Raw genomic sequence first — 519,845 nt, forward strand, 5'->3', positions numbered from 1 at the left:
GGGATTACAGGTGCCTGCCACCACACCCGGCTAATTTTTGTATTTTTAGTAGAGAGGGGGTTTCACCAGGTTTGTCAGGCTGGTCTCGAACTCCTGACCTCAGGTGATCTGCCCACCTCAGCCTCCCAAAGTGCTGGGATTACAGGTGTGAGCCACCGCACCCAGCCTGTATTGAATACAATTTTCTTAACATTATATAACTTCTAGGTTTTTAGATTGTTGGGTTCACTTTGCTTTCATAAAAGCATTTAAAGAAATTTTCAATTTGTTGCTCGCTGTAAGAAGATACTCTTATATTTTCTGTTACTATGTTTTTATTCATAAGAACATACGCTAAAAATTCGCAAAACAATAGGTGGGGGGCCACAAGAGGAAGGCTGGACAGATTATCTGGTAAAAGTAGCAGCCAAAAATTATTTAGCACTTGGAGTATGCCAGTACTGAGCTAAATCCTTAACATTCATTATTTCACTTGATTCTCACAACCACCTCATGAAGTAGATTCTATTAAATTACCAATATGGAAATACCAATGAGGAAAGGTCACATCCTTAGAAGTGTCAAACTTCTAAGTTTGACAGAAGTTATATCAGTCCATAACTTCTGTCATCTGATGTCTGGACAGACATCAGTCCATGTTACGTATACCTTAATATATGAAAGAAAGACCAACACCATCCATCAAGTTGACATGTGTATTTATTGCACAAATATCCCCTAGAACTGGGAGGTTATTATAATACAAGTGTACATTTGAGAAATGTATACAGAACAAGAAACAGCTATGTACATATCCAACATCTAAGTAACTTAGAAAAAGCAGAACAATCTCATAAGACATCTACCAGAAGTAGGCATTATGTAAAATCTGTTTTTTTAAGTGATCATCCCCAGAGTATGCCAATTGGAACAAAACAAAATCTGTACTAGTATGTTTTTATTGCACTTAACATTTTCAAACTCAAAATTAAGACATATTAATAAAAGCCAGAAATATTTAAAATCAAACCAATTAGTTTATATACAAGAAAAAATTAGTTTTAATTCTATAATGTAAAAGATCCCTTTTTTATTTCCTGTTTCAATAAACAGGTTTTTTTTGATATGTAACAACTGTCTGTACCATAACTTGTAAAAATTATTTAGAACAAGCCAAAACTCTTTTCACATTCATCATAATGACCACACTTTAAAGTAGCAGCAGCTCATTCCTTGGGCTTTGCGTAAGGAAAGAATGACTATGGTGAAGGTAATAGAAATTATAGAAGGATTAGGAATTACAAAACTCAGGAATGGGAAGCAGTGGGGAGGAACAAAACAGTAACTCAGGAATCCTATAAGGATTAATGATTCTTTAAGAAACTATAGGTCATTTCCTTCCCAGCAAAGCTTAGCTTTAGGAACAACAATAGCATGAGCCACCCACTTATTGAGGACTAGAATTTCTAAACGGTAATTAAACATTTTAAATAAAGAACAGTTTGATGGTTAAGGAGACACCCAGACATTATCCAAGTGCTATACAGAGCTACAATAAAAAAAAAAAAAAGTACAAGGCTGGGCACAGTGGCTCACGCCTGTAATCCCAGTACTTTGGGAGGTCGAGGCAGGTGGATCACTTGAGTTCAGGAGTTCAAGACCAGCCTGACCAACACATGGTGAAATCTCATCTCTACTAAAAATAAAAAATTAGCTGGGTGTGGTGGCGCACACTTGTAATCCCAGCTACTTGGGGGCTGAGGCAGGAGAATCACTTGAACTGGGAGGCGGAGGTTGCAGTGAGCTGAGATCGCACCATTGCACTCCAGCCTGGGTAACAAGAGTGAAACTCCGTCAAAAAAAAAAAAAAAAAAAAAAAGGTACAATGGCCCGCAAATGTATGAACTTTTTAATATTCTGAATTCTGCCAAAAAGATTGACTCATAGAATTCCAAAATCAGACAACTGGATAATTTTGTTAATGCACAGAATAAGAAAATTAAGCCAAAGAAAATATATCCACAAACACTCCTTGGCAGCAAGTCATCCATGGGAGACTCAGGTAATAACTGGGACTAGGTAAAAGGTCATGGGCCAAACAGATTGCAGACACACCAATTTCAGGTTTACATTCCATTAAAACAACAATTTTTTCTTTGTCTAGTTGGAAGTCTCTTGAATACATACACAGCAAGGCAAAATGTGACCCAATGCTGTAAATTCAAGGTCAAAGACAACTTTCCATTAACTATTGAAAATTTAAACAGCAAGAATGGATGTGTTATATAGTAAATATATTTAATAACTGAATAAACAAGTGGTTTTCTTTTTTTAATCAATGATGAAATTATGATGAAAATAGTCAATGAAAGCAGAAACCAACTTTACTACTAGCATTAAAAGTCTCTTAGACCAGATAAGCAAAGAATAAACTATAATGTAGTACTCAAGTAAACTGAGGTAGTAGAAAGTATTGAAAACTTTATCCACCCACCTTTCTATTTACATTACTTACAAGAGTTTGGTTCCATATTAGCCTTTCTTACAAGCAACACTCTATAGTATGTACAAAGGCAACAATTGAGAAGTGAAAATCTTTGAAAAAAATACACTTTTGGAAGGGAGGGACTCTTAGAAAAAAAGAGAATAATTTTAAGAGTTATGAATAGTGTAAATTGAGGATTATTAAGCAGTGAAACAAATATTCAGCTCCTATGGGTTCATGAGGGTTGATACCAAAAGCAAGGGCCTTGGCTACCTGAGCACTTTTAAAGAATATAGTATTGTTTTTGCCGATGCTTTGGTGCAATTTTTAATCCTAATTTTCATTTATGTTAAATTAGTGAATATGTAAATATTAATATTTATAAGAACAGTTCATACTTATAAACAAATGGTATAAAGTAGTATTCTCATTTTGGGAATCTCAGCCTTAAAAAAAAGGTTGGCTTTACTTATATTTTAGAGTGTGTGAAACAGAAAAATCACCAATAAGTAATATTTCAGCATTATAGACAATACTAGTTGAAAATATATATATTTTTAAAGGCATGTTTACCAGTCTTGTATTTCTATTTCTGCTTTTTAAAAAAAAATAGGTACATATGTACACTTGGGTGGATAACATAACACATTTACACTCATTATTCTGAGTTTCTTATAATTAACAGGCTGTTTAAAATACTTACTTTGAGAAATAACCAGACATTAGCTGTTTTGAATTGCAAAACTAACAAATAATCAAGGTTTTATAGATCTCTGTACCTTAGAAATTAAAAATTAAAAACTAATGAATAACTATTTCTGAGCCATTAAATCATGAGACACTGTTGCTATTTATGAGCTGTGACAACACTGCAGTGATCACATGAAACTCTTGATAATATTCATTTTGTAGAAATTTCTACCGTACACTTTGGCTTTTTCAAATGCTTCAAAATTATTGTTGCTTTAATTTCATTTGTTTAAAAATCTACCACCACCCAAAAGTCCAGTCAAAAAGAAAAAGCCATCTGACATACACAGAATATACAATGCTATGCAGAATACCCTGGTGACTGACTCATTCAGATGGAAGTCTAAAAGGGAAAAAGAATCTCCATAAATGCATGTTGTGTCTGCTTCCTTGGTTTCTACCTATTTTCCCACCAATTTCTAACAATTTTTAGGTATATTAAAGGAGTATTTGTGCAACATATGGAGAGTGAGTGCTTGCTACAGCAGCCAGAAGTGGAAGATCACTGGATTCAATCCTGAAATAAAGGGGAAAAAAATGTCAGTTTTGATTTTCTGTACTGAGGACATGAACTCTACAGGCAATGACCACCAACTGTAAGGTCACTATACCTCAACGGTTAAGGAGCTAGGCCACTCTGGCCGAAAGGAAAAATTCTCAGTAAATAAAACACAGAACTACAGATACGAGTAACAACATCATAAACGTAGAAAAGTGTCTCAATGACATGCTGATGGAACATGAACTGGGGCATGGCACAATGACTAACAACTGCAATCTAGTGTAATAATAGCTGGGTGAGGTGACTCGTGCCTGTAATCCCAACACTTTGGGAGGCCTAGTTGGGAGGATCGCTTAAGCCCAGGAGTTGAAGACCAACCTAAGCAAGATAATGAGACCCTGTCTCCACAAAAAAATTTTAAAAACTAGCTGGGCATGGTGGTGTGTGCCCGTGGTACCAGCTACTCTGGAAGCTGAGGCAGAAAGATCTCTTGAGCCTGGGAGGTTGAGGCTGAAGTCAGCTATGTACCAACAGCAGGGCAACAGAGCAAGACCCTGTCTCAAAAAAAAAAAAAAACAAAGAATAATAATGTGTACCCAGATTGTTTTGGATTCAAATGTTTCTATAATAAGATGTATTGGAAGTAATGGGAGCTACTTCAAAATACATCCTACCACAAATTTATAGGAAAAGAAAAATGGCCAACCAACATAGAAAATATTAATCAGACTCCCTCATGGTTAGAGAAATGTGAATAAAATCAGATACCATTTTTTAGATAGTAGCCTAGCAAAGATCAAATCTGGTAATAGCCAGTACTGAGAAGAGTGCCTCTTACTGTTTGTGGGAATTCATTTTGAAACTTTCTGGAGAGTATTCAGTATAATCTGTCAAACTATCTATCAATACAGGCCCTTTAACCAAAAATTCTATTTCAAGGAATTTATCCTACAAATGTCAGAGACTTATATTCAGTCTGGCACTGGTTTATAGTAGCAAAAAACTAAAAATAATCTAAATTCCAACATATAAGGGAATGCTAGACAGCCATTAGGAAGAATGAGATTATTCTGTGCTTATATGAACATTCAAGATATAGTAAAAGGCAAGTTGTACAAGGACACAAGAGTATAACTCAACTTAGATTTTTAAATAATATTCATTTAAAAATTCTACAAAACAATCTGTTAACAGTGTTTGAGTAGGGGTTGGAAGTTGGGGGAAGAAGACAATGACTTACTTTTCATTGTATGCCAAAATGCACTGTGAATTTTGGTTACATTTATGTTACTTTTTAAAACTTGTCTTAAATATTTTTACATAAAGGCATTAAACACACAGCTCACTCCCCAGAAAAACAAGGTTATATCCTGTTACTGATTTTCCAAATACTGGAGAACAATTCTCTCTGTATAACTCAAGTCAAAATCATCAAGTCTGGACCAACAGTGTGGTACTACAGAATATAAATAGGGTCTAAAGTAAAAAAGATATAGAGTCATTCAAATCCCTAATTAGTCCTACCAGTGTGTGACATCTGGCATGTTAACTTCAGAATCATCTGTTTCCAACCTGGATAACACTGCCTACACACTGCAGGATGATAGTAAGAATGAAGAAATAACACTAGTAAAAAATTTTCATGTGGTTTGACATACAGTAGGTTCTCAGTGATATTGGTTTCTTTTCCCATCATAAAAGCCAAATTAGATAAAAGTTCTAGCTTGTTTTGCTTTCTTTAATGGCATTTCAAGAAATAATTCATATGAACCCACCTAAAGTGGCCAGAGAACACAAGAAAAGTGACCACAGAACATAATGAAATAGGGCTATATTATGCCCCCCCTACCAACTTCCCATTCCTCCTTCAGTAAGCATTTTTGATAACTGTTTTCTGCCAGAGAATAATGCAGAGTAGACAGATATAATATATAGTTAATGGGGGGGAAGGAGTAATATATGGATAACGTATTACCATCTACAGACTTCTGTTACCTCAACCAGCTCATGTGGAAGGCAGGGCAGATACTTGGAATAATGAGTTTGCAACATATTTAATAAATGAGTATGTACTTATGTTTCTGAGACAAAAATTCAGATTTTAATTCACTGTGATTATATTCTCAACCTACTGTATGTAATGGCACAAGGGATAATGCCTTTCAGATTAGTGGATGACAGGGAACCTGCTATTACATGGTACAGGGCAACCTAAATGATAACAGCCTCCAGCTTCTAATAGGAGAAGACACGTAAAAGGAAAAAGGGCAATTCTGAGGAAAATTCCTTGCCTGATGACAGGGCAATGAAAGCAAAGCCAAAAAAGAAACCATTAACATACCCCAGAACCACTCCCAGCTCCTTGACATGAACACGCATCTGCCCCCTCAGGTATTCAGACAGCATTTTACTTTTGAAGTATAGCTCCTGCAACCGGTCTTCAAGATGCATTACACACTGCAGTTAGGGAGGAACCAAGAACCAGGTCAGAAAACAGTTTGCAACTCTCAGTCATGGCAAACTCCAAAACATAATGTTTTTGACAATTCTGTTTGTTTATTTCAATATGAACTAAAATTTGGAGCACATTTTTAAAGTATGTAGTTTTAGCTAAAAAGAGAAGTGAAACTTTTTCTGGCTCATATCAAAGATTAGCTTCTACAGCGTCTTTTTTTTTTTTTAACTGTGCAAAAATACACATACAATTTGCCCTTTTAACCATTTTTTGTTTGTTTTTTGTTTTTGAGATGGAGTCTTGCTCTGTTAACCAGGCTGGAGTGCAAAGCGCGACCACAGCTCACTGCAACTTCCGCCTCCCGGGTTCAAGCAATTCTCCTGCCTCAGTCTCCTGAGTAGCTGGGACTACAGCCATGCGCACCACACCCGGCTAATTTCTTTTCTATTTTTAATAGAGATGGAGTTTCACCACGTTGGCCAGGCTGGTCTCAAACTCCTGACCTCAGGTGATCCACCCACCTCAGCCTCCAAAGTTCTGGGATTACAAGTGTGAGCCACCATGTCCAGCCCTTTTTAACCATTTTTAAATATACTTCAGTGGCACTAAGTACATTCAGAATGTTGTGCAACCGTCACTACTATCCATTTCCAAAACTTTTTTCACTATGTTTTTATTTCAAATTTGATAAATATAAAATTTTTATAAATTAATACTTTTCAAATGTATTTACATAGGAAAGGATGTATTCTCCTGTGGAGAATAAAAAACAGTTTGCAAAAGTTCACAAAGAATGCTATGTGGTTCCCCAATTTCTAAGCTGAAAGACTGAAAATTAAAACACATCTGGGCATGGTGGCTCATACTTGTAATCGCAACATTCTGGGAGGTGGAGGCAGGAGGATCATCTGAGGCCAGGAGTTCGAGATCAGCCTGGGCAACACAGTGAGACTCTGTCTCTACAAAAATTAAAAAAAAAAAAAAAAAAAAAGAATTAGCCGAGCATGGTGGCACGTGCCTGTAGTCTTAGCTACTTGAGCCCAGGGGTTTTGAGGGTGCATTGAGCCATGATTACTACTGCAATTCAGCCTGGGTGACAAAAGTTACAAAAAAAAAAAAACCTGAAACACATACATTTTGTTTAATGTCAATTAACTTGCTCAATTTACTAAAATAGGTGATTTATCATGTGAATTGATGCTAAACATGTTTGAGGAAAAAACAGAAGTTTCAGGTGCTAAACATTAAATTCATACAGAGTGTTCCTTTCCAATGAAAATCAGTTATTAAAAGCTCCTAATAAAAATCTACTTTATTATTGTAAAACACAACCAAATGGTTGTGGTTTTATAGTGTATGTTTTTTCACAATGCTTTAGGCTGATAATGCCATAAGAAAATTTTAACTGCAGAATATATGTAGATATAAAATATGTAATATAATTTACTATATTGACCACTTTACAGTATATAATTATATAGTCCTAAGAGCATTCGATGTTGTGCAACCATCACCACCATCCATTTCCAGAACATTTTATCATCTCAAAAACTCTGTGCTCATCATCTCAAACAAAAACTCTGTACTCATTAAACAATAACTCCTTATTCTCTTCTTACCCGCAGCCCCTGGTAACCACTATTTTAGATTCAGTCTCTATGAATCTGCCTATTTGTGGTACCTCATATAAGTGGAATCATACAATATTTGTCCTTTTGTGTCTAGTTTATTTCACTTAGCATAATGCTTATGAGGTTCATCCATGTTGTAGCATGTATTAGAATTTCAGTCCTTTTCATGGCTGAATAAATATTGCATTGTATATATTATACCACATTTTGTTTATCCATTCATTTGCTGATGGATGCTTGGGTTATTTCTAACGTTTGGCGATTGAGAATAATGTTTCTATGAACAAGAGTATATACTGCCTGAATCCCTGCTTTTAATTGTTTTGAGTATAAACGCAGAAGTGGAATTAATAGATCATATGGTAATATACAATGTTAAACTTTTTGAGGAACAGCCAAACTTTTCCACGGCTCCAGCACCATTTTACATTACCATCAACAATGCATGAGGGTTCCAAGGTCACCACATCTTGGTCAATACTTACTATTTTTTGTGGATTCTTTTTATCATAGTCATCCTTACAGGTATTGAATGGCAGCTCACTGTGGTTTTATTAGCATTTCCCTAATGACTAATGATGTTGAGCATATTTTCATGTGCTTATTGGCCATTTGTATATTTTCTTTGGCAAAACGTCTATTCAAGTCCTTTGCCATTTTTTAATTCAATTATTTTTTTCCTGTTGAGTTGTAGGAGTTATTTATATATTCTGAGTATCAATCCCTTTTGAGATATATGATTTGCAAATATTTTCTATTTTATAGGTTGTCTTTTCACTCTGTTGATAGCTAATAAACAAAAGTTTTTAATTTGATGAAATCCAATTTATCTATTTTTTTACTTTTGTTACCTATGCTTTTGGTTTCAAATTCAAGAAGTCACTGTCATATCCAATGTCACAAAGATTATCCCCTAGGTTTTCTTGTAAGTTTTATAGTTTTAGCTCTTAAATCTTTGATCCATTTGGAGTTCATTTCTGTACGTGGCATAATTCTTTTGTATGTGGCTATCCAGTTTTCCCAGCATCTTTTGTTGAAAAGACTCCTTTCCCTGTTGAATGGTCTTGGCACTTTTGTTGAAAATCAACTAAACTTATATGTGAGGGTTAACTTTTAGGATCTCCATTCTATTCCATTGGTCTATATACCTGTCCTTATGCCAGTAGCACAATGTTTTGATTACTGTAGCTTTGTAATAAGTTTTGAAATCAAGAAATGTGAAATCTACCAACACTGTTGTTTTTCAAGATTGTTTTATCTCTTTGGGGTCTCTTGAGATTCTTAATGTATTTTAAGATGGGTTTTTCTATTTCTGCAAAAAATATCAATTGGATTTTGATAGGGATTACATTCAATCTGTAGATAACTTTGAGTAGTAATGATATCCTAATAATATTAAGTCTTTCAATCCATGAGCATGGGAAGTGCTTTCATTTATATATGTCCTTAATTTCTATCAATAATGTTTTATACCTTATAGTGTACAAGGGAGTCTTTTGTCTCCCTAAATTTGTTCCTAAGTAATTTATTCTTTTTGGTGCTATTGTAAGTGGAATTGTTTTCTTAATTTTCTTTTCAGAGTGTTCATTGTTCGAATAAGTATATAGAAATGCAACTTATTTTTATGGGTTTTGTATTATGCAAATCTGCTTAATTTGCTTATTAGCTCTACCAGTTTTCTGTGGGATCTTTATGTTTTCTATGTACGAGAAGATCATGTCATCTGCAAACAGAGATAATTTTATTTCCTCTTTTCCAATCTTGAAGTCTTTTGTATTTTTCTTGCCTGATTGCTCTGGCTAAAACTCTCAGTAGCATGTTGAACAGAAGTAGGGAAAGTGGGTCTTATTGTCTTTTTCCTAATCTTAGAGAAATACTTTCAGTCTTCCACCACTTAGTGTGATGTTGGCTATGGGTTTGTCATAGATATCCTTTATCATCTTGAACTACAGAGCTTTTTAACTATGGTATGTTATAGTTCTCCTAATAAGTGAAAGAAAGAACCTTGAAAGTTGGAAATGGGATCTTTAGAAAGAGGTTACCAGTATTATAAAGAGATCAATAAAAGTCCTGACATGACAATGAGGATCCAGAATGTACTGGCATTCTACACAAAGCTGGGAGATGTTGCATGACTATACTACACATGATCAAAAATTCTGGCTGCTGAAATCAGAACATACAGACATGTACACAACCCCTTCTGTCTTAGCTTGGGCTGCCATAACAAAGTATCATAGACTGGATGGATTAAAAAAAAAAAACAGATATATAGCTGGGAATGGTGGCTCATGCCTGTAATCTCAGCACTTTGGGAGGCTGGGGCAGGAGGAACACTTGAGCCCAGAAGTCTGAGACCAGTCTGGGCAATGGGGCAAAATGCCATCTCTACTAAAAAAATACAAAATATTAGTCAGGTGTGGTAGCACGTGCCTGTAGTTCCTCCTACTCAGCAGGCTAAGGCAGGAGGATCACCTGAGCCCAAGAAGTTGAGGCTGCAGTGAGCCAAGACTGCACCACTGTGCTCCAACCCAGGTGATGGGATTAAGACACTGTCTCAAACAAACAAAAAACCCCAGATATTTATTTTCTCACAGTTCTGGAAGCTACAAATCCAAGACCAAGGTGCAAGCATGGTTGGGTTCTGGTAAGGGCTCTCTTCCTGCTGGCAGACAGCTGTTTTCTCACTGTGTCCTCACATGGTGGAGACAGAACAATCTTTCTCTTCCTCATCTTCTTAGGCCACTAATACCATCAGAGCACCCCACCCTCAAGATCTAATCTTACCTTAGATACCTCCCAAAGATCCTATCTCCAAATACTGTCACACTGGGAATTAGGGCTTCAATATATGAGTTCGGGTAATGACACAAACATTCAGTCCCTAACAGCTTTTTTTCAGAAAAAACAATGATGAAAGCTTTAAGCAGTGCTTAAAGTAATGCAAGCAGTGTTACACATACTTACAAAATTTGGAGACAAGTTATGCTTATAAAGCTGAAGTGTGGAATGAAGCAGATTGGAAACAAGACTGGAAACCAATACTTCCTTTCCCAATTTATTATCTGTCACTCGTCTCTGGCTACTGGCCACTTGAACAGTCCATTTATCCATGTCAGCTATAATACAGACAGCTTCTGCTATTGGTTCATCCAAAACTGGATGCTGGAAATAAAAGAATAATTCATCTTATGTTTAGCAAATGAAGTTTCCAAAGATAATGGTAATTCAGCAATGAAGGTTTACTAAACAAAAACAGAAAAAAAAATTAAACTTCAATATTTCAATATCTCCTTGACCAAGAAGAATAATTAACTCATTAACAAATACCCTGAGACATATTATAGATATCATCGTAGATTGAGACTTTGTATTCATTACAAGGACTTTGTATTATTTAGTCCAGAACTTAACTTTCAACAGTCTTTTGATCATTCATTAATTTGACAAATGTATTAAGTGTCTACTATGTGCCAGGCAATTGAAAGAAAATGTTTTTTTACCCTGAAAGAGACAAACATTTTATTTTATTTTATTTTCAGACAGAGTCTTGCTCTGTAGCCAGGCTGGAGTGCAGTGGTGCAATCTCAGCTCACTGCAACCTCCGCCTCCCAGGTTCAAGCCATTCCCCTGCCTCAGCCTCCCAAGTAGCTGGGACTACAGGCACACGCCACCACGCCTGACTAATTTTTTGTATTTTAGTAGAGATGGGGTTTCACCATGGTCTCGATCTCCTAACCTTGTGATCCACCCACCTCGGCCTCCCAAAGTTTTGGGATTACAGGCGTGAGACACTGCACCTGGCCTGAGACAAACATTTTAAAAACAGAACAGGACAGGACAGGACAGATGACATGGTTCACATCTATATAATCCCAGCACACTGGGAGGCTGAGGTGGGAGGACTGCTTAAGGCCAGGAGCTTGAGACTAGCCTGAGCAACATAGCCAGACCTCGTCTCTACAAAAAAATCTAAAAAATCAGCCAGGAATGGTGGCATGCACCTGTGATCCCAGCTACTTAGGAGGCTGAGGTGGGATGATTGCTTGAACCCAAGAATTCAAGATTGCAGTGATCTAAAACTGTGCCACAGCCCTCCAGTGTGGGTCAAAGAGTAAGACCCTGTCTTAAAAAAAACACAAACAACAACAACAACAAAGAAACAAGACTTATTCACACAAATAAGTCAATGGTAAGATTCTGTGCTAACTATCCCAATATGTCAGGCATTAATATCCCTCAGCACCAGAGAAGGTATTCCTTGATGTCATGAAGTGCTTTGCTGCCTACATGAATTAGATTTTTCTGTTTGACTAAGACATCTGTCCAGAGTATGAATACAGCAGTTAAAAATGGGACACATCAAAATATACTAACAGGGTTCTCCAAGACACATTGTTAAGTGAAAAAAAAAAAATTCAGGCTGGGCGTGGTAGTTCACGCCTATAATGCAGGCACTTTGGGAGGCCAAGGTGGACCGATCACCTAAGGTCAGGAGTTTGAGACCAACCTGGCCAATATGGTGAAACCCCAACTCTACTAAAAATACAAAAAATTAGCCGGGCATGGTGGCAGATGCCTGTAATCCCAGCTACTTGGGAGGCTGAGGCAGGAGAATGGCTTGAACCCGGGAGGCAGAGGTTGCAGTGAGCTGAGATCGTGCCATTGCACTCTAGCCTGGGCAACAAGAGCGAAATTCCGTCTCAAAAAAAAAAAAAGTCACTATACATACAGTTATGTTTCTAAAAATTCAGATCTACATCTAAATGAAAGTGTATAGAAAAAAGAAAGAAAATACTCAAATCAAGTATGAAGTATTGAAGATCTCTGTGAAGCAAGAACGTTAAGAGTATGAAGGACTTCTACTTTTTACTCTGTATATCTTTATACTGTTTGAACTTTTAAATTTTTATTTATTTTTTTCAGACAGTCTCACTCTGTCACCAGCCTAGGCTGGAGTACAGTGGCGTGATCTCAGCTCACTGCAACCTCCACCTCCCGGGTTCAAGTGATTCTCCTGCCTCAGCCTCCTGCGTAGCTGGGATTACAGGTGTGTGCCACCACGCCCGGCTAATTTTTGTACTTTTAGTAGAGACAGGGTTTCACCATGTAGGTCAGGCTGGTCTCGAACTCCTGACCTCGCAATCCACCTACCTTGGCCTCCCAAAGTGCTGGGATTACAGGCGTGAGCCACTGCACCCAGCCCTTATTGTTTGAATTTTTATCACAAGCATTTACTTTCATTGTTAAAAATGTTAAGACAGTGAAAAATAATATTTTGACTCATATATACATAGTCATGAAAGAGCCACAAGGCATATGGCTATGTCCTTACCTTCCCCCGGTTTACAAACAAAGACCAAAAATGACAATTAAGTACAGAGCATGTCTGCCAGAAACAGATAGTGACCCTACCTTTAATATTTTTCTGTATTTGGAAAGGTAAGGATTTTTTTTTACTACTGGCCAAATGGAATAGCAGCAACAAGACTGAGATTAAAACTATAATATGAAATACTGAGACCAATGGCTTTTCCTCTCTAACTTTTAATGTTACTACAATTAGGATAAGGTACCACAATAAGGACAAAAGTTTACTCCTGGATAAGCCCAGGTTTGGCATCCTCAAATGATATTCCTTTGCCTAGTTAATGAACAACTACTCTGAATAAAGCTCTTTCCTGGAAACTAAAGAAACAAAGACAACAGAACTCATAGACTTGTGAGGGAGATCAAAATAAATACATCTAGCTTTAAAAAAAATGTGTTACTGATGAAGCAGAAACCAAGTGCTGGGAAGTAGAGGAGGGCAATCGTGGGATCTGTGTGATAGGGAGTTTCGCAGTGAAAGGGACATAGGACTATGACATTGAAGTGTATAGATAGGACTACTGGTGAAAAAAATGGGAGAAGAACATGGATAATTCGGTAAGAGTAAGAATCAGAAATAGAAGTAGATGCAAATGGCTACATTTGTGAGAAATGATATTGAGAAATAAGAAGAGAATGGCAAAGGAAAAGTCCAAAAATATACCTTGGGAAGATTTTCCATGGAGCCCCAAATTTATATTTGTTTTTTATAAAACAGTATTCAAATATTTATTCATCTCTTGCCAGGGATAAATCACTTTGTTATTCATCACTTAATTATGGAAATATAATTTTGGCAAAGATATATACATCTGTGATATTGTGAAATATATTCAGCTGACCAACAACATGGGTTTGAACTACAGGTCCACTTAGATGCCAATTTTTTCCAATATAATATATGGGTAAAGTTTTTGGAAATTTGCAACAATTTGAAAAACTTAGACAAAACCGTGTAGCCTAGAAATACGGAAAATAAGAAAAGTTAGGCATGTCATGAATACATAAAATATATGTGGATGCATGCCACAGTAGTGTGCATTTGTAATCCCAGCTACTGGGGAGGCAGAGGCGAGAGGATCAATTGAGCCCAGTAGTTCGAGAGACTAACCTGAGCAACATAGTAAGACCCATCTCAAAACAAACAAACAAACAAAAAAATGTAGGTAGTATATTTTATCATTTACTACTATAAAATACAAATCTACTATAAGAAGTTAAAATTTATAAAAACTTACACACTTACAAGGCATACAAGGTGACATTCACAGCCCAGAGAAATGTTAACAAATGTATAGTATTAAATCATAACTGCATAAAACTAGCTGTAGTACCTACTGCACTACTATAATAGTTTTGTAGCTACTTCCTGTTGCTATTGCCCAGAGCTCAAGTGTTGCAAGTATGTACTTCAAACACCCTGCCAACTTAATCATCTCTGCAGGAGCAGTTCCGCTCTCCAATAAACAGCATATCTCAGTTAAAAACTAATCTCTTTTCGAGGCCATCCTGGCTAACACAGTGAAACCTCGTCTCTACTAAAAATACAAAAAAAAAAAAAAAATTAGTTAGGCATGGTGGCAGGCGCCTGCAATCCCAGCTACTCCAGAGGCTGACGCAGGAGAATGGCGTGAACCCGGGAGGTGGAGCTTGCAGTGAACCAAGATTGCGTCACTGCACTCCAGCCTGGGTGACAGAGCAAGACTCCATCTCAAAAAACAACAAAACAAAACAAAACAAAAAAAAAACTAATCTCTTTTGGGAGGCTAAGGCAGGAGGATCCCTTAAGCCCAGGTGTTTGAGGCTGCAGTGAGCTATGACTGCACCATTGCACTCCAGTCTGGGTGACAGAGTAAGACTCTGTCTCTAATAAAACAAAAAGCCAAAAAGATAACAAAACTGGTGTTTAAAGGTTCTCATGTATTTTCCATCATGGTTAGTGTGATACAGCAAACCCTGAATAACATCATGGGATCCACATGGAGTACCACTAGTGATGCTGGAAATGCTCTCAAGAAAAGTAGAGAGAAGTTAAGATATTACAAGAAAAACTTGAATGGCTTGATATGGACCATAGATTAAGTAGCTGTGGTTACCCATCATTTCAAGATCAATGAATCCACCATGAGGACAGTTGTAAAATAAGAAAAGGAAATTTGTGAAGCTGTCATTGCAGCAATGCCACTAGGTGTGAAAACCAGGTACTTTTGCAGAATACCTTTTAAATCTCATAATGAAAATGCAGCTCTTATGTGGGTACAGGGTTGCTGTAAGAAAGCTCTAACTAAAGACTCTAATATTATTTTTTAGATGAAGTCATTATATGACAACTTAAAGCAAAAGGAGGGTAAAGGATCTAAAGCTGGAGAATTTAACGCTAGGAAAGTATGGTTTGATAATTTTAGAAAGAGTTTTAGCTTAAAAAATATCAAGATAACAGCTTTTGCTGACCAAGAGGCAATACACAAGTTCTTGGACACCATCAAGAAAATCATAGAGGACAAAAGGTATCTGCCTGAACAGGTTTTTATTGCTGATGAAAGAATCCTATTATGGAAAAAGATGCCACAAAGTACATTTATTAGTAAGGAACAGGAGCAAGCACCGAGATTTAAGGCAGGAAGGGATAAGCTAACTCCACTGTTTTGTGTAAATGCAGTCATGATTAAGATCAGAACTACCCTTATATAAAGAGCTGCTAACCTCTGGACCTTGAAGGAAAAAAGATAAACACCAGCCCTGCTAGTCTTCTGATAGTAGAACAAGAAAGCCTGAAAAACAAAAACTCTTTTTCTGGATTGAATCCACCCATGCCTTTTTTTTTTTTTTTTTTTTTTTTGAGACAGAGTCTCGCTGGGTTGCCCAGACAGCTCACTGCAACCTCCAACTCCCAGGTTCGAGTGCTTCTCCTGACTCAGACTCTCAAGTAGCTGGGACTACAGGCACCTGCCACCATGCCTGGCTCATTTGTGTATTTTTAGTAGAGACGGGTTTTCACTATGTTGGCCAGGCTGGTCTCGAACTCCTGACCTCATGATCCACACACCTCAGCCTCCTAAGGTGCTGGGATTACAGGCGTGAGCCACCACGCCTGGCCCCACCCATGCTTTATTTCTAAAATCAAGAAGTACCTTGCCAGTAAGTGACTGCCTTTTAAAGTTCTTATGTTGGACAATGCCCCTGGCCACCCAGAACCCTATGAGTTTAACACTGCAAGTGTTGAAGTAGTCTAATTGCCCCTAAACACATCTCTAACTCAGCCTCTAGATCAGGGTGCCATAAGGACCATTAAACACAATATTCTATAAAAATGATTGTCAGTGCTATGGAAAAGAACCCCAGTGGAGAGAATATCATGACAGTCCGAAGAATCACGCCATAGAAGATGCCATTGCTGTTACAGAAAAAGCCATGAAAGCCATCAAGCCTGAAACAATAACTTCCAGCTGGAGAAAACTGTGTCCAGATGTTGCACACAGAACTTAACAACAGAGCCCATCAAGGAAATGATGAAAGAGCTTGAAAATAAGGCAAAAAAAAAAAAAAAAAAAAAACGGTGGGTGAAGGCTTTCAAGATACGGATCTTGCAACTTTGGGAGGCCGAGGCAGGCGGATCACAAGGTCAGGAGATTGAGACCATCGTGGCTAACATGGTGAAACCCTGTCTCTACTAAAAATACAAAAAAATTAGCCGGGTGTGGCAGTGTGTGCCTGTAGTCCCAGCTGCTGGGGAGGCTGAGGCAGGCGAATGGCATGAACCTGGGAGGCGGAGCCTGCAGTGAGCCAAGATCACGCCACTGCACTCCAGCCTGGGCAACAGAGCAAGACTCCATCTCAAAAAAAAAAAAAAAAAAAGATATGGATCTTGCAGAAATTCAAGAGCTAACAGACACCATACCAGAGGAATGAACAAAAGACAACTCGATAGAGACGAGTGCTTCCAAACTAGTGCCAGACAATGAGGAACAAGACGTAGAAGCAGCAAGGCCAAAAAACAAATTGACGTTAGACAATCTAGCAGAAGGGTTCATATTATTCAAGACTGATTTTTATTTCTTTTACCACATGGGCCCTTCTATGATACTGAAACCGCCTTTGCAAAAGTTATATTAGTGAGAACATTATAACAGTGAACTAAGCTAACCCAAAACCCATTTTGGCCTTTCCCTTAATTATTCCTGGGGTATGGGGCCAAGCTAACTTCGGAAGACATTTAGGCTACAGCTTTTTGTTTTTTTTTAAGGTGTGCAATTTTATTCAACTGGTCTCAAGTCAGTGTACAGGTAAGCCCTGGCTGCCTCTACCCACTCCAAGGGTGACCAAAAGCCTTCATACATCTCAAGTTGGGGGACAAAAGGGGGGCCACAAAGGCTGATCATTCAAAGTAAAACAAAATAAAAAAGTATTAAGGTGAAGATTAAAAAATTTTGCATTATATAATTTACATGAAAGCAATGCTATCACCTTCCCTGTGTGGACTTGGGAGAGGACTGGGCCATTCTCCTTAGAGAGAAATGGGGTGGCTTTCAGGGGGGCAAGGGACTTCCTGTAGCAATGCATTTCACGATATTTGGAATGACTATTAGAAAAAAGAACAATGTACAATCAAAGTCCTCGGCCACATTGCAGAACTTTGGGGGATGCTTGCTCCAGCTGACTGCTGTCACCTTCACTGTCCCAGTTTTTAAATCCTGGGTCTAGCCAAAAAAAAAAAAAAAAAAAAAAAAAAAAATCACCACCAAAAACAAAAAAACAAATAAAGCCATGCTAATCTCATCTTGTTTTCTGCACAAGTTAGGTTTTGTCAAGAAAGGGTGAAACGCGACTAAGTAACAGTCCGCCTAGAAGCATTTGCGATGGACGATGGAGAGGCCAGACTCATCATACTCCTGGCTTGCTGACCCACATCTGCTGGAAGGTGGACAGCAAGGCCAGGATGGAGCTGCCCATCCACACCAGAGTGACGATCTTCTGCACCCTGTTCGCAATGCCAGGGTACATGTTGTTGCCGCCAAACAACACTGTGTTGGTGTACAGGTCTTTGCGGATGTCCATGTCACATTTCATGATGGAGTTGAAGGTAGTTTTGTGGATGTCACAGGATTCCATGCTCAGGAAGGAAGGCTGGAAGAGCGCCTCAGGGCAGCAGGATAGCTCATTGCCAATGGTGATGACCTGGCCATCGGACAGCTCATAGCTCTTCTCCAGGGAGGAGCTGGAGGCCGCTGTGGCCATCTCCTGCTCAAAGTCCAGGGTGACATAGTATAGCTTCTCCTTGATGTCACACACGATTTCCCGCTCGGCCATGGTGGTAAAGCTGTAGCTGTGCTCGGTGAGGATCTTCATGAGGTAGTTAGTAAGGTCCCGGCCAGCCACGTCCAGACACAGGATGGCACGGGGGAGGGCGTAACCCTCGTAGATGGGCACTGTGTGGGTGACTCCATCGCTGGAGTCCATCACAATGCCAGTGGTACAGCCATAGGTGTACAGGGACAACATGGCCTGGATGGCCATATACACGGCTGGGGTGTTGAAGGTCTCAAACATGATCTGAGTCATCTTCTTGTGGTTGGCCTTGGATTCAGGGGGACCTCAGTCAGCAGCATACGGTGCTCCTTGGGAGCCACATGCAGCTCATTGTAGAAGGTGTGGTGCCAGATCTTCTCCATGTCATCCCAGTTGGTGATGATGCCATGCTCCATGGGGTACTTCAGGGTCATGATACCTCTCTTGCTCTGGGCCTTGTTGCTCACATAGAAGTCCTTCCGACCCATGCCCATCATCACACCCTGGTGCCTCGGGTGCCCCATTATGGAGGGGAAGACGGCCCGGGGGCATCGTTGCCCGTGAAGCAGACCTTCCACATGCCAGAGCCATTGTCGACGACAAGCACAGCAATATCATTATCCATGGTGAACTGGTGGCAGGTGTGGATGGGCGGCAGAGTGGTGAGGGTGAGGCTCTGTGCTTGCAGGGTGGACACAGTCTTGGTGGTCCAGGCTACAGTTTAAATGATAATAGGCCTTGCCCAAAACTCAACTGCTTTTGTAAAGCTAAAAGGAAGCCATCAGGCTGAAAGTAGGAGAGGAGTTTGAGTTCTGCTAAGGCACAGACATTATTCTGGAGATTATAAGAAATGAAACTTTCCCAACTGCAAATAACACCACTATTGTGCACTGGCATTTTGAGATATCTTTCCAGGTTTTTTGCATGTCTGACACCCTTGGCTCCACCTGGACTGACAACCCACTCCTGTAGCCCCATCCAGAAGCGATTTGGCCCCAGTAGGATAGCTTCAACCCCCTATGATGTTATTTCTGCCCCAACAAATCAGCCGTAAGCACCTGTTACCTGGCCACCGCACCCCTTTCCCCAAACTGCCTTTTAAAAATCCCTAACCTACAAGCTTTGAAGGAGATGATTTGAGTATGAACTCCATCTCCCATGTGGGGTGGCTGGCCTTGTGTCTATTGAACTTTTTCTCTACTACAATACCATAGTCTTTATGCAGTGGGCAGGAAGAACCCCTGGGCAGTTACAAATTTGGGGGCTCATCTGGGATCACCCTTGTGGCTACCTGCCCACGGTGTGGTAGTCCCCCACCGGCAATAGATCCAGAGGCCAGCCCAAGTGGCTGCGTAGTTCTCTTGGACTGGGGGCTGACGCTGGCACTATCTCTACCAGCAACACACTGCTGACCCATGGTGCATGGATTCAATTGCAGTAGAGAAATTGTTCCTGTAAAGACATCTCTAAACTGGTCTGGTGGGTATTCTAGGTGGTGCCAATGCCTCCTTCCTTCTCCTGACTGGTTTGGCTTCTTAAGGGATCTAAGTTTGGCCCCTTTGGCGGTTTCAATTGGCTCTCCCTAATCAGTAGGAAGAGTCTTGGTTGGGGAGACTTCTCCTCAATCAGGAAGATTTCAGGGAGGTTTCTCAGAGAATAGAAGCATACTCTTAGAATTCTTGCTCAGGGATCTTGCTTTGGGAGACCTTCTGTCCGTCTTGTCTTTGTTTTGTGTGTGTGTGTGTGTGTGTGTGTGTGTGTGTTTGTACATCTAGAGGGGATCTCTAAAGGAATTGGTGATGGAAGTCCAGCAGACCTAACTCGGAGAACCTTATTTGGTCACATTTGCTGAGCAGTAAAGGAAGTTCAACAGGTTTGACCTGGGGTGACTGTCTGCTCTTCATGTTGTCCAGACATCACCCAGTGAATTCCCAGTCAGAGGTCATCCCTCCCTACCTTGAGGGGATCAAAGATGACAGGGGCACACTAGAAAAAGATTGAGCCTTGATAAGTCAGTATTAGGTGCTGAGCAAAGTGACTAGTGTCTGTTTTGTTATGTGTGCTTCACCAAGCTGAGATAAAGAATGTTAATTTGATGGTCTCTCGCCCCTCTCCCTCGCTCCCCCACACAGCCTATTGGGTGACATCTTACAAAGTTGAGAGGTTTTTGCCTATGGTTCAATGAAACACACAAAAGTAATTTTCCTTTGTGACTATGGTGCGGTGAGCAACATCGCCAGGGCAGCTGAGGGAAAGGGAAATCAGAAACCTGCCGTGCCAACAAAAGGTAAGAATTTCTTACCAGTGAGGCTTCTGGCCTCTCTCTCTCTGTGCAAATTAGATAAGTGAATGGTAAAAATCACTGTTTATTAATAAGAAAAAGGATCTGTGAGAGGCTAATCTGAGGCTGTAGTGATTCTGGTGTACTTTTCGATGGGTCAGTTATAAACTTTGCTGTGGGTCCCTGAAACAAAAACTAAATGAGGCTTCCCTCTAATCTTGTTTTACATCCTTGAGAGCATGACTTTGTGACCATGTGGGGATACTCTCTCTTGGTCTCCACCATCCAGAGAACAGGAATTTTCAAGTTCATGTCAGGCACCCAATCCGAAAGGGCTGGGAGTCTGAGATGAGTCAGCACATTCTTCATCCCAAATGTGTCAAGCCCTTGGGTGAGTTTTGTCTGAAAAGGTCCCATCTCTATAGGGCATTTGTCATCTTTTGCTATCTTAAGCCCATTTCTGAGAGTGAATTCTTGGGGATCATGGAGATGCCTCTTCTACCCTAGATACCTTTTGCTTCTAATGTAAAAAGAAAGGAAAAAAAAAACTGGAAAATTATCATCTAAACTTTAATAGGCTTCTTAGATTGTGTCACTATTGGAACTGACTACCTCATTGAAAGAAAAAGGTTAAATTAAAAGAAAGATGCATAATAATGACATGGTTAGTCTTAGAAAATTCTCTTGAGCAGTTGAAGTCCTTTGCAAGCTTGAAAATGCTCTAGACTCCTTCTGGGAAAGACAACAGCAGTCACCTTGTACTGTAGGTCAGTTGCAAAGGCTTTGCCCTCCCACAGTGGTGGGTGGCTTGGGTTCAATTCCAGGCTTTGGGAGCAAGTCCTTTTTGGTTTAATACTTGTGGAACTTTTGCCATTTATTGATTCTTTTCCCTTCCATGCACAGCTTCTCATTTCTTATCTTGAATTTTCTTTTCTCTGAACTACCTTTGGAGATATTCTAGATTTTTTTTTTTTTTTTTTTTTTTTGAGATGGTGTCTCACTCTGTCACCCAGGCTGGAGTACAGTGGCACGATCTTGGCTCACCACAACCTTGGCTTCCCAGGTTCAAGCGGTTCTCCTGCCTCAGCCTCCTGAGTAGCTGGGATTACAGGCATGCGCCATTGTGCCTGATGGCTACTTTTTATATTTTTAGTGGAGACGGGGTTTTGCCATGTTGGTAAGGCTGGTCTTGAACTCCTGACCTCAGGTGATCCACCTGCCTCGGCCTCCCAAAGTGCTGGGATTACAGGTGTGAGCCACCGCGGCTGGCCTGGGGATATTCTAGATCTTATAAATCATTTACCATCTCTTTGGAGACACCTCCTACATCCCTGTTTAAGTCATCCCCTTAGTTAAGGCTTATTGATTTCACATAGAAGGTTACCTCTAGTAAAAGGATTCAGAAGTCAGAGTTTGTCCTCACTGAAATCTGGTAATAAAAGATTTTAAAAGAATTTTTCTCTTGAGAGCTCCACAGTTAGAAATCGACTTAATTAAATAGCTGATATTTGGGCTATATATACAGATATTGTTTGAAAGCTCCAGCCTTCCCTTCAAAAGCTTCTCAGTCAATGGAATTTTTTCTTGATTCTCTGTTTCTGTGTATTTATATGTGTCATGTGTGTGATGTTTATATATACAGCTCCAATTAATTGGCTTAAAGAAAAATAAGCGCTTGAATCAAACATTGTCAGAAAAATGGAAACTTTAATCCCTGTAGGTCTCATGACTCTAATAATCTTTTTGTAAATAAAAAAGAAGATTATTGGTAAAGTAAAATGAAAATGTCTTCAAAGTTTATATATTTAGTCTAAATTTGGCAGGTCAAACACTGTTTGCTGGATGCTTTAAGGTGATAAACTGCTTCTGTGACTTTTACTAATTGTTTGTCTGTTCTACAGCCAATAGATTCTAGGTAAGGCCTGGAGACATATGGAGTTAGGCAGGTCCCCTGGCTAGGCTGGGAAAAGTCATGGGTTCTGCAATATTATACATGGTTAAAATTGCTTGTTTACTAGGTTTCTCACCAAAAATAAAATTTGCTAAAAGTTAACAGTGCAGCATGCACTTGAGACTACTGGAAAAACAGTTTTATATACAAGGTGTAGAAGGAAAAAAGAATGTGGTTTTGATGGGAGGCTATAAGAAGGCATGGGAATATGGTTTTTGTTAAAGGGAATGAAATTTTGTCTAGCTCAGAGGGTTTTAACAATTGTCTTAACCTAAAAGAGTAATGGGACAAAACTGAAGGTTTAAGCAAGGTGTAGAGGGTTTGTGAAGGGTTGATCTCATAAAGGAAGTTCTGTAGGTATAAGCAAGTTTGCTAAGATTTGAAGGGGATTATTTAATTTTTCTGTATGTTGAACACTGAAATAAGAGCACACTAATGCAGGGCCAAAATCTGGGCTCACATGTCTGAATAACATGGTTTTCTTAGTGAATTGATCTACTGCTTAACAGAAAATTATAAAAGATTAAAAAAGGTTTATTAAAATTTTACCTTATGGTTAAACTAAGATTGAATCAGTTTGTTTATAAGGTTTTATTAAGAATTGGGTTTAATGTTACTAATACACTAATGCAAAGGTGAAACTTGGCTTTCTCTTTAGAACAAGATTTTTGGGAGGCCGAGGTGGGAGGATCACTTGAGGCTCCAGAGTTCGAGACCAGCCTGGATAATACAGCGAGACCCCATCTTCACAAAAAATAAACACATTAGCCAGGCATGCTGGCATGTGCCTACAGTCCCAGCTACTGGGCAAGCTGAGATGGGAGATTGCTTGAGCCCAGGAGTTCAAGGCTCCAGTAAGCCATGTTCGTGCCACTGCACTCTAACCTGGATGACAGAGCAAGACCCTGTCTCAAAAAAAAAAAAAAAAAAAAAGAGCAATAGGAGAATGGTGAGAAACATAAACTATGACAAAACCATGCAATAATCCATATACATTAAAAATAATGTTTACACACTATGTTAGTATGGGGAAATATTCTTACATTAACTATTATGTAACAAAAGCAGAATTTAAAACAGATAATATAAAATCATAAAGAGTATAAAAATATGGGTATATATAAATACATATACATGCATATATTTTATATATAAGGACTCAGCTATATAAAAATATATACTTATATATAAAAAGATATGCTTGTGTATATCTGTGTATTTATATATAAAATGATATGCTTGTGTATTTATCTGTGTAAATATTGTGTATTTACACAGATATACACAAGCATATCATTTTATATATAAGGCTTCAGACATATATATGATATATAAATACACATACATACAGAATAATAATCATAACAAGAAGATGCAAAGCACAGTGTGACTAATATCACCACACAGTGTAAGTCTGGTAAACAAACATCAGTATTACTTTCATTATAGCCAAAGAAACTGAGGCTTTCCTAGAGTAAGTATTCTGTCTTATGATATACCGGCAATAAGTGGCCAATTCTGGGTTTTATGAGAAGCCACAATGCTGCCTAATGCCTGGAGGAAGTTTCTGTATAAGAATAGCTGATGGTAGAGTTAGGAAAATTTGTGTTTGGCTTTCTTCACATTTCAACATTTTGTATAATAAATATATATTAAGAAAAATGCTACTTTATTAAAAATCAGGGAGAAAAAGAAAAGACACTCTCCTCTTATAATTCAGAAGACTGTATTTTTTTAAAGTATCACTTCCATTATTTATATATTAAAAGGTTCCTACATGTTTTTCCATGTAGTCACATAAAAAAATTTCATGTTAAATATGATAAACTTTAAGTATGCAAGGATTAAAAAATATATATATATATAGATAGGTTTTTTTTTTTTTTTGAGATGGAGTCTCACTGTCACCTGGCCTGGAGTGCAATGGTGAAATCTCAGCTCACAGCAACCTCTGCCTCCCAGGTTCAAGCGATTGTCCTGCCTCAGCCTCCCGAGTAGCTGGGATTACAGATGCCCACCACCACACCCAGCTAATTTTTTGTATTTTTAGCAGAGACGGGGTTTCACTATGTTGGCCAGACTGGTCTCGAACTCTTGACCTCATGATCTGCCCACCTTGGCCTCCCAAAGTGCTGGGATTACAGGCGTGAGCCACAGCGCTTGGCCTAAAATAATACTTTTTTTTTTTTTTTTTTTTGAGACGGAGTCTCGCTCTGTCGCCCAGGCTGGAGTGCAGTGGCGTGATCTCACCTCACTGCAAGCTCCGCCTCCTGGGTTCAGGCCATTCTCCTGCCTCAGCCTCCGTAGTAGCTCCACCACCATGCCTGGCTAAATTTTTGTATTTTTAGCAGAGATGAGGTTTCACTGTGTTAGCCAGGATGGTCTTGATTTCCTGACCTCATGATCTGCCTACCTCGGCCTCCCAAAGTGCTGAGATTACAGCTGTGAGCCACCGTGCCTGGCCAAATAATTTTTTTAGAAATCCTATACATGCTTTGGAAAAATGATTGATAACAAAGTTCAACAACTTGTCAGTGCTGAGATTGAAGGTATTTTATTTTTCTTTTTGTCAAATTTTTCTATAATAGTGCTTTGATAGTATACTTACATGACTAAATGAAAATATGAGAAGGAAAGACTAGAAACCCAATTACTAAAACAGAGGGGGAAAGACAAATAGCTCCTTCCTTTTTACCATAGTGGAAGGAATCCAAGAGCAACAGACCTGGGACCACTAATATAAAAGTCTTATAACTTTGTAATGGTGATTTTGCTATTTGTATTACTCTTTGTTCATCAGTTTTAGTAACAGTATGGCATAGCAGCTTAAGAACAGGCAGTTAAGAACTGAATTCTAGTTTTGCCATTCCCCATCTATGTAACTTAAAAACTTCTCTGAGCCATATCTGAAACACAAAGATAACAATAATAAGTACCTCAAAGGATTATTATAAGATTAAGTGAAATAGTACACTTAAGTGCCTGGGACACAGTAAGGCAACAATAAAAACTAAATACTATTATTATTATTCATCCTATAATAGCAGGAAGAAACCCTTAAAATCAAAATGTTGTCTTTATCTTCAGCAGGAGACAGCAATGTTTTCCAACGCCAGGCTTTCACAGAGAAAGTCACAAGATACTGTGTTTGGCGATGGGTACAGATGAAAGAAGAAAAGAGACTAAGCAACTAGGATCAGACATAAAGAAAGATAAGAATGCATTAGAAGACACAGAGTGCATTAGAAGAACTCATATACAATTCCTTAACCAAGTAATTCAACAAATAATAGGCACTTCATCAGGTATTGGGAGGGAAGCATTGAAAAAACTAGAAACGGTTCCTTTACCCTGAAGGGCATCCATACCACCAACTAATAAAAAATCTGTCCTTTGAAGCAATAATACATTCAAGTATCTTCCTCAGGCACTACTTTTGTTATGTTTTATACTACATTTATTCATACACTTGGCCTTATTTTCTCTGTTGCTAAGTTAAAAACTTGAAGTCAGAAACTTTTTCTTTTTCATACATATATCCCTTGGAGTACTGGCACTATATTCAGAACACAGTAGGTCAATAAATATTTATTTGATTGGTATTCAAAAGCTGGGCAAACTAGCCTTTAAATATGAAGATCACAAGTTCTGATAAGTTTTTCTCACAAATTGTTTTTATCTATATTTGCCATAATTTCTCTACTATACAATAAAACACCAAACTTTACAACTTAGGTAACTTTCTACAGACACAGAAGGTTTAAACCTTATTGGCTAACAATTGACTGTTGCTCACTAAGCCACATTTTCTCATCCATAATTTCCCACTTGGCTTTCTTCACTTCTGTTTTTTTGTTTGTTTGTTTGTTTGTTTGTTTGTTTTGAAATGGTTGTCTTGCTCTGTTGCCCAGGCTGGAGTGCAGTGGCGTGATCTCGGCTCACTGCAACCTCTACCTCCTGGATTCAAGTGATTCTCCTGCCTCAGCCTCCCAAGCAGCTGGGATTACAGGCACATGCCACCACACCCAGCTAATCTTTGTATTTTTGTAGAGGCAGGGTTTCACCATGTTGGCCAGGGTGGTCACAAACTACTGACCTCAAGTAATCCACCCACCTCGGCCTCCCAAAGTGCTGGGATTATAGGCGTGAGCCACCATTCCGGGCCTCTCTATTTCTTTATTAACTTTTTAAATTGAGAGGTGGCCAGATTTTGTTATTAAAGCAAAGTATTAAAGTGATATGTACAATTGAAGGGAGAAATAGAAAATTCAACCAAACAATAGCTGAAGACTTCAATACTTCATTCTCAATAATTGATGGCAGAAACAAACTGAAAATCAGCACGGACATAAAAGACTTAATTAAGACTATTATCTAAAGGTTATCTAACTTGACCTGATAGCTATAGAACATTTCAACAAAAGCAGAATATATATTCTTTTCAAGTGCCATAAAACAGTCTCAATAAATTTACAAGAGGTGAACAAAGTAGGTTCTCCAACCATAATGGAATTAAATTAGAAACCAACAGCAAAACAACTTTTGAGAATTCCATAAATATTTGTAAATTAAACAGCATACTTCTAAATAACTCATAAGTCAAAGAAATTACAAGCAAAATGTAAAAACATTTTGAAATGAATGAAACTGAAAATACAACAGATCGAAATTTGTCAGATTTGGCCAGGTGCGGTGGCTCACGCCTATAATCCCAGCACTTTGGGAGGCTGAGGTGGGTGGATCACCTGAGGTCGGAGTTCCAGACCAACCTGGCCAACATGGTGAAACCTCATCTCTACTAAAAATACAAAAATTAGGCAGGTGTGGTGGTGGGCACCTGTAATCCCAGCTACTCCAGAGGCTGAGGCAAGAGAATCACTTGAACCTGGGAGGCAGAAGTTACTGTAAGCTGAGATGGCACCACTGTACTCCAGCCTGGGTAACAGAGCTAGACTCTGTCTCAAGAAAAATGAAATAAAATAAAATAAGAACAAACAGGAAATATTTTAGGTTTGGGGGCTGAAAAGTCTCTGTCTCAATAACTCAACTCTGCTGTTAGGCATGAACATAGCCAGAAGCATATAAATGAATGACTGTGGTTGTGTTCTAATAAAACTTCATCTATAAAAAGCAGGACAATTTGGCCCACTGTCCATAGCTTGCTAATCCTTGATGTATATGGGCAAAAAATATATACAATTTAAGTGAAACCACGAATGAACTTCTCTTTGGAGAAGCCCTCACCATTTGAAAAACAAACAAACAAAAACACACATTACAAAATTCAGGAACAAAAGAGGGGACATCACTAGCAACCTTATAAAAACTAAAAGGATTGTAAGTGTATAATATAAACAACTTGATTCTAGTAAATTAGGCCACTTAAATGCAACTAATAAATTCCTAAAAGACAAAAATTACCAAAATGGACTCAGAAACAAATAGAAAATCTAAATGTATAAAAGGTGAAGAAATTAAATTAGCAATTTAAAATATTCTTATTCTTAAAAGCCTGGATGCAGATGGTTTCACTAGTGAGTTCTACCAAACGTTTAGAGAAAAAAAGTAGTACTAATCTTCTGGAAACTCTTCCAGAAAATAGAGGATGTGCCAATATTATCCTGATATCAGAGCTAGACAAAGACATCACAAGAAAACTAAAAAGCAATATTTCTCATGAATATAGACTCCAATGTCCATAATAAAATATTGGTAAATCAAATCCAGCAACACATAAAAAAAATTATATACCATGACAGAGTGGGAATTGCTTCCTAGGAATACAATGGTTGGTTTAACATCTAAAAATTAATTAATGAAATCCATGACATTAATAGTTTAAAGATGAAAAATGACACGACAATACAATCTCAATAGACATTGAGAAAAAGCATATGACAAAATCCCACACTCATTCATGATTAAGGGATGGACAAAAAAAACCAAACCGTCTCAAAACTAGGAATAAAAGAGAACTGCCTGTCTCTAAAAGAAGTATTCGGTTAAACAAAATAAAAATAAAAAGGGAACTTCTTCCATCTAATAAAGGGCATCACAAAAACCTTACAACTAACAACATACTTAATCATGAAAGATGCAATGTCTTTCCCCTAAGATCAGGAATAAGGCAACGATGTCCATGGTCACCACTTCCATGCAACATTGTATTGAAAATTCTAGCCAGTACAATGAGTCAAAAAAAAAAAAAAAAGTTGGGGGCAGCGGGGACAAAAGGCATCCAGATTGTTAAGAAAGATTTAAAACTATCTGTTCACTGATAACATGAGCCTGTGTGTAGAAAACCTTAGGGAACCTATACAGAAAAATGAATAGACTAATAAGAGTTTCAGAAAGACCAAAGGATATAAGATCAATACACAAAAGCCAACCCCACTTCTATATGTAAGCAATGAGTAATCTGAAAAGGAAATTAAGAAAATAATTCCATTCAAACTTAAGCACTTGCAAATTTTTGATACTATAAATAACCTAGTTGATGGACATCCATGAATACATAAAGTACTTTCTGTATTTCAGATATCCATGTGGATAGATTTCTGGAACTTTATTTGCTTTCACAGTGACAGATACAAAGATACGGGCACTGAATATAAAATGATGGATTCAGAGAACAATGATTGTGTTGTAAAAAGTATGACCAAAAATATAAGGCAATTTTGGGTTCTGCTGCTTAACAGAGTTTCTTCTAAATAAACTCAAAAACAGTGAAGGTCACTCACCTGCACAGCATGAGATAAATCTGACATCAGACACTGACGGAACCTCTCATCACTCCCAATTCCTTGAAGAACAAAGTCAGGCACATAAGATGAGCAGTAGCCACCCAGCAAGGACCTCCCGAAGTTGGCAATGTTGGGCTGAACAGCACTCACTTCGATTAACTTTGACCTGGAAGAAAAATGCCCCCAAAAGACATTTATTTAGTAATAAATATATTTAACCAGTAAAAAAAAAAAAAAGTGAATTCTACTTGTCCATATTTTACACTAGTCTGTATTAAAATCAAGTGTAAAATCATCCTTATATAATGGTAACAATCGTAAAAATTAAGAGTAAAATGGTAATAATAGTAAAATCAAGAGTAAAATCATCGTTATTTAAAAACTGGCTCAAGTGCTCTATCAGAAAATAAAATACTCCTTCTTATTCAGAGAAGAAGGTCTGATGAGCAACTGAGTAATGAAGTGAGGATCAATCTTTCCTAAGAGACTTTAAGAGAATTGTACCTTGTGTTTGTAGCACATTCTTAATACAATCAGATTATGAAAACAATCATCTAAAACAAAACAATTAAATGCCTCACAAGTCCAAAGCTAGGTATGTAATGTTTCTCAAGCATGAATATTCTCCTTGCATACTTGACCCAAAGTATACATTCTCTGTTTTCCTCTTAGTCTTGGCCAAATCTATTTCTAACAGCTATTCTAACATCTCAGGGATTAGTGCTCCCTAACTGCCAGGCTCAGCATATGTCCTTTGGGGGGCATAAGTCACTCCTAAATGGCTTGAAACCTTCTAAGCAGTAAGAAATCTTATACTTATCAACCAGATCCTTTAACTTTTATTTGAGGTCTTCATAAAACCTTTCCAGGGTGTTTCTGGAGCTTAGCCTTTACTCCTTCTTATGAGTTAAGAGAATATGAAAACAAGAGAGCTATCCAGAACAATGATCTCTTTTATACTAACCTTCAGAGAACAGCTAAAAAAGAGAATGGTACATATTTATATAGGGCCCATTATAGGTGAAAACTTCCTACTTACCCAGGAAAAGGTATCTCATCCTCTTCTGCCCAATCTTCTTGCTCTCCTCCATAATAACTGCTAACTTGTCTAGTCATATCATGACCTGTATCTTCACTTTCACTATCCCCAAGGGCACTGTCTGAACTTTCATTTCTTGGAATGTCCCATTCAGTTCCTACAGCAATTTTTTTATCTGAACTCTCTTTATCCCCATGGGGGACAAGAATGGAGAGTGTATCTCTTTGGTCCTGCTGAGGAAAGCAGGTTTTACATGAATCTTGGGGAACTGTTTCTATACATTTACAAAATTCATTGTTCTGCTTGTTATTTTTTGTACACAATATTTTTGAAAACTCTAACATACAGCAATGGTCTTTACTATCTGTACTTGTTTTAAATGGAACATCATCAATAGTCCTGGTTTCGATTGAATCATCATTAAAATATTCGTCGAATAAGCTCATGCTTTCTGGGTCTGAATGATTCCAACAGGGAAGTTCACAGGGCTCTTCAGAAACCATGTTCTGTGTATCAGACTCTCCAGATTGGTCCTTGGTTGTTTGTTTAGTTTCTTGATGCTGATCAATAGCCCCTCTTTCTTCCTTCAATGGTTTGGTGTGATGTCTGGTAATCTGATCCACCACTGCCTGACTTCGAAGCTCAGTATCTGAATCAGGTGACATAGAATCCCCAATCAGGAAAGTAACCTTTGTCTGGGCAGCCTCACAAGAAAATGAAGCAGGCACAATCTTATCTGGAGGTTTTTTTTCCACAACCATTCCTGTGGATCTCATTGCTTTGCCTGTGTGACTGTCTGAATCCAGCAACTTCTCACTCTGCCATGTTTCCTCTGTTGACTCTAAGCCTGACTCTGACAATGCACATTTGTCTACTGGAACAGATCCTGTGCAAACAACTGTCTCTAACTTGGCGTCAAAGCAAGTTCTTAATTTATCTCTGTACTGTTTAACATCAACAGCATTTTCTTCTTGGCAGTCAGAAGGAGAAATCATCTGGCACTCATCTGAAATTCCTAGCAGCTCCTTAGAGCTGTTTTGAATATCTTCTCTCTCTTGTTGTGAAATGTTCTCTACATTTTGCCCAAGGAGTGGATGACTGCAATATTTACAGTTACAATTGGGAGTTCTAATTTCTTCTGACTCTTTAAAGAGCAAACTGCTTTTGTTTCTATGCATTGTGACAAGGACATACTCTGATTCTTCTATTTCACCTTTCTCTAAAGTGGTAGTAATTACTGTGCCTGGCATAACGATGGCTTCATCTTCTCCATTTTCTAAAAGATGCGTTTCTTGAAGTTCAGAGCATCTTATAAAATAAGTAAGAAAATAAAGTAGCCTCTGGACCATGTCTTGTCGTTTGCCAACTACCACAGTCCTTGCTAACCGTACGGGAGAGCCAATAGCGCCATACAAGTCTCCTGTAATGGAAAAAATCAGTTATTGGACATGTCCTTTACTGACACAGCTAAGTAAGCTATTTTTAATGATCAGAAACCTACTTCTTTTACTGTATGAGTAATAGTTTAGGTTTTACTCGTTTTTTTGTTTTTTTTTTTTTTGAGACAGGGTCTCACACTGTAATCCTGGCTGGAGTGCAGTGGTACAATCATGGTTCACTGCAGCCTCAGCCTCCTAGGCTCAGGTGATCCTGCTACCTCAGCCTCCTGAGTAGCTGGGACTATAAGCGCGTGCCACCATGCCTGGCTAATTTTTTGTATTTTTTTTTTTTTGTAGAGACAGAGTTTTGCCATGTTTCCTAGGGTGGTCTTGAGCTCCTGGGCTCAAGCAATCCACTGGCCCTGGCCTCCCAAAGTGCTGGGATTACAGGCGTGAGCCACCATGCCTGGCCTCACTCTTAGTTCTTTAACAGATGAGTGACTATTCAAGGGAGGAAGATGAGATGAATAATCTTAACCAGAGAGAAAGGTGAATTTAAGGGTTTTCTGGTTTCCTCTTTAAACAAATGCTATGGTTCAGAAACCTCAAGCAAAGAGTCAGTTCTGAAACTCACATATCCCAAGAATATTCTCTAACCCAGGCTCCATGCAGAGCATTTTTACCTTGTTAGAGAAGTACTGCCTGAAGTACTATGTACACAAGGATTCTGTAGCTGTGTCCAATCAAGAAAAGACAAAGCACAATATCCACTGGCTTGCAAGGAGAGGAAAGGAGTAGTGGTAAAATGGAGCAAAGCTATAGTCGTCACACCACACACTTAACCATTCCTGATTTAAATCATATCTCTGGGGCCGGGCACAGTGGCTCACGCTTGTAATTCCAGCACTCTGAGAGGCCGAGATGGGTGGATCACTTGAGACCAGGAGTTCAAGACCAGCCTGGCCAAGATGGTAAAACCCTGTACCTACTAAAAATACAAAAACTAGCCAGGTGGTGTCGTGGGCACCTGTAGTCCCAGCTACTTGGGAGGCTGAGGCTGGAGAATTACTTGAACCCAGGAGGCAGAGGGTGCACTGAGCCGAGATGACACCACTGCACTCCAGCCTGGGCAACAAGAGCAAGACTCCGTCTCAAAAAAATAAAAATAATAAAAAATAAAAAGAAATAAAATAAAAAAGTAAGTCATATCTCTGAACTTTAACTGTTGTTCCTCTAGCCAGCACCCCACCCCACCAGCTCCCATGTTTGTAAAAGCCTATTTTCCCCTTCCATTCCCTAGAGGGTTGGGTACTCAGGATAGGCCAGAAAGGGCAGGAAGAGAGAGACTCATCCTTACTAAAAGGAAAAGAAAGGGCAACAAGTTCAGCCATGCAGTTCATTTTCACTTTTGAATCCATTCTAAACATGACTAGCCATTATGTTAAAAGCAGGGGAGGTGAGGGGGGCAGGACTAGAAATTAGCATTTCTATATTTATGCTATACTTCAAATTAAACCAGTAATTTCAGTGCCAAAACTATGGAGAATAGGGCTGGGCATGGTGGCTTACACATGTAATCCCAGCATTTGGGGAGGTGGAAGCAGGCTGATCACTTGAGCCCAGGAGTTCAAGACCAGCCTGGGCAACATGGCGAAACCCTTGTCTCTACAAAAAAATACAGAAAATTAGCTGGGCATGGTGGCGCGCACCTGTAATCCCAGCTACCTGAGAGGCTGAGGCGGAAGAATCACCTGAGCCCAGGAAGTTGAGGCTGCAGTGAGCTGTGATCGCACCACCACACTCCAGCCTGTGCAATAGCGTGAGACCCTGTCTCAAGAAAGAAAGAAAAAAAAAGGAGAATACAAAGCCATTAATTTCAACTTAATTCAATTTTTGAAGTTGTCAGTATACACATTTAAAATCCTCTATTTTTACTTTACAAAGCCCTCACACTTTTTAAAGGAACAAATATAAATAGGTCTCAAATAAATATAAGCTATAGATACTATTATGATAAATTTTCTCTTCTGGCTAACACACTGGCTCAAATATCACCATGCCACTGTTCTAAACTACTCCCATAATTCCCACAAATTACCAAGTAAGTTGAAATTGCTTTGGCATGGCAAGTGAGTCTTTCATGATTCCCACTTTACTTTTCCAGCTTTATTTTCTTATACTTATCCTCCTTCTTGGCAGTCAGAAGAAGAAATCATCCTTATTCGCACAAAGCCCCAGTTAAACTGGACCACTGAATATGCTCTGCACTTTTAACACCTAGACTCTTTACTCATGTGATGTCCTGTCCCTTTCCTCAATATCTCTGCCAGTCCATAGCTTCCCACCTAAGCATCCTCACTTGGACAAAAGTAGGCTCCCCTGTTGAACTCTCACTAAACTTTTCATTTCTCTTATAGTTCCTCCTTGAATTATCATTGTTGTCTGCATATATATTACCTACAGTCTTAGACTGTCGACTTCTTGAGGGCAATTTCCAAATCATTCATCTTTACAGCCTCTGTGCTTTTTAAACAGAGCCTAGACAGTCAACAAATGATTGTAGAATTAAAAAAGGATTTAAATGTCCCAATTTAAAAAATACTACTAATAATTTGATTTTAAAAAGGTCCATGCAATGGAATACTACTCAGCATTAAAAAGGAATGAACCATTAATACATACAAAATAGGTGAATCTGAATTATATTGAATGAATGAGATCAAAGAAAGTATATACTGCATGATTCCATTCATATAAAACTCTAGAAAATGCAAGTAATCTACCATGACAGAAAGTAGGCCAGTGGCTGCCTAGGGATGGTGGAAGAGGAACAGAGAAGTTGGGGAGAAGGAGATGGGGAGGAGGAGGAGGAGGAAGAGATTACAAAAAGGCATAAGGAAACTTTTGTAAGTGATGCAATATGATTACCATTTTGATTGTGGTGATGGTTTCAGAGGCATATATGCGAAACTTATCAAATTGCTTTATTTTTTTGAGACAGATTCTCGCTCTGTCACCCAGGCTACGGTGCAGTGGCATGATCTCGGCTCATTGCAACCTCTGCCTCCAGGTTCAAGGGATTCTCCTGCCTCAGCCTCCTAAGTGGCTGGGATTATAGGCGCCTGCCACCACGCCCAGCTAATTTTTTTTTTTTTTGAGACAGAGTCTTGCACTGTTGCCCAGGATGGAGTGCAGTGGCATGATCTCGGCTCACTGCAAGCTCCGCCTCCTGGGTTCACACCATTCTCCTGCCTCAGCCTCTTGAGTAGCTGGCGCCCACCACCACGCCCAGCTAATTTTTTGTACTTCTAGTAGAGATGCGATTTCACCGTGTTAAGCCAGGATGGTCTCGATCTCCTGCCCTCATGATCCGCCTGCCTCGGCCTCCCAAAGTGCTGAGATTACAGGCGTGAGCCACTGCACCCAGCCATTGTTTTGTATTTTCAGTAGAGGCAGGGTTTCACCATGTTGGCCAGGCTGGTTTCGAACTCCTGACCTCAAGTAATCCACCCACCTCAGCCTCCCAAAGTGCCAGGATTACAGGCATGAGCCACTGCACCTAGCCCAAACTGTGTACTTTAAATATGTGTTGGGCCAGGTGTGGTGGCTCATGCTTGTAATCCCAGCACCTTGGGAGGCCAAGATGAGCAGATCGCTTGAGTCTGGGAGTTTGAGACCAGCCTGGGGGAACATGGCAAAACCCCATCTCTACAATAAATACAAAAACTAGCCTGGTGTGGTGTTACGCGCCTGTAGTCCCAGCTACTTGGGTGACTAAGGTAGGGAGATCATTTGATCCCAGGGAAATTGGAGCTGCAGTGAGCCATGATCGTGCCACTGCACTTCAGCCTGGGCAAAAGAGTGAGACTTCATTAAAAAAATGCATTTACTGTATGTCAATTATAACTCAATAAAATGGAAGGGAATGGGGGAGGGAACAAGGGAGAAAGCCAGTAGGGATGGAGGTTGGTTATATGAATTGATATATGTCATATGACATATTGCCATATGACAATCCACCTGGCAAGCTCAATCACAGAGCAACCTAAGGAAAGTTACTACCCAGTCACCAAAATGTTCTCATCTTACTCTTCCCCCATCATCTAAAAGCAACAGAGTAGGAGCAGAGGTAATTAGCAGCTACGTTTACGAGACACAGTCTCAACCATTTTACATGTATTATCTCTTTTAATTTTTACAACTTTTAAAGTATGTATCATCTACTATTATTCCTACTTTATGAATAAGGAAACTGTGATTCAAATGTGGTGTGCCTGACTCCACAGCCTGTGTCTTTAGCACCCTGGTACAATCCCTCCCTATTGTCTATGAACTTATCAACCATCTACTCTCCCCTCTGTTCCCCGACTTGTTTAGTGGTGCTTAACACTGAGGGAAACATTTTCCAAAATGACTCAGCAAGTGAACAAAAGTGGATCAACAGAAACCTCAGTGAATTGCTTCACTCCTAACCAGATTGATTTTAGGTATCACCGGTGACTGTTGATTTATTCTTTCTTGCAAAGTACCTAACACAAAGTACAAAATCATAAAACATCCTGAAGATCTGAAGTTACTAGTAAACGAGCTATCAGCCTGCTCCTCTTGCTCTACCTGCAGTTCTTCATCTATAAGGAATGATTTCAGGTCTAAGACGAGGATAAGACAAATTGGCAGACATGAAAGGACAAGCAAAGCAGAGATGCTTTAGAATGCAGGAGGTAAAAGCATTTTATTTATTTTTGGTTTTGCTATAAAATAATTACAGATAGCTACAAAAAAGTCTAATACATAGTGTAACAGTTGTCAGATTACATACCCAGTTGTGCCCAAAGTGGGTTATATGGATGAGTCTTTGCCAACATGTCCACACTCTGAGAGGAATGCTTTTCTAAAAATATTTTTATAGGTGGTTGTCCATTTGGCATGACTGTTGGAACCCAGGCAAGATGATTGGTCAGAACTGCAGTAATGAGAGCTGGCAAGAATCTGAAAACAAAATACATCTGATCAGATTCCAATCAGTCTTCATGAAACCTTAGGTAAAATGTAGTGAAAAAGTAAGCAAGGGGAGTATATATGTTCATGTGGCCAAATGGCACCAAAAAAAGGAGAAGAGAGAGGAAAGGATGAGTATATAACACCAAGATTAAAATGAAAGTTAATAGTTTCTGGTTGAGGAGGAGTTAAAAACTACTTGAAATAAAGATAACACATTCATAAGAGCTATTGCAGATCGTAAGTACAAAACAGAAATGCCATTTTACTTCAAAAATTATGGATTATTTTCAGTGTTTAATCACACAATTAATTACTGAATCAACCAGCAGGTCCTTACATTTCCAAATTACTGAATGGGAAAACGAGGCAAAGTATTAAGCAAACTCTGTCTATCATCAAAGAGAATAAAAACAACTGAATTATTCATCTGGATTCCAAAGACTTGAATAGTTAAAATAATACAATACGATAAAACATCACATTGAAAATGCATCATTAGAATCCTACCATTTCCTTATATGTTTTTTTTGTTTGTTTGTTTGAGACGGAGTCTTGCTTTGTCACCCAGGCTACAGTGCAGTGGCGCAATCTCCACTTACTGCAAGCTGTGCCTCCTGGATTCACGCCATTCTCCCGTCTCAGCCTCCCAAGTAGCTGGGACTACAGGCACCCGCCACCATGCCCGGCTAATTTTGTTTTTGTATTTTTAGTAGAGACAGGGTTTCACCGTGTTAGCCAGGATGTCTCGATCTCCTGACCTCGTGATCCACCCACCTCAGCCTCCCAAAGTGCTGGGGTTACAGGTATGAGCCATCACGCCTGGCCATCCTTAAATGTTTTCTACCTCTTTTCTATGAAATAAAACTATAAATGGATACAACTCACAAAAAAATGGGCAGCCTCAGATAATTCTACAATATGTCAGGAATTTTAATTACATAATTACAGACATTTTCACTGCTTTTCATTCATAAGGTTCTGTAATACTCTTCCATACCCTATCATTTAATTATTTTTTAGAATTCTGATTATTAATTTTGATTAATAATATAAAATAATTCCAAAGATAATGGATGATTCTTCCACATCTGTAATTGAGTTTGATTACAATCTAGATATCTAGTTATAATAAATAAATTCATACTGATTTTTGGAAGCATTTTCCATTAGAAAGGTGAACTCCTTCATGAAACGATAGCAAAGGTGGTTCTTTTCTGGAGTCCCCGACATCATTGTAAGCCAGACAGGTTCTCCAATTCGTGGCATCGTGTAAAGATTACAAATTGTTGTTCTAAAAAGAGGAAGACACATTATGAAATGTATAGTTCCAAGAGTTACATACTCTTAAAATAATTTTAAGTTTATATTGCCAGCTTGGTCCTTACATCTAGATTATTAAAGCTTTTGAGGAAAGACAATGGACCAAGTCCTTCTTTCCTTGTCAACAACACAGTACCATGGGAAATGTTCTCAAAATATGTTGGTTCTGGTGTTGGCTCTCCCCACCAGTGACTGTGTGCCCTAGAGTAAATTATTTCCCTACTTTAAGCATTTGTTTCCCATACCTGTAAAATGAAAGGATACGATGATAATTTCTAAAGCCCATTCCAGCTCCACATTTCTACGGGGTATGCTGTACTTAAATATACCGCAAATAATCAACTACATGTACAAAAAGAAAATATTCTAAATGAGGTAACAGCTTATCCATCTACCCACTCAAAACAACAGTTTATCTGCATCATTTTGTTGCCTATGCTAAGACTCTAGTAACATTCTTAAGGACAGCGAGAACAGTATACATACATGCTACATTTTATGACTCTCTCAACCTTCTACAGTGTTTCCTTGAATCAACACAAAAAAAGATTATCACACAATTAGCACAGTGCTTTCTTAGCTGTCTCTTGGACTAATTTAGACAATAGCTAGTCCTGTGACTTGTACTTTCTCCTGAAGGCTTCAAAGCATACTTTCAAGATGTTAATTATTTTCTTTTTACATCATTATCTATTTAACAAAGCCCTATACATTTACTAGACTAAGCAACTCCTGCAAAAGCCTGAGGCTTAAGAAACTAGTCAATCCTGGAGAACTACAGAATGGTGTCCTACTTTCTACTTTTTAAAACAATGCTGTCTAGTAGAACCTGGCAATGATGGAAACCTGCACTGTCTGAAATGGTAGCCACTAGCTGTATGTGGTTACTGAACACATGACATGTGACCAGTATGACTAAGGAAGGGAATTTATCTTAATTAAGTTAAATAGCCACATGTGGCTGACGGCTGAGATTTTATTGTGCAATACTGCTCTAGAAAGTTCTCTGAGATTTCCATAAATTCTAATACCAACCTCAGTATCACTGTCTGGTAACACCTAGGAGCCAAAAAAGAGAAGAATTATCTTGCCTCTACAAATTTTGTTGAATTTGAAACAATATAAACATGATGTATTACAATGGATAGAAACAATAAGAACAGGTCACTTTAATGAGCTCTCTGTAGAACATATAATCATTGCTAAGAATTTTAAAATAAACAAAAAGTTATTTTATAGAGCAAATATGACTAGAATACAAACTAGGCATATATGAAAATGTTTGTTTTTAAAGCTTATTACAGGTGTCCAGATACGATGGAAAATTGAAGACAAATGTTTATCCTCTCTTCAGTTTCTGAGGCCCCAAATGAACACCACCTAAAGATTTGAAAACAGATAAACTAGTGCAACAAATAGAATTAGAGAAGAACCAGCTGGGTGTGGTGGCTCACACCTGTAATCCCAGCTCTTTGGGAGACTGGGGCAGGAGGACTGCTTAAGCCCAGAGTTCAAAACCAGCCTGGGGAACACAGTGAGACCCTGTCTCTATTATTTAAAAAATAAATTACTTAATTTTAAAAAAATTGCCAAGGAACTATTACTGAAAATTAAAATTAGAGATTTCATGAAATTCTGGAATACAAACATATGGTGGAATTGTGATTGAAGTAGCAGAGTAGAGAAAGTTATAAGGTCATAGTATCACAGAGGGAGACATGGACAAAGGAGAGCTAATTTGCCCCACTAAAGCAAGATGAGGCTCAAGACTCACAAATTTTTGGGAAAGTCATGACAGGAGTTACGATACAGTACTGAAAATTGGGAGACTAATTCAAAGTCCATAAATGGTTGGCAGCTCCCTACCTCCTCTCCACTTCCCCAGAAAATGACTACAGATAGGAGAGAGCAGATATAGCAGTTGAATGGCCCCGAGGAATGACCTTTTCCAAACTCTTCCTGGCATTTGTATCTTTCAGAGTATATAATCAGATATAGAGTATATCTTGTAGTGTTAAATCTTCATGGGATTGTGGGGGGCGGTGGTATTGAAGGAGCAGAGATTAGGGGAAAAATATCTAAATATGCTTCTTCAGGTAATGATAATAAAAAAAGGTTGAAAAACACTGCCCTGAAGTGAAGGTCTCCAGTCAAAAGCCTGATTATGCACAGAATTCCTAACCTACAGTTTGTTACCTCATTCTCAACTACAGAGCGCAACCAAAAACACTGATATTTAGAGAAAGCCTCCAAGCAGAGAAAAAGACAAGAACAGAAACACACACATACTCACCCATATAAAATGACTCCAGAGGAAAACAGAAATAATGCAAACAATGGAAGAAAACTTTTAAACAAAACTCTAATGTACATTAAAATTAAAGAGTATGGTAGAGAATCTAATTTTCAAAGAAAAGGATTATCCAAAAATAAGAAAGCATCAAAGATTTGCTGAAATGAAAAAAGCATAGAAGGGATAGAAAAACAAAACATTCACAAAAAGAGAAGGAAAATATGAAAAAAAAGGAACACAGAACAATCCAGGAGTGCCAATTTCTAAAAAAAAAAAAAAAACGGATTCCAGAGAGAAAACAGAATAAATTGTAAAAGAAAGCAGAAAAATTACCAGAGCCGAAGAACATGATGGTGCTATAACAATACTGAGACCATAAAGGACCAAGAAACAGGTATAAACCCATATATCATGGCAGAAAATAAATATGATCTAAAACTGATAAATGAGGAAATAGCAACATTTCGTATACTTTTTAATAATATGGAAGTAAATAACAAGAAATAATAGTTAAAAAGAGAATGTGTCTGGGAAGAATGGGGTGAGTAGGATAGGATTCATTTATTTTTAATTATTGGACCTTTCAGAAATTTTTGTTTCTTAATCATGTGCATATACTTTTTGATTAAAAGAAACAATGTATAAATAAATAAATAAATATGCTGATCATTTAAGACTTTTTCATGAGTTTCTTCAGCATATTACCGTCTACTATAAGTCCATGTGTCATTGCACAGAGCCAGATCACAAACACTGGTATTAGTGGTCCAATGAGAGCCTTTGCTTTAGTATTTTAGTATTATATTTGTTTAAAAGTATTATATATGCTATGGCCTCAGAGTGTTATCAAGTATAAAGAAGGCAAAGAAATTAATTACGCAACAGTGCTTCTCACTATATACAACTCTATGTTGTTGTCATTAACAATCTAGAAGTAATGGCCAGGTGCGGTGGCTCACATCTATAATCCCAGCACTTTGGGAGGTCTAGGTGGGCGGATCACCTGAGGTTGAGAGTTCAAGACCAGCCTGGCCAACATGGCAAAATCCCGTCTACTAAAAATACAAAAATTAGCTGGGTGTGGTGGTGAGTGCCTGTAATTCCAGCTACTTGGGAGGCTGAGGCACAAGAATCACTTGAACCTGGGAGGCAGAGGTCACAGTGAGCTGAGATTGCACCACTTCATTTCAGCCTGGGCGGTAGAGCAAGACTCCGTCTCAAAAAAAAAAAAATCTAGAAGTAATGGTTTATTCTAGAAATCATTTCTTTCTTCTCCACTAATAATTGTGCCCTATCATTCAATGGTAAGAAAAGCAAATACTTTCAGTAATCTGTCCCCTTATTTTTCCCAGTCTGTCCCCTTATTTTTCCCAGTGCCCGGACAATGAAAGACTCTTTTGGTTGGGAGGAAACTGTAGGCATGATTTAGTTTTCTTTGATATGCCTAGGGTCTATATAAAAATCTAAAGACTTCGTCTTTGTTAGGCAGCAATGTTAACTAAACATGCTTCCTGCTTCTCTAGCTTTCATGGTTTCTGTACACATGTAAATAATTTCCTTCCTCTTCTCAACTGCCCAAAATTTACTAATCACTTGATCTCAAATAATCATTTAAAGATTATGTCATTGTTAATTTTAAATAATCCCTTAATTTAAGAAGTACATTTATCTCTTGGTGTCTTCAGGGGATTGGTTCCAGAATTCCCATGGTTACCAAAATCTGTGGATGCTCAAATCCCTTATGAAATGGCATACTATTTGCATGTAACCCATGCACATCCTCCTGTATACTTAAAACCACCTCACTTTGGGAGGCCGAGGCAGGCAGATCACGAGGTCAGGAGATTGAGACCATCCTGGCTAACACGGAGAAACCCTGTCGCTACTAAAAATACAAAAAAAAAAATTAGCCAGGCGTGGTGGTGGGCACCTGTAGTCCCAGCTACTCGGAAGGCTGAGGCAGGAGAATGGTGTGAACCCGGGAGGCAGAGCTTGCAGTGAGCCGAAACTGCGCCACTGCACTCCAGCCTGGGTGACAGAGCAAGACTCCGTCTCAAAAAAAAAAAAAAAAAAAACCATCTCTAGAGTACTTATAATACCAAATGCAGTGTAAATACTATGTTAATAATTGTTATACCGCATTGGTTTTTTAATGTGTATTTTTTTAATTGCAGTTAATTTTTATTGGTTTTTCTTTTTCAAATATTTTGATCCGAGGTTGGCTGATTTGCAGATGTGGAACCCACAGATATAAAGGTCTGACTGCAGAGTCTATTCTCATTATTTGAGGTAGTTATTTTCTATAAAGCCCACTCAAGCACTGAATTAGCAACACTGAACCACTGCCCCTAAGGAAAATAAACAGGTTCCTATGAGCCTCTGGTCACATTTTCATCAAACCCTCAATACATAACCTTGATGTGCCTCTCTGTTTAAGGATATCTTATTTGATGCTGTTGATTCATTAATATTAAACTCATGGCTGACAGCACCATAAATAATGTCTGAAGGAAGCTTATCTAACACATGTATTTTTTCTGTAAGGTACATCACAATCTTCTTACACTGAATATTAGACAGCATTTCAGCACTACATTTGGAAGCCATTTTTAACAGCAAAGTCACTAACAAAAAGCAGAAAAATGCAAAAAAATTGGCACTAAATAAATGTCAAAAAAGTATATTTGTTAACAGTATGAGAATTAAAACAAGAAGGCAAAGCATTAGACCTTGCTTGATCTAAACTAGGAACATATGCGTCAGGCAACTCACATTTTTCATTGCTTTGCACATGTAAACAAATTACTGCAAAAGCACTGCAATTATATTTTGGGGTTACAAATAAATGTTAGCAAGTGGGTGAATTCTAAAATACAAAATCCACAAATGGTGAATATCAATTGTATATGTGAAAGTACTTATATAGGTAGACCTCCTATTGAAAATTATAAAATATTATAAGAATATTTAATATCCCTTTCATATTTGCACAGCAACTGAAGCAAAATAATCAAACAATACAAATGGAAAGGCACATAATAGTGACATATACTTTTACAGATTTTATAACTCGCATGCTGTAAATTCCAGGCAATCTTGAAATTCTAAGTCTAGGCCATTTGTACTATATAATACCACAGCAATTGACTCACAAGTATTTAATTAAAATTTTGAAAAATAAAAAAGTCTTTTAAAATCTAAAAGCAAGATCAGTATCCTGTTTGGAGGGAGTCTTATGACAATATTTACTGTTCTGGTGACTTCAGCTGGATCTATAATGACAGTGTTTCCTCAGAGCCCAAGCAGAAACTTTTGGCCTTTGCCACAAAGCTTGTGACTGCAGAAAAGAATTTGTCAATCCAATAGTATAATTAACTGCAAGTTCAAGGGCAAAGATTCACTGCCTTATACTAATGCAATATGTGATACTCAGAAAGAATCCTGAAGGATTCTTTCAAGCAAATAAGCAAAAAGAACTATTGAAAACATATAATGTACCCACAAAATTTTAAATGTCTTGATTTCAATAAATAAAATAAAATGTCTGGATTTCGATAAAACGTATTAATAATAATTCTGGTGTAAACAAAGTAAACTAAAACAACTTAAACCAGACAAGGCACGGTGGCTCATGCCTGTAATCCCAGTACTGTGGGTGGTTGAGGCAAGAGGATCCCTTGAGGACAAGAGTTCAAGATTAGCCTGGACAACATAGTAACCCCATTATACAACATATTTAAAAAATATTTAAAAATATCAAGGTTCCAGTGAGCTATCCTCTGCCACTGCACTCCTGCCTAGGAGTGTTTTGAAACCCTCTCTCAAAAACAAAAACAATTTAAACCACAAAAAATAAAAAATTACAAATGAAACATCTGATTATTCATTGCACATTTCTTTTATATTACTGGCATAATATCTACTTCAGGGGAAGCAAAACCCTTAAGAATCTTTTTTTTTTTTTTTTTTGAGATGGAGTCTTGCTCTGTTGCCCAGGCTGGAGTGTAGTGGCACAATCTCAGCTCACTGCAACCTCCGCCTCCGAGGCTCCCTGGTTCAAGCAATTCTCCTGCCTCAGGCTCCTCAGTAGCTGGGGCTACAGGCAGCCGCCACTATCCAGCTAATTTTTGTATTTTTAGTAGAGACGGGTTTCACCATGCTGGCCAAGATGATCTCAAACTCCTGACCTCAGATGTTCCACCCTCCTCAGCCTATCAAAGTGCTGGGATTACAGGCGTGAGCCACTGCACCTCGCTCCTTAAGAATCTTTGAGTAAGCTTTCAAGCAATCCTGCCTCACTCCAGTTAAAAAAAAAAAATTCCAACTGTAGATTAAATTTAGACAAATACAAGGCTATAACTTTTCATAGTTCTCAAATACTACTTATATTCATAAGAGGCCTATTTTATAGGTAGAGAAACCACTCTAGTTGTGTGTATGTGTGTGTTTGAATTGTGGTTAAGTTCAATCTTTCAGCTATGTAAAGAGCACAGGCACTGGTGGCACATGCACTGGGCTACAAGGGAATGTATACAGAGTAAAGCTGTCATAAACCATTAGGGATAATAAATAACCAATTTTACCCAATTGATAGTATTTTAGCTTATCAGGATATTAGGTTCAAAATGTCCTGATTTCAATAAAACACACAGACACCTTCGTTTGCATATATAATCACTCTGAAGAATCAGAAATTGCTCTTTATTTCAATACAAAACTGCTCTCAAATGCTGACTCTGACATCCCTGCTAAGAGTTGAACAGTAATTGTGTAAGACAAGGCTTATAGTTCCATTATAGTAGTGCAGAAGAAAGACACAATTTGGTAATTTTTCTCCTTGAAAAGAGTTTTGTCCTTTTTTTAAAGAGATGTGGTCTCACTTTGTCACCCAGGCTGAAGTGCAGTGGCACAATCATAACTCACTGCAACCTTGACTACCTAGGCTCAACCAATCCTGCCAAGCTTCAGCCTCCTAAGTAGCTGGGACTACAGGTGCACGCCACTTGAGCCTGGCTACTTCGAAAATTTTTACTTTAGAGATGAGGTCTTTTATTGATTTTAAATTTTGTGGGTACACTGTAAGTGTAATATAAATTATGGGGTACAATGTGTAATAATCATATCAGGATAAATGGGGTATCCACCATCTTAAGAATATATCCTTTGTTACCAACAATCCAATCATACTCTTTCAGTTACTTTAAAATGTACAACTAAATTATTATTGACTATAGTCACCCTGTTGTGCTATCAACAGACACAGGGTCTTGCTTTTTTTGCCCAGGCTGGTCTCAAAACTCTAAGCAATCCTCTCACCGTGGCCTCCCAAAGTGCTGCGATTACAGGCATGCGCCACCAAGCTTGGCCCCTGAATAAAGTTTAAGCTAGTTATTACCAAAAGAGTTTGTGAAATGTAGATGCTAGCCCCATACCTACTAAACAAACTCTAAGAGTTTGGGAAACAGTTTTCATTATACTTCTCTAGTGACAGCAGTATCTGAATGGTTTTTTTTTCCTTTCTCAAAAAAAAAAAAAAAGCATAGGTTTATGATGTAATTTAAATTCCAAAGAAAAGTCTAGATCAATTTAGGTTGTGGTTTGTTTGGCTTTTTTTTTTTTTTCCTTTGAGACAGGGTCTTGCTCTGTCATGCAAGCTAGAGTGCAATGGCACAATCTCGGCTCACTGTAACCTCTGAATCCCAGGTTCAACTGATCCTCCTGCCTCAGCCTCCCCAGTAGCTAGGATTACAGGCATGCACCACCAATCCTGGCTAATTTTTGTATTGTTTGTAGAGACAGAGTTTCACCATGTTGCCCAGGCTGGTCTTGAACTCCTGGACTCAAATGATCCACCTACCTTGGCCTCACAAAGTGCTGGGATTACAGGCATGAGCTACTATACCTGGCCCAATTTCAGTTTTTAACTCAACAAAGTTTTAAATCTTACTTCAGTTCAATGTATTCTTACATTAAAATATTGATTTAAAAATATGTGAACTTCCAATTTCAGCTTTGACCTGCAAAGAGCTTGGAAGTCATTATTCTTGTTCTCAGAACAAGGGAAAAACTGAAGGAACTGAAAAATCAATGACTTTTCTTAGTTACATCACCAAACTGCGGACAGAGGGAAAACCATCACTCTGAAAACTGAAAAAATGGGTAAATACAGAGAATGACAACTGAGATCAAGTTACCTGAAGCAGAAGCCTTTGGAGCCAATAACCAGCAGGAACACTTAAATAGTAATTGACTAACTGCTGAAGAATGAGTGTGAATTCCTCTCAGTGACAAAAACTCCTAGGGACCTAGTCTTAGGGAGACCTCCCCACTTTCATGGGATACTACCATATTTTCATGGTGAAAATCAGAGAAACATCTGGCTATGGTTCGGACAGAGGTAGTGACAAAGTAACAGTTTTGAAATATTCCTAGAACATTCTCCAAAACAAAGGTCTGCCCTCCAAATAAAACTATTTTACCAGAGCCTTATCTGACTTGAGAGAGAAGCAGCCTTCCTCGCTGGCCTCTGGAAAGAAAAATAGGTGGCAGGGAGAGGGGATGGCTAAGAAATACTTCCAAAGGTCACATCCCAGAAATTCAGACTAAAAAAAAAAAATCAGATTTAATTTTAAGATTACAGAACATTTCCCCTTCCTCTCTCCAACACCTTACTTCCATATCAACATAGCTCCAGTGTAACAAATGCAGATTACAACTAAAAGAGCTGCAGGACACAGAATCTATTCAAAGAAGTAGTTCTTGGGGAAAACCAAAGAAAGAGGAGTTTAAAATAAAAAAAAAAAAAAGGAAACTATGGGAAAGTGAGGCTTCTGGCACCTACAACTAACATTACAGCAAACATTAAACACATCTAAGGCTCCTAGCTAGGTTAATATAAAACTTCATACTAAAATCTTATTAAACTCAGTTCCTATATCCTAATACATCATATATAGCTATCAATGAAAAATTAGAAAGCAACAAAAACTAGTCTGAACAAAGAAAGCATCAGAATCAAACTCAAATTTGGCAAAGATTTTAGAATTATCAGAATGGGAATTGAAAATTATGATAAATATGTTTATTTTATATAATATATATGATTATTGTTGCTCTGATGTTTAAAATAGACAACATGCAAGACCAAATAATGCAACAGCGAGATGGAAAGTCATTTAAAAAATCAAAAGGAAATGCTAGCAATTAAAAAAAAAAAAAAAAGGAGCAGGAATGAAGAATGCTTTTGATGGGCACATCAGCAGACTGGACATGACCAAGGAAAGAATCAATGAACTTGAAGGTATGTCAATAAAAATTCCGAAACTGAAAAGCCAAGAGAATAAAGGATAAAAAATAATATCCAGGAGCTGTGGTACAATTACAAAAGTATACATGTAATAAATACAAAATGGAGAAGTAAAATATATGAATAATAGCTTCGAATTAAAAAAAAATTAGTAACAGACAACAAACCATAGACGCAGGAGGCTCACAGAACACCAAGCAGGATAAATACCAACAAATCTACTCCTATATATATCATACTGAAACTGCAGAAAACCAAAGACAAAATCTTAATGGAAGTAAGAAGGACAAAAACAACCTTACCTATAGAAGAGTAAGAACTGCATTAGAGTTCTTGTTAGAAACTATGCAAAAAAAAAAAGAGACTGGAGAAAAATGGTTAAAACATTGAAAGAAAAACAATAACCTAGAATTCTGTATCCAGCAAAATAATTCAAAAGGAAAAGAGAAAGACTTCCTCAGACCAAAACTGACAGATTTGATGGCAGAAAAAAATGACATTTAATATATGTTGAAAGATATTTTTCAGAGAAAACAGGTTAGAAATGCAAATCTACATAAAAAGAGTATCCAAAAAGTAATAAATGTAAAATAAAGTCTTTCATTTTCCTTATTCTAAATTGACCTAATAGAAAAATAATTGTTTAGGGTAATAAAAATGACAATATATTGAATGATCATAGCTAATGGAAAATTAAATTGAATGACAGCAATGTTATAAGGGATGTGATGTGAGGGAGAAATTGGAATATTTTGTTATGAAGTATGTGCACTCCCTGTGAAGCAGTACATGGTTATTTGAAAGTTGTAAATGTGTATTGCCAACTATAGGACAAACACTAAAAAGTGAAGTTTTTAAGAAATATAAATGACATGCTAAAAGAGGAGAGAAAAATGGAAGCGTTTAACTGCTTAAAACCAGAGAAGACATAAAAAGAGGAGGATAAAAACATAAAGTGAAATAAATAGAAAACTATTACAAATATGATAGATATTAATCCAACTATATCAATTATCACTTCAAATGTGAGTGGTCTTAATACACCAGTTAAAAGGCAGAGAACCAACTTTATGTTGTCTACAAGAAACCCATTTTAAATATAAAGTCAGAGATAGATTAAAAGTTAAGGTATAGAAGCCGGGTGCAGTGGCTCACGCCTGTAATCCTAGCACTTTGGGAGGCCGAGGAGGGTGGATCGCGAGGTCAGGAGATCGAGGCCATCCTGGCTAACACGGTGAAACCCCATCTCTACTAAAAATACAAAAAAAAATTAGCCGGGCATGGTGGCGGGTGCCTGGAGTCCCAGCTACTCAGGAGGCTGAGGCAGGAGAATGGTGTGAACCCGGGAGGCGGAGCTTGCAGTGAGCCAAGATCACGCCACTGCACTCCAGCCTGGGTGACAGAGCAATACTCCATCTCAAAAATAAAATAAAATAAAATAAGATAAAATAAAATAAAAGTTAAGGTATAGAAAAAGATATACTACATTAACACTAACCAAAAGAAAGCTGGAATAACCGATAAGGTTAGGCTTTGTGTCCCTACCCAAATCTCATCTTGAATTGTAAGCCCATAATCCCCATAATCCCCACATGTCAAGGGATCAAGACCATGTGGAGGTATTTGAATCACGGAGGCGGTTTCCCCCATGCTGTTCTTGTGATAGTGACTGAGTTCTCATCAGATCTGATGGTTTTATAAGGAGCTCTTCTTTCCCCTTCGCTCGGCACTTTTCCTTCCTGCTGCCTTGTGAAGAAGGTGCCTTGCTTCCTCTTCACACTCCGCCATAATTACGAGTTTCCTGAGGCCTCCACAGCCATGCTGAACTGTGAATCAATTAAACCTCTTCCCATTATAAATTACCCAGTCTTGGGCAGTTCTTTATAGCAGTACGAAAATGGACTAATAGCCGTGTTAACTTCAGACAAAGCAGAGGTCAGAACAGTGAAAATTATCAGAGATAAAGAGGGGCACTTCATAATGATAAGGAGCTAATTTTCCAAGAAGACATAATTATCCTTAATGAATTTGCAGTTAACAAAAAAGCATCAAAGTATGTGAGGCAAAAACAGAGCTGCAAGAAGAAATAAATCCACTATTTTCCTTAGAAACTTCAACACTCCTCTATCAGTAAATGACGTATCCATCAGGCGGAAAATTAGTAAGGATATAATAGAGCTGAACAGTACCATCAGTCAACTGAATCTAATTAACATTTATACAATACCTCATCCAAAAACAGGAGAATACACAATCTTCCCATGCTGACAGGGAACATTTGCCAAAATGGACCACATTCTAGGCCATAAGACACACCTTAGCAAATTTAAAATAATACAAATCATACAATGTATGTTCTCAAATCACAAACTAGAAATCAGTAAGAAAAAGATAACTGGAAAATCCCCAAATACTTGGAGATTGAAAACATGCATCTAAATAACACATAGGTCAAAGAAGACATCTTGAAAGAAATTTTAAAATATTTTGAACTAAATGTGAATTCAACTTATCAATACTTGTGAATGCAGCAAAAGGAGTGCTTAAAGGGAAATTAATAGTATTGAATACATATATTAGAAAAGAAGATCTAAAATCAACGATCTAAGCTTTAATCTTAGGAAACTAGACAAACAGCAACATAAAACTAAAGCATTCAAGAGATAAGGAATAGTAAAATCTAGAGCAGAAATTATTGTAATTGAACAGAAAATAGAGAATATCAACAAAACCAAACGCTGGTTCTCTGAAAAGATCAGTAAAATTGTTAAGCCTTTATCAGGAAACCAAGAAAAACACAAAAAGACACAAATTATAAATAACAGAAACAAAAGAGGGGTATCACTATAGATACTATGAACGTTAAAAGGATAATTAAGGAATTATATGAACAAGTCTATGCCCACAAATTTAGATGAAATGCATCAATTTTTTGAAAAACACACACTGCCAAAACTCACATAAGGAGAAATAGATTAACTTGAATAGCCTATGTCTACTTAAAAAATTGAATCAATAATTATCTACTCCTGGCAAACAAAGAATAAAGGGGAACTACCTCAACTTGAAAGAATATCTACAAGAAACCTACAGCTAACATCATACTTATGGTGAGAGACTGGATGTTTTTTTTCCTATGACTGGGAGCAAGGTCAAGATGTGTCCTCTCACAACTCTCATTCAATATCATACTGGAAGTTATAGCTAGGGCTGTAAGAAAGACACAAAGATACAAAAAAGAGGGAAGGAAGGAAAGAAGGAAGACAGAAAAAGTATACATGTGGAAAGGAAATAAAACAGTCTTTATTTGTGGAAGACGATTTTCTATATAAAAAGTTTCAAAGAATCAATCGAAAGAAAAAAACAACTGTTGGAACTAATAAATGATTATAATGAGGTTGCAGAATACAATGTAAATATACAAAAGTCAACTGCTTTCCTACAGACCAGCAATGAACAACTGAAATGTAAAATTAAAAACAATACCATTTACATTAGGTTCCCTCCCCCTGACCCCCCCAAAAAACATGTATAAATCTGAGAAAATATACACAGGGTCTATATGAGGAAAAGTATAAAATTCTGTTGAAAGGAATCAAAGATGATCTAAATAAATGGGAATAGTTTCCATGGTAATGAATAGGAAGACTCTATTGTTAAAACGTCAATTCTTCCCAAGTTGATCCATAGATTCAACACAATCCCAATGAGAATCTCAGCAAGTTATTTTGTGGACATCTACAAACTGATGTTAAAGTTTATATAGAAACAAAAAAGACCCAGAATAATCAACACAATACTTAAGAATAAAAACAAAGTTGGAGGACTGATACTACTGAACTTCAAGATTTACTATAAAGATATAGTAATTAAGATAGCATGGGGATTGGGAGATAAGGGAGATGTTGGTCAAAGGACACAAAATTTGGCATGAGGGCTCATGCATGTAATCCCAGTACTCTGGGAGGCCAAGGTGGGCAGATCGCTTGAGGCCAGGAGTTTGAGACCAGCCTGGCCAACATGACAAAACCCTGCCTCTACTAAAAATACAAAAATTAGCCAAGTGTGGAGGCACACACCTGTAGTCCCAGCAACTTGGGAAGATGGGGCATGAGAATCACTTGAACCCAGGAGGTGGAAGTTGTAGTGAACCAAAATCGCACCACTGCACTCCAGCCTGGAGGACAGAGTGAGACTGTCTAAAAAAAAAATAAATTTAAAAAAAAAAATTTCAGGGCTCCAGAGAGCTATTACACATCATGGCAACTACAGTTAATAATAATATTATATACTGGAATATTGCTAAGAGTAGATTTTAAGTCTTTTAATGACAAAAAATGATAATTACGTGAGGTAATAGATATGTTAAATAGCTTGATTTAGCCATTCCACATGTGTACACATATCAAAACATCATTTTATACACTATAAAGATACACAATTTTTACCTGTCAACTAAAAAAAAAAAAAGCATGGTAATAGCTAAATATATACATATATATATATATATATACACATATATATATATACATATATATATATATATATATATATATATAGTTACAGAGATCAACAGAACAGAACAGAATAGAACAGAACAGGGAGCCCCCAAACAGATTCACACAACTAGAGTATAAACTGATCTTTGACAACGGAGCAAAGGTAATTCAATTGAGAAAAGAAAGTATTTTCAGCAAATGGTGCTGCAACGACTGGACATCCACATGTAAAAGCATGAATCTAGACAAAGACCTTACAGTTTTCATAAAATTAATTCATAATGGATCATAGTCATAAGCATAAAATGCAAAACTATAAAGCAGACAGAAAATTACACTGGAGATAATCTAAATGACCTTTGGTTAGGTGATGAGTTTTTAGATACAGCACCAAATACTATACAGGAAAGAAAAATTGTTAAGTTGGACTGCATTAAAATTAAAAACTCTGCTCTGTGAAAGACACTATTATAAGAAGAAGCCACAAACTGTAAGAAGTATTTTTTTTAAATCTGACAAAGAACTGGTATCCAAAACAAAACAAAACAACAACAACAAAAACCGTCAAAACTCAACAATAAGAAAAAAAAGCCAACTTAAAAAGGACAAAAAACCCAAACAGACACTTCACCGAAAAAGATACACAGATGGCAAATAAGCATTTGAAAAAATGCTCAACATATGTCATTGGGGAACTTCAAATTAAAACAATAATGATACATCACTACCTGCCTCTTAGAATGGCTAAAATTGACAAACTGACCATATCAAATGCTGACAAGGATGTAGAGCAATAGGAACTCTCACTAATTGCTGGTGGGAATGCAAAATGGTACAGTCATTTTGGATGACAGTTTGATCATTTCTTACAAAGCTAAACATAGTTTTTCCATAATATCCAGCAATCATGCTCCTATGTATTTTTCCAACTGAGTTGAAAACATGTCCACATAAAACCCCAAACATGAATATTTATGGCAGTATTATTTATAATCACCAAAAACTACAAGCAAGATATCTTTCGATAGGTGAATGAAAATGAATAAACAAACTGTGTTACATCTATATAATGGAATATTACTCGATGATGAAAAGAAATGAGCTATTAGGTAAAAACAACAGCAACACCACCACCACCACCAAGGAAGAATCTTACGAAAGACTGGCTAAGTGAAAGAAGCCAGTCTGAAAAGTCCACATAGCATATGATTTCAAGCATACAACATTCTGGAATTGATAAAAATATAGAGAAAGTAAAGAGGTAAAGAGATCAGTGGTTGCCAGCAGTTAGTGGGTAGGGATAAACAGGTAAAGCACAGGGGATTTTTAGGGCGGTGAAATTATTCTATATGATACTATAATGGTGTGTATATGACATCATACATTTAATAAAAACCATATAACTATACAACAGAGTGAACTTTAATGTAAATTTTGGTCTTTGGTTAGTAATAATGTATTAACATTAGTTCATTAGTTTTAACAAATATATCATACTAATGCAATACATTAATAACTGACGCCAGGTGTGGTGGCTCACACCTGTAATCCCAGCACTTTGGGAGGCCAAGGCACACAGATCACTTGAGACCAGGAGTTTGACACCAGTCTGGCCAACATAGTGAAACCTCATCTCTATTTAAAATATAAAAATTGGCTGGGTGTAGTAGTGCACGCCTGTAAACCCAGCTATTCAGGAGGCTGAGGCACATAATCACTTGAACCCTGGGAGGCAGAGGCTGCAGTGAGTTGAGATCGTGCTACTGCACTCCAGCCTGGGCCACAGAGTGAGACACTGTCTCAAATAAATAAATAAATAAATAAATAAATAAATAAATAAATAAATAAATAAAGCATTAACTGGGAAAACTGTAGGTTGGGGAAGAGGGCTATATGAAAAAACTGCTATTTGCTCAATTTTTCTGTAAATCTGAAACTGTTCAAATTAAGTCTCTTCATTGTGTGTGTGGGCACGTGCGTGCATAAACTCATGCATCAAACTGGAAAAATAAAGCTATATACAGCTATTTATACTCTTAACTGATAATACAGAGTGGCCAAGAAATAGACAATATAAGAGATAGGCATGTCTTAGAATTTACCATTTAGTTATTGTTTCGTTTTGCTGTCCCCCACTCCCACTCTCAATATTCCAGAAGAAAAGAAAGAAGGGATAGTCATTATTCAGCCTGTGCAGGTCTAGCTCTTCAGACACAAACATGGATAGTATCAGAAGATGCACGAAAATCAGACTGCACTACAAATTAAAAAAGAATAAGGTCTAGATTAATGGCTATAAATCACCAACTCCTAAAACCGAAGTATAAACTAATAATCTTCCGAGGCCTGGCAGGAATAAAATTATACAATATATGGGTTAATACAACTGACTGAGAGAGATACAGCCTATGCCAAACTAAAGAAAGCTTGCCTGGCCTACAGGCCTAAAGGTTCAAATGTTTATTAAAAAAACACAGTAGTCACATAAAATGTCTGCTGGCTGGCTGGAATTCCATCACCTACAATTTACCTGCTTTCAAAAACTGTGTTCAACATTGAGAAAACAGAAAACCACTTATCTTGAGCTTAATATGGGCTTCTTTTTCCTTAACTGTAGAACACTTACTGAAATATCAAATCAATGGTTAGGATATGTATCCTAGGCAGGCCTAAACCATTAACACTTGGTTTAAGCAACTTTGTATAATTTACCTCCTAAATCATAAAGAAGATACCTAAACATTTATATTAAAACAATACAACTCAAAGAAATTGTCATCTCAAGCAAATAATCCTGATGTTAAAATTATTTCCATCTTACATTCATAAAATCATCAAATTTTGTGTTTTCACAGAACTTCTAGAAACATACAAACAGGGCTATATAAATTGAGAAGTTATGAAGCCAAAGTAGACTGTACATCAGGAAGCTCATAAAAGTTGCTCTAAATTCCCTCTGCAAATGTATTTGATTTCTCCTACACTTCATCTATAAAAAACATGCATATAATGCTTTTATTTAATCATGAATGGCACCCAAAATGTGATAATCTCAACCTTTATGGTTTAAGTATGAAGAAATGAAATTATGAATAACTTTGCATATAATTCAGATATAAAGAGTGAAGATGCCAGTAAACTAAAAAAAACCCACACTGATTACCGTATCACTAGAGTTTCAGTGTCCCAAAATGAAAAAGCTTTAGAGATTGATTTCAAAACAATGTAAATATGCTTAACACTACTGAACTGTACACCTAAAAAATGATTTATAAAGCTAAATCTAACGTTATAGATATTTTTACAATAAAAATATTAAATTAAAATTATTTGTTAGCATGCTCCATATAATAAATGCCTAAAATTAATGTTAAAATAAAATTAATATATGGCAGAAATATCATCTCAAATACAGTTTTTGCCTGTACAAATTATTTCTAATACCAAAAAATAATATAAGGTGAAATTAAATTCTCTCTGTTTTTCTCTACATTTCCCCTAACCACTGAGTGTACTGTACAGAACAGTAAGATATATTTAACTAGCTTTTCATATCTTTTATCCTAAACATTATGATGCATAAACCAAATGAATGAGTAGACATTATTCTCTTTCTCAATAATTGAGTCAAGTAAATGATTATTATACAATAGTCATAAACTTCTTCAATTTAAATCTACCACTCTTTAGCTCAGTTTTAAAAATGTTTTATATATTTTAAAAGTTTTAAAATTTTATATATATGTATGGCATGCCTACAATTTCATCATAGCAATCCTGCAGTTACACAAACTAAAACAGCCTTTCACTCCAAGATGTGATGGCCCATTTAAACAAACAACAATCTAGAAGATCCCTGCCCCAGTAAGAGACCACACAGTTGTCAATAAAAAAAATGTAGTTTTTCTAAAAGTAAGGTACATAGACTACTGGTAATAATAAAATTTACACAGTGGTACGTAGTGTACACAATGTGGTATACAAATACACATTTATTATTATTTTTGTGACGGGGTCTCACTATGTTGCCCAGGCTAGTCTCGAACTCCTGAGCTCAAGCAATCTAACCACCTTGGCCTCCCAAAGTACTGGGATTACAGGCACATGCCAACACGCCTGGCCCAGATACATATTTTTAATTTTAGTTACTATAAATTTATTTTTATAGCTAGTTTTATTATGGTAAAGCATATTGTTTCCCTATCTAGGGTAATGAAGTTTCATGTTGAAATAGATTTATTTAGGTATAAAAGATGGTCAAATTTAAAGAGAAACACTAAATTTAAAAAGTATACATGATATATAAATTTGGCAAAATTGTTAAGATATGATGTAAGTGACTTAAGTTGGGGAAGCACTGCTGTAGGTTATGTTTACCATAGGCCAGGCTCAGTGGCTCATGCCTGTAATCCCAGCACTTTGGGAGGCCAAGGTGGGCGGATCATTTGAGGTCAGGAGTTTGAGAACAGCCTGGCCAACATGGTGAAACCCCGTCTCTACTAAAAATAAAAAAAAAATTAGCCAAGCATGGTGGCACGCGTCTGTAATCCCAGCTACTGAGGAGGCTGAGGCAGGAGAATTGCTTGAACCCAGGAGGCAGAGGTTGCAGTGAGGCAAGATCACGCCACTGCACTCCAGCCTGGGTGACAGAGCAAGACTCCACCTCAAAAAAAAAAAAAAAAAAAAAGAAAGAAAAAGAAAAGAAAAGAATGGTGCCACTAATGTCAGGCATTCTGCTAAGTACCTTACACACACAATTTCATTTGATCCTTATAACAATCTATTAGATTATTACTAAATTGAATTTACCTATTTTATACTAGAAAACTAGGGGTCAAAAACGCTAATGCACTTGCCCAAGATCACCAGAGGTAGTAAATGACAGAGCCAGGGTTAAAATCCACGTCTGTCTGACAGATTCTAGAGTCTTAGTTTTCACTCCCTATGCTATTCTATCTCTCTAGTCTAAAGGAGGAAAGATTGAGAAAATGAAGTAGACCTAAACCGAACCTCTTGTCGAGGGAGACATATCAGTCACTTAGTATACTAATTCCCAACATAACATCATTTGTAGTATGTATGTCACATAGTTAGAAGACAGCTACAGCAGTTGTTGGGGCTTCAGGTACAAGCTTTGTTGAGCCAGAAAACCCTAGCGGAAGGACTATTCACTGTGCCATATCTAGAGGAAGGATCAAGCAACAAAGCCATTTAGAATATCAAGTGCATGTTCCTTATATCCATATATCCTTGTATCTCATGTATTCAAGAATATCTGATTACTACCACTGGTTAAATAACACTTAACAGTCCCTACATCTAGGATCCCAAGAGAGAACAAAGCATACTTTTGCTAGAACAAGGGTCTTTCCTGGTCATATTTGCTTGTCAAATGGCCCAATACTGAAAAACATACCACTGATGGCTCTCAATGTGCTTGATTCTCAAGCACATTTGAGATGTAATAACATAGGAGCCAATGGTCTACTGAATTACACCATCATATGACTATAGGACAAAGAAATCAAATTTTATTAGAACAAGTTAAAGAAAAAATGAATCTTCCTGTGTACACTATGAATTACTGCATTATGGAAAGCTGGGCAATATGTACCTGAATTCATTTAGGGCATCAACTATTCGATTATATGCCAAACTTCTCTGACTGGCATCAGCTGATCTCCGGCTCATTTTCATAGCCTTGAAAACAATCATTGAGATAGTTAATTCTTATGTTAATCATGAGCAAAACATGGAAAAAAGTCTTTTTTAGACAGAGTCACATATTTACACAACGCTCTATCAAAATTCTTATCGAGAAAGAAATAAAGAAAGTAAATGCATTTATTGTGGCTTTTTCTTCTACACATTTGGTAATTAATGAATGGTTGAACAAAGTTCAAAATTTTTGACTGTTTTCAATCTCTTATTTTTAAAACTGCAGACTGTCAACACATAAAAAAACTGATGTTGACAGTTTCTGGGTTACAAAAAACTTATTTTTCCCAAACAGAACAAGACATAATGATAACTCAGTAACAACAACTCATGGTTTTATGCTTATATTTCACAGATAACACTTCTGTTAACTCCTTTTTTTTTTTTTTTTTGACAAGAGTCTCACTCTGTCACCTAGGCTGGAGTGCAATGGCGCGATCTCGGCTCACTGCAACCTCTGCCACCCGGGTTCAAGCGATTTTCCTGCCTCAGTCTCCCGAGTAGCTGGGATTACAGGTGCCTGCCACCACGCCTGGCTAATTTTTATATTTTTAGTAGAGATGGGGTTTCACCATGTTGGCCAGGCTAGCCTTGAACTCCTGACCTCGTGATCCACCCACCTCAGCCTCCCAAAGTGCTGGGGTTATAGGCATGAGCCACTGCCCCCAGCCCTGTTAACTCTTTTTTAAAAATTTGCCCAGCCTGGCCAACATGGCAAAATCCTGTCTATACTAAAAACATGAAAATTAGCCAGGTGTGTTGACACACGCCTGTAATCCCAGCTATGAAAGAGGCTGAGGCATGAGAATCGCTTGAACCCAGAAGTCTGAAGTTGCAGTGAGCTGAGATCATGCCACTGCTGCACTCCAGCCTGGGTGATGGAGTAAGACTGTTTCAAAAAAAAAAAAAAAAAAAAAGGGAATATAAAGATTCTACAATAAGATAGCTAAAGGTGTTAGTAATATTTGCTTTTTTTTTTTTTTAAGACAGAGTCCTGCTCTGTTGCCAGCTGGAGTGCAGTGGCACAATCTTGGCTCACTGCAACCTCTGCCTCCCAGGTTCAAGCGATTCTCCTGCCTCAGCCTCCCGAGTAGCTGGGACTACAGGCACACACCACCATGCCCCGCTAATTTTTGTATTTTTAGTAGAGATGGGGTTTCACCATGTTGACCAAGATGGTCTCGATCTCTTGACCTTGTGATCCGCCTGCCTCGGCCTCCCAAAATGCTGGGGTTATAGGCATGAGCCACCATGCCTGGCCAATATTTGCTTTCTTAAAATATATTTAGCCAAGGTTAAAAAGCCTTAATCTAGGTAGGCAAAAAGGGGATCAGGATTAGGATATGGAGGTCAAAAAGAACTTTAATCTTTAACACTTTTTCAAAGAGAATTGAATTCTGTATTCTTTATATAATTACAAAGTGATTAAATATTGTTTAAAAAAATAATTAAGATGTCAGCCTACTTTAGGCCAGAAATCATGTTCCTGTACACCCAAAAGCTTCAGAGGGTGAAAGTGAAACACGCTTTATGTTTTTTCAAACTGTTAAGAGACTGGCAATTTATAAAGAAGTGAATATTATTTTGCTAGAATTTGGTAGTGTTCTTCCTTAATCTTATCAGCAATGCTATTTTTAAATTAAATCACAAATCTCAAAAGATAGAAGACTTCAAAATAATTGCCAAGGTGTTCAGAAACAAAATCCATAGCTTTTATTTAAAAAAAAAAATAGTCTGAAAACTGGCCCTAGAAGATAACTTCTTTGGATGGTACAATATTCACTATTATATTCTATTCTTAATAATATTCTATCATTAAGTAACTACTATAGAACTTTAAAAATTAAGTCCCATTCACTTATGTAAAAGCATTCATTTAATTTCATCTTTCAGCTTTAATAAAAAATGCGATACTACAATTGAACAAATATCCAAACAACTATAAGCATTAACAATGTACATTTTAGGTCGGGGTCCCCAGCCTCTGGGCCGTGGACCAGTACCCGTCAGTGGCCTGTCAGGAATTGGGTCGAGCAAGCAAGTGAGCGAGCATTACTGCCTGAGCGCTACCTCCTGTCACATCAGTGGCAGCATTAGATTCTCATAGGAGCGCATACCCTATTGTGAACCGTGCATGCAAGGGATCTACGTTGCACACTCTTATGAGAATCTAATGCCTCTGAAACCATGGCAACTCCCCACCTCCCCAGCCCCATCCGTGAAAAAATTATCTTCTACAAAGGGTCCCTGGTTGCCAAAAAGGCTGGGGACTGCTGCTTTAGGTTACAGAATTATCAAAGCGTTAAAACATGAAAACACTTGAAAAGTAATCTTTAATGAGTTCTATAATGCCTATTTCAAGTTTTATACAAAGTTTGAAATACTTCTCCAAATAACTAAAAATGTCAGTTCACCCACAACTTATTACTGTGTGTGATGACTTTGGCTAGACTACAAAATGTGAGTGCAGCCAATTGAAGAAATGTAATCAGTGTCTAACTTAAGAAAAGGTAAATGAAAATGGCCTTTACTCATTTGTTCAATAAAAATGTATTGCTAATGAACTATTTATTTTTTGACATACTCAATATGAATAACTAACATCTATGTCTTCTCTAAAGGCAGATCATCCTTAGTCACTAATGAGTTATTGAGATACATCCTTTCCTTTCTAAACCATTCTAACGGGTCTACCCACCTCTCGTCTCTTACTCCAGTCTCTTCAAAACGCACTACCAAGTGCTCGTTTCAGCAGCCATATACAAAACACACTGCCAAGTTAATCTCCCCAAAGTACAACTTGCAAACAGCCTTAAAGACAAAGTCAGAACTCCCTGGCAAGCACGCTACATTTTTTGTCATCAGGTACTCATTAACTTCGCCAGTTGTACCTCTCACTATTCCTCTTTGTATCCTTTCCCTTCCACAGACTGTTGCAAAAAACTCTGGTGACAGCCACTGATTTTATCAGCTCAACTTCTGGGAATCTCCTCTAAAAAATAATCTGGAAAATTCGCCAAGATGTTAACGATAGGGTAGCAACAATTGTGCAAAAGTAGAAATGGCCTAACAGGGAAACTGTTACTTAAATTGAGGAGACCTACTAAAATATATGTAAGAACCATTTACAATAACTTGAGAAATGTGTATGTGACAATGATGTTTTTTATTTTACTATTTGAGATAGGGACTCACTCTGTTGCTACAGTGCAGAGGCACAATCACAACTCACTACAGCCTCGACCTTCTGAGCTCAAGCACCCCTCCCACCTCGGCCTCCCTAGTAGCTGAGACTACTAGTGTGCTCCCCCATGCCTGGCTAATTTTTAAATTTTTTTTTGTAGAGACCGGGTCTTGCCATGTTGCTCAATCTGAGTTTTTTTAAATGGGCATATAATTTGAAAAATGTAGACACAGCACAATCCCTACCAAGTAAAAGCACAATATGCATAAAAAAGGCCTAAATAAGATTTTTCAGCAATGAGTTACTGTGTTCCCTTTGGGTGGCAAGAATGTCGATTTTCTTGCTATTCTGCTATATCCAATTTTCAGAGCTTTATGTTCCAAAACATCCCATACATCCTTCAAAATGCAGTCCAAATGAAACTTCTTCCCAATAGGAAGTCATTTCACTTTCCCCCAAATTTCTAAAAAACCTTTGTCCTTCCTTTTTAGCTTAGATTCTAATATTTCACAATTTACTATACATATTTGTATCGTATATACTATCTCAGTAGCAACTGACAAAAGTGATCACTCCTTCCTTGAAATACTTTCTGTACTTGGCTTTCCCCAAAAGAATACACTCTTGTTTTTTCTCCTAATTGAATAGCCAATCCTTTTCCTTCGCCTCTGCTGGTTCCTTCTCATCTCGTCAAACTCTTAATGTTAAAATGCACCACAACTCAGGCTTACCATTGCCTGTCCTCTCTTGCCAATCTCCATCAGTTTCATGGCTTTAAATACCATCTATACACTGATGACTTCTCTGGTAAACTCCAGACTCATAAAAACACAAGGATGTCCATATGCAAATATAAAATACCCATCTTCCTTTATCAAATCTGTTTCGCTTGCAGTCTTTCTCACTTCAATGCTGGCAACTTCATCCTTTTAACTGCTTGGCTAAAAAAATCTTAGAGTCAACCTTAATGATTAGTCTACCAGCTAATCAAACTGGCTGTTTTCAAAATATATCTAGAATCCAACTCTTTCTTACCAATTCAATCACTAAAGTGGTTTGCGTATTCATCATCTGGATTACTGTAACAGTATGCTAATTGGTCTCACAACATCTACTTTTGCTCCTAGAAATCTATTATCCACCAGCAGTAAGAGTGATCCTCATAAATAATGTCCTTCTTCCTCCACTGAAAACCCTCCAATGGTTTCCCATCTTTCATACTTTTGTAAGAATAAATGCTAATGTTCTTACAATGGTATCTTATAAGGTCCTACATGATCTAGTCTCACTTCAACCTAGGCACCTTGGCCTCGTAATGCTGCTTAAGTATCAGGCTTACTCCTGCAATAAGGCCTTTGCCCCTGCCTGGAATATCTCGTTCCAGATGGTTGTAGCTCACCTGCTCCGTATTTCTGGACCACATTCACATGTCCTTTAATAAGGGGCATTCCTGACTAGCCTATAAAAATTAGTAATCCTTCCTTGCAGGATCCCTTATATACCGTTCTCCGTTTTATTTTTCTTCACAGGACTTATTACATACATCTATATTCATATGTTTATTTGTCCCATGAGGTCAGAAGTGTTGCTTTTATCACTTCTCTTTAGTTGGTAGAACGGTGTCTACCACATTTTAGTCCCTCAAATATTTATTTACAGAACAAATGGATGAATGATCTTATATCTTTTACTAGACAGTAAGCACCTTAAAAAGGGTTCAATCTATTTGCATCCACCAGAGCACTTTATAGGACACATGCACAACGTCTGTTAATTTTTCTGCCAAATTAATAAATATAATGCTTAATTGGGAGAATAAGATTTTAAAAGGAAAATACATAAATAAATAACTATGCTTACCTGTTCTATTGCACTCTTTAATTTGTTCATGTGGCTTTCAAAGAGAGGAAAATGTGAAAAAAAGAATTCATTAAATTTGTTATTTTCATCTTCATCTTTGGACAATGAAAAGATTACCCCAATTGCAATCTTCTTTTTCCGCACAATTCCTGGGTTAGGGCCACAGCTTTCATCTGAGAGATTAAAGCTTTCTTCTATAGACCTTAAAAATAAATGATTTTTTATTAATTTACAAAAGTAAAAATAAATTCACAATTTAATCTTCTTGCTAATTAAATGTAGGTAAGCTAAGTCTTTTGCTGTTTTATCAAACAAACCTATAATTTCATACCAATTGTATATCTCTTTAAGAAATCTACTGGCTATTCTTTCAGGTTCATGTTCTTGTAAGAAATTTTACTACAGAGTCAGATTGGGAACATTTTTTTGTCCAATTAGAAGTAACTAAAGAAGTAGATAATCCCAATTCATAATCAACCAAAAAGTGGCTAAATTTTAAGATTTATAGATGAGTCTGGTACAATCTTTTCCCTGTTCTAGGCCCTTCTGGTGTCTGTTTTTGATTTCAGGAGTAAAGTCAAAGATGAAGGAATAAAGGAAATAAAAAAGAGGAGAAAACAAGAACTTTTAGTATCTACAGTTGTACTTAATGTAGATTAAAAACTAATCTTTCAAGAATGAATTACCTTGCCAAAATAAAAACATGAAAAACTGAAATATCAAAACATGTAGTATATAAATCAAAGACCTAAACATAAAACTCTTAGAAGAAAACAAAGGGTAAAGGCATCATGCATCATGACACTGATTTGGCAATGGTTTCTTGGATATAACACAAAAGGCACAGTCAACAAAGGAAAAAAAAATAAACTGGACTACATACAAATTTAACCTTTTGTGCATCAAAGGACACTATCAATGGAGTAAAAAGGCATCCCACAGAATGTAAAAAAAATTTACAAATCATATATCTGATAAGGGATCAATATCTAAAATATATACAGAATTTCCAGACATCACCAACAAAGCAAAAAAATGCAGTTATAATATGGGCAAAGGACTTAAATAGACATTTCTCCAAAAAAGATATACAAATAGCCAATAAGCACAAGAAAAGATGATCAAGTCAGATGTGGTGCCTCATGCCTGTAATCCTAGCACTTTGGGAGGCTGAGGCAAGTGGATCACTCGAGCCCAGAAGTTCTACTAACCTGGGCAACATGGCGAAACCCCATCTCTAAAAAAAAAGAAAAAAAAAAAATTAGCCAGGTGTGGTGGCAAGCCTGTAGTTCCAGTTATTTGAGAGGCTGAGGTGGAAGGATCACCTGAGCCCAGGGAGGTTGAGGCTGCAGTGAGCCGGGATTATGCCACTGCACTCCAGCCTGGGCGACTCAAAAGGGAAAGAAAAGAAAAGAATAGAAAAGATGTTCAACTTCACTAATTATTAGATAAATGCAAATAAAATCCACAATGAGGAACCACTTCAGACTCATTAAGATGGCTATTATCAAAAAAACAGAAAATAAGTGCTGGTGAAGATATGGAGAAATTGGAACCATTGTGCATTGCTGGTGGGAATGTAAAATGGTACAGTAACCATGGAAAACAGTGTGCAGCGTGACAGTTCCTCACAAATTTAAAAACAAAATTACCATATGATCCAGCAATTCCACTTCTGGATATATAACCAAAAGTATTGAAAATGGGGACTCGAACAGATACTTGCACACTCATGTTCAGAGCGGCATTATTCACAATAGTTAAGAAGTGGAAGCAACCCAAGTGTCCATCAATAGACAAATGGATAAACAAAATGTGGTATGTATATACAACGGAATGTTATTCAGTCATAAAAAGGAATGAATTTCTGACACATGCTACAACATCGATAAACCTTGAAAACATTATGCTAAATGAAATAAGGCAGACACAAAAGGACAAGCAGTGTATGATTTCATTCATACAAGGTATGAATGAAAATTCATAAAGACAGAAAATAGAATGGTGGTTACAAGAGGAAGAAAAGGGAGAAATGAGGAATTACGTTGAATGGATACAGAGTTTCAGCTGGGAAGAGGAAAAAGTTCTGGAGTTGGATGGTGATGATGGTTGCACAACAATATGAAGGTATTTAAACAAATGTCACTGAACTGTACACCTAAAAATGGTTAAAATTGTAACTTGTTATGTATAACTTACCACAATTTTAAAAATGTAGTAAATTTTAAAAGTTTTCAGTTTCAAACTTAAAATACACAGAATACAAGTCCAGGTTCTAAAAAACCCATATAAAATTGTGTTTAAGGAACTACTCAATCTTGTTCTGTGTTTAAAGTTCCAACTTACCATCTAGGAAATACCCCATTTTCCAAACTTGTTGTTTGGCTGCGTCGCCAACGTCGCTGGTAGCTGCTGGCACAACTTCGGGTAAGTGAGGAGTTTGGGGAAGGAAATGGAGTGATCAGCAAGCTGCTGAGAGATGCTGTTAAGTCAGAAGAACAACAAGTATAAGTCAATAATGACTAAGCATAATGACAAATTTCTTTTTAACAAAATTACAAATAGGTTAAGTTAAACTTTATTTTGCTTCATGAGCCTCAAAAATGTTCATTAAAAGAACACATCCTTCTTGTAGCAAGGTCTCAGAGGAGAAAAATCATATATTAACAATGTATCAGCAAAAAACTCTGAGACAATCCCCTTTTGGCATTCCCCTCTAGGGACTCCAGAAGAAAATTATACTTTGCAACAAGGCATTATCCCTTTGGCCACTGGATTGACTGTCCCCTAACTCAGTTGAATCCTTTTAGTTCTTAAATTAAAGGAAATCTGATGCTATTCAAACTTAATGCAGCAGCTGGATTTTAAGAACAAGCTATTGAAAATAAGTGTCTGAATGGCATTTAAAGAGGTCATTTACAAGTATTCATGGATCACATGTGCACATGTAGTCAAACCTACCACTTTTAATTAAGAATCATGACTATACCTACTAAGCTCCAAAAAAAGAATGCTCCCTGGAGCATCTAAGGTGACAAACACATTCCAGCAGACTCCACTCTTTCACGGCTGCAATCCCCTGATCTTGGGGATGGATTATTCCCTTCCCGAAACACTTCTGTGAAATCTGTAAGATATGTTTATTGCTTGAGGTGTTAAGAGCTACAACTGCTGATTTTTCATTAGGCTAGGAGATTTTCATCAGGCTTTTCCCCACTGGATTTAGAGAGGATAACACTTGCCATTAAGGGCTTGCTTTTGTTTGGCAATATTCCAGACTTCTATCTTTCATGATCATAAGCACATACTGAAAATGTATATTCAAAACAGGGAACCATTATCATCACTATTAAAAAGGTACAGGCCAGATGATAAATTATTTTGGACACCAGCACTAAAAACTGAGACACTTTCATTATGAAGATCTATTCATTTGAATTCTGACAAATTCAATGATAGAGGATAAAGCTGTATGTGCCATGCAAACATGTAGACCATCAATGAACTCATTCTAAATTACTTTAGAATGCAGATTCTAAATGCAGACCACATTTTATCAATTAGTATTATAAACTCTTGTAGTCCAAGATTGGGTATGTACAACTAAATCTGGGTATGACTTCAGTGAAAAATAAAATGCTGTCCTAAGTTTGGAAAAAATACATTTCACTGCATTCTAATATTAAAAATAACCCTATTAGAAAAAAAAGAAAACACACATTAACTTAAATGGCATATATGAATCCAATAACTTGAAGCAGCCTAACAGATCAGTCTAGCCAGATGCTTCAACTTACAAAGAATGTAAGTATAAATAAATTATACTTAAATCTTAAATAAAATAATGAGAATTAAATTCCTGCCAGGGAAGACTAAATATCTAGATTACATCGAAGCAAAGTTTATTAAAAGAAATAAACTCTAGATTCTTTAAAACAAAAATAAGAAACTCAATTAGAAAAGAAAGATGAGATTACTTGAAAAACACAAGCTACTCTTATTAGAGTAGTGGTCGGCAACCCTAGCTATCCATTAGAATCAAGTGTTAGGTTTTGCATTTTGTTTTGTTTCACAAATACAGATGCCTAGAGATACCTTCTCTAGGTTACACGAGAGTCTTTGAAAGTAGAGTTCAGGCACTTGAATTTTTTATAAAACTTCTCTTTGTTATTCTAATACATACCTAGGGATTGCAATATACAGCAAGTTTAGATTTTTCATTTATACTCAAAACTGAATTACAAAACAATTTCGATAGCAGAGCCATATAATGTAACAACACATGCTATCACACTGAATTAAGTTTCTCATATCTAACAGTAATTCAAGCCTAAAATTACTCCTCCTTTTACTTATGCTGCTCTCTGGGCCCCAACAAACACTTTTCCTTTTAGCTAAAATGCTTTTCTGAGCTTTTGCCTGGATAACTGCTATTTATTTCTCAAAATACAACTCAATCATCATCCTTCTGTAAAGCATTGTTGGCATCCCTGCCCCTTGCCCAGGCTAAGTGTGGTGCTCTTTCGCTGAAGCTTTTTGCGCAGGCCTATCACTAAATGCATCACACAATGACCTATGACAGATGATTTTCCTAATTTTTCTCCCAGTAGACTCCATACATCTGTGTTCCGTAAGGGCAGACTCTGGGCTTTAATTTTTTTAATGTCCACCATGTTTCAATAAATGTTTGCTAGACCTACAAATTTTGGACAGGTCCATATTTGGAAAAAAAAAAAAAGTATAACATTGATTCAAAATGCCTATGCTTTTCTGGGCAAGAGACAATATGACAATTTAAACTTTAGTTAGCAGCAAGCAAATATAAGCAAACGTGTTTTTTTTTTACTACAGTTTCTAAGCAGTTTTTCTGACCAATGCTTTTCTTCTTATATTCACTAAGCTTCAACCAGTGTACTTTACTCTGGCTTTACTTCATCCTGGCTTTATCCTACTTAGCACACTTAAAAGTAAACATGAAAAATATTAAATTTATAAGACTTTGCTCTGGTCTTTTCACAGTTCTCTTGTAAGGCTAATATCAATATGAACAAATTTGATAATAAAGGGAGGGATAAAAAAGAAAATCAATGCCAACAGTAATCTCATAAAAAACTGAATACAAGAACGTGACATTACCAGACCGTGCTATGCCACTGTCTCTGTCCTCATTGAGCTCTCTTCCAGGCATGTCCATTGGGTTGCTGTGAACTATAAATAAAGATGAAACTGTCAGTTATAAAATATATTGCTATTCAGGTGGATGAACAGCTCCTTTTAAATAGCAAACGAAATCATGCTCATCTCATTGCATTCCCTTATTTTTTTCAATAGCATGGCACCAACCCAACACCAAGAGCTATTACTCAGTTGAACAAGCTTTGAGAGCTCTGTGAAGATTTGATACACAGTATAAGAATCTAAAACATAATATCTAAAGAAGCAAGGAGTGACTAAAAGTCATATTTTGGAAGCATATTCAGTGACATATTTATAATATACTATTAAATGAAAAAAAGCAAGCTACTGAACAGTATGAGTGCTTGCTGGGACCAAGTGGTGGGTATATCATAGTTCACTGTACTGTTTCTGCCTATAACAATGTATGTTTCAAAATTCTCTATAATAAATTGAGATATTTATTTGAATAGTATGATCCCCATTTTCTTTAAAAAACAAAAAAGCAGGTATTTCTGGCTGATAAAATGGCTAATATATATTTTTGCCTTTTAAAAGTGTTTTCCAAGTTTTCTACAAATATATATTTTTTATATCTAATATTTACAGGGAAAGAAAATATTAATCAAAACAAGAAGGGCTAAATTGATACCAATCTGAGAACAATGAAGAGTAAATGTGTTCACATTCCAGTAATTTCCACTAAAAGGTTACAATGTTAGGTAATCCGCTAAAATGTGTGAAAACAAGGAATATGATTAGAATCCTGGATATATACACATGAACATACTCTACAATCATCAACTTGATTATGTAAGCAAATATAGTCATATATGCCTTTTACAGAGCATTATAGTAGTGCTTGTTCATCTAAATCTTAGCTCCAAGAAAAACTGCTCTTATGGAATAGTGTAGATCAGAAATTTTACAATAATAACAAGATAGGATAATTTTCTGCAATTGGTGAACTATGGTACAAAAGCTACTCAGCCATGGAAACAAGACAGTGTCACATTAAAAATTCCAAGTGGTATCATAAGAAATAAAGTTCATATTAAGTTTTGGTTTCAGATTCTGAAGTTAAAATCATTATGCCACAAGAGAAATGACAAACTGAAATTTCATAAAAATGTCAATTCTACTGATAATCCGGTGTCTGGAAACTTTAAGAACATGTTCAGTAGAAAAGGAATTAAGTTTTTATACTTCCTAATGCAATGTTTTCTTAACCACAACCTCACCAACTGCATTCATCTACTCTCTTGTTTCCACAGCTTAACTACAGATTCTAGCCGTTGGGGCACACCAACTAGTCTACCCACACAGCACATCGCAAACCTGCAAAGAAAGAGGCGCTCCTGATCAGGCGGAGCGGACCCTGCTCAGAGAATGCCCGCCTGGGGCTGCAGAACTGTGAAAGACCTACATGGCAAAAACGTAAAATACACATGAAAGAGGACTGTTAGAGAAGCCACAATGCGTCAGGGAAAAAAGGTGAGCTAAGGCAGCACAAGAGCAGACCAACAAATATGGATGGAAACTTTTAAACTAAATAAGAATTCAAGCTGTCTTTCCCATTTTTGAAACAGGATGGTGTTTCTTTAGCCATGATTTATATGAAACAACAACTTCATGTATTTTTACTAATAAATCTATATGTAATAAAAACAAGCTTCTGCTATATAAAGTAAAAATTATTTTAAATGTTCAATCCTTTCTAATGTAAAGCAGTATTTTTAAAGATTTGAAAAAGTACGATAATGTTATCTATCTAATCTGATATTTGCCAAATAAATTCATTTTTTTAAAGTTGTTTGAAGATTATAGTATGTGCCTACAACTGCAGCGAGGAGAAAACCACCTAAGCACTTGGCACACAGCATACAACAGGGTGCAAAACCAGAAGAGATCTTACTGACAAATTAAAAATTGGTTTTTCTAACCCAGTTGTAAGTTACAAAGTAATGGAAGAAACCAAGGTTACTAAACCAGGAGTCAGCCACTGTGGAAGGAGGAACACAAATGAAGCTCATCAGGGACCAGACTCCCAGCTGTTCAAGAGAAGTGGCTGCCACATGCTTCATCAAGAAAAGGTAACTGCAGTCTGAAGACCCAAGAAGGACATTATAGCCTGAAAGCAAGCAGCTGGGTTACCTGTTAGTTATGCTTCATGAAAATAGTCTAAATAGCCATGAAGGACATTTAACTAGGATGGAATACGGGGCTTTCTGTTTTAAAAAGTGACAATTGCATGTTTCTTCTTTCCTTTTTTGAAACAGAGTTTTGCTCTGTCATGTAGGCTGGAATGCAATGGCATAATCATAGCTCACTGCAAGCTCGAACTCCTGAGCTCCAGTGATCTTCCCTCCTCAACCCTCCCCATGAGCCAGGACTACAGGTGCATGCCACCAGGCCCAGCTAATTTTGAGAACTTTTTAGTAGAGACAAAGTCTTGATACATTGCCAAGTTGATCTCAAATTCCTGGGGTCAAGTGATCCTCCTGCTTTGGCCTCCTAAAGTGTTGAAATTACAGGCATGAGCCACTGTATCCAGCCAACTGTAGTTTTCAAATTGCTAACAGATATTATTTTTCTGTAGCAAGAACTTCTATAATTACAGCACATGTACAGCAATCCTTCCATGTCTCAATGGTCAGCTTTTTAATTCGTCCTAGCTTTCTTTCCCTCGTTACTTTAAAAATTATCTACTTCTTCAAACTCCTTCCCTACCTCTTCTTCTCAGCATAAAACTTTTGTTTCCTAGAGTATGCACATGCATATATGCACATACACACAGTAGAATTAACCAGATTGGAACCCTTTTTTTTCCTATCACCCTGCTTCAAAACTTACTCTCTCATCCATCCTTGCCTCCTTCCTGCCTAAGCTGTCATGTTATTCAAGCCTTACAATGTGCTAGTGACTTATTAAAAAATCCTAAGTTCCTTCCTCCCTTCCAAAGTTAACTCTAAGTCAGCTAGGACCCCAATCCCCCATTCTTCTTCAAAAACCTCCTTCTATCAATTACTACTTCTAGTCTTTAATTTCATGCTCCTTATAACTTCCTTATTCTGTCAACACTTAAACACAATCAATTCTCTTCTACCACCCTCCATATATCTAATCCTACAGCAGTTCAGCAGTTCTCAAAATGTCATCCAAGGACCCGTTGGGTCCCCGAGACTTTCAGGGGGTCTGCGAAGTCCTCCATTTTCCAACTACATATCTGTGTGAGACAGGATTTTCTTGATACACTTCAACGAAAATATCACAAAAGACTGAATACAGACGCAGATATGAGAATTTAGCTGTATCCTCATCCACAAATTAAGGAGATTTGTAAAAATATAAAACAATGCCACTCTTCTTACTAATTTTTTGGAGGCCTGTAATAACATGAAAGGGGGTATTAGTGTAATTTTTCAAGGATTTACTAAATATTCTTCAATTTTTTGGTTGTAATTTCTAATAAAGTATTTATCAGTAGTTGTAATCCACATAAACAAAAGTTCTCTGCAGTCCTCAATAATTTCTAAGTGTGTAAAGGGTTCCTAAAACCAAAAAGTTTGAGAACGACTGCTTGCATCTTGGACAAAAGTCCAAACCCTGAGTCGTCCCATTCTGATGTCTATTCTCCCCACTGAAACTGCTCATCTAGGCCACCAAAAGCCTTCCTGTTGCTTAATTTAGTCCATATTATTTTATATTACCTTATAGCAGTAATTGATGCTGATTATATTACACTGTAAACTTTTTTCCCATGTAACACACTCTCTGTATTTTTCCCCCTCAGTCTTAGTCTGTGTGCCTCTCTTCTCCTACCCCTTTTTTTTTTGAGACGGAGTCTCGCTCAGGCTGGAGTGCAGTGGCACGATCTTGGCTCACTGCAAGCTCCGCCTCCCGGGTTCACGCTATTCTCCTGCCTCAGCCTGTAGCTGGGACTACAGGCGCCCGCCACCACGCCCGGCTAATTTTCTTTTGTGTTTTACAAAAGAATGGGGTTTCACCATGTTAGCCAGGATGGTGTCAATCTCCCGGCCTCGTGATCTGCCCGCCTTGGCCTCCCAAAGTGCTGGGATTACAGGCGTGAGCCACCGCGCCCGGCCTCGTACCCCTTCTTAAAGCCAGCATTCCCCAGGGTTCCATCTTCAACAATCTTTCCTTCTCATTCTTTACATTTCCTAGGTCATCCTCCATTCCCGTGCTTTCAATTATAATTTATGTCCTGATGATTCTCAAATCCACAGAAGATACAACTAACTGGTCAACTTCTATTATTTTTAAATTATTAAACACTCATCCATTTTTATGTTAAAGAGAATACCCTACAATATACCTATCTAACTAGCTAACAACAATGGATTTCTTCACTTGGATATTCCAGTACTTCCAACTGAACATGCCTAAACCTAAAATCATCAATTCTGATTTCTTCTATTTCCCTTAGTGAATAGCACCAATATACATGCAATTAAACAGCCAGCAAAGTGCCAAACTTGATTCTTCCTTTTGCCTCACCTCTTCTATTTAATTAGCTAATCTGGTCCACTCTATGTCCCTTAGCGAATTTCTCAACAACTATCCCCACTGACACTAATTTACTGTAGGTAACATTATCTGTCATTTGGAGTAACATGATCAGCCTTCTAATATGGGCCTTTTCTCAATCCCACTTATCTGAATCCATTCCTACTGCAGTTAGAATATTCTTCTACAGATACAAATGTAATCTGTGTTGCTATATTCCAAAAATTCCTCTGTGGTGACCTCGAGAATATATGTCAAAGATCTCCAACTATAAAGAGTATGTTGATTAAGAACACCTGCTGAAATCTATTGCCACATTTGTGCAAGGACACATAGCTGATAGGCTGCTCCCAGCCAATGGCTGAACACAGTAGGTATACAAAGGCAGGCCCATTTTGGGGAGACATGGGACACTTCTGACAACCAACTTTGACTCAAATACTTCCCAGGGCCTTGCTAACCCTCCCTTGAACTGTATAGCGGGCTGAGACACTTCCAGTCAACATTCTACCCCTCTCTCCTTCATTCATGGTCAGACTTACATCACAATTCGATGGGTCTCTCAGCCTTTCCCAGCATTTTCCTCATTTTCCTTTACATAGTCATTTCCCCTAATACAATTGTTGCATGTTTAATCCTGTCTTTGGCAAACCGTTAAAAAAAACAGGTAAAGGACCCGAACCAACACACCTGCACTGGTGCCCAACTACACTACACCAAGCATTAACTCTAAATTCCTCAGTGTGGCCTACAGTGTGTTTTGTGATCTAGCTTTTGCTCCATTCTTTCTTTTTCATTAACTTTACCCCTACTCTGTGCTCCACACATACTGATTTATTCACATTCTTTCCATACTCTATGATCTCTTACCCCTAGGTCTGTGTACGTACCACTGCTTCTTCATAGAACATTTCTTCCCCTAACCATCTGACTAATCCTTCAAGCTTAAGCCTCATGTCCTCAAGGAAGCCTTCATTGACTCTCCAGGACTGAATTGAGTGCTTCTCCTTATTTTAATCACACACTGCTTTTAACTCTAAGAATTTACTATAGTATACTGTAATTGTTGTATTACTTTTCTGACTTCCACTCACTATAAATCCATTGAGGCAGGAACTGTGTCTGGTTCACCACTGCATCTTCAGGGCCAAGCAGAGTGCTTGGTATATTACAGGTGCTCACCACATACTTATTGATTGATTGACTGATTGATTGGAAATTGAAAGAAAATAAGAAATGGTAGACACACACACAAAAAATCCTTGATTCACAATTAAAAGAGTGCAAGTAAATGTTGCTCATTATTTAAAGTCAGTAGTATGTAAAATGGATTTTCTACTCTATATTAAAAGTGAAGACAAGTATATCTAACCTCTATAGTATAATTTACCTTTATAAGTAATAATGGATTTGTGTTGTTAAAATGAATTCCTTTTGGCTGGGGCACGGTGGCTCACACCTGTAATCCCAGGACCTTGGGAGGCTGAGGTGGGTGGATCACCTGCGGTCAGGAGTTCGAGAACAGCCTGGCCAACACATCAAAACCCTGTCTCTATTAAAAATACAAAAATCAGCCGGGTGTGATGGCGCGTGCCTGCAGTCCCAGCTACTTGGAAGGGTGAGGCAGGAGGATCGCTTGAACCCGGGAGGCAGAGGTTGCAGTGAGCTAAGATCACGCCACTGCACTCCAGCCTGGGTGACAGAGTGAGATTCCATATCAAAAAACAAAAACAAACAAAAAAAACCCATAATTACTTTCAACTTTCAACAAGCCCCTTGAGCTTTGAAAAGTATCAAATTATAAAGAAAAGAGATTTCGTTATTTCTTTGTCACATTTTTCCTTTATTAAAATCAATGAAGTAATCAAACGAGTTAAGAAAATGCAGAACTTCTATTTTTCTATAACACACACACATTATAAAGTATATGCCTAACACTATGACTAGCCCACAGTAATAGGTGTTTTATAAGTGATTGCTCATTTGAATAAACACAAATTATAAAAAATAAATAATAGGATGTCATACAGTTCAAGTTGGAAGAAAAAACTTTTCTACTAATATATAACAAATATTTATTAAAATTAATTATAAATAAAAGTTCTTACTAAACAGAAAATGGAAGAAATATTAATACTATTCTAATTGCTATCCCATTCCCTTGGCTACTACATAGCTTTTTATGCACCAGAAGTATCGCAATACAGCAGCAGTTCAGTTGAGCTGTCTAGAAAAAATGACCAGAAATTTTAGAAAGTCTGTCACTTTAAAATGTGGTACTTAAATAACAACAATCAGCTAACCAAAGTACTAAATAAATTGTTATTCTAATAAATCTTTTAAGAAACATCAAATTTGAACATCTGCTCATCTGAGTTACAGGTCACAAAAACAAGCATCATTTTAAAATAACTTTTATGGTTATGGAAGACAGAAGGAAGAAGGTGTAATAGTCTTCCTCAGCTGAAATAGCCAAAAGAACTACTAAGGGCTTTTCTTATCACTGACACCTTTCAAAGATGCATCAAATTTAACAACGAAAAACAATGAAGACAAATTAGATATATCTACAGCAGTACTCTTTATCAGATACAAAATAAATATTGTGTTCAAATATATGAAAAATATGTTTTCCAAATAAATGTTATACATACTGGCAATTTAAATGCCTCTTCCACTTACAGTATTTGAAATTCTTTGTTATCATGACAGATCTGCATTATTAAGGAATAACTTCAAAAAACACTTGTTACCCTGCTAGTATTTTTTAAACTTATAAAATCAAAGGAACCATTTACCTATATTTCCAAGCAGTCCATTAATAACTGTGTTATTATCAGCCTTTAATGTATTGTTGTCCTGATTGATGAATTCAAGACTATCTTGTAGCCTATGGAGGGTGAGAAGAAAATTAATTCCAAATTCATTTTATGGTTTAAGGACAATTCTTTGTACATCCTGATGAAATTTTAAGTGCAAAAACAGTTTCTTCCTATTAGCATTACAAATTAACTAACATAATCATTTAAATCAGAGGTTGGTAAACTATAGCCTGGAGTGCCAGATCTAGTCTGCTGCCTCTTTTTGTAAATAAAGTTTTATTGGAACACAGCCATGCCCATTCATTTATATACTGTGTATGAATGCTTTGATGCTGCAACAGCAGAGCTGAGAAACTACAACCCATTGTCTGGCTCACAAAGCCAAAAAAATATATATATATTTTTTTTTATTATTATATTTTAAGTTTTAGGGTACATGTGCACAATGTGCAGGTTTGTTACATATGTATACATGTCCCATGTTGGTGTGCTGCACCCATTAACTTGTCATTTACATTAGGTATATCTCCTAATGCTATCCCTCCCCCCTCACCCCACCCCACGACAGGCCCCAGTGTGTGATGTCCCCCTTCCTGTGTCCATGTGTTCTCATTGTTCAACTCCCATCTATGAGTGAGAACATGTGGTGTTTGGTTTTTTGTCCTTGTGATAGTTTGCTGAGAATGACGGTTTCCAGCTTCATCCATGTCCCTACAAAGGACATGAACTCATCCTTTTTTATGGCTGCATAGTAGTCCATGGTGTATATGCGCCACATTTTCTTAATCCAGTCTATCACTGTTGGACATTTGGGTTGGTTCCAAGTCTTTGCGCCAAAAAATATTTACTATCTGGATCTTTAAAGTAGAAGTTGCTGAACCTGATTTAGATTACAAACAAGGTTTCCCCTCATATTTTAGACCTAAAAATATTTTCTAATTATCTGTTAGGGAGAGGTGGAAGCTAGGAGGAAGAAGAGGAGAATAAATCATTAGGCAAATATCCAAAAACTATCTTTACTGTAATATATTACAAATAACCTATATCACTTCTTTTAGTGTCTCTTTCAGGATAAGAAAAATAAAAGTACTTTATGCTTTTAGTGCAAAATATCCTTTCTAGAGATTTTAGGAATTATCAGAACTTAGAAAAGGTGAAAAAACTCTGGTGATTATGGCTAACATCAGTGATTCCAACATGGAATCTTTAATTTCTACTTTAGTAGATCTCTAATTTCTACTTTTAAAAATCAGTATTTTTGGCTTCAATATTTTTTAAGGCATCCATAATATTTTAAAGGATACCCCCCATGGCCGGGCATGGTGGCTCATGCCTGTAATCCCAGCACTTTGGGAGGCCGAGGCAGGCAGATCACTTGAGGTCAGGAGTTTGACACCAGCCTGGCCAACATAGTGAAACCCTGTCTCTACTAAAAATACAAAAAAAAAAAAAAGTCAGCCGGGCGTGGTGGCCTGCGCCTGTAGTCCCACCTACTCTGGAGGCTGAGTCAGGAGAATCGCTTGAACCCAGGACAGAGGTTGCAGTGAGCTGAGATCACGCCACTGCACTCCACCGTGGTGACACAGTGAGGCTCCATCTCGAAAAAAAAAAAAAAAGACTACCTCCCACTTTCCTTCCAAAGAGTTACAGGTATTAGAAACTTAGCTAATAAAACTCTTCCAAACAGGTCTTTTTAAGGCATTAACAATTAATGGGGGCTCTACAGAATTTCTGTAGTCTGGAGTAGCTTCCTTGCTGCCTTTGACCTTGGGTTACCCCCAGGGGCTCTGACTAGCCAATGAGTCTTGCTCTGATATGGCACCTGCAAAATCTCTCTCTGGGGTCTTCCACTGCCTAACTTTAGCCCCAGTAATTTACTAGGTTCTGGCACATGGCCCATGATCCTGACACCAGGCCTGCCTTTGTTTCAGCTTCACTATTCTAATCTTTGCATTAATAGCTTGTAATACCCTGGTGGCTATCATTATATAGTGTATATGTGCAATATCAGTATGGCTGACCTAGGTCAGTCCTGTCTTTAGGGTTAATTTCGTAGGGGATCTGAAAATTGAAGAGCACCAACCCTACAGATTGTGGTAACTCAGGTAACTCAGCGTGGTACCGCAAAACTGAAAAATCAGCATGTTGCCCTAAGACGGAAATCCATTCAACATTCTACTTCCAGATACTGCTTCTAGCAATTCACAGAAACAGAAACCACATCTCATGTTTCTCAACTAAACTCAATTAAGAGTGAAATCTGGCTTCCATGAACTTTTAAACTTAAGGAAAGACAGAAAATCTGAACTTGTGCTGCAGTCCTAAAAGCAGTTGGTTAGTTTTCATACTTTGCACATCTAAAGTGATACATTTCCCCCTGTATCCATAAGCACTTACGTATTGAGACTCCCACAAATACTGCTGCCAGTCCGAGCAGTAAACACTTTGCTGAGCATGAGCTGTGGAGGGGAACTATGAAGAAAAAGAGAAAGAGAGAGACCAAAACTAAAATATAATGACCTTTTGGATTTATTATAAATAAAAATGTGTAAGTCACAGAGGTTTCACAGCATAGCTGCAAGAGCCATGAAGTAGCATTAAAACCATAGAACATGTTAAATGGAGTATGACAAGCTCAATCTGAGTGAAGATCATATAAAATTCTCTCTAAAAAAACGAAAATATCTAAAAATGGGACTCGTTAAAAAAAAATCAGAAAACCTCTCACCGAATCTGATGAATTTTTAAGGTGGATCCTTTGTAGCTCATTGCTACTGAGCCAAACATCATCTCTCCAAGCATATTGGCATCAGAAGAGCACCGAGAACCCTAAACAATAACCACATATTAACAAACTGTGTTAATTAAAAGCTTATGACTATTTCATATGTTGATTTTTATTAAAAATTCTTGATATAGTTATTCTACATTAAGAGTTGTACTTCTACACTGTATACGCTGTTCTGCAACTCGATTTTCTTCCTTTTAAAATGTTTTCTTGATGTAACCATGTTGTTACACATAAATTTGACTAATTCCTTTTAAGAGCTGTACAATATTTTATTGTATGAAAATACTACAGTTTGTCAGACCAGTTCCCTTTACTCACGGGCATTTAAGTCACTTCCAGATTTTTGCTATTACCAATAATGCAAAAGCAGGCATTCTTAACCACATCTTATGCATATGCAATGTTTCTCCAGGATAGATAATAAGTGAAATTCAAAGAATATGCAGAATAATTTTTACTACTCCTGTTGTATATAAGAAGCATCCATAAATGGGGCAATTTATATCTATTTTGTATTTCTGTAAAGACATATCTGTGATCTACAGTTTCAATACTATGCCTATGAAAATCCTAATGGCATTTTTTACAAAAACAGAAAAACATATTAAAATTCACATGAAACCACAGAAGACCACAACCTTCTTCTTCAAGAAGCAGCAGCCAAATCAACCTTGAAAAAGAACAAAGCTGGTGGGCATTACACTTCCTGATTTCAAATTATACTACAAAGCTACAGTAGTGAAAACAGTAAGGTACTGACATTAAGACAGACATATAGACCAATGGAACAGAACAAACAGCCCAGAAATAAACCTACATGTATACAGTCAACTTATCTTCAAGAAGGGTGCTAAGAATACACAATGGGGACAGGATAGTCTCCTTAACAAATGCTTCTTGGAAAACTGGATATCCACATGCGAAAGAATAAAACTGGTGTCCTATATCATGCACAAAAATCAACTGAATATAGATTAAAGGCTTACATGTATGACCTGAAACTGTAAAACTCCCAGAAGAAAACAGGAGAAAAGCTTGATGACATTGGTCTTAGCAATAATTTCACAGATATGACACCCAAAGCACAGGTAACAACAGCAAAAACAGACAAGTGGGACTACATCAAACTAAAATGTTTCTGCACAGCAAAGAAAATAATCAAGAGGGCAAAAAGATAAAATATGGAATGGGAAAAGATAAAATATGGAATGGGAAAAAATACTTGCAAACCATGTATCTGATAAGGGATTTGGCTTCAAAATGTACCAGAAACCCCTACAACTCTATAGTAAAAACTAATAACGCAATTAAGGTCTTGAATAAACATTTCTCCAAAGAATTCATACAAATGACCAACTGATACAGGAGAAACGCTCAACATTTCTAATCAGAGAAATGTAAATCAAAACCACAAAACCTGTCAGGTTGGCTATAATCAAAAAAGCAAAGACAACAAGTGGTGAGGATGTGGGAAAACTGGAGCCCTTGCACATTGTTGTAGGAATGCAAAATGGTATTGTACTTATGGAAAACAACATGGCAAGTCCTCCAAAAATTAAAAATAGAACTACCATGTGATCTGGCAATTCCACTTCTGGGCATTTTTCCAAAATAATTAAAATCAGGATCTCAAAGAGATGTTAGCACTCCTATATTCATTACAGCACTATTCACAATAGCCAAGATGTGAAAATAACCCTAAATGTCCACTGACAGATGCATGGATAAATGAAATATAATAAATACATAGAATGAAACACTATTCAGTTTTCAAAAAGAAGAAAATTCTGCAACACGCAACACGGATGAATCTTAAGGACGTTAGGCTAAATGAAATAAGCCAGTCACAAAGAGATAAATACTGCATGATAAGATAAATACTCCACTTATATGAGGTATTTAAAATAGCCAAATTTACAGAATCAAAGAGTAGAATGGTAGTTACCAGGGGCTGGGGTGAGGGGGAAATGGGGAGTTACTAATCAATGGCATTAAATTTCAGTCAAGCAATTTGAATAAGCTCTAGAAATCTATAGTGTAACACTGTACATGTAGAAAACAATTCATTGTACACTTAAAAATTTAAGAGGGTAGATCTCATGTTCTTCCCACAATTTTTTTTTTAAAGACTTCCTTGAGGCTAGCGCGGTGGATCACGCTTGTAATACCAGCATTTTGGGAGGCTTAGGCGAGAGGATCACAAGGTCAGGAGTTCAAGACCAGCCTGGCCAACATGGTGAAACCCCATCTCTGCTAAAAATACAAAAAATTAGCTGGGCATGGTGGTGCATGCCTGTAATCCCAGCTACGCGGGAGGCTGAGGCAGGAGAATCGCTTGAGCCCAGGAGGCAGAGGTTGTAGTGAGTGGAGATCACGCCATTGCACTCCAGCCTGGGCGACAGAGCAAGACTTCCTTGAAACATTATAATGTCTTGTTTCCAAAGAACCTCCTGATTAAAAAGTTATTCTCTTTCATTATTCTTTGTCTTCACAGGAGTCAGACAATAGTTAAAGATTGAGCTTATCCATTTGGTTACTATTTAGATATCATGGCAAATATCACTTTTTACCTACCAAGTATCTATTCTCTAATTCTTCCTCATTTTTTGAAGTCCAGTTTGTTTTAGGGCAGTAATGTGCACAAATGAAAAAAATTTCATTTCACAGCCTCACTTGAAGATAGGAGATTTAGAATAATTTTTATACTTAAAAGATCAGTGTTATGGTTGAAGTAGCAATTTTCAGAACTATTCATTTACATGCATTTGACACAGGCCTGGTCAGTAAGATGTAAATGGAAGTCACTACAGATGGAGATGTCATATTATAACAACAATGCAACAAGTACACACTAACTCTAAGTAGAAAGATAAGGGAACCATGGTCTCTGAGGGTATCTGGAAGCCCAGTATCATACCTAGATAGTACACTTTTAGGGTTATCATGTATGTCAGCAACGCAACCCCTAATTTGTTTAAGCCACTGTTTAGAGAGTGTCCCAATACCATTCTTAACTGATGCAATTATATAAAATCAAAAAATAAATGGTTTCTAAAATATTTAGGAAAATTCTAATAACCATAAAGTGAAGAGAATCCCCATTTTACAACTGGAGACCAGGATATACAGCTGCACACTGTTTTTCGTTTTATCATGTGACTCTTTTACTCCTTTATCTCTTTACTACCTATCTTAAATTGTCCTATTATTAGGGTTAAGATAATCCACGTTTAAATATTTGTACTTTTCTTTAAAAAGACACCTTCAAGTAGCAACACATTTTTTAATACATGGCTATTTTTATATCAGTTTCACATTTTTTTGAGATGAAGTCTTGCTCTTGTCGCCCAGGCTGGAGTGCAATGGCACAATCTCGGCTCACTGCAACCTCCGCCTCCTGGGTTCAAGCAATTCTCCTGCCTCAGCATCCCGAGTAGCTGGCAATACAGGTGCGTACCACCATACCCAGCTAATTTTTGTATTTTTAGTAGAGACAGGGATTCACCATTTTGGCCAGGATGATAACAATCTCTTGACCTCGTGATCCACCTACCTTGGCCTCCCAAAGTGCTGGGATTACAGGTGTGAGCCAACTCGCCCAGCCCACAAAGTTAATTTTTAAGAAAAAAGTCATTTCTGTCATACCTAGGTTACTAATATACAAAGCAACTAATTTATTCTTGAGATTTGGTTAAGATCAAATTTTTATTTTAAGACATAGAGGCTTGGGTACTGAGAACAACATTTCAGAAAAGGAGCAGAAAATTTTTTTAATGATAAAATAGCTATTTAAAAAATCAATGCCAGTATTACTTGGCAACCTAAATTACTTCTGGCTAATGATAGACATGGCAGCCTTCCCTTATAAGCTCATTTTTACCATAATGTGTCTAACTCCATTGTTATTTTGACTGAATTTCTTATTTCTTGTATTAAGCAAGCTATACAAATTTAAATACCAAGGCATTTATTTATAGATTTTACTATTATACAAATAAAATAATCCCCAGAAAGCAAAATACAGTAAAAATATTAATAAATTGCTATGTGAATTTTATGACACCATATAGTTTACTACTAAGGTTCTCTTTGTCTGTTCTAACATATACTAAATAGTTACCATGAATGTGACTGGCAAGGTATGTATTTTAATGTGACATAATCTACAATGAAGCTTATAATTAAAAGGATGCTATTATCATTATTGTCTATTTTAAAATGCCTTATTTAAAAGGTCTATTCTAAGTACTCATTCCTGGAAGCTAATAATCTGTTAAACCCTGTGTAACTCAAAGACAATGTTCCACTTACCTGAAATTATATACATTTAAAAAAAATTATTATTATGCTTTTTAGTTCTGGGATACATGTGCAGAATGTGCAGGCTTGTTACATAGGTATAAAAGTGCCATGGTGGTTTGCTGCATCCATCAACCTGTCATCTACATTAGGTATTTTTCCTAATGCTATCCCTCCCCCTAGCCCCCCACCCCCCAATAGGTCCTGGTGTGTGATGTTTCCCTCCCTGTGACCATGTGTTTTCACTGTACAACTCCCACTTATGAGTGAGAACATGCAGTGCTGGTTTTCTGTTCTTGTGTTATTTTGCTGAGAATGATGGTTTCCAGCTTCATCCATGTCCCTGCAAAGGACACGAACTCATCCTTTTTTATGGCTGCACAGTATTCCATAGTGTATATGTGCCACATTTTCTTTATCCAGTCTATCATTGATGGACATTTGGGTTGGTTCCAAGTCTTTGCTATTGTGAATAGTGCTGCAATAAACATATGTATCCATGTGTCTTTATACTAGAATGATTTATAATCCTTTGGGTACATACCCAGTAATGGGATTGCTGGGTCAACTGGTATTTCTGGATCTAGATCCTGGAGGAATTGGCACACTGTCTTCCATAATGGTTGAACTAATTTACACTCCCACCAACAGTGTAAAAGTGTTCCTATTTCTCCACATCCTATCCAGCATCTTTTGTTTCCTGACTTTTTAATGACTGCCATTCTAACTGGCTTGAGATGCTTATCTCATCATGGTTTTGATTTGCATTTCTCTGGTGACCAGTGATAAAGAGCTTTTTTTTCATGTTTGTTGGCCGTGTAAATGTCTTCTTTTGAGAAGTGTCTGTTTGTATCCTTCACCTACTTTTTGATGGGGTTGTTTGTTTCTTGTAAATTTGTTTAGTTCCTTATAGATTCTGGATATTAGCCCTTTGTCAGATGGGCTAATTGCAAAAGTTTTCTCCCATTCTGCAGGTTGCCTGTTGACTCTGATGATAGTTTCTTTTGCTGTGCAGAAGCTCTTTAATTAGATCCCATTTGTCAATTTTGGCTTTTGTTGCCATTGCTTTTGCTGTTTTAGTCATAAAGTCTTTGCCTATGCCTATGTCCTGAATGGTATTGCATAGGTTTTCTTCTAGGGTTTTTATGGTTTTAGGTCTTACGTTTAAGTCTTTAATCCATCTTGAATTGATTTTTGTATAAGGTGTAAGGAAGGAATCCAGTTTCAGTTTTCTGCATATGGCTAGCCAGTTTTCCCAACATCATTTATTAAATAGGGAATCCTTTCCCCATTGCTTGTTTTTGTCAGGTTTGTCAAAGATCAGATGGTTGTTGATGTGTGGCATTATTTCTGAGGCCTCTGTTCTGTTCCACTGGTCTATGTATCTGTTTTGGTACCAGTACCATGCTGTTTTGCTTACTGTAGCCTTGTGGTATAGTTTGAAGTCAGGTAGCGTGATGCCTCCAGCTTTGTTCTTTTGGCTTAGGATTTTCTTGGCTATACAGGCTCTTTTTTGGTTCCATATGAAATTTAAAGTAGTTTTTTCTAATTCTGTGAAGAAAATCAATGGTAGATTGATGGGGATAGCATTGAATCTATAAATTACTATAGGCATGATAGCCATTTTCACGATACTGATTCTTCCTATCCATAAGCATGAAATGTTCTTCCATTTGTTTGTATCCTCTCTTTTTCCTTGAGCAGTGGTTTGTAGTTCTCCTTGAAGAGGTCCTTCACATACCTTGTAAGTTGGATTCCTAGGTACTTTATTTTCTTTGTAGCAATTGTGAATGGGAGTTCACTCACGATTTGGCTGTTTGTCTATTACTGGTGTATAGGAATGCTTGTGATTTTTGCACATTGATTTTGTATCTTGAGACTTTGCTGAAGTTGCTTAACAGCTTTAGGAGATTTTGGCCTGAGACAATGGGGTTTTCTAAATATACAATCATGTCATCTGCAAACAGCAACAATTTGACTTCCTCTCTTCCTATTTGAATACCCTTTATTTATTTCTCTTGCCTGATTGCCCTGGCCAGAACTTCCAATACTATGTTGAATAGGAGTGGTGAGAGAGGATATCCTTATCTTGTGCTGGTTTTCAAAGGGAATGCTTCCAGCGTTTGCCCATTCGGGATGATACTGGCTATGGGTTTGTCATAAATAGCTCTTATTATTTTGAGATATATTCCATCAATACCTAGTTTATTGAGAGTTTTTAGCATGATAGGGTGTTGAATTTTATCGAAGACCTTTTCTGCATCTGAGATAATCATGTGATTTTTGTCATTGGTTCTGTTCATGTGATGGATTACATTTATTGATTTGCATATGTTGAACCAGCCTTGCATCCCAGGGACAAAGGCGACTTGATCGTGGTGGATAGGCTTTTTGGTGTGCTGCTGGATTCAGTTTGCCAGTATTTTATTGAGGATTTTCCCATTGATGTTCATCAGGGATACTGGCCTGAAATTTTCTTTTTTTGTTGTGTCTCTGCTAGGTTTTGGTATCAGGATGATGTTGGCCTCATAAAATGAGTTAGGGAGGATTTCCTTTTTTTCTATTGATTGGAATAGTTTCAGAAGGAATGGCACCAGCTCCTCGTTGTACCTCTGGTAGAATTTGGCTGTGAATCAGTCTGGTCCTGGACTTTTTTTTGGTTGGCAGGCCATTAATTACTGCCTCAATTTCAGAACTTGCTATTGGTCTATTTAGGGATTTGACTTCTTCCTGGTTTAGTCTTGGGATGGTGTATGTGTCCAGGAATTTATCCATTTCTTCTAGATTTTCTAGTTTATTTGTGTACAAACTATGATAGTAGTTTGTATTTCTGTGGGATCAACACGTTTCTTATTGTGTTTATTTGATTCTTTTCTCTTTTCTTCTTCATTAATCTGGCTAGTGGTCTATTTTGTTAATCTTTTCAAAAAACCAGCTCCTGGATTCATTGATTTTTTGAAGGGTTTTTTGTGTCTCTATCTCCTTCAGTTCTGCTCTCATCTTAGTTACTTCTTGTCTTCTGCTAGCTTTTGAATTTGTTTGCTTTTGCTTCTCTGGTTCTTTTAATTATGATGTTAGGGTGTCAATTTTAGATCTTTCCCACTTTCTCCTGTGGGCATTTAGTGCTATAAATTTCCCTCTAAACACTGCTTTAGCTGTGTCTCAGAGATTCTGGTATGGTGTGTCTTTGTTCAAACTTATTTATTTCTGCCTTCAGTTTGTTATTTACCCAGTAGTCATTCCGGAGCAGGTTGTTCAGTTTCTAAGTAGTTGTGTAGTTTGAGTGAGTTTCTTAATCCTGAATTCTAATTTGATTGCACTTTGGTCTGAGAGACTGTTTGTTATGATTTCCATTCTTTTGCATTTGCTGAGGAGTGTTTTACTTCCAATTATGTGGTCAATTTTAGAATAAGTGTGATGTGTTGCTGAGAAGAATGTATATTCTGTTTATTTGGGGTGGAGAGTTCTGCAGATGTCTATTAGGTCTGCTTGGTCCAGAGCTGAGTTCAAGTCCTGAACATCCTTGTTAATTTTCTGTCTCGTTGATCAGTCTAATATTGACAGTGGGGTGTTAAAGTCTCCCACTATTATTGTGTGGGAGTCTCAGTTTCTTTGTAGGTCTTTAAGAACTTGCTTTATGAATCTGGGTGCTCTTGTACTGGGTGCATATATACTTACAATAGTTAGCTCTTCTTGTTACACTGATCCCTATTGTTGCATTGATTCCTTTACCATTATGTAATGCCCTTCTTTGTCTTTTTGTTTTTCTTTAATATCTTTGCTGGTTTAAAGTCTGTTTTATCAAAGACTAGGATTGCTACCCCTGCTTTTTTTTGCTTTCCATTTGCTTGGTAAATATTCCTCTATCCTTTTATTTTGAGCCTATGTGTATCTTTGCAGATGAGATGGGTCTCCTGAATACAGCACACTCATGGGTCTTGACTCGTTATCCAATTTGCCAGTCTGTGTCTCTTAACAGGGGCATTTAGCCCATTTATATTTAAGGTTAATATTGTTATGTGTGGATTTGATCCTGTCATTATGATGCTAGCTGGTTATTTTGCCTGTTTGTTCATGCTGTTTCTTCTTAGTGTCAACAGTGTTTACAATTTCATATGTTTTTGCAGTGGCTGTTACCGTTTTCCCTTGCCATATTTAGTGCTTCCTTCAGGAGCTCTTGTAAGGCAAGCCTGATGGTGACAAAGTCTCTCAGCATTTGCTTCTCTGGAAAGGATTTCATTTCTCCTTCGCTTATGAAGCTTAGTTTGGCTGGATATGAAATTCTGAGTTGAAAATTCTTTTCTTTAAGAACGTTGAATATTGGTCCCCCACTCTCTTCTGGCTTTAGAGTTTCTGCAGAGAGATCCACTGTTAGTCTGATGGACTTTCCTTTGTGTATAACCCAATGTTTCTCTCCGGCTGCCCTTAACATTTTTTCCTTCATTTCAACCTTGGTGAATCTGACGATTATGTGTCTTGGGGTTGCTCTTCTCGAGCAGTATCTTTGTTGTGTTCTCTGTATTTCCTGAATTTTAATGTTAGCCTGTCTTGCTATGTTGGGAAAGTTCTCGTGGATAATATCCTTAAGAGTGTTTTCCAACTTGGTTCCATTCTCCCTGTCACTTTTAGGTACACCAATCAAACACAGGTTTGGTATTTTCACATAGTCCCATATTTCTTGGAGGCTTTGTTTCTTCCTTTTCATTCTTTTTTCTCTAATTCTGTCTTCATGCTTTATGTCATTAAGTTGATCTTCAATCTCTGATATCCTTTCTTCCGCTTGATTGATTCAGCTATTGATGGCTTGCGTATGCTTCATGAAGTTCTCGTACTGTGTTTTTCAGCTCCATCAGGTCATTCATGTTCTTCTCTAAACTGTTTATTCCAGTTAGCAATTCATCTAACCTTTTTTCCAGGTTCTTAGCTTCCTTGCATTGGGTTAGAACATGCTCCTTTAGCTCACAGGAGTTTATTACCTTTATTATCTTCTGAAGCCTACTTCTGTCAACTTGTCAAACTCATCCTCCATCCAGTTTTGTTCCCTTGCTGGCAAGGTGTTGTGATCCTTTGGAGGAGGAGAGGCATTCTGGTGTTTGGAATTTTCAGCCTTTTATGCTCGTTTTTCCTCACTTCGTGTATTTATCTATCTTTGGTCTTTGATGCTGGTGACCTTTGGATGGGGTTTTCATGTGGATGTCCTTTTTGTTGATGTTGATGCTATTCCTTTCTGTTTGTTAGTTTTCCTTCTACCAGTCAGGCCCCTCCGCTGCAGGTCTGCTGGTGTTTGCTGGTGGTCCACTCCAGTCCCTGTTTGCCTGGGTATCACCACTGGAGGCTGCAGAACAGCAAAGATTCCTGTCTGTCCCTTCCTCTGGAAGCTTCATTCCAGAGGAGCCCCTGCCAGATGCCAGCCGGAGCTCTCCTGTATGTGATGTCTGTTGACCACCGCTGGGAGGTATCTCCCAGTGAGGAGTCATAGGGGTCAGGGACCCACTTGAGGAGGTAGTCTGTCCCTTACCAGAGCTTGAAAGCTGTGCTGAGAGATCCACTGTTCTCTTCAGAGTCAAAAGGCAGGAACATTTAAGTCTGCTGAGGCTGTGCCAACAGCCACCCCTTCCTCCAGGTGCTCTGTCCCAGGGAGATGGGAGTTTTATCTATAAGCCCCTGACTGGGGCTGCTGCCTTTCTTTCAGAGATGCCCTGCCCAGAGAGGAGGAATCTAGAGAGACAGTCTGGCTACAGTGGCTTAGCTGAGCTGCAGTGAGCTCCGCCCAGTTCTAACTTCCCAGCAGCTTTGTTTACACTCAGTTGGAAATGCAGAAATCACCCGCCTTCTGCGCTGATCTCACTGGGAGCTACAGACCGAAGCTGTTCCTATTTGGCCATCTTGCCAGCCACCCTATATACATATTTTTTTTGAGACAAGGTCTCACTCTGTCACCCAGGGTGGGTTGCTATGGCATGATCATAACTCACCACATCCTAGAACTTCTGGGCTCAAGCAATCCTCCCACCTCAGCCTCCTGAGTAGCTGGGACTACAGGCTCACACCACCACACACAGCTAATTTTTTTTTTCTTTTTTTGAGACAGAGGTTCGCTCTTGTTACCCAGGCTGTAGTGCAATGGCGCAATCTTGGGTCACCACAACATCCGCCTCCCAGGTTCAAGCAATTCTCCTGCCCCAGCCTCCTGAGTAGCTGGGATTACAGGCATGTGCCACCATGCCTAATTTTACATTTTTAGTAGAGATAGGGTTTCTCCATGTTGGTCAGGCTGGTCTCGAACTCCTGACCTCAGGTGATCCGCCCACCTCAGCCTCCCAAAATGCTGGGATTACAGGCATGAGCCACCATGCCCGGCCCACATGGCTAATTTTTTAAAAATCACAAAACTTTCAAAGTTGTGCAAAATGGTGTAAGTCATGATGGTGTTGTATAGCACAGGACTATTATGGATTTGTTAAGGTATCATGCCTAAAGGGGAGATGGAATAGAAGAAGGCAGGGGGAACTGTGCAGTAAATCCAAGTGGAGTTTAGTAATTTCAGACTCTTTTCACATAGCTTGTCCCATTGATTAGGTATAAAGATCAATTTCCATCAAAACACAATCATCTCATTACCAGTAATTAAAAAGTCAAGATTCTATTTTGATACTGAGTAAATATAAAATACTTGTGATTAATGCAAACTTGGATGACACAGATAAATTTACATCAGATGACACTTGCTAAGCATGAGACCAAATACTGATCTTATATAAAATGTAATACATTTAGAGAGAAGTTCCTATGTATTATACTTACTAATACGTTTAATTCCATATTTTACAAGAAGTCACATTACTTTTGAGAAATAAAACTGTGTATTATGTATACTTCCAATCATACTTTAATTTCATACAACTGAAACTGTATTAGTATATTTATCTTCATTTTTCAATAATAAAAAAGTATGTAAAATAAGAAATTATTCTGATAACCCAATAAATCTGAATTGGGAAATATAAGGAGAAAATACTCATGCAATCTATGCCTATAGCTTTCTACTTCTCCTATTCTAAGATTTATCAAAGTTCATAAACATAATTGTTTATCTGTCTCTCCAGCTTCAATGCAAGCTCTAGGAAGATAAGGACTAATTGCTATTATATCTCCACAGTCCACTGGATGATGTTCAAAACTAATTATAAATGAATGAATAAATAAATGACATCAATGATCTTACCTGGTACTTAAGACACTGGTCTTTTATATCAGAAGATGAAGTCACAGAACTATCTAAAGAGGAAGAACTGTCTCCTCCAGGTTTCAGTTGGCAGCATTTCCCAAAGACTTTAACTTGAGCATCACTGCCGAGTTTCTGAAATAACAGATATTTCCACTCATGTTTTAACAGATTTTTAACCATATACAAATTTCATCAAAGTATAAAAACCTTTGGAAAAACCAAGAATGAAATAACTCAAAATACAACATTAATATGGCTATTGGCATTTTGCTGTATTTTCTCCAGTACTATTTTCTATTCTTTGTCTCATAACTATAATAAAATTTGTGGGGTTTGTATTTCTGGCCAACATTATTATATCCTGAGAATTTTCTAGATTACCACGGCCTATACGATGTTCATTAATACCGATGTAATAATATATTGCAGTAGTTTTCAAATTATTTGGTCTCAAAACCCCTTTATGGGCAGGGCTTGGTGGCTCATACCTGTAATTCCAGCACTTTGGGAAGCTGAGGAGGTGGATCACTTGACACCAGGAGTTCAAGACCAGCCCGACCAACAGGGAGAAACCCTGTCTCTACTAAAAAGACAAAAATTAGCTGGGCATGGTGGCACATGCCTGTAATCCCAGCTTCTTGGGAGGATGAGGCACAAGAATCTTTTGAACCTGGGAAGTGAGCTGAGACTGCACCACTGCACTCCAGCCTGGGTGACAGAGTGAGACTCTGTTTCAAAAAAAAAAACAAAAAAAAACCCAAACAAACAAAACAACCCTTAATGTTCTTACAAGTTATCGAGGATCCCAAGAGTCTTTTGTGTACATGGGTTATATTTATCAATATTTTCCCATATTAGAAATCAAAACTGAGACCATGTAAAAAATACTTATTCATTCATTTAAATACAACAATAAACCCAAGTTAATGTAAGTAACACTGTTATAAAAAATAACCTATTTTTCTGGGGAGAAATGCAGGGATGAAAGGAGAAATGCAAATGAGACTTTCAGATTTAACTATACATATGTTTATTCTTTCGAAATGAGAATATACTAATGTAATAAATAAAATTTTAATGAGAGAATGAACTTAGGACCAGATGGTTGTGCAGTCTAGTGTAGAAGAAAAATGTATTTCTTTTTAATTCCTCTTTCTCTTTTTCCTCCCCAACAGCTTCTCTACATCTTTCACTGCTCACAACTACCAAAGTTACAATCCACCAACATCTGTGATATTCCTAAAAGTATTCCAGTGCTTTATCACAGTTACCAGTATGTCCATTCTTTCATTTAACAAACCTCAGGTAGGTTTTTAGAACAAATAATCTGACTAAAGTCACATTTACTGAAGACTGAATGTTTTCTAGTTACCAACATCACCAAAGGCATTGTTAAAAATTACATGTACTAGTCTCCAGTTATCTCTAACCAAAAATTTAAAGTAAAAAGAATAAAAGCTTTAGAACTAGATATGAGTTCAACATGAGGTCCTTGCCCATGCCTATGTCCTGAATGGTATTGCCTAGGTTTTCTTCTAGGGTTTTTATGGTTTTAGGTCTAACATTTAAGTCTTTAATCCATCTTGAATTAATTTTTGTATAAGGTGTAAGGAAGGGATCCAGTTTCAGCTTTCTACATATGGCTAGCCAGTTTTCCCAGCACCATTTGTTAAACAGGGAATCCTTTCCCCATTGCTTGTTTTTGTCAGGTTTGTCAAAGATCAGATAGTTGTTGATGTGTGGTATTATTTCTGAGGGCTCTTTACTGTTCCATTGGTCTGTATCTCTGTTTGGTACCAGCACCATGCTGTTTTGGTTACTGTAGCCTTATAGTATAGTTTGAAGTCAGGTAGCATGATGCCTCCAGCTTTGTTCTTTTGGCTTAGGATTGACTTGGCAATGTGGGCTCTTTTTTGGTTCCATATGAACTTGAAAGTAGTTTTTTCCAATTCTGTGAAGAAAGTCATTGATAGCTTGATGGGGATGGCACTGAATCTATAAATTACCTTGGGCAGTATGGCTATTTTCACGATATTGATTCTTTCTATCCATGAGCATGGAATGTTCTTCCATTTGTTTGTGTCCTCTTTTATTTCGTTGAGCAGTGGTTTGTAGTTCTCCTTGAAGAGGTCCTTCACATCCCTTGTAAGTTGGATTCCTAGGTATTTTATTCTCTTTGAAGCAATTGTGAATGGGAGTTCACTCATGATTTGGCTCTCTGTTTGTCTGTTATTGGTGTATAAGAATGCTTGTGATTTTTGCACATTGATTTTGTATCCTGAGACTTTGCTGAAGTTCCTTATCAGCTTAAGGAGATTTTGGGCTGAGACGAGGGGTGTTCTAGATACACAATCATGTCATCTGCAAACAGGGACAATTTAACTTCCTCTTTTCCTAAATGAATACCCTTTATTTCTTTCTCCTGCCTGATTGCCCTGGCCACAACTTCCAACACTATGTTGAATAGGAGTGGTGAGAGAGGGCATCCTTGTTTTGTGCCAGTTTTCAAAGGGAATGCTTCCAGTTTTTGTCCATTCAGTATGATTTTGGCTGTGGGTCTGTCATATATAGCTCTTATTATTTTGAGATATGTCCCATCGATACCTAATTTATTGAGAGTTTTTAGCATGAAGGGCTGTTGAATTTTGTCAAAGGCCTTTTCTGCATCTATTGAGATAATCACGTGGTTTTTGTCTTTGGTTCTGTTTATATGCTGGATTACATTTATTGATTTGCGTATGTTAAACCAGCCTTGCATCCCAGGGATGAAGCCCACTTGATCATGGTGGATAAGCTTTTTGATGTGCTGCTGGATTTGGTTTGCCAGTATTTTATTGAGGATTTCTGCATCAATATTCATCAGGGATATTGGTCTACAATTCTCTTTTTTTGTTGTGTCTCTGCCAGGCTTTGGTATCAGGATGATGCTGGCCTCATAAAATGAGTTAGGGAGGATTCCCTCTTTTTCTATTGATTGGAATAGTTTCAGAAGGAATGGTACCAGCTCCTCCTTCTACCTCTGGTAGAATTCGGCTGTGAATCTGTCTGGTCCTGGACTTTTTTTGATTGGTAAGCTATTAATTATTACCTCAATTTCAGAGCCTGTTACTGGTCTATTCAGAGACTCAACTTCTTCCTGGTTTAGTCTTGGGAGGATGTATGTGTTGAGGAATTTATCCATTTCTTCTAGATTTTCTAGTTTATTTGCGTAGAGGTGTTTATAGTATGCTCTGATGGTAGTTTGTATTTCTGCGGGATCGGTGGTGATATCCCCTTTATCATTTTTTATTGCGTCTATTTGATTCTTCTCTCTTTTCTTATTAGTCGTGCTAGCGGTTTATCAATTTTGTTGATCTTTTCAAAAAACCAGCTCCTGGATTCATGGATTTTTTGAAGGGTTTTTTGTGTCTCTATCTCCTTCAGTTCTGCTCTGATCTTAGTTATTTCTTGCCTTCTGCTAGCTTTTTCAATTTGTTTGCTCTTGCTTCTCTAGTTCTTTTAATCATGTCTACATCACCAAAAGCAATGGCAACAAAAGCCAAAATTGACAAATGGGATCTAATTAAACTAAAGAGATTTGGCACAGCAAAAGAAACTACCATCAGAGTGAACAGGCAACCTACAGAATGGGAGAAAATTTTTGCAACCTACTCATCTGACAAAGGGCTAATATCCAGAATCTACAAAGAACTCAAACAAATTTACAAGAAAAAAAACAAACAACCCCATCAAAAAGTAGGCGAAGGATATGAACAGACACCTCTCAAAAGAAGACATTTATGCAGCCAACAGACACATGAAAAAATGCTCATCATCACTGGCCATCAGAGAGATGCAAATCAAAACCACAATGAGATATCTCACACCAGTTAGAATGGCGATCATTAAAAAGTCAGGAAACAACAAGGGCTGGAGAGGATGTGGAGAAATAGGAATGCTTTTACACTGTTGGTGGGACTGTAAACTAGTTCAACCATTGTGGAAGACAGTGTGGCGATTTCTCAGGGATCTACAACTAGAAATACCATTTGACCTAGCAATCCCATTACTGGGTATATACCCAAAGGAATATAAATCATGCTGCTATAAAGACACATGCACACGTATGTTTATTGCAGCACTACTCACAATAGCAAAGACTTGGAACCAACCCAAATGTCCAACAATGATAGACTGGATTAAGAAAATGTGGCACATATACACCATGGAATACTATGCAGCCATAAAAAAGGATGAGTTCATGTCCTTTGTAGGGACACGGATGAAGCTGGAAACCATCATTCTCAGCAAACTATCGCAAGGACAAAAAACCAAACACTGCATGTTCTCACTCATAGGTAGGAATTGAACAATGAGAACACTTGGACACACGAAGGGGAACATCACACACCAGGGCCTGCTGTGGGGTCGGGGGAGCGGGGAGGAACAGCATTAGGAGATATACCTCATGTAAATGACGAGTTAATGGGTGCAGCACACCAACATGGGACATGTATAGATATGTAACAAACCTGCACATTGTGCACATGTACCCTAGAACTTAAAGTATTTTATATATATACACACATACGTATATATGTATATATACGTATAAAATATGTATATATACGTATATACATATATACGTATTTATATACATGTATATACATATACACATATTTATATATGTATACATATACACGTATTTATATATGTATACATATACACATATTTATATATGTATACGTATATACGTATATATGCACATATATATGTATATATACGTATAAAATATGTATATTAGAAGAACTAGATGTGAGTTCAAAACCTGTATCCTTGAGCAAGTTAACTGACCTCTCTAAACCTTAATTTGTTATTTGTTTAAGGGGAAGAAAAACCCTACCTAACAACACTTAAGGGAATGTGTGTGTGTGTGTGTGTGTGTATTTTATATACACACATGTATAATACATATTATATATAATAGTTATAATATCCTAGCTATCTCCACAGAGCTGGGACTACAGGCGTATGCCACCACATCCAGCTAATTTTACTTTTTGTAGAGATGAGGTCTCATTATGTTGCCTAGGCTGGTGTCAAACTCCTGGGCTAAAGTAATCCTCCCACCTTGGCCTCCCAAAGTAATCCCTGGCTGGGATTACAGGTGTGAGCCACTGCATTCAACCTCGTTATAATTGTTATTAGAAAACAGTTAACATGAGGGGCTAACATAATTGAAGTCAGGCACTTCACTAGGTATTTCCATGTATGTTTCAACTCTTGATAAAAATACGGGTATTTTTACTATTGGCATCCTTCGCCACATCTTAATAACCTTATTACTTATTGATCACCAACAAAATGCCAGGCCTTAATGTACATTTTCTCTAATACTAAGCATGGTAGGTATTATCGATGCTATTTTACAGATGAGAAACGTGAAGCTCAAACAGGTTAAATAACTTCACCAAGGTTACAAGAGCTAGTAAATCTGTTATCTACTTATAGACAAAACCCAGTTGGCTTGACTTATCCACTATCACGAACCACCATTTCATCAGTCAACAAAAGTATTTAAGTACTACGCGTTCTAAGCCAGAGGGTGGCTGCAGACCAGTACCAGTCCATGGCCTGTTAGGAACCAGGCCACATGGCAAGAGGTGAGCAGTGGGCAAGTGAGCATTACCGCCTGCACTCCACCTCCTGTCACATCAGCCTCAGCATTAGATCCTCATAGGAGTTCGAATCCTATTGTGAACTGTGCATGGGAGAGATCTATCTCTAAAGAGATACAACAAATAAATGCAATGCAAGATTCTCAACTGGATCCTTTTGTTCTGTAGGATGTTATTTTGACAACTTGCCAAGTTTTAATGGGATCTGAGGATTATTTGGCTATAATATATCAATGATTTCCTGAATTTTTGCTGTATTGTGGTTACGTAGAAGAATGTTCATATTTTTAGGAAATACACATTGACGTATTCAAAGCTGATGGGATATCAAGTAGGCAGTTTACTCTTATTCGGTTCAGAAAAGCAAAAGTTCTTTGTATTGAACTTGCAACTTATTTGTGATTGTTTCAAAAAGTTAATAAAAATTATAACCTAGTTATAGAAAGCCAGTTGTATTTTTCAGTAATATTTATAACTTTTTTTGCATAATTCGAAGGTATTTGTTTTTGTGGGCTAGACATAAAGTACAGCATCACTTCTCTGAGATAACAAAGTAAAATAATAAGAAATTGAACCCTTTTTCCTACAATTCCTGCTTATAGAAGTCCTGTGCTTACATGAGGGATTGTTGTTGACTGCACCTTGTCCCCTCATTACAGGACCATCTGCCACTGTAGTTGCTGCTGTTTGCTTTCAGAAAAGTCACGACTTCAAGATGGGAGGGAGTAGAGAAACAACAGCTGAGGAGCTGATGGGAGAATAGTATGTGTGTGTATGTGCATCCTTTTGTACACACTTTTAGGTGTGTTTTTATGCTTTAGTCCTGGAACTGAAGTATGTCCCTTTTCTTCCTCTAGCAAACTTTTGTTTCAGAGATTGGACATACAGGGTTACCTCAGCCTGGAATGTCTTTCCAGCTCTCTCAAGTGCTTCCTCTTTCACCTTAACTCTTAACGCATTTTTCCCCCATAGTCTAAGCTTAAAATATCACTTTCTTGATCTCCCTAGACTAAATGAAGTCCTTTCATGGCAATTCACTTAAACATTGTCATCCTTTAACCTCTTTATCTATAAATCGGAATAATAATGGTAGTACTCTTCTGTTTTACATATATTTACTCTTTACATGTAAAGATAGTAAGTGCTAACGTGAGTTAGCTGCTGCTATCATTATTACTTTTATTAGACATACTTGGAATACACATTTCATTACACATATTTGTGTAATTATCTGTTAACTGTCTCTTTCTCCTGTTAGATTCTTAGTTCCATGAGGAAAAGGACTATGTCTTCTTTTATTCACCTGTATTCCCTAGTGCTTAACAGCGGTTGCCAACCTTTTTGGCACCAGGCACCAGTTTCGTGCAAGACAATTTTTCTGCAGACTGGGGCAGGGTAGTGGGGATATGGTTTCAGGATGAAACTGTTCCACCTCAGATCAGCAGACATTAGTTTTTGTCATTAGAAAAGGAAAGACCTGAAATCTCAGTATAGGTTTTTTTGCTTTTCTTTTTTTTAAGAGTTGAGTTCTCACCATATTGCCCAGGCTGGCCTCAAATTCCTGAGCTCAAGCAATCCTCTCACCTCACCATGCCCAGCTTCAGTATAGTTTTGATTTTCATTTTCTTAATTATGGATAAGGGAGAGGATCTTATAAACGTATGATTTTATTAAACGTGTCATATCAATTTGTATATCAACGCTCAGCTCTTGTCCTTCACTCAATTATCTACTGAGTGGTTCTTGATTTCTAGGAACTCTTTATATTAACACTTGGCATTTTAAATTGTCAAAGTGTTTTCTCAGGTTGCCATCTGTCTTTTAACTTTCCTTATGGTGTTGTTTTCTGTTTTATCATGCAAGTTGAAAAAAAATTGGCTGTCAAATTTGTCAATCTTTTACTTTATGGCTTCTGAATTTTAACTCATAGCTAGAAATATCTTTGCTTGAGACAGAGTCTCACTCTGTTGCCCAGGCTGGAGTGCAGTGGCATGACTGCAATCTTGGCTCACTGTAGCCACCGCCTCCTGGGATCAAGCAATTCTCGTGTCTCAGCCTCCCTAGTAGATGAAACTACAGGCACGTGCCACCACACCCGGCTAATTTTTGTACTTTTTTTTTTAGTAGAGACGGGGTTTCACCACGTTGGCCAGGCTGGTCTTGAACTCCCGACCTCATGTGATCCACCCTCCTCAGCCTTTCAGCCTCCCAAAGTGTGGGATTACAGGCATGAGCCACTGCATCCGGCCTTTTTTTTTTTTTTGGCCAGCGGGGAGAGGGTCTTGCTTTGTCACTTAGGGTAGAGTGCAGTGGCGTGATCCTGGCTCATTGCAACCTCCACTTCCTGGGCTCAAGTGATTCTTCTGCCTCAGTCTCCCAGTAGCTGGGACTACAGACACTCAGCACCACACCCAGCTAATTTTTATGTTTTCTGTAGAGACGGGGTCTTCCTATGTTGGCCAGACTGGTCTCAAACACCTGGCCTCAAGTAATTCACCCATGTTGACCTCCCAAAGTGCTGGGTTTACAGGCGTGAGCCACTGCACCCAGCCTAGAGATACCTTTTCCACTCCACAGATATATAGGAACTCCCTCATTTTTTCTTTTGTAATGTTATAGTTTTATATTTTTATATTTAAATGTTTGATATACTTGGTTTCATCCTGATGTACACTGTAAGATATGAATCCAAATTAAGGCTGGGCACAGTGACTCATGCTTGAGCCCAAGAGTTTGAGACCAGCCTGGATAAAACAGTAAGACGCCATCTTTAAAATAATAATAATAGTAAGTAGTAACAGTATGAGTCTAAATTAATCTTTCTTCCACATGGCTAATTGTCTCAACACCATTTAAGATGATGCCTTAATCATATACCAAAATTCCTGAACGTATTTGGATGTATTTCTGATCCTCTATTTTGTTCCATTAGTCTATTGCCTATTTATGTGTCAATAACACACTGTTTGGCCAGGCGTGGTGGCTCACGCCCGTAATCCCAGCACTTTGGGAGGCCGAGGTGGGTGGATCACGAGGTCAGGAGATGGAGAACACCCTGGCTAACACAGTGAAACCCTGTCTCTACTAAAAATACAAAACGTTAGCCGGGCGTGGTGGCCGGTGCCTGTAGTCCCAGCTACTCGGGAGGCTGAGGCAGGAGAATGGCGTGAACCCAGGAGGCGGAGCTTGTAGTGAGCTGAGATTGCGCCGCTGCTCTCCAGCCTGGGTGACAGAGTGAGACTCCAGCTCAAAAAAAAAAAAAAAAAAAAAAAAACACTGTTTTAGATACTGAGACTGTGCAGTATATTTTCAAATGTGATAGGACTGGCTCATCCTCACTGCCCTTCTTTTTCAGTTTTCCAACCAATCATTGCTAATTTTTTTCCATTTGAACTTTAGAATCCACTATTTAGTTCCAGACACTACCCCCACCCCAAACACACAAAAATAAGGATAACATTGTTTCTGTGATAGCATTATTTTACAAAGCACTTTGGACAACTTTATAACATTGACTACTGCCATGGAATATGTTTAGCCTTTCCATTTGTTAAGGTACGTTTTTACGTCCCTTAAGAAGACTTTTAAAGTTCTAAACTTACAGATTTTGTTAAGTGTATGCATAGGCAACTTTGTCATTTTAATTTCTATTTTAAATGAATGTCTCACTTTTATGTGTTCAAACTGGAAGCTATTTGCATATATTGAGCTTACTGATTTCTGTATATTAACCTAAATCCAATTATCTAACCAAATCCTATGTGCAAATGTGATATCATAAATAAGACTCAACTATTCAATTAGCACTGTACGATGCTTCGGAGTGTTTCTCATGTCTTAAAATCTGTAATCATCTTTCCAAAGTTATGTGAATTTACTGATGTACAACTTTATCCTTGTTTAGAATCAGTGAAAGCTGATACATGTGAATGGTCATATAACTTAACTGGGAACTCATGAAATAGCATTGCACTGTTGTTGACATAAAAACAATGTCTAGGATAAGGATAATAGTGTGATAAAATCAGAATGGATCCATTTGGCTATGTTAGTGTTCATATCGAAACCATATCTCAATATATTTTTCTACCACGGGAAGGTTCTTCTGTCAGAGATGTTGAACCAGAGCAACTCCATCTTGAATAGGGGCTGGGTAAAATAAGGCTCAGACCGACTGGGCTGCATTCCCAGATGGTTAAAGCATTCTAAGTCACAGGAGGAGATAGGAGGTTGGCACAAGACATAAGTCATAAAAACCTTGATGATGAAAAAGCCTGCAGTAAAGAAGCTGGCTAAAATGCACCAAAACCAAGATGGCGACAAGAGTGACCTCTGGTCATCCTCACTACTACACTCCCACCAGCTCCATGACAGTTTACAAATGCCACTGGCAACATCAGTAAATTACAGTATATGGTGTAAAAAATGGGAGGCATGAATAATCCACCCCTTGTTTAGCATACAATCAAGAAATAACCATAAAAACCCACAATCAGCAGGCCTCGGGGCTGGTCTGCCTATGGAGTTGCCATTCTTTATTCCTTTACTTTCTTAATAAACTTGCTTTCACTTTACGGATTTGCCCTGAATTCTTTCTTGCTCAAGATCCAAGAACCCTCTCTTGGGGTCTGGATCCAGACCCCTTTCCGGTAACACTTCTTTAAGATCACTACACATATTCACTTTAATTGGGTTTTATAATTCAACAGTCATTTTTCATAAAATATATAACAGATCTGAAAAAATGAGTTCTGAGGAAGCTATACACTGATTAACAATTTTATTTCAACTTACATAAGACACTATTTGAGCATGCAAAGTACTTTGGTTTCTGAAGCATAATCAAAGCATTTATGTAGTTCACTTTGTATAGAATTTAAAATGTAATAAAATACATAGCTTCCTAATTTTCTCCCAAAACCCATTAAATATACTCTACATACACAATGTTTGCTTTGCATGGAAATACAAAAATGATCTGCTTATATTAATAAACTGCTGTTATATTCTTCATTGACAATTCTTTGGTTCAACCAAACGCAGAAATGGATCAATATTCCACTGTGAAATATTGCCTTCTCTCACACTCCAGATAAAAGGTACTCAAAGTGAATTATGATCATCTATAATCTTTACAAGGAAAACTGCCATGTGTCTTACACATTTAAAAGGACTCCAGTAAGTATTTTTACAATGACTATTTTTTAACGCTGAAATAGCTTCACAGTAAACAATCAATAGGATTTTGATTTAATTAAATACACTCAAACATATTGAGTGAGCCCAAATATTACTATCTTCTACTCCTACTTGGCAATTTTCAAATGATATTTTTCAAAAATTCAGATTCAGGCTGATAACAAACTGTCCCAAGTAGCCTGAAGAGGGAGGACTGCGTGATCCCAGGAATTCAAGTCCAGCCTGGGCAACATAGCAGGACAGATGGACGCTGCTTCCAAATGAGAAAATGTTTTAATTTCTTTTTTGATAAAGCGAACAGAGTAAAACAATTTTGCAAGGCTCACATTCTAAAGCTTGACTTTCTGTTTATAACTCATGGCGACATTATGTTCTAATTTTTTTAAAAAGAATGTTTTCAATAAAAGTTTTGGTAAATAGGCCAGGCAAAGTGGCTCCCGCTGGTAATCCCAGCACTTTATGAGGCCAAAGCAGGCGGTTCGCTTGAGCCCAGAAGTTCGAGACCAGTCTGGCCAACAAGGCGAAACCCCATTTCTACTAAAAATGTAAAAATTACCCAGGTGTGGTGGTGCACACCTGTAATCCCAGCTACTCGCAAGGCTGAGGCACGAGAACTGCTTGAGCCTGGAGGCAGAGGTTTCAGTGAGCTGAGATTGTGCCACTGCACTCCAGCCTGGGCGAGAGAGCGAGACCCTGTCTCAAGAAAACAAACAGACAACAAAAAACCCTGTCTCAAAAAAGAAAAGGCTTTGGTATATTAAATGGTCAAAATAATATTTATAGTCCTTATTCTCTCTTGTAAATTGTTTTAAACTAAGAAAAGTGTTTTAAAACTAAGAAAGAAGAACATGAGAAGTTACTTCAACATTTACCACAGCAAAATAGAATATTGTACAAATACAGCAAAGCTGAATAATTTACTTTCATACAGCAAACTGCTAATGCTTAAACATAATGTCTTTATTATGTATGAACCCAAATTATAATGTAGAAAGTTTAAAAAAATTTACAGCACAATGTCCTTCTTTCCATATATAGAACCCAGGACAAACAATGAGTATTTCAATATGTACAGTAGTGTTCAAAAGGAAGACATAAAATCTTCAGGAGAGTATTTACAGGATTTTGAAAATAAACTTCCTAACAGTAATTACAATCGATCAAAATGTGTCCTGAGTACTTACCACATGTAAGGCAATGTGCAGTGTAGGAAATAAAGGTGAGTAACAGGACAATTTTTTACTTTAAGGTTTTTTTCCCAGTCTAGTAACAAATACACATACGAATACAGCTATGATATAGAAGGCTATGAATATGAGTAAAGAATTATGAGAATTCTGATGGAGGAGAAAATAAATCTACCTAGAGAAAATCAGAAAGGATTCATAAAGTTGTGATAAACTCTGAAGGAGGATAAATTTTCAATTAAGGGAGATAGTATATAGGATAAAGGCATAATAAAATAAATGAGACTGGAAGTAGTCAACAATGTTTGATTTCTAGACACTGATGAGTTTCTAGAAAAGTTTTATAATAAAAAGAAGAGTAGGTTTATAGGCAAATTTCAGAAAGTTGAGTAATAACTGGATAGTTTGAGAAGAGAGTCAATGTATTACTACTGAGACACCGAGAGACAGAGAAGACCAAGGAGAGACCAACAGAGAGACTGAGAAGAGACACTCTAGAGAGCCTGAGTGATAGAGAGACAAAGGGAAAATGAGAGACACCAACAGACACCAAGAAAGATGACTGAGAGGGACGAAGAGGCCAGGGATGGGAAAAGACAGAGAAGGACACTGCTATGGACTGAATGTGTGTCTCTCCTCAAAATTTATATGTCGTCCTAACCCACCATGCGATATTAGGAGGTGGGGACTTTAGGAGGTGATTAGGTCATAAGAACGAAGTCCTCATGAATGGGGTTGGTGTCCTTATAAAAAGGACTTGAAGAGTTCTCTTGCCTTCTTTCCACCATGTAAAGGGTAGAGTGAGAAGTCAGCAGTCTGCAACCCAGAAGACAGCCCTCACAAAAAACTCAAATATGCTGGGAGAAACCAAAGTTTCTTGTTTAAGGCACCCAGTCTACAGTATTTTGTTATAGTAGCCTGAACTAGACAAACACAAACCTGAAGGAAAAAGTAAAGAAAAATTATTTTAGCAGCTTTGTGAATGTTTCCAAGCAAAGAGAAAAGCTGAGAGGGATGAAGGAATACATCGCAGGAGAGAAATTAATGAGACTAATGAAGCATCGTCCCAGAAAAGGTATGCAGGGAGAGTTCAAAAAACAGCATGAGTGGATTCTTACAGGGCTGTTTAACATAAAAGAGAAAAGCTGAACAAACACAAAATGAACAGCATTAATCAAAATTAAGAGTAAGGGAGAGGCATATGTTGAAATTCAATAGGATACTATCAAATACAAAAAAAAAAACTTCAATAAATGTTTGCTGAAAAAGTAATAAAAAATAATCGAGATAATTAAAAAAAAATCAGCCTCAGCCAAGTTCTGCTGAGCTGTTGTCAGCAGTCTAAATACAAAGAAGTCATGCTTATCACATTTGTTAAGTTAGCCTTGGATTTCAACTGTCTGCTTGACTGTCTCCAATTCTATGACTCCTAAGCATCAAACCACTCCTCAGCTATTCAAATCAAAATGTTAGATTCACCAAACATTTCCTTCTCCCTCAGCCCCAATATCCAGTCATTTCCTTCTCCCTCAGCCCCAATTATCCAGTTTGATAATACTGGAATTATCAAAATGTTCAACATTAAAAGTCAACCAAATCAATAATGATGCTCACCGATACTGATATGTCCTCATTTCTTCTCTTAACACTGGAGTCAAACAAAACATTTCTCCCTCGTCTTTCACAGTCTTGATATACAATCAGTCGAATCTGGCTTGGATCAAACTCTGGTAAAGGCCAACTTGAAAGAAAAGTAAGGAAAAGTAAAGATCCATTAGAGTTACATTAATAAATATTCCATATACATTATTAGAAATAAATCTATATAATAAAGCCCAAAATTATCTTATTGTTAAATAATATATATATCTTTATATTAAATATCACCAGTTCATGGCTGAAAACTTTAAAGTAAAAATAAAGGCAAAACAAAATTATCTTTATTTAAAAATAATACTGGTAACTATCAGTATATATAAAATATAGTTATCTCGTGATTTTTGAAAGCATTAACTTAATAAATATACATAAGTATATTTAACATAATGAAAATATGTACTGATTTCATGTCATGGACCAAGATGACATAATAAGGTTAACCCATATTTTTAAGTAGTTTTGTTACTATTTCTCCAATATGGAAATGTGAAAAATGAAATGGTTTTCAGTTTAAATAATAGCAAAGGACTTACAAGACAAAAAACAAGCCAAAAAAAAAAAAGTGGAGAGCAATCAAGTATAGTGAAAATTCTCATATGCTGCTGGTATGAATACAAACTGGCACAACTCCTGGGTGTGGTGGCTCACACCTGTAATCCCAGGACTTTGGGAGTTCAAGGTAGGAGGATCACTTGAGCCCAGGAGTTCAAGACCAGCCTGGACAACATAGTGAGACCCTGTCTCTACAAAAAGTTAACAAAATTCGCCAGGCATGGCAGCACACATCTGTAGTCCTAGCTACTTAAGAGGCTGCAGTGGGAGGATCGCTTGAGCCTGGAAGGTCGGGGCTATAGCAAGCTGTGATCATGCCACTGTACTCCACCCTGGGTGACAGAATGAGACCCTGTCTCAAAAAATAAAAATAAAAAATAAATAAATTGGCACAATCTCTTTAGAACACAGTTTTTTAAAAATTTATATATAAATTTAGTATGTGTATATATATGTGTGTGTATACATACACACACACATACACTAAAACAAATCCCAGTAAAAATGAAGTTGATCCCAGCAATTCCACTTCGGAAAAATTTATCACAATGAATGAATTTCAGCTATAGGCAAAAATGGACAGACCACAAGCAAAAGAAGTCAGACAATGACTCACACACACACAGATAGCTACTGTATTTTTCCACTTATATAGAGGTTAAAAACGTGCAACGTTTGTCTAGGGGTTCATACTTAGTTTTTAAACTATAAAGAAAACAATGTAAGTAATGACCTCCAGAGTTTGGAGAGTAATTTTCTAGGAGTAAGGTGGAGGGAAAAGTGTAACCAGAAAAGGGACGTAACAGGTGAACTGGCGCAATGACTATGTTCTCTGTTTTGACCAGATAGTGCTGACATGGATCTTTACTTTACAGTATGTATTTAAACAGTACATCACATTTGTTTTATGTACTTTTACATATCCATTACATTCCACAATTTAAAAGATTAATGGGGTGGGTGAGGCAGAGAAGAAGGGAAAGAGAAAACAAACCAAATGACAAATATCTGGTAAACTGAACACAATACAAATGACAGGACAGCTGCTAAGAAATGGGAGAACAGACATGCCAGGAGCTGTTTCTCATTAGTTACAACAGGCTATTTATTTTTTATAATTTCAACTTTTAAATTCAGGGGGTACATGTGGTGCAAGTTACATGCATATATCTCATGATGCTGAGGTTTAGGGTACAACTGATGCTGTCACCCAGAGAGAGAGCATACAACCCAACTATTAAGTTTTTCAACTCTTGCCCCTCTCCCTCCTGCCTTGCTCTACTAGTCCTCAGTGTCTATTGTTGCCATCCTTATGTCCATGAGTATCCAATGTTTAGCTCCCACTTATAACTGAGAACATGCGGTATCTGATTTTCTGTTCCTGCATTAATTCACTCAGGATAACGGCCTCCAGCTGCCTTCGTGTTGCTGCAAAGGACTGGATTTCATTCTTTTTTATGGCTGAGTAGTATTCCATAGTACATACATACCACATTTTCTTTATCCAATCCACCACTGATGGGACCCTCCCTAGGTTGATTCCATGTCTTTGCTATTGTGAACAATGCTGCAATGAACATACAAGTGCATGTGTCTTTTTGGTAGCTTTGTTTTCTTTTGGATATATACTCAGTAATGTGATCGCTGAGTCAAATGGTAGCTCTCTTTCAAAGTTCTCTGACAAATCTTCAAACTGCTTTCCACAGTGGCTAAACTACTTTACATTCCCATCAATGGTGTGTAAGTATTCCCTTTTCTCCACAGCCTCACCTGCATCTGTTATTTTTTGACTTTTTAATAATAGCCAATCTGATTGATGTGAGATGGTATCTCATTGTAGTTTTGATTTGTCTTTCTCTGATGACTAGTGATGATGAGCATTTTTTCATGTTTGTTGGCTGGTTGGATGTCTTCTTTTGAGAACTGTCTGTTCATATATTTTGCCCACTGTTTATTGGGGTTGTTTTTTGCTTGTTAAATTGTTTAAATTCCTTATAGATTCTGTATATTAGACTTTTGTCAAATGTACAGTTTGTGAATATTTTCTGCCATTATGTGGGTTGTCCACCAGGCACAATTCTTCACTTCCTTAAGAGAGCCTTAACCCTAACTCTGTCAACGTATGTGAAACTATGTGTAACCGGCAACATAAAACATCTTCATCCCAAATTCTTGACAGAAAATATAATTTTGGTTTTCTTCTGTCTAATCTTTAGTAAATGTCTGTGTGCTAGTAAATGATAAAGACCTACCTAGACATCCAGGCTAAACCAGAGACTCCTCCTTAAACCACAATGACTTGCATCACACTGAACTGTTTCTACTAAATTGTGCTTTCATACCATGCAAAGGAAACTGTAAAGGAACAGACCGACAAAGGATGAAAATAGGGAAAGGGGTCTCACGGAAACCAGTGAAAAAGAACATTTTAGAAAAGAAAAAGAACTACCACGGGAGTCACTAAAAAGTATCCACTAGAGAAGCAAAAGTCATTGGTGACCATAGCAAGGACAGTTCTAAGGAATAAAGAGTACAGAGGTCAGATTCTAGGGGACTGAAGAGTGAATAGGAGCAGAGAAAACAGACAACTGGTAAGAAAAAAAGAGAAAGAAAATGAAACCTCAAGTAGAGTGAGAGTGACAGATATTCTGCTATTTAAAAAATGACACATCTGAACATGTTTACATATATGCTGATGACAGAATCTGAGGTGGAGGAGAAATACAAGGCCTCTGAGGAAGTAGAGAACAGGATATAGAGCACAAGTGAAAGCATTAGCTCAAAGAAAATAACTCTCACACTAGGATGGAAAGAAAGGAGATAAAGATGTACATGGGTGCAGAAAGATTTGTAGATATGAAGGTAAGGTGCGGAGGGAATCCATATCTAAGAGATCCATTTTCTTTGTCAAGCAGGTGAAGGCAAGTAAGGGAAAGGTGGTAAGATGTGGGGATAGTAGAGAGTAAAAAAGAGAATAGCAGTTGTTGGGAAATAAAATAGTCATACACCATATAACGTTTTGGTCAACAACAAACTGTATATATGATGGTGGTCTCATAAGATTATAATGCAGTTCAAAAACTCCTATTGCCTAGTAACACTGTAGCTGTCATCACATGGTAGCACAAAGTATTACGCACATGTCTGTGGTGATGCTCATGTAAACAAACCTACTGCACTGTCAGTCATATGAAGGTATTACGGATACAATTATGTAAAATACGCAATACTTGATAATAAAAGACTATGTTGGCCGGGTGCAGTGGCTCACACCTGTAATCCCAGCACTTTGGGAGGCTGAGGTGGGCAGATCACAAGGTCAGGAGATTGAGACCATCCTGACTAACATGGTGAAACCCTGTCTCTACTAAAAGTACAAAACAAAAATTAGCCAGGCGTGGTGGCATGCACCTGTAGTCCCAGCTACTCAGGAGGCTGAGGCAGGAGAATCTCTTGAACCCAGGAAGCAGAGGTTGCAGTGAGCCAAGATTGCGCCACTGCACTCCAGCCTGGGCGACAGAGTGAGACTCTGTCTCAAAAAAAAAAAAGAAAAAAAAAAAAAAAGACTATGTTACTGGTTTATGAATTTACTATACTTTTATCATTATTTTAAAGTGTACCCCTACTTATAAAAAAATTAACTGTAAAACAGCCTTAAGCAGATCCTTCAGGAGGTATTCCAGAAAAAGGCATTATTAGCATAAGAGATGACAGTTCCATGTGTGTTATTACTCCTAAAGACCTTACAGTGGGACAAGATGTGGAGATGGAAGATAGTGGTACTGATAATCCTGACTCTATGTAGGCCTACGTTAATGGTGTGTTTGTGTCTCAGTTTTTAACAAAAAGGTTAAAAAAATTTAACTGAAAAAAGCTTAGAATAAGCACATAAAGAAAGAAAATATGTTTGTACAGCTGTACAATGTTTGTGTCCTAAACAAAGTGTTACTACACAACAGTTCAAAAGATTTTAAAATTAAAAAGTTAATAAGGAAAAAACTTACAATAAGCTAAGGTTAATTTTATTATTGAAGAAAAACATTTTTAATAAATTTAATGTAGCCTAAGTATACAGTGCTTATTTATAAAACCTACAGTAGTGTACAACACTGTCCTAGGTTTTCACAGTCACTGACTACTCACTCACTGACTCACCCAGTAACTTCCAGTCTCGCAAAATCCATTCACAGTAAGTGAATGGATCGCCCTATATAAGTGTACCACTTTTTATCTTTTTTTTTTTTTTTTTTGAGATGCAGTCTCAGTCTATCGTCCAGGCTGAAGTGCAGTGGTGCGATTTTGGCTCACTGCAACCTCCGCTTCCGGGTTCAAGTGATTCTCCTGCCTCAGCCTCCCCAGTTGCTGGGTTTACAGGCGTGTGCCATCATGCCTGGCTAATTTTTATATTTTTAGTAGACATGTGGTTCCACCATGTTGGCCAGGTTTGTCTCAAACTCCTGACCTCAGGTGATCCGCCTGCCTCGGCCTCCCAAAGTGCTGGGATTACAGGTGTGAGCCACTGTGCCCGGCCTACTTTTTATCTTTTATACCATATTTTTGCTGTACCTTTTCTATGTTTGGATATGTTTAGATACACAAATACTTACCATTGTGTTACAACTCCCTACAGTGTTCAGCACAGCAATACGCTGTACAGGTTTGTACCCCAAGAGCAATAGGCTATTATCATACAGCCTAGGTGTGTAGTAGACTATACCATCTAGTGTGTGTAAGTACACTGTGTGATGTTTGCATAACAACAAAATTGCCTAACAATGCATTCCTCAGAACAGAGCCCCATCATTCACTGGTGCATGAGTGTATGTTGAATAGAAAACATAAGATTTCCAGGCAATGCTGTACATCTACATAACGTTGAAGACTATGAACTAGGACGATGTACTGGCTGCAAACTACAGTTAGGTGATTTTCTCCAGTAGGACCTCATGTGCTTGAATTTGGATCAGACTGTGCCAAGGTAAGGGTTTTGATAGGTATACGGAACAAAAGAAAAGGAAGGCTATGGAAATGGAGTATAAGACTGACAAGAATACAGCTGAATTGATCTAAGCTAGTTAGGGAACGTAGTGATGGGACAACAATAACAAAAGAAAATGGAGGCAGTACGGTCAAAGTGCTGAAAAAACGCAAAGAAGGAGAGTGGGAGGCAGAGAGGACAAGGAATAGGAGGCTATAATCACAGGGCAGGATCCTAGAGTTTAAGATATTAGAGGTAGAATAGCTCATTTAATCATTAAATACAGATATGTACCTACTATGTGCCAAGCAGTGGTTAGGGCAAGATAAAAAAGAACCTCTCTGGAAGAAAGATACAACAGTAGCTAAGCAAAGAAATAAATTAACTTGATAACTTCAGGTAAGTCAATAGACTATGATAGAAGGTGGTAGTGAGAGAATGGTTTGGGTTGAGGGGAGGTATATTCTTCCCTTCTTTCTTTTTTTTTTTTTTTAGACAGAGTCTCTCTCTGTCTCTCAGGCTGGGGTGCAGTAGCATGATCTCGGCTCACTGCAACTTCTGCCTCCTGAGCTTGAGAGACTCTTGTGCCCCAGCCTCCCAATTAGCTGAGATTACAGGTATGTGCCACCACGCCCAGCTAGTTTTTGTACTTTTAGTAGAAATAGGGTTTTGCCATGTTGGCCAGGCTGGTCTCAAACTCCTGGCCTCAAGTAATCTGCTGGGATTACAGGTAGCACGAGCTACCACACCTGGCCAATACATTCATTTTTTAAAAGGTGCCTAATATGGACAAAATTTTCTGGAGAAAATGAAAAGTTGGGCTTCACTGGATATGTGGTCTTCTAACAGACCTTATATAAGCAGTGATGCCATTTCATTTAGCCAAACTCCTTTGGTCTCCCAGACACCCAAAGAATAAAATCCAAGTTCCTTTGCTTAGATGTAAAGCTCTTCATGGGCTGGCCCAGATCTGCCTTTCCAGACTCTTTTCATGTTACCCATAATTATCATACTGAGCTTCTCAAAGGTGCCAAGATATATCAATTCCATGCCTTTGTACAAGCCATGTCTTCTACCTGAAATATTCTCACTCTCCTGGCAAACTCTTATTTATTCTTAAAGATCTAGCTCCAAATGTCACCTACTCTAAAAAGTTCTTATTCATTCCTCCAAGCAGAGTTAGCTACTGAGTTTTGGGATTACACTTTACCTTAGATTATAAATCTAATAGTATCTTCATCAGATTGTCTTGTAATTTATCTGTTCACATGCCTGTTTCTTCCACTAGAAAAAAAAAGCTCCCTGAGGGAAGATCTTATTCATCTTTGAATCCCCAGTCCCAAGCTTGGTAAATGAGTAAAACTACATATCCCTAAGTAAATGTAATATCATAGGCACTAAATATTTCAGGAGTGAATGGATTCCACAATCTGAAAAAAAAAAAAAGAAGAAGAAAAAACAAATGTGCTTTCTTTAAAAAGTTAAAAGGCATGTCCATGAACTCATGAATAAACAAAATGTGGTATGTCAATACAATGGAGTATTTGGCCATAAAAAGAATGCATACTACATGGGTGAACCTTGAAAACATTAGGTTAAGGAAAAAAAGCCAAACACAAAAAGGCTACGTATGATGATTCCATTTACATGACTTGTCCAGAATAGGCAAATCCATAATGACTGCAATGTGTACGAGGTTTCTTTCTGGGGAGATGAAATGTTCTGGAATTAGACAGTGGTGATGGTCACCAAAAAACTTTGTAAATATACCACAAACAAAAACAGCAACAACCAAACCAACCTAAAACACTGAATCACGCACTTTAGAAGAGTAGATTTTATGGAATGTGAAGTATATCTCAGCAATAATAAAAAAGGCTTTATTACCAAACTTATTTGTGAGTTTGTATTCTTTTTTTTTGGAGACAAGAGTTTCGCTCTGTTGCACAGGCTGGAGTGCAGTGGCGCGATCTTGGCTCACTGCAAGCTCCGCCTCTCCGGTTCGCGCCATTCTCCTGCCTCAGCCTCCCGAGTAGCTGGGACTACAGGTGCCAGCCACCACGTCCGGCTAATTTTTTGTATTTTTAGTAGAGACAGGGTTTCACCTTGTTAGCCAGGATGGTCTTCATCTCCTGACCTCATGATCTGCCTGCCTCGGCCTCCCAAAGTGCTGGGATTACAGGTGTGAGCCACCGCGCCCAGCCATGAATTTGTATTCTTTGTTAATTTAAAATAGGACTTTATGAAAAAGGTAAAATTATAAAGCTTCTATAAAGAAACACAGGTGATTATGCCACCTTAGGTTAGGCAAAGAGTTCTTAAACAAGATACAAAAATTACTATGCATAAAATAAAAAATTGGTAAGTTGGACTTTATAAAAATTTTAAACCTGAACATCTAAAAAAAAAAAAAAAGACCAGTCCAGAGATTGGAAGACAATATTTGCAATGCACATATCTGATAAAAACTTATAAACAGCCAAAACAACCCCCACAAAGCAGTAAGCAATAAACAATCCAATTTTAAAAGGGTACAGGTACAACTTGGGCATTTCACAAAAGGAGATATATGAATGGATAATCAGTATGTGGAAATGATAATTAACAGTGTTAATCATCAGAGAAATGCAAATTAAAACATGGCCACGGCCGGGCGCGGTGGCTCACGCCTGTAATCCCAGCACTTTGGGAGGCCAAGGCAGGTGGGTCACCTGAGGTCAAGAGTTCAAGACCAGTCTGACCTACATGGGAGAAATCCCAACTCTACTAAAAAAAAATATAAAATTAGCCAGGTGTGGTGGTGCATGCCTGTAATCCCAGCTACTTGGGAGGCTGAGGCAGGAGAATTGCTTGAACTCGGGAGGTGGAGGTTGCAGTGAGCCACGATTGCATCACTGCACTCCAGCCTGGGCAACAAGAGTGAAACATCGTTTCAAAACAAAACAAAAACATACAAACAAACAAAAAAAATGGCCACAAGCATTAAAATGGCTAAAACTGACACGACTAATAACACCAGTGGTTGGTAATAATATGAAGCCCTTGGAACTCCCATACATTGTTAGTAGGAGTGTAAAAGTGTACAACCATTTTTGGAATATTGCTTGACAGCTATGATTCAGCAATTCCTCTCACAGGAAATTTATCCAATAAAAATGAAAATAAATGTTCACAAATACTCTCACAGAAATGTTCACTGCAGTTTTATTTAAACCCAAATGCCACAGAGAATGGATAAACAAACTACGATATATTCCTACATTGAAATACTACTCAGAAATACCAAGGAATGAATTACTGATCCCACGGTAACAAAGATGAACTCAAAAAATACTGTTGCATGAAAGAATCCAGACACAATGGGGCACCTACTGATAATTCTATTTATGTGTAGAAGAGGTAAAACTAATGGACAATGATAGAAATCAAAGCAGTGATCAGGGATAGGGAGTGAGGGAAATGGAGGAGAAATGTATACTAAGGAACTTTCCAGAGTGATCAAAATGTCCTTTATCTTTATTGCCATTGTGGTTAAGTAGATGCATATATTTTTCAAAATAAATTATACATTTTATTATATGCAAATTATAGCTCAATTTTTAAAAGAGAAAGACTACTAAAAAAAGTAATACTATATTCATCAAGTTACATTACATTATGGACATCTCATTAAAACAGATTTTTTTTTTTTTTTGAGACAGAGTCTCGCTCTGTCACCAGGCTGGAGTGCGGTAGCACAATCTCAGCTCACTGAAACCTCCACCTCCCGGGTTCAAGCAATTCTCCTGCCTCAGCCTCCTGAGTAGCTGGGACTACAGGCACATGCCACCATGTCCAACTAATTTTTGTATTTTTAGTAGACACAGGGTTTCACCATGTTGGCCAGGATGTTCTTGATCTCTTGACCTCGTGATGTGCCTGCCTTGGTCTCCCAAAGTGGTGGGATTACAGGCATGAGCCACCATGTCCGGCCTAAAACAGACATATTAAACATTTACCACACTCACAGCATAATGCCAGGTACTGGGAATATTTCTCTGTCACATTCTTTATGTATTCATTCACTGACTTAAAAGCGTTCATTCAGCATGAAAAGAAAAAGATAGCCATACCATGAAATGCTCAGTCTAACAGAAAAGACAGACAAATGATTTTATCAACGTGATACATGCTATGACTGAGGCAAACTTACAATCTAGATAAGAGGTGTGCATAAGCAGGTCAGGTAAGAGTTTACTGAAGAAAAATCATAAACGACATACAATAAATAATAAATAACCTGCCCAAAATAACACAGCTAGCTAGTAAATGTGTCAAAGCTGGGTTTAGATTCCAGGCAGTCTTTCAGTCCATTATCTAAATCATTGTGTATGGCCTTGGCCTATTGAGTAGGAAGTGATACTTCAAGTTTCAGCTTCAAGTGATGGGCAGGGGAGAAGGGCATTCTCTTCTCTGGAAGAAGAAAACAGCATCTGCTGTAATTCTTAGTGACCCTAGCTCAGAAGTGTGCAATGAAGCAACAGGCACAGCTATGAAGGCAGGCTGGAGCATCAGATCAACAGACATAACCAGTTCAACACACACATACAGACTTCTTCATCCAGGCAATGAGTAAACAAAGGTTTTAAACAATAGCTGACAAGATCACTTGTGCATTTTAGAAAATCAGAAACTTGAAGAACTGACAAGATAGAGAGAAGCCTGGAGAAAAGAATGTTATATACCCTGAACTAAGGAATAGCACTGAAAATAGAAAGGGATAGAGCTAGATCTTATTTAGAAGGCAGAGATAGGACCTGAAGACTATATGGGGAATAAAGGATGAGAATGGCTGACTCTCAGCTTTCAGATTTCATGAAAGGAGATACCATTAACCAAGATAAAGAATATCTCAGGAGGGGGAGTAAGTTTGGGATAAGGGTGTTGCCAGATTGAGTTCAAGGGGGCTGCGAGACAGCTGAAGAAAAGATGTGCAACCGATTGATGAAAAATGGTCTGGTGGCCGGGCACAGTGGCTCACGCCTGTAATCCCAGCACTTTGGGAGGCCAAGGTGGGTGGATCTCCTGAGATGAGGAGTTTGAGATCAGCCTGGCCAACATGGCAAAACCCCATCTCTACTAAAAATACAAAAATTAGCCGGGCATGATGGTGGGCGCCTGTAATTCTGGCTGCTTGGGAGGCTGGGACAGGAGAACCACTTGAACCTGGGAGGCAGAGGTCACAGTGAGCCAAGATCACGCCACTGCACTCCAGACCAGGTGACAGAGCAAGACTCAATCTTAAAAAAAAAAAAAACGAAGAAGAAGAAAAAGAAAAAGAAAAATGGTCTGAGGAGAATGGCTGGGAACAGAGTTCCAGACACAGGAGTTACTGACACACAATTGGTAGTGAAATCTTCAGGCAGAACATATTAATTGAAAATAGAAAAGAATGTGAAGAACTAATAAACTAGAATTTTAGGATACATCAATATTTTAAGAACAGAGAGAAGAAAAGCAGAGAAGCCAGGGAAGATCAGTAAAGACAGACTACTAGAGAGGAAAAGAAAACTCATGGTAAAGCACTGTTACAAAAGTTAAGGAAGATGGGCCAGGCACGGTGGCTCATGTCTGTAATCCCAGCACTTTGGGAGGCCGAGGCTGGTGGATCACCTGAGGTCAGGAGTTCGAGACCACCCTGGCCAACATAGTGAACCCTCGTCTCTACTAAAAATATAAAAATTAGTTGGGCATAGTGGCACATGTCTGTAGTCCTAGCTACTTGGGAGGCTGAAGAAGGAGAATCGCTTGAACCTGGGAGGCAAAGGTTGCAGTGAGCCGAGATTGAGATTGTACCACTGTATTCCAGCCTGGGCGACAGAGAGACTGTGTCAAAAAAAAAAAAAGGTTAATGAAGATGAAAAGAAAGGAATCACGCACAATGCAAATGTTGCAGAAAGACCAAAATTTATGAAGAGTAAAAGTGTTCATGGAATTTAGCAATTTGGTGTCTTTGGTACTCTTGCTGGAACAGTTTCAGTGGAGGCAGTGGGGAAGGAATAACCATATAGCAATTGATTGAAGAGAAAGAGCTGAGAAAGACAGTATATAATATTCCATGTAAAAAAGGAACAGTGAGGAATAGTGTGACCATATAACCAACCATCTAAACTGAAGTTTTAAAACTAAAAAGGGATCCTAAACAGACAGAAATAAACTGAAATTATCTTGAATCACCAAGATGCATGGTCACTCAGGTAGAAGAAGTGAGGCTACAAGAGCCCTTTTTTTAAAAAAAGGAAAAACGTGTATGTGTATGAAATACACAGGTGTATAATATAAAGGAAAAAAGGCATCTATTTCCTTTCTAATATTTCCAAGTTGAGGGGAAGGAATCAGAAAAAGAATTTAAAGGTAATCAGAGAGAATTTTTGGATTAAGATCACAGAGAAGTTAAGACACAGTATCCCGGGCAAGGGTGCCCCTAATGAACAGCAGAATACACTTAATGAGGTAGGGAAAATGACCCACAGGTGAAAATTACTGCAGGTAAGTATGCAAGCTGGAGAGATGAAATCGAGCATTTATAGCTGATCATTCATGTTTTATAAAAAGCAGCGGTCAAGCATATTTACAAGCATATGTGAGGTGGGTGGCTTGAATTGGAGTACAGGATTTGAGATATAAAAGTCCAGCATAATCATCAAAGAAAATGGGGAAAGGAGCTAGCCCAAGAAAAGCAAAAGGACTATCAAACCATATTTGGGGGCCCAGCTGAGTGGAAAGCCTTAAATCTGTGATAGGACTAATTTTCTGTACTACCACAGAAGATTCCAGGTGTGAAAGGGCCAAAAGTAGGCAATGGATTAAACAGTAGATTTTCTGAGCAGCCACAATGAAAAGGAGCAAGGCTGTTAAGAGTGACAGTGAGAAAGAAAAGTCAGGACTGACTAGCTGAGGAAATGTGGCCAGAATGGAGCTGATAGGAGAAAAGGAAGTATAAAACAAACACATATAGTGGTCTCAACGAAGTTAAAGCACAAGTCTGAATAAGGATATGAGAGATCAAAGGATATGAAGTTGTGGTCAGAATGGGAAGATCTCAGAAAGAGAGGAGAGTCAGTTAGCTAACAAGGCTCAAGGTACAGCCAAGAAGAACACATAAAGGTAGAGAATAAGAGAAGGAACTGGAAGGCCAAAATGTTAGATGTATGGGCTGCTTAAGATGACTGCACAAAGTGATCTGGAAAGAAGGACTATCAGCCAAGTGTCAGAGTTCTTGATGAACAGTGGGCAACCATCTGGTACATGTCAGCCATGGATGCCAATAACAAAATAGAGGAAAGTGTGGTACAATATCATAGGCCTCATAAAGAACAGGTTTTCATGAGAGGACAAGAATAGTTTCCAGGCAATAGTGACAGGGCCAAGTTACTAGGCCCAAAGTTGGGTAGTGTGTGGCAAAATAAACATTCCCTACTGGAAGGGCAAAAGGAAGAATTACGGCCTCTGAAGGCCAAAAAAAAAAAAAAAGGTGGACAAATTGGGAAGAAAGTGGGGACACAAGGAAGGAGTTCTAAATGATGCAAAGAAAAGGCAGCATAGGCATTATTAGACGGGGGAGGGAAGGATGGAGTAAAACATGAAAGCTCACTTCATAGAGGGGCTTATATTTTGGGTCATATCTGAATAAGATAGGAATGTCTAAAGCAGAGATGAAAATAACATAGCTTTATGTTTAAACACAAATCTTGGTGAAGCTGTTTTGGTCTAGATCAGACATCCCTAGAGTCATAAACAAAAAATGAAAACAAAATGCTGGTCAAAATTATCTGGGAAGACATGTGTACTTCTGCAGAGTATGTCCCTGAAATGGTGAAGTGTTACTAATAAAGTTCTGATTCCCTTTACCTTATAATAGAAAGAAGTTGTGACATGGAAATCTATAGACACATGAAATTAACGAAATAAACTTATTACCTAAAAGTTGCCTGACAAATTAATTGCTTAGAATATGATATTAAACAACAAACAATCACAACAGAGTGGCTCTTTTAATAGGCAAATAAGTTTAAATGGTAATAGTCATTCTAAATTTATTCATTTCATCAAATGAAAGAAGTGAAGGAGAAGCAAAACTGACCTACCTAAAGTTGCTGTTCTGGATACAGCTGGCTGGTGCCTCTTCTTTTCACCTGTAGCCCTACTCTGTCTTCACTGGTATTTGCTTATGCTCAGTACTCAAGTGTTTAGAATGATCTCTCATTTTACCAGAACCTAAGTCTTCTGATACTGCCTTCCACTTCATCATGTTCCTTCTTTTTTATCAAAATTTAACTGAAGACAAATGTAAGCCAAATCACTAACAGTGTTAAGTATACCACCACCATTCACACAAATTTATATGCTACAGAAAAACTTTTCTTAGTAATTACTATTAAGCAATTGTATTTAGCATATTTAAACGTTGGTAAGAAAACTATTCAGTGATGAACCACAAGCTATTTTAAGACTTTACCCAGATGTTATTTATAGTGTGTCAGCTTATCTGCTCTGCATGTTTTTTTATCTGACACCTTCAAAGAATGCTAATAGAAAATAAACATGCTGGAATAGACACTTTCCTTTACACACTGACGCTGCACCTCAGAAGACCATGTGAACTCCTGTAACACACATTACTGACAACTAAAATAGGACTAAGCCATGCATTCTCAATGCGGGCAAGATCACTTCCAAGAGGGCAAACTGGTTCTTGGTGGGGAGGGGAAGAGAAAAATACTTAGATATTAAGTGGGATGTAGCCCTCAAAAGGGCCACAGTACATAGGCAAATACACAGCATATCTGTGGTGTTAAAATTTCATGGAGGGGGAATGGTGCTTAACAAAAAAGGGTGTTAATCCCTATTAAATAAAAGGTGCTGGGATAACTGGCTAGCCTTATCTGGATCCTTACTTTTTAACCGTATAAAAAAATTAACTCAAGATGGAGTAAAGATTTAAATGTAAGATCTCAAACTTTAAAAATCCTAGAAGAAAACCTAGAAAATACCCTTCTCGACATTGGCCTTGGCAAAGAATTTTTGGCTAAGTCCTGAAAAGCAACTGCAACAAAAACAAAAATTGACAAGTGGGACCTAATTAAACTAAACAGCTTCTGCACAGCAAAGGAAATTATAAACAGAGAAAACAGACAACCAACAGAATGGGAGAACATATTCACAAACTGTGCATCTGACAAAGGTCTAATATCCAGAATCTGTAAGAAACTTACACAAATCTACAAGCAAAAAACAACCCCATTAAAAAAATGGCCAAAGACATGCACTGACACTTCTCAAAAGATGACATCCAAGCAGCCAACAAACATGAAAAAATGCTCATCATCACTAATCATCAGATAGAGACAAATCAAAACCACAATGAGATACCATCTCACACCAATCAGGCTGGCTTTTATTAAAAAGTCAAAAAACAACAGATGCTGGTGAGGCCGTGGAGAAAAAGGAACACTTATACATTGTTAGTGGGAAGGTAGTTTAGCCACTGTGGAAAGCAGTTTGGAGATTTCTCAAAGAATTTAAAACAGCTACCATTTGATCCAGCAATTCATTACTGGGTATATATCCAAAGGAAAATAAATTGTTGTACAAAAGGATACATGTATTCATATGTTCATCACCATACTATTTATGATAACAAAGACATGGAATAAACCTAGGGGCCCATCAATGGTGGACTGAATAAAGAAAATGTGGTACAGATACACCATGGAGTAATATGCAGCCATAAAAAAGAATGAAATCATGTCCTTTGCAGCAACATGGAGGCGGCTGGAAGCCATAATCCTAAGTGAATTAACACAGCAACAGAAAACCAAATACCACATGTTTTCATTTATAAGTGGGAGCTAAACATTGAGCATACACTGACATAAACATGGGAAAAATAGACACTGTGGACTACTAGAGGGAAGAGGGAAAAAGCATGGGTGGAAAACTACCTATTGAGTACTATGCTCACTACCTGGGTGATGGAATCCATACCCCAGACCTAAGCATCATATAATATGCCCATGTAACAAACCTACATATGTACACCCTGTATCTAAAATAAAAGTTGAAATTAAAAAAAAAGAAATCAGGGTGTTAATTTTTAAAAAGGCTCCTTGGGGGAATATAAGTGAAAAAAAAGTATTGAGAAATACTGGGCTAAACACTAGTTTGTATCTCAATACATTAAAAATTGTCACCTATAAGGAAAATACCGAAATAATTCACTTGTGTTTCTAAGTGATCAACTCTTTTCCTTATCAATCATTTTAAAATTGAATTTCATGAACCTGTAAATAAATACCAGTTAATCTCTTCTCTTTCTCTACCCTTATTTCCATTTGACCATCCATATATTTTCACCTCTAGTTAGCATCAGAGGGTCTTACTATAGAGTATACTTATCAAACATGAAGATTTTTTTAGTTCATGAATTGGGTAATTATCTGTACAGTGCCTATTATGTGTCTTGAACTATGTTAGTTGTTCTTTCCTGAGCCTTATCCATCATTGTTATTTCTCACTGAAAACACGGAAGGTGATACAGATCATTCTGAGAAACCATTAACATCCTATGCTCCTACATGGAATAGAAAAAGAGGAGCCAAGTTTCAAAAGCTATGCATGTAGAATTAGGGATTCACCACCACCACCAAGCAGTGAAAAACATTCTGAGTTTGATGACAGGAGGGAAAGAGGGAAGAAGGGAAGGAGGGAAGGAAGGAAAGAGGGAGGGAGGGAGGGAGGGAAGGAGGGAGGGAGAGAAGTATGCTAAATTACGCGGCAAGAGCCAAGCCAAAAACATTCCCAATACAGCAACATGCCAATAACTGGCCACCATCAGAAACCAAAAGCACCACAGCCAATTGAAGAAATATTTTCTGAACATTGGTAAAGTTTTCTGAGTTTTTAAAAACCTCTGAATAGATTTTACTTTAAAGAAATCTGCTAACTGACCAACTTTTAAATATGTCTTCTGACAGCAAAGTATATGGTCATATAATGCTCTATTACTTTACACAACATTTAATTTTTTGGTCCTACAAAGAAATAGCATTCATCATTCCCTCTGTAAAACATACTGACCAGGAAGTCCTAGCTGGAGCAATTCAACAGGAGAAAGAAAAAGAGGGCATACAAATTGGAAAGGAAGAAGTCAAATTAAGCTTGTCTGCAGAGACATCATCTTACGTTTGGAAAAACCTAAAGACTCTATGAAAAAACTATCAGAACTGGTAAATTCAGTACAGTTGCAGGATAAAAAGTCAACATACAAAAATCAGTAGCATTTCTATATGCCACCAGTGACCAATCTGAAAAAAGGTTTTTTAAAGTAATCCCAATTACAGTAACTACAAATAAAACATCTAGGAACTTCACCAAAGAAGTGAAAGGTCTCTACAATAAAAATTATGAAACAGTGATGAAAGAAATTAATGAGGACATTAAAAAATGGAAACATACTCCATGTTCACAGATTGGAAGAATCAATATTGTTAAAATGTCCACACTACCCAAAGTAATCTGCAGATTCAATGCAATCCCTTTCAAAATACCAATGACATTCTTGACAGGAATAGAAAAAAAAAAATCCTTAAATTCATACGGAACCACAAAAGATCCAGAATAGCCAAAGCTAACCTAAGCAAAAAGAACACAACTAGAGGAATCACATTACCTGACTTTAAATTATACTACAGTGCTATAGTAACCAAATCAGCATGATACTGGTATAAAAACAAACACACAGACCAATGGAAGAGAATACAGAACCCAGAAACAAATCCTACAGTGAATTCATTTTCCAACAAAGCTGCCAAGAACATACATTTGAGAAAGGACAGTCTCTTAATATAAGGCCCTGAGAAAATTGGATATCCATATGCAGAAGAATAAAACCAGACCCCTATCTCTCACCATACACGAAAATTAAATCAAAATGGATTAAAGACTTAAATCTAGGACCTCAAACTATGAAACTGCTAAAAGAAAACATTGGGAGAACTCTCCAGGATATTGAACTAGGCAAAGATATTCTGAGAAACACAGGTAATTAAAGTGAAAACAGACAAATGGAATCACAACAAGTTATAAAAAGTTTCTGCACAGTAAGGGAAACAATCAACAAAGTGAAGAGACAACCCATAGAATGGGAGAAAATATTTGCAAACCACCCATCTGATGAGGGATTAACAACCAGAATGTATAAGGAGCTCGAACAACTATATAGGAAAAAAATCAAATAATCCAATTAAACATAGGCAAAAGACCTGAATAGACATTTCTCAAAAGAAGACATACAGATGGCAAACAGGTATATGAAAAGGTGCTCAATACCACTGATCATCAGAGAAACGCAAATCAAAACTACCATGCAATATCATCTCACCCCAGTTAAAATGGCTTTTATCCAAAATACAAGCAATAATAAATGCTGGTGAGGATGTAGAGAAAAGGCAACCATCATATAGTGTTGGTAGGAATGTTAGTATGACCACTACGGAGAACAGTTTGGAGGTTCCTCAAAAAAACTAAAAACAGAATTACTGTATGATACAGCAATCCCACTGCTAAGCATATACCCAAAAGAAAGGAAATCAGTGGGAACCAACCTAAACGTCCATCAACAGATGGATAAAGAAAATGTGGTACTTATACACAATGGAGTATTATTCAGTCATAAAAAAGAATGATATCCTGTCATTTGCAACAACATGGAGGTCATTATGGTGAAATAAGCCAGGCACAGAAAGACAAACTTTCCATCTTCTCACTTAATTGTGGGAGCTAAAAATTAAAACAACTGAACTAGTGGAGATAGAGTAGAATGATGGTTACCACAGGCTGAGAAGGGTAGTGGCAGGGGGAGTGAGGATGGTTAATGGGCACCAAAATATAGTTCAGTAGAATTAATAAGATCTAGTGTTTGATAGCACAACAGGGTGACTACAGTCAACAAGAATTTATTGTACATTTTAAAATAACTAAAAGTATAATTGGATTGTATGTAACACAAAGGGTAAATGCTTGAGGAGATAGATACCCCATTTACCTTGATGTGATTATTACACACTGTATGCCTGTATTAAAATATCTCACATACTTTGCAAATGCAAATACACACACACACACACACACACACACACACACACACACGACTACAATGGCCAGCAAAAGATTGGCAAATGAATGCATATTATTGGTCCCTTCTCACATTGCTGTTAAAGGAATACCTGAGACTGTGTAATTAAAGAAAAGAGTTTTAAATGCCTTACAGTTCTGTAGGCTGTACAGGAAGCATGATACTGGCATCTGCTCAGCTTCTGGGGAAGCCTCAGGAAAACTTATATTTGTGGAGAAAGGCGAAGAAGGAGGCACCTCATGGCGGGAATAGGAGGAAGAAAGAAATGGGGGAGGTGCTACACAGTTTTAGGTCTCATGAGAACTCCACCCCCATGATCTAATCACCTCCCACCAAGCCCTACCTCCAACACTGAGGATTACAATTCAACATGAGATTTGGGCAGGGACACAGACCCAAACCATATCAATATTTACATGTTTTAAGCTAAAAACAAAATGTTACAATATATAATTTTTAAATTCCTCACTTCAGTTGACTTTTCCATTAATATGCAAGCCTCAATTGAAACAACTGCGAGCATATGGTCCTGTTATCAGTAATTCCTAACCATTTCTAGTAAGATACCTTTTGATATAGTTTGGATCTGTGTCCCTGCCAAAATCTCATGTTGAAAGTAATCTCCAGTATTGGAGATGGAGCCTGGAGGGAGGTGACTGGATGATGGGGATGAGTTTCTCATGAATGGTTTAGCACCATCCCTTTGATGCTGTCCTTGCGTGAGAGAGCTCTCTTGAGATCTGGTTGTTTAAAAGCGTGTGGTACGCCCCCTTGCCTTTTTTTTGCTCCTGCTCTAGCCATGTGAAGTGCCTGCTCCTCATTCATCTTCTGCCATGACTGCAAGTTTCCTGAGGCCTCTCCACAAGCCAAGCAGATGCCAGCATTATGCTTCTTGCACAGCCTACAGAACCATGAGCCAATTAAACCTCTTTTCTTTATAAATCATCAAATCTCAGGTATTTCTTTATAGCAATACAAGAATGGCCTAAAACACCTTTTTTTTTTTTTTTTTTGAGACAGGGTCCCACTTTGTCACCCAGGCTGGAGTACAGTGACATGTTCATGGCTCACTGCAACCTCGACCTCCTGGGCTCAAGTGACTCTCACCTCAGCCTCCCAGTAGATGGGACCACAGGTGTCCACCACCACACCTGGCTAATTTTTGTTTCTTTAGTACAGATGAGGTTTCGCCATGTTGCCCAGGCTCATCTCAAACTCATGGGCTCAAACAGTCTGTCCATCTCAGCCTCCCAAAGAGCTGGATTAGGGGTGTCAGGCCTCCATACCTGGTCATACCTATTTAATGTTTTTTAAAAATTAAGTACACAGTAACTAACAAAATACGACTGAAAGATACTATGAATTTAGTATAGCACTACTGAAAAGAACATCTATACGCATTTGAGAACCAGAACTACACATGCATCAATTATTTACTGTTTATAGATAGTACTCAATATTTTTGTAGAATCGAGGACTAGATACAATAACTCCTCACTCAGATATCAAAATTTTGCCATTTTCAGGCATGAAAATGGCTGTTATACTGCTCTATGACACTATACTTGGTGAAATTAAAACTTCCTTAAAGGTAAGTAGAAGCATGCTTTCTTTAAGATGCATCATACGGCTGGGTGTGGTGGCTCACACCTGTAATTCCAGCAATTTGGGAGGTTGAGACAGGAGGACTGCTTAAGGCCAGGAGTTCAAGACCAGCCTGGGCAACATAGTGAGCCCCTGCCTCTACAAAAAATGAAAAATTAGCCAAGTATGCTGGTGCACGCCTGTAGTCCCAGCTACTTGGGAGGCTGAGGTAAGATGATCACTTGAGCCCAGGAGGTCCAGATTGCAGTGAGCTGTGACAATGTTACTGCACTCCAGCCTGGATGACAGAGGGAGACCTTGTCTGCGGGGGAAAAAAAAAAGCATCATGAAAACTTTTCTTTCAGTTAATGGAAGTGTTTGAGGGAGAAACACCTTTCTAAGACATGTTTCCTTTTCTATTGATTCATATTACATGGGTTTATAGATTCAGCTATAAAAGGCAAATGTAAGCATGCTTTCTTTCAGATGCATCATAAACTGTTTTCTTTCAGTGAATGTAAGTGTTTGATGGAAAATCACCTCTTTAGGCAAACCCTGAGGATATGTTAGAACATGTTTCTTTCTCCATTAGTACCTACTAGGATGAGTTGAGAAATCCAGCAATAAAAGGCAAATGTAAGCATGCTTTCCTTAAAAAGAAATCAAAACTATTTTAATTCACATTTTAAAGAATATTAAACCCTTTTAATCTGCGTGTAAATATCCTTTCTTCTATTCTGATGTCTTCACTTTAAGTATCTGATATTGGCTTCTGTTCCAATGGTTTATCTTTACAGTACATAACTCTAAAGCACATAACAGGTGATACTTTCTTCACCTTTTCTTTTTCCTCTGTATTTCAGCAGAATTTCATCCTTGACCTTCATGACACTTACTAAATACCCCACTTATCAACTCTACTTTTTATTAACAGCCCTATAAAACCTAATTTTGTCACATAAATTTTCATTTCTGTGCAATCTTTATGTTCTCCATCTCCCTTTTCATTGTAATCTTACATCTTCTTTGCCAAGTATCTTCTTCTCATGCTCTGCTGTTTCAGAAAACATTCTTTCTTGCATACTATTGAGGATGCCAAATTATCTGATTACAAATTTTGATTCCAACTAGTAAATTTCAGAAACCTAATCTTTTTCTAAGTCTGCAGATTAATATTCCCTTTCCTCTATTCTATAGTGTTACTGCTTTTTCTTTTTTTTTTTTCTTTTGAGACACGGTCTCACTCTGTCACTCAGGCTGGAATAGTGTAACCTTGAACTCCTGGGCACAAGTGATCCTTCTGCCTCAGCCTCCAAGTAGTGAGGACTACAGAAAGGGTCTTGCTATGTGGCCCAGGCTGGTCTCAAACTCCTGGTCTCAATCAATCCTCCTGCCTTGGCTTCCCAAAGTGCTGAGATTACAGGCATCAGCCACTGCAGCTGGCCTGTAGTTTTTAAAGCCCTGCCCCTACTTATCTTTAACAAGCAGAGACTTCTCCAATCCAAATGTTTAAATTTCCCCGGTCCCAATCTACAATTCAGTTGAATGCTGGTTAAATCTCCTTCTAAGTTATTTAGCCAGGAAGCAGTCAAGCCCAAATGTCATAGTCTAGAAGGTTTCTGTACTGGTCAGGGTTCTCTAGAGAGGTGGAAACAACAGAATATATATACAGATATATGAGAGGGGATTTATTAGGAAAATTGGCTCATGAGATTACAGAGGCTGAGAAGTCCCATGACAGGCCATCTGCAAGGTGGAGACCCGAGATGCAAGCAGCATGGCTCAGTCCAAATCCAAATACCTCAGAACCAAGGAAACCAATGGTGTAATTCTCAGTCTGAGGCCAAAGGCCTAAGAACCTGGTGAGCCACTGGTATAGGTCTTTGAGTTCAAAGGCCAGACAGCCTGGAGTTCTAATGTCCAAAGGCAGGACAATGTTCCAGCTCCAGAAGAAAGACAGAGGAAATCCCATTTCCTCTGCCTTTTTTTTGTTCTGTCTAGGCCCCCAGCCAACTGGATGGTGCCTATCTATGTTGAGGGCTGATCTGCACTCCGTCCACAGACTCCCACACCAAATCTCCTCGGGAAACACTCTTCACAGACACACTCAGAAACAATGCTCTTCCAATTTCCAGGTATTCCATAATCCAGTCAGGCTGAGACCTAACATTAACCACTACGGCTTATATCACTGCAACTCTACTGCACTCCACTTGAAAGTATCTCCTACTATCAGGCTTAAAAGAAATTTTCTTGGCCAGGCGTGGTGGCTCACGCCTGTAATCCCAGCACTTTGGGAGGCCGAGGTGGGCAGATCACGAGGTCAAGAGATCAAGACCATCCTGGCCAACATGGTGAAACCCTGTCTCTACTAAAAATACAAAAATTAGCTGGGCATGGTGTGCACCTGTAGTCCCAGCTACTCGGGAGGCTGAGGCGGGAGAATCGCTTGAACCTGGGAGGCGGAGGCTGCAGTAAGCCAAGATTGCACCACTGCACTCTAGCCTGGTGACAGAGTGAGATTCTGTCTCAAAAAAAAAAAAAAAAAAAAAAAAAAAAAGAAAAGAAATGTTCTTAAGCAGGTAGGACCATCAGTGACAAGACATCATTTTGTACCAGTTTCTATATAATTCAATTTGATCTTGTAAGCTGTGGAAATTCCTTCCAGATTGACAACTGGTTAATCACAAATTAACCTAAATACCATAGGAAGAAGCTGTAAGAGATAATGAATGTAATAAAACTTCAACCACTTTGCTAAACAAGTGAGTAAATGCCTATTTCAAGGAGTACCATTTTAATGCTGGAAGCCTGTATATATAGTAATCATTTTTCTATCTAAGGAATTATAATTCTCTAATCTGACAGGAAAATAATTCCATGACTGATTTGCTAATCTCAGTTCCAAAGACTTTAGTTATCAATTTAGGACTTATTTGTATCACAAAATCTTGATTAATATTTATATAGGCTGTTTATATCCAATTATTTTTCTCTAACTACATCTTAATATACTAAATGTTGTAAGAACACTAATCTTTAGACTTATTTTGTCACAATAAATTCAACTATACTCAGGGTATTAATGTAATTCTAGTGACTGTAATTTACATTTCAATGACAGGGATAGTCAGCTGCTTGGCCATAGTATTACTATCATCATTTAATCAAATTAGATGTGAAAAAAATACCATAACAAAAATATAAACTATTACCAGCATTAAAGTTCCAAAATTCATTTATATTTATTGTACAATTTAACATGCATAAAATTATATGCACAAAAAATTCATTAACATGAATTCTTGGTAAAAATGGCACATTGGCAAATAGTAGATTTCTACACCATAAGAGCTATCATGTATCATAATATGCTATCATATTTACTTAGTATTTTTCAGCAATACGTATACCTAATTGAAATGTACCTGGCCTATGTGGTTTAACTTTCTGACATTAACTCTATATACCTGTGAACTTAAAAACTACAGCAAAACACTGGAAGAATGTTAAATGAGCTAAAACAATAGAGACCCAGTATCCAAGTTGTTTAACTGGGTCATACACAGTTTTTTTTTTTTTTTAAAAAGGGGGGAACTTGTATAATGTGACTTATTTAAAATAAAAAAACAGGCCAGCATGGTGGCTCATGCCTGTAATCCCAGCACTTTGGGAGGCTGATGCGGTTGGACCACCTGAGGTCAGGAGTTCAAGACCAGCCTGGCCACCATGGTGAAGCCCCATCTCTACTACAGATACAAAAATTAGCCAGGGGTAATGTAATCCCAGCTACTCGGGAGCCTGAGGCAGGAGAATTGCTTGAACCCGGGAGGCTGAGGTTGCAGTGAGCCAAAATTGTGCCACTGCACTCCAGCGTGGGCGAGAGAGCAAGACTTCGTCTCAAAAACTAATAATAAAATAAAATAAAATAAAAACAATGTACCTAAATTAGTATAAGGCCATTACTAATTCAAATTATTTAACTCAAATGACTAAGTGGGGACACACATTTAAGGTGTTCACAAAGCATCAAAAATAATTCTAAATAAATTCAGGTCCATGTCAGTAAAATTAGAGAATACCGTTAACTATAAAAATAACTGGATTATGATCAATACACTAATACAATGTCAAGCTTTTAATTTACATTTTACTTATAAATATATATATGGGATACAAACAGAAAAGCACACTGCTTTCCAAAAATCTGCAGTGAAGGTTCCCATGTAAACATACCAAGAAAGAAGAGCAACAAATGGCAGAAAGAGAATCATAAAATAAACATAAACCAAGGACTAACATACTGTACAGTATTTATGAATTACATATTTTAAAACAATAATTAATACTTGCTTAAAACATTTTCAAGAAGTCATTCTAATAATTAAGGTTATTATCATAATTTAACTTTCAATAAAATAAGTATCTAAAATCTTGGCATTTAAAATTTTCAGATATTTTAAAGCAAATATATCACCAAATTAATAACTAGATTTGGATTATTTTGATGTTAACACACTTGAATATCACATTAAGTTAAGCTCTACATTAGTGGCATCCTATTTCTCTTAAGCAGTTCCACTTTTCAAAATCCCTAAAAACTCCAGTCATGCACAACTGTCAACCCAGGTTAATAACAGCAATGAACCATATTTATCTGAAACCACAAGACTGTCAGATGACATACCAAGAAGTCTGAATTTAACTCAAATAAAAGGCTCTCCATGCTGCAATGCAAAAAGGCTTAATCCCAGCAATGGAACCATGAGGGACCGGGAGCCTTTAAGAAATCTGTTGCCCATGACAAAATCTGTTTTTGCAAAAGGCTCCATCTATCCAGTCCTACCATTTCACAAGTAACATCCTGCTTTTTTGTTTCACTGAAGAGTCTGGGATTTTTACAGAAGCAATTACGACTGCTTTTCAATTCCTTTATCTCTTCTACTATAAGTACATGACTACGAGAAAATCAATCTAAGTATTCTGTTCAACTAAGTGCTGTCCTGGCAGCTAGTGCAGACCAGAAATGCCAATGTATGTATTTTTTAAGGATGCTTTAACTAAACAAGGTCTGGTCCAGAGTAAGAGTGCTCAGGCAACCAATGGCTTAGAACCCAGGTCTTCAACAATCCGTATCTATAACAAATTGAGGTTCATGCAGTAAACAAGAAAACACAATAGTTCCTTTCTCAACTTCTGTATGTCCCAACTCTGCTATTTCAGACAAGTCCACATACACATTCCTGGAAGCCATAGCAAGCTTGTATTCTACCCAGCTGACAAGCAAGTTGAAAAGCAGGCCCTAATGATCACAGGGCCCAGACTGGTCAGTATGTAAACTGGCTCACTAATCTGAACTCTTGTGTTGAGTTCAAGTAGACAAGTCTAGCAGAAAATACTGCCTTTTAATTTATAAACCTCAATAAGACTACCATATTGTAATACATTAAGTAGCTGGTTCATGAAATAGAGACATTTTAGAATGCTTTACAAGCACTGTCTTTCAGTGGGTTTGTATTTTAATATGTATCAGCATGTTCTTTTAGAAAAACCAAGGGGTGCATCTGTGTATGTATCCCGATAGGACTAATTCACTAACAGAAATGCGTTAATACAATGGGCTATTAATCTATAAGGTAACAGACAATATGCTGAAACCAAGAATCATTCCTCACACCCAACATGCCAAAAACAGAAGAATGGGCTCTGAATCAGCCAAACTTAGATTTAAATTCCAACTGTGCCACATACTGATTCTCTGTGATTGTAGAGAAGTGCCTTAACTTCTCTAGTCCTCAATTACTTGTCTATAAAGTAAGACTACCTCTAAGATTGGTATAGGGATAATGTTTCTCTCTTCAACCCTTAGAATGTGCATCACACACATCAAGATCTCCAAAGTGATTATCACGTGAAGAAAAGCAAAATTCAAAACTGTATGTATACCATCAGTGTAGAGGCAAACAAACATATCAGTTTGTTTGTATGTGCACCAAACATTTTCAGGAAAGATGAATTAGAAACAATACAAAGATATAAATTCTTTTTTTTATTATTATACTTTAAGTTTTAGGGTACATGTGCACATTGTGCAGGTTAGTTACATACGTATACATGTGCCATGCTAGTGCGCTGCACCCACTAACTCGTCATCTAGCATTAGGTATATCTCCCAACGCTATCCCTCCCCACTCCCCACAACAGTCCCCAGAGTGTGATGTTCCCCTTCCTGTGACAAAGACATAAATTCTAACTAGTAAACTCAGAATTAACTATTAAAAGATGTAACCCCAAGGAAAAGAAAATTGGAGAAAGGGAAACATCTATGCTTTCTACATTATGATTGTCTGTACCTCTAGTCTGATACTAAAACTTCACATTCATTTCAAGAAGCACTTCTTTGAATCCCCAGGATTGTATATCCTTTCCTCCAAGGAATACAAAATAGCTTAATAACCATCATACTCTTAAGGCAGAACATGATTTGTTTTTCCACTGAAGGGTTTCAGGATAGGAAAGAACTGGCCAGAGAAAAGCTTGATGCCCACTAGCTTGAAAACCAGCAAAGTGCCACAAAACTAAGAAACAATGGATGAAAAAGGAACATGTTCCAAAACAGGAAAACCAGTATTTGAATTAATTAGAAGTTTACTTCTCTAAAGTCAACCTACTAAGTCTACTCATCCAGACACTCAGATCAAAAATCTGTAAGTCCTCTCAATTCACTTATAACAGCACCCAATCATACTAGTTCTCCTTTTACCTTAAAGAAAAAAGCGTTCCTCTCCCTCTCCACGTCTACAGAGTTGATCCATCCCTTCTAGTCTCCTGTTAAATCTTCCCTATTCCTTATACCTCTGATTTGTTTCTTTCACCTATTTATCTTTAAAAAGTTTTACGTTACTGTCACATTTACCTTCCCTTCTAAACCAAACATGAAAAACAGTCCTAAGCACAGCCTCTTATGTTCCATTCCACCTACGCACATTTGACACTATGACCTCCTTGCACTCTACTCCCTAGTACCATTATCTCATACCATGAGACGGGAGTCCAAGAAATTACCATTTCCTGGCTATCCTTCTGAATTCAGATATATTAGGGTTTGTAGCCCAGGTAGGTGTGTTTCTTAAAACCTTCACACATACAAAGGAATACTACTTTGCAACAAAAATACACTACTGATACATGGAGGAATAACATGCATAGAGGAATGTCAAAGGCATTTATACTAAGTGAAAGAACCTGATACAAAAGGCTACACAATGTATGATATCATTTATAAGACATTCTGGAAAAGGCCAAACTGTAGGGATAAAAATCACATCAGTTCTTGCCAGGGGCTCGATGTGGGGGAGAAGAGAATCACTAAAAGGTACAGGGAACTTTCTGGGGTAATATTCTATATCTCAACTGTAGTGTTGGTTATATGACTATACATTGTCAGACTCATCAAACTGCAAACCTAAAAAAGAATAAATTTTACTGCATGTAAACTGTATCTGAATAAAACAAATTCAAACCAAAAAAAAAAAAAAAAATTACTGTAATGATCTAAAAGTGATTGATCTAAAGGGTAAAATTTCAAAATCTCTCACCCCAATTGCCTACTAAGAAAACTGTTACCTGAATCTCAGCCTACCTCAAACTTACTAAGTACAACTAAATTTCTCTATCTTCTCCACCATGCCTACTCTTCCCTCCTGCATTCCTTACCTTAATAGCTCTATGTTTTGGCACTACCATGGCCCATGCACCAGTCTCCCAATTGGGTAGATTGAGGCCACAACTTCTTCTCCTTCACATCCCATATTCAGTCAAGCATAGAATCCTCTTCTCCCAGATATGGATCGCTGTTTCCCATCTCTCTGCTACCATCATGACCCTGCCCTCTCTAACCTGTAATAACTGCAACAGTGCTTCACTGGCCTCTGCTTCTAATTTCTTCCCACTCTGTCCCATTTTTCTGTCATGACATCAACTGAGATAACTTCCTAAAACACAAAGCTGATTGTACCATATCATTGTAAGTTACCAGTTGCCTAGTATACACAAAACTCTCCTTATAATCTGAGCCCCAGCATTATCTCAACCTCTCATCTCTTGCCATTCCCTTAAATGTGTATCTTGACTCTCAATAATCATCAAACCTGTCATACCCTTCCTGATGCTATTCCTATGAGCATGCCTCAATTCTGAGTACCTCTTCCTTACTTCATCCAACCTGAAAATTCCAATGTATACTAAATTTAGAATACAGCTCAATGCTACCTCTTCTAACAGAAGTAATCTCCCATATATACCCCCAAATTATTTATCTAGCTCTATTAATAACTAACTGTTTAATGTTTACTGGACACTGTGAGATTATAAAAATGTAAAGATAAATGAGACAAAACCCCTGCTCAGGTTTCAATTATTATATAACTACCCACTGAAGTGTCAGTCTCACAGCCTAAACTAAAGCTCCTAGATCAGGGATTCTTAACATGCAATCTGCTGACCCACACAGATCTGTGGTTTGGTGTGCCTGTCAACTTGGATGGGGAATGAATTGTAGTTAGAGATTTCCACCAATCTCTAACTACCATTTAGCGTTTCCTTCTATTAAAATGCAGGCAACAAACTTCAGAGGTATAAGGTTCCTATAACTTTGATCACCAATAGGAATCATAGATAGTTTCATCATTGTACAGCTGATGTAGATACCTAGAAAAATGTGTTTATGCACATCATTATTCAAAATTACAATACTTATTAGATCCACTGCTAGGTCTTGTTATTTCATGAGTTAATAATATAGTATGTGCTACTATATTAGAAATTTAATATTCTGACAACTATCTCAACATAAGTTTACTTTATAATCCTCTATGAATTTCATTTTAAGTGTTTCTAAACATTTTTATAAGAAGAGGTTTGTGTATAGGTTTTACCAGGTTGCTAGAGGGGTATGTGGCAGGAAAAATGATTAAGAATCATTAGTCATTCTTAATCTCATTCTCTACAGGATCTCATTCTTCTATGAAGGCCCAGTACAGTGGCTGGCATTAAAAAGAGGGAGCAGGGGGAGGATGTGCCCAACATGTGCTTACCAAACAAATGAAACAATTATGTTTGAAGTCAATTGTTTAATTCCTTTGCATTTTGAGACAGAGTCTCATTCTGTTAACAAGCTGGAGTGCAGTGACGTGATCATAGCTCACAGCAACTTTGAACTCCTGGGCTCAAGTGATTCTCCGGCCTTAGCCTCTGAAGTAGCTGGGACTACATATGAGTGCCACCATGTCCAACTAATTGTTTTATATTTTGTAGAGACAAAGTTCTCACTTTGTTGCCTAGGCTGGTCTTGAACTCTTGGCCTCAATCCATCCTCCCATCTTGGCCTCCCAAATTGCTAAGATTACATGCATGAGCCACTGCGTCTGGCCTCCTTTGCATTTTTAAAACAAAGCCAAAATAGTCTTTATTTTCCAAATAGTGTAAAGGCAGTATATCCGATATAACATCTTATGTTACCTCTAAAAAAGTAACACTGAACAAGTCTTAGATTTTTAAGAGCTCTTTCAGATCAACTTTTGAAAGTCACACACCTATCTTTCATTTCACACCCTCCCATACGTTCTGTAAGATTTTGAAAAATTCATTCACAAAGGTTCTCTGTTATTATAAAAGAGTAATCAGGCTAACTAATAAAGGTAACCTCTAGTTAAAATGAAGTCATCCCAATGTTTGGTCTCCATGTTCAAGGAGGAAAGCAAGGTTAGACAGCTGCTGAAGACCAATAAAAGAATAAACACACAACTAAAATTATCCACTAGTATGATTTTTAAATACTTGCAAATTCTGAGAGCACCAGAATATTTAGTATATATCTGAAATATTTTAACAAACACAGTCATGGAATTTGAAATTTCTCCCAACAGAAGCTCTTTTCTTGAGAGGAAGGAGTCTGCAAAGCTTCTAAAGTCAGACATATGATACCCATAAATGTTTCCTCATGCTCTCTAACTGCTATGGTATCTTCTATTAATTTATAACTTATTAGTAATGTTACAAAGCTTTTACAAATATTATCTAAACAAATCAGTACATTTAGGTGTGCTACATATTGCTTCGGTATTAAGGTATATAAAAATGGATTTGATCCAAGCAAGTTGCCAGTTTCTCCGAAGTTGCTAGTTTCACGGAAGCATATGCAAAAATACTTATGATCAAAGAAGGATTCTAATGCATAAACTACAGTGGAACATTACTGTTTGTTTAGTATCTAGTTTCCAGTTCCAAACTTCTATAAATAAGATATGAGACAGCAAACAAACCTACGTAATACCAACTGGTACTAGAAGACAACAGAGCTTTTTTTGCCCCCTGGCAAACAGTTATTTATTGTGTATGCTATGTTTTCAGAAAGTTGAATAATCTTTCCTCTGAGCTTTTTAAATTAACATGTAAACATTTATCAGTATATATTTACTGAAAAAAAGTAAAATCCCAAAGCATCTTTTATACACAAGTGTAACAGTAAGGATAATAAAACAGTTCATTTAAAAATAAAATATGTATCATCTAATAATTCCATATTGAATTTATCAATATAAATATAAATATATATATACATATTATATATACTTTTTTTTTTTTTTTTTGAGAAGGAGTTTCGCTCTTTCGTCCAGGCTGGAGTGAAGTGGCGCACTCTCGGCTCAATGCAACCTCTGCCCCCCGGGTTCAAGCAATTCTCCTGCTTCAGCCTCCTGAGTACCTTGGATTGTAGGCGTCCGCCACCACGTCCGGCTAATTTTTGTATTTTTAGTAGAGACGGGGTTTCACCATGTTAGCCAGGCTGGTCTCAAACTCCTCACCTCAGGTGATCCGCCCGCCTCAGCCTCCCAAAGTGCTGGGATTAGAGGCAGGAGCCACCTTGCCCAGCCCTGTAGAGTTGTTTTGAGGATTAAATGAATTAATATATCTAAAGTCCTTAAAATTCTGCCTGACACATAAGCTACAAATAAATATTTTGCTATAAGTTACTTTCTCTTACCTTTTAAATCTGTGTTTATAGATATGCCACATTTTTAATCTACTATAGCACTTCACACATTCCTTCTGGTACTTAAATGACTTCAGCACAATGCAAAATAATGTATGCTATGTTCATATCTTAACTCATGTATTAGGCTGTGAGTTCCTTGGCAGCATCTTTGTATCCAGAAAGTTTGACAAAATGCTTTTAAAATGGTAAATTTGTAGAACTGCACTGCTTACTGCAACCATAGCAAAACTGACGTCACTGGTGTACTTCTGCATATTTTATATGGTAAGGTGTAGTTTTATCTATATCTTCTACATCCACAATTACATTGGGGTTAAACATATAATTCTGACACATGTGCAATGTGTATTACACAACATATTTAGGAATGCAATGTGTGTAACTTTGGAACTGTCATATAACATACATTCCAAACACAGAAATGCTGAAGAGAAACTATCAGCTAAAGTATTCAGCATCTGTCCACCGAAAGACATATATAAAAATATTCATAGCAGCACTATTCTTAATAGTCAAAAATTGGAAATAACCCTTTGACTGAAAAACAATACTCCATCAATAGACTGGGTAAATTGTATCTTCACATAACAAAATACTAAACAGCAGCAACTGCTACATGTGGCAATATGAATAAATCTGAAATACCTTGAAAACAAGCCAAACACAGTAGTGTGTGATTACAATATGATTCCACTGGGCTTGCTTCCACATCACATATACTAAAATTGGAACATAATTCCATTTACACAGAGTTAAACAGACAAAACTAATTTATACTGTTAGAAGTGAGGATAGTGGTTACCCCAGGCAAAGATGAGGGAGAGTAACTAGAAAGGCAAATGAAGTAGGTTCCAGGACACTGGTAACGGTTTGCTTGTGCATCTGGGTGCTTATTATATATTATATAAAGTGTGTTCACTTTCAGAAACTGTACTGAGGTGTATGTTTACGATCCGTACACTTTTCTGAATACATGTTATACTTCAATAAATTGTACTTTAGGCTGGGTGCATGGCTCATGTCTATAATCCCAGCACTCTGGGAGGATGAGGTGGGAGGATCGCTTGAGCTGAGGAGTTCAAGACCAGTCGAAGCAACATAGCGAGACTCTGTATCTACTAAAAAAATTGTCTAAGATATATTAGCAGGGCACGGTGGTGCACTATTATTATTCTGAAGCTACTATACATATATATATATATGTTATAAAATAAACTATAGTAAGACTGTTAGAAAACAGAATTTTCAACATAAAAGAAATATTTTAAAAATTAAAACAAAATTTAATTTGAATTGGAACTTTCAGTTAACTTTTTTTTTTGAACAAGAGAAATTTTGTATCTCTGTTTTGTACTCTGAAAACACCTAGAAATAATGATGACCAGTGACAATGAAGATCTCTAGAATACAGTGTGATACTAAATGCTGTTCCTACCAAAAGGAACTGGAATCGCTGGGAAAAATGGTCCTGTCGTAAAAACATGCTTGGAATAACACACGGTGCCCGAAAAAAACTACTAAGGTAATGTGAGAAGAAAATAGGTGCCCATCTAAAAGGGTCCCAACCAGCCAAAGATGATTCACAAAAACATATCATGACTGCAACAGACTGAATCAAATACTAAAAAAACAAAAGGAAATATCAACCAAAAAAAGTTCACTGGTCACCTTTGAAAGCTGCTAGAACACTGAATCATTATTTTGAAAACTGGTAAATAAAACATATATACTATCTTTACTGAAAAAACTTATTTCAGAAGAAATGCAAACTATCAAATCATTATTTTGCAACCACTAATGATATCATATTGTGGTTCTCAAAGTGTGGTCCCTACACTAACAACATTAGCACTAATTAAAAACTTGTTAGAAATACAAATTCCTGGGGGTGGGGTCCAACATTCTAAGTTTTTGCTAGTCCTCCAGGTGATTCTGATGAATGCTAAAGTTTGAGCATCACTGAAATAATAATTACTGTAATCATCACCAATGGATGCTAAAACCATGAGGTGAATGGTTGATAGGCAACCCTATAATGGCAGGATCAGGTTGACACCCCATAAACCTACTGATCCATCTTAGCACCACTAGAAATGTGACAACCTGAGGTTCTGTGCTTTCTGGTACTTTCTGTTTTTTTGGCTCACGCTTGTAATCCCAACACTTTGGGGGGCCCAGGCTGCAGGACTGCTTGAGCCTGGGAGTTCAAGATTAGCCTGGGCAACAAAGCAAGACCCCCCTCTCAAAAACAAAAACAAAAAAAACAACATACCACCACCTATGACATTGTCTTGGGAAACAAACAAACAAAACCTGACTCTGAATCTAATCAAGCCTCTAGATCTAACTCTCAATTTAAAGAAAGTAATGTAGACAGAGGAACAAGGTAAAGTATACTGTGAGGAAGAAAGAAGACATTTATGCAGCCAAAAAACACATGAAAAAATGCTCATCATCACTGGCCATCAGAGAAAGGCAAATCAAAACCACTATGAGATATCATCTCACACCAGTTAGAATGGCGATCATTAAAAAGTCAGGAAACAACAGGTGCTGGAGAGGATGTGGAGAAATAGGAACACTTTTACACTGTTGGTGGGACTGTAAACTAGTTCAACCATTGTGGAAGTCAGTGTGGCGATTCCTCAGGGATCTAGAACTAGAAATACCATTTGACCCAGCCATCCCATTACTGGGTATATACCCAAATGACTATAAATCATGCTGCTATAAAGACACATGCACACGTATGTTTATTGCGGCATTATTCACAATAGCAAAGACTTGGAACCAACCCAAATGTCCAACAATGATAGACTGGATTAAGAAAATGTGGCACATATACACCATGGAATACTATGCAGCCATAAAAAAGGATGAGTTCATGTCGTTTGTAGGGACATGGATGAAATTGGAAACCATCATTCTCAGTAAACTATCGCAAGAACAAAAAACCAAACACCGCATATTCTCACTCATAGGTGGGAATTGAACAATGAGATCACATGGACACAGGAAGGGGAATATCACACTCTGGGGACTGTGGTGGGGAGGGGGGAGGGGGGAGGGATAGCATTGGGAGATATACCTAATGCTAGATGACGAGTTAGTGGGTGCAGCGCACCAGCATGGCACATGTATACATATGTAACTAACCTGCACAATGTGCACATGTACCCTAAAACTTAAAGTATAATTAAAAAAAAAAAAAAAGAAAAAGAAATCAGACCCAAATCCAAAATATGGAACATTCTATAGACAAATAAGTATGTGAACTCTGGGATCCTATTTCAAACATCCAACTCTAAAAAGTCATTTCTGAGACAATCAAGGAAAACTGAACATGGACTGAGTATTAAATATCAAAGAATCACTGCTCATTTTTAGATCTATTAGTAATTGTTTCAAGATTCATATTCAAGGATGTATACATGAAATGATAAGATGTGGCCGGGCATGGTGGCTTACGCCTGTAATCCCAGCACTTTGGGAGACCAAGGTGGGTGGATCACAAGGTCAGGAGATCGAGACCATCCTGGCCAACATGGTGAAACCCCACTTCTAGTTAAAAAAAAAAAAAATACAAAAATTAGCCAGGCATGGCGGCGTGCGCCTGTAGTCCCAGCTACTCAGGAGGCTGAGGCAGGAGAATCGCTTGAACCTGGGAGGCAGAGCTTGCAGTGAGCCGATATCGCACCACTGCACTCCAGCCTGGGCAACAGAGTGAGATTCTGTTTCAAAAAAAAAAAAAAAAGAAAAGAAAAAGAAATGATAGGATGTCTACAATTTGTTTTAAAATACAGTACCAACCAAAAAAAAACAGTAATAGTATTAATATTTAAAATAAGGTGGGGGAAAAATGAAACAAAAAACCAGAAATGTTGATAAATGTGAAATCTGGGTAATGGCAGATGTTAGAGCATGCTCTTTACATTTTTGTTAGAAATTTTTTTTAATAAAAAGCTTTAGGGATGGGTGCAGGGCTCATGTCTATAATCCCAGTACTTTGGGAGGCCAAGGTGAGTGGATCCCTTGAGCCCAGCAGTTTTGAGACCAGCCTGGGCAACATGGTGAAACCCTGTCTCTAGCAAAAAAATAATAATAATAATAATAAAAGCTTTAAAATTTTTCAGGAAATCCATGTAAGCAAGGGACACTGACACATTCAAAGCCCACTAAAATGACAGTAAATGAAATATATGTATGTATCTTTAAGACAAAGAGAATATGACAGGAAAATATCAAATGTAGAGACTTCAATAAATATTTGAAAGATGAAAACTAGCAAATCTAGCAAATGAATTTTCAAAAACACAAGTAACTACATCCTAAATGTCTACATATGGGAGTGTCAATGAGCAACCACAGGATTCATCTCAGAACCCAGAGAAGCAAAGTCCCTGGAAGCATAAAGTACCTTCAAGAATGGAGGAAAAAGGCACAGAACAGAAGTCTATGTAGGCATCTTATTTTATTGAACTCCGCTTTATTGCACTTTGCAGATACCACTTTTTTTATTTTTATTTTATTTTTATTTTTATTTTTTTTACAAATTGAAGGTTTTTGGCAACTCTGTGTTGGTTCCATTTTCCAACAGAACATGCCACTTTTTGTCTCTGTGTCACATTTTGGTAATTCTAAAAATATTTCAAACTTTTTCATTATTATTTGACCTATTATGGTGATCTGTGATCAGTGATCTTTGATGTTACTATTGTAATTGTTTTGGGGGCACCAGGAACTGTGCCCATATAAGACAGCAAACTTAATTGGTAAGTGTTGTGTGTGTTCTGACTGCTCCATCAACCATTCCTCATCTCTCCCCCTTTCCTGGAGCCTCCCTATTCCCTGAGACATACCATATGGAAATTAGGCCAATTAATAACCCCACAATGGCCTCTAAGTGTTCCAGTGAAAGAAAGAGTTGCACATCTCTCACTGTAAATCAAAAGCTAGAAATGATCAAGCGTAGTGAGGAAGGCTGAGACAGGCCAAAAGACAGGCCTCTTGCACCAGTTAGCCATGTTGTGAATGCAAAGGAAAATTTCTTAGAGGAAATCAGAAGTGCTACCCCAGTGAATAAAAAAATGGTAAGAAAGTGAAACAGCCTTATTGCTGATAGGGACAAAATATGAATGGTCTGGATGGAAGATCAAACCAGTCACAATAGTCCCTTAAGCCAAAGCCTAATCCAGGGCAAGGCCCTAACTCTCTCAACTCTATGAAGTCTGAGAGAGGTGAGAAGTTTGAAAGTAGTATAGGTTAGTTCATGAGGTTTAAGGAAAGAAGCCATCTCCATTAACATAAAATTACAAGGTAAAAAGGCAAATTACCCAGAAGATCTAGCGAAGATAACTGATGACACTGGCTACACTAAATAACAGATTATCAGTGTAGACAAAACAGCCTATTTATTATCAGAAGAAGATGCCATCTAGGACTTCCATAGCCAGACAGGAGAAATCAATGCCTGGCTTCCAAGCTTTAAAGGACAGGCTGACTCTCCTGTTAGGGGCTAATGCAGCTAGTGACTTTAAGTTGAAGCCAAAGCTCATTTGCCATTCCGAAAATCCTACAGCCCTTAAGAATGATGCTAAATTTACTTTGCCTATTCTCTATAGATGAACAACAAAGTCTGGATGACAGCACATCTGCTGACAGCATGGTTTAACTGAGTATTTTAAGCCCACTGTTGAGACCTACCGCTCAGAAAAAAACATTCCTTTCAAAATATTACTACTCATTAACAATGCATCTTGTCACCAAAGAGCTCCAATGGTGATGTACAAGGAGATTAATGTTATCATGCCTGCTAACACAACATCCATTCTGCAGCCTACGGATCAAGGAGTAATTCTGACTTTCAAGTCTTACTAATTAAGAAATACATTTTAGGAAAAAGAAAAAAAAAAGAAATACATTTTAGGGCCAGGTGTGGTGGCTCATGACTGTAAATCCCAACACTTTGGAAGGCCAAGGTGGGAAGACTGCTTGAGGCCAGGAGTTCAAGCCCAGCCTCCACAACATAGCAAGACCTTATGTAAAACCAAAAAAATTAGCCAGGCATCGTGGCAAACACCTATAGCACTAGACACTTGGAAAGCTGAGGTGGGAGGATCACTTAAGCCCAGGAGTTCAAGGCTGCAATAAGCTAGGATCACACCACTGCATTCCAGCCTAGGCGACATGGAGACTCTGTCTCTTAAAAAAAGAAAAATAAAAAGAAGGAAAAGAAATACATTCTGTAAGGCTATAGCTGCCATAAATAAGTGATTCTTCTGATAAATCTGGGAAAATAAAATTGAAAACCTTCTGGAGGCCAGGCACTGTGGCTCACACCTGTAATCCCAGCACCTTGGGAGGCTGAGACGGGGGGATCTCTTGAGCCCAGGAGTTCGAGACCAACCTTGGCAACGCAGTGAAACCTCGACTCTACCAAAAAACAAAAAAACAAAAACCAAACACGCACAAAAATTGGCCGGGTGTGGCAGTACCTGTAGTCTCAGCTACTCAGGAGGCTGACGTGGGAGGCTTGAGCCCGCGAGGCAGAGGTTACAGTGAGCCAAGATTACGCCACTGCACTTCAACTTGAACAACAGGGCTAGACTCTGTCTCAATGAAGAAATAAAAAAGAAAGAAAAAGAGAAAGGAAGGAAGGGAGGGAGGGAGGGAGGCAAAGAGGGAGGGAAAGAAAGCCTTATGGAAAGGATTCATCATTCCAGAATATCCATGATTCATGGGAAGAGGTGAAAATACCAATATTAACAGGAGTTTGGAAGAAGCTGAAGTCAACCATTATGAATAACTTTGAGGGGTTCAACACTTCAATGAAGGAAGTAACTGTAGATGTGGTGGAAATAGCAAGAGAATTAGAATTAGAAGTGGAGGCTAGGCCAGGCGTGGTGGTTTCACCATGTTGGCCAGGCTAGTCTCAAACCCCTGACCTCAAGTGATCCGTCCGCCTCGGCCTCCCGACGTGCTGGGATTACAGGCGTGAGCCACCGCGCCTGGTCCGTTTCTTAAGTATTTCTAGATTAAAGTTAGGTACACATTGTTTTTTAAGACATAATGCTACTACACACTTAACAGACTACAGCGTAGTGTAAATGTAACTTTTATATGCACTAGGAAACCAAAAAATTTGTGTAGCTTACTTTTTGGCAATATTTACTGGCCTAGAATTGAACATGCAATATCACCTGTGTATGCTTATATACTATGAAGTTCCCTTTCCTAACCCCATCCTTTACACAGAACAGGTGTATTCTCTTCAGAAACTGTCAAAGAAATACCAGACTCATGGTCATTAGGACTTCAGAGAAAGAGGTTGAAAAACAGATCTGAAAAAAGAGAATTATGAAAAGGAATAAGAATGAGCTCTTGGAAACTAAAAACATGATAACTGACATAAAAATAGACACTTCACCCCCCAAAAAATGAAATCTCCTAGAAGTAGAATAGAAAACTAAGTCAGAAATTAGGAGAGGAAAAAACAAAACAGACCAAAAAAAAAAAACAAGAAATTTGAAAGATCAATACGGGAGACTGTCCCTGGAGGATCTAAAGTTCTAAAAAGAAGTGATGCAATCTAAGAAATCATGTAAGAAAATTCCTTAGAACTAAAATGTCTCCAGATTAAAAGCCCCATCAAATATCAGCAAATGAATTAAAAAACAAAAATAAACAAAATCATGAGGTACATCACTGAAATTTCAGAATGAAGGTAAAGAGAAAAATCAAGAAAACCCCCAAAAAGCTTCTTGGGGGTCAGTTATGGCTTTTGACTTCTCAGCTGCAATACTGGAAGCTCAAGACAATAGGGCAATGCCTTCAAATTACTGACTTAAAATGAATCTCAATCTAGAATTGTGTACTTAGCAGACTGCCAACCAAGCATAAAGATAGAACAAAGACATTTTCAGACTTGCAGTCTCAAAAATTTATCTCCCACCCTTTCATTCTCAGGAAACTCCTGGATAGATATGGTCCACTGAAACACAGGAATAATCCAAAGAGGAAGAAGCCATGGAAGCCAGTCAATGGGTAATCTGCCCCCAACAAAAAAAAAAAAAGAAGGAAAAACAAAAGGGCAAAGTAATTCCCAAGACAAGACAAAGGAAGCCTCCTGACAACACTAGGGAGCATACCTACAGGGCCAGCAGTCCAGACTGGAGCCAGAGAGGGCTGGAAGGTTCCAAAAAAGGACATATCCAGGAGGAAACAATATGAACTGATCAATTATCTGTCAGATAATTGACTAAGAGATAAATTGCTTTTAGAGGTTTTATGGAGCCGTTGAAGGATATAGAAATACTAATGATTTCAAAGAAAACGAAACACAAAAATTCAGCAATTACCTTCAAAAGGAAAGAAAACATAAAATACACTTAGCTCATCAGTGAACAGACATTTACGATACAACAATATAGTTAATTTTGATCATTCAACCAAAAATTCTAATATTGAAAGAATGAAGGAGAAGGGTATGTATGTGTGTGTGTGTTAAAGACCTAAATCTTTAATTATCAGGAAATAATAAATAAATCAATAATAAACAGTATATTTAATTTGTTTGAAACTATAAAAGAAGGCTGGATGTAGTGGCTCACACCTGTAATTTCAGCACTTTGGGAGGCCAAAATGGGAGGACTGTTTGAGCCCAGGAGTTCGAGACCAGCCTGGGCAACAAAGTAAGACCCCCCCATCTCTACAAAAAATAAAAATTAGCTGGGCATGGTAGCTCTTGCCTGTGGTCTCAGCTACTTGGGAGGCTGGGGTGGGAAGATCACTTGAGCCCAGATGATCGAGGCTGCACTGAGCCATGACCACGCCACTGCACTCCAGCCTGGGCGACAGAGTGAGACTGTCTCTCAAAAAAATAATAATAAAAACAAAAATATTAAAGTAAATATTCAAAAAAAAAAACAGCAAAAGTAATTGAAAAAGCAGTTTGCCTCTAAGATCAGGACTGGGTTTGAGGCACGGTGGGACAGGGAACTACTATCATAAGTAAATTTCTTATAACTATATATATATCATATATATATGATATATATGACTATATATATGATATATATGACATATATATGATATATATGACTATATATATCATATATATGATATATATGACATATATATATGATATATATGACTATATATATATCATATATATGATATATATGACTATATATATAGTCATATATATGATATATATGACTATATATATATCATATATATGATATATATGACTATATATATATCATAACGCTATTGGGCAGGGCAAAATTCAACACATAATATTTTGAGTCAGATTTTAACAAGTAGGCCGGGCACAGTGGCTCACGCCTGTAATCCCAGCACTCTGGGAGGTTGAGGCAGGTGGACTGCTTGAGGTCAGGAGTTCAAGACCAGCCTGCCCAACATGGTGAAACCCCGCCGCTACTAAAAATACAAAAATTGGCCGGGCGTGATGGCAGGCGCCTGTAATCCCAGCTACTCAGGAGGCTGAGGCAGGAGAATCACTTGAACCCGGGAGGCGGAGGTTGCAGTGAGCCAAGATTGCATCACTGCACTCCAGCTTGGGCAACAGAGACTCCGTCTCAAAAAAAAAACAAAAAACAAAAAAATTAACAAGTAACGAGCTTCACCACTTAGCCAGTCAGGAGTTCCATGATTGGAACTGATCGTGTCACAGACGGTACATTAACATGGGGCTTTACTATGTAATCTTTAAAAAATGTTCAGGCATTTCGTTAAAAAAAATTTAAAATATTAGCCGGGTGCAGTGGTATACACTTGTAGTCTCAGCTACTTGGGAGGCTGAAGCAGGAAGATAGCTTGAGCCCAGGAGTTTAAGCCCAGCCTGGGCAGCAAAGTGAGACCTTGTTTCTTTGAAAATATTTATTTTTTAATATTTAAATTATTCACAAATAATGTCTATTTTTTACAAATGTGCAGTTTGTGTTTTATATTCTAAAGTAACTAGAAATTAATCAAAATACATACAAAATCCTTATTTATGGGAGTCATAACCGATTCCAAAACTTATTCTGGAAACTTATTCTGGAAAATGAGGCCACCCTTGCAATGTTTAAAAAAATCAAAATAAATAAAATTTTCCTTTAAATTGATAAACAATGATGTCAAAGAAAAATCTGCTTAAATTGCTCATTGAATGAATAACTTTAGGCAAGCAACACAAAACAGAAGCATCTTTGTTAAATGAATTAGAACTTTTTCAGTTCAGTGACTATTTTTATTCATTTGTTCATTCATCAAATATTTATTGAATGCCTTCTTTGAGCTGGATACCAGAAGTACAGCACTAAGTTAGACAAAGGCTGTGCCCTTATAGAACTTACAATCTAGTGAAGTATTAATATAGATATATAAAAATGCAATTAAAACACAAGCAAGTATCTGCCACAATGAAGAAATACAGGAAAAACATGGGTTCTATTGGAGCTGTAAAATACGTCACATCCAAAGTATTCCAAGCAGTTTGCAAACACATGAAACAGATTATTCTCAAGAAACATCAAATGGTCCTAATTAGAGGCTACCACTAGAGGACAAACTAAAATGAAGGCTGGAAAAGAGAAATTGGGGGATTAGAGTGCTATAGTTTGAATGTGTCCCCGAAGTTCACATGTCAGAGACTGAATCCTCAATGCAACAATTTTGAGAGGTGAGACTATTAAGAGGTGATTAGGTTATGAGGGCTCTGCCCTCATGAATGAATTAAGGTCATTATCTCGAGAGTGGGTTTGTTATAAAAGTGAGTTCAGCACCCCCTTGCTCTCACCCGCATTTTCTCTTGCCCACGTGATGCCTTTTTCCACGGGATCACCAGCTGCCAGCACCATGCTCTCAGACTTTTTAGCCTCCAGAACTATGAGCCTTATAAATTTCTTTTCTTTATACATTACTCAGTCTCTGGTATTCTGTTATAACAGCACATACTGAACTAAAGCAGGGGATGTGGGAAGAAATTCTAACATCTGAGTACCTACTATGCCATTTAATCCTCAAAACAACTATCAGAAGGTAGGTATAATAAATACTGGGACTATCTCTTCAGTATCTACTTCCCCCTCTTCAGCCAGCATTTTGTGGGAGACTGACCTCACTACTAGCTCCAGATGTACTACCACAATCAGAGCAACTCCATTCCCCTTGCCACAGTAACCAAAATAGGTAGTCTATGCCTAAGCCAATCAGGTCATGATGACCATGAATAAGTTCAAGGGTGATATAAACAGCACCGAGTTTAGGACTTTTGCTGAAAATCTTGGAGTACAGAGTCTTGTCTCCTAGGCAGAGTGGTATGAGATAACAGATCAAGAGGCACTGCTTCTAGCATTACCTAATGACAAAAGAGAATGAAGCCTGAGGACTCAGCAATTAAGTGTGAGAACTCGAGTTTGAAAACCAAGTGGTCTGATTTCAGAATTAAGAGATGCAAGCATACACACAGACACCCCGCAGTACTGGGGCATGGATCTGAACTCATCAAGTCCATCACACCAGCTACAACTTGATAAAAGGCTGATAAGCCAAACTGAGGACTTTGAACTTGGTTAAGAACAAAGGCTCTAGAACTTAAACATCTAAGTTCAAATCTTAATTTCATCACTTAATAGCCACGTGACATGGGGTAAGATACTTAATTTCTCTGTGCCTGTTTCCTCATCAATGAAACAGGGATAATCAGACCTCTTTATAAAGCTATTGTGAGAATTAAATGAGTTAATAGGTGTAAAGCACATAAAACAGTGTGCAGCACAGATCAATCCTCATTGCTTAATGAGGAGTCAAGACTTCTGAGTGTTTTGATTAGAATTATGATCTAGGAAAATCAATTTAGAAGAACAGTGTGGGGCCAGGTGCAGCAGCTCACACCTGTAATCCCAACACTTTGAGAGGCCAACGTGGGACCACTGCTCGAAGTGAAGTTTGAGGCTGCAGTGAGCTAGGATTGCGCCACTGAACTCCAACTCAAGCCTGGGTGACACAGTGAGACCCTGTCTTCCTGCTGAAAAAAGTAGTAGTATGGTGTGGAGGGGAACACAGAACACACAAGAAGTGGGAAAGTAATGGAAAAGTTTCAAGAAAGGCATCAACGGTTTGTATAAGGTGATGACAGTGGAAAATGAAAAAGAACTGAAGCTACTAAGAATCTGAATCAACAGGACTTAACAAATGAGCAAATATGGCAATCAAAGACTAGGAGGAATAAACAATGATCTCTGATTTTCAACTTGGTAGACTAAGAGAATGGTGGTCCCAGAAACAGAAACAAAATCAAGAGAGAGTAGATTAGGACTCCTTTAAAATGAAAGAGGTTATCTTATGTTTTACATGGGAAGTTATTTTAAGCAAGTTTAAAATCAATAGGATTTAAGATAATTATTATATTAGTAAGAAGTGAGATCCAAGGCCAGGTGCAGTAGCTCACGCCTGTAATCCCAGCACTGTGGGAGGCCAAGAAGGGCAGATCACCTGAGGTCAGGCGTTTGAGATCAGCCTGGCCAACATGGTGAAACTCCCATCTCTACTAAAAATACAAAAATTAAAATAAATAAATAAACACAAATACAAAAATTTTTGGGCGTGGTGGCACGTGCCTGTAATCCCAGCTACTCGGGAGGCTGAGGCATAAGAATTGCTTGAACCCGGGAGGCAGAGGTTGCAGTGAGCCGGGATTGTGCCACTGCACTCCAGCCTAGGTGACAGACTCTGTCTCAAAAAAAAAAAAAAAAAAAAAAGAAGTGATATCCAAGTTTCATAAACTACACTTTAAAGCTGTATTTTTCTCTTTTTTTCAATAAACCCAGTGTAAAAAACAAATCTAATTCCACTACTTAGGGATGAAAAAGCAGATAAAATTAACAACCAAAATTATAATATTTGCACTTCTTACTGTGAAATTAAACTACCATATGATCCAGCAATCTGTCTACTGAATATATATCCAAAAGAAAGAAAATTAGTATGTCAAAGAAATATCTGCACACTCATATTTACGGCAACAGTATTTACACTAGCCAAGATATGCAATCAACCTAAGTGTCCATCAACAGATGAATGGATAAAGAAAATGTCGTATATATACACAATGGAATATTATTCAGCCATTAAAAAGAATGAAATTCTATTATCTGCGGCAATATGGATGAGCCTGGAGGACATGATGCTAAGTGAAATTAGGCACAGAAAGACAAATACCACATGTCCTCACTCACATTTAGAAACTAAAAAAGTTGATCTCATAGAAGTAGAGTAGAATAGTGGTTACAAGAGGCTGGGACGTGTATAATCCAATCAATTAAAAATACATATATTTAAAATAAATTAAGTAAAATAAAAATTCTTGTGGGTATGACAAATTTTTAAAAATCCCATTTAAAAAACAAAACTTCTGAAACATGATTCTTATAATTGTTGGTAATATTATGAAGCTAGCTTTTAAGAACTTCAGAAGCTCAAAATGTGACATAAAATCAGAACACTGCAAGTGAAAAAATAACTCGGCACTACAGAATATTTATCCTATAGAAATAATAGAAAGTTAAGTAGTGGGGCCATTTCCTCACATTTACTCCACATCTATCTCACTTTTCCCCCCAAACATTTATCCTCCCTACCAAAAAACCATCAAGGTCACCAATTTCCTCCATCTTGACTAATATAATGGACACTTTTCTGTTTCTCATTTCACGAGACCTGTCAGCAACCAGTATACAAACAATTTATCACTCACTCTATCATTTTTTAAACACTTTCTTTTCTTGGCTTCCCTAACACCACACATCCCTGGCTTTTCCCTATCTATCTTCTTGGTATATCTTCCTCTCTCAGATCTGTGTATTTTAACACATCCTCAGGGCGAAGCCCTCCGTCCTTTCCACTTCTCTATCTACACCCTTTTCCTAGATGATCTCTTCCATTCTGTAGTTTTAATACTAACCATACACACAAACTCATATCTGCAATCCCAATCTCTACTGTGAACTCCAGACTGACTTTATTAAACTGTCATCTCTACGTGGGCATCTCAATGGCAATTAAAACCAGACCAAATATCCAAAACAGAACTTTTGACCCTCTCCCTCTGCCCTTAAAATTGTTATTTCATTTATTCATTCTACAAATATTTCCTCAGCATATGCTCAGGCACTGTGCTGTCCACTGGCACAACAATGTGAACTTGGGGGAGACAAATTATAATAAATTATTAAAAGAGCTATAATGGATATAAAGTGTGTGTTCTGACAGAAAATGGGGAGAAGGTGGCTATTTTTGATAGCGTGTTTAAGATCAGCCTCTATACTGGCCTGGGCAACGTGGCGAAACCCCGTGTCTACAAAAAATAAAAAATTAGCCAGCCATGATGGCCCACACCTTGCAGTCCCAGCTATTCGGGAGGCTGAGGTGGGGAGATGGCTTAAGCCCAGGAGGCGGAGGTTGCAGTGACCCAAGATCGCACCACCGCTCTCCCGCCTGGGCGATAGAGCAAGAACCTGTCTCAAAAAAAAAAAAAAAAAAAAAAAAGGCACCTACTTAGTTGCTCCAGCCAAAAACCTAGGCATCTATTCCCCATACACAACCCCTTACGTGAATTTACAGAGTTCTGACTATAAAATAAATCTTGATGCTTAACACTGAAGAAAAGGCTCAAGTAAGCAAAGAAGAGAGACGTGGACAATGACAACTATGACAGATGTCACAGAAGGACATGCAATAAGCTATGAAACAAAGTTACAGTCAGACCTACTCTAGTCTGGAAGAAATCAGAAAAGGCTTCCTGGAGGAAGTAGTAATTAGAATAAGCCCAGATGATCACTACAAAAAGCCAAACAAAAAGGTATAAGGGACTATATCAAGAACAGGGAGCAGTACAGCTTGGCACATCCCAGAATCTAAAATAAATCAAAGGTGATAAACTCTTAGAAGGAGGAGTGTAGATTAAGACATAGGCCAGAAGAAAGCAAGAAGTTATCAAAGATTAATGAGGTCATGTCAAAAAGAAACAGAAGTCAACCTAAAAAGGCTTCCATTGGCCAAATATGAGACAATTTGACAGGAGTGGATTAAAACACACTAAAATCCAATAGCTCATGATAATCTTTTAAGATGATAATTAAAACAAAAAACCTGCAGTGAACAGCTCATTACCAATTACTTTGGAAAATGACAAAGGGAAATCACCTTTTATGCTCCCTTTTCTGTAGCAAGGAGTAACCAAATAGTTGATAAAAGTTATTCCAGCAAATAAATGCATAAAAAATTAGAGAATCAGGATATCACCATTTTGCAAACTCTAACAAAATAATGAATTCAGGCAATGATCAACAAAGAATGCTAAAATCATTAGTTAAAGGGCAAATTATGTAATAGAAGAATAAGGCTGATACCACCTGAAATCACTACAAGTGGGGCAACCAGGTAGGTAACTTTGATGAATAGGAAGTACACAACATCTACAAAATAATTTTATTGAAAAAAAGGGAATGTAAATATGATAAAATATCTAAATCGAACTTCAAGTTTTCAGGAAAGACAAGAAACAGAGAAATAGGTTATAGCAAACTTACAGCAAACCTGAGCATCAGAATTGCCTGGAGGGGCTTTTTAAACCACATATTGCTGGGAAACCATAAGACTGGAAAAGCCAAACACAGAATGTGGGGAATTTCACATTTAAGTGGGGGAGGGCTGTTATAGAATAAAATTTACTTAAGCTGCCTAACTGCAAATGCAATATACAGACTCTTAAGACTGATTCAAACAAAACTACCATAAAAAGACATATTGAGATGACACCAAATTGGAATATGGACTAAGAATGGCTTTTATTAAGGAATTTCTGTTAATTCTATTAACAATAATACTATAGTGGCTTTTTTAAAAAATGTCATTATGGAAAGAAAAAAAAAAAGTCAAGGCTAGCAAATTAGCAAAAGCCATACTATGTAGAATGGGCAAAAGCCATCCTTTAATGAGTCTGGGCCCAAACTAAGTGGTTTTTACACAAAACTGATATAACAGTAACAACTACTTCTGGTTCCTGAAAGCCATGTGCTAAGCACCACATTAAGTTCTTTACATGACTTATCTCTGAATCCTTAAAATAAACCTGTTATGAAGATATTAAATTCTATACATCATTTTGTCTCATTTTGTCTGCTGTTCATGATGATAACTGGCACTTTTTTTTTTTTTTTTTGAGACGGAGTTTCACTCTTGTTGCCCAGGGTGGAGTGCAATGGCGCGATCTCAGCTCACTGCAACCTCCGCCTCCCGGGTTCAAGCGATTCTCCTGCCTCAGCCTCCTGAGTAGCTGGGATTACAGGCGCCCGCCACCACACCCAGCTGATTCTTGCATTTTTAGTAGAGATGGGGTTTCACCACATTGGCCAGGCTGGTCTGGAACTCCTGACCTCAGGTGATCCACCTGCCTCGGCCTCCCAAAGTGCTGGGATTACAGGCATGAGCCACCGTGCCCAGCCACAATTGGCACTTTTTAAAAAGTGACATATTGAGGGTAGTTTGGAAAAAGGCAAGAGTGATCACAGAAAGACCAGTTAAAAGGCTGAGTACCTTAAGAATCCCTGATATAAAGAATCAGAATAAATGTTCATATATTTGGGATACAGGATGAGCATCTCTAGTCCAAAATTTTTTTGATCACTGACAAGACGCCACAGTGGAAAACTTCACATCTGACTTCATGTGAGGAGTCAAAATGCAGTCGACACTTTGTGCACAAAATCATTAAAAAGTACTGTATAAATTATGTGCTATTATGTGTACAAGGTATGTATGAAATAAAAATGAATTTTATGTTTAGACTTAGGTCCCACCTCTGAAAAAACACATTATGCATATGCAAGTATTCAAAAATCCAAAAAATTCCACAATCCAAAACACTTCTAGAACCAGGCATTTCAGGTAAAGGATACTCAACCTGTATAACAAAAATCCAGACATTATTTAACAAAACATTAATTATGCCCTACAAACATTTCACTTCAAAACAACCTTCTTTGCCAAATTAGTTTTCAGGAATTTTATTTAAAACAATCTTTTTTTTTGAGACAGGATTTCACTCTGTTGCCCAGGCTAGACTAGTGCAGTGGCGCAATCATGGCTCATCACTGCAGCCTTAACCTCCCAGGCTAAGCAACCTCCCACCTCAGCATCCTGAGTAGCTAGGACTACAGGTGCATGCTGCCACACATGGCTAATTTTTTATATTTTTTGTAGAGACAGGGGTTTTGCCATGTTGCCCTGGCTGGTCTTGAACTCCTGGGCTCAAGCACTCCTCCCGCCATGGGCCTCCCAAAGTGCTGGGATTACAAGTATAAGCCACCAAACCCAGCCCAAAATAATCACTTTTATATGTACTATAGTTATTGGGCTTATACTTTTTACTTCCACTGGAAGAAAATGGAGAGAACATAAAGCAATATTTTCTACTAGAAACAGCCTTTTCTCCCAAATTCTTGAAATGGAGAAAACAAATTACTGTCTCAATTCTATAAATGACTGAAAAAATACACTCCCCATAATATTTTTCAAACTCATCTCCAGCTCAAGAATCTTAGATAAGCACATAGAAATCGATATGGTAAGAGACCTTAGAGTGAAGACAAGGGAAGGGGGTATTTCCTGGCCATCTCTTCCAATGGGGTAACCATAAAAGACAATACAGAAAGGTTCCTAAAGCTTCTTTATCGGAAGTCTCTCCTATTCTAAAGTCCTGCTGTGGCTTACAATTACTGAGCTTTGTATATTGGTTACTCTAGGAACTGCCTCTTAGGGACTGAGCTACAGTTAGTTGCCAATGGCTAACTACACCCAAGCCTGATTTAACAATTTAGGCTGACTAGAACAAAACAAAACACCCAAAAAAGGATTCCAGCAATGAAAGCATGGTATACTAGAATGAAAACAAAATGTTAGTCTACTCAAAAACCTGGGTTATATAAAAAGATGCTGAATATGATCTTCGGGAAATGCAAATTAAAACCACAAGATACCACTAGAATGGCTATAATCAAAAGAATAAAAAAACGATTAAGACAGTAAATTTTGGCCAGGCATGGTGGCTCATGCCTGTAATTACAGCACTTTGGGAGGCCAAGGTGGGAGGATACTTAGGAGCCTACTCAGGAGGCTGAGGTGAGAGGATTACTAGAGCCCAGGAGGTCAAGGCTGCAATGAGCCTTGATTGTATCATGGCACTCTAGCCTGAGCAACAAGTGAGACTCCATCTAAAAAAAAAAAAAAAAAAAAAAAAAGTAAATTTCATATTTTTTTTACAATAAAAATTTTTAATTAAAAAAGAACAAAAATAACAATATCAATATTGAAGAGATTGTGAAGAACCTGTAACCTTCATGCATTGCTACTGAGAATACAAAATGGTACAACTATTTTGGAAAAGTCTGACAATTTTTTTTTAAAGTTAAACACAACATTTAGCACATGACTCTGCAACCCCACTCCTAGATTTCTATCCAAGAGAAAAGAAAATATATGTCCACATAAAGATTTATACACAAACATTAACAGCAGCATTATTCATAATAGCCCAAATCTGGGGAAAAAATATGTCCTCCAACTAGTGGCTGAATAAACAAATCATGGTATAGCCATACAATGGAATACCATTCAGTGATAAAATTGAAGGAACTGGCTGGGTGTGGTGGCTCATCCCTGTAAGCCCAGAACTTTGGGAGGCCAAGGTGAGAGGATCCCTTGAGCCCAGGAGGTTGACAGTGTATTAAGCGTGGTCACGCCACTGTACTACAGCCTGTTGACAGAGTGAGAAAAAAAGGAACTAATAAATGCAACAAACAAGACAGACACAAGACTATGACAGAAAGTATCAGTGACTGCCACGGGTGAGGAGGAGTTAGGCTACAACAGAGCATGAGGGAACTTTTTGGGTGATGGAAGTGTTCTAAAACTTCATGGGGGTGGTGGGTACACAACTGTATACGATGTATGCTTAAAATGTATTTATACTTTATTGTGTATAAATTATAGCTCAATGAAATAGTTTTTAAAAAACCCTGGGTTGATTAGATCTGTAAGTTATTAGCTATGTGACATTAACCAGAATGGTTTTTTTTCCTTCAGATATGCCTATTCTGTTTCATCAGTTTTCATTTCTCACATGCACAAGTTTTATTTTTAAAGTGAGAGATTCCATAATGTACTGCAGTTATTGGGCTTACAGATAATTCTTACTTCCACTGGCAAAAGTATATAGTTATCTGCACTGCTACTTGCTCTATCTCGTAAGATTGCTGTGAAACATCAAATAAGATAACTGATGAGAAAGTTCTTTGGTAACTGTAAAATAGTATTACGCAACTATGTAGTAGACTTTACATTTTTGAAAACCAGACGTGAAAATGTTTTTTCATATGAGTGACTTGAGAGCCTTGTAAACCTACGTACCCAAAGTCAATCTTTGTCCAGAAATAGAAAGCAGTTGTCTATTCAAATGCCACCTTTTAAATATCCTATCGGAACCTGTTTCCTATTGTCGCTTGAGTTACTAGATGGCTCAATGTAGTATTATCTAACCTGCACTTTCATTTTTCAAAGGAAAAACACTAAAGAAATGTTTAAAGAGAGACAGATGAGCATGACACATTTATTTTTCAGGGGAAAAGACAGATACGTAGAAAAACCTCTTCAATTCCATATGCATTTACTGAATTTTTCCTGATGAGACCTGCATTAGCAAGAGAGAGTGAATAATTTTAAGAATAGCAAAATTTCTTAAACCAGTGTGGCAACTTCGCCTGTTCCAAAATTTGACAGATTCTCTTTTTTTATTTTTATTTTATTTTTTTGTTTCTACTATTGTTGTACAACTGGGCTCTTTGCTATCCTACCAAGTTTAAAACGTGTGGCATTTGACATTTAGCCTAGTTATATTTGCAAGTTTCCACACTGCAATACGTATAAAGGCTGTTTGGACATAATCTCCTCAGGTGCAGTTTAACGACTAAATTTTACCTTGAATTCAGGTTTATATCAAATCTTACAATTCTGAAAAGTTACTCTGCCAGCAACAGGTACTACAATGAAAAATTAACAAAGCCTGTAACACTACAAAATGCTCTACTAACATTTTCAATTTTTAAGACTCCTTTTCAGTAACAATTCGAGGAGGAAGAATCTACAGCCAATTCCAAGGCCAGATTTCATTCAATTTGGTCTTCCTTCGGCAGTAACCCTAAACTCAAGTTTCACATTTCTCCTTCGATAACATTAAGGTCGCTCGGTCCGGTTACTGCACACCTCCAATTTTAGCGTCCAAGAAACCTGAAAGAACGGCACGTTGCCTACTCGCTCCTCCAGCCTTCTCTCAACTCAGAAGCTTGGCCAAACGTGCCGCTCTCTCCACAACGCCAACGGAGCTGGAACGCAGCGCCCGGAGGACAACTGGTCACGGGGAGGAGGGGAGAACTTCGCGGCCCGGAGTACGGCGGCTGAGGTCCAATCCAGCCCGCGCCCAACTCTACTCGGTGCCAGGAAGGCGTGTGGACCCAAAGTCTCAGGCCGCGGTGCTAGGTCCGGAGGAGCAGAGTCGCGCGTGGCTGGGGGCAGGTCGTAAACAAACCGACGGGAGGAGGGGGAAGGGGCAACGGCGAGGCGGGTGGGGTAAAATAAAAGGTAGGACCTCGCTCCAACCCTTCGGCGCTAGCCCGCAGCCGGCTCCACCCCACCGAGGACCAGATGCTGCTCTCGGCGCGGCGCTTCCGCTCGGGTCGGAACACCGAAGGCCCCAACACCCCTGGAGCCCGGAGCCCACAAGGCCATCGGCTCCGCGACCCCCGCCCCACAGCGCCCTACCTGAACCCGCAATCTGGGTCCCGGGCGTCGCGGCCGGGCGCGCCCAGCCCGGTCCTCTTGCTGAAGAGCTTCTGGAACAGCGTAGGGGCCATGCTAGCCACGGCCAGGCAGGGGTCGCTCCGCTGGGCGCTTGCTAGGCCCCTGCTCCTACAGCCGCCCCGCCACCCCCATGGGCGCCTCAGTCATATGACAGAAATTAGTCACTTCAAACGGCCACGGCGCGCGGGGCGGGGCGCGAGGCAAGGCCGGCACTCATTGGCTGGAGGGGGGCCGCATCACGTGGCGGCGCGCGGAGCAAGGGGCAAGGTGGGGGCGTGGGGCGGAGCTGCCTCCCATAGGCTCACTGGCGGGTCCCGTCACGTGGCAGGGGCGGGGCGTGAGCCGAGAGGACAGGACTGGAAGGTGGCTAGGGATGTGTAGCGGGAGAAGGGTCAGTCTCGATCTTCCCCTGTGAAGCTGTCAGCGACCATCAGAGGGTACGCCGGGGTGGCGCGGGGACGATGCCAGGAGCCTTGGAGTGCAGAAGGCTTCGACTCCCCGCACCCACAGAGTTGCGTAGGGAACCACGGGCAACCGACTCTTCCTTGTCAGCCCCTCCCTAGCTTCTGCGGCTTCACACCTCCATTCCGCGCCGGGCAGAGTCTGGCGGCTCCTGGAGCACGGAAGGCCCACAAGCGTACCCGTGGGGCCGCGGCCAAGGCTGGACTTTGAGCCCAGGACCCCAGGACCGCCCTTAGAAGGCTGCGCCGGCCCGCGAGAGGTCTGGGATCTGGACAGCGCGGGGGCTGGCTCACAGGGACTGGTGAAGGAAACTGCCGGGACCCCTGCCACAGCCATGGCTCCCCGCAAAGACGACCTCGAGCAGGCACTGCGGGCAGTTTGTACTAGCGCCTAGAACCCTGACACCGGGAATTAGTCTCTTGGAAGAGCTAGCGATTGGAGGCTCAGGAGTTAGGCTGTTTCCTTGTTAACCAACAAAATCAGGTGAAACCAACGAAGTCAGGAAGCCTAAAGACATATATGTACAGATATCTAACCCTTTACGCTAATTATTTAGATTTTTAATAAATCTATCTTAATGTTTAGGTATGAAGACGGGAGGAACTGTGGAATTTTAGTCAAGTTACAGGGAAGAAACGCTTTCTAAAAAAAGAAAAACATTGCTCACATGTGACCTCACAGTCTTATTTAACCCATGGAACCAAAATATATCAGAGTTTGTATCAAACTAATCTTATAAATTTTCAGCAACCCCATCCATTCACTCACTCCCCCTCCAGGATGAGGAAGCTCGTACAATGGGATGTAATCCTCAGAGAAATTTAGGAAATAACTTGTATATGGTTGGAAGGCTGGATAAAAATACTTTGGGCAGGCGTGGTAGCTCACGTCTGTAATCGCAACACTGCAAGGCCGAGGCAGGCAGATCGCTTTAGCTCTGTAGTTCGAAACCAGCTTGGGCAACAGTAAGACCCTGTCTCTACAAAAAAAAAAAAAAAAAAAAAATTTTAATTAGCCAGGTGTGGCCGGGCGCTGTGGCTCACGCCTGTTATCCCAGCACTTTGGGAGGCCGAGGCGAGTGGATCACCTGAGGTCACGAGTTCAAGACCAGCCTGACCAGCATGGTGAAACCCCGTCTCCAAAAAATTAGCCGGCGTGGTGGCGGCGAATGCCTGTAATCCCAACTACCTGGGAGGCTGGGACAGGAGAATTGCTTGAACCCAGGAGGCAGAGGTTGCAGTGAGCCGAGATTGTGCCATTGCACTCCAGCCCGGGCAACAAGAGCGAGACACCGTCTCAAAAACAAACAAAAATTAGCCAGGTGTGGTCACGGCGCACACCTGTGGTCCCACTCGGGTGGCTGAGGTGGGAGGGTAGCTTGAGTGTGGGAAGTCAACGCTGCAGTGAGTGCCACTTGTACTTCAGCCTGGGCAACAGAGGGGGGCCCTATCTCAAAAAACAAATACTTTTTGAGAATTTCATTTAATTAGGTATACAAATTAAATTTTATTTTCTTTAAGTGGCTACCAACTCCCACTGATTTGCAGCTAGAGTTTATGCTCTAAATAAGGGTCTGAAGATATTTAGAAAAGAAAAAGTAATAGGCAGAATTTATATCTCTTTGAGAATTTGTCAACAACCAAAATACTGAGTTTCAATGTTCCAAGACTTTTTTAAAGCACTATTTATTGATGATTAAGATAGTAACATATTCTTTCCACAATCATTTATGTTCTAGGCAGTGGGGATCCAAAGTAAAAAAGAGCTAACTTTCTAGGTGAGGAGACAGTAAATAAGTATTTAAAGTTATTGCACTATTTATTGATGATTAAGATATTAACATATTCTTTCCACAATCATTTACGTTCTAGGCAGTGGGGATCCAAAGTACAAAAGAGCTAACTTTCTAGGTGAGGAGACAGTAAATAAGTATATAAAGTTATTTCAGATAGTAACTAATGTTGTGGAGTTAGTAAGAAATAAGCAATGAAATGAGGGTGTCAGCAAAGTCTGAGGAGGTAACATTTGAGGTGCTTAGGTTGAAAATCATTCAGTTGCTCTGTGTATTACCCAAGGTCCAGAAACTACTGGGCAATACAGGATCAAAACAGCAGTACTATTTCACCTAGACATTTCAGATAATCCTCTGGCATCAAATGCTGAAAGATTTCTAACAGGGTAAAATGAGCTGTGTATATTTTTCTCACAAAACATTTGAATGTAGAATGAAAAATGAAGTTTTTGTAAACAAAAAAATAAAGTCAATGCAATTTTTAAAAAGTAAACAGAAGTGTAGATCCTATCAGTCAATTAATGGGGCAATCATTTGGGAAGTTTTGTTTTTACACTAGTTAAGTTACACTAAATGAGTACAAGTGGAAACAGGCCAAAGTCTGTCTATACGGGACCAAAGACACTAAGGACTAATGGCTGTCCATGACTGGCACAGAAAAGAGTAGTTCCAGGTCCCCTCAGAAGGAACTTTCCAAATACAATAACCTTGTGTGCTTTCGTCTTGGGAAAAAATTACTTCATGGGTAATTATAGATATTAATAGTAAGGGAAAAGAATATAACTGCTTGCATAAGAGACACTTTCAGTATTCTCTAATCATGTAATAGCTTTATTTCTGTAGTCTCATTTAGTCTTGAAAGGTACAGAGAAAAACTAGATTTACTTCCTATTATTGATCACATTTCTCCTACATTGCAGTGTAATACTAAAGTCACAGAATCAGAGAGCGCTGAAATGATACAAGTTTGTAATAAAAGAGGACAAAACTATACATAATTATTCAGATTAAAATTTAAATATTTCAATTTTAGTATCAGTGAATATTATCTTTTATTTTTCCTTTTACTTAGTACTACATCCTATCACAGAGAAGCTGAGGTGTCTTACAGGCAGCCTTTGTAAGTTTAAGGAGTCAGCAAAGAGGAAATGTGAGAAAGAAAATAATTACCTACTCATTCATGCTACGTTATATCAATGTGGAACTACTGGGTTACAAAGATTAGACATAAGGCCTACTACACTCTCACTCAAGGGTGGAAGATTTAGTCTCCTCAAAACTCCAACAGTCTATAGATTTCTGTCCACCTGCTTCAAAGATTCCCCTCCTGATAGCATAAAAGACAGGCACTCTTTGCTATAGGCATTTCCTGGTTACTACATATAGGAAAAGGTGGCAATAAAACTAAAATCTTCCTCAACCATCATGCTAATAAGTATAGTCTCAATTATGCTGAATTATCATGAAACAAATTATAATTTCATTGATGACATCTCAGAACAAGACATTCAAAATCAAGATGATCAAGTAGACCTGCCCGAAAAACATTAAATGGGCTCAAGTTACCCCACTTTTAAAAACTCCTAAACCAACTGACCATTTATTGCTATATAATAAGGAAATGGCAGTATTCTGAAGCACCAGAAAACATAAACAGTGATTTATTCAACAAACATTTCTTGAGTCCCTCCAACATCTCAGACTCTACTGTAGGCACTGGGAATATGGTACTGAACAAGAGAGTCCTTATTCTTAGAAACTTAGTTTTTTGTGGGAAGAGACAAAATAAACAAGATGTTTGCAAGGTGTGCTAGGAGCCAGGAAAGAAAGCATGGATAGCAAGCAACTGATGGAGACCAAATTTAGATAGGGTGGTCAGGGAAGGCCTATCCAAAGATGCGTGATTTTAGCTAAGATGTAAAGAATGAAAAGGAACCAGCTATAGGAAGAAGGTGGTGAAGAACATTCTGGCAAAGAGAAGAAAAAGTACAAAGCCTCTAAGAGAGAAATGGTTTTGGCCTGTTTGAAGAGGAGAAAGGAAGCCAGAAGAACTAAAATATACTCTGAGAATGGGAGATGGTTTGAAATGGTTAGAAAGGTACAAGGGGCCAGATTATGTAGGACCTTGTAAATTATGGAAAGGAGGTTAGACTGAGTGTGATGGAAGCTATCAGAGGGGTTTGAAATAGGAGAGGGACATAACACAATTTATGATTCTACTGTGGCTGTTCTGTGGAGAAGGAATTTTAAAAGAGGAAGAATGGAATCAGAGATGAAATAGGTGACTACTTGTACTTTAGGAGAGAATTGATGGTGGCGAGCAAGTTATTTTGGAGATACACACTTCTAATAGGAATGAAGGAAAGAAAAAGATGACTCCTACGTTTCTGCTGTGAGCAACTTAGTGGGAGTTATTTCCTGATTAAAAGACCAGGGAACACATGGATTTTAAGAGGAAAACCAAGCATATTAAGTTTGGATGTATTAAGTTTGAATTGCCTATAAGACATCCATGTGGAGATACTGACTAGAATATATGGGGAGAAGCTAGGATTAGTGAGAGAAATTTGGGAGGCATCAGCTTCTAGACAGAATTTATTTTTATTTATTTTTTTTGAGACAGAGTCTCACTCTGTCTCCCAGGCTGGAGTACAGTGGCACGATCTTGGCTCACTGCAAGCTCTGCCTCCCAGGTTAACACCATTCTCCTGCCTCAGCCTCCCCAGTAGCTGGGACTACAGGCGCCCACCACCATGCCTAGCTAATTTTTTTTTTTTTTTTTGTATTTTTAGTAGAGATGGAGTTTCACTGTGTTAGCCAGGATGGTCTCGATCTCCTGACCTCGTGATCCGCCCACCTCTGCCTCCCAAAGTGCCAGGATTACAGGCGTGAGCCACCGCGCCCGGCTGACAGAATTTAAAATAATGGAATGGATGACTTTACGTGAAGGGAGTGTATATATAAAAAAGAGGGTTCAGAACTAAGACCCAAAGAGGATAACACTTACAGGTCTGGAAGAGAAAGATCCAACATAGAAGAATGAGAAGGAGCAGCAGTAAGACAAGAGAAGAAAATGTCTCTAAAAAGAAATGAGTCAACTGTGTTGAATGATGCTGAAAATTCAAGTGTTCATTAGATTTGTCAATATGGGTATCTTCACAAGAACAGTTTCAATGGAGTAATGTGAGTGAAAGCCTGAAGCAGTTTCCAAAAGATAAAGGGGGCAAAATGGAAGTGGTAAAGCAAATGCAGACAACTCCTCTTTTTTTGCTGAGATGGGGAGCAGAGAGGAGATGGAAAGGGACAATTGGTTTTCTTTTGTTTTAAGATGGAAGATAGTAGAGAATTTTGTATGCAACAGAAACAACCTAATAGGGATGGTGAAAATAAGCACCTACTATGTTCCAAGTGCTAGGAATACAATATGAACAAGATGGGTACAGGCCCTGCCCTTAAGAAACTAAATAACAAAAAAGCTATTACAGATTGTCATAAGTTATTTCAGGGAATCAAACTTTTCCTTCAAATATAAATTGGCTTGAAATCCTCATCTTGAATTCTATTATAAGTGCACAAAACTATGACAAAAATTATTTCAAAAAATATTTTCCAAACATTTAATATGCTTAATATGTATCTGTGCTAGAATCGAGCAATACAATAAAGAACAAGACATAGTTTCTGCATCAAGGACCTTACAGTCTAGGGAGAAAAAAACAATTGACAGGCTGGGTGCAGTGGCTCACGCTTGTTAATCCCAACACTTTGGGAGGTCAAGGCAGGTGGATCACTTGAGGTCAGGAGTTGAAGACGTGCCTGGCCAACATGGCAAAACCCTTGTCTGTACTAAAAATACAAAAATTAGCCAGGCATGATGGTGCACAGCTACCAGCAGTAGTAGTCCAAGCTACTACTCAGGAGATTGAGGCAAGAGAATCGCTTTAACCCAGGAGGCGGAGGTTGCAGTGATCCGAGATTGTGCCACTGCACTCCAGCCTGGGTGACAAAGAGCAAGGCTCTGTCACAAAAAATACAAAATAAAAATAAAAAATGGACAGGCAATTATAGTACATTTTGATAAATGCTATGATGCGGGAAACTCTAGAAAGATTTTGATTGAGTCCATTAGTCAGGATGTTCTACATTGCACATGATAGAAAACCCAAACAAAACTAGCGTAAGCAAAGAATGAAATTGATTAGCTCTCATAACTGGATCTAGTGTAGATGAACAGTTCAGGCACAGCTTTATCCAAGGACTGCATCAATGGTATCGAGAATTCAGTTTCTTCTTCTCATCTCTAATTTCTCTGTGCAGACTCTATTCCAGGCAGTGTTTCCAAACATGGACATAAGCTGGCTGCCAGCAGCTTCCAGGATATATCCTTTCAGATGAAAGTCCAAGAGAAAAAGAAAAGTCTGTCCCAGCATTCCAAGAAAAAAACTCTGATATTTAATCCCAATAGGATCATTTTAGGCATTGGACCCATCACTGAACCAATTACTGTGCCAGAGTTGAGAAGGCTAACATGCATTGGCTTATGCCATTAAAGGCCTACCCCTGGAACTATGGGTGGGATCAATCCCACCTAAACCATATGGCTGAGAAATGTAAAATCCACTTAGGATAAAGTTAGAAAGGCAATGGATAGATGCAGGGGAAGTCACCACACATGTCCACTACCAATATCCATAACAGAGACAAAAACTTGGGGTCAGCTGCACAGAGATGGTAACTAAGCCATGAGTATATGAGATCACCCAGTGCAAGTGTTGCATGAGAAGATGCCCCAGAACAGAACCCCAGGAAACACCAAAACTTAAAGATTGGGCAGAAAAAAAGGAGCCTTTGTAAGAAATGGAAAAGAGTGAGCTAAAGATGAGATGAAAGCCTGGAGGGTAATGTTTCAGAGAAGTCATTCTTTTCTGGAGGCTTTTAGGAAGAAAGTACTAGTCTATAACATCATTAGCTGGAAGAAGTTGGGTAAGATGAGAACTGAAAAATACCCCTTAGATTAGCATCAAGGAGGTTGCTGGGAGCCTTAAGGGGAACAATGTCAGCGGAGAAACAAAGCTAAGGCCAAATTATGTGTGTTTGGGTATGTTTAGGAAGGGTGAAAGGTGAGGGGTCTGTGACAAAGTAGAAAGCACGCTCTTTAGGAAACATGAATACAAACGGATGAAGAATGATAGGCTAGCTAGAAAAACATATGGAGTCAAGGTAGGATTTAACATGTAAGATGATGAAACATTTTAAAATTCTGGTTAGAAAATAAGAGTAGAGCAGGAGAGGTTGAAGATAACTTATCTGGAAAGTTTGGGCATCACACCTTTATATAAACATATATGCTATATACACAACATAAAAGGCTATTCATTACTGAACAAACCATGATGAATGATATCTTGGAGAGGTGGGAAAAAAAGTTCTAGTTAAAAATGGAAATGACATCAACTTTCATGTACTTTTTTTTTTTTTTTTTTTGAGATAGGGTCTTGCTCTGTCACCCAGGCAGGAGTGCAGTGGCACGACCATGGCTCACTGCAGCCCTGCCTCCTGGGCTCAAGCAATTTTCCTACCTCAGACTCCCGAGTAGCTGAGACTACAGGCAAGCACCACCACTCCCAGCTAATTTTTGTACTTTTTTTGTAGAGATGGAGTCTCCCTACGTTGCCCAACCTGGTCTCAAACTCCTGGGCTCAAGTGATCTGCTTGCTTCAGCCTCCCAAAGTGCTGGGATTATAGGCATGAGCCACTGTGCCTGGCTCTTTCATGCACTTTTAACTGAACTTTTGAGGTACTTATGACCTGAGATTTGTTTTTAATGAGATAAAATTTTAAGATATAATTTTAAATGCTTAAAAATAAAGTTTAGTTACATGCTGAAGTAAAAAGGTTGTTTCATTAACCTTTTTTAGATCGCAGACTACACTGAAAATAGATAAAAACTATGAATCCCTCATCCCAGAAAGAGATGAATTCCTTTTTTCATATTCTTCCAGGGAGATTCACTGAAAGACCTCTGAGGCCTGGAACAGATGTAAAGATTACGCATACAACCTTTTCCAAGGACTTGCCAATAGGATTCCTCTTTGGACTTCTCATGTCACCAGCCAGCAGGCTTCTTCTGCTTTACTTTTTTTTTTTTTTTTTTCTTTGAGACAGAGTCTTGCTCTGTCACCCAGGCTGGAGTGCAGTGGCGTGGTCTCGGCTCACTGCCAGCTCTGCCTCCCGGGTTCATGCCATTCTCTCGCCTCAGCCTCCCAAGTAGCGGGGACTACAGGTGCCCGCCACCATGCCTGGCTAATTTTTGGTATTTTTAGTAGAGGCGGGGTTTCACCGTGTTAGCCAGGATGGTCTCAATCTCCTGACCTCGTGATCCGCCTGCCTCGGCCTCCCAAAGTGCTGGGATTACAGGGGTGAGCCACCGCACCCAGCCATTCCTTGCTCTTAATCATAATTGAAGTTGTTATATCCTCCACTCCTAAGCCTTGAATGCCAATGCCAATTCCAATTCCTTCCTCCCTCTGACCTTTCCTTGTGCTGCAGTCTATAAAACAAAAACATTGAATGTGCCTTTTCTGGGGAGAAGGAAAAAAATATTATATTCAAATACTCCTGCCCCGTATCTTGGCTCCATCACTTCCTAAATTACATAGCCCTGGCCAAACATTTACCTCTCAGAGCTACCTATATTTTCTTCATCAGCAATGTGAAACCATCAAATGTTTATTTCTTCCACCCCACCAGGCCCAATCCAAGAATCAAGTATCTTTCCTTCTCACAGGAACCTATCACCTGATTAGAAACTAGCAAATAATTCATTCTCATTCTCTCACATCCCACTTGAAATATAAACTGCTTGAAGGCAGAGAAGAGGGCTTCTATTTCATTCCTTACTTCCCCACTGCTTATCACATTTCTTCTTTTAAAACCACCACAAGAGTTGCTGACTTAGTTGAGTATTAATTTAGAATACAGGTCTAAATTTTATGCTAGTCTCCATCGTTAACGTTCTCATCTATGTTTCTTCACAACTTTTCCATATTTCATCTTCAGATGAAATCACAAAATCACAAATAGCTTTGTTAGTGGCTTAAAGCCTTGTCAAATCATTATAAGAGTACCTTCATAGGGATGCCTTGTTAAAAATAAATACTATACAGATTATTTAACTGCAAAATAACTCATAGATGTTACAATCTTTCTTAATCCTGAAGTTTTGAAAATTTGACTCTTATGAATGTATAATATTAGTAAAGCCCTTTAGCATCAAGGACTAATCAAGTTAAAATCTCTCCAAGTTATACAACTGGACTCTGTTCACTGTACAGGATCATTGCTTTTTAAGAAGGGAATTGTTGAGATACTGCAAGTTATATTACCAAATTTTTAAAAATCCTACAGATAGTATTAGCTAAAGAAGGTTTTTTGGGGGGGGATAAGGTAATGTATTAAATAGTGTAGGACTGATTATACATATTATACATTCCCTACTTCAGCAAACCTTGAGTATAGAGTTTCTTTCAGTCAGACCTGAAATTAGGTCTCTCACTCATGTGGTTTCAATTAAGTTCTGTTATAAATAGCTCATAATATAAGCATTTTCATTTTTAGCACTTCAATAACTTCACTACTTTTTTGTTTTGTTGTTTGTTTTTGTTTTTCTCTACATTGCTTTAGAGAAAGATTTACTACTTTTAATCGTACTAGCGATAAACTTTGAAGAAAAAAAAACAATCAAAGGAAGTTACATTGTACCCTGGCATTGTCTTTCTTTTTTCCTTCTCAGACCTCTCAGGGATGAAGCCTCTTTATAAATAGCTAAAACCATCTATTTTAGTTTACAGTCTTCTAATACCAATGATTTGGTTCTTTATCTTTTAATATAAATACATATATTTAAGAAGCATATGGAATAATTTTTTTTCTTAACTGATTAAAAGTAAATGACAAGAACCTCAGTAGAATTTCAACATAGAGATATATCACAAATAACTGGAGAATTTTTAATTTTTAATTTCATATAATTTCAGGCAGACATTCTGCTTTATAGACTTTGACTTCACACTCCTGTCTTCAAAGTGGTGAAAATTCAGCCACAGCTGTTTTTTCATGCCATTTTTATTATGATATCTGGAGAAAAAAAAATAACAATAGATTACTTTGTATACAAGCAGGTGTCCAATACTTACTAATAACCAGTCTGCAGGGGAGAGAGCACTTAATGCCCAGGTCACTCTAGTTTCAGCCCATCAAGCCTTAGGAAACAAATCCAGAGGCCATTTAAAAAAAAAAAGGAATATTTGGCTCATCCCTTCTAGGACATGCTGAGGACATGTTCTCTTTGGAGAAGCAAGGAGATCTGCTCAATAACATTCTGGTGGAAAGCCCAGCAAAAATTGCTGTCAGTGGCCATCACAGAGCCTTTAACCCCAGCCTTGTAACCTGGAGCACTTGATCCAGTTGTGCTTTTCATGACCCTGTCCTCAGCCACCACCCAGGAAGTCGCCTCTCATATTCTCTTGCCCATCCTTCCTTTGCATTTTCCTAACCTTTATTACAGTTGAACCCAGGTTCCATCCCGAAGACAGGATTGATTCTGGGGCCTTTGCCCCCACATCTTGTGCCAAGAGATCCAGAGTGGAACCAGCTTTACCTAGTTAACACTGCCACTTTCATACTATCATATACCTCATCCTCTGGCCAAATCAGCCGATATCAATGGCTCTGAAATTTTGTTGCATCTAAAACTACCTAGGATTTTAAAATCCTGATATCTAGGCCATCTTCCATACCAATTAGATAAGGGACCCACATATCAGACAACCAGGAAGGTATGATGTGCAGCTAAGCTGAGAACCAGACACCTGTATCTTTGCTATTCAAAGTGGGGTCCATGGACCAGTTATGTCAGCATCACCTAAAAGGTTGTGAGAAATGTAGAATCAGCAGTCCCATTCTAAAAGTACTAAATCAAAGTCTCCATTTTAACAAGATCCTCAAGCAATTCACAAGTACATTAAAGTCTGGGAAGTGCTGGCTATACCTACTACTCTCTACTCCTCCCTGTTTACTGACCTCAGACACTGCTCGCTCATTAAAGACTTTGCAAAATGGTTCACAGTCATCCTCTCCACATGAACTTCTGGGTAACTTCCCAAATGGGTAATCAGCCCACCCAACTATCTTATCTCACCTACCCTTCAAATTCTCAGTCTTCAAATACACATCCAAGGCCATGACCTATATTCTCCCTCACCATCACCTACAGTGCATCATTTCTGATGCTTTACAATACTAGAGACCCAAAAGTCATCTCTAACTACCATTCTTTCTTACTACGCTGCACCAGTACCTATGTTAGTCACTAAGCCCTGTCAATTATACCAATAAAAAATTTCTAGTTTAAACTGGTTCTCCTAAATCCTACAAAAATCCTAAATCAGATCCCTGAGGCGATTACTTGGGAATCTGCATTATTTATAAGTTCCTCTGGTGGCCTGAGCACCACATTTTGAGATACACTAGCTCAGATACTTATTTTTTCAACTTTGCTCACTGGAACTTTTGCAAAACTCCCACTTGGCCTTTTTGTTTCTAGGGTCATTTCTTTTTCTCAAATCACCCCTATACTTCCTGTGAGAATGAGCAAGTAAAAAGTAAATTTGGGCCAAGTGTGGTGTCTCATGCTTGTAATCCCAGCACTCTGGGAGGCCAAGGTGAGCAGATTGCTTGAGCCCAGGAGTACGAGATCAGCCTGGGCATCATGGTGAAACCCAGTCTCTACAAAATACATAAAGATTAGGTAGGCATGGTAGCACCTGCCTGTAGTCCTAGCTACGTGGCAGAATCGCTGGAGCCTGGAAGGTCGAGGCTACAGTGAGCTGTGATCACACCACTGCACTCCAGCATGGGCGACAGAGCAACACTCTGTCTCAAACAAACAAAAACAAAAACACATATATACCTCTATTGGGCTTGTTTTACATATCTGACTTCCTCTATGAGACTATAAACTTTATAAAGACAACTATGTCTTTATCTCAATATCACCAGCAACTATTTCTAGCATATGATATCCAGACTCAATAAATGTTTGCTGAATGAGTGAACCAAATAACTGGAGAACTTCATCTTTTCATTCTATAACCATATGACACTAAAACAACAGACTTAAAAGGCCTCCACGATGGCAAACTAGTTGGATTTCTTTATCCCCAAGGCACTGGCTGGCATACTTCATCTCTTTATTTTCACTAGAACAATGGTTCTGTGTCAAAGACTATACACACTTACCTGACATATTCTTTACATGAGGTGGCATAACCCAATTTACCATCAATGACGCTAACCAGTCAGCATATTTTAGGCTTTTTGCAATTTGATAAAAACCAAAGAACAGGCTGGGTGCGGTGGCTCACGCCTGTAATCCCAGCACTTTGGGAGGCTGAGGCAGGTGGATCACGAGGTCAGGAGATCAAGACATTCCTGGACAACAGATGAAACCCTGTCTCTACTAAAAATACAAAAATTAGCTGGGCGTGGTGGTACGTGCCTGTAATCCCAGCTACTCGGGAGGCTGAGGCAGGAGAATCGCCTGAACCAGGGAGTCGGAGGTTGCAGTGAGCTGCCACTGCACTCCAGCCTGGCAACAGAGTGAGACTCTGTCTCAAAAAACAAGCAAACAAACGAACAAAAAAAAAAAAACAAACAAAACCAAAGAACAGTTTTCAAAAGGGAGATGAAGAAAGCTAAACTTGAGAAATTAACCTAACCTATAGAAACAAATAATTATTGCATAATGAGTGATTATTATATGTCACACTCTTTACAAAGATTATCTCTAGTCCTCACAACAATTCTTTGAGGTAAGAACTACTATTTTACCAATTTTACAGATAGGAGGCTAAAATTCAGAAAGTTTAAGGAATGTGCTTATGTAACAGTTAGGATTTGAACTTAGGGATGTCCTATTCTTAAGTGATTTGTACTACCATCTTTCGGATACTCGAATAAATATGTTTCCACTTCATTTGTCATATATCTGTGTGATACTTCTGCCTGCTATTATTATCTAGAAAATCAAATTTCTCACTAAAGATAACATATGCATCCAGTTAAAGGCCGTGATTCTACAGTACTAGACTGAGATATGAATTCATAACACATAATTTATCGTCTCTTCTGGAGCTCAAAATAGAATAAAAAAAAATCTTAAAATTTACTATAAGGATAGCTGCAGGTTTTGTCTGATTAGCCAAAAGGTATTATTAGACTTCTCTAACACCTCAAAGTTAAAAGTGTCCTCTCTTGGGTTCCTACAGTGTCTTGTTCTAGTTCTGATTCTACAAGTAATAAGCTCTGTGCATTTGGGCAAGTCACTTAACCTGGCCAGGTCATTTTTGTTATATGTAAGATGAGTAAAATAGACTAATGAAATGGTTCTCAAATGTTTGTGCTTACTGGAATCACTTTCAAAATGCAGGTTCCTGTGCCATCTCTAGAGACTGAAGTTTACCAGGTCTGTAGTTATTCTGGTGAGGTAGTCAGAAGGACCATGCATTGAGAAAGCTTAGACTAGATGTTTTCTACAGCCTCCTTTATCTGGCTGTCACTATTCCAACGACTTACCCACACCACCTCCTCTATCACATCTCTTTGGTTCACTTTCACCATTGTTTTTTATTTAATCAGCATAGTGCCAGTTATTAATGAACAAAAATCATACTGATCACAGTCCTAGACTGAAATTCAAAAGTGAATTTCACCCTGTAGTCCTGATTAGATTACTGCCAAAATAGCTAAAACTTTAAATGCCAGGACTAAAAATAGGCTGCTGCATGTTTAAAATAACATGATCACTAGTTAGCTTGGTGCTTTGCTATTTTTACTAAAGGAAAGAGAGAAGTGGCCAGAGGTTGAAAGGGAAACAGGAGGCAGCTGTTACGGTGAGAGCCTAGAAAGAGGCCAGGAGATGGCACCGTTAGTTCATTAGTTCAACATTAATGGGGAGGGGAATTAAGGGCAGTTATCTCTGTAAATTAAACTAAAAAACTTCAGTCTGAACACTCAAAAGAACCTCCCAGACACACTTTGGTTTTGATTTGTTGCATACTTAAGTCCAGAATTTTAACAATATCTAACGTCAGAAACTAATATGACAGGCCAAAAAGATCAAATTAAGAGTGTTGCTAGTGTTATTTGTAAACTTTTTCTTTTCTTTTTTTTTTTTTTAATTTTTTATTTTTGAGACGGAGTCTCACTCTGTCATCCAGGCTGGTATGCAGTGGTGCAATCTCGGCTCACTGCAACCTCTGCCTCCTGGCACCTGCAACCATGCCCAGCTAATTTTTGTATTTTTAGTAGAGACAGGGTTTCGCCATGTTGGCTAGGCTGTTCTCGAACTCCTGACCTCAGGTAATCCGCCCACCTCGGCCTCCCAACGTGCTGGGATTACAGGCATGAGCCATCATGCCTAGCCAACTTCTTCTTTTTTTTTTTGAGATGCAGTCTCACTCTCGCCCAGGCTGGAGTGCAGTGGCACGATCTCGGCTCACTGCCAGCTCTGCCTCCCGGGTTCATGCCATCCTCCTGCCTCAGCCTCCTGAATAGCTGGGCCTACAGGTGCCCATCACCACGCCCAGCTAATTTTTTGTAGTTTTAGTAGAGATGGGGTTTCACCGTGTTAGCCAGGATGGTCTCGATCTCCTGACCCGCCTGGGCCTCCCAAAGTGCTCGGATTACAGGCCTAAGCCACTGCGCCCAGCCCGGCCAACTTCTTCTTAAAGTATAACAAATACACAGAAATGTACACATATGTACAGCTTGATAGGTTTTCACAAACACAACATACCTGTGTAAACAGCACTGACATAAGGAAACACAACATTATCGGCACCCTAGAATTCCCCCTTGTAATCCCTTCCAAGTAATGCCCCCACTCCAACAAGGGCATCCACTATCGTGATTTCCATTATAGTTTAGTTTTGCCAAGTTTTATACTGTATGTAGATAATATTAAATATACTCTACTGGGTCTGGCACCCTTTGTTAAACGCATCATTATGTTTGTAATTTTGTATATAACATGTAATATGTAACAGTTGCATATAACTTTATATTGTTGATTTTCACTGCTATATAGCACTTGAATGAATGAATATACCATAGTTGATCCATTTTACTTAATGGGCATTTGGATAGTTTCCAGCTTGAGGCTATCATGAACACTGATGCTATTAATATTCTAGTAGATATTTTTTGGTGACACATATATACATTACAGTTGGGTATATTCCTACAATGAAATTGGTAGGTCTCCAAAGGCCTTCCACCTTTGTAATTTCCAGGGGTCAAGTAGTATGAGGGACATCCCTATTAAGGCGAAGAATTAGGTATTGCATCTGGCACCTCCTATAACCAAAAGGCAGACACAATGCCTAGTCAGCTTTTTTGGATGTTGGAGTTAACATATTTCTCATTTAGGTGTGCCACTCCAGCCCACTCACTGAGTGACCTAAAAAGCTGCTAGATTTGAAGGGAGGCCCAGAACAAGAGAATCATCTGCAATAGGTCGAGGTTGCTGTGGAGCTGCTCTGAAAATTGTGCCAAATGATCCAGCAGATCCAACGGTGCTTGTAGTGTTAGTGGCAGATAGAAACGCTGCTTGGAGCCTTTGGCAGGTCCCTGCAGGTGACTCCCAGGGTGAACCTTTAGGATTTTGGAGTGAAGTCCTTCCATCCTCAGTGGAAAACTACTCTTTTGAGAAACAGCTTTTGGCTTATTGCCAAATTTTAGTAGCAACTAAGCACTTAATCATAGGCCATCAAGTTACCATGTGACCCACACTGCCTATCATGAACTATGTGCTGTCTGACCTACCAAGTCATAAATTTGGTGTTAATGGCAGCACTCCATTATCAAATGGAAGTGGTTTATGTAAAATTGAGCTTGAGCAGGCCCTGAAGTCATAAGTAAGTAACATGAGGAAGTGACCCAAATGTCCATGGCCCCCACCCTGGCTACATTACCTTTTTTCTCACTGCCTGCTCTGAAGATGACATGAGGAGTTCTCTACAATCAGTTGACTGAGGAAGAGAAAACTCATATTTGATTTACAAATGGTTCTCTATGATATGCAGGTACTGCCTTAAAGTCGACAGTTAGAGCACCTACAATTTCTTTCTGGGACATCCCTAAAGGAAATTGGTGAAGATAAGTCCTCCCAGTGGGCAGAACTGAGAGGAGTGCACCCGGTTGTGTGCTTTGTTGAAAGGAGAAATAACCAGATATTTAACTATATTCTTTTTTTTTTTTTTTGAGACAGAGTCTTGCTTTGTCACCCAGGCTGGAGTGCAGTGGCATGATCTTGGCTCACTGAAAGCTCCGCCTCCCGGGTTCACGCCATTCTCCTGCCTCAGCCTCCTGAGTAGCTGGGACTACAGGCACCCGCCACCATGCCCGGCTAATTTTTTTGTATTTTTAGTAGAGACGGGGTTTCACTGTGTTAGCCAGGACGGTCTCGATCTCCTGATCTCATGATCCGCCCGCCTCAGCCTCCCGAAGTACTGGGATTACAGGCTTGAGCCACCGTGCCCAGCCGATCTTTAACTGTATTCTAGAGTGGTAGCCAATGATTTGGCTGTATGGTCAGGGACTTGGAAAGAACATTGTATTAGTCAGGGTTCTCTGAAGGACAGAACTAATACAATATATATACATAAAAGGGAGTTTATTAAGGAGTATTAACTCACATGATCGCAGAGTCCCACAATAGGCCATCTGCAAGCTCAGGAGCAAGGAAGCCAGTCCGAGTCCCAAAGCTGAAAAACTTGGAGTTCGATGTTAGAGGGCAGGAAGCATCCAGCATCAGAGAAAGATGTAGGTTGGGAGGCTAAACCAGTCTAATCTTTTCACATTCTTCTGCTTGCTTTTATTCTGGCATGCTGGTAGCTGATTAGATAGATGATGCCCACCAAATTGAGGGTGAGTCTGCCTCTCCCAGTCCACTGACTCAAATGTTAATCTCCTTTGGCAATACCCTCACAGACACACACAGGAACAATACTTTGCATCCTTTAATTCAATCAAGTTGACACTCAGTAATCCATCACAAGTGGACTGAAAAATTTGAAAGGAGGCATTGGACAGATCTTTTTTTTTTTTTTTTGAGACAGGATCTCACTCTATTGCTCAGGCTGCAGTGCAGTGGCGTGATTACAGCTTACTGCAGCTTCCACCTCCTCGGGCTCAGGTGATCCTCCCACCTCAGCCTCCCAAGTAGCTGGAACTACAGGAGTGCACCACCACACCTGGCTAATTTCTGTATTTTTTTGAAGAGATGGTTTCACAATGTTGCCCAGGCTGGTCTCAAACTCTTGGGCTCAAGCGATCCACTCGCCTCAACCTCCCAAAGCGGTGGGATTACAGGCATGAGCCATCACACCCACCCAGGACAGACCTCTCTCAATGGGAAAAAAAAGAAAAGAAGAAAAGAAAAGAAGGATGTATGCCATAAAATTCTCACCAAAGGTGATCTTAGCAGAGGAGGATTTTAATAATGAAGTGAATATAGGATAATCAAGTCTGTGGAAACCAGTCAGTCTCTATTCCAGCCACCTCTGTCAGAACAGGGCTGGGGAAAGAGGCTAACTGGTATCCTCTTTGTTCATGGCTCATGAACAAAGTGGCCACAGTGGCAAGAATGGAGGTCATACATAGGCTCAGCAATATGGATTTCCACTATCCAAGGCCAACCTGGATGCCACTGCTGAGGGCCCAACCAGTCAGCAGCAGACAACAACACTGACTCCAAGTATGGCACTATTCCTCTGGGTGCTCAGTCAGCTTTGTAGTTGATTACATTGAACTACTTCCATCATGGAAGGGGTAGCATTTTGTTCTTACTAGAACAGACCCTCGATACAGATTTGCCTTCCTCATACAAAATTCTGCCAAAATTGTCATCCATGGTCTCATGGAATGCTTTACCCATTGTCATATTCCATACAACATTGCTTCTGATCAAGGAACTCACGTCACAGCAAAAGAATTTCAGTATGAGTCATTGCTCCTGGAATTCACTGGTCTATGTTCCTTATCATGCTAAAGAAGCTGGCCTAATAGGATGATGGGATGGCCTTTTGAAGATTCAGTTATAGCACCAGCTAGGTGGCAATAACTTGCAGGGAGGGCAGAGTTCTCCAGAGGGCTATATATATGCTCTGAATCAGCATCCAATAAATGGTACTTTTTTTCCCTCCATAGCCAGGAATCAAGGGGTAGAAACAAAAGTGGCACCATGCATTATTAACCCTGGTGACCCACTAGCAAAATTTATTCTTCCTGTTCTCATAATTTTATGCCCCACTGGCTTAGAGGTCTTAGTTCCAAAGGGAGAAATTCCTCCACAGGAGACTAATTCTATTAAACTGGAAGTTAAGACTGCCCCCAGTCACTTTGGAGTCAATAGGCTAAGAAGCGACTTACGGTGTTGACTGGGGCGACTGATCCGGACTACCAAGGAGAATCTGAACTACTACTCCACAATGGTGGTAAGGAAGAATATGTCTGGAACACAGGAGATCTCTTAGGGTATCTGTTAATTTTATCATACCCTGTGATTAACGTTAATGGAAAACTACAACAACCCAATCCATGCAGGACTGCTAATGGCCCAGACCCATCAGAAATAAAGTTTGTGTCACCCACCAGGTAAAGAACCATGACCATCTGAAGTGCCTGCTGAAGGCAGAAGGAATATGGCATGGGTAATAGAAGAAGGTGGTTATAAATACCTGTTACGATCACCTGATTAGTTAGGCAAGTATCTTTGTTTTCTTCTCTCTCTTATCCCTTTATCATATGATGTACAATGTATTAATAATAGTTAACTTTATATCACAGTTTTTAAGTTACAGGATAGCAAGAAGAAGGGTGAACATTGCCCGAAACTTTGTATCCTCTTCTGGGGAAAGGGTTAGCACATTTTCAGTTTTATGCAGGAGAGTTGTAGCATGTTAGGCAAAAGTATGACTTTATTATTGTCTTTATCTGGAGATTAAATTATGGTTTAAGGAGATGCAAATGGATGCATAGTTGATAAGGAATGCGCTGTGATGGTTAGTTGTGTGTGACAACTTGCCTAGGATATATTACACAATTATTCAGTTCAATACTAATCTAAGCGTTGCTGTGAAGGTATTTTGTAGATGTGGTTAATATCTACAATAAACTTTATATAAACTTCAAGGAGATTATCCCTGATAATATAGGTAGGCCTCATTCAATCAGTTGAAAGGCCTTAAGAGCAAAACTGAAGTTTATCTGAACAAAAAGAAATCTATCTGTAGACTGCATCATTGGCTCCTGCCCAAGAGTTTCCAGCCTGCCATACAGTTTGCAAACTTGCCCAGCTATACTTCTACAGCTCCATAACTGTATAAGTCAATTCCTTGTTTTATTCTCTCCGGAATGGTAATTTGCATACGTTAGGCCTTATTCTATCCTCTATAACTTTCAACCTCTCTTTAATGTTTTCCATATATATAAAATTGGCTTTTTCTTTTGTAGGATCCTGACAAATACAGGATCTTGCTATTCCCTACCACTATGCTGATGTTATCAGAGATAGAGATAGAAAGAAGTCAATTATGTGCTTTCTCCTTGAAAACTTCATAACCTAAGGAATATGAAATATGAAAAGTCAGCACTGTAAATTAGGTTGGGTAGCAATATATTATTGTGATGGTCAATTTTAGATATCAATTTGGCTGGAATAAGGGATACTCAGAAAGCTGGTAAAGCATTATTTCTGAGTAGATCTGTTTCTGTGAGGATGTTTCCAGAAGAGACTGGCATTTGAATCAGTGGACTGAATAAAGAAAATCTGCCCTCACCCAAAGTGGTCAGGCACCATCCAACTGGTTGAGGACCAGAATAGAAAAGGCGGAGGAAAGGCAGATTTACTCTCTCTTCTGGAGCGAGGACATCCATTTTCTCTTGTCCTTGGACCTTAGAACTCCAGGTTCCTTAGCCTATGGATTCTGGGAGTTGCATAAACACTCCCCAAGTTCTAAGTCCCTTGGACTTGGACTTAGTGATGCCACTGGCTTCTCTGGTTCTCCAGCTGGCAGATGGCATATCATGGAACTTTTCAGCCTCCATAACCACATTAGCCAATTTTCATTAAAAATCCCCCTCACTGGCCGGGCACGGTGGCTCACGCCTGTAATCCCAACACTTTGAGAGGCCAAGGCAGGCAGATCACAAGGTCACGAGATCGAGACCATCCTGGCTAACACGATGAAACCCCATCTCTACTGAAAATACAAAAAAAAAAATTAGCCGGGCGTGGTGGCGGGTGCCTGTAGTCCCAGCTACTCGGGAGGCTGAGGCTGGAATATGGTGTGAACCTGGGAGACGGAGCTTGCAGTGAACTGAGATTGCGCCACTGCACTCCAGCCTGGGTGACAGAGCGAGAATCTGTCAAAAAAAAAAAAAATCCCCTCTCATATATCTCTATCTCCTTTAGGTTCTGTTTTTCTGGAGAACCCTGACAAATACAATTATTAAGTATCAAATGAGTAGCACTGAATTGAGTATTCAAGGAACTTATAAAAAAGGGATCTCTATAGACTTAGAGAATGCTCAGGGCAGGTACTGTGGAGGAAATAAGTACAAGAATTAAGAGTGGACATCTTGGTTGAATTGAAGCTGTACATATCTAACTAAATTTCAATTGCTTCATTGGCTATTTACTCATAAAAATTCCAAAGTGCCACTGAGTAATTAGACATTCTGGCTGAAGCATAGTGAGGGGAGATGTTAAGCCTTCTAAACTCAAAAAACCAAAGAAAAAACAAAACAAAACAAAAAAACACTGCATTTGGAGTTAGAAAGCTTAAAAGATTGAATTCCTCTCTACCACTTGAAGAAGTATGATCTTGGACAAATTCCTTACTACTTTAAATCTCAGAGTCTTAATATGTAAAATGGGAATAACAGTACACATCTATTATAAAGTCGTAATGAAATATAAGGTTCTTAGCACAGTGCCTTTCACAGAGGAAGTACTCAACCAATATGAGGTGAATGCAAAAACATCTCCACATCTCTAAAAATAATGCTACTAAAATTGAAACCAAAACAATACTAAATTTCACATAATTATAAGAGAAAGTATCCTGGATAAATATATTTTACATTAGTGCCATACGCTAATTTTTCAAAAGATAAAGTATCTGTCTTTCAAAAAATTATTTTACTCTGGTTCTTGTTCTGAAATCTGACCAGACTTTATTTTTTTTAATGAAGAGACAGGGTCTCTCTCTGTCACTCAGGCTGGAGTGCAGTGACCTGATGATAGCTCACCATAACCTTGAACTCCTAGGCTCTACTGATCCTCCTGCCTGAGCTATCCAAAGTGCTGGGATTATAGGCATGAGCCACTGAGTCCACCCCTGACCAGGCTTTTATAATTTTACCATTTCCACTTTCTGCAAGAACTCTTAGAATACAATTTATAATTGAATTTCCTGTGTACATAAGGCATTTTTAATGAAAAAAATGTTTTATATCATCCAAAAAGTATGCTCTGCATTCATACTACAGTACCTTGAGGGGTATCCTTAGGAAGAGAATATTTCTTCTTCTTTACAATAACACCTTTATTTTTCACTTGTCTAGTTCCTGGTGATGTTCTAATAATACAACATATTTCTGATGCATTTGCAGGAAACTGGAAAAGAAAAAAAGCAGATATTGCATAATTCCTCCAAATACTACATTTGTATGTTGCTTTATTTCAAATGCAACTAGTCTTAATATCTGTATTTCTTAGATATTAATAACAGCAAGCATTTATTAAATGCTTACTCCACTCCTAACAGTAATTGGTTTTAAAACATATGTTCATTTAATATTCACAAGAACCAAGCAAGGCAGATTATATTATCTCCATTTTATAAATGAGAAAACAGTTTCAGAGAGATTGACTTACTTAAGGATAGGGAGTAAGTAATGGTAGAGCTGAGATTCAAGCATGCTGAAGTGGGAGAGAAAGTTTGCATGATTTATTGAGTTAAAATCCAAATTTAAATTTAACTGAGTTAAACACTAAATTCCTTGATTTTTTACCTCAGGTAATGTTGACAATTTCCCATCAGGCAGATAGTCTCCAGAATAAAAAAATACCGGCTGGGCACGGTGGCTCACGCCTGTAATTCCAATACCCTGGGAGGCCAATGCAGGAGGATTCCTTGAGGCAGAGGCAGAGGTGGAGGAAGAGGCAGAGGGGGAGGGAGAGGGGGAGGGAGAGGAGGAGGGACAGGGGGAGGGAGGGGGAGGGGGGAAAGGACGGAAAGCAATGCCATGTCTTTCAGAAGTGACATATCTTGTTTTTTAGAATTAAGAAGCAGAGATGTATTTATCCAGGGCTTCTGTTATTTTAAATAAAGTCTATATAGAAACTTCCTTTTTTTTTTTTTTTTCTTGAGACAGGGTCTCATTCTGTTGCCCGGGCTGGAGTGCAGTGGTGTGATCTCGGCTCAAAGCAACCTCTGCCTCCCACGTTCAAGTGATTTTCATACCTCAGACTCTCAAGTAGCTGAAACTATAGGCATGCACCACTACATCCAGCTATTTTTTTTTTTTTTTTTTTTTTTTTTTTGAGACGGAGTCTCGCTCTGTCGCCCAGGCTGGAGTGCAGTGGCGGGATCTCGGCTCACTGCAAGCTCCGCCTCCCGGGTTCACGCCATTCTCCTGCCTCAGCCTCCCAAGTAGCTGGGACTACAGGCGCCCGCCACTACGCCCGGCTAATTTTTTGTATTTTTAGTAGAGACGGGGTTTCACCGTTTTAGCCGGGATGGTCTCGATCTCCTGACCTCGTGATCCGCCCGCCTCGGCCTCCCAAAGTGCTGGGATTACAGGCGTGAGCCACCGCGCCCGGCCTTTTTTTTTTTTTTTGAGATGGAGTCTCACTCTGTTGCCCAGGCTGGAGTACAGTCGTGTGTTCTCAGCTCACTGCAACCTCTGCCTCCCAGGTCCAAGTGATTCTCCTGCCTCAGCCTCCTGAGTAGATGGGATTACAGGTGTGTGCCACCACGCCTGGTTAATTTTTTTGTATTTTTAGTAGAGACAGGGTTTCAGCATGTTGGCCAGACTGGTCTCGAACTCCTGACCTCAGATGATCACCTCAGGTGATCTGCCTGCCTCAGCCTCCCAAAGTGCTGGGATTACAGATGTGAACCACCGTGCCTGGCTGATAAATGATCTTTCAAATGTATTGTTGAATTTGGTTTGCTACTATTTCATTCAGGATTTTTCCATCAATATTCATCAGAGATACTGGTTTATAATTTTGTTTTTTTGATGTGTCTTTCTCTGGTTTTGGTATCAGGGTAATTCTGGCCTCACAGAATGAATTTGGAAGTATTCCCTCCTCCATTTTTCAGAACAGTTTGAGTAGGATTGGTATTAGTTCTTCTTCAAATGTTTGGTAGAATTCAGTAGCAAAGCCATGAGGTCCTGCGCTTTTCTTTACTGGGAGACTATTATGGCTTCGGTCACATTACTTGTATTGGTCTATACAGGTTTTTGATTGATGGTTCAATCTTTGTAGGTTCTATGTGTCTAGAAATTTATCAATTTCTTCTAAATTTTCCAAATTATTGGCATATAGTTGCTCATAGTGGACACTAATGATCCTTTGAATTTCTGTAGTATTCATTGTAATGTTCCTTCTTCATCTCTGATTTTATTTACTTGGGTCTTCTTTTTTTCTTAGTCTGGCTAATGATTTGTCAACTTTGTTTATCTTTTCAAAATACCAACTTTTTGTTTTGTTGATCTTTTGTATGTTTCTTCAAATTCACTTATTTCTGTGCTGATCTTTATTATTTCTTTTCTTCTACTAATTTTGGGTTTGCTTTGCTCCTGCTTTTTCTAATTCTTTAAGATGCGTCATTAGATTGCTTATTTGAAGTTTTTCCTCTTTTCTGATGTAGGCACTTACAGATCTAAATTTCCATTAGTACTGCTTTTGCTGTATCCCATAGGTCTTGGAATGTTATGTCTCCATTATTATTTGTTTCAATAATATTTTCAATTTCCTTCTTAATTTTTCATTGGCCACTGGTCATTTAGGAGCACACTGTTTAAATTCCAGGTGTTTGTATAGTTTCCAAAATTCCTCATTATTGATTTTAAGTTTTACTCCATTGTGGTCAGGGTAGATGCTTGACATTGTTTCAATGTTTTGAGTGTTTTAAGACTCATTTTGTGACCCAACACATGGCCTGTCCTTTGAGAATGATTCATGCGTTGAGGAGAAAAATGTGTATTCTGAAGCCACTGGATAAAATGTTCTATAAATATCTATTAGGTCCATTTGTTCTACAGTGCAGATTAAGTCTGATGTTTCTTTGTTGATTTTCTGTCTGGGAGATCTGTCCAATGCTGAAAATGGGCTCTTTAAGTCTCTAGCTATTGTTATATTGAGGTCTGCCTTTTTTTTTTTTTTTTTTTTTTTTTTGCGAGACAAGATTTACTCTTTTGCTTTTGCCCAGGGTGGAATGCAGTGGTCCAAACACAGCTCACCGCAGCCTTAACCTCCTGGGATCAAGCAATCCTTCCACTTCAGCCTTATGTATAGCTGGTGCCACTATGCCTGGCTTTTTTTTTGGAGACATGGGGTCTCACTTTGTTACCCAGGCTGGTCTCAAACTCCTGGGCTCAAGTGATCCTCCCACTTTGGCCTCCCAAAGTGCTAGGATTACAGACATGAGCCACCACACCCAGCCTCTCTCTTTAGCTCTACTAATATTTGCTTTATATATCTGGGTGCTCCAGTGTTAGGTGCACATGTATTCACAATCATTATATGCTCTTACTGAACTGACCCCTTTATCTTTATGTAATAACCTGCTTTGTCTTTTCTTAGTTCTTGCCTTTAAATCTGTTTTGTCTAAGTACAGCTACTGCTTCTTTTTGGTTTCTATTGGGATAAAATATCTTTTTCCAGCCCTTTATTTTCATTTTGTGTGTATCTTTATAGCTGAAGTGTGCTTCCTGTAGGCAACAGATCATTGGGTCTTGTTTTCTTTTTTTTAATCCATTCAGCCACTCTATGTTTTTTCATTGGAGAGTTTAGTCCATTTACATTCAATGTTGTTATTGACAGTTAGGGACTTACTGCTGCCATTTTATTATTTTTTTTTCTGGTTGACTGACGGTCTTCTCTTTCTTCTTTCCTTCCTTTCTGTTTTCCTTTTAGTGAAGATGATTTGCTCTTGCAGTACACTTCAATTTCTTGCTTTTTATTTTTTGTGTATCTGTTGTATATTTTTTGATTTGAGGTTACCATGAGGCTTGCAAATATTATAACTAATTATTTTAAACTGATGACAACTTAACACTGCTTTCATAAACATTCAAAAATAATATTAAAACTCTATAACTTTGTCCTCTTGCTTTTTAACTTTTTGTTTTTTCTCTTTATGTCTTATTGTACTGTCTATGTCTTGAAAAGTTGTAGTTATGATTTACTGGTTCACTGTTTAGTGTTTCTACTTAACTCAAGAGAAGTTTACACACTGTGATAACAATGTTATACTATTCTGTTTTTCTCTGTGCTTACAGTTACCAGTGAGTTTTCTACCTTTAGGTGATTTCTTATTGTTTATTAACATCCTTTTCTTTCAGAATGAAGAAATCCCTTTAGCATTTCCTATAGGACAAGCCGGGTGTTGATGAAATCCCTCAGCTTTTATTTGTGTATGGAGATCTCTATTTCTCCTTCATGCTTAAAGGATTTTTTTTTTTTTTTTTTTTGCCAGATATACTATTCTAGGGTAAAAGTTGTTTTCCTTCAGCACTTTAAATATGTCATGCCACTCTCTCCTGGCCTGTAAGGTTTCTACTGTAAAGTCTGCTGACAGACGTATTACAGCCCCATTTTACGTTGTTTCTTTTTTTCTTGCTGCTTTTAGGATCTTTTCTCTATCCTTGACCTTTCAGAGTTTGATTATTAAATGCCTTGAGGTAGTCTTCGGATTAAATCTGCTTGGTGCTCTACAAACTTCTTGTCCTTGGATATTCATATTTTTCTCTATGATTGGGAAGTTCTCTGTTATTATCCCTTTAAATAAACTTTCTACCCTATCTCTTTCTCTACCTCCTCTTTAAGACCAATAACTCTTGGGTTTGCCCTTTTGAAGATATTTTCTAGATTTCATAGGTGTGCTTCATTCTTTATTCTTTCTTCTTTTGTCTCCTCTCTGTCTTTTCAAATAGCCAGTCTTAAGCTCACTAATTCTTTCTTCTGCTTGATCAGTTCTGCTGTTAAGAGACTCTGATGCATTCTTAAGTATGCCAAATTGCAGTTTTCAACTCCAGGATTTCTGCTTGATTCTTTTGAAGTATTTGAATGCCTTTGTCTAATTTATCTGATAGAATTCTAAATTCCTTCTCTATGTTATCTTGAATTTCATTGAATTTCCTCAAAACAACTATTTTGAATTCTCTGTCTGAAAGGACATATATCTCTGTTCTCCAGGATTGGTCCCTGGTGCCTTATTTAGATCTGGTGGGGTCATGTTCTCCTGGATGATGCTGGTGCTTATAGATGTTCATCAATGTATGGGCATTCAAGAATTAGGTATTTATTGTAGTCTTTACAGTCTGGATTTGTTTATGCCTGTCCTTCTTGGGAAGGCTTCTTAAGTATTCCAAGGGACTTGGGCCCCAAGCCAAGTAACACTGGTCTTTGCAGACTTGTAGCAGTACCACCTTGGTAGTACCACCTTGGTAGTGTTGGATAAGATATGGAAAAATTATCTGGATTCCTAGGCAGAGACTTCTGTTCTTTTCCCTTACTTTCTCCTAAACAAATGGAATCTCTATCTCTCTTTGCTGAGCCACCTGGAACTGAGGGTATGGTGATCCAAGCACCCCTGTGACCACCACCAATGGGACTAAGCTGGGTCAGACCTGAAGCCAGCACAGCATTAGACCTTGCCCATGGCCTTTCCCTCCAGTGTGGTGAGTTCCCTCAGGCCCCAGGCTCTCAAGGATGAACAAGCAACCAAAAACTATCAGGAATAAAATGCAGGCCAGGCGTGGTGGCTCACACTTGTAATCCCAGCACTTTGGGAGGCCAAAGTGGGAGGATCACTTGAGGCCAGGAGTTCAAGACCAGCCTAGGCAGCATAGTGAGACCTGGCTCTAAAAAAAAAAAAAATAGAAAACTTAGCCAGGTGTGGTGGTCCACACCTGCAGCCATAGCTACTCAGGAGGCTGAGAGAGGAGAATCACTTGAGCCCAAGAGTTGAAGGTTACTGTGAGATATAATCCCACTGCTACACTCCAGCCTAAGTAACAGAGAGAGACATCCTGTCTTAAAACAAAACAAAACAAAAAAACAAAACAATAACCAGGAATGGAAAGAAGATTTGAAAAAGAACCAGAATTTCTTGAAATGAAAAAGTTTTTGAAATAAAAAATTCAGCGAAAGGCTTAAGAAGCAGAATAGATAGATAAAGAAAGAATTAGTAAGGAAATTGCCCAGACTATAACAAATAAATGAAAAATATTGAACAGAGGTTCAACGATATGGAGGATAGAATGCAACCTAACATATAACTACCATTCCAGAGAGAATATAATAAATAATAGCTGAAAATTTTCCCAAATTAATGAAAGACATGAATCCACAGATTTAGGAAGCCCAATCCCAAGAAAAATTAGAATATACAAAGAACAGCAAACAAAATTAATAATCAAGCCAGGTGCAGTGGCTTACACCTGTAAACCCAGTACTTTGAGAGGCTGAGGTGAGAGGATCACTTGAGTCCAGGAGTTCAAAGCCAAGCTGGGTAATATAGGGAGACTTCATTTTACTGAAAAAAAAAGAAGAAGAAGAAGAAGAAGAAGCTGGGCATGGTGGCATGCATCTGTAGTCCCAGCCACTCAAGAGGCTAAGGTGGGAGGATCACTTTAACCCAGGAGGTCAAGGATACGGTGATCCATGATCTTACCACTGCACTCCAGCCTGGGTGACAGAGTGAGACCCTGTCTTAAAATAATAATCATCATCATCCACTTATGTACACATTCCAGTAAAATTATAGCACACCCCAAACAAAGAGACCTTAACAAAATCCAGAAAGAAAAGATATATGTGTCAGGCCCCAAGACCACTCTCAGGTTCAGTGATTTGCTAGGACTCATAGGATTCAGAAAAGCTGTTATACTCAGGGTTACAGTTTATTACAGCAAAAGGATACAGATTAAAATTGGCAAAGGGAAAAGACATAGGGCCAAAACAAGGAGCAGTTGTCCTCCAGTGGAGTCACATGGTCAGCACTTAATTCTCCCATGTGCAAAGCGGAAGCTCAGTGAGGCTTGAGGTCAGGGTTTCTATTTGGGGTCAGTCACACAGGCATGTAGTTCCTTCATGACAGACCTCAGCTACTCAGCCCCCAGAGGTCAAACAGACACAGTGTGGACCAAAACCTCCGGCATCAAAAACAAGTATTTACCATAAACCACATTGTTTGCATAAACTATCTGGCAAGGCCCAAGACCTCAGGCATACAGACATTCCTAAGAAGCAGAATACTCCAAGGACTCAGAGGTTATCTCCCAGGAGCCTGGCCACAGGACAGTCCTAAGGACCTTGGGAATGTGCAAGCCTGCTGAGTTAACCCTTTCCTGCATACATACAAGGCAATGACAATTATACTATTAGGACAACTGTAACTGCCACATGTAAGTCAAAAGACAGTGGAATGATACCATCAAAGAGCAGAGAGAAAATGACTGTCAACTTAGAAATGTGTACCAAGAAAAACTATCTTTCAAGAATAAAGGCAAATTAAAGGCATTTTTTAAAAACTAACACAATCTACCACCAAAGACCTTCACTAAATAACCTAATCTAAATGGTGAATTTTTCTTGTTTTCTTTTTTTTTTTTTTTTTTTTACTAGAGATGGGATCTCGCTATATTGCTCAGGCTGGTCTTGGACTCCTGGCCTCAAGCAATCCTCCCACCTTGGCCTCCCAAAGTGCTGGCATTATAGGCATGAGTCACTGCGCCTGGCCTAAATGGTGAATTTCAAAATGAAGAAAAATGATCTGAGACGGTTGTCCTAAGAGGCAAGAATAAAAGGTTATTAAATTTAAATATATGTAATATAAACAAACATTGTCTAAATAATAGCAATAATGCTGATTATTATAATTTGGGGTGAAAGAAAAGACAGAACCAAAATACTGTAAAACAAAAATATGTAAGTTGGGAGTGGACGATTGAACTTAAAAGTACTGTAAGGTCCTTATATTTTTTGCCAACAAAGTTGAGTTATTGTTCATTTTTAGACATTACTAACTTAAATATACCTCGTAAAATTTCAAGAGTAGCCATGATTGATAGAGTTTGGCTCTGTGTCCCACCCAAATCTCATCTTGAATTATAACCTAAATTATAATCCCATGTTGGAAGAGGGACCTAGTGAGAGATGACTGGATCCTGGAGGCAGTTTCCCCCATGCTGTTCTTGTGATAGTGAGTGAGTTCTCATGAGATTTGGTTGATACGTGTGTGGCACTTCCCCTGCGCTCTCTCTTTCCTGCCACCTTGTGAAGAAGGTACCTGCTTCCCCTTCACCTTCCACCATGATTGTAAGTTTCCTAAGGCCTCCCCAGCCATGCAGAACAGTGAGTCAATTAAACCTCTTTTCTTTATAAATTACCTGGTCTCAGGTAGTATCCTTATAGCAGTGTGAGAATGGACTTATACAATGATAAGAAACAAAATAGAAAGTATTAGTTTCAAATCAGTAGGGGAAAGAAGTGAAATGGAAAAAGTTAATTTTTTTTTAAATTTTTAAGAGTTTCACTGTGTTGCCCAGGTTAGAATGACACAATCATGGCTTACTGCAGCCTCAAACTCCTGGGGTCAAGTGATCCTCCCATCTCAGCCTTCTGAGTAGCTAGGACTACAGGCATGTGCCACAATGCCTGGCTAATTATTTTTCCTTTTGTAGAGACAGGGTCTCTCTATGTTGACCAGGCTGGTTCTGAACTCCTGGCCTCAAGCAATCCTCCAGTTTTAGCCTCCCAAAGTGCTGAGATTACAAGTGTGAGACATCATGACCAGCCAAAATTGTTTTTTTCAATGAATCAAAAATTGTTAAGAAGAAAAGGGAGGCATACAAAAAAAACTGGATGAAAGGAAATAATAATTATGATCACAGAAATAAGTCCAAATGTATCAATAATCACAGTACATATAAATGGACTAAATTTGAAAGTTAAAAGACAGAGCTTGTCAGACTGGAAAGCTATTTACAAGAGACCTACCATAAACATAAGGCTATGAGAAGGTTGAAAATAAAAGGGTAGAAAAAGATATACCAAGGAAATATGTAAAGAAAAGTGGGATAACTATATAGCAGACAAAACAGAATTCAAGACAAAAGAAAACATTATTAGAAACAGAAAGGCTTGCTAAAGAATGAAAACAGGTTCAGTACACCAGAAAAGCATAACAATCATAAACATGCATGGAATAAATAAAAGAGCTTTAAAATACATAAAGCAAAAATTTATAGATCTATAGGAAGAAAGTAATAAATCTACCATCGTAATAGTGGCTAATTTCAACACATTATCAACAATTACAGAATAAACATTACTTTCAAACACACGCAACATATAATAAAAATTGACCATGTATTAGGCTGTATTGCAACTATCAATAAATTCCAAAATAATTTGCCAGGCATGGTGGTGCATGACTGTGGTCCCAGCTACTCAGGACGGCTGAGGTGGGAGGATCACTTGAGCCCAGGAGTTTGAGGCCGTGAACATGCCACCGCACTCCAGCCTGGGTGACAGAGCAAGACCCTGTCTCAAAAAAAAAAAAAATTAAGATTAGAAGATGTAGTAACCATGAAATAGTGAAGTACCCAGAGAACAAAAAAGAGCTCCTATACATTAAAAATATTATTGCATAGTACAAAAGGTTTAATATAAGATTTGTTTTGAGACACATCTGGCTCTGTCGCCCAGGCTGGAATGCAGTGGCACGATCTCACAATCTTGGCTCACTGCAATCTCTGCCCCTCTCCGGGTTCAAGTCATCCTCCCATCTCAGCCTCCTGAGTAGCTGGGACTATAGGCACACACCATCATGCCCAGCTAATTTTTGTATTTTTTTTAGAGAGGGGATTTCACCATGTTGCCCAGGCTGGTCTTGAACTCCTGAGCTCAAGCGATTTGCCTGCCTTTGACCTCCCAAAGTGCTGGGATTACAGGCGTGAGCCACTGTGCCTGGCCTAATATAAGATTTGGAAGATAAAATTGAGGAAATCTTCCAGAGAATAGAACAAAATGACAAAAGGTTTTTAGAAGAAGATAGGAAGCTAAGAAGGCCAATACAGGAAGCCCAATCTCCATATAACAGATGCTCAAAAAAAGAAAGAAGTAGAGATTATCAATAAAATGATTTTTAAAATTTCCCCAAACCAAGGTGCTTATTTTTCCAAATTAAAAGAATCCACCATGTTCTACCACATTATATAGAAAAAGACTCATATTAAAGCACATTTCAAAGAATCCATACCAGGTATGCAACACTTTCTCTGACCTTGATGTAATTAAGTTGGAAGTGAAAAACAAATATATGTTAAAAGTCTTCATGCACTCAGAATTTCTAAAATCCACATTTCTAAGGAACTCCTGGGTCAAACAAAAAGTCATAATGCAATTTAAAACTACATAAACCCAAATAATACTGAAATTATAACCTATCAAACTTGTTGGATAAAGCTAAACCAGTACTAAGCAATGTATAAAATAAGCTGAAAGAAAATAGAAGGAAAAAGTCAATAAAAATAAAAGCAGAAACCACTGAAGCACATCATCATAAAATATCAGAATACAAGGGACAAGGAGAAGATCCCTCTAGCTTCCACAGAGAAATAGTTGATCATTATAAAGGAGCAGAAATCAACATGGCTTCTCAAAGCAACACTGGAAGCTAGAACTACAATAAAGTTATGCTGAAAAAATTATAAAGAAAATTATTTCCACCTAAAATTCTAGCCAACTTAAATAATCAATCAAATATGAAGATGAAATAAAAACATTTTCAGTCATGAAAAGTCTCAAACAATTTCTATAACACGTACCCTTTCATAGGAAGCCAATGGAAGATTAGCTCCTAAACTAAGGCAAAAAGAGAAAGCCATGGCATGGGGAAAACAGAAGATTGGCAAAGTGAGTTCCCAGGATGATGGTACGAGGAGATCCTAGGATGGGGCACAGAGAGCAATAGCACCCTATGGGAGAACAGGTAAGAATGCTCTAGGAGAGACTTCCTTAGTAAATTGAAATTTGTGGTAAATTTGGTGAATCTGAAGATCTAGAGAGGCAATATAGGCAATCGGCAAAGAGTTTAGGAGGGACTAAACAGAAAAATAAAAAAAACAAGTGTTATGGGTTGAATTGTGTTCTCCTCCCAAAAAATATGTTGAAGTCCTAACCCCCAGTACTTGTGAAGGTGACCTTATTTGGAAATAGGGTCTCTGCAGACTTAATCAAGTTAAGATCACAAAGACAAAGGGGGAAGACAGTCATGTGAAGATGGGAAGTAGATATTGGAGTTATGCTGCCACAAGACAAGAAATGCCTGAGTTTAACAGAAGATAGAAGAAAGTGCCTCCCCTAATGGCTGTGGAGGAAGCATGGCCCTGCCAACACCTTGATTTCAGACCTCTGGCCTCAGGAAATGAGATAATAGATTTCTGTTGTTTTAAGAAGCCACCTAGTTTGTGGTTCTTTGTTACAGCATCTTTAAAGCATTAATGTAAGAAGTAAACAAGATAATAATTTACTCTAGGAGAAACACACAAAAAAGTGGTCACAGTTTACTGTATGCCATAAATTGGGTAGAATCTCCACTGATTTTAAGATTTATGAGACTGGGCACAGTGACTCATCCCTGTAATACCAGCACTTTGAGAGGCTGAGGTGAGCAGATCGCTTGATCGCAAGAGTTTGAGATCAGCCTAGGCAATGTGGTGAAACCCCATCTCTACAATAAAAAAAAAATACAAAAATTATCCAGGTGTGCTGACACATGCCTGTAGTCCCAGCTACTTGGGAGGCTGAGGCGAGAGGATCAATTGAGCCTGGGAGGTCAAGGCTACAGTGAGCCATTATCGTGCCACTGCACTCCAGCCTGGGCAAGAGAGTGAGATCCTGTCTGAAAGAAAAAGATTTATGAAACAGAAAACAAAACAAACAAAAAAACCTTAAAGACTATTTGCATTACAAAAGAAAGTAAATGAAACTAGGCAATGATTGGAGATATAACAGAAAATGAGTTTAACACATTTTCAAAAGAAAAATATCTGCTCAGCAAGATTCTCATCGTCCTTTTGGTTATAAACTTTGTCACCTGACCACAGAAGTAAGCAAGTGACCCAGGATTAGCCAATTATAGTTTACCATTTCCCTGGCAATGACAATTGGTCCAAAATGTAGGCATGTGAAAAAGTCAAAGCTAACTGGAGCCCTTAACCAGAACTGAAAAACATACACACCTAGAAAGAAAGCTCTCCCCTTCAATCTAGACTGTGACAAAGTAAGCCACAAGAGATGAGTGGAAGTCTGTTTCTTGGGTGGAAGCCCAAGAAAATGAAGCCAATCAAAGATAGGTTAAGATTTTAAAAACAAGAACAAACAAAACCTACAAATCTGAGGAGGACTTTGGTTTTTTTTTTTTTAGACAGAGTCTCACTCTTTCACCCAGGCTGGAGTGCAATGGTGTGATCTCAGCTCACTGCAACCTCTGCCTCCTGGGTTCAAGTGATTCTCCTGCCTCAGCCTCCCAAGTAGCTGGGACTATACGTGTGCGCCATTGCACCTGGCTAATTTTTGTATTTTTAGAAGAGACAAGGTTTCGCCATATTGGCCAGGCTGGTCTTGAACTCCTAACCTTTGGTGATCCACCTGCCTCAGCCTCCCAAAGTGCTGGGATTACAGGCATGAGTTGAAGAGGACTTTCTAACAAGATCCACTAAAGTTTGGATTCATCACTCTCCTTCCCATTTATATGAGTCAATAAATCCTCTTTTGGCCAGGCATGGTGGCTCACACCTGTAATTCCAACACTTTGGGAGGCCAAGGCAGTAAGACTGCTTGAGGTCAGGAGTTTGAGACCAGTCTGGGCAACAAAGTAAGACTGCTGTCTCAACAACAAAAAAAAAATTAAAAATTAGCCAGTTGTGGTGCCACATGCTTGTAGTCCTAGCTACTCAGGAGGCTGAAGTGGGGAGATTGCTTAAGCCCAGGAGTTTGAGATTACAGTGAACTATATCACACCACTGTATTACAGCCGGGGTGACAGAGCAACAACGTGTCTCAATCAATCAATCAATCAATCAATCAGGAAGTCAATAAATCCTCCTACACTTTTTATTTTTGGCTTACACTATTTGAGTTTTTTTGTGATTGTAACTGTATTAGTCTGTTTTCATGCTGCTGATAAAGACATACCCGAGACTGGGAAGAAAAACAGGTTTAACTGGACTTACAGTGCCACATGGCTGGGGAGGCCTCAGAATCATCGCAGGAGGTGAAAGGCACTTCTTACATGGTGACAGCAAGAGAAAATGAGGAAGAAAACAAATGCAGAAACCCCTGATAAACTCATCAGATCTTGTGAGGCTTATTCACTATCACAAGAACAGCATAGGAAAGACTGGCCCCCATGATTCAATTACCTCCCCTGGGTCCCTTCCACAACACATGGGAATTCTGGGAGATACAATTTGAGATTTGGGTGGGGACACAGCCAAACCATATCATTCCACCCCTGGCCCCTCCAAATCTCATGTCCTCACATTTCAAAGCCAATCATGCCTTCCCAACAGTCCCCCGAAGTCTTAACTCATTTCAGCCAAAAGTCCACAGTCCACAGTCTCATCTGAGACAAGGCAAGTCCCTTCCGCCTATGAGCCTCTAAAATCAAAAGAAACTAGTTACTTCCTAGATACAATGGGGGTACAGGTATTGGGTAAGTACAGCCATTCTAAATGGGAGAAATTGGCCAAAACAAATGGGTTACAGGGCCCATGCAAGTCTGAAATCCAGCAGGGTAGTCAAATTTTAAAGTTCCAACATGATATTTTTTTTGACTCCAGGTCTCACATCTAGGTCACACTGATGCAAAAGGTGGGTTCTCATGGTCTTGGGCAGCTCCACCCCTGTGGCTTTGCAGGGTACAACCTCCCTCCTGGATGCTTTCATGGGCTGGTGTTGAGTGTCTGTGGCTTTTCTAGGTGCACGGTGCAAGCTGTCAGTGGTTCTACCGTTCTGAGGTCTGGAGGACAGTGGCCCTTTTCTCACAGCTCCAGTAGGCAGTGCCTCAGCAGGGACTTTGTATGGGGACTCCAACCCCACATTTCCCTTCTGCACTGCCCTAGCAGTGAGAAACCCGCCCTTGCAGCAAAATTCTGCCTGGGCATCCAGGCATTTCCATATATCTTTTTAAATCTAAGAAGAGGTTCCCAAACCTCAATTCTTGACTTCTGTGCACCCACAGGCTCAATACCATGTGGAAGCTGCCAAGCTTGAGGCTTGCATCATCTGAAGCCATGGCCCAAGCTCTGCGTTCACCCCTTTCAGCCAGAGCTAGAGTGGCGAGGATGCAGGGCACCAAGCCTCTAGGCTGCACACAGCATGGGGATCCTGGGCCTGGCCCAGAAAACCACTTTTTCCTCCTAGGCCTCCAGGCCTGTGATGGGAGGGGCTGCTTTGGAGACCTCCAACATGCCCTGGAGACATTTTCCCCATTGTCTTGGGGATTAACATTTGGATCCTCATTACTTCTGCAAATTTCTGCAGCCAGCTTGAATTTCTCCTCAGAGAATGGGATTTTCCTTTCTATCAAACTGTAAGGCTGCAAAATTTTCAAACTTTTATGCCGTTTCTCTTTTAAAACAGAATGCTTTTAATAGCACCCAAGTCACCTCCTGAATGCTTTGCTGCTTAGAAATTTCTTCTGCCAGATACCCTAAATCATCTCTCTCAAGTTCAACGTTCCATAAATCTCTAGGGTAGGGGCAAAATGCTGCCAGTATCCTTGCTAATTTGCTAAAACATAACAAGAGTCACCTTTGCTCTAGTTCCCAACAAGTTCCTCATCTCCATCTGAGACCACCTCAGCCTGGACCTTATTGTTTATATTGCAATCAACATTTTTGTCAAAGCCACTCAACAAGTCTCTAGAAGGTTCCAAACTTTCTCACATTTTCCTGTCTTCTTCTGAGACCTCAAAACTGTTCCAACTTCTGCCTGATACCCAGTTCCAAAGTTGCTTCCACATTTTTGGTTTAATTGGACTAACAGTTCCACATGGCTTGGGAGGCCTCAGAATCATAACAGGAGGCGAAAAGCACTTCTTACATGGCAGCAGCAAGAGAAAATGAGGAAGAAGCAAATGTGGAAACCCCTGATAAACCCATCAGATCTTCTGAGGCTTATTCACTATCACGAGTATAGCATGGGAAAGACAAGCCCCCATGATTCAATTACCTCCCAATGGGTCCCTCCCAGACAACATATGGGAATTCTGAGACATACAATTCAAGTTGAGATTTGGGTGGGGACACAGCCAAACCATATCAGTAACCAAAGAAACCTCTGAAATATAACAATAAATTAATGTCTACCAAGCTCTACGAAGAAAATGTTTGTAAAATGTTTATCTTTCCTTTGTTTCTACACAGATATTCTCAGATAATAAAAACTCCAAAAATTAATCACTGCATTCTTCATGAAAACCTTGTCTTCAGACACACTCTACCTACCTAAGAAATAAGTAAAAGTTAACAACTAAAAAATGAGAGAGCTATGATGAAAGATAACTGGTAGTGGATACTAAAACAAACAGTTTTACATGTTAATAATGGCTGTACAAAACTGACTGCAAATATTTTGGTTTGGAAGGAGAGGTGTACTAAGTGTCCACTGTATTTTATTTATAATCACCATTTTATTTTTTCCAGCTTTTCTCAGGTATAATTGACAAATAAAAATTGCATATATTCAAGGTGTACGTGATTTGATATACACATACATTGTGTAAGAAGTACCACAATCAAATTAACACATCCATCAACACACAGCTTCCCTTTTTTGTTTGTGGTAAGAACATTTCAAATATGTTCTCTTATTATATTTCAAGTAAACAATTCACTGTTATTAACTATAGCCACCATGCTGTACATTAGATTCCCAGAACATACACATTTTATAACTAAAAGTTGGTACCCTTTGACCAGCATCTCTCCATTTCCCCCAGCCCCAGCCCCTGTCAACCACCATTCTACTCTCTGCTTCTGTGTGACATTTTTATATTCCACATATAAGTGAGATCATACAGTATTTGTCATTGTATGTGTGGCTTATTTCACTTAGCATACTGTCATCCAGGTTCATACATGTCACCTTTCTTCTTTTCTAATAGCTGATTGGCAAATGTATGTCACATTTTCTTTATCCATTAATCTGTCAATGGACACTTGTGTTGTTCTCATATCTTGACTATTGTAAATATTGCTGCAATAAACACGGGAGTGCAGATATCTCTTTGAGATACCGATTTCATTTCCCTTGAATATATACACAAAGTTGAAATTACTGGAACCTATATTTTTAATTTTTTGAGGAACCCCCATCCTTTTTTCCATAACAATGATACCAATTTAAATTCATATCAGCAGTGTACAAGGGTTCCATTTCCCTACACTCTTGCCTATACTTTTTAATCTGTTGCTTTTAAAATAAGCAATTCTAACAGGTATGAGGTCATCTCTCATTGTAGTTTTGATTTGAATTTCCCTGATTAGTGATGTTGAGCTCTTCATATAAGTGTTGGCCATTTGTATGTCTTTTTTGGAGAAATGGCAATTCAGGTCCTTTGAGCATTTTTTAATCTAGCTATTTGGTTTTTTGCTAGAGTTTTGTGTTCCATATATATATGTGTATATATATGTGTGTGTGTATATATATGTGTGTATATATATGTGTATATATATGTATATATGTGTATATATATGATATATGATATCAACTCCTTATCAGATATGTGGTTTGCAAATATTTTCTAACATTCTATAGGTGTGTATTCATCACGTTGTTTTCTTTGCTGCACTGAAGCCTTTTTATTCAATGTAGTCCAGAATGTTTATATTTGCTTTTGTTGCCTGTGCTTTTGGTGTCATATCCAAGAAATCACTGCTAAGACCAGTATCAAGAGGCTTTTTCCCTATCTTTTGTTTCAGGAGTTTTATTATGATTTCAGGTCTTACATTTAAGTCTTTAATCCATTTTGAGTTAATTTTTCTATATGGTGTACTTCTGGGCACTCTGTTCTGTTTCATTGGTGTATATATCTGTCTTTTTTTTTGTTTTTTGAGACGGAGTCTCGCTCTGTTACCCAGGCTGGAGTGCAGTGGTGCAATCTTGGCTCACTGCAAGTTCCATCTCCCGAGTTCACGCCATTCTCCTGCCTCAGCCTCCTGAGTAGCTGGGACTACAGGTGCCTGCCACCAGGCCTGGCTAATTTTTTGTATTTTTAGTAGAGACGGGGTTTCACTGTGTTAGCCAGGATGGTCTCAATCTCCTGACCTTGTGATCTGCCTGCCTCGGCCTCCCAAAGTGCTGGGATTATAGGCGTGAGCCACCATGCCCAGCCATGTCTGTCTTTTTTTAACTTTTAAGTTCAGGAGTACAGGTAGAGGTTTGTTATTAGGTAAACCCATATCATGGGGGTTTGTTGCACAGATTATTTTGTCATCCAGGTATTAGGCCTAGTACCCATTAGTTATTTTTCCTGATCCTCTCCCTCCTCCCACTCTCCACCCTTTAAAAGGCCCCTGTGTTGTTCCCCTGTATATGTCCATGTGTTCTTATCATTTAGCTCTCATTTATAAGTGAGAATATGCCATATTTGGTTTTCTGTTCCTGTATTAGGTTGCTAAGAATAATGGCCTCCAGCTCCATCCATGTTCCTGCAAAAGACATGATCTCATTCTTTTTTTATGGCTGCATAGTATTCCATGGTGTATATGTACCACATTTTCTTTGTCCAGTCTATCACTGATGGGCATTTAGGTTGACTCCATGTCCCTGCTATTGTGAACAGTGCTGCAATGAACATACACATGCATGTGTCTTTATGGTAGAACAATTTATATTCCTTTGTGTATATACCCAATAATGAAATTGCTGGGTCGAATGGTAGTTCTGTTTTTAGCTGTTCAAGAAATTGCCATAATGCTTTCCACAATGGTTGAACTAATTTACACTCGCAATAACAGTGTATGACTGTTCCTTTTTCTCCACAACCTCATCAGCATCTGCTATTTTTTTACTTTTTAATAATTGCCATTCTAACTGGTGTGAGATGATATCTCATTGTGGTTTTGACTAGCATTTCTCTAATCATCAGTGATGTTGAGCTTTTTTTTTATACACTTTTTGGCCACATGTATGTCGTCTTCTTAAAAGTGTCTGTGCATGTCCTTCGTCCACTTTTTAATGTTTTTTTTTTTTCTTGTAAATCTGTTTCAGTTCGTTATAGATGCTGGATATTAGACCTTTGTTAGATGCATAGTTTGGGAAGATTGTCTCCCACTCTGTAGGTTGTCTGTTTACTCTATTGATAGTTTCTTTTGCCGTGGAGACAGTCTTTAGTTTCATTAGATCCCATTTGTCAATTTTTGCTTTCATTGCAATCACTTTTGGCATCTTTGTCATGAAATCTTTGCCTGTTCCTATGTCTCCAGGATTTTCATAGTTTTGGGTTTTATATTTAGGCCTTCAATCCATCTCGAGTTGATTTTTACACATGGTGTAAGGAAGGGGTTCATTTTCAATCTTCTGCACATGGCTAGCCAGTTATCCAAGTACCATTTATTGAATAGGGAGTCCTTTTTCCTTTGCTTGCTTTTCTCAGCTTTGTCCAAGATCAGATGATTGTAGGTGTGTGGCCTTATTTCTGAGCTCTCTATTCTGTTCCTTTGGTCTATTCGTGCCAGTACAATGCTGTTTTGGTCACTATAGTCCTGTAGTATAGTTTGAAGTAAGGTAGTGTGATACTTCCCCCTTTGTTCTTCTTGCTTAGAACTGCCTTGGCTATTCAGGATCTTTTATGTTTTCATACGTATTTTAAAACAGCTTCTAGTTCTGTGAAGAATACCATTGGCACTTTGACAGGAATAGCATTGAATCTATAAATTGCTTTGGGTACTATGGCCATGTTAACGATGTTGATTCTTTCTATTCATGAGCATGGGATGTGTTTCCATTTGTTTGTGTCATCTCTAATTTCTTTGAGCAGTGGCTTGTAGTTCTCTTCGTTGAGATCTTTCACCTCCCTAGTTAGCTGTATTCCTAGGTATTTTATTCTTTTTCTGGCAATTCTGAATAGAATTGTGTTTCTGATTTGGTTCTTGGCTTAACTGTAATTGGTGTATAGGAATGTTAGTTATTTTTGTACATTGATTTTGTATCCTGAGAGTTTGCTGAAGTTGTTTATTAGCTTAAGGAGCTTTTGGGCCAAGAATATGGAGTTTTCTAGATATATGATCATGTAGTCAGCAAACAGGAATAGTTTAACATCCTGTCTTCCTATTTCTATGCCCTTTATTTCCTTCTCTCACCTGATTGCTCTGGCCAAGATTCCTAATACTATACTAAAGAGGAATGGTGAGAGAGGGCATTCTTGGCTTTCTTGTGCTGGTTTTCAAGGGTAGTGCTTCTGTTTTTGCCTATTCATTATGATGTTGGCTGTGGGTTTGTCTTGGATGTCTCTTTTTGAGGTATATTCCTTCAATATCTAGTTTATTGATAATTTTTAACATGAAGTGGTGTTGAATTTTATCAAAAACCTCTTCTGCATCTATTGAGATAATAACATGGCTTTTGTCTTTAGTTCTGTTTATGTGATGAATCACATTGATTTGCGTATACTGACTCAACTTTGCATCCCAGGGATAAAGCCTACTTAATTGTGGTGAATTAGCTTTTTGATATGCTGCTGGAATTCAGTTTGCCCATATTTTGTTGAGGATTTTTGCATCAATGTTCATCAAGGATATTGGTCTGAAGTTTTCTTTTTTTGTTGTGTTTCTGCCAGGTTTTGGTATCAGGATGATGCCGGCCTCATAGAATAAGTTAGAGGGGAGTCCCTCATTTTCAATTTTTTTTAATAGTTTAAATAGAAATGGTATTAGATCTTCTTTATACTTTTGGCATAATTTAGTTGAGAATCCTTCTGGTCCTGGGCTTTTTCTGGTTGGTAGGCTTATTACTTATTCAGGAAATCATTATTCATCTGTTCAGAGATTCAATTTCTTCCTGGTTCAGGAAGGTGTATGTGGAGGGTGCATGTGTACAGGAATTTATCCATTTATTCCAGAATTTCTAGTTTGTGTACATAGAGGTTTTCATAATATTATCTCATGGTTATTTGCTTTTCTGTGGGGCCAGTGTTAATATCCCTTTTGTCACTTCCAATTGTGTTTATTTGGCTCCTATCTCTTTTCTCTTTATTAGTCTAGCTAGCAGTCTATGCATTGTATTTTTTTTTTCCAAAAAACCAACCCCTGGATTTGTTGATCTTTTGAATGGTTTTTCATGACTCAATCTCCTTCAGTTCAGCTTTGATTCTGGTTGTTTCTTGTCTTCTGCTAACTTTGGGGTAGGTTTCCTCTTGGTTGTCTAGTTCTTTTACTTGTGATGTTAGGTTGTTAATCTGAAATCTTTCTAATTTTTTGATGTGTTCATTCAGTGCTATAAATTCCCTCTTAACACTGCCTTAGCCGTGTCCTAGAGATTCTGGCATGTTTTATCTTTGTTCTCATTAGTTTCAAAGAACTTCTTGATTTCTGCCTTTATTTCATTATTTACCCAAATGTCATTCAGGAACAGGTTATTCAATTCCATGTAATTGTATGGTTTTGAACTATTTTATTTGTCTTGAATTCTATTATTAATGGTGCTGTAGTCCAAATGATTGTTTTTTATGATTTCAGTTCTTTTGCATTTGCTGAGGAGTGCTTTATTTTAGACTATGTGATCAATTTTAGAGTATGTGACATGTGGTGATGAGGAGAATATATGTTTTGTTGTTTTGGGGTGGAGTGTTCTGTAGATGCCTATCAGGTCCATTTGATCCAGTGCTGATTTCAGGTCCTAAATATCTTTGTTAATTTTTTGCCTTGATGATCTGTCTAATACTGTCAGTGGGGTGTTGAAGTCTCTGACTATTATTGTGTGAAAGTCTAATTCTCTTTGAAGGTCTCTAACAACTTGCCTTATGAATCTGGGTGCTCCTCTGTTGGGTGCATGTATATTTAGAATAGTTAGATTTTCTTGTTGAATTGAACCATTTACCATTATGTAATGCCCTTGTCTTTTTTGATCTTTGTTGGTTTATTATCTGTTTTGTCAGAAACTTGGATTGCAACCCACGCTTTTTTCTGTTTTCCATTTGCTTCGTAGATTTTCCTCGATCCCTTTGTTTTCAGCCTATGTATGTCACTGCATGTGAGATGGGTCTCTTGGAGACAGCATACTGTTGGGTCTTGCTTCTCTATCCAGCTTGCCATTATGTGCCTTTTAATTGAGGCAGTTAATCTGTTTAAATTCAAGGTTCATATTGAAATGTATGGATTTGATCCTGTCATCATGATGTTATCTGGTTATTATTCAGACTTGTTTGTGTGGTTGCTTTATAGTGTCACTGGTCTGTGTACTTCAGTGTGTTTCATAGTGGCTGGTAACAGTCTTTACTTCCCATATTTAGTGCTTTCTTCAGAAGCTCTTGCCTCCTTCAAGTTACATCTGGTGATAAATTCCCTCTGGTGAAAACAAATTGCTTGTCTGAAAAAGATATTATTTCTCCTTCACTTATGAATCTTAGTTTGGCCTGATATGAAATTCTTGGTTGGAATTTACTTTCCTTAAGAATGTTGAATATTGGTCCCCAATCTCTTCTGCCTTTTAGGGTTTGTGCTGAGAGTTTCATTGTTAGACTAACGGCCTTCCCTTTGTGGGTGACCTGACCTTTTTCTCTAGCTGCCTTTAACCTTTTTTCTTTCATTTCAACCTTGGAGAATCTGATGATTATGTATCTTAGGGATATCTTCCTTGTGAAGTATCTTAGTAAGGTTCTCTGCATTTCCTGAGTTAAAATGTTGGCCTCTCTAGCTAGGTTGGGGAAGTTATCATGAAAGATAAGTTTTCCAAGTTGCTTCCATTCTCCTCTATCAAGGACACCAGTGTGTCATAGATTTGCTCTCTTACATAATCCCATATTTCTTGGAGGTTTTGTTCATTCCTTTTCATTCTTTTTTCTCTATTCTTAGCTGTCTTATTTCAGAAAGCTGTCTTATTTCTTAAGCTCTGAGATTCTTTCCTCAGCCTGGTCTATTCTGCTATTAACACTTGTGATTGCATTATGAAATTCTTGTAGTGTGTTTCTCAGTTCTATCAGGTCAATTACATTCTTTTCTATACTGGCTTTTTGTCTGTTAGCTCCTGTATCATTTTACTGTGATACTTAGCTTCCTTGGATTGGCTTTTAATGTACTCCTGCATCTCAATTGTCTTCATTCTTATCCATATTCTGAATTCTATTTCTGTCGTTTCAGTCATCTCTGCCACATTCAGAATGCTTTGTGGAGAGGTAGTGCTATCGTTTGGAGGAATAAAGGCACTCTGGCTTTTTGATACATCAGTTTTCATGCGCTGGTTCTTTCTCATCTTTGTGGGCTGATATTCCTTCAGTTTTTGAAGTTGCTGTTCTTCAGATTTTTTTTCTTTATCTTATTTGATGGCCTTGAAGGTTTGATTGTGGTATAATGTGAGTTCAGTTGACTGGCTTTGTTTCTGGGAGATTTTAGGGGGCCAAGTCTCAGCTCCCAACTCCTGAAATGCAAGCTCTAATTCTGAGGGACTTGTACTGGGCCCCAACTTTGTTCTCTGGCTCCTCAAGGTTAGGAACTTACTGCACTGGGTGAGAGTGGTTGCGGGGGTGAGGTGCTCCCAGACTACTGGTCTCTACAATCCAATGGGTGGTGCCAGCCAAAGCATTTCATAGGTTGGTGGCAATGGGATCCATTCTCATTCTCATGTGCCAGCAGTAGCAGCAGTGTGGTGGGGCACATACTCATCAGCTACAGCAGGGTGCTAGTGGATCCTAGGGTGCCTGCCTCCCTACGGGCATTTACAGCAGCAGTATGTCTGTTTCTATACCAGTACCATACTGTTACACAGGTATAGACTACTATTGTTTTCAAATATAGCTTGAAATTAGGAGGTGTGATGCCTCCAGCTTTGTTGTTTCTAAAGATTGCTTTGGCTATTTGAAATCTTTTGTGGTTCCATATGAATTTTAGGATTGTTTTTTCTATTTCTGTGAAAAATTACATGGGAATCTGGATAATGATTGTAACGAATCTGTAGATCACTTTGACATGTGGACATTTTAACAACATTACTTCCTCCAATCAATGAAATGGTATATCATTACATTTATTTGTGCCTTCAATTTCTTTCATTAATGTCTTATAATTTTTAGTATATAGCTCTTTTGCCTCCTTGGTTGTATTTGTTCCTAAGGATATTATTTTCTTAATCCCTTTTTTGGAAGCTCACTGTTAGTGAATAAAGACAACTGATTTTTGTATATTGACTTTGTATCCTGTAATAAGATATTGTTTATTAGTTCTAACAGTTTTCATTGAAGTCTTTAGTTTTTCTTTCATGTGAAATCATGTCATCTACAGAGACAATTTAACTTCTTTTTTTTTTTGAGACAGAGTCTCACTCTGTCTCCAGTCTGGAGTGCAGTGGCACGATCTTGGCTCACTGCAACCTCCACCTCACAGGTTCAGGGACTACAGGTGCATGCCATCACGCCCAACTAATTTTTGTATTTTTAGTAGAGATGGGGTTTTACCATGTTGGCCAGGATGATCTCAATCTCTTGACCTCGTGATCTGCCTGCCTCGGTCTCCCAAAGTGCTGGGATTACAGGTGTGAGCCACCTTGCCTGGCCAACTTCTTTTTCAATGTGGATGCTTTTTATTTCTTTTCATTGCCTAATTGCTCTGGCTCAGACTTCTAGTACTATGCTGAATAGAAGTAGCAAGAATGGGTACTCAGGTCTTGTTGCTCATTTTAGAAGAAACTTTCAGCTTTTTATCATTGAGTATATTAGTTGTGGGCTTATCATTAATGGCCTTTATTGTGTTGAGGTACATTCCATCTATACCTAATTTGTTGAGAGTTTTTATCATTAAAAATTTTGGATTTTGTCAATGGTTTTTAAGCATTGATTGCAATGATAATACGTTTTTTCTTCTCTTGATGTTTTTCATTGTGATTTGTTGATTTTTTTTTGCAATAGTGTGTGTTCATTCTTTTCTATTTATCTTTTGTGTATTTACTAAAGGATTGTTCTCTGTGGTTACCATAGGGCTCACATAAAACATCTTGTAGTTAGAACATTCTATTTTAAGCTGATAACAACTTAACTTCAATCACATACATTCTATGCTTTTACTCCACCCTTCCACATTTTATGCTTTGGATATCATGCTTTACAACATCTTTTTATTTTGTGTAGTCTTTAACAAATGATGGTAGCTCCAACCCCACATTTTCCCTCCACACTGCCCTAGTAGAGGTTTTCCATGAGGGCTCTGCCCCTGCAGCAGACTTCTGCCTGGATGTCCAGGTGTTTCCATACAGCCTCTGAAATCTAGGCAGAGGTTCCCAAACCTCAACTCTTGCCTTCTGTGCACCTGCAGGCCCAACACCATGTGGAAGCCACCAAGGTTTGGGGCTTACCCTCTTAAGCAATAACTTGAACTGTACCTTGGCCCCTTTTGGCCATGGATGGAATTGGAGTGGCTGGGATGTAGGGCGCCATGTCCCAAGGCTGCACAGAGCAGCAAGGCCCTGGGCCTGGTCCAGAAAACCATTTTTCCCTCCCAGGCCTCCAGGCCTGTGATGGGAGGGGCTGTTGTGAAGGTCTCTGAAATTCCCTGTAGGTATTTTTCCCACTGTCTTGGATATTAACACAGCTCCTCTTTACTTACACAAATTTCTGCAGCTGGCTTGAATTTCTCCCATCAGAAAATGGGTTTTTCTTTTCTACCACCTGGTCAGGCCACAAATTTTCCATACTTTTATGCTCTTCTTCCTTTTTAAATGTAAGTTCCAATTCAGACCACCTCTTTGTGAACAACACATATAAACATAGGCTGTTAGAAGAAGCCAAGCCACGTCTTGAATGCTTTGCTTAAAAATTTCTCCCACCAGATATCTTAAATTATTTCTCTCAAGTTCAAAGTTCCACAGATCTTTACAGCAGGAGCACAATGCTGCCAGTATATTTACTAAAGCATAGCAAGAGTAACCTTTACTCCAGCTCCCAATAAGTTCCTCAGCTCCATCTGAGACCTCATCAGCCTGGCCATCTCTGTCCATATCACTATCAGCATTTTGGTCAAAACCATTCAACAAGTCTCCAGGAAGTTCCAAACCTTCCCTCATGTTCCTGTCTTCTTCTGAGCCCTCCAAACTGTTTCAGTCTCTGCCCATTACTCAGTTCCAAAGCTGCTATCATATTTTCAGGTACCTTTATAGCAATGCCCCATTTCTCTGATATCAATTTTCTGTATTAGTCTGTTCTCACATTGCTATAAATAACTACCTGAGACTGGGTAGTTTATAAAGAGAAGAGGTTTAATTGACTCACAGTTCCACAGGCTGTACAGGAGTTATGGCTGGGGAGGCCTCAGGAAACATGGTTACGGCAGAATGTGAGGTGGAAGCAAGCATATCTTCATGTGGCAACAGGAGAAAAAGAAAAGGGAGAAGTGCCACACACTTTCAAACAACTAGATCTCGTGAGCATTCACTCACTGTCACAAGAACAGCAAGGGGGAAACTGCCCCCATGATTCAATCACCTCCCACTAGATCCCTCCCCCAACACTGGGAATACAATTCAACAAGAGATTTGGGAGAGGACACAGAGCCAATCTATATCATTCCAGACTTACCCTTTCACCTAAAACAACAAAAATAAATCAGAAAAAAATATATGAAACAACAGTTTTCAAGACACTGGACATCAGACATTGAAGGACAGTAATCTCCAAGAGATTGAAAACAAACAATATGAGTCTTACAATTTCCCCAACTTACTGCCTTGAGAGAATTTCTAGCCTGCAGTACAGGGAGGGAAAACTAAGCAGTACCCAGCAGACTGCCTGACTTGAGGAGATGTAGCTGAGTACTAGGGAAACCAAAATGACTTAGTTTATAGGGCGGAATACCAGAGAGGAGAGAGCTACATACAGAGAGAACCCCAGCAATATGCATACTGTTCAGTATGCAGTAGAGTACTGATCAGTACAAGCTTACGAAGAAACTATCTGAGGCCAGTAAAAGAACTATCTGAAAAGATTAGCAGAAATAGTGCTAATGCTTACACAATATTGGGAACAGTACCTGAAGATTTAACAAGCAAGAACCCTTTTTTTCTCAATTTTTTTCTTTTCTCCTTTTAGGAGGTACACAATAATGGCTAAGACATTAAAAAACAACTGCATATACAAGGAAAGCTAGACAGTGACTGTGCATGTCTAGAAAAATATGCAAACCTCAGAAAAGACCTAAGAAGACCTTAAGTTTACACCTCAAGCTGATCTTTGGCATACAAGTAGCCTATGACAATGAAAACAAAAACAATTACAAAAGATGCCAAAGTTGGCTGGGTGCGGTGGCTCACGCCTATAATCCCAGCACTTTGGGAGGCCGAGGCGGGTGGATCATGAGGTCAGGAGATCGAGACCATCCTGGCTAACACAGTGAAACCTCATCTCTATTAAAAACACAAAAAATTAGCCAGGCATGGTCGTGGGCACCTGTAGTCCCAGCTACTCCAGACACTGAGGCAGGAGAATGGCATGAACCTGGGAGGCAGAGTTTGCAGTGAGCCGAGATGGCACCACTGCACTCCAGCCTGGGTGACAGAGCGAGAAGACTTCGTCTTAAAAAAAAAAAAAAAAAAAAAAAAAAAAGATGGCAAAGTCTAAGAAGGGTGGAGAGACTCATTTCCACATTTACTACATTATTATATTCAAACATCCAGTTTTTAACAAAAAAATCAAAAGGCATAAAAGAAACAGAAAAGTATGGTACATTCAAATGGAAAAGAAAATCAGCAGAAACTGCCTCTAAAAAGGAACTGATGATAAATGTATTCAAAAACTTTAAAACAATTCTCTTTAAAAGATGCTCAAAGAACTAAAGGAAGATGTGAAAAAAAGTCAAAAAAACTATGTATAAACAAAATTAAAATATCAACAAAAACAGAAAACCTCAAAAGAAGCAAAAAAAAAATCTAGAGCTTAAAAGTACAATAACTGAAAGGAAAAATTCACTAGAAAGATCCAAGGGCATATTTAAGCAGGCAGAAGAATCTATAAACTTGAAAATAGGACAATGAATCTATTTAGTCTGAAGAAAATAAATTTAAAAATTGAAGAAAAATGAACAGTGTAAGAGACCTGTGGGACACCATCAAGCAAACCTACATATATATTGTGAAAGTCCCAGAAGGAAAAGAATGAGAAAAGAGGGAAGAGAGAATATTAGAAGAAATAATGACTGAAATTTTCCAAATTTGATAAAAGACATAAACATCTAAGAAGCTCAACAAACTCCAAGTAAGATGAACTGAAAGACACCCACACTTATTATAATCAAACTTTAGAAAGAAAGACAAAGAATCCTGAAAGCAGCAAGAGAAGTGACTTGTTGCACACAAGGGATCTTTATAAGATAATCAACAGATTTCTTGTCAGAAATGTTGGCTACCAGAAGGCAGTGGGCTTATAAATTCAAAGTGCTAAAAGAAAAATATCTGTGAACCAAATATCCTACATCCAGTAAAACTGTCCTTCAAAAATGAGGGAGAAATTAAGACATTCCCAGATAAACAAAGCTGAGGGAGGTAGTTACCACTAGATTTGCCCTGCAAGAAATGCTTAAGGGAGTCCTATAAGGTGAAATGAAAGGACACTAGACAGTACCTTGAAGTTGTATGAAGAAATGAAGATCTAAATAAAGGCAAATAGAAGGGGCAATTATAAAAGCTACTATTATTATAACAACAATTTATAACTCTACTTCTTGTTTTCTATATGATTTAAGAGACTAATAAATTTAAAAAATAATTATTGGTATAAGAGCTAGTATTATTGTAACATTGGTTTGTAACTCATATTTTATTTTCATAATTTAAAAGACTAAAGTGTTTAAAAGTATTATTGACTGGGCATGGTGGCTGACACCTGTAATCTCAGCTGCAGGCAGACTGCTTAGGCCCAGGAGTTGGAGGCCAGCCTGACAAACATGACAAAACCCTGTCTCTACAAAAAATACAAAAATTAGCTGGACGTGGTTGTGCATGCCTGCAGTCCCACCTACTCAGGAAGCCAAACTGGGAGGACTGCTTGAGCCTGGGAGGTGGAGGTTGCAGTGAGTCATGATCATGCCACTACACTCAGCCTGGGCAATAGAATGAGTTTCCATCTCAAAAAAATTATTAATTTATGTTTTAAGGCACATGATGTATAAAAATGTTAACATCATCATCTGAAAGGGGTGAAGTAAAGGGGCAAAGTTTTTGTATGTCATTGAAGTTAACCATAAATTCTAATTAGAGTATCATAACTTTAGACTGCTAAATAAATTCAAATTAGAGTATCATAACTTCAGACTGCTAAAGGTAATCCCTCTGGTAACCACAAAGAAAATAGCTATAGAATATACACAAAAGGAAATAAGAAATAAATTCAAATATTTCACTACAAAAAATCAATTAACCACAAAAGAAGACAGTAATGTAGAAAGTGAAGGACAAAAAAAGATAAAGGCATATAGAGAACAATGAGCAAAATGACAAAAATAAGTCTGTCCTTATCAGTAAGTATTTTAAATAAACAAATTAAATTCTCCCATAGAAAAACTGGGATTGGCAAAATGGATAAAAAACATATGCTATATGTTGTTTATAAGAGACTCACTTTAGATCCAAAGACATAAATAAATTAAAAGTGAAACAGAAAAAGCTACTCCATGTAAATAGTAACAAAAGAGAGCAGGGGCAGCTATAATAATATCAGATAAAGTTTCAATCAAAAGGTTATAAGAGACAAAGATGAATATTATATATTAATAAAAGACTCAAGATAGCAAGAACATATAACAATTATAAACATTTACACAGTGAATGACAGACCATCAAAATATATGAAGTAAAAACTGACAGAACTGAAGGGAAAAATAGACAGTTCTATAATAATAGTTGAAGACTTCAATACCTCTCTCTCAATAATTGATAGAATAACCAGGCAGAAGAGAATATGAAAATAGAGGACTTACAATCAATTAAGTGTAACATATATACAAAACAATCTTTCAAATAACAGCATATATATTCTTCTCAAGTGCACATGGGATATTTTACAGGATAGACCAGGTATCAGGCCATAAATTAAGTCTCAGTATATTTTAAAAGATAGATATCATACAAAGTATTTTGTCTGACCAAAATAGAATGAAGTCATTAAAAAAAACCAGAGTTTGTGAAACTGAAAAATTCAACAAACTGTGAAAATTAAACAACATACTCTTAAACACCAATGGGCCAAAGTAGAAATCACAAGGGAAATTAGAAAATACTTAGAGACAAATGAAAACAAAACCACAACATAACCAAACTTACGGGATTTAGTGAAAGCAGTGCTTAAAGGGAAATTTATGGCTATAAATGCTTAAATTGAAAAACAAGAAATGTCTCAAATCAACAACCTAACTTTACAACTTAAGGAACTAGAAAAGAAGAACCATCTAAACCCAAAGCTAGCAGAAGGATGGAAATAATAAAGATTAGAGCAGACAGAAACAAAATAGAGAATAGAAAATCATAAGGAAAATCAATCAAACCAAAATTGGTTCTTTGAAAATAGCAACAAAACTGGCAAACCTTTAATGAAAAAATACTAATAAAAAGGGAAAGAAGACTTAAATTACTAAAGTCAGAAATGAAAGTGGTGACATTACTGCCAATTCTACCAAAAAGAGAATTACAAAGAGAGTATTATGAACAATTGTATATCAACAAATTTGATAACCTAGATGAAATAAACAAATACCTATAAACACAAAGCCTCTCAATACTAAATCATGCAGAAATAGAAAACCAGAATATACCTACAGAACTAGTAGGGAGATTGAATCAGTAATGAAAAAACTCCCAACAAGGAAAAGCCCTAATTCTGATGCCTTCCCTGGTGAATTCTACCAAACATTTAAAGAACTAAAACCAATACTTCTCTAACTTTCCAAGAAGAGAAAGGAATGATTTGTAACTCATTCTATGAGACCAACATTACCCAAAGTCAAACAAAGTGTCTTTTCTGGACAATACATGAAAAGAAAACTACAGGCCAATATCCACTAGAACATTGAAGAAAAATCCTCAACAAATTACTAGCAAACCAAATTCAGCAGCATATTAAAATTATTATAGGCCACAACTAAATGGGTTTTATTCGTGGAATGCAAGGATGGTTCAACATACAAAAGCCAATCAATGTTTCTGCTTAATTTGGCGAGACTTAAAAAAAATCAATCACTGTAATATACCACATATAGTAGAATGAAAGGAAAAAACAACTGATCTTCTCAACTGATGCTGAAAAAGCATTTGACAAAATTCAATACCATTTTGTGATAAAAACAATAAACTAGGAATTGAAGGAAACTACTTCAACAAAATAAAAGCCATTGATACGGTTTGGATTTGTGTCCCTGCCCAAATCTCATGTGAAATTGTAATCCCCAATGTTGGAGGTGGGCCCTGGTGGGAGGTGACTGGATCATGGGAGTGGTACTTCACAGGGGTGGTCCCCAATTGTTTAGCACCATGCCCTTGTTGCTGTTCTAGTGGGGGAGTTATTGTGAGATCTTGTTGTTTAAAAGTGTGTGGCACCTCCCCATTTTCTCTCTTCCTCCTGCTCTGGCCATGTAAGATGCCTTGCTCCCCTTTTGCCTTTCACCATAATTGGAACCTCTTTTCTTTATATATATAAAGAAACCTCTTTTCTTTATATATATAAAGAAACCTCTTTTCTTTATATATATAAAGAAACCTCTTTTCTTTATATATATAAAGAAACCTCTTTTCTTTATATATATAAAGAAACCTCTTTTCTTTATATATATAAAGAAACCTCTTTTCTTTATATATATAAAGAAACCTCTTTTCTTTATATATATAAAGAAACCTCTTTTCTTTATATATATAAAGAAACCTCTTTTCTTTATATATATAAAGAAACCTCTTTTCTTTATAAATTACCCAGTCTCAGGTATTTCTTTATAGCAATGTGAAAATGAACGAATACAGCCATATATGAAAACCCACAGTAAACATCACATTCAATGGTGAAAGATGGAAAGCTTTTCCTCTAAGATGAAGAAAAAGGCAAGGATGTCTGCATTTTCAACATACTACTGATAGTTCTAGCCGGAGCAATTAGGCGATTAGGAAAAGAAATAAAAGGCATCCAAATTGTAAAGCAAGAAGTAAAATTATCTCTGTTCACAGACAACATGGTATCACTGTGGAAAACCTTAAAGATTGAATTAAAAATTATTAGAATAAATGAATTCAGCAAATTAACAGGACACAAAGTCAATACACAAAAATCAGGTGAATTTCTACACACTAACATAAGCAATTTGAAAAGAAATTACCAAAAAAAACAAAAAAAAAGAAAATAAATTACAATTCAATTCATAATAGCATCCAAAAGAATATTTAGGAATTAACCAAATAAGTCAAAGACCTACACAATAAAAACTATAAAACATTGGTAAAATAAATTAAAGAAAACATAAATAAATGAAAACACATCCCATGTTTATGGATTGGAAGATGCAATACTGTTAAGATGCCATTACTACCTAGGGTGATCTACAGATTCCATTCAATCTCTATCAAAACCCCAATGATGTTTATTGCAGAAACAGAAAAACCCACTTTAAAATTCACATGGAATCTCAAGGGATCCTGAATAGTAAAAACAAAAATGAAAAAGAAGAACAAAGCTGGAGGACTGACACTTCCTGATTTCAAAATGTACAAAGCTACAGTAATCAAAGCCATATGGTACTAACATAAAGACAGACATATAGATCAATGGAATAGAGAACTCAGGAATAAACCCTCACATATATGGTTAAATGATTTTTGGCAAGGGGGCCAGACCATTCAATGGGGGAAAGGATGATCTCTTCAACAAATGATGCTGAGAAAACTGGATATCTACATGCAAAAGAATGAAGCTGGACCCTTACCTAATACTATACACAAAAATTAACTCAAAATGGATCAATGACCTAAATACAAGACCTAAAACAAAAAAAAATTGAAGAAAATACAGGGCAATAGCCTGGGCACCATAACGAAACCCAGTCTCTACAAAAAATACAAAAAATTAGCTGGGCATGGTGGTGTATGCCTGCAGTCCTAGCTATTCGAGAGGCTGAGATGGCAGAATCACCTAAATCCTGGAAGTCAAGGCTGCAGTGAGTCTGTGAGCCTTGACTGCACCCTGGCACTCCAGCAGAGAGGACAGAGTGAGACTCTGTCAAAAAAAAAGAAAGAAAAGAAAAGAAAAAGGCAAAAAGCTTTAGACATTTGATTTGGCTGTGATTTCTTGCACAGGACACCAAAGGAATGAGCAAGAAAAGAAAAAATAGACAAACTGTACTTCATAAAAAATATACAATTTTGTGCATCAAAGACCCTAACCAAAGTGTAAAAAGGCAACCCACAGAATAGGAGAAAATATTTGCAAATTATGTTTCTCATGAGTTAAGAGATTTCTTATAGCACCTCATATACAAAGTATCTAATGTAACAGTAATTATTTCCTTTAGTAATTGAAGGAAAAATGGAAAATACTACCTCATTTGAAGAATTTTCCTGCAAACTTGACACAGGAACAATTTCATTTGAATTAACATAATTGCTGACATTTGGAAATAGTTCTTCAAAAGATGCTTTTTGCACTGAGGACAAATCAATCTATAAAAGAATACATTATTGTTTTGTGGAAGTTAAACATTGCAAAAGCAATGATTTTTAAGTAATTAAAGAAAAGTTGAAAAATACCATCTCATTGGAAGCATTTTCCTGTAAACTTGACACAGGAACAATTTCATCTGAATAAACGTAATTACTGACATTTGGACATAACTCTTCAAAAGATGCATGTTTAGAGACAAATCAATCTGTAAAATGGGTTATAACATTCTTTCATTTTAAAGTAATTTTTTAATTAGGAATTTTTGTTTGCTATGATACACCAGAGATTTTTAAATCACTATCTCTAACATAGAACTCTCTCCTAAGTGCCATATCCATTTTTCTATCAGGTTACTGAAATCACCACACATTTCTGTACCAAATTAAAAATTTCCAAAAAAGATGACTGATTGATTTAGAGATGATTTAAGGTGTGCAGGATGCACGTAGGTTATATGCAAAAAACCAACACTATGCCATTTTACATCAGGAACTTTAGCATCCACATATTTTGGTATCTTTGAGAAGTCCTGGAACCAATTCCCCATGAATACTGAGGGATGACTGTATATAGTTAAGACAACTGAAAACATGTTTAACAAACACTTGTCAACAAATGTTCATAACAGTATTATTCATAATAGATAATAAATGGAAATAAATGCGCATAAACTGAATTGATAAACAAAATATGGTATATGTATATAATGGAGTATAATTCAGTTGATTTGGTTTGGCTGTGTCTCTACTCAAATCTCATCTTGAATTGTAATCCCCATAATCCCCATAGGTCAAGGGAGGGACCCGGTGTGAGGTGATTGAATCATGGGGGTGGTTTTCTCCATACTGTTCTGATGATAGTGAGTGAGTTTTCCCGAGATCTGATGGTTTTATAGGGTAGTTTTCCCTGCTCTTCCATGCTCTCTCCTCTGTTGCCATGTAAGACAGGCCTCTTCCCCTTCCACCATGATTGTAAGTTTCCTGAGGCCTCCCCAGCCATGCGGAACTGTGAGCCAATTGAACCTCTTTTCTTTATAAGTTACCCAGTCTTGGGTATGTCTTTATAGCAGTGTGGAAACAGACTAATACATAGGTCATAAAAAAGGAATGCAGTACTGATACCTGCTATAACATAGATGAATTTTTAAAACATTATGCTAAGTGAAAGAAACCAGGCACAAAACGCCACATGTTATATGATCTCATTTATATGAAATACTCAGAAAGAGCAAACCTATAGAGACAGAAACTAAATCAGTAGTTTCTTTGGACTGGAGGGTGGGATGGGGGGATGAGGGCTGACTATTAACGAATAGGGTGATGAAAATGTTCTTAAATAGGATCATGATGATAGTTGCACAGTTTTTAAGTATGCTAAAAACCACTGAATTATATACTTTAGTATACTGAGTTTTATAAAACGTAACTTGTACCTCAAATTTAAAAATATGTTGATATTTGTAAAATAGTCACTAAATTAGTTTTGCCACGAAAAAAATCATTTTGGTACATTTGTTATTCATCAATACATTTTAACTCCAAATATCAACCAAGAATGAATAAAAAATGAGACACTCATTTTCTGGAAAAAGTATTGATTTTTGGGCCACTGGAAAGACTGTGAGCAGAGGATTAACAAAATCCTTTCTCCCATCATGAGCATCTATTGGTTAAATCTGTAACTCCTTTCCCCTAGGAACCTGATAAGTGTAAGAATGTCAACTGTGTTACTAGGTAACATTGCTTATGGTAAAAATAATGTCTGATTGGAAAATTGTATCTATAGGAGGAACTATAAATGCACTATAAATAAATAACTACTGCACTATAAAAGCTAAAATACTTTGAGTTTCCCTGAGTGCAGGGACATTGTAATTACACATGTCCTTTGTGGAGACCATGGACGTTATGCATAAGTGCTGTTACAAAAGATACTGGATTTCATCTCCTTGTGCCTGAGCAGTCCCCACACTGCTATGTAAGCCGCTGCATGGACCTCTGTGAGGATTGCTCACACTGAAGAGGAACATTGGATATTTGACTGAAGACTTGATGACACTGGATTTGATAATCATTTCTTGGATATGACATCAAAAGAACAGGTGAGAAAAGAAAAAGACAAATTTTACTATGACAAAATAAAAAACATTTGTGCATCAAAGGACACTATCAACAGAGTGAAAAGGCAACCCATGGAAGGGGGCAAATTATTTGTAAATCATATGTTGGGTAATGGGTTAACATCTCAGATATATGAAGAACTCCTACAACTCAACAATTAAAAATTCAAAAATAAACAAAGGACTTGAATAGATATTTTCCCAAAAAAGATATACAAATAGCTAATTAACACATTAAAAGATGCTCAGTGTCATCCTTATTAGGGAAATACAAATCAAAACCATAATGAGATACCACCTCACATCCATAAGAACTACTATTACAAAAAAGAAAATAACAAGTGCTGGCAAGGAAGTAGAGAAACTGGAACCCTTGTGCATTTTGCTAGTGGGAATGTAAAATGGTACAGCTACTAAGGAAAACAGTGTGGTGGTTCCTCAAAAAGAAAAATTGAATTACAATATGCTGTAGCAATTCCACTTCTAGATACATACCCAAAGAATTGAAAGCAGGGACTCAAACATATATTTGTACACCCATGTTCATAGCAGCATTATTCACAATTGTCAAAAGGCAGAAGCAACCCAATTGTCCATCAATAGATGAATGGATAAACAAAATGTGTCATATACATACAATGGAGTATCAATTCATCCTTAAAAATAAAATTCTGATGCATGCTGTAACATAGATGAATTTGAAGATGCCATGCTAAGTGACATAAACTAGTCACAAAGGACAAATACTGTATGGTTCCACTTATATGAGGTACCTAGAGTAGTCAAATTTATAGAAACAGAAAGTAAAATGGTGGTTTCCAGGGGTGGGGTAGGGAGGAGCAGGAAGTTACTGTTTAATGCATATGGAATTTCAGTTTTGCAAGATGAAAAAAGTTCTAGAGATGAATAGTGGTGATGGTTGCATAATGATGTGAATGAATATACTTCAACTGTACACTTAAAAATGGTTAAAATTATAAATTTTATGTTATATATATTTCATCACAATTTTTAAAACTGAAAGGAAAAAACAGAAGAATCCTGGTTGTTGCTGCAGTACTCTAATTTTTCCTTCTCTCTTGCATGTATAGTAGTATACAAAGTACTTTCATTGAAAGTGTGCTTAAGCAACAGAAAAACACAGATATTATTCTCCATAGGCAATATTTCCCTGATATGAGAAAAATAGAAGAATGGGGAGAGGAGGAGCCAGAAAACAGATACTACAAGTGCCAAATGCTAATACTTACCACAAAACCAGCTGTCTCTGAAGATGGAGTACTTGTTAAAAGGCCTCTGTTTTTCTTACCAGGAGTACTGGAATTTGTTTTCTATAAATGTTTTTATAAAACAGGGATTGAACAGCAGAAAGAAATAAACTATTTTAGTATAGTAAAACTACAATTTCAAGTTAGTTGACCAGATCATAATGTACAGTACTAAGAAAATCCTTAATCTGTTCATTAAATTTTAAACCACTTCACAGGAAACTAAAGAATTTTCTCACTTGAGCTAGATCAAACAACATCCAAGAGAACTCTATATGGCATAGCAACTATATGAGAATACCTTGGTTGAAATGAATACCTTGGTTGAAATTACTATTAATTTAGAAAGAAAAGCTAATTAGAGTGTTGAGTTAGGAAATGGCGCTTCAGTTATCTTTGTTAACTACTAAGAAAGGTATTTTACTTTCAGCATTTAATTCTTAGTATATTATTGTACTTTTTGTGGAAAGAAAGTATAAGTTATTTCTGGAGCTGTGAAATATATGTAGCAAGGATAATTGGTTTAAAATATATAACGTTAAATGTATATAGATACTTTCATTTATGGAACATCAAAGTTAAAGAAATTATAAAGTAGGATGTAGGCTCATTTTCTACTTTTTGAAGATACAAAGAGGCAGACAGACAGACAGGTAGACAAAGCAAGAAAGAGTAAAAGACAGAGTGAGGAGAGAAACAGACAAGATACAAGACCTAAAGAAAGTGACAGAAAGCGAGGAAGCGACAGGCCAAAAGAGAGAGAGGGAGGAAGGGAGAAGAGGGGAATGGAGAGGAGATGAAGGAAGAGGTAGAGGAGAGGAGAGGAGGTAGGAGAGGAAGAATGAAAAGCAAAAGACAGAGAAGGAGAGAAAAAGAGGAAGACCAAGAGAAGGAGAGAGGAAAAAAGAGAAAGACAGAGAAGACAGAAACCAACATAGATTGTGAGCAGAGATTGAGAGAGAGAGACAGAGAAGGACAGTGAGAGAGATCAAGACAGAGACCAAGGAAAAGAGACAGAGCTTGAGACTGCAAGAGAGAGAAAATCTAGGATAGCAAAAGCAAAGAAACGGGTAGAAAGGTAGAGTAGAAAGTAAGAGTGATAGTCAAACAGACAGAGACAGGCAGCTTTATTTCTAGAAATCAGCTGCCTTTTCGGCCTTTAGACTCCATGAAGCAACCATATCCTTCTGATAAATGTTCTTTTTGAGTAGGTGTCTCTTGTAAGATGTCAAGTCTGGAATCTTACTTTCAACCTTTCTTTCCCTTCTGGCTTAAAAGCTTTTAAACTGATCGTTGGTACAAGACATAATCTGGAATAGTTTATTAGGAAAATTTTTGTCAGAAATGTTTATGGGTATATTTACAATAAAATGAACACATCAGCCTCTAACTTACTAGCTATATTTAGTTTTCGCATTTCAACAATGAAGGTTATTCTACCTCTAGGGACTGTGATGCAAGGGTTACAAATAATATATGTAAAAAGAACCTATGGTGTCTGGAGAGTAGGAGCTACTCAATGATAACTATTATCATCATCATTGTGGCAGTCCTGAAGGTCCTCTGCTCACATTTCTTCAAACAAAGAACCAGCTGTTCCAGTGCAAGGAGTGTAGTTAGCTGACAGCCCCCAAGCACAACATCTTTAGAATATGCTTCAGCTTTCATGCTGAGGCCACCATCTTTTCAAGCAGCCCCCAGCCAATGTCTGGGCATAACAGTCCAACACAAGACTTTCATAATAGACAATCTTTTCTCCAGAACTCCCCATTGTTGAGAGCTTCTGTCAGATCTGCACTGAAGACTGGGGCTATCCCTGCATAATCCTGCTTCTTCCCTGCCTTCCTTTCTTAGTCATTAGCCCCTGATGTTTGAACTCTTTATACTGTCTGAGTATCTGCTTCCCAGAGGTCTCATTTGACATAATTGTCAACTATCAGTCCAATTTTAAAACATCAGCTTGTATGCAGCTGTAAGTATATAGCTTCCCTACATTTTTTCTTAGATTTGTTAAAATATATATATATATATTTCTAAATCTTCCCAATCAGTACATATTTATAGTCTTTTCAAAAAATATTAGTTAATAAAAGACTAGTTCTTATCAATGCAGGTTTTGGGGACTGAGGCAGCAGAACTAAACTGTTCTACCTGCATTGCTTTCTTTTTTTTTTCTTTTTATTTATTTATTTATTTTTATTATACTTTAAGTTTTAGGGTACATGTGCACAACGTGCAGGTTAGTTACATATGTATACATGTGCCATGTTGGTGTGCTGCAGCCATTAACTCATCATTTAACATAAAAGCAGACCTATAGTGGGAAGACGGAACCTTGACTTTTAGATAATGAGAGTTTAACTGAAAATTTGTAACTCTATGTTCAGAATCTTTTCCAGGCTGAAACAAATTCATAATCAAGAAATACATTTTATAGTGCTATAAAAACATTTCCAGCACTTCTCACATGTCCTATTATTTCAACTTGAAAAAAAGATTTAAACTTAGAAATAAATGATTTTCTGGAAAAAAATAACGTCACACATTTAAGTTAAAAAATCTGCTGAAAGACAAAATAGTTCGAAACACAGGTGGAGCAGGATGGCCAGGGATGCCCATCCTCCAAGGCTCGCCATACTCTTCTAGGTGGCTTTAGCTTTTGGGTAACTGTAGGACCTGGACAGAGTAGGGCAGTCTTGTCCATGAGATATGTCCAGTCCGATCTGAGTGTCCTCATCTGCCAGCCTCTCCTGGGGCCCCAGCATGGCATGCCCGCTTGTGGCACAGCCTCGCATGCCTAACCAGGGTGCTTCCCAGGGGCCCTTCTCATAGCTCCTTCACTAGCAGACCATGCCTCACCGTCAGAGAGCTCCCGCTGACCAGCCACCATGGATGCGCACCTGCCTACCTACAGCCTCCACTCCCTTACAGCCTTCCTCCACCTCACTTTGCTGTCATGCACTCGCCCAAGGTCCTCTCCACTGCTTTGCTGGCCCGCAAGCGCAGGTGACCATACTTCCTCTCTCCCACTGGCATGTGTGTGTACATGCACCCTGCCTCTCCACCACTGCTGGTGTGAGCACACCCTGCCACCGCTAATGTGCGGCACTCTGCCCTGCCAATGTGGCCTGCATGAGGGTGTGTACAGAATCCAGTGCCTCACTCCCGCCAGCAACTGTTCACCCCAGCCCACCACTGCTGCTGCTGCCACACTCAAGCTAGCATAGATCCTGCTATGCTATGCCACTGCCTGAGGAAAGGCACTGGCCAGCACTCCCCATCACAGTGCTGTGGCCAGCAGAGCAGGAACACCGGGCCCCTCCAGTGCAGCGAGTTCCTAAGCTCCTGAGACCAGAGAACAAAGCTGGGGGCCTGGTACCAGCACCCTTAGAGTTAGAGCAGTCAAACTAGGAATGCTGAGCTGAGCTCTGGCCCTCTAAAATCTTCCTCAAACAAACTTAACAGACACATAGACCAATGGAACAGAATAGAGAGCCCAGAAATAAAGCTGCACACCTACAACCATCTGATCTTCGACAAAGCTGACAAAAACAAGCAATGGGGAAAGGACTGTTTTATTCAAGAAATGGTGCTGGGATAACTGGCCAGCCATATTCAGAAGACTGAAACTGAACTCCTTCCTTATACCATATACAAAAATCAAGATGGACTAAACACTTAAATGTAAGACCTAAAACTATAAAAACTCTAGGAGAAAACCAACAAAATACCATTCTGAACATAGACCCTGGCAAAGATTTCATGAGGAAGATGCCAAAAGCAAATGCAACAAAAACAAAAATTGACAAATGGGACCTAATTAAACAAAAGAGCTTCCGCACAGCAAATGAAACTATCAAGAGAGTAAACAGACAACCTACAAAATGGGAGAAAATATTTGCAAACTATGCATCCGACAAAGGTCTGATATCCAGGATATATAAGGAACTTAAATTTACAAGCAAAAACCAAACAGCTCCATTAAAAAGTGGGCAAAGGCATAAACAGACATTATCAAAAGAAGATATATGCACAGCCAACAAGCGTATGAAAAAATGCTCACCACTAATCATTAGATAAATGCAAATCAAAACCACAATGAAATACCATCTCACACCAGTCAGAATGACTTATTAAAAAAGTCAAAAACTAATAGATGCTAGCAAGATTGTGGAGAAAAGGGGAATGCTTATCCACTGCTGGTGGGAATATAAATTAGTTCAGCCACGGTGGAAAGCAATTTGGTGATTTCTCAAAGAACTCAACGCAGAACTACCACTCGACTCAGCAATACCATTATTGGGTATATACTCAAAGGAATATAAATCATTCTACCATAAAGACACCTGCACACGTATGTTCAATGCAGCACTATTCACATAGCAAAGACATGGAATCAATCTAAATGCCCATCAATGGTAGACTGGATAAAGAAAATGTGGTACATATACACCATGGAATACTATTCAGGTGTAAGGAAGGAGTCCAGTTCCAGTATGCTTAAGTCTTTAATCCATTTTGAGTTGATTTTGGTAGACAGTGATGATGTAGTGTGAATATGTGTTCCCATCCAAATCTCATGTTGAATTGAAATCCCCAATGATGGAGGTGGGGCCTGGTGGGAGGTTATTGGATAATGGGGATAGATTTCTCTGGAATGGCTTAGCACCATCCCCTTAGTGCTGTTCTCTTGATAGAGTGAGTTCTTACAAGATCTGGTTGTTTAAAAGTATAGCATCTCTCCCACCCTTTCTCTTTTGTTCCTGCTTTTGCCATATGAAGTGCCTGTTCCTGCTTTGCCTTCCACCATGAGTAAAAGCTCCCTGAGGCCTCCCCAGAAGCAGATGCTGCCATGTTTCCTGTACAAGCTGCAGAACTGTGAGTCAATTAAATCTCTTTTCTTATAAATTACCCAGTCTTAGGTATTTTTTTAAATCACAACACAAGAACAGCCTAATAAAGGTGAGGAATAGGGGTCTAGTTTCATTCTTCTGCATGGGGATATCCAGTTTTCTGAGCATCGTTTACTGGAGAGACTGTCCTTTCCCCCGTGTATGTTCTTGATGGCTTTGTTGAAGATCAGTTGGCTGTAAATACGTGGATTCATTCCTGGGTTCTCTATTCTTTTCCTTTGGTCTCTGTGTCTATTTTTCTACCAATATCATGCTGTTTGGGTTAGCACAGCCTTGTAATATATTTTGAAGTCAGGTAGTGTAGTGCCTTGAGCTTGTTCCTTTTGCTTAGGACTGCTTTGACTATTCTGGATCTTTTTTGGTTCCATATGAATTTTAGCGTTGTTTTTTCTAGTTCTGTGAAAAACTACATTGATATGTAGTTAGAGATTGCACTGAATCTATAGATTGCTTTAGGTAGTATGGTCATGTCTAATGATATGAATTCTTCTGATCCATGAGCATGAGATGTCTTGTTTCTTCTTCAATTTCTTTCATCAGTGTTTTGTAATTTTCCTTGTAGAGATCTTTCACTTCTTGGTTAAATTTATGCCTAGTTTTTTTTTTTTTTTTTGGTTTTGTTGGTTTGTTTTGCAGCTGTTGTAAATGTGATTGCCTTCTTGATTTTTTTTCAGATATTATTGGTGTATAGAAATGCTGATTTTTGCTTGTTTGCATCCTGCGGCTTCACTGAATTTGGTTCAGTTCTAACAGTTGTTTTTTTTGTTTGTTTGTTTTTTGAGACAGAGTCTTGCTCTGTTGCCCACACTGGACTGCAGTGGTGTGATCTCGGCTGACTGCAACCTCCGCCTCCCAGGTTCAAGCAATTCTCTGCCTCAGCCTCCCAAGCAGCTGGGATTATAGGCACCCACCACCATGCCAGGATAATTTTTTTTTTTATTTTTAGTAGAGACGGGGTTTCACTATCTTGGCCAGGCTGGTCTTGAACTCCTCACCTCATGATCCACCCACCTCAGGCTCCCAAAGTGCTGGGATTACAGGCGTGAGCCACCATGCCCAGCCTGTTTGGCTTTTTTTTTTTTTTTTTTTTTTTTTGAGAGAGAGTCTTGCTCTGTCACTCAGGCTGAAGTGCAGTGGCACAATCTTGGCTCACTGCAACCTCCACCTCCTGGGCTCAAGTGATTCTAGTGCCTCAGCCTCCTGAGTAGCTGGGATTACAGGCATGCACCACCATGCCCAGCTAATTTTTGTATTTTTTAGCAGACATGGGGTTTTGCCATGTTGGCCAGGCTGGTCTCCAACTCTTGGCCTCAAGTGATTGCCTGCCTTGGCCTCCCAAAGTGCTGTGATTACAGGCATGAGCCACCATGCCCAGCCCTAAGAGTTTTTTGATGGAGTCTTTTGGTTTTCTAAAAATAAGAATAGGCCAAGTGCAGTGGTTCATGCCTGTAATCCCAGCACTTTGGGAGGCCGAAGTGGGCGGATCATGAGGTCAAGAGATCGAGACCATCCTGGCCAACATGGTGAAACCCTGTTTCTACTAAAAATACAAACATTAGCTGGGCATGGTGGTGCATGCCTGTAGTCCCAGCTACTTGGGAGGCTGAGGTAGGATAACTGCTTAAACCCGGGAGGTGGAGGTTGCAGGAGCCAAGATTGCACCATTGCACTCCAACCTGGGCAACAGAGAGAGACTCTGTCTTCAAAAAAAAAAGAATAATGTAGTTCCCAAAGAAGAGGGTCAATTTGAGTTCCTCTTTTATTCCTTTTTCTTGGCTGATTGCTCTGGCTACAACTTTTGGTACTATGTTTAATGGGCATGGGGAAGGTGGGCATTCTTGTCTTGTTCTTAGAGGAAAGGCTTTCAACTTTTCCCCATTCAGTCTGATGTCAGCTGTGGGTTTTGTCATATATTGCCTTTATTATTTTAAGGTATGTTCTTTCTATGCCTAGTTTGCTGAGAGTTTTTGTCATGAAGGATGTTCAGTTTTATCAAATTCTTTTTCTGCATCTATAAAAATAATCATATAGTTTTTGTTCTTGGTTCTGTTAATGTGATGTATCAAATTTATTGATTTGCACAGGTTAAACCATTCTTGCATCCCTGGTATAAAACCCACTTAATCAGGGTGTTTTATCTTTTTGATGTGCTGTTGGATTTAGTTTGCCAGTATTTTGTTGAGGATTTTTGTGTCTATGTTCATCAGGCCTGTAGTTTTCTCTTTGCTGTTGTTGTTGTGTCCTTGTTTAGTTTTGGAATCAGGGTAATGTTAGCCGCAAAGAGTGAGTTAGGGAGGATTCCCTCCTCTTCAACTTTTTGAAATAGTATGAGGAAGACTGGTATTAGTTTTTCTTTATATGTTTGGTAGAATTTGGCACTGAATCCATCTGATCCTGGGCTTTTCTTTATTGGGAGACTTTTTATTATTGATTCAATCTCACTACTCATTATTGGTCTGTTCAGATTTTCTATTTCTTCCTCATTCAATCTTGGTAGGTTGTATGTTTCCAGGAGTTTACCCATTTCTCCAAGTTTTCTAGTTAGTATATAGTTATTCATAAAAGTCTCTGCTGATGTTTTCTAATTCTGTGGTATCAGTAGTAACGTCTCCTTTTTCATTCCTGATTTTGTTTATTTGGGTCTCCTCTCTTCTTTCCTTGGTTAATCTAGCTAGTGGTTTATTAATTTTATCTTTTTGAACAACGAACTTTTCATTTCATTGATACTTTGTATTTTTTTAGTCTCTATTTCATTTCTTTCTGCTCTGATCATTATTATTTTCTTCTGCTAATTTTGGGTTTTGTTTGTTCTTGCTTCTCTAATTCCTTAAAGTGCATCACTAAATTCTTTACTGGAAATCATTCTACTTTTTTTCTTACATAACATTAAATTTACATAAGCACATACTACTTTTTTGATGTAGGCATTTATTGCTATAAAGTTCCCTCTAAGCACTGCTTTTATGATATTCCATACGTTTTGGTGTTTCGTATTTCAATTTTTATTTATTTCAAGAATTTTTTTTTAAAAGACAAGGTCTTAACTTTGTCACCCAGGCTAGAGTGCACTAGCACTACTGTAGCTCCCTGCAGCCTCAAACTTTTGGGCTCAAATGATCCTCCTGCCTCAGACTCCTGAGTAGTTAGGACTACAGACATGCACCACCATGCCTGACTAAGTTTTAAAATTTTTAGGAGACAACGGGGTTTCAATATGTTGCCCAGGCTGGTCTCAAACTCCTGGCCTCAAGTGATCCTCCCACTGCAGCCTCCCCAAGTGCTGGGATTACAAGCATGAGCCACTGTTCCTGTCCTTATTTCAAGAATTTTTTTATTTCCATCTTAATTTCTTCATTGATCCAATGATCATTCAGCGGCATCTTGCTAAGTTTTCAAGTACTGTATAGTTTCCAAACTTCCTCTTGGTATTGATTTCTAATTTTATTCCATTGTGGCCTGAGAAGATACTCGATATGATCTCAGTTTTTTCAAGTTTGTTGAGACTTGTTTTGTGGCCTAACATAGGATCTATCCTGGAGAACGTCCCATGTGTAAATGAGAAGAACGTTAATATGTATTCTGCAGTTGTTGGCTAAAAGGTTCTGTATATGTCTGTGAGGTCCATTTGGTCTAAAGTCCAGTTTAAATCCAATGTTTATGTGTTGATTTTCTGTCTAGATGATCTGTTGAGTGCTGAGTGAGTGGGGTGTTGAAGTCTCCCCCATTACTATATTGGATTCTGTCTCTCTTTAGATCTAGCAATATTTGCTTTATACATCTGAGTGCAGCATTGTTGGGTGCATATGTATTTAGTATTGTTACACGCTCTTCTAGATTGATCCTTTTATCATTATATAATGACCTTCTTTGTCCTTTTTTTTTTTTTTTTTTTTTTTTTTACTGTTTTTGACTTAAAGTCTGTTTTATCTAAGTATAACTACTCCTGCTCAGTTATGGTTACTGTTTGCATGGAATATCTTTTTCTATTTGATATAGTTTGGCTCTGTGTCCCCACCCAAATCTCATCTTGTAGCTTCCATAATTCTCACATGTTATGGGAGGGACCCTCTGAGAGATAACTGAATCATGGGGGCAGGTCTTCCCCATGCCGTTCTTGTGATAGTGAATACGTCTCATGAGATCTGATGGTTTTGAAAATGAAAGTTTGCCTGCACAAGCTCTCTCTGCCTGCCACCACCCATGTAAGACGTGACTTGCTCCTCCTCGCCTTCTGCATGATTGTGAGGCCTCCCCAGCCATGTGGAACTGTAAGTCCATTAAACCTTTTCTTCTTCCCAATCTCGGGTATGTTTTTATCAGCAATGTGAAAATGGAGTAATTCACCATTCCTTTGAGTCTCTATTTTTCTTTACAGATAAAGTGCATTTCTTGTAGGCAGCATATAGTTGAATCATGTTTTTTTAATCATTCAGCCAGTCTATATCTTTTAAGTAGAGAATTTAATCCATTTACATTCAAGTTTATCATTGATATGTCATGCTTTGTTCCTGTTATATTCTTAATTGTTTTCTGATCTGTACACTCTTTGTTCCTTTCTTTTTCTCTTATTTGTCACCATGTTTTGGTGGTTTTCTGTAGTAGAATCATTTGAGTCCTTTCTCCTCCTCCTTTGTGTGTTTGCTTTACTTGTGAGTTTTATAGTTTCATGTGTTTTCATGATAGTAACTATCATCATTTCACCACCAGTTGTAGGACTCCCTTGAGTTTAGTAGTAATGAATTTTCTCGGCATTTGATTGTCTGGGAAATACTTTATTTCTCCTTCATTGGTGAAGAACAAATTTGCTGTATATAGTATCCTCGGCTGGCAGATTTGTTCTTTCAGCACTTTGAATATATCATATCATTCTTTCCTGGCCTGTAAGGCTTCTGCTGAGAGAGTCTGCTGTTAGTCTAATGGGGTTTCCTTTATGACTAGATACTTTTCTCCTGCTGCTTTTAGAATTCTCTGTCTTTCACTTAGACAGTTTGACTACAATATGCCATGGAGAAGACATTTTTATGTTGTATCTGTCTGGGAAATCACTGAGCCTCCTGTATCTGGATGCCTAAATCTCTTGTTAGACTTGAGAATTTTTCATCTATTATTTCATTAAATAGGTTTTCAAACCCTTTCATTTTCTCTTTGCCTTCAGGGATATCAACACTTTGAATATCTGGTCACTTGATAGTGTTCCATAGTTATGAAGGCATTGCTCATTCTTGTTAATTTTTTCTTTATTTTTGCCTAACTGGGTTATGTCAAAAGAACTGTCTTCAAGTTCTGAGATTCTTTCCTCTGTTTGATTTAGTCTATTGTTGAATCTTTTGAGTGTATTTTGTATTTCATTCAATGAAACCTTCATTTCCAGAATTTCTGTTTGGTTCTTTTTTCAATAATATCCATCTCTTTGGTAAATTTCTCATTTGTATCCTGAATTTTTTTTCTGATTTCTTTGTATTGTTTTTTGGAATTCTCTTGCATCTCACCAAGCTTCTTTAGTATCAAAATTTTGAATTCTTTTTCCTGGGATTTTGTGATTTTTTTTTTTTTTAGATGGAGTCATGCTCTGACGCCCAGGCTGGAGTGCAGTGGCACAATCTCCACTCACTGCAAGCTCCGCCTCCTCGGTTCATGCCATTCTCCTGCCTCAGCCTCCCGAGTAGCTGGGACTGCAGGCATGCGCCACCATGCCCGGCTAATTTTTTGTATTTTTAGTAGAGACAGGGTTTCACCATGTTAGCCAGAATGGTCTCGATCTCCTGACCTTGTGTTCCGCCCACCTGGGCCTCCCAAAGTGCCGGGATTACAGGCATGAGCCACTGCACCCGGCCATGAATTTCTTTTGTATTAGGATCTGTTGCTGGAGAATTATTGTGTACCTTTGCAGGTGTCATATTTCCTTGCTTTTTCAAGTTTCCTGTGTCCTTACATTGATATCTGTGCATCTGGTGTTACAGCTGCTTTTTCCAATTTTTTTGAATTTGCTTTCATCAGGGGCACATTTTTCTGAAGATGTGTGTATGTGCATATGTGTTGGTAGGCTAGAGCACATTTGCTCTGATTCTGGGCATATGCAGTATTACTGTCTTTGTATGATTTCTTTGGCTGTAAACAGCATCAGTGTTATCTGTGATTTCCTTGGTGGCTTAGCATGTGGTTGTTAGTGGAGGCTATGATGAAGTTTTGCTGGGGACTGGGATGCCAAGTAGACTGGTCTTCAGGCCTCAGTGGCAGCAGTGGTATGTTAAGCATGCCTGTCCTTGGTCCCCAAGGCAGCACAACCTGGCATTGGTGTTAGTGGATCCAGGTAGCCAATTCTTGGGCCTCTAGGTGTCTTGCTTGTGTGCCAGGTATGGCAGCAGTAGGCTGTGCAGGTGGGTGAATTCTAGAGTCCTTGTGGAGTGTGCATGGCATGGCCAATGGCAGTAGCAGTGGTAGGAAAATCCACTGGAACTCAGTCAACTGTGTTGGTGTTGGCATGGCTACAATGGGTTGGGCAGGCTGGTTTCCAGATCTGCAAGTGGCACATGCTGGTGAATGCCAGCTGTGGTGGTAGTGGCAGGTTGATTGAGCCTGATCTCAGACCCTGGGAAGAGTGCTCAGGTGCAACCAATGGTGTACCGGGCTGGGTGATCTTCAGACCCCTGGATAGTGTCCTTGGGTACTAGGGGAGGTAGAGCCAAGCTAGGTTGTGCCTTTAGGCCCCCTCATGGTGTGTAAAGATGCTGGCGGTGGCATGCAGGGGCAGAATGACCCTGTGGCCATTGGCAGAATGCTCAGGTGGAGGCAGCAGCAGCTGTGCTGTGGCCCTGCAACTGGGAAGAGTGGGGTTGCTTCCCCCGGGAACAGCCATAGGCAGGAAACTGAAAGGGACTGGCTTCATCTGAGCCTTGGCCTAGAGCAGGCAGTGGAATTTGTCTTTGGAGTGTGTGAGAATGCACAGTTGCCCCTCTGTGGGGGTGAGGGAATAGGATTGCTGTCTGTGGCTGCCTCTTCAGCCCCAGGAGGGAGGGAAGGTGAGAGAGCAAGGGAGAATTCATGGAACTGACAGTATGCATGGAAGCAGGAGAAGGACAGGTAATCATGAGGAAGTGAAGAAAAGAAAATGTAGAAAGGATGGGGAAGTTTTTTTATTGCTTTTGGCTAAAGAAGTGAAATTCAGGCCAAGTTCAATTAGATCTCTAGGCCACAGAGAATTCTAGTTGCCTATTGAGTTAAATTTAGCTATCCTCTCTTCCTCCCCTTCTTCATTCCCATTAGTCCTCAACAATGATACAGTATATCTCATCTTAAAAGAAAAAGCTTCCTATAACCCTGCATATTCATCCAGTTACCATTATTTTTCTCTATTTCCCTTCAGAGTCAAGCTCTATAAATAACTGTTACTTCCTCACTTTCCATGGTCTTCAACCCATTCTAATCTGGTTTGCCTCTCTTTAGTCTGCCAAAATTTTTCCTACCAAAGTCACCAGTTTCCTTCATGATTCCAAATTCAACTGACTTTTTAAAAAAAATTAATGAATTTTATTTTTTAGGTCAGTTTTGGATTCACAGCAAACTTGAGCAGAAAATATAGACTTCTCATATATCCCCAGTCCCCATACATGTAAAGCCTCTCCTGCTATCAACATCCTATACAATAGTGGTCTATTTATTATAATGAATGAACCTACACTGACACATCATTATCTCAAAAGTCCACAGTTTACCTTAGGGTTGGGTTCACTCTTGGTGTTGTATATTCTGTGGGTTTTGACAAATGTATAATGAGATGTACCCACCATTCTAATATCATACAAAGTAGTTTCCCAGTCTTAAAATTCCTCTGTAATCTGCCTATTCATCCATCCCTTCCTCCTAACCTCTGGCAACCACCAATCTTTTTATTGTCAACATAGTTTTGCTTTTCCAGAACATCATATGGTTGGAATCACACAGTATGTAGCCTTTTCAGTCACTTCTTTCACTTAGTAATATGAATTTAAGTTTCCTCCATGTCTTTTCATTGCTGGATACCTAATTCCTTTTCAGTGCTAAATAATATTCCATTGTCTGGATATACCACAGTTTATTTATGCATTCACCTAATGAAGAACATTTTCGTTGCTTCCAAGTTTTGGAAATTATGAAAACAGTTGCTATAAACGTTCAGGTGCATACTTTGTGTGGATACAATTTTTCAATTCATTTGCATAAACACTAAGGAATGTAATTGCTGGATCATATATGAGTATGTTTAGTTTTTAAAAATCATGAAACCATTTTCCAAAGTGACTGTATCATTTTGCATTCTCAGCAGCAAAGAATGAGATTTCCTATTGCTTCACATCCTCCAGCATTTGGTGTTGTCAGTGTTTTGGATTTTGGCCATTCTAATAGGTGTGTAATAATAACTCGCTGTTGCTGTTTCTGGTTTTTTTGAAACAGAGTCTCACTCTGTTGCCCAGGCTGGAGAGCAGTGGCATGATCACAGTTCATTGCAGCCTTGACTTCCCAAATTCAGGTGATCCTCCTACCTTCACTTCCAGAGTAGTTATGACTACAGGCCTGCAGCACCATGCCAGGCTAATATTTTTTAGTAGAGACAGGGTTTTGCCATGTTGCCCAGGCTAGTCTTGAACCCTGGGCTAAGGCAATCCACTTGCCTCAGTCCCCCAAAATGTTGGGATTACAGGCATAAGCCACAGCACCCAGCCACTCATTGTTGTTTTAATTTGCAATTCCAATTGCCTAATGACATATGATGTTGAACAACTTTTCATAAACTATTGCCTTTTGTATATCTTCTTTAGTGAGGTGTCTGTTCAGGTCTTTGGCCCATTTTTCACTGGGTTTTTCATTTTCTTATTCTTGAGGGTTTTTGTTTGGTTGGTTTTGTTGTTGTTGTTGTTTTTATTTTTTGAGACAGGGTATCACTCTGTTGCCTAGGCAGCAGTGTGCAGAGGTGTGGTCAGGGCTCACTGCAGCCTTAACCTCCCAGGCTCATGCGATCCTCCCATCTCAGCCTCCCGACAGGGATTCTGTCTCTACAAAAAAAAAAAAAAAAATGTTGCCCAGGCTTGTCTCAAATTCATGGGCTCAAGTGATCTGCCTGCCTTGGCCTCCCAAAGTGCCAGGATTACAGGCATGAGCCACTGTGCCTGGCCCTTATTGTTGAATTTTAAGGCTTCTTTGTCTATGTTGGTTTACAATCTTTTATCAGATATGTCTTTTGCAAATATTGTCTCCCAATCTGTGGCTTGTTATCTCATTATCTTGACATTGTCCTTCATACAGCAAAAGTTTTTTTATTTTAATGAAGTCCAGGTTATCAATTATTTCTTTTATAATTGTGCCTTTGGTATTGTATCTAAAAAGTCATCACCATACTCAAGGTCACCTAGATTTTATCCTATGTTATCTTCTAGAAGGTTTACAGTTTTGCATTTTACATTTAGGTCCATGACCCATTGTGATTAATTCTTGTGAAGAGTATAAGGTCTGTGTCTAGGTTCATGTTTTTGCATTTGGGGGTCCAGTTATTCAAGCACCATTTGTAGAAAATACCAACTTTTCTCCATTATATTGCCTTTGCTCCTTTGTCAAAGATCAGTTGACTATATTTATATGGGTCTATTTCTGGGCTCTCTCTCTATTCTGTTCCATCGATCTGTTTGTTTATTCTTTTACCAAACCCATACTGTCTTGATTACTGCACCTTTACAGTAAGTCTTAAATACAGGCAGTATCAGTCCTTTGACTTTTTCTCCTTCAATATTGAGTTGGCTATTCTGTATCTTTTCCCTCTCCATATAAACTTTAGAACCAGTTTGTCTACCACATAGTTCCCCCAGCAGGTTAGGTTCTGAAAAATACTTTCTCCTGAGGCCAGGCCTTGTTACAAAAAACAAAAACAAAAACAAAAAAACCCGAATATTCTCGCATTCTGTTTCACATAGTTCCTTTCTCTTCCCACTGCTAGAAGCATGAGAGGATTTTACTCTAACATTTACTATGAAGACCTGATGGCAGAACTCCTGGAAGTAAAACTCACAAAAGTGGCAGGGGGACCACCTACGACTCTCAGATTTGTCCATATTCAGCCTCCAGCAATTCATCAACACTGTTTAGGTTTTCCTACCCTGGCAATGGTTCCCATGGAGGTTTCTGTTCATGGGTTTCTGTTTTGGTAAGTTGTGATTCTCTGTATCCTCCTGTCTGTCTCTTCAATATTTGGTGCAGCAGTTTTCTCTATGACCTTACTTCTCTGATGAACTCAAGAAAAACTGGTGACTTTTCAGTTTTTTCAGCACTTTACTTGTTGTTAGGACAAAGTGATGACTTCTAAGATTCTTACACTGCTGCACTGGAAACTGGAAGTCCTACAATTGACTTTTAAATTCCTTCCTAACACAAAGAAACAATAAACTCTTGAGATGATGGATATCCCATTTACCCTGATTTGATTATTATGCATTTGTGTGCCTTTATCAAAACATCACATGTACCCCATAAAGACATACAGCTATTAAGCACTCATAATAATTAATATTTTTAATGTAAATAATCAAAAATAACATAGACACACACACAAAAAAAGTCTTTATAATACTGGACCTTCAAGCAGCATTCAACACTGTTGACCATTTCCCCTTTTCTGGGTGAAATGATTTCCTCTCTTGATTTCTATGATACTATGTTCTGTTTATTTTTCTCCTCTTCTCCACCACTCTTCCTTTTGAACCTGACGATGGAGTTTTCCAGGGATTGACCTGGGCCCACTTCTCTTCCTTACTCTATAGATACTATTTCCTAGGACATTTCGCCCGTTTCCACGACTTAAAAAAAAATTATAATACAGTACATCTGTTCCCCTGACCTCCAGATTGATAGCCAATGGCCTTCTCAACATTTCCATCTTCATGCATTCTCAGAACACCTGTCTTTCCTATCACACTAAATAGCATCTTTATCCACTAAAGATGCTCAAAACGGAAACCCAGAAGTCTTTCTTAACATTTCTTATTCCTTCATCATTTGTATCCTATCGATCAACTCTACAGGCAAAATTATCTTGAATACATGCCTATTTCTTGATCTCTCCTATCAAACACCCTAGTCAAAGCCACCACTATAGGTCACCAAAAATCTTTGTAACTCCCTACTAATGGGTCTCCCTATTCACCCTCTTGCCCCTTTTCTATTTGCTCTCTAATTCCTTACAGTGACAATCTAGTGTAGTAGAAAGAGTATAGGCTTTAGATCCGGAAAGACCTGCCACAACCTCCTCAAGAAACTGATGAAAATCTAAACCTCAGTTTTCTCAGCTATAAAATAGGTAAAAACAGAAGGAGGAGCCAAGATGGCCGAATAGGAACAGCTCAGGTCTACAGCTCCCAGCATGAGCGACGCAGAAGACGGGTGATTTCTGCATTTCCAACTGAGGTACCCGGTTCATCTCACTGGGGTGTGCCAGATAGTGGGTGCCGGACAGTGGGTGCAGTGCACCGTGCGCAAGCCGAAGCAGGGCAAGGAATCACCTCACCCGGGAAGCACAAGGGGTCAGGGAATTCCCTTTCCTAGTCAAAGAAAGGGGTGACAGACGGCACCTGGAAAATTGGGTCACTCCCACCCTAATACTGCACTTTCCCAACTGGCTTAAAAAACGGCACACCAGGAGATTATATCCCGCACATGGCTCAGAGGGTCCTACGCCCAGAGTCTCGCTCATTGCTAGCATAGCAGACTGAGATCAAACTGCAAGGCGACAGCGAGGCTGGGGGAGGGGCGCCCGCCATTCCCGAGTCTTGATTAGGTAAACAAAGCGGCTGGGAAGCTCGAACTGGGTGGAGCCCACCACAGCTCAAGGAGGCCTGCCTGCCTCTGTAGGCTCCACCTCTGGGGACAGGGCACAGACAAACAAAAAGACAGCAGTGACCTCTGCAGACTTAAATGTCCCTGTCTGACAGCTTTGAAGAGAGTAGTGGTTCTCCCAGCACGCAGCTTGAGATCTGAGAATGGGTAGACTGCCTCCTCAAGTGGGTCCCTGACCTCCGAGTAGCCTAACTGGGAGGCACCCCCCAGTAGGGGCGGACTGACACCTCACACAGCCGGGTACTCCTCTGAGACAAAACTTCCAGAGGAACGATCAGGCAGCAGCATTTGCGGTTCACCAATATCCGATGTTCTGCAGCCACCACTGCTGATACCCAGGCAAACAGGGTCTGGAGTGGACCTCTAGCAAACTCCAACAGACCTGCAGCTGAGGGTCCTGACTGTTAGAAGGAAAACTAACAAACAGGAAGGACATCCACCCCAAAAACCCATCCGTACGTCACCATCATCAAAGACCAAAGGTACATAAAACCACAAAGATGGGGAAAAAACAGAGCAGAAAAACTGGAAACTCTAAAAATCAGAGCACCTCTCCTCCTCCAAAGGAATGCAGCTCCTCACCAGCAACGGAACAAAGCTGGACGGAGAATGACTTTGACGAGTTGAGAGAAGAAGGCTTCAGATGATCAAACTACTCCGAGCTAAAGGAGGAAGTTCAAACCAATGGCAAAGAAGTTAAAAACTTCGAAAAAAAATTAGACGAATGGATAACTAGAATAACCAATGCAGAGAAGTCCTTAAAAGACCTGATGGAGCTGAAAACCACGGCACGAGAACTATGTGACGAATGCACAAGCCTCAGTAGCTGATGCAATCAACTGGAAGAAAGGGTATCAGTGATGGAAGACGAAATGAATGAAATGAAGTGAGAAGAGAAGTTTAGAGAAAAAATAATAAAAAGAAATGAACAAGGCTTCCAAGAAATATGTGACTATGTGAAAAGACCAAATCAACATCTGATTGGTGTACCTGAAAGTGACGGGGAGAATGGAACCAAGCTGGAAAACACTCTGCAGGATATTATCCAGGAGAACTTCCCCAATCTAGCAAGGCAGGCCAACATTCACATTCAGGAAATACAGAGAACACCACAAAGATACTCCTCGAGAAGAGCAACTCCAAGACACATAATTGTCAGATTCACCAAGGGTGAAATGAAGGAAAAAATGTTAAGGGCAGCCAGAGAGAAAGGTTGGGTTACCCACAAAGGGAAGCCCATCAGACTAACAGCTGATCTCTCGGCAGAAACTCTACAAGCCAGAAGAGAGTGGGGGCCAATATTCAACATTCTTAAAGAAAAGAATTTTCAACCCAGCATTTCATATCCAGCCAAACTAAGCTTCATAAGTGAAGGAGAAATAAAATCCTTTACAGACAAGCAAATGCTGAGAGATGTTGTCACCACCAGGCCTGCCCTAAAAGAGCTCCTGAAGGAAGCACTAAACATGGAAAGGAACAACTGGTACCAGCCACTGCAAAAACATGCCAAATTGTAAAGACCATCAAGGCTAGGAAGAAACTGCATCAACTAACGAGCAAAATAGCCAGCTGACATCATAATGACAGGATCATATTCACATATAACAATATTAACTTTGAATGTAAAGGGACTAAATGCTCCAATTAAAAGACACAGACTGACAAATTGGATAACGAGTCAAGACCCATCAGTGTGCTGTATTCAGGAAACCCATCTCACATGCAGAGACACACATAGGCTCAAAATAAAGGGATGGAGGAAGATCTACCAAGCAAATGGAAAACAAAAAAAGGCAGGGGTTGTAATCCTAGTCTCTGATAAAACAGACTTTAAACCAACAAAGATCAAAAGAGACAAAGGAGGCCATTACATAATGGTAAAGGCATCAATTCAACAAGAAGAACTAACTATCCTAAATATATATGCACCCAATATAGGAGCACCCAGATTCATAAAGCAAGTCCTTAGTGACCTACAAAGAGACTTAGACTCCCACACAATAATAATGGGAGACTTTAACACCCCACTGTCAACATTAGACAGATCAATGAGACAGAAAGTTAACAAGGATACCGAGGAATTGAACTCAGCTATGCACCAAGCGGACCTAATAGACATCTACAGAAATCTCCACCCCAAATCAACAGAATATACAGTCTTTTCAGCACCACACCTATTCCAAAATTGAACACATAGTTGGAAGTAAAGCACTCCTCAGCAAATGTAAAAGAACAGAAATTATAACAAACTGTCTCTCAGACCACAGTGCAATCAAACTAGAACTCATGATTAAGAAACTCACTCAAAACCACTCAACTGCATGGAAACTGAACAACCTGCTCCTGAATGACTACTGGGTAAATAATGAAATCAAGGCAGAAATAAAGATGTTCTTTGAAACCAACGACAACAAAGACACAACATACCAGAATCTCTGGGACATATTCAAAGCAGTGTGTAGAGGGAAATTTATAGCACTAAATGCCCACAAGAGAAAGCAGGAAAGATCTAAAATTGACACCCTAACATCACAATTAAAATAACTAGAAAAGCCAGAGCAAACACATTCAAAAGCTAGCAGAAGGCAAGAAATAACTAAGATCAGAGCAGAACTGAAGGAAATAGAGACACAAAAAAACCCTTCGAAAAATTAATGAATCCAGGAGCTGGTTTTTTGAAAAGATCAACAAAATTGACAGACCGCTAGCAAGACTAATAAAGAAGAAAAGAGAGAAGAATCAAATAGATGCAATAGAAAATGATAAAGGGGATATCACCACCGATCCCACAGAAATACAAACTACCATCAGAGAATACTATAAACACCTCTACGCAAATAAACTAGAAAATCTAGAAGAAATGGATAAATTCCTGGACACATACATCGTCCCAAGACTAAACCAGGAAGAAGTTGAATCTCTGAATAGACGAATAACAGGCTCTGAAATTGAGGCAATAATCAATAGCTTACCAACGAAAAAAGTCCAGGACCAGATGGATTCACAGCCGAATTCTACCAGAGGTACAAGGAGGAGCTGGTACCATTCCTTCTGAAACTATTCCAATCAATAGAAAAAGAGGGAATCCTCCCTAACTCATTTTATGAGGCCAGCATCATCCTGATACCAAAGTCTGGCAGAGACACAACAAAAAAAGGGAATTTTAGACCAGTATCCTTGATGAACATTGATGCAAAAATCCTCAATAAAATACTGGCAAACTGAATCCAGCAGCACACAAAAAGCTTATCCACCATGATCAAGTGGGCTTCATCCCTGGGATGCAAGGCTGGTTCAACGTACGAAAATCAATAAATGTAATCCAGCATATAAACAGAACCAAAGACAAAAACCACATGATTATCTCAAAGATGCAGAAAAGGCCTTCAACAAAATTCAACAACACTTCATGCTAAAAACTCTCAATAAATTAGGTATTGATGGGACGTATCTCAAAATAATAAGAGCTATCTATGACAAACCCACAGCCAATATCATACTGAATGGCCAAAAACTGGAAGCATTCCCTTTGAAAACTGGCACAAGACAGGGATGTCCTCTCTTACCACTCCGATTCAACATAGTGTTGGAAGTTCTGGCCAGGGCAATCAGCCAGGAGAAGGAAATAAAGGGTATTCAATTAGGAAAAGAGGAAGTCAAATTGTCCCTGTTTGCAGATGACATGATTGTGTATCTAGAAAACCCCATCTTCTCAGCCCAAAATCTCCTTAAGCTGATAGGCATCTTCAGCAAAGTCTCAAGATACAAAATCAATGTACAAAAATCACAAGCATTCTTATACACCAATAACAGAGAAACAGAGAGCCAAATCATGAGTGAACTCCCATTCACAATGGCTTCAAAGAGAATAAAATACCTAGGAATCCAACTTACAAGGGACGTGAAGGACCTCTTCAAGGAGAACTACAAACCACTGCTCAATGAAATAAAAGAGGATACAAACAAATGGAAGAACATTCCATGCTCATGGGTAGGAATAATCAATATCGTGAAAATGGCCATACTGCCCCAGGTAATTTATAGATTCAATGCCATCCCCATCAAGCTACCAATGACTTTCTTCACATAATTGGAAAAAACTACTTTCAAGTTCATACGGAACCAAAAAAGAGCCCGCATCGCCAAGTCAATCTTAAGCCAAAAGAACAAAGCTGGAGGGATCATGCTACCTGATTTCAAACTATACTACCAGGCTACAGTAACCAAAACAGCATGGTACTGGTACCAAAACAGAGATATAGACCTATGGAACAGAACACAGCACTCAGAAATAATGTCGCATATCTACAACTACCTGATGTTTGACAAACCTGACAAAAACAAGCAATGGGGAAAGGATTCGCTATTTAATAAATGGTGCTGGGAAAACTGGCTAGCCATATGTAGAAAGCTGAAAATGGATCCCTTCCTTACACCTTATACAAAAATTAATTCAAGATGGATTAAAGACTTACATGTTAGACCTAAAGCCATAAAAACCCTAGAAGAAAACCTAGGCAATACCATTCAGGATGTAGGCATGGGCAAGGACTTCATGTCTAAAACACCAGAAGCAATGGCAACAAACGCCAAAATTGAGAAATGGGATCTAATTAAACTAAAGAGATTCGGCACAGCAAAAGAAACTACCATCAGAGTGACCAGGCAACCTACAGAATGGAAGAAAAGTTTTGCAATCTACTCATCTGACAAAGGGCTAATATCCAGAATCTACAATGAACTCAAACAAATTTACAAGAAAAAAACAAACAACCCCATCAAAAAGTGGGCGAAGGATATGAGCAGACACTTCTCAAAAGAAGACATTTATGCGGCCAACGGACACATGAAAAAATGCTCATCATCACTGGTCATCAGAGAAATGCAAATCAAAACCACAATGAGATACCATCTCACACCAGTTAGAATGGCGATCATTAAAAAGTCAGGAAACAACAGGTGCTGGAGAGGATGTGGAGAAATAGGAACACTTTTACACTGTTGGTGGGACTGTAAACTAGTTCAACCATTGTGGAAGTCAGTGTGGCGATTCCTCAGGGATCTAGAACTAGAAATACCATTTGACCCAGCCATCCCATTACTGGGTATATACCCAAAGGATTATAAATCATGCTGCTATAAAGACACATGCACACGTATGTTTATTGAGGCACTATTCACAATAGCAAAGACTTGGAACCAACCCAAATGTCCAACGATGATAGACTGGATTAAGAAAATGTGGCGCATATATACCATGGAATACTATGCAGCCATAAAAAATGATGAGTTCATGTCCTTTGTAGGGACATGGATGAAACTGGAAACCATCATTCTCAGCAAACTATCGCAAGGACAAAAAACCAAACACCGCATGTTCTCACTCATAGGTGGGAATTGAACAGTGAGAACACATGGACACAGGAAGGGGAACATCACACACTGGGGCCTGTTGTGGGGTGGGGGGAGGGGGCGAGGGATAGCATTAGGAGATATACCTAATGCTAAATGAGGAGTTAATGGGTGCAGCACACCAACCTGGCACATGTATACATATGTAACAAACCTGCACATTGTGCACATGTACCTACAAGTTAAAGTATAATAATAATAAAATTTTTAAAAAAAGCAAAATTATGTAATAAAAAGTTGAATTTTTTTTAATGATTAAAAAAGTAGGTAAAAACAAACAAACAGAAACTAACTACTAACCTGCCTGGAATACCATAAACAAAATATATAATTAATGAAAGCTACTCAAAAAGTAGCTCTTGCTATATACAAAATAAAGTCCAAATTTTTCCCTAAAGGCCTCCAGATTCCAGCTGGGCATGATGGCTCACACCTGTACCAACACTTTGGGAGGTTGAAGCGGGTGGATCGCTTGAACCCAGGAGTTCAAGGCCAGCCTGAGCAACATGTTGAAACCCTGTCTCTACCAAAAATATGAAAATTAGCCATTTGTGGCAGTGTGTGCCTGTAGTCCCAGCTACTAGGTAGGCTGAGGCAAGAGAATCATTTGAGTCTGAGGAGGTCAAGTTTACAGTGAGTGGTGAGAGAGCCACTGCACTCCAGCCTGGGTGACAGAGGAAGACCTTGTTTCAAAAAAAACAAAAGAAAACAAAAAAAGACCCCGATGCCATGCCTAACGTAATGATTCATAAGTAATCTTCAGCATTATTCAAAGGAAAGTTGGAAAAAATGTAAAGCACACTGGTCCCCGCACCCTGCCCCCCAGTCACCCATCCACAGTTTTGTCTACCACAGTTTCAGTTACCTGTGGTCAACCACAATCCAAAATATAAAATGGAAAGTTCTGGAAATAAACAATCTGTAAGTTTTAAATTGCACACCATTCTGAGTAGCATGATGAAATCGTGTGCCATCCCCCTCAGTCCAGTCCACTCTAGGATCAATCATCCCTTTATCCAGCATATCCATGATAGACATACCATCCGCTCATTAGTTACTCAGTAGCTGTTTCAGTTATCAGATCAAAAACATGTAGTATATATAGGGTTCAGTACTATCCACATCCACTGGGGGTCTTGGGATGTATCCCTCACAGATGAGGGGGGACTACTATACATTTTCATTCTCTTTCATTAAACTTATATAGAGTATATACTCATTTATAAGCTGCATAGCTTTTCCATAAATTGAATAATCTATTTGATAAACTCCCAAAATGCTTTTAATTATTGACTTAAATAGCTGAAAAGGAATTCCTATAAAAGTATTGGTTGGCTGGGCGCGGTGGCTCACGCCTGTAATCCCAGCACTTTCGGAGGCCGAGGCGGGCGGATCACGAGGTCAGGAGATCGAGTCCATCCTGGCTAACACAGTGAAACCCTGTCTCTACTAAAAATACAAAAAATTATCCAGGCCTAGTGGCAGGCACCCGTAGTCCCAGCTACTCGGGAGGCTGAGGCAGGAGAATGGCATGAACCCAGGAGGCAGAGCTTGCAGTGAGCCGAGATCATGCCACTGCACTCCACCCTGGATGACAGAGTGAAACTCTGTCTCAAAAAAAAAAGTATTGGTTAAGGCTGGGTACAGTGGCTCATGCCTGTAATTCCAGGACTTTGGGAGGCTGAGATGGTAGGATCGCTTGAGGCCATGAGTTTGAGATGAGCCTGGACAACTAGTGATACCCCATCTTTACAAAAAAAATTTAAAAATTAGCTTGGCGTGGTAGTGCATGCATGCCTGTAGTTCCAGTTACTCAGGGGGTTGAAACAGGAGAACAGCTTGAGCCCAGAAGTTCAAGGCTGTAGTGAGCTATGATCACAGCACTGAACTCTAACCTGGGTGACAGAATGAGACCCCATTTCTTAAAAAAAAAAAAAAAAGTAAATTTAAACTGTTAGTTAAAAGTATATTCTTTATTAATGAAATGTATTATGATTTATGTAGTTATTCTGCTTCAATACTTGCTTTTTTCTTTGTTTTTTCAGGGGTTGAAGGGCAAGTTTTCTCAGCAAGTAAAATCTCACAAGCTGCATTATCTATAAATAAAAACATAGTTCAGTATTCTACTTATTTCAACTGTCATTAACTATGAGTCCAAAGGACAAGAGAATTCAAATTTGACAAAACAAAATAATATTTGTAAAACCCCTGATTTTAATGACTGCACCTTTGTCAATAATTAAACAAGAAAAATTAATGTATGTTGAATAATAAAAACATCCTTATCTTAAGAGCTCCAGGTTTCACAGAAGCAAATAAAAAATATGTAAAATATTTTCTTTTCAGTTAGTAGGGAAAGTCGCATGTGATTATACTTCTTCATTCATTATCCTACCATTTCCACTCTCCACATTTTCAAGCTCTTTTTCTACTACAATTTTTTCTTTTTTCTTTTTTTAAATTTCAATAGCTTTAGGGGTACAAGTGGTTTTTGGTTATATGGAAAAATTGTACAGTGGCGAAGCCTCGGCTTTTAGTGTACCTGTTTACTGCAACTTTTCTATCAGCATTTTAAACATTCTCAAGCCTGTTTCATCAAAAACTTTCCTTGTACCTCATATCCACCTCCTGCTATAGCCCCTGTATCTCCTCTTGCCCACAGGCAAATTTCTTAAAAGATCTGTCCACATATACCAACTTTATTTCCTCTCCTCCTATTTACTTCCAAATCCAAAGTATCCAGTTGCACTTCCACCAATATCAGCAGAAACCTTTCCTGTCCTACCTCACTGGACCTTACTACAACAGGCTGGAACATTTCTAACCTGGCTCCTTTTTATGTCTCTTCTTCAGTCTTGAGTCTTCCCTTTTCCTCTCTCTGGACTCAATCCAAGCAACAAGTATTTATTGAGTGTCTGCTATGTGCCAATTTTGCCTATCATATGCATTTAAAATTGCATATTCAGCTTTTCTTTTTCTTTTTTTGAGATGGAGTCTCACTCTGTTCCCCAGGCTGGAGGGCAGTGGCGTGATCCGGGCTCACGGCAAACTCCACCTCTCGGGTTCAAGCAATTCTCCTGCCTCAGCCTCCCAAGTAGCTGAGATTACAGGCACACACCACCACGCCCAGCTAATATATATACAATTTTTTTTGAGACGGAGTTTTGCTCTTTGTTGCCCAGGCTGGAGTGCAGTGGCGCGATCTAGGCTCACTGCAACCCCTACCTCCCGGGTTCAAGCGATTCTCCTGTCTCAGCCACCCGAGTAGCTGGGATTACAGGTGCCTGCCACCACACCAGGCTAATTTTTGTATTTTTTTTTTTTTTTTTTAGTAGAGACAGGGTTTCACCATGTTGGCCAGGCTGGTCTCAAACTCCTGACCTCAGGTGATCTGCCCGCCTCGGCCTCTCAAAGTGTTGGGATTACAGGCGTGAGCCAACGTGCCCGGCCTATTTTTTTTTTTTTTTAAGTAGAGACGGGGGTCTCACCATGTTGGCCAGGCTGGTCTCAAACTCCTGACCTCAAGTGATCCGCCTGCCTCGGCCTCCCAAAGCACTGGGATTACAGGCGTAAGCCATGATACCCGGTCCAGCTTTTCTTTATTCTTAGCAATACTACCTTGAATTAAGGCACCAAAAGATTTTTCTTTAGGTTTCAATAGCATTTCAATTCACCTCCCTCTGCAGTCCATTATCCTTGTATACTTAAAATGCAAATAGTGTTTGCTTAAAACTCTTCAAAGGCTTTCTACTGCCCCCAAGTTAAACTCAAGCTCCTTAATGTACCATTACAAAGTCCTTCTTTTTATGACCTGTGTATTTCTTATGTATTCCTCAGCCTCACTACAGAGGCTAATAGGGTTGCCAGATAAAATACACTATGCCCAGTTAAATGTGAATTTCAAATAAACACTGAATAATATTTTAGTATATCACATTTAATAGCACAAGCATGAGCAATATTTAGGACATACTTATCTTAAAAATTATTTGCTGTTTATTAGAATTCAAATTTAACTGGGTATTCTGTAACTTTATTTGCTAAATCTGTTAATCCTAGAGACTAATCACTCCTGCCATATGGGTCTTTGAGGGTAAGAAGCAACAGGTGGGTTTGAGAGCTCTGTAGGAGATAAAACTAATACCAAGATTTGGAAATAGATTAGATATTAGCCTGAAAAATGACAAAAAAGAAAGTGTTAAGGATAACCTTCAGGTTTCTGGTTTGCTAAACCACATCTGTTAACCAACATGGAGGATAATAGTGTAGGACCAGGTTAGGTCTTGGCTGTGACAATTGTTAGTCCTCAATCCTCATTTGATTTCATAATCTTGATAACTTTTGTCATAGCTGGTATCATTCCTTCCTTAAAACACTCTCCTCTCCTGGCTTCATCATTCTTTCCTGGTTTTCCTACTACAGCACAAGCCACTAGGTCTCAGGGTTTTTTTGCCGGATATTTCTCCCTTTCCCTACCTCTAAATGTTGGAGTGTCCCATTTCCATTCACTGTGTATGTTTTTTAAAAATTATTTTTACCTCCTACATGATTTCATTAAATCCTATGGCTTCAAAACATCTCTTTGCTGACTCCAAATACGTATCCATAGCCCCAGCCTCTGGTCTGGAGTTCTCCAGACTCCTGCATCATAAACTGCCTTCATGACATCTCCACTTGAAAGCTAATAAGCCTTTCAGTTTTTAAAGATTTTATTGAAGTATACCATATATATAATAACAGTCACAATCTTGGTATATATGTATTCATCCATGTATCTACCACCCAGATCAAGATACAAAATATTTCCAGCACCTGGGAAGTTTTCTATGTGTTCTTTCCTCGTTGGCACCCTTTCTCCAAAGACTACCACTGTTTCGACATGTCACCCAGAAGAGTCTTGCCTGTTCTTGAACTTTATATATATGAAATTATATAGTATATACATGTGTGTTCTTTCACAAAACTTAATGTGTATGGGCTGACAGATCAAATTTGATATGTCCAAAAAAATTATCTTAACCATTCTCCCAACTTGGTCTGCCCTATAGTGCTCCCATCTCAATAAATGGTACCATCATTCATCCAATTTCTCAAGAATTTAATATTCATCCTTGACTTCTATTTTTTTCTCTTACCTAATATCCAGCCTAATCACAAATTCCTGGTATATCTGCCTGTAAAATATATTCCAAATCAGACCACTGCTACCATCATGGTTTAAAACACTATTATCTGATCACTGTAATAGTTTAATAAGGTCTCCTTGCTTCTACTCTCGCCCTCTTAATCTATTCTCCACATAACAGCCAAAATGATAATTCTAAAATATATAATCTGAGTCTTTGGAACTTAGAAAAGTACCACCTCTTAGAACCTTAGGACCACAGATGCACTGGACCCAGACACATAGAACTCAAGGGCTCTTGGAAGCTTGGAATTTCTCCAGTTTACAGCTTGCTCCTCTGGAGTGATGGACAAAGCAGAAAGAATAGGTGAAACACAGTAGTTTCTCAGATTTATATTTAGATTATTTTCCATCTTACTACAACATATATGAATATCCTAAAATGGTAATGTCAGGTGTTGTAGCTACCGACCTATGGGGCTATTTAAATTCATTTAAAATGAAATAAAATGTAAAATAAAAAAATATATATCTGATCATGTCATCCCTCTGCTCTAAGATGATCTAAGATGTATTTCTCAGTACATTTAGAATAAAATCCATAGTCCTTACAATAGTATACAAGGCTCCACTTTACACAACCTGGTTAGCTCTCTGACCACAATTTCAACCATTCATCTTCCTGCTCACTGTGCTCCAGCCACACTGACCTCTTTCCTCTCCCTCAAACATGCCAAGCACATTCCCATCTCATGGTTTTTTCACTTATTGTTCCCATTGCCTGGCATGCTCTGCCCCCCAGGTTTCCACAAGGCTGACTCTCTAATTTTATTCAGGCTCTCACCTCCTCAGAGAGGCCTATCCTGATTGCTCTATCTAAAATAGCATGCCTAGTTACACCTCTTTACCCTACCTTATATTCCTTAGTTACTGTTATTTCTATTTGACGTTATATATTTATTTATCTGTTTATTATCTTTTTTTCCACTATGTAACATTTGTTCTATTAGGGCAAGGATACTGTCATGTTTCCCGGTAACTAAAACAGTTTATGCCATACTTAGGTGCTTAATAAATATTTGCTGAATGAACTAAATTAATGAACACTAAATTGAGATGCCTCTAAAATATCCAAGAGGAGATATCTAGAAGGCAGCTGCATATAATGGTCTTAACCTCAGAGGAGAAGAGTCTAGGTTAAGAGAAAACCTGGAAATCCTGCCTATTACAAGACACCTATATATATCAGGCAGAAGATAAAAAGAGATTAGAATCTAGGAACTAACTTTGAAAAACTCCCACATTTAATGACTGATGTTGGCAATTAAGATTGCAAGTCTGAACAGGAGTTACTTGAGAAGTACTTTCTTGTTTATTTGTTTATCTCTATTACTAGACCATACAATCCTTGACAGCAAGAAAAACAACCATTTCTGAATTTCTTAACACTTAGTAGAAGAGCCTGGCACACGGTTGAAACACAGCTGGATTTGTTGAATTAAGAAATGTATAAGGAAGGACAAAGCAAGATGGCCGAACAGAAGACTCCACTGATCATTGCCCCTGCAAGGACACCAATTTAACAACTATCTACATACAAAAAGCACCTTCATAAGAACCAAAATTCAGATGAGCACTCATAGTATCTGGTTTTAACTTCATGTTGCTAAAAGAGGCACTGGAAAAGGTTAAGAAAGACAGTCTTGAATCACCAATGCCACACCTCCTTCATCCCCCCACAGCAGCCCTGTGGCATGTAGACAGAATCTGTGCATTTGGAAGGAGAGTAAAGGGATTGTGAGACATTGCACTGAACTCAATGCTGCCCTGTCAAGTGGAAAGCAAATCTGGGCTGAACTCAGCTGGTGCCCACCCATGGAGGGAGTATTTAAACCAGACCTAGCCAAAGGGAAATCGCCCATTCCAACAGTCAGAACTTGAGTTCCAGCAAGCCTTGCCACTATGGAATAAAATGCTCTGGGGCCCTAAATAAACTTGAAAGTCTAGGCTACAAGGACTGTAACTCCCAGGCGAGTCCTAGTGCTGAACTGGGCTCAGAGCCAGTGGACTTGGGGTGGGCAGGGCGGGGTGGTGTCGGGGAGCGGGGATGTGACCTACTGGGACACCAGCCAAGGCAGCTAAGGGAGTGCTTGTGCCACCCCTCTCACAACCCCAGGCTGCACAGCTCATGGCTCCAAAAGAGACCCCTTCCTTTTGCTTGAGGAGAAGAGAGAAAAGACTAAAGAGGACATTGTCTTCCATCTTGGATACCAGCTCAGCCACAGCAGGGTAGGGTACCAGGAAGAGCAGTAAGGCTCTGGCTCCCAGACAACGTTTCTAGACACACCCTGGGCCAGAAGGGAACCCACTGCCTTGAAGGGAAGGAAGACCCAATCCTGGCAGGTTTCATCACCTGCTGATTAAAGAGCCCTTGGGCCCTAAATAACCAGCAATGATACCAGGTAGTATACCATGGCCCTTGGGTGAGACTCTGAGACTGGCTGCAAGTGACACTCAGCACATTCCCAGCTATGGTGGTTATGGGAAGAGACTCTCTGCCTGAGAAAAGTGAGGGAAATGTAAAGGAGATTTTATCTTGCACCTTAGATACCAGCTCAGCCACAGAAGGGTAGAGCACCAAGCAGGCTCTTGGGGGTCCCTAATTCCAGGCCTTGGCTCTTGGACAGCATTTCTGGATGTGCCCTGGGCCAGAGAGGAGTCCACTGCCCTGAAGGGTGAGTCCCAGGCAGCATTTACCATAAGCTGACTGAAGAGCCCTTGGGCCTTAAAGGAACACTGGTGGGTACCCTGGCAGTATTCCCCATGGGCCTGTGGTGGCCGTGGCCGCAGGGTGAGGCTCCTCTGCCTGTGGAAAGAAGAGAGAAGAGTGGGAAGGACTATGTCCCATGGTATGAGTGCCAGCTCAGCCACAGTACAACAGAAAACCAAGTAAACTGCTAAGGGTTTTCACTCTAATTCCTGGCTCATGGACAGCCACTCTGGACCTGCCCAGGGTCTGGGGGAACTTGCCACCCTGCAGGGAAGGACATAAGCTTAGTTGGCTTCATCACCTGTTGTTTGCAGAGCCTTAGGGCCTTGAGAAAACACAGGCAATAGCCAGGTATTAGTTACAATGAGCCTTGGGTGAGACCCAGTGCTGTGCTGGCTTTAGTTCTGACCAAGCACAGTCCCAGTATTGGGAATTGGAGGCCACAGAGGTGCTTGTGTTACCCCACCCCCAGCTGCAGGCCACTCAGAACTGAAAGAGAGAGAGAGAGAGAGAGAGAGAGAGAGAGAGAGAGAGAGAGAGAGAGAGAGAGAGAGAGAGAGAGAGAGAGAGAGAGAGATTGAGATTGATTCTGTTTGTATGGGAGAAAGTAAGGGAAAAGAAAAAGAGTCTCTGCCTGGTAATCCAGATAATTCTTTCAGATCTTATCTAAGACCACCAAGGTGGTACCTCCATAAGTCTGCAAGAACTACAGTGTTACTGGGCTTTGGGTGCCGCCTAATGAAGATACAGTTTAGATCACAACACCCAAGTCCTTTCAAATACCTGGAAAGTCTTCCTAAGAAGGACAGGTACAAACAAGCCCAGAGTGCAAAACTTACAAGAAATAGCTAACTCTTCAGAGTCCAGACACCAACAAACATCTACAAGCATCAGTACTATCCAGGAAAACATAACAGCTCAGCCACAGAGGGGTAGAGCACCAAACAGGCTCACCAAATGAACCAAGTAAAGCACCAGGGACCAATCCTGGAGAAACGGAGATACATGAGCTTTTAGATAGACAATGCAAAATAGCTGTTTTGAGGAAATTCAAAGAAATTTAAAATAACACAGAGAAGAAATTCAGAATTCTGTCTGGTAAATTTTACAAAGAAATTTAAATAACTAAAAAGAAATAAGAAATTCTGGAGTTGAAAAATGCAACTGACACGTTGAAGAATCCATCAGAGCCTTTTAATGGCAGAATTGATCTAGCAGAAGAAAGCATTAGTGAGCTTGAAGACAGGTTATTTAAAAATACATAGAGAAGACCAAAGAAAAAAGAATAAAAAACAACGAAGCATGTTTACAAGATCTAGAAAATAGCTTCGAAACGGCAAATCTTAAGGGTTGTTGGCCTTAAACAGGAGGTAGAGAAAAAGACAGGGGCAGAAAGTTTATTCAAAGGGATAACAACATGGAATTTCCCAAATCTAGAGAAAGATATCAATATCAAGTACAAGAAGGTTATAGAACACCAAGAATATTTAACCCAAAGACTACTTTAAGGCATTTAATAATCAAAGTCTTAAAGTTCAAGGATAAAGAAAAGATCTTAAGAGCAGCAAGAAAAAAGAAACACAACATACAATGGAGCTTCACTAGGAGCAGACTTTTCAGTGGAAAACCTACACTCCAGGGGAGAACAGCATGACATATTTAAAGTGCTGAAGGAAAACAACTTTTACTCTACAATAGTATATCAGGCAAAAATATCCTTTAAGCACCAAGGAGAATCACAGACCTTCCCACAAACAAAAGCTGAGGGATGTCATGAGTGCCAGACCTGTCCTATAAGAAATTCCAAAGAGAATACTTCATTTACAAAGAAAAGGACATGAATGAGCAATAAGAAATAATGTGAAGGTACGAAACTCATTGGTAATAATGAGGTCACAGAAAAACACAAAGTATTATAACAGTGTAATTGTGGTGTGTAAACTACTCTTATCTCTTTATTTTTTATTTTTTTATTATACTTTAAGTTCTAGGGTACATGTGCACAACATGCAGGTTTGTTACACAGGTATGTGCCATGTTGGTTTGCTGCACCCATCAACTCGTCATTTACATTAGGTATATCTCCTAATGCTATCCCTCCCCCCTCCCCCCACCCTAATGCTATCCATCCCCCAGCTCCCCATCCCCTGACAAGCCCCAGTGTGTGATTTCCTCGCCATGTGTCCAAGTGTTCTCATTGTTCAATTCCCACCTATAGGTAAGAACATGCGGTATTTGGTTTTCTGTCCTTGTGATGGTTTGCTGAGAATGATGGTTTCCAGCTTCACCCATGCCCCTGCAAAGGACATGAACTCATACTTTTTTATGGCTGCACAGTATTCCATGGGGTATATGTGCCACATTTTCTTAATCCAGTCTATCATTGATGGACATTTAGGTTGGTTCCAAGTCTTTGCTATTGTGAAGAGTGCTGCAATAAACATATTGTTTATATGTGTGCATGTGTCTTTATAGTAGCATGATTTATAACCCTTTGGGTATATACCCAGTAAGGGGACCACTGGGTCAAATGGTATTTCTAGTTCTAGAACTTTGAGGAATTGCCACACTGTCTTCCACAATGGTTGAACTAATTTACACTCCCACCAACAGTGTAAAAGCATATTTCTCCACATCCTCTCTAGCATCTGTTGTTTCCTGACTTTTTCATGATCACCATTCTAACTGGTGTGAGATGGTAATTCACTGTGCTTTTGATTTGCATTTATCTGATGACCAGCGATGATGAGCATTATTTCATGTGTCTGTTGGTTGCATAAAGGTCTTCTTTTGAGAAGTGTCTGTTCATATCCTTTGCTCATTTTTTGTTGGGTTTTTTTCTTGTAAATTTGTTTTTTTTTTATTTTATTATTATTATACTTTAAGTTTTAGGGTACATGTGCACAACATGCAGGTTTGTTACATATGTATACATGTGCCATGTTGGTGTGCTGCACCCATTAACTTGTCATTTAGCATTAGGTATATCTCCTAATGCTATCCCTCACCCCCTCCCCCCACCCCACAACAGGCCCCAGTGTGTGATGTTCCCCTTCCTGTGTCCATGTGTTCTCACTGTTCAATTCCCACCTATGAGTGAGAACATGCGGTGTTTGGTTTTTTGTCCTTGTGATAGTTTGCTGAGAATGATGGTTTCCAGTTTCATCCATGTCCCTACAAAGGACATGAACTCATCATTTTTTATGGCTGCATAGTATTCCATGGTATATATGCGCCACATTTTCTTAATCCAGTCTATCATCGTTGGACATTTGGGTTGGTTCCAAGTCTTTGCTATTGTGAATAGTGCCTCAATAAACATACGTGTGCATGTGTCTTTATAGCAGCATGATTTATAGTCCTTTGGGTATATACCCAGTAATGGGATGGCTGGGTCAAATGGTATTTCTAGTTCTAGATCCCTGAGGAATCGCCACACTGACTTCCACAATGGTTGAACTAGTTTACAGTCCCACCAACAGTGTAAAAGTGTTCCTATTTCTCCACATCCTCTCCAGCACCTGTTGTTTCCTGACTTTTTAATGATCGCCATTCTAACTGGTGTGAGATGGTATCTCATTGTGGTTTCGATTTGCATTTCTCTGATGGCCAGTGATGATGAGCATTTTTTCATGTGTCCGTTGGCTGCATAAATGTCTTCTTTTGAGAAGTGTCTGCTCATATCCTTCGCCCACTTTTTGATGGGGTTGTTTGTTTTTTTCTTGTAAATTTGTTTGAGTTCATTGTAGATTCTGGATATTAGCCCTTTGTCAGATGAGTAGATTGCAAAACTTTTCTTCCATTCTGTAGGTTGCCTGGTCACTCTGATGGTAGTTTCTTTTGCTGTGCAGAAGCTCTTTAGTTTAATTAGATCCCATTTCTCAATTTTGGCGTTTGTTGCCATTGCTTCTGGTGTTTTAGACATGAAGTCCTTGCCCATGCCTACGTCCTGAATGGTATTGCCTAGGTTTTCTTCTAGGGTTTTTATGGCTTTAGGTCTAACATGTAAGTCTTTAATCCATCTTGAATTAATTTTTGTATAAGGTGTAAGGAAGGGATCCAGTTTCAGCTTTCTACATATGGCTAGCCAGTTTTCCCAGCACCATTTATTAAATAGGAAATGTTTTTCCCATTGCTTGTTTATGTCAGGTTTGTCAAACATCAGATAGTTGTAGATAAGTGGCATTATTTCTGAGGGCTCTGTTCTGTTCCATTGGTCTATATCTCTGTTTTGGTACCAGTACCATGCTGTTTTGGTTACTGTAGCCTTGTAGTATAGTTTGGAGTTAGGTAGCGTGATGCCTCCAGCTTTGTTCTTTTGGCTTAGGATTGACTTGGCAATGCAGGCTCTTTTTTGGTTCCATATGAACTTGAAAGTAGTTTTTTCCAGTTCTGTGAAGAAAGTCATTGGTAGCTTGATGGGGATGGCATTGAATCTATAAATTACCTGGGGCAGTATGGCCACTTTCATGATATTGATTCTTCCTACCCACGAGCATGGAATGTTCTTCCATTTGTTTGTATCCTCGTTTATTTCATTGAGCAGTGGTTTGTAGTTCTCCTTGAAGAGGTCCTTCACGTCCCTTGTAAGTTGGATTCCTAGGTATTTTATTCTCTTTGAAGCCATTGTGAATGGGAGTTCACTCATGATTTGGCTCCCTGTTTCTCTGTTATTGGTGTATAAGAATGCTTGTGATTTTTGCACATTAATTTTGTATCTTGAGACTTTGCTGAAGTTGCCTATCAGCTTAAGGAGATTTTGGGCTGAGAAGATGGGGTTTTCTACATATACAATCATGTCATCTGCAAACAGGGACAATTTGACTTCCTCTTTTCCTAATTGAATACCGTTTATTTCCTTCTTCTGCCTGATGGCCCTGACCAGAACTTCCAACACTATGTTGAATAGGAGTAATGCGAGAGGGCATCTTTGGCTTGTGCCAGTTTTCAAAGGGAATGCTTCCAGTTTTTGGCCATTCAGTATGATATTGGCTGTGGGTTTGTCATAGATAGCTTTTATTATTTTGAGATACGTCCCATCAATACCTAATTTATTGAGAGTTTTTAGCAAGAAGGGTTGTTGAATTTTGTCAAAGGCCTTTTCTGCATCTATTGAGATCATCATGTGGTTTTTGTCTTTGGTTCTATTTATATGCTGGATTACGTTTACTGATTTTCGTATGTTGAACCAGCCCTGCATCCCAGGGATGAAGCCCACTTGATCATGGTGGATAAGCTTTTTGATGTGCTGCTGGATTCAGTTTGCCAGTATTTTATTGAGGATTTTTGCGAAGGATATTGGTCTAAAATTCTCTCTTTTTGTTGTGTCTCTGCCAGGCTTTGGTATCAGGATGATGCTGGCCTCATAAAATGATTTAGGGAGGATTCCCTCTTTTTCTATTGAATGGAATAGTTTCAGAAGGAATGGTACCAGCTCCTCCTTGTACCTCTGGTAGAATTCAGCTGTGAATCCATCTGGTCCTGGACTTTTTTTGGTTGGTAAGCTATTAATTATTGCCTCAATTTCAGAACCTGTTATTGGTCTACTCAGAGATTCAACTTCTTCCTGGTTTAGTCTTGGGAGGGTCGAGGAACTTATCCATTTATGTGTCGAGGAATTTATCCATTTCTTCTAGATTTTCTAGTTTATTTGCATAGAGGTGTTTACAGTATTCTCTGATGGTAGTTTGTATTTCTGTGGGATCAGTGATGATATCTCCTTTGTCATTTTTTATTGCGTCTATTTGATTCTTCTCTCTTTTCTTCTTTATTAGTCTTGCTAGTGGTCTATCAATTTTGTTGATCTTTTCAAAAAACCAGCTCCTGGATTCATTGATTTTTTGAAGGGCTTTTTGTGTCTCTATTTCCTTCAGTGCTGCTCTGATCTTACTTATTTCTTGCCTTCTTCTAGCTTTTGAATGTGTTTGCTCTTGCCTCTCTAGTTCTTTTAATTGTGATGTTAGGGTGTCAATTTTAGATCTTTCCTGCTTTCTCTTGTGGGCATTTAGTGCTATAAATTTCCCTCTACACACTGTTTTGTATGTGTCCCAGAGAGTCTGGTATTTTGTGTCTTTGTTCTCATTGGTTTCAAAGAACATCTTTATTTCTGCCTTCATTTCGTTATGTACCCAGTAGTCATTCAGGAGCAGGTTGTTCAGTTTCCATGTAGTTGAGCGGTTTTGAGTGAGTTTCTTAACCCTGAGTTCTAGTTTGATTGCACTGTGGTCTGAGAGACAGTTTGTTATGATTTCTGTTCTTTTACATTTGCTGAGGAGTGTTTTACTTCCAACTATGTGGTCAATTTTGGAATAGGTGTGGTGTGGTGCTGAAAAGAATGTATATTCTGTTGATTTGGGGTGGCGAGTTCTGTAGATGTCTATTAGGTGCGCTTGGTGCATAGCTGAGTTCAATTCCTGTATGTCCTTGTTAACTTTCTGTCTTGTTGATCTGTCTAATGTTGTCAGTGGGTTGTTAAAGTCTCCCACTATTATTGTGTGGGAATCTAAGTCTCTTTGTAGGTCACTAAGGACTTGCTTTATGAATCTGGGTGCTCCTGTATTGGATGCATATATATTTAGGATAGTTAGCTTTTCTTGTTGAATTGATCTCTTTACCATTATGTAATGGCCTCCTTTGTCTCTTTTGATCTTTGTTGGTTTAAAGTCTGTTTTATCAGAGACGAGGATTGCAACCCCTGCCTTTTTTTGTTTTCCATTTGCTTGGTAGATCTTCCTCCATCCCTTTATTTTGAGCCTATGTGTCTCTGCATGTGAGATGGGTTTCCTGAATACAGCACACTGATGGGTCTTGACTCTTTATCCAATTTGCCAGTCTGTGTCTTTTAATTAGAGCATTTAGCCCATTTACATTTAAGGTTAATATTGTTATGTGTGAATTTGATCCTGTCATTATGATGTCAGCTGGTTATTTTGCTCATTAGTTGATGCAGCATCTTCGTAGCTTTGATGGTCTTTACAATTTGGCATGTTTTTGCAGTGGATGGTACCGGTTGTTCTTTTCCGTGTTCAGTGCTTCCCTCAGAAGCTCTTTTAGGGCAGTCCTGGTGGTGACAACATCTCTCAGCATTTGCTTGTCTGTAAAGGATTTTATTTCTCCTTCACTTATGAAGCTTAGTTTGGCTGGATATGAAATGCTGGGTTGAAAATTCTTTTGTTTAAGAATGTTGAATATTGGCCCCCACTCTCTTCTGGCTTGTAGAGTTTCTGCCAAGAGATCAGCTGTTAGTCTCATGGGCGTCCCTTTGTGGGTAACCCAACCTTTCTCTCTGGCTGCCCTTAACATTTTTTCCTTCATTTCAACTTTGGTGAATCTGACAACTATGTGTCTTGGATTTGCTCTTCTCGAGGAGTATCTTTGTGGCGTTCTCTGTATTTCCTGAATGTGAATGTTGACCTGCCTTGCTAGATTGGGGAAGTTCTCCTGAATAGTATCCTGCAGAGTGTTTTCCAGCTTGGTTCCATTCTCCCCGTCACTTTCAGGTACACCAATCAGACGTAATTTGGTCTTTTCACATAGTCCCATATTTCTTGGAGGCTTTGTTCGTTTCTTTTTATTCTTTTTTCTCTAAAATTCTCTTCTCACTTCATTTCATTCATTTCATCTTCCATCACTGATACCCGTTCTTCCAGTTGATTGCATTGGCTGCTGAGGCTTATGCATTCGTCACGTAGTTCTTGTGCCGTGGTTTTCAGCTCCATCAGGTCTTTTAAGGACTTCTCTGCATTGGTTATTCTAGTTATCCATTCATCTAATTTTTCTTCAAGGTTTTTAATATCTTTGCTATTGGTTCGAACTTCTTCCTTTAGCTCGGAGTAGTTTGATCATCTGAAGCCTTCTTCTCTCAACTCGTCAAAGTCATTGTCCGTCCAGCTTTGTTCCATTGCTGGTGAGGAGCTGCGTTCCTTTGGAGGAGGAGAGGTGCTCTGATTTTTAGAGTTTCCAGTTTTTCTGCTCTGTTTTTTCCCCATCTTTGTGGTTTTATCTACCTTTGGTCTTTGATGATGGTGACGTACAGATGGGTTTTTGGTGCGGATGTCCTTACTGTTTGTTAGTTTTCCTTCTAACAGTCAGGACCCTCAGCTGCAGGTCTGTTGGAGTTTGCTGGAGGTTCACTCCAGACCCTGTTTGCCTGGGTATCAGCAGTGGTGGCTGCAGAACAGCAGATATTGGTGAACCACAAATGCTGCTGTCTGATCGTTCCTCTGGAAGTTTTATCTCAGAGGAGTATGCGGCCATGTGAGGTGTCAGGCTGTCAGACAGGGGCATTTAAGTCTGCAGAGGTTACTGCTGCGTTTTGTTTGTCTGTGCCCTGTCCCCAGAGGTGGAGCCTACAGAGGCAGGCAGGCCTCCTTGAGCTGTGGTGGGCTCCACCCAGTTAGAGCTTCCCAGCCGCTTTGTTTACCTAATCAAGTCTTGGGAATGGTGGGCGCCCCTCCCCCAGCCTCGCTGTTGCCTTGCAGTTTGATCTCAGACTGCTGTGCTAGCAATGAGCAAGGCTCCATGGGCGTAGGACCCTCTGAGCCATGTGGGGGATATAATCTCCTGGTGTGCCATTTGTGAAGCCCGTTGGAAAAGCGCAGTATTAGCGTGGGAGCGACCCGATATTCCAGGTGCCATCTGTCACCCCTTTCTTTGACTAGGAAAGGGAATTCTCTCACCCCTTGCACTTCCCGGGTGAGGCGATGCCTCGCCCTGCTTCAGCTCACGCATGGTGTGCTGCACCCACTGTCCTGCACCCACTTTCCAGCACTCCCCAGTGAGATGAACCCGGTACCTCAATTGGAAATGGAGAAATCACCCATCTTCTGCGTCGCTCATGCTGGGACCCGCAGACTGGAGCTGTTCCTATTCGGCCATCTTGGGTCCACTCCATAAATTTGTTTAAGTTCCTTGCAGATTCAGGATATTAGCCCTTTGTCAGATAAGTAGAGTGCAAAAATTTTCTCCCATTCTGTAGGTTGCCTGTTCACTCTGATGGTAGTTTCCTTCACTCTGATTGTAGTTTATTTTGCTGTGCAGGAGATCTTTAGTTTAATTAGATCCCATTTGTCTATTTTTGTTTTTGTTGCCATTGCTTTTGTTGTTTTAGTCATGAAGTCTTTGCCCATGTCTACGTCACGAATGGTATTGCCTAGGTTTTCTTCTAAGGTTATTATGGTTGTAGGTCTAACATTTAAGTCTTTAATCCATCTTGAATTAATTTTTGTATAAGGTGTAAGGAAGGGATCCAGTTTCAGCTTTCTACATATGGCTAGCCAGTTTTCCCAGCACCATTTATTAAATAGGGAATCCTTTCCCCATTGCTTGTTTTTCTCAGGTTTGTCAAAAATCAGACGGTTGTAGATGTGTGGTGTTATTTCTGAGGCCTCTGTTCTGTTCCATTGGTCTACATGTCTGTTTTGGTACCAGTACCACACTGTTTTGGTTACTGTAGCCTTGTAGTATAGTTTGAAGTCAGGTAGTGTGATGCCTCCAGCTTTGTTCTTTTGGCTTAGGATTGACTTGGCAATGCAGGCTCTTTTTTGGTTCCATATGAACTTGAAAGTAGTTTTTTCCAATTCTGTGAAGAAAGTCATTGGTAGCTTGATCGGGATGGCACTGAATCTATAAATTACCTTGGGCAGTATGGCCATTTTCATGATATTGATTCTTCCTATCCATGTGCATGGAATGTTCTTCCATTTGTTTGTGTCTTCTTTTATTTTGTTGAGCAGTGGTTTGTAGTTCTCCTTGAAGAGGTCATTTGCATCCCTTGTAAGTTGGATTCCTAGGTATTTTATTCTCTTTGTAGCAATTGTGAATGGGAGTTCACTCATGATTTGGCTCCCTGTTTGTCTGTTATTGGTGTATAGGAATGCTTGTGATTTTTGCACATTGATTTTGTATCCTGAGATTTTGCTGAAGTTGCCTATCAGCTTAAGGAGATTTTGGCCTGTGACGATGGGGTTTTCTAGATATACAATCATGTCATCTGCAAACAGGGACGATTTTACTTCCTCTTTTCCGAACTGAATACCCTTTATTTCTTTCTTTTGCCTGGTTGCCCTGGCCAGAACTTTCAGCACTATGTTGAATAGGAGTGGTGAGAGAGCACATCCTTGTCTTGGGCCAGTTTTCAAAGGGAATGCTTCCAATTTTTGCCCATTCAGTATGATATTGGCTGTAGGTTTGTCATAAATTTTGAGGTACATTCCATGAATACCTAGTTTATTGAAAATTTTTAGCATGAAGGGCTGTTGAATTTTGTCGAAGGCCTCTTCTGCATCTGTTGAGATAATCATGTGGTTTTTGTCTTTGGTTCTGTTTATGTGATGGATTACGTTTATTGATTTGCATTTGTTGAACCAGCCTTGCATTTCAGGGATGAAGCCCACTGGATCATGGTGGATAAGCTTCTTGATGTGCTGCTGGATTTGGTTTGTCAGTATTTTACTGAGGATTTTCACATCGATGTTCATCAGGGATATTGGTCTAAAATTCTCTTTTTTCATTGTGTCTCTGCCAGGCTTTGGTATCAGGATGATGCTGGCCTCATAAAATGAGTTAGGGAGGATTCCCTCTTTTTCTATTGATGGGAATAGTTTCAGAAGGAATGGTACCAGCTCCTCTTTGTACCTCTGGTAGAATTCAACTGGGAATCAGTCTGGTCCTGGACTTTTTTTGGTTGGCAGGATATTAATAATTGCCTCAATTTCAGCGCCTGTTATTGGTCTATTCAGAGAGTCAACTTCTTCCTGGTTTAGTCTTGGGAGGGTGTATGTGTCCAGGAATTTATCCATTTCTTATAGATTTTCTAGTTTATTTGCATAGAGGTGTTTATATTATTTTCTGATAGTAGTTTGTATTTCTGGGATCAGTGGTGATATCCCCTTTATCATTTTTTATTGTGTCTATTTGATTCTTCTCTCTTTTATTCTTTATTAGTCTTGCTAGTGGTCTATCAATTTTGTTGATCTTTTCAAAAAACCAGCACCTGGATTCACTGATTTTTGAAGGGTTTTTTGTGTCTCTATCTCCTTCAGTTCTGCTCTGATCTTAGTTATTTCTTGCCTTCTGCTAGCTTTTGAATTTGCTTGCTCTTGCTTCTCTAGTTCTTTTAATTGTGATGTTAGGGTGTCGATTTTGGATCTCTCCTGCTTTCTCTTGTGGGCATTTAGTGCTATAAATTGCCCTCTACATACTGCTTTAGCTTTGTCCCAGAGATTCTGGTACATTGTGTCTTTGTTCTCATTAGTTTCAAAGAACATCTTTATTTCTGCCTTGATTTCGTTATTTACCCAGTAGTCATTCAGGAGCAGGTTGTTCAGTTTCCATGTAGTTGTGTGGTTTTGAGTGAGTTTCTTAATCATGAGTTCTAATTTGATTGCACTGTGGTCTGAGAGACAGTTTGTGTGATTTCTGTTCTTTTTCATGTGCTGAGGAGTGCTTTACTTCCAATTATGTGGTCAATTTTAGAACAAGTCCAATGCGGTGCTGAGAAGAATGTAAATTCTGTTGATTTGGGGTGGAGAGTTCTGTAGATGGCTGTTAGGTCTGCTTGGTGCAGAGCTGAGTTCAAGTCCTGGATATCCTTGTTAACCTTCTGTCTCACTGATCTAATATTGACAGTGGGGTGTTAAAGTCTCCCATTATTATTGTGTGGGAGTCTAAGTCTCTTTGTAGGTCTCTAAGGACTTGCTTTATGAATCTGGGTGCTCCTGTATTGGATGCATATATATTTAGGATAGTTAGCTTTTCTTGTTGAATTGATCCCTTTACCATTATGTAATGGCCTTCTTTGTGTCTTTTGATCTTTGTTGGTTTAAAGTCTGTGTTATCAGAGACTAGGATTGCAACTACTGCTTTTTCTCGCTTTCCATTTGCTTGGTATATCTTCCTCCATCCCTTTATTTTGAGCCTATGTGTTTCTCTGCACATGAGATGGGTTTCCTGAATACAGCACACTGATGGGTCTTGACTCTTTATCCAATTTGCCAATCTGTGTCTTTTAATTGGGGCATTTAGCCCATTTTACATTTAAGGTTAATATTATTATGTGTGAATTTGATCCTGTCATTATGATGTTAGCTGGTTATTTTGCCCGTTAATTGATGCAGTTTCTTCCTAGCATCGGTGGTCTTTACAATCTGGCATGTTTTTGCAGTGGCTGGTAGCAATTGCTCCTTTCCATGTTTCATGCTTCCTTCAAGAGGTCTTGTAAGGCAGGCCTGGTGGTGACAAAATCTCTCAGCATTTGCTTGTCTGGAAAGGATTTTATTTCTCCTTCACTTATGAAGCTTAGTTTGGCTGGATATGAAATTCTGGGTTGAAAATTCTTTTCTTTAAGAGTGCTGAATATTAGCCCTCACTCTCTTCTGGCTTGTAGAGTTTCTGCCAAGAGATCCACTGTTAGTCTGACGGGCTTCCCTTTGTGGGTAACCCAACCTTTCTCTCTGGCTGCCCTTAATATTTTTTCCTTCATTTCACCCTTGGTGAATCTGACAATTATGTGTCTTAGGGAGGAGTAACTTCTCGAGGAGTATCTTTGTGGTGTTCTCTGTATTTCCTGAATTTGAATGTTGGCCTGCCTTGCTAGGTTGGGGAAATTCTCCTGGATAATATCCTGAAGAGTGTTTTCCCACTTGGTTCCATTCTCCCCATCACTTTCAGGTACACCAGTCAAACGTAGATTTGGTCTTTTCACATAGTCCCAGAAGCCTCTTGGAGGCTTGTTTGTTCCTTTTCATTCCTTTTCCTCTAATCTTGTCTTCTCGCTTTATTTCATTAATTTGATCCTCAATCACTGATATCCTTTCTTCCACTTGATGAAATCGGCTATTGAAGCTCGTGCATGCATCATGAAGTTTTCATGCCATGGTTTTCAGCTCCATCAGGTCATTTTAGGTCCTCTCTACACTGTTTATTCTAGTTAGCCATTCGTCTAACCTTTTTTCAAGGTTTTTAGCTTGAAATAGGTTTTTCCTTGCAATAGGTTAGAACATGCTCCTTTAGCTCAGAGAAGTTTGTTATTACCAACCCTCTGAAGCCTACTTCCGTCAACTCATCAAAGTCATTCTCCATCCAGCCTTGCTCTGTTGCTGGCGAGGAGATGCGATCCTTTGGAGGAGAAGAGGTGCTCTGGTTTTTAGAATTTTCTGCTTTTCTGCTCTGGTTTCCTCCCATCTTTGTGGTTTTATCTACCTTTGGTCTTTGATGTTGGTGCCCTACAGATGGGGTTTTGGTGTGGATGTCCTTTTCGTTGATGTTGATGCTATTCCTTTCCGTTTGTTAGTTTTCCTTATAACAGTCAGGTCCCTCAGCTGCAGGTCTGCTGGAGTTTGCTGGAGGTCCACCTCAGACCCTATTTGCCTGGGTATCACCAGCAGATGCTGCAAAACAGCAAATATTGCAGAACAACAAATATTGCTGCCTGATCCTTCCTCTGGAAGCTTTGTCCCAGAGGGGCAGCCGCCTATATGAGGTGTCTATTGGCCCCTACTAGAAGGTGTCTCCCAGTTAGGCTACACGGGGGTCAGGGACCCACTTGAGGAGGCAGTCTGTCCATTCTCAGAGCTCAAACGCTGTGCTGGGAGAACTGCTGCTCTCTTCAGAGCTGTCAGACAGGGACATTTAAGTCTGCAGAAGTTTCTGCTGCCTTTTGTTCAGCTATGCCCTGCCCACAAAGGTGGAGTCTATAGACGCAGTAAGCCTTGCTGAGCTGCGGTGGGCTCTGCCCAGTTCGAGCTTCCCAGCCACTTTGTTTACCAACTCTAGCCTCAGCAATGGCGGAAGGCCCTCCCCATGCCAGGCTCCACCCTCACAGGTCAATCTCAGGATGCTGCGCTAGCAGTGAGCAAAACTCCGTGGGCATGGGACCCCGTGAGCGAGGCACGGGAGAGAATCTCCTGGTCTGTCGGTTGCTGAGACAGTGGGAAAAGCACAGTATTTGGGCAGGAGTGTCCCGTTTTTCCATGTACAGTCTGTCATGGCTTCCCTTGGCTAGGAAAGGGAAATCCCCTGACCCCTTGCACTTCCCGGGTAAGGCAATGCCCCGCCCTCCTTCGGCTTGCCTTCCACGGGCTGTACCCACTGTCCAAGCAGTCCCAATGAGATGAACCAGGTACTTCAGTTGGAAATGCAGAAATTACCCATCTTCTGTGTCGATCACGCTGGGAGCTGCAGACCGGGGCTGTTCCTGTTCAGCCATCTTGGAACTGACCTCTACTCTTATCTCAATTAGAAAGACTAAATGATGAACTAGCCAAAAATAATAACTACAATAACTTTTCAAGACATAATGCAATAAGATATAAATAAAAACAACAAAAAGTTAAAAAGTGGGGAGATGAAGCTAAGATGTAGTTTTATTAGTTTTCTTTTCACTTGTTTGTTTATGCAAACAATGTTAAGTTGTGATCAGCTTAAAATAATGGATTATAAGATAGTATTTACAAGCCTCATAGTAACCTCAAATCAAAAAACATACAACAGATACACAAAAAATAATAAGAAATTAAACTATACCACTAGAGTAAATCACCTTCATTAATAGGAACACAAAAAGGAAAGAAAGAAGGCCACAAAACAACCAGAAATAACAAAATGTCAGGAGTAAGTCTCTACTTATCAATAGTAACACTGAATGTAAATGGGCTACACTGTCCAATCAAAAGACACAGAGTGGTTGAATGGATTTAAAAAAAAAAAAAAAAAAACAAGACCCAGTGATCTGTTTTCTTCAAGAAACACACTTCACCTATAAAGACACACACAGACTGTAAATAAAGGGATGCAAAGAAATATTCCATGCCAATGGAAGTCAAAAAAGAGCAGGAGTAGCTATATTTATATCAGACAAAACAGATTTCAAGACAAAGAAGGTTATATATAATGATAAAGGGGTCAATTCAGCAAGAAGATGTAATAATTTTAAATATATATGCACCTAACACTGGGTCATCCAGATATATAAAGCAAACATATTACAGCTAAAGAGAAAAATAGGCCCTAATACAAAAATTGCTGGAGATTGCAACACTCCACTTTCAGCACTGGACAGATCTTCCAAACAGAAAGTCAACAAAGAAACATTGGACTTAATCTTCACTTATTCATTTGTCTTCAATTATTTAGAACAAATAAACCTAATAGATATTTGCAGAAAATTTTATCCAATGGGTTCAGAATATACATTTTTTTCCTCAGCACATGGATCAGTCTCAAGGTCATATGTTAGGTCACAAAACAAGTCTTAAAACATTCCAAAAAACTAAAATAATATCAAACATCTTCTCTGACCACAATGAAATAAAACTACAAGTCAATAACAAGAGGGAAGAGGGAGGTAAGTTGGCTGACTAGACACAGCCAGGAGGAACATCTGTCGCTGAGGGAATGGGACATTGGGAAGACTGGTGAATTCCTAGCAGATCTTCAGAGGGAAGGCATTGAGAGTGAAGGAAGACATAGATGCTAGGCTAAAGGAAAAAGAAGCTGGGAACCCTGCAGAGGGCTAAGGCGCACTGGGACTCATTCCTGGCCCCAATGACTCCTGGGGAAGGGGTGAGTTGAGCAGGCAAGTAGCAACCCACCCTTACCATGGGCCTCTGGAATCCTGGCAGGAGACCTCATGACCCCCACAGACACTTGTTCTGTAGGGGCAGAACTCCAGCTGGTGCAGATCTCGGAGGGTTTGGTGTTGGAGCATGTGCAGTGGAGCATAGCCAAGGACGCCCATCCCCCAAGGCTTGCCTTCCTCCTCTAGGAGATTTTAGCCCTAGGGGAACTGTTGGACTTGAACAGCCCAGGGTAGTCTTGCCCATGAGATAGGGCTGGTCTACCTGGTCACCTCTTGGTTGGCCTGCCTATCCTGGGGATCCAGCCTGGCAGCACTTGCTTGAATGTAGCCTCAGATGCCCAGGTGGGGTGCCTCCTGGGAGAGCAGCATCATAGCTCCTGTGCTGGCAGACTGCTCCTGACTGGTACAGAGCTCCAGGAGAGCAGACACTGTGGATGTACGCCAGCCCTCCCATGCCCTCCCCCTGCTGCAGCCTCCCTTGTGCGGCTTTGCCTGCACACATTTGCCCATGTCCAACACCTAGACCGCTTTGCTTGCACATGTATGCATGGGTGGACCTTGCTGTGCACCCCACCCACTCACCCACCATGCTGCCATTGCTGTCGAAGCATTTGCAGGCATGAAGACTGCTAGCCCCATGCCTGCCAGTGCCCTGTTCTTGTGTTGACACTGCCACTGGCGTGAAACTGCACATGGTGACCAACAGACCTACCCCACACCCTGCAAGGCCACTGCCACTCACATGAATGCACGCACAGATGGCGTCAGTCCCACACCTACCAATGCTCTGTCCCTGTGCTGACACTGCCATTGGCACAAAACTATATAGGGAGACCGGCAGACCTTCCCCTACCCTGAGCGGCCACTGCTGCCTGCATGGATACCTGTACAGATGGCACACAGAGTCCCATACCTGCCAGCACCCACCTCGTCCTAACATCGCCACCAGTGTGAATGTGCACACGGACCCCAGTGGGGCCTGTTCCCCCCTGTGCCATGCTGCCAACCCCACCACTGTTAATACCTGCATGGACACTGGTACCCCTACAATTGCCAGCACCCTGCCATAATCAACAAGTATGTACCCTGCTGCACTGCCACTGCTGCTGGCATGTACAAATCCCACTGCCACTGCCCTGTGAAGAGCTTTGGCTGGCACCACTCATCAGAGTGCTGTGACCAGCAGTCTGGGAACACCTTGGCCCTTGGTGAGCAGGTTTCTCACCTCAAGGGGCCAGAGAACAAAGCCAGGGGCCTGATACCAGCCCCACAGAATTGGAGCACACAATCCAGAGGTCCTGAGCTGAGCCTTGGCCCCCCACAAAATCTTCCAGAAACAAAACCAGTTGACTGAACCCACCTTATACAACAAGAAAACCCCCAAGGATATCAAACAGGGCAAAAGAAAAAAAAATCCAAAGGGCAGTGATATGATTTGGATCTGTGCCCCTGACCAAATCTCATGTTTGGTCATGAGATTTAGAAGTGGGTCCAATGTTGGAGGTGGGGCCTAGTGAAAGGTGATTAGATCATGGGGGTAGTTTCTCATAAGTGCTTTAGCACCACCCTCTTGGTGCTGTTATCATGATAGTGAGTTCTCATGAGATCTGGTCCTTTAAAAGTGTATAGTACCTCCTCCCTCTCCCTGTCTCTCTTCTCCTGCTCCAGCCATGTGAAGTGCCAGCTCCCTCTTTGCCTTCTGCCATGACTGTAAGTTTCCTGAGATTGCTGGGCACAATGGCTCATGCTTGCAATCCCAGAACTTTGGGAGGCCAAGGCGAGTGGATCACTTGAGCTCAGGGGTTCGAGACCAGCCTGGGCAACACGGTGAAACCCTGTCTCTACTAAAATACAAAAAATTAGCTGGGTATGGTGGTGCACACCTGTGGTCCCAGCTACTCAGAAGGCTGAAGTGGGAGGATCACTTGAACCTGGGAGGTGGAGGTTGTGGTAAGCCAAGATGGTGTCACTGCACTCTAGCCTGGGTGACAGAGTGAGATCTTTCTCAATTTAAAAAAAAAAAGAAGAAGTTTCCTGTGGCCTCCCCAGAAACCAGGAAGATGGTTTCTTGTACATCTTGCTTCCTGTACATCATGCTTCCTGTACAGGTACAGCTTCAGCATCATGCTTCCTGTACAGCCTGCAGAACCATGAGCCAATTAAGCCTCTTTTCTTTATAAATAACCCGGTCTCAGATATTTCTTTATAGTAATGCAAAAATGAATAATACAGACAGCAACTTCAAAGACTGAAGAAACATCAGCCCACAAAGATGGGAAAGAACCAGTGCAAAAACTCTGGCAATTCAAAAAGCCAGAGTGTCTTCTTACCTCCCAAAAACCCCACTAGTTCCCCAGCAATGATTGTTAACCATGCTGAGATGGCTGAAATGACAGAAATAGGAATCAGAATATGGATAGGAACGAGGATCATCGACATACAGTAGAAAGTCGAAACCCAATCCAAGGAATCTAAGGATTACAATAAAATGATACCAGAGCTGATAGACAAAATGGCCATTATAAGAAAGAACTGAACTGATGCAACAGAGCTAAAAAATACACTCTGAGAATTTCATAATGCAATCGCAAGTATTAAGAGTAGAATTGACCATGCTGAGGAAAGAATCTCAGAGGTTGAAGCCTGGATGTACAAAAGAACTCAGATAAAAATAAAGAAGAAACAATGACAAAGAATGAACAAAACCTCCAAAAAATATGTGATTATGTAAAGAGGCCTAATCTATGAGTCATTGGTACACCTAAAAGAGAAGGAAAGAAACCAAGCAACTTGGAAAACATTTCAAGATATCATCCATGAAAATTTCCCCAAGCTCACTAGAGAGGCCAACATTCAAATTCAGGACAAGCAGAAAACCCCTGCAAAATACTACATAAGAAGACCAGTCTCAAGACACACAGTCATCAGATTCTCCAAGGTCAAAATGAAAGAAAAAATGTTAAAGTCAGCTAGAGTGAAGGGGCAGGTCACCTACAAAGGAAATCCCATTAGGCTAACAGCAGACCTATCAGCAGAAACCCCATAAGCCAGAAGAGAATGGGGGCCTATATTCAGCATTATAAAAGAAAATAATTTTCAACCAAGAATTTCATATCCAGCCAAACCAAGCTTCATAAGCAAAGGAGAAATAAGATCCTTTTCAGACAAATTTGTTAGCACAAGACCTGCCTTACAACTGGTCCTAAAAGGAGTGCTAAATATGGAAAAGAAAGACCGTTACCAGCCACTACAAAAAACACACTTAAGTACATAGACAAGTGACACTACAAAGCAACCACACAAACAAGTATGCATAATAACCAACTAACAACATGACAAAAGGACCAAATCCACACATATCAATACTAACCTTGAATGTAAATGAGCTAAATACTCCCAATTAAAAGGCACAGAGTGGCAAGTTGGATAAAGAAACAAAACCCAACAGTATGCTGTCTTCAAGAGATCCATCTCACATACAATGACACTCACACACTCAAAGTAAAGGGATGAAAAAAAAATCTACCAAGCCAATTAAAAAAAAACAAAAAAACAAAAAAATAACGGAAAAAAAGCAGATGCTGCTATTCTCATTTTGGACAAAACAGACTTTAACCAAGATCAAAAAAAGACAAAGAAGGGCATTACATAATCTAAGAAGGGCATTATGGGGCTCAATTCAACAAGAAGACCTATCTTTCCTAAATATATATGCACCTAACACAGGAGCACCCAGATTCATAAAGCAAGTTCTTAGAGACCTATGAAGAGATTTAGAAAACCACAGAATAATAATGGGACATTTAAACACCCACTGACAGTATCAGACAGATTGTCAAGGCAGAAAACTAACAAAGATATTCAGAGCCTTAACACAACACTTGACCAAATGGATCTAATAGATATCTACAGAACTCTCCACCCCAAACCAACAGAATACACATTCTCCTTATATGCACATGGCAAACACTGATCACAAAGTCAGGTACAAAAGAATCTTCAGCAAATTTCAAAAGAAATGAAATCATACCAACCACTCTCTCAGACCACAGAGCAATAAAAATAGAAATAACTGCTAAGAAAATTGCTCAAAATCATACAATTATTGAACTAATTTACACTCCCACCAATAGTGTAAAAGTATTAAAGACAGTGTGGCGATTCCTCAAGGATCTAGAATCAGAACTACTATTTGATCCAGCAATCCCATTATTGGGTATATACCCAAAGGATTATAAATCATACTACTATAAAGACACATGCACACGTATGCTTATTGCAGCACTGTTCACAATAGCAAAGACTTGGAACCAACCCAAATGCCCATCAATGATAGGCTGGATTAAGAAAATGTGGCACATATACACCATGGAATACTATGCAGCCATAAAAAATGATGAGTTCATGTCCTTTGCAGGGACATGGATGAAGCTGGAAACCATCATTCTCAGCAAACTGACACAGAAACAGAAAACCAAACACCACATGTTCTCATTTATAAGTTGAACAATGAGAACACATGGACACAGGGAGGGGAACATCACACACCAGGGCCTGTCGGGGGGTTGGAGGATAGGGGAGGAATAGCATTAGGAGACATACCTAATGTAGGTGAAGGGTTGATGGGTGCAGCAAACCACCACGTGTATACCTATGTAACAAACCTGCACGTTCTGCACATGTATCCCAGAACTTAAAGTATAATTTTTAAAGAAGTGAAAAAAACCCCATACAATTAAATGGAAATTTTAAAAACCTGCTCCTGAACGACTTCTGGGTAAATAATGAAATTAAGGCACAAATCAATAACTTTTTTGAAACTAATGAGGAAGAAGATACAACATACCAGACTCTCTGGGACATAGCCAAAGCAATGTAAGAGGGAAGTTTATAGCACTAAAAGCTCACATCAAAAAGTCAGAAATAACTCAAATTAACAACCTAATACCGCAACTAGAGGAACTAGAAAAACAAGAGCAAATCAACCCCAAAGCTACCAGAAGACAATAAATAACCAAAATCAGACTAAAGGAAACTAAGATGAAAAAAAACATACAAAACATCAATGAATCAGGGGCTACTTCTCTAAAAGAATTAATCTGATAGACCACTAGCTAGATTAAGAAAAGAAAGAGAAGAGCCAAATAAACACAATTAGAAATGACAAAGGAGACATTACCACTGACCCCACAGAAATACAAAAAACTCTCAGAGACTATTATAAACACCTCTATGCACACAAGCTAGAAAACCTAGAAGAAATGGATAAACACACAGACCAATAGAGAAACAAAATAGAGAACCCAAACATAACCACCAGATCTTTGACAAATCTACCAAAACAAGCAATGGGGAAAGGACCATTCCATAAATGGTGCTGGGATAACTGGCCAGCCATATGCAGAAGACTGAAACTGGAGATCCCTTCCTTACACCATAAACAGAAATTAACTCAAGATGGATTAAAGACGTATATCTAAGACTCAAAACTATCAAAACCCTGGAAAATAACCTAGGAAATACCACTCTGGACAAAGGACATGGCAAAGACTTCATAACAATGACGCCAAAAGAAATTGCTATGAGAGCAAAAATGACAAATGGGACCCAATTAAACTAAAGAGCTTCTGCACAGCAAAAGAAACTATCAACAGAATCAATAATCTACAGAATGGGAGAAAATATTTGCTAACTATACATCTCACAAAGGTCTAATATCAGAATCTATAAGGAATTTAAACAAATTTATAAGCAAAGAACCATTCCATTAAAAAGTGGGCAAAGGACATGAACAGACACTCTTCAAAAGAAGACATACACACGACCGACAAACATGCAAAAATGCTCAACATCACTAATCATTAGAGAAATGCAAATCAAAACCACAATGATACCATCTCACACTAGTCAGAATGACTATTATTAAAAAGTAAAAAAGTAACAGATACTGACAAAGTTGCAGAGAAAACAGAATGCTTATATACTGTTAGTGGGAGTGTAAATTATTTCAACCATTGTGGAAAGCAGTGTGGTAATTCCTCGAACAGCTAAAAACAGAACTACCATTTGACCCAGCAATCCCATTATTGGGTATATACCCTAAGGAATATAACTTATTCTACCATAAAGACACATACAAGCACATATTTATCACAGCATTATTCACAATAGCAAAGACATGGAATCAACCTAAATGTTCATCAATGGTAGACTAGAGAAAAAAAATGTGGTACATATACACCATGGAATGCCATGCAGTCATACAAAAGAATAAGAATATGTCCTCAGCAGTAACGCAGATAAATCTGGAGGCCATTATTCTAAGCAAACTAATACAGGAACAGAAAACCAAATACTGCACAGTCTCACTTATAAGTGGGACCTAAACATTGGGTATATATGGACAGAAAGAAGGAACAACAGACACTGGGGCCTACTTGAGGGTGAGAGGAGGGTGACTATTGAAAAAGTACCTATCAGGTACTATGCTTATTACATAGATGAAGAAATAATCTGCACACCAAACTACTGTAACAGACACACAATTTATCTACATAACAAATTAGATATGTTTACACCTGAATCTAAAATAAAAGATAAAAAATAACGAGGAATTTTGGAAACTAACAAACACATGAAAATTAAACAATATGCTCCTGAATGACTAGTGAGTCAATGAAGAATTAAGAAGGAAACTGAAAATATTCTTGAAACAAATCATAATGGAAATACAACATACCAAAACCTACAGGCTACAGTGAAAGCAGTACTAACAGGGAAATTTACAGTTACAAATGCTTATATCAAAAAGAATAAAAACTTCAAATAAACAACCTAACAATGCATCTAAAAGAACTAAAAAAGAGCAAACCAAACCCAAAATTAGTAGAAAAAAAAGATCAGAGCAGAAACAAATGAATTCGAAAACAATACAAAAAAGCAATGAAACAAAAAATTGGTTTCTTGTAAAAAAAAAACTGACAAACCTGTAGCCAGACTAAGAAACAAGAGAGAAAACCCAATTAAATAAAATCAGAGATGAAAAGGGAGACATTACAACTGATACTGCAGACATTCAAAGGATCATTAGTATCTACTATGAGCAACTACATGCCAGTAGACATATGCAATCTAGTATGACTGAACCATGAAGCAACCCAAAACCTTGAGCCGGGCAGGTGGCTCACGCCTGTAATCCCAGCACTTTGGGAGGCCAAGGTGGGCGGATCACGAAGTCAGGAGTTCGAGACCAGCCTGACCAACATGGTGAAACCCCATCTCTACTAAAAATACAAAAATTAGCCGGGCGTGGTGGCATGCGCCTGTAATCCCAGCTACTCAGGAGGCTGAGGCAAGAGAGTCACTTGAACCCGGGAGTCAGAGGTTGCAGTGAGCTGAGATTGTGCCACTGCACTCCAACCTGGGCAACAGAGTGAGACTCCGTCTCAAAATAAATAAATAAATAAATCCAAAACCTGAACAGGACAATACAAGTAACAAGATTGAAGCTATAATAAAAAGTCTCCTGGTAAAGAAAATTCCAGGACCTAGTGACTTCACTGTTGAATTCTACCAAATATTTAAAGAAGTACTAATACCAATCCTACTCAAACTGTTCCAAAAAATAGAGGATGAAGGAATACTGACAAACTCATTCAATGCTATCAGTATTACCCTGATACAAAAACCAGACAAAGACATATCAAAAAAAGAAAACTATAGGCCAATATCTCTGAAGAATACTGATGTAAAAATCCTCAACAAAATAGCAAACTGAATTCAACAACATATTAAACAGATCATTCTTCCAGACCAAGTGAGATTTACCCCAGGGACGCAAGGATGGTTCAACCTATGCAAATCAATCAATATGATACATCATATCAACAGAATAAAGGAAAAAAACCATATGATCATTTAAATTATGCTAGAAAATCGTGATAAAATTCAACATCCGTTCATGATAAAAATTCTCAAAACAGTAGGTACGGAAGGAACATACCTCAATATAATAAAAGCCAATATATGACAGACCTACAGCTAGTATCATACTAAATGGGGAAAAACTGAAAGCCTTTCTTTGTAAACCTGGAAGAAGACACGATGCTCACTTTCACCATTATTATTCAACATAGTATCGGAAGTCTAGCTAGAGCAGTCAGACAAGAGAAAGCAATAAAGGGCATCTGAATTGCAAAGGAAGAAGTCAAATTATCTTTGTTTGCAGATGACATGGTCTTATACTTAAAAGAAAAACTAAAGATTCCACCAAAAAACTAGTAGAACTGATAAATAAATTAGCAAAGTTACTTGATACAAAATCAACATATAAAAATCAGTGGCATTTTCATATGCCAACTGTGAACAACCTGAAAAAGAAGTCAAGAAAGTAATACCATTTACAAGAGCAACAAATAAACTAAAATATCTGGGACTTAACCAAAGATCTGAAAGATCTCTACAATGAAAACTATGAAACACTGATGCAAAAAATTGAAGAAGACAGCAAAAAATTGGAAAGATATTCCATGTTCATGGACTGAAAGAATCAATATTGTAAATATGGCCACACTACCCAAAGCAATCTGTAGGTTTAATGCAATCCCTATCAAAATATCAATGAAATTCTTCATACAAATAAAGTACTAAAATCTATATGGAACACAAAAGATCCAGAATAGTCAAAGCTAACCTGAGCAAAAATAACAAAACTGAGAAATCACATTACGTGACTTTAAATTATACTATGGCGCTACAGTAACCCAAACAGCATGGTACTGGCATAAAAAACAGACACATAGACCAAGGAATCAGAAAAGAGAACCCATAGATAAATCTATACATCTACACCGAACTCATTTTTTACAAAGGTGCCAAGGACATTCTTTGGGGAAGGGCCAGTTTCTTTAACATGGTGCTTGGAAAACTGGATAGCTACATGAAAAAGAATGAAACTAGACCCTTGTCTGTTGCCATATACAAAAATCAAATTAAAATGGATTAAAAACTTAAATCTAAGACCTCAGACTATGAAACTACTACAAGAAAACATTGGGGAAAGTCTCTAGGACATTGGGCTGGGCAAAGATATCTTGAGTAATACCCCACAAACACAGGCAACCAAAGCAAAATTACAAATGAGATCACATCAAGTTAAAATGCTTCTGCACAGCAAAGGAAACAATCAATAAAGTGAAGTGACAACCCATAGAATGGGGGGAAATATTTGCAAACTACTCCACCTAATTAGGGATTAATAACCAGAATATATAAGGAGCTCACACAACTCTATAGGAAAAACAAAAATCTGATAATCCAATTAAAAATGAGCAAAAGACCTAAACAGACATTTCTCAAAAGAAGACATACAAATGGCAAACAGGTCTATGAAAAGGTGCTCAACATCACTGATCATCAGAGAAATGCAAATCAAAACTACAATGTCATATCATCTTACCCCAGTTAAAATGGCGTTTATCCAAAAGTCAGGCAATAACATGCCGGTGAGGATGTGGAGAAAAGGGAACCCTCGTATACTGTTGGTGGGAATGTACATTAATATAACCACTAAGGAGAACTGTTTGGAGCTTCCTCGAAAACATAAAAATAGAGGTATCATACGATCCAGCAATCCTACTGCTGAGTATATACGCAAACAAAAGGAAATCAGTGTATCAAAGAGGTATCTGCACTCCCGCATTTGTTTCAGCACTATTCACAACAGCCAAGATTTGGAAGCAACCTAAGTGTCCATCAACAGATGAATGGATAAAGAAAATGTGGTACATAAACACAATGGAGTACTATTCAGCCTTAAAAAAGAATGAGATCCTGTCATTTACAACAACATGAATGAAACTGAAGGTCATTATGATAAGTGAAATAAACCAGGCACAGAAGGACAAATATCACTTGTTCTCACTTATTTGTGGGATCTAAAACAAAAACAATTGAACTCGTGGAGATAGAGAATAGAAGGATGGTTACCAGAGGCTGAGAAGGATAGTTGGAGAGGGGGAGTGGTTTGTAGGGAAGGTGGGGATGGTTAATGGGTACAAAAAAATAGAAAGAATGAATAAGACCTAGTATTTGCTAGCACAACAGCATGACTGTAGTAAAAAATAATTTAATTATACATTTAAAAATAACTAAAAGAGTATAACTGTATTATTTGTAACACAAAGGATAAATGCTTGAGGGCATGGATACCCTACTTACCCTGATGTGATTATTATGCATTGCATGCCTGTATTAAAATATCTCATGTAAGCCATAAATATATACACCATCTATGTATCCACAAATATTAATAATAAAAAAATTGTAAAAAGAAATGTGTAAAAAAAAATCTCTAGAGTAAGTGGCTTATTTAATTTTAAATTTTAAGTTACCATATAAAAGTAAGAATACAGAAACATACAGAATTCAAGAATCACTATTCTGCCCTACCACCAAGCTTTGTAAATATTTTCCACAGCTAAAGCAACACTTTTTATTTGGCAAAACCTAGGTAAAATCATGGTTGATTTTGGTACACTTACCACTTTCCCTTTAATTAGTGCTCATCTGTTATTCACACATTCCCTTATTCTTTGATCTGTAAAACAAATCCTTCTTCCAATGCTAACCCTCCAGGGTAGAAGGTATTGCTCCTTCCAAGGATTTTGTGCTTTTACAAGATTAGTTTTTATCACTAGACTAATTTTGCTTAGAACAGAAAGTATATTAATTGTTTTATACCTACAGTTCCTAACTTAATGTGTGGCATTTAGTAAATGCTCATTAAGATAACTTCTTAAAATGAAGATTATGCAAATATATATACATACAAACATTTACAACCATCAAGAGCAAAATCAGCAATTCTTCAAGTTTACTCTCAAATGGATGCTATAAAACTTGATGCAGGAAATATAGAAAAATATGAGATACAGCAGAGGTTAATAAGGATGTAAATGTCTTGCTAAATTTATCCTAATAGTAAACTACATAAGGGTTTGCAAGACACTTTGCTTATCCCTTTATTTTTCAATCATTATGCATAACTACAATATATGTTCACTTATTGTCCTCTCCTACAACTGAAATCTACAAGGGGAGGAAAAGTGTATCACTTCCACTAGTATATATAACAATATCTAGTATGGAGTTCATATTCATTAAATGTTTATTAAATGAATAAATGATTGATGCTGTGGGGATAGCTAAGACCCACTTTCTGATCCCACATATCTTCATTTCTTAAATACAACCAAGCTAAAAAGTACTCGGTTCACTGGGCTACTAACTTTGTTAATGCATGTTGCAGGTAGCAAAAATAAACACAGAATCGTGTTTTAACATAAATATTACAATTACTACATAAAATAATTAGTTTCATTATTTGTTACCTGATTCTGAATTTGAAGCACACTTTGCTTTTGGAGAAACATTTTGATCTGCTACTGTCATCACTCTATAACAAGAACAAACTGTTTAGTGGTATTTTCTAAATCCTTCAGTAACTTTCAAAAACCCTCAAATAATACTTAAAATAAAGATATTTATTTGAGATTAATTATCCTGTGGGAAAATATACAGTTGCTTAGAAAAATGTTATGGTATTTATATGAACAAATAGTTTAATAAAAAAGGCAATATATTTATACATTTATGAGTGTGAAACAATATGCGTAGAGGACAGGGCATAGTGTTTAGAATAAGACAGACCTTGCTTTAAACTCCAGTTCCACTACTCACACTTGGGTGGCCTTTGGAAAGCTACTTAGCCTGTCTTGAGTCTTGGTTACCTCATTTATGCAAAAGGGATAGCAATCATGTTTCCTAAGATTCTTGTGGAAAGAATTTTAAGATACATGACAGATTGATTATTATTATTATTATATTATTATTATTATTATTGAGAGAGGGTCTTGCTCTGTTACCCAGGCTAGACTGCAGTAAAAGGTTTTTTTGAAATTAATATCCTGGGGTTTTTTTATTTTGTACTTCTACAAACTAGACAACCCCCAGTTCTATCTAAATGTGTAGGAAAGGACTAGCTATCACAAAAGGAATAAATAAGAAAGGATCAAAGCTCAGCCTCTGACCACAAAAATGGGATTTCTGAGTCCGTAGCAAGAAAATGCAGTTGAAAACCAAATGTGAGAAGGGAATTTTCTAAATTCCTACACTGATTAATTGAATAGTTGAACTCAGTAAACAGAAACAATTTTATTCTTTCATATTTCCTTTTAAACGTATCCTGTCAAAATAGTACCTTCTCGCCTCTGAATGAACTTTCAGGTAGATTTCTTTTTACTAACACCTTTCTGGCATTCTCTTGTAATAAGTAGCTATTTTTAGGTAACAAAAAGTTCAGTGTAATATTACAAATCCAAACTCTCCTTATGCAATTTAAATTTTTTCCTTTTCTCAGCTTGGGCATGATTTAGACTCAGAATATGCTGTGGGAAGAGCAACCACCATTGGTTTCATCTCTGTTTCTTGTTCTTTTCCCTTGCCTATTTGGAAACTACACTTTGGGTTCCTCTGGCAGTGAATTATAGGAAAGGAGTTTTAGAAATGTACAGGAAAGTCTTTCTCAATCTTGACTGATATAGTTATGTGCCATTGGTATCTCTGGGATATGACACATAATCAAATGTGGACCCTTTTAAACTTGAAGTATTCTGAAGGGTTCGTTGGAGGTTTACCTATCACTGGAGCTCTACCTATCACCGGAGCTCTCTCACTTGCTGCTTTTTATCATCTCCTCAGCTTTTGCCTTTGATGATGGAACCTCCAGCTGCTTTTGAGTGAGGTTACTTCATCCTTTGCAGGAAGTCATATTGGGCATAATCCCTTTCAAGATGATCATAATTAGCCCCCTTCTATGGAATCCATATTTGGCCTATTGGCATTATGCACAAATCTTTGTCATGTCAAACTCTGAAAGTATATCTAGCTTCCTCTTTATTCTGCCATTCCAAAGCACCTAACAGACCCTCTTTGCCTTTAGACCTTCCGGGTATGAGTCAGAAACTAACTCCCAGTGACATATGTTGAACCTTCCAAATGGTTCTCTTGGAGCTTCCTTTCTTGTGTTGAGGTGAGGGAGAAGACTCCTCGCTCCATGTGACACCAATATATAGCTCTTATCAAAGAAACACACATTCTTGGACTTTTCATCCTCTCCATGTATTCTTAGCCTTTTCTTAGTTTGGAGATGAGTAATAAGCTAATGCTGGTAGAATTGGGTTTTGACTTCACCTTTTACAAACTCCACATAGATAATTCTACACAGAATAAGGAATGGGGGTACTTGTCAACGATTTGTGTTCATCAGTAAGGCCACTGTCCAAACTCTAAGACAACATGAAAACCACATTTAACATTTTGCTACATTCCTCAAGTTCCTATTAACATATGTAAGTTAAAACACAACTACAGAGTTCTACTATTAGCCATTGCTATGGTTTGAATGTTTGTCCCCTCCAAAATTCGTGTTGAAATTTAATAGCCAACGTGGTAGTATTGAGAGACAGGGTCTTTAAGAGGTGACTGGATCATGAGGGCTCTGCCTTCATAAATGGATTAAGCCATTCATGGATTAATGGAGTAATGGATTAATATGTTATCATGGGAATGGTACGATTGGCTTTACAAGAGGAAAAAGAGAGACCTGAGCTACCATGTTCAGTCCCTTTGCTATGTGATGCCCTGTGCCACCTCGGGACTCTGCAGAGAGTCCCCATCAGCAAGAAGGCCCTCACTAACTGCAGCCTTGGCCTTAGAATTCTTAGCCTCCATAACTGTAAGAAATAAATTCCTAGCCAGGCATGGTGGCACATGCCTGTAGTCCTATTTACTCAGGAGGCTGAGGCTGGAGGATCACTTGAACCCAGGAGTTCGAGGTTACAGTGAGCTATGATGGTGCCACCGCACTCCAGCCTGGGCAACAGAGTAAGACTCTGTCTCAAAAAAAAAAAAAAAGAAAGAAAGAAAGGAAAGAAGGAAGGAAGGAAGAAGGATGGACAGACAGATGGAAGGAAGGGGAGAGAGAGAGAGAAAGAAAGAGAGAGAAAGAGGAGAAAAAGAAAAGAAAAAGAAAAAGGAAGGGAGGGGAGGGGAGGGGAAGGGGAAGGGGGAAGAGGGAAGGGGGAAGAGAAGGGAAGGGAAGGGAAGGGAAGGGAAGGGAAGGGAAGGAAAGGGAAGGAAAGGAATTCTTTTTCTTTATAATATAATTGCCCAGTTTCAGGTATTTTGTAATAAGCAACAGAAAACAGACTAAGACAACCATATGATACAGAAAAAGCTAAGGAAGTTAACAAAGATAGATCTCTCCTCCACACCTTCCAGTCTAGAGCATTATTAGAAAGAGAAGGGGGACAAAGACTTAGAAAACAAGCAGACAATGGGAGCTGACTTTTCTCCCTCAAGGCCCAAATATGCAGATAGGGGTAATAAATGGGAAGATGACATTAGAAGAGATGAAGAGAAAGTCAAAAGAAGAGGGAGTATGTACTAACTCCCTGTTTAGAACTCTAGGAGATGTCCATACAGGGTGGAAACAACATAACAAGAAGAGCTGGGGATGTTCAGGCAGAGAGGGGGCATCAGTTAGCTCTCCTGAGATTCTCTTAATTCCTGGGCATTGAGAACAAGTTCTCAAGGTTCCATACACCAAGGGCAATGAAGAAAGTGGCCAAATTTACAGCCAAAACACCTGGCATAGGTGTTCTGTGGTGAAGTGACTCTACTACAAAGGTTGTGGAAAGCCACCCAGTCAAAGTCTGGATATAGGACTTCAATGAGACTCAAAGGGTTTGAGAAAACAACAAAAACCAAGGTGAGGTAAAATCAGCAATGGAGGACCTCAGGTCCTAAATAAGGCCTTAAGTTTATGAGTCAATGATTTTTTCAGTGGAGCCCAGACCAGGTATAGAACCAGTCTAGAAGCCTTGCAGCATGTATCAGTAAAAATCCAGAGACAGCTTATGGGATTCCAGATACCCTCAGATCCCAACCTTACCCTTTCCCCAGCACTGCTACAAGGCTACGTAAGGTCTGCCCCTATTCCTAAACACTTAACATTTAGGGTGACTATTTGTCCAAACTGGAACATTTCTGAGAGTACAAGGGTACTCTATTAAGAATTATGTCAGAAAAACAGGCATATACTGAAACTGCCCAGGCAGATAAAGGGATATGATCACCTACCAATATGCCATTCTCAGGACTATGGAATGGGGAGAAAATCCGAGATTCAGCATTTACCCAAAGAGGACTTCTAACCAGAAGTAAATGGATGACAGTAAGTAAGTTTAACTCATTATTTCCCAGCTAAATAGGGGAGAAGGGTGATGAGGGTTTAAGAGAAGTTTAGATGAGTTATTTAAAAAAAAAAATAAATGAAGCTATGTTTTCTTTGCACATGTAAGTAGTAGGTTTTATTTTTCAAAGAGAGGTCAGTATTTAGGTGAGACAGGAAATAGTCTCAGATACACATAATCAAGTGTTTTATTACATTTGCTCCATTTCAATACATAGGCAACAGTCATTAAAGTGGATCTACAAAGAAGTTATCGCAATATAAATAAAACCCCGTCTCCATTAGCTACTAAGTCAAAGTTGTAGGGGTTTTACTTTGTGAATGTGCTACTTAAATAAAGAGAATGCCAGATGTCTAGTAGATAATAGGCACTCAAATCTGGTATCATTATTATCCAAATACCATTCTATCCTCCTTAAGAAAATATTACATTATAAATTGTGGAAGGAATTTTTTAAGCAAGTCCATCATCATCTCTGGTCACCTTAGTCATTTATATTTACAATTGTCACTGTCATTTACTGAAGGACAATTCACCCAAAAAAACAGCTAACAGATTTTCTTTTCTTCAGAAATTTCTCACCATTTAGATACAGGCATATTTATAAAGAGGCTATCATACTAACGCTACTCTCTTCTCACTCTACATTCTTTCCCAAGGAGACAACTATGCCTTCAGCCCAGGACTTTTACCTTGCTCTCCAGGCTGGGCCATCCAATTTGTTGTTGGACATCTCCACTTCAAAGTGCTGTCGGTACCTCAGTATTACCCCAACCCACTCTTGTGTTTTCATTTGTGTTCCCTCACCTAGTGAACAAGTTTTCATCCAATTTCCTAAGTCAGAGGGCTGAGAGCCAACTTGGATTTCAACTTCTTCCAATCTGTCACTAAAAACTATTGACTATCCCTCTTGAATTTTTCTCAAACTTTTCCTTTTTGCTATCATTGCTGAGGGCAGAGATTTCGTTTTTAATCAATTTTGTTCACTACTATATCTCTAGCAATTACAACAGTCCTGACACATAGTGAGTCCTCAACAAATAATAAATGAACACCTGAGTTTGTGGACTAACAATCATATTTGCTATATAACTATTATAATACAGGGTTTCAGAAGCTCAACAATTTTAAAATTTTTAGTTCTTACGTTTTTCTATGGCATTTCTGATAGTCTTCTGAAGAGGTACCTAGGAGAGAAAATAAAAACAATCTATTAGAAATATAATTCGAAGGCAAAAATTAGGTAAAAATGAATATTTTCCCCCAAGTGCAGTTCATTTTTATAACTTTTTAAATATTGTTTTTATGTCTGCCACTTAAATTAGGTAAAAATATTTTCAAAATATCAAAGTAAAAAAATGCTGCAAAATTTTATGAGATACAGGAATCTCTCCCTTGTATTTGAATAGTTCTTTATAATTTTTGAAGTCTTTTCACGTGTATTATCTTACTTGATTCTTACAACAATCCTGTCAGGTAAATATATCAATTTATTATCCCCATTTTACATATAAGAAAAAAATAACTGGTCAAATTACAAAACTAGGCCGGGCACAGTGGTTCACGCCTGTAATCCCAACACTTTTGGGGACCGAGGCAGGTGGATCACCTGAGGTCAGGCGTTCAAGACCAGCCCAGGCAACATGGTGAAACCCCATCTCTACTAAAAACACAAAAATTAGCCGGCCGTGGCAGCATATGCCTGTAATCCCAGCTACTTGGGAGGCTGGGGCACGAGAATTGCTTGAAGCCAGGAGGTGGAGGCTGCAGTGAGCCGAGATTGCGCCACTGCACTCCAGCCTGGGCAAGAGTGATACTCCATCTCAAAAAAAAAAAAAAAAAAAAATTAGAAAACTCACAGTCAAATACTAGTCCAGTATCAAATATATAGAAATGCATACTAATAGATTGATTAGTCAAGAAAATTTCTGCCAGCCAACATTTGACTGCCTCAGGTACATTAAGATATTACTAGGAATATAAAGAACCATGGGTATAGTTGTCTAAAGAAATTAAAACCTTTAGTTTCTGTGGTACTTATGTTAGATTAGAATTTTTAAATCTCACCAATTAAGAGGAGACAAAGTGGATGATGCCTTTAAGCATTTCCTCAAAGGGAGGTTCTCAAAACATAAAAGGCTACAGTGGACCCTCATCATCTAGCATCTACTCTGTTTTTGCTGGTAACAGTCACCTCATTTTTTTTCCCCCGAGGGTCCAGGCATAGCCTATAACTCAATGCTGTGAGAGCCCTGCATCTCGCTGGACAAAGTGACTGGTTCAGGGTAAGGCATATAAACTAATGAAGCCCATGTGTAAGGTCCAGGACTTCAGTTCAAATTGTTGGGAAAGAGAAGCACTTTTTTCAATGTATTTGAGGCTGTGATTATGTAAGCCCACAGCCAGCAAAAGTTGCTCTAAGAAGGGACTTGTCTGAGAGCATAACTGACATAGAGGGATCCTGAGCCAAGAGATAGAGAGGAAATGGATCCTACCGATATCATTTGAAACCCTGGATCAAGTTGCATTTGCACCTGATTTATTGCTGAATTTTTCAAGTACACGTGGTAACAAATTCCCTTTTTAACCTAATACTGTTAGATTTTTTGACATTTGCAATGGACAAGAATCCTAACCAAAGTATTTGCTAAAGAGACAGCCTGCTTCTTTGAGAATTTTGTTTCAGTAAAGGAGTTGCCAAACTAAACATAACACAGAAGACAAGGCCTTCAAACACTGTAGAAATATGGCCATCCAGACAGCTATCAACTTTCCAATAAAGGACCCCTAACTCAATGTTCTTTGACTAATATGACCCTTTCTTAGTGGCAGGCTCTAATAGGTGGGCTGACAATATCCATTCCTACTCCTCTTCTTCATTTTCCTTGCCTTCTACCACAATAGAGGATAGGAAAGCAAAATACTTGGTTTCTCAGCCTCCCTGGTGGTAGATAGATGCATGACCCAGTTCTGGCCAATAGACCAAAGTAGAAGTCAGCTGGGAATTTCTGGGAAAGCTTTTCTTCTTCCAATAAAAGAATACATGTGGGGCTACTCCTGCCCTATCTCATTCTTTCTACCAGGAACACGGCTGTGACACCTAGAGTTTAGCAACCACCTTGCAACTATGGGGAACAAGCCAACACACTTGGTTGTATGTTGACATAAGACCCTATGATCTTGATGATATTAGAGAACTGCTACACTAGCTCTGGGCTGGTATGGGAGAAACATAAACCCAGTATGAATAAAAAATTTTTGCATGACAAAACATACCATGAACAAAAAGACAACTGACAAACTGGGACAAAATATTCATAATATATACAACAGACAAAAGGCCAATATTCTTCAAATAAAAATGGCCCTTAAACATATGAAAAATGTTTAAACTCACATATAATCATGGAAATGCAAGTTAAAATAGCACAGAGATACCATTTGTCACCTATTAGAGTAGCAAAAATTAAAAAAAAATATGACAACACATTCTGTTGGTAAGGATATAGTGAGACCAGCACTTTAACACACTGCTGTTGGGAATGCAAACTGTTATAATCCTTCTGGAGGAAAATTTGGCAATATCCAATAAAATGATATATGCACTTACCTTTTGACCCAGCTATCCTACCTCTGGAAATCTACCTTGAAGACACACTGCCAATAACATGAAAATATATATCATAGGTTTATTCATTGCAGTATTGTTGATGGTGGCAAAATACTGGGGAAAAACCTAAATACCCAATTTATAGGTATTTTTGAATCAACAAAAGTACATCCACAGAGTGGAGTACTATGCAGCTGTAAAAAATAAAAGGAAGATCTCTATGTAAACCAATGTGGAGTGATTTCCAGTACATACTGTTAGGTGGAAAAATCAAAGTGAAAAAAGAGTAGCTATATAGCACGGTACCCTTCATGTAACAAAGAAGAGGATATAAAGAAATACATGGATATCTCCTGATTTGTACAAAAGAAACACAGGAAGGATAAGCCAAAAACTAAAAAGACCAGTTATCCATAGGGGTTAAGTGAGAAAGGGGTAGAAAGAAGAGAAGAATGGTAGCTGGAAGAAGGAGAAAGTGACAATTTTCTGAGAATAACTTTTTATATAGCTATGACTCTTAAAACCATAGTAATATTTCATATTCCCGAATACATAAACAAAACCAAACAGGAAAGGTGAATGCAAAAGTGAATCAATAACAAATGAGTCTAGCTATACATATTACAAGTGAATAACTTCTCATATGCTAAGGGAGGTGGGGAGAAAATGAACTTACATAACTTTGGAAAATTAGTATTTTGACTGGATGCTGTAATGCTAAAGACAAAAAGAACTGTATGCAAATGCTGTAATTTATTTACTAAATGTGTTTCTTACAGGAGCCTGGGTTAACACTTCTGAAACTACTCTATACATATATACTAGAAATAAATAAATAAATGAACGAATGATGAAAATATTGGATTTCAAACCATAGAATAAATATCCATGAGTCTACACTGAATAAGTAATCAAATAAACAAACAAATGGCAGAAAAGAGAAAGTTCTTCTTTTACAGTAAAATTCCAATTAATAAAAGTAGCAGGAAAGAACAGAATAAAAAATCACCCTTGGACAAACACCACAGTAATAAAGGTTGAAGTCAGCTGGCTCCTCTGATGGCTGCTAAAATTAGTGAAATAAAGTTTGAGGAGAAACAGAGTTTACAGTCTCAAACTATCTTTTTGTAGATATTCAAAAATTACAAAGAGAAAACATAATCTTTAATTGGAGAAATTCAGCAGATACCACCTTAACTAAATGATGAAATTTACCATCACCACTAGTAAGACATAATATTCTTCAAATAAAAATGGGGGGACATCATGAACCCTTTGATATGATATGATACACTGCAAAGGCACAACATCATTTCTGTGGTATTCTTACCAAAAACTGCATAACTTCATTTTTTTTTTTTTTTGAGAAGATCCTCATTCTGTCACCCAGGCAGAAGTTCAGTGGTACAAACGTGGCTCACTGTAGCCTTGACCTCCTGGGCTCAAGCGATCCTCTCATTCTCCCACCTCAGCCTCTTGAGTAGCTGGGACTACAGGCGTGCACCATCACATCTGGCTCATTTTTTATTTTTTGTAGAGATAGAGGTCTCACTATGTTGCCCAGGCTGGTCTCAAACTCCTCGCCTCAAGCAGTCCTCCCACCTCAGTCTCCCAAAGTGCTGGGATTACAGGTGTCAGCCACTGCACCCAGCCATAACTTCATTCCTATCACGAGGAAACATCAAGACAAATCCCAACTAAGGGACATTCTACAAAATAACATCAGTAATCTGAAAGACTGAGGAAGTATTACAAACTGCAGGAGACTAGGGAGAAATAACAATTAAATGCAACATGGGATCCAGGATAGGATCATGAAACAGAAAAAAAGAAAGACTAAATGAAAAGTCTAAAAATAGTTCAAAATAAAAAGTTATAAAAGACTGAGTGCAATGGCTCATGCCTATAATCTCAGCACTTTGGAAGGCCAAGGTAGAAGAATTGCTTGAGGCCAGGAGTTTGAGACCAGCCTGGGCAACATAGCGAGACTCCATCTCTAGAAAAAATTGTTTAAATTAGCTTGATGTGCCTGGGAGCAGTGGCTCACACCTGTAATCCCAGCACTTTGGGAAGCCAAGGCAGGCAGATCACCTGAGGTCAGGAGTTCAAGACCAGCCTGGCCAACATAGTGAAACCCCATCTCTATAAAAATACAAAAATTAACTAGCTGTGGTGGCACGTGCCTGTAACCCCAGCTACTAGGGAGGCTGAGGCAGGAGAACTGCTTGAACCTGGGAGACAGAGGTTGCAGTGAGCCTAAATCATGCCACCGCACTCCAGCCTGGGCAACATAGTGAGACTCCATCTCAAAATAAATAAAAAAGTAAACTCATACATACTTATGCTATTATTAGATATTATCTGTAGCCAAAGGCAATCCAACTGATAGACTTAGCTTAGAAATCATTCAAGAGAAAAAATACTTTGCTTTTCCAACATAGATGAGAAATGTTCCCCTGTGTGTGCAACTCACTGAAAATTGCTGAGACATTTGAAAACTGTGGTGCCTTCTCTATCGCTACTGCTTTACTGGTATCCAGAAGAGTAGAATTCTTCCACTGCATGTGTTCTTCCAAGTTGGGACACTCCCAGTCTAAAACAGCAGAGAAGAAATAGTGTAAGACTTTGAACAACAGCCTACAAATGATGGGTTACTCCCTACCCCACCTTAGGCCCCCAGCCCATACTAAATGATGGTATTATATTTGAAGGTTTTGGATGAGACAGAAAAAAATAAGCCTTGATGGATCAATATAGTAAATAATCTATAGTCTATTCTGGTTCTCTTACCCTGCCTTCCTCTCTAGACTTTTCTACCATGCGGATTATTGATCTAAGAGACAGGTAGCACACATGTGAGCTGCCTGTTATATTTTATATATGTTATACCTATGTGCCATTAAAAATCGCATCACTAAATAACATACAGTCAGCCCTTTGTATTTATGAGTTCCACATTTGTGGATTCAACCAACCATGGACTGAAAATATTCAGGAAAAAAATTGCATCCATACTCAACATATACAGCCTTTTTTTTTTCTTGTCATTATTCACTAAACAATACAGTATAACAACTATTTACATAGCATTTACATTGCATTAAGTATTATAAGTAATCTAAAGATTATTTAAAGTATATAGGAGGATGTGCATAGGTTACATGCAAATACCATGCCATTTTATATCAGGGACTTCAGCATCCACAGATTTTGGTATCCAAGGGAGGTCTTGGAACCAACCCCCATGGATACCAAGGGACAACTGTACGTAAACTGCTATTACTTAATATCAGTTTTAAGCTTTCTAGTGACTTCCCACTATGGAATAAGGCTATTACCTGTATATTCGCCCATCCCCACCTTTCCTACCTCTCCCATCGTTCCCATATTGTTATATCATATATTAAGTTAGATCAATATTCATATAGACATATGATGATAAAATGTTATAAAAATGCTGTTTACTCTGGTGGTATATCAAAACCACCTTTTGTTTTTCCTGGAGTCAATACAAGTCCCTTTCCTCATCTGTTTAGTTTTATACACACACACACACTTTTTTGAGAAGAGTCTTGCTCTGTCGCCCAGGCTAGAATGCAGTGGTGTGATCTTGGCTCACTGCAACCTCCGGTTCCTGGGTTTAAGTGATTCTCCTGCCTCAGACTCCTGAGTAGCTGGGATTACAGGCATCCACCACCACACCCGGCTAATATTTTATTTGTGTAGAGACAGTTTCGCCATGTTGGCCAGGCTTGTCTCAAACTCCTGACCTCAAGCAATCCGCCTGCCTCAGCCTCCCAAAGTGCTGTGATTACAGGTGTGTGCTACCACTCCTGGTCCCTCTATATTTTTAAATCTATTTAATCTCAAATGCTACCAAATTGCATAAATCCATTCCATTTATTCCACTCCCAGGTGTTTTAGAATTTCTAATGCTGTGCCTTGGTGTTTTTCATCTACTGTACTAGGCACACTATGGTCCTTTTAACCTGGAAACTCATAATTTATAGCTCGAAAAATGTTCTTGAATTATTTCTTAATAATTTTCTTCCCTTTTTTCTGTTATCTTTTCCTGGAACTCCTATTATTTGATGTTGGATTTCATATACTGTTCTTCTATCTTATATTTTTTTCCTCTAAATTTTAATCTTTTTTTTTCTTTATTTTCTCCTCTTTTTTCCTCCTTTTTTTCTTATGATTTTTTTTTCTGGTAAATCTCAACTTAATATTTTAATCCTTTTACTGAGTTTTCCATTCTGCTTTTGCACTTCATTGTTCTTAGAACAGCCTCTTCTTCATAGCATCCTATTCTTATTTAACGGATAAAATACATATTTTCTTATCTCAATGAAGATTTTTAAAAATATTTTCCTCTCCTTGTTCCTATTTCTCCTTGATTCTTTTTCCTCCTACTTAATTTCCTTGTTTCAAGATTTTTTTAATTTTAAAAGTTTAAACATTTTAATATTTAAAATTATTTTTATAGTTAGAACACTTAACATGAGATCTACACTCAAACTTTTAAGTGTACAATCCAGTGTTGTTAACTAAAGGCACAGTGTTCTATAGCAGCTCTCTAGAGCTCACTCCTACATGTGTAAGTGAAACTTAATACCCATTGATAGCAACTCCCAATTTTCCTTTCCTGCCAGTTCCTGTCGAACATCATCCTACTCTCTGCTTCTATGAGTTTGGCTCTTTTAGATAACTCATATAAGTGGAAATATCAAGTATTCGACCCTCTGTGACTGGCTTATTTCATTTAACATAATGTCCTCAAGGTTCATCCATGTTGTCACAAATTGCAGGATTTCTTTCTTAAGACTGAATAATATTCCATTGTATTTATACATCACATTTTCTTTATCCATTCATCTATCAACAAACATTTAGGTTTTTTCCACCTCTCGGCTACTGTGAATAATGCTGCAATGAATAAGGGAGTGCTAATATCTCTTTGAGATCCTGATTTTAATTATTTTGGATATTCACACAGGGATTGATGGACCACATGGTCATTCTGTCTTTAATTTTTAGAGACACCTCCATACTGTTTCTATAGCTGCTGTGCCATTTTACATTCCCACCAACAGTGTACAAGGGTTCTAATTTATCCACACCCTTGCCAACATTTGTTATCTTTTGTTTTTTGTTTTTTTGGTAATAGCCCTTTTAACAAGTGTGAGGTGATACTGTGGTTTTGATTTGCATGTTCCTGATGATTAATGATGTTGAGCATTTTTTCATATACTTGCTGGCTATTGCTGCTGCTGCTTTGGAGAAATATCTATTCAAGTTATTTGTCTATTTTTTCAATCAGGTTGTTTTTTTTGCTTAATTTTGCTATTCAGTTATAAGAGTTCCTTACGCATTTTAATTATTTACTCCTTTATCAGATATATGATTTATACATATTTCCTTCCATTTTGGTAGGTTATCTCTTTACTCTGTTGATTGTTTCTTTTGCTGTGCAGAAGTGATGATGTCTCACTCGTTACTGCTCTTGTTGCCTATACTTTTGGTAGCATATCCACGAAATCACTGCTAAGACTAATGTTATGAAGCTTTTCCCCTATGTTTTCTTCTAGGAGTTTTACAGCTTAAGGTCTTATATTTAAGTATTTAATCCAATTTGAATTAATTTTTGTGTATGGGTGTCAATGTCCAATTTCATTATTTTGTATGTGGATATTCAGTTTTCCCAATAGCATTTGTTGAAGAAAGTATCCTTTCCTCATTGTGTATTCTTGGCACTCCATCCTGTCAAAGATAAGTTGGCCATATATGTACAGATTCATTTCTCTTATGACAGTATCATACTGTTTGAATTACTATAGCATTGCAATGTATTTTGAAATCAGGAAGTATGATGTTCCTACTTTGTTCTTCTCAAGATTGTTTTGGCTATTTGAGCTTCTTTGTGGTTCCATATACACTTCAGGGTTGCTTTGTTATTTCTGTTAAAAAATGCCATTGAGATTTTGATAGAGATTGCATCAAATTTGTAGACTGCTTTGGGTGTATGGATATTTTAACAATATTAAGTCTTCCAACTCATAAACATGGGATGTGCATCCATTTGCTTGCATCTTTTTAAATTTTATTCATCATTGTTTTCCAGCATACATATCTTCTACTTCTTAAGTTTATTCCTAAATATTTTATACTTTTTGATGATATTGTAAATGAGATTGTTTTATTTCCTTTTCAGGTAGTTTATTGCTAGGATATAGAAACACAACTGATTTTCGTATGTTGATTTTATAATCTACAATTTTACCAAATTCATTTAATCGTTCAAATAAGTTTTTGTGTTTTTTTTGTTTTTTGTTTTTTTTGAGACAGAGTCTTGCTCTGTCACTCAGGCTGGAGTGCAGTGGCATGATCCCGGCCCACTGCAACCTCTGCCTCCCAGGTTAAAGTGATTCTCCTGCCTCAGCCTCCTGAGTAGCTGGGACTACAGGCACCTGCCACCATGCTGGCTTATTTTTGTATTTTTAGTAGAGAAGGGCTTTCACCATTTTGGCCAGGCTGGTCTCAAACTCCTGATCTCATGTGATCTGCCCGCCTTGGCCTCTTAAAGTGCTGGGGTACAGGTGTGAGCCACCACACCCAGCCTTGTGGTGTCTTTAGAGTGTTTTACATATAAGATCATGTCATCTGCAAAAACAGATTATTTTACTTCTTTTCAATTTAGACGCTTTTATTTTTTTGTTGCCTAATTGCTGTGACTAGGACTATGCTGAATAAAAGTATTCAGCATACTTCCTGATCTTAGAGGAAAAGCTTTCAGTTTTTTACTACTGAGTATGATGTTAGCTATGGGCTTCTCATATACAGTCTTTATTATGTTGAGGTAATTGCCTTCTGTTCCTAGTTTGAGAGTTTTCATCATAAAAGATGTTGAATTTTGTCAAATCATTTTGCTGCATCTACTGAAATTATCGTGTAATTGTTACCCTTCATTCTGTTAATGTAGTGTATCACTTTAGTTGATTTTTGTATTTGGAACCATCCTTGCATTCCAGAGATAAACGCCACCTGGTCATGGTGTATGATCCTTTTAATATAGAGATGAATTTCAATTGCTAGTATTTTGTTGAGGATTTTTACATCTATGTTCATCAGGGATATTGTCTTACAGTTGTCTTTGCTTGTAGTATTTACCTCGCTTTAGTATGAGGGTAATGCTGGCCTTAAAGAATTAGTTTGAAAGTGTCTTCTCCTCTTTAATTTTTTAGAAGAGTTTAAGAATTAGAATTAAATACTCTTTAAATGTTTGGTAGAATTCACCAGTGAAGCCATCTGGTCCTGGATTTTCTTTGTTGGAAGGTTTTTGATTGCTGGTTCAATCTCCTTACTAGTTATAGGTCTGTCCAGATTTCATATTTCTTCATGACATAGGTTATATGTTTCTAGGAATTTCTTCTTTCCTTCTAGGTTATTCAATTTATTGTCCTATAATTGGGCATGGTAGTCTCATGATTATTTTTGTTTCTGTGGCATCAGGTATAATGTCTCATCTTGCACTTTGAATTTTATTGAGTCTTCTTTTCTTAATCTAACTAAAAGTTTGTCAAACTTGTCTTTTCAAAAAACCAACTCTCAGTTTCACTGATTTCTTTCTATTTTTTTCAATTTTCTGTTCCATTTATTTCTGCTCTAAATTTTATTTCCTTCTATCTGATAATTTTTGGCTGTTCATTCTTTTTTTCTAGTTCCTTGAGGTGTAACATTAGCTTATTTGAAATTTTTCTTTTTAAATTTAGTTATTGTTATAAAATTCCCTCAGTACTGCTTTTGCTATATCCCACGTTTTAATATATTGTGCTTTCATCCGAAGATATTTTCTAATTTCCCTTTTGATTTCTTCTTTGACTCACTGGTTATTCAAGAGTATGTTAAATTTCCACATATTTGTGAATTTTCCAGTATTCCTTCTGCTACTGATTTCTAGTTTTGTTCCATTATGGTCAGAAAAGATACTTGGTATGTTTTCAGTCTTCCATTTGTTAAGACTTGTTTTGTGACATAATGTGATCTATTATGGAGAATGTCCTATCTGTGCATGAGAGAAATATATATTCTGCCACTGTCAGGTAGAATGTTTTGTATACATGTTAGGTCCATGTTGTCTATAGCGCTGTTCAAGTCTGCTGTTTGCTTACCTGTTTTCTGTCTGAATGTTCTATCCATTGTTAAAAGTGGGTTATACTGAATTATCCCACAATTATTGTATTACTATTTTTCCCTTCAGTTCTGTCAATGTCTGTTTTATATATTTAGATGCTGATGTTGGGTGCATACATATTTATAACTGTATATCTTCCTGGTGAATTGACCCTTTTATTATTATTTTTGTTCTTCTTTGTCTCTCATGACTGTTTTTGATTTAAAGTCTATCTTGTCTGACATAAATATAGCCACCCTCCTCTCTTTTGGTTACCATTTGTATGGAATATCTTTTTCCATCTCTCCATTTTTAGTGTATGTATCCTTAAATCTAAAGAGGATCGGCCGGGCGCGGTGGCTCACGCCTGTAATCCCAGCACTTTGGGAGTCCGAGACGGGCGGATCACGAGGTCAGGAGATCGAGACCATCCTGGCTAACACGGTGAAACCCCGTCTCTACTAAAAATACAAAAATTAGCCGGGCACGGTGGCGCGCGCCTGTAGTCCCAGCTACACGGGAGGCTGAGGCAGGAGAATGGCATGAACCCGGGAGGCGGAGCTTGCAGTGAGTTGAGATCGCGCCACTGCACTCCAGCCTGGGCGACAGAGCAAAACTCCGTCTCAAAAAAAAAAAAAAAAAAAATCTAAAGAGGGTCACTTGTAGACATCACATCATTAGGTCTTGTTCTTTTATCCATTCAGTCACTCTGTGTTTTGATTGGGAAGTTTAACTTATTTAAAGTAATTATTGATAGGTAAGGACTTAACTATTGTCATTTCACTAATTGTTTCTGTCTTGTAATTCTTTTGTCCCTTTTTCCTTTAGTGCTGCCTTTGTGTTCCACTGCTTTTTGTATATATCGATAATGCTTTTCTTTTTCTTCTTTTGTGATTCTTCCATAGGAATTTTGTTTGTGTTGACCATCGGGCTTACGTAAAATCTTCTATAGTTGTTAACAGTCTAAGCTGATAACTTAATTTCAATTGCATACAAAAACTACACTTATACTTCTCCCCCTCCTGCACTTTATTCATGTCACAATTTATATATTTTATGTTGTATTATTAACATCTTCAGTTAGTTTTTAACGTTTTTATCTTTTAACTCGTATACCAGAACTAAAAGTGATTTAATTCTGGTATACTACTATAACAGTATTACTGTATTCTGTACAGTATTACAATTACTATTACATTACTATTGTAATAGTATACTATAAATAATTAGTGAGCTTGAGGACAGGTCATTTTTAAAGACTCCAAAAGCAATTGCAACAAAAACAAAAATTGACAAATGGGACCTAATTAAACTGAAGAGCTTAATAGTAAACTACTATTACAATATTACTGTATTCTGTATTTATCTATATATTTATCTTTACCAATGAGTCTTATACTTTCATGTTACTGTTTAGCATCCTTGAGTTTCAACTTAAATAATTCCTTTCAGCATTACTTGTTAGGCAGGTCTAGTCATGGTAAATTCCCTCTGCTTTTGTTTGTCTGGGAAACTCCTTGTCTCTCCATTTTTGAAAGACAGTTTTCCTGGGTGTACTGTTGTTGGTTGATAATTTTTCTTTCAGCACTTTGAATATATCATCCCATTCTCTCTGATCTGTAAGGTTTCTGCTGAGAAATCCACTCATAGTTTTATGGGGGCTCCCCTGTACATGTCAAGTCACTTTTTACTTGCTGCTTTCAAAACTGTCTTTGTATATGACTTTTGACAACTCATTTATACTGTTTCTCAGTGTGGATTTCTTGGCTTCCTTCTACTTGGGTCCCTTGGGCTTCCTGGATCTAAATGTCCATTTCATTCCCCAGATTTGGGATGATTTTAGCCACTATTTCTTCAAATACACTTTCTAGTCCTTTCTCTCTTCTTCTCTGGGACTCCCATAATGCAAATGTTGGTCTGCTTGATAGTGGCTCACAAGTCTCTTAGGATTTCTTCAATCTTTTCATTCTTTTTTCTTCACTAATGGCATAATGCTAAATGACCTTTATTTTTCTTCCAATTTTTATTTTAGATATAGGGGGTACAGATGCACATTTGTTACATGGGAAAACTGTGTGTCACTGGGGCTTGGTGTACAAATGGATTTTGTCACCCAGATAGTGAGCATAGTATCCAATGGGTAGCTTTTCAATCTTCACCCTCTTCCCACCCTCCAACCTCAAGTAAGCCCCAGTGTCTACTGTTCCCTTCTTTGTGTCCATGTGTACTCAATGTTTAGTTCCCACTTATGAGAACATATGGTATTTGGTTTTCTGTTCCTGCATTAATTTGCTTAGGATAACGGTCTCTAGCTGCATCCATGCTGATGCAAAAGATATGATTTCATTCTTTTTTATTTCTGTGTAGTATTCCATGGTGTACGTGTACTACACTTTCTTTATCCAGTCTACCACTGATGGGCATTTAGGTTGATTCCACGTCTCTGCTATTGTGAAAATAGCTGCAACAAACATATGTGTTCATGTGTCTTTATAGAATGATTCCTTTGGAAATATATCCAGTAATAGGATTGTTGGGTCAAATGATAGTTCTAGGTTCTTTGAGAAATCTGCAAACTTCTTTCCACATTGGCCAAACTAATTTACATTCCCATTCCTCCTGTGTACCAGCAGTGTATAAGCTTTCCCTTTTCTCTACAATCTCACAAACACATTATTTTTTGACTTTTTAATAATAGCCACCTTGACTGGTATGCAATGCTATCTCATTGTGGTTTTGATTTGCATTTCTCTAATGAGAAGAAGACATACTTCTTTAGTCTTCTTTATATTCATGTCCTCTGCCCATTTTTTAATAGGATCGTTTTTTTGCTTGCTGATTTAAATTTCTTATAGATTCTGGATATTAGATCTTTGTTGGATGCATAGTTTGCAAATATTTTCTCCCATTCTGTAGGTTGTCTGTTTACTGTGTTGATAGTTTATTTTGCTGTGCAGAAGCTCTTCAGTTTAATTAGGTCCCATTTGTCAATTTTTGTTTTTCTTGCAATTGCTTTTGGAGTCTTTAAAAATGACCTGTCCTCAAGCTCACTAATTCTTTATTCTTCTTGAGCTAGTGTGCTGTTATATTGCTCTACTGAATTTTTCTTTTATTCTTTTTTATTTTTTTTAGAGCAGTCTTGCTCTGTCATCCAGGCTGGAGTGCAGTAGCATAATCATAGCTCACTGTAACATCAAACTCCTTGGCTCAAGTGATCCTCCCACCTCAGCCTCCTAAAGCATTGGGATTATAGGCATGAGCCACTGTGCCTGGCCTCAGTTCAGTGATAGTATTCTTCAGCTCCAAAAATTCCTATTTTGTTCTTTTTAAAACTTCCTTTTTGTTGAAATTCTTATTTGGTTCATGTATTGTTCTCAACTTGTTGAGCATCTTTTTAATGATTATTTTGAATTAGTTGTCAGACAATTTGTATATCTCCATTTCATTGGGGTCAGTTTCTGGGGATTTATCTTGTTCCTTTGTTTCGACCATGTTTCCCTGCTTCTTAATTTTCCTTGACAATTTTACTTGTATCAGCATCTACGCATTAGAAAATAACAGCCACTTCTCCCAGTCTGGCATTGTACAGAAGACCCTTATGAATAAGCCTACCCAGGGATCTCTCAAATCTTTGTGCTAGTCCAAACCACCGTCTTTGTTGTTATCAGCCTCCAGGCATTTACAATATGTCAGATCTTGTCAACATTGTAAGACAGGTGTGACAGAAGGTAGTCCCAAGAACATCCCTTGAAAAGTTGGAACATTGGACACAAAGTCCAACTCTTTCTCTCCCGAGGGAGAAGCTGGAATCTTTTTTTTTCCCCCACTCACTCTGCACTGAGCTAGGTGGAGAGCCTATGGCAAATGTTTGTGTCCTAGACCAAATTGTCATCTTTGTTCTCAGCAGTCACCAATCACCTTGGGTATGTTGGGTCCTATCAGCACTCTGAGACAGGCAAGACCGAAATCAGTTCCCTCAGGCATCCCTCAGAGAATTCAGAACACTGGATGTATTGTCAAGTCCCTTATCTTGCTCTTCCCCTCAGGGAGAAGCTGAAAACTGTGGTATGGGTTTCCTCTCAACTGTATGATGCTGTGCTAGGAGTAGGAATTATGGTGAGGATGTCTCAAATTTTCCTACTGGCTTTGATGTGGCTGGCCCCATGCTTGCCAGGATGCAGGCGCCTGTCGACTATTTTCTGAATTTTTCACAAAGGGAACTGGTCCATATATTGCTGTTGAATTGGTGTGTCCATAAGGAGTAGGCAGATCCATGGCTTCCTGTTTCAACATCTTGCTGACACCATTCTCACATTTTGTTTTGTTTTGATATCTCTTTTTAATGTTAGAGGCTTTCCTCAGAAGTCTGGTGATCCTTGGCTCTCTGTTCATATTTAGAAGTGGGTCCTAAAAGGCTAAGTGGTATCCCTATGGCCTAGGTGGGGCTTGTCACATAGTTGGCTTCACTGTAGGGTCTTCCACCTGGTCAGTTTCATTGAGGACTCCTGGGGTCAGTATCTTTAGATATTTTCTTCTGGGGTACTCAGTTCCTGAGAAAATAATCTTCCATTTTCTCAGCAGAAGGTTCAAGTCTGGGAAGCTGACAAGAAAAATGGGCTGCTGGGGTGGGGTGGAAATAAGCATTGGGTGAGCAGATCCCATAATTTAGGATGTACACTTTTACTTAATTCCCTCTTCCAAATTCAGTACATTATCTGCAGCAGTCTGCTTTGGCTGTTTAATAAACAACCACAAAATCTCAGTGGCACAAAGTGAGAAGCATTTATTTTTTGTTTCCATGTCTATTAGTTGGCTCAGGTAACTCAGATTACAGATCTGCAGATCAGCTGGGGCAGCTCTCTGAAGTGAGCTGGTTGCCTAGACTGCTCCACTCTGTAACTCTCATTCTGGGGTTCCACGAGAGAGGCAGAAGCTAATTAGGGTCCATTCTCATGATAATGCCAAAAGTGCAAGAAGACAAGCTCAACCATTTAAGCAATTTGAAAGCTTTTCTTAAATTGTGTTTGTTGCAGAAAGCAAGTGACATGGCCAATCCCAAAGCCAGAGAGTGGAAAAGAATACTCCACCCATTACGAGGGTATGAATATAATACTACAGAGAAACGAATAATTGGGACTGACATTTCAAAATACCACAGTATCCCTGCTATTAAAAGGACCTAGTATTCTCCAGTCTAGAGTCCCTGTTTCAAAATATTCTAAAGAATACATCTCCAGGCTCCCTTTGAGCAGGAAAGGAGCAGTTAACCACATCTTTCATGTTTTTGACATCTATTTACAAGCATTTGGCACAACCAAATTATGAGCTTTTCTGTGACACTATAGTGCAAATTGGCTTGTTTCTGGGGTATTCACATTGTTGGTTTAGGACTCCGCTTTCTTAGGTCTGCTGTATCAGATCACCTGATTAACCTTCCAAACTTTGTACTTTCTTTTTTTCAATTATCTTTGTCCTTATGAGCGTATTACTTTAAAGAAAAAGCTGTTTTCTGCCATTGCAAGATTGTAGAGTAAGGCATGTATTTGATCTGCCATCATTAACCAAAGGTTATATTTATATGTATAATAAATGTAAATAACTCTTAATTTGTGGAGAAAATTCAAGCAGGGACTTGGCCTAGCTAACATTTAAGTTATTTGCTGAAAAGTAAGATAAGTACAGGAAAAAAAAGATAACACATGGTTCAAGAGAACAAGTATACATTCATTAGGTGCAAAATTGATTAATAATTGGATGTGTATTACATATAAATGCTAAATGACATTTCTTCATCCTTCCTTGATCTGAGGGCTTTTGCTCTATTAGTCCTATGTGACTGGGAATGAAACACAACGGGTAATGGTCAGGGAAGTGAGGTGTTGGTGAGGAAGAGGAGTATGCCTTCTCGAAAGGGACGTTTATTCATTGGAGGATTTGTGGACAAAAGAATAATTTCTATAGTAGAGCAATTTAAGGTTGGAATTACTTTCTCACCTAAATAATCTGATTTTCTGAACAGTTCAGGTGATGGAAAGCTCTCTTCAAAACTCTTGTATTCTGCATAAGAGTCTGTGACTGAATAGCTCAGAAGAGAACTGGCCATACCATGGTGCAAACTTAATCCTGTAGAATAAAGGAAAAAAAAATTGATAAATCTTTTGATACAAAACAATGTGAAATCCTAAAAATTGAAATGTATGGAAATGTACATGCTTAGTTATATATTATTACTAGAACATAAGACTGCTTCTACATACAACTAAAAAGGCATAATATTTTAAACTATTTTAATTTGATCTTGGACAATCATTCTATTTTTGATGGTGATAAATTTGTTATAATCCCCTTTTGTTGTTTTTCAAAGTTTTACAACTTACTCCTTTTCTCTAGTTTGGTTCAGTTGTGATTCTTGGCTCAAAAATTTAATTTTTTAATTTTTTTTTTTGAGACCGAGTCTCACTCTATAGCCCAGGGTGGAGTGCAGTAGCACGATTTTGGCTCACTACAACCTCCGCCTCCCGGGTCCCAGTTCAAGCAATTCTCCTGCCTCAGCCTCCCGAGTAGCTGGGATTACAGGAATGTGCCACCATCCTGGCTAATTATTTTTTTTTTATTTTTTTTTTTAGTAGAGACGGGGTTTTACCATGTTGGCCAGGCTGGTCTTGAACTCCTGACCTCATGATCCACCTGCCTCGGCCTCCCAAAGTACTAGGATTATAGGCGTGAGCCACCGTGCCCAGCCAAAATTTAAGTTTTATATATAAGTAACCCATTAATTGTAAGCTAACTAGCTGAGGAAAGGGTGATTCTAGTTATTTCATCTAAAAAACAATGAGCCTACACATACACAAATATATTAAAGGAATTTAATAAGAGAGCATGGAAATAGACTCACACATAGATAAGCAACTGATTTTTGACCAATATGTAAAGGCAATTCAGTGGAGAAAGGATAGTCTTTTAAACAAAATGTGCTGGAACAACTAGGTATCCATATAAAAAAACAAAATAAAAAAACTTGCACTCATACCTTCCATCATGTAAAGAAATTAACTCTAAATGCATCATATATCTAAATGTAACTCCTAAAACTCTAAAACTTCTTTTAAAAAATGGAGAAAACTGTAACACCGAGTTATGCAAAGAATTTTTTTATATAACACTAAAAAAGATTCATAAAACAATAGCACTGATAATTTGGACTTCAGCAAAATTTAAAACGTCCCTTCAAAAGAGACTATTAAAAGACAAGCTATAGGCTGGGTGCAGTGGCTCATGCCTGTAATCCCAGCACTTTGGGAGACCGAGGCAGGCAGATCACGAGGTCAAGAGATAGAGACCATCCTGGCCAACATGGTGAAACCCCATCTCTACTAAAAGTACAAAAATTAGCTGGGCGTGGCAACATGCACCTGTAGTCTCAGCTACCTGGGAACCTGAGGCAGGGGAATCTCTTGAACCCAGGAGGTGGAGGTTGCAGTGAATCAAGATCAAGATCGGCCACTGAACTCCAGCCTGGTGACAGAGTGAGACTCCATCCAAAAAAAAAGAAAAAAGAAAAAAAAAAAGACAAGCTACAGATAGGGAGAAAACATTTGCAAATGGACTGAAATCCAGAATGTAAAGAACTGGCTCGGCACAGTGGCTCATGCCTGTAATAACAGCACTTTGGGATGCCAAGGTGAGAGGATCATCTGAGCCCAGGAGTTTGAGACCAGCCTGAGCAACATAGTGGAACCCCGTCTCTACAAAAAAAAAAAAAAAAAAAAAAGAAAGAAAGAAAAACCAGAATATGAAGAACTATGAAAACTCAATAATAAGAAAACAAATCCTCAATAAGAAAATGGACAAATATTTGAACAGAGAATCTTCCCAGACTCAGCAGTCTTAAAGTCATTCCTATGGGAGTGGACTAGAATGAAGAACTGTCCAATAAATGATGGTGACAGAACATAGTACTAAAAGTTGAGGAGAACCAGAGATTTGGTAAGAAAAGGGAAAATGTGCTCTGCTATATTTAGTCTACATTTATTAAACATTTCCAATATGACAAGATAGAGATCAACACTGATAGAAACTGGTTGCGGGGGTCGGGGGTGGTGAGTAAGAGATCAAAGGGGAGCATTGTTCTGAAAACCTATTATCTCCTGCCCTGGAACTAACTTACACCTATCTCTGCTCATCCATTACCTACTTGAGACAACTAACTCTTTGTCCTTCCTCCTAAGACCTCATCACAACTTTTTCTCCTATGCCAACTCCCTTGTTAAAAATGAGAATTGTTTTCTACCTGGCCATCTTCTCCAGCTGCCACTGGAACACTTAAATTGACTGACTCAATCTACCATCCTTCTCCATATCCTCAACTGTCAGAGTAGTAGGCTTTCCCTCTGAGCATCTTTTGCTTTCTCTTCTCCAACTGCCCTAGAGTGTCCTGTCCCTGTCCTTGCTAACTTTTATCCTTCTCACACTGTCTTCATCCTTCCCATCCACATATTGTATCTGTCTTGCCTTCCATTTCTCAAAATTTCATGAATACCCCTCATAGCTGAGCTATCCTTAACACCAAGCCCCAGAACTCAAGCCAGGCTCAGAAATAAGGAAAGCCCACCATCTGGGTAGTTGAGTAGAAAAAATAATAAATGTTAATGCTGTATCAGTGGGAGGCTGTCCTGGTGTCACAAGTTAGAAATGTAAATGCAATTAAAAAACATATTTTTATCAAATTGTTCATTGTTAAAATGACAAATAGTTCTACAAGGCTTATAGCAAAAACTGCAATCTCTTGTATCATATCTCCCCATCATAATTTTCTACTCGCTAGAGACAACTACTTTCAACTCTATTAATGATTTCTTTTGATAGGCACCTCCTTTACATTTCTAAATTAAATAAATTCAATGTTTCTATTATTATGACTATTCAAATATACTCGTAGCCAAGCCCTATACTGTGGGCCACATTCATCACCTTTTTGCTACAATTTCTTTTCCTTTGAGCTATTTATTACCTAATTTTAAAATTTGTTTTCTAAGTACTTATTAAGTATTAATACTAAGTACTATTTTGTTCCAACTTTTTTTTCTTTCTTTTTGAGACGGAGTCTCACTCTGTCACCCAGGCTGGAGTGTAGTGGCAGGATCTTGGGTCACTGCAACCTCCGCCTCCCAAGCTCAACCAATCCTCCCACCTCAGCCTCCTGAGTAGCTGGGATTACAGGTGCGTGCTGCTACGCCTGGCTACTTTTTCGTACTTTTAGTAGAGATGGTCTCGAACTCCTGACCTCAAGTAATCCTCCCACCTTGGCCTCCCATAGTACTGGTATTACAGGCATGAACCACAGCGCCCGGCCTTGTTCCAACTTTTCCCAAGAGTATAAATTTCCTCTCAATACTTTTAAAAACACCAGGTTATCTATTTTTTATTTTCCTCCCTCTCTCCCTCTTCTTCTGTCTTTTCTTCTTTTTTAAAAAAGTATAGCTATTGGAGATCTCAATCCATTTGCTCAAATTTGGACTGTTTGTCCTCTATGCATCCTACACAGTTGTTTTCTTGGTATTTCCCTTTACCATTATCCTAAGAAATTCACATATTTCCTGTATTAGATAAGAGACTCTGATTCCTAGATCCCATGATTTCTTCCTTATTGATTTATTTCCTGGTTCACGAACATCTGCTTCATTTCTGAGAAAAGGTACAAAGAATATGTGTCTAAAAATTCCTTTATCCTAACAACTGAGTGACAGTTTGGCTGGGTAAGAATTCTAGGTTAGTATATTTAAGAGACTGATTTAATTTTTTGATGTGTGACAGCTTTTAAACCTCACTGTTCCCTCTTCCCCTTCCCACCTCACCTCTGGGTGACAAGAGAGCCTTGGTGTTCCATCTTTTGGCAATGGTAGCAAGTTTAAACCATGCACAGGAAACCTCAACCTGGTCCAATCCTCTTAACATCATGAAAACTACAGGCCAGGTCTCCTTCCCCTGCATTCTCAAGTCATTTTCAGTCCTGCTTGGAGTCACCTTTCCCCCGAGAAAGGCTCGTTATATGAGTAATATACCTTTCCATACCTTCTTGGTGTGTGGATGGCATAATCAGTGTTGACATCCAGGACAACTTTTGAGTGGGAGTCCATTTTGACTCTGCAAAATCAGTGTTCTTCAGAATTCTGAATACGTTTTTCTCTCCACCATGTTCTACCTTCTGGAGTTGTTCTTCAGAAGTCCAATGCCATTGATATTCTTGATCGCTTATTGCAACTGATTATTTTTTCTCTGGAAAACTAATAAATTTCTCTATCCTGAGAATTTAAAAATTATATAATGTTGTAACTTGGTGTGGTTTTTTTTTCATTTATTGGGGTGAGCACAGTTTGCACCGTCCAAACTTGGCTCTCAGTATCTCTGTTCATACTATTCAGAATCTGAATGGCTCTTTCAGTAAATACACTCATGACCATTTTTAATTCTAGGAAAATTTCTAGCTTTGCGTGTTTAATAATTTTCCTTCTGTTTACTCTATAATGTCTGAACTACTGTTTTTGAGATGTTAGAATCATTGGACTCATCTTCTAATTATTTTTCTTGTTAAAATAACAACTTTATTGAGATATAATTCACATGCCATAGAACTCGCCCCTCACCCCCTTTTTTTTTTTTTTTTTTTGAGATGGAGTCTCGCTCTCTCACCTAGGCTAGAGTGCTATGGTATGATCTCAGCTCACTACAACCTCCACCTCCCAGGTTCAAGCAATTCTCCTGCCTCAAAAATTCCGAGTAGCTGAGATTAGAGGTGCACACCGCCATGCCCGGCTAATTTTTTGTATTTTAGTAGAGACAGGGTTTCACCGTGTTGCCCAGGCTGGTCTCGATCTCCTAGGCTCAGGCAATCCACCCGCCTCGGCCTCCCAAAGTGCTAGGATTACAGGGGTGAGCCACCGTGCCTGGCCAAAACTCACCCTTTTAAAGTGTACAATCAGTGGTTTTTTTGTAGACTTATGGAGTTGTGTCACCACTGATGCTATTTCTATCCTTTATCTTCTCTTTCATGTTTGTTCAACTTTTTGGAATATTTCCTTAAATTTATCATCCAATTCTACAGAATGTTTTCTGATTTCATATTTTTATTTTTTAACAAATTTTTTTGTTCTGAACACTTTTTACAAGAGCCTGCACTTGTTTCATGGACATAACATTTTTCCATCATCCTGAGGATATTAATGAAACTGTGGCTTTTTAAAAGATTTTTCTTGTATTGTCATTGTCCTTCAAGTTTCTTTTATTTAGTAGCTGTTATTTTAAATGTTTACTTAAAATGTCTGCTAATTCTTGAATGTTCGAGAATGAAGTACCAAAATGGCATAATAACTTGGGCTTAGGAAGAAGTGGATTTTACTGAAGAGTATTTAGACAGGGACCAGGCCATATTACCAGAACGCACAAATTCCAGTCTTCTCCTGGGGACAGAAACTTCCAAAAGAGGAATCCTCTAATCTTCTAGTTGGAGTGTATTTGCCTGAGTGCATAAGGGGTCTGGGGATTTCACATCAAAATATACAGACTTTCACTTAATTCCCTTTCCTCCCCGGCCACTGCTAGTTTTCAGTACAGTATCCTTGAATCCAGTCCCTCTGCTTCAATGTCTTAGACTACCAGGGTGGGAAGAAGCATAGTTGCCTGGCCACAGTGTGTTAGGGAAAGGATCAAAGCATCTAACTGTTACTTTTGAAGATTCCAAAAAATCTTATTTTAAAGATTTCCTCCAGGAATATGTAATGCCTCTAATTCCTGAACCTTTAGCCTGAATCAGTTTGTTTCTTGGTTTGTCTCTACTCTAGACACCTAGTTTTCAGCTTTTTTTTTTTTTAAGATCTGTTAGGTCAATTATAATTCATTAATCTACCTTCCACATTCCAAACTTTCATTAATTATCTGTTGTTAGCTGAGGTCTCTTCTTTTTGAACCTACAGCTTTACAACATTTTTATGCCTTTATTGATATTTTAGTAGGGTTTCAGAAAAGAGAAGTAAATGTGTATTCAATCTTCCACATTAAATATAAAATCCTTAATTAATTTTTCAACGTGTTATAAAGTTACTAGATTCCAAGGTAGAATTAAAACAATAAATCATATGTTAACTAAAATTCTGTGGGCTGCTCAAAACTTAGCCCATCACAGTATTTTATTATGGGAAAAAGTATTTCAGGTTTCAAATATCAATCAGCAAATGAACTCTCAGAATACAAGCAGTTTGTAAGTTAGAGACAACTAATTTTCTATTTCCTTATACCTTTCACGTGTCAACTTGATAAACCTAGTAATCAAGGACATTTCTCATATATTTAAACTATGATTTTAGAAAATGCTGATTATGATTAAATGGTATTTTCTCTAAATAGAGTACAAGACCCATCCAAAAGCATTTGAGACATTCGACAATTATTTGAACCTGTATTATCTTTGAAACTGTATTCCAAGCATGAGATAGGAAGATAAAAGATAGTGCTAATTCTCAATGGTTTTAGAGCCATTTTCCTCTTTTTGAAGAGTTAAAGACAGACGAAAACAATTACACTGTGGTTTTAAGTCTTTTGACAGAAGTATATAGAGTGCCACAGAACTACCAGGGTAGAACAAGTCACCTAGAAAAAGAGAAGTCAGAAGAGGCTTCCCAGGAGAAATAGCTGCTGAATTTATTTTTGAAAAAGTTAATAAGGCAAAGAAGGGAGAGGAAGAAGGAGAGAAAAGCATTTCCTGAGCACCTCCCATGTTCTTTTGCACTGCATTCTAGGAAATATTCCTCTAGTCTATTTTCTAGCTCACTAATTTTAGTTGAATTAATTCCAATATTAGACTCCTCGGTTAAGTTTTAATTTGAAATAATATTTTTAGTTCCCAGGGACTATATTTTTTTTCATAGCAGCCTGCTATATTATGGATTCAGCGGCCTCTGGTATCTACAGATATTTAGTTTTGTGCCATTTCCTCAAATGTTAGTTCTGTTTGTTTCATTTGTTGCCTCTTTTCCATGGAACTGGTTTTCTTCAAAAGTTTGGATATTCCTGGTTGCTTTATTTGTGTCTCTGAGAATCTGTTTATATGGCAGTAAGTAAAAATTCTGAAATAGTGGCTTGCTTCTGGAGATTTTGGAAGAGTGATGAGACATTCTGGGAACCTGTATTCTAGGTGGGGATGTCCTGTATTTTTTAGGTACTGTAGGTGACATGGGGGCACTGCCCTAACTGTCCGGCCAGTGTCCACACTGGAAGTCTGCTGTATCAGAAGTCTCACGGTTCAGAGAGCCATACTAACTTTATTATGGAGTTAACAAACATAAGAATTGACTACATCTTTTACTTTTTTCTTCCTCTGCTATCCTTGTAGCAATATGGAGTTACTTCAGACTCTCCTCTGTTTATCAACTCAGCCCCAACATTGACCCTTAAGAGCCAGCCCCCCCGATAGTTCACTTTGCTTGTGAGTAATTATCAGGGTTTTCTCCTGGCAGCAGGCACTGGTAGCTGCCAGAGTTTCCAATATATTAGGGGATTATGAAAAAGGGACCAGATATTTCAAATGTAGTTCTTAATCCATCGCCTTGACAATTCCTTCAAGATCTCTTCCTTTTTTTTTTTTTTTTTTTTTTTTTTTTTTTTTGTGACGAAGTCTCGCTGTTGTCCCCCAGGCTGGAGTGTAATGACACAATCTTGGCTCACTGCAACCTCCGCCTCCCGGGTTCAAGCGATTCTCTTGTCTCAGCCTCCCGAGTAGCTGGGATTACAGGCGCCTGCCACCACGCCTGGCTAAATTTTGTATTTTTAGTAGAGACGGGGTTTCACCATGTTGGCCAGGCTGGTCTCGAACTCCTGACCTCAAGTCATCCGCCTGCTTTGGCCTCTCAAAGTGCTGGGATTATAGGCGTGAGCCACCGTGCCTGGCCCAAGATCTCTTCTATTACAGTCTTTTGCTTTACTGATCAAGGGTTTAGAGTATTTCCAGGCTACTTTTACCTCTGCAGTGGTTTTTTTTCCTGCTGTTGATATGTTCATCAATCTTGTCTCATTTGCTTTTAAGAATTCCTCTGTATTTCTGATGTGCTGGTGGCATCCTTGTTTTCAAAATAACTTTGATTATACCAATATGTAGATGGCTCACAAATTTCTATCTCCAGCCTTTCATATCCAACTATCTGGTTGATATTGCTACTTAGTCATCTTAAATGCACTCATAACTTAATATACTAAAAACTGAATTTCTAGTCTTTTCTTCAAACCAGTTTTTCTTTCAGTGAATGACACTACCTTGTATCCAGTTACACAAGCCAGAAACAGTAGTCATCTTTGACACCTCCATCTCCTTCACTCTTCATTTGCCAAATCCTGTCTCATTACCTAAAATAGCCATCACATCACATCAGCACCCTTTTTTCCATCTCCAATGTCACCACCCTAGTAGAAGGCGCCATTATTTCTCCCCTAAACTACTTGAACAGCCTCTTAACTGCACTCCTGATTCTTTCCAGTCCTTCTTCCACACTGCAGCTAAAGTGATCATATCATTCTCTATTAAAATGACTTCAATGACTTTTTGCTGCTCCAAATATAAACATCAATATTTTTTATATGGACTACAAGGCTATGCAGGGCCTCAAACTGGTTGTCTAATCCTGTCTTACACTCACATATCCTCCTACTCTCTGTACTGCAGTCATACTGGCCTTCTTCAGTTACTCAATACATAATGCTCAGTCCCATGTTAGAGCTTCCCTCTGCCTGAATTTCTCTTTACTCATCTCTGCATAGTTAATTTCTACTCTCCTTCAGATCTTAATTCAATTACCATTCCCTCATGGAAGTCTTCCCTAATTTCTCTAGGTAAACTCAATCACACTCAAGTCAATCTCTTTTACAGTACTTATCACAAGTAATTTCACATTTACTGGCATGTGCTTAAAGGCTTTAAGGATGAGATCTATAGCACAGTCAGAAGGATTCACTTTGGAGTAGGGAAAAGATACCTCTTCCACTGAGATAGGAAGATGGGGAGAGATACAGATGGATGCTTATGTTTGGAGGAAAAACAGAAAGCTGAGGGAGTTCACATTTGACAGTCTTACCTGATACTAGTTCACTATTTGATGAACTACTATCAACCTGGAGGTCATCAGTAACTGATTCCTAAGTGAAATAAGAATTAAAGCTATAGCAAAATTATGAGATTGACCATTTCTATATTATAATCTTGTACAGATTTATTTTAGAAAAATGAAAACATCAACTTTTTATATGTTTCATATATATAATACATTCATTCAGTTTATTGTTCAGATGTAATCTGATATTTAATATTAAACCTAAAAATAAATATTAAAATATAATACTATGAACATATCTTGTAATCAACAATATGCTAGTCAAGTAACTACTGTGGGATGACAGCAAATAGAAGATAGAGGTGAATATTTTTCTGGTTCCCTAGTGGGGAGGGGCTTTTTTTCCATCTATAGAGGCAAATATATAAATCAAAAGAAAAGACTAGTAAGTCTAAAATACTAGAAATAAAATTAAAGGCAAGTAAACAAATATGGAAATATTGGTTATATATGTATGTACAAAAGTATAGCTATCTTTAATATTTAATAGACATTTCACAAAACAGTACAAATGGCCAATAATTTGAGAAAAAAAATATCGACTTCCCCAGCATTCAAAGAAATGAAAAGTAAAAAACATGCTACTTTTCATCTATCTATCTATCTATTTCATATATATACACACACATATATATAAAAGTTTCAGGTAAGATGGTGCTGATTTATCAACATGAATAAAAAAACTTGAAACATGATCCAACCTGTGATCCACTGCAAAGTATTTATCTTAGGGTAACAATGTGAGGTACACAAAAACCTTCTGTAACAGAATGTCTATGGATATCAATAACAGCAAAACCTTGGAAACAATCTCAATTTCCCAACCACAGGGAAATAGTAATACAAATTACAGTGTATCTATCTACAAGACAAAGCACTATGAAGACACTGAAAGTCATATTTTTGAAGACTATTTAATGTATGGGAATATACAATAAGACAACTGGTCATTTTTTTTAAAGCACAGGAGAAAAGGAACAGAAATATATAAAAATTTTAAGAAACTTTCAAAACACTATTTTTTCATAGTATAAATACTCTACAAGGACTACTTTACACTGTTAAACTATGGATAAAAGCCTTTTAAAAAAATGTCTTGTGTTGAAACTGCCTTCCCCCAAAAACATGTTATAAAGGAATATTAAGTTAAAAAAAAATAGAACTTGGCCAGGTGTGATGGCTCAAGCCTGTAATCTCAGCACTATGGGAGGCCGTGGCGAGCAGATCACTTGAGGTCAGGAGTTCGAGACCAGCCTGGCCAACCTGGAGAAACCCCCTCTATACAAAAATTAGCTGGGTGGTGGTATACACCTGTAATCACATCTACTCAGGAGGTTGGGGCAGGAGAATCGCTTGAACCCGAGAGGCAGAAGCTGCAGTCAGTGAGCCAGGACTGTGCCACTGCACTCCAGCCTGGGTGACAGAGCAAGACTCTGTCTCCAAAAAAAAAAAAAAAAGGAACTTGACTATGAAGTTTAATGTTAATGTCAGATGAGTCACAAGCAATTTTTAAAATCTGAGCTTCCCTAAATTAGTGCTGTACAACTTTAAAATATAGTACAGAATTCATATTAAATACAGCACATCAAGAAGTTATAAAATATTCTAATGAATAAACATTAGAATGCTCTGTAACATATTAAACCCTTAGTAATGAATGTTTCCAGTTGTTAATGGAAAATCAAATGGAAAACATGAAAAAAGGAGTTATTAAGTAACATTTTGTATTTGTCATACAGAAAATTCACCAATTATGGACGTTTCTCCAAAAACGTGTCAAGAGAAAGAGAAAAACAAAAATGCATGACTATGAATCTACCCAAGTCAGAAATTCAAGGCCCTGTCTAAAGACACGTAAGTGTTTATAAAAATACTGGTGAGCTATGTAACATCTACAGAACAAAGCCCATTTTATTCTTTCATCCGGAGGTACATCAGGTACTGATAGTCTCTACACTAAGTGTGTCCAAGGACTAAAAGAGAAGCATACATACACGCAACGATGCAATCTTCTCATCCTGGGTGTCTTCACTAGACCTATTTTCTTGCAGGCTTTTCTCTCCTGTAACTCCTAAGCGAGGGCTAACAAAGAGACAACGCAATTAGTTTGCACCATCTGGATTTGGCTCTCCACGTCTCTGTTCAGACTCTTTAGAATCTGAAAGGCTCTTTAGGGACATCTTTAGGAAGAAGTAAGGACCAGAGTGGTGACTTGCACCAAAACCCAAATGCAGTGACACAATCGTATAGCTCACCGACCAATTTATCTCACTTCCTTTTACGTAAATTGGCAAGCCTTCCCCTTTTTAAAAATAAATCTTCCTGAAGTCAAATTTTGGGGTCCATGTTCTGAGAAGAGCAAAATCAGAGTACTGTATTTGTTTTGCTCCTTGACTGTTAGAATAAAAGGCTACTAGCAGAAAATTCGGCTTGAAGTTTTCTGAGGTGGCAAGCTAGGATCGGGCTGTTACTGGAGGCTACATACCTGAACGGCCCAGAGCCGCTACCTCCCTGCCTGCTCCGCTCTGCTTTCTCTGCAATCTTCGACAAGCCGTGCACTTTGCCTTTTCTCTTCGAACCTGAGAGAGGGCGGCACGTTTCAGGGCAAGAAACCTACCCACCGGCTTCGGGGGGGTCCTGGGCCCGAGGCCTAGCACCCCCGCCCGCCCTCGGTCCCGTCCCGGAGGCAGCTCGGCTGAGCTTACGGTGGGCGAGCCTTGAGCCTGTACCTGGCGGGGCCTCGGCCTTCGCTGGAGAGCCTAGGTCTGGCGTCGGGGTGAGATTGAGCCTCTGACCCTCCCGCTTTTTGCGGGTATAGACCCGTAGCGGCCACATTGCTATCCCACCCTACCCCCAGGCCACGGGTGCCTCTGGACTCTCGATGGCCTGCCTTCCTGAGGATCAGGGCTAAGTCACAGGGAGTCAGCGTCCAGGCGAGGCCCGCGGAGCAGCCTCACAGCAACTAATCGAGCGAAAGCAAAAGCCCCAGAACTGGAGCCGCCGGGCCTCGCTCCCGCGCTTTTATCTCTGTGAGGCCGCGCAGAGGCTTCTGGGAAAACGGAGGAGCGCGGCAGCCGCCCAGCCTTCCTATAGGGGCCCAGTGGTTTCTGGCCTTCTGGCGCAGGTTCCTTCAACTCCAGCGAAACGAGAGTTTTTTGGAAAAAACTTTTTCCTCGTCCAGAAAAAGGTTTAATTCAGCCCCTCCTCCTCCGTCTGAGCACTTAGGTTTCGCCTGTGGCTGCATGCTTAATTCAACTGGGCATGCAGGAGTAAAGGCGTTCCCTCCTTTGGGTGGGCCCAACACTTCCTCTGAGCAAGCTCTCCCTATCAGCACTGCATAAGGCCTTAGTAATGGAGTTTTAGGCCACCAGCACAGGCAGTCTTGTGAGGGGTTGGCCTCAGTGCAGGAAGGTCACAAAGAGGACTGAATGCACCTTAAAGTGACAAGGAGCTTCTCCCTGAGGAATCAACTTCAGTCCCCTGGGCCTGCAACTGACTGGGAAGCTATGGTAATTAAGAGGCTAACCAAGCCTCTGAAGATCCCGGGCTCTAGGAGGCTGCTTCTGGACGACAAACAGTCCCTTAGCCTGTGTCCAGGAGCCATCTCTAGACATCTGGGCATCCTTGTGGTTAAGGTAGAAGATTCCATAGGGGCTCTCCTCCTTGTGCCCTGGGCCTCAACTTGTTGCTGCACCAGACCGATCTGTTTCTTCTTCTTCTTCTTCTTTTCTCCTTTCTTCTTTCTTCTTTCTTCCCCTTCCCCTTCCCCTTCTCCTCTTTTTTTTTTTTTTTTTTTTTTAAGACAGGGTCTGGCTTGTCACCCTGGCTGGAGTGGAGTGGTACAATCATAGCTCACTGCAGCCTCAAACTCTGGGCTCAAGTGATCCTCCCACCTCTGTCTCCCGAGTAGCTAAGACTACAGGCACATGCCACCATGCCCAGCTGATTTGTAAATTTTTTTATAGAGACGGGGTCTTGCTATGTTATCCCAGCTGGTCTTGAACTCTTGGCCTCACGTGATCTTCCTGCCTTGGCCTCCTAAATTCTTGGGACTACAGGTGTGAGCCACCTTGCCCAGCCTTGGTTCAACTTTTATGTAACAAAATTGTGAGTTGTTTTTCAGTTGCCATGAACCCTGAGGTCATGTAACCTGAGCATGCCTAGATGAACCAAGCATGCAGCCACAGGGGAAACCAAGTGCTCAGATCAAGGAGGAGGGACTGAATTAAGAAGTAGATATGGCATGGCAGGATCCAACCGGGTTGAGCTCTGGCTTCATCCCATAGCAGGATCCAGTCAGATCATGCCTCCCAGCATCACCTCATTACAAGATCCAATCAGATCACATCTCTTTACCCTATGCTTATAAAAACCAAACCAAACCCCAGCTTAGGAAGACAGATTTGAGCATTTCCTCCTGTCTCCTTGCCAGCCCACTTGCAATAAAGCTTTTCTTTTCCCAAAAGCCAGTGCCATGGTATTAGCCTCTGCATTCATCAGGCAGTGAGCCCATTGACTGCTCGGTAGCAAACTCTTCTGCTCTGTCAATTAGAGATATGTTGGAATTACCTCCCTTTCTCTCCATACCCTAGGTTGAACCATCTGGCGACATCAGATGAGCATATTATGCACATAACAATAACCATCTTTTTATTCTAAAAAGTGGAAATATTTCATAACATTTAAAATGCAGTTTGAAGAGATAAAACTATGAAAAGCTTAAAGGTTTTTCTGTAACACCTCAGTCTTGTATGTGCGAATATAAGCACATATATATCCACAGTATTTTTGTAATATAATCACTGAATATTTTATTTAAAATCTGCTCACAGAAACATTTATGATAATCAATTTACTAGATAATTAATCATCAAAATCTAGCTTTCTAAAGAACAGATGGTAGGCATTCTTACCTGGTTTTACCTCGGGTTTTGAGTCATTGAATCAATATTTACTGAACACCTTAATCTGTATTAAGCACTGTGGTAGGTCCTGGGGATACAGAAGTGAATCAGAAATGGTCCTTCAGTTAAAGATCTCACAGCCTTGCTGCAGTATAAAGCAATTATCATCTTTCAACATTCTTTCTTTAGTCGTGTCCATAATATGCTGGCAGGCAGTCTCTAGTTTACAAGCCAGGCCTTTATGCTCCCCCCTCTCCCTTTGGGGGCTGTTGTGAAAAAAATTCAGACTTCTTAAATGACATTTGGGAGGTCTAGAGCCTGGGGTGCCTTAGGCCCAGAAATGGAAGAAACATTGCAAAATGAAAATAGGTTAAACCAAAAGCTGGTCTGCCATTTGGTGGTCCTGTTCCCTAGAACTCTGTCTCACTATACTGAATTACATTCACTGATATGTCATCAAGTAATTCCCATAGGTTTGTGGGAATTAACGTATCAGGTTTCAAAACCAGAAATAAACTTTGATATGATTTCTTTAGCCAAAAGGGTCCTTAGAGATGATCTAGATGCCCCCTCATTTTGCCACTGAGGAAACCAGAGTGTAGGGAAGCTATTTAAAACAGATGATTGGCATAGGGAACATGGTTCTCCTGGCATCTGGCTGCTGCGCTTGTCATACTCCCATTCTTCCTAACACATGGCTGGGAGAAAAGTAGGGGGAGCAAAGAGAGGAGCTTGAATTCCTTGGTGGCAAGGGGAAGTGAAGGAACTAGAGACAGACTTGGTCTCTTTGATACTTCACCTAGAGTCAACCTATAAAGGGGGAAAGAAACGTGTCTCCTAAAAAGGATGAGACAGGGCAGAGATATCTCAAATTCAGTCATCTATCTCCCCCTACTCCACTTCCAAATCTGCAAACACCAGTGCAAGTGTTTAATCATGAGTGTTCAAACTTCTTCCATTTCCCCATTGCACTGCTTCCATACCTAGACCCAAAACTCAGTAATCAGCATTTCATTTCAACACATGGTGGATTTGACTAGGCTTGGAACAGTCATGAAGATATTAACTTCCATGGGAAAACAAATGTCAAAGAGATTTCTGAATAAATCTTTTGGGAAAACAGCCAGTTTGTGGGTTTGAGATTCACTGGAGCCCAAAGTAAATCCTTTTGAATGATGTTTTCTTATGGAGTAACCCACTGAGCATCTTTGTGGTGCTATCCGTGAACTATGGGAATCCAACCACAAACCAGTTTATTTTTGCTTGGATGACAAGAATGGAATAAATTACAGTGAGAGAGGAAATATACCTTCAGGTATTGCAGTCTTAATGCTATGCAACACAAGAAAAAGGACCAAGGGGATTTTCCTTAACATTTCTTTAGCATCTGCTATCAGCCAGAGCCGCACTGGGCATAAAACTTCAAGCAACTCAGTCTACGTGGGGGTGGGGCAAAAGGACCATCAACCAATCAACCACGTGGGAAGCTTCTCAGAGAAAAGGATGCTGGAATCTGAGTTTTAAAAGATGAATGGTTGGAGTTAGGGGAATTAGAGGAAAGGGCATTCTAGGAGAAAGGGACTATATGTGTAAAGGCAGGTAGGCACAAGAAAGTATGATGCTTTTAGGGAACTACAAAAGTAATGAATATGATTGGAGCCGAGGCTCCATAGAGGAGGGAGTAGAAGAGATGCTAGTCCCTGTGTGCTGAACCAGCGAGTTTGAAGTTTATCCTGGAAACTATGGGAAGTCACTGAAGGACTATTAAGCAGGAAAGTGGCATTTTCAATCTAGATTTTCAATTTAGAAAGATTGCCCTGGCTGAAATGTGGATGGCGAAATTTGAGGATGCTGGAATGGAAACATGAAGGCTAGTTAAGAAAGCACTGTAATATTCCAGACAAGAGATAAGGGTGGCACAAACTACACTAATAGCTGTAACAATAGGGAGGAATGGATGATAGCAAACATATGGAGAAGGCAGAATCTGTCTATCTTGGACACAGCAGAATTCATTATTTTAAGAAATTGTATCCATTATTCTGAATATGAGTAAAAGACATGGAAATTATATTTTAAAGGCCACCATCATGGAAAATTTGAAGACAGTTATTTGTTATGTATTCATAAAAATGATTTAAATCCAGGAGATATCTGACAATAGCAAAAATTCCAACAGAGGCTTGAGCAAAGGAGCTCTTCTCTGGATGGACCATAATTTCTTGGAGTTTGTGGAACTTTAACAGAGGACGTAGAGTACGGATGTAAAGTATACTGATTGGTAATGCAGCTTGGTACTATGTTTATCATAAGCAGTAACTGTGATTGATAATTACCAAATATACTCACATGAGGGTATTATATTATGCAAATATATAAAATAGTAATTATAAGCAACTTTGAGAAATGAAAAATCTTTTATTTTTTACAAAAATTTTCATAAATGCATTTTATATTTAATATGCATGCTACTATAACAAAGCAACTGAAAATGTAATTACAGTTAAGATACTTTTATGCATATTTAAAAAGTAATATTTTAATCCCCTCGATTTTTAAAAATTGAAAGTGGAATAAGCAATTCTTCAAAAAATATCCATTCTCCCCCATGCAACTGTTGCAATGATTTAACAAGGAAAATTAGAATAATCGGTCAAATGAATGTTTAAAAGCCACTGTCACCTCATGAAACCCTTTCCATTTGGTACCAAGTTTAGAAATGCTCACATTTCAAATATTTATCTACTGCCTCTGTGTTACAACCACTAATGTGTTCTAACTGAAGAGTTTCTCATTTGGGGTATTGACCTTACTTGAATGCTAACCCACTTCTTATTGCAGTTAATTGTAAATTCATAGAAAGTATTTTCTAGCATACTTGAGAGGAAATTCAGACTACTAGGATCCTTTTTTCTTTTCATGTAAATGCTTCCTTAAAATTAAAACCGGCAAGGAAATACAGCCAATTTATAGTTTACCAATTTTATATACGGTTATTCATTCTTTTTTTCCTGAGATATTAAGCACATTTGTAAGTAGTCTGTTTTCATGCAAAAATATATTTTCCCATTCTTCACATTCATTTTAAAGTATTTTATATTTTAAATAACTATATTGCATTTGTGCTTCATACATTTGGAAAATAAAGGATATTTCATTTTCTTTACTGCAGAAAAAGGAAAGGTTATTGGTTCTTTGATAGGTAATACAATCAAATTAAGTGCTGATTTCAAGTTGCTAAAACATTACCTGATTGGAAAAAATTCCAATGGAAAGTTCTATTTTTTCTCATACTTGTAGTTTTAACTACATGTAGAATGAAAGCATGACTTGCATAAATGAAGGAGACATAAAATGTTTAATCCTTGGATTTCTGAGTTTATGAGTTCCTAATACATGGGGCTAGGCCTACACACTATACCTGACCAGAGTCCCGTCTCTCATTTGCAAGGGAAGTCTCAATATTATATAAAGACATCTTCCACAGCAAAAGGAAAAACAGATTTGGTATATATTTTATAATATACACAAAAGGATCTGTTTGCAAAATATGAGAATTACTAATACATTTGAATAACAGATAAAAAGGCCAAACATTTAAGAACATATTTACACTTAAGGAACTGATTATCTGTTATACTTCTAGGCTTAAATAGATCCAATGCCCAATATGAATGTGACCATCGTAAGTACATCACCTTTTTCTATCTCTGTTAATGAGAAATACAGATTTTTTTCTCCTCCAGAATAAAGTTGGGAAATCTGAAGCAAGAAGGATTTTTCCACTGATACATAGGGTTTCATTTCTCATTTCTTACAAAATTAAGTGGCATTAAACAGAGAAATAGATAAATGTACATGCAAGATATTTAGGGTACACTATTTACTTTTCTCAGCACATCTGAACTAACCCATTTATTGGCCCAAGTGTGATGATTTCCACATAGACCTGGAAATCTAGAAATATAAGATATTTTAAGTGGCAAAAAGAAGAAACCTTGTTTTTGTTTTTTTTTTTTCTTTCTTTTTGAGACGGAGTCTCGTTCTGTTGCCCAGGCTGGAGTACAGTGGCGGGATCTCGGCTCACTGCAAGCTCCGCCTCCCAGGTTCATGCCATTCTCCTGCCTCAGCCTCCCGAGTAGCTGGGACTACAGGCGCCCGCCACAACGCCCGGCTAATTTTTTGTATTTTTTTAGTAGAGACGGGGTTTCACTGTGTTAGCCAGGATGGTCTCGATCTCCTGACTTCGTGATCTGCCCGCCTCGGCCTCCCAAAGTGCTGGGATTACAGGCATGAGCCACCGCGCCCAGCCAAAAAGAAGAAATATTAAGTTGTCCATAATCTGTTATATCTAACTATTATAAAGTATAAATAAAACAAAATAAGTTTTACATTACTTGTTTCTGTCACATTGTTCAAAATTCTTTTGGGCTTAAAGCCAACTATGAATTTTAGTTGAGTAGGAGGACAATGGGAAACAGATTCTTTTTTTGTTGTTATTGAAATGTAAGCAACTTGCCCTTAAAATAGTATGAATATCCAGTTCAGGTAACAACTTTCACTTTTAATTAGTCAAATATATATTAAATATAAAAATCTAATGCTGTACAGATGTGACTTTGGACATTTTAAGTATTAGTTTATTCAGAAACGCCTTTAAAAATCAGTGTGTATAGAACTAGCTCATTTCTTAACTGTCAAATTTAGAAGTGCAACAGTGGGTCTTCAGAGAGAATATGCCCAAGAAAAACTGGATAAAAAGACTGGGTAAATACATCAAATGAAACAGTGATTCACTTTTGACAAGACTGAAATATAAGTATATAATCACTGATGCATATTTATTCAGTAGGCCCATGTGATTATGTGGTTTTTAACTAACAGCATTTATTTTTGCAAACTGCTTGGCATTCCTCCAAGGGAAAGGAGCTTCTAGACTACAAACACTGAGCACATACATTTTAAATTAACACATGAATTGCATATGGATTGTTGATATGCTTTTAGAGTCTTGTCTCTACAGAAGAAAAACACGTTCCTGGGGTCCATGCCTTTTTCAGAGGCACAATCTATAGCTTGGAACTTAATTGCTGTCCATGGTATCTGGCCTTTAATTATAAGAAATTGTTGACACCCCAATACAGGGTGCATCTAAATACATAATGCAAGAAAGGAGGTTTTAGTGGTTAAACTTCGGCACGCTTAAAGATTTTAGGAATGTAATTATGCCATTAGGCAGTATTTCTTTGTCTATGGACTTAAAAAGTTTTCTTGGGGCATTTTAAAGAGGTTTATCAAAGTTATATTGTTGAAAAACTATTTTCCCTGGAAATAATGTCCCCTCCTTCCCACCTTCTGCCTTGATATTCTTACTGGAAAAAAAGTGAAATTGTTCAGAATTACAACCATATAGGGTTTCCAGGCATAGCATGGGCACATTGGGAATGGAAGACTAGAAGACCCCAGCAAGGAATGTAGGTACATTAATTGCTGCCTACCCTGAGAAATAACTCTGAGTTTCTTCTCCCAAGTATTCCTCAAGGATCCATTCATTGTAGAGTCAACAGATGTCTTTTAGAATTCATTATAATAAGAAGTCCATGAACATACACACACTATCCTTGAATAGTTTTACATTATATTTTTTCTAGGTAGTTCCTGAATACTTTAATGAGCTTAATAAATGAGAAAATGTATTGAAAGGTCTTTGTAAGTTACTATATAAATATGACATGTGTTTTAATAATATCTGAATTTGGCTGGGAACAATGGCTCATGCCTGTAATCCTAGCACTTAGGGAGGCCAAGGCGGGAGGATCCCTTGAGCTCAGGAGTTTGAGACCAGCCTGAGCAAAATCTCTAAAAAAAAAATTTCTATTAGCCAGGTGTGGTGGCATGTGCCTGTACTGTAGTCTCAGCTACTTGGGAGGTGAGACAGGAGGATCACTCGAGCCCAGGAGATGGAGACTGCAATGAGCCATGATTAAGCCACTGCACTCCAGCCTAGGTGACAGAGCAGACCCTGTCTCAAAACAAAAAGGAAAAAAAGAATTTCTGAATTTTCATTTTTCATGAATGAAAGTAAAAATCAGAGAGAAAATTTTCACATATGACAATGTGGATTGTCATGTTTAAAGACTCTGAAGTTACGTAGACTATGAGTTATCATGTTTTCTTTTAGCATGATTCTATACACCTAGCTTTAATTTTTGAAGTCTGATTTAATTGTGATTTTGACAATCAGTTACTGAATGAGGTAGTCCACATTGCCTAGATATTTGCTGCATCTGGTTACTGATTCACAAATAATTAAGTAGAATATATCACTTATGTTTTTCCTTTATGTTTAATAGTTCTGTGAACATTGACAATATATTACTTTTAGTGGTACACAGTTCTTGAGAAAATGTCTTGATTTTTACATTGCCATTTGTGATATTTTTAGCAGTCCACCACAATATCATTTTTATAATAAAAATAAAATATACTCATTGATGATAGAGAAAATATTGTTAAAGACCTCTTGGGACAGGAAAAGGCTCAGTCATAAAATCAGATGCTTATTCATTTTCAGCTGTGTCATTTTGACTCATTACTTTCAAGAATAACTATAATATTGCTAGACAGTTCATTACACTGAGAAGAACTTTCCTTGAACTTCACATGGAGATTGAGTAAAGCTCTTCTATTTGTTTTTTGAAGTACTCTCTCAGCTCAGGTCTCTTAGCTTTTAGTGTTGGTGTCAGCAAGCCATTTTGAACTGAGAACATGTCAGAATGGATGTGAATGGCTTTAACCTAAAAACCAAATGCAGAAAACATCTTTAACAGGAATAGAACACAGTATTTATAGTATACATGGTAAAAAGCAAACAGGCACATGAGAGTAGATATATTGACATACAGACATTATGCTAAGTCAAAATTATGTTGAGAACATTTCAGCCTATTTTACGTATCTAAAAGCCAACTTTTTTCCTTCCTATTCATTCATTTAGCCAGTCAACAGAAATGAATTAGTTGCTTACTCTATGCCAGGCACTGAGGATACAAAGAGGAATCATGAATGCCTCTGCCCTTAGGGAGCGCACATTCACGTCCAGTAGTGGAGACAGAGAAACACTGGGCAATTATCAGTATGGTATGCATGAGATAAAGGGCACCCATCTCAGGCATAGGAGGGGAGAGGGAGAGACAGTCAGGGAAGACTTCCCAAATCAGATGGATGTTAAATAATGGGTTATAGTTAACCAGCAAACGGGGAAAAGTGGGTGGAGAAGGGCATTATAGGCAGAGGCAACACCAAAACAAAGCCATGGGAGTGAGAAATGTCAGCGTGTGAAAAGGGAACTCTAAGTGGTTTCTTGTTCCATAAAATAAGAGGCAAAGAGTGTGAGGGATGAAGCTAAAGTGGTAGATGAGCCATTTTATGGAGGAGCTCAAATTTTATTCCAAATACAATAGTAAGATACTGAAGGTTTTTAGTTAGGGCAATGGCATGGCTGAATACACATTTTGGAAAAATCTCTCCAAGAGAAATGGGAAGATTGTTTTTGAGGGTATTTCTAGGATATCCAATTTAAATAGCTGGAAATCTTGCCTAAAGATGGGCATCATCTTTATGGTATCATTTATGGCTAAAGATAGGTATCATCTTAAATAGCTGGAAATTTTGGCTAAAGATGTGTATCATCAAGTGTTTCAAAATCAGATATGGTTATTGTAAAAAGGGTTTTGTTTGAAAACTCTTTCAGTATGCTTGACATTCAAAGAAGCACAGATTCAGTAAGGAATAGGGCTGCTGTTCTTTGTACCCTATAGAATATACTTTTTTCCTAATTTGTTGTTACAAAACATAAACCATCCTAAGAGACCCAATATTTATTGGAAACAGGTCCCAAGGGAGACGTTTTTAAACCATAGTGCACTGAGAACTAGGTGATCTGCAGAGGCCACTGCTGGGGATGGTATAGAAGTGGGGTTTAGATAGGTAAGGGTAGAAAGGAAATGGAGAAGGGTGGGAAGATGAGGTGAGGTGCTTAGGAGGAAAAGTGTGTGTGTAGAAGCTCTGGCTCAAGCCCTAAACCAACCTGAGTAGCACTGCTCTTATGTTTTGTGCATGCTCAATTTTTATATAAGATGTCATCTAAGTTCTACTTAAATAAGTTTGGAAATCACCATTTGATGACAAAATTAATTAGCTTAAAGAAAACATTAACACAATCAAAATAAAATTTAACCTTAGTTACAGGGATTTAATGCAGTAGTAACTAACCTTTACTGTCAAAATGAAAAACTAAAAAATTGACAGTACTAATATCCTTAACTTTTCAAAAAAATTTCTTTCTGTAGAAGCACTATCACATGAAGACTTCTGGTAAGTACAAACCATCTATCCACCTTCTTTTGTTATTAAAATTAATAATATGCTTTTAAAAATGAGATACAAATGCCAAGATGTAATTTCTCAGTGTTGTAGCCTGGGTTTCGGCTTGTCTGCATTCCTAACAGCATGTGGAGAACATTGTATAATTGGGACAAGAGTCTATGTTCAGTATGGGAACTTGGGGTGAGTATCTTTGAAAAGCCAGCAGTGACAAGCAGAAACTACTAAAAAATACAGTACTGGAAATATAGATTTATAAGGAGAGGTATATAATGTCATTTATATGGTTAAGTAGAAATGTAAAAGAAAACATTATGATCTTAGGAAGAAAGAACAGCATCAACAGGTAGATTTGGAATATTGCCGATCCAGCTACCTCCCCAAACCTAAATGGCTGAGTGGGACATCTGCAGCTCTATGTGGCTGTCTATAAAATAGTTCTGCCTGAGAAGAGGCTATATCATTAAATACAGCCTTGCAGAAGCCCAAGCAATATGGCAGCCTGCTCTGGGCTCACCTTTCAGTCCCTTAGTGAGCAGGTCGGAGCGGCACTGCTGCTAGGCTGCCAGTCCCTGGTCTGGTCTGACCTACAGCCCTTGGACTATTTAAATGCTTCTATGAAAATACCTATACAACCTGCTTGAGTGACTAAAAAATATAGGCAGTAAGTGGAAAAAAATGAGTCAGCCAGTTGTTTAACTGACACTGACTTTAACTACGGGCCACAAACCTATAGTTTTTTTTAGAAGTGAATCAATGATAAAAACACATGTTCATTTTTTATAATAATTATTTTCTCATAAAGCCAAACTGTCCAATTGTGAACTTTTTAAAAAAAGGTATGAGAGTCCTTATTCTCTCTTTATGCCACACACTTCATGAAACTGGAATTTCCATTTTTTAATAAGCAAAGTTTTTGTTGGGAAAAGAAAAAGGGAGATGCCTAATGTTAGCTTCCCTTCCTGAAACCATACTCTTTTCACTGAAAAGAGATGCTACAGGATTTTTAAAAATAATTCAGAAATACTGTAACATTTAAATATGGCATTGGAATAAAATTCCTCAAAATTGTCCATTTATGCCAACTCATAAAAGCACAAACTTCATAATTTTAGAGACATAGTATTTTAAGTTTTTCAGTGGTCTTAATGAAATCCTTTAACACAATATTGCTTGTAGATAATAAACACAGAGTGAATAATTTAGAACAGGAGAGATAAAGTTAAAAAAAAACAATTACATGAGTTAGGGAAATGCTCATTTTCTTATTTAAAGGCAAATTGGTTAGGTAAGTGTTCATTTCAATGACAGGAAATACAATAAAATATTTTTAGTAAGTGCTTAATTAGTCAGAAATTGAAAAATCTATCAAGTGTCAAAGTTCACATTGTATTGCCTATGCAAATTAATAAGGCATATAAATGTCAAACAAATGGTTAAATCATGGTTAAGTATGCTCAAATACTGCCCAGCCACCTATCTACTCATTAAAATATATCTTCCAAAGATCTCCATAAATTAATAATGGTTGGCCTAGTTCTAGGAATTGTCTGTTCTTGGAAATTAAATTACATCATTTGTTTTTCTAATTCAAGGTTTAATTCAGATCAACCAAGTCCAGTAAGTCTGAACTCCTAAAGCTTTTGTTGAATGACTTAAACTTTGGATATAGAACTTGAATTCGTTATTTCTGTGTGTATGTGTGTGTTTAATTAGAGTTATGCCTTAATTGGCCATTATTTTTGAGGAAGAGGGAAAAGGACAAGCTGACAATGGATTATGGATTAACTGAAATAATTTATGTTGAGCTTTGGATCACAACTGAGAGCACACCCTCCTCAGGCATGAGGCCTGGTTTTTGCTTTCCTGTGGTCAGCTGAGGGCACACACTGGCTATGGTAGGGAGGATGTCATAGACCAACAAAGAGGAGAATGAGAACAGAGAAAATCAAAAGGCGACAGCCTTGGCAATAAAACTAAAGGCCTCTGAGATCCCACATGACTTCTCTGTATTTGAGGTTACCATGGTGAGGGCAGATTATTAGAGCAGAAACTCTGCGAAAGGCATGTGGAAAGTCAAGAACTCGTCTCCTCTCAGTGAAAGCTCTAACCAGAGCAATGGTTAACACTGGAAACTTAACTAAAGGTCTCTTTTAAGCATAATCTTAAGAGTTGGTATTTTTTTCCATGAAGAGGAATCTGGGTGTCATGATACTCTGTGTGCCCTGGGACAGGTCCCGCATCCAAACACAAGCAGGAGGCGTGAAGGCCTTGTGAATGCACCAGGATGTCCGCAGGAACTGCAGCTTAGGCTGCAGCCAGCCCTTCAAATCCACGTAGGCCCAGACCAGCCAGGCCTACGACCACTCATTTGTGGTCTCTGGTCTACATGATCACAGAGGATCCCATCACACAACTCCCCACTGAGGAAGGGCAATGAAGTCAGTTCATATGCCAAAATTGACCTTTGTCTTTTAGAAAGATAAATGTAACTTGCCTGAATGCCTCAGATTCCATACTTTTAAAAAATATTTATTTACCCAGGCCTAAATTGCCCTAAAACATACTGACAGTTGAGGGTAAAGCAGTGTTTCTCAAAATGGATTAATGTAAAGATCTATTTTTAAAGAAAAACAGTATTTTTAGACCCTGAAACTATGCTTAGATTTCCATAGTTTGAAACTAAAAAATAAAAATTTTAATCCATGAAAATGTTTTTTTAATTGCAAATTAAAGCACTGTAAGAGTTTTATATTTTAAACTGGTTTTAAATGTTTTTAGGTTATTAAGCGAATATACAAAATTTAAAGATTCTTGTCAAACTTGAAGACCCCTGTCACTAAATTTGGGGTAACAAACTTGTATGAAAAACAATTATTTTAATGAAATGTTTATCTTATGAAAAACAATTATTTTAAATATAAGGAAATTTTAAAAATCAGTATATTAATATTTTTCCATTTGAAGCATTTTTCTCTTTGAATTTTTGACAAAAGGGGATGTATAAATGGTATATGTAAGTCAGAGTAAGTATGCTTATGAGCTCAATTACAGTAAGAACCCAACCTTGCAGAAAAAAAAAAAAGTCTTGGAGGACTGCTGTGTCCTCTCCCAAAGCATTCTGTTTCCTCCTCTTTACAGAGGGCATGCTGGGCTGACAGATCACTGGCCCGAGAAGACCAATCTTTCCAGTGTCCTCCTAACAAGTAAACTTGTCTGCTGAAGCCAAGAAGACGGTCCCCACAAAAATAAAAATAAGATAGGACTGTCGTCTTCGGTAATGCAGGAAGCTTGGAAGACAGATCATGTACACATGATTTACTAGTGACAGCTAGGGTATTATTTCAGCCTTATGAAAGTTTGTAATTATAAGGATGGGTGCAATCTCTTTTGATATGTGACCTATTTTGGTTCAGGAGGCAGCTTGGAACAGGCCTTCAGGGGTCCATTGGTACACAGCCTGCTGGCGGGCCACACCATGAAAAGTCAGGAATCTAGGTCAGGGTCACCATGGGTTAATTTAATTTTCATCACTGCCTGAAGGGTTGTAACGAGTATGGGGAAGGTAACAGTTACCTGCTCAAAAGAATGGAGTCCACTTTCTTTTCCTAACCTCACCATATCTTCCAAAATGGCTTTCTTCAGATCCTGAATCAAACCATATGAGAAAAATTACAAGACAAGAACACATTTCAAAATGGAGGTAGAGGAAACAACACTTTTGGGTAAAGTACAACTGATGATTGTGCCAACATGTGCTAACCCACAGCCCGCAACTGAGGCTGATACTCCCTGGCAACACTCCAATTACCACCTCTCATCTGGCAAGTAAGTACCTGAAATGGCCAAAGGAGTGACCATGAATGGGCTAAGGGACCACTCAATTTTTTTTTAAAGCAGGCTTTTGGTCAGCCTGGTGAGTCTTGCTACCCCTAGATGAGCCCAGGGCCCAGGGTCCCGTAGGAGAGGGAGGGTCTATGGCTACTACTAAGAAATGGACCATGTGACTCAAGGGGCTACACTGAGTCACAGCATGGCGACCTCCTCCACAGAGTTCTAGATGTGCCATTAGAAGGTTTCAGGAAGGTGTGAGTAGCTAATGCTCTAAGCAGAAAGAATTGTGCTACTTTTTCTATTCCATGACTAGCTGTCTACACCCAGCAGACACAAAATCCACCTTACATCTGAAGGAGCATGGCAGGTGAGTCAGAAAGCCTATGCTCACATCTGACTCTGCTGCTAACCAGCTGTGTGACCTCGGGCAAGTTACCCCCCTCCCTGGACTCTCCTCTAAGCCACAAAGCAACAGGGCTGGATAAGCTTTCTGTGATGTCTCCTGGCTTAAAATCCAAACGTTTGTCAATCTTTCTAAGAAGAAATATGAGTTTCTTCAGTAACAAAAAGACAAATCTCTGGTTTAGAATCCCCACTATATATAAAGTAATGTTAGAAATTTCGTACGAGCTCGAATTTCACTGGTCTACAACTTTTCTGTCTTCTCATTATGTGGTACCATAAAACATTCAGTAACCTTTCAGGAGACAGCCCCAAGATACCAACCTTATTTGTGCAGAGATCTGCATATGTTCCTTCAATTCCTCTCTTCTGGGCCCAGGAGGGCATAACTTCAGGGTCAGGCACAACAATGCCTACCAAAAAGGCCTGCAGTGCTCACCAAAGGAGAACACAGTCATGACAAATGCATTTAAAGTGGTTATTTGTGGTCCAGCATTAAAATTCTCAGACTCCACCTTTTTCAAAAACTAAGTATATGTTTATAAAACATTTGTTGATGTCATGAAATCTTTCTGCCAATATATCATACCATTCATTTTCTGATATATTCCCCTAGTTTTATATGAAAAAATAAGGACATTAAGAATCAGTAAAGTTAGACTGATATGCACCTTTGATTCTCATGCCAATCTCAAATCAGCACATCTTCAGGAGGCTGAGCAAACAACTCTCTGATCCAAATTCTCTGAACCAAAATGTTTCCCAGGATTACCAAACCACGTTGAAATGGTTTCATTAATACGATCTTCATTCATGAAAGACTTCATTTTGTTTATTTTTTTCTTTTGAGACAAGGTTTCACTCTGTTGCCTAGGCAGGAGTTCAGTGGTATAATCATGGCTCACTGCAGCCTCGACCTCCTGAGCCCAAGTGATCCTCCCATCTCAACCTCCCGAGTAGCTGGGACTACAGGTGCATGCCACCACATGTAGCTAATTTTTGTATTTTTTGTAGAGATAGGGTTTAACCATGTTGCCCAGGCTGGTCTTGAACTTCTGGGCTCAAGTGATCCTCCTGCCTCGGTCTCCCAAAGTGTTGGGATTACAGGCGTGAACCACCATGCCAGGCCTATTTTGATTTTTAAAGCATTTCTTTGAAAATAATTTCATAATATTTATAGAAATGCAATGATAGTACAGAATATATTTGATATCAGGCAGGGCATGGTGGCTTATGCCTGTAATCCCAGCACTTTGGGAGGCTGAGGCAGGCACAACACTTGAGGTCAGGAGTTCAAGACCAGCCTGGCCAATGTGGTGAAACCCTGTCTCTACTAAAAATAAAAAAAAAATATATCCAGGTGTGGTGGTGGGCGCCTGTAGTCCCAGCTACTCGGGAGTCTGAGGCAAGGGAATCACTTGAACCCTGGGGGTAGAGGCTGCAGTGAGCCGAGATTGTGCCACTGCACTCCAGCCTGGGTGACAGAGTGAATATATTTGATATCTTAGATATCATAGAATATACTCATGATCTTTCTGACTTTAAATCTAAATAGTATTGAAAGGAAAATAAGTATAAAACTCCTCCAAATAACTGAATCCTAGTAACCTATATTAGTATTAGTACCATTAGTACATTTTTTTGCAGTACTCATTAATTTGTAAAGTTCATTTGCATATTAAAAAAATCAAAACAGGCCAGGTGTGATGGCTCATGCCTCTAATCCCAGCACTCTGGGAGGCTGAGGCAGGAGGAGAATCACTCGAGCTCAGGAGTTCGAGACTAGCCTGGGCAACATAGTAAGACCTTGTCTCTACTAAAAATTAAAAAAAAAATAGCTGGGCATGGTGGTGTGCACCTGTAGTCCCAGCTATTGGGGATGGGGAGGGAGGGGGAAGGGGATGAGGTGGGAAGATGGCTAGAGCCCAGGAGGGAGATTGAGGCTGCAGTGAGCCATGATTGTGCCACTGTACTCCAGCCTGGGTGAAAGAGCGAGACCCTGTCTCAATAATAATAATAGTAATAATAATTTTTAAAATAAAAATAAAAACAGTAGAAACCCTGAATCTTGCTCTAGTATTTTATCTCAAAAATCCTTGGAAGTAAGTAGAGCATAAGTGAAAAGGAATGGGAATGTTCATTAGTACTACTTCAGACAATTTACTTGACCTAATTACATTTTAACAAACTATAAGTAAGATTTCTCCTTTAAAAAGGAGTTTTCTCTCATGTTTTAAAATGCGGAGGAGAATCCTGGTGCCTGATTGGAGGTTAATGTTTAATCTGGGTTTTTCAGCATGCCCAGGATATGTGGGAGGGCTGAAGCCTAGAGGCCTCACCTTTAAGCTGTCCCCATGGACATAGATTTGCGCCACAGGTTGGCTCCGGATGTAGATGTTCTCAATCTTCTCGGGTGCAACATATTCTCCCTGAGCAAGTTTAAATATATGCTTTTTCCGATCAATAATTTTAAGAGTTCCTGCCTGTAGAGTTGGACAAACAGCTTTATAAGAACATGGCACTCTCAAGCCTGAACCTTTGCTCCTCAGTGCCGTAACTCCCTGCCCTACCCCACCCTGCAGACCCCACCCCGATTTCTTTTCCATCTGTTGTGTCTGCTCTTAGGGAGCTGCAGGGCTCCTGGAGAGAACCACTGTACACCGCAGGTTGATGGCATCCAAGTTCTGCTGGGCCGTGAGCATCCACTGTCCTTTCCCCTCAGCAGTTAGCCCCCCACACAGTCCTCCCACCACTGCCACCCTCATGCCTAGCAGCAGGTATCCTCACCTCCTCCTTCTTGGAGGCCCACCGCCCTTCCATCAGGGCACCCCTCTTGCACACACCCTTGTTCCAGGTGCCCTTTTTCTCACCAGCATCTTTGGTTCACTCCCTTAGACCACACTCAAGTCTCTTGCCCAGCTACTGTCTCCACCCCTAAAGAGCAGCCTCTGCATCCCCTGGCATATAGCACAGACCTGACAGAGCCCCTGTGACTCCTACCTGACATGCCAGATGGCACTAGGAGCCCAGGCCCCTGTAGGACTTCTGCAGCAGGCAGATCACCTCCTTGGACAGGGAGTGCTGATGCCACTGGCCTCCAGGACCCGTCCTCACCTCCCTGACTCTCCTTGACCTTTCTGAGCTTCCAAGGTGATTACGTGGGCCTCTTTCCCCTCACCGCCACTGACAATGCACCTTGGAGTAACCACCGTTTTCTCTTCATTGGTCACTCCCAAGTCAGTTCAAGCTTCCAGCTCTTCACTGAGCTCCAGATCCAGAACCCAAATACCCTTGGAATGCTTCAAAAACTAGGCTATTTGTCTCAGAGGATGTAACATGCTCCTATATGAAACTCACGACCAAGCTTCTCAAGCCTGCCCCAGCCTCCAAACCCCAAACCTGGAGATGACCTTGTTGTTTGCCTCTCCTGGGATCTCCAGTGGTCAGGCTCACCTGTCCTTGCTCACAAATCCATCTCATATCCACCACCTCCTCCCAGCAAAACCACTTTCTGACTGGACTTCTGCACACACTCTGTCTCCACTCCATCTGCTTGATCTGCCAGTGCCAGAGCAATCTCTCCAAAAGAGAAAAATGAGCAGACTCTGTTTTGCTCAAAACCCAGGCTAGACATCAGGCACTTTCCCTACCCCAGCTTATTTGGTCCTCATGGTCCATTAGCTGGGTGTTGTCACCTCTGTTTCACAGATGAGGAAAATGAGGATCAGAAAGCTTAGTTAACTCCTCCAAAGCCACACAGCTAGAAGTTGGGGAACCAGGATTTGAATCCCGATCCTTCTGGACCAGAAGACTATGCTTATTCCTTGATCTATTTAACATGATTTCAAAATAACGTTTTTAAAAGCACAAATGTCTTTATAGATGATTTCTACCTAAATTTCAAGAATGAATCATTCAAAGCTTGAACATACTCTTCCAAAAAAATGGGGAAAAAACCCACTTACCAACTCATTCAATAAGCTGACAACAAAACCATAATAGGGTTGTATATAAAAGGAAAATTACAGATCAATCTCATTTGTGAATATAAATGGAAAGGTCAAACACAATTTTTAGGAAAAATATTATTTAAAAAGTCACATCATGATTAAGTTGAATTATGTCAAGAATGCATGATTTGCTTTACATGAGAAATATAGAATAATAAGTATCTCAATAGCTGCAATAAATTTTAATTAAATTTCAAAAATCATTTAAAAATAATAATTTAAAAAATGGACTCTCACAGACTACCTGCCTGCAACTTTAGGCCCTGTGCTCAAGCACAACACTAAGTGCTTTACATGAATTCATTTATTTGCTTCATATTACCCCCTAAATGGTGAATGGTTTCATTCAAGTTACAGGGCATCAGCAGCAGATCCAGGGATTTGTGAGACTTCAAGCTTTTACAATATTGAGGGCCCTTTCTAAGAAAAACCAGGTAAAATGAAGTGCAGGGCCTTGGAAGGGGCTGATGCAAGTGAGGGGGCTTGAAGCCTAAGCTCCCTGAGCCAACAGGACAATCCACCTTCTGCAGATGTTCAGGACCTGCTGACCTCTCTAGCCTCTCTCTCCCACACCTATGGGTCTTCAGTTGGAATTAGTTGCTTCCCATGTCTAGTGCCTCTACTCAGCATATATTACTATCACGCCCTGATTGTCCTTCCCAATCCCACCTTTGGAACATGACTCATATCCTAAGGCTTGGATGCAGTAGGTGCCTGTCCTCCTCTGCCTCTCCCGAGGTGAGTGTGCCCCCAGTGTGCCCCCAGCTCATGCCCATCACATTGGGTTGGGAACTGTCTAATCATGCATATCTCCCCTAAGCAGAGTCCCTGGGCCAGGGCACTCACTGGAGATACATCTTTGTCTGGGGCAGGCATGAGGGTTTCTCAAAGGGAAGTACACAGGCCCAAGCAGGGGCAGATCCATTTACCAGCCCACTCAGCCTGCCTTGGGCTCAACATCATTCACGTGCCTCATTAACTCAACACCTCAAAATGTCCACCCAAACCTTAGCACTTCCCAAAGACACAGGAGAGTTTCCTGGGGTGGGCTGCTCCAGGCAAGAGTGCTCAGTGTCAGTGACAGCCGTTTTCTGGTCAAAGCATTCATCTAAGCATCTCCTATGTGCCCGGTACTGTGCTAAGTGCTTTGTAGGCATAATCTCATTTGTTCCTCACAAAAATAACTTTATTTTTCTTTCTTTTATTAAAACATTTTTAAAAGATAAAATCCAGGCTGAGTGCAGTGGCTCATGCCTGTAATCCCAGCACTTTGGGAAGCCGAGATGAGCAGATCAGTTGAGGTCAGGGGTTTGAGATCAGCCTGGCCAATGTGTTGAAACCCTGTTTCTATTAAAAATACAAAAAAGTTAGCCAGATGGGATGGCGGGCACCTGTAGTCCCAGCTGCTGGGGAGCCTGAGGCAGGAGAATCGCTTGAACCTGGGAGGTGGAGGTTGCAGTGAGTCAAGATCTCGTCACTGCACTCCAGTCTGGGTGACAGAACGAGACTCCATTTCATAAATAAATAATAAAGGATAAAGTCCAGATCTTGCACAACACAACAATAATTTCAGAGGTAAGCAACACTGTGATCCCTATTTTAAAAATGAGAGAATGAGGCAAAGTGGTTTTGGCTAAAAGCTGGGGGCCATGGGCAAGGAATGCTATGAAGGCTTGTTCTCCTGTTCTATAAGTGAGTCAAGGTGAAGCCACAGACGGGGATGAGGCTCTGCTCAAGGTTACATGAGCAACTGCTGGCAAAGCCACAGGAACTAAGGCATTCTCCCTCCTGTCTCCAAGCTTTCCCCTTCACTCAGTGCCACCTTTTGGCTGCGGGCCAGCATTGGAGGGCTTGCAGGCCTTGCCCTTCTCAGACGTCCTAGAGACATGTACCCCCTGTTCCTCCTACTTCACATCAGATTCCACACACTGTCAGATGTCTTTCTGGAAACCATTAAGGATAGGAATTCAGTCTCCAAGACCTCAGCCACACCCACCTGCACAGGTCCCTCATCACCTTCATGAGACGGAGTGAGAAGAGGAAGATGCTCTGGGGCTCAGGGAAGGAAGAGCCTCCCCCCAGGCCCCAGAGGTGCTCCTGAATGACTCATTGTCAGGGGGGATTTGGAGAAGACTCCTGCCTCAGTGACCCGGACCACACACCCTCCCACTGCCAAATGTTTGGAGCTCCGTGGTTCCAAACATACACACCGGCAGCCATTTTCCGATGTCTCCAGTGTGAAGCCAGCCATCGCTGTCCAGGGCCTCCTTCGTCCTGTCTGGATCTTTCAAGTAGCCTTTGAACACATTTGGTCCTCTCACACATATCTATGGGACAAAAACCATGGCTTCTCTCAGCCACATCATGAGGAATCAGGAGATGGGAAGCTGTCACCAGGCATACGGAGATAAGGTGCACTACCCATCAGGAAAGCCACTGTGGATATGGCAGGGATGGAAACAGAGGACAAGGAACAGCCAGCAGCCATCTGAACTGTCTCCTGCCTTCTGTCAAGCAACATCCTCCCCATCTTTCCCCCCTGCCCTGGCCACCCTAGGCCTTTGTCATCTCTTCTCCCTCAGGAGCCCTCTGGCCTTGGCCACATGCTGCTCTGTGACACTTGATGGGGACTCATCACAGATATTGATGGCTGGCTGATTCTACCAGGGATGCTTCAGCCCCCTGCTCCATTAGCAGGCAATCATTCCCACTTACTCCCATGGAATGAACAAGTACAGGCCAGCTCTATCTACTCCATCTGGCCTATTTGTAAAGGATCATGTTTCTGCTGGGACAGATCACACAGCAGCAGGCCATGACACAGTTAGGGGAAAAAATGAATTTTTACAAAATTTGGGGCTGGGCATGATGGCTAGCACCTGTAATCCCAGTGCTTTGGGAAGCCGAGGCAGGAAGGATTGCTTGAGGCCAGGAGTTTAAGATCAGCCTGGGCAACACAGCAAGACCCAATCTCTAAAAAAAAAATAAAAAGTTATCTTGGCAAGGTGACACATGCCTGTGGTCCTAGCTACTTGAGAGGCTGAAGCAGGAGAATTGCTTGAGCCCAGGAGTTCGAGGCTATGGTCTCGAGTTCAGTGGACTATAATCACGCCACTGCACTCCAGCCTGGGTGGCAGAGCAAGGCCTTGACTCTATTAAAAATTTAATTAATTAAGGGCCAGGCACGGTGGCTCACGCCTGTAATCCCAGCACTTTGGGAGGCCGAGGTGGGCGGATCACGAAGTCAGGAGATTAAGACCATCCTGTCTAACACGGTGAAACCCCGTCTCTACTAAAAATACAAAAAAAATTAGCCAGGTGTGGTGGCGGGCACCTGTAGTCCCAGCTACTTGGGAGGCTGAGGCAGGAGAATGGTGTGAACCTGGGAGGCGGAGGTTGCAGTGAGCAGAGATCACACTACTGTACTCCAGCCTGGGAGACAGAGCGAGACTCCGTCTCAAATTAATAATAATAATAATAATAATAATAATAATTAATTAATTTAAAAATCTGGGAATTCCAAATCTTTATTTAAACCAGCTCAGTCCCAGCACTAGCTCTTGGTTGCCTCATAAACAGGAGAGGAGATGCTGAGTTGAGCTGAGTCAAATTAATCAGTAGTTTAAAATGACTTTATACACAAGGCAAAAGGAAAATCATTCCATCCCTACTGTTCTTGTTTTTACTCACTACATGTAGCAGCCACAGGCATGAATGGCTAAATCCTTGTTTACCTCTCCCTCTCCTTTGCAGGCCCAGTAGTTCAGTTCCTCAACATCAACGAGCTTGATATGATTGCAGGGAAGTGGCGCCCCTACGTGCCCTGGAACACCGGAGCAAGATGGCATTTGTTAGTGTTCAGATCTGTTTTAGCACTGAAGATGTTCCAAGCCCCTTAAAATCTCTGAGTGGCCAAAGTGGGGAATTATGGATGGAAAGTAACACATCTTTAAAGGGGCATTTGTTACTGCAAGTGTTGGTAATAAAACAAAGTGCTGGAGAAAGCAAAGGCCAATCTCTGCCTGGGCATTTGTTTTACATCCGATTCTTAATAAGCAGGACAGGCACACCTGGCCCAGCACCAACGTGCACAGGGTCCTGGGTAGGGTAGGATGGGGGGCATCAAACACAGGGTCAAGATTTTTGAAAATGGTGGCCACATTAAATCATTTTCCCCATTGTCAGATCACACGTCTTGGTTTGGGGATCATAAAATATAGCAATCATTGCTTTTCCTCTAGCCACCAGACTGTTGATTACTATGCTGGAAATCTAGAAATCATAAGCTGTGGATTCTGATTCACTGGGTTTGGAATGGGGCCTGAGATTCGACATTTCTTACAGGCACCAAGGCGATGCTGCTGCTGGTCCCACACCACATGTTGAATAACAAAGGAATGGAAAGCTGGGATGAAGAAACTTGCCCCATGAAAATAAGACTCCAAATTCTCTTGGTCAAATTTACCACAAAATTACATCTAAGTCATTTTTCTAGTGATTGTGGTTGTTAGATAATTCACTGGCAAGTTGGAGGAGTTTTAAGCAGATGCTAGCCAAGGTCCTGAAAGAAAATTGAGCCGCGTATATGAAAAATGAGGCTTACCACCTTGGTTTCTCTTTTAAAAGAGAGGCTGTCAAATTTTTGGCAATACTATTCAAAGATATCAATCCTTATACACAAAAGCCTTTTCAAGTTTTATGCTAAGAGTGAACTGAAAAAGGGAAAAACCTCAGCAGTGTTTACATAGGAAAATGTAAAGGATGACTTGAGAGGGAAGAGATACATGTCCAAAAGGAAGGGATACATGAGGGTAGATACTGGAAGAATCTGCTCTACATCTGATGGGTAATCCATGGGCTGCCTACTACAGACCTGTTTCCCCTTTTGCTGAAAACCACTCAGCAAAAGAATCCTTCAGGATACTGACTTCCTTTCCAAGCCTGGGGCCACTCTTTGTACTTAAGTTTGCTCAGCTACAAACTGGAAAATTTTAGGATGATGTGCATGTGAAAGAAATATGCTGTTTAATGCAATATTATTTTCAGAGTACCTTGAGATAGTCAGCAGAAACAGGATAGGTGGATTTTAAACTGAAATCATATTTGGCCAAGCTAAGTATAGAAGCATTTTTTCCTTAGTCCTGTCTTTTAAAATTATAGTTGAATAAAACCTATTTTGTAAATAAGTTATTTAATCAATTTGCTGCTGGCAGATCTCCCACAGGAACCACCTTTGGAGATTATTGTGTTTTTTTTTTGTCACAGGTTTTAGTATTTTCCTATTTCTTTTATAGCTAAATAGAAGTTATGCACAAAAGAAGTAATAGATCACAAGATACAACTCCAGATGGAAAAATGTTTATAATATCAGTATATTGGATTTTTATAGATTCTAGATACTACATGGCCTTGCTTATAGTATTTTAGAATGAAGGAAGCAGGCTATGAATTGGACCTGACGTGTAAAGGAGAGGCAGGTTCATAGGGGCCAGGGTACTGTTTCTTAAAGGGCCATTTTAGAGGCCCTTTGAGAACTACGTTCTCCTGTGATATCAATGTCTCAAAGGCAGCGGCAACCTCAAAAAGGAACAGCTCTCATCCACACCCTCATTCTGAGGAGATTCATCCTTCAGGGCCAAGGGAAAGCAGGGCTGTAGTGGGTAGCCCATGGATTACTCACCAAATTTAGACCAGATTCTTCCAGTGTGTTAAGGATGAATAAAAAAGGGAAAAACCTCAACAGTGTTTACAGATTCACAATGCCACAACCCAGACATAACCACCATTAATGTTTTTTTCTGTCTCTTTTGCTTTATTCCTAAGTACCCATGCAAATTTACTTTCCATGAGGGAGTTTTAGAGCTGGCTGCTTTTACTCCACAGTGCCTCGCGAGCCAGTCCTATATCTCTAGCCCATCCTACCTGAGGTCCAGTCGCCAGGAGTGGTGAAGGTACATCCAGCTGTGCACTCAGTTTGGCCATAACCTTCATAAACCTTCAAACAAAACACAGAAGCCACACTATGGGCACACACCCTCCAAGAGCTAACTGGCCACCCCTTCCAGACAGCTAACCTCCCACTGAGCGTGTCTGACTGCTTCATGATCAGGGCGATGGAGGGAGGGAGGTGCTCTGGAGGTAGATAACTCCAGGTGAAACTGAACACAGACAACAAGCATGGCCACATTTGCTTGGAAGAAGTGCTATTTTTTTTTTTTTTTTGAGACGGAGTCTCACTCTGTCGCCCAGGCTGGAGTGCAATGGCGTGATCTCCACTCACTGCAAGCTCCACCTCCTGGGTTCACGCCATTCTCCCGCCTCAGCCTCCCGAGTAGCTGGGACTACAGACATGTGCCACCACACGTGGCTAATTTTTTGTATTATTAGTAGAGACGGGGTTTCATCGTGTTAGCCAGGATGGTCTTGATCTCCTGACCTCGTGATCCACCCACCTCGGCCTCCCAAAGTGCTGGGATTATAGGCGTGAGAAGTGCTATTTTTATCACAGACACTTAGTAGATAAGGTTATATAGTTTAGGGTAAAGATTTCTGACCTATTTTCAACCACTGAATCTACTTTTCATCTGGATAATAATGAATTAAAGATAAACATTTTAAAATCTACTCTGTGTTTTATTTTGGCTCCATAAGCTATTCCCCTCCAGAGCCCCACCTGTTTGCATGAATACACCATGCAGGAGTGTCTGCCTTTAGAAGTGGTTAGGCCATGCTGATGTGGAATAGGAGTACAGTGAATAAAGATCAAGGCTTCTAAAGCAGAAAAATTTAAGCACGCACAATTATGAAAAAGATGGGTCTACTTTACTTCAAATCCATCAGCCACAACCACGTTATGATACCCTTCATATGCAGAAACTTAATAAATATGAGCTGAATGGAAAATGAAGAAATAAACTTTTAGAGATGACAAAACATAATAGATCAAATAACACATAAATGGGCTTTCTCCCTTGTTCTCCTTTTCTGGGTTGCAAGATATTTTGCAGGCTGAAGAAGGTAGAGATGCAGTACAGGTATGGTACAGATTCTACCGCACATTGATGATCTGTCTATGGTTTGTCTGATCCCTTTGCCCTTTGTGAAAAACTTCCAAAGGTCCAGATAAAAGAATTTCCCAGAGTGGATAAACCTGGGCTTTCCAGAATGTGGCAATGCCATCCTGGCTTTCACTGGCTCTGAGTTTTTTCCTCCTCAGAGGAGGGAGCTTTTGTCTCACAAAAATCTTGTCCCCCGGTTCTTTCTCTGAGCAGTAGAGGGTATAGTAGTTTTCCTGCCCTAACGAACTTCCTGCTGTTTCCAAGGGAGGACACACAATGACAATACCTGGCACCCTAGAGCTGCCCGGAGAAATCCCAGAACTGTTGGTGATGCTGGGGCTGCTCCAGTAACAATCATCCGCACACACCCACCAAGACTGGCCTGTGGGAAGAAAGAAGAGCTGCCAAATTTTGTGATGTCTGAGATGGTGTCCAGTCCATCTGGGTTTCATCCAAGGTCAACATCCAACAACTGGGTCCTACCTGGATGCTAGGGCTGGGATCAGAAAGAAGGCCTGAGGTTGTACAACACACGAGCTGAGGAAACTCCTTCCCCTTCCTAATGATAAACACAATCAGCTCTGCAGCTCAATCCACCATATGACCAATTCTTTTATGCCTTTTGAGATAAGTACCATCAGTCTGGGTGGCATTCTATAATATTGGTTCTTCTCCCTTCCTTAAAATACACAGCTGTTCCGTCACTCTCCCATCATTGACAAGAATCCAAAACAATTACTTAGGACAATTTCTTCCAATTTCCATTTTAATGGCATTGCCTTTTTTCATGTATAAATCAATACCATGCTTTATTTACTATGTACTGCTGAGGACGAAGAATACTTGAAACACTTTGTTTATGTAAGTTGAGCCAAGATATTTTAAATATTAATTTTCATAACTAAAAATAGAGTAGCAAGAAAAAAATGAATAATGCTACTAATTGACTACAGATTCCTTGGATAATGCAGAGTTTAAAAACTTTTGAGGAGGTACAGAAATGAGTAATTCAAGATTGGCCTGGTGTGGGAGATACTAAAGGGACAGAACACAGAAAAGAAAAAGAAGATTTTGAACCATTTGGCTAGACCCATGCTGCTGGAAAGCCACCATGGCCAGGATTACAGGGAGGGGCAAGAGAACTTCAGGGCCCAGGAGCTTCTCAGTGGAGCACTGACCTGACTACCCAAGGTCAAAGCCACACTGTTGCCTGTGGAGATCAAGGGACCTACTATCCATAGTAGGTTTTCTTCTTGCTCATCTCAAATGTAACGTATCTCCAAAAATCAAAAATGTCTAAGTTTAAAATTTCAATCATAGCTTAAGCTTTGATTTCATGAGCAAATGAGTTACTATTTCACATGATTACAGGGCACTGGGATGAACTTCTCCAGTTCTCCTGCAAGGTCACCCGTTGGATACTTAGGTGTCACTCTATAATCACTTGTTCATTTTCTTACCTGAATCTTATTAAAGAAGAGTTCATCCCAGATACTATCATTCCTGATGATTCCACTCCGGACCTCGGCTTGCTTACGCTTTGCTGCAAACTCCAGGAGCCAGCGCTTTAATGGTGTGTTTGCCTGGCTGAAGATCTGAGGAACATAAGTTGGAAGCAGCTGTCAGAGCCTGAATGTCTCATTTCTAGATATATCCCCCAGGAATAAGGCCCAGACTGGCCAGCAGAGAAGCCATGTTCCATTTTGCCCCTGCAGGAGGTCACTGAATGTGTGACATTGAGCTGAAGGTTAACACTGCCAGGGTCCAGGCATGCTGTGAAGATGGAAGTTCCTGAAAAAAAATCTCTCCCGCAGGGGTATTTGGAGAATAGGAAGAAAACAGGAGAAGGAAGAATGAGAAAGAGTCAGGAACTACAAGAGAGGAGGCAAGTTCCAGGACTTGGCAGTGGAGGCACTGAAAGCCTGCCTGGGGCTCCAGACCCTGTCCAAACAAGCAAATATGCAGCCCCTCAGCCTGGCTGAAGACTCCCTGCAGAACTTACCTTGTCGTACATCCGGTTCAGCAGTCGTGGGACCACAGGGAAGATGGTGGGGCATAGAGCCTTCATGTCATCTGAGAGAAGGCGGATATCTCCCTGGAAGAAGCCAACACGCCCTCCGTGGCAATAGACGACAGACTAGAAAGACAGGACAGGAAGGGAGGAGTCCCTTAGGGTGGTCACTACTGGCGATAGTCCAAAGCTGTCCAAAGTGCTGCCCTACATGGAGGGCACCCATGACCCCCTGACCCAGCTCTGGCTGCTGCCATGAGACACTGATGAATGCCATCTGAGGTGACCCCCACCCCCTCACCTTCCAACCAAGTCCCACTCAGGCACAGGGAGATGAAGCAGAAGATGGAGTGGAATCCTGAGCCTCTGGGAGATGCCAAAGCAGCCATTCTCACTGGCGTGTGCCCCCCTCACCTACTCCCAAACCCTGGACATGGGCCTCCCTGGGGACTCAGGCCTTTGAGATGTACTACAGCCTACTAATGGGTCTGCTCCAGGTCTTAGAGTTGTTGGATTTCCCCAGGGAATTCTGGGAAGGTGAAGGTGTGTAAGCCCCATGAGTACTGGAGATGCTGCTGAAGTTGGCTGTGGGTGCTGTTTAGTGCGAGGCCAAGGGGGAGCCCCTGGCTGGTTCCTAATGGGACTAGGAGTACACCAGGGGCCTTATATATGCTCCTTTCTTTAATGCTCATAGCAACCCTATAAGGGAAGTGGCATTTCTACAGGTAAGGAACACAAAGCTCAGAGAGGTTACATGACTTGCCCAGGGTCACAAAACTAATTTACAGTAATTGCTGGCATTGAATCCAGGTCTGGAAAGCTGGAAAGCATGCTCTCCAGATGCCACGGCCTTACCTGCACTATTACATAAGACCTCCCCCAAGGCAAAATGGGAAAGGCCTAGAAGACACAGTTTTTTCATATGCTGGTCCCTTGAGTGACACATATATGGAGAATTCCTTGTCTCCATAATCACATATGGATTCCTCCTCCCACTCCCTCTGTACTTCCACAAGGCCTGTCTCAGGGCCAGCCTCAGGCCAGTCCCCATCTGCAGCCTGAAGAGCCATGCCAGTTTCATTCCCCAACTTTACTCTTTTGTTTTCTCTTTTAGGAGTTTGTGAATTATAAAAGTTATGGAACATAAGTGTTTTGGTCATAAACGGAGCTGTACTGCACAGAGCTTGAATGGTAAAGCACTTCTGCAAAGCTGCAATACTCTCTGAGAAGATGCTATCAGCTGGGGTCTCTCTCAGCTGAGTGTGTCCATGGGTAAGACAGGGCAGGCCTGGGGGCTTCCCTGGAACAATGCTCCCAGGAGGGACAAGTGGGGTGGCTAAAGTCCTCTGAGCCCTCTGACCCCTATGGTACCTTCTGAGGACAGGGCAGTTTGGTCCTACTTCATGCCACCAGTGACAAGTGACACCCGCTAGGGTTATGGGTTCTAGGCACAGAGTGTGCCTCCCTGATGCCAGGGCCTTACCTGCACCATTCGCTCAAACATGTGTGCTAAAGGCAAATAGGAAATGTGCACATCCGCACAAGTGGGAGCCCACTGACTCTGTAAGAAAAAAGAAGGAGCCCAGGCAAGGCCCGGTCAGTCAGGTGGGTGTCTTACCTGGATTACTCTCTCAAACATGTGAGCCAGAGGCAGGAAGGAGATGAGCACATCGTCCTGTCTCGGAAAGATCACTTTCTGCAGGCGACGGGCATGGGAGACAGAAAGGAAAGAAACACTGACAGGAAGACGACAAGAGAATCATAAAACAATAAAGAGAAAATGGTCCTGGAGGGTAAACAGGAAGAGGGGGAGGGGAATGGGAGTGGTGAGGACAGAGAGAGAGGTGAGATGAAAGAGAGAAGAAATGAGAGAGAGAGGGAGAGAGAGAGGGAGGGGGAAGGTGCAGAAAGAAGAGAGAGACAGGGCAGCATAGGAAGCGGAGTGTTAGGTCGCAGCGTCAGTGGGTCTAGGTTATCTGCAGAAGCAAAGAGCCAAATGAAGCACACAGAAACCAGCAGAGTGGGCTCCGCAGGGAAGTCTCCTCTCTGAGGGCCTGCCCCTCACTTGCAGTCAGTCGGCTCTAGCCCGGCTCTCTCCCCTTCCTCCCCACACCTGCAGGACCTGCCCCACACCCCATTTCTCCAGGATCCCTGGGCTACCCGGGCAGGGATTCAGAAGGTCTTGGCTAGTCAGCACTTTCTAGTCCTTGCAGAGAAAGGGGCCCAGAGACTCCTAAGTCTATGCAACTGTGGCTGGGGTATGAGCCCCAGCCAGAGGAGGAGACAAGGCCAAACCCCAAACACTGGCTGAGCCTGGCCTCACAAGCCATCCCTGGAACCAGGGCCTTAAAGAGGAATGCTGACAGGGAGCCCTGCTGTGCCCCGCCAGCAAAGGGAGGGCCCAGGACACATCTCACAGATGGGACTGACCCTAGGGACAGGGGCTACTCCAGCCAGGGGAGCCCTGCACAAGGCTTGGGATCTGGGTGGGCTGTGCCTCCACGTGCTCTCCTCTGCTGGACTTCCCTGCTCTCCACCCCTTTGCAGAGGCCTTCACTCTCCTGTGCTGGCTTTTGGGCCAGCTTGGGCAAACCTTGGCTCCTGACCTGGGCTCAGCCACCAACTGTCTCTCACAGTTTTCTGCTAAAATAAACTGTCTCTCACAGTTTTCTACTAAGTGTTTGGGGCACACACTTCATAATGTCATCTACCATGAATGTGGAGTGTGACTTTCTCCACAGTGAAGAAAAAGCCAAACTTTTTTGAAAAGATACACTCCTTTATGCTGAAGGAAACTGCAGGACATACTCACCACTTGTGGGAAAAGTCCTCCTTTGTTAGCCAGTTATAAAATGCTAACATGCTTTGGTCAGGCCAAGACATCAAAGCTTTTTTGATTTTAGATTTACCTTTAAGTACAGCCTTATAAATTAGCAGTTGCCGTTGTTTCTCAGACTCTAGTAGTCCTTAAACACAAAATGACTGAATTAAACCCTGACCTTTGAAAAACAAGTTATTAAGGATTACTTTCTAAATAAAGGTACACACAAAACCATGGGTATATCAATTTTTGAAGTTATTTGAAGTTAGAAAGGAAAAATAGGTTTGCATGCTTTTCTTTCTGGGATCTTAGTACTCCCAGAAATCAACTGAATATTTGTCACGTATGGGTCATTTCAGTATTTGGAGTGAAAAGTGATGGTAAAAGTGGGGTTGCTCTAATGAGAACAGAAACTCCTGCCTGTGAATGGCAGCCCAGGTTATATCAAGAAAAAAAAAAAAAGAAAAAGAAAACAAACAAATAAAAAAAAATCCTCTGAGGCTTGAGGTTGTCCTCAAGAGACACCTGCAACAGTAATGCTACTTTATTCACCTCTGTCACTTTCAGAAAGCCTGAGAAATCAGCCACCACGTTCCCATGGGTGAGCATCGCACCTTTTGGGTTCCCTATAAAAAGAAAGCAAGAAGTCAAATTAGTTGGAAACTCAAGGGCCACTTCTTGAGAGCAGTGCCCAAGTTGGCAGTCCCAGACACCCATGCTGTCTACCCAAGCCTCTGGCCTTTGTCTTCAGCCACCTTTAGACTTACAGGCAGATGAATGCTGCTTCAGGGACCGCTATCCTATAGACATAGCCTACCATTAGGCTCCCACCAGCATGGGACCAGGAGGCAGGTGATATGGCTGCACAGGAGGGGTGCCTCAAGGCCTGAAGGGTCAACTGCTTGTGGTCTGTGCCTTATCCTCTCCCGTCTTCCTTCAGGAGCAGAGGCTGTCAGCCCCGAGTCCCCTTACATATAGCAAGGGCTCTGTACTACTCCCTGGGCCTGAGTGGGCCTGGTCTCCTGAGTCCAGCAGCCAACTCTGATGGCAAAGGACTTCTCTGCTGCATTTGGCACCTGGAAAGGCCCCAGGCTCAGGCCAGGCTGGAGATCCAAGAGGGCTGGGCAGCCCTTCCTGCCTGCTCCTTGGCAGAAATGGGACACAAATATTCTTGCTTTGTTTTGATATGACCTTTCACTACTGCTCGTGAGGCCTAGTTCTCTGGGCCCTTGAGGAAGTCAGGGGCTGCTAGGATGACTCAGAGGGTAGAGATGGCTAGGGATCCCAGGCACAGCAGGCTGGGAAGGGAGGACAACTTGGCCACCATTTCCTGTCAGGGTAGATACAATCCCAAAGTTCCTGCCGGACAGATCTGACAGGGCTCAAATCCTAGCCTTGCCACTCACTGCCAGCATAACACTGGCAAGCCATTGTTCCTCTCTGTTTCCTTACCTGTAAGATGGGGAGAGTAATGCCCACCTCACAGGCTTCTATAAGATCTAAAGATATAATCTAAGTATGAAAGATGTTAAATTAGGTTCCACTGAGGCAGCCAGAGATGTTAAATCAGACGTTTCCACTGAGGCAGCAGATACAATAGCTGCAAAACATCAAATAAGCCAACATGTTAACTTTGCAACCCTCACCCTGAATGAGGCAATAAAAGGGCTGAGAGAGACTAAGAGAGTGTTGTACTCGATGCCCCTGAATTGCTCACTTTAAAATGGAGTTGATTTTATGCTATGTGAAATTTGCCTCAATGAGGGGGTGGGGAGAGAAAGAGAGAGAGAGAGAGAGAACTTTTTTTCATCTTTGGAGACAGCTACACTGAGTCATAGCCCATCAAAAGGGGAGGAATGAAGGGTCCTCTCTCCTAATCTCAACCTAACACCCGAGCTAACTCAGCCCCTAATGGGATCACTTGAAGTGCCTGATTGTGCTCCCTGCAGCTGGGAGACCCAATGAGAAAGATGAAGAAGACTGTGGTTGTAAAACGAAAAGAAACCAAATTAATCCCAGGGAATCTGGATATGGAGTCTACAGAAGGAACATCAGTCTTAGAGAGCAGTGGTGGGAATGGTGGGGTGCAAGAAATCTTATCCACGAGACCAGTTTGCCAGGGCAAAATGACAATCGCCCATGAGGGGAGACAATCAAGAGTACACCAAAGACAGAAGCTGAAGTGGAGCAGGCAGCAGGCAACCCAAGGAAGGACACCACCTAAATCAAGAGTGCTCATGAAGGCAGCCATGAAGCAGAGGGAGTTTTAGACGTTTGCCCAAAACCATCTTTCAACTTTCATAGTCTACTTATTTATTCTCCTACCCCACTTCAAACCTGGTAGGAGAGGGCAGAAACCTCTGTTAGCAAGCTGGGGGAGAAGGAAAAACATCAGAGAGGAACAGAGGAGAGAAGGACCGTGCCCTCCTTACCAAGCCTGCAGCCAGCCCTCGCTCGGGAAAGGAAGGAGTCTCAGTGAAGTGTACTGATTCCTATTTTGGACTGACACTTGTAATTCTGAATTAAGACTGTGTTTGTGACTTGCAATGTCCATAGGACTTTTTATTAACTGAGAGTGACCAGAAAAGGCACAAGATGCCTGAGTTTTTGCCCAGGAGCAGAAAAAGAACTACCCCCGCGGCACAAATTTAAAGGCACGAATGGAGATAAAAATAAAGTTGCTCTCATAATTATATCCCAGGAGGCCTACTTGTTCAACTTACTGGTGACCCATTTGTCAGAGATAAGAGCATCAGGCATGGCCCAATCTTTGAATTCAAGAGACAAGACACATCTGTTTGACTGAAACGTATGGTGGATGGGATTTTAACCTGCACTCTGGCACTTCCACCCATATTGCAAATCACAGAGGTGATTCTGGGGACACAGAAGATTATGACATGATTTAAAAAGTTACATTTCTCTAATAAATAGCTGTCAAAATATCTTCCTTTTGAAAAGAAAAAGTGCCATGGGGTCTAATTTTATCTCTGCCTATCCTTCTTTCTTCCTAACATCCTTCCTCAAACCCAGGCTCAGATTAAGAAATATCCAAGTTGTCTCATATACAAATCCCACAGAGTACCTGGGCCCACAGAGTACCTGGGCCCACAGAGTATTCCAAGTGTCACCTAGCAATTTCTTCCCACTGACTCTTAGGATCTGGAAGTTTCTAAGGAATATCTCCCAAACACTAGGTATGAAATCAGAAGTGTCATGAAATAAGAGTCCTGTGTTACAGAGCTTTGGATTTGCAAAGTTGGCTGACTTGTTCATGCTTGAGAGAACTCAGGGTGAATGGTGTAAGAATCTCAAGGGAAAACTGTCTTCATTGATAAAAAAAAATTCTAAAGCCGCCATTCAGTTCAAGCCAAAACACGTACAACAGCAGTAGTTATTCAATTCCACTTGGTTAGATAAGTCCTTTTCTTCTCCAGCATGATGAGAAAAGTTCATGTCCTTTAGTTTTCTTGTGGATATGAATGCCATTTTATACATGTCTAATGGCATATGGAATTTTAAAACATTCCCAGACATGCCCAAATTATTTCTTTAAGTTGTCTCTACATGTGGTCCCAAAGGGTGAAGAAGAAGTGAATGTTGGCAACAAATTGTGGGGGAAGACTGAAAGGTTGCAGAATCAAATTGCAGAATTTTCCCTGGTTTTCTCCTTTTCTGGTGCAATGTCAGTAAGAGATGCTGGCTACCCAGGCCGCCAATGTCTCAGCGGTATGAGACCCACTGTCTATTTCCCATCATCCACTCATAAGCTGACCATTCTTGTATTTAATTTTCTCTCTAGCCACTGAAGAAAAACTCTCCAAGTGTTAGATTCTGCCAATGACATTTTGGCTTTGGTCAGTGTTCCTGGGCAGGCCTCCCATGGCTATTATGTAGAAAGGCATTTTGCTGGGTGACGATCTGCCCTGATTGGATGTTGGCTCCAGGTGACAGCAGCTGCGGATGGACTTGAGCTCAAGGTTTCTCCTGCAGGGGTGGAAGTGGGTTTGGGGACAGTTCTGGGCCACCCAGCTGGGGGATTCTGGCTGCTTGTTTCTGCTTTTAAATACTCAAAGGTGGGTTATAATAGTTACCGGTGACTGACATTCTCTGGAAGTTTCATAATGCAGCTAGAGTGTTCGTCTTCCTGCTAAAGGCTCTCAAATCTTTAGGTCTGAGTCTTACTTTTATCAATCCCATATCCACCAATTTTTAAAAAATCAGACTTGAGGGCTAGTAAGAATAGAAATAATAACTATAATAGTAGCCAAGTACTCAACACCCACTAATGTTGGCACTGTGCTGGGCACTTCATACATGGTAACTCAGCACTCCTGCTACATTCATTCAGGTCTTGAACCAAATAGCACAAAACGAATAGGTCATGGTGAACATTTTCCCCAGAAAGCCCACCTCTGAGTAGCCACAGTTCTGGGGATGATGGGCACTTACATGCTCAGCTAAATGACTGTATATGCCTGGGCTTTCATGGGCATCCTCAGTTAGAACAGAAGGGACGCCCCAATTTGAATGGTCTCCACCCCCTCAGCCTCCCAGCCCCACAGCCAGTGCTTAGAATTGATCTCTCATGTTTTGAGACACTTTCATATGACTCCAGACCTGTGGCCCTTCCCCTCCTATCTTCTTTCTCATCCCTGCCTCCCTCCCATGCTGACTCCTGTGTCCCTCCCTTCAGTCACTCTCCTGTCAAGTGCCTCACCTCTTGGGCCTCCCCAAGGATCCCATTCTGAAAACCCCACCAAGCCAATCCAGTTGCCAACCTTCCTGCTCCCTCCACAGCGCAGCCCCCGAGGCTCACAGTCTCTGTCCCAGAGGGGCTCTCTTCCCAGAAACTGTCAACACATGCCCCCTTTAGACTCCTCTCATCCTCAGCCAGGACTCTGACTCCCACTCCACAAAGGAGGCAGAAGCCGTCAGAGGACTCCCCGCATCTTCCTGGCCTCCCAGACTCTTCTCTTACCCCTTCCTTCCTAGCAGGGCCATCTCCTCCCTGGTACTTGGAGACCTCCTTTCTCCCCCACCCACACCAAAGCTTCGGGGGCTTTGGTGCTTGAGCATCCTCTTCCTTTCTTCTGTCTCCAGTGGCCCCTTCTCAGCTATAAGAAACACTTTCAGGATCTCCAGAAGAGCAACAAACCTCCCCCAAAGCCCTTGGCTCCACCAGCTGCTAATCTTGCTCCCTGCCATACCTTCATAGTCAACTATTAAAAAAAAAAAAAAAAAAAAAAACACAACTTTCTCCTCAAGTATAACACACACATGGAAAAGTGCCCAAATAAGTGTAAAGCTCAATGGAGTTTTCCAAAGTGAACTTGGCTGTACAACCAGCACCCAGATCAAGACATAGAACATCAACCAGCATCCCAGAGGCTCCCTTATCACCCTTCCAGGGTGCCATTATCCCAGAAGACACCCTCTACCCTGATTTGTAAAACCACAGGGTAATTAATCACGTTTTATAATTTTATATGAAAGAAATCATACAATCTTTTGTGCCTGGTTTCTTTTGCTCAACATTGTGGCATAATGTTCTACTGTAAGCAAATAAGCATTTGAATTATTTCCAGATTTTGACTATTACAAACAGTGTTGCTATGAACATGATGGAGCATGCCTTTTGATGGCATGGCCAAGCTTCGTGAAAGAAGTGCACACATGCTTGTACTGAATCAATATCTTTACTTCCCATTTGCTCCTCAGTCCACAGCACCAGCTCCTCCACCCCACGCCCCAGGACCAGCCTTTTTTTCTTTTTTTTTGTGATGGAGTCTCGCTCTGTTGCCCAGACTGGAGTGAAGTGGCACAATTTCGGCTCACTGCAACCTCTGCCTCCCAGGTTCAAGCGATTCTCCTGCCTCTGCTCCCAAGTAGCTAGGACTACAGGCATGCGCCACCACACTCAGCTAATTGTTTGTATTTTTAGTACAGACAGGGTTTCACCATGTTAGCCAGGATGGGCTCGATCTCCTGACCTTGTGATCTACCCACCTCGGCCTCCCAAAGTGCTGGGAAGACCAGTCTTTTTTTTTTTTTTTTTTTTTTTTTGAGACGGAGTCTCGCTCTGTCGCCCAGGCTGGAGTGCAGTGGCGGGATCTCGGCTCACTGCAAGCTCTGCCTCCCGGGTTCACGCCATTCTCCTGCCTCAGCCTCCCAAGTAGCTGGGACTACAGGCGCCCGCCACTACGCCCGGCTAATTTTTTGTATTTTTAGTAGAGACGGGGTTTCACCGTTTTAGCCGGGATGGTCTCGATCTCCTGACCTCGTGATCCGCCCGCCTCGGCCTCCCAAAGTGCTGGGATTACAGGCGTGAGCCACCGCGCCCGGGACCAGTCTTTGTCAAGAGCACCAGCAGGTCATTTCATGGTGACATCCTCCAGTTACAACTTAACCACAGACGACACTGACAAATCCTGTTCTCCTCTAGCCTCTCCAGCCCCTCCTGCCTGACCTCTATTGGGAACTCCTGTCCCATCATCTCCCTCATGCTCGTGCCCTCAAGCCCTGCCTCGGGCCCTCTCTTTTCCTCTCAAAACTCCCTCAAAGCAGCGTGTTCTGTGCTACCATCAGGCCTCCACATATGCTCTTTCTCCTGCAGGGAATGCCTTTCCCTGGCTTCTGCAGCTACAGATCTTTCAGGACTCTGCTTAGACTGACTTCCTCTGGGAATCCTTTCTGTCCTGCTGTACTGATCTCTCAGTGGCCGGGTAACCCATGCACCAGGGATGCAGACCTCAAGGCAGTGACCGCATCATATTGTAACTGCCTGATGACACAAGCTGGGAGCTCACGGGTGCAGACCTATGTCTTCTCCATCCCTATGCCCTCAGCACCTAATGCTAGGTCTGATGCATAGTGGGTACTCACAAAAATGAGCTGAATGAGTGAATATAGATGAATTAGAAAAAGAGTGCTAAAAACACATAGACTGAAAGTTATGTTTTTTAAAAGCACTGTATTTTCTTTGCTGGGAAGACAAGGCATATGAACTCACAAGGATAAAACATCCTAACTATCATTCAAGAGACCCAATTTCCCAAACTGGGCTATGTTACACCCACATATTATCTTTTTTTCAGAGGTGGGAATGGGTTCAGATTCCAGTCCAGCTAACTGTTATTTTGAAATGAACAGCAAACCACATGCCCACCCCTCAGCCATCACTGGGTACAGACAGACCACAAGCTCTCACCACCTCCCAGGCCTTCTTGGCCTGAATAGGGACTTCAAAGTACTGACTTATTCTAGGAATCTCCACAGATTTTTTCCACCACATGCTAAGAATGAAATCTTCCTGGAATGATTCCACCAGAATCATGGGCCAAATGTCAGGTTCAGATCATATTTTCCATCTTTCCCCATGAAAAGAACAATGTGGCCCTTGATGAGGCTGGGAGCCAGGACATTTAGCTTACATTTAAGGGAAGCTGTATCTGGGCTGTGACGCTGAGGACACACAAGGCTGATGTGCCCGACAAGAGGATGAGTACAAGAGGCACAGCATGGGCTTAGCCTAAAGCCAAGGAAATCCAAGTGCACAGCCAGATGGGGTGATATCAGGCCAGAGCCCTGCTCACTCCCCCAGCTCTGCCCAGGCAACAGCCATAGCTTTGGAGTGGGAGGTCTGGGATAGTAAATCACAGCCTATGTTTCAAGCCCTATACATTCTGCTTCCACCACACAGAGCTTGAGCAGGATGGCTCAGCTTCCTACAGTCTGGAAAAGCACTGGACATGATGTCTGCCCTCCCCAGCCAGGCAATAGCACATTTCTGCATCATGAAGTTTTTCTCCAGATCCAAGGGCAATGTCTGTGACCAAGTGACCTGTTAAAAGGCTGAAGGCACACTTTGAAGGCAGGTCCAAAGGTAAGGCCATAGCAGTGACCTGCTCCCCAAAACCATGTCACCAAAAATTCACATTGTAAAACTCAAGACAAAAAGACATTGGAAAGTGCTCTTTAAAAAGCAACATAAACCTGAAGGGCATTTTTGAATTCTGGGTTGGCTCTGGATGTCAGCTCCTGGAGAGGAAGGGCTGTGTTGTTATTTTTCTGACAAAGTTTAGTAGAATATGGTGGAAATCCTTGAACCCATGTGAGTTAATGGTAAAAATCTATCTATATTCAATAAAGCATGTTTATCATGATCCACTGACATGAATAATCCTGGTTGTAGGGCTGGTCACAGGTCTGTCAAATGCCTTAGAGGCTGCATCTGCAGAAGGCATGCAGAGCCCCAGTTCACTGCCCACTGAGAGCTGTCATCAAGATGGGCCAATCCTCAGTTTGGAAAAAGAAGGCTGGAGACTTCCTGCCCATTCAGGGCAAGACAAGTGACATCCACGTCATCAGATGAGATGGAAAGGCAGCACTGGGAAAGGCTCTGGCCTGGGAATTATGACAGCAGGGCACAGGCCCTGGTGCTTCTACTTGCTGATGGTGTCCCTTTGGAGCAAGCAGGCTTGGTGACAATCCTGCTCACCTCACAGGCTGTGCTGAGGCCCCAGTGGTGCAGAGAGAGGGTGGACAGCATGCTATAGAAATGCAGAGGGTTGTGCCTGTGCTGTGTGTGTCCTCTTGTGCTTTCTGCCTCCCCCAGGAAGCCTTCCTTGATTATTCCTGCCACTGTTGATGTGTGTGCTCCTCTGTCAGCTCCAAGCACAGAGGATATCATTTCTGCTTGTGTGCTTTGCCTGACAGCCTTGCTCATGGCACACCAGCCCCAGCCTGCAGAGCATCTGCATTGCCCTTTCACACACTGTCCCATCTCCCACTTGGCACCTTTAGCCACCCTCATGGCAGATGAGAAACTGGGGACACTGGTGGCAGAGAAGTTAAATGAGTGGCTCACAGTCCCCCAGCAAGCAGTGGAGGTAGGACTCAAACCAAGGCTCTCAGACGCCAAACCTCACACTCTTTCCCCAGTCTCCAACACAAAGGCCAGGCAGGGGCAGAAAGCAGGGGAGTGAGAGCTGTTTACCAGAGAGAAATGATGCCAGTGAGAAAGGACCTTCCCTCAGCACATGATCCAGCTGCCCATGACTCTGCTGACTCAGCTCTGGGAGGTGCCAAGCCCTCACACTGGACCTCCCAATGCACACTATCCATCTGCATCTGGCCACTCTTATGCAGGGCACTGGGAGGTGCAGGAGGTCACCCAGTGTCTGGAGCCAGGAACAAGACAAGGCTCAGCCCATTTCAAACAGGGTATCAAAGACTCCAGCAGTCACCTGCTAGGCCACCAGGGAAGGGTGCAGGTAGCCATGGCTGGGGATCTGCGTGCCTCTGCTTACCTGTCGTGCCGCTTGTGAAACACACAATGGAGAGGTCATCAGGCTGCGGGGGCTGCAGGGGTGAGAAGAGGAGTGTGTTAGGGAGACCCAGTGTGGCCAGCCAGGGCCCAAGATGCCTGGGCTCCCCAACCAGCCAGGCCCATATGTATGCTGTATGTGGGTGTGAGCATGTGTTGGGCACGCCTGCATGCTCCTGTGTGCTGCGCTCAGAAAGGTGGGCAGATGAGCGCTCAGGAAAAAGAAAAAGAAGCTGAGGAAACCTAACTGGGGTGTGAACACTAATCTGTCCCACCAACCTCACATCTGGTCCCACTGCCTCCCCTACTTGAGCCTGGGCTGAATTATCCTAGGTGGGATTGGGCTGCAGTGGCCACATCTCAGTCTCTATCAAAGCTCTGACCTTTCTAGTGGATGTGACCCAGTTCCCTCCCTCCTTCCCATGTTCTCCCAAGTATCTGAGGTTAAGCTTGGGAGCACGTGTGGCTTGGGCACTGAGCTGCCCACTGTGTCACCAAGGCTGCTCTGCATCAGCCCTTGCCCTGGCACTGGGCACATAGTCTGGGGTCACCAGAAGGAGCCCACCAAGTCTGCTTGCATGTAGAGGATGGCTTCCCAGAGGAGGTGACAGTTGAGTTGAGATGGAAGCGCAAGCAAGATTTCTCCCGATGAAGTGTGGGTGGGTGTTTTGGGGAGAGGAACCAGCCTGGGCACAGGCACAGAGGCAGAAGAGAGAAAGGGTGCTGAGGGATGGGAGAGTGGTTCTCTAAAACTGAGCCGTGATGTGTAGGAGATGGGCAAACACCAGGAGCTACCCATGCAGTGCCCTGGGAAGCCGGGGGTGACCTGCTCAGGCCTGTGTGAAGGGAGAGGGAAGGACTGAGCTGGAGGGAGGCCTGGAGGCCATATGCCTTTTAGAAAGTTGAAAATCCCCACATGGCCCATCCCGGGGGCAGCTGCCCTCACTGTGGCTCAACCCCAGGAAGTATCACATGGGGATGACGCACAGAACAGTTCACAAAGCAAAGATGAACAAAGACAGCAGATGCCACAAGGCCATTTGGCACAAGAGTCCATTTCTGGTTCTGCTGTTGCTTCTGTCTACTGCATCTTCTGGAGAGTTTGCCATATTCATAGTGAGAAAGTAAGACTTCCCAAAGAAGTTACTTGAAGAACCAAGGGTGGCCAGGATTGGCAGCTCTTTTTTCTCCCTCCCAAATACCTGACTCCTGTTCCAGGTCCTTCCCTGGGCCCTCGGCCCACAGAAGTCCTGGACACTCAAGTGGGCATTTCCTGGCTTGCACACAGGAGTTGCTTATTAACACAGAGGTGCTGTTCTGTGCACAGTGAGGGACTCTGTGAGGACAGGCCCTGCACGCCATCTCGCTCAATAAAGACCTGCAGGTGAATTCGCTTACCACAGGAGCCTGGTGATTCTCTTGGCCACAGTCCTGAAAGAAGAAAATGCTGTTTTTAAATGCTCAAAAGTTCTCTCTCTCTCTCTTTCTGTCCCTCTGTCTCTGTCTCTTTCTCTCACACACGCACATACACATACACACACACACATACCCACACACTCACACACACACACACACACCACACACAAAATCAGAATAAACAGCTCAGTAGGCCTTACTCCTGCACCAATCCCAGAGTTTAAGATTCCAAAGCAGCCACTGAGATGGTCATGGCAGACATGACCTCAGTGGCCTCTTCTCAGACAGACATCTAAGCCTGAGGCTCCTGGGAGACAGGGAGGGTGACTAGAGGTTCTAGGCCACCCCACACATTACAGACAGGGAGTCTGAGCCCCAGGGAGAGGCTAAGCAAAGTGCACATGCCACCTGTATGATGGCAATCCGAGTGTGAGCATGTTGGGTTTAAAGTGCTCTTGGCACGGCTGGGCACATGCTCAGGATGCAGCAGCTGGGTGGACTAGGCTTCTGGATGAGCAGTCAGTGCTAGTGGGGCAGGTGGGGGCTGCCAGTGTAGGTCAGCTGCCAGTGCCAGGGAGGGGTACAATGCATAGGCATTACCAGTAGAGTGGGGAGCACATAGGGAGGCAGGAGAAGGAGGGCCTGGGGCCTAGATCCAGTAGGGCATAGTGGGGGGTCAGCTGCTACTGGGCAGGGCCTGAGGCCTTGGAGGCCAGGATGTCCTGTGTCACCCCAGCAGACCACCAACTGCCACCAACCTGATGTCTCTGGGGAGGCCAGGCACAGAAACATCCATTCTGCTGGCCGCTGGGGGTCTGGATCACATTTGTAAGAACCTCTCCCAGACTCCTGGACCTATGTCTGTAGTCCTCAGACACAGACAGGCTGAGGCTAGCTGGAAATGAGGAAGCTCCAGAGGCTGTGTGAGTACCTCTGAGGTAAGCTGGCACCACGGTCCACCAGTCAGCACCTAGTGCCAGGCTGGATTAACTGATCCAGCCACGGAGCCTATCTCCTAGAGGATGCCTGTGGGCACCAACCCCACCACTCACCACCAGCCCTTGCAAAGCCTGCCCTGTCTGGACACTGATATACCCTGCGGGCCCAAAACAGCCACCCCAGGGCATGAGAGGGACAGATAACCAGAAGTTCTGACTTGGTGACCAGCCAGCAGTAGCCCAGCAAACCGCCCAGAAGCAGACCCTCACCTCCACGGCCTGCATGGACTTAATGACCACCCCGCACTTCTGCCCTCTCTCTTTCAGGGCTTCTTCGAATGGGTCCATGAGGATGATCAGCTTGAGGCCTGGAGTCTCCTTCCTCTCCACATGCTCTAGCAGAAGCACAGCCTTCTGAGGTTTGTCCACAATCACGGTGCTGATGTCCGCTGCAGGGGGCCATCAAGGAGAGTCAGGCCATGTGGGCCCAGGTCATGAGTGCAGGCAGCATGTGCCAGGCAGCACATGCCAGGCAGCACTTCCATGGTCTGTGTGCCCATAGCTTATGTGTAAATAAATACATAAGACAGGCCTCGTGTACAGAGGAATTTGCCGTGGGTCCTGGGCGGAACCAAGGGCAGAAGGCCATGGAACCTCCTCAAGCAGAGTCCAAGCTCCCCTTTGTTCCAGGCTCTGCCCCCATCATCCCAGGTCTGTTTGAGATATTTACCACCCCCTGCATCTGTGCCAAGCTGTCATGAACTTCAGAGGGCTGTACCCTGTGTGGAGGCTGTTGCAGAGGCTCCTTCTTGGCAGCTGAGCCCTGTGGAAGGAACCTTCGTGTGAAGTCTGACCAGGGACAGCTTGACTCAGGAAGCCAACTCAGGAGCCACAGTGTAAGCCCCTAGTATTTTCTGAGAGCAAAGTGCCTCTTACGAGTGTCAGACAATCAGCATAACCTGAGAAGCTGGAGGCTGGAGGCTGGGGACCAGTTGCCAGTGGCAGGGTGGGGTGGCAGTGGGCTTACCTGTATTGATGATGTAGCGGATAGCCCCAGGGCCCAGGGTGTCATAGAGCGGGACCACCACCATGGAATATGTGTAGCAGGCCAGCTCCACAATGATCCACTGTGGAGACACATGAGGCGGGGGTGGGGAAGAAGGGGAGATTAGAGGGCTGTCCTGCCCTTAGGCCTAGGTAACCAGCGTCCCTGCTCTAAGCCCTATGCCTGTGGCAAGGAATCCATGAGGTTAATGGGTTGTGTCTGCTCACCCACAGCCTTCTGGACCAGGCCTGTACCAGAGAATTCTGTAACTCCTGGATTTCATGTCTAAACTGCCCCAAGGACAGTTCCATGGCCTGCATGAGCCTGTTCCTCAGGTCTTTCCTCCCCATTGGCTCAAGGGGCAGCTGTTTGTAGAGCTGGGTGGGGTGTGGATGGAGCATGGCTGGGGTGGCCAGTGCTGATGAGGGGCAGAGCCAGGGTGGGAAGAGGAGTGGTGGCATAGCCCAAGGGTCTCTGTTTTTTCTTTTGTCCTGGGCCCTACAAACAGTGAAAGCAGGACTATTCCATGGCAGCCAACCCCTACCCCACGAATCCCTCTAAAACCAGTCAAGGTAGATGCTCACCTCTGGCCGATTTTGTGCAAAAACACCAATAAACTGATCAGTGCATGCTTTACAATTGTGCTGGAGAAGTCCGGACCCCAGAAATTCAGCCCTGTCGGCCACCTGCACACAGATGTGGGGAAGTGATGGGAAAACAAGGACTCTTCAACAGGGGAAGGAGATCCCCAGGAGGAATTCTTTTTTTTTTTTTTTTTTTTTTTTTTTTTTGAGATGGAGTCTCGATCTATCACCCAGGCTGGAGTGCAATGGCACAATCTCTGCTCACTGCAACCTCTGCCTCCCAGGTTCAAGCAATTCTCCTGTCAGCCTCCCGAGTAGCTGGGATTACAGGTGCATGCCACCACACCTGGCTAATTTTTTGTATTTTAGTAGAGACGGAGTTTCACTGCGTTGCCCAGGCTGGTCTCAAACTCCTGTGCTCAGGCAATCCACCCGCCTTGGCCTCCCAAAGTGCTGGGATTACAGGCATGAGCCACCACGCCCAGCCGGGATTCTTATAGATCTGAGGGACCTCCCTGACTTCCAACCCGGGTATGCTGGAAGCCCTTCAAGGCTGTTGCCAGGAGTTTGGCAGACAGGCCAGGGAAATAAATGACCCTCTGAGACCCAGCAGGTGCCCACATCCCTCCCTACCTGCCCTGAGTGCCAGATCTGAATGGGTGGCCAGGGTGGGGCCTGTCCTGTATCACTCACCTCCTGGTAGGACAGCCACTGGTAAGGCTGCTTAGGCTTCCTGAAACCAAGACAGGGCCCATTCCCTGTAGAGAGATAAGAAAGCCTTGTGTCAGAGAGGGGTCAGAGTGGGTGTGCCACCTGCATCCGCCCATCAGAAACCTGGATGGACATCCCATACTGTAGTGTGTCCATGGGCCAAGTGAACTGCCCTCCTGCACTGCCAGCTACCTGTCTAATCTGCTGAAGCCCAAGAGGGCCTAAAGCACATAAGTATGGCATCATCCCAGGGATCAGGGAGGTCTGGAAATGGGGAATGATGCAGTGCCTAGTCCCCATCATAATTTGTGTGGTGATCCCTATTACAGACCCAAAGGATACAGACACCTGGGGACCACTGGGAGGAGGTGGTAGGCTGCCTCTCTTTGCCTCTTACCCTGAGAGCACCCAGACATCTCAGAGGTTCAGGTTCAGAACCATGCCAGCCAGTGGCCTGGCAGTTCAAGGCTCCCCAAGAGTATAGAGTGTGGGCCAAGTGATGGCCTAAGGTCAAGCTGCCCCAAGGGCTGGAACAAAGCTGAGGTCAGCCCTTTAGCCATATAATGCAGCTGCTTCTCTGACTGGTGGGAGAAAGGCCAGGAGTAGCTTCTCTCCACTGAACCTGGGGATAGCTCACCTGCCATGGCCCTGGTATCATGCTTGCATACCCACCCTTGCACCCACTCCACCCCTGCCACACAGCCCCTCCACACCCCCCCCCACAACCCTTCTCACCTGAGATGCTAAGCCCACGGCGGAACACCTGGTACATGGTCCGGGCATCATCATAGTAGTGGGTAAGTAGCTGAGGGCCAGACCCAATCACAGATCGCCGTGCCCCGCCACTGTCCTACAAGCCAAGCACCGGCCAGAGAAGTTGGCTGAGGCAGGTAGGGGTGCCAGGAGAGGGCCGCAGCATGCACAAGGCTGTACCCAGCTCGGATGTACAACCCGTGCATGCAGTTAGCACCGTGGCATCTGTGTGCCCGCGTACACATGGACTACACACACCTGGACTGTATACACTCAACCTGCATGTAGCCACACTCCGACATAGTTGGCTCATGCATAAAGGCCGGGTATACCAGTGTCCCCACATACAAACTCCACACACACATACAGCATTCACACAGCAGGTCAGCATATGCAGAATGTCCAGAGTTTTCAGTTAATGTTCGTACACACCCATGTCTCATTCATACAACACAGTGGGGAGTATTGGCTGGATTCAGGAACAACCTGCCAAGGTATCTCCCATCCCATCATCTACTGCTATGCCCCTGAGTTAAGGATCAGTTGGGTGTGGTGTTAGCTAAGAAGGCTGCCACCCATCATTCACATAATGAAGTGAGTTAGAGGACTGTGCTGAAGGTTCTGTCCCAGGCACAGAAGCCTAGGAGGCTAGGGAGGGAGGACAGGCTGAATTATGTTCATGTGCAATGGGGGAGGAGAGGCAGGCAGCAAGTTCCTGGGCCCAAAGTGGCACGGGTGCAGAGTGGGAAGGTGGCAAACCCCTCTGTGCTGGTGAGTAGGGTGAGGAGCCAGCCTTCTCCTGCCTCCTCCCCTTCTACCCTGTCACCCTTCCCCAGGGTGCCCAAACCCAAACTCTCCAGTATCACAGCTCCACCTCTTCTTCAAGCACTATTTGAGCTACCCTGGGCTGGGCCAGAGCCTGCCACCTCTTGGAACAGCAGGTCTAAGGAAAAAAACATCTGTGAGAACCAGAAAGCAAACAGCCGAACTCAAAACCACAGGCAGCTCCCGACTGTTTTCGAGTGGAAAGTTCTGATTGGCCAGTGCTTTCAAGGACCAAGCCCACCTAAGACCTGCAAGAGAAGCTGGGACACATCCAATCAGACCCAGTTGCACTTGGGCAACAGATATGGTACAAGGAGAGACTGTATGCCAGGGACAGAAGAGGCTCAACACTGGGCATGTGTGTTATCGATCAGCTGCCAAGCTGGGCTTCGAAGGATGGATGGGGGTTGCCGGACAGAGTGAGGAGGAGGGAATAGCAACCCTGCATAGGCAGCACCACATGCAAATGCACCGGCAGGAGGCACAGGTGCATTTGGGGAACTGTAGGCGATTCATGGAGCTCCAGATCGCAATGGTTGGGGAGGAGGCCAGAGAGGCTGCAGATCAAGGCAGAATCTGGACTTGAGGTTGAGGGTAATGGGGAGCCAGGAAAGGGTTTTAGGCCAGGCGAGTGACAAGATCTGAATTATTTCCCACCACACAGCAGGCACAGTCAATGCTGCCAGGCCCTGTCTGATCTGGGCCCCTCTTGCCTCTCCCATCTCATTTCCTACCACTGTCTCCTTTGCCTACTCCGGTGCAGCCACTCTGGCTTTCTGGGCTCCTGGGGGATGAGGCAAGGGAGGATGCAGTCATTCCAGGAAGGGAGGCATTAGCTTCATCCCATGTCCTGTCTTCCAGACCCACAAGGTGACTCACTCAGTGGCCCCTACACACGAGCCAGGGTCATCCCTCTCACCATTCTGACACCATCCAGACCACTGTCACCTTCAACCCAGATGCCTGCAGCTGCTTTCTTACGCTTGCCCCTGTCACACCCACCTTTCTACGGCACAAACTGGCCATGTCTCTCCCTACTGAAAATCTCAAATAGCTCCACGCTGTTCCCTCTGCTGGTCCCTGCACAGTTCACAGGGCTCTGTCCTTGCTGACCTCTCCAGATGTGATATAGTCACAAGCTTAACCAAAAACAGCTGTCCTTAGTGACTTCTCTGGGTCATCACACCCAATCTTTACCACACCTTAGAAAGCAGGTGCTCTTTTTATTACACACTTTACAACTGAGAGCCCTGAGGCTCAGAGAGTTAAGAAACTGCCCAGGGCCATACACCTCAGAGGCACAGCCAGGCTTCAAACCCAGGACTGCCAGACACCAAAGGCCATTCTCAACAGCACTTGGCCAGCCCATCTCTGGCCCCTCTCCACTACCTAGCGTCCCACGCAAAGCCCCCATGTGCCTCAGCACACACCTGCACCTTTGCACATACCATTCTTCCGCTGGAAAAATGCCCTGAAGATCCCAGCCCCTACCTCAACCTGCACCCTCCCCTACAAGGCAAAACATGCTTATGATCGCCAAGGTGCACTGTCAAGAGCAAAAGGCAAGGTGCACAACAGGGTATGTGGTGGATATGAGTGAAAGCGTGGTGAGTATCTCTACACATCTGCTCACGGCCAGGACAGAGCATTAGCAGGTTGCATCAGGGGAAGAGAACTGGGAGAGCAAGGAAGAAGACACAAGCTTTTCAGTACATTCCATTTGTTTGTTCTGGACTATGTGGATACATTATCTATTCCAAATGAACAGAATTCAAGAGGAGAAAAAGCAAATTTTTAAAAGGCAAAAATAAATTCCATAAGCTTAATAATGAAACACACCTCACCAGTCCTTCCAGGCTTAGCCTAGAACACCCTTGTCCACTGGCCCTTGTATCGTCTTCCCCTTGGTGGCACCATGTGTGAGTCCATGTACTCAGGGAGAGCAGGGCCAGGAGTGGGCTGAATCCTGGGTCCCAGCACCAGACCAGGAGAGTTTGGGAGGGAATCTACCAGGAAGCTCCTCAAGAACCTGCTTAGGCTTCCTACTGCAATACCAATGAGCCAAGGCCCTCCTACCCGAGAAGCAGGCAAACTAGAGGCCCAGTGCAAGGCCCAGGTCAGGCTCTACCCAGAGGCAGTTCCTGGGAGAGGCAGAAGGAGTGCCTGGTAGGAGACCCTGCCCAAGGCTGCTGCAGAGCTAAGTGGCTGACTGCCAGGGGAGACACCTTCTCTGGGCCATGTGAGGTCAAATAAGCCACAAGTCTGGCTTCTACTTCCAAGATGCCTGTCCTCTGCCCCCTACTTTCCGCAGTGGAACGTCTCCTATCCTGCTCACCTCTACTTCTTCTGACTGCATCAGGAGGTTGCATGGCGGCTGCAAGGCCTTTGGCCGGTGAGTGAACCAGTAGGCAAGGATGGCAGCCAGGGCACCCATACTCACGAGGGTGGTGGCCGAGAGGCTGCGGAAAAACTGTCCCAAGTCACCTAGCTCAGGCAGTCGCAGTATCCTCAGGATCTCCTGTGTCTGCATCTTCTCCAGAAGTGAGAGGACAAACTCTGTTGAAAACAAGAGTCAGATAAGGCAAGAGACCTGACGGGCAGGTTAGGGAGGGGTCCTGGGTCACAGGACCTGATATCTGGTCTGAAACACTGTAGGGCAGGCCCTCGGGGAGTTGGGATGTACAGAGTGCACCCCAGAAGCTGGCTACCTAGAAGGGCTTTTCCCAGGAAGAGGCCAGAACCTTCTGCCGTCACACCTGACAGTCAGATGTCCTGCCCACTTTTCCTGAGAATCATACGCTCAGGCCCTGGGCCATGGCTGACAGCTGCTTCCATATTTTCCAGGGCCACTGCTCTGGCAGCTCTGGGAATGATGCTTCCTGGACCTCAAGGCCTGGGTGCTCTGTTCTCCTGTGTGACAGCTGTCATAGCATTTTACTTATCTTTGCTCCTGGGGTGTGGAGAAGAGGGAAGGGCAGCAGAAGTGCTCAGCACAGTGCCCAGGGGTGAAGGAATGCAGGCTCCTCCCTCTCTACCTCTAATCTCCCAACTCCAGGCCCTGACCCTGAGTGAGAGCGAAGTGGGGGCAGGGCAAAGACCGCAGATCAGCCCTGACAGATACTCCAGCCCTCATGATGTGAAGGTGAAGACCTATCTGACTGTATGAGCACTATGGCTCTGCACTGTCCCTCACCGACTACCAAGAGGACAACTGGCCCCACCATAACTGGGCCCTGTGCTATCCTCCCTGATCCCTTCAGCAAGTGTTCAGAGGCAAGGCAGGTGGCAGAGGAGAGCAGGTGTTAACCTGGTAGGAAGAGAAACCACGACTCAGAGAGAAATGGCTCAGCGGAGTGCTGTGTGCGCTCCCCGGGGGACCAACATCTCCTGCCATGTCACAGATGGCAGCCAGGGAGCCACCCTCACCCACTACAGCCCAAGTGGGTACAGTGGGCCCATCAGGGAGACATGGCAGATGCCCTGGGGTAGAGAGAGGGAAGGTCTCTGTGAGAAGCACTGGAGAATGGCTGAAAGAGAAGCAGGCCCCAGGGGCCTGCGGCATCCTCCTCTCGGCCACTAAGTGAGGCCGTGTTGGCACAGCAAATACACAGCCAGCTTGGCTCAAGGGTTCTGTACCTTGCTTGGAACTGAGGAAAGTATCAAGGGTGGGCCAGGTGATGGGTGCTGGCATCCCCAATGGGACCCCCTCATGTCACTGCCTAGTAGGACTTGAGGCTAGAGGCACCTACAGGTCTGCCAGCCCAGTGATGGCAGGGTGGGCTCAAGGCTGCCCTGTACCACCCCGAGGCACCCTCCTCACAGGCCCTAAGCCTTTGGAAGCATGGCTGTGCTTCCAAGAAGGGAAACAAGGAGAATGCAACAGTGGCTACTCTGCAGCCATGGGATATGAGCCAAAAAATTGCTTGACCCCTGAGAGAGGGGAGATCTGCTGAAATCCCAATAAATGGCATTTGTGTTAAACCATAACATCATGACACCGGAGATGAAGTCAGTGATGTGCAAAGTCATTGCAGAGACACACAAAAAGCCCTTCAGTTGTAATTCCTTCTCCTTCTCTTATGAGCAATGCAAGGTTGAGCCTATCCTTCTTCTCTGAACCTCCACTTCCCCATCTTTAAAATGAGGGCAGTACCATTTAGACATATAAAGCCCCTTGCACTGCATCTGGCATATTCAGAGGACTAAAGAGATGGTTAAAGTATATGCTTGTCAAACCAAGAGGACTGCTCAGCCCAGGACACATGAAAAGGGGTCAGGAGCAGGCCTGGTACAAGCACTGGGCAGAGGTGATTTGGCCTGCACACTGTGGCCCCACAGAAGGAGTTTATGCCCTGCAGATGGCACAGCAGGCTGAGTCCTGGGAACACTCATCAGCCACCCACAGGCTCTGGGTGAGCCTCTAGCCAAGTGTGGTATTTTCACTGAGCTCCTGAGCTGGAAATCCAGTTTTAACAGAAGCTTCCTTGAGCTGGGTCAGTTATGAGACCATCCTGGAGGAACAACCCACTCCTAGCATATCCATCCAATTCAGCTTCTGCATAATAAAGCAGAGGCCAAGTTATAGACCACAGTAGATTCACCAGGGAAAATCACTCTGGAGAAGACTCTGGGTAGGTGACTAGCTGGCCTTCTTGGGACATTTACTTCCTTAAGCTATAGATGGGAAGATGAAATCACAGCCAGGCCTATCAGATAAATGACTCACTACTTAGTAGAAAATCCAGACATGCTCACCAACTCGTAGGGTGGGTTCTGAGCTGATGGACATTTTTCTTGAAGGAGCTGAACTGACTTAATGATATGAGAAGCCAAGGACCAAGAAACTCATGCCTAGCACGAGGGCTCAGCTGTATACCCCAAAAGTTTTAAAGGGAACCCTGGAAGGATACCTCATTACCACCAGTCCCTGGTCCTTGGCAGATGCTCACAGACTCTGAGCTTTGCATATTGTGGCATTCGGTGCAATGCTAGAGTTTTTACAGAGCACAGCCCAGATTAGCCAAGTCATCCATCTGTCTTTCAACGCATCTGGCAGACCCTCACACAGTCCCTCTTCTCATCTAGCTCAGAGTTGGGCCTGCCCTCGGTCCCCTGGGAAGGACACATGAGGAAATGGGCAGTGTTATGATCAGACATGGGGAGCCAGAAAAGCTGCCTGACTTAGGTACGAGAGAGTCAGGGCAGGCTTCTGGCAGGAAGTGATATTGATCCTGAGAATGAAAGATAAAGATGAAAGGGTGGCCTGGCAGAGGAAAGTAAACATACAAAGGCTGGAGTTGAAAGAGCACATGGGACACTTAGGGAACAGAATATTCTGTGCAGAAAATAAAGCACTGAGCCCACAAAATCTCATACAAAGATCAGTGCTACAAGTCTGTGAGGCTGGCCTCTTGGATATGCTGAGCTTTCAGCAGTCACGGTATTACCATGGTCCTCAGTGGGAGGAAGAAGGGGACTTGGCCTAAAATTCCTGAGTTCCTGATGCCTGGGCAGCCTTTTCCTACACACTGTACTGTTTGACCCTCACAACAGCTGCAGGTACTCCCTCTAAGGTGGGAGAACAGAGGCTCCACTGGAGAAGCCACCTTGTTCAGCAAGCGAGGCACACAGTAAACAAGTAGTAGAGCATAGACTCAAGCCCAAGACTGCAGTCTCAATGCCAGCCCCTCATGTGGTATGGCCACCCCAACCCCTGCCAACATTGGGCCCACTCCCACAATCCATCCTTTCCTTCGCATTGGCACTGAACCCACAGACAACCAGCTCCAGCTGCCTGGAAGAGCCCAGGCCCAGGTTCAGGGGCTGGGGGAAGTGCAGGGCCACCAGAGCCTGTATGAGGGGACCAGCCAGTTGGGCCAGTCATTTGCTATCTTTCGCCATGGACATGGGTGGGCTTCTTCCTGGCCTTACATCAAGAACTCACCATCTTCTCCTGGCTGAGTCCTTCTCCTCCTACCTGGGGTGATGGAAGGCAGTGCGCAAAGGGCTTGGCTGCCCACTCCTCCTTGCAACTTCTACTTAGGTGCTCACCCTGAAGGAGGTATTTGCAGCAGTGGCAGCTCCTCTGACCTTGAGGCTGGGCCTGTACCCCACCTTGGCTGGGCAGCAACCAGAGGGTCTCGTTCTTTCAGGCTTATCGACCTTCTCAGTCAGAACTGCTTGCGTTTACACTGAGGTTCCCTTCAGACCTGGGAGCCACTGCAAGGCAGAGCTGTGAGTCCAGGTCCCCTGAGGACATGGGCCTCAGAGCCAGCCCAAGCCACCAAGCCTTTGACATGGGGAGGGCAGAGCCTAGGCCTTGGAGTCTGGTCTCATCTCATTATTTCACAGGGCCTTGGCCTCCTCTGACCTCCACACCTCTCTTTTGACCTGGGGTAGGGCTTGGTGGTCTCTAGGGTCCCAGCCATACTGCCTCCTTCCATACCCCAAGAGACTCTCTTGGCTGCAGCAGAGATGTGCATTGTGTGTGTGTCGGGGGCAAGAGGAGTGTGGACAGCACTCAAGGGAATCAGTGGTGCTGGTGTTGCCAGGTGAGTGACTGTGTTTGTAAATATTCACCTGGCAGGAGGACTCAGGCATGAACAAGCCACCTAACATGAACTAGCCACCTCCTCCTCTCTTCCTGGAATATCCGACATCTTTTTCTCCAGCACAGACCAGTTCAGAATACCAAGTGGTAGCTAAGGCTAAGGAAACTGGAACTTCCTCCCACCTCAGCATGGCCTCTGCTGATTTAGGGCAATCCAGCATGGGAGAGAACAGGAAGAAAGGGGCCCTGGTGGGAAATATGTTGGCTCCAATGTGGTGGGGTGGCAGAAGCAAAGCCCCAGAGCACAGTCACTGTGGAACTGGCCCTGGGGACCCTGACATGGCTCCAAGAACTCTCTGCTGGTCCAGCCTCCTAACCTCAATACTCTAGGCTTCATTGTCTAGCTGGATACCCGACCACTCCTCTCTACCCCAACGGCCCCAGGCCTGACAGCCACCACCAACCACAGCCCAGACTCCCATACCACCCTCTCCATAGGTCTCCTTGCTCTAACAGGTGCTTGCCCTGTTACCAAAGTTATTTCCTGATATGTAGATAGGATCATGTCATGCCACTGCTCAGAAACCTTATCTGGCTTCCTATTGCCTTAGGACCAGAGTCCAAACTAATGCTCACACTGAGGCTCTCCATGATCCTCGGATTCTTCCCTCCCCTTTGAATCACTCCAGCTTCCTCTGTATCAGCCTCTCTAATAGGGGTTCATATGATGGAGTTCTGGGCCTCTGCAAACTTCTGAGGTCTTCAAAACGGGTGGGGAAGCTCAAGCCCAGCCACCAAATCATCAAAGAATCTCCTCAACTCCAAGTGAAGAGCTCTGAAAAGAAAACTACAACCTCTCCCAGGGCCCAGGGACCCTAGCAAACGAGCTTGGGAGAGGACCCAAAGTGGGTATTCTGGGTATTCCGGTGCTGAACTGACCTGGGTCCAAATCATGACTCAGTCTCTTGATAGCTGTGTGGCCTTGGGCAGGTCACTTTGCCCCTCTGGGCCTCATCTCAAACAAGCTCATGGACAGAGAGTGCAGTGCCAGGCATGTAGTAAGGGAAACACTTAGTAGATAGCAAGTAGCTGAAGCAGTTACTCCATCTCTTTGCAAGCCAAAGGGGCTCAAAGACAACTTGCACAAGTAGATGCATTCACACCCTACCTTTCCAGCAGGCTCCTGGCACTGAGGAGGCGGCTGAGCTCGTCCCACTAGAACCAGCCTCCCTTTATAGGGCCTGTGGGGCCCAGGGAAAGAAGTTACCACATCTTGATCAAAGCACAAAAGTGGCGAAGGCCCTGCCCCGAGTCTGCCCTCCTGGGGACAGTCGATGGCAACAGCCGCCTGCTCTGAGAAGCCGGGTGGTGGTAGAGCCGTTAGCAGTGGTAGCACAGGCTCCCTGGTGGCTGTGGGAGCAGGTCTGGCAGGGAACAGGGCACACAGCAGTTCTGTAAGGAGTTGCTGGCCCCTCAAGGCCCCCGCCAGCCCCACCTCCATCTGCATGCAGGGCGGTGCTGGCTCAGATCAGCTCAGAGCCAAGCAACCCAGCCTTAACCCTCACCCTGCCAGCGTGCCAGAGCCTCAGCTTACACCCCCCTGCTTTTCCCCTCACCCCACCCTGTTTGCAGTTCTGAAAGGGAGTTTGCCAAGTGGGTTTCTTAAGAACAAAGTCTCCTTACACATCCATTTGAGACAATGATTAGGGCCAGGCCTTTGCTGTGGGCTTGGGACTGCAGTGAGCATGAGTTTATGTGTGTAGGGGGTGGGGGGTGACAGGAAGTAGTGGGGAGTAGGGGATGGGGATGCTAGCTCTCTGGCACTGAGGGCGACTGTACCATCTACCCGGGAGATTCTGCCTCCAGCCTCTCCCAGGGGCTGCCTCTGCTCCCCACCCCCACAAGGTCACAGCCAATCTACTTGGGAAGAGGAAAGAAATGGCACAGTTCCAGATAAAACATCTGCTTAGGGATGCTCTGGGGAGTGAGGACACTCTGGACCAAGGATCAGAGCCAGCAGGTGGAAGATAGTGGCTGATCTCCACCACAAGACCCCAGGGCAGCACACCAGCCCTGCTCTCATGCCTGCACTAAGAGATACTGTTGCCTAGTTTGCATGGGAATGGTCACCCTGGAGCCAGAACCCACACCCTTGCCTATTAGGACCGAAGCTGAGCTCTGAAGTCCTGCAGCACCTCTGCCAGACTGAGAGACTGAGGTCCCAGGGGCTCTCGGGGGTCTCACTACTGCAAGATCTGTGAGGCTTAGGGGTGTGGGTGGCTACTTCCATAGCATTTTCACTACTATTTCCATGGCTAACATGTGGCTGAGCACACAAGTATGATCACTGCGTATTTTGAATTGGACACTCATTCTGATCATAAGGTAGACAGCTAGACTCATGGTGGCACCTGCTAATAAGTAAAAGACAAGTCTAGGCCACAGGAGCCAGCTTACTACCACCCCCAGGCCCTACCCACATCAGGTGCTTCTGGGCAATTACGAGTCTGCCTGCACTGGGCCACTGTCCACCCAAATTTAACCCTGCTCCCTTGCTGCAAGAATGTCCCAGGACAGGACCCAGTGCTCTGAGCTCCCTCTTGAAAGCTGTTTGCCCAATTGCCTGGCAAGTCTAGAGCCCACAGGCTTGCAACACCTTCCCTGGAGCAGATAACAGCTTCCACTACTCACCCTACCATCTGGGTGAGCCATGAGAAGAGCGTCCTGCCTCAGCGACCCTCATCTGGAACTTGGCCCTAGCTTCCCCCAACCCACCCCGATTAAAATGAACGAATATCTGAGCACCCCCGATCAGCCCACAAAGTCACTTCACCTTTCTTCTAGGCAGGACCCTTACTTTTCTCCAAATATCTTCAGAGATGCTTTTAATATGAAAGCTTCCTTTAATGCTTCTCAAGGCAGCCTCTGGGGCAGGAAATCCAGTGGTCTGTGGGAAATCCCACAGAGTGCCAGAGGCATAGAGCTGAGGGAGTAGTTTCACCCCAAGCAGTGTGCAGCCCAGTTGCCAGGTTGAGAAATGCACAGCCTTCACCATCACACATGTACAACCCTGACCTGCAGAGGTGCAAACACAGCAGCGCACACTTGCCCAACACCTGCCCTCTCCACACAGGGATTCAAGCTTCTCTCTGCTGTGAGAGAAGGGTTTGCTCTCCATTTTCCTCTTGGGTTTTAATTAGATTCACAGAACCACATAAGACCAGGGCAGAAATGGAGCAAAGAGCCTCCCTGACTTGGGAATTGCCAGGTGGGACCCACTGTACATCCCCCATGAGATAGAGGCCCAGGATACGATACGGGGTTGCCAGGTTACATGGTGGCTCACCTGCCAAGCTTCCCCAAGGAGCCTGATCATAGCTCTGATGGTTCAATTAAGCCCCTTGAATGTAGAAAGGCCCAGCTAAGGCTGGCTGTGACTGAGTACTTTACAGAGCCACCTGTTGCAACTAGCCCAAGCTCACTGTGAGCATGCCTCCCTTTAGCAGCCTCCACTGCCCGCTGGCCTCCCCATCCTCATGACAGTACCTCTCAAAAATCTCACTCACCCTAAGCCCTGCTCAGGGAATGTGGGTCCACATTCCTGATGCTAGCACCAGGAAGCCAGGCACAAACAATGCTTTCAGGAACTTTAAAATATGAATAGCCTTGAGAACAGAGGAGCAAACAGATACACAGTGTCTTTCACACGCTCTGAGATAAACGTTGCCCTCACCATGAATTAGGCAGGACAAAGTTCTCAGAGCAAAGAGGGACAGCAGGGGCTAAAAAAACAGCAGTAGTCCCTTTGGAAATATTTACAGGGTATGATAACCAGGACTGATGGTGTGGACGAGTTCAGATCCTTCCACGCCAAGCCCTGGGACAGCAGGCAGGACCCTAGGAATACTGACCAGGGTCACCATCACCTCACAGGCACAGGGACACTCCCTGGCCAGGCCCTCCTGTGCAGGAAGCCAAATCCTGTGGCTGTAACACGATCCTTTGCCTTTCCGGCCATGTCCACGTTAGGACTGCTGGTGTCCCGGCCTCAGGAGCAATGATTCATTTCTGCCACTGGCTCAAACTTAGGACACACTGCAAACTAAGCTTGAACCAGTAAAGGGCATATGGGCTGCTCATGGCGAGGCCATGCACTCAGAGCTCAACTGCAGGTGGCTGGGGTACAAGCAGGATGGGATGCGACCTCCTCCAGCTAGAGGGAAGCTCCTTGAAGTAGGGAGGGTCCTGCCAATATATGGTTGGGGGTCACTGAGGTGGGGGGAGCAACAGAGGGATTTGCTTGCCTGCTTGTTCACTTAGGAGCCCTGCTGGTCTCCTGGGGACACGTGCTAGGGGAGAAATGCACAAAAGACAGAACCTGAGACATCCTTAGCCAGGGAGGGAGAACAAGGAGAGGATCCGAGCTGGGTGGGAAAGGGTAGAGAACAGGGCTATCGAAGAGGGACAGAAGTGGGTTGGTAAGTCACAGGAAGAGCCTGTAAGATGTTGGGGCCCCTGGCAGGAGCCCTCACACAGTGGCGGGAAGGAGGCAGAGGCCTGTCTGCACTGAGGACTGGGGCAGGAAGCTGAGGCTGGCAGGATGGCACTTAGCTATGGGAGAAAGGAAAAAGATGGTGATGGGTACTGTATATCTGCCTCATGCCTTCAGAGTCACAGCCCACAAGCTAATGGCACTCAGCCCTGGGGATGCAAAAGTGCCCCAGGCAAGCTGTGCTCCTACATCCTTGGCAAAGGGATTGCTGCTGCAGCCAGGATCCGGCATGGCTCCTTCACCTACCATTCCAGAGTCACTGAATTTTTTTGTAGACTAGAAAGTGAGCAAGACAAAAAGAGTTTTGCCCTTGGTTAAGGGCACATTTTCTGGCAAATTTGGTAAATAGCTGAATATTCTGGCATCCCCATAGTCTGACAAAATTCCTCTTCTGAATGCCTCAAGAAGAAACAAATCTGAATTTCCTCCAGTTTAGCAAAAGGCTGTGCTGGTCAACGGGAATCTGCCACCTCCTGAATCCCCCCTCTGGAGGTCAGGCGGCACAGCAGCTGCAGCCTTAAGCTGCTCTCCCTCCGGCAGCAAGCGGTCAAGTTCTGCTGTTGGCCTGTGAGAGCCTACAGTGTCCACAGAGTTAACATTAGACTGGAGCGGCCCAGCCCTCAGCGGGCAGGAGCACTGGGAACTCAGGCCTCCTTTTCAAGGCCAGGATGAATGGGAAATATGCAAATGGCCGCCTCCCAGGAGCGGCAGGGGAGGGCCTGCTGCTGGCAGGAGGGCATCACTCCACTTGGGTCTGTCACATGAAAGGGTTTGTATTCCTGCCGCTGGCCGGCTCCTGGCCAGGCTGGGGCTGTTCTCACCAGAAAACAAAAATGTCTTTCAGACCAAAGCAAAACGAGGCCCCAGCTGGCCCAGGCAGGCCATTGGGCGTTGTTCACACTGACCCACTATGAACACCAATCACTGGGGCTCTCACTTTGCACCCACTGGAAGGAACCCATCATCTTTGGAGACGGAACTGGAGGCCTCGGTGGCTGCTGAGGAAAGCACTACGTAAGTTCGGGGGGATGGAGGTGGGATCCAGAAAGAGGGTCAGCCCCCTCTGAGGCTCTGTTGGTTTTGTGCTTTTCGAAAACAGTAGTGGCGGAATCTGGAGTAGCACCCTTTTTTTGGATAAGGAAACTTCAGTTATTCTCACAGTGTTGATGGTAAACATGGAGAAAGAAATGGGAAGAAAAAAGTGCTGGTACACAAGAAGACCCTGCAGTGCACAGAGAGGACTTTCAATAATGGAGGGCACGTGTGTCCTCTGCCTGGTGCCCACACTCCTGCTGCCACAAGTGCCCTCGAGTGGGAGGTGGGGATAAGGGCAGCCCAGAGCCCCATGTGCGGGATCACTAGCTTCCAGGGCTGGGGCTCCTTCTTCAACCAAGGCTCCATGCCAAGGTCAGGCTTCTATCCTTTTTTTTTTTTTTTGGCTGACTTTCAGCAGCCAGAACACTGCTTCTCTGACACCCCATGGTCACCAGGAGCTGCCTATTAACCACAGCACAGACCTTGTGCCCTGTGGAGCATGGATGCCACTCAGACTCCCACTACCAGGAGAAATAGCACAGCAAGATCTCAAGCACACATGTGGCCGTTGAGCCTGAGAGGACATCTAGGACAAAACCACTTTGGAGTTGATTTTGAACCAACAGGTGGGTTGGTGGATGCTCCACAGATCTCCTGAAATCCAAGGGAGATATGTCTTGTCAGCCTCTGGGGCTAAAGGAAACTGGTATTCGTTTGGGCCACACAGTATCTTCATGAAGCCAAGGTGCCAGGCATGTCTCTGTGAGAGGTCATGGAACTGTCCAGGGAGCAGAAGCAGGAGACAGAGGAGACAGGACACTTCAGAATGACCTAGAAAAGTTGGTTCCACAGGTCATAGCCTTCCATATCTGGTCTGTGGCAAGGAGATCGGGGACACATGCACCCAAATCCCCTACCAGCCTACTGGATGGGGGAAGGCCCAACCTCCATTTCTCTCTAAACCCTCCCTGCCACCACAGACAGACCTAGGCTTAGGGGAGTTGGCCTACAGAATATGCATGAGTTGGCTGGGCATGGTGGCTCACACCTGTAATCCCAGCACTTTGGGAGGCTGAGATGGGTGGATCACCTAGATCACCTGAGGTCAGGAGTTTGAGAACAGCCTGGCCAATGTGGTGAAACCCCGTCTCTACCAAAAATACAAAAAAATTAGCCGGGTGTGGTGGCAGGCACCTGTAATCCCAGCTACATGGGAGGCTGAGGCAGGAGAATCACTTGAACCCAGGAGGCAGAGGTTGCAGTGAGCCAAGATCACGCCATTGCACTCCAGCCTGGGCAACAACAACAAAGCTCTGTCTCAAAAAAAAGAAAAAAGAAAAAAAAATGCGTGAGTTGAAGGTGTCCTCAGAGAATCACATCCAGCCCATCTGCTGGAAAGCACAGTCACGATGAACACTGAAGTTCTCCAGCCACTAAGCAGGGTCCTGGGGTCTATGTGGCTTCATGCAGCATCAGCTCTAGTGGCAGGGCAGAGTGGCCAGAGCTTCCCTTCCAAAGCAGAGGGGTCACTGCAGGCCTGGATGGGTCTCCACTGAGTCTACTTTCTCCATACTGACAATTGTCTTCCTCTCACTGGCCTAAAGGCCTTAAGGCCTTACTCCAGCCAACCTCCCTGTCCAATCTCACTGGCCGGCTCACATGCCACCTTGCTGATCTCTGTCCCAGCTCTAACTGTCCTTGCTGTGTAGCCTCTAGCTGCCCTTTCTATCCAATATCTAGTTGACCTCACTGTCTCTCCCAGTGACATTTCTGCCTGTTTATGAGGCAGGATCTGCAGTCAGTATCTAGAATGGTCTGCAGCAAAGCTAAGGCTGGGACAGGGGTGCGTGGGCAGGAGGAGTCCCACGGGGGAGTCTCAGCCCCTACAACAGTCCATGAGTTGGAGGGAAAAGCAGAGCTTTGTAGCAGAGCTGAGTCTTGATCAGTCCCTTGGAATCCACATCCTGCACTGGTGGGCCAGGCTGTGCTGAGAGTGAGGCGGGGTCCCAGGCACTGGTCAATAGGGTCTGTCCCAGAGCTGCCCAGTCAACCTGGGCCTACCTACTCACTCATTTCTCCAATAGCTATCAATTACTAAGTCTGTTCCTGGCCCTAACAGGTGCCAGCCCACATTTGCTTATACCAGGGGCTGAGCACTAAGATGCTGATTGTTCCCTCACTGGCCTGGCTTCCTGCTCTAAATTCCCAGGAGACAGTGATCTCGGAACACAAGCTTAAATGGGCAGATGGCAAATCAGAAGCCATTCCCAACTCCCCCAGACGCCCCTACTACATGCCTGGCTTAGGTGCAGGGAGAGGAAGGGTATCTCTGGGAAGAGCTGGCAAATAGGGTCAGGTGAGACTTCTTGGGATTTGAAATCCTTCTGGCTCTGAGAGTATTGGTTGGGTCTCAGAATAGATAGCTCGGCTTGGCTTGAAATTTCTGTTCCAATCCACTTCCCATCTTCCCATTTCTGCCTGTCCCAGGCCCCAAGATTCACATGAATTAGGAGCTACACAAAGGAAGTAGGCCCAGGAATAACCACACCTACCACGGATCTCCCGAGGCAGCCGAGCAAATGATGAGGAACCACCCCTGGGCATCCTGAAGGACAACCCCAAGGGCTCAAAGCAGCATCTCATCCACAGCACTCCCCTAACCCCACCAATCTGTGGACCCAGTGGATGGTTAGTGGGAACTCTGGCGAGGCCAACGCAAGGAATGGGAGCATCACACCAGACCATCCAGTGAGGTGAGGACCTTGACTGGGAATTCCTCTCATCTATGCTTGGCAGAGTGGCCCAAGCTCCCAATCTGTCAGGTGACTGGAACCTTGGAGCTCTAAGGAAGCAGCAGCCCTCAGAGAAGACTCTCTTCCACAAAACTGGTCACCCAGAAGCTGTGGGTTCACTAGTTGATTCATTCATTCATTCAACAAACACTTCTGGAGCACCTCCTTCTATTCCAGGCTGCACTGGTTCTCAGCACACAGGGTTCTCCAGTGAAGGGTAACCTGGCCCTGCCTGCAAGGAGTTTACACCTGCTTTTCCCTACTGCTTCTAACATATTGGCATCATCCCCCACCTGGGCACAGAGCCTAGCATCCTAGCAGGAGCACACTCAAAATCTGTTGTTTACTGATTGACTTGTGGTAAGGAAACAGCTTATAAAACACATTATTAAAATAAATTACGCTCAGGGAATTCTTTAGTTTATGCAATAAACTCTTATGTACCCTGTGTGCCCAACTCTGGGTTGGGGACATAGACATGAGACACCTGGCCCTGCCCTCAAGGAGACCATGGACTTGTGGAGGAGGCTTCTGGAGCACAGGAATAGTGTCACCTTGGTCATCCACATGCCCAGTTCTACCCACACCTCCTTGACATAACCGCTGCACAGAATAAAGCCAATGCTGTTTGGCCTGTTATCCTAGGCCTGCAGAGCCCACCTCTGGCAACCTCACTGGCCCAGCAGAATTGGTCCTTCAACTTCATTCAGTCCTATTGCCAATCTTCCCTCACACAGGTCCCTTGGCCTGGAATGCCTTTTCTTTTCCTACTCCCTTTCTGCATGTCAGAATCCTGGATCCCCTTTAAGGAAAGCCTAATACAAGTTATTATAATTTTAGCTAACATGGCTGGCTGATCATGCCTGGTGGTCCCTTCCTGGACTGAAAGTCTGAGAATGTGGCCTGACTCACAGCTCTTACAAGTTGCTTCACCACTGAACCTCGCTGAGTCTCAGGGCCTCACCTAGGCAATGGGGAGAACACAACACAGTGTTGTGGGAGGATGGAAGGAAAGTTTGGAGAATCATAGACAGGGTGCTTGACACATGGTAGGTGCTCAGTGAAACAACAGCCAAGTCAGCCTGTTTGCAATAGTTAATCCCATAAAAACACCCCTCCACACACACCTAGTACTTAATGAGTATTTGAGTGCCTACTATGTGCCCAGTGCTGGCTGGATACACAGTGTAGCTTCTGTTATACAAAAGCCTGTAACTTTTGCCCATTTTTATAAACAAGCCAGAGCCTCATGATCACTCACCCCATGTATGGGACAGTCCTGAGTCCCATCTGGGGCTGTAGCTGAGCCAAATTCAGCCTTCTGAAGGTCAACCCATGAATCCTTATAACCACAAGGGACAGAACAATAGCTGGAGAGCATAATGACTGGGTTCTGCTGCCCCCTGGTGTCAGTATGTTCTTACCATATAGGCTGGAGAGCTGTGAGAAGGTGCTGCGGGCAAAATCCTGCTCCATGCTGGTGCACCTTGTACAAATTCAGGCTTTCTTTGTGAGGCATGTCCCCAGCTGGCCACAGAGCCACCTGTTCTGCCTGGAGCTCTACCATCTGTCCCAATTCATAACTGCAATCTCCAAACCCCTGGGGTGGCCCTAGACCTCAAGTCAGTTCTCTGTCCTAATGGGAGCCCAGAGTGGGGTAAGGGGAGGATCTCACAGGCCTGAACTAAGCCAAAGTGTGCAAGTCTATGCTTGCCCTAGGCATCTATAGCCAGGAGCATGCCAAACCATTCTTTAGACGGGCAACTTTGTCTCGCCCCACCAGGGCCAGCCCCACTTCTCCTAAGGCAGAGGCCAGGGGTGGGGGCTTATCTCTTCTCCTTACTGGAGCCCAGCCATGACTCAAGCCATCCTTGGACCACATCTATTCTTATCCATAACATCATAACGACCTCCTACTACCCTCCTGGACTCCACTCTCTTCCTCTTGACTCAGCAGCTAAATGGAGGGATCCTCTACCATCCAAATAAAACCTTCTCCAGAATCCTCTCCCACAACCCACATTGCTCAGGCACAAGACCTTGAAGACTCATCCCCCATTGCAGTTCTTCCACAAACTCTGCTAGTCTGGCTTCCTCCACTTGGATCTTGGCCTCCCTATCTCTGACAAATTCCCCTGAATGCTGCAGAAGCCCACTCATATGTCACTGATGGTTGGGTATATGATTGAACAGATTAGACCCTGCGGCATGGGGCTGCCTTAGCCTAGAGGAAGGTGTGCCCTTTTAGAAAGTTATCCACCAAGAGTGAGACTTCTTCCTACTTTGCACAAAGGTGCTGTACAGGCAGGCAGAAGCTCTGATCCTCTGCTCCCATTGTCCTCTAGGTGTTTATGGCACTGAGGGCATGCTTCCCCAAGCCAGACCTAGCATCTGACTCATGCTGGACTTATTTTACTTGTCTCCTTGTTTAGTATTCAACACACAGGTGAGATCTGGGCTGGCCCAGGACTCATTGCTGGCCTCTCCAGCAGGCAACAGGACAGACACAGCCCAGAACAGATGGCTACCTCCCACAAACAACAGTCAGCTCCTCCTCCTGGTGCATTGCCACACCCCCATCCCCGACTTTATGTCATCTCTCCCTGAGGGCCCTTGAGGGAAACCCTTGCCTGGCCCTACCTTGTCTCCCTAGGGCCAGGTTAGGTGGCAAAAAGCACATAACTCTACTAAAGAGAGACATTGCCTCCTGTTACTGGCTGAGTGGAAGGGATCTGGCAGCTGCCGTGGGACCATGGGACCCTGGAGATGACAAGGCAGAGCATGTTCTCAGGTGTGCTCACAGAACTACAGCTCTTAACTCAGGAGTCTCTTCTGCCACCAGAGAAAGGCTGGGGGCCAGGTGGAGTCTCAAGGAGGGTGGATACATAACTTAAAATGCCCCAGCAATTGTCTGGGTTATTCTATCCAATAAGCACCATAGACCAGCCTCAGCCTCTTGCTTTTTGCATTGGGAAGCTCGGCCTCTGTGGAAGCAGCCACTACCTGCCCCAAGAATCGCTCCTGCTTGACGGTTCTGAGGCCCTGTATAGTCTCTCAGTGAGGCAGATTCCCCAGTTTCCCATTAGAGGAGGGAGCTGACCACTTTAGGAAATGCTCCACAAGGAAACAGGACTCCACTTTGAGTCAGTGCCAGCTAACCCTGCTCACAGACAAGGACCCCACAGGGTGAGGGACTTTTTCTCACAGGCTGCTGATGACCCCGGTCACAAGTGGTCTTGCAGCCCCTAGACACCTCCCTGCAGCCACAGAAGATCAAGTCTTCAGAGAGCTGACCTTGGACCCATGGTTGGGTGGGGCCTCCTGAGGGTAGGGCAAAGGGGTCCTGGCAGTGGGGAGAGGCTCTGAGACCATCCATCACTCAGGCATTAAATGGTGGCTGTTACGACCACCATCACCATTATTTTAATTATCCTTGCCCTTTACCTCCAACCCCAGCTCTAGCCCTGCCCTTGTCTGCTGGATGTGCCTCAGGACCAGAGTGCCCCTGCACAGCCAGTCACAGACACTGGCAGACAGAAGGAGCTTAGGGAGCTGAGGGGATTAGGGAGGCTTCACTCACTCTCCCAGCTCAGGGGAAGTGTCCCTGTGGCCTAACTTAAGGAAATGGTGGGGGTGAAGGAAGTGATTACTAGGCCCACCAACCCTCCAGGTTCAGGCCTGATCCAGCCAAGCACTTAGCATTGGTTGATCAATTAAAACCTCGAATGGAATCCCAGTCTGCCAAATATCCATGTGACACTAGGCAAGTCAATTGACCTCTGAACTCAGTAAAAAAAGGGATGGTGCCACCGACCTCCTAGGGTTTTCCATGAATATTAAATAACACGTACAAAGCCTCAGGTAAAGATTTCAAGAGGGTCAACTTCCTCCCCTTCCTTGGCTCAGAAAAAGCTTTATTACCACTTCTGATGGTGCTGTTTGAATGTGAGATAATAATAAACACTAACATTCATAGAGCATTTGCTGTGGCCTAGGACAGGTTTAAGGCCAATTTAAGGATCAAGCACTGCACACAAATTATCAGGCTGAATCTGCACATGGGGGTTGGGGTGGAGGTGGAGATCCTTTAGTGGTATTATACTCTGGAGGACCCCAGGCTCAGAGAGGGGAAGTAGCCGGTGCAGGTGGTAGAACTGGCAGATAAAAGGGCCTGTGGTGAGACTCCAGGTGTGGGTGTATGGGGGGTTGAGGGAGGTAAGCGCGGAGGCGGGATCGAGCAGGGGTCCTTGTAGCCGCCTAAGAAGTGCAGTGGTGAAGCTGACTCCTGTGAGGTGGAGGGGAGGGGTCTGGAAACAGTGGAGACACAGCAGCCCTGGGCAGAGCAGAGGAGCCAGGTGAACCCTACCTTACAGAAATCTTGTACTCTGGCTGAAGGACGGGCAGGGAGGGGTCGTGAGGAAGCCCCTCGCCGGGATCAGGAAGCCTAGGTCAGTCCGGGTTACATAGCTGACCTGCTGTGGGACCTCGGGGACCAACACCCTCGGTTTCTGGTCCCAGGAGATGGACAAGGACGCAATGTCTGTTCCTGGCCTTGGCTCAGGGCCTAATCTGATCCGCGGATGGTCCTTGCCATCAGGGAAGGGGGACGCAAGAACTCGGCGGGGGTTTGTGGTGGGGTCGCAGAGAGCAAGCCCTATATCTCCCTCCGCAGACCCAGGTGCTCCCCAAACCCGGCCCGGAGCCCGCGAGAACTGGGGGCGGAGGGTGTACTTAGGCGGCCCTGGGGACCTTGACGGGACAGCTCAGCAGCAGGGGATGGGGGCTCGGCGGCCGCGGAGATGTAACACCTCCACCTCGGGCGAAGACCTCATAGCCTGCGGGAGATGGGAGTCCGGGACGCGGACAGGACGGGCACTTACCTACGAATAGCCAGAGGGAGCCCCCCGACACGAGGAAGAAGGTCAGCATGGCGGTCAGCGGGGCCCGGCCCGGCCCGGCCCGGCCTCCCCGACCCGCAGCCCCGCAGCCCCGCAGCCCAGCAGCCCCAGCAGTAGCCGCGCCGCCGCCGCCGCTGCCGGGTATTTTTAGCCCCCGCCCTCCGGCCCCGCAGCTCCCGCCTCCCCGCGCCGCTGCGGAGACGGCTCAAGGGGGAGGGCGCGGCGCGCACTCGCAACCGAGCCTTACTCCCTGCCCTGCAGCCTGGCCGGCCGGGTCTGGGGCTTGCCCCGCACTGACCGCGGTGTCGGAACCGCCAAGCTCCCGGGCGGGGGAGGGGCCCGGCCGCAGAGCGAACCAGCCCTCTCCGGCCCCGCTCTCCAACGTCAGTACCTGGCATTCTGCGGAAACCGGCTGGAAGGGGGAGCACGGGCGACGAGCGCCAGAGCGTGACATTGAGCCCACCCCGCCGCCACCCACCCCATCAACACGCGACCCTGCCCCCGCGCGACTCGCAGCCTGGGTTTTATGGCTGGGCAGGCTCGAATGGCAGCCGGGTCGCGGTTACCTGTCCTAGGAGGTGCACACTCCTGTGGGCTGTTGCCCGCTGACACCAACGCCCCCTAGGACCCGAGTTTGCAGACATGGGGAGCCTCCGGGTGCCACCTCTGCAAACCAGTGAGGGGAGGGAGTGGCAAGTGTTCACCTAGGCTCTGACAAATCAGGCAGCTAGACCAGATAGTGCCCAGATCATCTGGGGACGCACGAGTTCAGGTCTGAGGCTACGCAAGGTCACAGGAGACTCAGTGTGATCACAGGCTGCCATATGTGTTCACCAGTAGTAACATGGTCACAGGCAGCCACATGGAATCACAGGTGTCTCATGAGGAAATCATGATCTTCGTACACAACTGTATGTGGCACACGAGGTCTCAAGAAGCCCCTCATAGCCACAATAAATGGCCATATAGCCACACACAGCCACAGATGCCCACACTGCTGGGCTGAGGGCTTGGACACCTGTTGCAGTGTCTGCCATTGAAAGGAGGAAGCCCAGTTGCACATTTTCTGAAATAATAAGGGTAGGCATCCTGGTGGGCACCCCATGAACATCTGCACCTCCAAGCAAGATCACCTCTTCCCAATGCCCTTGCTTGTTTTCCTCAAGCATGCAGAGCCCACCAGGACTCCAGCACCGAGGACAGCGCTCAGGCAGCCGGGCCTTCTCTATACGCAGCCCTCCCAGGCCAGGAGCTGGCTGAGCCACAGCCCAGAAAGAAGAGGATAGAAAACCAGAGAGCAGAAGTCAGGAAGCAGAGAGTGGAAGAGCATGAGATCTCTTCAGGCCCACCAGAGACCATCAGCCATGAGTGCATGTGGGCTCACAGCTCAGCAGCTGGGTGTGTGGGGGGGCCTGTATCTGTAGTACGAGTACATGGCATGTGTGTGCCCAGGCCTGTGTGCACCTTGTAGTGGTGCAAGTGTGCAGATGTGTGCCTCTGAGTCACTTCCAATCTTTACAATAGGATCCTACACCTTCTCCATCATAGGATCTGGACTCCTGGGAGAGCTGCTCCAGCTTGAACTCAGCCACAGCCTGGCAGGGACTTTGCTGGGATCTCAAGCTTGGCAGGGCTCCTCCAAGAGGGTGTGACAGAGGCTGTATGGCAGGACTCCTCCCAGCAAGTAACATGGCTTTGAGAATCCCCCCACCCCACCCATACACTCCCACTGGCAGCAGAGTAACTGGAGATCTGCTAGTACTGAAGAGGAGACCCAGGGGAACCAGAAGCCTGGGCAGAAAGAACATATCTCCCCAGACCAGATTGGTCTAGGGAGGTGGTCAGGTAATTTCCCCATAGGCCAGTGGTTCAACAGAGCATTTCTTCACAGAGCAGGGGGCCAGGAGCCAGGCTGCAAGCCTCAGGCCTCTGCGGCACTCAGCTGCAGGAGCACTCCGGGCCCTATGCGGCTCTGGCAGCCTCCTCTTCAGAGTGATGTCATGGGACACATTTAGCTTGGCCTCCAGCAGGATGTCGCATCCCGTTACTCTCCCTACAGATGTCTCTGCTACTTGTGAATATTTTAATTCAAAAACCAGTACTGGAGCTGTGACTGATTCTAGCTTAGCCAAGTATTTTTCTGTTTTCCTCTGAGCATGGCTTGGCTTCCCCTGAGAGATGGGGACAGAAAGGCCCTAGCCTGGTTGTGGGATCATGGCCAGGTCTCTCTCCTCTCTAGGCCTGTTCCTTCCACTGAGTAATGGGACTTGTTCTTTCCTGTCCTGAGTTCCCAAGGTCTTCTTCCTTCTCTGTGAGTCTCAATCTGTGGACCATCTGCAGGCATGGGTAGACGCTGTGACTCAGGCCCTAGACTGCATGGGTGTGGCATCCATGGAACCCAGGGCCCAGAAATGCCCAGGCCAGGCTGGGGAGCCCTTGGATATCCCTCTTGGTCCTTAGCCAGCAAATCCAGCCACCTTAGCGGCCAGCCATGTTCACACATATCTCCTCCCAGACTAGCATCTCTAAGTGGGTTGGCAGGCAGGAGCCTAATCATCTATTTGCAGCCCTGGCTTGGGGTCTGGCCCAAAGAATGCAGAGGATATTATCCCATTTGACAGAGCAGAAGACTGACGTTGGGAAAGGCGAACAACTGTCTTAGGTCACACAGCAGTTCTGGGCTCCTGACTCCCATTTATTCATTTTTCATTCATTCTCTCCTACATTTTGATAGTTTCCCAAGTTGCAAGTGTCTCCGGTAGAATCCAGAAAACTCACTTTTCCAGCTTCCTTTGCAGCTAGGAGTGGATTAGTGACTTAGACTGTACCAATGAAACACACTCTCATGAGCCTTCGATAAAAAAGCCAGAAATGAGTGAAAGAAAGTCATGCACATGGCATCTACGTTGCTGGCACAAGGGTGGTAACAGAAGCCATGGATGGTGGATGATTCTGGGAGTCATTTCAGAAACTGAAATTTGAGCCTGTTTCTTGAAGTGCCCCAAAAGTTGAGCCTTTTAGAAGTGAACATGTTCTTTAATGTACTCTTTTTCTGATTAAAACAGTCAGTCCAGACTTTGTTTAGTCAGTTTGGAGCCAAGAACTCAAACTGATCCACTCACCATCCCACTGCTGAAGGTCTTTCCTGCCCTCCAGAGGGTGTGGATATGGGGCTGGCACACAGCATGATGCATCCTCTGTCCCCATTACTGCATCTCCTAGTGGAAGCTCTGACTGATGGGGCTGGGTGGGCTGAGCCAGGTCTTTGCTTCTCTGTATTCTGACAACCACATATTTGGAGACCTGAACCAAAAACTTGAAACTCAACAAAGAATCCACTAAGGATAACTACCCAATCTGGAGCAAAGGCTTTTAACACATGATATAATGGTTGGGGAGCTGCAAACAATATTCAACCATGTCTTTTACTGAGTAGTGGTGTTTTTTCCCCCTCAGATTAGTAAAATTGTTCAACATAGAAATTTTGGAAAATATAGAAAAGTATAAGATAAAATCACTTGTAATTTCATCCCCCAATGAGAATGCAATAATAACTAATGCAGTTCTGTATATTTTCTAACAACAATAATAATATCCAACATTTACACAGGGCTTAGTATGAGCCAGACATTATTTCTAAGCACTTTACGTATGTGTTATGGACCGAATTGTGTCCCCCACATCCCAGTTCATATATGGAAGCTCTAACCTTCAATGTGACTGTATTTAGAGACAGGGTCTTTAAGGTAAGTAAGGATAAATGAGGTCATAAGGGTGGAGCACTAATCCAATAGGACTAGTGTCCTTATAAGAAGAGTAACATCAGGAATAAAGACCTGAACTTTATTGCGAGAAAGTTTATTGTGATAACTTTATTGCAGAGAGAAGGCAGTCATCTTTAAGACAAGGAGAGGTCTTGCAGACCAGACACCAACTCTACCATCACCTTGACCTTGGATTTCCAGCCTCCAGAATCATAAGTAAATAAAATTCTGTTGTTTAAGCTACCAAGTTTGTGGTATTTTTGTTATGGCAGCTCCAGCAGCCTAATACAATATGCTAACTTGTTTAATCTTTACATCAACCCTGTCTTTTCCCCATGTGTAGTGCAGTTCAAGAAATACTTGTTGAATGAATAAATGAATGATGGATATTGTTTATTCAGTATCTTATGTTGCCCCCTTTTTTTTTTTGGAGAGTGCAGTGGCATGATCTCGGCTCACTGCAACCTCTGAACCTCTGCCTCCTGGGTTCAAGCGATTTTCCTGCCTCAGCCTCCCGAGTAGCTGGGATTACAAGCGCCTGCCTCCACCCCCAGCTAATTTTTGTATTTTTAGTAGAGACGGGGTTTTGCCAAGTTGGCCAGACTGGTCTCAAACTCCTGACCTCAGGTGATCTGCCCACCTCGGCCTCCGGAAGTACTGGGATTACAGGCATGAGCCACCATGCCTGGCCCTTATGCTGCTTTTTAAAAACCTAACATGAGTTTTTTTCCCATGTTATTACCTCTTTGCATTTTAAATAATGAATACATGAGAGCCATTCACGCATTCATTCATCTAACAAGTATATGCTGAGTCCCCACTATGTGCAAGGCATTGTTCTAGGTCCTGAGGATGTAGCAGTAAACAAACAAAAGGTCCCTGCCTGCATGGAGAGCACTTGCCCTGTGGAAATGCCATTGTCCATCTGTCAGGCATGAATTAACCCCGCTTATTTGGGAGGGTTTCTTCTAATTGAAAATTCTCTGTTGATCCAACCAGACAGACAAAACCAATGAGATTCGTTTTAAAAAAAAATGCCAATTAAATAACTGAAGGGCTTCTGGGATTTCCCCAGAGCTATGGAAAGGCAAAGATAGAGCTCTTAGAAGTTGTCCTGAGTCCACTGGGCTGGAAGTTAGCAATCGTCAACTGGCTGGGAGTTAGCACTGGCACCTCCAGGTTCCTGAGGGGATGCCTGTGCATATGTCTCCCACTCACACGAGGTCAGAATTGAATGGGAAACAAACTACATTTTAAAGACTGAAAATGAATCCAACTTGAAGAAAATATAGATTAATGTTTACACCATCTGGGGATGGGGAAGGTCTTTTTATGCACAACAGAGAAGGCAGAAACCACAAAGGAAAAGACTGGTAGATTTGAAGGTCTGAATACATGCAAATTTTAAATGTTTAGTTGTTAAAAAACACCATTACAAAAATCTAAAGAATCAATAGATAACTTGCAAAAATATTTATGCCACAGGCAACAGAGGGTATGACATGTAATCCAAATCAATAAGAAAAAGACAAAAGAGCAAAAGCCATAGACAGGCAATTCAAGAAAGAAATGCTGTCCTTCTCAGCCGAACTGCCCACCCAGGCGAAATGTGAAGCTGTTGCCTGTATGTTTTGTCTCCCTCCTCCAGAGACTATGGTGGCATCGCAGGGTGCTGATCCCTGTGATAGGAGAGATGACCAGCATTCCATAAGCCCCATCTCATCCATCTGGAACCCCCTCACCCACCCCAATCACTTTTCTCTTCACTAAGAATCCAGACCCTTTTCCCCAGTGGCCACCTAAGCAACTCAAGCCCACCAACCAGGCCAGATGATTTTAAACAATAAAAGCAGGATAGAGATGTTAAGAAACTGTGTATCTGAGGGTCTGACATCCTGAGAGCCCTTTCTGGGGGGTGGGGGTGTTTGGTAAGGAGTAATATAAACCTCAAAAAATTCTTACCTTTGGACTATCAATGGTGGGTTGCTCAGGAATTAATACAAAGTGTGTGTATGTGGTGAGGGGGGTGGGAATCAGGAATTATTTGTTCAAAAGGATTGTCATTGCAATATTATTTACGGTAGTGCCAAGTTGGAAGCTACCCTAATGCCCAATCACAAGGTTGGAAACATTTTTGGATATCTATAGGATGGCATATGCTTTGCTACCCACAAAAACGATGATGCAGGAGACTGCACAATGACACAGAGAGATGTTCATGGCATGCGGCCAATTGAAAAATGCAGGTTATAAAACAGTATAGTCAGCATTATTCAAATGATGTTTAGAAGCAGTTATATATTCACGGAAAAAATAGAAGAAAGGTTAATAGTAGTTATCAGTGAGTGATGAGATAATAAGGCTTTTTTCTTCTTTAAATTTATCTGTATTTTCCAAATTTTCTACAATGAATAAACATTTTTGTAACAAGGAAAAATCTATTATAAGAAGAAGCCATTTCCGGTGTCTCTTGGTTCAGTGAGGGCTGGGGTGCTGGAGAAGGGGAAGCAGGTCATGGGAAGATAATTAGGGAAATCAGAGTGACGCCCCCTCCCACATTGCCTGAGAGCAGGGTACGAGCAGAGAGTTCCTCCTCCCGGGACCTGTCACCTTCTGACCCTGCAGTCTTTTGGCACCTGCCCCAGGTCCCCCTTTCTCTTGCGGCCGTTAGAAAACCACAGTGAGCTGGGGCTGGAGAGAGAGAGAGAACAGGGCTGGAGGTGGCCATGAGGACTTTCAGGGTAGCTCCTTTAAGCCTGGGAAGACAGTACAGAGGGAGAGAAGAGGGAAGAGTCAGAGGCTTTTAGAGGTGGTGGAAGGAGGAACTCCAGGAGGCGGCCAGGTGCCAGGAAGTCAAAAAAGAGAATTTCCAGAAGAGGATGGTGCATTCTCTGGAGGCAGGCAGAATGTGTCCTGCTCACAGAGCTTATTACAGGGAACCAAGACTTCAACACCTAAGACACTGGACCCTGCCCATTTGCACCCAGACCCATGGAAAACAAAACCTGTCCTTTGGGAGGACACCCTCAGGTCCAGGAGAGTAACAGGAAGGTGGAGAAAAAAGTCACTAGAAATCTGCTGGAGGGCACCAGAAAGGTGCAGAAGGGGCCTGACGATAGAAACAACCCCAAGAACCAGTGGCAGACCACCCAGAAAGGCCAGCAGGGCGGGGGTCTGAGAAGCCATCGGAGCCAGCTGTCCTGTCCTCCCTAATTCCACAGAGGCCCAAGGTGGGGCAGGAAACTGCCCCAGGCCACACAGAAAATTAAGACTAAGACCAGACCAAATCATGGATTTCTAACTCCCTCCCCAATGCACCATTCATTATTCCCTAGGGAGAATGTTTAAAATGTTGAAAACTTAAATAATTCCTGCACATAAATTATTTAAAACTATATAAAAACATTATTTGTCATCCAGTTCAATTTATGAGGTAAATATAGACACAATTCCAAGACTTGATGTGACATCAAATTTTTTGAACTAAAAATAGACCAATATTGAATAGAAATACACGCACCATAATCCTAAATGAAATTTTGACAGATGGATTAACTATATAAATAGAAATTCCATGAAAATAAAACAGCATCTCTCTCCAAGGTGCCAGGTTGATATGGAACAAGCAGCCAGGGGCAGAACCCACAGACTTGTTGAGCATCATCCAAGCGCAACTGCATGATGAACTCACATTCTACCCCTAGCCACGCTAAAATATAAGGATGCTAGGATTATCTCTGCAGCAGCTTCTTTAGAGAATGCCTGCTTTCACTATGCCCTTCATTCCATCCATAAATTTATGATAGCAGCTGCCTTGGTCACAGAAGTGTGACCCTGTTCACTGGTCACCTATGAAACATCCAGGTGACCAATAACTAATTGGTCCAATAACTAGCTGGACCCATCAGAGTTCTTCCCTGGGAACTCTGAATTGGGACTTTAGTCCTTTTCTGCAGAGAGTATTTATCTGCAGAAAACATGACAAGTGAAGCAAATATGCCCAGAGAAGCAGAGATGAAAAACAGAGGAATGCATTGCTAGATTCTCTATAGGGCAGATGACAGGTGGGGAAATCAGTGCAAAAAATCAGACTAGAAGAGGGCTCAAAACCAACTATGCTGCATCTCAAAGCCCAGGTAGAGGTTTTCAGCCAGTCCTGAATGGAGTCTGACCTTTCAGTGGCCCTCATTTCCCACTGTGCCTGCAACTCTGATTCTAGTCAGCCCTGGAAGCCCAGCTGCACTCCTGCATTTGGAACATGTGAGATACTTCTGGTGACAGACTAATCAATCTCAATTCCCTTTTAGCTGGCTTGAGTAGGTTACAGTGCTTGTGGTCACTTGCACTGACTAACACCTCATTTTACAGATGAGGAAACTGAGGCTTAGAGAGCTGACATAGCTTGCCCAAGGTCTCACAGCTGGCCTGAGATTTGAACCCAAAGCCATCCAAATTCCAAGCCTGTGTTCTTTCCATTATACCTATTAATAGGAAAACTGGCAAAGATCATACAAAGAGGAATTCACAACAATTCAACATCTTTTCTCAATAAAATCTATTAAAATTAGAAATAGAGAATTTCTTATGTGGAAAAGGAAACGCAAGAATTAATTTCTTGGGAAGAGGCAAACTGAATTCAGGAGGCACTCTGTTTCATAGTAGGAAAACATTGCAAGTGTAACCCCAGAAACCTTAGTAACTGGAGCCTTTGCTCTCATCACTGAAGCTACTACAGCCTTGCTGTGGTTGTGTAGGGGCAAACCCCAGAGGGAAAGAAACAGAAGATCTCCTGCTTTTGTAGAAATACCAGAGCCAACCATGAGCTCTCAGTGATGACACAACAGCAGGGAATCCACCCAAAATACCAGCACATCCTACACTCCAACCTCTCTCAAAATAATTTCCAAAAAGAAAAGGTGAAATCTGTACAATGAAAACTCCCAAACAAGGAAAACGTAATGGCATGTAAGACACTTAGGACAGACACACTGAGCCAAGTGTGCAATGAAGAAAGGACAGTTTCACAAAGTGAATTCCCCGAAACTGTGAGGTGAGGAGTAAGGGAGGTGACTTGGCCACAAACACCTGTGAAAAGTCAGATCGAAACCCACAGGGCCACCCTTTCCTGACACTACGTCACCTCCTACACTCAGCATGCACATGGTATCTCGCTCAGCCTTCTGGCAATCCAGAGACACTCAATAAAGGCATTCACTAAAATTTTGTGCTGTAGAATTTCAGAATGAAAGAGAAGTCCTTGAGCAGGTGTAAACACCAGTAGGGCCTGTTCTGGTGGAGAGTCAGAAAATAATTCACCCTGGGGCAGTACTTTTTGTGCCAGAGTCAGCATGTGCATTTTGTGCCCTTGGTTTCCTCAGCAGGGCAGGGGCAGACAGTGGCTCTTGAAGGAAGAGGAGCATTGGCAGACAGGTCCGTACTCACCCTGCACCTCCCTCCAGGCACCTCTGTTCCTGCCAGCCCCCTTCTATGCAGATTCAGCCCCTCTTCCTCCATGGGCCATTCTTCTATTCCCATCACCATGCTCCTCAAGGGTGGGTCCTCCCTGCCCAAGCATAAAGTCCAGGTCCTCCAGCCAGCCCAAGCATCCAAGGCCTGGTCCTGCTGAACCTCCTGCCATATTAACCACTACTCCCTCCATGTGCTTTCTGCTTCCCCTAACTGATTTGCTCCTACCAGGGGACCTATTTCCACAGTTCCCTGGCTGGGTATCCCTCCTGACTCAACCTGGACAAGTCTATGCCTCCATACAAGACTCCTCTTTCCAAGATAAGCATCAATGAGCTCACTGGGGGAAGATCGCACTCCTCTGAGGACAGCAGCCCACACTGCTTTGTACTTCCGCTTTGGATTACTCAAATTTAGCTCTGCGTCTATATGTGGATGGAAGAGAGAACGAGAAAAGACCTAAAGTGAGTGCCTGGAGGGCAGAAACTTCAACGGAAGCAATTAAAAAGCTTTGTACATAAGAGGAGTATTTATGAGGTGGTTGAATATTTATTGCATATGAAAAGAAACAGAAAAATAACAGGAAAAATGTTTCATTCAAAAAGCAACAAAAAATAGAAAATAACTGGGAATACACTTAAGATGTGTGCAGGACCTAGATGAAGAGCAATATAAAACTTTATAGAAGGACACAAATGCACGAAGAGGTAAACTATTTTCTTGGATTAAAATACTAAATGTTATGAAGATGTTAATTCTTCCCAAACTTATGTTTATATTTAATGTAATCTCATTTTTAAACTTAACAATGTGAATCTAAATATCATTTGAAAATTGTACATGTACAATGCTTGCCAAGAAACATTTGTGAAAGGAGAATAATACTAAGCATTAAAATACCATATTAAGTAAGTACAATGTATAACACAAAAATAAAATCTGTGATACAAGTACGAAAATGGATAGATCAATTGATTAGAAAGCCCAAATATTAAAAAAAAAACCATATAAAATTAAAAAAATTTCAACTCGAAAATATGTATTATATGAGGAGCTCTTTATAAATCAATTAGGAAAAACACACCCCAAAAGAAGCTGACTAAGCAATTCAGAAAATAAAAAATACAAATCACTAGTAAATATCTGTCAATCCCAAAAGTAATCAAAGAAAAAGCCAATAAAAATAAAAATAATGTACATCTTTCCTGTCAGTTATCAGAGTTTAAAGCATGATAATAGATTCTATTGGAAAGGGTTAAGGACAGGGGTTTAAATCACCCTTTTGGGGAGGGAAGGCAATTTGGCAAAATACGTAGAAAATTTTAGTAAACATGGTAAACCCAGCAAGTCCCCCTCTAGGAATTTATCTTAAGGAAATATGTACAAAAAATAGCTATATATGAAGATGTTCACCACGATGTTACTGATAATATAACACGTTTGAAGCAACTTTAATATCTAACAATGGTGGATTAGAGAAATAAATTATTGCATACCCATAGGACAAATACTATGTAGCCAGTAAAAATAATGGCATATGAGAATGGGAAATAATGCCAGAAGATGGCTGCACTGCATTAAATTAAAATGGGTTACAAAATCCATTCTTCCAACAAATATTTATTGAGTACCTACTATGTACTAGGAAACAGCAGTGAACAAAGAAGATAAAACCCCTGTTCTCATGGAGCCTACATTCCATTATGAAATTTATAAACTGGAATGGAAGGTATGGCTCCAATTAACAAAAAGAAGATGTGATTGGAAGGGAGGCAGGAAAGACACAGACTGATGTGTCAGAAGTAAATAATGACCTCTGAGCTGGATCGAGGGTGGTTTTTGTACTCTTTTTGGTGCTTTTCTGAGTTCTCCAAACTTTCTATAATGAACATATATCACATTTATAGTCAGAAAGAAAAATGAAGTTATATTTTTAAAAAGGAATGCAAATTAAGACATACGTAATAATCAGGTTTTCAAAATCAGAGGGTTTGTTTTTCTCTAAATGCATTTCCCACCGCTGCAGAGAAGACAGGCTGGATGGGGCTCAGGAGTTGGCTGCTCTGGGAATGGAGGTGAGGGGGCTCTGGGGAAGGGACATCTCAGCAGCAGAGGTGGGTGTGGGATCCAGATAACACAGGATGAGAGGTGGGAGGAAAGAAAGTTCAGGCAAAGGAACATCTTGCAGGTCTTTCTCAAACAACCTCCCCCACAAAATCATATTGATCCTGATTACAGCGTCTTTCCCATGAGTCAGTGTCATCTCATCCCCAGGCATGGCTGAGGCCCAGGCTTCCCTTGAGCAGCTGGGACAGACAGGTTGCCCACTGGCTTGACTCAGTCCTTCCTAACCTAGCCTTTTTGATTGTTTTTTTTTCTGAGCCTCTGCTGACTTTTTGGAAATTAGCCTTCAGAATTGGTCAGTAATTATTTGACCGCTTGTTTTCTTTTTATTCATCAAATGTGTCACTTTTGGTTCCTTCTAGTACCCAGGTAATGGGTGGCCAAGATTTTTTTCCCACATCCTGAGGTATTGTAGACCCACCACACCCATGACAATCCACCCAGCCCAGTCCAAGCCCTTTCCGAGATGCCTGAGGTCCCATTTTCTGACCTCTGCTCACCCTCAGGGGTATCCTGTAAACCCCTGGCAATAGTCTGACCCCTGTAATCTCCACTCCTCAGGTCATTGGCCCCTCACCCCATTCCCCTTCAGCAACCTCCATCCCAGCCTCTGCTCCCATATGGCCTTCCTGTGTCCTCTGGACTCTAGAGCAGGAAAATCCCGAATGTCCTGGAAGTTTTCACAGACCCTCCCTTCACCTCCTGCCCTGATCTGGCCCAGGATGCTGCTCCTGGAAGTCCTCGGTAGGGGTTGTTTCTTCTCATGGACCACACTAAGGTGGGTTTGGCAGATGGGCAGGACAGCAGCAGTCACAGATCATCTACTTACTCCCTGTGCTCCAGCTCCTTGTTTGACCCCCAGTCCAGCCCTGCTCTATCTTCTAGAGCTGGTTATGGTGATCCTCCCTAAAATGGAGTGCTGATAGTCTTTGGGGTTTCATGTGGCTCCTAAGTCAGCCATGGATAGATCTTGCCCTGATCTGTGCAGCTAATCATGTGGCTTCTTTCCCAGGTGTGGATGGGCCACTGGGCTGGAGTTCGGTGGCATGAGTGAAGAAATGACACAGCTCAGAAGGAGATGAATGCTTCCAAACTTTATCATGACACACGTGATGACTTGGCACCAGCTTATGGGGCTTCTCCCAGCCCAGGCACCATCAGCCTCCAAGGATGGCCCAGAACTTTAGGATCCTGTTCCTGCTCTCTTCTTCCAGGCCATCACCTCTGTGTCCCAGCTCTCCCCTTCCATGACTTTTACCCACACACATCCCATACAACACAGCCTCAGGATGGTCCAGCACTCGTGCCACTCTCCCTGCCATGCTGGCCATTGGGCCTCTACTCTCCCTCATCCTTTTATTTCCATTCCTGTCCAGCCCCAACTCTCTGATGCCCATGCCCCCAACTTCCTATCAATCACTTTTGTCAGTGCCCTGGGTTTTCCGTCTGTGCTGATGCCCCCGTGAATGGGGCTTAATCTTCCACTCCATTGTCCCCAGCCCGGGACCAGCCTGGGCTGCTGAGAAGAGGTGGGCATGGGTAGTTATAGCAGGGTGGGCTGTGTGCTCTGACAGAAAGACTCCAAGGGGTTTGGAGGCATAGGGCACAGGGGCTCCTAGCCCAGGGCTGCTCTGAGTCCAAGTTCAACACAGAACAGAGAAGAAAATGACTGTCCTGTGGCCTGGATGTTCCTTTTGGACCACAGCTGTGAACCACATGGGCACTAGCTCCAGCCATGATAGACTCTTACTTGAGTCCATTTTTACCGCCAAATATCGCACCTTTTCTCTTCCATTCACAGCAAAATTCCCTGATGGAGCCATCTACACTCACTATTCCTACTTCTCCACCTCATGGCCTGTCCTCCAAGACGTGACTTGTCAAGGTCACTAACACCACCATGTTGCCAAATCCAGGGTCCACGTCTTTGTTCTCATCTTGCTTTTTTGCCGGGCAGCCTTCCACTCAGCTGCAGGGAAACAGCTTCCTGAGTGTTTTCTTCTCTTGCTTCCATGACAGCACACACCCCAGGCTTTCCTGCCACCTCTCCAGATGCTCCTTTGTTCTCTCCTTTGCTGCTTCTCCTCAGGAGCTGTCCTGCCTCTAAGTGCTGGAATGCTCTGGGGCTGAGTCCTCAGAGCACAATTTACACATGCTTCTCGGTCCCCTCTCCCAGCCTCACAGGTGCAAGTACTGTCTACCTGCCAATGACAACTAAATTCTTATTTCCCACCCTGAGCTCTCTCTGGAGCTTCAGACTCCTATATCCACCTTTCCTCTTGGTAACTCACACCGGATATCAAGTGGTCTCTCCAGTGAACTACAGCCCTATGGACATCGGTGCAGATGCGCTTTCCTGGCATCCTTCCCACACTTCCTGCTCTGGTACGCAGATACTCCTAGTGTGAAAGCAACTGGTAGAACCCTGCATCATTGCCAAAGTGATTGGTCGTCTAAATTAAACAAAAGTTCAGGACTTTTGTTTAATGGCTTGACAGCAGAAACTTCTGCTGGTGGATGTCAGGACTGGAACCAGTGCAGCCATTTTGCCTTATTGAGGGATGCCAGACAGAGGACAAACCAACTGATGGAGAAGCGCTGAGCCAGCCATGCCAGAACCTGTACCACCTCTGGGCTTTTCAGTCACTGGAGTCTATGCAGTCCAACTGCAATCCTCCAGTTCACCCTTGCCTCTATCTTCTCATACCTCACATCCCGCCCACCTGTCAGCAGCTCCTTCCAGCTCTGTTTTAACGACAAATGCAGAGTCCATGGGTGACTGGCTGCTCTGCAGCTGCCCCCAGCTACCTGCCCTGCCATGGCAGGTGCCTCACTGGTCACCCCACTCCTACTCTTGTCTCCCTGCTTCCCACTCCACCACAGCAGCCAGGCTCATCTTTGAAAAACCTAAATGAGATCATGTCACTAGCCTGCCTGAAACTCTCCAACTTGGAAGAGAATCCAGAGTACTTATCAGGTCCACAAAGCCACGAGCGATCCAGCCCTGTCTACCTTTCTGGCTTATCCTCTCCATGGCCCCCACCCACTCATACTGGCCTCCTCTTCCTCGGAAACTCCCTGGTCACTCCCACCGCAGGCTCTGTCCCTGTTCCACTGCACCCAAGTTCTTCCTATGCCATTCAGGTCTGAGTTCAGATGTCCTCTCCTCAGGGAGGCCTGGCCTGTGGCCCAATCTCATGGCGCCCACCCAAACTCTGTCGCAGTCCCTTGATGGATGAATACCACTTATCACTATGGGACATTACCTTGTGTGTGCATGTGTTCACTTTTTAATTGTCTGTCTCTCTCCCTCCCTTGGTAACTCCTTGTTGGCAGGCCCAGCCCTGTTCCTTACTATGTCCTAGGTCCTAGCATTGCATTTGGACAGAATGTGAATTCCAGCAATGTTCGTGGCCATCATAGAAGCAGAAGGTGGTTGTGGCCTCGCTGGTGTGGGACTTTCTGCCCCACTGCACTGGAAGCCAGAGTTTTCCTCCAGGCCTCTGGGCAGAATAGAGGTGCAGATGCAGAGGGTTCAGGGGAGAATCTGTGAGGCTTTCAGAGACTGTGGCTCCAGAGAGTAGTTCACACCAGTTCCCAGATGTTCTATGGAAAAAGCATCAGAGAAAAGGGGCCTGAGAAACCTCTGTGGCTGCAGGCATGGGAAGCCCCAACTCAGAGAGGCCCTGGGGCAGGGTGTGTGTGGGGAGATCTCAAGTCATCCTGAGGCCTTTGGTCATACATTCCACATCTGCTGGGGTCTGGAGTTCCTGATGCCATAGTGACCACCCTGACCACTATGGGGTGGGTGATACCATCTGGGACAAAGTGGGCCATGGCAGGCCTCAGGTCAGACCTGGGACTCTGCTGGACCAAGGCTACTCAGGTCTGGGCTGGGGGCGGTGGGGCTGCTGTACACATTTCCTGGCACACGCTTCCTTTCTCCCATTTGATGAGCAAATGTTGTCATTGGCGCCTTGGCCACAGTTTCCTGCCTTCTTCTGAGATCAGAAGCCATAGTCACAGTCTCAGTGACTGCCCCACAAGGCTGGTCTTGGCTGAGAGTCAGCCAGACTACTTTAGAGACAGGGCCAGGCATGTGACGTCAGCCCACGCTCCCCCACCCCCACCCCAGCCCTTCCCAAGGTGGGCACTCTGTGATTCAGGGGACACATTCAGTGGCAGCCAGTTGGATGTCTTGGGGAGGGTCAGCTCTGGCCCTGGATGGACAGGATAGCTCTGGGTAGACCTGCACTCACCACAGGTATGATGAGCACCCTTCGGGCTCTGGGGAACCCCACTGAACCCGTGGCCAAGGGTACAGATGTAGGTACTGGGGGCCATCTGTGGACCAACATCCCTGGACTGTGATCTTCACCCAAGCTCTCCACAACCCAGGCTGGACATGCCTCATGCACACAGCCCTGCCCTCCTGAAGCCATGATTGGCCTGTGGCTTTCTGCAGAGCCACTCTCTCTTTCACTTTTCATGCTGCTTCCTCTGCCTGAATACCTTTCCCCACTGTCTTCACTCATGGGACACTCCTCCTGGAAGCCCTCCATAAACTCCCTGCCATCAGGGAGGGCACCCCTCTATGCTCTCAAAGGCCCTGGACAGTGTAGTTCTCTTTCTTTTCTTTTTTTTTTTTTGAAATAGGGTCTCACTCTGTAGCCCAGGCTGGAGTGCAGTGGTGCAATCTCGGCTGTCTGCAACCTCCCCCTCCCGGGTCCAAGCAATTCTCCAGCCTCAGCCTCCCGAGTAGCTGGGACCACAGGCATGTGCCACTACACCCGGCTAATTTTTGTATTTTTTGTAGAGACAGGGTTTCACCATGTTGCCCAGGCTGATCTTGAACTCCTGAGCTCAAAGTGATCCGCCCGCCTCAGCCTCCCAAAGTGCTGGGACTACAGGCATGAGTTGCCATGCCTGGCCAACAGTGTAGTTCCCAATGAGGCTGCAAATGATCTCCCCAAGTGCTGCCTTGACTACTTTATTTAACATTGCTATCCCTCCTTCTTCTTCTTTCAAGTATCTTTGGTTCCCTTATTCTGCTCTACTTTTTTCCAAAGCATTTATCAGCTTCTAACATCCCATACATTTTCTTACTAAAATCACATGTAGTATTAGTATTGTCTCTCTTTCTCCTTGCTGAACTTTACAAGGACAGGGATCTTTGGCTGTTTTCTTTACTTATACATCTTAAGCACTTAGAACAGTGTCTGGCAACTAGGAGGCGGTCAATAAATATTAGTGGAATTAATGAACCATAGCTGTCTCTTTACTTGTTGTTAAGCTTCAAGGGTAGGGCCTAAAGATGAGCCACCTCTGTGTACTCAGCACTCAGTGCAGGATTGTGGGCAGAGCAGGCATCTGTAAACTAAAGCCCTTGGCCTGCCATTCAAGGCTCCTATCATCTACAACCAAGCTTTCTTTCTAGCCTCATTCAGCAGAGTACAGCGGGAAGAAGTTCTGGCTAAACAGTTGGCCAGCTGCTTTGCCCTGTTCACTGTGGCTCACTCCAGGCTGCCCACTCTGCCAACACCTTTATCACTACATGAATGGGACAGGCTCTGCTAAAATCTCCTGCCAATGATCAGTGGTCACTTGTACCTGGGAGTGAATAATTCTAACATCTGAGCATGAGTGGGCATCAGTATGAGTTGTGTGTGACCATGGATACTGCTCTGGGGACACTCAGAAATAATTGAGGGATGGTGGAGGGGCATGGACGTGTGTGGGTCAGAGCAATTCCTGTAATGTTCCTATTGCTATAATTACATTTGAAGAGGGGTGAGTTACAGAATACAAATCAATGGGGGAAAGGATCAATTCTTCACTAATAGTGATGGGGAAAATGGCTTTTTAGGAACAAAACAAACAAAACAAAAGCTGGTTGAGATCCCTGCCTCATGCTTAATCACAACAAAATTAATTCCAGCTTGATTAAAAGCTAAATTAAAAAAAAAAAGCCCAACAACTAGAAGAAAAGTTTAAATACTTATCCTCTCATTGAATGGTAGAAGAGTTTCTAAATAAAAATCAATGAAAGAATTTATCCAGGAGAAATCAATGTATGTGTCCATATAATGAATGCCTGTTCATGAATGATTGCAGCTTTAGGTGTAGCGGCCCTAAATTGGAAACATCCCAAATTTCCACCAACAGAAAAATGGATAAACAAATTGAGGTATAGCCATACAATGAAATACTACTCAGCAACAAGAAAGAATGAACTTTACTTTTTTTTTTTTTTTTCTGAGATGCAGTTTCATTCTGTCACCCAGGCTGGAGTGCAGAGGCATGATCTCGACTCATTGCAACCTCTGCCTCCTGGGTTTAAGTGATTCTCCTGCCTCAGTTTCCTGAGTAGCTGGGACTACAGGCATACACCACAACACCTGGCTAATTTTTTATATTTTTTTGTAGAGACAGGGTTTCACTATGTTGCCCAGGCTGGTCTTGAACTCCTGGGCTCAAACAAGCCACCCACCTTGGCCTCCCAAAGGGCTAGGATTACAGGTGTTAGCCACTGCACCTGGCCTAGGTATGTCTTATATATAATAATATAGATAGATACGTGTACAACTCAGTGAATTTTTGCATATGCGTATATACTTGTGTAAGCAACACTCAATCAGGATCTAGAACATTTTCAGTACTCCAGAGGTTTCCCTCATACTCCCTCTTACTCAATATCCTCCCAAAAGAAACCAGAGAAAGGCCAAAAGGCTAGTAGATGTGCTCATATAAATTTCACTTTTATGTGTGAAAATCATCATGAATTATATTAACAAGTAAGTATCAGGCTGGAGAAAATATTTTCCACAAATATGACAAAACATTTCTCACCTTAATATGTGAGAAGCTCTTCTAAGAAAAACTCTTGAGGCCTCAATGGAAAAATGGGCAAAGCAAAGGAAAAGGGAAAAGGAAAGGAAAAGGAAAAAGGGAAAGGAAAGGAAAGGAAAAGAAGGAAAAAAGGGAGAGAGGGAGGGAAGAAGAGAAAGAAGAAGGAAGGAAGAAAAGAAGATATTCAATCACTTTTAGTCAACTAGCATTTATGATGGGACTACTGTCTAGGCATTGACTAGATGCTGGGATTATAAGAGGAAATAAGGCACAGTGCTCACAGTGCCATGAGAAAGATAAGCAAATGACAATTAAACGAGAAGGATAAAGTCTACAATCCACCTGGTAAGCACAGGTGCTATCTGAGCCCAGAGCAGTTATCTGACCCAGACATGGAGGTTTCCTGGAGGGAGCAGTGTCTGAGCTATGGTTTGAAGAGAAAGAGGTGGTACGAAGGCAGGAGAGGAGGAGGCCAGCATTCCAGAGTGAAAGAAAAACTTGCGTAAAGGCCTGGGAAGGAGAGAAAGGAGCATGAGTTGTTCAGGCCGGGTGAACCCAGGGTTCAGGGGCACAGGAGTGATGGGAGATAAGGCTGGAGGAAAAAGGGGCCATGACCTTGGACACAAGGCCATAGAGAAACTGAAGAATTTTGAGAAGCAGGGGAGTGAGATGCCTGGAGTTAAATTTAAGAAGACCACATCTGGCTCTGGGTGGGAGAGAGATTGACAGAGCAGGACTGGAGGGCAGGATTCTAGTGAGAAGCCTGTAGTAGACAATGAGTAAGAAGCCATGGGGTTGGGGGCAGGGGACAGGGCCAGGAAGAGTCTTCCCAACAGGATTGAGAGAGTGCTTGAAGGTAGAGGTGAGGTGAGCAGGTGATGTGAGGGTGAGGCGCAGGGGAGGTGAGGATGACCATGTGGCTTGAGTTTCTGGGTGGATGATGGTGGTAGTCACTGGGTGAGAAATGCTTTGGGAAGAGAGGGCTCAACTAGAGAAAGATGATCCAGCTTAGAATGTGGTAAGCTGGAGGTCGGGCACAACCCAGGGGAGACACTGGCCTAGAGGTGTCATGGAGCTGTGGAATGCTGGCTGTCCTGGTCTAAGTGGTAGAGTTCTAAGACTGTTTTGGAGTCAGACAGAGGCAGAGGAATAAGTTACAAAGTCTAGAAGGAGCTGTCAGGAGGATAACCAGAAAAACCAATAAGGCTGCTGCTGCAACAGGTTAAGGATTCTGAAACCATTTAGTGAAATCCCTGGAGTAGATACTCACTGAAATTGAACCCTCATGTGCTTCAACTATAGCAAGGACCTTAAGCAGTGCTCCTTTCAAAGCAGCCTCCTTGGGTAGTGGGCTCACAGCCCACACTGGAGGAGTGAAAAAGGAAATATGAGAGTAGGAGAGAACAGGATTTCTACCCAAACTCCTATCCCCCTCATTGTTGCTTGTGGTCCCTGGGCTCTGCTCCTTATAACTTTCCTTAGTTCCCAAGAAGTCAAAGAAAAATCGTAAGATGACAATTACATTAAAGGAAAATGTTAGGGGATATTACCCAGTTGTAATTTCCTGGTAAATTGTTATCCACAAGGCTTCCCCAATTCCCATGGAATGTGATGTATCTGAGACTTCCAGGGAGGGGTCAGAAACAGAAAAAACAAAACAAAACAAAACAAAACAAAAAAAACTTTTGAGTTTCAAAAGCCCAAACTCTTAAGGAATTTGGGACACAGGGAATGAATGCAAAATGATTTTGAGCTAGGCCTCTAGCCCAACTAGACAAAGGTTCCCTAGACTGGTAGGAGGGAGTATTTGGGGCGATGCCAGCCAGAGGGAAAGCGAAGGTCCCTAGGAAAAGTCCTGTCCCTCCCCCTTCTTGGCCAGAAGGATTTAAAGGATCTCGGTGTGGAAGGGTACCCTCTTCTCAGGTGGAGCTAGAGGTGGGTGAGACCACACAGTGGCCAATCTAGGTTGCTGGGCCAGAGACTCTCACAGAGATTACTGTGAACCTCCAGCTTGGCCCAGGAGCAACAGGATGGCTAGGGGCAACAGAGCCATCCAACCTCTTCCCCTCATGGCGGGGTGTCTGTGACCTGAGAGAGGGTCAGATGGAAGAAGCCTGGGTGAGGAATGAGGGAAGATTTTGCAATGACATATGAAAACCAACATCTGAAGGCCCTCATTGATTCATGATTACGTGGTTTGTTGTTGTCCATGCCTCTCTCTTCTCTGATGGCTCCAAAATACCCAGAATGTAAATACAACCCAGGAAATGGGAGAAGACCCAGATGAATTTATCAAGTATCACAGAGGCTTGCAATGGAGAATGCATTTAGTCACAAAAATAAACTAAAAGGCTTCATTTACAGTAATATACTGGTCTAGGTTATTTGAATTGAAAAAAGGCATGAATTACTTGATAAGATAGTCAAGAAGGACTAGAGTACAACCTAGGGGTAGAGTAAAAACTGAAGGGGAGAAAAAAGGGAAAACAAAATTCTGAAGCCACTTCTGCTCAGAGTATTTACCAGTCCTGCAAATCTTGACTTCAGTTCTGATGGTCTTACAGAGTGAGGAGTCAGAAGTCAAAGTGCAAGCCTGCCTGAGGTAGGGAGTCTAATAGGGCACACTTTCCTCACTAGCCTGTGGCCCTAGAGGCCTGCACTTTCAGAATAAGAATGAAACAGAAATAAATCTGGCAGGAGCTAATGCAGTCACCTTCATCTTAGACCTCAATTATCACCATAAATAATTTTTCAAGGACTTTGAAACATGCACAGTAAAAATTAACCAGGCATATGAGAAAACAAAGCACTGTGAATGAGCACCAGAAGAAACAGAACCACAAAGACTTTAGATATTTCAATTATCAGACATAGATTATAAAACAACTATGTTTGTTAAGATTCAAAGAAACAGAAGAGAAGCTTGAAAATATCTGAAGGAAATAGGAAACTATAAAAAGTAATCTAGCAGTTTTGAATTAAAAAATAAAGTAGAACTTGTAGCATTTTAAAAACACAACACAAATAAAAAACTCAATGGAAAGGTTTATAGCATACTAGATTCAGCTGAAGAGAGACTTAGTAAACTGTAAAACAGGTAAGAGGGCATTATCCAGATTATAGCACAGAGAGAAGAAAGAAAGACAGAAAAAAGAGAAAAAGAAGAAAGAAAGAAGAAAGAAAAAGAAAGAAGGAAAGAAAGAAAGAGAGAGAAGGAGGGAGGGAGGGAGGGAGGGAAGAAGGAAGGAAGGAAGGAAGGAAAAAATGGAAATTAGGATATATGAGGGATCAAATAAAAAGAACTAACCTATATTTAATCAGGATTCCAGATGAAGCAGAAAGAATGAAACAGAGGAAATATTTAGAGACAAAACAGATTTTATTTTTCCAAAACTGATGTAAAGGCATCAACTGTCACACTTAAGAAACTTATTGAAACCCAAAAAGAGTAAATAATAATAAATCTACATTAAGACACATTATAGGTATACTGTAGATCATAAACGACAAATAGGCAATCTTAAAAAGAAGTCAGAAAAGGAATATATTGACTTGAAAGGAGCAGGAATTAGATTGACAGCTGACTTTTCAATAGCAATAATAAAGCCAGGAGGCAGGGGAATCGTTTATGGAATGTGCCAAAGGAAATAACTGCCTGCCTAGAATTTTATATTCAAGAAATAAAAACTGAGAGATTTCGTAACCATTTAGTTCTGACTAAAGGAAATTCTAAAAGATACACTCAAGGCGTTAGGAAAGTAATTCCACATAGAATGTTTGAGATGAAAGAAGAGCAGAGAAAGTATAATCATGGAGGGGGGGAATAGAACTAAGCAAACACAAACTGCATAAAACAGAAATAATAATCTCTTATGGAGTTAAAATATAGCAGGAAAATACACAAAAATGAAAACATATAAGTTGGGAAATAGGTAAATGATATTAAAATGTTCCAAACTATTTCTCAAGAGGAAAATAATAATTAACTTTAGACCTTGATAAGTTAAGAATGTTATAATTTCTAGGGTAATCACTAAAAGAATTGAAACACAGTGTATAACTTCCAGTCTAGTAGAGGGGTAAAAAAGATTTAAAAAAGAAACTAATCCAAAAGAGCAAAACCAAACCAAAACAAACAAAACAAACAAACAAAAAAACAAAGAAAAAGAGCAGGAAAGACAAATGAAAATCACTGTATAAGATGATAAATTTATCCAAAATATAACAATAATTACATTAGATTGAAAAACAAACATTTTGGGTAAAAGATAACAATTGGGTTAAAAAGCAAAACTCAATTATATGTTGCTTACAAGAGACACACCTGAAACATGAGAAAAGTTGAGGTAAGACTAGAGGAAGATAGATATACCATGCAAGCACTTACCAAAAGAAAGTAAGTGGAGCCATAGAAATATAAGACAAAATAGACTTTAAGGCAAACAGCTTTTCTAGAAGCAAAAAACTCAATGACCAGGAATTGTTCAATTCAAGAAGATACAATAATTTACGATTTGTATGTATAACCTCAAAATATATAAAGGAAAATTGACAGAACTACAAGGATAATTAGGCACATTTACAATCATAGTGGAAGATTTTTACATGCTACTCTGTGACTGACAGAATATACATATCAAAAATCCAGTAAGGACACCAAACTTTAAAAACAGTTTGGTTTTTAAAGAAAACCTGACCAAATAAACATGGATAAAATGCTGTATCCAATAACTAAAGAATACAGATTCTTCTCAACTATACATGGGACATTTATAAAAATTGACATTATACTAGACAATAAAGTAAATCTTAATAAATTTCAAACCATGACATCATCTGTAGATCCACTGTCCAATACAGTAGCCACTAGGCACAGGCTGAACACTTGAAATGTGGCTAGTCCTAATTAAGATGTATCAACACTGTATTTAAAGACATTGTCAAAAAAGAAATGTAAAATATCAGTAATTTTTTATATTCATTGCATGCTGAAATGATATAGTATTTGGATATACTATATTGTGTCAAATAAAATATATTATTACAATTAATTTCCACCTGCTTCTTTTTACTTTCCCAATATAGCTACCAGAAAATTTAAAATTACATATGAGGCTTGCATTATATTTCTTTTAAATAGCACTGATATAGAGTATATTCTCTGACCATAATGCAACTAAATAGAAATCAGTGGCAAAACAGACAAATGAAAAAAAAAAAGAAAAAAAAAACAAGAAAACTAGAAATGTCTAAATACTTAGGCATTAAGAAACATTTCAAAAATAACTCGTGCGTCAAAGAAGAAATCAAAATGTTTTATGAAACATTTAAACTGAATAAAAAAGTATAACATCAAGGTCTGTGGCATGTTGCTAAAGCAATACACTGAGCAAAGTTTAGAACAAAATGTGGCAAAATCCAGCCCACAACCCGATTTTATAAATAAACTTTTATTGAGACAAAGTTACTTCTATTTGCTTATTTACTGCCTTTGCTGCTTTTGCCCTACAACAGCAGAATTGAGTAGTTCAGACAGAGACCTGCCGAGACAAATATATTTACTATCTGACCCTTTACAGAAAAAATGTTTGGTTTAGTACATACATTAGAAAAAAATACAGCATGAAAAGTAAAAAATTAAGGATCTATGTCAAGAAATATGGCAAAGAACAGCAAAATAAACCCAAATAAAATGTATGAAAGAAGGCTGGGTGCAGTGGCTCATGCCTGTAATCCCAGGACTTTGGGAGGCTGAGGCTGGCGGATCACTTGAGGTCAGGAGTTTTGAGACCAGCCTGGCCAACATGGTGAAACCCCATTTCCACTAAAAGTACAAAAATTAGGTGGGTGTGGTGGCACATGCCCGTAGTCCAGCTACTTGGGAGGCTGAGGCAGGAGAATAGCTTGAACCTAGGAGGCAGAGGTTGAAGTGAACTGAGATTGCGCCACCGCTCACCGGCCTGGGTGGCAGACTGAGACTCTATCTCAAAAAAAAAAAAAAAAAAAAAAGGATGAAAGAAAGTAATAAATAGTAAAGAGTAATGAAATAGAAAATTATTATTTAATAGAGAGGATTGACAAAGCTCAAAGCTGGTGTTTTGAAAAGACTAAAACAATTAACAAACTTCTAATGAAATAATAGAGAGAACTAATAACCAATACCAGAACCTTTAATGTTGCAGACATTAAGAAGATGAGCACATATTTTGAAAAACCCTATGCTAACACAATTTAGAAAAAATTGACAAATTACTACAAAATTATAACCTCAAAGTTGACTAAAAAATAGAAAACAGTAATAACTCTATAACCTATAAAATAATGGATTCAGTAAGGAAACTTTGACCCCCAAATGGCTTCAACAGTGAATTCTACCAAACATTCAAGGAAAATAACTGTTCCAATCTTATACAAACTGTTCTCGGAAATATAGAATGAGAAAACATTGCTGTGATACCAAAACTGGACAAAGATAATATGAGAATATAATACCACAGGCCATTCTTACTAGCGTGACCATATACTTTATCATCCAAACCCAGGCACTTTAAGAGTGTAAATGTTATCAATAATGATGCAGAAAAAGAAGTGTAAACTGGAGTTGTTCCAGGTAAATTGGGCCATGTAGTCCCCTAAATCTCACTCATAAACATAGATACAAAAATCCTTCAAAGGTATAACACATAACTAGTAATACCAAAAAAATGGTAATAACATATGATGACCATGTTGGGTCTACCTGGAATATGAATTATTTTAACATTAGAAAATAACTTAATGGGATTCACCATATTAAAAGATTGAAGAAGAAAACACATATGATCATCTCAATATCTGTGGAAAAAACAATTGATAAAATCAACATCCATTCATGATGAAAGCTCTTAGCAAACCTAGGAATACAAGGGAACTTCCTTAGTCTGATAAAGAATATCTGCAATACACTTAGAGGAAACATCATGCTTAATGGTAAAATGATGAAATCTTTCCCTTTGAGATCTATAACAAGGATGCCTGATGTTATTACTTTTATTCAGCATTCTACAAGATATCCCAGTCTGTGTAGTAAGGAAAGAAAAATAAATAAAAGATAGAAAACTAAGAAAAATAGAAGAAAATCTGTCACTACTCATAGGTGATGCATTTGTATATGTAGAAAATTCAAAAGGATCTATAGATAAGATTTTAGTATTGATAAGAGAGTTTAGCAAGTTTGCTGGATACAAAATCAGTCCATAAAAATCAATTGCATTTCTTTATACCAGAAAAAGACATTTATTAACATGATATTTTAAAAGAAGTTGCCTTTTTTAATATAATGCCAAAATGCCAAGTTCCTAGGAATAAATATAACAAAAGTTCTCTATTAAGAAAATTTTAAACTTTATTGGGAGACACACACACACACACAAACACACAAAGTGAAAATACTGTGTTTGTTAACTAGAAGTCTCAATATTGTAAAGATGTCATTCTACTGAAATTGATTTATAGAATCAGTGCAATCTCAAAGTCCCAGCATTTTGGGGTGTGGTGGGAAAAGTTGACAAGCTAGTTTAAAATGAATATGGATAAAGAATAGCCAAGACATTCTTAAAGAAAAAGAACAAGGTGGGAGAACTTGCTCTTGTAGATACCAAGATGTATTATAAAGTTAGAATATTTAAGACAATGTGATATTAGTTTAAGGAGAGACAAATAGAGCAATGGAACATAATAGAAAACCCAGAGAAAGACCCACACCCACGTATCTATGAACCCGTGAAATATAAGAGTCAGCAATGCAAATCAGCAGGAAAAGAAGTCTTTGCAAAAAATATGCTGGAACAAATGAGTATTAATATGGAAACAGCTAAACCAGAGCCCTGCCTCATGCAATTCCAGGTCAATTAAAGACATAGATGTGAAAGAAAAGACTATAGAGTTTTTAAGATACTATACAAGAAAATATCATCATCTCAAGGTAGAGAAGGAATTCCTAAACAAAACAAAATCAGTACCTATTTTTTTAACTTTCATTTTAAATTCTGGGATACAAGTGCAGGTTTGTTACATAGGTAAACTTGTGTCATGGGGGTTTGTTGTACAGATTATGTCATCACCCAGGTATTAAGCCTAGTATTCATTAGTGCTTTTTGCTGATCCTCTCCCTCCTTTCACCCTCCACTCTCCGAAAGGCTGCAATGTGTTCCCCTCTTTGTGTCCATGTGTTATCATTTAGCTCCCACTTCTAAATAAGACCACGTGATATTTGGTTTTCTGTTCCTGTGTTAGCTTGCTAAGGATAATGGCCTCCAGCTCTAGCCATGTCCCTGCAAAAGACATGATCTTGTTCTTTTTTATGGCTGCATAGTATTCAATGGTGTATATGTACCACATATTCTTTATCCAGTCTCTCATTGATGGACATTTATGTTGATTCCTTGTCTTTGCTATTGTGAAAAATGCTGCAATGAACATACGCATGCATATGTCTTTATAATATGATTTATATTCCTTTGGGTATATATCCAGTAATGGGATTGCTGGGTCAAATGGTATTTCTGTCTTTAGGTCTTTGAGCAATTGCCACTCTGTCTTCCACAATGGCTGAACTAATTTACACTCCCACCTATAATGTATAAGCATTCCTTTTTCTCCACAACCTCACCAGCATCTGTGATTTTTTGACTTTCTAATAGTAGTCATTCTGACTGTTGTTAGATGGTATCTCATTGTGGTTTTTATTTGATTTGCATTTCTCTAATTATCAGTGATGCTGAGCTTTTTTTCATATGATTATTGGCTGCATGTATGCCTTCTTTTGAAAAGTTCATGTCCTTTGACCATTTTTTATGGGGTTTTTTTTTTCTTGTAAATTTGTTAAGTTCCTTATAAATGCTGGATATGAGACCTTTGTTGGCAAAAATTTTCTCCCATTCTGTAGGTTGTCTGTTGACTCTGCTGATAGTTTCTTTTGCTGTGCTGAAGCTAAGTTTAATTAGATCCCATTTGTCCATTTTTGCTTTTGTTGCAATTGCTTTTGGCATCTTCATCATGAAATCTTTGTCTGTGCCTATGTCCTGAATGGTATGGCCTAACATTGTCTCCCAGGGTTTTTATAGTTTGGGATTTTACATTTAAGTCTTTAATCCATCTTGAGGTAATTTTTGTATATGGTGTAAGAAAGGGGTCCAGTTTCAATCTTCTGCATGTGGCTAGCCACTTATCCCATCACCATACATTGAATAGGGAATGCTTTCCCCATTGCTTGTTTTTGTTGACTTTGTCAAAGATCAGATGGTTGTAGGCATGTGGTCTTATTTCTGGGTTCTTGATTCTGTTCCATTGGTCTACGTGTCTGTCCTAGTACCAGTGCCATACTATTTTGGTTACCATAGCCCTGGAGTATAGTTTGGAGTCAGGTAGTGTGATACCTCCAGCTTTGTTCTTTTTGCTTAGAATTGCCTTGGTTATTAAGACTCTTTTTTTTTTTGTTCCATATAAATTTTAAATTTTTTTTTTCTAGTTCTGTGAAGAATGTCAACAGTAGTTTAATGGAAATAGTATTGAATCTATAGATTGCTTTAGGCAGTATGACCATTTTAATAAAATTGATTCTTCCTATTCATGAGTATGGAATTTTTTTTCATTTGTTTGTGTCATCTCTGATTTTTCAGCAGTGGTTTGTAGTTCTTGTCAAGATCTTTTACCTCCCTAGTTAGCTATGTTCCTAGGTAGTTTATTCTTTTTGTGGGAATTGTGAATGGGAGTTTGCTCATAATTTGGCTCTTGGCTTGAATGTTGTTGGTGAATAAAAATGCTAGTGATTTTTGCACATTGATTTTGTATCTTGAGACTTTGCTGAAGTTGCTTATCAGCTTAAGAAGCTTTGGGGCTGAGATGATGGGATTTTCTAGGTATAGGATCATGTCACCTCCAAACAGCAATAGTTTGACTTCCTCTCTTCCTATTTCAATGCACTTTATTTCTTTCTATTGCCTGATTGTCTTGGCCAGAACTTCCAATACTATGTTGAATAGGAGTGGTGAGAGAGGGCCTCCTTGTCTTGTGCCAGTTTTCAAGGGGAATGCTTCCAGATTTTGCCCATTCAGTATGATGTTGGCTGTGGGTTTGCCATAGATGGCTCTTATTATTTTGAGGTATGTTCCTTCGATACCTAGTTTATTGAGAGTTTTTAGCATGAATGGATGTTGAATTTTATATAAAGCATTTTCTGCATCTATTGAGACAATCATGTGGTTTTTATCTTTAGTTCTGTTTATGTGATGCATCAAATTTATTGATTTGTATATGCTGAACCAAACTTGCATCCCAGGGATAAAGCCTACTTGATCATGGTGGACTAGCTTTTTGATGTGCTGTTGGATTCTGTTTACCAGTATTTTTTTTGAGGATTTTTGTATTGATGTTCATCAAGGATACTGGCCTGAAATTTTCTTTTTTTTATTGTGTCTCTGCCAGGTTTTGGTAGCAGGATGATGCTGGCCTCATAGAATGAGTTAGCGGGGAGTCTCCATTTTGATTTTTTGGAATAGTTTCAGTAGGAACAGTACCATATATTCTTTGTACATCTGGTAGAATTTAACTGTGAATCTATCTGGTCCTGGGCTTTTTTTTGGTTGATCGGCTATTTATTACTGCCTCAATTTCAGAACTTGTATTGATCTGTTCAGGGATTCAATTTCTTCCTTGTTCAGTCTTGGGAGGGTGCATGTGTCCAGGAATTTATCCATTTCTTCTAGATTTTCTAGCTTATGTGCATAGAGGTGTTCATAATATTCTCGGATAGTTGTCTATATTTCTGTGGAGTCAGTGGTGATATCCTCTTTATCATTTCTGATTGTGTTTATTTGAATCTTCTCCATTTTCTTCCCTATTAGTCTATCTAGCAGTTTATCTATTTTATTAATTTTTTCCAAAAGCCAGCTCCTGGGTTCGTTGATCTTCTGAATGTTTTTTTTCATGTCTCTATCTCCTTCAGCTCAGCTCTGATTTGGGTTATTTCTTGTCTTCTGCTAGCTTTCAGATTTGTTTGCTCTTGGTTCTCTAACTCTTTTAATTGTGATGTTAGGTTATTAACTTTAGATCCTTCTAACTTTTTGATGAGGACATTTTTTCCTCTTAACAGTGCTTTAGCTGTGTCACAGAGATTCTGGTATGTGTCTTTGTTTCAAAGAACTTCTTGATTTCTGCCTTAATTTCATTATTTATCCAAAAGTCATTCAGGAGCAGGTTATTCCATTTCCATGTAATTATATGGTTTTGAGTGAATTTCTTAGTCTTGGTTTCTAATTTGATCGTGCTGTGGTCTGAGAGTCTGTTTGTTATTATTTCAGTTCTTTTGCATTTGCTGAGGAGTGTTTTACTTCCAATTATGTGATTGATTTTAGAGTAAGTGCCATGTGACAATGAGAAGAATGTATTTTCTACTGTTTCGGGGTGGAGAGTTGTGTAGATATCTATGAGGTCCACTTGATTCAGTCCCAAGTTCAGGTCCTAAATATCTTTGTTAATTTTCTGTCTTGAATGATCTGTCCAATATTGTCAGTGGGGTGTTAAAATCTCCCACTATTATTATGTGGGAGTCTATATTTCTTTGAAGATCTCTAAGAACTTGCTTTATGAATCTGAGTGCTCTTGTACTGGGTGCATATATGTACTTAGGCTAGTTATATCTTCCTGTTGAATCAAACCCTTTACCATTATGTAATGCCTTTCTTTATCCTCTTTGATCTTTGTTGGTTTAAAGTCTGTTTTGTCAGAAACTAGGACTGCAACCCCTGCTTTTTTGTTTTCCATTTGCTTGATAGGATTTTCCTCCATCCCTTTATTTTGAGCCTATGTGTGTCACTGCATGTGAGATGGGTCTCTTGAAGATGGTATACCAATGAGTCTTGGTTCTTTATCCAGCTTGCCACTCTGTGTCTTTTAATTAGGGAACTTAGCCCATTTACATTTAAGGTTGTATTGATATGTGTGGATTTGATATTGTCATCATGGTATTAGCTGGTTATTTTGCAGACTTGTTTATGTGGTTGCTTTATAGGGCCAGTGATCTGTGTACTTCAGTGTGTTTTTGTAGTGGCTGGCAGTGGTCTTTACTTTCCATATTTAGTGCTTCCTTCAGGGGCTCTTGTAAAGCAGGTCTGACAGTAATGACTTCCCTTGCTTGTCTGTAAAGTATTTTATTTCTCCTTCACTTATGAAGCTTAGTTTGGCTGGATATGAAATTCTGGGTTGGAAATTCTTTTTGTTAAGAATGTTGAATATTGCCCCCCAATCTCTTCTGGCTTGTGCTGAGAGTTCTATTAGTCTGATGGGCTCCCCTTTGTGGGTGACCTGGCCTTTCTCTCTAGCTACACTTAACATTTTTTCTTTCATTTCGATCTTGAAGAATCTGACGGTTATGTGTCTGGGGGATTATCTTCTAGTGGGATATCTTATTGGGGTTCTTTGCATTTCCTGAATTTGATTGTTGGCCTTTCTAGCTAGGCTGGGGAAGTTCTCATGGATGATATCCTGAAATATGTTTTCCAGATTGGTTCCAGTCTCCTCATCTCTTTCAGGTACACCAGTCAGTCATAAATTCAGTCTCTTTACATAATCCCATATTTCTCAAAGGTTTTCTTCATTCTTTTTCATGCTTTCTTCTCTTTTCTTGTCTGTCTTATTTTACAACAGTAGTCTTCAAGCTCTGAGATTCTTTCCTTTGCTTGGTCTACTCTGTTATAAACACTTCTGATTGCATTATGAAATTCTTGTGTGTTTTTCAGCTCTATCAGATTAGTTCCATTCTTCTCTATACTGGTTATTTTGTCTGTCAGCTCCAGCAATGTTTTATCATGATTTTTAGCTTCCTTGCATGGGGTTACAACATACTCCTGTAGCTTACTGAAGTTCGTTCCTATTCATATTCTGAATTCTACTTCTGTCATTTCAGCCATCTCAGCCTCAGACTTCTTCCAAACCCTTACTGAAGAGGTGATGCAGTCATTTGGAGGAAAGAGGGCACTCTGGCTTTTTGAGTTTTCAGCATTATTATTCAGATTCTTTGTCATCTTTGTGGGCTTATCTATCTTCAATCTCTGAGATTGCTGACTTTTGGATTTTTTTTGTTTTTAACAGACTGGCCACTTTGCTGCAGTTTGCTTGGAGTCCACTCCAGTCCCTAGTCACCTCAGATTTTCCAGTACCTGGAGGTATCACCAGTGAAGGCTGCAAAACAGTAAAGATGACAGCCTGCCCCTTCCTCTGGGAGCTCCTCCTTGGGAGGTATGGACCTATTGCTGGCCCAAATGCACCTGTAGGAGGTGGCTGGAGACCCCAGTTGGGAGGTCTCACCCAGGAGGATCGGGATTGAAGACCCACTTAAGAAAGCAGTCTGGCCATGCTTTCATAGAGTAGGTGTGCTGTGCCAGGTTACCACTTCCACCCCCCATCGTCTTCAGCTCTCCTAAGCCTGGAAGCTGGAATGGCAAAGTCACCAAACAGCAAAGATGGCAGCCTGCCCCTCCCTCTGGGGGCTCTGTCCCAGGAAGTTTTCAAATCTCTGTTAGCCAGAGAACACTGGTGGTGGTGGCTGGAGGCTCTGGTTGGGAGGTCCCGCCCAGTGAGGGGGAACAGATTTGGGACCTACTTAAAGAAGTCTGGCCACATTTTGGTACAGTAGCTGTGCTGTGCTGGGTTATCCCGTCTGCCCCCAGTCAGTTTGAACTCCCCAAAGTCTGCAGGCTAGAATGGCTAAGTCACCCAAACAGGAAAGATGGCAGCCTGTCCCCCTAACTCTGTCCCCGGGAGAATTCAAATCTCTGTCAGTAGGAGAACACTAGAGGAGGTGGCTGGAGGCCCGGTTGGGAGGTTCTGCCCAGTGAGGAGGAATGGGATTGGGGACTTGATTAGAGAAGCAGTCTGACCATGCTTTCATAGAACAGCTATGCTGTGCTGGGGTACTACTTCTGCCCCGGTCAGTTTGGGCTCTCCAAAGCCAGAGTTGGAGGCTTTGTTGCCCTGAGTTGGGCTGAGCTGCCCAAATAGCAAAGATGGTGGCCTGCCCTTCCCCTGGGGAACTTGCCCCAGGGAGAATTCAAATCTCTGTTGGCCAGAGAACACCAGTGGGGGTGGGCTGGAGGCCCCAGTTGGGAGGTCCTGCCCAGTGAGGAGGAACAGATCAGCGACCTGCTTAAAGAAGCAGCCTGGCCAAATTTTGGTAGAGCAACAGTTCTGTGCTGGAGACTCCCTTCTGCCCCCAGTTGGTTTTGACTCCCCACAGTCCAAAGGCTGGAATGATTGAGTCGCCCAAACAGCAAAGATGGCAGCCCTCCCTTCCCCATAGGAACTCTGTTCCAGGTAGGTGCAACACTGTTGCCAGTGGCTGGCTGAAATTCCAAGACAGTGGGTCTTATCCTGTGAGGTGCCCTAGAAGTGGGGTCTGCAGACTGTCAGTTCTTGGGCCCCTGGATTCAGCCTCCTTCCTAGGAGTGTGTATGGGGGTCTAACCTCCCACTTTGCTGGAGTTGCAGTTACTTTTGCCAGGAAGCCTGGAGCCCGAGTATGTAAAACTCCTGAGTGTCCACACATGCCTGAGCGGCTGCTCTATGTGTCACACTGAAGGCCCCGATGGAGTGGATTCACGAAGGGATCTCCTGACCGAAGGGTTGCAAAGATCCGTGGGAGAAGTGTGGTTTCCCCACTTCTTCCCCATTCACTCACCACTTCCTTGTCTGGGAGAGGTTCCCTCGGCTCCGTGTTGCTCCTGGGCGGGCCGTCATTTTGCCTTGCTTTTCTCCATCCTCTGTGTGTCAGGTTGTTTCCTTGATTACTCCCAAAGAGAGTACCTGGATGTTTCTGTTGAAGGTGCTGTATTTACTTGCCTCTTTCATTCCTGTGAGAGCCATGCACCCTAGCTGTTTCTAGTTGGCCATCTTGGCCACACTCCAGTATCTACAATGAAAATATTTGACTACACTAAAATTTAGAACTTTGGTTCCTCAAAAGATACCGTGGAATGAAAAGATACAAAATAGTGGGAGAAGACATTTGCAACATATATAATCCATAGAGCATTAGTATCCAGAATGTTAAAAAAAAAACTTCAATAAATAAGAAAATTAGCCAGGACATGGTGGTGCACACCTGTAGTCCCAGCTCTTTGGGAGGCCAAGGTGCAGGGATCACTTGAAGCCAGGAGTTTGAGGCTGTAGTGAGCTACGATCACACCAACTGCACTCCAGCCTGGGCGACAGCAAAACCTTGTCTCTATGAAAAAAAAAATAGTGCAGACAATCCTATAGAAAGCCAGACAAAGGTTGAACAGGCACTTTATAATACAGGAAATCCAAATAATCAATAAAAGGTTCTCAACCTCACTCATAATCAGATCAAGGAAAATTTAAACCACAATAAGAGAAAGAATTCAAATTTCTGTTGGGGGTGACTAGAGGCCCCAGTTGGGAGGTCCCACATAGTGAAGGGGAATGGATCAGGGACCTACTTAAAGAAGTTGTCTGGCTACATTTTGGTAGAGCAACTGTGCTGTGCTGAGGACATTTGTGCATATCAGATTGGTATAAATGAAAACATTTTGGGCTGGGCATGGTGGCTCATGCCTGTAATCCCAGCACTTTGGGAGGCCAAGGTGGGCAGATCGCTTGAGGTCAGGAGTTTGAGACCAGCCTGGCCAACATGGTGAAACCCTGTCTCTATCAAAAAATACGAAAATTAGCCAGGCGTGGTGGCACACGCCTATAGTCCCAGCTACTTGGGAGGCTGAGGCAGGAGAATCGCTTGAGCCAGGAGGCAGAGGTTGCAGTGAGCTGAGATCCTGCCACTGCACTCCAGCGTGGGCAACACAGTGAGACCTTTTCTCAAAAAAAAAAAAAAATTGGCAATTTCAGACAATTTAATGTATTGGCAAGGATGTGGAGCAAAAGGAATTCTCAAATACTGCTAATGGAAGTATAAATTGTATGTTTGTGAAATTAACATTATCTAGGAAAGTGAATATATCCCGTGATTAATTCAGCAATTTCAGTCCTATGTGTATGTGTGCATGTGCACATATACACATGCATAATCACAAATTTAGTGGCTAAATAATGCACATTTATTATCTTACAGTTCTAGAGCTAAGAAATCCTAAAATCAATGTATTGGTAGGGCTGCATTCCTTTTGGAAGAATCTGTTTCTTTGACTTTTCCAGCTTCTAGAGGCCTCCTGAATTTCCTGCTTCATGGCCCCTCCCTCCATCTTTAAGCCCAGCAGTGTAGTGTTTAAAAATTTCTCTCTCTCCTTTGCTTCCATTGTCATGTCTCCTTCTCTAGATCTGACCCTCCTAATTCCCTCTTACAAGGATTCTTGTGATTCCATTGGGCCTACCTGGATAATTCAGAATAATCTTCCCATCTCAAAACCCTTAACTTAATCACATCTGCAAAAGCTCCTTTTGCATGTAAAATAACATATCACAGGTTCCAGGGATTAGGACATGAACATTTTTGGGGGTGGGGAGTGTGATGTATTATTCTGTTTAATAAATACATGTTAATGTATTCATATATACGTGTACCAAGATAATGTTCACAGCAGATTTGTTTGCATTATGTACCGAAAACAACCCCAATCTATTTATTTAAAGTTTAAAAACAGGCAAAACAAAACTGTATTGTTTAGGAATGTGTAAGTAAGTGACAAAGCTACAGAGAAAACCAAGGAAGAAAAAAATTGCCAGAGATCCAGGTTAAAAAAAAAAAAAAGAAAAAGAAAAGAAAACCAAGGAAGCAATCATCATAAAAGACAGGTGAGTGGGTTACCTCTAAGGGCGAGCAGTCACGATTAGAGGACAAATATGGGGAGAGTTTTGGAGCGTTGGCGATTTTTTTTTGACTTAAGCATGGTTAAATGGGTGATTGCTTATAATTACTTGTTAAATTAGGTTAATTAGGTTTTATTTACATGTTTTATGCTCTTTTCTGCATGCATTTGTGCTCTATTTTTTTAATTAAAAAATAAAATAAAGTAAAACTATGTTTCTTGCACTTAAAATACTGGAAAACCAAAGAGAATCTGAAAAACTTTTAGAATGAAGAGAGTTTGGCAAGACGGCAAGAACCCTTGCTTTTTCCACTGGGCCTTTCTTCCTCCCACCCTGAGGGTGCTCCATGGAAAATGCAAATCTACTTAACTGACTTTCGCAAATGTCAAATGTAGAGTACGAATTTCAAGGGGAGCCTGGGGCTGTGCCATATCCTGCTGTGAGCTACAGTTTTCCAGCCTCTAGAGCCATCTTAACAAGGTGCCTGCCTGGTGTCTACTACCCCAGTATGTGCTCCAACCCCTGCCCAGGCCTCCTAGTGCTAGAGAGGATATAGACATGGCCTCTCCATGGAAACCTCCAGGGCTGGTATGACACCTTAACAAACAAAAAGGGAGGATTGCCGGTACAGCGGAGTCCCGCAGGAGGATAGGTGTTGCCTTCTAGGTGGTAGGGAGGCTGAGAGGGCCATCCAGAGTAGGGACCACGAACTGGGGTCTCAACATGAAGAGTCGTTCATCAGATCTCAAGGGGGCAAGGCCCCCAGGCTAAGGAGGACTAGGGGTCAGGGTGGGGAGGATGCTGGGATTGGCTGGGTGCTGTCTCTATGGGAAACCTTGGAAAGAGTCTCAGGGTCTATTGAGAAAACATCCAGACTAGACTTTTTTCATGTGATAAAATATACGTAACATAACCATTTTTAAGTGTACAATTCAGTGGCATGAAGTACATTCACATTGTTGTGCAACCATCACCACCATCTACCTCCAGAATGGTTTCATCTTCCCAAACTGAAACTCTGTACCCATTAAATATTAACTCTTCATCCCCCAGCCCCCAGCCCCTGGTAACAACTACTCTACTTTCTAGCTCTGTGAATTTAAATACTTTAGGTATCTCATATAAGTGGAAGCAGGCTGAGAGTGGTGGCTCACACCTGTAATCCCAGCACTTCGGGAGGCTGAGGCAGGCAGATCACTTGAAGTCAAGAGTTTGAGACCAGCCTGGCCAACATGCTGAAACTCTGTCTCTACTAAAAATACAAAAATTAGCCGGGCATGGTGACTTATGCCTGTAGTCCCATCTACTCAGGAGGAGGCTGCAGCATGAGAATTGCTTGAGACTGAAAGGTGGAAGTTGCAGTGAGCCAAGATCACGCCACCGCACTCTAGCCTGGGCAACAGAGTGAGAACTCTGTCTCAAATAACTAACTAAATAAATAAATAAATAGACGCATATAATATTTGTCATTTTGTATTGACCGATTTCATTTAGCACAATGTCTTCAAAGTTCATCCATATTGTCACATGTCAGAATTTCCTTTCGTTTTAAGGTTGAGTAATATTCCACTTATATACACACCACATTTTGTTTATCCATTTATCTACTGATGGACATTTGGGTTGTTTCTACCTTTTGGCTATTGTGAATAATGCTGCAGCTACAGACTGAATATCTATGCCTCAATATTCTTATGTTGAAACCTAAGCCCTAATGTGTTGGTATTTGTAGGTGAGGACTTTAGGAGGTGATCAGGTCATGAGAGCAGAGCCCTCATGAATAAGCTTAGGCCTTTATAATAGACACCTCAGAAAACTCCATTACCCCTTCTTCGATGTGAGGTTATAGCAAGAAGATGGCTGTCTATGAACCAGAAAGTGGGTCCTCACCGGACACCAAATCTTCTGGTTCCTTGATCTTGAGCTTCCATCCTCCAGAACTGTGAGAAATAAATTTCTGTTCTGAATAGCCACTCAGTATGGTATTTTATTATAGCAGCCCTAACGGGATAAGACAGCCACTATAAACATTGGTGTGTGAATACAGCCTAGATGTTTCAAAGTGAAAAACTACGGCAATTTCAGTTAAGAAAACAACCGTTGGAGAGGCCAGTACAGTTACAATTACCAAGACCAGAGAGAGACCCAGGAACTCCAAATCCATCTCCTACCTGCTGTCAGTGACCTCTTGGCCCTGTTGGCACAGGCATCTCTGCAGAAATGAAGTGTGGTCATTCCAGGCCATGGGCTTTTCAATAGCAGCTAAAACCTCATCCCAGCCTCATGGAATACTGTACATGTTCAGTAGAGTGACAAGAATGTGACTCAGTGGATAAATCAGAAAGTTTTCAGAGTTGAAAAAGTCCATCGCAAACCTGCGAGATCCAGTATGCAAGAAAATGCTTGGAAAACGTTAGTGCTCAATAGTAAAGTAAATGTTTCAAACTAAACTCCTACAAATGAAGCCAAATGTAAGGTTCTATGTATAGACGAGAGACTCACCAATCAGGGACAGCATAGAGATCCTCACTACAGTGAGGTTTGCCTGGACCCATCCTGGTTTTTTAAAGCTAAAAGTCCTTTGTACTGGGAGCCCCCTCAGGCCAGGGCAAATCTCTTGTGCTCTTGGGCTTCACAGGGCCTTCAGCAAAGATGTCTCTGCCCTACTTGCCTCTGGGTGCCTGCAGGGGAAATACACACAGTGAGCAGGGAGTTTATAATCCCCATAATTGCAGCCACGTGTAGGAAAATAGCCTGTTGCATGGCAAGAGTGATGCCATCTTGAAGCAAAACCACCATTGTGACTGACGTTTGACTCCTGCATACCAAGGTGTTCGACAGCAAGGTCAAGAAACAATGCGTGTAGTATAGATAAACCATTGTAAAGATGCTTATCTAACTCCCCCAGAGGTTAGGAGTTTCACAAGAGTGTCTAAGATATGAACAGTTGCACATGCATTTATCCTAAAGCTTGCCGTATTAAGAGTACTTTCTGGAGGACAAGTGTGGGGACCTACTGTCTTGGCTGCCAGAGACATCACTTCCGTTCCTAAGTCCCTATTAAATGCTTCTTTCTGAAAAACTGGACTTGTCAGACTTTTACTTCAGCCTCTTATTACTTCAGCCTCTCAGCTCCCTTGGCCTTCAGGGGTGGGTGTGCGTTAGACCTGCTCACCGCAGAAGCTATGTAAATTAAAGGATGGCAACAGCAACGAGCCAAGCAAAGCCGATCTCCGCTAGCATGCATGAGGTGCCTTTGCATGGGTGAGAATTCGCCCTCTAAGTGGGCGAATTACAGAAAGACACTTTTCCTCCTGGATGATACACTCTTGCGCTCAGCCCATGTCGAGGTCTGGCTTATGACCCTCTTACCGCTAAAGCTCAAATCCCTTTTGGAAAACTCAATGTGCGTGATTATCTGGGAAGAGCACTCTGGAGAGCTCTGAGTAAGAGGCAAGTGAGCTTGTCCTGGAGTCATGTGAAACACAGAGCCCTGCAGCCCCCACTCCCTGCATCAGGAGTAAGGTTTATAAGGGCCCCGAGGTATTCTCATGGGCCTGCTCCTTTACCCCAGAAGTGGACACTGTCAGAAGGTGCAAAGTCTGTAGAATGCAGAGCTTACATGAAGAGGTGCAGTGAAACCCGTCCTGTGTGGTCCAGGCCTGTGTCATGGAACACTGTCCTCCAGACTTCTGGGTCACTCTCCCCTTAATGCCCAATTACATACAACCCGAGCCCCAGCCTGCTGGGACCACACAGCACTCCCGTGATCTGGGGCCCTGTGGCTTCCTCTTTCTCTGACCACTACTCAGGGCTCTTGGCACTTATGCTCCAGGCTGCTTGTCACACTTCCCTTGCTGCTGTAACTCGGAGCTACCCACTGTATGGACTGGAAACCAAGCAGTAGGGGGTGGGCATCACCCCTGCGCCCACAATTCCTGAGCCAGGTATCCAGGCCTGAGATAGGGGGCCCTACCTGGGGATTTGAGAAAGTGGATCCAGGCTCTGCAAAGGAGAAGACCTCTGGCATCTTCTTGAGCTGAGTACTGATGAAAGAGCAGGCCTGGGAGGAGGGCTTTCTCTGAGAAAAGAGGGTGATGGTCCAGGGGCTGAAGGATTTTAGCTCCCCAAAGAAGTGCCCTGGAGGAAGATGTGTGTGCGTCAGAGCAGTGAACATTTGTCCAAACTCTCCTCTCTCAGTCTCAGGGACTTCCACTTTAGCAGGAATGGAAGGTTATCCACACCCGACAGGTCTCCTTGGGGAAAGGTTAGTCAGGCATCTGAATGGGGAGGCAGGTGCATGGGAACAGCTGGCTTTGAGTGAAGGGCATGGGGGAGCTGCGGCAGGGCCGTGGGCAGCTGGTTTAGGTGCTCTACACCTGCACGTGCTGTGGCATGCCTGGAACCTGGGGGGCACACACAGAACACTTTGTTTTTTCCAATCACCAGCCACAACTGTGTCCCTTCCTGCCACTCACTCCTGACCCTGGTCAACTTCTAGGGCAGATTCCCAATTCTGGAGTCACTTGCAGCATTAAAAAAAAAAATCCAGCACAGCTTAGAGCCTCAATCTCTTTTCCAATGTGACGCCCGTCTCTTCCCCTCCCCCGGGCTGACCAGCACTGGCCACAGACAGCTGAAATGGGGGTGCAGGGGAGGGCATGGTCTGGCCTTTCTGTTCTCTCCTCCCTCTTTAGGACCTTTTCTTCCATGGTGTACTGGGGCAGGGAAGAAGAGGGTGGAAAGAGACCTGTCTCTTACATGACAGACACTATCGTCCTCCTCTGATCTGTTGCTGCTGTTTGGACTGGCTGTGTCTGGCTGTGAGGCTGTCTGACAGATGGGTCCCCATGGGGCATGTGTATGCATCCTACAGGACTTTCCATAAGAACAAGCAGAGATCTCCCTCCTCACAGTTCCCCATCAAGGGAAAACCCATGGTGTGGCCTCTTCTGAGCCCCCCTGCTCTGGACCCTGTGGTTGTCCTGCAACCTCTGCCTGATGGGTCCCCTTGCCTGGAAGGCAACCCTCTTAATCAGAGGTTTAAGCCCTCTAACTTTTAGGCGTCCACTTAGGGGACGGGAAACCCTATGTCCTTTCTCCCCCACATGGTGGGAGGGTAGAAGGCTCTAGGGTCCTCTGTCTGAACAGTTTCTTCCTGGCTCAGAGGCACGTGGTTGGGTGCCGCTTGTCTTTTCCAGGGCAGTTGGTAAAATCCTACCTAGCATCCTGTTAAACTGTTACCCAACACTGAGGGGGCAGTTTAGAACAGAATAGGCAGATGGCTCTAGTGGACAGTTAACTAGTAAGGAGGCAACACTGCAGTTGCCTGGTGTCTGTAGTTGGCGTCCTTTAGATGGAGACTGATGGCAGGGTTTTAGAGTATAGAAACTGGGGCAAGGAGCAGTGGCTCACGCCTATAATCCCAGCGCTTTGGGAGGTCGAGGCGGGTGGATCAGGTTGAGGTCAAGAGTTTGAGACCAGCCTGGCCAACATGGTGAAACCCCATCTCTACTAAAGATACAAAAATTAGCCGGGTGTGGTGGCACGCACCTGTAGTCCCAGCTACTCGGGAGGCTGAGGCACAAAAATCGCTTGAACCCAGGAGGCAGAGGTTGCAGTGAGGCGAGATTGTGCAACTGGACTCCAGCCTGGGCAACAAGAGTGAGACTCCGTCTCAAAAGAAAAAAAAAGAAAAGAAAAAAGAAAGTGGGGGCACGTTTCATCTCACATGGTATGGGTCGCATGCTTCTTATCCAGTAGACCCACGGGGATAGTTCCAAGGAGGTGGAGGAGGGCAGGAGGGGAAAGAGAGAATCAAAGTCTTAAATAGGGGTGAGGGAGTTTTGGCAGGGCAGGGATCCCAAAATAAAAAAGACCCATTGTTCCCTGGACTGGAAGGAGCCCTAGGAATCCTCAGTGGGGATTTCCACAGGAAGAAAACTGGCTTGTTCGTCTCCTGGGTCCTGGTACCAGGGAACCAACCGTAAATCAGTGGAGGGCCAACAGCAGAGGTGACGTGAGCAGAGAGGTGTCCAGAAAGGCTGCTCTGACAACTGGGAGACATGCAGTGGCAGAACCCAGGCCTGAGAGCTGTGGTGAGAACCAAGGCGGCCAGGCCTGGACCAGGATGGGGGAGTCCATGGGAGCGATGAGAAGCAGACGGCGCAGAGAGGCCTTCAGAGGCTCGTGTGGGCAGTGGGGAGAGGAGCGAGTAGGTGGAGCGGGAGTGATGGGGGTGACTGAGCCAGGGAGAACGAGCAGGGTCTGGGTGGGCCCACTCAGGGCATAAGCTAGGGAAATACCAGGAAAATCCCCAAAGACAGAGTCCTGAGAGGAATCCAAGCTGTGGCATGAAAGAAATTAACTGTGGAGTGTGGAAATTGCAACCCAGACCCAAGTCAAATGGAGAAGCCTTCTAGAAATGCAGCACTGCTGACAAAGGGACCCTCTACAAAGTGCTCACTTTCCCAGAGGAGAAGGAATTTACTGAAACCTGAGAGAGAAATGTAGATGCTCTCGTACCCGCTCTGAGCTCTGCTCAGAGGCTCCTAAGAGGGCTCCCTTAATAAAATAAAATATTTTCACAACAAAGTGAATAACCGTTAAGTAATCTGCAACATAAATACACATGATTGTCAGTATCCCCAAGATGAAAACTGAGCGGCTCATTCCAGAGCTAAACTTTCAACTGCCAACGTCTGTAACAAGGAGTGGAGTATTCCTGGGATATCGAGAAGGAATATTGGTGACCCAGGACCTGAGCCCAGCTCTCAGGCCTGGGAGTTCAAGAGCCTGAACAAAGGCATGAGAGATTTGGTTGGTAGCAAGAGCCCAACATCACCCAGGGTTCTCGGGAAGCTATTCAACAAGTTATTAGAATTGCTTTCTTCGATGTGCAGCCGCTGTTTTTCCCTTGAAGAAACCAGAACATTGGGTCAGGTGTAGAGAAGGTGGAAGGGTCGTGGCAGGTACCTTGCTCAGCCTGGGGCAGTGGGCATCCCAGCCCAGGTGGCAGCTTCCCTGGGGTGTAGGTGTGGAGATGGGCAAGGTTTGCAGGAGTTCCTGTGGGCCAGAGACAAAAGAGGCCAGTCAGCTTCTGGAAGCCAAATAGACCAGGAGGGCCTTTTGAAAAGACTGAGAAGGTCCTGGGTGGTGGCCCTGGCCCAGCCCTGGAGGGGCTGCTGGCAGTGGAGAGGGGAAGAACCTGGGGGGCAGAGGTGGAGTGGAAATGCTGTTCCTGTTTGGGAAAGGGCAGGACAAGGGCAGGTACTTTGACCCGGAACGGGCTCTTCTGGGAACACAGAGACTCCAGTGACAGAGGGACGCTCCCCAGCCTCACACACCTCAATCATCTTTGGATTGTTCCAAATGGATAAAGAAGATGAGGTTTAAAGAGCTTTGAGGTGTTCAGTAAGGCAGCCAGGTTAGGCTTCAGAAAGGTGGTGTTCTACAGGGGCCAAGTGTGTGTGGTACGGCCAGGAAGGGCTGTCCTTGTGGCCTTGTTTGCCATTCCCCTGCCTCCTTTCTGGGGTGGCCTTCACTAGTTCCCCCATCACCTCCCCCAGCTCTGTCCTGCCCAGGCCCCAGGAGGAACCCAGCTGCTTTAGGAGCACAGCAGCCAAGCGGGTCACAGCACAGTCTGACACAGGCCGGCAGGGCAGGGACCATCATGCCTCCTGGCTCCAGATGCACTGGGCAAGGGCCTGGGGTATACGGGCACTTTCTGAACCAGCTTCCAGGATGCAAAAAGAAGGAAGCCAGCTGTGCCAATGTGAATATTACAACTCCCACACTTGGCAAAGAACATCTACCACGCACATCCTCCATGAGGCAAAGAATAGGCTGGTGGATGCATCTGCAGTGAAGATGCCAGATAAAGGCTGACTCCAGTGTGACCCTGCAGGTGCGCCTCACCCAAATGTGCCCAAGCCCAGAGCAGTGACCAGCAATACAATGGCAGTGACGACTGGTAGGGAGGGCAGTGGGACTTCGGGGCTGTGTGCCCACCTCAGGATCCATTGCTCCTGGATCTCACCTTTCTGCAGGGGAAGAGCAAGAACCCATGAGTGCCTGGCCTGGGGCCGAGCGGAGCTGTTCCTACCCTGTGCCCATCTGGCACCAGCTACTCATAGAGGGCGTGCTCAGTTGCCACTGGATTTCAAGGATGATGTTCAAGAAGTTGTCTTTAGTCTGGATTCTAATGGCCATTGTGGGTAGGGGCTTTTGGAGGCTGAGAGGAAGAAGGATGAGGAGGAGGGGGAGGCAAAACGGTCTCCACATATCTGTACTGCTTGGAGGTACCGTGGTCTTCCCTAACCTGTGTGGATCTGAAGTGGCCTGGCCCACATCCTCTGTAAAGGCCCAGCACGGGTGAGGGCGGTGCAGGAGATTCAGGGGGTGTGGGGGTTGGGGGGGATGATGAGGTGTGGGGAGAAGCCCCAGTGGACTGATACTCTTTTCTGATATGGAACCTCCACGACAAACACATCAACTTATTCATCATTTTCTGTAAAGAAAAGATCAGTAAGGCTGGAAACAATGTAAAAGGTTTCTCCTCACCTCACCAAGGAAGATAAGACAGAGCAGGCACGGCTGAGAGGCAGCCTGGCTCTGAGCTCACCTGGGTCTGTCTGTGCCCCTGCCTAGCTAGCATCTGGTCCTGTCCTTCCCTGGACAGCTCTGACCTGCAGCTGCCCACCCAGGCCGGCCCTTCCCCTCTCTCCCTGGGAGGCAGACAAGACTTCGCATGGCAACATCATCTACACAACTAATGCTCCATGTGAAGTCTCCCCCACTTAAGAGAGCATTTCCTGAGGGCCTGGACTGCCAGGTTCTTAGCATTTATGCCCCAACCTTGTCACCTCACAGTTTGGGGGCAGCTTCTTTGAGAACGGGGAGCTCTTGGTTTTGTCTGCGATAGATATGATAAATGCAATAGGAATGCATCTTCCAAAGCTTTGTATTTCAGGTGGGTAACAAGAGAGTGACAGACACTGAAAGCCCATAACTTATTAATAACAATAGGAACCATATGGCCACCCCAGGTATCCAGATATTGGAGCCCTGGATTGAGGCCAACAGATGGAGCACCTGCAGCCCCAAACCCAGCACTCCCTAGGGAACACTTCTTCTGTGGCTTGCCTGGCTCCAGATCATCCTTTAGGTCATAGCTGTCCTTTCCTCCTGTCTTCTCTGATGGTGCAGGCTGGATGAGGCTGCCTCATTTCTGGGCTTCTGTCTCCCACAGGCATATCATTCTAAATGGGGATTCTCCAACTGTCTTCTCTATTAGACTGGGCCTGGGATGGAGGGTCTGCTCTGCACCGACTGGGCCCCAAGGAAGCCATGACCCTGCAGCAGGGAATAGAAAGGCGAGGGTGCACAGGTGGAGGCTGTGTAGGTCTTGGGGATGGAGTGCAGAGCCAGGTTGGGACAGGAGGCCAGGGCTCTCCAGCTGGGCCCGCTCGGTGGCTTTTTCCTGAGCTCTCTGCTCAGGTGAGCAGGGGACATCTGGTTGCACTGCTTGGCTGGCCAAGAACCCTGAGCTGCCTTCTGTGGTGACAAAACCAGGCGATGTCATCAGGGCCACCAGCGGAAATACAACCGAGGTCATGGGCAGATTAAATCTGACACTTGTGATGCCATGGAAAGGGTGGCGGAGGAGCTTGTCACAGTGACTGAGGCCCAGGTTCTTGCCTGTGGCGGGTACCCCAGAAAATTCCACTAGGCCTGTGGGGGTGAGTGATGGGAAGAAGGAGGCATGTACCTCTAGTTGGACTGGACCCTGAGGGCCAGGACTTCCAACAATGTGGCCCACTCCATAGGGATGGGGTCAGGCCCACAGGGATCCATTAGACAGGGGTCCAGAGACCCCTCCTGAAACCTCCAGGGCTTTGGCAGACCCTGGGCTGCAGTCTTGGGCTGGCTCTCCTGTCCGGGCCCTGGCACACCCTCCCTCATGCCTGCCCCAGGGGTGGGCACGTGTGCTCATTTCCCTTCTTGATAGCAATCAGCCCAGCCCACAAAGGAGGTTTCCCCTAAGCCGGGCTGGGTTGACACAAAGGCCTGGGGTGGAATCACCATCTTACAGGGGACCAGGTCTCTCCTCAAGGGCTGGCAGGACTGTCGCCTCTGGAGGAGGGAAGTGGTGCCCATGATTTTGCATGAAGCTCCTATAGAGTCAAGGCAAACCTTGAAGGAGACCCCCAGGATGACCCAGGCTATGCCTCGGTCCAAGGGCTCACGGAAGCGCTGTGGTGGCCAACTACCCAGATATCCTTGGCAGCCCCTTTGGAATGAGGTTTGCTTTTAGGAACATGTCCCTCCATTCCTCCCTGGTTCATCGAACGGCAGCAGGTATTGGGCTGCAGTCACTGGGCCTCTCCGGGGTCCGGGGCTGCACCACCTCCTGCCTCCTTTGCTCTGCCCAGCTGGCCTCCCTGCCCATCCCAGCCTCCTCCCATGGCCCCACTCCCTGCCTCTGGGGCCTTCCATTCCATATTCTTGCCTGCCAAGGCCCTGGGTCCTCCCAACCTCCTCGCCCTCTGACCCCAGGCTGCCAGCCCCTCAAGGTCACCTCCAGGTAGTCACAGCTCAAGCCACCAAACCTCACCACCCTTATTGCTTCTAGCCCCACCTCAGGGGCTGACTTGACCTCTATTTCACAGAGAACACAGAAGCCATTGTCCCCTCCCACCACAAACCTGTGGACCAACCAGGCCCACCCCACTGCACCTACCCCACCCAGATGGACTGGGCCACCCAGGCAGCCCTTCCCTGAGCTCTCTGCGAGGAGCCCGTGACAGCTGATGGTGGGGCTCTGCCTGTGCTGGCCGGCCAGCCATCTCACCCATTCCCGGCTCACCTCCTTAAGAGAGGAAGGAGCTCAAACTTCTGTGTGGAAGGTGCGTCTCTGACCCTGTGACTCCTCTGGCTGCCCCATCCCCCTCTTTCCTTCAAAATAAAACTTCAAAGAATCTTCTACCCTCCGTCTCACCGTCACTCGCTTCTCAGCCCACTGCCAGAGGCTTTGCCCCACCATACACTGAAACTACTCCGCCAGAGGCCTCAGGGATCTCCCCGTCAGTAATCAGAGTGGTTACATCTCATCCTCACCCTGCTGTCCCCTCCTGCCACATGGCATCATCCTTTAAGGCCGTCATTGTCCGATGCTGCCCAGGGGGTGCTCAGCCTCTGGGTTGGACTGTTCTGCTTATCTCAGTCCCAGTGATGTCACTTCCTAGCTACATCAGCTCAGCTTCTCTGAGACTCAGTTTCTTCATCTGGAAAATGGGGCTAATAACAGCACCTGCCTCACAGTTCATCATGAGGATTAACAAGTTCAGCCATGAAAAGAACTTAGTTCTCCACACTTCACAAGTGCCACTCAATAGAAGTCAGCTGTGAGAGCGCTTCCCTTCACCCAGTCCTCTCCACCCCGTAAGAACCTACCTAGTCCAGCTTCCCACCACCTGTCTTCCAGAGGACTCCCAATATCTCCTCACTGGCCACCCTGCTGCCTTGAACTTTCTCATCCTTTCCCCCACAGCAGGTGCACCTGAGCTTCACCTCGCCTCCCCTGGTTGAAAACCCCGCAAGTCCTCCAATGCTCCTAGCATGAAGCCTCAACCTCTTTTGCCTTTAATAAACTATGTGTATATATATAATTTTTTTGGAGAGATGGTCTCACTCCAACGCCCAGGCTGGAGTGCAGTGGCACAATCACAACTCACTGCAGCCTTGACCTCCCAGGCTCAGGTGGTCCTCCCACATCAGCCTCCTAAGTAGCTGGGACCACAGGTGTGCACCACCACGCCTGGCTAATTTTTTGTATTTTTTGTAGAGATGAGGTTTCGCCAAATTGCTCAGGCTGGTATATATTCATTTTTAAAATGAGAAAAACACTACAAATGTCAAGATTTACAATACTACTATTCAGGATTTTGTGTGCATGTGTGGTTACAACACAAAGTCTTGACTTTTAAAGAAACAAAAAAAAATACAGGAATGTTTTGTCTCCACAGCTTTAAATTCATTGAACTTTAAAATTCCCTAGAAAAGCCCACTTACACTAAAAAAAATACAGCTTTTCTCTGTAAGGAATCACATTATTTGTGCACAAGTCCCCAAAACGTTTACATAGACAGTAACACCAAGGTACAGTTGAGTATGCAAGGAACAAACTCTGGGTCCGTGGGGCAATAGGGGACCCTACCGGAGCTAAGATTGCTGAGGTAGTTAGATCAGAGCCCCTCAAATGCACTGAATCACTGAGGATCTTATCAAAATGCGATTTTTGATTCAGAAAGTCTGGGCTGGGGCCTGAGGGTTGACACCGCTAACAAGCTCCCGGGCAGGGCTGACCTGCAGGTCTGGGACCACAGGAAGGGTAGCAAGACTGGAAATCTGTCTCCTCACAAGACTGAGCTGCTAGTGGAGGTTACCATGTCTGTTTTATTCACAGCAAGTGCTTTGTAGACGTCTGTTGAATGAATTGTGCCTACGGAGTACGCAAGCTGGTGCTAAGGCTCCCCTCTGTGTGTTGAGTTGTGCCTGTCAGACTCCACTCCGGGTCCAGAACCTAGGGCTCTTCCTGGTCCAGGGCCCAGCCTGGGGCTGAGCCAGGAGGGCATATCAGCTACAGAAATCATCCTCACAGCATGGCCTTGAGTCACAGCCTCTTCACCTGCCTCCCCACAGCCACATCCTGGTCCTTGTCTTCACCTGATCTGCTTATGCTCAGAAGCCCAAAGCACCCAAATTCCGCTGCCTCAGCATAACCTCCTATCCCGCATCCCCCACACTGATCACAACACACCGCACCATGACCCAGACCCTGGCCTTTCCTTACTGCTCTCCTCTCCCTCCCACCCGGGGCCAGTCATCTTGAAGAAGTCTTCCACATGCCCCTGTCACACTCATCCCTTTACCAAAAGCCCCTACCCCATGGGGTGGGTCAGGCAGGCCCCAAGACAGGCCCGTATCAGGAGGACCCCTCTTCTCTCAGGGGCTGCCCTCTGGGATAACCACCCCCGCCCTTCTGGGTTTCCTGCTTCCTATCTGGCTGCAGTTTCTCAGGTCCCTTGTGGATTTCCCCATGGTCTGTCCCCACTCACATCCCCTCTCTGCAAACCTTGCCTACTGGGCCTGCACCTGGCAAATCCATGCTCAGCACAGACGGGGATCAAGACCTCTCAATACAACTGTCTCCTGCCAATCCCTGCCCCAGCAGCCTGAGGCCCAGTCTGAAACCAGGGAGTTGCTCTCCTTTCTCCTCCCTTGACCTCACCCCTCAGACCATGCCAATTCTGCCTCCTAAACCTCCCAGGCCAGCCCCTCCCCCAGCTCCCAGTGACAGTGTCCTCAGGTACCTGAGCTCAGCTCTCGGTGCTACCAGAGGGACTGCCAGGGGCTGCAGCCGGGCCTCCTGCAGAGGCTGAGTCCCACACGCAGGGAACAGCCATGCCACTGCTAGCAGACCAGTAAGAGAATGGCCACCTGGGGCCTGAGCGCCCTCGGCCATCCACCAGAAACAAAGTGTCAAGGAGAAGCTGCCCGAAGCCCATGGGACAAACCACTGGGGACTGGAACACCAGTAATTCTGTATTGGGAAGCGGCACCAAGAGATGTGCTTCTCAGAGCCTGAGGCTGAACGTGGATGTTTAGCAGCGTGACCGGCTACCAGACAAACTCTCATCTGTTCCAGTGGCCTCCTGGCCACCCACCAGGACCAAGCAGGGCGGGCAGCAGAGGGCCAGGGTAGTCCAGGTGATGGCAGATGAGATCCCACTGGGCAGGAGGCCTCAGTGAGCTGAGTCAGGCTTCCCCTTCCTGCCACAGGGGTCCTCTCACCTGCTGCCATGCTTCCCATCTCTCATCCTCCTTGACAAGATGAAGTGATACCGTTTAAGTAATCTTTTTTCTTGTTTCACTGATCTTGAGTACTAGAAAGTCATGGATGAATAATTACGTCTGTGGTTTTCTATGGAGGTTCCATGTCAGATAAAGATCCTTCCGACGCCTGCCCCACACCACCACCTCCCCCCGCCTTGCCCGGGGTTGTGGGCACCTTGCTGCTGCACATATAAGGCGGGAGGCTGTTGCCAACTCTTCAGAGCCCCACGAAGGACCAGAACAAGACAGAGTGCCTCCTGCCGATCCAAACATGAGCCGCCTGCCCGTCCTGCTCCTGCTCCAACTCCTGGTCCGCCCCGGACTCCAAGCTCCCATGACCCAGACAACGCCCTTGAAGACAAGCTGGGTTAACTGCTCTAACATGATCGATGAAATTATAACACACTTAAAGCAGCCACCTTTGCCTTTGCTGGTGAGTAGCTTGGATAAGACTGGCCTGCAGCAGTGAGGGGTGGTGGCTGCCTAAGGCCAAAAGGCCTCATGGGCCTTTCTCTCCCTTCACCCCCACAGGACTTCAACAACCTCAATGGGGAAGACCAAGACATTCTGATGGTAAGAGCTCAGCCCGTGGATCCCGATCCACTTCCTGCCTGGGTGACTTCAGCCATGTCATTCCATCTTACCTAGCCTTGCTTTCTTCATCTGTAAAATAGGGTTAATAGCACCTATCTCAGTGGGATTGTTATGACAATCAAATGGCACAATGTGCATGTTCTGGCCCAGCATCTGGCACTTAAGAGTTCAATACATGGCCACAGCCATGGCTATAATAATGAAAATGACTTTTAAATTAGAAAATGAAAAGGCAGTTCTAGGTGAGGAATACCAAGGGCCTTAAGGTCAGTGTTTGGTAGGGCAGACTCTGGACTGACAGACAGAAATTTCCCCCTCAGATGTGCCAGCTTCTTTTTCCCTTAAAAAATTGAGTTTGTGTTTTCCACCCTCATTGGCTGTGGCATTATCATTTACAGTTATTTTTCATGGTTCCAGTTGGTTGCAGTTGTTCTGTCTCACCTTTGCATGACATTTCTTGGGTCAAACAAGAAGTGGAAGCCTTTGCTGAGTTCCTGGGCCATCTGTGTTTGGGGCACTCACAGCTCACATGCTGCACCCATTTCCATGCTGGGGTCTCTGTGATTTTCTTCTTGATTTCTAGGAGACTTTAATTCAGTCAGGGCATGAACACTGTTATCAGCCTCTGAGCTACAAATACTTCCCTTGGAAAACCCCCTGTCTTTTGTAGAGCTTCTTTTTGGAGATATTTTTTCCCCCAAGTGCAGAAAGATCCACCTAGGTACCCCCTCCCCACCCATTTTTTTTTTTTTTTTTGAGACAAGAGTCTCACTCTGTTGCCCAGGCTGGAGTGCAGTGGCACGATCTCAGCTCACTGCTACCTCTGCCTCCTGAGTTCAAGCAATTCTCCTGTCTCAGCCTCCCAAGTAGCTAGGATTACAGGCATGCACCACCACTCCCATTTTTGTATTTTTAGTAGAGACGGGGTTTCACCATATTGGTCAGGCTGGTCTTGAACTCGACCTCAGGTTATCTGCCTGCCTCGGCCTCCCAAAGTGCTGGGATTACAGGCTTGAGCCACTGCGCCCAGCCCACCTAGGCCCTTTATGTAGCTCAAATGGAGCCAGAGACTGGGGGCTTGAGGAAACCAGGTCCTGCCTGCCACTCACTTCTAGGCCTGTGCCCTTGGGCAGGGACCCACCTGAGGCAAGAACGGGACTAGGAGGGAACCCGAGGATGTCCCCAACAGTGGGCTTGGGAAACTGTGGGGGTGACTTCCACCTGCTTGTGGGAGGGATACTCTGTAACCTTTCCCCCTTAAGTGTATTCTCTGCCCCGTTAGGAAAATAACCTTCGAAGGCCAAACCTGGAGGCATTCAACAGGGCTGTCAAGAGTTTACAGAACGCATCAGCAATTGAGAGCATTCTTAAAGTATGTGAAGCTGTTGAGGGTTTGGGATCCCTGTGTTGGCCCTGCCCTGCCTCTGGGGAGGAGAGCAGGGCCCACTCCCTTTCCAAGGGAATCTCTGACCATCTGCTTTGGTCTCTTTCCACAGAATCTCCTGCCATGTCTGCCCCTGGCCACGGCCGCACCCACGGTAAGCTGTCCCCCAAGATGCCCGTCATGGCTTGCTCCTCAGCTGGTCATCACCATTACAGCCTGGACTCACCTAATGCCACCTTCTTGGTTTCTTTATAGCGACATCCAATCCATATCAAGGACGGTGACTGGAATGAATTCCGGAGGAAACTGACGTTCTATCTGAAAACCCTTGAGAATGCGCAGGCTCAACAGACGACTTTGAGCCTCGCGATCTTTTGAGTCCAACGTCCAGCTCGTTCTCTGGGCCTTCTCACCACAGAGCCTCGGGACATCAAAAACAGCAGAACTTCTGAAACCTCTGGGTCATCTCTCACACATTCCAGGACCAGAAGCATTTCACCTTTTCCTGCGGCATCAGATGAATTGTTAATTATCTAATTTCTGAAATGTGCAGCTCCCATTTGGCCTTGTGCGGTTGTGTTCTCATTTTTATCCCATTGAGACTATTTATTTATGTATGTATGTATTTATTTATTTATTGCCTGGAGTGTGAACTGTATTTATTTTAGCAGAGGAGCCATGTCCTGCTGCTTCTGCAAAAAACTCAGAGTGGGGTGGGGAGCATGTTCATTTGTACCTCGAGTTTTAAACTGGTTCCTAGGGATGTGTGAGAATAAACTAGACTCTGAACAACTGCTTTGTTACCAGTGTCTCAATTTGACTTGGGACTTAGTGACCATTTTAAGGGAGACTGGTGTGCCACAAATCCTGGGTGGCTTGATCCTGCCACGTGGATGCTGTCTGGGTGAGCTTGTTCTCACACTGCCCTCCTGCCACCCCCATTTCCAGAAAGGTGATGATAACCCTAGCAATCTTGAAAATCCACAGAACTGCTACCAGGTACCAGGAGCCGTTCTGAGCATTTTACCTATGCTATCTAACTTATTCCTCACCCCAACCAAGAGTATGTTTTCTCCGTTTCATGGGAAACTGAAGTTCGGCCTGGTTGAGCAACTGCCTAAGCTGATAGTGGCCCAGCTGGGGCTTGAATTCAGGTCCCTGTGGTCTGGAGCATGCTAATCCTGTGGCATGTCTCCCCCTAGTGGTCCTTCCAGAAACTGCAGCCGCCGCCCCTGCTCCTCCCAGGGCCAACATCAGGGATCAACATCCCCTGACCCCCTCAAGGCAGCAGGTTCTGCTGACACAAGCCACCCAATTCTTCATTCCATTCCTTTAAAACCCTCCAAGCCTGGAGTCTCCACCCCTGCCTAAGCCCCCAGCCTCTCCTGCCTGATGATTTAGCAGCCACCCTGTAGGCCTCCCGGCCAGCCCTGGAACCCACACCCTGACGATCTGTGCTCTACTGGGGAGCCAGATGGAGTTTTAGAAAATGCAAATCTGACCATGTGGATCTATACTGAATCCCCCAGTCCTCGGGGTCTTCTGGACCTTGTCCATATCCTTAGGACAACGTATAAGGCTCACCTCCATCTGTTGCTTCTGTTTCCCCCATGGCTACCACCCTAATCAATGCTCCAGCCAACAGGAGTGCTGGGACTTCCTAGACAGCCTTCCATGAAGCCTCTCTTCATGCCCTGGAGCTTCTATCCACATTGTCACCTCAGTCTGGCATGCCCTTACTTGGCTTGATGAGTTCCTATTCCATGGACCAACTCAAACTCTGCCCACCTCTGGACTGTCCACACCATCCCAGGATGGGGCCCTCCTCCGAAATAGGTGGGTACACAGGGACCCACTGGAGGGACAGCCACTGTGGCACGGAGGTGGTGCAGACCAGCCTGGAGGCAGAAGGCAGGAGGCTGGGACATCCCGAGTGTGGCTTCAGTCTACCACCTGGCCCTTTAGCCCTGAGTGCCCCCCTCTAACTCCCCTGCACACCACCCTGTGGCCCTACTCAGTCTGCCAGTGGAAGGAGGGGCAGAGGGGCCTTCCTCTGTCACCACGTAAGCAGCAATAGCATCCTCTCTGATTCCTCTCAAGTCCCAGAAAAGCGTCAGAGGCTGACACCAGGTGCAGGGGTCCTGTCCCCCTTTTTCCTGTTTTCCACCTTGATCCATCCCTCCCTTGAGGTTATGAATAAGGAACAGCCCGGCTGCTTGAATGGGACTGGAGATGATGGAAGATTTATCTGCTACAGGCTCAGAACTCTATTTCCCTAAATTCTTCCCCCTAAAAAATCGTTATGTTCCCACAGAAGAACTCTCTTTTCCCCCTCCCCCCACCTCTCCCCAGCCTGGCTCACTGAGGGCATTGCCTGGGGACCAGGGGATGTCTGTTGTTGGACTTAGCCTGGGAGGAGATACAGAGGATGCTGCTGCAGTTTCTGGATTGACCACTAGGGGGAGGTGTGTGCCACTGGTCTCAGGGCACTTCAGAGGTCCTGGAGGAGCCAGGCCTGAGAGGGTAGGGTGAGAGGTCTGACTCTGGACTGGGTTTCCCAAGTCTCCTGCACACCCAGCTCCCCCCAGCCCTCACTTTCCCTCCCTCTCGCACGTGACAGCTAGTCCTGTTTTCATCCTGGGCTGAGGCAGCATTTGTGCCCCAGCCCCATGTTCCCAGATGAGTCGCTGCTTGCCACCTCCTCTTCACACCCTGGAGAGTGGGTCAGCAGCTGTCTCCTCTGCTGGTCCTGTGTTAGTGACTGATGCCTGCAAGAGGCAGGGTTAGTGGCTGGATCAGACACAGACCTGGTGCACGAGGCCAGTCGTCAGGACCTGTCGCTGGCGGAGGGTGGCACGCGGAGGTGACATGCTGGAGAGGGCAGTGGGCGGACCTTTTCAGATGCGCTGGGGGCTCCTCGCTGACCTTCTGGAATAGTATAGACTGCAGCTTAAAGCCAGACTGGGGCCAGAACCAAGTGGCAGTCAGTTCCTGGACAGGCTGGGGGAATTTCTACATGCTTTGACAGAAGGTTTATGTTCCCTCCAAATTTGTATGTTAAAATTGAATCCCCACTGTGATGGCATTAGGATGTGGAGCCTGTCCTTTGGGCCAGGTCTGTGTGTCCAGATGGCGCCAGGGGGCAGCATCGCCCCATTATAAATCCCAGAACCACCAGAGAAGGCCCAAGTTCCTGCCTTCCCACATCCCAGGTGTCTGCTCAGGGGGAAGGTGGATTACAGCTCTCAGCCAGGAATTTTATTTTTCACTTAAAAACTATTGTTGGAGCGAGACTCCATCTCAAAAAAAAAAAACAAAACTATTGTTTTTCATTGGAGGAGAAGATGGGAAAGCGTATATACTCTTTACTGAAAAACTTGGAAATGCAGAAAAATAGAACAAAGGGAAAATTGACAGAAAGGCAAGTGCCTAAGGAGGGCAGAACTCAGAAGGCACAACAAGCCTCACCCCTTGACAGGAATCCTCCCACTCCAGGAAGGGGCTCTGTTCCTCCTGCCCTGGACTCAAGCCCCCATTTGACTCAGTGGAGCAACTGCTCTGAGGACCCTCCACGGCTCCCCCAGGCTGGGGCGGGCATAGGTGAGACACTGGGCCAGGCCTTTCAGGCCTCCTGGCCTTGTGCAGTTGGCCCAGCACAGTGCGGTGGGGGTCATTACAGACAGCACAGGACCGACGGATGGGCGTGGACCTCATCGGAGGCACTGCCCATGGGTGGCACAGAAGGGGCCTGAGAGAGAAGTTCATCCAGCAGAGAAGGGTGGGAAAAGCACAGGGAAGGAAGGAGGCAGATGCCCTGGGGGAGGAGGGCATGGAGGTCGAGAAGACAAGGTAAGCGGAGGCACAGGAGAGACTAAGCAGTGGAGAGGCCAGAGTGTGGCTGGGTGCCAAGTGTCCAAGGTGAAGGCTGTGCCCTGGGTCACTGCTTTTGCCCCTGGAGCCCAGCCAGCCTGGGCCCCAGGCACCTCTGGGTCTTAGCTAGTCTCTTCTCCCCATTCCTCCCTCTCTGATCCCAGGCCAGCCCAGCCCAGACTGGCCGCTGTGGAGACGGTAAGACTGGACGACTGTGGCCTGAGGAGGGGTGGGTGGAGGGAGGCGGAAGGACAGGATGGAGCCATGGCAGACACTGTGTGTTTAACACCAACAAGAAGGAGCAAGGGCAGAGGGAGAGAGGTGCTGGAGGAAATAGGGGCTGGTCCAGCAGAGGGGAATCCCTGGGCCCAGGAAGATGGGGGACCCATGGTGGGAGAGAGGGAGAGGAGGCAGAGGTGGTGTGGACCAGGGGTGGGGGCTAGGGGCCCAACTTTCCCCCTTGAAAGCCTCAGATCAAGCTCAACGAGGTGGGTCAGCAAAGTTGCTGCTGCCCTCCTGGACTGAGAAGGGACTCAAAGAATCCCCACAATGACCCAGGCACCCAGGCTGTGATTATCCCCATTACACAGACAGAGACTGAGGCAGAAAAATGAAGGTTATTTGAGTCCAGAGCCTCTGAATCCTTAAGCAACAGTGGTTCACTAATGCCCACTGAGGCCCAGGAATTCTTTTAAGTCTGACCCTGGATGTGCCTGGGGTCTCCCCTTGACTGGATCCAAGCCTCCCGTGTTAACTTCTGCCCTACAACCTCCTGGTTCCAGGCCCACAGTGAGCAGCGCAGCCTTAGCGCCTCAGCTCCATGCTTCTCACCTGACCACTCTCATATTGCCCAGTAAATGCCTCTACACGCCCATCTGTCCTGTCCTCCTACCTGGCACCCCCTCCCCACAACCAACACACACATTGGGGGCTTAGATCCAGGGAGGTGGTCCTCTGTGCTCCTCTTTGTCTCTGTCCCCATGCCTTAAGGAACTTCTGAGAGAGACCCTGGCTCCCAGCTGTCCCCTGCCATGGCTGGTTGTCAAGGCCTCCTCCAGCTCCCACTCAGGCTCCCCAAAGACCCCAAGCTCAACTCTACCTCCAGCCATGGCTCATGAGTGACCCCTTCCCTTTCCCTTCCATGAGCCCTCCCTGCCCTGTGGGGTCCATGGAATCCTTCTGGTGTGAGGCCTCCTTCCCTCCTCCTCAGACTCATGAGCCCTTGACCCAGGGTGCTCCCGGGACCTGCTTTGGCAGAGACTTGCCTGGGGCCTGCACTTGGAGACTCAGCCCTTTCCTGGAGGGAAAGTGGGCTGTGCTGGAGATCAGCGGGCAGCAAGGACAGCAGGCTGTGTGGATGATGTGTGTGCCCTGAGGGGCCAAGTCAGGGTGTCAGGGAGGGAGGACAGCTGTGGGGAGGCAACGGAGGGCAGCGGGCGCCGGAGCGAAGGCCGAGCAGCAGAGCAGGGGTCTCCTTCCCTGCCTCCCTTCGTGAGCACCAGCTGCGCACCTGCTCTGTGTCCTGATCCCATGGGCTGGGCCGAGGCCCTCCTGAGCATAAGGAATAAAAACACTGGGCAGCCGCCACTACCATTCAGAGAGCCTTGAATCAGGGAGGATGTCCCCATGCAGTGGGTCTGTGATCAACATGACTCCCCTGCTCTCCCAGGCTGATGGCCAGACTCAAGAGCTGCCCCTGGCAGCCTTGGACCACCTCCTCCCCACCAGGACAAGTGGAAAGACTGAGGAGGATGGTTCCCTGTCCTGGTGTTCCAAGCTGGCTCTTTCTGGAAAATCTGTATGGCTCAGCCACTTTGCCATCAGTCAGGCTCGAGCACCAGGATGCAGGTGGCGTTTGCCTCCTGGGGCTGGGGTGGGGAGGCTTTAGGGCCCTGGGGAGGGGTCTACACAGGCCCACTTCCCATGAGGGAAACCTAAATTTACACTCACCTCCAGGGAATGAGAAGGCTGGGAGGCTGGTCCGGACCCTGGTAACCATTCCCTCTCTTTGATGGACAGCGAGACTGAGGCTAGATGGAGGCACCTAGCAAGCCAAAACAGAAAACCAAAACAGAAACACCTTCCCTTGCAGATATCCAGTGCATCTCCCAACAGCCTGCAAAAGTAGTGCTGCATGCCCTGTGGGGTGAGCCAGCCGGGGCTCAGAAGGGGCAGGCCACAGGCCAAGGACATGCAGCGAGCTGTGCCTGCCCAAACAGGGCCTCAGGGAAAGTCTGAGGGACCCGTGAGGGATCCAGAAGAGTCTTGGAGGAGGCTCATTCCAGAACCACTCGTCCTGCTGAGAGCAGAAAGCCCACATCTGCCACCTCAATTCTGACCCATCAGTTCCAGGGGGATGCAGGTGCGCGAGCCGGGCAAGGGCCTGGGACTTCCACCTGGCATCTTGACCCAGACTCTAGCTCCAGACATAGAGGGCAGGAACGGATGCCTGCAGGACTTCAGAAATTAAACAGGCTTCTGGTCTCATGATTTCTCCTGCTTTTGATTTTTAATGCACCTCCCGATGGCTCTTCCCAAGAGGGCACACATAGGCTGTGGCCCCTCTGGGTGCCTGATGATCCTCCCAGCCAGAGATGAGGCTCAGAGCAGAGACTCAGGAGCAGGGGATGCATTTCTGGCCCTAGAGGGAGTACACCAGGCGAGTAGTAGACACAGGTCAGGGAGGGCACTGTGGTGGGAAGGCCTGGCACACCCATTGGGCGTTTGTGTCCACAAGGACTCCTCTGCCTGAGTGATGTGCATGGTGGAGTTGCCAGATCCTGAGGGAAAAAAAGGAAGCCCCAAGAACAAAGAAGCAAACAAGGAGGTCTCATTGTCCTTGGCCATCCTCAAAAGTTGACACCCCGCCACTACTTTCTGCCTGGCTCACTCTCCACAGCCCCTCTGGTGTTGGGAGCCTCCTCTTTACCAGTGACTTCCAAATGCCCTGACTTCCGGACCCACATGGCCACAACTGACTGAGTCTTCCTGGAGGTCCCCTGGCCTCTCAAACTTGCCATTCCAGTGCAACATGGGCTGACCTCTCAAACTTCCCTGTGACCTTGTGTCTCCCCCATCACAGCAAATGGTCTCCATGTCTCTGCCTATGAGTGTGGGCCTTGTGCTCCCTGTCCCCCACCCCATGGGACCACCAGAAGTGAGCTCTCCGAGTGCAAGGGGCCTGTGAGGTGCGTACTCCGCAGCAAACCCTCCCGGAAGCTTGGCTGAATAGATGCAGAGACCACATGTGGTTGAGGGTTAACCACCCTCAGATCCTCCCAGGCCTCCCTGGCACTCCCCAGTGCCAGGAACCTGGGAATACCAAGAGGCCAAACTGGAATTGGAGCTTGGCGAGGGCAGCTTCCCTTTTTGAGGTGTACATTTGGGGACCGAGACAGAGGGGATGCACGTGGGGACAGAATGGGGCTGAAACCGCAGAAGCCAGAGATGTTGCTTCATATGTCTGGTGTGGCCTGGAGTGACAAGGGAAGGACAAACCACTCATGGTGCCATGCGGTACCAGGATCTCCTGTCGGTGATGCAGGACCCAGGAGCCCTGACTCAGGTGGAGGCCGGACTCCCTACCTCACCACGTGTGTCCAGAAGGTTGCCCTCTGCGGCTAGGGCTGGGCAAGGGGCAGCTGTCCCTGGAAACTCCAGCAGGCCTCGCTCCTCTGCCCAGTTTGGGCTTCAGAAATCTCCCCTAGCACTGGGCAGAGGAGAAATTGAAGGATTGTCTCTTCCCTGGGAGGATCTCCCACAGAGTTTCCTGGGGCAGGCAACAGTTTCCTCGGTGAGGCAGTGGCCATTAACCCATTGTACAGATGCAGGGGTTGAGGCTCAGGGAGGAGGGACTTTCCTAGGCTTCAGGGATTGGTGGTGGCTGGGTAAGGGCAAGAGCCCAAGCCTGGGGCATAGAGATGCCTGGATGGCAGGATCTGCTGGGGAAACTCTGCCTTCAGCCCAGACTTCCCTGGGACAGTCACAGGCCACTCCAGCCTACCTGCGAACACCTGGCAGGCATCTCTCTTTACAGCTGCCTTGAGGGGACAAGCACGCTGGGTCCACCCCCTGCTGGTCCAGCCAGGTGATCAGCATTTCCCAACTTCCTGACCCCAAGACAATGGAAAATGCTAGGATAGCAGGAACAGATATGGGTTCAAATTCTGGTTCTGCGGTCACTGATTGTGTGGACTGGGCTGACCACTGGTCTCCCAGATCTCAGGTCCCCAGAGATAACAAGAACCCTCATCAAGGGTTGGACAGGTCAAAGAAGGATCAGATCAGCCCCAAAGCCTGTGCGGGGGTGCCATGGTACCGAAGGGACTTTGAGGCCCATTTCCTTCCCCTTGTGATAATGTCTCTCGTGATAAGGATCCTGGAGTGACTCAAGCCCCTGTTTCCTACAGAGCCTGTGGGGTGGACACGCATAGGAAACTCCTTCCAGAGGGTTTTCTCCTGTCTCTGTAGGAAGGGGGGCCCCAGAGGGGTCATACCACCCATCGTGGTCCCCGCCTCTGCCCTGCCACAGCCCCATCGGAGCCCCTGAGTCAGCATGGCTGGCTATCGGTTGACACTGTTTAAAATACAGTGCAATCTAGGAATGCCTGCCTGTGTCATGGCCTCAGCCCTGATGTCATCTTTCCATGAGAAAGATGTGTGGCTGCCCACAAACCTCATCACCAAACCCATGGATTTCTGTCCTGTTTGTGCTGACTTGGGCACCTGCAGGCCACCACTGCCGAAATGGATTTCTTATTATGACTCTTGCTTTCCTCCTTTCCTTCCCTCCTAGGCCCTTGGCCACTGGCCTGTTACTTGCCCATCTGTTATGTCCCAGCCCTTAAACACAGCTTTGCTGGCCCTCAGCTCTTCTTCCTGAATAACTTCCGTGGCCTCAGCTACCACACAGACATGTACCGCTGCCAGATCTGTCTCCTGTACATGCAGACTCTGAAACTCCAAAACTTCCCGTGGGCCTCACGCTCTGAAGATCTGCTCCTTTGTCCCCTGGGTCCTCACCTTAGCCATGTGGACAGTGATTCTAACTCCTCTTACTCACATTCAAAGCACACTTTGGTGGGGGGGGAGGGGGGTGAGTAGACTAATCTTGCTCCTCCATGGATGGGGTTAAAAAGTCCTTGGAGGCAGGACCCTGACCGTTTTTGTCATCCTTATGTCCCTTTTCCCTGCTGGGAACCTAGTAGATGCTCAAAAAATAATGAATGACTGAGTGACTTCACTATAGCACCAAGTCCTGTTGAGATTCTACCTCCTCAATCTCTCTGGAGTCTGCCTGCTGTTCCTTATACCCATTCCTAAAACCCCAGGGCTCCCTGTGCCCAGAACATTCTCCCCTGTCCTCTCCTGCCCCTCTCCTTCCAACCCAACGTACCCACCTGACTTCTAGCCTTTCAGCCTGGGCTTGCAGGCAGGATCTCTAGTGAAGCTCTCTGGTCCCCTTGGATCCCCAAGCTAGAGAAGGTGGCCCTCTGGGATCCCTCAGCTCTGGACTTCCCCCTGCCGAGTCAAGGTCACACCATGGGAGGGTCCATTGCAGTCTGTTTCCTACCAGACTGGGAGCCTCAAGGGCCAAATGTGAGGGCCAGTGGGAGGGTCCCGTTTACCTCCCCAGAACAGGTCCTGGTGTGGATTGGAAAGACTTGTTGACTGACTGTCTGAGCTATGACAACTCATTTCTAGGAGGAAAGTGACCTTCTCTCCCAGATGGGTCATACAGGCTCTCTGCCTCCCTGGCCATCAGCTGAACCACTATCTATGGCTCCCTTCCCTGCCCTCCAGCCTCCAGGGTGCTATCCAACACATGTGATATCTACATGTAGTATCCATGTCCTCATCTCTCCCCCGAGAGCTCCCTGGAAAGAGCTGAGCCAAGGCCTTGCAAAAAAGGTGGAGAAAGGGCCAGGGCCTGGACATTTCATGTTCCCACCCCAGCCTGGCCACTAGGAGTGTTCTACGCAGGCTCAGATGGATGGGGCTGGCCTCACAGTGGGGTCTGGAGGACTAAGGTTTGGTTTCTCTATGCAAGGTCAGAAAAACTCCCACAGTACAGGGAAACTGGCCAGGGCTGCAGACTCAGACCACAGTGCTAAAGCCATGAACTCCACCTGCTCTCTGAAGGCTCGCCAACCTGAGTCCAGCAGAATGTTCTCGCTTGTGTCCAACCCCACTGGTTTAGGCTGAATCAGCCTCTAGGGCCCAGAGGCACTGCACCTGGAGTAGGGAGCTTCTCCAGTATCAGAGTCACCTTCAGAGGCCTGGAGCCTTTCATAAAGCAGGTAAGAGGACTCAATAGATGCATCTGCATGGAAAACATCCTCCCCTCTACCAGGCACCTGTATGTACAACCAATCACAGCAGCACACATACACCCAGAAATGGGCACGTGTGGGCCCACACCCCTTTAGCTATGAAACCCAGGCATGGGGCAGCTTGAGCCAGATACCTTGTGCAAACACAAACTCGTGCTGTCTTCTCTGAACTCCATTGTGAAAATCAAACACTTGTCAGCCCCTCAAGAGCCTTTAGATTTCCTACTTCCACACTTCCACAGAAAGGCCTCTGGAGTTGGGGGATGCTGGGGTTATGTAGGAAATTAAGCCTGGAGGGCCTTGCTGGGGAAGCCATTGTCCCTGTACCTGAGATGGATGCAGCCACAGCCCTGGAGCCAGCCTGAAGCTCCTGGTGTCTTCTGGGGGCTACATATAGGAGTGTAGTCCGAACCTCAGAGGGGCAAACCTGCTCTGCAGAGGGAATCAAGGTTCACATAACCAGAGAGGGGAGTCACTCAGGAAGGTGGCTCCAGAGCCAAGAGTCAGACTCTGGGTCCCGACTTGACCCAGCCACACCCCCTCTGAAGCTTGCTGAGAGTGGCTGCAGTCTCGCTGCTGGATGTGCACATGGTGGTCATTCCCTCTGCTCACAGGGGCAGGGGTCCCCCCTTACTGGACTGAGGTTGCCCCCTGCTCCAGGTCCTGGGTGGGAGCCCATGTGAACTGTCAGTGGGGCAGGTCTGTGAGAGCTCCCCTCACACTCAAGTCTCTCACAGTGGCCAGAGAAGAGGAAGGCTGGAGTCAGAATGAGGCACCAGGGCGGGCATAGCCTGCCCAAAGGCCCCTGGGATTACAGGCAGGATGGGGAGCCCTATCTAAGTGTCTCCCACGCCCCACCCCAGCCATTCCAGGCCAGGAAGTCCAAACTGTGCCCCTCAGAGGGAGGGGGCAGCCTCAGGCCCATTCAGACTGCCCAGGGAGGGCTGGAGAGCCCTCAGGAAGGCGGGTGGGTGGGCTGTCGGTTCTTGGAAAGGTTCATTAATGAAAACCCCCAAGCCTGACCACCTAGGGAAAAGGCTCACCGTTCCCATGTGTGGCTGATAAGGGCCAGGAGATTCCACAGTTCAGGTAGTTCCCCCGCCTCCCTGGCATTTTGTGGTCACCATTAATCATTTCCTCTGTGTATTTAAGAGCTCTTTTGCCAGTGAGCCCAGTACACAGAGAGAAAGGCTAAAGTTCTCTGGAGGATGTGGCTGCAGAGCCTGCTGCTCTTGGGCACTGTGGCCTGCAGCATCTCTGCACCCGCCCGCTCGCCCAGCCCCAGCACGCAGCCCTGGGAGCATGTGAATGCCATCCAGGAGGCCCGGCGTCTCCTGAACCTGAGTAGAGACACTGCTGCTGAGATGGTAAGTGAGAGAATGTGGGCCTGTGCCTAGGCCACCCAGCTGGCCCCTGACTGGCCACGCCTGTCAGCTTGATAACATGACATTTTCCTTTTCTACAGAATGAAACAGTAGAAGTCATCTCAGAAATGTTTGACCTCCAGGTAAGATGCTTCTCTCTGACATAGCTTTCCAGAAGCCCCTGCCCTGGGGTGGAGGTGGGGACTCCATTTTAGATGGCACCACACAGGGTTGTCCACTTTCTCTCCAGTCAGCTGGCTGCAGGAGGAGGGGGTAGCAACTGGGTGCTCAAGAGGCTGCTGGCCGTGCCCCTATGGCAGTCACATGAGCTCCTTTATCAGCTGAGCGGCCATGGGCAGACCTAGCATTCAATGGCCAGGAGTCACCAGGGGACAGGTGGTAAAGTGGGGGTCACTTCATGAGACAGGAGCTGTGGGTTTGGGGCGCTCACTGTGCCCCGAGACCAAGTCCTGTTGAGACAGTGCTGACTACAGAGAGGCACAGAGGGGTTTCAGGAACAACCCTTGCCCACCCAGCAGGTCCAGGTGAGGCCCCACCCCCCTCTCCCTGAATGATGGGGTGAGAGTCACCTCCTTCCCTAAGGCTGGGCTCCTCTCCAGGTGCCGCTGAGGGTGGCCTGGGCGGGGCAGTGAGAAGGGCAGGTTCGTGCCTGCCATGGACAGGGCAGGGTCTATGACTGGACCCAGCCTGTGCCCCTCCCAAGCCCTACTCCTGGGGGCTGGGGGCAGCAGCAAAAAGGAGTGGTGGAGAGTTCTTGTACCACTGTGGGCACTTGGCCACTGCTCACCGACGAACGACATTTTCCACAGGAGCCGACCTGCCTACAGACCCGCCTGGAGCTGTACAAGCAGGGCCTGCGGGGCAGCCTCACCAAGCTCAAGGGCCCCTTGACCATGATGGCCAGCCACTACAAGCAGCACTGCCCTCCAACCCCGGTGAGTGCCTACGGCAGGGCCTCCAGCAGGAATGTCTTAATCTAGGGGGTGGGGTCGACATGGGGAGAGATCTATGGCTGTGGCTGTTCAGGACCCCAGGGGGTTTCTGTGCCAACAGTTATGTAATGATTAGCCCTCCAGAGAGGAGGCAGACAGCCCATTTCATCCCAAGGAGTCAGAGCCACAGAGCGCTGAAGCCCACAGTGCTCCCCAGCAGGAGCTGCTCCTATCCTGGTCATTATTGTCATTATGGTTAATGAGGTCAGAGGTGAGGGCAAACCCAAGGAAACTTGGGGCCTGCCCAAGGCCCAGAGGAAGTGCCCAGGCCCAAGTGCCACCTTCTGGCAGGACTTTCCTCTGGCCCCACATGGGGTGCTTGAATTGCAGAGGATCAAGGAAGGGAGGCTACTTGGAATGGACAAGGACCTCAGGCACTCCTTCCTGCGGGAAGGGAGCAAAGTTTGTGGCCTTGACTCCACTCCTTCTGGGTGCCCAGAGACGACCTCAGCCCAGCTGCCCTGCTCTGCCCTGGGACCAAAAAGGCAGGCGTTTGACTGCCCAGAAGGCCAACCTCAGGCTGGCACTTAAGTCAGGCCCTTGACTCTGGCTGCCACTGGCAGAGCTATGCACTCCTTGGGGAACACGTGGGTGGCAGCAGCGTCACCTGACCCAGGTCAGTGGGTGTGTCCTGGAGTGGGCCTCCTGGCCTCTGAGTTCTAAGAGGCAGTAGAGAAACATGCTGGTGCTTCCTTCCCCCACGTTACCCACTTGCCTGGACTCAAGTGTTTTTTATTTTTCTTTTTTTAAAGGAAACTTCCTGTGCAACCCAGATTATCACCTTTGAAAGTTTCAAAGAGAACCTGAAGGACTTTCTGCTTGTCATCCCCTTTGACTGCTGGGAGCCAGTCCAGGAGTGAGACCGGCCAGATGAGGCTGGCCAAGCCGGGGAGCTGCTCTCTCATGAAACAAGAGCTAGAAACTCAGGATGGTCATCTTGGAGGGACCAAGGGGTGGGCCACAGCCATGGTGGGAGTGGCCTGGACCTGCCCTGGGCCACACTGACCCTGATACAGGCATGGCAGAAGAATGGGAATATTTTATACTGACAGAAATCAGTAATATTTATATATTTATATTTTTAAAATATTTATTTATTTATTTATTTAAGTTCATATTCCATATTTATTCAAGATGTTTTACCGTAATAATTATTATTAAAAATATGCTTCTACTTGTCCAGTGTTCTAGTTTGTTTTTAACCATGAGCAAATGCCAGTGGTGCCTGCCTTCCCATGAGGCAGGGGAGGGAGGAAACGGGGAGGTGGAGAGGGGGCGGGGGCCTCCCAGGCGTTGGGCACTATCCAAGGGCCAACACTGTCAGAGCAGAGGGGAGGTGAGAGCCGGGCATAGGTGCGGAATTCTGCACACCTGGACGGGCTTCCCGGGATGCTCCAGGGCTCCCACCCCAGAGAATGGCTCTCAAGTTCACCTGGAAGTCCAAGTGACCAGCCCAGGGAACTCTTATCCCAGAGAAGGGCACCACCCTTCCTGGGGAGGCCTGGGGGTTGGCTGGTCACTGGCTGAACAGGCCCACTCTGGCATCAGGCAAAACACCTGCCCTGTAGAGGCCTTGGCCCCTGTGCCCCACGCCCTGCCCCTCACACTCTGAGATTTAACCATTCCGAAAGTAAACAGCAAAATAGACTAACTGTTCAGGGGAAAAGAAACCAAACCACAGGGGTCACAGTGCAGCGTATTTACCAAACTTGCCCCAAAATGGGTGATCTTAATCTCTGAGAGTCAGAATGTAAGGTCATAATTTGTTGGTACATGGCTGTAGTGCCGCATGTTTCTGAATTGGTTTTTATTTTTACATGAAATTTTGAATCTAATCAGGCACTTTCCCCTAAAACTCATGGCCTGCAGGCTAAAAACAAAGTAGGCCTCCTCCTTCTCCTTACTTTGACAGCTGGGCTCAAGGCCTTGTTCCTGAACCTGTTCCCTCATCTCCCTCCAGGACTATGAGGAAGTGGATGTGCCCCAAGTCTTAGGCGGGCAGCAGGGCCAGCTTCTCCTTGACAGGTGGGCCTAAGGAAGCTGGCTTGTGGCAGCTTTAGCCCCTGCCTGGCACTGTCTGCAGTCATGCGCCCACCACCCCTCTTGCTTCCTCTACTTCAGTCAGCACCTGCAGACAGCGCCAGGCCTGGCCAGAGACCCACTCCATGCTCATGCAGAAAGACCGTGACTTCAGGTGTGATTACAAATAAGAAGTCAGGGTGAACGCTCAGGATGAAGCCTGAGTGTCAGCACAGGCAAGAATCCATGAAGTGTGCTGTGGTTGTTGAAAATGCATGAAAATCACATCTTGCCCAGCGATAAGGTCCTCTCTGTCTTCCGCGTAAGCCAGTGATGACTGATAAGAGGTTTAGCATTTCCTTAGCCTCACATATATAGGTACCCCTCTCCACAGAAATGCTGCCAAGCCCAGGGCTCGGACCAGCTTGGAGTCACCTTCAAGTAATACCATGCACCTGTACGTGCTCCTGGCTCATGTGCTCTGGGGGTCAGAAAGCCATTCTTCCCAATGAAAGTAGCCACGATATCTCCCCACGAAAAGTACACAGCAGTCTGTGCTGACATTCAGAAAGAACTCTCGGCTGACAATAACACACACAAGATAAGTCTGGGTCTCCATCAAACGTTATTTTGCTCTTAGTGCCCCTTTGTGCTCCTGACCAATTTCTCTGGCTTCCGGGGTCCCTTCAATAGGCCCCAGAAAACCAGTGAGGTAAGAAACAGCTGCCCCGGGACCTTTCATACCACATTTGAACAGGGAGAGAGAGATCTCACCAGTCAGTGCCCAGGGAAGAGATAACAACAAGGGATAGTGGAGTGAGAAATCTGGGAGAAAGCTCAGAGTGTGGGGATGGAACCTCCAGCTCAGTCAGCAGGTGAGCCTCCCAACCAAGTGCAGCCCTGAGCCCAGGGAGAGACCAGATGCCCATTGCCTCCACTGTTTGGCCTGCGAGACCCACAGGTCTCCTTGTGGGAGAATCAGGGTAGGGCCTGAGCTTGGGTCCAGGGCTCCTTCCGGCCAGGTTGACCAGGGATGGATGAGGCTGGGTCATCTGGTGCCCTGCTGTGCACCAGAGCCCTGAACCTGTTTCAGGAGCTCTGCTATGAGGAGTTTACAAAGAACTTTACCTTCACCCTGAAGAGTCTCATTAACAAATATGACAAACAGGACCATCACATAACGAAGGTTTACATGGACATGGAATAACTCATCAAAATCTGCCCAAAGCTGAAAGTACATTGTTTGCTGTTTGCTCTTAGCAGAACCTGAGACATCATTTCCCTGCACCACAGCCAGGGGCCCAGTGAGGCAAAGGGCTTTTATACACCCTGACTGCCACATGCAAGGTCTCTGGTGCTACTCCTAGGCCACAGGTGGCTATCCTCTGGAATTGTCTCCAATCTAAAAGAAGTCTACTCACTGACACAAGGTGGAGGGTGGGGAGTGCAGGGCTGGGTGTGAGGAAGTGGGGATTCAGAGATTCTCAGGGTTTCTGTCTGTGCTCTCTGCCAAGCCCCCATGCACAGGGATCAGCATGGGATAGGTCTGAGACAGGTCAGAGCAGGACTGGTCATGGACTCAGGCTGAGGTCATGGACTTGAACTGAGAACCAGTGCAAGCTTGCTCCAGTTTGCCCTGTCCTTGGGGCCTCTTTTGGATGATGAAGCCCACTGAGAACCCATGATGGGGGGATGAGCAGCAGTTTGCAGGGGCATGCCTGGAGAAGTGACTGAGCTGCCTCCCCCTCTTTTCCCACTGCTCAGACAGTCCTGGGTACTCCTCCCAGCCTGCTTGTCCTTATGTCCCTGTCCTGGACAGCCACGGGACCTGCCTATCCTGCGGGCTCCCTCTCCAACACTATGGATAGTCCTCAGACTCTGGACCCTTCCATCACCACACAGCCCCTGTGCCCTCCCTCAAACAGTTGGGGAGGGCTGCCAGTTACCTCCTAGAGGATGGCTGGAAGGACAAGCGTTTGCTTTTATTTATTCATTGTTTTTCCTACTAAGAAGATGACTGAAATGTGTATTTCTCGTTTAGCCAACAGACTCACCCAAGAATGGTACTATTGAGTAAAGTCATTTCTCCAAGTTCAAGGAAGCCTTATAGAGTGTTATCATATCCATAGAAGGATGGAAATCTTCTAAGAGGATCAAGGGCAGCCTCTGGGCTCCTGCCCTCTCCCGAGGTTAGCACTGCAGGAAATTGATTGGAAAAGCATCAGGAACAACTTACTGCTGGGTTGGGGTGTGAGTTTGCTGGCCCTGGGCCGGCAGACAAGGGTGTGGGTGGGTATTGGGGGTGGTGGTGCCTGGGGACACATTTCTGTAACTGACACCTGCTGCTTCAATAAGGCCCAGGATGTGGAAATGCTGGTGAGTGAGAGTCATGATGGAGTCCAGCCTCGTGGGGATGCAGTCCTGTTAGACTGCAAAGGGTGGAGGCGATGGCTCCATTTCTGGGCTCCATACCTGGAGTTCCACGGGTCTCTCAGGAGAAGTATCTGGCCGTGGATGAGGCAAATGGGACCCCACCTCATCTGAACCCCCACTGCATCTCCAGTGCCAGTGGGCACACAGTAGGGGCTCTATCAACTTGTTATGCCCCCCTTCTCCTTGTGTCCATCAGAACTCAAGATTTCAGGTCCTTTCCCAGGCCCGCCTCCCCAGCCTCAGTCAGCACCTGCCCACTCCAGATCCAAGTGCCAGGACTTGAAGATCAAAGCTCTCCGTCCTCTGTTCTGTATCATAGCTCCTGGGGAGCTCTAAATCTAATCCAGCCCTGCCACCCCCTCAAGGCCCAGTGCGGCACCACAGAAATGTCAGCCCTGGTAAATGGCTCAGGGGAACAGGGCCTTTCAGGTGACTCACAGAGCACTGGGCACAGTGTGGGACCTGGGGAGGAGGGGGCCCACAGAGGCCAGGGACATCTCCAAACCCCTGGCTTCCTCTGGACCAACAGAGTCATCTGACCTCAAAGTAAAATCTCTTTCTTGGCCTGCAAAACCGTGGCCAACACTCTCCTGTGTCTCCATGGCATGACGGCCCCTCCATGACTAGTACCACCTCACACCCGCAGAGCACTGGGCCCTGCCTGGGGTGAAATGCCAGTTGCTTGAGTCCTAAAGTGCTGCCAGACTGGGCTACAAAGCTCTGACCCCCTACCCTTAGCTCTAACTTGAATTCTAAACATTTGAGTTTATTGGAGGCAACTGGGATTACTCCACAGTCCACACAGCTTCCTACAATCCAAATCTCTCCAACTGTGAGTTTCTCCACCTGACCAGGACCGATAAAGACCCATTTGTTCTGGAACATAATTGTTAAGTTGCAACCACAACTTAGCCCAGGCCAGACCTGCAGGGAGTTTGCCACATCTGCCCATCGACAAACCTGCCCAGCTGTAAAGCTTCGGACAGCACCTGCAGCCATGCAGGCCAACCACACACCTGCCCACCCCATCCCTTGCCCTAGGATCCCAAGACCCCCACTGCTCATCTCCACCTTGAGGGAACACATCAGTCTGGAGGTCAGCAACTGTGCCTGAGAAAAGTTGCCAAATCATCTAGAACATGGAGGGTAGCCCTGTGATTCAGGATCAGATGTCAGGGGCTAGTGCAAGGCCAGGGTCCAAGGGTGGTTTCAGTCCAGAGAAAGCCCACAATCCAGTCACCAGAGACTGTAAGCTCTTGTCCCTTGGGTGCACCACCTGGGTGCTCAGAGGTCCCAAGGCTCTGGAGTGTATGAGGTGCATAGCTGGATGGCGCTGCTGGGACACTCTGGCAAGGAGACCCTCCACTTCCCTGCCCCAGCCTCCTCTTCCCTGCCCCAGACCTCCTCCAGGCATGAGGTCTCCTGACCTTGAGCTCCTGACAAAGCCTGAGGTACCTGACAGTGGGGGTGGGGAGCATAGACGTATGTCCTTTTCACCTCAGTGCCACGTTCAGCACAGCATGGTACATGTGAGACTGGCCTGCCACTAGCTTGTTGTGTGACCTGGGACAGGTACTTCAGTCTCTCAGCCACAGAGTCCGCAAAGGTGGGGTGAACTCCAGCCCCAGAGGCCAGATCAGAACTCAGGTCCACGGTTTTTATCCAGCGAAAGGACCTCAGGGCATCTGGCTCAACTCTGGGGAAACTGAGGTCAGAAGGGTTGACAGGGAGCTTCTGGTACCTCTTCTGGTAAACAGGGAAGTTGGAAGGGGCACTGGTGGGAAGCTGGCTGTACTAAACCAAGTGACTGCCCTCATCACCCTGACAGCCTTAACCCTTGGTCAAAGTCACCAAACAGCTACCCATGAAGAGACTGCAGTGACGGCCACCTGAGTTTTCCATGTGCCCTTGTTCTACCGTCAGGTAGACTCATATCTGGACAGTGGGGCTAGGGAGCCTGCTGGGGGCTGGAACCAGGTGGGAGGGCCATGTGGGTACTGCACCTGAGACTCAGGCAGGCCTGAGCCCACAGCTCCCCAGAAGCCTGCTGGCATTGCTGCTTCAGGATCTCAAGATGCTGGCCTGCTGGATTCCTGGAGCCCTGGGCTGGATACCTGGGCCCAAGAAGCTTGGTCTTGACTCCCAATTGGCTGGGACTGGCCCTGGGTACTCCCTTTCCCAAGGAGGCCAAGAAATAGGTCCAAACAATATTCTTCCGTAGGAGACAACTATAGCAGGCCGGGCCCTGAGGAAATGCTCTAGACTGGGAGGAAGAGCAGGGCTTGGTGGCCTGAGAAGATTCATTCACACATCAAGACCTCTCAAGACAATGGGATAGCCCCTCCTTTCACATGGGCCTCCCAAGGACCACCTCTACTCTCTACCACCCTCCGTGTCCTCTGTACTCTCTCCCACTACAGAAATCAGTAGCATTGAGGCTGGAACCAGAAATCTAAGAAATACGCTAAGGCAGCAGGGCAGCCCTCTCTCATATGCTGGGCCTTGAGAACCAGCAGCCCCACAGCAGTCTCTGTCACAGTCATAGTATGGCCACATCCTTTGACTTGGCATTCATACCCAGAGAGACCACACATAAGGAGGGAAGCTTCATCCATGGAAATGGCCAATCTGTCAGTCTGTGAGATGAAATGATGGGCATGAAACTAACAGGGCAACGTGGAAGGGCATCCCTGAAAGGTCCAGTATGGCGTGGCTGCCAGGATAACCCCATGTGGGCCAGGGACTGGAAGGGAATTGGGATGATGACTTGGGAGGTGGGATGGCAGATGAGCTTTTCCCTATGGCTTGATCTGAAGAGAGGGGCACAGTGCCCAGGTCAGCGGCCATCACGTGGTCCCCGTGCTTATAGAAAATTTCCATCCTCAGTGTCCCTGGCTAAATGAGATTCTCTGTGGTGTCCTTGTGTCAACTGATTCCACAAGTTGGCTGTTCGGCCAAGATGCTGAACATCTTGATTAGCTTACAATGAGGCAGGTTCCCTCAAAGGCCCACAGCATTCCTGCCTGGGCAAGAGCCAAGGTGCCTCTTTCAGCACAGACAGCAGAAGAGGCCTGTCTGCTCCTCCCGGACAGGCAGAACAGCTCACAGCATGGCCTGAGAGGGTGCAAGTGCTGTCCACACATCCTCAGTTAACCTCACACGTTAATGCCCTGTGCATGGAGTCACAGATAGGGGGCTACCCATTTGGCCTGCACCACGCCAGCCCCAAATGGACAGGACTGGCCCTGGTAATCAGATGTGCTATGTTCTGGAGACTTTACTCCTGGTTCCTGGCTGCCTGCATATGTATGTGCTTGGTAAGCTGGGTCTGCATAATTGAAGTGGAGGGCAGGGGCTGCAGGCACCACACTGTGCTGTCCCAGGCTTCTGAGCCCGCTGCTGGTTTGTGCTGAAGGCACATGGCTGGTGTCCCTGGACCCAGCGGCTCCTGCCGTGGATCCTCCCACTTTGTTACATGGGCTTCACAAGAAATGTGATGCGTGGGTCCCTCTCTGGCCTGTTTTCTTATCTGTGAAGTAGGGGTGAGGCAGAAATGGAAAGACCCCAGCCCAAGACCAGCTTGCCCTGACACCATTAAGACCAGGCAGATGCAGAGTCGGGAAAACCTGTTGCTGCTGAGAACACCCTGATGCGTGCCCTGTTCCTCAGAGGGGTGGGGAGGCCAGACACTCATGGCATGCAGTCTGCAGAGCAAGTCAAAACAGGGGCAGCCCCCAAGATGGGAGCTGGGGGTGATGAGCAGCCATCTCACCTACTGTCAGTGCTGGAAGCTCCCCAGCCCCAAGGCCCAGAGAGGGCAGGGACTTCCTCAGGACCACACAGGAGGTAAGCTAGACAGAATTGTTGAGCCTGGCCCCACAGAAACCCCCTCTCTGGGTCCTCTAAAGGGCTGCTGGACACAGGCCTCACTCTTGGAAACAGTTGACCAATTTCCCTTCTGTGAGGGGACCCTGCACCATGACTGCCAGGAAAAATGCAACTTCAAAAGTTATTTTTCACTGTGGTTTAAGAAAAGAGCAGCGAAACAGTTTCATGTTGGTGCTGCTGATGTTATCTCTGGCCCAGACCTGCTCTTTCAACCTGAGAGATGATTAATTAAAATCTTTCTCCCTTTTTTTGGTCAACCTCAAGGGAAGATCAGCACGAACTTCCCAGGCCCTTCCGTTAACATACCACCTGGAAGTTCAGCACTTCCTTCAAAAGCCTGCAGTTCTTGTGTAGGTGGAGAAAAACCTTTTAAAAAGTTATTTTCATTTTTATTGCAATATTGTACAAATGAAGTGCACAAATCTTAAGTATATCGTTCAGTGAGTTTTTATATTTATACCTATATAAATAACTGGCACCCAGGGAAACACATACACCATTTTCCACTACCACCAAAGCCTTCCTTGTACTTCCCTGCTCCTAATCAGTATCCTCCCTCCAAGTATAGCCACTATTCCAACCTCTGCCACCATAAATTAGTTTTGCCCATTCTTGAACTTCATTTAGAACAGAAGCATGTACTATACCCTTTTATGATTGACTTCTTTCATTCAACGCTGTGTCTGTGTAATTCTCTAGTTATTGCCCATCATTGTAACGTTATTTTTCACTGCTGTATAATATCCCATTATAAAAATATCCTAAAATTTATTTCCCTATTCTGGCCAGGTGCAGTGGCTCATGCCTGTAATCCCAGTACTTTGGGAGGCTGAGGAAGGAGGACTGCCTGAGGCCAGGAGTTTGAGACCAGTTGGTCAACACAGCAAGACCTCATCTCCACAAAAAAATAAAACAATTAGCTGGACCTGGTGGCGCAGGCCTGTAGTCCTGGCTACGTGGAAGGCTGAGGCAGGAGGACTGCTTTAGCCCGGCAGTTCAAGGCTAAGGTGAGCTGTGATTATGCCACTGCACTCTAGCCTGAGCAACCGAGTGAGAACCTGTCTCTAAAAAAAATTTTTTTAATTAAAAAAAAATTTCCTATTCTACTGCTGACAGACATTTGGGGTGTTTCCACTTTGGGGCTAATATTAATAAAGCTTCACTGAATATTCCTGCACTCATGTTTTGGTGAGCATATGTTTACCTTTCTTCTGGAAATGCTGGGAATGACATGGAATTGCTAGGTCATAGGACATACATATTTTAGCTTTAACTAAATACTAGCTTTAGCTGCTGGCAAATATTTAATATTTTCCCAAGGAAAAGTCTTTCATTGGCCGGGCACAGTGGCTCATGCCTGTAATCCCAGCACTTTGGGAGGCCGAGGCAGGCGGATCACAAGGTCAGGAGATCGAGACCATCCTGGCTAACACGGTGAAACCCTGTCTCTACTAAAGATAGAAAAAAATTAGCCGGGCATGGTGGCACGTGCCTGTAGTCCCCAGCTGCTTGGGAGGCTGAGGCAGGAGAATCGCTTGAACCCAGGAGATGAAGCTTGCAGTGAGCCGAGAAAGCACCACTGCATTCCAGCCTGGGTGACAGAGCGAGACTCCATCTCAAAAAAAAAAAAAAAGTCTTTCATGAACAATGTTGCTGTTGGTTTTCCTGCCTTTTGTAGACACTGCTTATCCACCAGACACTGGAACTCTCTTCTTCTTTCATATGATCTGAGCCTGCTTCCCAAATGCTCCCATCATTACCAGAAATTCTTCTCTGCGTTGTTTACTCCTGCATCTCCTTTTTGGGAGAGGTAGCTCACAAAGGGCCCAGTTTGATGTGGCTGTGGATGGTGTCTTGCCAGCACACTGTGGAGTGCAGCCCTTATCTACAAGGTCTCAGAGCCTCTGGGAGGCTCCAGGTAAACTGTAATGTTTTGCTATCCTATGTGGAGAAACCAAGTGGAGAGACCTGGGTACTGTCCTGGGTTCCTCTTGAGGTCTCGGTCCCTTAGTCAGTCCCCTGCCATGTCCTGGTACATTCATCTTCCCAGCCCCTTTCCAACCTGCCCACTTCTCTTTGTCTTTATGGCTTTGCCCTGACCCAGTCCACCTCACTAATGCAGACAATCACCCCAAATACCCACAGGCCTTGTCTCTAGACCCTTCCTGCTTCTCTCCCCACAGCAGCCACCCATTAATTCATTACATAAATATGTACTGAGCACCTACAAAGTGTCAGGAACTGTGCCAGGCTCTGAAAGGAAACCAACCCTTGAGGAGCTTACACTTTAGGGGTTAGTCTGGCTGTGTGTCATAAGGGTTACCTGCCAGCTCAGCATGAACTCCAAGCCCTTTGGTCTGACCTAAGACCCTCCCTTACTGCCCTGGCCCCGTCAGCCCCTGCAGATACCTCTAGCCTCATTGCTCACCATCCATCTCCTTCATATCAGCCCTGGACCCCAGTAACACGAACCAGCCACAGCACTCCCACCATCACCTGCTACCCCTGCCTGGAATGCACCCCAGCCAAATGGTTGACATCTGTCTCCACAATGGGGTAAGACTAATGTCCAGTGGGAGGTGGAGAGGTCCTGCACTGGGGCCTCCTCTTCCTCAACACCTACTCTGAGGCTTGCCTGCCCACCTCTTACGCCACAGGGGTGGACTGTTATCTGTTCCTCAGGGGACTGTGAGGGTCTCTGCTCTGAACTACTGCTTTATCCCCCAGCTCGGAGGAGGGCCCCTCATGGCATCAAGTGCCAGCAGTGACTATGTTCCAGAGTCTGATGAAAGTGAGCCTCTTTTCACCTTTGAATAAAAGAAATGCACACAGCTTTTACAGAAGTCCGGATGGAAAGGCAACATCCAATTTTCCAAAGTTTAGAAAATGTTCTTGGGACCAAGATCAGCAACAGGCTATAAGCAGGTACTAAGTACACAGCCAGGGCTGTTGTTTTCATTATTCTTATCAAAAATAGCATCTGTGAGGGAGCCAAGAGGAGGCCCTTGGGGCCATCCAGGAGCCAGGGGAACTGGGAGCCCAACACCAGCACAGCTGCCAGCTCTTTTTCCCACTTAACGGATTCGGGAACCATCTCAAAGGAAGCTGCAAGAGGGAGGGAAGCCCAGCTCTCTGGGAATGTGTCACACTTCCTCCAGTTAGGCCTGGGGCAGCCCCAAGCTCTCCTGATGGAGGCCCTGGCTCCTATCCAGGCCTCTTCCTCTACCAGACTGGATAAGGGTGAGGTCATGTGCTGGGGAAGGGAGGCCAGGGAAGCAGCAACTGGGTTGGAGCCAGTCAGAAACAACACAATAACAGGATAACTCATAGTCTCCCCTCTCCCCTTACACTCCAGGAAGCTGTCCCTGAGTGAACTCCATACCCCTCAGGTCCCTTCTCCCACTGGGACCTCTCTGGGGCAGATTCTGTGGGTGCCTCTTAGTCCTCAACTGAAATGGAAGCTCTCTCTCTTCTCAGGGCTAGGGGAAGCACTGTGAATCAGACAGACCCTAATGCCTCCTCTCACCAATCCAGTCCTGGACATGGGCAGCAACCAGTGTTGGAACCCAGGTGGAAATAAGAGGAAGCTGCCAGAGCCTCGAGCCATACCCTGGGCCATGGTCACACCAAAGGTTCTTGTGCCTATGGGGCTGAGGGACAGAGATATGCAGCCTTGGGCTCTGAGATCAAACAAAAATGGGTGTGGGCCTGGGTCCCCAAGTTACAATGAACCCCCCTGTTAGGAAGGTGCATCTGACCTTAGACTCTGTCAGGCTGAAGGACCAGGTCCCCAAGTTACAATGAACCCCCCTGTTAGGAAGGAGCATCTGACCTTAGACTCTGTCAGGCTGAAGGACCAGGAGTCACAAGCAGACAGACAGACACAGCAGGACCATGACAGGGGCAGACAAACAGATAGGCATAGCTCAGGCTCCTGGCAGTGATGAGTAAACGGACAGACACTGATAGACAGTTAGACTCAGCGAGAGCCTGGAAAGGACAGATGGAGAGACAAGAGGGAACGCTGGCAGTGAAAGACTGACAGACATAGAGGAGATGGCGGACTTGGCAAGAGCCCCTGGCAGGGACAGACAGAGACGCAGTTGCAAGCTGTGGTCAGGTTAAAATGTGGCCATTCTGTCTCTGAGCTCAGCCCCTGACTGCAGATCCCGATTCTCTTGGAGGTTCCTCCTCTTGGCACTGTGATCAGAGACTTTGTGGGACTCTTGGGACCCATTTCTCCAGGACTACAATGCCCTCAACCCCACAAGTCCCAGGAAGGTAGTAGGCTGTGGCCCTCACTGTCCCTGGAGTCAGACTCAAGAATCAATCCATTCTCCTGGTTTTTTCCTCCCCTTCCTGGCCTGTGGGGCAGAGAAAGCCTCCTCGACATCTCTCCTGGGGCCACCTACTCCCAGCATGGTGGCTGTGCTTGTCGTGGAAAAGGTCTTTTTAGGAACCACTATGAGTCCGGACTCTGTTGGCACAGGGGGCGGTGCCCAGAAGAGGCTATAGTCCGGCATTTGCACGACTATCCGAGGATGTTGAGCTCCACCTGGCCGCCTTCTCTTCTCACCACCCCTCATGACCTCCAGGCCCCAGAGGCCTGAGGGCCTAAAAGGTTTTGACCCAGGGGAGCAATTCCAGGCCAGGTGAGGATGGGGTGATTAGTCCCCTTCATAGCTGCAGAGACTGAAGCTGACTTGAACACACTCTGCTCTGAGGCTGTAGGGTCCAAGAACCCCCCTGGGGTGAGCTGAGGTTTTTCTACTTTCAGGGGACCGTTGTGCTGAAAGCATGACGAGGCTGCCTGCCTGAGGTTGGGTTCCCTGGGAAGCAGACTCTGAGACAGAAACTGGCATGCAGGACTGCTCATGGAAGGGAAGGGAAGGAAGCAGGATTGAACAGAGGGAGAATTTGGACAAAATACAGTCACAACAGAAGTCTCAGCTGATCCTAAGGAGACTTCTACAGCTGGGATGGCCCTTCAGACTCTTCCTATGTTGGGGCAAGGAGGTCAAGCCTTTATGCCTTCATTTTGATCAGTAATTGGATGTAAGCTGCCCCTGGAAGGAAGCATGACCTTAGGCACGGAAATTTTCTTCAGCAGGGGCAATCAGACCTTGACTCCTGAAGGGTGTTCAGGGCAGCATATCATAGCTTCCACCATAGTCCATCCCTTGAGCTTTCTGGATCCACTTCTTCATATAAACACTTCCCACTGGTTCTGGGAGCAGCTCCTCCAGGATTCCAGTGGTGTGCTATCAATAACTGGTTCTCCAAAAAAAAAAAAAAGAGAAAAAAAAACTATCATGGTATAAATACTCCCACCATCGGTGCACTACCAACGGTTTAAAAACAGACTGGCAACAACTTTAGCAATGGGATCTCACGAGCAAGTAGCCAGCTCTAGCACACCAATGGTTCCAGCAGGCTTCTACTTCTGGGAGACTTAGAAGAGGAAGGTTCACAATGAACTACAGTCCCTGCTGTTGCAGTTGATCTCAGGGCCACAAATGACACTCATCATCTCCTCCTCTACTATCCATTCCAGATTCCCCCTCACTCTCAGTTAGCACCTTTGCTCATCCTGCTGGCTCACCTGGTAGCATGACCCAATCCTTCATCTCTAAGAGGTCTGATTCCATCTCAGGCTGGGATTGTTGCACTTGTCCATTTACTGTCAAAATTGGGAAAGGGAGTAATAAAGAGGTATCCAACTGGATCACCGGGGTGCTACATGTATGCCTCCCTGCCTCCACTGTGTAGTCTTACCTCCTCCTGATGATCAGGCTCAGGTACCCCTGCCAAGATGGTACCTCCTTTTCTTTCCTGCTTGTCCCTAGACACAAGAAGGCTGAAGTGCCCTGGCAGCATCCCTAGCTGATAGTCTAATGGGACTTTTGCTGGAAATGTTCCCTCCTGGGGAACCAGGATCTCCAAACCCACAGAGCCCAGATTTGCAGGGATGGGAGGCATATATTTTCCAAGTGGGCCACTGGGAATGATAGTAAAGGGGGCCACTCCTGTTTTTATCTCTTGGTTCTGAAACTCTTGTATTATACCTATTGGAACAGAGCTCCATATAAGGTCTTTGATTTATAGTGAGAACTGCATCCTGAAGAATAGTTCATTATCCTGTAAAGTAGCACCCCAAGCCGGTGCTTCAACTATGCCATCAACAGGCTGTTGCCCAACACTCTACCAAACTGACAACACCTGAGTGGTGCAATATGTGATATGACTAGCACATCCTATGGTCATGGACCTGTGCTTCCACTTTCTTTGATATAAAGTAGATCCCTCAGTCTGATATGCTATGTGAGATCCCATACCAGGGGAATAAAAACTCTGAAGGCCCTTGGATAGTGATGTTGGCTGTGGCCCTGCAGCCAGGAAAGGCAACCTCATGCTTAAATTGTGTCTTTATTCTTGTCAAAATGAATCACTGGCCCTTCAGGGGTATAAGAGGGCTAATGTAGTCACCTAGCAGTGGGGTGGTCTCTTGATCTCCCTGAGGCCGAGTATTGTATCTGAACTTATTTGGGAATCAAGTTTGAGCTTTTACATCCTCCATCAGCTGGACACAAGGGATCACCCATGCAGCCATAGATGTGAGCTGGGGGAAGGTTTTGGTGTCCTGGAGTTGGATGGTACAGGGTTCTGGGTCACTTGCACCTGCAGCTTATTTGTGTCTTCCAATCCTGCTCATTGGTTAGAGTTGTACCACTTCCATCTTATGATGGATTGCTGTTGAGCCCACCTGACCTTATGGCTTAGTAGGTCTCACAAAAACCAATTCATCATGGTGGTTCTTGCTGCATGGTCACTGAGTCAGGCCCTCCAGGCCTACCAAGGCTCAGAAGCATGGCACAGCTGTTTTTCAAAAGGTATGTAATTCTCCAGTGCAGATGGTATGGCCTTGTTCCAGAACCCTAGGGACAGTGTATTTTCCCAGTACAGATACCTTTAAAACCACAGTATCTGATGACTCATATGGCCCACATGGCAGGGCTACATGTACTACAGCCAAAGAGCCCTTTCCTGCCTGGGGCCCCACTCAAAGATGGCAGGCTTTTGTGTCACTGCCAGGTATATGGTTCAGAATAATATTCCCAAGTGTGTAATAGGTTTCATCCATATAGGTTGCATCCATAACCCTAAGAGGCCTGCCAAACATTCCGCTTCCTTCTTCATGGTGGGAAGTACAAGACATAGTGATTTGTCCTATACTTTGGTGGGAATTTTCTGCACGCTCCAGACTACTGGATTCCTAAAAACTTCACTGATGTGGCAGGCTGTGAATATTCATAGGGTTTATCTTCTGGAGTGCATGTGTCTTGCCATGGCCATCAATCTTGTCTGACTGGCATAATATTATCAATAGAGTAGACCAGTGTGATGTTCTGCAGGATGCCCAAGTGGTTCAGACTTCTTGGAACTATGTTATGACAGAGGGCAGGAGAGTTAACTTTGCCTTGGAAATTTGAACTGTTGTTTGTCCCAAGTGAATGCAAACAATTTCTAACAGGGGTGGAAAAGAATGGATTCACCAAATCAGCAGCTACACACTGTATGCCTGAGCCCATGTTAATCTGTTGTAGTGAAGACACATTTGGCAAGCACAGTGGCTGCAAATGGGGCTACTGTTGAATTGGTAGTAGCCTGCTGTCATCTTTCAGGATTTAACTGGGTTTTGCTGGTAAATTAAATGAAGATATGACGGACTCCCTTTTAGGTCTATAATGGTGGCAATAATTTCTGCCATTAACCCTGGAATGTGATATTGTTCTTGATTTACTATTTTGCCTGGAATGGGAAGGTTTTGAAGGCTTCCACTTGGCTTTCTTCACTATGATCACTCTCACCATGCAGGCCAAGGACCCAATGTAGGGGCTGTGCTAATTATCAAGTGTGTTGATCTGATTATATCACTGTGGGTCTGTGGACCCAGAGGACCTGCTATTAGCAGAACTCAGGCCAGGAATCTATCACCTGGCCCACATATACCCCTCATTCTAATGAGAGGATTTTGGTGCCACTTCAGGTACCTAGGTAACAATGTCAATTCTAATCCCGGGTTCAATAGTCTTTCACATGTTAGGATATTCTCTTTCCTAGTATGTAGCTATCCAAGTTAAGTGCCCACAGGTCCCCCTGGGAAAGGGCTGGGGAAATCATTATCATGCACACTTGCTGTGGTGGTGTGGGACTCTTCCTTCTGGGAGATCTGGCATCTTCTTCAATCAGTAGGTTCTAAGTCTGAAAACTGGTTCAGATCTGGAAACTCGGCAGGTTACTTTTTATTGGGGTGACTGGACTCATTATCCATGATTGATTTCTTTTTCTTGCACAGAATAACCCGCAGCACTGTTGGCTGGCCATCTATTGTGACCCTCCAGATGCTATGTTTTATTAACCATGTCCATAACTCCCCGGGAGCCAGGCCCTCTTAACAGCCATTCCAATCTTGCCACCCAGACAACTGGGCCAAGTGCTATGACTTGGCCTCTATTATCTCAGAGTCCTATCACCCCTACTGCTATCAGTGAGCCCAGTTCTGTGACATTTCCTATCAATGCTGGCCTATTTTAGCCACCATTTTAGTTCTTGGTGATACTGGTGCCCTTCTTTCCAATACATTTCTTGTTTTGGTATCTTCTTGGCCCTCAGGCGAGTATTCTGAATTTGCTTAGTATATTTATTCCTGCACACCCACGTCCTTCATAGTCTGCCATAGCCATTCTGGCTACCCTCACTTAATATGGGCCATCCTCTTTCCATGCTTCTAGGAGCCATCCAAACGATGTATTTGCACCATCTCTTGGGGCCTTGCCACAGTTTTAAATACTTTATCCTGGAAGAATGTTCCCATATCCATAAACTCTTTTGTTCAAATTTCTGTTCCACCCCCTTGGTCCAGAATCCAGTCCTGTGCATACTCTCCAAGCTCCTGCTAGTACTCTCTGGATATGACCAGAATTTCCTTTGAGGTATAGTCCTTTTCTACACTAGCAAGTTCAGCATGTCTGGCCAGGTTAGGTTTTGACTTAACCCTAGTTATTGGCCTAGCACAAAGAGGTAACATGGAATGAGAGCATGTCTTGCAGGACAGAAGCCTCCGCATTTTCTTTTTAAAGTAAGAAGCAAGTTCTAGCTTTTAACAGAGATGAGTAGGTCACTTCTGCAGGTCCAGAGTGTTTAGTGAAATCTGAGGATTCAAGATATTCAGGTGCAACAGAGGTCCTCATCCCACGTGTCAGGGTCTCATTCTTCCCCAACCAGGGCTCTGCCCTTGGCATAGAAGACCTGCCTTGGTTGGGAATATAACCTTCTTTGAAGCTTAACTACTTTGACAGAAGTCTGGGTCTGATTCTCTGCTTTTTCTTCTTTTCTATAGATGCACCAAAGAGGCCTACGGCTTTCATGCTTATGTTTTCATTGCCAATTAATCACTCTAAGCTCTCCATTTTCTTTTACTGAAAGTTAGTCAAGCTTAGCAATTCCATTGTCCTTGCAGTGGCTAATTCCCCCATATTTCTCAAACACCTGAGGCACTGCACCATCTAATGCATTCTCTTCCAACATAGGTAAAAGTTTTAACAATTATTACCATGGGCCAAAAGCTGTCTGCTTCACCTGCCACCTGTGATGGGAGTCCTCATTGGCAGCCAACAGTGGATGATCCAGCTCCAAAATCATATCTTAGCATCTCATTTTTTTTCTGTCACTCCTAAAGCCAGATGCCATAGATTAGGTTCTATAGGAAACAGACTGAGTAGGATATGAGCATGTAGGACCTTTATTAGGAAAAGATCTTGGGGTCAACATCAGTGGAAATGAGGACTGAAACAGGACTAGGCAAAAGGAGAAGTGGAGCTACTATGCAATTCCAGCCGAGGTTCCAGCTGAGACCAGGAGTGCTCATCTGTGATGATCCTTCAGAGTTTTCCCAAGAAGGAGAGGGAGCCAAGCCTTTATACCTTCATATTTATCAGTTGGTAGACGTGGGCTCCCTACAGAAGTAGGTGTGACCTTACACAAGGCAATTATTTTTTAGCAGTAGTCCAAAATAGGGCTGACAGCTGGGGCTGTCTTCTGGCAGCTCTCCCACCAGCTGGTGAAATAAATCTTTCATTCATAAAGGGGATGGGGCGGGGGGGTCTGAGCTGTGTATCACAGCATCCACAAGACCACCTTAAAAAGCCTGTACAAATCTTGTCCCTGGGCAGATGGGTCAGAGCCTGATGCTTACAAACCACGCTTCCCCCCACAACCCTGGCAACTGGGATTCTGTTGCTTTCCTATTGTGACACATAAGCCCAGGGAAGAGCCTCACTCTGCCATTCTCAGGTACTCAACTCCTCAGGAGAAATGGCTACAGGGTCCCTCTCCCCATCTAATATTGAGTACTCACTGTATCTCAGCCACCAGGTATCAGAGACACCTGTCAGGCAGCTTTTGTCCCTAGCAGTAGTGAGCAGAATCAGTATCATCTGGGTTGGGGCGGCTATAGTTTCTTGGTCAGTCTATGAAAAGAGGAGGAGTCGTTTGCCAGGTGGCAAAGGGGCAGAGAAAAACATGCTTGTGATGGGATGCCTTAAAGAAAGCCCTTCAACCAGGCCAGGTGATCTGGTAAGAGGTGTGGTGGGGATAGGCTGAAGCTAGATCAAAGAAATCTGGACCTAGTAGCTCGCATTTAGGATGGCTCCATAATCGTGGAGTTTCTCCCCAAAGAGGGGCATGCAGAAACATGTCTGGGAACACCACTAGTCTGAAGTGTTGTTTGTAGGGTGGCAGGTTAAGAAAAGGTAGGGACCCTTGTTGGAGGGTGCAGACCTTGATTTGGCCTTTAGACCGCAAGTTTGAGACCTGTAGGGTAGCCAAAGAGAGAAGTACCAAGCCCCAAGGAACTTGGAAACCTAGAAGATGGGCAGAGGAGGAGGCAGCTGTGTAAGAGGCTTGTAAGAACTGGTCACAGAGGAGAAAGAGAAACAGGAGCGGTGGCATCAAAGAAGCCATGAAAAACATAGAAGTCAGAAAATACCAATCCTGGAGGAAGCAGGTTGGTGTGGGGAAGTGACATTTGTTGGCAGGGGCCTCGGGGCAGGCCTGTGGAGGATAGGGAAATGGAACAGTCCTGGCAGTTCAGGTGGCTGGGGGCTGGGACCTTTGGACAGGCTGTATATTAAGCAGGTTTCACGCGACGCCTCCCCTTCTGAGCATTCCCCATGGCCTCGCTAGTGCAGGATGGACAGGAACTGTACTCAGGTCCAGGTGACAGCTCATGCCTGGATTTTCCCAAGGGGGCGGATCCAACCAGTCCACCAGTCCGTTCTGGCAGCTTTAAGCTCCTCTCAGACAGGGTGACATCCAACTGTTTCAAGGGCTTTCCAGTGGGCTGCACTTGTTCTGTCCCACAGGATCTATAGGGAAACCCCAGCTCTGGGCAAACAGACCCCCACCCCCTGACTAAGGCCTCCAGAATCTGGGCCAGAGGCCAGGGTGGGGCAAGACACTGAGTCAGGACAGCGGTTTTCTGGCTTCCTTAGTTTGTGTCCACAGACATCCTCACTATCCTAGGAGATGACCCCAGCAGGAATGGGGAGCTGAAGCCTGAAGAGTCACTGAAATGATTTACATAATTTCCTTAATGCTCACCACGATCATGTGAGAGAGAGAACATGACCCGTTTCACAGACGCATCACTGAAGCTGTGAGCAGAGAAACGACTTGTCTGCCAGACAGTGGCAGATACAACACTTAAACCAAAGTCTCTGAGTCTCCTCAGGTGCCCTTTCATCACTCTTCCTGCTACTTGGCATCAACCAGCCGGGATGAGACACTGAAAGGGATGCCAGGTCTTTGTTATGTTGCATCCAAATGCTAGCTAGCCCCTGCCAGCCCATCCACCACACCCGGGCTGCCTCTCATATCTAGTATCTCAGCCCTCCAGACCCTCACTCCTCCTTGAGACTCTAGCCCCCAGTCCCCAGTTCCTCCCAGACTTCCCAGACTCTTCACAATCACCAGTGTGGAGGAATCCATTGTACCAATGAAGAGTCTAAAACACAGAGAAGCACAGGGAGCCAGGTGCAGAGAGCACATGGATATGACACTTGCCCTATGGCAGCTGCCCTAGTGTCCATGAATGGCAGAGAAGTGGGACAGTAGCCCTGCGTCTTAACCACCACAGTGAGGACAAGGGTGAGGCTGCTGGGGCAGTCCCAGCTCCAGGGCCTTTGGAGGGGATCTCCTCTCCTTGCTCTCCACAGGAAGCATGTGGTGCTGGCCAGCCAGCCACAGAGGTCTGGGCATCCCCAGGGAGCAGCACAGAGGTGCCCGGCAGCCCCCACCTCTCCACCCTTCAGCCCTCTTCCCACCTCTATCACGCTGGCAGCCACACTTCTTATCTCCAGGACTTGGCTTCCTGTTGCTTTTAAAGAGACCCGTGGCCTACTGGCTGGCATCCACTAGGCCAAGAGGCCTTGCCCCGTAACTCCTGGGGTTATGGCAGGCTCATGCCTTGCTCGCCACAAGGAGAGGCTCTCCTCTCCACTCAGCACTCAAGTCAGCCTGAGGACTGCTTGACAGCCCAGTGACTGGCAATGTGAGCTCTTCTTAAGAATGGATTCATTCATTCATTCATTCATTCATTCAATAAATACTTTTTGAGTACCAATTTACCATGTTATCAGGCACTGTCCTGGGCATTAGGGCCATGCGGGACAAATTGTCTGCCCTCTTGATGCTTACAAGGTAGTAAAGAAGACAGTAAAGCAGTAAACAAAAGAATGCTCAAGATAATGTCAGTGGAGATAATAAAATAAAATACAGAGTGGAATAACAGGCATTGGAGACTTCAAAAGATGGGAGGGAGTGAGGGTTGAAAAATTACCTATTGGGTACGATGTTCACTATTCAGGTGATGGCTACACTGAAAGCCCAGACTTCACCACTACATAATATATCCATGTAACAAAACCACACTTGTGCCCTTTAAACCTATTTTTAAAATAAAAATAAAATAAATAGAATATGTGATGATGGCATGGAAGATTTTAGATGGTCAATGGGAGCCTTTCTGAGAAGGTGACATTTGGCTGAGACCTGACTGACAAGAAGGAGCTGGATTTATGTTTTTAAAGGATCCCTCAGGCTACTGTGCTGGCCAAAAGTCAGTAAGGGGATCAGTGAGAAGGTTTTTATATTTGCTTCGCCAGAGTTGATGGCCTGAACTGGAGAGTGAGGGTAAAAAGGGGGAGAAGTGGTCAAAGAAGGGCTCACAAAGGAATAGAGGACAGAGGCTGGGGCACAGGAGGCTGCCTGGGTTCAGTGCTCAAGGTCTTGGCAGGTGGAGGCTTTTCAACACCTCTACCTCTGCTCCTCAGTTGGCCTAGGTACTTGGAGGCCCCTGTCAAATGCCCTGGGACAGGGCCAGAAGTATCCAGAAGGAAGAGGGAACAGACAGCAAGGGAGCCCTGGGGCCAGGTCTAGCTGGGCTCTGTTCTCACTTGCAGGGAACTCTGACTCTAATCATAAAAAGAACTGAACTTGACATGCAGCAAGTGCCCTTCAACCTGGTGCTCTTGCATCTTGAACTGACAGAACTTTGACAGGTGGACGCCACAGCAGTTGCTTGTTGACTGCCTGGCACTCAGCACCTTGACCTGGTCATAATCCAAGCTGATGCCCAGATGATGCCCACTGAAGTTGTAGCTCATTGGTCATAAGGTGTCCAAGCTGGAATCCTCCTGGTCTGTAGCAGCTTTTGAGCTCCTGGCCATGGGGAGAGCAGAGAGCAATGTTTGAACAGTGGTAGTGGTAGAGCCGAGGGAAGGCGGCTGCCAGGAGGAGAGAGAGTCAATTGTCATCAGAGGTCCACTAGTCATCTCCTGCTCACCACCAAAGAGAGCTCTCCTCTCCACTCAGCATCCAAGCCACAAAGATATCAAAGCAGAGGGCTGGGGATGCCAAGGTGAAGGGGGCAGAAATGGAAGCAAGGACAATTGAAGCATAAATGGGAATACCAGGGAAGAGTCAAGGGCCTTGTGTGAGCATTCAGTGTTGGGGCAGAAATTATCCATTAAAGTCACTCCAATCAGCAAATCTCAGTGGTGTGGGGCAGGGTGGATGTCTGTGACACATCCAGTAATATACCCCCTCACAGTTTGGTACCCGGTAGTGGGACCCCAATGGTCAGAGAGTATGAGAATTATGCCATTTTCAAACTGGGCTGCCCTGGACTCTAAGAATGAGCCCAGGAAAATGTTGAATCAGGATGATACTAGGCTTCCAATATAGAAAACATCATGGCTGAAAGGCAGGTACTCAAATGTTTTGCTTCTGCACAATTTTATAGCTTTCTTGAGAGACCATTTGGGAACTTGGCCTGTCTCTTGAACTGTTTTACAGGCTAATGAAGCCAGTGTATCTGAGATTCACATGCAAATGTCCACACTGGCAGGTGCCATGAATCAAATCTCCAGGATTTAAACAGAATAAAGATGAGATTCCTGTTCTCATATATGCCAGTTCTACAGGAGGCCTGCAAGTAGAACTTCTGGACCTAGAGATTTTGTTATCCTGAAGCTGTCAAAGATGTCTCATGTTTACCTGAGCCCTCACTCACCACCAACCAGTGTATAGAGCAGGGGTGTCCAATCTTTTGGCTTCCCCAGGCCCCAATGGAAGAAGAATTGTCTTGGGCCACACATAAAATACACTAATGATAGCTGATGAGCTTAAAAGAAAAAAGTCTCATAATATTTTAAGAAAGTTTATGAATTTGTGTTGGGCCACATTCAAAGCTGTCCTGGGCCGCATGTGGCCCACAGGCCGTGGATTGGACAAGCTTGAGAGGGATACTACAAACCTCAAGTTGTTCTTACGTTTCTACCCAGAGAGAAGGCTTTCTCAGACAGTGATCAAATGACTAAGCATGTGCACGGCTCTGGGTCTGAGCAGTCACCAACCTCAGCTGAAGAGGGAAGTTTGGGCACTTCTAAGGAATCTGTTTTGCTAGGCCTCACTATCTCATGCACCCTGACTTGGGCTGTCCATCATGGTGTCAGCACAGTCAGGTGGCCCCTCAGATAAAGCAATGTAACCACTGAAAACAGTTAATCACACAGGTACCACACAAATCTTACCGGACATTTCAGAGACATCTTTACAAACTAGCCTATTGTCCTAAGAATGATTTAAGTTTACTGTTAAAAATTCAAACAAGTAAAGAGCATCCCATATCCAAAGATGGCCCTTGGGTAGCATCCTTCCAGGTACCTGGATTTTCTCATCCATAAAGTCAAGTATATCCAATTATTCCCTGTATGAAAATGCTTCTACTATACAGACTATAACCTTTTTTGTTTTGTTCATTTAAAAATTGTAATGTGCCACATGCCAACAATATTATTCAGAATCAAATGATTCAAATAGCTAAGATAAAGTTGTGACCTAATGTTAAGTCAGCCTACTGTCTTTTATAACAAAAGTGTAGTTTTGGAGAAAATCCTTCCTTTCTTGAACTACTGACAATGATTAACATTTATTAACAATGGTTAACCTTTCTCAAGCATTTACTAAGTTCTAGGCACAGTGGTACTAAGCATTTTTGCATATACTCATTCACTTAATTCATATAACAAGCCTCTCTGAACCTTTGTTCTTCATCTATAAAATGGGAATAATAGTACCTACCTCACAGGTAAGTAATTTTTCAACAGTCCCATAACAACCTGGGGGTGGGGGGACAAGGAGTGATATGGATGTCGGTGTGTGTCTGTAGAACCAAACTGTTCTGCTGAAGAGATCATGCCTCTTGCTCATGTGACACCAGCAGAGTGACTGATATGGAAACGGTGAGCACATAGATGGAGGCTGTCTGGGCGCCACAGTGCCCCGATGCAGAAACTCATCATCACATCAGTGTGTCAACATCACCGAGAAACCTTTGACAAATCTAAAGACCCTGTTAGCAACAGTGAAAGTTTCCTGAAGAGTGAGAAAACCACAGGGAGGAGGCTGTCTTGGCATCTGATTGGCACATTACTTCTACAGAAAGGCAATTAGTCAAATTGGTTTGGGGACCCCAGCTGTTCATGCTTCACCACCTCTTTGAGAAAGAAAAAGGGAAAGTGACATTTACTAAGAGCTTGCTAGTACTAAGACCTTTCATATATTATCATATTTAACCCTCACTACAGCCTGTGAAGTATAATTATCCCATTTTATGTGTGCTAAAGTGAACTCCTAATCTTCCCCTTCATGCCTGCCCCACATATAGTCTTCTTGTCTCAGTTGAGGTCAAATCCTTCTTTCCAGCTGCTCAGAGAAAAACCCTTGGAGTCATCCTTAACTCTGATCTCTCTCTCATACTCAACATCTAAGCCATCAGCAAATGCTGATGATTCTTCTTCCAAAACAGGTCCAGAATCCAACATTTCTCATTTCTCCCCACTTCCACTGAATCCATGATGATTCCAGCCACTATTATCTTCTAGAATATACTTCAGTGGAAGCCTAGCTAATTTCCCTGCTTCTACCTGTTCCCTGCTCTATAATCTATTCTCAACTCAGCAGCCAGAGTGATCCTGTTATGCTCTAGTCAGATCATAGCCCTCTGTTCAAAACCCTCTTGGAGTTCTGTGTTTTACCACAGAAAAGCCATAGTTCCCACAGTGGCCTGCAAGGTCCGCATCATCTTCCCCTTTATCTTTCCATCACTTTCTTTTCCCCTGTGACCCTCTCTGCTCACTCATTCTGCTCCAGCCACACTTGCCTCCATGTTGCTCCTTGAACACACCAGCCTCAGAGCCTTTGCGCTGGCTCTTCCCTGTGCCTAAAAGGGGCTAACGCCTTCAACACCTTCAAGTCTTTGCTCAGATGTTATTTTCTCAGAGATCTGCCATGTCCATACTGTTTAAGATTGCAGCCCCTTCTACCACCACTCCAAGCACTGCTTATCTTGCTCTGTTTTTTCCCATAGCACTTACCACTTTCTAACTTGTTAACAGCTTTGTTGCTTATTTTGTACCTCCCATGCCATGATACACATTTCTGAAGGCGGAACACTTACCTATTTCCTCTACTGATCACTCCCAAGTACCTAAACTAGTACCTGGCACATGGAAGCTACTCAGGAATTTATGTTGAGTGAATGAGTGAGTGAGTGCATGAGTAAATGAATGAATTTGACAGGGGCAAATTCAAAGTTACCAAACTGTCCAAGGTCTGGCAACTAGCAGGAAGGAGGAAGTGGCAGGAACTGGAGTCAGGTGTCTCCCACTCCAGAGGTCCGGCTATTTGCACCAAATACCTCTCAGGAAGAGTGAGGCGGAGGATCCAAAAGCAATGTGACTGCGGAACTTTTGCCTAAGTGACAGTCAGTGGATTCTTTTGGGGTTGGTGCCCATTCAGGGCTAGTCCTTCCTCCAGCTGCACCTGCATCTTCAGCTGGATTCAACACACGGTGGCCCGCCTGAGCACTGGCCTTGAGTCACCCAGAAAGGTATCAGTTGTGGTCAGCACTGATGATTAAGGTGATTGGGGAAGTATGAGAAACCCCTGAAAAGAATGTCTAACGAAGAAGGTTTCACTAATGTCTGGAGTTTGCCCATCTGTGTTATTTAAGAGGCATTCCCCCATGAACTCAGACTTCCACTTTTCTGAGGGCAGAGTAGTCACCTCACCTATACCCAGTTGTCCTCTCAATTTCTTGTCTGTAGTTTGTACGCAAACCATCATTCACCTGCCAAACCTTCCTCTAAACCTGCCCTGAATGCAACGCCTGCTCATTTGCCACTCCCACCTCCTCATGTGTGGCAAGGCATCCTCTTCCTGAATTGTCTATCCTGAGATGACGGTTACACCCTGAGAAGACGGTCTAAGGCTTTGAGGCTGAGTTATTTCTCAGCCCCCTCTGACCCACATCAATATCGGGTACCTGGGGAGGGTAGGTGGGTGATTACCTACTTCTGTGACTTCACGGGCATGAAAAGGGCCCTTAAAGACTTCCAAACATTTGGGTCATTGGGCCAATCCCTGGCTCCTCCAGAATCAAGGCAGCATGCAGGCCTTTGGAAAAAGAGGGATTACTTTCAAATAAACAAACAAACAAACAAATAATTAGAAACAACAAACATTCCTAATGCCACCTAAATGCCACCAACTGACAAGCAAAGCATGCGACTGCCCCCATGGCTTTGGTGGCAGGGCCCAGGGGCAGGCTCTCCTCGCTCCTCAGCCTGGCAGCGCTCCGCCAATTCCAACAGCAGGTACGCTCCTCAGAGGCACCAGTCGAGCCCAGGAGCTGGGGTGAGACACTCTAGGAGTTTGGGAGAAGGGGCTCACCAGGTGAGATTCCCACAGAGAGATGGGCTGCAACTAATTCTCCCTTTCTAAGGGAAGCCCACCCTGGGAATCCAGGTGTGAATGCCACACAGGCTGACACAGTCCTGTCTTTCTAAAGGCAAGGAGCTCTGAGTCCTGTGTGGTTTCCTGAAGGTGCTTCATGAACTACTTCCATTAATAAACTCTTTCATCTTAAATTTTTAAAATGAAATGAAACTGTCCTAGAAAGTTACAGACTGAGTCCCTCACCATTATTGATACCTTGGAGTACATGGGTCTTCCCTTGAGTAGATTTTCTGGGAGCTATTCTACCCACGTCCGTTTGTTGAGATCTTACAGGATTTCTTGCCCCAGTTAAATCTCCTGGGGTAGGCAAAGTGCTCAAGAAGTTGGAATGGGGCTGTGGGGTTCCACAAACAAGGGAAGCACCCAGAGGGCCCAACATCAGTACTCAGGGCCTCCTTGGCTTCTGGCCTGCAGCTGGGGAGGCAGGGCTGCAGTGCTGGAGGGGCATCTCTGTCAGCCTCCTGCAGCACAGGGGCCAGGGTCTGGGGGCAGCAATCACTTTGGTGACTAATAACCTAATCATGGAAAATTACAACTTCCTGAGCTAGGTATATCAGAGGTGGCCACAAAACTCTTTATGATGTGGCCAAAAATTCCTCCTACCACCACAGCCCTTGAAAATAGGTCAAAGACACCTTCTATGGAACTCTCAAAACAGGGCTTAGCTCACACCATCTACCTCCGTCATTGTGCTGCAAACACTGGAGCTTTTGTGAGAATGCTCTCCTCTTCTGCGGTTTGAGCTCAGTTTTGGCTCTGGGCTAATCATCTGTCCTGTCCTACTTGTCTTCCACAAGGGACCGACTGGTCATGAAGGCCATGAAGGCTGTCTGCTGTGTGTCCCTGGAAATGTCTGTCGACAGCCTCTCTAGGCAGAAGTGTTTCTTCTTGTGTACCAACCAAGACCTATAGGCCTCGCCTCATCTCCCAAGCTATACCTCACCACAAAGCAGAACAAGGGTGGACTAAGAACTGGCAGAGACTTATACTTGGCTTTCCAGAGGTCCCAGGTTTGTGGTAGGGGTTCATGAGGCTGGCTGCTGTCTAGATGAGATATGCAGAGTGAGCTCTTTTCCCTGAATGCTGGGCATCCCATCGGTAGTATGGGACAGGGTAAGCTCCTGGCCTGGCTGGCTCCAATGCTGCCTGAGTGAAGCTATGTAACCCTGGGACATCTCTCTTAGCATGCTGATATTTGGCTGCTTCTCTGATAATGGGAGCAGCATTCTCTGGTATGGGGTGCTGTGGAAGACCTAGGGAATGGGACAACAGATTAAAATGGGCTTTGAAGACCCTTGCAGAGGTGACCAGGGAGGCCCAACCTTCTATTTCCTGTGCTCAGGCCTTGGCAGAGACAGAAACCACGAGGCTCCAAGGTCCCCAACCAGTGGGACCCCGACACCAGGAGGACAGGACTCTCAGAGTTCTGTGCCTACTCCTCAGTTTCTTTTGTGTCTGCTGCTATCAGGAGTCCCAATCTACAGGGCTCAATCAGGATGGGATCCTTAGTGTGGCACCTGGGTCAGAAAGCCGCCCCTGCTAAGAGGCTCAGGACAGGGCTAACTGGGAGAAGAGGCCCCACCTAAGTGTCTGCCACCCAAGATGATACTTTTTTTGGCCCAGAAGCCTCATCTGACCTCTGGCCCAGGCCTCAGCCTGGGTGAGGGTGGACATCTCTGTCCTAACAAGATCCTTGGGAGCCTCCAGGCAGTCCCCTTCCAGGGATAAGAGGTCCTGTGTCTGCTTGGCCTAGAGCCAGGCCTGTGCTGAGTCACAGGACTCTGGTGTTCAAGGCCAAAAACAATGACTTAAACATTCTGAAATCCAGGAAAAATCAGCACTGGCTTTCTACCTAAGAACCCTGCCCAGCTAGGCATGAGTTCACCCAGCAAGACAGTGACAAGGACAATGGGAAACTGCCTGTCCCCTGTAGGCAAGAGGAGCAGGGGGCTAAGCCTTGAGCCTGAAACCAACCCTGAAAGATTCTTTAAAAACCCCATATCATTTCATCTAAAATTAGCTTTCAGCATCTAAATCACTTCCTGTTACAGAAACCACAGGCCTGATGCTTCAGTCATCACCCTGCCTGCCTCTAGGGGTGGGGTAGGTGAGGTAGGAGTGCTGCACACAAAAAACAGTGACTATCCAAAAGTGACACAGCAGTCAGGAACCCCTTTCCCCACCCCCCCCACCCACTGCAGAAAGGATGGCTAAGCAGGGCCCTATAATGGTGTTGTTGTGGGGACCAGAGCCAATGTGAACATGCATGTGCATGTAGGCAAATATACACACATATGCACACTCCCCTGCATGCACACTATACACACAGACCAGAGCTTTCTCCACTGCCGCAGAGAGACTGCCGTATGGACAGCCCAAGCACGTCTCCGTTGTGCCCCTTCTGAGCACAGGACTCACCAAGAGAGGAGGGCAAGTGTCTGGCCTCCTTGGAGCATCTGCATCTCTGTTTCCACTTCTCTTACAGCCCTGGTTACTTTATGCCTAATTGGCTGTGAGCGAGGTTAGCCCAGCACTTGGCACTTGGCTCTCACTCATTGTTTCAGCCAACATTGCCAAGTGTTTCCTGTGTGCAGAAAACCAGGTGGTGGCCGGATTGAGGATGTGGAGCAAGTCAGAGGCCATCCCTGTACACCAAGAACTGAAGTTGAAGAAACCAACTGAATCTCTAAACCAGAGATGTCCAATCTTTTGGTTTCCCTGGGCCACTTTGGAAGAAGAATTGTCTTGGGCCACACATAAAATTCACTAACACTAACAATAGCTGATGAGCAAAAAAAAAAAAAAAAAAAAAAAAAAGAAAGCAAAAAATCTCATAATGTTTTAGGAAAGTTTACCAATTTATGTTGGGTCACATTCAAAGCTGTCATGGGTAGTATACAGCCTGTGAGTCATGGGTTGGACAAGCTTGCCTAAACCATCCAGAGAGCTCTGTTCTTCCTACTGCCTCAAGCTAAGCCCTGACCCAAACCTGAGACCTGGATTGAAGGATGCCAGCATCTGTGCACAGATAAACTGCAGCCACAGAAGGAAGACACTGATCATCTGTCACAAACTTGGTGAGTCATAAATAGTGCCACCTAAACCATGAGATAAACTGGGGGTGCACCTGGAAACCAGGTAGCCCCCCTCAAGGGCAGGGGCTTTTGTATTATAGGTCTGCTGCTATTCTCCCAGTACCCTCAATGGCACATGTCATGTAGAAGAGTCTCAGTAAATACCTGGTGGGTGACAGAATGGAGGTGGGTGATTCTGTTGATGAGCAGGCTGGCACCGATGAGCATGGAGTATCTGCCAGCCCTAGGATGGTGCTGTGTCTGTGTCCATCCACTGTATGGTTACAAGAACTCAAGGTACCTGGGATCCCTCAGTCCTCACAGACCAGCTCCCAAGCTGGGCACAAAAGACAATGTATGTTGAGTGTTGTTTCTGACATGAGACTACTGGGACAGTAGGTGTCTGCCTGCTCCAGTATGAGGGATCCCACTACTTTGTCACTGGATGGCTTTGGTTGCAGTGGTTTTCTAACCAAAGCACAATGACCCTTCAGTGGGGTCAGCTTCAGCAAGATAAAGGCCTGGCCTGAAACAGGTGTCTTCTATAAGAAAGACAGAGTTGTGTCCATTATGCCTCTCTCGCTGCTTCCTGGTAAAGGGACCTAGGCATCCCTGGGTGACTGGAATGCCTGGTGACCACTTCCATCCACCCCCATTAGCTGCTGCTAAGGTACACATGAAGTATCTTAGGTTCCCAGAAAGAGAACCCCTGTTGAACAGTAACAAGCCCCAGCACAGGGTGCTAATGATTTATCTGCTTTCACATTTGAGCGTGCTTTCTTGGAAGTGATGGAGAATCTTCGGCCTGAAGATGTGGAGGCGCATGCAGAGTCCTGAGCTCCCCACAGGCAGCTTAGGTGTAACTGAGAAGGAGCTGTGAGCATATCTGGCTCTCCAGCTCCCACAGCAAGCGGGGTCCACCAGTATTGACATGGCTCTTGTCTGCATGATAAGCTGGACCAACAAGGCCAGGGCTCTGCCCACAAAGCTAAACTAGTATGGGGACTTGGCACTTGTCCCTGTCAGGGGAATGGTAAGCATTTTCGCACAGACTAGACATATTTTCCAAAGGCCTGCTTTAAATCAGGCCTTATCTGGGCACTGAGGATACAATTAGGAAGAAGACAAAAGTCTGTCTCTCAACAATGGCATATTCCACTGAGGGAGACATGTAATTATAATACCAGATTGTAAGTACAAAACTAGAGAGGTATTAGAAAAAGACAGACATGGTGCTCTCGGTGCATAGAGAAGGAACATGCCACCCAGCCTGGAGGCTAGGCACAGTTTTGGTGAAAATTTTTACTGAGGTAGAACTCAGTAGGAATAAGACATTACCAAATTGAATTAAAAGAATAACAGATCATGATCAAGCAGGGTCATTCCCAGGAATGCAAATTTGATTATGGAAAATCTACCAATGTACTTCTCCACAATAATTGGTTAATCTAAAGATGATCATCTCAACAGAAACATCCGTTTATGAGAAAAATTCTTTGTCTACTAGGACTACTAGGAAGCATCCTTAATAAGATCAAGAATTATACCAGAAACCGGCCAGGCGCAGTGGCTCATGCTTGTAATCCCAGCACTTTGGGAGACAGGCAGATCACTTGAGATCAGGAGTTCGAGATCAGCCTGGCCAACATGGTGAAACCCCATCTCTACTTAAAAAAAAAAAAAAAAAAAAAAATTATCCGGGCATGGGAGTGTGTGCCTGTAATCTCAGCTACTCCAGAGGCTGAGGCACAAGAATTGCTTGAACCTGGGAGGTGGAGGTTTCAACGAGCCAAGATTGCACCACTGCTCTACAGCCTGGGTGACAGAGTGAGACTCTGTCTCAAAAAAAAAAAAAAAAAAAAAAGAGAGAGAGAATACTATAAACACCTCTATGCAAATAAACTAGAAAATCTGGAAGAAATGGATAAATTCCTCGACACATAAACTCTCCCAAGACTAAACCAGGAAGAAGCTGAATCTCTGAATAGACCAATAACAGGCTCTGAAATTGAGGCAGTAATTAATAGCTTACCAAACAAAAAAAGTCCAGGACCAGATGGATTCACAGCCGAATTCCACCAGAGGTACAAGGAGGAGCTGGTACCATTCCTTCTGAAACTATTCCAATCAATAGAAAAAGAGGGAATCCTCCCTAACTCATTTTATGAGACCAGAATCATCCTGATACCAAAGCCGGGCAGAGACACAACAAAAAAAGAGAATTTTAGACCAATATCCCTGATGAACATCGATGCAAAAATCCTCAATAAAATACTGGCAAATCAAATCCAGTAGCACATCAAAAAGCTTATCCACCATGATCAAGTGGGCTTCATCCCTAGGATGCAAGGCTGGTTCAACATATGAAAATCAATAAATGTAATCCAGCATATAAACAGAACCAATGACAAAAACAATATGATTATCTCAACAGATGCAGAAAAGGCCTTTGACAAAATTCAACAACCCTTCATGCTAAAAACTCTCAATAAATTAGGTATTGATGGGACATATCTCAAAATAATAAGAGCTATCTATGACAAACCCACAGCTAATATCATACTGAATGGGCAAAAACTGGAAGCATTCCCTTTGAAAACTGGCACAAGACAGGGATGCCCTCTCTCACCACTCCTATTCAACATAGTGTTGGAAGTTCTGGCCAGGGCAATCAGGCAGGAGAAGGAAATAAAGGGTATTCATTTAGGAAAAGAGGAAGTGAAATTGTCCCTGTTTGCAGGTGACATGATTGTATATCTAGAAAACCCCATTGTCTCAGCCCAAAATCTCCTTAAGCTGATAAGCAACTTCAGCAAAGTCTCAGGATACAAAATCAATGTACAAAAATCACAAGCATTCTTATACACCAATAACACACAAACAGAGAGCCAAACAATGAGTGAACTCCCATTCACAATTGCTTCAAAGAGAATAAAATACCTAGGAATCCAACTTACAAGGGACATGAAGGACCTCTTCAAGGAGAACTACTAACCACTGCTCAATGAAATAAAAGAGGATACAAACAAACGGAAGAACATTCCATGCTCATGGGTAGGAAGAACCAATATCATGAAAATGGCCATACTGCCCAAGGTAATTTATAGATTCAATGCCATCCCCATCAAGCTACCAATGACTTTCTTCACAGAATTGGAAAAAACTACTTTCAAGTTCATATGGAACCAAAAAAGAGCCCACATTGCAGAGTCAATCCTAAGCCAAAAAAACAAAGCTGGAGCATCATGCTACCTCACTTCTAACTATACTACAAGGCTACAGTAACCAAAACAGCATGGTACTGGTACCAAAACAGAGATATAGACCAATGGAACCGAACAGAGCCCTCAGAAATAATGCCGCATATCTACAACGACCTGATCTTTGACAAACCTGACAAAAACAAGAAATGGGGAAACGATTCCCTATTTAATAAATGGTGCTGGGAAAACTGGCTAGCCATATGTAGAAAGCTGAAACTGGATCCCTTCCTTACACCTTATACAAAAATTAATTCAAGATGGATTAAAGACTTACATGTTAGACCTGAAACCATAAAAACCCTAGAAGAAAACCTAGGCAATACCATTCAGGACATAGACATGGGCAAGGACTTCATGTCTAAAACACCAAAAGCAATGGCAACAAAAGCCAAAATTGACAAATGGGATCTAATTAAACTAAAGAGCTTCTGCACAGCAAAAGAAACTACCATCAGAGTGAACAGGCAACCTACAGAATGGGAGAAAATTTTTGCAATCTATTCATCTGACAAAGGGCTAATATCCAGAATCTACAATGAACTCAAATTTACAAGAAAAAAAACCCATCAAAAAGTGGGCGAAGGATATGAACAGACACTTCTCAAAAGAAGATATTTACACAGCCAAAAGACACATGAAAAATGCTCATCATCACTGGCATCAGAGAAATGCAAATCAAAACCACAATGAGATACCATCTCACACCAGTTAGAATGGTGATCATTAAAAAGTCAGGAAACAACAGGTGCTGGAGAGGATGTGGAGAAATAGGAACACTTTTACACTGTTGGTGGAACTGTAAACTAGTTCAACCATTGTGGAAGTCAGTGTGGTGATTACTCAGGGATCTGGAACTAGAAATACCATTTGACCCAGCCATCCCATTACTGGGTATATACCCAAAGGATTATAAATCATACTGCTATAAAGACACATGCACACGTATGTTTACTGTGGCACTACTCACAATAGCAAAGACTTGGAATCAACCCAAATGTCCAACAATGATGGACTGGATTAAGAAAATGTGGCACATATATGCCATGGAATACTATGCAGCCATAAAAAAGGATGAGTTCATGTCCTTTGTAGGGACATGGATGAAGCTGGAAACCATCATTCTCAGCAAACTATCGCAAGGACAAAAAACCAAACACCGTATGTTCTCACTCATAGGTGGGAACTGAACAATGAGAACACATGGTCACAGGAAGGGGAACATCACACACTGGGGCTGTTGTGGTGGGGGGGAGCGGGGAGGGATAGCATTAGGAGATATACCTAATGTTAAATGACGAGTTAATGGGTGCAGCACACCAACATGGCACATGTATACATATGTAACTAACCTGCATGTTGTGCACATGTACCCTAAAACTTAAAGTATAATAAAAAAAAACAGCTCTGTACAATATTAAAAAAAAAAGTACAAAGGATGTTCCTGAGATGAAGGTGCATGTGGGGGCTGCAGCTCCCCACTGCCTTTCTTGCTTTCTCACAAAGGCATCCTCCAAGTTCAATGGTCTTGGCAGCCTGCATAAAATGAGATGTCCCTCATGTCAGAAGAGTCCAGATTCGAGCCCTCACTGCCCTTTACAGTCCTTCCTGTGTGAGCACCAGAAAGAGCTTACACTACCAAAGAAAGCAAGAACTCTGCTCTTCAGTAAGCCACATTACATAGGTCTAATATGCAAATCCTAGGCCTTAAAAAGTCTTGTGCCAGTATCTTGGGCAATCTTTCTTTAAAAACTAGTTGTACAGTTTTGGAGTTTACAGTTCATGTTTACTCTGGGTCTTTGAGGAAGCAGGCCTGGCCAGGGTCTAACACAACTGGCGTTTTATGTCAGTATGAAACGAAGAACCTTTCAATAAACAGCACTGAGGCAATTGTTATTAAATTGGTTAGGAACACTTTCAGATTTAAGTAAGAGAAAAGACAACTCAAATTGGTTTAAACAATAAGGAAAAGTAAATGTATAGAAAGACGTCTGGAAGGATATACACCTAGCTGAGAATTGTGGTTACTTGCAGAAGCTGGAGTAGGGGATGGGGATCAGGGCAGCCAAAGGGCGGCCACTTTATTTAACTTTACAGTTTTACAATCTTAAGACTAAATAACTTTCTTTTTTATTTAAAAAAAAAAAGGATTTTCTCTTTTTAAGATTTGACAAAAGAGTGTATTCATGCATCATTGGGGTGCTTAAAAAACAAAACTAATTTTTACAGGATCATTAGAAGTCAGACAAGCAAAGGCCAAAGGAGGCTGCTCCCTCTGCAGGAGGCCCTGCTGACCACCGGTGACCTAGCTCCAGACGTCTCTGCTCTCCTGTATATCTCTGCCTAGGCCTCCCTGCCATACTGGTGGGCCTTCCTGGCTCCTGAGGGTGGGAGAATGGGTCTCTCACCTGCACCACAGCTAAACGCTCACAATTATGGGACAGGAAGCAGGTACAAGGTACTAGAGAGCCACAGGGCTAGATGATAAGGGTTCCTCTGTTGAAATAAGTTCAAAGACAGAAAATAAGGAAGGTCAAGCATTCAGAGTCTGTATGCCTATCCCCCTGCACTCCCCTCTTCTCTCAGCCATACCCCAACTTCCTGAGGCTCTCTGCCCAGACTTTGAGAGACTGTCCCTTAGCTCACCTTGGGTCTGGGGCACTGGCTAGAACAAGGGTAGGACTAGAGGAAGAATAATGATCTGGGATAGTATCAGGGTCAGAAAAAGGGGTGTGCAGAAGTCAAAACAGAATAGGAGCTGGGAAAGGGCCAGGGGTCTGCATCAGGAGCAGAGGTTCTGTTCACATCCATAGGTAGTAGTGGCAGATGAAACCACTACCTCCCTTTTTCTCTAGCATAGAGCAAAATGTCTTTTACCCACAGGGAGAGCTACCTTAAATCCCATTTCATTTAGCCAAGTCAGAGAGGAAAAAGCCTGCCCACCAGGCCAGGGCAAAGTAACTCACTCTTTCCACTGGAGAAGTTCTAATGGAACTCAAGGCAGAGGGCAGAGCCCTCCCAAGGCATGGTCCAGAGGCCTGGGCCAAGATGGCTAGATGTGCTGCTGCTACATCTGCAGGAAATGGAATTCTGGGGGTGGTGTGGTTAAGAAAAAACCCTCTGGTTTTGATAGATCCACTTGTAAGTTTACCAAGAAAATTCAGACCAAAGCATCACCCTCACCTTCCTCCACCCACTCTGCAATGACTTCAGAGAAGAGTTATGAGAACTAAAGTGCTCCATCCCAAGAAAAAGAAGGACTTCCTTTGAGGTTAAGGTGTAAAATAACAAATACTACTGCACCTAAGAAGGCCTTTCCAATGCAAGACTTCCCACTCCTACCTTCAGAGACTCAGCAGGAACTGGGGAATAGGTGAGAACATAATTAGGGTCTTAAAAGGAATAGATAAGAAAAACTTTCTTTGCATCCTTTTATAGCTGAATGACCTTTCATTAAATGAGATAGCTTCAAAAATGGGTTTGTTTTCTTATTTATGCCAGGCCCAAGGGGGCACAATTTGAAAGTGAGGGACTTCTTTGCAAAATAATGTAAGGTACTCGCTTTATTATGGGTAGAGAAAATTTTGGAGCAATTAGGAAAATGCTTTTCCTCCTTCTTGTAAATTTAGAATATCCAGTCTGTAAGAATTAATGTGTGTGTGTGTGTGTGTCTGTGTGTGTGTGTGTGCGTGCATGTGCACGTGTGCCTGATCTAATAGTTACCAGATGGGCAACTGGAATAATGAAGAAGTTATACTTTCTATAGTGGCAACAGGGAACGTGATAGGAATGTGCCTTGGAGTACTTACATCTACCTTGATAGTCCTGCTGGAATTTGGCAGTATTATTCTAGATTAGCATTATCCAACAGAACTTTCTGTGGTAATCAGAATGTTGTATATCTGCACTGTCCAATGTAGAAGCTACTAGCACATGTGGCTATTGAACACCTGAAATATGGTTACGGCAACTGAGAGTTTTAAATTTCTAATTTTATTTAATTTTAATTAATTGGCCATATTTAATTAAATAGCCATATATGGCTAATGGCTACTGTACTGGACAACACAGTTCTAGATTAATTGCTCTGTTTGTTTGGGGCAGGGTTTACCAAAGGGTAGGAGAGGATGTGTAGTGGAATTTGGTAGGAGAAAACACTACTATGAGAAACAAAACCCTCATGACAGATGAAGCTAAGAGCAAGCACCATGGCAACATAAAACACATTTGGCACCGCAAGTCTTCTCACGAATCTGCTCACACACAAAAATCTTGTACAAGTGATATTTTCAGAAAAGCCCAAGGAAAGGTGCTATATTGGTGAAACTGAGTTATATGAAACAAGTCTAGCAAACCGAATGACAGAACAGTGTGATCCTACTGATAATCTGGATAAAACCTTCATTTTTACTCCCATTAGTGAGAAGTCCCACTTTGGCAAGTGGCCAAAGGAAACTATGGTTGGAACCATAGTGCACAGTTTTGAAATTTGACTTACCTGTTTTCCATAGAGAGGGACCCAGGAAGAAAGAGTGATGAGTTGAAAGAGGCCTCAACTTTCCAACCATGCTGGAAAGTGCTCCCAAGAAGCAAAGAAAAGTCATGACATTAAGAAAAACTGAATCCATTAATATGTACTGTACATTGAGGTCTGCAGCTGCAGTGTGTCCACCATTTCAAGATAAATGAATCTAGTGTAAGGACCATTGTTAAAAAAGAAAATGAAATTTATGAAGCCATCACCACAGCTATGTCACCATGTCCAAAAACCTTGCATTTTTTTGTGAAATATCTTTTTATCTCATATTGAAATTGCAGCTTTATGTGGGTAGAGGATTGCTAGAAGAAAGGTATAACTATAGACCCTACTGTGACTTGAGAAAAAGCAGAGTCATTATATGACAACATAAACCAAAAGGAAGGTGAAGAGGCCAGGTACACTGGCTCATGGCTGTAATCCCAACACTTTGGGAGGTCAAAGCGGCCTGATCACCTGAGGTCAGGAGGGAGTTTGAGACCTGCCTGGCCAACATGGTGAAACCCCATCTCTACTAAAAATACAAAAATTAGCTGGGCATTGTGGCACATGCCTGTAATCCCAGGTATTCAGGAGGATGCAGCACAAGAATCACTTGAACCTGGGAGGTGGAAGTTGCAGTTAGCCAAGATTGCACCACTGCACTCCAGCCTGGGAGACAGAGCGAGATTCTGTCTTAAATAAATAAACAAACAAATAGGAAGGTGAAGGATCTAAAGCTGAAAAATTTAACGCCAGCAAAGGATGGTTTGATAATTTTAGCAAGAGGTTTGGCCTTAAAAATATCAAGGTAATAGGAGAAGCAGTTTCTGCTGACCAAAGGCAGGAGATAGGTTCCCAGGTATCATTAAGAAAATAATTGAGGACAAAGGATACCTGCCTCAACAGGTTTTTAATACAGACAAAAATGCCCTATTCTGAAAAAAAGTGTCACAAACGATATTTATTAGTAAGGAACAGAAGCAAGCACTAGCATTGCCCTTATCCATAAAGCTGCTAACTCCCAATCCTTGCAGGGAACAGTTGTATACCAGCTGCCAGTCTTTCAGCTGTAGAAGAAGGCCTGGATGATGAAAATCCTTTTTCTGTATTGGTTCCATCAATGCTTTGTCCCTGAGGTCAGGAAGTACCTTGTGAGTAAGGGATTGCCTTTAAAAGCTTTTTTGATGTTGGATAATGCCCCTGGCTACCCAGAACCCCATGAGTTCAACACTGAAGGCATCAAAGTAGTCTACTTATCCCCAAACATAGTCTCTATTTCAGGTATCCAGGATGCAGAATTCCCCTTTGGAAAACTCTAATATCTCTGCCATATCTGACATGCTAGCCAGGGTTCAGACTGCAGTAGCCACTAGCAAATAAACTGTCTGATGCTGACCTTGTTACTGCTTTGGGGATGGTAGTAATCAGAGGTCACTCCAGGGAATATCCCAGGAGGCTGATCCAGGTTGGGGGAAGGGAAGAAATAGAGAAAAGGCAAGCTGGGAGCAGTGGCTCATGAATGTAATACTAGTGCTTTGGGAGGCTGAGGCAGGAGGATCACTTGAGGCCAGGAGTTTAAACCAGGCTGGGTGACATAGTGAGACCTTGTCTCTACAAGAAAAAACTTTTAATAATTAGCCGGGCATGGTGACGTGTACCTGTAGTTGTAACTACTTGGGAGGCTGAGGAGGAAAGACTGCTTGAGCCCAGGAGTTTGAGGCTATAATGAGCTGTGATCACACCACTGCACTCCAGCCTGGGTGAAAGTGAGACCACATTGAGAGAGGGTGGGGGTGGGGGGAGGCAGATGGGGTAAAGGCAGAAAAAGACAAAAGGAGACATCTTGCATCAATGGAGTTTTTTTTTTTTTTTTTAATGGCCCTTGTCTTAATGCAGAATAGAACTTCTTGAAGCACTTCTAACTATAATTCTTTCTTCCTGGCTCAAAGGCTTCCAATACCTTCCTGTAGCCACAACGTAAAGGCCCAAATCCTAAGCTTAGCAATCAAGATGAATGCTCACTGGGTCAGGACCTAAGTACTCTATGCCCTGTATGCCTTTTCTACCCCAAATGAACCCTTTTACTTCTCCCACACGTCATGCTCATTAGGGCCTCTACAACATCTTTATCAGTTACTCCCACTCTCTAGTCCACCCAAACCACATCCTTCCTTTTTCCAACCACTTCTTCAAGATGTAGCTAATATTGTCCCTTTTTGGAAACCTTCCCCAACTATCCAGTTTGGAGGAAGCCCTCCCTTCTTTCAGCACATCTAGATTTCTTGAGAAATCTGTGGTTATTATTTAACTCTTCAAATGGCTAATATCCCCTGCTAGATGTAGCATCCTTGTAGGATGGGCTGTGCTTTTATTATCCCTGAATTTCCCATAGCACCTAGGACAGAGGCATACAGCAATCAGTCAGTATACTTTGATTCATTTCAAGAAATGCATTCTGAGTACCAACTCTGTATCAGAAACCATGCTAAGTGTTTCTGCCTGGGATCATACAGATAACTGAGAGGTGGCTCTAGTTTATAAATATATTTATTTCACCTTCAGACATAGCTAGGCCAGTCTCCATTTCCTCTGACTCTCCAAGGTTGGAAAACCTCCTTTTAATGACAGACAATTCTCTATATCAGGCCTGACTCTTGACTTTATCACAACTCCCACTCCCACGTCACTTGCTTGAGATGTGCAGGGTCACAGATGTCAGCAATATAACAGTCAACAACTCATACAAGGTAATCGCTTTTACTGAGTAAAAGAATAAACAATCAAGAATATTTCAGATATTGATAAATGCTTTGAAGAAAAAATAAAACATAAGAATGACTTAGTGATGGAATGGCTACTTTAGGTGTCAGGGAAGAATTCTCTGAAGAGGTGACAAGTGTACTTAGTCATCAATGAAAAAAAAGCATTCATCATGAAAAGGAGCCCTCTAGGTACAGATACTAGCTACCGCAAAGGCCCTGAGGGAAACATATAGCATAGTTAAGGAGGAGAAATAAGGTCAGTATGTCTAGAGCACAGTGAGCAAAGAGGAGAGCAGTAGGAGATGAGGGTGGAGAAGTATGCTGTGGGCTGCTTATACATATATACATAAGGCATGATAAGAAGCATAAGTGTGAGGGAAGTCATGAGAGGGCTTTTGGCTGGAAAATATTCCCTTTGGCTGCTGGGTGAACAATAAATTGTTGTTGGTAAAAGACGAGGCAAGAACACCAAGTAGGAACCTATGTCAATAGTCTAGAAAATGGATCACAGTAAACGTGGACTTGGGTTTTAGCAGTGGATATAGACACAAGCAAATGGATTAAAATAGATGAGCAAAAATACATAAAATAAGAAATCAGAAGCAGTAATAGACAATGAAATCAGAGGACTATTTTGCTATGATAATACAGAATGAAGACAAACATTCGTAACAATTTCTGGGCTGAATAACAGTTTACAAAATAACCAAAACAACAAGGAATAAAGAAAATTCAAGATAAAACTGATAAAACCATGATAATAATGAACATCGTGAACGTATTTCTTTCATGAAGAAGACAGAGAAATTGACTATTATTAATAATTAATAAACTTGGCTTAAGAGAGACATTAAACACTATAGCCCATAAACATTGGCTATACATTACTCTTAAAAAGTCATAAAAACAACCTCAGCAAATTTCTCAAAGCAGAAATTTTATTGCCCATATTCTTTGACTGCAATGCTATAAGAACAGAAATATTCTTTTACAAAAATCTCAATTTTTTAAAGTCACTAAATTGCAAATAAATAAAAGCAAACATCAATTGGCATTGTATACAGTAGAACATATGAAATAGATTATAGTAAAAAATTCTTAAGAGAGAGTTGGCAAGATGGCTGAATAGGAACAGCTCCGGTCTGCAGCTCCCAGCAAGATCGATGCAGAAGGTGGGTGATTTCTGCATTTCCAACTGAGGTACCTGGTTCATCTCACTGGGACTGGGTGGACAGTGGGTGCAGCCCACGGAGGGCGAGCGGAAGCAGTTGGGGCATCGCCTCACCCAGGAAACGCAAGGGGTCAGGGAATTATCTCCCCTACCCAAGGGAAGCTGTGAGGGGCTGAGCCTGAGGAACAGTGCACTCTGGCCCAGATACTGCACTTTTCCCACGGTCTTCACAACCCCCAGACCACGTGCCTATACCACCAGGGCCCTGGGTTTCAAGCACAAAACTGGGCAGCCATTCAGGAGACACTGAGTTAGCTGCAGGACTTTTTTTTTTCCATACCCCAGTGGCACCTGGAATGCCAGCGAGACAGAACCATTCACTCCCCTGGAAAGGGGGCTGAAGCCAGGAAGCCAAGTGGTTGGGCTTGGTGGGTCTCACCTCCATGGAGCCCAGCAAGCTAAGATCCACTGCCTTGAAATTCTCGCTGCCAGCACAGCAGTCTGAGGTCAACTTGGGATGCTTGAGCTTGGTGGGGGGAGGGGCATCCGCCATTGCTGAGGCTTGAGTAGGTGGTTTTACCCTCACAGTGTAAACAAAGCCACCTGGAAGTTCAAACTGGGTGGAGCCCACTGCAGCTCAGCAAGGCCACTGTGGCCAGACTGCCTCTCTAGATTCCTCCTCCCTGGGCAAGGCACCTCTGAAAAAAAGGCAGCAGCCCCAATCAGGGGCTTACAGATAAAACCCCCATCTCCCTGGGACAGAGCACCTGGAGGAAGAGGCGGCTGTGGGTGCAGCTTCATCAGACTTAAAAGTCCCTGCCTGACAGCTCTGAAGAGCACAGATCTCCCAGCACAGCATTTGAGCTTTGCTAAGGGTGAGACTGCCTCTTCAACTGGCTCCCTGACCTCCATATATCCTAACTGGGAGAAACCTCCCAGTAGGGGCCAACAGACACCTCATACAGGAGAGCTCTGGCTGGCATCTGGCAGGTGCCCTTCTGGGATGAAGCTTCCCAAAGGAAGAGGCAGCAATCTTTGCTGTTCTGCAGCCTCCACTGGTGATACCCAGGAAAACAGGATCTGGAATGGACTTCCAGCAAACTACAGCAGACCTGCAGCAGAGGGCCCTGACTATTAGAAGGAAAACTAACAGAGACCCCATCCGAAGGTCACCTACATCAAAGACCAAAGGTAGATAAATCCACAAAGATGGGGAGAAACCAGTGCAAAAACGCTGAAAATTCCAAAAACCAAAAAACCTCTTCTCCAAAGCATCACAACTCCTCGCCAGCAAGAGAAAAAAACTGGAAAGAGAATGAGTTCGATGAATTGACAAAAGTAGGTTTCAGAAGGTGGGTAATAACAAACTCATCTGAGCTAAAGGAGCATGTTCTAACCCAATGCAAGGAAGCTAAGAACCTTGAAAAAAGGTTAGATGAATTGCTGACTAGAATAACCAGTTTAGAGAAGAACATAACGTGATGGAGCTGAAAAACACAGCACAAGAACTTCATGAGGCATACACAAGTATCAATAGCTGAATCAGTCAAGCAGAAGAAAGGATATTAGAAATTGGAGATCAACTTAACGAAATAAAGCGAGAAGACAAGATCGGAGAAAAAAGAATAAAAAGGAACGAACAAAGCCTCCGAGAAATATGGGACTATGTGAAAGGACCAAACCTATGTTTGATTGGTGTACCTGAAAGTAATGGGGAGAATGGAACCAAGTTGGAAAACACACTTCAGGATATTATCCAGGAGAACTTCCCCAACCTAGCAAGACAGGTCAACATTAAAATTCAGGAAATACAGAGAACACCACAAAGATACTCCTTGAGAAGAGCAACTCCAAGACACATAATCATTAGATTCACCAAGGTTGAAATGAAGGAAAAAATGTTAAGGGCAGCCAGAGAGAAAGGTCGGGTTACCCACAAAGGGAAGCCCATCAGACTAACAGCAGATCACTCTGCAGAAACCCTAGAAGCCAGAAGAGAGTCAGGGCTAAAATTCAACATTCTTAAAGAAAAGATTTTTCAACCCAGAATTTCATATCAAGCCAAACTAAGTTTCATAAGTGAAGGAGAAATAAAATCCTTGAGAGACAAGCAAATGCTGAGTATGTTGTCACCACCAGGCCTGCCTTACCAGAGCTCCTGAAGGAAGACTAAACATGGAAAGGAACAACTGGTACCAGCCACTGCAAAAACATACCAAATTGTAAAGATCATTGACACTATGAAGAAACTGCATCAACTAACAGGCAAAATAACCAGCTAGTATCATAATGACAGGATCAAATTAACACATAACAATATTAACCTTAAATGTAAACTGGCTAAATGCCCCAGTGAAAAGACAGACTGGCAAATTGGGTAATGAGTCAAGACCCATCAGTGTGCTGTATTCAGGAGACCCATCTCATGTGAAAAGACACACATAGGCTCAAAATAAAGGGATGGAGGAATATTTATCAAGCAAATGGAAAGCAAAAAAAGCAGGAGTTGCAATCCTAGTCTCTAATAAAACATACTTTAAACCAACAAAGATCAAAAAAGACAAAGAAGGGCATTACATAATGGTAAAGGGATCAATGCAACAAGAAAAGCTAACTATCCTAAATGTATATGCACCCAATACAAGAGCACCCAGATTCATAAAACAAGTTCTTAAGATCTACAAAGAGACTTAAGACTGCCACACAATAATAATGGGAGACTTTAACACCCCACCATCAATATTAGAAGGATCAATGAGACAGTAAATTCACAAGGATATTCAGGACTTAAACTCAGCTCTGGACCAAGTGGACATAAAAGACATCAGAACTCTCCACCCCAAATCAACAAATTATACATTCTTCTCAGCACCACATTGCACTAGTTCTAAAATTGACCACATAATTGGAAGTAAAACACTCCTCAGCAAATGCAAAAGAACAGAAATCATAACAAACAGTTTCTCGATACCACAGTGCAATCAAATTAGGACTCAGGATTAAGAAACTCACTGAAAACCATACAACTACATGGAAACTGAACAACCTGCTCCTGAATGACTACTGGGTAAATAACGAAATTAAGGCAGAAATGAAGATGTTCTTTGAAACCAATGAAAACAAAGACACAACGTACAGAATCCCTGGGACACATTTAAAGCAGTGTTTAGAGGAAAATTTATAGCACTAAATGCCCACAAGAGAAAGCAGGAAATATCTAAAATCTCCATCCTAACATCAAAATTAAAACTAGAGAAGCAAGAGTAAACAAATTCAAAAGCTAGCAGAAGACAAGAAATAACTAAGATCAGAGCAGATTGGAAGGAGATAGAGACATGAAAAACCCTTCAAAAAATCCATGAATCCAGGAGGTGGTTTTTTGAAAAGATCAATAAAATAGATAGACCGCTAGTCAGACTAATAAAGAAGAAAGGAGAGAAGAATCAAATAGACACGCTAAAACATGGTAAAGAGGATATCCCCACTGATCCCACGAAAATACAAATAAACTAGAAATCTAAATACACCAGAAAATTGAGAAGAAATGGATAAATTCCTGGACACATACACCCACCCAAGACTAAACCAGGAAGAAGTCAAATCCCTGAATAGACCAATAACAGGCTCTGAAATTGAGGCAGTAATTAATAGCCTACCAACCAAAAAAAGCCCAGGACCAGACAGATTCACAGACAAATTCTACCAGAGGTACAAAGAGGAGCTGGTACTATTCCTTCTGAAACTATTCCAAACAAGAGAAAAAGAGGGAATCCCCCCTAACTCATTTTATGAGGCCAGCATCATCCTGATACCAAAACCTGGTGGAGACAGGCCAGGCTTTGGTATTCAGAAAATTTCAGGCTAATATCCCTGATGAACATCAATGCGAAAACCCTCAATAAAATACTGGCAAACCAAATCTAGCAGCACATCAGAAAGGTTATCCACCACAATCAACTCGGCTTCATTTCTGGGATGCAAGGCTGGTTCAACATACACAAATCCATAAGTGTAATCCATCACATAAACAGAACCAATGACAAAAACCACATGATTATCTCAATAGATGCAGAAAAGGCCTTTGACAAAATTCAACACCTCTTCATGTTAAAAACTCTTAATAAACTAGGTATTCATGGAACATATCTCAAAATAATAAGAGCTATTTATGACAAACCCACAGCCAATATCATACTGAATGGGCAAAAGCTGGAAGCATTTCCTTTGAAAACCAGCACAAGACAAGGATGGCCTCTCTCGCCACTCCTATTCAACATAATAATATTGGAAGTTCTGGCCAGGGCAATCGGGCAAGAGAAAGAAATAAAGGGTATTCAAACAGGAAAAGAGGAAGTCAAATTGTCTCTGTTTACAGATGACATGATTCTATATTTAGAAAATCCCATTGTCTCAGCTCAAAATCTTCTTAAGCTGATAAGCAACTTCAGCAAAGTCTCAGGATACAAAATCAATGTGCAAAAATCACAAGGATTCTTATACACCAATAACAGACAAACAGAGAACCAAATCATGCGTGAACTCCCAGTCAAAATTGCTACAAAGAGAATAAAATACCTAGGAATACAACTTACAAGGGATGAGAAGGATCTCTTCAAGAACTACAAACCACTGATCAAGAAAATAAGAGAGGACACAAACAAATGGAAAGACATTCTATGCTCATGAATAGGAAGAATCAATATCATGAAAATGGCATACTGCCCAAAGTAATTAACAGATTCAGTGCTATCCCCATCAAGTTACCATTGACTTTCTTCACAGATTTGGTAAAAACTGCTTTAGCTTTCATGTGGAACCTAAAAAAAGACTGCATAGCCAAGACAATCCTAAGTAAAAAGTACAAAGTTGGGGGCATCATGCTACCTGACTTCAAACTATACTACAAGGCTATAGTAACCAAAACATGGTAATGGTACCAAAACAGATACATAGACCAATGGAACAGAACAGAGACCTCAAAAATAACACCACATATGTACAACCATCTGATCTTTGACAAACCTGACAAAAACAAGAAATGGGGAAACGATTCCCTATTTAATAAATGGTGTTGGGAAAATTGGCTAGCTATATGCAGAAAACTGAAACTGAGCCCCTTCCTTACACCTTACACAAAAATTAACTCAAGATGGATTAAAGACTTAAATGGAAAACGCAAAATCATAAAAACCCCAGAAGAAAACCTAGGCAATACCATTCAGGACATAGGCATGGACAAAGACTTCATGATTAAAACACCAAAAGTAATGGCAACAAAAGCCAAAATTGACAAATGGGATCTAATTAAACTAAAGAGCTTCTGCACAGAAAAAAAAACTATCGTCAGAGTGAACAGGCAACCTGCAGAATGGGAGAAAATGTTTGCAATCTATCCATCTGACAAAGGGCTAATATCCAGAATCTACAAGGAACTTAAACAAATTTACAAGAAAAAAACCAACCCCATCAAAAAGTGGGCAAAGGATATGAACAGACACTTCTCAAAAGAAGACATTTATGCACCCAACAAACATACGAAAAAAAGCTCATCATCACTGGTCATTACAGAAATGCAAATCGAAATCACAATGAGATACCCATCTCACGCCAGTTAGAATGGCAATCATTAAAAAGTCTGGAAACAACAGATGCTGGAGAGGATGTGGAGAAATAGTAACACTTTTACAGTGTTGGTGGGAGTGTAAATTAGTTTAGCCATTGTGGAAGACAATGTGGTGATTCCTCAAGGATCTAGAACCAGAACTACTATTTGACCCAGCAATCCCATTACTGGGTATATACCCAAAAGATTATAAATCATTGTACTATGAAGACACATGCACACGTATGTTTATTTGCGGCACTGTACACAACAGCAAAGACTTGGAACCAACCCAAATGCCCATCAGTGATATACTGGATAAAGAAAATGTGGCACATATACACCATGGAATACTATGCAGCCATAAAAAACGATGAGTCCTTTGCAAGGACATGGATGAAGCTGGAAACCATCATTCTCAGCAAAATTAACACAGGAACTGAAAACCAAACACTGCATGTTCTCACTCATAAGTGGGAGTTGAACAATGAGAACACATGGACACAGGGAGGGGAATATCACACCTCAGGGCCTGTCGGGAAGTTGGGGGCTAGGGGAGGGATAGTATTAGGGGAAATAACTAATGTAGATGACAGGTTCATGGGTGCAGTAAACCACCATGGCACGTGTATACCTATGTAACAAAACTGCACATTCTGCACAGATACCCCAGAACTTAAAGTATAAATTAAAAAAAATTCTTAAAACACAAAGAAATTGCAGGATGTGGAAAGCTGGGATGAGTATTACATCCTAACAGCAACAATAGCCAGATAAACTACAAAATCATAACTTTTCCTAAACTCATTAGAGAACTGAGATCATAGGGCAATCAAAAAGTCTAAAATGGGCCGGGCATGGTGTCTTATGCCTGTCATTCCAGCACTTTGGGAGGCTGAGGCGGGTGGATCACCTGAGGTCAGGAGTTCAAGACTAGCCTGGCCAACATGGTGAAACCCCATCTCTACTAAAAATACCAAAAAATCAGCCAGGCATGGTGGCATGTGCATGTAATCCCAGCTACTCAGGAGGATGAAGCAAGAGAATCACTTGCACCTGGGAGGTGGAGGTTGCAGTGAGCTGAGATCTTGCCACTGCATTCCAGCCTAGGCAACGGAGTGAGACTCCATCTCAAAAAAAAAAAAAAAAAAAGTCTAAAATGTAAGAAAAGATAGATGCCACCAAAGAGAAATGAGACATGAGCACTGGGTCATCTGTGGCAGAACACAAAAGGAAGAAACACTGGGCAACATAGAAGCAGGTAAAAATAATTTCTGTGGGGTTTTTTTTGTCTTTTTCATTTTTATTTATTTTTTAATCTTACTTTGATATCTGGGATGCATGTGCAGAATGTGCAGGTTTGTTACATAAGTATACACGTGCCATCATGGTTTGCTGCACCTATCAACCCGTCATCTAGGTTTTAAGCCCTGCTTACGTTAGGTATCTGTCCTAATGCTCTCCCTCTCCTTGCCCCCCACCCCCTAACAGACCTTGACGTGTGTTGTTCTCCTCCCTGTGTCCATGTGTTCTCATTGCTCAACTCCCACTTATGAGTGAGAACATGCAGTGTTTGGTTTTCTGTTCCTGTGTTAGTTTGCTGAGAATGATGGCTTCCAGCTTCATCCATGTACCTGCAAAGGAGACGATCTCATTCTTTTTTATGGTTGCGTAGTATTCCATGGTGTATATCCAGTCTAGCATTGATGGACATTTGGGTTGGTTCCAAGTCTTTGCTATTGTAAATAGTGCTGCAATAAACATACATGCACATGTGTCTTTATAGAATGATTTCTAATCCTTTAGGTATATACCCAGTAATGGGATTGCTGGGTCAAATGGTAGTTCTGATTCTAGAACCTTGAGGTATCGCCACATTGTCTTCCACAATGGTTGAACTAATTTACACTCCCACCAACACTGTAAAAGCATTCCTATTTCTCCACAGCCTCGTCACCATCTACTGTTTCCTGACTTTTAATAATCACCATTCTGACTTACATGAGATGGTATCTCACTGTGGTTTTGATTTGCATTTCTCTAATGGTGGGATGATGAGCCTTTTTCCATATGTTTGTTGGCCACATAAATGTCTTTTTTGAGAATTTTCTGTTCATACACTTTGCCCACTTTTTCACGGGGTCATTTGATTTTTCTTGTAAATTTGTTTAAGTTCCTTGTAGATACTGGATACTAGACCTTTGTCAGATGGGTAGACTGCAAAAATTTTCTCCCATTCTGTCGGTTGCCTGTTCACTCTGATGATAGTTTCTTTTGCTGTGCAGAAGCTCTTTAGTTTAATTAGATCCCATTTGTCTATTTTGGCTTTTGTTGCCATTGCTTTTGGTGTTTTAATCATGAAGTCTTTGTCCATGCCTATGTTCTGAATGGTATTGCCTAGGTTTTTCTTCTAGGGTTTTTATGGTTTTGGGTTTTCCATTTAAGTCTTTAATCCATCTTGAGTTAATTTTTGTATAAGGTATAAGGAAGTTTCAGTTTTCTGCATATGGTTAGCCAGTTTTCCCAGCATCATTTATTAAATAGGGAATCCTTTCCCCATTGCTTTTGTCAGGTTTGTCAAAGATCAGATGGTTGTAGATGTGTGGTGTTACTTCTGAGGTCTCTGTTCTGGTCCATTGGTCTATATATCTGTTTTGGTAGCAGTACCATGCTGTTTTGCTTACTGTAGCCTTGTAGTATAGTTTGATGTCAGGGAGCGTGATGCCTCCAGCTTTGTTGTTTTTGCTTAGGTCTTGGCTATACGGGTTCTTTTTAGGTTCCATATGAAATTCAAAGTAGTTTTTTTAATTCTGCAAAGAAAGTCAATGGTAGCTTGATGGGAACAGCATTGAATCTATAAATTACTTTGGGCAGTATGGCAATTTTCACAATATTGATTCTTTCTATCCATGAGCATGGAATGTTTTTCCATTTGTTTGTGTCCTCTCTTATTTCTTTGAGCAGTTGTTTGTTGTTCTCCTTGAAGAGGTCCTTCACATCCCTTGTAAGTTGTATTCCTAGGTATTTTACTATCTTTGTAGCAATTGTGAAAGAGAGTTCATTCATGATTCGGCTCTCTGCTTGTCTATTGTTGGTGTATAGGAATGCTTGTAATTTTTGCACATTGGTTTTGTACCCTGAGACTTTGCTAAATTTGCTTATCAGCTTAGAGAGATTTTGGGCAAGACAATAGGGTTTTCTAAATATAGAATCATGTCATCTGTAAACAGAGACAATTTGACTTCCTCTCTTCCTATTTGAACCCTTTATTTCTTTCTTTTGCCTGATTGCCCTGGCCAGAACTTCCAATACTATGTTGAATAGGAGTGGTAAGAGAGGGCATCCTTGTCTCGTGCTGGGTTTTCAAAGAGAATGCTTCCAGCTTTTGCCCATTCAGTATGATATTGGCTGTGGGTTTGTCATAAATAGCTCTTATTATTTTGAGATATGTTCCATGAATACCTAGTTTATTGAGAGTTTTTAGCATGAAGGGATGTTGAATTTTATCGAAGGCGTTTTCTGCATCCATTGAGAAAATCATGCAGTTTTTGTCATTGGTTCTGTTTATGTGATGGATTACTCTTATTGATTTGCATATGTTGAACCAGCCATGCATCCCAGGGATGAAGCTGACTTGATTGTGGTGGATAACTTTTTTGATGTGCTGCTAGATTTGGTTTGCCAGTATTTTATTGAGGATTTTCTCATCAATGTTCATCAGGGATATTGGCCTGAAGTTTTCTGTTTTTGTTATGTCTCTGCAAGGTTTTGGTATTAGGATGATGCTGGCCTCATAAAATGAGTTCAGGAGGAGTGCCTCTTTTTCAATTATTTAGAATAGTTTCAGAAGGAATGGTACCAGCTCCTCTTTGTACCTCTGGTAGAATTTGGTTGTGAAATCTGTCTGGTCCTGGGATTTTTTTGGTTGGTAGGCTATTAATTATTGCCTCGATTTCAGAACTTGTTATTGGTCTATTCAGGGACTCGACTTCTTCCTGGTTTAGTCTTGGGAGGATGTATGTGTCCAGGAATTTATCCATTTTTTCTAGATTTTCTAGTTTATTTGTGTAGATGTGTTTATAGTATTCTCTGATGGTAGTGTGCATTTCTGTGGGATCAGTGCTGATATTCTCTTTATCATTTTTATTGTGTCTATTTGATTCTTCTCTTTTCTTCTTTACTAGTCTAGCTAGGAGTCTATCTATTTTGTTAATTTTTTTTTTTTTTTCAAAAAACCACCTCCTGGATTCACTGATTTTTGAAGGGTTTTTTGTGCCTCTATCTCCTTCAGTTCTGATCTAATCTTAGTTATTTCTTGTCTTCTGCTAGTTTTTGAATTTGTTTGCTCCTGCTTTCTAATCCTTTTAATTGTGATGTTAGGGTGTCAATTTGAGATCTTTCCAGCTTTCTGATGTGGGCCTTTAGTGCTATAAATTTCTCTCTTAACACTACTTTAGCTATGTCCCAGAGATTCTGGCATGTTGAGTCTTTGTTCTCATTGGTTTCAAAGAACTTCTTGATTTCTGCCTTAATTTTGTTATTTACCCAGTAGTCATTCAGGAGCACATTGTTCAATTTCCATGTAGTTGTGAGGTTTTGAGTGAGCTTCTTAATGCTAATCACACTGTGGTCTGACAGACTGTTATTATTTCCATTCTTCTGCATTTGCTGAGGAGTGTTTTACTCCCAATCATGTGGTCAATTTTAGAATAAGTGCCATGTGGTGCTGAGAAGAATAAATATTCTGTTGATTTGGGGTGGAGAGTTCTGTAGATGTCTATTAGGTCCCCTTGATCCAGAGCTGAGTTCACATCCTGAATATCCTTGTTAATTTTCTGTCTCGTTGATCCATCTAATATTGAAAGTGGGGTGTTAAAGTCTCCCTTTTTTATTGTGTGGGAGTCTAAGTCTCTTTGTACATCTCTAAGAACTTGTTTTATGAATCTGGGTGCTCCTGTATTGGGTGCATGTACATTTAGGAGAGTTAGCTCTTCTTGTTGCATTGATCCCTTTACCATTATGTAATGCCCCTCTTTGTCTTTTATGATCTTTGTTGGTTTAAAGTATGTGTTATCGGAGACTAGGACTGCAACTCCTACTTTTTTTGCTTTCCATTTGCTTGGTAAATATCCCTCCATCCCTTTATTTTGAGCCTATGTGTGTCTTTGCACATGAGATGGGTCTACTGAATACAGCACATGGATGGGTCTTTACTCTTTATCCAATTTGCCAGTCTGTGTCTTTTAACTGGGGCATTTAGCCCATTTACATTTAAGGTTAATATTATTGTGTGTGAATCTGATCCTGTCATCATGATGCTAGCTGGCTATTTTGCACATTAGTTGATGCAGTTTCTTCATAGTGTTGATGGTCTTTATATTTTGATGTGTTTTTGCAATGGCTGGTACCAGTTTTTCCTTTCCATAGTTAGTGTTTCCTTCAGGTGCTCTTGCAAGGCAGGCCTGGTGGTGACAAAATCCTCAGTATTTGCTTGTCTCTCAAGGACTTTATTTCTCTTTTGCTTATGAAACTTAGTTTGGCTGGATATAAAATTCTGGGTTGAAAATTCTTTTCTTTAAGAATGTTGAATATTGGCTCCCATGCTCTTCTGGCTTGTAGGGTTTTTGCAGAGAGATCTGCTGTTAGTCTGATGGGCTTCCCTTTGTACGTGACCCGACCTTTCTTTCTGGCTGCCCTTAACATTTTTTCCTTCATTTCAACCTTGGTGAATCTGAAGATTATGTGTCTTGGGGCTGATCTTCTCAAGGAGTATTTTTGTGGTGTTCTCTGTATTTCCTGAATTTGAATATTGGCCTATCTTGCTAGGTTGGGGAAGTTCTGGATAATATCCTGAAGTGTGTTTTCCAACTTGGTTCCAATCTCCCCATCACTTTCAGGTACACCCATTAATTGTAGGTTTGGTCCTTTCACATAGTCACATATTTTGTGGAGGCTTTGTTCATTCCTTTTCATTCCTTTTTCTCTAATCTTGTCTTCATGCTTTATTTCAGCAAGGTGGTCTTCAATTTCTGACATCCTTTCTTCCACGTGATTTGGCTACTAATACTTGTTTATGCTTCACTAAATTATCATGCTGTTTTTTCAGCTACATCAGGTCATTTATATTCCTCTCTGAACTGGTTATTCTAGTTAGTAGTTCCTGTAACCTTTTATTAGGTTCTTAGCTTCCTTGCATTGGGTGAGAACGTGCTCCTTTAGCTCAGAGGAATTTGTTATTACCCATCTTCTGAAGCCTACTTCTGTCAATTCATCAATCTCATTCTCTGTCCAGTTTTACAACCTTGCTGGAGAGGTGCTGCAATCAGTTGGAGGAGAAGAGGCATTCTGGCTTTTGGAATTTTCAGCATTTCTGTACTGGTTTTTCCTCATCTTCATGGATTTATCTACCTTTGATCTTTGAGGCTAATGACCTTTGGATGGGGTTCTTGTGTGGGGATCTTTTTTATGTTGTTGTTGTTGCTGCTTTCTGTTTGTTAGTTTTCCTTCTAACAGTCAGGCCCCTCTTCTGCAGGTCTGCTGTAGTTTGCTGGAGGTCAACTCCAGACCCTGTTCACCTGGGTATCACCAGTGGAGGCTGCAGAACAGCAAAGATTGCTGCCTGCTCCTTCCTCTGGAAGCTTCATCCCAGGGGGCACTGGCCTGATGCCAGCCAGAGCTCTCCTGTATGAGATGTCTGTTGATCCCTGTTGGGAGGTCTCTCCCAGTCAGAGGCACAGGGGTCAGGGACCCACTTGAGAAGGCAGTCTGTTCCTTAGCAGAGCTAGTACACTGTGCTGGAATAATCCCCCTTGTCAGGATCAGTTGCTTTCTTCAGAGCCAGGAGGCAGGAAAGATATAAGTCTGCTGAAGTTGTGACTGCAGCTGCCCTTCCCTCCAGATGCTCTGTACCAGGAAGATGAGAGTTTTATCTGTAAGCCCCTGACTGGAGCTGCTGATTTTCCTTCAGAGATGCCCTGCCCAGTGAGGAGGAATCTAGAGAAGCAATCTGGCCACAGTCACTTTGCCATGCTGTGGTAAATTCTGCCCATTCCAAACCTCCCAGTCTCCTTAGCACTGTCAGGGGAAAACCGCCTACTAATGCCTCAGTACTGGTGGATGCCCCTCCCGCCACCAAGCTCGATCATTCTGGGTCAACTCCAGACTGCTGTGCTGGCAGTGAGAATTTCAAGCCAGTGGTTCTTAGCTTGCTGGGATCTGTGGGAGTGGGACCTGCTGAGCAAGACCACTTGGCTCCCTGGCTTCAGCCCCCTTTCTAGGGGAGTGGACGGTTCTCCTGTCTCTCCTGTCTCCTGTCTCATTATGGTTCCAGGTGCCGCTGGAGTACAAAAAAACTCCTGTAGCTAGCTCAGTGCCTGCCCAATCAGCTGCTCAGTTTTGTGCTTGAAACCCAGGGCTCTGGTGGTGTAAGTTCACGAGGGAATCTCCTGATCTGCAGATTGCAAAAATCCACGGGAAAAGTGTAGTATCCAGGGAGGGTAGCACAGTCCCTCACCACTTCCCTTGGCTGTGGAAGGGAGGTCCCCTGGCTCCTTGCACTTCCCAGGTGAAGCGATGCCCCACCCTGCTTCTGCTTGCTCTCTGTGGGTGGCACCCACTGCCTAACTAGTCCCAATGAGATGAACCGGGCACCTCAGCTGGAAATCACCCACCTTCTGCGTTGGTCTCACTGGGAGCTGCAGACTGGAGCTTTTAAAAAAAAAAATTACTAAAGGCAAATTGTGGGCTAATGTGTGAATATGAAATTCCTGGGAGTCACAGACACAAGAAAAATTCACACCTCTCTCATACATTTTTCTCCACAGACCTTTACTGGATGCTCACAAGAAAGACTGGCTCTCCATGTCTGGAGATTTCCTGGTGATCCTGATCCCCTCTCTGAGACAGCCAAACTTTTCCTTGTTTCTTTGATGGATCTTGACCTGGAAAGAACATTCTACCCTTCCAACAGTGGTAGAACACCTCATGGCCAGGTGCGATAGCTCACACCTGTAATCTCAACACTTTGGGAGGCTGAAGTGGGTGGATCACTTGAGGTCAGGAGTTTGAGACAAGCCTGGCCAACATGGCAAAACCCCTTCTCTACTAAAAATACAAAAATTAGTTGGGCATAGTGGCACATGCCTGTAATCCCCTCTACTCAGGAGCTGAGGCAGGAGAATTGCTTGAACCCAGGAGGCAGAAGTTGCAGTGAGCTGAGATCGCACCACTGCACTCCAGCCTGGGTGACAGAACAAGACTCTGTCTCAAAACAAACAAACAAACAAACAAACAAACCAATAACAAAAACCTCTAATGAACTTGGGCCAGACCATTTCCTGCCCTTCCCACAGGCTGACAGAACTTTTAGCCTGTCTAATAGTGAGGCTGGACCAGGACAGTAGAGAGTCCTCACTGGTCCCCATCACTGGACTAGCAAGCATGAGTAACAAGGAACAGGAGACCACTGCTGGACAAGGGGCAAGCATGCATCAAGAAACATCCCTCCAAGGTACAGGTCCACTGGGAATTCTGAAAGCTGCAAGTAAAGCAGGAACATTTTAAGAAAACAAAACAAAAAACCTCTGGAAACCCAGCCTCTACTCTAAGCACAATGCTTTGAAGTTGGAGGTACACTGAAAGCAACCACAAAAACAAAAACAAAAAAATCCCAAACCCACACCACATCCTAATAAACTGACTCAACTCCACTTTTCTTCTGGACATGTACACAACTCTTCTCCTAAGCCTTAAAATTCCAGAGGAAGGAAGTAGATTTTAATTTTTCTTTTTAAAAATTTTTTTTATTATACTTTAAGTTCTGGGATACATGTGCAGAACGTGCAGGTTTGTTACATAGGTATACACATGCCATGATGGTTTGCTGCACCCATCAACCCGTCATCTATATTAGGTATTTGAAGTAGATATTTTTTAAAGAAGAAATATTTAAAGAGAAATTAGCCAAGAATCTTCAGAAAATAATGAAAGATACAAACTACAGATCCAAGAAGCTCAGAGAGATGATTGGGCATAGTGGCTCATGCCTGTAATCCCAGGTGGGAGGATCGCTTGAAACCAGGAGTTCAACACCAGTCTGGACAACACAGCAAGACCCTGTCTCTAAAATAAATAAATATATAAAAAATATACATTTAAATATATATTAAATATATATATATGTATTTTTTAAAAAAATAAACTCAGAGGTCACAATCAGGATAAATACCCCACCACCACCACTAAAAGAAATCACGCTTAGAAAGATACGTTATATTTAAACTGCTGAAAACCAAAAACAAATAGAAAATCTTAAACATGACAAGATAAAAAGAAACATTACACACAGATAAACAAGATAAGAATTACAGCAGACATATTCAGAAATTATATAATCCAGAAGACAATGGTGTGAGATCTTTAAAGGAATAAAAGAAAAAAAATTGCTATCAACCCAGAATTCTACACCAAGTGAAATAATCTTTTAAACTGAAGGGGAAAAAATCTTTTAAAAAACAGCAGTTTTAGGTTCACAGCAAAATTAAGCAGGAAGTACAGACTCCTCATCTATCCATGCCCCTACACATGCATAAACATCCCCACTATTGATGTACTGCGTCACAGTGGTACATGTGTTAGATCAATGAACCTACATTGTCACATAATTATCACCCCAGGTCCACAGTTTATATTAGGGTTCACTCTTGGTGGCGTACATTCTGTGGGTTTTGACAAACGTATAATGGGGGTGGGCATGGTGGCTCATGCCTGTAATCCTACCACTTTGGGAGGCCAAGGTGGGCGGATCACTTGAGGTCAAGAGTTCAAGACCAGCATGGCCAACATGGTGAAACCTTGTCTCTACTAAAAATGAAAAAATTAGCCAGGCATGGTGGCACGTGCCTGTAATCCCAGCTACTTGAGAGGTTGAGGCATGAGAATCACTTGAAGCTGGCCTTCTCAGATGAGCTTCTTTCACTTAGCAATATGCATTTAAGGTTCCTCCATGTCTTTTTATAGCTTGATAGTGCATTTCCTTTTAGCACTGAACAATATTTCATTGCCTGGATGTATCAGTTTATTTACCCATCCATCCTTCCAAACCTGGAAGCAAGACATCTTGGTTGCTTCCAGGTTTTCGCAACTATGAAGAAAGCTGCTATAAACAGCTGTATGCAGCTGTTCTGGGTGAACATAAGTTTTTAACTTATTTGGGTAAATTCTAAGGAGTGCAAGGGCTGGATCATGTGCTAAGAGCATGTTTAGTTTGGTAAGAGACAGCCAAACTGCCTTCCAGAGTGACTGTGAAGTGTTTACTGATATAGTTTGATCTGCCATATCTGTTACTATTTTCTATTTGTTGCCTTTGTTCTTTGTTCCTATTTCTGTCTTCCACTCTTTTTCTGCCTTCCGTGGTTTTAATTGAGCATTTTATATGATTCCATTTTCTCTCTTTTCTTAGCATACCAATTATACTTCTTTTTCTTACTTTTTAAAGTGGTTGCCCTAGAGTTTGAAATATGCATTTATAACTAACCCCAATCCATTTTCAAATAATACTATACCACTTCCCATACAGTGCAAGTACCTAATAACCAAGTATTTCTAATTCTCCCTCCCATCCCTTGCATCACTGCTGTCATTCATTTCACTTATTCATAAGCACACATAAATGTGTATATTTATATACACACACAAAATTGAATGCATTGTTAATATTGTTAAACAAACTGTTATCAGTTACATCAATTAAGAATAAGAAAAATGTGTTTATTTTATATTTACTTACTCCTTCTCTGATGCTTTCTTTATATAGATCTGAGATTCTGACCTATATCATTTTCCTTCTCCCTGAACAACTTCTTTTAAACATTTCTTACAAGGAAGATCTACTGGCAACAATTTCATTCAGTTTTTGTTTATCTGAGAAAGTCTTTATCTCATCTTCACTTTTGAAGGATAATTTTGCAGGGACAGAATTGTAGGTTGGTGGGGTTTTTTTTTTTTCTCTCAATGCTTTGATTTTTCACTCCAATTTTTTCTTGCTTGCATGATTTCTCAGGAGGAGAAATATTTCTTATCTTTGCTCCTTTATAGATAAGATTCCCCCCTCCACCCCCGGCTTTCTTTCAAGATTTTTTTTCTTTATCTGAAAATTTCTGCAGTTTTAATACGATATGCCTAGGTATAGTTTTTCATTTTTGGGGCTTTTTAAAATTTTATCCTATTTGGTGTTCTCTGATTCTTAGATCTGTGGTTTGATGTCTGACATTAATTTGAGGAAAATTATTTCCTTACTGCTTCAAATATTGCTTCTGTTCCTTTCTCAGTTTCTTCTCCAATACTATCATTATATGTACTTACATTTTTGTGGTTGTCTTACAGTTCTTGGATATTCTGTTTTTTAAAGTTTTATTTCCTCTTTGCCTTTCATTTTGGGAAATTTCTATTGACATATCTTAAGTCTCACTGTTTCTTTCCTCATCTGTGTCCAGTATACTGATGAGCTTAACCAAAGGTATTCTTAATTTCAGTTACTATGTTTTTATTTCCAGCATCTTCATTTGATTTAAATCTTTCTTAGAGTTTGCATTTCTCTGCTTACATTACTCATCTGTTCTTGCATGTTACCTACTTTTTCTATTAGTGCCCTTGGCATATTAATCATAGTTGTTTAAAATTCCCAGTCTGATAATTCTCACATCCTTGCCACATATGGGTCTGATTCTGATGGTTGCTCTGTCTCTTCCAATTGTGTTTTTTGCCTTTTAATATGCCTTGTAGTATACTGCTGAAAGGTGTACGGGGTAAAAGGAATTGTGGTAAAAAGACTTTTAGGTTGTGTGTTTATTTGTTTGTTTTTGAGACAGAGTCGCACTTTGTTGCCCAGGCTGGAGTGCAGTGGCGTGATCTCAGCTCACTGCAACCTCTGCCTCCCGGGTTCAAGTGGTTCTCCTGCCTCAGCCTCCCAAGTAGCTGGGATTACAGGTGTGTGCCACCAAGCCCAGCTATTTTTTGTAATTTTAGTAGAGATGGGGTTTCACCATATTGGCCAGGATGGTCTTGAACTCCTGGCCTCAAGTGATTCTCCCGCCTTGGCCTCCCAAAGTGCTGGGATTATAGGCGTGAGACGCCGCGCCTGGCTACATAGGCTTTTAGTAATGTAGTGGTAAGATATGGAGGGCAGGGAAGTGTTCCATAGTCCTATGATTAGATCTCAGTCTTCTGGTGAGCCTGTGTTGCTAGACAATGAACTTCACCAGTCGTTTTCAGCTTTTTATCCCCCCTTTAAATGGGAAAGGATAGCCAGAGGGGGCTGGAGTTATTTCCCTTGCCCCAGATGGGTCGAGCTCTTACAAAACTTCAGCAGGTTAGGCTCAGGTCTGGTCAAGAACAGAATGCTCTTGACATATTACAAAAACGTTCCTTTTTCCTCCCCCTGCTGGAAGCATAAGGAGATTTTTCTCCAATCTTCACATAAAACTTACAGAAGTGTGAGGGATACCTGATGACTGGGATCCCCTGGGGTTTTTATTACTCAGGCTTGTCCACACTGAGCCTCCACAATTTGTCAACTATAGTTCAGGTTTTTCTATCCCGGTACTTCTTCTCATGGAGGTGAGTTTCCGCTCTGGTAAGTTGTGATTTTCTGTATCTGCCTGTTTTTCTCCCCAATTCTGGGGGCAGAAGTTTACCTTGTGACCTCACCTCTCTTATAGATCTAAGAAGAGTTGTTAATTCTTCAGCTTGTTCAGTTTTTATTTGTTGTTAGGATGGAGTGGCAACTTTTTAAAACTCCTAACATGCTGGACTGGAAACTCAAATTCCTAAATATCTTTTCAGACAAATAAAAGCTGAGATAATTCATTATCCACAGACCTGCCCTACAAGAACTTGAATCTACACAAAGTAATAAAGATGTCTGGGAATGGATAAATGAAGATAAACATAAAATACTTTTTCTTATTTTTAATTATCTAAAACATAATTGTCTAAAGCAAAAAATAGTAGCAGTGTGTTGGAATACAGCATATAATAAAGTGCATGAAAACTATAGCACAAAATTGGGAGGAAAAAATTAGGAGTATCATAAGGTTCTTAAACCTTATATATATTATACGTACTATTTGAAGGCTGACTGTGATTAATTAAAGGTGCATACTGTAAACTTAAGGACAACCACTAAAATTTTCTTAAAAGAGGTTATAAATAAGCCAATAAAGGAAGGAAAAAAACAGCATAAAAAATAGTCCAACAATGATAGACTGGATTAAGAAAATGTGGCACATATACACCATGGAATGCTATGCAGCCATAAAAAATGATGAGTTCATGTCCTTTGTAGGGACATGGATGAAGCTGGAAACCATCATTCTCAGCAAACTATCACAAGGACAAAAAATCCAAACACCGCATGTTCTCACTCGTAGGTGGGAATTGAACAATGAGAACGCATGGACAGAGGAAGGGGAACATCACACACCAGGGCCTGTTGTCGGGTAGGGGGAGAGGGGAGGGATAGCATTAGGAGATATACCTAATGTAAATGACGAGTTAATGGGGGCAGCACACCAACATGGCACATGTATACATATGTAACAAACCTGCACATTGTGCACATGTACCCTAAAACTTAAAGTATAATAAAAGAAAATAGCCAATTCAAAAGCAGGCAGAAAAGGGGAAAAAAAGAACAAAAAACAGATGGAACAAATAAAAAATAGCAAGAAAAATGACAGATTTTAGTCCAACTATATCAATAACTATATTAAGTATAAATGATCTAAACATACAATATTAAAAGAGATTGTCCAATTGGATGAAAAAGCAAGGCATGATTATATGCTTTCTATAAGGAGCTCACTCTAAACATAAAGGCAAAGATGGGTTAAAAGTAAAATATGTCAAGAGAATAAAAAGAAAAGCCACAGACTGGGAGAAAATATTTGCAAAACACGTATCTGATAAAGGACTGTTATTAAAAATATATAAAGAACTCTCAAAACTCAACAATAAGAAAATAAATAACCCAACTTTAAAAATCGGCAAAAATATCTAAACAAACACACCTCATCAAAGATGATATACAAATGGCAAGTAAGTATATGAAAAGATGCTAAATATTGGCCAGGCGTGGTGGCTCACACCTGTAATCCCAGCAGTTTGGGAGGCTGAGGCAGGCAGATCACGAGGTCAGGAGTTGGAGACCAGTCTGGTCAACATGGTGAAACCCCTTCTCTACTAAAAATACAAAAATTAGCCATGCATGGTGGCAGGCGCCTGTAATCCCAGCTGCTTGGGAGGCTGAGGCAGGAGAATTGCTTGAACTCGAGAGGCAGAGGTTGCAATGGGCTGAGACCGCACCACTGCACTCCAGCCTGGGCAACAGAGCCAGACTCCATCTCGGGGGGAAAAAAACGCTAAATATTATATGTCATTAGGGAATTGCAAATTAAAACACCAATGAGATATCACTATGCATCTGTCAGAATGATGAAAATCCAAAACACAGGCAACACCAAATATTGGTGAGGACATATAGCTATAGAAACTCTTATACACTGTTGGTAGGAATGCAAAATGCTATAGCCATTTTGGAAGAGAGTTCAGCAGTTTCTTACAAAGCTAAACATAGTCTTACTATACAATCCAGCGATCATGCTGCTTGGTATTTACCCAAATCAGTTGAAAATCCAAGTACACCCAAACACCTGCATACAAACGTTCACAGTAGCTTTATTCATAATTGCCAAAACCTGGATACAACCAAGACATCCTCCAATAGATGAATGGATAAACAAACTGATACAGCCATACAATAAAATATTATTTGGCAATATAAGGAAATGAGCTATCAAGCCACAAAAAGACAGGGGGAAACCTTAAATGCATGTTGCTAAGTGAAAGAAACCAATCTGAGAAGGCTAAATAATGTATGACTCAAATTACATCACATTCTGGAAAAGGCAAAACTATACAGATGGTAGAAAGACCAGTGGTTGCCAAGAGTTTGCGGGCAGAGGGAATGATGAATAAGTGGAGCACAGAACATTTTTTTGGCAATGAAATTATGCTGTATAAAACTGTAACGGTGGACACATGTCATACAATTGTCAAAATCTACAGAACTGTACAACACAAAGAGAGAACTCTAATGTGAATTGTGGACTTTAGTTAATAATAATGTATCAGGCTGGGTGCTGTGGCTCATGCCTGTAATCCCCGCACTTTGAGACCATCCTGGCCAACATGGTGAAACCCCGTCTCTACTAAAAATGAAAAAATTAGCCGGGCATGGTGGTGCATGCCTGTAGATCCAGCTACTCGGGAGGCTGAGGCAGAAGAATAGCTTGAACTCAGGAGGCGGAGGTTTCAGTGAGCCGAGATTGAGATCATGCCACTGCACTCCAGCCTGGGTGACAGAGGGAGAGACTCTGCCTCAAAATAATAATAATAATAATGTATCCATATTTGTGCATCACTTGTAATGAACACACCACGTGAAAGCAAGAAGTTAATAATAGGAGAAACTATATGGGGGTAGGGGATTATAGAAGCACTGTACTTTATGCTAAGTTTTTTGTAAACCTAAAACTTCTTTTAAAAATGAAGTGCATTAATTTAATAAAAATAAAATGATGGAAAATGATATATTGTTGAAACATAAATCAAAAGAAAGCTAGAACAGCTATATTAGTATCAAAAAAGGAGACTTCAGAACAAGAAATATTTTATATATATATATAAATTTATATATATATATAAAATATTTCTTGTCCCTGTTTTCATATATATGAAAACAGGGACATTATAGGATGATAAAGTGGTAAATTAACCAAGAATACATAACAATCCTAATTATGTACTTACCTAACCAAGAGTTTCAAAATACATGAAGCAAAAATGATAGACCTGAATAGAAACATACAAACCCACAATTACAGTTACACCTCAACAGTCCTCAATAAATGATAGAAAAAATAGAGAAAAAATAAATAAGGATACAGAAGACCTGAACAACACTATCAACCAACTTTACCTAGTTGACATTTAAAGAGCATTCAACTAAACAACAGCAGAATACACATTCTTTTCAAGTGCACATGAAACATTCATCAAGCTAAATCATATTCTTGGTCATAAAACAATCCTCAACAAATTTAAAATAACTGAAAGCACACAAAGTATGTTATCTGACCACAACAGAATAAAATTAGAATAACAGAAATATCTGGAAAATCCCCAAATATTTGTGAAATAAGCAACATGCTTCTAAATAACTCATGAGTCAAAGTGGAAGTCATAAAGGAAATTAGAAAACATTCTGAGTTGCATTTACATGTAGGGACAACATATCATACTTGTGTGATGACCTTGGCCAAGTGATCAAAGTTTACTTCATCAGTCACGTTCCCCTAAAATTATGCAACATGAAGGGTACATTCTTCCCTCAAATTGATAACTTTGGTGTAATCATAAGAAAACATCAGAAAAATCTAAGTTGGTGGCCCTTCTATAAAACATATGACTCTTAATAACCATCAAGGTCTTTAAAAATAAGGAAAGAATAAATGAAAGAGACATGATGACTAGATGCACTGTGGTATTTTGGGTTGGATCCTAGAACAAAAAAAGGACATTAGTAGAAAAGTTGGTTAAATCTGAATAAAGTCTGGATCTTAAGGTAATAGTAATATATCAATGTTAATTTTTCAGTTTTGAAAAATGTACCATGGTTATGTAAGTTATTAACATTAGAGGAAATGATGAAATATATGAGAGAACTCTATATTCTATTTAAAACTATTACATAAATCTAAAATTTATCCCAATATAAGAATTTTTTTTTCAAATTTTGGCACAATATAGTCAAAACAATGCTTACAAGAAAATGTAGATTATTAAATGTTTTTATGAAAAGTTTCCAGTCAATAACCTAACCTGCTACTCTAAGAGCCTAGAAAAAGAACAACAAATTAAACGCAAAGCAAGTAGAAGGAAAAAATTTATGTAGAAGGGCAGAAATCAATGAAATATGACAAAGAGACACAATAGAGAAAATCTGTGAAACCAAAGGTTAACTCCTTGAAAGGTGAAAGACCTCTACAAGGAAAACTATAAAACACTGCTGAAAGAAATCATAGATGGCACAAACAAATGGAAACAGATCCCATGCTCATGGATGGGTAGAATCAACATTGTGAAAATGACCATACCACCAAAAGCAATCTACAAAGTCAATGCAATTCCCATTAAAATACCATCATCATTCTTCACAGAACTAGAAAAAACAATCCTAAAATTCATATGAAACCAAAAAAGAGCCTCCACAGCCAAAGCAAGACTAAGCAAAAAGAACAATCTGGAGGCATCACATTATCTGACTTCAAACTATACTATAAGGCCATAATCACCAAAACAGCTTGGTATTTAGTATAAAAACAGGCACATAGACCAATGGAACAGATTGCAGAATCCAGAAATAAAGACAAATACTTACAGCCAACTGATCTTCGACAAAGCAAACAAAAATATAAGGTGGAGAAAGGACACCCTATTCAACAAATGGTGCTGAGATAACTGACAAGCCACATGTAGAAGAATGAAACCAGATCCTCATCTCTCACCTTATACAAAAATCAACAAGATGGATCAAAGGCTTAAATCCAAGACCTGAAACCATAAAGATTCTAGATGATAACATTGAAAAAATCCTTCTAGACACTGACTAGAAGGCAAAAACTTCATGACCAAGAACCCAAAAGCAAACAAACAAACAAAAAAAAAGATAAACAGATGGGACTTAACTAAAAAGCTTCTCCACTGCAAAAGAAATAATCAGCAGAGTTAACAGACAACCCACAGAGTGGGAGAAAATCTTCACAATCTACACATCCAACAAAGGACTAATATCCAGAATCTACAAGGAACTCAAACAAATTAGCAAGAACAAAACAATCCCATCAGAAAGTGGACTAAGGACATGAATAGACAATTCTCAAAAGAAGGTACAGAAATGGCCAACAGACATATTAAAAAAAATGCTCAACATCACTAATGATCAAGGAAATGCAAATCAAAACCACCATATGATACCACCTCACTCCTGAAAGAATGGCCATAATCAAAATATCAAAAAATAATAGATGTTGGTGTGGATGCAGTGAAAACGGAGCACTTTTACACTGTTGGTGGGAATGTAAACTAGTACAACCACTATAGAAAACAATGTGGAGATTCCTTAAAGAACTAAGTACAACCACTATGGAAAACAGTGTGGAGATTCCTTAAAGAACTAAACGTAGATCTACCATTTGATCCAGAAATCCCACTCTTGGGTATCCACCCAGAGGAAAAGAAGTCATTATACAAAAAAGATACTTGCACATGCATATTTATAGTAGCACAAGACATATGAAAATAAATCATATGATGGAATACTACTCAGGCATAAAAAATGAACACAATAATGGCATTCTCAGCAACCTGGATGGAATTGGAGACCATTATTCTAAGTGAAGTAAATCAGGAATAGAAAACCAAACATCGTATGTTCTAACTCATAAGTAGGAGCTAAGCTATAAGGATGCAAAGCAAAAGAATGATATAATACAATGAACTTTGGGGATTCGGGGGTAAGTGAGAAGGGATGAGGAATAAAAGGCTACACATTGGATACAGTGTACACTGCTTGGGTGACAAGTGCACCAAAATCTCAAAAATCACCACTAAAGAACTTACTCATTTAACCAAACACCACCTGTTCCCCAAAAACCTATTGAAAATTTTTTTAAAAGTTAACTCCTTGAAAAGATCAATTAAAGAAGCTTCTAGTCAAACTGATATTGAAAAAAAGAAGAAACAAATTGCTTATATCAGGAATCAAAGAAGGACTATCACAGATTTCTCTGACATTAATATATTTAACAACTTGGATGAAACAAACACATTCCTTGAAAGACACAAACTACCAAAAGCTCATTCAAGAAGAAATAATATGAACGATCCCATGCTTATTAAAGTATATTCCAACAAAGAAAATTCCAGCACAAATGGGTCCATTTAGTGAATTCTACCAAGTAAGTAAGAAATACTAGCAATTCTATATAAACTATTCTGGAAACTAGAAGAGAATGGAATAGTTCCCAACTCATGAGGTGAGCATTGCCCTGATAACAAAACCAGAGAAAGACAATATAGAAAAAGAAAATTAAAGAGCAATATACCTCATGTACATAGATTTTAAAATCTGCAAGAAAAACATTAGTAAGTTGAATCCATCAATACATCAGACAGATAAGACATCATGATCGAATAAAGTTTTTAATCCCAAGAATGCAAGGTAGAAGCTACAGTAAGTGATCCAGAAGACCTAGCTAAGATCCCTGATGAAGGTGGCTATACTAAACAACAGATTTTCAATGCAGATGAAACACTCTTCCATTGGAAGAAGGTGCCATCTAGGACTTTCATAGCTAGAGAGATGTCAATGCCTGGCTTCAACGGACAGGCTCTCTTGTTATTGTGATATTCACTTTATTATGGTGGTCGAGAACTGAACCTGCAATAGCTCTGAGGTATGCCTATATTTCTGTGTGAAGTATGGCAGTTAGAAATGAGGCATTTTGGCCCCTGTTGAGATGTTCTAAATAAAATGTTTTATAAAGTATGACAGTAGAAGTGATACAAGTTTTTTCAAATAAGCTTGCCTCTTCCATCCCTTGACTATTTCCAAAGAAGGCACTGCTCTCAAGGGATGATCTAGTAAGGGCTAAATGAGTATTGATAAAAAAAATACTTAACATAAAAAATAGTAGATTTATGTATTTAAATATTTAAATATAGGCAATTTTTCAGCTATTTCATTTAAACATAGGCAATATATTTATTTTATTCAAATAAAAGGCAATTCTTTAAATATAGGTGATTCTTTTAGTATTTAAATACAGGCAATTCTTTTAATATTTAAATACAGGCAATTCTTTTCAGCTATTTTAACATTCATGCATAGCATATGTCATTTGCTGAAAAGAAAAGCAAATTCAAACAGCTGAAAAAGTTCTGGTTAGTGACACTGATTATTTGAAATGTAACAAGGTGTCATAGAAAAAGACATCCTTCTAAAAGCAATTTTAACTACATAAATTTCTGAAAACCACCAACAAAGAAAAAAAGTACCCATTATTTATGCCTACGTTGTAACTGGGAAACACAGAATAGTACAAATTTCTGTTTTCTTAGAAGTGAATAAATAAATATTAAATGTCAGCAGAGTACTCCAGTGACAACTATGCAAAGAACCAGTCTGGGACTGCAGAAAGAGTAAATGATGCAGTGTGCTTTTAATGTGGTGTAACATATATATCATCTAAGGTCCTGCTTTCAGAGGAAAAGGGCTCCACCCTGAGTGGAAAAGTACAGAGAGAACATCTGAGACTTAGTGCATCAGAGGACTGGCTTATGGATATTTTAAACACAAGAGCTTGTAAAGCACACAGAGATAGTATAAGGAAGGCACTGTTCCTGGGGTGAAAGAGGAACCATGAAAAGTGAACTGTCCTTTGGAGGTGTGGTGGTGAAGAGAATGAAGTGGCTGAGAGTAAGAGCCCTATTAAAATTATACATTAAGAAACAATTTGAAGAAGACATACCATAAAAGTACCTTTAATTGAAAAAACTGCATTTCACTATAGAAATAAAAGAAACAGTTGACTCAAGATCACTGGTTCAGGAAAATCCAACACAAATAAACATAGGAACAACAAAAATAAAATTAAACCCAACATCCACATAAGTTACTATAAATAGAAAAACATAAAATATAATCAAAATTTTTCAGGAGTTGAAAACACAACAAAACAATCCTGACCTATCCAAAAAAAAAAGAGAAAAACTATAACAAAATACAGTAAGATTAATTAAATATAATTAAGCAAACAACTGTAGATATGAAAGAATGCCAAAAATCAGAAATATAAAAACTCGGAATGGATATGGACAACAAAAGATGTAAAATAGAAACTGATCAAACTCAAGAAAGTTATTGAAGAAAATGATAAAATAATTGTAGAAACAAATACTAAATTATAATGTGCCTAAGAAAGAAAGAGATATGACCAAAACTGTACTAAACAATACAGAGGAAGATGAGAAAAGTCAAGAAAATGAAGCAAAAATGAACACAGAGGTAAACAGGGCCAGAAATAGTGATAAATATAAAAGAATCGCAAAGAAGAGCAACATAGGTATAATTGGAATCCTTGAAAGAAGAAAAATCAAAGAATGGAGTTAACCTAGAATGGCCAATTCCAAGATATATCCTAGTAAAACAGGAAAATATAAAATAATAAATACAGAAAATTAACCTGGAATAATACATCAAATTGAAACCAAATATATCAATCATAAGAATAAAAAATTACTATGAGTAAATTATTTTTATTAAAAATAAAAGATGTGAAAAATATGGTTGAATATTTTTCTATCACAGTGACCCACACACAGATAACAACTATAAACTCTGGATAAAATACAAAATACAATTAGTAGAAGTCAATGGAGAGTAAACAAAAGCAGGCAGATAATGGGTGGAAGTTGACCCTTGAATGAAGAGAACAGTACAGGGTGATTTCCTGTTTTTAAAATGACTATTAGCCTCAGGACATACCATAGTTGATGGCATATACAGCTGCTAAAATTTTGATAGAAAACCCAGTTTTCTTAACCTAAAATATCAGATTACAGAGTCTGGAGCAAGCACAAATTCTGAAAAGTAAAAAGGAAATCCCAGTAAAAAGAGGGGCATGGAGACACTCCATCTGTGTGTAAACTCTGCCCAAATCTCCGGCAGACTGCTAAACAACACATATGTAGGTTATACTGCAAGTAGCCCAGCCAGGAATAAAAGAAATATACTGCACAAAAAACAGTTTGCAGTTTGTGTCCAACCAAGTTAATTGCTTGGTAATTAACAACAACAACATTCTTCCGGCCAGGCATGGTGGCTCATGTCTGTAATTCCACCACTTTGGGAAGCCAAGGTGGGTGGATCACTTGAGGTCAGGAGTTCAAGACAACATTCTTCAAAGGAATATAACAGAATCTGGAGTTCCCTCAGTAGCAACCAGGATACAATAGAAAGTTGCTTGACATGTGAAGGACCAGAAACATGTGACCTATTTCCAAGAGAAAAGACACAGAGATCAACCCAAAGATGAAACAGATGTTGGAATTCACAGACAAGGATTTCAGAGTGGTTAATTAGAGCCACGTTCAATGACGTAAAGAAAAATAATACTCATAGTTAGTGAAAAGAAGACAAGTTTCAGAAAAGAACAAGAAACAACAATAAAGAATTAACTAAAAATTATAGAACTGAAAAATACAGTATCTGAATTTAAAACTTTAATAGATGGGGTTAACATGAAAATAGAGATGACAGAGGGAAGAATCATTGAGATTAGCAGTAGACAATGGATATTATATAATCTGAAGAAGAGAGAAGAGAGAAACAAATTAACAGAGCCTCAGGGAACTATCAGACAACAATGAAAGGTCTTACATATGTGTAAGAGGAATCCCAGAAAAAGAAAAACAAGAATGTGGTAGAAAAACTAACTAGAGAAAGAATGACCAAAATTTTCACAAATTTGGTAAAAGACATAAACATTACAGATTCAAGAAGCTAAACAAACCCAGCATGGTACTAGCATAAAAATAGAACAGCAACAAGAACCTAGAAATAAATTCATATATTTACAGCCAACTGATTTTCAACAAAGATGCCAAAACAGTACTGGGGAAGGAATAGCCTCTTAAATAAATGGTACTGGGAAAACAGAATATCCACATGCAGAATAACGAAACTAGACCCCTCTCTTTCACCACATGCAAAGATCAACTCAAAATGAATGAACTACTTTAATGTAAGACCCCAAATTATGAAACTACGAGAAGAAAATATTGGGGAAACACTTCTAGACATTTGGTCTGGGCAAAGTTTTTTTTGTTTTGTTTTGTTTTTTTCACCAAGACTTACTTTTATTTATATTTTTATTCTTTTTTTATTATACTTTAAGTTCTAGGGTACATGTGCACAACGTGCAGGTTTGTTACATAGGTATACATGTGCCATGTTTGTTTGCTGCACCCATCAACTCATCATTTACATTAGGTATTTCTCCTACTAATGCTATCCCTCCCCCAGCCCCCCACCCCATGATAGGCCCCAGAGTGTGATGTTCCTCTCCCTGTGTCTATGTGTTCTCATTGTTCAACTCCCACCTATGAGTGAGAACATGCAGTGTTTGATTTTCTGTCCTTGCGATAGTTTGCTGAGAATGATGGTTTCCAGCTTCATCCATGTCCCTACAAAGGACATGAACTCATCCCTTTTTTATGGCTGCATAGTATTCCATGGTGTATATGTGCCACATTTTCTTAATCCAGTCTATCATTGATGGACATTTGGGTTAGTTCCAAGTCTTTGCTATTGTGAATAGCGCCGCAATAAACATATGTGTGCATGTGTCTTTATAGTAGCATGATTTATAGTCCTTTGGGTATATACCCAAGTAATGGGATGGCTGGGTCAAATGGTATTTCTTCTAGATCCTTGAGGAATCGCCACACTCTCTTCCACAATGGTTGGACTAATATACACTCCCACCAACAGTGTAAAAGCGTTCCTATTTCTCCACATCCTCTCCAGCATCTGTTGTTTCCTGACATTTTAATGATTGCCATTCTAACTGGCGTGAGATGGTATCTCACTGTGATTTTGATTTGTATTTCTCTGATGACCAGTGATGATGAGTATTTTTTCATATGTCTGTTGGCTGCATAAATGTCTTCTTTTGAGAAGTGTCTGTTCATATCCTTTGGGCAAAGATTTTTATGGCAAGGATCTCTTTTGTGCACAGGCAACAAAAGCAAAAATAAACAAATGAGATTATATCAAACAAAAAAACCTTCTCCACAGCAAAGGAAACAATCAACAGAGTGAAGAGACAACCTGCAGAATGGGAGGAAATATTTGCAAACTATTCATCTGACAAGGAATTGATAGCCAGAATATGCAAAGAACTCAAACAACTCAATAGCAAAAAATAATAATAATCCGATTAAAAAATAAGCAAATAAGCTGAACAGACATCTTAAAAGAAGACATAGAAATGGCCAACAGGTATATGAAAAAATGCTCAACATCACTAATCATCAGGCAAATGCAAACCAAAACCACAATAAGATATTTTCTCACACCTATTTTTAAAAAGACAAAAAATAACAAATGCTGGCAAGGCTGTGGAGAAAAGTGAACTCTTATACACTGTTGGTAGGAATGTAAATTAATAAAGCCATTATAGAAAACATTATGGAGGTTCTCAAAAAAACTAAAATAGAACTACTTTATGATCCAGCAATCCTACCGCTAGGTACATATCCAAAGGGAAGGAAATTAGTATGTCAAAGAAATATCTGCAATCCCATGTTTATTGTAGCACTCTTCACAATAGCCAAGGTATGGAATCAACGTAAGTGTCCATTAACATGAATGGATAAAGAGAATCTGGTATATATATATGAAATATTATTTAACCACAAAAAGAATGAAATTCTCTCATTTACAGCAACATGGATGAGCCTGGAGGACATTATGTTAAGGGAAATTAAGCCAGGCAGAGAAAGATAAATAGCACATGGTCTCACTTACATATTGAAGCTAAAAAAAATTGATTTCATAGAAGAGAATAGAATAGTGGTTACTAGAGGCAGGGAAGTATAAGAGAAAGGGTGGGATAGCCAAAGGTTGGTTAATAGATACAAATGTAAAAGCTAGATAGGAGGAATAAGCTCTAGTGTTCTATAGCACTGTAGGGTAAATATAATTAACAATTAATTTTTTATTTTCACATATCTAGAAGAGAAGATTTTGAATGTTCACACACACACAGATAAATGTTTGAGGTGATAGATATGCTAATTACCGTGATTTAATCATTACACATTGTATATACATATCAAAATATCACACTGTACCCCATAAATATATACAATTATGTCAATTAAAAAGAAAAAGGCAACAAACCCTAAAAAGCCATATGCAATCTTTAAAACTAAGATAAAATGTTGAAAATTAATAAAATTTAAAGAGATTTTTAAAATTCTCATCTGAGGTACCAAATAATACATAATGATATTTATTTCTTCTGGAGGACCAGGTCATTAAAAAATAAATCTGCTTGCAACTCTGCTACCAGCTTTTTCCTTAAGTTTCTCTAAAATAATGACAGCAAGGTAGGTCTCAGGAAGTGGCAGAGGGAAAATGTGGTGAGAACCAACTGAGAAACTTACTTTGGGCTTCACAATCTCCTTCATCCTTTTGATTTCCTCCTCAGACATGACATTATAATACCTGATGATGTCCCACTCATCATCCTCTTCCAAGTGAGTGATGAGAAGCTGTGGAGCCCTCTTGCCATGGTAGTACCTACAGAAAAGCCTCTGCTGCTTCTGTGGTGCCTGGGGAGCACAGAGCAACAGGCTCTCGCTTAAGTACCAGTCTCCTCTGGCTGTAGGCACTAGCCCCACTCCTTATGCCCACCTCCTTCACCCCTCAGAACTGAAACAAAAGTCCTTTTCTTGGTTGGCACAAATGACAAACATAAACCATTCAACAGCTTCTTATCTCTCAGGAACATTCCTCCTCACATCTGCAAGCTCTATGAGGGAAGCCACCCTTACACAGGACTTGTACAACGGTAACAATTCAATTTCTATGGGGCTGGAAAGAAACAGCGTTTCTCTTCCAGTCATCTTTCTATCATGTCCAAGGTAACTGGCTCACTCCCCTGATTGAACCTTACAGTGCTTTCTATTCTGTACATCCTTGCTACTCCCAGTGTAGCAGGGAGATTGTTAGAAATACAGACTCTCAGGCTGTACTCTAACTTACTGAATCAAGATCTGTACTTTTCCAAGATTTTCAGGTGATTCCTATGCACAATTAAGTTTGAGAACTGCCTAACAAAGCAAAATCCAAGTTCTATGTCATGATCCACCTGACCCTCCATAATACAAGCCTGCATATATTAACATCTTGAACACCATAGTTTCCTTTTTCAAATTTTATGTTCTTCTAATAGAAAAAATTATTGCTGTTCTCAAAATACAGTGTAATTTTTTTACTGTATATTTGCACATGAAACAGCATCAGCCTAAAACTTCTCTTACTACCACTGTCTACATGAAATTCTAATTCAAGAGTCCTTTCCTTGTGAACTCTCAATCCTCTCTGTCCTAAAGCAGAGTTAATTGCGTCTTCTGTGTTGCCACCAGACTTTGCACATACCACTACCATATTAAAATCACTGATTTACATTTTAAATTTTCCTTTAATAGACTACACTCTACCAAAGAAGGGGCATATATTAATTCATTTTTCCACATGTATCACTAGTACTGAACCAGAAACAAGTGAGTACAAAACATTAATGCTAATCATGCCAAAATACAGGAAAAAGGAACTTTCCAAAGGCAATAAACTAACAAACTATTAAGAAAATGTCCCATGAATTAATCAAAGTGAGTGCAATAATTCAGATATGATGAAAGACTGAGAAAATACTTAATTTTTTTCTATAGCCATTTAATAAAAAATTATCAAAAAGTAATATAAATAATGGTCTTAATGCCTAGCACCTAATTAGCCATCAATAAAAATAAGTGTTCAATATAACTGTAACACTGAGAGAGACCCAGAGGTGCATTTAAGGGCCAGGTTTGAGGACTGGAATACTTTCTCAACCAAATCTGGCCCTTCAAAGCCAAGGTCCCAAGCATTCATATTATCAGGGGATCTGAAGGTCTCTCAAGGACCCTAAGCAGCCCTTTCAACCCCATCCACCTCCTTTCCCATTTTTACAGGTGTCTTTGTCTAGCCGGGCTGCTCTAACAAAATACCTTTGACTGAGTGACTTATAAACAAGAGAAATTTATTTTTCACAGTTTTGGAGGCTCGAAGTCCAAGATGAAGGCACCCAGCAGATTCACTGTCTGGTAAGAGCCTGCTTTCTGGTTCACATATGGAGCCTTCTAGCTGTGTTCTCACATAGTGGGAGGGGTCAGGAAGCTCTCTTGGGTCTCTTTGACAAGGGCACTAATCGCCTCCCAAAAGACCTCACCTTCTAATACTATCACCTTGCAGGTTATGATTTTGACATATGAATTCCAGGGGGACACAAACATTTAGAGCACAGCAATGAGTTTGATACCCTCTCCACAGCAGAGGCCCTCATAGACCTCCCAGTTTTCCAGACGGTCCAGAGAGTCCTCAAGGACACTACTCAATGTCTCCTTCTTGGTCTTTGATGCCTTGTATCCAAGCTTTCCTGCCCTTTCTTCCTCTAACAACTTCTTAAAGTTGGCAGATTCAACTAGGCTTGTTTGTGAGAGGAGTCTGGACATTGGAAAGAAGAGAGGGTAGGAAATGGCTAGCAATCAGGGAGGTCGCTTAGAGAAGCTCTACAAATCCCTTTTTCAAACTACTGTCACAAAACCGTGTAGAATTTGAACACTGTCCAGAATTAGAATCGAAAGAGAAATAAAGATTAGGGTGGAGAAAACCCATCCCACCTTTCATCACCCACTAGTCCCAAGGTCTCTAGCACAGACAGACAGACAGTTGTCCTACCTCTCACTCACAATTCACATTCATGCGATCACATCTGCTTCCTAACATGTTTTCATGACAATGTTATGTTTTACACCGCTGACCATAGTTAAAATGTACACTAGAGTCCCAGATAACTTATACCTTCCCTGATAATTTCGACAGGTATCATCATCTCATCTGCCTTCACAATACCCAAGAGAAAAGTCCAGCCAATGTTTTGGTTTCCCATTCTTCAGATAAGAAAACTGATTCCCAAAGTAATCAAGGAACTTAGGTCAAGGTCATATAGAAAAAGAGGGGCAGATCAGAATTGGAGCCTAGACGTCTAACTCCTAGTCCAAGGCTCTTACCAAATAATTGAAGGAATTTACAAAGCTTATTTTTTACAGCAGTCATGAAGGATTCTCCCATGCTAGCCAAAGTCAAAGACAGGACCCTGGCAATAGTGTCAACAGAAGAAAGATTTTCCTAACATGAGTTAGCGCAGCAAAGTCTAAGAGTGTGAAATCAGCCGGTCATGGTGGCTCACACCTGTAATCCCAGCATTTTGGGAGGCTGAGGCAGGCAGATCACCTGACATCAAGAGTTCGAGACCAGCCTAGCCATCATGGTGAAACCCTGTCCCTACTAAAAATACAAAATTAGCAGGGCATGGTGGCGGATGCTTGTAATCCCAGCTACTCAGGAGGCTGGGGCAGGAGAATCACTTGAACCCAGGAGGAGGAGGTTGCAGTGAGCCGAAATCATGCTACTGCACTCAAGCCGGGGTGACAGAGCAAGACTGTCTCAAAAAAAAAAAAAAAAAAGGAAAAGAGTGTAAAATCTTCCCAAGATTATCTAAAACAGGTTTTTATGATGGTATAACTAAAAGAAAACATATTGCAGTCAAATTAGAAGTTGCCCTTTGGTCAGCTACAGTGATTATAAAATTATAAATCCAGCATTTGAGTACATTTCCCTGAGCTCTCACAGTACTCTGAACATCCATTTTATGACTTGCCACACAATCAACTGAAGATGTCTGTTTAAATATCTAGTCTACCACCACCATCCCCAAATAGACCATAAGATATTCTGGACACACGCCATAAATGTTTCACTTTTTTGCTTAGTACAGCATCCTAGTATGTAACAGATGTTAATAAGTTTACTGAATTCAATAAAAATGAGGTGACTCTGTAGTATCCCCATTTGTTGGTTGTCTACTTTATGCCAGAACATCTCCTTGGATAGAAATGGAGTGTACTACCTGTCAAGCAGTTCCTTCCACTTTTTGGCAGTTAAGATATTTATATATATATATTTTAAGTTCTGGGATACATGTGTAGAATGTGTAGGTTTGCTACATAGGTATATATGTGCCATGGTGGTTTGCTGCACCCATCAACCCATCATCTACCTTAGGTATTTCTCCTAATGCTATCCCTCCCCTAGTCCCCCACCCCTGACTGGCCCCAGTGTGAGAAGTTCCTCTCCCTGTGTCCATGTGTTCTCATTGTTCAACTCCTACTTATGAGTGAGAACATGCGGTGTTCGATTTTCTGTTCCTGTGTTAGTTTGCTGAGAATGCTGGTTTCCAGCTTCATCCATGTCCCAGCAAAGGACATGAACTAATCCTTTTTTATGGCTGCATAGTATTCCATGGTGTATATGTGCCACATTTTCTTTATCCAGTCTATCATTGATGGACATTTGATTTGGGCTGGTTCCAAGTCTTTGTTATTGTGAATAGTGCTGCAATAAAGATACATGTGCAAGTGTCTTTATAGTAGAATGATTTATAATCCTTTGGGTATATACCCAGTAATGGGATTGCTGGGTCAAATGGTAGTTCAGGTTCTAGATTTTTGAGGAATCACCACACTGTCTTCCACAATGGTTGGACTAATTTACACTCCCACCAACAGTGTAAAAGCATTCCTACTTCTCCACATCCTCTCCAGGATCTGTTGTTTCCTGACTTTTTAATGATTGCCATTCTAACTGGCATGAGATGGTATCTCGTTGTGGTTTTGATTTTCATTTCACTAATGACTAGTGATAATGAGCTTTTTTTCATATATTTGTTGGCTGCATAAAAGTCTTCCTTTGAGAAGCATCTGTTCATATCCTTTGCCCACTTTTTGATGGGGTTGTTTTTTTCTTGTAAATTTGTTTGAGTCCCTTGTAGATTCTGGATATTAGCCCTTTGTCAGATGGAAAGATTACAAAAATTTTCTCCCATTCTGTAGGTTGCCTGTTCACTCTGATGATAGTTTCTTTTGCTGTGCAGAAGCTCTTTAGTTTAATTAGATCCCATTTGACTATTTTGGCTTTTGTTGCCATTGCTTTTGGTGTTTTAGTCATGAAGTCTTTGCCCATGCCTATGTCCTGAATGGCATTGTCTAGGTTTTCTTCTAGGGTTTTTATGGTTTTAGGTCTAACATTTAAGTCTGTAATCCATCTTGAGTTAATTTTTGTATAAGGTGTAAAGAAGAGGTCCAGTTTCAGTTTTCTGCATATGGTTAGCCAGTTTTCCCAACACCATTTTTAAATAGGGAATCCTTCCCCCATTGCTTGTTTTTGTCAGGTTTGTCAAAGATCAGATGGTTGTAGATGTGTGGTGCTATTTCTGAGGCCTCTGTTCTATTCCACTGGTCTATATATCTGTTTTGGTACGACTGCCATGCTGTTTTGCTTACTGTAGCCTTATAGTATAGTTTGAAGTCAGGTACCATGATGCCTCCAGCTTTGTTCTTTTTGCTTAGGATTGTCTTGGCTATACAGGTTCTTTTTTGGTTCCATATGAAATTTAAAGTAGTTTTTTCTAATTCTGTGAAGAAAGTCAATGGTAGCTTGATGGGGATAGCACTGGATCTATAAATTATTTTGGGCAGTATGGCCATTTTCACGATATTGATTCTTCCTATTCATGAGCATGGAATGTCTTTCCATTTGTTTGTGTCCTCTCTTATTTCCTTGGGCAGTGGTTTGTAGTTCTCCTTGAAGAGGTCCTTCACATCCCTTGTAAATTTTATTCCCATGTATTTTATTCTCTTTGTGGCAATTGTGCATGGATGTTCATGCATGATTTGGCTGTTTGTGTATTATTGGTGTATAGGAATGCCTGTGATTTTTGCACATTGGTTTTGTATCCTGAGCCTTTGCCGAAGTTGCTTGTCAGCTTAAGGAGATTTTGGGCTGAGACGATGGGTTTTTTTTTTTTTTGGTTTTTGTTTTTTTTTTTTTGAGATGGAGCCTCTCTCTGTAGCCCAGGCTGGAGTGCAGTGGCACAATCTAGGCTCGCTGCAAGCTCCACCTCCTGGGTTTTCACCATTCTCCTGCATCAGCCTCCCATGTAGCTGGGACTACAGGTGCCCGCCACCACACCTGGCTAATTTTTTTTTTTTTTGTATTTTTAGTAGACACAGGGTTTCACTGTGTTAGCCAGGATGGTCTCGATCTCCTGACCTTGTGATCCACCCGCCTCAGCCTCCCAAAGTGCTGGGGTTACAGGCGTGAGCCACTGTGCCCAGCCGAGATGATGGGGTTTTCTAAATATACAATCATGTCATCTACAAAGAGAGACAATTTGACTTCCTCTTTTCCTATCTGAATACCCGTTATTTCTTTTTCTTGCCTGATTGCCCTGGCCAGAACTTCCAATACTACGTTGAATAGGAGTGGTGAGAGAGGGCATCCTTGTCTTGTGTCGGTTTTCAAAAGGAATGCTTCCAGCTTTTGCCCATTGAGTATGATATTGGCTGTGGGTTTGTCAAAAATAGCTCTTATTATTTTGAGATGTGTTCCATCAATACCTAGTTTATTGAGAGCTTTTAGCATGAAGGGGTGTTGAATTTTGTCAAAGGCCTTTTCTGCATCTATTGAGATAATCATGTGGTTTTTGTCATTGGTTCTGTTTATGTGATGGATTATGTTTATTGATTTGCATATATTGAACCAGCCTTGCATCCCAGAAATAAAGCCAACCTGATTGTGGTGGATAAGCTTTTTGCTGTGCTGCTGGATTCGGTTTGCCATTATTTTATTGAGGGTTTTCGCATCAATGTTCATCAGGGATATTGGCCTGAAATTTTCATTTTTTGTTGTGTCTCTGCCAGGTTTTGGTATCAGGATGATGCTGGCCTCATAAAATGAGTTAGGGAGGATTCCCTCCTTTTCTATTGTTTGGAATAGTCTCAGAAGGAATGGTACCAGCTCCTCTTCGTACCTCTGGTAGAATTCGGCTGTGAATCCATCTGGTCCTGGGCTTTTTTTGGTTGGCAGGCTATTAATTACTGCCTCAATTTCAGAACTTGTCATTGGTCTATTCAGAGATTCAACTTCTTCCTGGTTTAGTCTTGGGAGGGTGTATGTGTCCAGGAATTTATCCATTTCTTCTAGATTTTCTAGTTTATTTTCATAGAGGTGTTTATAGTATTCTCTGAAGGTAGTTTGTATTTCTGTGGGATCAGTGGGAATACCCCCTTTATCATTTTTTATTGTGTCTATTCAATTCTTCTCTCTTTTCTTCTTTATCAGTCTGGTTAGCAGTCTATTTTGTTAATCTTTTCAAAAAACCAGCTCCTGGATTCACTGATTTTGATTTTCTGGAGGGTTTTTTGTGCCTCTATCTCCTTCAATTCTGCTCTGATCTTAGTTATTTCTTGTCTTCTGCTAGCTTTTGAATTTGTTTGCTCTTGCTTCTCTAGTTCTTTTCATTGTGATGTTAGGGTGTCAATTTTAGATCTTTTCCACTTTCTCCTGTGGGCATTTAGTGCTATAAATTTTCCTCTAAACACTACTTTAGCTGTGTCCCAGAGATTCTGGCACATTGTGTCTTTCTTCTCATTGGTTTCAAAGAATTTATTTCTCTCTTAATTTCATTATTTACCTAGTAGTCATTCAGTAGCAGGTTGTTCAGTTTCCATGTAGTTGTGCAGTTTTGGGTGAGTTTCTTAATCCTAAGTTCTAATTTGATTGTACCGTGGTCTGAGAAACTGTTTGTTATTATTTCTGTTCTTTTGCATTTGCTGAGGAGTGTTTTACTTCCAATTATGTGGTCAATTTTAGAATAAGTGTGACGTGGTGCTGAGAAGAATGTATATTCTGTGGATTTGGGGTGGAGAGTTCCATAGATGTCTATTAGGTCCACTTTGTCCAGAGCTGAGTTCAAGTCCTGAATATGCTTGTTAATTTTCTGTCTCATTAATCTGTCTAATATTGACAGTGGGGTGTTAAAGTCTTCCCACTATTATTATGTGGGGGTCTAAGTCTCTTTGTAGGTCACTGGGAACTTGCTTTATGAGTCTAGGTGCCCTGTATTGGGTGCATAAACATTTAGGATAGTTAGCTCTTCTTGTTGCATTGATCCCTTTACCGTTATGTAATGCCCCTCTTTGTCTTTTTTGATCTGTGTTGGCTTAAAGTCTCTTTTATTGGAGACTAGGACTGCAACCCCTGCTTCTTTTTGCTTTCCATTTGCCTGATAAATATTCTTCCATCTCCTTATTTTGAGCCTATGTATGTCTTTTCACGTGAGATGGGTCTCTTGAATATTGCACACAGATGGGTCTTGACTCTTTATCCAATTTGCCAGTCTGTGTCTTTTAATTGGGGCATTTAGCCCATTTACATTTAAGGTTAATAATGTTATGTGTGAATTTGATCCTGTCATTATGATGCTAGCTGGTTATTTTGCCCATTAGTTGATGCAGTTTCTTCATAGTGTTGATGGTCTTTACAATTTGGTATGTTTTTGCAGTGGCTTGTACCAGTTTTTCCTTTCCATATTTAGTGCTTCCTTCAGGAGCTCTTATAAGGCAGGCCTGGTGGTGACAAAATCTCTCAGCATTTGCTTGTCTGGAAAGGATTTTATTTCTCCTTCACTTATAAAGCTTAGTTTGGCTGGATATAAAATTCTGGCTTGAAAATTATTTTCTTTAAGAATGATGAATATTGGCCCCACTCTCTTCTGACTTGTAGAGTTTCTGCAGAGATCCACTGTTAGTCTGATGGGCTTCCCTTTGTGGGTAACCCGACCTTTCTCTCTGGCTGCACTTAACATTTTTTCCTTCATTTCAACTTTGGTGAATCTGATGATTATGTGTCTTGGGGTTGCTATTCTTGAGGAGTATCTTTGTGGTGTTCTCTGTATTTCCTGAATTTTAATGTTGACCTGTCTTGCTAGGTTGGGGACGTTCTCCTGGATAATATCCTGAGGAGTGTTTTCCAACTTGGTTCCAATTTCCCCCTCACTTTCAGATACACCAATCAAACGTAGGTTTGGTCTTTTCACATAGTTCCATATTTCCTGGAGGCTTTGTTCATTTCTTTTCATTCTTTTTTCTCTAATCTTGTCTTCACAGTTTATTTCACTAAGTTGATCTTCAATCTCTAATATCCTTTCTTCTGCTTGATCGATTCAGCTATTGAAATTGTGTATGCTTCGTGAAGTTCTTGTGCTGTGTTCTTCAGCTCCATCAGGTCATTTATGCTTTTTTCTAAACTGGTTATTCTAGTTAGCAATTCCTCTAACCTTTTTTTCAAGGTTCTTAGTTTCTTTGCATTGGGTTAGAACTTGCTCCTTTAGCTCAGAGGAATTTGTTATTACCCACCTTCTGAAGCCTACTTTTGTCAATTTGTCAAACTCATTCTCCATCCAGTTTAGTTCCCTTGCTGGTGAGGAGTTGTGATCCTCTGGAGGAGAAGAGACATTCTGGATTTTGGAATTTTCAGCCTTTTTGCGCTGGTATTCCTCATCTTCATGGATTTATCTACCTTGGTCTTTGATGTTGGTGACCTTTGGATGGGGTTTCTGTGTGGACGTCCTTTGTGTTGATGTTGACGTCATTTCTTTCTGTTTGTTAGTTTTCCTTCTAACACTCAGGTCCCTCTGCTGCAGGTCTGTTGTAGTTTGCTGGAAGTCCACTCCAGACCCTGTTTGCCTGGGTATCACCAGCAGAGGCTACAGAGAATGCTGCATGTTCCTTCCTCTGGAAGCTTCGTCCCTGAGGGGCACCCGCCAGAGGCCAGGCGGAGCTCTCCTGTATGAGGTGTCTGTTGACCCTTACTGGGAGGTGTCTCCCAGTCAGGAAGCATGGGGTTTGGGGACCCACTTGAGGATGCAGTCTGTCCCTTAGCAGAGCTCTATGGCTGTGCTGGGAGATCCACTGCTCTCTTCAGAACCAGCAGGCAGCAATGTTTAAGTCTGTTGAAGCTGCACCCACAGCTGCCCCTTCCCCCAAGTGCTCTGTCCCAAGGAGATGGGAGTTTTATCTATAAGCCCCTGACTGGGGCTGCTGCCTTTCTTTCAGAGATGCCCTGTCCAGAGACTAGGAATCTAGAGAGGCAGTCTGTCTACAGAGGCTTTGTGGAGCTGTGGTGGGCTCCGCCCAGTTTGAACTTCCAGGCAGCTTTGTTTACACTGTGAGGGGAAACCTGCCTACTCAAGCCTCAGTAATGGCAATGCCCCACCCCCCTCACCCCCCCATCCGCCCCCCACCCAAGCTTGAGCATTCCTGGTCAACTTCAGACTGCTGTGCTGGCAGCAAGAATTTCAAGCCAGTGGATCTTAGCTTACTGGGCTTCATGGGGGTGGGATCCACTGAGCTAGACCACTTGGCTCCCTGGCTTCAGCCCCCTTTCCAGGGTAGTGAACCGTTCTGTCTTGCTGGTGTTCCAGGTGCCACTAGGGTATGAAAAAAAACTCCTGCAGTTATCTCGGTGTCTGCCCAAATGGTCACCCAGTTTTGTGCTTGAAACCCGGGGCCCTGGTTTGTAGGTACCCGAGGGAATCTCCTGGTCTATGGGTTGCAAAGACCATGGGAAAAGTTCACCGAACCCTTGCACTTCCTGGGTGAGACAACCCACCCTGCTTCAGGTCGCCCTCCATGGGTTGAGATGAGCTGGGTACTTCAGTTGGAAATGCAGAAATCACCTGCCTTCTGCATTGATCTCACTGGGAGCTGCAGACCAGAACTGCTCCTATTCGGCCATCTTGCCAGCCCATGGCAGTTAAGATTTATCTTCATACAGAACCCAAGTATATCTGTCTGCATGTTCTACATATGTGCTCTAGGGCTAATCCTCAGGGCCACAGAGAAAAAAAATATAATCAATTGCTTTAATTCATTAGTTCATCCTTTCTTCCTTCAATAACTTCAATTTCATTCAATACAGATCAAATTAAGTACTCAGCACCACAGTTGGGCTTGAAAATGCAAAAATGATTTAAAAATCAGTCTTTGCTTACTGAGGGAAACAGTTTAATAAAAGCAATATAGATGTAAATGGACAATTAAAATTAAATATAACCAACTTCTGTAGTGGAGCGAATCACGGGCTACTATGGAACAAATGGAAGATACACCTATTGGGAGGTTGGGGAGAGGAGAAGGATGTCAGAGCAGATTTCTCAGAAGAGAGAATGCTCCAGTTGTGAGCCTTGTTGCTTTATGATCCAATGAAGTTTTTTTCTTTTTCATTCTCTATGTCTCTATTCCACATGCTGTTTTTCATATTATGTTCACATAACCCTTTAACATCCAGGCTACTTTCTTCTGAATTAAACGATAATGTACAGCTATTAATATATATCTGGAAGGCTGGTCCAACTGAGAAACAGCCACCACTTTCTCATTCTAAATGCCAGACCACTATTAATTCTGTCTAGAATTACACTAGGTTGTAAACCTATTTTATTGCCTCAGATTTCAGCATACTTCCTGTTTGTCACTATATATGTCACTGGAGTTCACTAACAATTCAAGGGGTAGAAGAGACCCAAGGAGGTCAATAAGGCAGATTTGGGTTCAACAGGTTAAATGGAAGAAAAACCCAATTTTGCAATTAAAAAAATAAAGTGATTTCAGCACTTGAACCTTAAAATACAATACAGAATTTTCACTTACCTTAACAAAGCTTAGCTCATTAATTCCAGGCTTTCTTCCTTTCAAATTTAGTCATTTAAGGCTATAAATAATGGTAAAGGGATCAATTCAATAAGAAGAGCTAACTATCCTAAATATATATGCACCCAATACAGGAGCACCCAGATTCATAAAGCAAGTCCTGAGTGACCTACAAAGAGACTTAGACTCCCACACATTAATAATGGGAGACTTTAACACCCCACTGTCAACATTAGACAGATCAACGAGACAGAAAGTCAACAAGGATACCCAGGAATTGAACTCAGCTCTGCACCAAGTGGACCTAATAGACATCTACAGAACTCTCCACCCCAAATCAACAGAATGTACATTTTTTTCAGCACCACACCACACCTATTCCAAAATTGACCACATACTTGGAAGTAAAGCTCTCCTCAGCAAATGTAAAAGAACAGAAATTATAACAAACTGTCTCTCAGACCACAGTGCAATCAAACTAGAACTCAGGATTAAGAATGTCACTCAAAACCGCTCAACTACATGGAAACGGAACAACCTGCTCCTGAATGACTACTGGTACATGATGAAATGAAGGCAGAAATAAAGATGTTCTTTGAAACCAACGAGAACAAAGACACAACATACCAGAATCTCTGGGATGCATTCAAAGCAGTGTGTAGAGGGAAATTTATAGCACTAAATGCCCACAAGAGAAAGCAGGAAAGATCCAAAATTGACACCCTAACATCACAATTAAAAGAACTAGAAAAGCAAGAGCAAACACATTCAAAAGCTAGCAGAAGGCAAGAAATAACTAAAATAAGAGCAGAACTGAAGGAAATAGAGACACAAAAAACCCTTCAAAAAATCAATGAATCCAGGAGCTGGTTTTTTGAAAGGATCAACAAAATTGATAGACCGCTAGCAAGACTAATAAAGAAAAAAAGAGAAAAGAATCAAATAGACACAATAAAAAATGATAAAGGGGATATCACCACTGATCCCACAGAAATACAAACTACCATCAGAGAATACTACAAACACCTCTACGCAAATAAACTAGAAAATCTAGAAGAAATGGATAAATTCCTCGACACATACACTCTCCCAAGACTAAACCAGGAAGAAGTTGAATCTCTGAATAGACCAATAACAGGATCTGAAATTGTGGCAATAATCAATAGCTTACCAACCAGGAAGAGTCCAGGACCAGATGGATTTACAGCCAAATTCTACCAGAGGTACAAGGAGGAACTGGTACCATTCCTTCTGAAACTATTCCAATCAATAGAAAAAGAGGGAATCCTCCCTAACTCATTTTATGAGACCAGAATCATCCTGATACCAAAGCCGGGCAGAGACACAACCAAAAAGGAGAATTTTAGACCAATATCCTTGATGAACATTGATGCAAAAATCTTCAATAAAATACTGGCAAACCGAATCCAGCAGCACATCAAAAAGCTTATCCACCATGATCAAGTGGGCTTCATCCCTGGGATGCAAGGCTGGTTCAATATACGCAAATCAATAAATGTAATCCAGCATATAAACAGAACCAATGACAAAAACCACATGATTATCTCAATAGATGCAGAAAAGGCCTTTGACAAAATTCAACAACCCTTCATGCTAAAAACTCTCAATAAATTAGGTATCCATGGGACGTATTTCGAAATAATAAGAGCTATCTATGACAAACCCACAGCCAATATCATACTGAATGGAAAAAAACTGGAAGCATTCCCTTTGAAAACTGGCACAAGACAGGGATGCCCTCTCTCACCACTCCTATTCAACATAGTGTTGGAAGTTCTGGCCAGGGCAATTGGGCAGGAGAAGGAAATAAAGGGTATTCAATTAGGAAAAGAGGAAGTCAAATTGTCCCTGTTTGCAGATGACATGATTGTATATCTAGAAAACCCCATTGTGTCAGCCCAAAATCTCCTTAAGCTGATAGGCAACTTCAGCAAAGTCTCAGGATACAAAATCAATGTGCAAAAATCACAAGCATTCTTATACACCAACAACAGGCAAACAGAGACCCAAATCATGAGTGAACTCCCATTCACAATTGCTTCAAAGAGAATAAAATACCTAGGAATCCAACTTACAAGGTATGTGAAGGACCTCTTCAAGGAGAACTACAAACCACTGCTCAAGGAAATAAAAGAGGATACAAACAAATGGAAGA

At 41.5% G+C, this 519,845-nt stretch overlaps 5 protein-coding genes, 3 long non-coding RNA genes and 1 pseudogene across 37 annotated transcripts, besides 27 other annotated features; 4 read left to right on the forward strand and 5 right to left on the reverse strand.

Moving 5' to 3' along the window:
• Window positions 1-681: 681 nt before the first annotated feature.
• On the reverse strand, window positions 682-155,985 carry FNIP1 (folliculin interacting protein 1). 4 transcript variants are annotated; one of them, NM_133372.3, is made up of 18 exons: window positions 155,798-155,985; window positions 103,532-103,658; window positions 89,872-90,006; window positions 78,285-78,385; window positions 77,954-78,028; window positions 75,533-75,624; window positions 69,546-69,629; window positions 68,169-68,240; window positions 65,379-65,514; window positions 63,033-63,234; window positions 57,885-57,970; window positions 37,997-38,143; window positions 36,671-36,840; window positions 30,473-31,892; window positions 29,431-29,599; window positions 10,770-10,967; window positions 6,058-6,173; window positions 682-3,731 (listed from the first exon to the last, which is right to left on the reverse strand). In NM_133372.3, the coding sequence occupies exons 1-18, from the start codon at window positions 155,887-155,889 to the stop codon at window positions 3,653-3,655; spliced, it is 3,501 nt and encodes a 1,166-aa protein (NP_588613.3). In that variant the 5' UTR covers window positions 155,890-155,985; the 3' UTR covers window positions 682-3,652. The 4 variants fall into 4 exon arrangements, with proteins under 4 accessions (NP_588613.3, NP_001333043.1, NP_001008738.3 ...); NM_001346114.2 differs by lacking the exon at window positions 89,872-90,006; NM_001008738.3 differs by lacking the exon at window positions 69,546-69,629.
• ACTBP4 (ACTB pseudogene 4) lies at window positions 17,408-19,167 on the reverse strand (annotated as a pseudogene).
• Window positions 117,176-117,225: an enhancer, noted in NCBI's record as "active region_23059". NCBI's record gives its function as "activates an Ori minimal core promoter by ATAC-STARR-seq in GM12878 lymphoblastoid cells {active_cell/tissue: GM12878}" and the evidence as "EXISTENCE:reporter gene assay evidence [ECO:0000049][PMID:35858748]".
• Window positions 155,599-155,878: a silencer, noted in NCBI's record as "silent region_16308". NCBI's record gives its function as "represses an Ori minimal core promoter by ATAC-STARR-seq in GM12878 lymphoblastoid cells {active_cell/tissue: GM12878}" and the evidence as "EXISTENCE:reporter gene assay evidence [ECO:0000049][PMID:35858748]".
• Window positions 155,929-156,188: a silencer, noted in NCBI's record as "silent region_16309". NCBI's record gives its function as "represses an Ori minimal core promoter by ATAC-STARR-seq in GM12878 lymphoblastoid cells {active_cell/tissue: GM12878}" and the evidence as "EXISTENCE:reporter gene assay evidence [ECO:0000049][PMID:35858748]".
• MEIKIN (meiotic kinetochore factor) lies at window positions 165,958-304,631 on the reverse strand. Its single transcript, NM_001303622.2, has 13 exons — window positions 304,368-304,631; window positions 304,124-304,217; window positions 303,633-303,720; window positions 301,603-301,663; window positions 292,481-292,609; window positions 280,790-280,909; window positions 275,854-275,893; window positions 270,783-270,847; window positions 237,946-238,016; window positions 213,722-213,802; window positions 210,232-210,351; window positions 177,708-177,831; window positions 165,958-166,226 (listed from the first exon to the last, which is right to left on the reverse strand). The coding sequence occupies exons 1-13, from the start codon at window positions 304,471-304,473 to the stop codon at window positions 166,204-166,206; spliced, it is 1,122 nt and encodes a 373-aa protein (NP_001290551.1). The 5' UTR covers window positions 304,474-304,631; the 3' UTR covers window positions 165,958-166,203.
• Window positions 291,186-291,739: an enhancer, noted in NCBI's record as "OCT4-NANOG hESC enhancer chr5:131267911-131268464 (GRCh37/hg19 assembly coordinates)". NCBI's record gives its function as "activates a minimal SCP1, AML or CMV promoter by ChIP-STARR-seq in primed H9 embryonic stem cells {active_cell/tissue: H9 hESC(primed)}" and the evidence as "EXISTENCE:reporter gene assay evidence [ECO:0000049][PMID:30033119]".
• Window positions 308,941-371,181, reverse strand: ACSL6 (acyl-CoA synthetase long chain family member 6). Of its 25 annotated transcripts, none has more exons than NM_001405475.1 (22): window positions 370,738-370,785; window positions 352,999-353,219; window positions 350,713-350,781; window positions 349,821-349,935; window positions 349,068-349,132; window positions 348,375-348,476; window positions 347,773-347,872; window positions 347,016-347,194; window positions 345,790-345,822; window positions 344,375-344,426; window positions 335,616-335,689; window positions 333,726-333,803; window positions 332,234-332,368; window positions 331,692-331,826; window positions 330,518-330,613; window positions 329,096-329,168; window positions 326,908-326,996; window positions 325,384-325,500; window positions 321,503-321,646; window positions 319,488-319,589; window positions 318,504-318,575; window positions 308,941-313,339 (listed from the first exon to the last, which is right to left on the reverse strand). In NM_001405475.1, exons 2-22 carry the CDS (start codon window positions 353,191-353,193, stop codon window positions 313,202-313,204), a joined length of 2,163 nt encoding a protein of 720 aa, NP_001392404.1. In that variant the 5' UTR covers window positions 353,194-353,219; window positions 370,738-370,785; the 3' UTR covers window positions 308,941-313,201. The 25 variants fall into 25 exon arrangements, 22 of the variants coding, with proteins under 22 accessions (NP_001392404.1, NP_001392405.1, NP_001392417.1 ...); NM_001405476.1 differs by lacking the exons at window positions 350,713-350,781; window positions 370,738-370,785 and adding exons at window positions 363,283-363,631; window positions 370,473-370,626; NR_175945.1 differs by lacking the exons at window positions 333,726-333,803; window positions 350,713-350,781; window positions 370,738-370,785 and adding exons at window positions 333,861-334,218; window positions 371,057-371,181.
• Window positions 316,708-316,908: a silencer, noted in NCBI's record as "fragment chr5:131293433-131293633 (GRCh37/hg19 assembly coordinates)". NCBI's record gives its function as "represses an EF-1alpha promoter that drives an FKBP-Casp9 reporter gene in an ReSE screen in phorbol 12-myristate 13-acetate-treated (for megakaryocytic differentiation) K562 erythroleukemia cells {active_cell/tissue: K562(+PMA)}" and the evidence as "EXISTENCE:reporter gene assay evidence [ECO:0000049][PMID:32094911]".
• Window positions 352,974-353,517: an enhancer, noted in NCBI's record as "H3K27ac-H3K4me1 hESC enhancer chr5:131329699-131330242 (GRCh37/hg19 assembly coordinates)". NCBI's record gives its function as "activates a minimal SCP1, AML or CMV promoter by ChIP-STARR-seq in naive H9 embryonic stem cells {active_cell/tissue: H9 hESC(naive)}" and the evidence as "EXISTENCE:reporter gene assay evidence [ECO:0000049][PMID:30033119]".
• Window positions 354,062-354,605: an enhancer, noted in NCBI's record as "H3K4me1 hESC enhancer chr5:131330787-131331330 (GRCh37/hg19 assembly coordinates)". NCBI's record gives its function as "activates a minimal SCP1, AML or CMV promoter by ChIP-STARR-seq in naive H9 embryonic stem cells {active_cell/tissue: H9 hESC(naive)}" and the evidence as "EXISTENCE:reporter gene assay evidence [ECO:0000049][PMID:30033119]".
• Window positions 360,722-361,317: an enhancer, noted in NCBI's record as "H3K4me1 hESC enhancer chr5:131337447-131338042 (GRCh37/hg19 assembly coordinates)". NCBI's record gives its function as "activates a minimal SCP1, AML or CMV promoter by ChIP-STARR-seq in primed H9 embryonic stem cells {active_cell/tissue: H9 hESC(primed)}" and the evidence as "EXISTENCE:reporter gene assay evidence [ECO:0000049][PMID:30033119]".
• On the forward strand, window positions 362,541-366,004 carry ACSL6-AS1 (ACSL6 antisense RNA 1). Its single transcript, NR_183256.1, has 2 exons — window positions 362,541-362,779; window positions 365,288-366,004. It is a non-coding gene; the product is annotated as an ACSL6 antisense RNA 1 (long non-coding RNA).
• Window positions 366,938-367,057: a silencer, noted in NCBI's record as "silent region_16310". NCBI's record gives its function as "represses an Ori minimal core promoter by ATAC-STARR-seq in GM12878 lymphoblastoid cells {active_cell/tissue: GM12878}" and the evidence as "EXISTENCE:reporter gene assay evidence [ECO:0000049][PMID:35858748]".
• On the forward strand, window positions 370,424-374,497 carry LOC124901062 (uncharacterized). The gene is made up of 2 exons (XR_007058933.1): window positions 370,424-370,513; window positions 374,372-374,497. It is a non-coding gene; the product is annotated as an uncharacterized LOC124901062 (long non-coding RNA).
• Window positions 383,810-384,010: a silencer, noted in NCBI's record as "peak5463 fragment used in MPRA reporter construct". NCBI's record gives its function as "represses an SCP1 promoter by STARR-seq MPRAs in K562 erythroleukemia cells {active_cell/tissue: K562}" and the evidence as "EXISTENCE:reporter gene assay evidence [ECO:0000049][PMID:32103011]".
• Window positions 386,309-386,358: a silencer, noted in NCBI's record as "silent region_16311". NCBI's record gives its function as "represses an Ori minimal core promoter by ATAC-STARR-seq in GM12878 lymphoblastoid cells {active_cell/tissue: GM12878}" and the evidence as "EXISTENCE:reporter gene assay evidence [ECO:0000049][PMID:35858748]".
• Window positions 389,286-389,465: a silencer, noted in NCBI's record as "fragment chr5:131366011-131366190 (GRCh37/hg19 assembly coordinates)". NCBI's record gives its function as "represses an EF-1alpha promoter that drives an FKBP-Casp9 reporter gene in an ReSE screen in phorbol 12-myristate 13-acetate-treated (for megakaryocytic differentiation) K562 erythroleukemia cells {active_cell/tissue: K562(+PMA)}" and the evidence as "EXISTENCE:reporter gene assay evidence [ECO:0000049][PMID:32094911]".
• On the reverse strand, window positions 406,389-421,859 carry LOC105379174 (uncharacterized). Of its 3 annotated transcripts, none has more exons than XR_001742531.2 (5): window positions 421,608-421,680; window positions 420,439-420,576; window positions 412,483-412,572; window positions 409,484-409,647; window positions 406,389-408,188 (listed from the first exon to the last, which is right to left on the reverse strand). It is a non-coding gene; the product is annotated as an uncharacterized LOC105379174 (long non-coding RNA). The 3 variants fall into 3 exon arrangements; XR_948785.3 differs by having other exon boundaries at window positions 406,965-408,188; window positions 420,439-420,584; window positions 421,608-421,689; XR_948784.3 differs by lacking the exons at window positions 406,389-408,188; window positions 409,484-409,647; window positions 412,483-412,572 and adding an exon at window positions 414,452-414,861 and having other exon boundaries at window positions 420,439-420,584; window positions 421,608-421,859.
• Window positions 419,623-422,172, forward strand: IL3 (interleukin 3). Its single transcript, NM_000588.4, has 5 exons — window positions 419,623-419,836; window positions 419,935-419,976; window positions 421,280-421,369; window positions 421,494-421,535; window positions 421,637-422,172. The coding sequence occupies exons 1-5, from the start codon at window positions 419,675-419,677 to the stop codon at window positions 421,757-421,759; spliced, it is 459 nt and encodes a 152-aa protein (NP_000579.2). The 5' UTR covers window positions 419,623-419,674; the 3' UTR covers window positions 421,760-422,172.
• Window positions 422,448-423,447: an enhancer blocking element, noted in NCBI's record as "candidate insulator 5-1-1; CTCF association and DNase I hypersensitivity in multiple cell types". NCBI's record gives its function as "blocks activity of the beta-globin HS2 enhancer when located between the enhancer and the Agamma-globin gene promoter in a lentiviral reporter assay in K562 erythroleukemia cells {active_cell/tissue: K562}" and the evidence as "EXISTENCE:reporter gene assay evidence [ECO:0000049][PMID:24098520]".
• Window positions 422,448-424,690: a biological region, named in NCBI's record as "enhancer-blocking elements downstream of IL3".
• Window positions 422,948-423,946: an enhancer blocking element, noted in NCBI's record as "candidate insulator 5-1-2; CTCF association and DNase I hypersensitivity in multiple cell types". NCBI's record gives its function as "blocks activity of the beta-globin HS2 enhancer when located between the enhancer and the Agamma-globin gene promoter in a lentiviral reporter assay and also by colony assays in K562 erythroleukemia cells {active_cell/tissue: K562}" and the evidence as "EXISTENCE:reporter gene assay evidence [ECO:0000049][PMID:24098520]".
• Window positions 422,948-423,946: an insulator, noted in NCBI's record as "candidate insulator 5-1-2; CTCF association and DNase I hypersensitivity in multiple cell types". NCBI's record gives its function as "protects against retroviral vector genotoxicity in a mouse in vivo tumor formation model" and the evidence as "EXISTENCE:in vivo assay evidence [ECO:0000178][PMID:24098520]".
• Window positions 423,448-424,446: an enhancer blocking element, noted in NCBI's record as "candidate insulator 5-1-3; CTCF association and DNase I hypersensitivity in multiple cell types". NCBI's record gives its function as "blocks activity of the beta-globin HS2 enhancer when located between the enhancer and the Agamma-globin gene promoter in a lentiviral reporter assay in K562 erythroleukemia cells {active_cell/tissue: K562}" and the evidence as "EXISTENCE:reporter gene assay evidence [ECO:0000049][PMID:24098520]".
• Window positions 424,184-424,690: an enhancer, noted in NCBI's record as "H3K4me1 hESC enhancer chr5:131400909-131401415 (GRCh37/hg19 assembly coordinates)". NCBI's record gives its function as "activates a minimal SCP1, AML or CMV promoter by ChIP-STARR-seq in naive H9 embryonic stem cells {active_cell/tissue: H9 hESC(naive)}" and the evidence as "EXISTENCE:reporter gene assay evidence [ECO:0000049][PMID:30033119]".
• CSF2 (colony stimulating factor 2) lies at window positions 432,757-435,138 on the forward strand. The gene is made up of 4 exons (NM_000758.4): window positions 432,757-432,950; window positions 433,049-433,090; window positions 433,778-433,903; window positions 434,713-435,138. The coding sequence occupies exons 1-4, from the start codon at window positions 432,792-432,794 to the stop codon at window positions 434,818-434,820; spliced, it is 435 nt and encodes a 144-aa protein (NP_000749.2). The 5' UTR covers window positions 432,757-432,791; the 3' UTR covers window positions 434,821-435,138.
• Window positions 438,813-438,922: an origin of replication, noted in NCBI's record as "GM-CSF Ori1 (primer set 17; PMID:16109380); peak of nascent strand synthesis determined by competitive PCR of size-fractionated nascent DNA". NCBI's record gives the evidence for it as "EXISTENCE:fractionation evidence [ECO:0000100][PMID:16109380]".
• Window positions 438,813-444,568: a biological region, named in NCBI's record as "origin of replication downstream of CSF2".
• Window positions 444,399-444,568: an origin of replication, noted in NCBI's record as "GM-CSF Ori2 (primer set 23; PMID:16109380); peak of nascent strand synthesis determined by competitive PCR of size-fractionated nascent DNA". NCBI's record gives the evidence for it as "EXISTENCE:fractionation evidence [ECO:0000100][PMID:16109380]".
• Window positions 446,591-446,813: a silencer, noted in NCBI's record as "fragment chr5:131423316-131423538 (GRCh37/hg19 assembly coordinates)". NCBI's record gives its function as "represses an EF-1alpha promoter that drives an FKBP-Casp9 reporter gene in an ReSE screen in HepG2 liver carcinoma cells {active_cell/tissue: HepG2}" and the evidence as "EXISTENCE:reporter gene assay evidence [ECO:0000049][PMID:32094911]".
• Window positions 453,116-454,315: an enhancer, noted in NCBI's record as "P300/CBP strongly-dependent group 1 enhancer chr5:131429841-131431040 (GRCh37/hg19 assembly coordinates)". NCBI's record gives its function as "activates an origin of replication core promoter dependent on BRD2, BRD4, P300/CBP, MED14 and CDK7 cofactors, with strong dependence on P300/CBP, by STARR-seq in HCT116 cells {active_cell/tissue: HCT116}" and the evidence as "EXISTENCE:reporter gene assay evidence [ECO:0000049][PMID:35650434]".
• Window positions 457,144-457,438: an enhancer, noted in NCBI's record as "tiled region #12197; K562 Activating DNase matched - State 5:Enh". NCBI's record gives its function as "activates a minimal TATA promoter and a strong SV40 promoter by Sharpr-MPRA in K562 cells {active_cell/tissue: K562}" and the evidence as "EXISTENCE:reporter gene assay evidence [ECO:0000049][PMID:27701403]".
• Window positions 462,364-462,658: an enhancer, noted in NCBI's record as "tiled region #14284; HepG2 Activating DNase unmatched - State 10:DNaseD". NCBI's record gives its function as "activates a minimal TATA promoter and a strong SV40 promoter by Sharpr-MPRA in HepG2 cells {active_cell/tissue: HepG2}" and the evidence as "EXISTENCE:reporter gene assay evidence [ECO:0000049][PMID:27701403]".
• Window positions 462,364-462,816: a biological region, named in NCBI's record as "Sharpr-MPRA regulatory region 14284".
• Window positions 462,437-462,816: an enhancer, noted in NCBI's record as "active region_23060". NCBI's record gives its function as "activates an Ori minimal core promoter by ATAC-STARR-seq in GM12878 lymphoblastoid cells {active_cell/tissue: GM12878}" and the evidence as "EXISTENCE:reporter gene assay evidence [ECO:0000049][PMID:35858748]".

The sequence above is a fragment of the Homo sapiens genome, chromosome 5, assembly GCF_000001405.40.
Source record: "Homo sapiens chromosome 5, GRCh38.p14 Primary Assembly".
NCBI lineage: Eukaryota > Metazoa > Chordata > Mammalia > Primates > Hominidae > Homo > Homo sapiens.

Coding starts and splice junctions, on each gene's coding strand:
- MEIKIN (NM_001303622.2), bottom strand. CDS start 304,473: ATGTGGCCGCTACGGGTCTATACCCGCAAAAAGCGGGAGGGTCAGAGG. Junction 213,803..237,945: donor CTGAAAAAACAAAGAAAAAA/GCAAGTATTGAA, acceptor AAACATTTATAG/AAAACAAATTCCAGTACTCC. Junction 177,832..210,231: donor AGGAAAATTCTTCAAATGAG/GTAGTATTTTCC, acceptor TTTCTTTTCCAG/TTTCCTGCAAATGCATCAGA.
- IL3 (NM_000588.4), top strand. CDS start 419,675: ATGAGCCGCCTGCCCGTCCTGCTCCTGCTCCAACTCCTGGTCCGCCCC. Junction 419,837..419,934: donor AGCCACCTTTGCCTTTGCTG/GTGAGTAGCTTG, acceptor TCACCCCCACAG/GACTTCAACAACCTCAATGG. Junction 421,370..421,493: donor CAATTGAGAGCATTCTTAAA/GTATGTGAAGCT, acceptor CTCTTTCCACAG/AATCTCCTGCCATGTCTGCC.
- CSF2 (NM_000758.4), top strand. CDS start 432,792: ATGTGGCTGCAGAGCCTGCTGCTCTTGGGCACTGTGGCCTGCAGCATC. Junction 432,951..433,048: donor GAGACACTGCTGCTGAGATG/GTAAGTGAGAGA, acceptor CCTTTTCTACAG/AATGAAACAGTAGAAGTCAT. Junction 433,091..433,777: donor CAGAAATGTTTGACCTCCAG/GTAAGATGCTTC, acceptor CATTTTCCACAG/GAGCCGACCTGCCTACAGAC.
- FNIP1 (NM_133372.3), bottom strand. CDS start 155,889: ATGGCCCCTACGCTGTTCCAGAAGCTCTTCAGCAAGAGGACCGGGCTG. Junction 103,659..155,797: donor GACCCAGATTGCGGGTTCAG/GTAGGGCGCTGT, acceptor TTTTCTTTCAAG/TTGGCCTTTACCAGAGTTTG. Junction 31,893..36,670: donor CCCACTTTGGGCACAACTGG/GTATGTAATCTG, acceptor TTTCCATTACAG/GAGACTTGTATGGCGCTATT.
- ACSL6 (NM_015256.4), bottom strand. CDS start 370,521: ATGCTGACCTTCTTCCTCGTGTCGGGGGGCTCCCTCTGGCTATTCGTA. Junction 335,690..344,374: donor TTTCACAAGCGGCACGACAG/GTAAGCAGAGGC, acceptor TTCTTTTTATAG/GGAACCCAAAAGGTGCGATG. Junction 326,997..329,095: donor TCCTGGCGACTGGACCTCAG/GTAGGATGGGCT, acceptor CCGGTGTTCCAG/GGCACGTAGGGGCGCCACTT.